This window comes from Lissotriton vulgaris, chromosome 6 (assembly GCF_964263255.1).
Source record: "Lissotriton vulgaris chromosome 6, aLisVul1.2, whole genome shotgun sequence".
Classification (NCBI taxonomy): Eukaryota; Metazoa; Chordata; class Amphibia; order Caudata; family Salamandridae; genus Lissotriton; species Lissotriton vulgaris.
The window spans coordinates 176,630,035-177,206,750 of NC_141694.1; the positions used below are offsets into that span (position 1 = coordinate 176,630,035).

Below are 576,716 nucleotides of genomic sequence, written 5' to 3' on the forward strand. Positions count from 1 at the left end.
TCTTGATGCCCAAAAACTTTTTCAAAATCTTTTATAAAACAAAAAAGTGACTCAATACAAATGGTTGTCCAACCTAGCAATTGATTATACTAGGCTGTGTACTACTGCAGAGACTCAAGCTGCCCGGCTATTGTTTTGTTTACTTCATAGTAGTGGTCCAGGCCGGACAGTGACAGGACCCAAGCCTTCCCCAGTTTTCCCCTCGTACATAGGGGGCAGCGTCAAAATCAGTGAGTGTGGCGGTGCAACAACCACTGCAACACCTACTGCCCACCCATTTCACGCTAAGCATAGCGTAAAAGGGGGCAGTATTTACAAGGCAGCATCAATCCACTTTAAGTGGCTTAACGCTGCCTTGTGAATAAGGCAATGCCCCTATCGCCACCACAACGTCAGAAAAAGTGACATTTTGGTGGCGATAGGGGCTTGTACATATACCACTCAATACCATATTATTTATTTATTTATTTTTATGTTTGTGTCGTCTTTGCAAAATACACCAGCAACTAATAGTGACGTACTAAAGTTTTACAAATACATTCATGCCTCTCATCTACAGACATTATATGGCAAAGAGGGTAAAAGTTCTTCGTTTAACTGCCCTCCTTTTACTCTATTAAAGTCCAGAACCTCACTAATATTACTGCTTGGTCCTCATCGCCTTAGCACACATTACTCTCTAAACTCCACAGTCTTGTGCTCAGTAGTGAGGGTGAGAAGAAATGAGAAGAGGGGAAGGCTAATCATCCAAGCTCAAGCCCACAGGATATAACAGGCAGTAAGTCACCTTCCTGCTTTCATGACACGCCCTGAATACCTATCAGCCATGCAGGGGTATGCTGGGGCCACCTGTGCGAGAACTATCTCGCGCCAGGGCAATCATAGCACAAGGTCTGTACTGCCTCCTGGTACGTGACACCTGCACCCATGCACTTAGCTCCTTATCTCTGTGTCTTCTGTAACCCAGCACCTAGACCCAAACATACACACGCCCTGTTCTTGTGGGGGGGAGCTTCATACGTAGTGTTTCAACAATGAAAGCACTTCATCTACCACACATCTACAACATCACTACTCTAGGGTGATCACTCGTCAATATTCTCTTCTACCAATAGTGCCCTCCGCACCTCTACCCCATACCCCATTGTGCCATCTCAGCATAGCACCATGTAATGTGCCATGGCAACCACTTCCTGCATAGTATTCTATGCTCTATAAAGACAGTAGCTCACCCCTCTCCTCTGGACTGATCCCAGCTCTTTCCTGAGCCAGGCAAAAGTAGAAAAATATGTCCACAATAAGAGGACAAAGTTCCTATACCAGGGTACAAAAGTTACCCACGTATCTGAGTGCAAATAGTCACCCATGCATTAAAAAACAGGGAAGAATGGGGGAAAGTAATCCTAGGTAAAATGTACCCTAATGGGAGAGGGAAAGACATTATACATCCTCTTCTGCCCTCACACACCCCGGAGGATGTCATGCTTCATCATCGGGCAATTTTGCTCCTCGTAGGGCCGGCGCTGCATTTCCCTATGGGTCCCCGAAGGGTCACTTTGTCGGAGATTTTTCAGAGGATTAGTCGGATGATGCATGCGGGTGTGTGGGGAAGGGTAAGGGAGGGTAAATAAATTACATGCGAACATGATAGTGTAATAAAATCAAGGGTATGGAAGCAGCGACAAGATTGTCTAGGTAACCCTTGGCAGTTAAAAGTACTGCTTAAAAATGACTGACCCCACAAGGCCCACTCTGCCTGGGTGTCACTAGTCGAGGTCAACATTTTTCGTGCCTCTATCGCCCGTATGTCATTGGCACTTCGTCAGGACCAAAAACAAAGTGAAGTGCACGTGAATAAAATACATAAAAGTTAAAATGAGAACCCTCTTATCTCATCCAGGGAGGATCAGGGAACCTGTGTCCCCGCTGTGTGGTTGTAGCTGTTACATAGAAGCTGCTCCTGGATGATACCTAGAAAAAGAAAAAGCAAAGTAAGCCGCGTGTGAGCGTCAGTGACAACTTGATGCATCACAAAGTGTCACTTATGTGTACACAGCGCTTCAAATAGAAAGATTACGCTGGCACACAAGTATAAAAATAACCTGCCCTTGTCGCGATGTGGTCACTAGTTCCTTCTGATTTCAAGAGCTCAGTTAGCGGCTAGTTGTTTTTGGGTGTCGAAGTGTTACAAGTGAGATAAAACTTTGATGAGTACAGGCCTCAGCAAGGGCTGCGAATGCAAAGGGTTCGCCCTTCTGTGCACGGAGTCCTCAGACTACACAAAAAAATTGGCACGGAAACTGGAAATACAAAAACATAGTTTAATAAACCTTTAAAGGTGGTACTACAGCCCACACAACACTCTACAGTATTGTACAAGGTAGCACAAAGAACTGGGACACACAGTCCCTTTTTATACACAAAGAAGGGGCTCATAAGTAGGCGAATACAACTCAAGACATGATTTACAACCATATATGGACATTTCTTGAACATGATCGATACATGGGTGGAGTTAACGGTTCTTGAGACCCGCCGAAATACACATTCCTATCTACGCTAATCAGAGACAGATGTGACTCCTACTGAGCATGCGCTAGACACACAAAGAACTATTTATAGCTTGTTGCTGGGCAAACTTCAGAGGTGACTAGCAGAGAGGTAGGACTCGCCTCATGTCGGGCACATGGCAATGTATGGCATACAAGATGGAGGCCAGAAAACAAAATGGAGTCTGGCCGTATTTAAAGTACGATCGGGAAAACGGGCAACGAGACACAATAGCATGTCTTCAGCTAATGCTTAATACTATCGCTGTTTTATTTACAACAGATGATCCTTTCAGCATTTGCTGAAGACATTCGGTTTTCTTGGATAATCTAAATACTCATCGTTTATATCGATGCTCATCATTTCAGCTATTTCTCTAGTTATACTTTTCTGATGGACAGCCACAGCAACAGATTGTTTATTAGGTACACAAAATGAAACAAATAAAGAACATATCATTGGACTACATTGGATACATACACAGCACGTAAATATTATTGCAATAACTATACAGAGTCCAGTGAGAACTTTCCAACCCCATTTGGAGATCAGAGTCCAGAACCAGCCCGAGAACGTCCAAGTCCCATTTTCAACATGTATATCAGCTGCAATCTTATGCAGTTTATTGATGGCTTTGTACACAGAAGGAGTATGGTCAGGGATAAAAACACAACAACTACTTCCGATAATTCTACAAGCCCCGCCTCTATCCGCTAACATTACATCCAGCACCATCCTGTTTTGCAATGCAACAATCCTAGTAATTTGTAAATCTTCGGTGAGATTGCCAAGAGCTGCGGCAGTGTGATTAGTAACAGCTTCTACCACTCTCGTTAATCGACGTATCTTTCTACTATTCAGAGCAGCTCCCACGAAGAAAAACAATCCTAAATTGAAATCTATATATTGCTGCAAACTGATGTCTGTCTGATCAATATCATCAACGGACAAGGTTCGTTTGAATCTGTTTACGGTCACATTATTCAGTAATTTCAAATCTTTATGATAAGATGCAGGAACCAAGAATACAGGTGGTAGTAAAAATGATACATAACATACTCCATACCATCCAGCTGGTAATCGATAATAACCTCTATTTCCACATAACAAGTAAGTATTATGAGAGACAAGAAATGTGCTGTTGTTTAACCCATCAATATTCAATACAACAATACAATCACTAACACCTACAGGAATATGGCCTACACTTTGTACACATAAATCTGCTTGTGCCTGAGCTACTGATATTACAAATTTTTGCTTTCCAGCAGTGTCTCTAGTGTTCGTAAAAATATAAGGTGTTAAATCATTGTCCGGTCGATATTCTTCCCACTCCCATATAGTTCCGCTGGCTTGTGGATAGCCTTCCTTATCTTGATGGCATTCTTTATTCAGTCTGAAAAGCAATCTATCCACTGTGGGTTTTCTCGTAGCAAAAAGCAAAGTGTACCATGCTCGAGAAGAGCCATTATGAGAGAAAGGGAGAGGTATGAACGGTGTTCCCCTTTCTTTTGCTCTGCCGGCATCATCCCACATATCCAACAGTTCGTGGCATTAGTAGCAACGTGGGAATGATGCAGCATCTGAATGAAAGTGTTATTCAAATATGACTGCCGATGTTTCAACTCTTGATATGGGAGTGTATAGAAGAAATGCTCATCTGGGACTGGAGAAGAAACAACATATAATTCAAGGGCAGGAACTTTATCCTCTACAAACCACGTGATTGTAGCAACAAATGCTACAGCAGCGATGAATCCTACAGAACAAAAAATCTTCTTCTTATCCATTCGAACAAATGTACAAATAGTATCTTCCTGAAACTAAAGTGTTGTCAGAACTCTTCCCCCTAGGTAGCCGTTGATTTCTTCACCAGCGGGCCAAGGCGGGTGTCACTACACTAATGCAAGGCTGATCCCCCCCCCTTGCCTCATAGGCTCTCCATTTAACTGACCTAGGGACTGTTCTGGCAACTTCTCACACAATTGCAGGTTCTTTCCTTGGTCGCAGATTATATCTTCTTGATCCAGGGATTGTCGGGTCCGGGAAGAACACCTCAGATTTGTCAGGTATCACAGCACGGCCTCTCTCCGCAGTCAGGATTTCTCGATGGTCGGTCAATACAGCAGGCTTCACCAGGCCAGGTTGCACCTTCTGGCAATGAATGAAATGGATCCAATTTTTCTGGTTGGTGACCCGCACCGCTGTTCTTGTGGCGAGAAGGACATGTTTGGGACCACACCACCTCGGCTCCAGACTGCTCGACCTCTCAAAGGACTTCACAAGGACGAAGTCACCAGGCCGGAGATAATGGCCTTCTCCTGTGGACCGGTCCAGGAGTGCTTCTCGAACCTGTTGGTGAATGGAAACTAAACTATCATTTAATTGTGCCAAATAGTCATTCATTAAAACACAAGGTACATCGTACACTGAACTTGGTTTGGGCACCCCCCATATGTTCATGGGGTGCCCGAATACAATCTCGTAGAGCGTAAGGCCCGTTCGAGAGTGCGGTACTGATCTGAAAGACAATAATGCCAAAGGCAAAGCATCTGGCCAAGTCAGAGAAGTAGAGGCCTGTATTTTTGCTATCTTGAGTTTTAGCGTGCCATTGTACTTTTCCACCAATCCTGCTGATTGCGGGTGGAACACAGCATGAAACTTCTGCATTATCCCCAATCCTTTCAGGACATACTTAACAATGTCCGCTACAAAATGAGGTCCGTTGTCACTCCACAACAATCTGCAAACACCGTATCGAGGAAAGAATTCCTTCAATAGCACCTTGGCAGTAGTCATTGCAGTATTTTCCTTCGTAGGGTATGCTTCAATCCATTTGCTGAATGCACAAACCACAACCAGGACATACTTTAGATTATTACAATGTTCCAGTTGAATATAATCCATTTGCAATACTTCAAAAGGCGCAGTAGGTGTCGCAAATCCTCCTGCTGGAGTTTGTGTCCCCTTTCCTGGATTGCACTTAAGACAAATCATGCAGGTCTGTACTACTCTTTTAGCCGTGCTAGCAATCTCTGGATGCTCCCAAACTTGCGTAAGCAATTTCACAATTGCCGAAGCTCCAACATGTGCTAGCCCATGTGCCATTTGAACCATAGGTTGTACAAAGGCTGTGGGTAACTTTCACCTATCCATCTACTTATTCCTCCAACAACCTTCATCATCCAATTCTCCATCCTTGGACCATTGCTCCCGTTCTTTGTCAGAAGCGGTCCTTTGTATCTCTAGCACCTCTTTCCTAGCATCGTGCCACCACTCAGCTTGTGACTTCACAACATAAATCGGAGTGGAGTCAGGCTGCATCGCAGTTTCAAGTGCTACTCGGTCTACAAAAGCATTTCCTTGTCCCACTTTATCTGTCACTTTCTTGTGTGCGCTACATTTCACTATAGCTATCTTCTTTGGATAGGTCAATGCAGTCAAGAGGTTATGTACTAATTCTCCATACATTATCTGTGTTCCATGTGATGTCAAAAAGCCCCTTTCCTTCCAGAGCAGGCCAAAGTCATGCGCTACTCCGAAAGCATAGCGGCTGTCCGTATAGACATTCAAGCATAATCCTACACTTAGCTCACACGCTCGGGTCAACGCTATTAGTTCTGCTGCTTGAGCTGATTTCTGCGGTATGCGTGCAGTCTCCACTATTGTGTGTAGTGTAGTAATTGCATACGCTGCCGAGGTAGTCCCATCTGGTAACTTCAAACAAAACCCATCCACCCACAGCTCTCCATCCACATCTGTAAAGGGCGTATCTTGCAAATCAATACGACCCTTTGTCTGTTCCTCGGTCACAAAGACACAGTCATGTGTCTCTTGCACCTCAGGCCGAGTCACCGGAAAGGGCAACAACGTGGCTGGGTTTAGTGTTGCACATCTCTTCAGTGAAATATGAGGAGCCAACAGTGTTAGCTCGTATCCTGTTAGATGAGCACTAGTTAAATGCTGCGTCTTTGTTTGATTCAAAAGGGCATCGACAGCATGGGGGGCCAACACTAACAGCTTATGAGATAACACAATCCCCTCACTCTGACGTATTGACACAGCTGTTGCTGCAACTAAGCGAAGACAACCAGGTAGTGCTCGAGCAACAGGATCAAGCACTGCCGAGAAATATGCACAAGGGTGCTGTTTATCACCATGCATCTGCACTAACACTGATAATGTGCATCCATCTTTCTCATGTACATACAATGTAAAAGGCTTCGTGTAATCAGGGGTGCCTAACACTGGTGCTGAACAAAGAGCCAGGCGTAATTGTTGAAAAGCATTCTCACACTCATTTGTCCAGGGAAGGGGAACTGTAGTATCCTTTGTCAAAAGTGCTAACAGTGGTTTAACTATGTGTGAAAACCCTAATATCCACTATCTACAAAAAGAAGTGAGACCCAAGAAAGCTCAAACATCTTTCTACATGGAGAGTGTTTGTGTATCCAAAATTGCTTGAATACGATCAGGTGTAAGTGCACGCCCCTCCTTAGACAAAAGGTGACCTAAGTCGGTTACCTTTGGTCTACAATATTGCAATTTCTTTTTCGATATCTTGTGATTGTGCGATGCCAGGAAAGCAAACAAAGACAATGTACACTTCTCACATTGTTCGCGGGTATCGGCTGCCAACAAGATATCATCAACATATTGTATAAGCACCACACCTTCAGGTAGAATGAAAGAATCCAATTGTCGTTTCAACGCTTGGCTATAAATGCTAGGACTCTCAGTATAGCCTTGAGGAACTCTACAAAATCTGTACGATCTATTATTCAAAGTGAATCCGAAAAGATATCGGCTGTCAGGATGAATAGGGATCGAGAAGAAAGCGTTCTTCAGGTCTATTACAGAGAACGTGGTCGTAGTTGGCGGGACCAGAGTAAGAAGTGTCGTTATGTCAGAAACCACTGGGTATTGAGGTATCACTATCTTATTCACCTCCCTCAGATCGATAATAAATCGATAAATCCTAGTGTCAGTGTCTTTCTTTAAAATCGGTAGTATAGGACTGTTACACACATTGTATGGAACTTCTTCAACAACCCCTACTTTAATCAGATCCTGCACTATCTGTGTAAGCGCCTCCTCCCCCTCCTGTGAGATTCGATACTGAGGCAGGCGTGGCAACACACCTCCCTCCTTTACACTAATGTGAACCAGGGGGATAATCATCCGTCCCACATCAGTATCTGAAGTAGCCCACAAGGTACGAGGTAAAGAGGCCAATGCAGTATCTTCTTTAATCGTACACACTCTCTCCATTGTCGGATAGTTGTCATTTAAAATAACATGTACTCCCTCAGGGGAGCATTGTATCGTGGCCCGAAAATGCTTGAGCATATCCAAACCCACAATATTATCAGGCGTGTTTGGGGAGAGCAAAAATGGACATGGTGCAACAAACTTATCTACATGAAGTGCAAGAGGTTGTGATAGTGGGCTAAGAGAAGGCGTTCCATCAAACACTGTAGATGTAATTGTTAAGCCAGATAGGGGAGCCCTTGGAACCAATTCTTTAGACAAAGCGCTACGAGTAGCTCCTGTATCAACCAGGAACCGATCAGTAGAACCCAAGACATGTGCTGTAACATAAGGACCCCTCAGATCTACTGGCACTTCAACTGATTCCTTACCCCATCCTACGTAATCCTATGCATGCTGTGAATCGTGATGTTCAGGAGGTGCATACTCAGACATTTGACATTGATTCCATCGATCAAAGACATTAGACCCATCTTGCGGTCGCATACTAGAATCAAACCTAGCACGAACATTCGTGTTGCCCCTAGAACCCGAAAAACCTCCCCTATTTCTCATCGGTCCCTGCCCCCACTCTTGCCGCTGTGCGCGCAGCAATGGACACTCTTTCGCCCAATGGCCTCTCTGCCTACAATATTCACATTGATCCCGGGCCACATCAGTATGGCCCAAGGAAGAACCAGAAAAATCTCGACCGCCCCTTTCAGGACCTCTACGAGGCGGCCCATACACTTGTGCTAACATAACCTTCATTTTTAAATCCTTAGATTTCTTTTCTTCATTACCCTTCGCTTATAGTTCCTGACGCTCATAATACTGAGCCATCGTCAGGAGGGATGCCGGTGACGAAGTTGTCCAGGAGCTTTCACTCGCTTTTAATCAAGCTGCCACTCCTGGCAATAAATTTGAAACATACTCATCAACAAAAAGATGTTGACCCGTGTCATCCGTAAGCGACTGGCCGCTGAAATCATGAAAAGTTTCCTCAAATCGCGTAAAGAAATCTGAGACCGATTCATCTACCTTCTGTTTACACAATGCTAACATAGTCCAATCAATCTTTTTAGGGGCAATAATCATTTTTAGCTTAGTCAAAATGGCAGCAGGATGATCTAAAATCGTCTGGGGTGTTTGCGCAAGCTTCCTGCCCCTATCCACATCTTCAAGATCTGTCCATTTGGCCTTAAAGATTGCAATATCGTCTACTCTCCTCACAGATCTCCACAAATCTGGGGGTAATATAAGTCCAAAATATAAATCAATATCGGCCAGGGTCATAGTACAGGAATTTAGGGCCCCCTCCACTTCCTCATAAAAGGCGGCAGGATTCTTACGTGGATCAGGTAATGCAGCTTTTAATGCCATAACATCTGCTCTATTCCATGGAGTATAAACCCAATTATAGATAAAATACCCTTTAGCATCAGGAGACCCTCTATCCGAACTAGTACCCGCTCGTTTAGGAGGATCGTACAAAGGCGCTGCCTCTCGCAGCGGCTTAACATGCACTGCATCAATCTTATCTGAATAAAAGATGGATGACTGCTTCCCGCCGCCACTCGGATTCATTTTCTCCTCATCCGCCTTCCATTTTCGCACCTCATCCCGTAGCCGACACATCTAATCCCGCAACGCAAACAGCCGTCGGACCGCATTAGGCACCTGAGAAGGAAGAAGAAGACCTTTACGCAAATCTTTAGAATCAGCCACCACATCATTTGGTTCAAGAACATCAGAATATTTCCGAAAAGCTGTAACAACTTCATCAGAAAGAGTATCGGCAAAATATAATTTCTCCCTATCCTGCCATCCTTCAGGACCTGCATTAGGTCAGAAAGAGAAACAGTAGCTTTGACAACCCGATAAGCAGTCTTTCGGAGGTCAGCCATACGATCGGCCGATAACATGGACCACGTATCCACCTTCTCTGCGGGCGATTCAGAATCCTGACCTCCTCCTCTCGGAGCCGATGGACCAGCGTACGAGGGCGGAGAGCGATCTAATAACAAAAAAACATCATCATGTTTATTAAGGATAGGGTAAAGAGGCTGTTGAACAGCATACTGGCCAGATACCTGCAACCGACGTTCTTTTTCCTGTTTTTCTTCTAACTCCTTTGCTTCACGCTTTTTCGACTCTTGCGCTCTCTCACACTCACTCTTTCGTTGCTCTTTCTCAATCAGCGCCTGCTCACGCTTCTCACGCTCACGCACCTCTTTCACTCACATACGTATGCATTCAAACATATCTTGCCTCACTCGTCGCTTACACATACACTGCTCCACACACTAAATTTTCCGCAAATCAAACGATCCATACAGAGGCCACCGTAACTCAGGATCCTTTTTGGTATATTTCCTCCATAACGTGCTGTACATTATAGGGGAAAGACCAAATTTAACGTACATATCCCTATTCGGTGTCCCTTCCGGGGGAGCCGGCTGTGATTCCTCAAGTCTTAACCGGTCACTTCCAAAACAGCAGCACCACTTACGGAGTGCGCCGAAAACAGGCATGTCAAAAATAGTGCAAAATATGCAATATTATAATTAAAATGGCACTTAAAACGTTGCGCCGCTCAAATCCAAAGTTCAGGAGAAATATCTCCACATTGCCTGCCTATATGTGTTGCAACGCATATATCCCAAATTCAAACCAAACATATGACTAGTCACTTCAAACAAATTAGTCACAGCAAGCGTATCCTAAAACTGCCTTGCCAGTCAAGACTACCAAAAGCTTGCAGCAAGTACCGTACAACGGTTCTTACCAATCAAGAGCGTCCAGATTCCAACTGCCAAGTTCCAAATTCGCCCAAACGGCCAATACGCGGCAAACCGACAGAAGAGGTCTCAGTCGAGGACCGGCGCCTCCCAGATGGTCAGATCGGAAGGGAAGGAAGAACACCTCGGGATGCCAGGACTAAAGGCACTGCTGGCAGTGATCACGTCCCCGGCAAGGTTCCAATCCTTCGTCACGACCAATCCTTCGAGCATCCGAGTCGCCGATGAGCCCCACGTGAGGGGCGCCAATTGATGAGTACAGGCCTCAGCAAGGCCTGCGAATGCAAAGGGTTAGCCCTTCTGTGCACAGAGTCCTCAGACTACACAAAGAAATTGGCTCGGAAACTGGAAATACAAAAACATAGTTTAATAAACCTTTAAAGGTGGTACTACAGCCCACACAACACTCTACAGTATTGTACAAAGTAGCACAAAGAACTCGGACACACAGTCCCCTCTTATACACAAAGAAGGGGCTCATAAGTAGGCGGATACAACTCAAGACATGATTTACAACCATATATGGACATTTCTTGAACATGATCGATACATAGGTGGAGTTAACGGTTCTTGAGACCCACTGAAATACACATTCCTATCTACGCTAATCAGAGACAGATATGACTCCTACTGAGCATGCGCTAGACGCACAAAGAACTATTTATAGCTTGTTGCCGGGCGAACTTCAGAGGTGACTAGCAGAGAGGTAGGACTTGCCTCATGTTGGGCACATGGCAATGTATGGCATACAAGATGGAGGCCAGAAAACAAAATGGAGTCTGGCCGTATTTAAAGTACGAGCGGGAAAACGGGCGAAGAGACACAATAGCATGTCTTCAGCTAATGCTTAATACTATTGCTGTTTTATTTACAACAACTTGTGCTCAGAAAAATGTTAACCTGTAAAAAAGCCAACTTAATAAGGTAATACTAACACAAAATGTACCACATTATGCTGCATATTTTTCCTTTTTTTTCTGCATAATGTAGTTAAACAGAACACATAATTTGGTTCTCCCCATACGCATATTTTCACTGGCCCTGCTCATATGTTATGTAAATACCAGCTCTGGGGCACAAACCATTTTCATTTTCGCAGTCCTGTCACAGCCCCACATGTTATGCGCTCCTGAGCTGCACCTATGTGTCATTGAAGTAAGCAATGCTTGTATAAAAAAAACAAATGAATGTCACAAAATACTCATAATCAGCTGTTAATGAGTTAAAGAAAGGAATTTTCCTCTAGGCGTTGCAATATAACATGACATCTGCCACATCATTGTACCTCTCTTCCTGAATATTCACCTATCACTTCTAAGTTTAGAAAACATTGGAGATACATTAAATGCTAAATTAATTTAAATGCCACTCTGTGGATGAGAACCTAATTACTAGGGATATTTATTTGTCTATCTCTTGGTGTCTTCTACTGTGCTTAAGAAAGATTCACAACAGGGGAACTCATATAATGTACGCCTACTCCCAGCTAAAAAAGACATTGTAGTATCAAGCACATACTTCGCACAGCATCACTGGTCTCCTTCTGCCTCCCCTCTCTTCCTGTCTTTCTTTGATTCAATCCTCTAGTCCTCTTTTCTTTCTCATTCCTCTCCATTGCATCCATGCTCGAATGCATTATATCCTCTCTTCCATCAGGTATTCCTTCCTTATAGTCGCTTCATTCCTCTCTCCTTCTCTTCCTTCACTTTTCCTTACCTCCTTCCCTTCTTTTCGTTAAATTGAGCTTTTCTGCTTCTTCTTTACCTGCATGTTACAGTAGATTGCTTCTTGGCTTTTCAATTTTTCCATTATTCATCAAACCAACTCCATTTTTTTATTGAGGATATTCTGGTATGAGTGTATGACATGGTTATTTAGCCTGATAGGACTTTATCAGCATCCTTCTCCTACTATGACACTAGTTGCAGAATAGAAGATTTTTAATGTTTTTAACCACAATTTCCTACTGGCAGTTTGCATTTACTTCTTTAAATCAGAAGGAAGGTGACTTCTGCTCTGTACGCCGTATGGATCCCAATATGGATTGAAAGATGCGCTCCAGTGAGGCTAACTGTCATCATCACTATACCTATATGAGAATCTTACGATGCTGCTTGATGCTATTTCTGATTTTCTTGTATTATGAATAGGGCTCCCGGTTTTATGGAATTTATTTTTTTCACATTTCCGTCTGCATTTATCCATATTTATTTTTTGGTCATTTTATCTGTATTTATCCACACTTATTCTTGACCCAAGAAAAAAAAACGCCAAAGCCAGTCTTTTCCATATTTATTTAAGGTGGCATGCACACTTGCACTAGGTTGTTATTGATGTTTTTTTAATTACTCCACTCCGTGCAGATGTCTTTTTCAAAGCATATTCTACCTGTTACAACTCTCTTTTGCAGTTCCAATTTTAAATCAGTCATTTCTCTCCCTCTGTGTACATAATACAAAAAAACTGTCTCCCAAGATACATTACCACTGCACCTGTCACAAGGCACATCAGCCATGCACCTCTCTTAAGGATCACCAGCCATTTAGCTATCTTTCCAGGTACAGATCTGCTTCACATCTTTATCTAAGGGCATCACTCATTTTCTGCAGCCGTTTCTCTTAAGGCACATCCCACTACTTTTGGGTATCTATCTAGGGTATGTCACAGCCTGCAAATATGTTTCTCCCACTAAGGATGCATCTCCAAGCTCAGAGCTTTCCTAGAGAGCACCAACCCCTGCAGCTTTCTTTCCCAGGTCACGCCTTGCCTCCTGCGTCTTTCGATTCTAGCGCACGCGCAGCTCGCACTATTCAGATCTCGCTCCCAGGTTGTCTCACCCCTGGAGCTCTCACGCAAAGCACATCAACCTTGCAGAATTGTCTCTCATAGATGCGTCCACATCTCTTCTGGGCCTCTCTCTGTCTCCATGGCACCGCACTTCCTCTGCAGCTGTTTCACTTTTTGGAACAACACTCCCTGAAGCTTTCTCTCCCATTGCACTTCACCCACTGCGCCTCTCTCTCCCAAATCACATCATTGCTTGCAACAAACCAAGCCTCCGGGGACATTCTAGCCAGCGGATGTCTTTACCAAGTCACCTCATGCTTGCAGTTTTCCATCTCTGCCTACATACCAGCAAGCATGTCTCTCACTCCTCCACAGAGCCCAACACCGCCTGCAGCTTTCTCTCATAGCAGCCCATCCATCCTCCCTCAAGGAGCAAATTGCTGTCTCTGAACGACTCCCAGTCCCCCGTACCTATCACTGCTGCTAGCATTCGCTCTTGTATCATATTCACCGTGCACAACTCTCTCCAACTATTTAGCACAGTGCATATTTCCCAAGACATATTTTGCAAATTACTCCCAGTGCACATCGCAGTTCCTAAGAATCTCTTTCCTATGGCATATGTAAACCCCTGTGGATTTTTCTCCCTTGGCACATTATCCCTTGCAGCTCTAGCTCCCAATCTCTGCGTCAAACGGCGATGACCTAACTTTTCTCTTCCCTGCCTCTAGTTCCTATGTGCCACGACACTTCGCTTATGTCGCCAGGCCTATATTTACACGTGATCCTTCTTTCTTATGTTTAAATGTTTAAATGCAGTGCCCCTCCCTAGCTACAGTTTAGATCACATCAACTACACCCACGGCCACCTCTTTCAAAAAACATCCTGCCTTTAATTAGGCAACCCACCCTTCTCACCGGCCCAATCCGATTTGTGGCAAAATACTCCCAATTCCAGTTGTTCCCTACATCCCCCACACGTGAGAGCTAAAAAACAAAAGGTTTCTGGAGCTGCAGCCCATGTCTTGGGGTGTTTTCACACCTCTTAATGCACATCAGCTGCTTGGCACTGCTCCCACAATTATCTTGTGTGAACTACTGCTGTGAGGGAGTGCTGGAGTGTCTCTGCAGACACGGCGCTCCCAGTCTCTCCCCCCACCCTGTCTCTGGAGCAGTTTCAGGGCAAAATTTTCCCGTTTCTTTTGGACGCCCCTGTGCACCTCTGACTCTGATTTCACAGAGTAGCACAGAGGCAGGAGGAGCATTGGTTTTGTTAGTATTTTCCCGTTCTTATATATAAATACAGACAAAAACTAAAAAGCTTTCTGTCTGTAATTATATGTAAAAATCCGTATAAATGGAAAACCGGGAGCCTTAATTATGAACTGTTTTTGGAAGCAAACTGAGTTTTTTGAAGATAGGATTTGTTCATCTGGCTTATCCAGTTGAAGGTCATTGAAAAATATATTTGCTACCTTTCTGGTTTGTAGACCCTGGCTCTGAATTTGTATTGTTTTTCTGTTCTTTATTATCTTGTGTTCATTCTATTCAACAGATTATGAAGTTTACCAAATGATTAGGAGAGGGTGGATTTTGCGTAGTCCCGCTACGCAAAGCTCAGCGAAACTGTAAAAAATCTCAGCGAGCACACAAAAGTTCAGCGAACACACGAATTTGCTTGTTCTGCCCATTCGCAATACTTGTTTCCTGGTCGCAAATGCTGTTTGCATGCTCGGAGAGAAATATCTTGTGAACATGTGTTTTGAAAGCGTGTTGTCTTAGCAAGTGCACAAAGCGTGGATTGATTTCTGAATAACTTTGTTTCCGCTAACATAAGCCACTAATTGCTATATCAACTGCTATTTAAACACTCTGGAAAGCTGCATTGATGGGGTCTACTATTGACAGCAAACTTGCTTATCATCTTATTTTCCACAATAACATGTTATGCTGTTGAATTAGTGTTAATACTTCAAGATGTCAATCCTTTTAGAATTAGCTGTGATAAAAATAAGCTTTGATCTCTATTAGGCTTATGGCACTTTATGACCTGAAAATCTCTGTGCCTTTATGATATTTCTCCAGGAGTATGGGAATTGTAAATTTATTTCCCATAACTTAATACCATTTGCCAATATTTTGACTCACCTTTCTTATCTCTGTTTACAAAAGGCATTTTTAGCATATGCCCAGGTGTATTTATAGATCGACATTCTGATATGTTTTCAGAGAAAAAGTCCACAAACATGTTCTTAAGTGAACTGTTTGTATTAATGCTCATTTGAAGTCCTTCTATCCTCATCCTTTGCGGTTGAAGGTGGCTACTTTCAACACTTGCAGTCCCATTAGTCTAATACACAGGTTTCATGAAGCATGGTAGCATCTACAAATTCGAAGAATTCTGAAAATCTTGCTATTCCGATTTATCCATAGCCTTCAGTGCTCCATAATGATATCTTTAGGCATGGGCATCCGCAGAAATTTTTCTGGGGGGGGGGGCAAACCTGGCAAATGAAGGGGCGTGGCTAATGTTAATCAATAGCGGTGGAGCTAAAATGTCAGAAAATCAGGATCTGGTAATTCTCAGGCCAAGCTGAGAAAAAAATGTGGTGAATTCTGCATTTGAAACTGGACAACAATTAAAGCACACATAAAAACCCTAATATTAACCCATGGCCCATTAAAACTCATACATTCCCTGATCCCTAAAATAGCCCCCTGGCACCCAAAAAACCCATAACCCATACCCGCCCTGACCCCTAAAACTGTCCCCTGGGCACTCCAAAACCCATGCCTGCCCTGAACCCCAAAATGTACCCCCTTGCAACCCAAAACCCATACCCACCCTGAACCCTAAAATTACCCCACTGGCATCCCAAAAGCTGAATGCTAAGGGGCAGATTTACAAGACCCTTGTGCCACTTTTGCATCTCTTTTAACATGGGAAAAGTGACGCAAAAGTGGCCAAAGGGGCTTGTAAATCTGCCCCTACTAGTATACACTACATTGGCATATTCAGAGGGGACTGTCCTCCTTGACGTTTCCATGCATGTAAGTCTAAAAAAACGTAACCTAGATATGCAGCCAGTAGGTAATGCTGGTGATGCTGTAGAATGCATTAAAGTTACTGGAACTTACTCAAAAACTGCTGCCTGCTCTTCTGATACTATTCAGTGGAGTCGGGCTGATCAGCAACACTGTTGTCCTGGCATCCAGCCCCTCTAGAAGGTCTCACTTTCTAGATAGGTGTGGATTCTCCTTGCCTGGGCCTCCTCTGCTTCTTCGTCGGTAACATTAGATGCAAAAGAGACAGATCCATGGCCCTGTTCACCATTTATTTGGTGAGCAGTGCCGTGGATGTGTATTCCATACAAGTGCACAGACAGCAGGGGGAAAGGTATGGCAGTGTAGGTGACACTTTTCCTTTGTAAAGTAATTCCTGCTGGTGTCATAGCCCAGGGTGTGCTGTCTGTGCACTTGTATGGAATACACATCTATACAAGTGCACAGCCAGCAAATCCTAAGCTATGATGACAGCAGAAATTCATTAACAAAAGAAAAGTGTCACCTGCACTGGCCATCCCTTTCCCCCTGCTGTGCATTCCCACTCCCACCCCATGAGGAGGCAGCTAGAAGTGGTGATTTGTCATTCTGAGGGGGGTGAATGTTATAAGAATGTGTGTGCCTGGCTGAGATAGCTTCCCGGCACACCACACACACACAGCCGCACATGATTACTTCACAAAGGTCTTTAAAAGAACATTTACTTGGTAATGAGGCTTTGTTATGTTTTCACCCCTACTTAGAGCCCCTGCATCTCCACTCTGCCCAAGGCTTTGGCTGGATGAATTAGACCCCTCCCGAAATTTGAGGGAGACAAGTTGATGTGAGGTTTAAAAGAGGGTTGAACGAGGGATTGAAGAAGCTGACTGGTGACCGTGATGGGGCAGACATTTAATGCAGTTTCCCTTTCAAATGGGTTTATTGTACAAATCTACTTTGACAGACTCGCAGACAGCAAATGCTACTGCCTTTCCATGGTGTCTGAAAGTTTTTTTCTTGAAGTTGGGTCGACGAGCTGATCGGGTTCTTTTCTTCCTTCATGTGGTGGTGATGAGTGGTTGCAGGGCGCCTGCACTTGTCACCTCTGTCATTGGTAGGCCCCTGCTTCCATCTGAACACTGAGGATCACCGCCCCCCCAAACCATCGACACCTGGAGGGGTTGCCGTGATGCCTAGGGTGACCAGCTGGCATGGGTAAAAATTCAGGATAGTGAGCGTAAAAATTCAGGACAAAGGGTCCAAATTCGGGACAAAAATTCAGGACAGGAGGTCAAAATTTAGGACAAAAGGTATGGTTTACAGACACATCAGAGAAGGTTGCACAATAGTATATAAGTAAGTAAATAGACAATCACTAAAGTACAAGTGAAAATAAGTTTATATTAGGTTGAGACAATGTGCACTTGATGGTTTGTCAGTATACGCGCAGCTTTAAGCAAATGTGCAGGTCTTTTTGTGGTAACAAAACCAACCCCACCTTTCCAGTTCCCAGAGTAAACGCCTGATGCCCGGTCCGGCCAGTCTGGCCTTGATACCACCCTCCAATGGCGCCCCTCATCTTAACATAGACCCTCTCTCATTTAATTTCTTCTATAGTGCTACTCATCCCAAGTATGTGGGGCAGAGTTTTGGAGTGCGTTACAACACACACATATTATATAGAGACAATCACTCATATAAATGGGAAAGCCAATGTATAGGAAATGTTGCTTAAGATAATGGGGCTTACAATGTGTAATCATACTTTCATCCATCATTCAGTCTTTCACCATTCATTCTGTCTTTCCATCTGTGTGCCCATCCATGTACATATTCCTCCATTTACAAACCTATCCATCACGTTTCCTTCCATCCATCATTTCACTCATCCATCCCTCAATCCATCCTTTTACTCATCCATCATCCATCCATCCACCCTTTCACCCTATCCATCCGTACACTCATCCATCCACTCTTCCACCCATCCATCCAGCCATTCACCCGTTCAGTCATCCATTAACCCATCATCCTTCCTCTTTCAATTCCCCTTTCACTTAGCCATCCAGCCTTCCATCCAGCCACCCATCCATCTACTCATCCACTCATGAATCCATCCATTAAACCTATAATTCTTCCATCCTTTCGCACATTCATCCATCCTTTCACTCCTTCACTCATCTGTCCATCCTTTTGTCCATCTGCCCGCCCTTTCACTCACTCATCCAGCCTTACAACCACCCTTTCTCTCATCCGTACATCTATTCACCCTTTCACTTATCAATTCATCAATCCACACTTTCACTTATCAAGTTATCAATCCATCCATCATTTCATTCATCCATCCACCCATTCACTCGCCCATCATCTACCCTTTCACTCATCCTTCCATCCAGCATTTCACTCATGTATCCAGACATCCATCCACCCATCCCTTCACTTACTTATTCACTCACCTTTTCACAATAATTATGAGACCCATCAAGAACTCAATCCTCTCTGTAGTTCCTAAAGCAAGGGGTGAGGTGGAGAAGGCTTCACTATGCTCCTGCACATAGGCAATCTGAAAAAGTGGAAGGCATGAGTCATGCATGATGCACAGTGCCTTGGCGTGGGGCGACTGTGACATGGTGTTGTTTCCAGAGCTTTAAGTGGGATGAAAAAACTAAGGGGGTCTCTCAAAAAGGGTGTTTGATGTAATAAAATGCGTAGCTTAAAACACAAAAGCTAAAAATCTGTGCTTACTATATGTGCTGCCCGACTGGTATTTTTGTTGCTTCTGTCATTGCATCCAGATATATAATACAACAATTAACGTTACACTTAGAACAAGTAACGTTACACCTACAACAAGCCAGTACTATTGGCTTTATCACTGGCTGTTAGTTGCATAAAATAAAAAAGCAGCAACCATGGCTGCTATACTATTACTATAATTTTTTAATCCTTTCCTTTCAACTTCTTTCACCGCCTTCCTTTGGCTAACTGGATTCTCACCTAGCAGCAGCATGGGCGTTTTTGCACCTCCATGTGACAGAATGCCCTGTCCTGGACCGAGGCTGTAGGAGGCCGCCAAATGCTGTGCCATCCCAGACTGACCATTTGTCATTCTGTATATGGCAATCAGCCCCACACAGAATGATAATGGGCGGGGCGGGGCTGCTCTTGTGCTTAGAGGGAGCTGAGGCCTTTTGCAGGGGAACAGCTATGCCTAAAATTACGGACGGTTGGTCACCCTACATCAGTGATGTCCTGCCCGAAGATGAGCCCCGGCGTCAGGCCTCCCTCCGGGAAGCATTTGTGCACATGAGCGTGTGCAGGGGGGGGCAAGGAGAGGTGCTCCAGGGGGGGGGGGCAAGCGCACCTCTTTGCCCCCCCTGCGGACGCCCTTGTCTTCAGGTCCATTTTCTTGTTCTATGAGAACACTCCTAGCCGTGCAATATTTATGAGTTCTCCAAAGTATTTTGAAGCTATTAAGATTTATGTGAACCAGCTAGCTTTTGTCTACTGTCCAATGTTAAGTACTATGCACTGCAAGGTTCAAAATATGACCTGGTGTGATGCAGAATTAGAAACCATTATTCATTGTGTGTTTGTAGTATTTTTGTGAAGGAGTAACCAAGGATCACAAAGGAATTGTTGTCTATACGCTTATTTAAGTTTTGGCATTTTGAGTTATAAATTTCAGGATCTACATCGTTTTGTTGCCACATTCATCTTTATTTGGAATTTGGTTTATAATTCTTTATCCTTGGTACTTTCCTAATAGGTTAGTTGGTATTTTCATCCATGCACATTTGGAATGGACAGCAGGCACAGCCTCCATTTTGTCAATTGCTGGGTTTGATTTCCCATTATTTGGACAACATTTGCGCATAGGATTCTTCCACTCAAATCTTTCTTGCATCTTTACTTTATGGCTGGTCAATTCCCTTGTTTGTAAGATTTGTGTTTGTGATGGGGTCCTGTGAAACTGCAACACTTCTTTAGTACATGTGGTAAGCAACTGGCCTATTCTCCTGCAAATAGCACATGCAAATGTGAAATGGGGTTGTTTGTTGAGTGGGGTGTTAACCCTGCTCAAGAAACAACCACTGACCCTGTCAGAATGAACTACAAAAGTCAGTAAATTACCTGTGCTTAACTCTCTGGTAGCTCGGCACAAAAACTGTCAGGCTCAACCTAAAGGCATTGTGTAAAGTATTTATGCAGCAGACAAACAGTAATAAAGTAAATCCCACACCAATTTAGAAAAATAGAGTACATTTTAATAAATGATTTGATACCAAAATGTCAAACATCCATTCAGGAGAACCAGAGTTATGATTTTTTTAAATTTTAACATAAAAACTAGCACCTAAAAAATCACGCACCATCTGCAACCAGCTAGTCATCTGATAGTGGGTCAAAGTAAAAAGAAAGTGGATTAGGCTCGGTTGACACCCTATGTTCATACTTAGAGGACAGTTCAACAAAAAGCCTCTGAAAAGGTAGAAGTTCAGTGGGGCAAAGCTGCAGGCATTGTCCAAGGGTGAGGATGTAAAGATTTCTTCATTAGGCCTTTATCTCTTTTTTGGAAGTCAAAAATCTCCAGTAGGATGATCCTGGAGGCTGTAGCTGATGAGAGTTCCTTGAGGCCGGATACCACTTTGGACAAGACCTTCTTGGCTTTGCTTCGTAACCAAACACTGAAAAGACCATTTCCACTCTCTTCTCATTTTCTGTACCTCCATTTGCAGCAGGAACTCTGAGTCATTTGAGGTTAATCAACTTCCACACATCCTACATCAAGTGCAGGCCTTGCAATAGGTGCTGTCAGGGATAACATCATGTTCAGGGTTCTGTGGTTTTATGGGGATGGATGCCATGAAGGTCACTAGATAATTCAATATATCAACCAAAAAGGGAGGGGAAAGGATTGCACAAAGTATGAAGACTCATTAATATTTATTCTACTAACAGTGTTCTTTTTGTCTGGGACTAGAACTGATTTGTAGTAAAGCTCATCATATTCTCTCAGCACCCCCATCCTGACTGCAGGAGCAGATCAACAATCTTCTGCTGGGCAGCCATCTAGGAGCAAACAATGCTTCAGCTCAAAGATTGCTACTCTTCATCGACATCAAAGGCTCAAGCTCTTTGCTGCTTTTAACCCAGTCAGCCTGTAGGACTTAGGGCCTAATGTATATGTTGGCAGAGATGGAATCCCCTCTCAAGAGTGATGGTGGTTTCCCTTGCCAACATTGTGGTCTACCCAACCAATTTATATGCGTAGGAGCTTGGCCATGGTGGTGACTACTCTACCACCACCATGGTCTAACTTCTCTGATGCCCAACGGGGTAAGTGCAGTCAGAGAATTGCCTATATGTTCATCAGCACAATTAGAGTAGGCGGACACATAGCTATTTTTTACTACCTGTCACTGCCAGACAAACGCTGATGGAAAGGGACAGTAAAAAACACAAAATGCCTCGCTTGCCATGGAAAATGACTCCCATGGCAATTGGACCTATCTTAATTATTCTCAAAAAGAAATTCCCGCTTTGGAAACCCAGTTTGGTGTAAGGCTCCATGATATCGGCAGAGCCCTGCACCATACTGTAAAAAGCATTGACAGGAACTGCCATGACAGCGGTGTCTGGTAATGCTTTAAAAAATGACCACCTGCTTGGCGGTCATTTCTAAATCTGGCAGATGGTACATTCATCACTTCGATGGAGTCATTTACTCAGTCACCCTAAAGGGGTAATGGTCTATCAAAAAGGATCTAAATTATGTCCTTAATTCTTTAAATTCAACCCCGTGTTAGAGATTTACCAAACTGTTCTTCAGATAGAAAATGAATCATGAGACTGGTTAAAACTAGCAAATGTTTTCTTAATATTTTGCTCAGCTAGGAAACGGAAAGGTTTTTTGGCTTAATTTGTCTTAAATGAGGACACATTCCTTTTGTATTTAGGGTAATTATTTTATGACCTACCACTGTATTTATTCTGTCTTAGGCTAGAGAATATTTTGGAGAATCATTCCCCAAGTTTGCGAGAGTTGATCCATCTTCTGCTATGTAATCTTCAGAATCACTTACAAAAAAATGAAGAAATCTTTAAGACTGGGCAGAAGCTCTGAGATAACACAGAAATAGTTCCCTCTAAGACTTCCACCTCGCTGTTTGTAGAACTAAGTTTAAACCCCTTCTCTGATTTTGTCTGAGAACTCTACATATGCAAACCAGAGTAACCGTAAAATATTTTTGATTGAGCATGGTCAATAAAAAAAACACTTGAAGACTAAAGAAATTATAACGACTTAAAAGAAAAATCAGCAACGCAAAGAGTACATGGCTAAGGAAAAACAATGTGGATACATTTATTGGTTAATACCTACAAAATAGTTTTGCCTTTTCTGCATGGCAACCCCAAAGTGTTCTGTACCCAATATTGCTTGTATTAGGACCCACAATTTCACAATGCATGTGCTCTGGTCCTAAAATGGTAGTGGTAAAGTTGGTTTCACTCAGTTTGTTAATTTTACTGCCCTACAACACCATTGAAAATGCGGCAGAACATTCACCCATTGAGTGGAAGTTAAAAACAGATGTGGACGGACGTGTTTATCCACACCACCAAATTATAACACAATAATATATGCGTGCAGGAGCTGTGCTGTGCTCTGGCTAAGCTGCAATGTAATGTACCATGAAAAAAAGCGTTTTTACCAGGTAGGAAAGAGTCTACTTTTATATATTCATAAGTCACCCATAAAGGGGGTCATTAGGATGGAGGATTTTCCGCATCCTCCGGGCCGGCGGAAGCCACCGCCGGCCCGGAGGATGCGGAAAATCCTCTGCGGACCCACCAGGACCCACCGCCACATTAGGATGGCTGGTGGGTCATGGTTTAGGTCCGCAGCTTTTCCGCCGCGGCTGGCTTACAACCGCGGCGGAAAAGCACTAAAATGGTGAAGGTGTCTCTTAGACACCTTCAGCCAGATTAGGATGTGCATGGAAACATGCTTTTCCGCGGCGGCTTTTCCGCCGTGGAAAAGCATGTGTAACTGCACTGCAGGGGCCCATTGCGGGCCCCCTAGGTGTAGTGGGGGGTGGGGGGTGCACATGGGGGGTACCTATGGTACCCCCCTGCATTTGCGTGCACAATGCAGCAGGCACCGCGCGATGCCTGCCGCTTTGTGCACGCAAATGCTGTGCATGCATTTTTACCATTGCTGCGGGTGCAGCTTGAAGCTCCACCCGCAGCAATGTTAAAAATAGAGGATGTGACCGCCACCCTGGCGGTCACATCCTAATCTGCACAGAGGGAACGCCGCAGCCCATGCGGACGTTCCCTCATGCTCTGGGGTCGCAGACGGACTCAAGTCCGTCCGCGATCCTAATGACCCCCAAAGTGCGCCTTTTAAGCCCGCAGAGCAAGTTGGTAATATAAAAATAGAGCACAGTATATGGATATAAGTTAGTGTGCTCTCAAAATGAAATGAAATTCAGCTAGCCTGGGGCATGAAATTCTGCTCCGCTCGTGGCGTTTTCCCACTCCACGCTCCACATAGCTACGTGTATTGGAGTGTTTTCCTCGCGATCACCAGTGTTAAGCTGGCGAACGCAAACAAGGAAATTCTTTCTCCAGACTACCTCCCAGGGAGATTTCTCATGTTGAGAAACCTTCCATTCTCATTGAGGAAGTTGCTGCTAGAGTAGACTATCAACTCAAGTGTCAGAAAGAAATAGCGCACTCTTGTACTGGGCATGGTGCAGGTCTTGCTGACTTTCCAGCGTGGGACAAACATCCAATGCTAAAAATCAGTGTGAACGCTGTGACCTAACGTACTCCACCAATTGCAGAACTCTGCGTAGCGCAGCAGAGTTTTTGGGTCTCTTTATGGAGTTCCACATAGCAGAACCCAGCTAACTCCACCCAGGCCTTACACTATGTAGGCGTTGCTGGACTTTTCTATGACTAGGCTTAGATTTAAATTAATTCTGTATTTCCTCTCTCTGGCTATGAATTTTCTAGGAACCTGACTCAACAATATTTCTTACTTAATTTTTATAAATAAGTAACTTTATAGAAATGCACTTTAGGCAACCAGAGATGGCTTAAAATCAGGACTCCACTCAAAGCACCTCCAGAGGTGGAATTCATCCTTGGCTGGTAGAGTTAATAACTCTGTTTCAGAGGTCAATAACCTGCCTCTGAACCCAAGAAGAGCAGATGGATGGTACCTGCTGACCACTTAGCAAGGATTAGCTGTCTGGGAGTGGGGATGAACAGTATGCAGCAGAAACAAGCCCCTTTAGCATTTCTCTTTATCGGGGGCTTTTTTTTTGCATTCCCAGGACCCCTCCGCAATCCAGGCTCCAGTGACAATAGGAGAAGAACGAGTTTTGACCCAGTCACTTGAGAGGAGAGCTTATCCAAATTGGGGACATTTTAAGGAACTGAAGAGAGGCCTGAATGGTAGCCAATGTGGTATCTCTCTCTAAAACAGGGGATGGATAATTTTAGAGTAAGGCAAAAATGAAGTGCTACAAGCTAAGGTGGGGAGACAGCGGGAAAAATTAATAGGGTGGCAGAATTTTTCCAATCTCCGGCCAGTGCACAGGATATATCTGGCACCTCAACCACAAAACTGTCCAACTTGTCTGCAAACCCTTGTGAAGGCTCCAAGAAATCTAGGGTTACAAAGAGCTGGTGTTAGATTCCTTTGTGTGTGCTGGTGGCAAGACCTTTGAAGTGCAAGATAGGCAAGGCCCTGTACTGCCACGTGCCTTTCTGGAGGGATGGGCCATCCTGGCCACATCTAGTCTTCTAAGTGTCACCGTCTGCGAGGAATACACAAACCCAAACGGTAGAGCCATTTATAGTCATGTGACCCAGGACACTGGCAGCAGGCACGAATAGTTAGGACAAGAAAATGCTGGCTTTTTGTAAATGACATTTTCGGAATTGTGACTTAAAATTTGATTTTACCATTCAAGAATATTTTCAATTACAATTCGTTTGAATCTAAACTGCATATCTATATCTGCTCCCAATCAAAAGTTAGCACACATTTTAATGTAATGAGGCAACCCAGTGTTAGCCAATTGGACAGAGAGTCCTTACAGTAGAGGATAATAATTTTATTTCTCTGAAAAGTCAGCACAAACGGCGCCAGGTGGTATACAAAAAAGCTGAGCCATTGGAGGTTATTTTGCTGCTACTTGAGTAGAAAATCTACTTGAGCAGCAACAAATTTACTAAAGAAATATCCCTGTGACCGCAACCACCTGCAACCGCCAGTGTTAGAAAATGGTGCTAGGGGATTCAAAATCTCGCTGTCACTTCTGGAAATAATCCCAGATGTGGCAATTGGCAGAATTTGACTGGAAATCCATGTTACAACAGTAGCGCTGAGTCGCCATATTCTACCAATTTTCCATGCGGAATGAAATATTCGACCCACCCCTACTTTTAGGGCCTACCTTAGGGGGTGAACTAACATTATTTAAAAAAAAGGTTTAGGTCTGGGAAAAGGTATATTTTAGCAGGTTGCTATGGCAATTTAAAACTGCACTATAGGCTGCAATGACAGAACTGAGACATGTTTTAAAGTTCCACTTGAGTGAGCGCCATATGGAGTGCTGCACATTTTAAGGAGAGGGCACAAGCACTTTAGCACTGATTAACAGTGGAAATGCATTGAGTACTGAAGTCAACAAAAACAAATTCAGCAAAACAGGAAGGGTGAAGGCAACATTTTTGCGTGAATACCATGCCACGGATGTCAGGTCTCACAATCTGCAAATTGGGGATTCCAAGTTGCTGCTGAACATTATATCATCTACAAAGAGCCTCTATCATTTGTTTCCATTTTGTCCTTAGTGACAGGAAATATAGAAATGACTGCATGAATTCAAAATAGTGGTGGGCCAAGCATGGAGAGCAAAGTTATCTTCAAATGTAGCACCAGATAAAGACCTGCTCTCTGTTGTAAAATCTGCTATATCATGTAGGAGCAACACATTCTGCCTTGATGATATTGTAGTAAAGAGGCATCGTCACAATTAGAATTATCAACACTATGCATTAGTATGCCAGAGGTGGCAAGTTTTCCATCAATGACAAATTAACAACAGCCCACCTTTTTCTTTTCGGGTGCAAATATTGACTTGCGTCCATATACGTCATCCACTGAGGCCCTACAAAATTAGATTTACTATCTGTGCCACTGCCCCTAATAAGAATATAAAATCCAAAAGGTGCCAAACCAGCAGAAAATGTCCCTTAATGAACAATGCTGATATGTGATTGTAAGACTTGCCAGCCAGTTTCTTTTGGATATTTCTGTTTTTGCCACATTCACAAACCTACAGCTGTGGCTGGAAATCAATGACATCCGGTACAGTTTGTTTAGGCATGTCGTGAAGAGTTTTCTAGAGATAATTTAACCACATAATGGTTTCAGTGCAGACATATCAGGTTGTGTCTTTGTTGGATAATACACACTTCACCTTTGTCTGAAGAAGGGAATCTTTTTAGCAATATGGTTTTAGTGTTAGGTGGTACACAATATTATAAAGACATCCATTTGCAAATTAAACATATAGAAATTGGGCCTCATTTTCTAAGAACATCTTCTTGCACACAAGAGATTCAAGGGACACATTTAAGAACTCATGTGATAGTTCGGAGGCCTGACAGGAGATTGCATTGAATTGAGTAGATGGCTTAACTGAAGTTAACAAAGCTGAAGCTTAAATACAGCACATCCCAAGTAACTGTTTTGTGGAGTGAAATCAACACTTGATACCCAGTTCATGTTATGTTACATAAAAGTCAGAAACATCCTCATTGGAATTAAGAATGAGGGTGAAGATGTAATAATGAGAATAGTGAATGAGGGTTTTTTCAAACCATTGATATTACAGAGTGGTTGGTCCATGTGGTTGTGTCTAGGTGGGCTAATAGAAATATAGGGTAATGTGTAGACCTTAGAGATTTAAAAAAGAGCATACTAATTGATACATCTTCATTACTAAAGATGTGGGAGCTTTTAGCTAGTGATTTTCATCAATTGACCCGGCGTCTGAATTTTACCTCATTCCCTTAAATCTCTCCAGTACAATCTCACCACTTTAATCTCTTCCTTTAGGTGTTACCAGTTCAAGCATATGCCTTTTAACCTTGCATCACTTACTGCAGAATTGCAGCCTTTAATGTACCAGTCTTTCAAGGGCTGCAGTGGGGTGGCAATTTTTGTATGACATTTTAGTTATGGGTAGGAATAGATTAGAACATTATGAATTATTGTGTTACGTGTTGGGAATTCACAAGCACAATGGTTTGAGTGAAAATGTGTAAGCTTGCCAGTAGGTTAGTAATGTACTTGTGCCACAAGGTAATCAATCAATCAATCAATCAGGGGTTTATAAAGCATGCTACTCACCAGTCCGGGTCTCAAGGTGCTGGGGGGGAAGGGCGGCTCCGGTTCAGTCGAAGAGCCAGGTTCGTGAACATGTGCAGGGCTGGGGAGCGTCTGATGTTTACAGGGAGCTTGCTCCAAGGTAACCAAAGCAGGTGTGTTGCTTCAGAAGGAATTTGTTTAGGCGATATTGAATGTACCTGAACATTCTTCTAAGGATGATGAGAGATCTTCTTGGCTCTTACTGAGTTTTATTTAAAATGTGTATGATATTTTGTTGTTGAGACTTATGCTCTTAGGCAGTTACTGAAGTAGCTCAACAACATGTGTGGAACAAAGGTCTCATTTGTAACACCGCATCTTTGTAAGATGAGTTCTACAGAGCAAGTAGCATCATCACGATGGACGAAGTGGAAGAGTCTTAGGACAAGAGTTAGTTGAAGTAGGCTCAAATAGTGGGGAACTCAAACTGACATTTGTTTCCTGCTCACCTATGGAAGAATGCTACTCCATTACTGAATCATGAAATGCTGTCTTTACAAGACACTCCTGACATAGTATTTTGGTCTACATCAACTTGTCTTAAGAATTGGTGGTCCGACTGACTTCAACTTCCCTTCTCTGACGAGGACTGGGATGATCTAACGTCCACCCATAATAAGGCACTGCTGGAAGCATGTCTCAAATTTAGCTACTTTAAGATCCTCCATGGGTGGCATTGGACCCTGAAAAGACTACATGACACTGGGCTACTGCCAGGTGCAACGCAGGGAATGACACTGTACACATTATTTGGGCAGCCCTGATCTTGACGCATTACTGTAGTGCTTCTACATAACATAGCAGACAATTTGGAGGTCACTCAACTGATGACTAAATGGTCTGCTATGACTCTTGAGGCTGCCAAACTTTGCATACTTCACTCTGGAGAACCTCCCACAGCCCAGGTATACTATTATGGATGCAGGAAATGTATACAATAGCCACATATGAACAAGTCATTGCAGATTATGTGACCAGCAGGACAAATTCCATTGCAGCCAGGGTAGCTTCATGACAGGACCCATCCCACCCGGCATATGGAAGGTATGCACATCATTTATTAGGTTCTGTCGCCAACCTATGCACAATAATGGTATTCTGTCAGATGCAGTGGAACACCCGGGGAATTTCTTCGCTCTTTTTGCTCTGTTTTTAGCGCCTCGCCATCTGAGCCTATAAAATGGCCTTGCAAGAGTCTGCTTCTGGGGACATGATAGAATGGGGACTTTTGTAATTTTTGTTTTGTGTGTTCATCACATTTCGTCTTGGTACACTTTGGAGATCCAACAATAGCTAAGTGCTAGAATTTTTACGTAGGGGGTATGTTCTTGTTTCTGATTCTAAGTGGTGTACCAAATATATACACTGCCTAGTACACATACTCAAATCCTCATGAGCAACTGTGGACTATGACACAAGCATTACCTGTAAAGCCAGTGGTTCCTGGATCCTGACTGCTTTGAAGGAAAAGTCCTTTGCACCCCTGCCCTGACAGCCCAACTGTACTGTTGTCTGAAGCCCTGGTGCTGTTTTTTTGTCATAGGTAAACATGGATCATGCTCCTGTCTCACCGATTGCGGTCTTGTTGGACCAGAAGAGGCGCCAAAGCTCGACTCTCATAGTGGTGTCATGCTACTTCCTTAACCAGGAGTTTAGCAGCATGAGCGCTGTTATGGCAGCATGCTGTGTAGTTTACACTTGCAGTGAACAGGAACCTTTACGCTGTGTCACTGGAGTGAGACCTACAAGCCCGCTTACTGTTGTGTGCTTAACTCAACGTTGTACAGGTGGATGTGGTGTGCCATGCAGTGCAGGAGTAGTGACTCTGTGCTGGATGTATGTGTGTCTGGGAAGGGTACAGTACAGGGATAGGGCAGTACTGAGCAGTGCATGTATGAATACTGCATATACTGGGTGTATATATTCCTGCAAGGAATACGTTACATGAGAGATGAAGTGCTGTGCAGTGCAGTGCATGTGCAATGAAAGCATAGCTGGGTGTATATGTGCTTGCTTGAATACCAATACTTGAAAGGTGAAGTGTTGTGCAGCACGCACATGGTGAGTGTGTGTGCGGGTAGTGCCAAAAGGACACCCTGCACAGTATAGAAAAACGTCTGTGCTGAACAGTGAGTGCAGTGAATGTGTGTGCTGGATGTCTATGTACTTGTAATGGTACAATGTATGGAGGAGGTAACAGTGCTGGAAGTAAGTGTGGCAGGAATGTACACTGAGTAAGTGTGCCTGCATTAATACATTATGTGGAGGACCATGAGTTTAATGTTTGCACACCCAGGCCTGCCTGGGGAAGACATGAGGAGGAGAGGAATTTCACCAAACCGACTTAAGTATTGCTACATCCCTGTTATCCGGTTTGGATACTCTGAAGCAAGGGAGGAAGAGACTCTCCCTTTACACTTCAAAAGCTTGGTCTCTGATTCAGTGATAGATCACAAGGAACGGACCTGGCAACATCTCAGGAAGGAGATGGGGCTGATAAGTGAATCATAAGTAGTAAGGCTGGGAGCCTGAGGTAAACCTTTTGATGCACATATCAATTTGGATAATATCCAGGTGTGAACTCTGTTCCCTCCCATGAATCGTGTTGTGGGTCAATCAGCTTCAGAATCTCGCTTTCTGTGGCATACATCTTTTCAAGGGGAAAGAAGATAAAGAGAATTGGGCACTTCAAAAGAAGAAAAACTCCAACATACAATTTCAAAGACTCTGACCCTAAATCACATTTTGTTGTCTGAAAATGGGATATAAGAAGAGGAGATTGAGACCCCAAAATGTGTCCTCTGCCAAGCAGCCAGATGACCTGCCAGAGAAAGAGAAGCTCTGCAAGACTCCTATGACCATGACCAGGACTCTTGCTAGTCTCTCTGCTAGGTGAGGGGAAACAACCCAGGAAAGCCAAGACCGCCTACCCTGGAGCCTGCAGCGCCAGTGCCTGCCTGCTTCCCTGTAAGGAAGAGGAGAGCATTTGTGGGAGCAATGTGCAGTGGGGACCCTGTCAGGAGGACTTCCTGAGTGATGTGTGAGGGAATAGCTATGCCCCAGTCTATTTATTGCCTGTTGGAGCCCCAGACACATAACTGATCTGAATGAGGTATTTACACCGGATGTGTCTGCGCCCAGTTTACTTAGTACCTTGGCAACCCTGTATGCCAGTAGTGGCTGCCAGTTCCATTACCCTAGGAAAGAGTGAGACTTATTTGCTTTGTGAGTTGAGCCTGTACAGTGAGTGAACTGCCCTGACTAACCCAGAGTACTGCAGACAATTTCTGAGGATGCCAATACACCCTCGTGGTCTCCAGCAGTTGGGCGCTACAGAAAGGATTCTCTCTCTGCCTCCCCTGCTGGGGAAGCTAATATTCTGTGCCTTTGTGAGCTGGGAACTGCTCTGATAACTGGAGAGGCCAGCAGCAATGTTCAGGAGGGAGAGCCTGCACCTCCGGGTGCTGCCATGTGGGTTGTGAATAGCCTGTTTTCTACAAGCAAGATCACAATGCACAATTGCCCGCACTGAAGACAACCCCTGTAATGCTGAATGTTTCTGCACTGCAAGAGCAGGTAAGACATGAACAGGGCCTGATGGGCCCCGGGGCACTCGCTGCTAAAGATGCTATGGCACCATAGACACTTTTGAGTAATTCACAAAGAGTCAAAGAGGAACTCTTCAGTACGGCCTAATAGTGAGTATTCTCTGGATTTGGCCACCAATGAATAGGAATTAACCCAGAGCACATTATAATGATGATGGTGTGACAGGGATTTGACTGACAACTACTAGAGCCCCAACCTCAAGGGGACTATATTTTTGCTAGTGCATGTAGTTAGACCTTTGCCTTGCAGATTTCAAATAAAATGCATATTTTTCTTATAAAACCAAGTACTTGACTACACATTGTTTTGTTTTTCATGCTGTTTGCACTTTGAGTGATGAGTCGTATTCACTTACCTTTATCTCGGCTCCCCAGAGGGGGCCTTTGGCTGCATGTCAACAGCTTCCACTGAGAGTCAAGTTTAGAAGGACAACTTGACTCAGAATCCATAGTCCCCTGGGACAACTGGAGTAAAAGGCCTCAGTCAATACGGTTAGACCTAGCAATCCCTTTGTGCCCTCTCAATCAATCAACAGTTGGTAAAGCTCAATTACTCACCTGTGGGGGTTTCAGGGTGCTATGGGCAGGTGGAGAGCAGATCCGTCTAATTTCTGGGGTCATTTGAGGAGCCAGGTCTTGAGGTCCTTTTGTAGTGAGGGCTGGGCCTTGTTTCGCACATTGCTATGTTAGCATAGGCTTATTGAAAGTTTAAACGCTATTTTACCTTTTGCTGCTTTTTGCACACGGCACTGCATATAACTGTTGTTGTAAGTTAGGCTGCGTGAATTGCTTCACATGAGAAAGGCTTGTTTTTCAGCATCCCTAGACTTACATCGCGACCCTAGTCTGCACAGTGAGTGCTAAAGTCTCCAAGGTAGCTGTTGTTCGGGCTGATCGGCTCAGGTTTTAGCCATATCATACATGCAGCTGCGAGCCAACGGAGATTCTGGTGCCTTTAATATTACACTGGAGGCATGATTTTAGGCACTTGGAAGAGCTTTTGCAGATCCTGATGTGATTCATTCCTGCTGATCTTAGAGGTATGGGGTCCCCCACACAAGCCTAAGAGACATTCTATATTTTATAAAACATAGTTCTTATATAGGGAGGGTTTTGTGTTTTATGGAATTGTAACACTGCTGATCATATTATTTCTAATCATATGTCTGCTTATGTTAGCAAAGCTACTGCATCTTAGAGCACTTCATTAAAATACATATTTTCACCTTTCCCCTGTCTCTTTTTTACTCCTGTTGTGGACTGGTATGAGAGTATAACGAAAGAGTGTTCTTGCTTCCCACCATTCCTGAGTATAACCTAAGTCTCATGTTCTGGGTTGTCTAATCATTGGTTCCTTTGCTATAGGACGAAGAGCTAATGAGACACTGATGCTAATGAGACACTGAGGTCCTGGGTCCCTGCAACACTTTCTGAACTAGGGTAGCGTGGGAGATAGTCTGAGGTGGAGGGGTAGGGTGTTCCACGTCTTGGCAGCGAGGAAGGAGTAGGTATTTCCTCTGGTTCTGGTTTTGCAGGTGTCTGTTGGGAGCGTGGAAGGAGAGGCGGGTGTTCCGGTATGTTGGTCCGGCGTTGGGGAGGGTCTTGAAACCATGGATGAGGAGTTTGAAGTTAACTCTTCTGTATGCTGGGAGACAGTGGAGTTTGCGGGGGTTTTGAGTGATGTGGGTTGCTGGGGGAGGTCGAGGACCAGCCTGGCTGCGGCACTCATGTACATTCTAGAGCTTACAGAGGTTGTTCTGGGTAACACCAGCATAGAATGTGTTGCCGTAGGTGAGTCTGCTGCTGATGAGTGCGCAAGTGATGGTCTTTCAGTATTCAGTGGGGATCCATCTGATGGTCTTTAGCAGCAGGCGGAGGGTATGGAAACAGGCAGAGGATACTGTGTTGATCTGGCGGTCCATAGTGAGTGATGCGTCAAGCGTGATCCTGAAGTTTCGTGCATGGTCCGTCAAAGTGGGGGGAGTTCCTTGCACAGAGGGCCACCAGGTATCGATCCGTGCAGAGAGGGTGAATCCCAGGATGAGGTCTTCGGTCTTGTCTCAGTTGAGCTTAACGCAGCTGTTCTTCATCCAGCTGCTGACGGCTTTCTTCTCTTATTTGAATTTGTGTCTGGTGACGTTGCGTTCGTAGGTGAGGGAATGGATCAGCTGTGTGTTGTCAGCGTAGGTTATGATGTTGAGTCTGTGGTTCATGATGATGGTTGCTAGGGGGGCCTTGTAGACTTTGAAGAGGGTGGGGCTAAGAGAGGAGCCCCAGGGCACTATGAAGTTTGTGTCTGTCGGTTCCATGAGGCATTGCGGAAGTCTGACCCGTTGTCTTCTGCCTGTGTGGAAGAACCAGATCCAGTTGAGGGCCTTGTCGCAGATGCCAGCATCTTGGAGTCTAGTGGTTAGGGTGCGTTGGGAGATGGTGTTGAATGCTGCCAAAGGGTGCAGGAGGATGAGGGCTGCAGTTTTGCCCTGGTCGAAGAGGGAGTGGATGTCATTGGTGGCGGCGAGGAGGGCAGTCTCGGTGCTGTGATTGCTTCAGTACCTGGCATGAATTTGTGTCTAACAGCCTGTACTGCTTGGCTAAAGTCAGGGTAGATAGTGATGTTGCTACCTTTATGATTATTGTTGCCTTTCACTCTGGCCAGTCGGAGGATAGCAAAAAAAAAACACAGTTGATGGACATAATGCAGAACAATGTCTTACATTCACCCCAGTACAAAGATCTGGGCCTAAATCCATCGTTTTTTTGCACTCCACACCACCGTAGGTCAGACAATGACAATATGCAAATCAGCCTTGACCCTGTGCCTCATGGGAACAGTCCAGCGGGAAATACCAAGCCATGTCTTTCCTAGACCGGAATCAAGCATCCAAGGACCGGTTTCTGGCTATCAGCCTTCTTCAGCCTGGATAGCTTGACTCCAGTGATGTGGAGAGCCTGGGACTCACGTTTGAGCATACCCAGCCCACTCGGGGTGAAAATTGCAAAAAACACAACTGTGTTTTTTGCAGTCGGAGGATAGCATCATGGCCCCCGTAATTTAATATCCATGCTTAAATTGGTCTTGGCGTGGATACCACTGGGGGTCTGGGACCCAAAGCGTGGTGAGCTCTCTCCACTATAAAGAGTGCTGATAGGTCAGGGTCGAATAGCTCGTGCATCAGGACTTCCACATATGTTTCCATCTTCACTATTGCTGTTGTCTCAGGGATTCCTGTGATGTGTACATTATTTTTACAAAAGCGGGCCTCTATATCTTCATTCTTGGCCTTAATAATGTTCAGCACTCTATCCATGTTTAGCAATTGTTCCTTTGTTTCTATCTGAAACTCATGTTGCTCAGTAGCATGATTGTTCAGTGCAACCAGACGCTCCTTGTGGGAGTCCACCTGCCTCTTCACTTGGTGTAGCTTGGTATTCAACAAATCCAATTTATAATCAGTAGTCTTTAGGCTGGCTTTCACTTCAAGTAGAAGGGCATGGAAGTCACCGCTATCCCCTCAGCTCCCTCTTTGGTGCTAGTTTCGTAATCAGTATCCACGTCATTGTCTTTATGCCTTGTGAGTGTTTTGTGTCCAGAAGAAAGCTTGGCCTGCTTAGCGCCGTGTTTCCCCAAGCAGCTTAATTAATCCACACCAAATCCAAGATGTGCCCCACCAAGAAGTAACAGCCCTGCACGATTCCGCTCCGCAGCTGCCTGTTCACAGAGTCAGGAATGGCGCACAGTATACCCTCTGGATCTATGCCAAGACTCAGGTTACCAGGCTGATGCCCAGGACGCACTACGCTGGAATCAACAATCAATTTCTACAGTTTGTAGTGTGTCCTACGCTGGTACCTTATGCAAGATCACCTACGCAGTCTGGCCCAGTGTCACTTGAATCTGGTAGACCGATGTAGTTGCGCTGACCAGTTAGGACCAGTTAGGACCAGAGTCAGGAGGCAGAGAATCACTCAAGTAATCAGGCAGCCCTCAAATGCAGTCTACGGACAAGGCCCCTGCGCCCTCTCCAGGTCCGCCCCAGCCACTCTAAGCAAGGATCAGGCCGGTGCCACCGTGTGCAGGTATGTCGAAGACGTTGCCCCCAGATAGTTTAAGGAGCGCGGTGAGCACCCTGATGCAGGTCTTCTCTTCCCTGGGGGCCCTGGCACGGCTCACCTATTGCGTAGGTCCACGCTGCTGCAGCCGCCCGCTTGTCAGTCACTGTTCACTTGGGCCTGGGGATTCCTCACGCCGCCTCCGAAATTCTGGACCTGCCCGCCTCATCAAAGCCACACACTGCTCCTTGCACGCGATCAACTCTGCACGCCACTCCTCACCTCAGGTGCCTTGGGCAGTTTCCGCAGCACAAGCCCCCCTGCCATCCTATCCGAGCGGGTCCTGATAAAGTGCGCAGTCAATGCATGCACAAGGCCAACAAACTCCGCATCCAGAACTGCTGATTCTACCGCACGCAGGCAGCTTCACCTCCTTCGATAGTCTTGCTCTGACCTCTCAGCTGCCAGCAGGGCTTCACGCCACGAGGAGTGCCCCGTGCATCCCAGCAGCCACAGCAAGCCTTGCATCAGGGCCGCTGCCTCTCCGCTTACGCCTTCGGATTTTGTGGCTCAGGGGAATTCTGGGATTACATATTTGCCTCCTGCAGTAGCCCCCACCTCTTACCTCTTACAGCTCGTTGTCTCTTTGCGACTGCAGCTGCCCCCAAAGGTAGGAGTGTTAAGGATATTGTTGCGGCTGGTGGAGCCCTCTTAGCAAGTGCCCATTATGCTGCCGGACAAGCCACGCCCCGTGGGTGAATATATTTAAAGGATATGGCACTCTAAAAGCCAGTACACATTTGTTTACATATCCCGTAGCATATTGCTGTGCTATGAGATAGGAAGAACACCCCACTCCCTAATGTATGACCAAGGTCTACAATAGAAATTACTTTTACCCTTCAGCACACCCTAGTATCATCATACAATAAGTACGGTAATGTATCAGATTTTCACAGATTTTTTATTGTTCTTGTGTTCTTTAATTGTTTCTTAAGTCTTTAGCCAACACTTGTTTCGTTGCATCAGGAATTCAATCCTGCGACTTCATCAGGGCTAAAATACATAGCGAATATATTCTGATGTAACACATCCTATCAATATTCTTTATGTTCTTTTCTTGTTCCAACCTTAGTGACATTTGTGCTTTGACATACATTCTGCTGTTTCTCAAAAGTGACTTTTAGATATGTTTGAAAATTCGAATTGGGTAAAATTACGACTACAATCTTCTTGTAGTTAACTCTGCCAAATACATTGTACTCTCATTATTAAATGATCTTGTGATGACTTGCATAAATGTATATCCCTATATGAGTTCTTTAGGGTCCATTTAAGCATTGAAAGTAAAGTGCCGTCAAACATTGCCATTCCAAACTGTGCCACAAAATTATAGTGACCATAGACATATCTGTATCGTGTAAACAACACCCTCTCCTTGTGTGAACACCCATCCCGCAGTACAAACCCGCCGGTATTGCTGTGGCCCTTAGCTCCTGACTATTAGGTGAGTCGGGTTTCCACACCTGGCATGTTTCCACACCTGGCATGAGACATGCATTATATACACCGAGTGGGGATAATTTCACCACGCTCTGCCACCACGAATTGCTCCCACTGATCAAACGATTAGGAGGGTGTTTCTCCTGTTAGACTGCTGCTGTTTTTTAATACTCCTTGTTTTAATGCTTTCACTTATTATAAGTTGGTGTAACAGTATGAATCCACCTTGTCACATTACAGTCACGCCAAATTTAGGCTAGTAGTATTACATTATCACTAGCATGACACTGTGTGTTGTTTTGGTTTAGCACCATGTACTTATTCTGGCGATTATTCATGGTACTAACCCTGTACTCTTATTTCCCATCCAGGTATAGGACATAGCTACAGAGGTAAACATAAAATATCCCACAAATTCGGTACTAGGCACATGACATTAGCATGCTGTTTCACGTTTGTAGACCTTGCTTTTACCCACTATAGGTCCTGATGAATCGCGGGTACTCCACCCATGCGAGAAACATGCTGACCAATTTCGTTTCAAATCTAATCTAGGGCCACTACAACTAACCTGTTGGCACCGGGACGGTTAGATTCACGTTTTTAATTGGAGTAGGGGACCCCCTTAATAAAGTAGTTTCTGGTACCCCATACTTCATTTTAAATCACCACTTAGGCTACACACTGCACTACTCTCATACCCACACTTCACCAAAAGGCTGTTGGATTTAAAAGATCTCCGCCAAAGAGCCCCTCTCTGAGGTGAGCCCGTCGGGGATTGCACCGCCTCCCCGACGAGGAGCAACGCCGATGATGAGGCATGACACCCGCATGGGTGTGTGAGGCAAATACTTCCAACAAAATGGATACCCAAAGGTATTAAATCTTCACCTCCGGTCACGCCAGATACACACACTCCCTGATCTAAGGAACAGTTCAACAACCCACTTTTGTTGATCCATACTTGAGGGCACGAGCTGACACTGGACCTTCCACTTTCCTTAGTGGTAAATGGTGCCCAATTGATCTACCGATCGCTCTCCCTCCTTTTGACAAACCACAACAGTGTGACTGTACCTGTTGACTTGGTAGGTACTGTGGGGCAGATTTACAAACCCCTTGTGCCACTTTTGCATCATTTTTCCCATGTTAAAAATCATGCAAAAGTGGTGCACGGCCTTCTAAATAAGCCCCTGTGTGCGAAAAAGATATTGGGGGACGATGGGTTATTTCATAAGTATATATTAGGATTTGTAATTTGATCTGCTCATTATTTGTTTTTTTCACATGATCTGTATCAAAACCTCCTACCTTTCTACCGGTTATACCTCCGTCCGGCCCGTATATCTACAAACTTCAGGTAGAAATCCCAGCTCTCCAAATTTAAGTGTACTACTGCTTTGGCTATCTTCCTTCTATGCATGCCCTAATTCTTGAAAAAAATCACATGTAAGATGTAAGCTAACATTACCCCCAGGTCCTTTAGTTTTTTCTACCTGTCGACAGAATGCACTTGACTGTGCTGGTGATGCTCCTGCTGGGCTGGAGTGGCTGTAGTTCTCTTCTCCCCCCGACCGGCAGCCTGGCTGTGCGTCGGGGGGTTACCTGGACTGTCTCCTGGCCTGCCGGGCTTGCTGGGAGTCAGTCTCTGTTGGTGCTGGTGTCCTGCTTGCTCTGCATGGCCTCCCGGCCCTTCGCGGCTGGGGCTAGAGTTCCCGGTTTCTTCGGGGTCACAGGCTCGTCTTCCCGAGATTGGCCGGGTGAGGCGTGCTGTGTTTGATGGGCTCCTGCCGGTCTCCTGGTGTTTGGGGTGAGGGCCTTGTTCCTGGGGTGGGCCCCGCCTCCGGGTAAGTGCCGCTTGTCGGTATTTATTCCCTTCACTGCTTCTGCATCCCAGAAATGGCACATGTGCTTCTAACACTTGTATTACTCGATTGGTCTTTTGACCGCAGTGGCAAGCTGTTTAAGTGACCTGTTTCTTTCCTCCCCTATGCGACCTGGTGGAGTGTTTGTCTGCGGGGCTTTTGGCTCCCGGGGCCTGCTGGGGCGTGCTGCTGCCTGTGCTGTGCTTCCCTGGGGGTGTTTTCTGCTCTGGAGCTGCTGCTGTGTTCTGATCTCCGGGCTCCGTGCTGCTGCTCCTGTCGGGATCCCGAGCCGCTGGCTCTCAGCTCCTGTCTGTGGCTGTCCGTGGCTTCCGCCCTCTTCCACTTTGGGATGGGTATTCAGTAGCAGAAGTTAAGCGGGCCTTGATAGCTCAGTTGGGACAGAGTTCGGCTGATGGTCTGAAGGTCCCTGGTTCAATCCTGGGTTTCAATGCGGTTTTCTCTTCTGCTTTGCTTGTCATGGAGGTTGTTTGGTGTCGCTTCGATTTGATGGTCTTCATTGCCTGTGGGTTGGCGGATCCGGTGGTGGTCTTGCCTCTGTGTGCGCTGTTCAGGCCGCGGCCTGCTCGGATCTGGGGCGGCTCCACGTACCTTTGCTCAGTGGGGCTTCCTTCCGTCTTCAGTGCGTGTTGCGATTGCCATGTCTGTGCGCTGGCAGTGGGGGCCTTGTTGTCTGGTGGCACCCTCCTGGGGGGGTTCCTTCCTCCGGCCTGTGGTGGCCATTGCTGCCTCTTTCTGCTTGGTGCTTGGTTGTGCTGTGGGTGGCTGGGGTGTCTTTGGTGCTGGAGTGCCCGATTTGTGTCTTGTCCACCTTGGTGCGGTGGCTCACTTTGGGTGCTCTCCACATGCGTGTCCTCTGGAGGTGTTCCTTGGGGTTACTATGCACTTCGGCGGTCCCCTGGTGGTGCAGGTGGTCAGGCTCTGTTCCCGCCTGCTGTGAGGTTTTGCCCTTTGGTATGCAGGCATTGGTTCCTTCCGTTGCTCTTCTTTTCAGTGCCATGGGGCGGCCCTGGGTGTGGCGCTCCGTGGCGGGGCCGGATGCCCTGTTTCATCTGCTGTTAGGATCTTGCTTGGCTGTTCTGTCCTCACTTGTTTGCTGGGGGGGTTGGTGTCACCATCTCGTGGCATGGATTTGTCACGCTGGGCTCTTGGGCCTTGTAGGTGCTTCCTTCCGGGGGCTGTGTGCTGTGCAGGGGTCCTGGTGGTGTGGGCTCTCCTGCTGCCATTGGCGGCTAGGGCTTGTGGGGGTGCTGTTTTGTCCCAGGGCCTTGTGCCTGCTTGCTTGCCTTCTAACCGTGACTGCTTGCTCTGCGGGTTGGAGTCACCTCTCGCATCCTTGGATGCGGCCTGTCGGGGTCCGCTTCTGCTCCTCCCTGCTCAGGGCTCCTCCGTGGCTCCTTGCCCCCGGGCTGGTGGTGGGACGGTGTTCCTGCTTCTTTGGCCGTTGCATGTTGGGGGTTCTGTTGGCTCCTCTGTGTTTCTGTTGGCCTGCCGGGGTGTGCCTCTGTTTGGTTGTGGTTTCTGCTCCACTTGGGTGTGCTGGGTGTTCGCCTCCGCTTCCTGGGTTCTGCATGGTTGTTCAGGGTTGGTGCACGGGGCTCCGGGGTCCTGGCTTTTGTCCTCCCGTCTTTAGGGCTGCGCCTGGTTTCCCTTGGGGTTTCCTGGTGTCATGAGTGGGGCTCTCTGCGGCGCTCTGCCCTCTCTGCCTGCAGGTCTGGTTTGCATTTTTTTTCCCAGCTTCCGACCCGTTCTGTGGGTTGGCGTGTCTGTGTTCCTGGGTTGCTCGTGCTGCCCCCTGTGCGCAGTTGTGTTCTCCCTTTGCTCTGGCCTAGGGTTTTGAATGTTTGTCCCGGGGCCTTCTGTGTGCTTGAGTTGCTCCGGGGGTCTGGCTGGTTGGTGCTGTCTCTGGCTGTTTGCCTCCTCCTTGCTGGGTGCTTCTGTATTTGGTTGCTCCTGCCCTGGCTCTCATTGTGCTTGCATTTGGCTTGCTTTGGTGTTCCTGGCCGCCCCTCCTGGTTCTGCAGCCGTTCCTGCTCTTGTCTGGTCTCTGGGGTTCCGTTTGTTTGGGCCTGGTTTGTTCTTGGTTAGGGCCACCTGGGGGTGCCTGGTGTGGGCTTCTCCGGGCGGTGGGGTTGGGCGCCTGCTCGTCTTCCTTTGTGCCCCCCCCTGGGGTGTGGTTCCGGTGGCAGTTCACCTTTATTTCCTGGGGTTCATGCTGCTGCTGTGTTGGCTTGGCTGTCTTTTCGCTGCTGCCGTGTCCTTGGCGTGGCTCCTGTTTCCCCTCTTTTGTTCTGCGGTTCTCCCAGTTGGGGGTCCATCTGGGCTCCGGGTGCGTTTGCTCCCTATGAGGTCCTGGTCTCGGTGGGTTCCCATCATGGATGCCTGGCTGGGTGTCTGCTGGGGCTTTCCTGCTCCTGCGAGTTTTGGGTAGCTGTTGGTCACCTTTTTAGGCTCTCCATCCTTGCCTGTGCTCTCTCTGTTAGTCCTAGCTGGGCGCTCTGCGGTTTGTGGCCGTGTCCTGGTGGGTCCTTCGGGGCCTGCTCCTGGCGGGGCTTCTCTTCCCGGACTTGGTTCGTCTGTGGTTGGGTTTCCGTTTTTCTGCCTGGTCCTGTGGTTTCCGGCGCTTGTTGTGGGCTTCGGGTTTCCCTCTTGCCCTGGTGCTCCTTCTTCGTTGGGGTTCCCCTGTTTGGGCCTGTGTGGGGTCCATGTATTCGGTGCTTCTGGGTTGACGTGTCCTGTGTTGCCTCTTGTCGCTCCGGTTCCGCCGGCCTCCTGCTGGTTCAGGGTGGCCTCGGGCTGTACCACCATGGATGGCTGGCTGTGCTGACACTTTTCAGTCGGCTTTGGGGTGTGTTTTGCTGGGCGTTCCGGGATCTTTCCTGTTTCTTGTGTCCTGGCTCCCTCCTGTCTTCCCTTGCTTCCCCGGGCTCTGTTTTCCTGTGTGTGTCTGTTTGGGTGCCCCCTTCTCTGGTTGGGGTGCGGTTCTGTGGTGTTCCTCTTGCCTCTGTGGGGTCCTCCCTCCTGGCTGCGAGTTGTCTGGTGTTTTTACTGCAGCTTGGCCCTCTGCCTTCTCTGCTTCCTCCGGTTTCCACTTCGGCGGTTTCCTGTTTCTTTTTCCGGTCTTCTGTGTGATCTGGCTGTGGTGTGCTTGGGGGCTCTGTTCCTCGCTGCCTTTTTTGTTTGGCCTTGGCGCTGCGTGGGCTCCTTCCGGGAGTTGGTTGGGCCTGCGGGTCCTCCTGCATTGGCTGGTTGCTCTGCTCTGGCCCTGGCTTCCTGGCTCTGTGGTTCGGCGGGTTAATTCCTGGTTGTTTCCTGGTTTTGGGGCTGTGGGGGGTTCCCGGTTGCCCTGGTCTCCTGTCCTGCGTTGCTGTTCCCTCCCTTTTGGGGTTTGGGTTTTTTGGGGGGGTTGTGGCCGGGGGCCATGTCCCTGCCCTTGCTGGTTTGTTTGTTTTCGGTTTCCGGTCCTTGTTGGCCTCCCCGTTGTTGGTCGGCTTTCGGCTGGTTCTTTCTGGGGGCTTCTTTGGCCTACAGTTTTTGGGTTGCCCTTCTCTGCCCTTTCTGTTCTAGGTTTTGTGGTCTTCTTGGTTTGAGTTGCGGCCTCCTTCTCCTTGGGGTTTTTGGCCTCCTGGGGTTTCGGGTCTCTGGCTACTTCCTTGTCCTTTTTGGTCTGGTTGGGGTCTCGCTCCTCTTCGGCCGCTGAGCTCTTCCTTCGGCTCCTCCCTCTGGGCTGGGTGCTTGGTGGTTGTCGTTTGGTGGCCCTGGGGGTGCTGTTTTTTTCTTTTCCTATTTCCTGGGCCTCCTTGGTGGGGTTTGGTCTGTGTCTGGGTGGCTGCCGGGTCCGGTCTGCCTTCATAGTGGCCCTGGGCTCGGCGTCCTTTTCCGATGGGTTCCTTGGCGGTGTGCTTTGGGTCTTGGTCCTGGTTGCCCTGTCTCAGGTTTCTCTGGTTGGCGGCCTCCTTGTTGGGGCCCTGGCCTTCTGTTTTTTTCCTGTTTGTCTCCGGTCCTGGTTTGGTCCCTACTGTCCTGTTTTGAGTTACAGGCCGGTTTCCTTCGTTCTTGGTGCTACTTTGGGTTGCTGCTTTTGTTTTGGTTTCCTGGGTGCGCTTGTGGATTCGGAAGGCCGGTTTTCTGCGTTGGTATTCTCCATTTTGTAATGAATGGGACGAGGACATAAGGGACCTGGGGGTAATGCTCTATTACTTACCAGTAATCTTCATTACTCCGGGTCCCATTGTCCTCGTCCCATTCATACACCCCTCCCTCCCGCCCGGGCCGCCGGCCTTCCTGTTTGGGCTTGGTTGTACAGGCGGGTGCTGGATAAGAACTGCTTATGTACTCCCGGTGGGAGGGGCAGTATTAGGGTGCCAGCATTCCTCTTGTCTTTTTTTTGTCGGGAGATGGTTATCTCCATTTTGTAGTGAATGGGACGAGGACAACAGGACCCGGAGAAATGAAGATTACCGGTAAGTAATAGAGCATTACGCCTCATGTGATGGGCCATATGTATCAACATTTTGTTTTGCGATTCTCAAATTGCGATTTTCAGCGAATTGGAATTTGAGAATCACAAAATGCTATGTATTTGGGATTTGCTAATAATTTAGCAAATCCCACATATTCATTATTTGCGAATCGCAAATTGAGATTCGCAAATAAGGAATAACGTCCCATTCATTCCCTTTGGGCTAGGAGGCCCATAGGAATGAATGGGAAGGCATTCTGAATTTGTGATTAGCAATTAGAGAATCACAAATTGAGAATGCAATTTCAAAGGTGCCAGGGTGTCAAAAGGACACCCTGTTGCACCCCTGAAATATGTATGTGTGCAAATGTGGCAAACATACATGCCCTAAGGGCATTTATGTGCACCACATGGCACTTTGAAAAATGCAAAAAAGTGCATTTTTCAAAGAAATCGCAAATTACCACCAACTTGAAGTTGGTGGTAATTTGCGATTCCTTAAGGCCAAATCGCAGTTTTTCTGTGCTTCCTACATTGCATTTAGGGAATCGCAATTTGCGATTCCTTAAATGCAATTGCAAAATAGGGAATGGCAACATTTTAGATTCCCTATTTTGCGAATGGTTTTCTTTTGCATACATTGCACACAGCTGAATTGCGAGGATCGCGAATGCTGAAATTCTGCAAATGTTAGCGTTTGCGATCGTAACTTAACTATATACTTTTGCCCCGATATGACAAGTGAAAAAAGGAATGCTGCTTCTAGCTTACCAGTATGCTGGCCACAGTTTCTCTACAATGTGAACGGGTACACGCCATTCGTAGTATACGATCTGCCCCTGGGGTCAACTAAGGGCTTAAACACGTCGACTTAATTTGGACAGGAACATTATAGTTGTGTCTCTTCCATCCCATTACTGATTTTAATCATCCCTCCCTCGCCACACAATACATTTAGAGTGTTCTTTTGGTAGGAGGTAGGGTTTTTTATTAGGTACCTCCCTTTCCACAGTTCTCTTAAGTAAACGCCACTCAGCCTGTTGACAAGGGGCACTACTTTCCATTAGAAGATTCTTTGGTGAGCGTGGGATGGCCAATGATGAAGCATGACTTCAGGGGTGGGAGTGAGGCCATCAAGTTTGTTTGAAGGAAATGCCTATGGAGACATGCCAGTGTTGTTTCAGGAAAATATAGCACACCCACATATAGAGGAATCTCTCACAGAGTACGGTGGGTAAGTAAATATTTAAGGTGTATGCTATAAGGGCACGTTCATTGTTTGTGTGTTCAATTTCAAAGCTATGCCTTCTTTAACATTCCCTTCCTTCCTTGCCCCTGATTACAAATGTTATTGTCACCACACAAGAGTAACACTGCACAGGGACATATAAATAAGATGTGTACAGGTGATTCTGAGATGCTGGAATATTTTTCTTCCTCATTGAGCCACACAGCCTTTTCACCATTCCAGTCTGTTTTCCCCAAACACATTTCAAAAAGACAGACTTCCTCGAGAAATATTCACGTGTAAACTCATCAGGGGTTCAGTGTTTCTGGAATAAGCACCTCTGACAGAAGCGTGCCATCAGTCAATCCAAGGGAGCCAGTTGTATTAAGCCTGTTTATTGTGAGCAGGCTCCAAAAGGCACAGCTCACAGTGGAGTGGATTACCTGGGAGACATCAGGTAATAGGATGAGCAACGTGTTTATAAGCCTGAGTAGCTTTTTTCGTCCTCAGCACCAATGGAAGCGCAGCATGCAGAGGCCGACAACATTCCACCAACCCATGCCATGTTCTTGAACAGTTGTGTAAGCAAACAGGGGAAACAATATAAAATTATCACCTGCATGATGGTGCAGTGAGCTAAAAAACGGTGTTGGATTAAGCCCTGATCTCTTGACTGGGTGAGAGTATTCTGTTTAATTCAGAAACTCTGTCCATCACCACCCCCTGTTGTTTAAATATTTTGTCCACCATAAGCGTGGAAGGATATACTCAGACGTGAGTCCCTTGCTCATTGCACCATCAGGAGTCAAGCAAGCCGGGCCGAAGACGGCTGAAATGCCAGAAACCGGTCCCCGGTAGCTTGTTTCCTTCCCAGTGAAAGACTTGGCTTGGTAGTTTGGTTTGCCCTGTTCCCATGATGCACTGGGCCAGTGACAGACTAATTTGCATATAGCCAGGTTCTGAGCTGGCATGGTGCAGTGAGCTAAAAAACGGTGTTGGATTAAGCCCTGATCTCTTGACTGGGTGAGAGTATTCTGCTTAATTCAGAAACTCTGTCCATCACCACCCCCTGTTGTTTAATTATTTTGTCCACCATAAGCGTGGAAGGGTATACTCAGACGTGAGTCCCTTGCTCATTGCACCATCAGGATTCAAGCAAACCGGGCCGAAGACGGCTGAAATGCCAGAAACCGGTCCCCGGTAGCTTGTTTCCTTCCCAGTGAAAGAATTGGCTTGGTAGTTTGGTTTGCCCTGTTCCCATGATGCACTGGGCCAGGGACAGACTAATTTGCATATAGCCAGGTTCTGAGCTGGGATGGTGCAGTGAGCTAAAAAACGGTGTTGGATTAAGCCCTGATCTCTTGACTGGGTGAGAGTATTCTGCTTAATTCAGAAACTCTGTCCATCACCACCCCCTGTTGTTTAAGTATAATAATGTTTTGTCATAATAAATTACGAAAAGAAATCATGTATAATCTTGAACTTGCTTGATGTTTGGATTTGAACTAAAACCAAAGGATAAGGCAATTATGAATACCAACAACTTGTGACCTGTCTTAAGTATTGTATGTGTTCGGTAATTGAAGCAGTGATATGAACTAGGTACACAGGTGAGTGCCGAGTAAGATCTAATGAGATGTTTAACTTAAGTAAATGTGGGCCACAATGCCTGTAATCACACTTTTGTGAATCAGATATGCCTCCTTATGCTGACTTAAAATTGCATCTTTACCTAGGCATGAGTCACCACTGTCTGAGACCTAAGCATTGTGTGTTTGAATATAGGGCCATATTATCAAGCCTGGGCAATAAAATTATCGCCACTTTATCGGCAGGAAACTCCCGATAAAGCGGCGATAAATTTATCGCCCAGGCTTGATAATATGGCCCCCAGTGTTTTGACGTGCATGTCACAAGAGTGGCTGCAGGTAAGACACATTTTAAGTATTATAATTCTGTTTTTAATTCTCAACAGTATTTCATAATAAAACAATATAACGTAAGACAACTTCTGCTGGTTAACAGTGACAGTTAACTCTCACATCATTTATATATTTGCAAGGTGAGGCATATAATTAAGTAATTACTAATTTGTGCACAATGCTTTATTCAAATGTGGAAATCAGTGACTGTGATGGGTGCATTTTCAACTTAGGGGAATGACTCTGTGGAGCACATGATGAAGGTGGAGGAGTTTTTCAATATATCTTATTCTTTGCAGCATTTTATGCCCGATGCAGTGCACAGATCTCATAAGGTGATGGTGGCGTGGTAAATCCAACTGCAGGGGTGAGATCGATATGTGTTACACCAGGAGGCAGATGGAAGCTGAACCTCTGCATCAGGCTTGTGAAGAAAATGAACAACTCCATCTTGGCAAGGTTTTCACCAATGCAGAGTCTTCGACCTGTAACAAAATGACACATGAAATTAATGAACTTTTGTCAGTTAGTAGACATTTGGCACCCTTTTCATTATTTTATTTGCTAACGTTCAATTTCGCAAAAATGCCATATGTTGATTCCGCTGTGTTTACACCCGTATGTATACACCATGTTGACTGTATTTCTAGTGAGCATTCAAACGACTAGAAATAAAGAACAGATCCTTCAGTAACAATTTAAAATAAGGAATTGGAGACATAAAAAGCAATTGCACATTTAGTGGAAATAGATTCTGAGGAGGGTGCACATGTCTATACACAGGAAGCCATCAATAGAAGATTTTGTAAAGTCTATAAAGGTTTATATGCTATGCCATTGGAGCTTCTAACACATTTTATTAATGAGTTTTTAGAGTCAGTAGAATTGCCTAAAATTACAGTGGAGTAGAAAAAAGACCAGGGTGGGGAGGTAACAATTCAAGAAGGGAAGGCTGTCATATAGCATATGGCAGGACGGAACTTCGCTGGAATGAGTGGGTTCCCTGTGGTAATTTATTTGACATATACAGAAGAATTGGTATCTAGACTAGTTCATCTTTACTTTAGCGATTGCCCCACAAAACTGAAGAAGCAATTGTGATCTCATTGTTGAAACCAGGAAGAGTATTGGCTAAATTAATACATATAGACTAGTCTGGGTGCATTCTGGAAAGTAATGTAGCTCATAATATTAGGAGGGTATTGGCGATCATGGCATCTGATTTTGCAGAGAAGGAAAAAGGGGCGATTACAGCATTTGACATTGAAAAGGCTTTTGATAGTTTACATTAGGATTTCCTTTATGAAGTGCTCATTAAGATGGGATTGGGAAACCAATGTATTGCATGGGTGTAGGCTTCTGCATGCAGCACCTACTGCTGGTGTCAAATCAGGTAGGCATATTTTGGAAAAAATGCAGTGGGAAAAGGAGCTCAATGAGGGTGCCCACTCTCGCCATTATTATCTGCAATTGCTATGGAGCCACTTGCTAGTTGAGCAAGTACAGGAGCGGTTTACAATGGTCTGGAGGTGTGGGTGTGCAACATTATTCAGCATTATATTCAGATGATATGTTGTTATTTCTCAAAGATACTAATGCTAATTTGTGGCATGCCATGAACCTCTTTGATTTGGTTGGGCAAGCCTCAGGGTTTTGCATTAACTGGAATAAATCATATTTGTTTCCATTACAGAAGAATGTGCCACAGCCTGTAGATCTGAGGGGGCTTAAGGGGGAGGGAACATGTCTACATTATCTGGGAGTAAGAATATACCATGCTCCCATTGATTTATTGGAGGATGACATTGGTGTGGCGATTAGAAGTTTATAGAAAAGTGTATATTTTGGCACTGCTCCTTGCAGTTTCAGGACAAATATCAGTAGCAAAAATTGTGGCATTGCCCTAATGACTTTAGATCTTCACAACATTGCCCATGGTGATACCATGTAGAGTATTTGCTGGTTTCTCTTATGTGGGGAACACGTAGGCAAAGAGTGGCATTCGCAAAGTTGCAACGTCCTACTAGTCAGAAAAGACAAGCTGCCCCAGATATAGAAAGCTATTACCTAGCAGCACAGTTTACAAAATGGATTCATTTGAAAAGATTTCCAGGGGAGGTGAACTTAGAGGAAAACCAGATTTGGCTGTGTTGCATAGAATACTCATGGCCCCTGTCAGAGGACCAGTGCAGGGAATGCCCCCTACTTGGATGTTTGTGCAGCACTGTTCGCTTGGGTCACTTCAACAAACTCATTCTCAGTCACGCTATGCCTCCGGCATTTGTGAAGTTTGGAATAAACCATTCCAGGGGGAAGATTACAGGGCTTAACAAAGTGGGCAAACAACTGTTTGCAGACATTAGGACATTTGTATAGCAAAGGGGTAATATTATCATTTGAATAATTTTGAGCCACTGTTAAGATCCTGAGAGGGCAATTTGTGTTGCATCAAGCGGTGATCACTAGACTGCGCAACCATTGGTGTATGGGTTTAGTAGAGCTGCAAGTACATTGTGCTTGCCGAATTCTGCGTACCACGACAGGTTGTATGAAGTTGGTGATGTGCATTTATCAGGCAATAAGAAGTGAAATGATAATGCCTCATGTTGGTCTACGAGAAAAGTGAGAAGAGGATTTGGTTCAGCCAATACCAGAGTTTGAAGGGTCTAAAATTCTTAGAAATTCATACTTTGTACCTAGAAAAGTGAGATTCATAATGATACATTTTGTCTACTTGCGTAGAGCATATCTAACGCAAGGAAAAATAACTTGAACTCACAGGACAAATGTGGCAAGCCCGAGATGTGGTGAACAGGGTGCAGAAATGTTGCACATGGCATGGTTGTGTGCATTATTAGTGGACTACTGTAGAAAAGTAATGTTTTGTATAAATGAGGCAACAAAGAGATCAATTGAGTGGACTCCTATGGCCTGTCTGCTGGGAGGATTTCCAAGACCCACAAAGTGTAAAAATACTACAGGATATATTGATTTTGCTTTGGCACTTACAAGACGTGAAATAACTGTGAACTGGATGGCACCCATGCCCCAGAGTAGCAAAATGGAAAATGGAGTTGCTTAGTTGGGCGGGTTATGAGAGTGCAGTATGGTATAGTAAAATGAGGAAAGGAAGAGGATCAATTGAAAAAGTTCATGCATTGGATCATTTGATAGATTCCCTTACACATTTAGAAACGATTGATGATATTGGGACGGTAAATGGTTAAAAATGTAATTTGCTAAATAAATATGTGTGTCTATGTACTGTAATAAGGACTGGACTTTAGGGAGGGTGGTGGTAGTGGGGCTACATTGTTTAATATTGGTATGCATGTGTCATAAATGCTAATAAAAATGTGTTTAAAAAGATAGAAACAATTGCAAAATGTCAGATTGTCTTTGCAACTGCACAAGGCTTCATATTCATTTTTATACAGGATCATTCCTTCAAGAATTTGTTATTGTATATGATATGCTTTCATTGCCTGTTGTCGAGTCTGGGTATGTGTTTACCCTGTTTTGCTGCCTGCCAGTGGACTACATGACTTTATGGTAGTAGTCTATAAGAAGCCTTCCTGCTGTGCAGAGTGAGGAAGTTTTGTCTGGGATGTGCATGGACAATGGGTTTCAGTTCACGTCAGTAGGGCACTACTGTTGCTGCACACAGGCTCAGCCTTTCAGTGGAGTAGCTGCAGTGGTGGTTCCTCTTTAGGGGCTACAGGGTGCAGCCCTGCTGCCTGTTATGCACCACATAATTCTGTGAGCCTTTGCCCACACTTATTTAACTGATCAGTGTTCCTGAACACACAGCTTTTATGAACACTGCTACTGCAGAGGTCCGCCTCTGGCGTCTGCTCCAAGCTACTGATGACAGGAGGGGGAGGGCCTGACAGGGCGGAGCAATTAATGATCTAAAGTGTGTTGTTTAAAAACACTGCACTTTGTAGCTGAATATCTTGAGTGCACATGTGCGGGATGTCACTCAACTACAATCCCCTTATGCAGGCACAATCCAGTTTATTTAGCAGAGATACTTCACATGCCTCGGCCAACAGAGTAAATGTGCTAAACTGAGGCTATCAGGGTGCACATCACTGCATCCCAGAGGCGAATGAGAACCCATACAAAAAAGCAGGGGCAGGATCCCAAGCACTCTCCCATCGTCTTACAATAAGCAGGTAGAAGGCTTAAGATGTGGCTTTCTTTTAATCCTGGCCCTGCTACTCAATCTGGCTCTTTGTTGGGAATTATAGCTGGCTGGTTCCAATGTCTAATGTTCCACTGCTGAAATGGAACTTTAGAGTTGCCAGCGAGGGTAGAATGATAAAGCATGCAAATAGCAATAGCTGGCATCTCGGGTCTACCACCTTATGTACCAGTAGAGTATGTATTTAACATCACCCTCCAGGTGCTCAGCACCAGTGGCACAGCAAAGGGTAGCAGCTGAGGCCAATGACCAATTTGCACAATTCTGCTTCCCTAATACCTGGAACTGCCTTGCATAATGTATATTCCACAGTGGACTCAGATGTGGCTACTGGCTACATGACAATTACCCTGGTGGCCTAGCGTCACCAGGGTGTGCTTCGACACCTGTAGTACAGTGGAGCAGGTTGTGAATGTGGGTGCAGAAAAAGAAATGTTAAAAATTGTCCTGGTTTAACTTGAAAAAGTGAGTTTTATTAAAAAGCAACTGGACAATAATAAAAATAAGGGGCGAGATACTGGGAGGAGAGTTACGACCTAAGTATCTCTATATGTGTCATGGTGATACTGTAATCATACAAGTAAACCTGATTCAAATGCATCGAGCAGCATCACTTTTACATAGTAAAGGAGCAATGCACACACTTTTACGGTGACAGTAATCATTAAAAGCACATATCCAAATAAACAAACAAAAAAACAATGATCAAACAAAAACAATTACCTGCAGCCCCCTCCCCCGCAACTTGACACCCATTCCCTTAGCCCATGATGACCAATCAAAGCACAACTGCAGCAGGGTGCAGCCACAAAGGACTACCACATTGAGTATAATGGTGAAACATCCTCCATTAAGCTATTAGGTGCAAGTACATCATTGCGTTTGGTCAGATATTCATCCCATTGCTCCATGAGGTTACACTTCCCATCACGACCTCTGGTGTCCCCTCGGACCTTGAGTTCTGCAGATGCCCACCAGATCCCATCCCTTTGCCATGCTAGGACCGAGGGAGTGGACACAGCCTTCCAGGCCATGGCAATATGTCTTTTTGCCAATACCAGTGCCAAAGCCCGGTACCCATGCAGTTGTTGTGTACGCTTCTTTGCAACCCAAGAATTTAAAAGGCAGAACACTGGATCATAGGCCAAAATAGATGCAGTGACATCAAAAATAAAGATTACTGAGTGCAATAAATGGTAATCACTGGGCACAGCCAGACCATATGCAGGAAATCTGTGTCGATTTCTGTTCATCTGGGGTACATCACCCTCACTTATGGGTACATTTTTGCTATCCTATCAGGGGAAAGATATGTGTGATGTAAATAATTAAATGTTGTAAACCTAAACTGCGCATTCTGTGTACTCATTCTAATAGCCCTAGACATCTGAGCCATGTGGAGGGTTGTAGTTCTATTGATAATTTCTCCTCCCACCACTCTTTAAGTGCCTGGAACCCCTTCTGTGCAACTTCCTCCCAAGCACCCCACAGAAATGAGAGATAGCCTGATCCGATCCTGCCAATGTAAGCACCAATTCAAATAGGTCAGCCTCCTGCACATGGTTCCTGTCTACACCCCACAATTTCCTCACCACCCCTCTCAGTGCAGAGGCTAGGAGAAACAGCATTGGGTCTTGTGTGCCTTCATCAGTCAGGTCCACAAAGGTGCAGAGTCTGCCTTACACCATTATGCCTCCCCAAGGTGTGTACCCCACTGCAGCCCAGAGTTCCATCTCTCTGCACCGCCGATATGGAACATGAGTCCACAGAGGGAGGTTAGGTGCCAAGGGAGGAGCTTTTTCACCTCTATGCAGGTCTTTCTGCAAGCAGCATCCCTTCACGTTCCATAGGATCCCGATCGAAACCAGGAAGACGGTCACCCAGGCCCTCGTCACCAGCCGGCTGGACTTCGGAAACACCCTCTACGCCGGAACCACAGCCAAGCTACAGAAAAGACTACAACGCATCCAGAACGCCTCCACCCAACTCATCCTAGACATCCCTCGACGCAGCCACATCTCCGGCCACCTGAGGAACCTGCACTGGCTCCCCGTCAACAAGAAGATCACGTTCAGGCTCCTCACCCACGCACACAAGTCTCTCCACAACCTGGGCCCCAAGTACCTCAACGACCACCTGACCTTCCACACACCCACCCGCCAGCTACGATCCGCTAGCCTCACCCTCGCCGCCGTACCACGCATCCGAAGAGCCACCGCCGGAGGCAGATCCTTCTCCTACCTGGCGGCCAAGACATGGAACTCCCTCCCCATCCACCTTCGTCTGACCCAGGACCACCTCGACTTCAGGAGACAACTCAAGACCTGGCTGTTCGAGCAGTAGCGGCCCCCTTACCCCAAGCGCCTTGAGACCCTTCCGGGTGAGTAGCGCGCTATGCAAGTGATATGATTGATTGATTGATTGATAGAATGCTAGGAAGAGCGCTCTAGAAGGGGGAGGACAAAAAACACTCTAACAAGGAAGTACCCTCGAAGTCAAAGCCCAACGGGTGGCTCTCCAGCTTGGCTGTATCTTATAACCACCTCAAGGGCCACTGCAGCTGAGCCACATCATCATATAGCTCAAAGTTATGTGCTCTCAACCCCCGTTTTCCACTGTGGCATACAGGGTGTGTAGCTCAACTCTAAACAAAATTATGTCAGTGTGAGTTTTTCTTAAATATTTCGCATGTGTTTCTACTTTCATGCCACACAAAGTATATGTACAACGCACAGATATCACTAATGGAGGGATGACATGACAATATAGAGAGCTTGTTTGCAGTACTACAATGGTAGTTGTTTTCCTGTTGTTTTAGCCCTGATGAAGTCTTAGGGACTACCCCAAGACGATGAAACACGTGTTGGCTAAGGCATGAATGAAGTTTGACAAAAATAGGCAAAGTGGCCAAAAATAAATCATCTGACCATTTTGTGTTGTGGCTACATATTGTACTATCATATGTATTTTGTAGCATGTTATAACACAAACCAAGCCACCAGTTCTTCTGATAGGTCTAACTCTGTTTTTTTGAAAAAACTAACATTTTCTGTTAAACCCTCACCCACCAGGGTTACCCCTTGGTGGCATGCTTCATCATTGGGTCCATCCCGTTTCACTGCGAAATGGGGTGTGCTGGGACCTACGGATTACGCCAGAGCATTTTGAATGACTATACAATGATAGAAGAGATGATGGATTTGGAGGGAGGAGTGGGGGAGGTTGGATGGTGAAGTCTTTTTAAAAATACCTGGCTAGTGAGTTTTCGTTCTTTATTCTAACCCCTAGTTGATATGGTTAAAATATGGGGGGATTCTTAAGGCAAGAGAGGTAATGTTCCTACCTCCAAAAAGGTCAAAATGTTTCTAGCCATACCCCTATTGGCTATTCTTCAGGACCTAGGGAAATTGCTACTATTGTGTTTGCCTGGTTCCACTCCTAATGTCATCTATTAAACATTAAAAATGCATTTTAATTTATATGCATGATTAGTAGAAGGTGTGTATACTTATATTGATCATTTATCAAGTTATTAATGAGATGTTTGGTATTGCCTCATGAATTCCCCGGTGGAGAGTGAAGTCTGTAGTCACAATCTCGCAAGGACATTTACTCTTCCCAGTTACATACTGTGGTACTGCCAGACACCGCATATTGTAGCATGTGCCTTAGAGTAAAACAACCTTCCCAGATGGGTCATCAGCTTAATCACCCCTCAGCAGCGGATGGTAGGGTAGATGATAAATGACGACGGCAGGTCGGAGCTCAGGTTTAGCAACCATCCTGACCACCATCTTGGCCACACCCCAGTTTCTGATGTGGACTTAATATATTTCCATGAACTGAAATCAAACATACAGACCATTTTGTTGAATAGGCTTTACTGTGGCCCTAATTATCAGTTGGATGGTACTGGAATTATGTTACCCCCAAAGTAAGTTTGCATGCAAATTTAGTAATACTGTGCTGTAAAATCACGCAAGTACCATGCAATTATAGGAAATCCTAAGAATGGGTAATCACCATAAATCTACACAGACTTGCGATTCCATGGAGTTTATATGAGCAAATTTAAAATCTGTGCAGGTGGTAAATGTATGTGGAGGTCGGTGCGTGGGATGGGCGGCGAGTTCGTGGGTGGGGAAGTAGCAGAGGGAAGTGCACGTTTTTTTCTAACATTGGTAAGCATTGTGTGCATTTCACTATTATATATAAATGTTTTCTGTATTTTTTTCCAGTTTATTTTGTTTAACTGGAAAAAACTGTTTGGTTCCCCCACAACTGGTAAAACGAGGGGAGGGAAAAACCAAACCACAGGTGCTGCAAAATTAACAGTTAAAATGATACTTTACCATGTTAATCATTAATTTCACTCCACTTAGCTTGTATTTGGCATCCATGTTGAAAACTTAAAGAGTTACTATCTGTTTACTGTAAGAGTCATATTGGAACAATGTACCCACGCACCTAAACATGATCTAATGTTTACCTTTTTTTGTTGAGCTCGCTGCTATAACACAGATTTAGGCAATGGAAGAAATTGTGAACAGTGCCTGATGGATAATGTAGTTGGAATATATGATTAAATTAGGATTGTACTTTTAATTATTTGAACAGTGCCTAATGGATCATCTAAGTGGAATATATGTTTAAATTAGGATTGTACTTTTAAATGTCTGACTTAGGTCTGACTTAGACATTTTATAAACCACAGGTAATTCACAAAGGTGAGTGAAAAAACTGTAGCATGTAAAAGAAGCATTTGGCCCCATCATTTTCAAATCGATCCATATCACAATACTGAAAGTCCTCAAGAAAAATGCCTGCTAGCAAAGTTCTTTCATGAGGTGTTTGCCAAACTGAAGGTTTTGGGGCTGCAGAGCATTTCAAGGTCTGGGCCATGACAGTCTACCTCTATATTTCCATCACTTGAAGCTAAGTAGTTGAAAAGGTGCAAGCTGGCCTCCAGCTTTCTAGGAGCAAAGGTTCAAGGCTGAGATGTAGTTTGTAGCTAGAGTCTTCATGCAACTGGACCATTTGTTACAATCCGACTTTTGCGGAGAATTTGAAATTGACTTCTGGCTCCACTTGGTGAAGTTGAGAGGTATAAAAACAGATTTTACAGATTCTTCTTTCCATAGATTCAAATATTGATTGCATTTACTGGTTTCTGGGCTTATCAAACTCTCTATGAATGAGAACGTTTAGGGAAACCACTATATACTATAATACAACAGCACAGCTGGCCCATCAATAGAGTCCCCGTCAAAACCATTCAATATTAGTTCCATTAGCAGCGATGAGTATGGACATTATGGGACTTACATCAATGACTACGGGTGATTATTTGGTAAACAAAAAAACATCTCTATGTTGTTGATGATGCATCAATCAATCCATCAATCAATCAGGGATTTGTAGAGCACACTACTCACCCCGAGTGTCACAAGGCACTGGCGAGGGGCGGTTGGGCAGCTCTGGTCCTCTGAAAAGCCAGGACTTGAGGCTCTTCCTGAATCTGGTCATCCGAAAAGTTAGGTCTTGAGGCTCTTCCTGAATACCTGAGGTGTGGGGCTTTGTCTGATGCTGAAAGGGAGTTCGTTCCAGGTCTTGGCCGCGATGTAGGGGAAGGATCTGCCTCCCATTCTATGGATGCAGGGGATTTTGACCAAGGCCAGGTCAGCAGATCGTAGGTTTCTCCTGGGGCGTAGAAGGTGACTCTTTCGTTGTAATTGTACTTGATGACATTCAGTAGTTAATCAGGAACCTTTCTGTCTCCTCTCTTATGTACTCTTAGTTGCAGTGTGCTCACTACGGGGCTTGAAAGAGGACATAAAAGAATGCATAGATGGTTGGTCCTAAACTTATTCCTCATTGTTCCCCATGCATCCGTTCCTCTAGTTCCTACAGTGATAAGTTATCCAAATCTAGTAACACTTTTCCTAATGCAGGATAAGTCAGACATGGAATATCCTGTTCAAATGAAGAAGGAGGGGGATTTTGTAAGAGCAAAACAGTGATACAACCCACTAACACATCAAAGCCATTCCTCATCTCTCTGTTAAAACCATACATGATGCCTCCTATAGTTCATGGAGCCACACTGCCCAGAGGGAGAGCTCAGTGAAAAAATGAAAGTGCTGGTTTCTGCTCACAACATGTTCAAATTCTAGGAAATTTGCAGGAACCTACCTCTGACTTAACGTCTCCATTGTATAAGAAACCTTTATAGCTTTTGTGTCAAATTGGCTCCTGGTTAGCGCATCCACAATTCTTAATTTAACTTTGTTCCAGCCAGGATGAAATATAAACTTATAGCTTCCATATGTATTGTATCTGGATGAAATAATTTACAATCATTTCAGATTTTTGGGTGTTGTTTTAAAACCTGTGTTGTGCTGTGCTGAGGGGCCCCTTGGAACTCGGGAATGTAGGGGCTAATGCTAGCCACTTAGTCACAGGCCTTTCCCAAAAATTCCAAAAATGTAATATCCACCACTAGTCCAGAGCTCTTTACTTCCAACTACTTTTAATCCCAAATACTCAATACTCCTTTAGTTACATGTTAGATGTACCTAAAACTAGTGTAAGTCCACTAGAAAACATTTGTGAACATCCGTTCAATGTACTATTTTCTATGTGTTCAAAATATTTTCATAACATGTAAGTGACCTTGATGGAGCAGGGGAAAGAAAAACATTTTTGTGTACCTCTTGTAAATTCAAACTCTCATAACTATAATGGAAATAACAGTGTGAAGCAAGTAAACTAATCAACAATATGCACCTAGACATTTTACATTACATGTGGGAAACTAATGGCTATTTGCAAAAGTATTATACTAATAATTCTAAACGAGTCATATTAATATAGAGCTACAATAATATAAATGTAATCAAATAAGCATTTGTATTTACGTTTTAAGTAGTGGAAATATATGTTGTGGCAAGAGAAAAATACACTTGGTAAGTAATATGATGCTATCTGTGTCGCTTATGCTAGGTAACAACTAACTGGGAATATTAGAATGGTGGGAGGTAAACAGAAGGGCTATGATTCTAAACCTAATTTCTGTTATGTTTGTTTTCGCATAAGTCCTCATTGAAGGCCTACGCGGCCTGACTGTGGAAAATGGCTGTTGACTGAAGCGTTGACATTAGTTTGAAAGGAAAGGCCTCGATGCATGCGCGCTTTTGAAAACAGAGTAAATAGAATGGCCTGTACAGGAAGCGAGTGATGTCAAGGTCAGCTTGGTCTAGGGCGCGGAAGTGTGCCAAAGGATGTCTGCATCTAAAACCCTGTGAAAGATGTGGAAATAGCTGGTCTAATGTTATACCAGAGCTCCTTATTTTCTTCTCTTCCTGTATATAGTTTTTTTTTTTTAGCATGTCAGGAGGGACCTGGTAGATGAGATCACACACATCGGTCTTAAGACTCTGATGGAGTCTGTTTGCCTCACTTGGGGAGCAAGGGGGGGAACAAGGGAGGGGGTAGATGGGGAGGGGGAATGTGGGTGGGAAGGGGGAGAAAATGAAAATGAAAAAAAAGAAAAAAATTCCACTGCAAAGAAAACTGTTCTATATTTACAAGTGTATTTTTTTTTACGCAGACAGCAACCCAGGGACTGAAAATAAAGGTACATTGTACAACATACAATGGGGAGGATAACCGTTTGGAGCTGGAACGTTGCCGGGCTCCTAGACAGGGACAAACGGGGTCAGATCGCCGAAATAGCTAAGCAGCACTCACCTGACATTATTTGTCTACAAGAAACTCACCTCCCTTGGAACAAAAGGAGCCTATTACAAATTCAGGGCTATGATATTCTAGTAACCACAACATATACAGCTAACACACGGGGTGTAGCCATCCTAGGCAAAAGATACTTAGCTAAGCCCGTCCGGCAGGCCCAAGATATACACGGTAGATGTTATATGTTATATGTTATGTTATAAACCGTTTTGTAGCGCGCTCTGTTACTTGTGAGTATCCTGGCGCGGAGAGGGATCAAAGCGGCAAAGAACAAGACAGCAAGAGAATTCTCCTAACCTGCACTCGCAAATAGGTGGGTTTTCAGATGTTTTTTAAAAGCAGTCACTGTCGGCATGGAGCGAAGATGGAAAGGGAGGGCATTCCAGGCCCGAGCCACCACCACCGACAGTGACATACCACCCAGTCTGGCGCGTTTGAAGCGAGGAAGAGACAGTTTGAACAATGAGGCAGATCGCAGGGTGCGTGCCGGGATGTACTTAGTGAATCTTCTCTGCAGATAGAAAGGGCCTTGGTCATGAATTGCGCGAAACGCCAGCACCAAGGCTTTAAACCGAATGCGTTGTATTACTGGAAGCCAGTGAAGCGAGCGCAGCTCCGTGCGCACGCTCTTCCACCTAGGGATGTTAAATAATAGGCGTACAGCCGCATTCTGAACAATTTGGAGGCGGTTGACCAGGTATGCCGGAATGCCACTAAACAGTGCATTGGCATAGTCAAGGCGGGCCAGTATGAGAGCTCTGGCAACCGACTCTCTGGCCTCCCTGGGGAGCAAGGGGAAAAATTTGCGGAGCATTTTCAGAGTGGCAAAACAAGTGCCAGTGAGTTTTTTGATATGGTACTCAAATCTGAGATCCTCCGTAAACCAAATACCCAGATTTTTAGCAGGTCTCCCCATCTCTGTTGGGCCAGGAATGTTAGGGGGCCAGAGTGTGCTCTTGAATGAGGGGGGAAAGGAGCCGTAAAAGAGCACCTCGGACTTGTCCTCATTGCACTTCAGCTGGGCCTGTGTTAACCAGCGAAATACTGAGGACAGGCATAGATGAACAGTGGAAGTGTCCAGGTTGTCATCTGGCCAGGTAAACAACAACTGGGTGTCATCAGCATACCCTAAAATTTTTGCCCCGAACTGTTCAGCCAAGTATACCAAAGGTGTAATGTATACATTGAACAGAAGGGGGCTAAGTGTGGACCCCTGCGGGACCCCTGTAAGCTAAGGTCTTTGCTCCGAAGCATGCGGAGGCATCCAAACCTGCTGGGTCCTATCTGATAAAAAAGAAGAAAGCCAATCAAACACCACTCCCCCAATACCAATGTCTGACAGCCGGCCAAGAAGGAGATCATAGGGGACAGTATCGAAAGCGGCAGAGAGGTCCAATAAAATTAGGACCGCTCTACCACCTCCATCAAGACACTCCCGGATGGCTTCAGACATCTCCACCAGGGCCGTCTCAGTGCTATAGGCAGCCCTAAAGCCCGATTGGGCCGGGTGGAGGGCATTAGATGTTTCCACAAAGCTCTCCATTTGTAGAAGAGCAGCCTTCTCACAGATTTTTGTGAGAGCAGGCAAGAGGGAGATGGGTCGATAGTTTCCCGGGACCGACACATCTAGTCCTGGTTTTTTCAGGAGTGGGAGGAGTTTAGCGTGTTTCCACACCTGGGGGACCACGCCAGCGGTCAAAGAAAGATTCACCAATTGCGTGATCTCACTGCAAACAGTCTCCGCCACCTCCGAGAGCACTCGGGCAGGGCATGGGTCGACAGGGGAGCCCGATTTAAGGGACTGGAGAAGACGGAGAACATCCTCTTCCAAAACCTGTGCGAAGGTGGTAAATTGGTGCACAGGGAGTGCGGGAGAGGGTGAACAGGGACCGGCTGCAGAGCCATCAGCGGGAAGTGCCTCTAAAAGGCCTCGCTGGATCTTCGCTATTTTAGTTATGAAAAAAGTAGACAGCTCCTCACACCATTGTGCAGAGGACGGGAGGGCCATGGCTTCTGCCACAGGGGACACAAAGCTTTTGACGATCGCAAAGATCTCTCTGCTGTTGTTGTTGGCTTTGTTAATGCGCCCGGCATAATAGAGACCTTTAGCGACCCTAATGGCTCCATAATAGTTTTTTTGAGCAAGTCGAAGGGCGGATTTAGCCTCGGGGCTATACTCTCTCCTCCATACGCGTTCTAGTTTCTTACAGCCCTGCTTCAGCTCTCTTAATTCTGGGGAGAACCAGGGTTGGGAGGGCGCGCGTCTGGGCAATCGTGGAGAAGGCGCTCGGCGCAACTATATGCTCGGCTTATGGCTCCAACCTGGACGACCCATCTGTATTTGAGGCTTTAGAAACTGATCTAGCAAATTGGCCCGACCCATTAATTCTCACAGGGGATTTTAATATTTCACTCGGCTCATATTTCAACAGTGCAATTACCCCAAACTATTGTGGCCGTAAGGCTAGGGTTTTTAAAACAATCAGCTCCCTAATAACTAGCTATAATCTTGTAGATATTTGGTCCTTAAAGCGCCCTGCAGACCCAGGTTACACATTTTTTTCTCACCCTCACAATAAGTATACCAGGATTGATTAGATATTTAACACCAGAGATATCTCAAACAAAGCCACCATCACAAAATACCCGAAGCTGATATCAGATCATAATATTTTGGCTCTGATAGTAAATATATCTCCCTCAACTCGTAAGATCCGCAACTGGACATTTGACCGGAAGTTGCTGACCAATGATGATTATATTTCTTATATCAGGACCTGGACCCAGGGATATTTTGACTTAAATCGATATAGCACAACTAGAAATATAGTGTGGGACAGCTATAAGGCTGCTCTCAGGGGTGAAACCCTCAGCTATGTAGCGAGGGTTCAGAAGCAGCAAGCCTCCGGGCACTCTAGAATAATTTCAGAATTAGCTAACCTTGAAACTGCACATATAACAGTGATCGCAGAGAACAGGGCTTTAGATGGGTCGCAAATACTTCGCCAGATTTAAATATGTAAAACAGAGCTTGATAAGGTATTAACTCAAAGATCGGCTGAATCCTTTAGATCCCAGCGTAAAAATCTCTATGAGAACGGTGAAAAAGTAGGGAAACAATTAGCCCTGCGAACCAGCGAACCAGACAGCAGGCCTCCTTGAATGCAATCTCTTTAATAAAAGAGAATAATTTAGAATACACCCAAGTAGAAGACATACTCAAAGTGTTCCAGAGGTACTACCAGAAGCTATATCAGGAGGACCGGGTCTATAATAGCGAAGAAGCCAGAACATTTCTTAGTAGTTTCCTTTCCTGCCCTGATAATAATCTCGACAGCCTTACTAAGGACGAATTAGAGAGCGAAATTACCATTTCAGAGCTTGAAATTGCTTTGTCGGAATTGGCATCTGGGAAAGCAGCCGGCCCTGACAAAATCCCCCTAGAACTCTATAAAATGCTAGGTAATACAATACTCCCATTATTGTTAGATCTCTTCCTTGGGGTTCAATGGAGCGGAACCCCGCCAGAGTCCTGGAGGGGCGCCAGTATTATTATCTTTGCTAAAAAAGGAAAACCTGCTGACTCCACTGCATCATACAGCCCAATTTCTTTAATTAACTCTGATTCAAAACTGTACTCAAAAATTCTGGCCAACCGCCTGAGGAGAGTCATAACACAACTGGTTAGCCCATGGCAACATGGCTTTATCCCTGAGAAAGGCACCATCGACCATACCCGCAGAGCAATCACAATGTTTGACATTATGTCGGTGACAGGGGGCCAAGCTTCAATGATCCTTCTCGATGCCGAGAAGGCATTTGATCGGGTGTCCTGGGAGTATTTATGGGCCATCCTACATCATTACAACTTTGGGTCTCTATTTATAAAATCAATCAAAGCCATGCACTCCAATCCAACAGCGAAACTACAAATAATGGGGCAGGAATCAAATTTGAATAATACATCAAGAGGAACGAGGCAGGGGTGCCCTTGTTCCCCAATTTTGTTAGCTCTTTATATTAATCCCCTGATTCTGAAAATACTTGCCAACCCTAGAATTTATCCAGTAGTGACAGGTATCTTTGAAACTAAAGTCCTAGCCTATGCGGACGACGTTGCTATCTAAACACCTGACCCGGAGGCAGCTTTAGTCGAAATAGAGGAAACTACACTTTTATTTGGATCTTATTCAGGCTACTCCCTAAATAAGGATAAGACAGTAATCTTATGCACGCAAAACACGCTTTGCTCTGATTCTAGGCGGGCTTCGAAGGCCACGTATTTAGGAGTGCATATTACGGCTGAAACTCAAGACATTATCAAATGCAACTATGATCCCCTCATTGACACAATTAGACAGGAGCTAGCCAGAGTAAATAGCCTTCATCTCTCCATCATAGGCAGGGGGAATTATATAAAAATGACCATATTCCCTAAAATGTTATATTTATTTCGCGCCATTCCTCTTTTAGTAGACGAAAAATTTATAAAAATTCTTAACTCCCAGATTTCCAAATTCATTTGGCAATACGGTAAGATGAGAAGATCAATCAAATACATGTCCCTGCCATACAATCGTGGAGGTCTGGCTATGCCTCAATTGTTCCTGTATTACTGGGCTGCTTATATTCAGCAATTTGCTCCCATGGTCAACATAACACAGAATGAAGCCGCGGGTGGCATTCCTTCAATTTATCAGCTGGCCCTTGGTCCCAAAGCCAGAGGGTTTCCACTTAGACATTATGACCCTGGCTACTATAAAAAAGGCAAATTCAAGATTGTTATAGGGGCTTGGCGAGCTTGGTCCAATTTAGCAACATTTATGCAAATTCCTAAATATAGCCGATATACCCCACTTTGGCAATCCCCTCTTTTTCCGCAAAACATTAACGATGGGACTTTTGATAACTGGGAGAGCCTTGGACTTTCCTCTCTTTTCGATCTTCTAGGTCCTGATAAAAAGCTCAATTTTAGTGTCCTCCAGACTCAATATGACATACCTAATAGGGACTATCTGAAACTTTTTCAATTGAGGTCAAGCATTGGTCACTTGCTTCCTAACATAAAGTGGAATAGAAAATCCCTTATGGAAGACATCCAGAAACCCTCCTCCAGAATAGGCACATTCTATAACACTCTTCTTGCCAATTCAGCCGACGGCATGGAACATTCGGAAGCAGTCTGGGCCAGCAATTAGATAACCCAGATGTGGACTTAGATAAGGTATTGGCACTGGCCTCCCAACTTCTACTTTCAACTAACTTAAAAGCCTAGCTATATAAAACAGTTTACAATCTCTACTATACCCCCGCTAAATTGTACACATGGGGGAAAACCTCTAGCGATCGCTGCCCTAGGTGCAAAAGCGGACCTGCGACTCTTGTACATATGTTTTATGATTGTGACAGCTTGGGGCTTTTTAAGAAGATGATTTGGGAGTTCTGGAAGGAGGTGTTTGGACGGGATCTGCCAGAGTCTCCTACTATTTTTATGCTGGGATATGATGGCACTCTGAGATTGCGCCACAATGAGCAATCAATCTTTTTTATTGGCACTGCAGTATACCGCATTATTTTGGCCGCTCGCTGGAAGGAGGAAGATCCTCCGAGCTTCCAAATGTGGCTTGCTCGGTTTTTGGCAGTCTATAATTATGAATTAGCATGTTATGCTACCAGGGGGGTAAAATCTAGGATGCAAGGGGAAAAGGTGTGGTCTCCCATTACTGCCTGGTCCGCCCTATCCTCTTCTATGTGATAGTCAAGATTCCCCATTTGTTTTTGCACAACCATATGCTCCGATATTTCGGCAGCTCGGCTGCTTGACTGTTTTACTTAGCTCTAATATATGCTGCCAATATATTATTGTCTCTTGTATGTAATATGTTAATCTTTGTTTTTTTGTAGCCTTTTTCCTTTTTTGCTTGTTAAAAAATTTTCAGTTGCTGTCTTTTATGGTTAAGTATTTGGTTAACCTGTATTGGAATTGCTTTCACCAAAACAATTTACAAAAATAACAAAATAAAAAATAAATAAAAAAGAACGATGTGGAAATATAAGTTTGGCAAGAGAAAAATACACTTGGAAAGTGATATGATGCTATCTGTGTCGCTTATGCTAGGTAACAACTAACTGGGAATATTAGAATGGTGGGAGGTAAACAGAAGGGCTATAATTCTAAACCTAATTTCTGTTATTTTTGTTTTCGCATTAGTTCTCATTGAAGGCCTATGCGGCCTGTCTGTGGAAAATGGCTGTTGACTGAAGCGTTGACATTAGTTTGAAAGGAAAGGCCTCGACGTATTCGCGCTTTTAAAAACAGAGTAAATAGAATGGCCTGTACAGGAACCGAGTGATGTCAAGGTCAGCTTGGCCTAGGGCGCGGAAGTGTGCTAAAGGATGCCTGCATCTAAAACCGTGTGAAAGGAACAGTGATGGAGAAAAATATCAAATTGTGTTACAAAAGGAGGATGAGAAGCATAAACCGAAGATGAAAACATGGCGGCAGCAGGCTAGCTGCCGCGGTACTCTGCCCGAGTTCTCAGCAGAAGCAGCGCTAATATGGCTTTCCTAAACCAAAATCAAAGCGGTTTATGGAATTAACTCTCTATACGAGAGTGTGAGGCTCATACAGACCTTTTCGCTGCAATTTGGCTGTTCTTTTTCCCGAATTTTTCTTTTCCCGGGCTCCGTTTGAATGTGCACCGGCTGGCTTGGCGTCTCCTGAGGTTAGCGTTGCTGGGTTTCCACCTGGGCTGACGCGGACAGAGCTGCGGCCGTGATATCGGGCCGCCCTGGAGCTCTGTCGAGGGAGACGTGTGAGGAGTCTCTGGAGGGGCTCTCATGCCGGTGCTTTCACCGGGGCCTTGGCTGATTCACCAGCATTGGCGGAGTCAGCGGTATCGGTGGAATCGGATGAGAGGGGAGTGGCTCCAGCACCCGCACCAGAGGCGAAAGGGAGAGTGGTAGGGGCAGGGGCTGCGACGGTGGAGACATCTGTGGAAGAGGCAGGGGCTGCTGGTACTGGGGGAGAAGGTATGGCACAAGTTGTGCTGCAATGTAAAGTCGACCCCTCCCCCCCCCTTTAAATGCACATGCCACAATGCCTGCGACTAACAGGGACTTCCTGAGTAAAAAAGAACAGCAAAAAGAACAGCAAAGGGAAAACGCGCAAAAAGAAGCAGGAGAAGGAGCTTGCCTCAGTTGCCCAGGTTGTTCAGTCCACTCCTGGTTTGGAGTCAGTGGGCTCTTTTCAAGGCGGAGTGACACCTCCAGGAGGTTGTTTCCCAGTAAAGACCTTGTCATTTGTTTCAGCAGAGGTGAAGGCTAAGCGTTCAAAAAGGGGTACCAAAGCTGTAAAGTCTGTGCTTGCTTCTAGCGCTAGGATAACACCTTCATTACGCTCGTACTTTAAAATTATACCACCGGTATTGGACTTGGGGCAAGACCTATGTCAGGACCTGTGTCAGGCTCATCCCTCCTCTTCAGCGAGTCAAACCCCTCCGCCCCCGGGTACTCCCGGTTCAAGTGACACGCCAATGCAATCGGACCTCTTTGACATTTTGCCAGCCACGGGTGTGCTTTCTCCAGCAACAACTGTCCTAGACGCAGCACTACCGGTCCCTTCAACCTTAACTATGCAGGCAGTTGTTTTGGAACCCTCGGGGGGGGGGAAGCACAGCCTCTAGTAGTACTACCCAAGATAACTGTTCTATGTCATGTTCACCTGCAAATTCTTCAACTGCCCTGGTAGAGGCTCCATTGGGACCCTTGATTGAGGCTTCCACAGATCGTAGCATCGTTTCAGGGTCCTCTACTCCATTAATTGCTGTCTCATCCACTGTTTCATCCACTGAAGTATGTAGCAGGGCAAGGACAGAGCAAGGCCATGTAGATCAGGGGGGGCAAATACGGGTGGAGCTGTCGGATCGTGGCAGCTCACTGAAGATATCCCTCGATACACCTCAATAGAAGGTGGGAGTAATGCTATGCTCACTCCCACTCTCACTCCGATTACTACCTCCGCAGCATGTATCACAGTAGTCTCATTGCAGCTTTTGTTTTTTACCCTTTCGGCTGACATCAAAAGGGGGTTTGAGGAGTCAGCATTAAACCAGTGAGAAATAAGAAGCTACTGTGAATCCTTAAAAAGTAAAATAGAAGGTCTCACCTCAAGAACTGAAGTCTTGGAAGGGGCAGTCGGCGGGTTTACTCAGGATCTTGAAAATGTAAAAGATGATATACAGAAAGTTAAGAAGGAAGAATTGGCAATTGCAGAGAGAATGGAGATTTTGGAAAATAATGCAAGGCGCAACAACATCCGAATTCTGAATGTTCCAGAGGAGAGCGAGGGTACTGACATTAAAAGCTTCATCATTCCGCTTTTAAAACAGTCTCTGAACTTGGATCAGCCTGAAGTTGAGATAGCTAAGAATATCCAACGGATACATAGGGATCCTTTTAAGCGTAACCCCCAGAGGACAAAGCCAAGGAAGATCTTAGTAAACTTCCATACGTACACTCTTAAAGAGCAAAACCTCAACCTAGCCCTAAGGCAAAAATCCTTAGCAGGGAAAGGGTTTATTTTTCAAATAAGATCTGACCTATCAAGGGTAACGCTGGAAAAACAATGGGAGCTGGGAAGGAGGATGGATGCCTTTCGGAAGCTTGGCACCACGGTCCAGATGGGCTTTCCTGCCGCCTTAAAAATCCTGTTTAAAAATAGGATACACAATATTTGTTCTGTCCAGGCGGCAGATGAGTTACTGATGTCTCTTGGGGGGGACAAAGAGGGCTCGGGGTAAAGGGTAGCTATTTCGCCTTAATAGACTAAGGCCTTTTGATCCTAATTTCTTAGCTTTTTGTCTTTTAGCTCTCAGCTCTTCAGTTTTTCTCTCTTTTCATATATATAGGGTGCACTGGAGGGGATTCGTTGAGTAAAGTAAAGTAAGCTATACTAACGAATATAAGTCCACACAATAAGGGTAGTTCTCGTATAAGAAAAGAATAAGTAAAATGTAAAAAAAAAAAAGATTTTTTTGAGAAAGCACATAAATTAAAAAATTAAAAAATTCTTCAACATGCACTCTGCGAGGGCTTGGGTAGGGCAAGGGCTACCATGAACCGGATCTGTTCCGGTTAGATTGTACATGGGTTTCCTGCGGGTGGGGGGGGGGTCACCTGGGTGTAGGGGGTAGGGCAAAAAAGCATAAAATATTCCTCATTGTCGTTCTGGTTACTGACAATTGTTTAGACAAAACAAGGATAGTATACTTAATTTGGAGTGTTCCTTTTCCTGTAGCTAGACTTGGTGTTTTATGGGGTCAAATAGGTTGGCTGACCTATGAGTTAACTTAGGATTCTCTCCCGGAACGTAAATGGCCTGTGCACCAAACCAAGAGCAAATAAGATCATGCAATATCTAAGCGATTCGAATGCGCAGGTCATTATTCTCCAGGAGACACATTTAATTGAGGCAGAAATCCTTGAGTTGGTCAAGAGGAATAGGTGGATAGACATCTCAATATCTACCTCTCAAACGTTAAATATAAGGGGCGTGACTATTCTTTTTAAAAAACCTATGAACGTAAGGGTTGTTATGCAAGAGGTGGATCCCGGGGGAAGATGGGTAATAGTCGTGGTTGATATAAGCGGAGCACGTTTGACTTTAGTAGGTTATTATGGGCCTAATCGTGACGACCCCATAGCTCTAGAACTCCTTTTTTCTCACCTTTTGCATTTCCCTGAGCCAACTATTATAGCCGGGGATTTTAACATCGTGCGTGATCCCAAGCTAGATAAGACTCCTAGTAGTAGGCAACAAGTTTTTTCAAGGACGAGAGCTTTTTTACTTAATTGTATGAATCAGTATGGATACATAGACATTTGGAGGGCAAGAGCAGGATCAGATTCTGGATTTTCCTTTCGTAATTATAAATATTGTCACCAATCCAGAATTGATTTTATTTTAATAAGTCGTAATCTGGTAGACTCTGTAAAAAATGTAAGTTATTTGCCCTCACACTTGTCTAATCATTCATCAGTATCCTTGGTTCTTGCTGGGGTTATTAAACCTCCCTCCAGATCCTGGCCTTTTGATAGATCTTTCCTCTCATCATTGGAAGATGTCTCATTTATCAAATCTGAAGCACGGGAGTTCATGCAAGTAAATATTGGCTCTGCTGCACCCGGCATAGTATGGGATGCATTTAAGTGCTCCCTCCGAGGTATAATCAAGAGCAAGGTGGTGTTTCGAAGGAGGCAGTATATGCAAGAAATAGAGTCCATTGAATCTAATCTGCTTGCAGCACAAGCCAAAATAGATGCTAGCAGTAATGATCCTACTTGTGACGTACCATTGTTACATAGGAATTGGCTCGCATTAAAGGAGAACTTGGCTTCCGTCTTAAATCAGCGTATCCTCCAGAGGTGACAGGCGAGTAAGCTAGCCCACTTCGAATACGGGGAAGGCGCCGGTAAATTATTGGCCTGGAAATCAAAAACAGATCGGGCACGCAACTTCAAAGACTCAGTTACAACTGGCCATGGCACCTTTCATTCAGACGAGGACATCAGGTTAGCCTTTAAAGACTTCTTCCAGAACATATATCAGGAGGTTGGGAACGTCACAGAGGATAGTATAGAACATGGGTACTCACAAACTTTCTCTCGGGGGCCAAATTTACAGTTTGGTTTGTGTCCGAGGGCCGCATCGGTGGGGGCGGGGTCAGTGGGGGAGGGGCGGGGCTAGAGCAACAACATAAAACTGACCATGAGGTTGATCACAGGTCCCCTGCAGCGGACGCCTTCGTCCACTGAGCCATCCCGGCATACACACATCTCTCTCTCTCTCCCTCTCTCTAGCTCTCTCTCCCTCTCTCCCTCCCTCTCTCCTGTCTTCCTCTGTCTCACTCTGACTGTCTCACTCCCTCTGTCTCACTCCCTCTCTCTCACTCCCACTCTCTCTCTCCCTCTCTCTCTCCCTCCCTCTCTCTATCCCTCCCTCTCCATCTCCCTCCCTTGCACTCTCCGTCTCACTCCCTTTCCCTCCCCCTCCCTCCATTTCCCCTCCTTTCCCTCCCTCTCCTTCCCTCTCACTCCCTCTCCATCTCCCTCCCTTTCCCTCCCTCTCCCTCCCTCTCACTTCCTCTCCGTCTCCCTCCCTTTCCCTTCCTCTCACTCCCTCTCCGTCTCCCTCCCTTAACTCCCTCTCCCTCCATTTCCCTCCCTTTCCCTCCCCCTCCCTCCATTTCCCTCCCTTTCCCTCCATCTCACTCCCCATCAGTCTCCTTCCCTTTCCCTCCATCTACCTCCCTTTCCCTCCATCTCACTCCCCATCAGTCTCCTTCCCTTTCCCTCCATCTAACTCCCCATCAGTCTCCCTCCTGTTCCCCCTCCATGTCAATCCCCATTAGTCTCCCTCCCTTTCCCTCCCTTTCCCTCCATCTCACTCCCTATCAGTCTCCCTCCCTTTCCCTCCCTCTCACTCCCTCTCCCTCCCTTTCCCTCCATCTCCCTCTCCCTCCCTATCTCCACCTCCCTCCCTCTCCCTCCCTGTCTGTCTCACTCCCTCTCCGTCTCTCTCACTCCCTCCCTCTTACTCCCTCCCTCTCACTCCCTCCCACTCCCTCCCTCTCACTCCCTCCCTCCCTCTCACTCACTCCCTCCCACTCACACCCTCCCTCCACTCCCACTCCCTCCCACTCCCTCCCTCACTCACTCCCACTCACTCACCCACCCACTCCCTCCCTCTCACTCCCTCCCTCTCACTCCCTCCCTCTCACTCACTCACTCTCACTCCCACTCACTTACTCCACCCACTCCCTCCCTCTCACTCCCTCCCTCTCACTCCCTCCCTCTCACTCCCTCCCTCCCACTCCCTCCCTCCCACTCCCTCTCACTCACTCCCTCCCTCTCTCACTCCCTCCTACTCTCTCCCGCCCACTCCCTCACTCACTCCCACTCACTCACTCACTCCCACCCACTCCCTCCCATCCACTCACTCCCTCTCACCCACTCACTCCCTCCCACTCACTTCCCTCCCACTCACTCCTCCCTCTCACTCACTCCTCCCTCTCACTCACTCCCTCAATCCCTCCCTCCCTCTCACTCCCTCCCACTCCTTCCCTCTCACTCCCTCTCACTCACTCCCCTCTCACTCACTCCCTCCCTCTCACTCCCTCCCTCCCTCTCACTCACTCACTCCCTCCCTCTGACTCACTCCCTCTCTCTCACTCACTCACTCCTCCCTCTCTCTCACCCCCTCCCTCCCTCTCACTCCCTCCCTCTCACTCCCTCCCTCCCTCCCACTCCCTCTCACTCCCTCCCTCTCTCACTCCCTCCCACTCACTCCCTCCCACTCCCTCACTCACTCCCACTCACTCACTCACTCACTCCCACCCACTCCCTCCCTTCCACTCACTCCCTCCCACTCACTCCCTCCCACTCACTCCTCCCTCTCACTCACTCCTCCCTCTCACTCACTCCCTCAATCCCTCCCTCCCTCTCACTCCCTCCCACTCCTTCCCTCTCACTCCCTCCCACTCACTCCCTCCCACTCACTCCTCCCTCTCACTCACTCCTCCCTCTCACTCACTCCCTCAATCCCTCCCTCCCTCTCACTCCCTCCCACTCCTTCCCTCTCACTCCCTCTCACTCACTCCCTCTCACTCACTCCCTCCCTCTCACTCCCTCCCTCCCTCTCACTCACTCACTCCCTCCCTCTGACTCACTCCCTCTCTCTCACTCACTCACTCCTCCCTCTCTCTCACCCCCTCCCTCCCTCTCACTCCTCCCTCTCACTCCCTCCCTCCCTCCCACTCCCTCTCACTCCCTCCCTCTCTCACTCCCTCCCACTCACTCCCTCCCACTCCCTCACCACTCCACTCCCACTCACTCACTCACTCACTCACTCCACCCACCCACTCCCTCCCTTCCACTCACTCCCTCCCACTCACTCCCTCCCACTCACTCCTCCCTCTCACTCACTCCTCCCTCTCACTCACTCCCTCAATCCCTCCTCCCCTCCTCTCACTCCCTCCCACTCCTTCCCTCTCACTCCCTCTCACTCACTCCCTCTCACTCACTCCCTCCCTCTCCCTCCCTCCCTCCGTCCCTCTCACTCACTCACTCCCTACCTCTGACTCACTCCCTCTCTCTCACTCACTCACTCCTACCTCTCTCTCACCCCCTCCCTCCCACTCACTCACTCACTCTCACTCACTCACTCCCTCTCACTCTCTCACTACCTCTCTCACTCACTCCCTCTCACTCTCACTCCCTCTCGCTCACTCACTCCCTCTCACTCTCACTCTCACTCCCTCTCACTCTCACTCTCACTCCCTCTCACTCACTCACTCCCTCTCACTCCCTCTCACTCACTCACTCTCTCTCACACTCACTCCCTCTCACTCCCTCTACGTCCCCCTCCCCCTCCCTTTCCCTCCCCCTTCCTCTGTCACCCTCTGTCATCTCACCCTGCCTGTGTGCCAGCCGGTGCGCACACACACTCACAGCCGCACCCGAGCTCTTAACAGGTCTTTAAAAGACCATTTGCATGTTAATGTGGCTTTTGTATTTCATCTCTTCTTAGGCCCCTTCAGCTTAACTCTGGCCACTGCTAGGATCGCCCGGTCGTCAGCTCCCACAGAGCAGCAGAGTCTCTCGCGCTGCTGCAGACACTTAAAAAAAAAACGTAAAACACAGATATGATGTCTCGGGGGTCCGCGGGCCGCCAGTAAAGGCTTGCTGGGTCGCCACAGGCCCATGGGCCGTACTATGAGTACCCCTGGTATAGAAGGTTGGCTCAACAGTATTTCCCTTCCGTCGCTATCCTCTGAACAGAAGGCCTTCTTAGACAAAGTAATTACAGAGGAAAAGGTTGCGTTGGCGGTTTAGGGCAGTAAGGGGGTAAGGCTACCGGCCCAGACGGTTTGCCAGTAGAGCTTTACAAAATTTTCGTAGCAGAGATCTCTCCCTTAATTGTTGTCCTGTTCAATCAGATACTCCAGGAGGGGGCGTTCCACCATCATCCTGGAACAGCGCATCAATTTAGCTCATCTTAAAACCGGGTAAGTCTGCTACCAACTGTGGCTCTTATTGTCCCATATCAATCCTCAACGCAGACTATAAAATCTTTGCATCCTTCTTAGCAAACAGATTGGGCCAGGTCGCCCCCGACATTTTGCATCTTAACCAGAAGGGTTTCATTAGGAGTCGTCAACTCTGCGAATTAACCTATGATCTTATAGGGGCTATAGATATTGCGACTAAGGACTACATCCCATTGAGCATCCTCACTTTGGATGCCACCAAGGCCTTCGACAGAGTCAATTGGATGTACATGTCAGGGGCCTTGGCCAAGTTTAACGTGGGCGAGGGTTTTCGCAGAGCGGTAAAACTCTTGTACCATAGCCCAACCGGTATAGTATTGGTGACCGGGGGTCTCTCAGAACCATTCGCAATTACGAGAGGAACATGGCAGGGCTGTCCCTTATCACCTCTGCTTTTCGATCTCTATATTGAGCCGTTTGCTCAAAGATTAAGAGAGGATGATTCCATCAAGCCTTTTATCTGTGGAGATTGGGAAAAGAGGGTTGCTCTCTATGCGGACGACGTTATGATAATGACATCGGAGATTAGTACTGCGTTCCTTGCTGCCATAAAGCTGGCCTTGGAATTTGGGGAAGTCTCAGGCTATGAGGTGAATACCTCAAAGACGGAGATAATGGTATGGAACTAAGAGGTGAGCAGTTTTAATGAGCAACTGAGTACATCTTTGCGCTACGTAGGGATAAAAATTGTCAAGGATATTAGCCTGATCGCCCCTTCGAACTTTTCTTTGGTAGCAAAGGAATGTCGGAAGCTGATGAGAGCATGGCAGCACCTCCCTTTGTCTCTACTAGGTAGAGTCAATCTAGTAAAGATGTCTATCTTACCGAAGATTTCTTTCTTGTTTAATACAATTCCTTTATTTTTTTACCCTACTTTGTTGACTAAATTACAGGGCGAAATCACTTCTTTTATTTGGAACAATAAAAATCCAAGGGTAGCCTGGAAAAAGATCAGGCGTCGCAGGGAGAAGGGGGGACTGGCAGGCCCAGATTTGCAGATGTATGCGTGGGCATTTCAACTCTCACACGCACGAATGCTGCTAAAGATACCAGCACATGGGGGCATTGGAAGTATGTTTGCGGCTTTATTGAATAATGAAGGAATTGGGCAGTCTGGTTACCTGTTTGAATTTGGGGATCCCAAATTTAAAAAATAAATACAACTGAAGGTCCTGCAGGGCTTAGCGAGAACACAGCCCAAGGTGAGGTCTTCAATAAAATTGGGATATTACTCCAGCAGATTGCCAATATGGGACCTTCCCTTGGCTCCAGGTTGGGTGGGCGACAGCTTAGCGCTCCCACTTAGAGAGGCGGGGTTAACAGTTTGGGGGGATCTGTTTACATGGAAATATCTGGTACATAAGGTGGGACCCGGTCTTTCGAGATTTAAATACCTGCAAATATCAAGTTGGGCTCAAGCTGCAACCACTCGAACTCCACGTCGAAACAACTTGCCAATAGGGGAAGGCAGCGAACTTGAATCTCTTCTGCTAGACAAACCTCCAGCAAAGAAAGAGATATCCCTTTGGTGCAATTTGATACTGGAAGAGACTGACGGTGATTTTCATCTTCCCGAATTACTGTGAGGTGACCTAATGCCGGGCTTGAACGTGAAAGATCTATGGTTAATGTCTTGCAGCGTAAAGTGGGACTTAGTTAAACCAGCCTGGCTTTGCAGAAACCATCTTTTTACCCTGCACAGGGCGTATTACTCCCCTCAGAGGCTGTCTAAATTTACCCCGGGTGGGCCTGGTGGTTTGCCCACGTTGTGGTCTGAAGGAAGCCCCGGACACGCATATGTTCTTTGACTGTCATCATCTAGTACCTTTTTGGGAATCAATCAGCAGTAAACTTTCATCTTCCCTGGGCTGTACAGAAGTGATTGACCTATGCCTCGTCATTTTTGGAGTTGTGGATCAGACTCGCAGTCCCGCAAATAATTTCTTGTTCTATTCTATTCTGGCAGCTCGCAGAGAAATCTGTAGGCGGTGGAAGGACGCTCCCCCCCCGACCTTCTATGACTGGCGCACTTCAATCCTTCAAATTTCGAAATTAGATCTCGCCAGGGTTGGAAAGCCAGATAAAAGAGCGTTTAGGCATATGCTTGATTGGTCCCAATGAATGATTGAACCGTTTTTTTCCCCCCGGATCCAATGATTACGTAGCCACGGTTTTACTCTCCTTGCTATGCTAGCCTTCTTCTTCTTCACTCCCTGTTTGTTGGCCTGGCAATAGCTATATGGTAACTGGCTATCTGGTTGTTATCTGTCTCCTGTGCAACAAGCTGATTGGATAGGTGTGGACCCAGTCTCCGTATTCTTCTATCCCGACCAGTCTAGGCTGTGGCAGCACGACTGTACTCCATTACACCTTTCTCCCTTGTTCCACTACATGGCAGCTGGAAACCAGGAACGTAGAAGAGGATACCAAAAAAATAAAAAATAAAAAACAACCGGAGATGAATGCCATGGGAACATTTTGAAGATGACTATGCTAAAATGCAACCTGGTTAGAACGAGGATTGAATGAGGTGATCATCACCACCTCTCTAATGGACCAATCAGAATGAACTGTGGACCCTAAAGGTTTAAATTTTAAGCTAGATAGTTAGAGAACAAGTATATAAAAGAGCCTGTTCGAAAGAGTGAAAAAAGCTTGCTCCACAGACTTTACATTGCACCACGACATGCTGTCGGTTTGGAAATTTTATGGTGCGAGAGACTTTGAAATATTTTTGGACTTTAATTTTTATTGGAGCAATTAAAGATGATCGAATTCAGAGTTTTTATTTTGGAAGGGAGACATTGAGGAGAATAGAGAGACAGATTGGGAACCTATGCGACTCTGTTATTTTCATATAACAGATGGGTAATGCATTTTTCTAAATTTCATTTTCTTTAACATGTACTAAAACTAAATTGCTTAAAATTTGCTTGTCTAAAATAAACTTCGAAAGCTCCTTTCTTAAATGAATTAGATTAAACTAATTGAAATTAAACTCGAGTCTGGTTATTTTTATTTTATATAAATGTCATGACTAAATGAATGCTAAAGGTATAGGATTACTATGATTGAGCTGGTCTTAATCTCCATCAACTGACTTCTATTAGATGATCCATTGACCAAATAGTGGAGTACCTTGATGTATGGTTTTCCAGGTAACAGGTTAACATGAGGTGAAAATCTATAAAATGTATATAATGTATAAAGTATAAAGCATAGGTACCCCGCTAACGGATGTATGACGTTACAACGCATACTTTTACAACGCCTACCTTTACAACGCGGTTTTTACCACGCATACCATTACAACGCATAATGCTTTTAGGCGCTGGATAGTGAATAGTTTAATTTACTATTCCAACTCCAGTCCCCGTGGATAGTAGGGAAGGTTATTGGATAGTAAATTAACCTATTCCCTATCCTAGAGCTCCCCCCAGCGCAATGCGTTGTAATAGTTTGCGTGGTAAAAGTTGCGTTGTAATGGTAGGTCGTTGTAAAAGTTGCGTTGTAAAGGTTGTATACCCCCGCTAACCAGCAGCTCGCCTTCTTTTTTCTTTGATTAAGGAGTAATGGTATGTGTGTGTGTGCGTATGTGACTCGTGGTGCTATAGGCCGCACCAATGAGTAGAAATGAATTGCTCCTTGGTTAAGTGGGATGAGCATTGAGGGTTGTTGTAGAGCTCCGCTGGATCAACCGTTCTTCTGGGTCTCGCTTAGTTTCATCGTTACACCTCTTCATTCTCCCGTCTGGCACTTAAACTAATTTCCTTTCCTGTTCATATGATACACAGTACATGTACATTTTGCACACTTAATTCATGTGTTCCAGGCTTTGTGAGCCACAATTTTCATATGCATGGAACAAGGAAATATAAATTAAACTCAAGAGTAGGAGACATGTAAAGCCTGAAAATGTATTTGAGATAGACCCCTAAGTGCTACTCAACTTTAGACTCAAGTAGGTTTTCTTTGTCCACTACATTGTTTGTACCCTGGGGTCAACAACATCCCCACTAAGGATGGTAAAATAATGTAAACATAAAATATATTACCTTGACTCTAGTTTATATTGTTTCAACTTACTGTCACTTGTGTTTAGAATGAATATGTGCTTTTGAAGGTTTCCTGGCACCCACCATTTTATTTACAGAGCAAATTTGAAACTTGACTTAAAGAATATGAAACAGTAAACAGAGAACAGTTACCTGCTCCAAAATTCATTAATGCTTCTTTCTTCAGAAACTTTCCTTCGGAGTCAAGAAAATGCTGAGGGTTAAACTCGTCAGGCTTCTCAAACTGAGACTTGTCATAAAGCACAGATTCAAGCAGTGGGATAACGTACGTTCCCTGGAGATATTTTGAAAATAATAGAGAAACACAATCAATTAGGATTCACTTTGACATAACCAATTCATGGATTCTCAAGTTGTACAGCTTTCAAATGAGCTATGCCTAATGTAACCACTAATGAAGGACGCCACATTAGATTTTACAAAAGGATGTGAAAAAGGTTCTTAAAGGGTTATATAAAAAATGAAATGGAAGATCAAACACAGTATTTTTGTAATTGGCCTCCTATGCTGATCGTATTATGAATGAGTGGGATGGAGTCTGCATCGTTCAAATTGTTGGCACAAATTCAAGTACAGGCTGCTACTTGAACAGATGGACCTTGGTCTCAAATTGAGGCTTAACATCAACTCATCAACAGTAAATTAATGACAGTGATGCACAACAACTCATCAACAGTATATTAATGACAGTGATGCATAATAGTCTCCACAGTAATAACAGAAAGGAGTAGATTTTCAAACCATTAGCATTTTAGCAGATTAGCAAAGTTACAAATTCAAATTAGTCATACATCAATGATCGTAATGCACATTATCAGTAAGAGTAATTCAAAGTCATTCAAAACAGCGAATACAAAAGCAATTATTTAAAGTTGTCATTAGCAAAATGAATACTTCTATATCCCCTTATGCTAAACTAAAAAGTCAAGTGAACTGAGGAAATTGAGTACAATGTACCACCAAATAAAGTTTTAATTAGGCAAAGAAAAAATAGATTTGCTCAGGGATCTAAGGGCCTAATTTAAACGTTGGCACGTGGCTCATCTCTTTATCTCGGAGATTGAGTAAATTACTCTGTCGCCCTGATAGAGGTGCCACCCACTACATTTAGAAATGACCACCAAGATGACGTAATTTCTAAAGCATTAGCAGCAACACCTTATCAGTTCCTGTCAATGCTGTTTACGATTTGGTGCAGGCCTCTGGCAAATTGACAGTCCCTGCATCAAACTGTTTTATTATTTATTAAACTAAAAAGGAACAAGGCCCCCTCTATATGAGAGTCCACTTCCATGGAAAGGGGTCCATTTAGCAGTCTTCACTTCCCCTTACCACCAGGGTTTTCCTGGTGGTGATGGACAGTGAAAACTGACCTCTAAATCCACTCATGTAAATTAGGAGAGTGAAATTAGGGGTTTGCCGCCAACAGTCCCCATTCCGCAGGGCCGTCAGACGGTTTAATCACAGCAGAGACATTGTAGTATCTGGTGTGAATAAACCTTTGGTCCAGCTGCATCTAAATTGGGAAGACGGACCAACATCTCAGCAGAATGTATACTCTGTTGTCATGGAATATAAAAACCACCAAGATGTAAAGTAGACACTATGGGGAAGAATTATGTTTCCTGGCTCATTCCTGTAAATCAGCAGAGATGTGTCGGGAAAGATGCGTGACGCAAGTTTACCCTTGCGCCACCACAGATGCGCCGCATTTACAATGCGGCTCACATGGCGCAAGGATAAACAGATGCGTGTTGCATCTGTCGACATAAGGTTGGTGCAGTGCTGAAGTTGTGTCGCGTGCGCGACGCAACTTCAGCACTGTTCCAACCGGGCCTATCCTCAACATGGTGCGTCATGCCTTACGCCTGCTTCAAGCAGGTGCAAGGATTTGACTCAGCGGCGTCGGAAAAGTGACTGAGTGAAATCTTGTAGATTTTCCTCAGGCACTTTTCTGAGGCGTTCCTGTGACGGCACACCCCCCCTGCGGCAGGTTTCATGTGGCGCAGGGCTTTACAACGTGACCCATCTCCCTAGATGGGTCACGTTGTAAATAGGGCACAACTTGGCGCATGATTTACACCACCACTGCATCAGAGAAGTGAGGCAACGGCGGTGCAAATGTAACGCACAGGGCTCATAAATCTGCCCCTACGTCTTTGAGCAGGAGCAAAGTATGACATGTGATCTCAAAAGGGTTGCAAGGAGTATCTGTTCTAACAAGCTCAGCACTTCCCAATTAAAACTTACAATTCTCTTCATTCAGCAACACGTCCCACAGTTCTCCAGAAATTGTAACAAATCTCAATCTAACATAACGTGATAAACACTTTCCTGCCTTCTGGACTGACATCACCCAGTGGATGTTTTCAGCTGCAGAGCCTTCAGTAGATATCTCAAAAAGGAGGATATATCACTGTCAGTCTATCCTCAGCACAGGGGTAGAAGTTCATTATTCCGTATTCAGTGAAACTCATACAGATAAACATATCTCACAGCCCCCAAACTTCTGCAATAATTTGTAATTAATTAATTCGATCTACTGTAGATTGCCTCATGAGACAAGAGAAAGAGCACAGCAGGCAAAATCTAATTTTCATATTAGCATGAGTCAATTAAACTGAAGCCTATCTCCATTAACTAATTACTTTGCTCAACTCAGTGTGAAAATCGTGCTTTGTATATGAATCTTTGATGTGCCTATTAGTGTTTATGTAAAATAAAAAATAAAAATGGTGACAGAGTCAACAATTTTAATAACCACATATAAAATTAAAAATGTCTAGGTCCTATGCACTGTTAGATGTTTTTTTCCAATTTCTTAACAAAGTAACAGGTGCTGAAATAGTATTCACCACTTAACTGCATATTTCAATCATAGATTTTCAGAATACACATCATTATTTGATGCTTAGCAGTCTGTACATAACCTTAGTGTTTATTTACATCTGATAGAAAGCCATGGAGGAATCCTCCTTCATGGGAGAGGGGTAAAATAAACTATAGTACGTTGGTACTGATTGTGACATAGCAATTTCAAATTGATATCTTTATTTCCATATGTCATATAAATGTTTTACTCCGAGATTTATAATGATTTTATGAGGGGAGATAAGGTAGGGAAATAAAGGCCTGATCCACAAAGCAATTTTTGATCCTGGAAGATATTTGGTATTCCCAAAGTGACAGAGATTTATGAGTGCTCATTGGATCCATAATGCACCCAAAGAGTATCTTTTGAGTTTGGAACTTATATATACAACTGAAGGACTCCTGTCATATGTCTGATTCAGTTGATTCTGTATGCAGAGATTGTCTGAACTGGAGAAATTCCATGTGTAGATAGGGCGGTGAGAAGCCCTTCCTTGTGACTAGCTGCAATCCGTCACTGTTCTCTTGTCCCCATTCTCTATAATATCCAGCTTTATAGCCTCCCTACGCTTGTATTTGCATGCACAAACACCTGAAATTTTCAACTTTATCTTCTACTTGGCCTAGCTGCTTCTTGCACGGTTTCTCACCATTATCTGCTGTCCTGCTATTAATTCCTACTCTCTAACTACCCGAACTTACTTATTTTAGTTTATTTATTTTATAAGGGATTTGTAATGCGCATGGCTGCCTCAGCGACGAGGCGTTCCAGCGCAGCCAGAAACCAGAAAAGGAACAGAGAGACCTACAGGCGCCTAAACATCAGATAATGGAAACACCCAGGTTTTTATGGTCTAGCGAAACATCAAGAGATTGGGGATGCCTCGAATGTGCGCTGGGAGAGAGTTCCAGGGTTTGGCCAACAAGAGGCCAAACGAATGCCCCCAGCCCTCGCTCTCCAAACTCGTGGGACAAAGACAAGCCCACGGTTAGTGGATCTCAAAGCACGCCTGGGCATATAGGGCTTCAATAGACCAGATAACCCAATGGGGGCTTCGTGCATCAGGATTTTATGAGAGATGCACAGCACCTTGAACTGAATGCGTTCTTCGATGGGCAGCAAATGCAGCTTGGGGAGCACATGTGCCACCGAATGGGATCTAGGTAGAGCCACTAACATATGTGCCGCAGCGTTCTGAACCCTCTGCAGGCGTTTAATGCTAGCTTTGTTGGCACCCAGATGTAGAGATTTCTGGTAGTCAAGCCTAGCAAGGATGGAGGCCTGCACGATAGTTTGGCGTGCTCTGGGAGGAAAAAAGCCAAGCAAGGGTCTCAAACTTCTCAAGAGTCCAAAGCAAACAGCAGCAACAGCTCTTGTCTGTTTCTCAAATGTCAATCCACTATCGAACCAGACACGCAGGTTCTTAACAGTCTCCTTGGGTGACGGGGCGGGTTTAAGATGGTCAGGCCACCACTGTTCGGACCAGAGATCCTGGTCCTTCCCGAACAGTAGGATCTCGGATTTGCTGGCATTTAATTGAAGACAGTAAGCCTTCATCCAATCCGAGATAACCGACAAATTCTCCTTAAACTTCTCCAGATTGGCACAGCAGTTTTTAGAAAAGGCGATCACAAGCGGGGTGTCATCAGCGTACGACACCAGGGACAGCCCCCTGCCTCTAACCACTTCCGCCAAGGGCCTCACATACAGATTTAACAAAAGCGGGCTCAAATAGAGCCTTGAGGTACCCCCTGGCGCAGGGCATGCTCCTGAGAGTGAAAAATTGGCACTGAAACCTGGAAGGGTCGCCCTACCAAGAAGGACCGAATCCAATCCAGGGCACCTCCCCTAATTCCAACTGCCCGGAGGCGTTCAAGGAGGATCGCAAGAGACACCATATCAAAAGCGGCACTTAGGTTCAATAGGACCAAGGCCTCAGAATCTCCACATACAGCCTACTCCGGATGGATTCCGTTACAGCCAGGAGAGCTGACTCGGTACTATGACGAGGGCGAAACCCATGAATCATAGATGTTGAACTCATCGATAAATTTTGACAAGATGGAGTTCACATGCGCCTCCACCAGCTTGGCCAGGAAAGGCAGCTGGGATATAGGGCGGTAGTTGCCAGGGTCTTCCGGATCCAGTGATGACTTTTTTATCAATGGAATAACTTTAGCAGGCTTCCACGCCCTGGGGACGGAAGCTAGTTACAGGGACAAATTGTCCAATTCTAGACCCACGGGGGCAATAAGTGAATGGAGCTGGCGGAAGTGGGCAGATGACAGAGGGTCAGCTGGAGAGCCAGACTTAACCTACCGAGATCTTGCCCATTGGAAAGAATGCATCTTTCTGTCCCGCCTTGTGGTGGCCTGATAATTCTGCTGCCCCACCTCAGACAGTTTCATCGGCCAGAAACCTCGGAGTTATTTTTGATTCCGATCTCTCTTTTGATACCCACGTCGCAACCGTAGCAGGTAAATGCTTCGGCATTATAAAGTCCATGCGAAAGTTCTTTGACTTCCTCCCGCTCGACTCCAGAAAGACCATTGCGGTAGCCCTCATACTCTCTCGAGTGGACTATTGTAATGGCCTCCTGGCAGGGACCAAAAAGTCCACCCGATTGAAACTTCAAAGTGTCCTGCACACTGCTGCGCGGCTTGTCCTTAAACTCCCACGCAAATCTTCTATCTCCACTGCCCTCAAATCCTTACATTGGCTCCCCTTGCACAAGAGAATACTCTTTAAAATTCTCATTGTAGCCTTCCGAGCCTTCAACAAATCCGGCCCATCCTACCTGTCGAGACGCTTCCCTCACTACACCCCGGGTCGCACTCTCAGATCCTCACAAGAAAACCTCATGACCCCCTCTAAATTCAACCTGAAGTCTAAAGGTGGAAAAACACTCAGCACCCTGGCTATTAGAGCCTGGAACAGCATGCCAAGGCATCTCAGACTTCAGACGCATGAGAAGCCGTTTAGGAAGCACCTCAAAACGTGGATTTTTAATCTCTCTGATGACTGGACTAAAGCAGCCATTTAGCCCCCCACCACTTTCCCGGTGATCTGGTCCCAGGTTTTACAGCGCCAAGATGCTCCCTTCGGAGCGAACGTTTGCGCTCTAGAAATACCTATCCAATATCCAATATCCAATATCCAATATCCAATTTTGACCCATAAGCCCTCAAATTCCTGGGGCGACAACAAAGGGAAGACTGACAAACAGTTATCCTCTATAATGTCCGTCCCTTCAGACACATCATTCTCAATAGGGGTAGTCTCGTTGGAAAGGCCCTGATAAATATGCTCCAGTTTATTCACAAAGTGGTGTGCTAAAACCTCGCATTGATGGTTAGAGGCTATGGGGGAGGCACTAGTCACGCCCGCACTCTTCATGTTTTTGAGCAAAGAAAAAATGGATCGGGCAGGATTGGAGCTAGCCAAGATTTTATTGGCTACAAACTCTGCCCGCGTTTTGCGGATGAGCTTATGATATTCCTTAACCGCCACTCGATATTCTAATTTTGCAGAAGCCTCATCTCACCTGCTCACCTTGCTCGCCTGCTCACCTTGCCGTCAGGTTTTCCAACTCTGTGATCCAGTACCTTTCAAGGACGGCTTTTCAACATGGCGCTACTCTTCCCACCGGCAGCCAATATAGGAATGAGGCAGCATTTCTAAGGTCAATGGTTTGTCTTCCTAGTGGGAGTAGTTGAAACTAGGATGAACAGCAGCAATCAGAATGCACTTAGAATAAATGGTGTTGCTATGCTGGCACTGTGCTTTTCCCTCTGCTGTAATTAGACTTCTCCTGGAGCTATTTGGTCATGTAATACACCTGCATGCTTTCGAGTGGTCCTCTCCCTGAGAGACTAAACCTGACTGCTCTCAGCTGATCAATGGTAATGACCAAGAAACGTTGTCTCAAGATGTGAAGCACTGGCTGCAATAGCACTGATGGTGAACACTTTCTATTTGTGAGAACTTAAAACATGTATGAACAGCAACAACCAGAATCTATTTGGGGAACCGGTGTGGCTATGCTGGAAGCATTCTACACCCACTCTTAATTGCTTTATCTGAACCATTCTTTTCTCAACTCCCCCGCATAGGGTCCAGTCTGGCCACTAGGTAACAGGGAAAAGGGCAAGTCTAACCAGTCATCACCTGGTGTCATATATCCGGTGAGGGATCAAAAATGTGACAGTAATGCCAACTGGATGACAGCTGTAATCTCTTTCTTTCCACTGAATAAGAACAGACAATTACAAGTTTGGGGAAATATTTCTGGGGGCCTTCAGGTGTTCTGGGACAGACTGACATGACCGACCTGTTGAAGATGCTTTAATTACATTATGTCTGCATTTCAACAATAAATATCTATTTGACTACTTGGAAGTCTGAAATACTCTGTATTGAAGATGGCAGGGTGAAACGTGTGCTGGCTGTGTAGACAACAACTACATATTTTTAACAACTGCTGGAGTTGTGAGAGAATGTCATCACAGATCAGAGAGCTTGGAAGAAGTAGTAAGGATACATAGCAACTCTGCAACCACAGCAGGACAGTGAATATGAAAGAATATAAAGGCACTTCATTCTGAAGAAGGCTAGAGACAATGGTATCAGTGCTGTTAGATCCATTATCACAAAAACTGTCCCAAGTGGAAACTAGATTAACAAAGCTGGAGGGGCTAGCTACCAGCATTCCCCCGGCTCACTTGGTTAGATACCCATGTAGAGGTCCCGAAATGTTGTCCAACAGGGGGATGGGAATAGCGGGCAGCCAGGCTGGAAGTACAGCCAAGGACCCTACTCGGTTTGGCCATCCACTTTCAAGAGTAATACCATCCCCTTCAGTCCCTCAAGGGCACCCACAATGCACAGATAACACAAACCCTACTTTTGTACAGGCCGTAAAATCACCAAATGGAGTCCCTAACCCCTCTGGGGAGCACTACACTAGGTGAAGGCGGGGGGATCTAGAAACACACAGGACCATCAGAGGTTTAATCAGGGAGACTTTTCCAACTTGAGTCCAAATCTGCATCTACCACCAGAAGCAACCCCTTATACGGTTGTACTGGCAAATGTTCTATCTTTATCACCCAATGCCTCCGAACACTGGTCAACATTAAGGAACAAGTCGCAACACTTATTGAGGGCAAGGACTGGTGTAACTAACACACTCTTTTTAGAATTCAAAATGGCTGAAAGAATCAGCTGGGTGGGCAAAGCAGCAAAATCTCTTACGGATGACTGTGTAGTTTTAACTTTTAGATCCCCAGGTCTGGTGCAGTCAATTCTTGACAGGGCTGGTAATCGGACTGTAATGACACAGGGCATAAACAAACTACCACTGGGATATTTTTACCAGCCCCTTAGAGCTCCATGGTACACTTGATGGAGCAAGAATTTGCACGTAAAGCGACTTGCTCACATTCAAGAACCTTGTTTAACCTGTAATAGCATTAACCAACCTGTTTTGTCATTATTATTGCATTTTCACACTACACGCGGGTGTCCCAGAGACACTTGCCTATGTGTCTATTAATCGTAAGGAGGCTTGCATACTACAGAATCGCTGCTTTGCAGAAATCCAGTCTGCGCATGCGTCGGTCATACCCATGTGATGTGACGCACTCGCAGTTCTGGAGGGATTTTTTCGCTCATGCGCATTACAGCTAAAATGGCCGCTTTGTCCTTTACATGCTCTCCGCTTTCTACTGCCGCTTTTGCTTATCTATCTATTTCTGCCTAAAACCCTAATGCTATAGATATTATAAAGTAAGGGGTGCAGTGTAGCTCATCATGGTGTACAGTGTATTCATTTTTTCTGTGTTTCTAATTTGTTTTTGCTTACTTTTCATGTACCACGTATCTGTGGGCCTGGGAGTGGGGAGCCTCTCCATCTTAGAAGTCTGACAGGGACTCACCACGTGACATGAGAAATGAAGTCTTGCAACAGTGGAACTCAGCCAGCTGGCTGCCGAAGCTGAGATGCTCCTGGGAACCTGTTCTTTTGCCTGGGAGAAGACTTTGACTTGTACCTAAAATGTATCTAGTTGTACGATTATGTTTGTGTGCTCCATTGTCTTTTCTACACGTATACATGGGAACTGGAATGTAAGGGGTGGGTACGGAAAATTAAATATTCATCATGGGAACACCGAATTTTAGGTGGTGACAATGACCTAACTACCTCTCCTGACCAATCCTAAGTTGGGGATCCTGTCACTTGCAACATTTGTGGGTGGTCTGGGGACCCGAAATTGGTATAACTAGCCCAGTTTTAGCTAGAGAAGTTGTCCGACTTGTCCGAGTAGCTGACCTGTCACTGACCCTACGAACTCTATAGGTGATTGATACAGAGAGCTGCGGAGCACTCTGTCCGAAATTTCGACAAACTCCAAGGGGTGGAAATAGTCTTAAGTGCTGGCAAAGCACTTTGGTGGGAGATTCGAGAACCCAATCGGGGTTACTGGCAGATTCCCTGCAGAGAGGGAGTAGCGCAGGCGTTGCATCCGAAGCTGCAGGTGTTGGTCGTGCCCTTTGGTGAGCCCAGTCCTGACCCAAATCCTGAGGGGTATCCTGTCCTGATTGTCCTTGAGCTGCACCTGCTCGCCTACTGGCACCCTAAGTCCTTGAGGGTCCTTGTCCTCGCCTTTCCCAAAGCTGACACGTGGCCAGGGTTAGTCCTCATTCCTCTCCGAGGTAAATATAATTGTGGGTGTCCGTCTATCTATTCTCCTTCCTTCTTCTCTTTTAATAAAGCATCCTTGCCCATGGTATTCTCTCTGTCATCTCCAAAGACTTATATGCAAACTTTTTGTTAGCTATGTTCCATTTTTCCCCCTACCTGTAGGACTTTATTGAAATTGTTTACTTAATTAGTGTGATCTATTTTTACTTATGTTTAGGATCCATGCTTAAATTAGCAGTTAGACTAGGATCAGTTTGAATCACTTGTAGGACTTTAGCAATTCACTGACTAATATGTTTTAAACTCACTTACGTTAGTATAAGCCTGAAAACTGAATAGCATGTTCCCTGTTACCCTTACCCGGTAGTTTTCCACTCGCACTCAATGGTGCTTGCCCTCATTCACAGTTATATTATAGTTGTAATCCTGATTATTGATATTTTGATCTGTATTAGTTTTATCCTCATGTCATTCTGATTTAAAACTTACTATATTTACAGGTACATGCATCAATCTCGGCATTTGCGATTCCTTAATTGCGATTTTTAAGGAATCGCAATTAAGGAATTGCAAATGCCTATGCATTAAGAAATCGCTAAATGAATTGCGATTCCTTTGAATTCCTTAATTGCGATTTGCATTTTGCGAATCGCAATTAAGGAATCCCTTCCCATTCATTCCTATGGGCCTAGAGGCCCATAGGAATGAATGGGAAGACAATCTCAATTTGCGAATCGCAATTAGCTAATCGCAAATTGAGATTGCGATTTGAAGGGTGCAGGGGAGTCCAAAGGACACCCTGTTGCACCCCTGAAATCAAACAATGCACATATGTTGTGTACACACATGCCCTAAGGGCACGTGTGTGCACAACATGAAAGTTAAAAAAATGTACAAAATTGCATATTTTTAACATTTCGCAAAATTACCATGAGGTCCAACCTCATGGTAATTTCTTCTCTCTAATTGCGAAATCGCAATTTTTTTCAGTTTCATGCATTGCTTTTAAGGAATAGCAAAATTGAAATTCCTTAAATGCAATCGCACTTTAAAAAATCGCAAAAATAGCGATTTCTTCTTTTTTAGGGTGATGCATCCCAAAAAGTGATTTGGAAATCGCAAACGGCTGAATTTTGCGATTCCCACCGTTTGCGATTCCTAAATCGCTTGATGCATGATCCTGAAAATCTTTAAACCCCTTCAGGTGTCTGTGGTCATTATAAAAATATCGAAGTGTTATTAAATGTATAAAGTATTAAGGATCTTCTTATCTCTTGTCCACTGCTAGCTCCTGATCCATCAGGAAAGTATGTGCCTGTGGTAAGTGAGATATCTTGGTAATAGTGTTATAGAAAACACATAGAGTTACTGATGGTGGTGTGTAAACTCGCCCGATTTACAAAAATACTGTCATAAACACGTCATGGGCCCAAGTGCGTGAAATCTGGTAAAACTAAGAGTCAGGCGACCTGCGCGCTCTATCACACTTCTGTGGAGGAGAGACTCCCAGGGAACAGACAGTCTAGGAACGCAGTCCCAGTAAGTAATCGCTACGATGTTTTGAATCCATTAGAAGATATAGGCTGACTGATTCCTTTGAGTCTTTCCTCCTCAAATTATATGTTTAGGCTGCATGGATATTGGGGTGATAATATCCACATGCAGAAAATCAACTCTGGCCTGGCCCACTTAGTTAGAGATAACCATCTGCCACCGTCAGTTCCCATTGAGCAGGGTTAGAGGGCTTTGGCACAATTAAGTTATCGGCCTATTTCCCTCCTTCCGTGTATCAGAAAACTCCTAGAAAAACACGTCAACTCGTCTATCACTCAATTTTTAGAGAACCATCATCTCCTCCACGATTCCCAAGCTGGTTTTCGTCCAAAATTGGGAACTGAGGCGGCCCTCCTGGCGGTAACTGAGCTGGCCAGGAAGCAAATGGATCAAGGCGGCACTACAGCAATCATGTTGCTCGACCTTAGTGCCGCCTTCGATACCGTTAACACCAGCATTCTCCTTCACCGCCTCAACCAGATGGGAATTTCTGGGAAGGCCATGCATTGGCTCCAGTCATTCCTGGCGAATCGCTCTTTTAGGGTAGTTGAGGGTACTACCTACTCAAAAGTCTGGCCCTTGGATCAAGGTGTACCTCAGGGCTCTTCATTGAGCCCTACTCTTTTTAATATTTATATGCAGCCGTTAGCTGATATAGTGCACTCTTTCGGCCTTGATATAATAACCTACGCCGATGATACGCAATTAGTCGTATCTATGAATCAGGCAGACTCTCCCCCTTCCAATCTAAGTAACTGTCTGGTAGCGGTGGCTCAGTGGATGGCTACCTCGCATTTAAAATTAAATGGCGAGAAAACTGAGCTCATGGTGTTAGGCAATTCAACCATTCCCAGTCCTTTGTCAGACTGGCCACCGTGTATGGGCCCCACGCCTCAACCAAAGTCCCATATAAAGAGCTTAGGCATTTGGTTGGACTCCAACCTCAGCTTCATGCAGCAAGCTACTACTCTCTCTGCCACATGCTTTGGGCTAATGCGTATGCTGAGAAAGGTGCTGCCTCTTCTCCCTTTTGAAGCTCGCAGAATAATGGTTCAAGCCATTATTTTGTCCCGCCTGGATTACGGGAACTCTTTATACTTAGGCGCCCCCGCATTTACAATCAAAAAGCTACAGGTGACTCAAAACGCCGCAGCTCGCCTCCTGTTAGGCCTCAACAAACGAGAATCAGCCACCATTGCCCTGAGGAAACTGCACTGGCTTCCTGTTAAGGCCAGAGTGCTGTTTAAATCTCTCTGTTTTACGCACAAAGCCATGTGGAAGAATGCCCCCACTATGATCTGTTCCCTGGCAAAACCCTATCTTCCTCACAGACCCCTAAGATCCAGCACTGCCTTCCTGGCTACTGTCAACAAAATCAGACGGACCAGATGGGGCGGACGTTCCTTCTCCTGGAATGCCGCAAAAGAATGGAACTCTCTGCCCACCTCCCTTCGCAGTGAACCTAGCCTTTTAAAATTTCGGAAGGATCTGAAAACTTACCTGTTCATGTAACTTTTTTCCCTTTTAGTATGACGGTACTTAGCGCTACGAGGCCTCCGGGTTGTTTGCGCTCTACAAAACCCGATTAATAATAATAATAATAAAGTTGACTTTGGATGCCTTACCTGAATCCCTCGACCATACAAGCCCATCCTAGGCACTTTCCAATAGTGATGGTTCATCAATTAGTAAGGCAGCAATAACTGGTTTCTCAAGAAATAGCGACGTAGCCCTTTGTAACCTTGTCTCCTGGAGCATATCTGGTCTACGATCTAAGCTAAACAACCCTTTGTGGTGCGATTTTGTAGCAAACTTTAATATATTATGTTTCCAGGAAATGCGGGCTAAGGAAGCAACCCATATTAATGGATTTAGAACATATCATACGCCAGCCATTGAGGGGTCAAGTGGAAGGGCAAAGGGCGGGCTCTGTACCTATATATCAAATAGTCTAAAAACAAATAAGGTAGAGATGTTCAGAGAGGAAACGTTTTACCATGTGATTATAATCCATGTAGACAAAAAGCATTGTATTGCTGTGGCACATTTTTATAATAAAATCTCCCCAGATAAAGTTGGGGCTACTGTAAAAAAAACTGGGTAGGGATTTGAAATCTGTGTGCAGTAATAATAGTAAGGATACGATGCTAATCTTTGGGGGGGTTAACTGTGCTGTGTGCCCTAATATTGATGGAAAATCATCGGGACTTATAAATGAAGGAGGTATAAGTAATTCCCACTTTCGACACTCTACACTGGGAGAGTTATTTAGTGAAATAGTTTTTAGTCTTGATTTGGGTTTTGCAAATAAATTATGCTCAATACCTTCCCCCATCCCTCATACCTTCAAATGTAGAGGTCTATGTTCCACCATAGATTATATATTAATGTGGAACAGGCACGCATGTGGCCTTCACTCTTTTTCTAAAGCCGACAACTCACTGAGTGATCATTTTCCACTGTGTCTTTCTGTCCTACTACCGACAAGTAAACTTGTTGGACATGATTAAGCTGACCGGGTGTTAGCAAATATAATAATTGATATGGTAGGACAAATGGCTACACTTTGCGCTGGTCGATGGTAGATCCATCAGTGATAACTAAGCAGGTGGTAGAAAAATGTAAATCTGCCTTTTGAGATATGCTTGTGTGAAACAACTGCCCCAGACAGTATTCTGTTTTCCATTCATTCTATTTCAAGTGATATAAGGAAAGCATTGTTTGTTCTGAACCAAGACAAAGGAAAATCTCAGGGATGGTTTGACTCTAACTGTCCCCAAGCTAACACCAAATTAAAATATAAGTTACATAAGACACCTAGAAATCCAAATGGCGTGAGTCAGGCAAGAATGGGATACAGGCTAGCACTCACAGAAAGGAAAACTGTTCTGAGAAATGAGGCTTGGGCTGCCCTGCATAAAGCCTCTCTATTGAAAGATAGTTTGGCATTCTGGAAAGCAGTAGAAGCACCCTTTCTGACTTCTGGAGGTGGTCCAATAATTGAAATTGGTAAAACTGAGGGCCAATGAATTAACCATTTCTCTAGGGTATATAACGATGAGGAAAACCTTGATGTGCCGATTAGTAATAACCAAAGGGAAGCCAATTTGGATCCTTTGGCCTATTACTCGTATCTGCAGTTTACTCTGGAGGAAGTGAATTGGGCAATCTCTGCAAGCCAGGGTGGCAAGGCCTCTGGGCCGGATGGGGTACCTGTAGACTTGTTCAAGTCATACATGACCTTATGGGGCCAATTATCACCCAGGTAATTACTGCTAGTTGTCGTGCCCCATTTTTACTGACCTGGGTGGAATCCGTTATCGTCCCAATCTTTAAAAAGGGAGACCATCAGCACCCTGGAGGCTACAGGCCCATTTCACTATTGGACTCTCTGACTAAAGTAGTGGGCCGAGTAATCTTAGAATGCCTACAAGATTGGGTGGAGGACAATAAGGTCCTATCTGACTTACAAAATGGTTTTTGTGAGGGTTTAGGGATGATCGAACAGAGTCTGAATTTATCTATTTTAGTGGGGAAATGCACGCGGGCGAAGAAGGGGAGGTTGTTTTAGCTTTTGTGGATCTCACTGAAGCTTTCGCTTCTGTGAAGCACCACAAGCTCTGGAAGACCCTAGAAGCTATGGGGGTGGACAAACAAATCATCCACATCCTTTGAGGCCTTTACATTGACGCCAGGGCGCAAGTGCGTTGTGGCTTCGAGCAGCGAACGCACTGCCTCATTTCCAATAAGGAGGGGGGTTAGGCAAGGATGTGTCCTAGCCCCCTTTCTTTTTTAATCTTTATATTAATGGTTTGGGAGAGGGGCTGCTTAAAGGTAGTCAAGTTTTTCCACAATTAGCTGGACATTCAATTCCAGCCCTCCTATATGCGGATGACGCGGTATTGATTTCCCGCACGCAAATAGGCCTCCAGAGGGTTTTAGATAGTTTTTCCAAAGTTATGAATAACCTTGGTCTCAGAGTGAACACCTCAAAGACCTTCATAATGAAGTGTGGCTGTGGTAGTCAGAGGTGCAGGGATATGTTTGACTGGGAAGATTGGGGTTACAAAGAGATTCTCGTATCTTGTACTCTTTGAGCAAAACAATTCCTGGGATCAAGCTGTTTCAGCAAAAAAAATTAGCGTTTTTAAGAAAAACAACTGCTCTTGGCAATTTCGTGAAAAAACTGGGTAGGAGACTACCAGTAGAGCTTATTCAAATTTACAAATCAAAGTGTATCTCCACCGCGATGTACGGGGCAGGGGTGTGGGGTTTTGCTGATATGCACCCGTTACAAATGGTGGAAAACTCTTTCCTAAGATACATTCTGTCTGTACCAAATACCACTTCCTCGTATGTTTGTTATGCCGAGCTGGGCCTACCTTTCATCTCTGATTTAATAAAAATTGAGCCTATTGTTTTATGGCATAGGATCTGGACAAAAGAAGAAACAAAGCTAAACAGAGATATTTTAATGGAGAGTTTGAAATTGGAAGGGGCCCTAAAGATCCCTTGGGTAAGGTATGTTTGAGAATTCATGCGTGATCTAGGCCACATAGAATATTTTACTGATCCAAGAACTACTCAGATGATTACGAGAAAGGAGTTAAAAAAAGAGGGTCTCCTGTCATTGGACACTATAAGAATGTTGGCAGAGATCACAAAACCCACTGTCCAGCACAATCAGTTGATTTTAACTACTTTTAGTATACGTTCCCTGTTAGATTTGGGGGTCTCTAGTTGGCAGAGGTAGCTACCTTTGACAAATAGGGAACCTTGCGTCTAGTCAGGGTAAGGGGTTACACTCCTAAAATAACCCCTCTCACCCCCTTGGTAGCTTGGCACGAGCAGACAGGCTTATCTCAGAGGCAGTGTGTAAAGCATTTGTGAACACATACAGTAACCCAGTATCAACACTACAGATGGACACCACACAAGTTGCAGTATAAAAATAAGTATTTTTATATGGACTTAACACAAGACCAAAAACGACAAAAATCCACAATACTGTACTTTAAAAATGGTAGAACTAGCTTAGTTCTCTTAAGACGTAAAATTGCGACACCTTGAGTTCAATGTACCTTCGGATGCGTAACGCTATACAACGAAAGTGTTGCAGGGAAGGTGATGCATTGGTTTCTTACACGCAAGACTGGTGATGCGTCAGGTCCCTACTGATGCGTAGGGGATGCGTTGGTTCTTCCCTGCGAGGGGAGGTGAGGCGTCGGTTTCTTACTGCGCTCCTGTGGCGATGCGGCCCGCAACGCCGTGATGCGATGAAGATCTGGTGCAATGTAACAAAGATGGCGTCTTCTCTTGGATGCGATACGATGTGTGCAGGCCCGACGGCCGTGCGGTGACTCAACGATTCTTTCGAGCCGCGACAGGCCCTGCGACACGCTTTCCGGTCATGTGGCGGCATTTGATGCGACGTCGATCCTCTTCTCCGGCGATGCGAGGCGCTTCAGCAACGATGCAACAGCTTGCAGCAGCAATAAGCTTTCCCAGCGATGCGATGACAGCGGCTGCGACACACTTCTCCAATGCTGTGCCGCCGTCTGGTGCGACGTTGATCCTCTTCTCTGGCGATGCTAGGCGCTTTCGCAATGTGAAGCGACTGCGGCAGTTTGGCAACATGCTACTCCTTTGTGAGTTGAGCTTCCAGCTCCTTGCCACACACAGTCCCTCAGAAAGCCCAACACAACTGCAGGCCCTTCCAAAGAGCTCTTGGTGAGCTGGTGGGTGTAGTCTATTGTCCCTGAGACATCAGCAGGAGGCAATCTCTTTCTCAAGCCCTTGGAGATCCTTCACAAGTTGATGAAAGTAACACACAAAGTTCCTCTCTCCTTTCTTCGGCAGTCAGGCAACCACTGCAGGCCAATCGCCCAAGCAGCACTTCAGCGTAGGGATAGTCTCTCCTCAGTCTCTCTGGTTCCTCTCGTCAGCAAAGGTTTCTTCTTTTTTCCAAAAAAGTGATCCAAAGTTCTGGGGTCTGAGTCCCCTCTTTTATACTAATTTTCCCTTTGTTTTTTTTATTTTTATTCTGTTTATTAGTTTTCAGTAACAAACAAACATCCACATAGCACTTACATTCATGTGCATTTCGATATCAGAGTGGACCCGCCTCCCCGGCAGCCAGAACAAGCAAGCATATCTTTTAACACAGTTTGAGCATTAGTAATCACGCCCAGTATTACAGGGGTCAGAATTCACATATATTTTCAGAATACAGTGAGCTTACATAATACACCTCGACCCATGTTCCAAAGTGAGCCACGTTATCCCCTCAGCTCTGCCGTGATGTTTAGTTTCCAATCTTATTTGTTTTTAATAAATTCATCACATTGTCCACAAGTTGACCATATAATACCATCCAACTCTTCCCGCATCCCTCCTCTTCAGCCAGAAATATACCGTCTGGACCGTCTGTGTTTCAGTACTGTTAGTGCAAAGCTTATTGTCACATTGCCCATTCATGCCTCCTGTGGGCGTGTCAGTAAGTAGCACGTCAGTGGGGCTCAGATATCTCTGGGTCTGGACGCACTTGGTAGGATCTCAGCGTATGTCGCCAATTGTTCCTGACATTTCACCAGGTCAGTAATCCAATCTTTGAATGTTGGTGTTCTTCCTCTGCCCCAGCGGCAGGCCACCCGCCTCTTAGTGAGTAGCAAGGCAAAGGCGACATATTTGCGGTGTGTCGCCTGCACCGGTCGGACATAGCTAAGCAGGGCAGTCAGAGGTGTGGGCCCTAGATGTCTGTTTATCATCAGTGTCAGTGCCTCAAAAACTTGTATCCAATATTCACCCCCTCCTGGACACTCCCAGGCTAAGTGCAAAAAGTCCACCCATGTTGCTCGACATCTGTCACAGCTGTCTGATTCCCTCAGGTGATATCTATGTATCCTAGCTGGTGTATAATAAAGCCTATGTAAGAATTTGTAATGTAGTATTCAAAGTCTGCTACTAGATGTCACTCTTTCCGTCTGTAAGCAACAGTATGCCCACTGATCGTCTGTTAATTCAAAGCCTAGTTCCTCCCCCCATCGTGCGTGAGCCGGCGCCTCCGGCAATTCCCTCTGTGTGTGAACCGACCGCTAGAGCATGAAAGCAAGGCTCTTAGCCGCTTCATGCTTAAGCAACAGTTGCAGTGGCGCTAGCTCCTGTGGCTCGTTTGGGAAGTCGGGGTTAAGGGATTTGATGCCCTGTTGAAGCCTGATATATAAAATAATGTACATCGGAGTCTGTTCAAGTCCCTGAAGTACATGTTCCATTGTGCAGAACTGACCCTCATGATATAAGTCTTCCCAAGTGCAGATATGCGTACGTTTCCTGAGCTCATGATATAGCAATTTTTGGAGAAGGGGCATGTCCGGGTTGTATGTGAGGGGACCGCATGAGGAGTAAATCTGGGGTGTCTGCAGCTGTGATGCCACGCCGCCACCGTGCAAGTAATGGTAGTTGGCGTCTTTTCCTTAGGGCTAGTAGGATCATGAATCACTCCATCAAGTGGGATGGGGTGCGCAAGCCAGTGCTCCACTGCAACCTGCGGCATATATTTCACATTTTCCCTTTGTTCTCTGAAGGCAGAGAGGCCTTTGTCTAGTCCAAACCAGTTCTATTCAGTCCTGGAGCACTTTGTTGACAAGACTCCATTTTTCCTTTCACTGTGCAGGGCAGGGACATCAGATACACCCCAGGAGGTGGAGCTAGCATTGTGGAGGGAAGGCATAACCCTATTCAGGTCCCAGGTGCAACTCCTCCCTCCCATCTGCATGCAGATCTCTCTATTCAGCACTGTGCTGACTCACCCTGTCTCCTGGAATCCCCCAGCCCCTGTCACTCAAACTCCAGACAAGGAACACACAACCTAGCAGAGGCAAGCTTGGATGGTTAGACAAGAAAATACCTACTTTCTTAAAGTGGTATTTTCAAACACAGAATGTTAAAACCAACTTCACTAAAAGAGGCATTTTATCATTCTGAGTTCAGGCATACTAAACTCGAATTTCTATCTAGTTCCCTGAGTCAGTTAGGATTATAAGATGTAATAATCAAACTGCCCATTCTGGCCTATGGGGAACAGGTAGCCTTGCAATAGTGAAAAAAGAAAATGGCTATAATTCACTATTAGGACATGCCACGCACATCAGGGATTGTCATAGCGTTTTACCTACAATGCACCCTGCCCTTGGGCCCACCATAGGGGTGACTAATATGCAGAAAAGGGAAGGTTTAGGGACTGGCAAGTGGGTGCACATGCCAAGTCAACATGACAGTACCATACTGCAGACAGGCTCTGCAATGGCATACCTGAGACACCCTTTACAAGCTGCTGAGGTGGGTCGCACAAGCAGTGCTGCAAGCCCACCAGCAGCATTTCATTTAAAAAAGTTCAGGGATGACCCTGCAAAAAGAGCCAAGTCCAACAAACCCTATTTAATTTTTGTACTGGGTGCCTATGATAGGTTTTTATTGACCAGATTTAGGTTTGGGGTCTTTCGCAGACTTGTTAGTTTCCCAAAAATGAACGACTGGGCCCAAGGAATGCAATTGTGGCCTTGTGATAATCTTTCAGTACAGTCCACTATATACGTTGTCCTTTTTTGTAGATTTTACAATGAACGAAGGAAAGTATGGATCCTATCAATTTGAAAATCGCTGGGGTTTCGCCAATGTCACCCGGCATTCATTGTATTACAGTTCATGGACAATGAACACAGAGTATGTAGGATAGTAATGTTCTTAAAGAAAATACTTAGTCTAAGGAAATGTATGGTAAATGAATGCACTGACATTAGAAAGAGGCACGGGTATATCATTATTAATTTTTATATTTTAAAATGAACTGTATATAATAGTTTTTCTTTTTGCGTTTTTTCTGTGCAATGAATTATGTGCTTTTATGATTGTCTGAAACAGCAATCAAATAAAGTTGTCCTTGACTTGAGTGCTTGTTGCACACACAAAAGTGTGTTGCGAGTGCATACATCTTTAGATACTGTTGCAAGCTCCACACAACCAGGGTTTTTTTCTGGCATGCTCTGTCTTAAACAGTGTCTCATGTATGTAAAAAAAGGCTGTCTCATGCCCTTAGAGAATTATTAAAATGCACAAATCTGATAGACAGCGTAGTCACAGCTGGATTTACTGCAAAGGAAGAGTGAAGGAGTATTGAAACAAGATCCTCTGCATAGGCTAATGCCTCATGTGACACTTTCACCCAAATGGATGGTATCCTTTTGCTTTGACCTGCAGTGCAAAGCCCATCCTCTACTGCAGGAATCACAAGCGATGAGGATGGCCCCAGGAAATCTTGCTGTTGGTGGCTTTTTTTGCCCTCTGGCCATTCCTCTGTGCCACTAATACTCCTAATCATTATTCTTGTGATGGTCCTGACCATCATACCTGACCCATATGTCCTGCAATGCTTTCTCTTCATTCCCCTTCCATCTGGGGATTATAGTGCTAGAACCCAGCTGAAGCAGTTTACCTTAGAGCCACTCTCTTGAAGGAACAATGAATCTGAGAGACAACAGTCTTTGAGACAAATCTGAGATACAACAGTCAAAAAAACTCACTTACATAGACTCACAAGTACACCTTAATGGAAATTCCTGTTTTCCCACATCCAATTGAGCTGCAACTCATACCTATAGGACAGCGCACTTTAAAGCATGTAAGATAGCTGGGTTTTATTCACCATTCACTCTCACAAATATGGAGGAAGTAAAAAGGTCATGTGTATGTACTTCAGAAAATGTTAAAATCAATCTCACCTTTGGTATGAAATAGCCTTTGAAATTGGTATCCACCGTTGTCTCCCGGGCCAAGCTTAAAGGCAGAATGTTGCCAAATCTCTGAACCTCATGGATCACTGCATCTGTGAATGGCATAAGCTTCCGATGTCCAATATTAGGCTGTCCTGAGCCTATCACTGCTTCAATCTCTTCTTGGACCTTTCCTGAGCAAATGCAACAACAAATTAGTAATCTGTCGATTAATTAGAACATTTTTGCATATTTAATGAATGTCTGTGTTTTTATAATACATATTTGAAATGAAAAAGGGTACAAATGTTTGAAATTTCAGATTTCAAAATGATACAATCACTCAACGGGTGAACATAAACGCAATTCATATAATCAATAATTTTCTGAAATAATTTCAAGTATTTTTTTCTTTCCATTTTCTATATGCTCAAGAGCAGTATTACTCAGGATTTACGGGCCGATTCACAGAACTAACTTAAGACAAAATCCTAAACTTACTACTTTTGGTATTCACAGAAGGCATTTAGTAGTAGTAAAGTTAGGATTTTGTAAAATAAACTTAAGACAGACTTAAGGCAGACTTAAGACAAACTTAGGACAAACTTAAGTCAAACTTAAGGCAGACTTAAGACAGACTTAAGACAAACTTAAGACAGACTTAAGACAAAATTCTAACTTAAGTCTGTCTTAAGTCTGTCTTAAGTTTGTCTTAAGTCTGCCTTAAGTCTGTCTTAAGTTTATTTTAAGTCAAACTTAAGACAAAATCCTAACTTTACTACTACTAAATGCCTTCTGTGAATACCAAAAGTAGTACATTTAGGATTTTGTCTTAAGTTAGTTATGTGAATCGGACCCTGTCAGAGTGCCTTTCTTGTTGGTTTAACTAGAACCACAATCTGTAGTCAGATGTAATAGGAAATGGAGAAGCTCATGGTGCTGCAACATTTTGTTGTTCAAACCCCTTTGACAGTAGACTGAAACCATTATGTCACCCTAGCACACAAGTGCCACCACTATTTAACCCTAGCTTTCATGTCCCACCGCTTGTTGAGTCAAGAGTTGCAAGCGATTCTTGCCAGAACCTGATCGTGATGAAGTTGTCAGTTTGTTGTCCTGAATATCAGTCTACTGTAAAATTAGAATGACACCTTACCGGATTATCATTCATGGAAATGTGGATGTTTTCTCAAACTTAATTTACAACAAGCAGTAATGGTTTCAAATGATAGTTCTGACAGACATGTAATTTTACTAAAGCTTAGAAAGTGGTAACAAAAATATAACACATAGAAGATATTTATTTGATAGATTTTCTCCCCTTCGAACAAAGTTGCTTAAAGTGAGGACCTCTCAGACATGACTATTATTTATATAGGTGAGTGTGCGTTCTTCAAGGAAACCAGAGATGAAATGAAATTATAGCTAGCACTGGTAATGTGTGATAAAAAGTACCCTTCTCAGATACAATATTATTCAGTATACTTCAAAGGAATCTGGGTGATAGGATGTTAAACATTTATAAATCAGTCCTCACAGCAGGGCAACTTTACCTCAAAGACTTGTGTATTTTTACTGACTCCTACTTTGTCTGAAATTGATTTGTTTTTACGTATTTGAGAGCCCCAGTCTATGATTTATAAAAAATAAAAACCCCTTAAAACATGTAAAATCATTTTAAGTCGTCGATGACCAAGCTGAATATATTGAACTCAGTATCTACTGTGAAAGACTGTTGAATCCATGATCCATTGTTGGCTTGATCACTGAGGCTACTGGGGGATAACACAAACCCCTACAGCTACAGCCCACCAAATCCAGGGACAGCCAACACTTTAGGGTCTCATTTAGGCAAGGGTAAATTAATATCTGTCGGATAAAGTAGTCTGCGGGGACCTCAATAGATTTTGCGGGGCCAATCGTTTTGCATAATGCCACTGTGATGCCATTGCAGAGCAACATAATACTGGATTTCCTCTCCCTTGTCCCGTGAATCTCACTGTCACTGATAAGTAGATGCACTTAAATCCAGAGCTGTGGAAAGAGTGAGTGCAGAGGTTCCACAGCTCCGGTTTCTCCCTTCCGAATATATTTGAGGCCCCACCATATCGGAAGTGAAGGGGCACTAGAAGCTGACAAAGATGGAAGATAGGATCTGTTGAAAGGACTATTTTCAAAAACAAATCTCTGTGGTTCAGGAGCCTTGTAGGCTTCGAAATACCTTAAAGCCAGAGGTATAGCTTCGGGGGGTTGTTTGTGGTGTTATGCCCCCCTAATAAATGTATTCTTTAGTAAATAGTTGGGTAAAGGAACCTTCAGTTTGGTATGGTGATGTGTATGTAGGATTTCAACTGGGATTTTTTTACATGCACACATGGGACAACACATGCACACACACTCTCCCTCCCCTCTCTGTTTTGAAGATTAAAAAAATATATATATATATATTTAGCAAAATATTGTGTTTTAACTACCCCTAACAATCCGCTCTGCTCTCCCTTCCTACTATTCCTAGAACTCCTGCATGCCCTGCTTCTCATATATGTATTTTGCTATGTTATGCCAGAGTGATTGCTTGGAAAATCTGAATCTCCACCCCACTCTGCAAAACGCGTTTTCTTAAAGACTGCCCCTTTGGCTGGGAAGGAGGGACAAACCTAATTTGATGTTGGTTTGTTTCTCCTACTTAAATTATCTCCTCCTCCGGAAATGGGTGCCACTTCAAACAATTGTTCACCACAAAACGTTGCCTGCGAATGGAACATAATGGAGATTGTGCTCAGGTTGGTGAAAGCAGCGCTCAGTACTCAAAATCGATTTCAATGCCAAGATATGGTCCTGAATAAAACAAATCATCCATATTTGCAGACATATGTTCCACAATTACATCACCAGTGTGTCCTGCATTAGATCTTTCTCTGGTAATCATCATGATATCTCTTACTCTGAATGTCGGGGTATTTCATCATGAGCAGGAAACCCCAGCGGAGAGTGGAGGAAGTGGTGTCTGTTCCTGCTGTGAACAAGGAGATCACCACACTTAGCAAGCTGAATTCGTAAAAATATGAATTTGGATTCGTTTTCTCCTGTGGATAGAAAGCGAAATGTTCTAGTTACCATTCACAATTAGCTGTAACAGTGCATACGTCTGAAAACCCAAGAATACTTTTGAAGCAGTCTGTGACCATGTCCATATATCTCACTCTGAGCGATGCAAGGAACACTTGAGAAAGTTGTCCAGATTTCTCAATACATGTCCTCTGCCAGATCTGATAACCCCGATCACTCAAAGTTTAGTTTACATTATGAATAATATGCATATCAATTGCGGCGGGCTATAAGGCTATAGTATTGGGTATGAAAAGGAGACTGTCTGAACCACAACGTTATCAAACCGAGGGTGATATGTGCAATGAAGTGGCGGAGCGTGTCGTCAGCCTCCTGGGCTTAACGACATGCTCTACCTCTTCGGAAACGCAAGGCTGCACCCTATTTAGAAGAAAGTGGAGGAGTCTTGCGTTTCCCCCTACGATGACGTTAAGTTTAACAACTTAGCACCAACACAGGCACCCTTGCACCAGAGTGCAAGGGTGTCTGTGTGCAGGGGAGGATTGGTTATGTGTACGTAGGTGTCCCTTCCTGCACATAAAAAATCCTAAAAATGCCATTTTGTAACTTTCATGTGTGCTGCTTGGTGCAGCACACATGAAAGTTACAAAGTGGCATTGTTTAAAAGGTTTGTCTATGTACAGGAAGGGACACCTTCCTGTACATAAACAAACCATGGCATTTTGCATGTTCCATGTGTGCTGCACAAGGCACACTCTTGGTGCTGAATAACAGATGTTTATGGAAAGGGGCGACCACTCGGTCCCCCCGAACGTATGGTTGGGTGCCCCGATCCTCCCGGGAAACCATTTTGGACGGGAGGCGTGTCTCGGCTGGTATGCCCGAAGCGGCGTAGCCGGGGCGCGCCTTTTCCCGCCCAAGAGGGGTTGTCCTAGACACCTACACCGATGGCCACGCCCAGTAGGCGTACCGGGGGAGGGTACACGCCCTCTGGAAGAAGAATAAATAGAGCGGGAATCCGAAGTAGCATCCTCTTGTTCCTGTGCTTGGAAGGCTGCACCCACTCGTTGCTCGTGAGCCCTCGACGGAACAAGGAGCAATTTTGAGAACTTGTAATTCTTGTGTTTCTCTTTCAGTGACTTTACAGCGAAGGATCCAGGACCGTGTTGATCGACTCGGAGTGGATAATCGAAACCATGTCTGGCAAGAAGGCAGGAAAGGGTTCAGAGACAGACCAGATGCTTCGCATGTTGGTGAACAGAATGGCGAGAATGGAACGGAACATCGGGCAAGTCCCAGCGCTTAGTCGTGATTTGGCGGGCGTCAAGAAGCAACTGGCCGCAATGAACAAGCCTGGTAACCCGAAGAAGGTAATAGGCCCGGCATTGCCGGGAGTCGTCCCCGAGGGTAGAGGGAAACAGGTCAAGAGGAGGGCAGTTGCAGGGGAGGTTTCGGTCCCTGAGGTGCCCCCCGTCATCCCTGCCATACCAGCTGATGACCCAGTACCAACCCCAGACGCGGGTCAACCGATTCTGGTTGTGATTACGCCCGCTAACGATGAGGATATGCCTCCTGAATTGGCCACCCAGTTGGCCGCATGGCTCAATAAGAAGGCAGGGGGTGCTACGGCGCCCGGAGACACGGCCGAAGAGGCCAAATTACTAATCCAGCAGTTGCGGCAGTCGCGAGATGCCGCGAAGGCGAATCTCCCTCTTGTTTCCCCACAGGTGACACCGGAAGGACCGGCAGCTGGTCTTGAGAAAACGGCGGGAACAACGACCGAACCGGGTAAGCTCGCTTTGCCAGTGGCGGGGGAGGGCTCATTACCCTCAAGGCGGGAAAGGGTGGTTCAACATATCCCGATGGCCACGAAAGAATTGATATGGGCAGACAAGTATGTCAATATGTTTTCGTTGTTGACTGACCATCGCGAGATGGAATATGCTAAAACACAGAAAGATTTGTGGCACCCGAGCGTCTGGCGCGCCAAGATGGCGGAGTTCAGGGTGGAGGAGACGATAACGAATTGGGCGAAGGCCTTTGCAATGTTTACTGCGATTATTGGTGAACGTAAGCCCGAGGTATTGACCGAACTGTCTTGTTATCAGGCACGTATAATGGATTATTATGAAATGTATGAGGGGGACGAATGGAAAGGTTACGACATGAAATTCCGTAAAGCGAAAGAGTATGATTCCTCTCTGACATGGGATTGCCTCGACTCAATTTCTTGGCATAAGCAGCTCCTGCCTGGGACGGCAGGGACATCCTCGCCAGGTGGGAATGGGTCGGGGGTTTCCCGCCAAAAGCCCGCGGTGCCCTTTCGAGCAGACACCGGTGGTGATCACCAGCCGAAAACCGGCGGGAATGGTGGAAAGCGGGGGGTCTGTTGGGGCTTCAATAGAGGCAACTGTAACAGACCGCAGGGTACATGTGGGTTCAAGCATGTGTGTGCGGGTTGTGGGAATTCCTCACACCCGGAGAATTCATGCAGATCGAAAAATAGCGGGTCGGGAGGTAAAGGAGGGTCCAAGCAAGACTGAGGTGGATTGTTGTGTACAATTGCCTACTCCCGTTGATCTCATGGCTATGACTCCTTGGTTAAACAAATACCCTGATTATGTCTCTGCTGGGGTGTTGAGGAAGGGATTCTTATATGGCTTCCACATCCCAGCGGGGGATTTTCGTGGGGAACCTTTTTGTAAAAACCAGCTTTCGGCACAGCATAATCCAGGTGTGGTGGAGAGAAAAATGCTAAAGAAGTGAGCCTAGGCCGAGTGGCTGGGCCTTTTCAGCGCCCGCCAGTGGCGGATTTCATCTGTTCCCCATTAGGGGTGGTCCCCAAGAAGGACCCGTGGGAATTTAGGCTGATCCATAATCTGTCTGCTCCAAGGGGTTTCTCGGTAAACGATGCTATTGACCCGGAAGTTTGTTCGGTGCGGTACGCATCATTCGATGATGCCGTCACCATGTTAAATCGCCTGGGCCCCGGGGCGCTGATGGCGAAATCTGATATCGAATCAACGTTCCGGTTGCTCCCGGTACACCCACAGGATCAGCGTTTGCTAGGTTTTGCGTTCCAAGGACGTTATTACATGGATAAATGCATGCCGATGGGTTGCTCCATTTCTTGTGCCTATTTTGAAAAATTCAGCAGTTTTTTAGAGTGGGCATTCACCGAGGTCACAGGACATAGGCATGTAATGCATTACCTAGATGACTTTCTGTTCTTGGGAGCAGCCGGCGACACGGAATGTGCGCAGGCGCTACAGGACTTTTGCATCCTCATGAGGGAGTTTGGAGTGCCATTGGCACCAGGTAAGACTGTTGGACCATCTACTTCACTGGAGTTTCTGGGTATTGAGCTCGATTCTGTGGAGGGATGTTTCCGTTTGCCAGTGGGAAAGGTAGCTAAATTTAGGGCTTCCCTGGAACTTTGCCTTAGTAAGGAGAAAGTGACCCTGCACCAGTTACAGCAAGCAGTGGGTCAGCTTAACTTTGCCTTGAGAGTGATACCAATGGCCCGCCCCTTTTCACGCTCTATTGCACAAGCTATGGTTGGTCTCAAGGAAGGACACCACCGCACGAGACTGTCTGCAGAGGTTCGCCAGGATATGCGCATTTGGTTGGCATTTCTGGTGGACTTCAACGGTCGAGTAGTGTGGAACAAACCGCCAGCGTCTTCGGACGAACTGGGTTTGTGGACTGACTCGGCGGGGAGCGTGGGATTTGGCGCCATCTTTGGTAATCGATGGTCAGCGCAAACATGGCCGACGTGGTGGCACACCAGCGGTCTCACAGGTAACATTGGGTTCTTTGAGCTATTCCTTATTTTTGTTGCTCTGATGGCATGGCCGGACGAGTTCAGAGACCGCTCTGTGGTATTTTGGTCTGATAATATGACTGTTGTCGAATGCATTAACAATCAGGCAGCTCGCCGCAAATGGATCTTGAGATTGTTGAAGGAAGTTGTGCTGCTTTGCATGAGACTCAATGTACAGTTCAGGGCGAAACATGTGCCGGGTGTACTGAATCATGCGGCTGATGCACTCTCTCGTTCACATATGCAGGCGTTCAGGGGTTATCTACCTACAGCGGACCTAGCGGCGGCACCATTCCCCAAAGCACTCTGGCTAATCGGTGCCCCGGATTACAAGACCTCGTGGCAGCAAGCTTAGCCCCCAGGACGAGGAAGGCATACGAAGGAGCGTTTTGTTCCTATTGTGCATTTTTGGGTCCGACAGGGAATCAGAACTGGGGTCAGGAGGATTCCTTCCTAGGGTTCCTGGTAGCACTGCACAGGGAAGGCCGATCAGCGGCAACGGCCAATAGACACAGGGCGGCCATCTCATTCATGGCGCAGGTGCATGGCATCAAAGACCCAACAGGTTCCTTTTTGGCGAAAAAAGCCCTTCGCGGCTGGCAGCGCCTCGAGGGTCGCAAGCAAGACGAGAGGCGCCCGATTGGCTTAGAAAGGTTGTCCCTACTCATGGCGAAACTTGTCACGACATGCTCCTCCCAATTCGAAGCAGTTCTGTTCCGGGCAGCTTTTGCATTAGCGTTCCATGGGGCTATGCGGGTGAGCGAACTGGTCGCAATGAATAAGAAAGATGTGGAGGGAGGCTTGTGCAGGGATCACATCCTAATTAGGGGTGATTCGATGGTAGTCACGATAGCTAGGTACAAGACTGACCAGGGAGCTATGGGAAACAGTGTTGTTGTCCAGCGAATGCGAGGGTCCCCCACGTGCCCGATAATGTGTATAGAGGAATACTTGGCACTGAGGGCGGATACATGGGGGGGGGGGGTTTGCTGAGGCACATCGATGGCACCCCACTGACGAGGTTTCAGTTCCAGAGGGTGCTAGCACTGACAATCGCTGCGGCGGGCATGGACCCGTGCGATTTCGGGACCCGCTCGTTTAGGATAGGGGCTGCTACTGAGGCTACAGCCAGGGGTCAGAGTGCAGAAGAAGTGAAACAGTTGGGACGATGGTCCTCGAATTGTTTCAAAAGGTATGTGCGATTGCACATGTTGTGAAGTCAAGTAACATGCACTCACGCTTCTTGTCTTCTGTTTGATTTACAGTTTCGCGAGCATGTCATGCGGGGCGGAATTTGCAGTCGACCCAGTACCAGGGGACCAGCGGTCATGGATCACCGTCTGAGGAGAGAGTGGTTTGGGTCGTGGGCCACTCATACGTGAGGAGGGCCGGGGACGTATTCAAAGCAGGTGACGCGACTCGCGCAGCTGGGGAATACGGGTACAGAGTGGCCTTCCACGGAAGGGGCGGGCTCTGTATTGACCAATTAGAATCTTTTGTTGAGGGTCTTTTAGGGCGGCAGAGGTCACCGCCATCTGTAGTCATAGTACACCTGGGGGGCAATGACTTGGTGACACTGGGTAGACGGGTATTACTCGAGCAAGTTTTGTCTGCCGTTAGCTGGTTGGCAAAAAGAATCCCGGGGTGCACGATTGCCTGGTCCCACATGATTCCCAGAAAGGTATGGCGGGGGGGCTTTTCAGTGTCAACACTGAACCATTCGGTGAAGAAGGTTAACAACAAAATTGGTAGATTGTTTCGCTCTGCGCAGTTGCATAGCATTCCTCATGGGTGTATTCGGGGTGATCACATGTATCTGAATTATGGGGTTCACCTGTCCCGGGAGGGGAATATTTTACTCATAGGAGACTTCATAGCATGGCTAAGGTGTTTGAGGATCTTTTTCAAAAACAGGGGAACCCGAATAACCCAAAGGCATCTGGGAATAAAGCAATCTGTACAAACAAACAATGCCTATGGTAAGCTTTTTTTATATATTTAGTTGTTGAAAGGACACCATTAATTGCTTTTCCTTAACCTGAAATCATGGTCGTAATGAAAAAATCTAATTAAGATCAAAGCCTCTTGTTATCCTATATGTATTTAGAACTACATAGAACATTCATAGGAGAGATATAGGAGAGATATAGAAACTATATGTTGTTTGGCTTTTTTATTCTTTTCATTTTAGAATCTCTTTTCTTTAACAAACAAAACTACATAAACACACTTTATACAATAAATACAAAAGACAATTCAATGGTAACCAATTATGTTGGTCTAAATGGCCCACAATTATTTCAAACTCAAAGGACGTAGACAAACAGTAATGTCACAACATTCCCTAAAGAAAGGTTATCAACACAAGACATACATAGGAGCTTCAAAGGGTAAACTATTTACTCCCTCCAACAACAATATATTTACAGCTCCTAAATCATATAATGGCATCTACTTTGTCTCAATTTTCTTGTGTTGATGCCTATTCAAATATAGTCGACGCGTTTCAGCCTTTTTCTACTTCAGGCCTCTTCAGGACTTTAGGGCAATTCAACCAATATATTCCTTAGGTCAACCTCTATTATAATCAAATTCTCACTGAAGGGGTCAGCTTCAATGTGTATATTTGCTGAAGATACGTGGAATAATCACTTTGGTCCACCTTATCACCACCTCCCGTTTCTAGGGGGTCGAAGTGCACATATTCACGAAGGACAAATACATAATTGTCGTATTATAGCATTTTTTCAGAAGTGAGGACAACGTTTCCAACTCTTTCTGTGCCCTCGGACACGTCGATTCCGGGTGAATTTCCGTGTATAAAAAATGTAGACGGACTGCCTCAAGGCCCCTTCCAGGGGAGGAGGCGGCTATAAGACAAGGGAAATTAGAGTTGGCAAGGAGGGTGCAGTCCTCTGCGCGGCCGCCACTCACACCGTGGGGCGAGAGTTTTTGGTAGTAGGGATCTGACACCGGTTAAGACCTTGCCGTTGGCCCTTAATGCTAGGATGTACAATTTTAATTTAGAATGTATGCATTTGCAGGATGTTAGACTCGGCTAGGAAACCTTTGTATTAGAGATTTGTTAAGGTTAGCCAAAGAACATGTCTTCATCGAAATGTAATAAATGAAAATTGTACATGATTATGAAACTTTCATTTAATGTTTTAAATGTTGTTTCATATTTTAATATATACGGCCGGGAGGGTGACTCCCTCCCGCCTTCCAAAAGTTCAGAACTGCGTCCGACTTCCCATCCTTGGGGATTGTGTTGGGAGGGGGTGACGGGCATCCCGGCCATATGGAAAGGGGCGACCACTCGGTCCCCCCGAACGTATGGTTGGGTGCCCCGATCCTCCCGGGAAACCATTTTGGGCGGGAGGCGTGTCTCGGCTGGCATGCCCGAAGCGGCGTAGCTGGGGCGCGCCTTTTCCCGCCCAAGAGGGATTGTCCTAGACACCTACACCGATGGCCACGCCCAGTAGACGTACCGGGGGAGGGTACACGCCCTCCCGAAGAAGAATAAATAGAGCGGGAATCCGAAGAAGCATCCTCTTGTTCCTGTGTTTGGAAGGCTGCACCCACTCGTTGCTTGTGAGCCCTTGACGGAAAAAGGAGCAATTTTGACCCACCCACCAGCCCCTTATGGCAATGTTTGGTTTTGCAATAAAGTTTTGCTCTGATAACCCCCTTTTTTCCCTCCGTATAGAAGGAAAATGAATGTCTAGATTGAGGATGTGACTGCTGTCTGTAGGATACTGTTTTTTCTTTTAGGAGTAGAACAGCTTGATACAATTAGACAGGCTGATATTTTTTTCCTTAGTAGGTGAACAAATATCGTATTTATTTTTGGTCGGGCGGTAAGGTCATGATCGGTGAGCAGTAATTTCAAGGTCCCTAGAGGGGGGCGCCACCCACTATGGATGGGAGCGCCCGGGGGGAGGTGGCCATTGGCCCCTCCCACTGGGAGGCGGCACCCACTAAGGATGGGTCGCCTAAGGGGAGACGGCCATAGGCCCCTTCCAGGGGAGGAGGCGGCTATATGCCCCTCCTACGAATTTCCCGGGGCCTGGATATCCGCGACGGCGGATGTGATAGAGAGTGTGGGGGGGAGTCCACGCTGTCCTTCCTACAGATACCTCACACGGGTGCTCGGACAACCTTTAAGATGGCGTCGAGCGGAAAGGGGGGCCCCCGACAAGACAAGGGAAATTAGAGTTGGCAAGGAGGGTACAGTCCTCTGCGCGGCCGCCACTCACACCGTGGGGCGAGAGTTTTTGGTAGTAGGGATCTGACACCGGTTAAGACCTTGCCGTTGGCCCTTAATGCTAGGATGTACAATTTTAATTTAGAATGTATGCATTTGCAGGATGTTAGACTCGGCTAGGAAACCTTTGTATTAGAGATTTGTTAAGGTTAGCCAAAGAACATGTCTTCATCGAAATGTAATAAATGAAAATTGTACATGATTATGAAACTTTTATTTAATGTTTTACATTTTGTTTCATATTTTAATAAATACGGCCGGGAGGGTGACTCCCTCCCGCCTTCCAAAAGTTCAGAACTGCGTCCGACTTCCCATCCTTGGGGATTGTGTTGGGAGGGGGTGACGGGCATCCCGGCCATATTGTTACCCAACTCAATGGTACTCATTTTACCAACCTCAGATGGATGAATGGCTGACTGGACCTGCCAGGATTTGAACCTGTGACCATGAGGTCAAGCACAGGCCCCTTCCGTGGAAGCATTAGTGTTATATTTAGCTTTGGTGACTTCCCTGCTGCCCAGCTGGTGTGGGTCTTGGAATGCCTGATGTCATTATAGAATCTTTGGTGCCTGGCTGGTGTGTGTACTGGCAGTTGATGGCAGGCAGGCTGAGTGGACTGGAGGCCACTCCTGGTGGGGTTATTGTCTTCTTAACTCTTTTACTTGAAACTGGAACTTGGAACTAACCTTTATTAAATCCAACTTGTCTTATACCTGACTCAAGAACTTCTTTATGTACAACAATTAGTCCACTGAGCCACTAGACCCAGCATGAGTTTTCACATTTAGAAGACATAGGTTGACAAGTGTTAGATATATCACTGGGGAACACAGTGACTGAAGTCATCAGAAAGGAATCTAATCACTTTAATCCAAATCATTTGGATCCCATTGCTTCTGTTAATTACTGTTTTTCACTTGATACTGAGACAAAAATAACATGGTCCTGCGACCATCTCTTAACTTCTAGTCATTTCTAATCATAGTACCCTCCACTGATACTTTACACAAAGGCTTAGTTGGTGCCACCAGTAATATAGCTTTGCAATGCAATATCTTCATATGTGGATGATGCCTACCTGCCCTGTATGTTTATGTTAAAAACAGGGATCTCATTTTGTGCATTATGTTTTAACAAACAACGGTTTTCTTGATAGTTGTGTGCCTGCTATTACCCAGCTCATCCCAAACACCAGAACACATACAATTGGAGAGTTGGTCACAATGGTGTATGGTCAAACTGCCATCAGGAAGAGTTAATGCTGGAATTTCTGTTCAAATGAACTGTGATAGATGGAGAATAGCTTCCCTCAGAATTTACAGGAATTAATCATATCCCATTTCTTCGGCTAGGCCATGTTTGTCCAGGGTACACACCAAAAGACTCCTCTTTGTGTACCTCTTTGTGTGATGACACTTGGGCACCATGCAATAAAATGTATTCTACAATAAACAAAGACATGAGCACAACCAAGGATCCTCTCTGAGGAAGAACTGCCTCAGTGGCTGCAGCTTAAGACCCAGGGGCTCTAAATATAAATTGGGTCCCTACTTAAAACCTTAAAGAGCTTCATTGACAAACACCTGAATGGACCTTGCTTCTGCACTTCGATAACCTGTAGCAGAGTGACTGCAATTTGCTCAAGGCTTGAACTATGTCTAATGAAATGAAAACAGCATTTGTTAAGCACGTAGCTACCCAGGGGCATCCCAGCTCTGTAGCCGTATACCAAGAAGACATCCTAGCAGTATAGCACTGTTGAAGATGCACTGGCATCCCCAGCTGCTGATCTTTCTCATGGTGAAGCTTTCTCCTGACCAGTGTCTGAAGAAAGCTTTCCCCAGATTAATCTAAAAGTGCAGGTGAACTGACTGGTGCGTATATATGCCTGTTGAACACACATCTATGTGTCTACTTGGTTGCTTTACCTTTATGAGATTACCCTTGAACCCTCATGTTCAACTTAGCCTATGTACGTCACTGTGGAGCTCTCTGTTGTTTGCTTTTTAGGTCTCGCCTGGTACCTACAGCATGAAAGTGCTGTCACCAGCGACATCTATTGTTACTGACTCGCTTCGGAAGGGAGACAGGAGATTTTCACGCGCAGGACGGACTGGAAATGTGAACCCGCCCATGAACACGCGCTAGTTTACTTGCGATGTGCACATCTCCTGTCCCCCTTCTGTCGTCGCAAGGCTGATGCAGTTTCATGTTCCTAATGTGCACGTGCGGTCAGCTCATGATATCCTGAAGCCTCAGTGAGCGACGTGCTTTTGCTTGTTTTATAAGCCCCTTTCAGTCTGAAACAGAGGCAAAGAATTCAAACCCGCCCCTGCTCCTACCTTATCATCTCTCTTCCGATCTGCTCCATCTGATACAATATGTAGCGGGGTTGTAATTCACCCCTTCACACATTGCCCCTGAAAGCCCAACCTCAGGGCTTCTCAGCAGCCCCTCTATCCTCACCTGGTTGCAGTGGCTTGGTCAGGGTCAACACCAGCAAGAGGAGGAGCAGGAAGGAGCCGTTGTCCGCAGGGGCAACCATTTATCCTCTGCGCATCTTCCCGCCGTGCAGGACGGGGCTCCTTGAGTTGTTCGCCGGCGGGAGGGGACCTCTCGGAGCACCAGGGCCCGGCCTATTGGGGACCTGCAATGGGTCTAAGCCCCCTGTGCCCCCTGGTTTTACTCTGTCCGGCGTTCGCTAAGCACACAAGCTCCGGTTTAATTTTTTTTGCATTGGACGCCTTTGCGGCCCCCTCCCTGTGCTGCACAAGCCACACAGCACTTATTCAAGTATGGTGACGTCTGCAGGCGCAGCCACTGGGCACGAGTCGCAGGCCATGCCGATGTGCACGCTCATGGCGCATGGCGCTCTTTCACTTTCCCTTGTTTTTATTTGCAGCGCATTCGCGACTGCGCTTGTTTTCTCTCTCTCTGTGGTGTACATGGGGCTGGGACGGAAGAGGCAGCTGCCACTGTGCAAGGACTGGGGGCACCTGTGTTGTGAGCTTGGGGCTCCGAGGGGCAGCTGTATGTGGGGTTGGGGCTGTGCTCCTGTGTAGTTATTGAGCCGTATCTCGGGCTGCTTGGAAGAAGCCAAGCATGTGTAAATATTCAGATGCCCTACGCTTCCAGTGTAACGTGAACCTGTTATTTTGCTGATGAAAATGTCTAGTCTGATGCAGGGCCCCTCCCCGACTCCCCAGAGGCACCCAACAAGTCAAGGTTTCAACCCTGTCATTAAGCACCTGTCTTTGAGGGGGCTGGCATCTGATGTCATGCTGTCTGCTGTTTAACTCACTCATGTATATGTAATTGTGATGTGTGAATAGTTCTGCTGTGTCACTCTACAAGCACACATTACTGATTATTTCATAAGCTTCTCGTCTCGCAATATGCAGTTGTTAGGACACGTGCACAACTGCCGCTTGTTAGCAGTTGTCATCAGCACACAAGCTCCAATAAAGGGCTAATCTGGCAGGTCACATGACTTTCTCCTCTGAGCGGTTCTACCTTGTCACCATGGTTTCTAAGGTGCCACTATTGCCCACGGCTCTCGCTCTTTGACAGGTGACGTAGCCACTTTTTTTGTACCTTTGGCGGAAGCAGGAAGCAGAAGTTGTTGCAGTGTTTCTCCCGGCACAGCAATGGCTGATCAGGGCGCGGGAGAAGACTGGCGTCAACGGCCACTGGAGGAAACCGGAGCAGAAGGTGGAGGACCAGGGGGCAATGTACCCACGAGAAGACGTGGAATCAGCGCAGGTGAGTGGACCGGAAGCAATGTCATACACATTTAGGCTAAACTTGGTTCTATCTGCAGGAGCTGCGGTGTGAATTGTGTCATTTTAGAAGCTCATCAGGGGGTTACCAGCCTTCCCCGTGAAGCTACCAGTGTTGTCCAGTGCATCACACTTCATGGCAGTCTCAGGCTTGGTTGACTTCTTCCAATGCTTACATTAGTACATTCCATCCCGTGATTTGTAGCTCTCGCACCTGAAGGTGCTGCACCACGTATATTTCTGGCCTTACCTAATTCGGGAACACTTTTGCCTACATCTGGGACTTCCCTGCATTTGTCATTTGGGCACTCCATTTAAGATTGCGCCTGTGTATTCCTTCACCTGATAATCAGCCTCCTAATTCTGGCTCCTTGTGGTTCGCCATCGTCTGATGTAACTAGATTCACTCTACTATTGTGTCGCGATTCTATGCTCTTTTTCCTTCAGGAGTACATCATACCTGTATTCACAATTGGATTCCAAGCACAGTTACCTAAATTAATTTTTTTCTGGAGTATCATCCAGTTTAGACCGGACCCCCGGGTCAGAGAAAGCCAGTGTTTCACCATATTTCAAGACAGCCTCCTCAGCCCTGCTGTTGCACACTGTATTTTGCCTCTATACATTGATGACCACTTCTAGGTCATGATTAAAAATAAAAACATAAAACATGCACACTGACGCAGGAATGTCTATGGCATTTTGGTACTTTCCGAAACGCGCGTCAGTGCTTTTCTTTGTTTGTGTTTTTTGTGTGGTATATTGTGAACTGTAATTTTGTTTCTTGTAATGTCTGATGTTTCTCATTTTTGTAACTGTATGTGATTCATATCCATTGTATGCGTTGGCTGTATTTGTCTCCATGTTGCTGGACATAGTGTGTACCTTCAATTTTGTACATTGTTTATGGTGGGCTGTATTCATGTTTTAGGAAAATCTCTGTATAGTATATATGAATATGTTTTTATGTGACACTTTGTGTACCTTTATAGATTAATTTCTTTCAATTTGATTTTTGTTTTTTTTTAAATGATAAAATATTTAATGATGATAAATAAATTATAAGCATTTGAGCTGATTTGTGGGTGTTAATTTTCAATACTTTGGAGCTACTGCCCTTGTTGCTTACTTTTGGGGACATCTTTTGGCGTTCTTTAGTTTGGCTGCACCACGCTATACTCCGCTCTTGTTCTTTGCCTGATATCTCTTCTCCAAGCCTCAATAGATGGAGCTAATGTCGCCCTCCAGTGCATAGCTATCGCATGGGGCACCAGCACTTGCGCTAGGTTAAAAGTCTGTTCCCTACTTTGTCTGTCTTGGGGCGATTCTTCAACCCTACCAGACTTGTATCGAGTGTACTAATGTCCTGCATGCTTACCACTTGTGTGATGTATGGACTAAGTAGGGGCAGAAAATTTGTTCCGCTCGCGAATGTGCAGATTTTCCACGATTTCGCGATCTGCGAATCACGCGAAATCGCCGCAAAATCCGCGAATTCGCAAGCGGGATGAATTTTGCTCAGGAAGCACTTACAGGGTTACAGCAGGTGCCAAAGTTGAAGCTAATTTCTTTGTAACCATTTAAGAAATGGATACAAAGAAATTAACTTCAACTTGGGCACCTGCTGTAACCCTGTAAGTGCTTCCTGAGCGGCGCCTCCTTGCCTACTTGCAACTATTTTCTGACCCTGCTCTGACCCTCGAAGCAGGGTCAGAGAATAGTTACAAGTAGACAACATGGCTCCTGCAGGAAGCACTTACAGATATTGATAAAGCAGGTGCCTGAGTTGAAGGTCAAATTCAGTAACTCCTTAATCAGCCTAACTAAAAATGTGTGGTTTGTCGAGGCTGGGCAGGTGTGTGTTCTCCCCATATCTACCGTCGAAAATTAGCTATGATGCTTGATGGTGGCCTTTGCATCCTTGACTTTTCACAAGCTCTATCCCCGTGCAGTTCCTGTGACCACGAGCTTCTTTCTTCCTGGATCTGCTGCTCTGATCAGTGCCTGTCCTTTTATACACAGAAGAGGCATGTGACCTCGCATAGAAGCCTGCCCGCTTGCCCCCCCCACACACTAGTAGTGTGCACAGTCTTCCCGCCCTTTAGCCACTATGATGGACAGCTCACTCGAGGGACCCTGCCGCCCTTCAGCGTGATGGGAAAGTAATTCAGCCCAAAAAAAATGTGCGCTTTGTCGAGGCAGGGCAGGCGTGTGTTTCCTCCATATCTACTATAAAAAATTAGCTATGATGCTTGATGGAGGCCTTTGCATCCTTGACTTTCACGAGCTCTATCCCCGTGCAGTTCCTGTGACCACAAGCTTCTTTCTCCTCATCTGATGCTCTGATCGTTGCCTGTCCTTTTATACACACAAGAGGCATGTGAACTCGCATAGAAGCCCCCCGTTTGCCCCCCCACACACACTAGCGGTGGCGCAAAATCGCGAAAAAATCCGCGATTTCGCGGGGAAATTTGCAAATCTGCGGATGTTTTTGCGATTTCGCGCGAATTCACAAACTGCTGATTTGCAAAATTGGCCCATACTTACTATGGACATCTGTCCAAAAAGGGTGTAATGTTTTGCATGTGATAGAAGTTTGTTTGCTCGGTGCTGCATCTGGAGAATGAGATACCACGGGAAATATCCTGTGGAGTCATATGAAGGTAAGACATGTGATGCTCGTAGTTGAATTGCAATAACTTTAAGCCCGCCTCCTGAGACCCATTGTATGCACCCAAAGAACTTATTACAGTCTGTGTGTAAGGCGTGAATCCTTCTATTCTTCGGATCGAGCAGTGCCGGTCCCACAGCATGGCACATCGCAGAGTACACGTTGGTTATTTGGTGGTGCTCAAGCTCCATGTTAGCAGTACCTGCAATACAGGGTCTGCCTCTGGGTCGTTGTCAGGGCCTTCCCATACCTCTGCTACGGCTAGCTTAGGCACCGCATGGGTAAAAAAAAGACCTGCTCGAATTTTATATACACTGCAGAGGTCTTCAGACAAGACAGTGGTCCTGTTTGCAAACAACTGGCCCATGGCATTTGATGCACCGTGAGTCCGGCCCTAGCAAAAGCTACCAGAGAGGTTGATCCTACAAACATTTCCCCTTCCACCGCACATCCAACAATGTCAGCCCACCTGGAACAAAAGTGGGGTTTGTTCCGTGCGCATGGCTATCCAAATACTCTTCTGAGGGTGTTGTCACTCGACACCTGGGGTCAGAGGCAGTGGCGCCTCCTGGACTGCCATGTCATCAGCCACTGCAGCTGACAAGCCAGATAGGAGAGCTCAGTGGTCCCCATCCCTCCCCCCGGTCGGGGGCAAGCACAGTTGTCCAGTGCCACACACTGTCATTATACAGCCCAAGGGTTCAGATTGCTTATGTGAGACATTTCCATAATTTCAAAATTCTATGGGAGCTTGTGGCTTGAAGTACTTTTCCTGAATTTTCAAAATTTCTGATGTGTATTTTGAGCCGCTAGATGATTTTTGGGAAATGACTGAAACTTGGGGTCAATGGTAGTGAAAAGTAGAAAGAGCCCTAAGAGCATTTACGGGAAATGGGTTTGGTGGGAACATTTTAGTATGACTGTTTATCGATTTCTGAAAATGCTTTTCTTCATAGGAATATGTTTTTTTGTTTAAATTGCCCCTGGTACGGTAGATTGTTTGATAATAGACCACTAAATATCTTGTGTCATTTAATAGCACTCTTGTTCTATATCTCGTAAACATGAAAGGCAGAATCGGCCGTACTGGGTTCTCATTGCTACATACCTGCCCTAGTTAAAAAATAAACATTATCATATACAATACCAATTGCTCTAACTCTAATAATTGCGAGACCTATTGCATTGCAAATGCTTGTTTGTTTTGTTATAGCATTTTACAAAAATGTAAGCTTCACAGTGCTATTAAATTGTAATAATATATTGTGTTTGCACAGTGACTCTTGCTCTTAGAAGCATGTGAGTTGCAAAATAACTGGCAGTGGTTAGAATTGATGCAAGTATTCCTCCCATCAAGAGTTAAGAATCTCTTTGTCCTTTGGTAGTTGGGGGGTAAATTTAGTTTGTTTCCTTCGAAAACGCCACACCATTTTTCTAATTGGCATTGATTTGGGAGGAAAGGCCTAAAATTACCTGTCTCATGCACCACCATCAGGCTTGGCAACTCATCAATGCAGCTCAAAAGAGCAATGACCCCTTCCTATGCAAGCACTCCATAATCTACATAGCTGCAGACTTTTCCCATGAACACAAGGATCCATAGAAGTTTCTTGCCCTGTGACCAAGTCTACGGGCACTGGATATTATCTACAGGCTCACGGAGCCAGCCACAATGCTATGTACCACAGACGGGACCCACAGAGAATTCAAGGAGCTAGGTGACCTGGACCTATTCCTCAACTCGCAGACTGGGGGCATGGACATCACCAATCACCATGACTGCTGACATCTTGGCATCTGCTTGAACACAACTAACTACATCTTTGACCACCATTGTTGGCTAAAGGACCCAATATCAAAAAGACGATGAGTGGGGGCATTAGTTAAAATGAGGGAGGACTGGGACAGCCCTGTTCCATACAAATCTGTTGATGAAGTCAGAGACAGAGACAAATCCTGTTTGCCGGTGAAACCTAGAGGAGTTTAAGTCAACATTCTTTTCATTTTTTGAGAAGATGGAGGGCAACAAGTTATAGACCTTCAGACATTCAGCTGACACTGAGTGGATAAGATCCATTCCTGTATGTTGGACTACACAACTGCGTGACCATTGGGAGAAAGTGGACACACCTTCTGATGTGGGATGAGCAGTTCTTGGGGACAGGCAGCTCCATACTACTTTTCACAACAAGCGCTGGGGGGACAGAGATAGTGAGAGGGCTTAAAACATGGCAGTTCAAAGTAGTTACAAATACGCACCTGTTAAGCGCAAACCATTTTGCAGAATAAACTGTTTGAGTGAATATTGTTTTTATATTTTTTCTATCTTCCAGTTCTCAGCTTCTTTCATTCAATTTCCTGTTTTTTTATTCCCTTATATTCCAAAGTTGCACCCCCTCATTTCTGCAATACTCGATTGAGACAGACATAGCATACTCTTAAGCTCTGACTGCTGCAGCATCACACACTCCTTCCACTCCTCCACAATACAGATTAGTCCCCTCCTTCTGCACTTGGACATAGTGATCCTCCTTAAAGTGAATATACTTCACTGTTTCACTCATCCCGGCACCTGTAGTGCAGGAATTATCACCTATGGCTCACATCTGCTCACCCACCCACCTGACATATTACTAGCCTTCTACAGCTACTATCACTCAAAATAAATGGTATGTCACATTACATTTAGATGAAAAAGGTCCTCAACTACTTAGTCCCAGAATCCCTGGGCATTGACTTTTTACAGGAAATTCCCCTATTACAGACAGATCCAGACAAACTGAACAAAGACAGGATGGACACTCATCACTGCCAGCTATGGAGGACCTATTGGACCACCTGATGACATACAACATCCGGTGAAATTTCACAGAAAAAGAAGGGTGGCTATACCTATTATGAAGTCAATTCAATGTACGTACACCAGACCTGAGTAGATGGTGGATAATGCTACATTTTCATCAAGATCAGCACAAAGGATGGGACAATGGCACTGGGTTCTGTCCCAAATTATGACAGAATTTGATCCATCCAGGGTGGTGATAGTAGGTGAGTGGAATCTTGTCCTTGAGCCAATCATAGATTGTATGGAGGACCTTGATAAGTCCATTCACAAAGACAGACAAATTGTAACTGATGTTATGACAGATTTCCATATGACAGAATTGTGGTGGTTGTTTCACCCCAGTGACAGGGAATACACCTGTGTGTCAAGCATCCATGGCTCATACTCGAGTGCTAACTACTGAACCACCCAGCACGTGCTATAATGTCAGGCCGTAGCATACTGGAAGTGTGGTTGCTTGATCCTGCCCACATACTTCTCCTGGACCTGGGTGTCGTAGCCCCTACAACTAAATGCTGGAGACTCACCATAGCACACTATAAAAAACCCAACTGATAAATGAAAATTGACAGCTCATATACAACAATACCTGATGGACAATGAGACCTCTGTATCACTGACACAATATTGTGGTAAACAATAGCGTTTACAAAAATGTTATGTCAAAAAATCATTCACGACAATATTGTGCTCCTATACATATAATAGTAAGTTGGGTAGTTCCCAATTTTAGGTGGAGATCAGCTCCTGTATAGAGCACTCCACAACACCAGTGACTCTCTGAAGCTATATGTGTAGTCATTTAGCACACGCATAAGCATTATCAATAATAGTTGTATAACAAAAATTGAGGTATACAATTGCCATAGCCAACACGTGTTTCATCGTAATCACGACTTCATCAGGGCTATAAATTTTAAAAGGATAACAGTAAAGGATTGTCTAATCCCAAACATGAATTTTTATATACAAAAGGCACTGATAACCACCACCAGTAACTTTAGGATGTGACCTTTCTTAGTAAGTGCATGCAGTGAGTTATTTGAGGGCAAGTCTGGTTACCATATCCAAAGTAACGATACTTGTGCTATAAATTTCAAAGATAGTTATCTGACCATTTTTGAGTGAATTCAAACATACAATTAGAAAAAGAAAGCATATATATTCATGACGCAGTTATTATTTGAATGTGACTATCACGAGATCAGGGCTCATGTACTATGCTGATTAGAACCCGCAGGCAGGTGAAGTGCATCTGGGGAAATAGTATATGATAGGGGAAATAGTATATGATAGTTTGAATTTCGTCGTATGGAGTAGTAAATGAAATAATTTTGAGCATAAGTATCCGATTCAATGATCTATTAAAGTGTATAGTGCACACTCACCCTGGGTGAAAACCAATGGTAGCATAGAGAGAATAGGCAAATATATATAGAAAGGACCAAAATATTGGTAGCTATATTCTAAGTGTGTAGAGGGCAATAATAATCTAGCCAACCTTTAACATACTGGGTAGTTTAAACAGATAAAAAAAAAATTCTGATGGGGTGGTGATATGCATCTGATTTTGCACAACATTACCTGCAACACTAAATATGGGCTGTATATCATTGTTTGTGCATGTGTAAGAATATATGTTGGCAGCACTATCAGGTTCCTCAGAGACAGAACTGGGGAACACATGAGAGCCTTTGAGAGCCTTGAAAGCCAATAACGTACGTTATCCCATTGCAACCCATGCCATAGAATGTGAATCACCTATATATATATATATATATATATATATAAACACACATACATTGACAAAGGCTGAGTGCCAAAATGCGTCTGTCAATAGTTTCTATTTTGTTTGGCGAAAAAAAAAATCCTTTGTGAGTGTGCGACTTGGATTCTGGACTGAGAACTGTTGAAATGGGTATATCGTGAGACCAACTTCATGTGTCGCAGCATTCTCTATGCTTGTGGAGCTGTTGCTTTGGTAGAGCAAATTTTTGCAGAATTGCCACAGATCACACATGGGGTATCTTTCGGATGTTTTAATGTCAGCAAACGTGTTTCAGTTCTAAGCCTTTCTCAATGGTGGTAATTTAAATTGAAGGCGACACTCAATGTACTCAATTTATACTGATTTAAAAGTCACAGAGATAATTTCAATTGGTGGAATGAGTTACCTAAGAGCAAGGGCTGCAGCTATCTTACCAACTATTCTAATTGCTTGGCTGCCATATTAGCGTGGCAATTGTCTTTTTACATCCAGAGATGGCAGGACCGGTTGCTTCCACTCTATATCCAATATATGGAACCATGCCCAATATACCATTTCACTTCAGCACGGGCATAAACAACTAGGTACACAGACTCATTTAGTCTAGTTTGTGACCATATTTATGCAGTCCTGCCACTCCATTCAACCCGACTTGGGCTGCCGCTGTTCTCTCAGCGCGCCCGCGTTGATTCAATTCAGTGCCCCTTGTCAGAGCCGCTGCACTGGGGATCTATCCGCTGGTGTCAGCCACACGACCCAAGCTCCATGAATATGCATTGTTCACATCATTATTGGTCAAAGGGGAATGCCTGGCATTGGCAGTCTCCAATACTTCATTTCACACCATTTCCAACAACTGCTGGTGAACTGAAGACGGGCGCCTCTGGAAAGTTATAATTAGTTGAGGTAAATATAACTTGCGCCCCCTCAATGCACTGCTGACAATGTCACATAATATATCACTCATGACATGCTCAGTGACATCACTGATGACATCACGGAAGACATCTCAAATGACATCACTGATGACATCATCCAGTGACTCAATGTTTCTTAAAAGTTAAAACATGTTTTATATATATATGCTGAGGTGTATTGAAGAATGAGTGGGTGTATCAGTGTCTGTATGGATGATTTAGTAGGTGTGTGACTGACTGTATCAGTGAATGATTAAATGTATCTTACTGAATGCATGGGTTAGTGACTAAACTGTGTGAACGTCTGTATCAGTCTGTCAGTTGGTGTGTAAGCGGCCGCATGGTTTGGAGAGTAGCTACATGTGTGTCTATATCGGTTATTGATTGATTGTCTGAGATTCTGTATGGGTGCCTCAGTGTCTATGTGGGTGGGTGGGGATATGTGACATTGTGCATAGATGTGTGAGTGGGTGATTCACTGGGTGTATGAGTTTAAGAGTGCATCCGTGAAGGGCTGTATGTGTGGGTGAGTGTGAGTATGGGTGTGTTGGTGAGTATTTAGATGTCTCAGTGGTACATGTATGAGTAACTACATATGTGAAAGGCAGTATATGTGAATGTTCGGCTATATAAATGACTATATGTCAGAGTGAGTGATTGTGAGAGTGGCTGTATGGATTTGTGTGTGCTTGTGTCAATGATTGTATAAGAGAGTAAGTATGTGTTAGTATCTGTATGAATAAGTGAGGTGGTGTGTGAATAATTGTGAACATGAGTAAATGGGAGTGTGATTGATTCTTTGCATGTCTGACTATGTGTGTGAGTGCCTCTATGGGTGAGTGGCAGTGTGTGAGTGTCTGTATAGGTGTATGAGTGCATATGATAGTGCTGTATTGATGATTGACTGCATGTATGAGTGACTGTTTGGGTGAATGAGTAGATGTGTTTGTAGACTTAGGAATCTGTGCGTGGGTATGTAGTAACTGGTATTGGTGTGTCTTTGGTTTTGAAAGTTGTAGACTGTATTTTAGAGTGGATGTATCAAAGTTTATATTAGGGTGTGAGGAGGTGCATCAAATATCACATGGAGGATTCCATCAGTGATGTCATTTGAAATGTCATTAGTGATGTCATCAGTGATTTCACTGACCTTGTCATGGGTGATCTAATATGTGACATCATCAGCAGTGCATTGCGGGGGCGCGAGTTATAGTTACCTCAACTAACTATAACGGCTGAATTTGTTTGGTTTTGGATGACTGAAATGTCCAACTAACTATAACGTACCTGAAACCTGTGTTTTTTTCAGTGAATTTCTAAGGTTTTTAAATGCTAATTTCTAACTATAACGTCCCTGAAAGCTATGTTTTTACAGTAAATTTCAAAGGTTTTATAAATGCTAATTTCTAACTATAACGTCCCAGAAACCTATAGTTTTTTCTGTTATTTTCAAAGGTGTTTTAAATACTAATTATTAACTATAACGTCCCTGAAACCTATGGTTTTTTCAGTGAATTTCTCGGGTTTACTAAATGCTAATATCTAACTATGCCTACATAGGTAGGACATATGCAGAAAAAGGAAGAAAGCTGTAGAAAGAAACAAGAGAAATGCAGAAAGAGGCAACAGAAGTACAGAAAGATGAAGAAAGGTGCAGAAAGAAGCAAGAGATATGCAGATAGAAGCAACAGAGGTGCACAAATAGGCCTTGTTGCAAAGTCATCCTGTACCCCGACGTTTTGCTGACTGGTACTGGTGGTAACTGACTCTGACTAACCAGGCCTGTAGCCAGCGCTATGCTGAAAGACGCTTAGAATACAGTGAAACACCTACATACAATAGGGTACACTATGGGTTGGGGTACCCCTGTGATTGGCATGACCTCCCCTGTAAGGCCCTAGTATATAATAGGGCAGGGGGTCTAAAACTACCTCTAAGTCAGAGGTGCAAAAAGAAGCAATAACAGTGCAGAAAGAACCAACAGAAATGCAGAAAGAGGCAAGAAGGATACAGAAAGAGGCAAAATAAGTACAGAAAGAACAAAGGAGGTGCAGAAAGAGGCAAGAGAACTGCAGACAAAATGCAAAAGAGGCACAGGAAGAGGAAGGAGAGGTGCACAAAGAGGCAAAAGGGGTACAGAAATAGGCAGGAGGGATGCAGAAAGAAGCAAGAGAAATGCAGAAGATACCAACAGAGGTGTTAAAAGAGGCAAGAGAAGTGCAGAAAAAAGCCACAGAGGTGCCGAAAGATGCAAGAGAGGTGCAGAAACAGGCACAAAAGTGACAGGAAGAGGGTACAGGGATGCAGAAAGAGGTAAGAGGGATACCAAATTTGCAAGATAGGTACAGAAAAAGCAAGAGCAGAGCAGAAAAACTAACAGACGTACAAAAAGAGGCAAGAGGGGTGAAGAAAGAAGTAGGGCAGATGCACAGATTGGCAAGAGAGGTACAGAAAGAGGCAAGAGGGGTGCATAATAAAAGGAAGAGTAGTGCAGAAAGAAGCAACAGAGGTGCAGAGAGGTGCAAAGGGTGAGAGAACATGCAAGAGAAGTGCAGAAAGAAGCAACAGAGTTGTTGGATTGGGCGCAGGCCACAGGATCCCCAGTCGGCGTTGTTTTATTGGACGCCAAAAAGGCTTTTGACAGGGTCGACTGGGGGTTCCTGTGGTCGGTGCTGTCATGGAAAGGGTTTCCTAAAGATAATATCCATGCAGTACAGGCATTATACAACAAACCAAAAGCTGTAATACTAATGGCCACTGATACATCTGATCCTTTTCCGATCACAAGGGGGACAAGGCAAGGGTGTCCTTGTTCCCCCTTGTTGTTCGCGCTCCATATTGAGCCGTACTTAATTAGGCTAATAAAAGAAACTAGGATTACCCTGGTCATGCTACATCAGGTTGCCCACAAAGTCTTCGCATATGCAGATGACGTGGCAATTGTCACAAAAGACATAGTATCTGCTCTACCTAAAATTATAGAACTTGCCCAAGAATATGGGGAATTTTCTGCTACAAATTAAATATTACGAAAACTCAACTAATACACTCGGCTGAAGGCAGGCCGGATGGGGTAGCATTCACCTCTACAGCTTCATATCTAGGTGTGACAATCTCTGCTAAAGTGGAAGTCATTGTCGAACTGAATGCAGACCTGCTACTATCCTCTGCCAATAGAACTCTCGAGAGGCTGAACAACTTACACCTATCATTATACCGCCGCACAAATGCAGTAAAAATGGTCATATTCCCCAAATTTTTGTATTTATTTCGCACTATACCACTTTTGTTTCCCTCTACCTTTTTTCATAAATTAGATAGAACTATTTCTAGGTTCGTATGGGGCTATCGGAGAGTCAGAAGATCTCTGAAATGGTGCTCTATGCCTAAATCAAGAGGAGGATTGGGGATCCCGAACTTTCGATTATATTACTGGGCGATACTTTTAAAAGCTATGGGTATTCTAATCTTTCCAGATTTTTACCTAGATGAAGCAATGGCGCCTTCTATATACGAAATGCTGTTAGGAGCAGAAACTCGACAATGTTTTCTTAGGTTGATAGAACCAAGCTACTATAAAAAAACAAAGTTTAAGGTTTTGATTTCGGCGATGCAAATTTGGAAACAATTTAATAAAAGGTTCTGCTTTAATTCAAAGTTGAATTATTATACACCATTCTTGAAGAACCTATCGCTTCCAGCGATCTTCAGGGATACTATTATGCAGAGGTGGAATGATCTTAATATCAGCTCCTTTGGAGATTTGTTCCAGAATGAGCAAATGGTATCATATTCGTTTCTGCAGGGTGAATATAGTCTTACAAGGAGAGACTTCTTTTAATACCTTCAAATTCGAAGTTTTATAGAGTCTAAAAGTAAAATAGATGTGTTGGAAAGCTGTAGTAGAAAAAGCAGAATTGGGACAATATATCAACTGATACTAAATAAAATAAAAGATTATCTTGAGATATATACTGACAAATGGCAAAGGAACTTGGGCATAGAAAAGGTCGACATATCTAGATCTCTAGAAATGGCCAGCATGGTGTTATTTAACGGGTCATTCAAAAGCCAGCATTTTATGGCTGTTTTTGAATTATTCTACACACCGTCGAAAATGGCGCTATGGAAAGCTAAGGGGGGCACTAAATGTAACTGCTGTGTGTATGTAGCCGCTGATTCAATTCATATGTTTCTTCAGTGTCCAAAACTGACTCAATTTATACTAGAAGTGCAAGGCTTTCTAAATAATATCCTAGAATCATCACTTGTATTTTCACCAGAATTAGTGATATTAGGACTCAAACTGACCAAATTGGTATCAGAACGATCGAAGAAGAAGGCTTTTTATTCATAGCTATGTCTGTATATAGATACTGTATTACCTCTGCCTGGTTAGATGTGGACCCTCCGGCCTTCTATCACTGGCAGTCAAAGCTATTAAGTGTTTATCAGTTTGAAAAGGCGGTGTACAGACTTAAGGGCCGGCGTAAGAGGATGTTTGGTCAAAAAACTATGGTCACCTATTTGTAATTGGATCTAATTGGTTTATCACGACCTTTAAAACAAATAGAATCTGCTCTTTTTCGTGAGATGTTACTTTGTATTTAATGTAATATGTATTATATTCATTTGAAACTGTGTTGTATTATCGTCAAGATTTATCTTTGTTTTGTGTACTTTGCAACTTTCCACTGCCAATAGAAAGAAAAAAAAAAGAAGCAACAGAGTTACAGAAAGAAGCAATATAAGTGCAGAAATAGGCAGGAAAGGCACTGAAAGAGGGCACAAGGGTGCAAAAAGAGGAAAAAGGGGTGCAGTAAGAAGTAAGTAAGGTGCAAGAAGAGGCAACTAAAGTGCAGATAGATGCAAGAGAAGTGCAGAAACAAGCAAGAAAAGTGTAGAAAGAGGCAAGAGAATTGCGGAAAGTAGCTAAATAGGTGTAGAAAGATGCAAGAGAAGTGCAGAAAGGGGAAAGTGAGGTACAAGAGCAGTTCGGAAACAACCATCAGAGGTGCAAAAAGAGGCAGGAGGGATGCAGAAAGAAGTAGGAGAGGTGCACAAAGAGGCAAGAAAGATACAGAAAGAGGCAGGAAGGGGTACAGAAAGAATGGAGAGAATTGCAGAAAGAGGCAAGAGAATTGCTGAAAGACGCAACTGAGGTTTAGAAAGAAAAAGAGAAGTGCAGAAAGAGGCACGTAGGGTGCAGAAAGAAGGAAGAGAAGTGCAGAAAGAACTAACAGAGGTGCAAAAAGAGGCAAGAGGTGTTCAGAAAAAAGTAAGAGATGTGAACAAAGAGGCAAGACATGTACAGAAAGAGGCAGGAGAGGTCCAGAAAGAAGGAAGACAAGTGCAGAAAGAAGCACCAGAGGTTCAGAAAGTGGTGCCAAGGGTGCGGAAAGAGCAAGAGAAGTACAGAAAGAAGCAACAGAGGTACAGAAAGAGACAAGAGAGGTGCAGAAACTGGCAGGAAAGGTACAGAAAGTGAACAGGGGTGCAGAAAGATGCAGGAAAGGTGCAGAAAGAGAAACATGGGGTGAAGAAAGAAGCAATAGAGGGGCAGAAAGACGCAAGAGAGGTGCAGAAACACGCAGGAGAAGTGAAGAAAGAGGCAAGAGAATTGCTAAAAAAAGCAAGTGCAGTGCAGAGAGAAGCAGGAGAGGTGCAGAAAATGGAACAAGAACATTAGAAAGGGGGAAGAGGGATGCAAAACAGGGAAGAACGGTGCAGAAAGAGGCAAAAGATGTGCAGAAAGAAGAAAGAGAAGTACATAAAGAGGAAAGACGAGTGCAGAAAGAGACAACAGCAGTGCAGAAAGAGATAACAAGGGTGCACAAACAGGCAAAAGGGCTGCATAAAGATGAAACAAGTGTGTAGACAGAGGCAAGAGAAATGCAGAAAGAAGGAAGAGGGTTATAGAAAGAGGGAAGAGGGATACCGAAATTTGCAAAAGAGGTAGAGAAAGAAGCAAAAGCAGTGGGTAAAGAATGAACAGAGGTGCAAAAAGAGGCAATAGGGGTGCAGAAAAAAATAGGAGAGGTGTACAAAGAGGCAATACAAGTACAGAAAGAGGCAGGAAGGGTGTAGAAAGAAGGAATAGAAGTGCATAAAGAAGCAACAGAGGTGCAAAGAGTGCAGAAAGACCAAGACAAGTGCAGAAAGAAGCGACAGAGGTTCAGAAAAAGGAAACAAGGGTGCGAAAAAATGCAAGTGAGGTGCAGAAAGAGGCAACAGAGATGCAGAAAGACACAAGAGATGTACAGAAACAAGCAGGAGAAGTACAGAAAGAGGCAAGAGAATAGGTGAAAGAAGCAAGTGAGGTGCAGAAAGAAGCAGGAGAGGTGTAGAAAAAGGCAAGAGAACAGCAGAGAGAGGGAAGAAAGATGTGAAAAGGGGAAGAAGGGTACAGAGAGAAGCATGAGAGGTACAGAAAGAAGGAAGAGAAGTACAGAAAGAGGGAAGTCGAGTGCAGAAACAGACAACAAGGTTGCAGAAAGAGACAACAGTGGTGCAGGAACAGGCAAAAGGGGTGCATAAAGAGGGAACAGGTGGGCAGACAGAGGCCAGAGAGGTGGGGAAAGAAGGAAGAGGGGTACAGAAAGAGGCAAGAGGGATGCAGAAGTTTACAAAAGAGATGCAGAAAGAAGCAAGAGCAGTGCAGAAAAAAACAACAGAAGTGCAAAAAGAGCAAGAGGGGTGCAGAAAAAAGTAGGGAAAGTGCACAATGAGGCAAGACAGGTACAGAAAGAGGCAGGAGGGGTGCAGAAAGAAGGAAGAGAAGTGCAGAAAAAAACAACAGGGGTGCTGAAAGCGACAAGAGAGGTGCAGAACCAGGTAGGAAAGGTACAAAAAGAGGGAACAAGGGTACAAAAAGAGGCAAGAGAGATGTTGAAAGATGGAAGAGGGGTACAGAAAGAAGCAAGAGGAATGCAGAAAGAAACAAGCGAAGTGCAGAAAGAGGCAACAGAGATGCAGAAAGACGCAAGAGAGGTGGAGGAAAAACCAAGAGAAGTGCAGAAAGAGGCAAGAGAATTGCTGAAAAAAAGCAACAGTGGTGCAGAAAGAGGCAAGTGAGGTACAGAAAGAGGCAATAGAGGTGTAGAAAATGGCAAGAAAACAACAGAAAGAGGCAAGAGGGATGCAAAAAAGGGATGAAGGGAGTAGAAAGAAGTGAGAGAGGTGCAGAAAGAAGCAAGGGAAGTATAGAAAGAAGCAAGAGAGATGCAGAAAGAGGGAAGACGAGTACAGAAAGACAGAACAGGGGTACAGAAAGAGACAACAGGGATACAGTAAAAAGCAAGCGAGGTGCCGAAATAGGCAATAGAAAGAAGCAGAAAGAGGCAAGTGTGGTGCAGAAGGAGGCAAGAGAACTGCAGAAAGAGGCAAAAGAGTTGCAGAAACAGGCAAAAGAGGTACAGAAAGAGGAAACAGATGTGCAGACAGAGGCAATAGAGGTGCGGAAAGATGGAAGAGGGGTACATGAAAAGGCAAGAGGGATGCAGAAATTGGAAAAAGAGGGGCATAAAGAAGCAAGAGCAGTGCGGAAAGAACCAACCGAGGTGTGAAAAGAGGCAAGAGAGGTACAGAAATAAGTAGGAGAGATGCACAAAGAGGCAAGACAAGTAAAGATAGAGGCAGAAGGGGTACAGAATGAAGGAAGAGAAGGGCAGAAAGAAGCAACAGAGGCGCTGAAAGAGACACGAAGGGTGAAGAAAAAGCAAGAGAACTGCAGAAAGAAGCAACAGAGGTACAGAAATAGGCAAGAGAGGTGCAGAAACAAGCAGGAAAGGTACAGAAAGACAGAACAGAGGTGCAGAAAAAAGCAAGAGAGGTGCAGAAAGAGAAAAATGGGGGGCAAAAAGAGGCAAGGGGGTGCAGAAAGAAGCAAGTGCTGAAAGAACCAACAGAGGTACAAAAAGAGGCAAGAGGGGTGCATAAAAAGTAGGGGAGGTGCACAAAGAGGAAAGACTTATACAGAAAGAGGCAGGGGTGCAGAAAGAAGGAAGAGAAGTGCAGAAAGAAGTAACGGAGGTGCTGAGAGAGGTGGGAGTGGTGCAGAAAGAGCAAGAGAAGTACATAAATGGCAAGAAAACTGCAGAAAGAGATGGAAAAAAGGGAGCAGGAAGAATCAAGAGAGGTGCAGAAAGAAGCAATAGAAGTGCTGAAATAGGCCAGTGAGGTGCAGAAGGAGGCCAGAGAACTGCAGAAAGAGGAAGGAAAGTTGCAGAAGCAGGCAAAAGGGTTGCAAAGAAAGGGAATAGGTGTTAGAAGAGAAGTACAGAAAGAAGCAACAGAGGTGCTGAAAGAGACAAGTAGGGTGCAGAAAGCGGCAAGAGAAGTATAGAAAGAGGCAAGAGAGATGCAGAAAGAAGTAAGTGAGGTGCAGAAAATGGCAAGAGATGTACAGAAAGAAGAGACTGAGGTTTAGAAAGAGGTAAGAGAAGAGCAGAAAGTGGCAGGTGAGGTGCAGAAAGTGGCAAGAGAGGTATAGAAAGAAACAAGATAAGTGTAGAAATAGGCAAGAGGAGTGGAAAAAGTGGCACTTGAGGTGCAGATAGAGGCAAGAGAGGTATACAAAGAGGCTCGAGAAGTGCAGAAAGAGGCAAGTTCAGTGCAGAAAGAGGCAAGAGGTACAGAAAGAGGCAAGGGATCTGCAGAAATAGGCAAGAGAAATGGATAAGGAGGCAAGAGAGGAGCAGAAAGAGGCAAGAGAGGTGTAGAAAGAAGCAAAAGAAGTGCAAAAAGTGGCAAGTGAGGTGCAGAAAGTGGCAGGAGAGGTGTAGAAAGAGGCAAGAGAGTTGCATAAAGAGGCAAGAGATGTGCAGAAAAAAAGCAACAGTAGTGCAGAAGCGGTCAAGTGAGGTGCTGAAAGGGGAAAGATAAGTGCAGAAATAGACAAGTGAAGTGCAGAAAGAAGACAGTGAGGTGCAAAAGGAGGAAGAAAGGTACAGAAAGAAGCAAGAGAAATGCAGAAAGAGGCACAGAAAGAAGAAAGGTTTGTGCACCATTAGTACCAGTTTAACACCAGAATTTGGCAATTAGTAGCACAAGACCATTCCAGCATTGCCAAGGGCTTTCCACCATGCTGTACCACGTGACGCTGCATTTTTTGGAACATTTGAGCCGGTTGAGCTAGACACAAGGCTTTTTTTGTTCAAATCTGCAGATTAGGCAGCAGATGATGGAATATTTGGCAAATGCGGAAAATGTTAATTAAGTGAAAATTGGTGCAGCCGAATATTCACATAATTCCAGTGGCCCTGCTCAGATCTCCAACTAGGTCCAGAAGTGCTCCTCAGTGGTTCCTTCTTTTTTTATGTCTCATTGAGTTTATAGTTTATCTTCTATGAAAACGAGGAAGACTAAACTTGAAGTTACCACTCAACAACACAGACTACAATACCACACAGTTACTCTCCACAACACATAATCCCACTCCACATATTTCCTATACACTAAATACCACATACTTTCTACTCACATAATTTCACTGCACAATATACCATATAATTCCACTACACATAATGTACATCCACTCTACACCATAAAACGTTTAAATTTACAACACCAATAGCTCTAACTCTCACAAATGAGAAACGTATTAAATTGCAAATGCTTCTTTAACTAGTAGTCGCGTTTGCAGAGTGGTGGAGAAAGGGTGTTGGGCCTCTGAACAGCGCTCAGGAATTCCACTGCATAGGACAAGAGGTACTGGGAGGGCTTATTGGCCCCCAAAGTCCCTCAGGAGTAATGAGGATTTCATCCCCCATCCCGTAGTCTGCCAGGAGGCATGTTTGCAGCATGTCGAGAAAGGGGGTGTGGCCTCCAAAGACATTTTAGTAATCCCACTGTGTGGGACTTACTCGAGATAACAAGTAAGTCCCGCACAGCAATATTGCTAAGTTCTCATAGCAGGCCATGCCCACTTTGCCGACCCCTCTGCAAACGTACTCCTTGGCATGTTCTTGGATGGGGATTGAAGTCACCTTAGCTGCTGGGGGTCCAGTGGGGCCAATGAGCCTACCTCTTACCTCCAGTAATCCCCACACAGTGGGATTGCAAAGATACATGCCCACACCTTTCTCCACTACTCTGCAAAAAAACCTCCTGGTAACTCTTAGTTGGGGGATGAAGTCCCCTTGCCTCCTGAGGGTCCTTGTGGGCACACTAGCCCACCACATACCTTCAGTAAGCCCCACACATCTGGATTGCTGAGAGTGGTCTGAGGCCATGCCCCCTTCTTACGCCACTCTGCAAACCCGCCTCCTGGCGCACTGCTGCTCAGGGGATGAAGTCCACTTATATCCTTAGTTCTTCAGCACACAAGAGGACCTCATCACCACACATGCTGTGTGCCAAGATGTGCGTTTGCAGAGTGAAGTGAAAAGGGGCATGGCCTTGGACCACCTCTCATCTATCCCACTCTGTGTGGCTTACTGCAGGTATCTGGTGGGATAGTTGGCCCCTACGGACCTAACTTAGAAGGAGCCAGGGGGCATGTTGCAGAGTCATGCAGATAGGGGGTGGGGCCTGACCAGCCTTTACTTTAGAAAAATACATTTGGAGGGGAACCGGGAGGCCCCCCTCCTGCAGGCAATTATGGCTAGGGGACCCCATCCCCCAGGGCCTGGCCAGCCTTGTTGGTTTTTTTGTGGGGGCCACGTGGCCCCCCTCATGAGGATAATTATGGTCCTAGGGACCCAATCCCCCGGGGTCTGGCCAGCCTTTACATTTTCTTTACATTTTGAAGGGGGGCTGCATTGCCCCCCTACCCAGGCCAAATATGGCCTCGGGGCCCAATCCCTTGGGGCCTGGCCAGCCTTCTTTAGTTTTTTATGGGGGGAGCCCACATGGCCCCCTCCTTAGGCCAATTATGGCCCGGGGGACCCCATCTCCCGGGGCCGGCTCCCTTGCTTTTTTTATTTATGTATTATTTTTCTCAGGAGGGGTTGCTTGGCCTCCCTCCCTAGGCCACTTCAGGCCCTGGGTAACCCATGCCCTGGGGTTGGCCCTCAGCATTGGGTACTGTGGGGGGAGCTCCAATGCCCCTACGGTTCCTGCCAGCTCCCTGCCTCCTGCGGAAGCTGTCATTGCTTTTGGGCAAGGGGAGCTGCTGACATGCAGCTCCACTAGCCCAAAAGCAATTCTGCTTTGCTTCATGAAGCGAGAGCAGGTTTCCTGCTCTAGCTTCAACAAAGCAAAGCAGTGTTTGCTATGGCAGGGTTGGAGACATGCTCTTGCCCTGCCATAGCAAATGGTCCTGTCCCGGGGTGGGCACCCTGGGACATTGCAGGAGCCGGCCCTGGGGGTGGCAATCTCCATGGCCATCGAGGGCTCCAGGAGGGGGACAGCGTGGCCCCCTCCCAACATTTAACATAGCCCCTGGGCCAGTGGGCCATAACCGACCCCCATATTAACATAATTTGTGCCCCGTGGAGGTGTTGGTCCCCCGGGCCATGTGGGGAGGAGCTAAAGTCCCCCACCACACTTCTTAAAGTAAATTGCAGCCCCAGGGAGGTGGCAGTCCCCGGGGCAGCGTGCGTGACAGGAGCCTCCCATGTTTTTTTTTTAAAGCCCCAGGGAGGTGGTGGTCCTCAGGGCTGTGGGGGCCCCCACGGGCCCCCACACAATAATTTTAAATTGCCCCTGGGACCAGAGACTTGCTTTAATTTGCTTGGATTGAAACATATCAACTCCTCGCATCATTGGCACTACTTCATTCGCCAGAACAGGCTGGTTAAAGGACCAGCGCATGTCCGGCACTGGAAGCAGTCTGCACCCTTCCAAAGGTTGGCTCCCTAAATGTCTGTTTGCCCCCATGGCCTGAGGAGCATTGCCGCCTGCAGAAGAGGGAGGGCAGGGCCGGGTTTTCCAGTCATCTGAAAATCTGAATCTCCCCAGGCGAGGGTAAACGTGATCAAACACTATGGGGGTGTCAAGTTATCCTGTTCACTACACCCCGCCCCATGCCTTCCTCATACTTAAGCTGATGGATACACACAATTATCTTGCAGCCAGCTCTTACTGCGACAGGGACAACAGGCAGGGTGATTAAAAATAACAACCCCCCCTGCTCGGGCTTCCCTGGGAGGCAGGGTTGTTGTTGTGGCGCTGCTTCTGGGTTGGCGCTAGGCTCAGTGATTTGGAATAATAGCTCTCCTGGAGGCTTTTTGTTTGTTTTTACACATGTGTCCCTCTGGTCGTCTTCAGTGTCACCTGAGTTAATGAGGGCTGAGGCTTGGGGTGGCTCAGCAGTGTCTTCATTCTGTGTTTGCACCCCGTGAGCCAAGGGGAGGCTTCCTTGCAGCTTGGAGGGTCACTGAATTTGTCACATAGTGACTACGCCTTTTGTTTGTGTTCAGGCAGGCAGGCTGCAGTTCTTTGCATTCCCTTCTCACAGCCTTCCCCTATACAGCTTCTCACAGCCTTCCCCTACATGCCTCAGTAGGTCTTCAGAAGCTCTCATTGAGACTTTAGCAGCCTCTTCTCACAGCCTTTCCCCTACATGCCTTGCGACAGCCTTCTCCTACATGTCTGCTCACAGCCTTCCCCTACATGCATTCTCACAGCCTTCCCCTCCACGCCTGCTCACAGCCTTCCCCTACACACATTCTCACAGCCTTCCCCTAAATGCCCTCTCACAGCCTTCCCCTACAGCCCTCTCACAGCCTTCCCCCTACATGCCTCGGCAGGTCTTCCGAATCATACTCATTGGGCCTTCATCAGCCTCCTCTCACAGTCTTCACCTACACATCTTCTCACAGCCTTCCCCTATATGCCTTCTCACAGCCTTCCCCCTACACACCTTCTCACAGCCTTCCAATACACGCTCTCTCACAGCCTTCCCCTATAACTAACTCACAGCCTTCCCCTACACGCCTGTTCACAACCTTCCCCTACACACCTGCTCATACCCTTCCCCTGCATGCCTGCTCACAGCCCTCCCCTACATGCCTGCTCACAGCCTTTCCATACATGCCTGCTCACAACCTTACCCTACACACTTTCTCACAGCCTTCCCCTACACGCCTTCTCACAGCCTTCCCCCTACACACCTTCTCACAGCCTTCCCCGAAACACAAATCTCACAGCCTTCCCCCAACACTCCTTCTCACAGCCTTCCCCCTACATGACATCTCACAACCTTCCCCCTACACACCATCTAACAGCCTTCCCCCTACACGCCTTTTCACAGCCTTCCCCCTACACGCCTTCTCATAGCCTTACCCCTACATGCCTTCTCACAGCCTTCCCGGAAACGCAATCTCAGAGCCTTCCCCGTACAAACCTTCTCAGAGCCTTCCCCTGCACGCCTTCTTACAGCCTTCGCCTACATGCCTGAACAGGTCTTCAGAAGCGTCCTCATTGGAACATCAGCAGCTTCTTCCTCTCACTGGGACTTCAGCAGCCTCCTTCTCTCACTGGGACATCAGCAGCCTCCTACTCTCACTGGGACATCAGCAGCCTCCTCCTCTCACTGGGACAATAGCAGGTCCACTACGCCTGCAATCCTCTAACCACCTATACACTTGTCTTACACCTTTAATTACCCAGGCAGTACACATACACTCCAGCAATCACCCTGTCACTCCCCATGTACTCCTCCACTCAGCCATCCAGTACCATGTACTACTCTATTCACTGCACCAAAACCCAAACAATTATAAATTCCCCCAGGCACTATTCTTGCAGTACTCTAGTCATTCAGTCACTACCCAAGTACTCACACAATGACCCAGGCCTTAACACATGCCCTGCTACAAACTCCTCTCCAATACGCATGCAGTCCTCAAACCACCTACACACTTGTCTTTCACACCTTCAATTCCTCAGTTAGTACCCATACACTCCAGCAAACACCCTGTCACTCCCCATGCATTCCTCCAGTCAGCCACCCAGCACAAGTACTAATCCTGATTGGAGGAGTGCATGGGGAGTGACAGGGTGAATGCTCGAGTGTATAGGTACTGCCTGGGTGATTGAAGGTGAGAAAGAGGCGTGGCCTCAGACCACCTCTCTGCATCTCAGCCCTGTGGCGCTAACTGGAGGTACCTAATGGGCTAGTTGGACCCCAGAGACCCCCAGGATTGAAGGGGACTTTATCGCCCAACTTAAAACACGCCACGGGTGCGTTTACACAGAGGTGAAGGGAGGGAGCGGGGCCTGAGGTGACATGTGTGCAAACATGCCCTGTGGTGCGTTTTAAGTTAGGTGAAATGAAATAAAATGAAATGATAACCACTTGTATAGCGCATGACTACCCGTAGGCATCTCGGCGCTTGTACGAATAGCGCTGAGGAACCCTTCCTGGCCTTTCCCTGTGAGGAGCCCACTCCTGGGCACCCCCAAGGTGAAGTCAGGCATCCTCAGCGTTGTTGGGACCATTTAGAGATTAAGCAAGCTATTGCCCAGAGGTGCAGAGTGGGACTCATGATTAGAATAGGCACCGAGGCGAGAAAGATCAGGTCCGAGGAAATTGAGCCCGAGACCAGCCGAGGCGGGAATTGAACCCTAGTCCCGCCAGACTACTGCATCCGGGTCTGCCGCTCTAACCATTGAGCCACACTTCTCTAATTAAGTCCCCTTCAATCCTGAGGGCCCCTGGGGGCCAACTAGCCCACCAGGTGCTTCTAGTAAGCACTACTGCGCTGCGTTACTGAGAGGTAGTCAAGGCCATGCCCCTTTTTACACCTTTCTGCAACGCAGCTCTGTGGCACTTACTGGAGGTACCTGGTGGGCTAGTTGGACCCCAGGTACCCTCAGGATTCAAGGGGCCTTAATCCCCCAACTTACAACGCACCGGGGGCGTGTTTGCAGAGTGGTGGAAAAAGGGGGCATGGCCTTTGTCTACCTCTCACCAATCCCACTACTTGGGGCTTACTGGAGGTAAGGTTGGCCCCTAAAATACCCCGAACAGTGATGGGGATTTCAATCCCCATCCAATAGCGTGCCAGGCAGCGTGTTTGTAGAGTGGTGGCCAAAGTGGGTGTGGCCTGGTACGAGTTCTTAACAATACTGCAGTGTGGGACTGACTGGAGGTAATAGTTTGGGAAGTTGCCCCCCAAGGATGTCCTTTGGGGGTCAACTACCCCTCTTGTTACCTACAGTAATTCCCACACAGTGGCTTGCGCAGCAGAATTCCTGAGCATTGGTTGGACGCCCAGCACCCTCTCCCCACCACTCTGCAAACACGACTACTAGTTAAAGTACCATAGTTCTGCTCCTCTGACTTAGAGGTAATTTTAAGCCCCCTGCCCTATTATGTACTAGTGGCTTACAGAGGAGGTCATGCTATTCACAGGGGTACCCCAACGCATAGTGTTCCCTAGTATATGTAGGTGTTTTCACTATATTCTAAGGGCCCGATTCACAGAATGAACTTACTACTAAATCCTAAACTTACTACTATTTTGGAATTCATCATCATCTTTATAGGACTGTATGGTTTTGAAAATGATGTACAGCGTTAATTTGGGTTTATAATGTATTCGGGCGAGATAAATAAAATGTTGCACGTTTGGAAATTATACTTTTTGTGAAAATAGTGGGGTGGTGGTCAGAGATGTGCGTGTTAGTAAGTTAAAAGTGATAAAACAAAACCCAGAAATGTAATGTGGGCAGGTCGTGGTCTCATTTTTGACACTGAGAGGTAGATTTGAATGTAAGACGAGATAGGTTGTTGTACTGTGAGGCCATCTGCATTGTTGGAGATTACATGGAGAGGCGATGAGATAGGAAAAGTGATACGTTCCTTTTATATGTACGCATGGTTTGAATCATTTGATCATAGGTTGAGATATAAAACGAACATGGTCTCTGGTTTGCATAGTTAATAGTTTTTGTAGTTTCTTAGTAGTGATTAACACCTTCAGCACGGCACGAATTTTCGCGCTGTGCTGAAGGTTCTAATGAGCCAACGGGCTCATGACGGAACGGTTCCGTCATGAGCACAGGCCACCCGACGCTCATGACGGAACCTTTCCGTCATGAGCATCGAAGGGGTTAATAAAAAGGTAGATATACTAAAATATATGGTAGTAAACATATTCATTATTGTCTGTTCTCATGGAATATAAGTGGTTGGGGAGTGCTTCTTTAGAAGATATGTTTTATACATGTGTGAGAGATAAGAAAGAAACAAAAATGTGCGGTATATTTTCTGTATGACTTTGTTGACATTACATAACTACATGTGATTTTAAGTGACGCTATTTGTTAGGCTGTGTCCCTGTGCTGGATATATGTTGTTGGTGCTGGATATATGTAGGTGTTGAAGTGGTCCTGGTTTTACTGATGCTCAGCTTCACTATACTTTTTGAGACACTCATCAATTTATTCATTCTATTTAATGTCTTTAATATAGATTCAGTAAAGGGACGGTATATAAAAAGTTTGGGAATTAGAACTTTGTTTACTCTCCACATCCCCTGCTACACACTCTACAGAGTGTTTAAACGACTTTAGTAACATATACATGTCTAGCTAGTGAAGGTGGTGTATTTCCACTGGGCCCATTTATAAACTGTGCTTTGGGAGGGTTTATGTTTTACCCTCTAATTTGGATGTTTGAATACTTTTTGCTGATAAGTGTTCCGGCAGGCACTTGTTAAAATTAACATTGTATATGGGTAGAGTGGCACTACTGGGAATGGTGGGGGGTTCAGTTTGATTTTGTATGGTTAACCCATGTGGGGGAGGTGGGTATGTTGGTGATTATAACACAGAATTTAGTAATGTGCAGATGTCGACCTACTAAAGGTGATGTAGTACCACTGGGAGCACTTATAAAGTGCCTTATAGCATGGGATATGTTTTACCCGCAAATGTGTATGTTTTAATACGTTTTGCTGATGAGTGTTTTGGGAGACATCTGTTGAAATTAAGCCTCTATATGGCTATAGTGGCAGTTCTACGCTTGCTGGGGCTCTTTATTTTATTTGCGTAAAGTTAAGCAAGGGTGGGTGATAAGGTGGTGTAGTGGTACTGCATCTAATTATAAAGCGTCCTATGGTATTGTGTATGTTTGATTTGCAAAATTGCAGGTTTTAATAGCTTTTGCTGATGAGCGTTCCGGCAGACACCTGTTGACATTAAGTCTATGTATGGCTATAGTGGCGGTAACGGGAGTGCTGGTGCTCAATGTTTGATTTGGTAAGTTTAAGCAAGGGAATGAGTGGGGCTGGGGGAGGTGGGTATGTTGCTGATTATAACACATACATTTGTAACATGGACATGTGTAGTTAGTAAAGGTAATATAGTTTCACTGGGCCCATTAAATAAACCGTGCTATGGAATGGTTTATGTGTTAACCGCCAATTTGCATGTTTGAATACTTTTTGGTGAATAGTGTTCCAGCAGACACCTGTTAAAATTAACCCTGTGTATGGGTATAGTGGAGCTACTAGGAATGGTGGGGGGTTCTGTTTGACTTCATACGGTTAACCAAGGGCGAGGGTGGGTGTGGGGGAGGTGGATATGTTGCTGATTAAAACACAGGATTTAGTAGCGAGCAGATATGAGCTACTAAAGGTGATGTAGTACCACTTGGAGGACTTATAAAGCACCCTAGGGCATGGTATATGTTTTACACGCAAATGTGCATGTTTTAATACACTTTTCTGATGAACGTCTTGGGAGATATCTGTTGCAATTAAGCCTCTGTATGGCTATAATGGCGTTTCTACGTTTGGTGGGGCTCTTTCTTTTATTGTGTAAAGTTAAGCAAGGGTGGGTGTTGCGGTGGTGTAATGATAATGTGACTATTTATAAATCGTCTTATGGTATGGTGTATGTTTGAGTTTCAAAATTGCAGGTTTTACTAGCTTTTGCTGATAAGCGTTCCAGCAGACACCTGATGACATTAAGTCTATGTATGGCTATAGTGGCGCTAACCGGAGCGCTGGGGGTGTTGTTTGATTTCGTAAGGTTAAGCCACGATAGGGGTGGAGGAAGTGGGCATGTTGCTGAATATAACATGGATATTTGTAACGTGTACATGTGTAGCTAGTAAATGTAATCTAGTGCCACTGGGTCCATTTATTAACCGTGCTCTGGGATGGTTTATGTTTTAGCCGGCAATTTGCATGTTTGAATTCTTTTTGTTGATAAGTGTTACGGCACACACCTGTTAAAATTAAGCCTGTGTATGGGTATAGTGGCGCTACTAGGAATGCTGGGGATTTCTGTTTGATTTTGTACGGTTAAGCAATGGCGGGGATGGGTGTGGGGAAGGTGGGTATGTTGGTCATTAAAACTCAGAATTAGTAACGTGCAGATGTCGAGCTACCTAAGGTGATGTAGTACCACTGGGAGCACTTATAAAGCACCCTATGGCATGGTATATGTTTACCCACAAATTTGCATGTTTTAATATGCTTTGCTTATGAGCGTTCTGGCATACAGTTGTTGAAAAGAAGGATGGTGAAGAGGGTGGTGCAGTGGCAGTGTGAAACAATACAAAAGGACTGTCAATGGTCTGTACAACTAATGGGGCCATTAAAAATGTGACGGACTCTGTGTCTACCTATAAAGTGTGTACAACAAAAAGGAAATGAATCCCATCAGCCCACCCATATGGCAGAGCCTCATCATCTGGGATAGAACCAAAGATGGTCCGGTTAAGGAGCCACACACCTGTTGGAATTATGTGCTTCTCCAAACCCAAGGAACCACCAGTGATGGATCGTACCAAAAGTCAAATCAGTTTGGAATGGGGTGGGATGTTAAATTGCAGTGAGAAAAAAAAATCAAAAAGTGAGATGTAAAACTGGCTACCATGATTTAAGGGAAACTTTATTAGGGAAAATCATGGGGTCAAGATTAAAATGAGTGTGAGACAGTTTGACACAATAACTGTCTATTAAGAATGGTATTTGGTCAACATGTTTCAGCAATTGTAGGAAAGTGTACCCGGCTTTCGTCAGGACCTCTTGAACACTACTGCAATTAAGCTTGACCTAAGCTTAGTGAAAAAAGCAAAAAGTAACTTCACCACCCTTCTCTGGTGGTGTTTGAAACAAAGGTACATCTAGAGAAAGAAATGTAAAGGAGATTTTCAGTGTAAGACGTTAATTTAGAAACATAACATTTTGTCAAGTTGTATATAGGTACACTGTTTTAAAGTGGCCATAACTGACAGATACTGAATACCTGTACTTCTCACATTTGAAAAAGTATACAAGAGAGCTAATTTGGGGTGGTGAGAACCTGCAGTTCTATATTTCCATGTGAAGCACAGTATAGGAATATACAATTAATTGCATAGCATTTATGTTTATATTAAAGAGGGGTGTGAGAACTAAGTGAGCCAGGCAAAGTGTATGTTTTCATAGCACTAAAACAAGACAGTGTGTAAGGTCAGAGCAGGGTCATGCTGGAGTTGCCTGCTTGTGGTCCTTTCCAGAGGTGCAACCGGACCAAAATTTCGGGGAAAGCCTAATTATTTCAGAAATAGGCAGAGTGGGGATGTAGGGGCTGTAAAAAGGGGTAAAAAAGAATAGAGTCTCATTTACAAACAAATGATCTTTTGAAGACCTGTGAAGTACTCAGTGTGGCTTTGTGTGTGCACCCAGAAAGCTGTCTCAGAGTGTCCGGGGCAATGGGCATTGCGCGCCTAGTGGTGTATCTGGTAATCACCCCATGATGATGTTGCTCCTGCGTTACAAAAAGAGAATGGAAATCCTGTGAGAAAATGGCTCTCTTTAAAGGATTTCCCTTTCCGTACAGTGCGAGTCACCTGGCATGATGTCTTCACTTCTAAGTGGTGAGCAATGTGCATGCTCTCACAGTCTCACTGTAGTGCAGTAAAGAAAAAAAAAGAACAGATTACCTTTGTGAGGCCCGAAAACAGAGCCCCATAAAGACCCGTTTCGAGGCCCCCAAAAATAAAGTGCTGGTGGTCAGACCCCCACAGACACCCGCCCCACTTAAAGCCCTGGGTGCAGTGTTATGTTTGTGAAGTTGTTGATAAAATTGTTAGGCTAATAATGGTAATTTGTGTGTGTGTGCTGCTTGGTCGATAATATCGTCCTAAGTACATAGATTAACATTTTTAAAAATACTATCTATAAAGTTGTCTGCATTGGGTTGCAGAGAAAGTGCTGTGGGATGGTGGGGTGCAGAAGAGAGGTGAAAAGTACGAGCTAGTGCAGTTACATATAAATTGTAAAGGTGTATGTAAAGAATTAAATAAATATTTGTTGTCATCCTAGTGCTACTCTGTCGTGCTCCATCACGTTGCAGGACTTGGTCTGGAAGTCGTTAGTGGAAGTTTTGTAATTGTATGTTATTATTTTAACATAGTGAACAAATGTGAAAAATAATTGAATCTATTTTTTGTTTTTCAGAAAATTATTTCGTTCGGATTAAAATTTGGAAATGCCTAGAAGAAGTGAAAAAAAAAGAAAAAAGAAGAAAAATATATATTTGGTGAAAAGAAAAGATCTTCAATTAGAAGAAAATGCGAGTAGTACAGAAACAGTTTGTTCTACTAAAAGTAGAAGACAATTTTTGAAAAAATATTACAAACATTTAATGTACAAAAGATCGCGAAAAGCAAAAAGAAGAATTTTTCAAGTAAGGTGAAGCAGACTTCAATTTTAAATACCTGGAAAAAGACACATGATAAAGAAATAGTATCTGCTACTCGGAGACAAAAGCAATTTCAAGAACTTCATCAGAGACTTTTTCGATCTAGAAAGGTTCAGAATTTAATGAAAACATGCTGCAAATATAAAAGGAAAATGTTGCAATTCAAAGAGAAGCAGCGTATTGAAAGTATAGCAGATACAGCTTTCAATTTAAAACAGAAGTTATTCATTCTTATTTTGAAGAGAATCAATCTGTTGAAAGACAAAAGTAGAAAAAAGAGACTTGTGAACAGACCAACTTTTGTAAAATCTTTAGTGGACATTGGAGACATACTTCTACTACTGAGCCTTTTTTAATGAGGAAAGTTACTTCCAGGAAAATAGTTTATCATTTGCAGTTGATACTGGAGGTTGTTGCTACGAAGTTCAGGATGGTTGTCCAAAGGAGGAAATGGTTGGTAAAAGTGCAAAAGAGTTAATAACTGAACAAGAGCAAGGGTAACGTCCACAAGCTCCTGTGTATAAGTGGAGTTGCAGTAGTATTTGTAGTATTCGACAGGACTCCATTGATATAATGCGACATTTGCTACAAGAATATACTCAGAAAGTATTAAACAGAAGTTTAAGTTGTTACAAGGACTAGATCCATGTAAAGTATGAAAATATACTGAGAAGTATCGGCATTCTCTGGCTTGTCTTTCAAGAAAGGTTTGTAAAAGTGTTTTTCATCATTTGAAGATGTTAGCAGTACGCCATTCAGAAATGCGGAAGTTTGTAAGGAAGCTGTACTATGTAAAAAGCCCTGCATTATGTTTAAGTGAACTGAATACAAGTCTTGTATATGGTTCTTTTTCAGATGTTCAAAAAAATAGTGTGATGATATTGAAATGCGATATTTTGGTGTAGAAGAACAGTTCATAGAAAGTGAAAGTTTGACAATTACAGATGTTGGAGGAGATGAGAAAGTGATTAGCACTGATCAATTTGAAGAAGAAATTGGAAAATTTAATGTAGTGTCCTGTGAAATACCAAACTATGTTTGTGTTTGTTATCAACGTACTCATTATAAAAGTCAAAGTAGGAATGTTGATTTGTATTTGAAAAGTGAAAAGGAGAACAATGTTAAGTGGGAAGAATTTGCAACTTACTTGTTTGTTGAAGGACTATTTAAGTTAGGTAGTGATCAACGTATATGTAAATATTGTAACAACAAATTAGAAGAGAAAAAAAGGCCTGCTAGAGCGTTGCATATTAACTTAGAATGGGTAGCTATTCCAGAGGAACTGGCCAAATTAAATACATATGAGTCAGTTCTAATTCAATCTGTTCATCCTTTTCAAACTATAATTTGAATGGAGCCTAAAACAGGTAAACTGCCACCAACAGACTTGCAAAGAGGGATGAAAGGAAAAGTGGTGTACTTACCTTTGGATTTTAAGAAACATATTGAAACTATTGCTGGAGAGCAAGAAGAAAAAGAGGCACTAGGTATTTTAGTAAATGGTGTACCAACAAAGAGTCCGAAAATATGGCAAGAAATTGTGGATGTTAATAAAGTTGAAAAGGCTTCCTTATATCTTATAGAGAACAATATTTATTACAAAAATGTAAATGTGGATGAACAGGTAATACATTTAGAAGATGAATCTGAAATTTCAAATGGTCAAATAGAGAAAGTGGACAAGTCAAGGACTGAAGAGATTTTTGAACATTATACAATATGTCCTTTGCATTCAAAAGAAGTGATAGGAATTAGCATTGAGTTATTTCAAATGAAAAAGCACAGGGAACTTGTTTTATCTTGTTTTTATTGTTTCTTATATACTTTGCTCTGTTCCTTTAACATCTGCATTCCTTTTGCATGCTGATGTGTTCTTTCTCTGTGCCTGGTGCGGCAGTTGCCTGCTAACCTGGAGAGAGACACCAGCTTATCTCTGCATCTCTTGAATAAATATATTCTATCTCTTTTATAACTACGTTGTATCTTTCCCCTACATCATTTGGCGATTTTTATGGTTAGCAGAAGATTGAAGAAAGAAGAAGTAAGCAGAGAAAGAGGAAAAAATTCCAGCTGGTGAAGAGGACCATGCGTGATTTGACATTTTAAATGTTTTTGGGGAGAAATTACTCTTGAAGATTCACAGACAACCCTGAAATACTTAATGAGGACAATTCAAAAGTGTACTGAAGATTGTGAAAGTGACTTCAGAATATCAAAAGAAACTGAAAAAGTGTTGGTTTAATCCTCAAAGTATCGGAGTGAGTAGCAAAATTGTATTGAAATTTACTGTATATTACAAGTTAATTGAACGGTAGTCAGTGACTGTCAAAATTGTTAAGAGGATCAGCGCAGTGCAACGTTTGAAAGATGCGAAAGCTTGCGCATGCAACATTTGATAGATGCGAAAGGTTGTGCATTTAATTTCACAGTAGTACATGCGATCGACAAAGCGAACTACCTTCGTACTGTTTTTTTTCTTTCGAAAAGGTAGAACGAGCAATTTTGTATACTATTTAAAAGTTTCAAAGTGAACTTAGCAAATGAACGTTATTAAGCTTGCCACCCTGCAACATTTGAATCTGGCAAATGCTTACCGCGTGGATCGTAGAACAATTCCATTGTTATCCTCTTGACCGACGTCTTCTGAAGCAGAAAGCGCAGCGTGTAATGACTCACCTCGTCACGTTTGCACGCATTGACGTATCTGCGTAATACGTCTAGGCGGCCATTTTGATTTATCAGTTGCTAAGCAACACCGGATGGTGCACTGGTAACCGGCTGATTTCTCCGTCATAGTGAGGAAAAACGGAGACAGTTTCTGATTTCTCAGTTGAAGAAAAGAAAGATGGAGACAGTTTCCTGCATTACTGCACATATATCGTACTGATATTACGTTTGGAAGACGGTAATGTTTCAAATTTTTTTTATTTTTTATTTAAAAAAAAAAACTACTCTAAAGATTGGTTACATAAGTGCATTGTTTTATTCAGCAAAATCTCTACAGTGTATTAAAACTTACTGAAGAAGTGCGTTTTCAAGGACAAGGAGTTACAGATTGTAAGAAAATGGAGAGCAACAATGTGGTGATGCCACCACTATTCTTACAGCAAAGTGGTGATCCCCCAATCGAATGGGAGGAATGGATTGAGGTTTTTGAAAATTACATTGAGGCAATTGATGGCAAAGACTTTTGTGCAACAAGGAAGAGAGCAGTATTATTGAGTACTTTGGGGAAAGAGGGCCAACATGCTTTTAAATTTTTGTCTCCAGGCACTAATGCTGAAGGAAGAGTTATAACTAACGTGTATTTGGAGGCAAAGGCACGCTTAAAGAAACGTTATTCTAAGGAAGTGAATATTGTCATGGCAAGACACAAGTTTTACACACAATTTCAGTGGCAAGATGAAAGTGTTGATCAGTTTGTCACTCGTCTAAGGGAATTGTCGTTAAAATGTAACTTTTGGCAACATCAGAGACGAACTGATAAGGGACCAACTTATTGTCTAGTGCAAGAATAAGAAGATGCAAGAAAAACTGTGGGCGGCAAAGAACCCTTCTCTGCAGAATGCAATTGATATTGAAAAAGTTGTTAAAGAGTCTGGTGCATGTATGAAAGAGATGGAACATAAAGATAGTATGAAGGAGAGTGTGTCGTATGTTGATGTTGTGGGAGCTATTGGTGGTAAAAAATCCTTTGAGAAGAGCGAGAGGAATGTGGGGAAAAGGGTTATCTCTTTTAAAAGTAGGTCAGTAAGAGGTAAGGTGTATGTTGCTCAATCTGGTCCAGCAATACTAGGTTGGGGACATAAATACGATTTACACATTATGTTAAACCCAAGAGCGAAGGATCAGGTTATGGTCGTAGAGGAGGTACCTACTGAATCGATTGTGGAGAGTATGTCTGAATTGTTCAAGGAAGAGATTGGGGAGTTGAAGGGTTATGCACACAAGATTGTGCTAAAACCTGATGCTGTTCCGTTGCAACATAAAGTTAGGAAGGTACCTATTGTGGCTAGGAGTGAGGTGAAGAAGATGTTAGGTGAGATGTTGGAACAGGGAGTAATTGAGAAGATTGAGACTTCAAGCTGGATTTCGCCAGTCGTTATCACGACCAAATCTGATGGCAAGTACAGATTTTGTGTTGACTTGCGCTCCCTGAATCGCAATATAATTGTGGACAGTTTTCCCCTGCCAAATATTAATGAGCTGGTTTTGTTATTAAAAGGGGGAACAATTTTCACGAAATTGGACCTCCGTAGTGCCTATCATCAGATCAAACTGCATGATGAGTCTAAGCCTCTTACGGCATTTATAACATCTGAAGGAATTTTTCAGTTCACGAGGATGCCGTTTGGCGTGGCCTCGGCAGCGGGAGTTGGCAGAAAACCAGAGCACACTATATTTATTCAAAATATATTCCTCATTGAGTACTTTATTGATTCCGGATAGATCACACCCAAAGTAGATTTTTCAAAAGAGTTTTATTTGTGAACAGTGTCCACTTTCCAGGATTCACTGTATTAATCACTTAAGCCTACACGTGTTTCATCACAGCATGTGGCTGTGACTCATCAGGGCTGATCAAATGATCGTGACTCGTGGTCGGGGAGCCGGTGATAATTCCAACCCGGTCCTAGTCGGGTAGTTAATTGGCACAGACGATTGCTACGTGTGCCGTCAGAAGATAAATTCTGTTGGGAAATGTTCTCAGTTCAAATTCAGGCCGTGTGCAGCCCGGGTTCAGCTTGTAGAGCTTCTGTCTCCGAATGCGGCAGCGGGAGTGTTCCAGCGGATGATGGGGTCGGTTTTGAGTGGTGTAAGAAATGTGGTTCATTTTCAAGATGACGTATTATTATTTGGTAAGACGAAGGAAGAGCATGATGTTATCTTGAAGGAGGTGTTGGTCAAGATGGAGTCTGCAGGATTAACTCTGAGGAAGGATAAGTGTAAGTTTGCGGTGGAAGAAGTGGAATATTTGGGTTATGCCTTGTCAGCAGAAGGGATGAGACCCAAGCGTGACTTGTTGGAGTCAATTCGGAAAGCGCATGCACCGGTTGATAGAGACCAGTTAAGGTCATTCTTAAGCCTTATAGAATACTATGCAAAATTTGTTCGTAATTTTGCGGACAAAACAGAAAAAATTATAGAGTTGCTCAGGAAGGGCTGTAAGTTTAATTGGGGTGAGGAGCAGGTGAGAGCGTTTGATGGGATTAAAAAAGAGATCTGTGATGCTGGTATCTTAACTCCTTTTGATACCAAACTGGAGTCGATTTTGACTGTTGACGCGAGTGGTGTTGGCTTGGGCGCTGTACTTGCACAAGTTCACCCTTCTGGAGTGAAGACGGTGGCGTTTGTGTCAAGGTCACTTACTTCTTCGGAGAGAAACTATTCTATAATAGAGAGAGAGGCCCTTGCTGCTGCATGGGGTTGTGAATACTTCAGGATGCATCTGTGGGGTTTTCATTTTAGTTTGAAAACAGATCACAAGCCCCTGGTGAGGATATTGTCGCCAGGAGGAGCAGGGAAAGGTTCTGCGAGATTAGCAAGATTGGCAGCGAGGTTACAGGAGTACTTGTACAGGGTAGATTATATTCCTGGTTGGAAGAATAATCAGGCGGACGGTTTGTCGAGACTTCCGTTACCATGGGAGGAGGTTTTTTGGTCAGGTGTGGAGTCGTCTTTGAGGGAAGGATCAGTTGCGCCTGTTGGTGTTGTTGTGAAATTTTGTTCTGGTGCGGTTGGTAAAGAGCTATGGAATGAGAGCATGGCAAGGGATGCTGTGTTGTATAAAGTGAAGAAGTTGATTGTGAAGGAAGTAAGACGTGAGAGTACTCTTGAGAATGCTGTTAGACCTTTTCTAAAAATTTTAGATGAATTGTCTATTTAGGATAAGGAGGTGAATATAATAATGAAGGGTGATAAGTTCATACCTCCGATGGATTTGAGATTCACGCTATTTAAATTGGCGCATGAAGACCATTTAGGTCAATCTCTTACCAAGAAAAGGTTAAGGGAGTATTTTTGGTGGCCAACCATGGATCAACATGTTTTTGATTGGGTGGAGAGGTGTTCAGATTGTTTTGAGAGTGAGAAGAGATTGAAACTTTGTAGTCAGTCAACTCAAGGCGCCATTGAGGATCTAAATGCCACCTGGCCCTCGGTGTGCATGGATTTTATTGGACCATTCAATGGTTTGAGTATGGATTTGAGGTTTGCCCTGATCTTGATTGATGTTTTCTCTAGATGGCTGATCGTTATGTTTTGTAAGGAGATAACCACTAAAGCGACTATCCACTTGTTGACGGAGATTTTTAGGGAGGAAGGGTTCCCCATAACATAAATAACTGATAATGCCACTCAGTCGACTTCCGATGAAATGGCAAAGTTTTTGTCTGCTTGTGGCGTTGTTCATAGTAGGACATCCGTGTACAACCCACAGGGGAACGGAATGGTTGAGAGGGCGAACCACATGGTGAAGGGTGCAATACAGATGGCTCTTACCACTGGTGGTGCTGTGAAATGCATGGTGGATGAATTAGTCTGGGCATATCGCACAACAGAGAATTATTCGTCAGGAATGATTCCGTTCACTGTTATGAGGGGACGCACAGTGGGTACAAAGTTAATTCCAGCCTGGTTGAAGGATTGCATTGGATTGGGGAATCCTGGTGAAACAGGCTGTAGAAGTGGTGCATCAGGACTCACGTAAAATAAGGGTGAATGATTGGGTCAAGGTAAAACTTGGACGGATTACTGGTGGTTTGACTAAGTTCAAAGGGCCTTTCAAAGTTAAATCTGTTCATGACAGTTATGTAACTTTGAGTAATGGAGAGAATTGGAATCTAAGGAGGGTTGCCCTTTACAAAAAGAACCTTACTGAGAATGAGAACGAAGTGGGTGTAAGGGTAAAGGATGTGGTTGATGTCAGTTCTGATGGAAGGAGTTTGGTAAGAAGGGTTAGGGAACCACCCTCTTACTTACTTAACAGATTATTATTGTGATGATCCTTAGCTGTGTTCTGTATTTTGTTTTTTTATTATTTCTTTTCTTTCGCAACAAGTGAAGGAAAGAGGATATGTTGTATCTTGTTTTTATTGTTTCTTATATTCTTTGCTCTGTTCCTTTAACATCTGCATTGCTTTTAGATCCTTCATTGCTGATGTGTTCTTTCTCTGTGCCTGGTGCGGCAGTTGCCTGCTAACCTGGAGAGGGACACCAGCTTATCTCTGCATCTCTTGAATAAATATATGATATCTCTTTTATAACTACGTTGTATCTTTCCCCTACATCAGAACTCTAAAATAATGTATGGGAGAAAAGCTTGGAATTTTGTTGTTTTCCACAGCTGTTTCCTACTGGAGAAGGTAGACGATATGAGGACCGGCCTGTACAATTCCAGCTTCAGAATATCAGTTGACAAGATTATATTCTGAAGATCCTAGATTGTTACAGTGCATTCCATACATATTTCACCTTTTGTTTGAAAGCGATCTGTCTTCTCTCTCGTATGCAGTGAACCACTTACTTAAAACTGGAGTTCATTCATCACTTCCGTCTGCAAAAGAATTTGTGGAGAAAGTTCAAGAAACAGATGAAAATTTAGAACCACAGTTAATCAATTTGATGGCATTGTCAACGTGGAACAAATGTGTATTGGTATCGTCGTCATGGAGAACTCAAGTGTATGTTACGAAACTTAGGTAGACCAACATTGTTTGTCACACTTTGCTGTGCAGAGTATGCATGGGAAGATTTGCTTGGGTTACTAAGAGAAGCAAATTCCAATATAAAAAATGTTGAAAGAAAGACTCATGGTGAACTGTGTTCATTGGATCCTGTAAATGTGTACAGATATCTTAATCATAGGTTTCAAGCTATGATGTCTTTTATCTGCAAGAAGAAGTTACCAATTTCTTTTGGAGAAAGGAGTATCAAGCAATAGGTGCACCTCATATACATATGCTACTATGGATCAAGGATGTACCTACATTTGGAAATGATTCTGGTGAAACAGTATTGTCTTTCATCGAACAGTATGTGACGTGAGATTCCAAGAGAAGAAGGAGATAGAAGCTTGAGACAGCACTTTTTACGTTTCCAAAGTTACCGTTGTGGAAAGTATTGCAGAAGAAAATACAAGTCTACAGGAAAATTTTACACCAAATGTCAGTTTGGTTTTCCCCATCCAGTCATTTGTAAAGGTAGAGTAAATTCTTTTTTTTCTTCTGTAGGGCACACAATAACTCAGAAATCTCCAAAGAATACCTACAACTTAAAAAGAACAGAAGTGTCAAAGTATATCAATGACTACAATCCAGTCATTTTAACAATGTGGAATGCGAACATGGACATCCAGTATGTTGCAGATAAGTCAATTGCTGTTGCATGTTATGTTACATCGTACATAACAAAATCAGAAAAAATAGTGATGAAACAAATGTTGGAAGAAATTGCACAATAGAATTGTCTTAGTAAAACATTGTACTGCTTTACTTTGAAAATGCTTTCCCACAGAGAAATTGGACCCTACAAATGTTCAGACCTTTTGTTTATATTCAAAGTCACGAGGAATCATTTAGGTAAGTTTAGGTCTTGCCTGCAAACAAAATAGAGTGTTAAAATCATTGGAAGAAATTGAACAATTAGCAGCAAATGAGCCAGACAGTACAGACATTCTTAAAACTAATATGTTGGACACACACTATCCGAAAAGGAGTCGACATGTGGAACAGCTATGACTGTATGAAGTACTTCAATGTCACAGCTTCAAAAAAAATGTCAAAGAGAATTTAAAAGAAGGAACGTTTGCAGTAGTTGGATGTCATGGTTGTTAAGGAAAACATGCAAAGGGTAATCTTATAAACCACAAGAAACTTAGTTGCGAAACTCTAGCTAAGCGAGAATTTTACTATTTAGCACTTCTGCAACTGTTTAAACCATGGAGTAGTAAAAGTGAATTACTTGGAGAGTTTGACTGCTATGAAGATTCTTTTAATGCTTGTAAAGATAGCATTGGATGTACAATTTTCCCTACATTTTTAAACATGTTGAATGATAAATTTGAACAGGAAAAGACTATTATAGCTGAAATAGCTCATGAAAGTTCCCAAGATAGTCAAAGTAGTGGTCCATGTAGTCAAGATCCTCTTGGACAACCAATGCTGGAAAATGAAGCAGCGATTGCTATGTATGAAGTCTAAATTGCAATGCAACAAGCACACAAGAAGAATATTACATTGGAAAACTTAGAAAAACAAGTAAATGTTGAACAGAAAGAAATATATGTGCAAGTGAGAGAATGGACAGAACATGGTTTGTTGAATGAAAAAATAAATGTGTGTGTTCATCTTTTAAACCTCTCCTGATGTACATCAGTGGTCAAGCTGGGAACAGTAAACGTTTTTTAATTAAAGTTTTGACTATTTATTTTCAAAAAGCTACTGGTTCACATTTATGTTGTGTGGTAACTGGATTAGCTGCACACAATGATAAAGGAGTTACTTTGCATAGATTATTGATGTTGCCAATTGAGCATGATAATACATTAGAATATCAGAAGTTGTCTGGAGAAGCTTTTTATGAAGTGTCAAGAGTGCTGTAGATAATGAAACTTTTAATTATTGATGAGGTGAGCATGGTCCCAAACTTAATGTTTGCTTTTGTACTCTTAAGAATGCAATAGGTATTAACAACAGATTATAACGTTCTCTTTGGGGGAACATTTTTAGTTGTATTTTGAGCTCTGCTACAACGAACCCCTGTAAAAGGAGAACCAGTGTTTAAAACTCTTCGACATGAAGACACTAAGAAATCTTTGGAAAGTATTAGAAATGTGAATCTGTGGTTACATTTTAATATAAGGAACTCACTCAGAATATGCGATGAAGATTATGCAAAAATTCTAAAAGATGTAAGAATTGGTGGTCTAAGCAAACATGGTAAACAAGCTTTTCAAAGTTGTCTTCTAAAGAACTTGTTTACAAATGAAAACACACCAGCAGAAGTAATGTACAAGAAAATGAAAGAAAAAAGTCTATAGTTTGCTCAATGCCTACAGTGGAAGAGTGTTATACATTTAATAGAGAGCTTAAGAAAATGGAAAATCAAGAAATAGTTCACATTAAAGCTATTGATAAAATCAAGCATCAAAGAATAACAATTGTTCTTCCAGAAAAAACTACAGACTAAATTGGATTTTTTAGAAAAATCTGTATCAAAAACTGCTGACTTAGAAAAAAATGTAGATGTATTTTAAACTGTCGGGTAATTTTGAATCGTAATCTGAATGTAGAAGAAGGTTTAGTGAATTGCAGAGGTAAGACAGATTGCATGTTCTGCTGCACGTTTTTTGCTTGTAAAAGACTTGTATGTTTGTAGAAAACAGTTTCCCTTCTGTTTAGCATATCTAATAACTATTCACAACTCACAAGGTTTAAGTGTAGAAAATGCTTTGGTAAATGTAGGAAGAACTGTGTTTGAAGAGGGAATGGTATATGTTGCATTGTCTTGAGTTAGAACCTTGTCTGATTTGTATTCAATTGATTTTGATGGGAACAAGGTTAGTGCTGATGTTAATTGTGTAAGAGAATATAATCGTTTGAGAAGGCTTTATGCTCCCCATTTAGGTGAATATCCTATCTATGAGAAACGTGGTGTGTGTTCAAAACGCAAACATGTTGAAGAATTAACTATGGTTGAAAAGCAGAAAGAAAATCAAGAGAAAAGAAAAGATGTAAAGAAGCAGAAAATACAAACAAGTGATGATTTTGTCAGATACCAATTAGAAAATACTTGTGGTGTCAACTGCTATGGTAATGTTATTCTAAACGTGATATTTTATCTTGAAGATGTTTGTGGTGAAATTATGGAAAGTCAGGAAAAAACATTATGTTCAGCACTTTACACTCTATTTCAAGAATTGAGAACTAATAGAAGTAGGATCCATTCTGCTTCTGGTATTCGCCAACTGTTGGATTAATGTGATGGATCTTTAACGTTCAGTGCTATTATACAGCAAGATGCACAAGAATTTCTGATGGTTATGCTTGGAGTATTAGAAAAAGAAGGAATTCAGATTGAGAGTTTATTTGGACTCAGTTACAAATGGGAACATAAATATGAACAGTGTTTATTGACTTCAAGGTCAATAGTTCGCAGAGAACGATTTTTATATTTTATAGTACCTGGCTGCAAATCTGTACCATTTTCCAAATTAGTAAAAGAAGCTGATCATGAGATGATGTGTTCTCGTTGTAAATCCAGATTGCTATCTACAATATGCCTACATAGATATGGAAAATATTTGATTATAATGGTGCAACGCTGTTGACCAAATAGAAGAAAAGTGGAAACCAAAATTAAACATTTTGTTGCTAATCAAGTATCTATTTCTGGAAGAACTTTTGCAACAGCTGCTATTGTTTTCCATGCTGGAAGTACTACTACAAGTGGACATTATACAGTTTATTTAAAGTGTAATAATGGTTGGAGTCACCGTAACAATACACACTTGGAAATGAAACCGAGATTGCATTATGACTTACCCAACTCATACTTGATATTTCTGAAACAAAGATTTTAGATACACCAATCGGCTCCAAGGGAAGGTGTACAGATCTTTAAGGAACTCATACTGGATGCTTTCAAAGGGAAGTTTTTGATACATTATCTGGCATATTGGGAGAATGTGCACAGAAACTACGAAGTAAAGGTAAGATTTGAACATTTGAAGAAGTATTGGATGTGTCATTTGTGTTGATTTTGTATATATTTGCGAGAATTAGGAATGTGTTTTTTTTAACAATTTAATTGATTGCTGTTTATGATGACACTACACTGACATCACCGTGAATAGTGAAGTTATGTAGTAGCTGATGACAGTAAAAAAGGGAGAAAACTTGTTATCTGATTGTTAAAATGTGTTGTATTATTTAAAAACTCATTGTAATTCACTTGCCACCGATTTTATCCAAACAGCAATTTTACCTTATTTGTATTATATGTGATTCCCGATTGTATGTATAATATGTGATAATTATATACTGTAAAGCGCTCTGATACCCCCATGGGTCATGTACGCGCTATATAAAACTTTATAAATAATTTTGTGAAATGTATGACGTTACATAGTACTTTTGCAGTTTATTTTATGTAGTTGAAAAGTTAGAAAAAACAGTACTAATGAGAAATACACAATAGTAGTTCGGTATTTAAAAAACCTTTGAAATTCACTGCAAACCATAGGTTTCTGGGACAGTATAGTTAGAAATAAGTATTTAAAAAACTTTAGAAATTCACTGAAAAAACCATAGGTTTCAGGGACATTATACTTAGAAGTTAGCATTTAAAAAACGTTTGAAATTCACTGAAAAAAGCATAGGTTTTACAGACGTTATAATTAGGAATTAGTATTTAAAAAACCTTAGAAATTCACATCACTCATGACATCATCCACGTGATAATCTGATCCACATACTGATGCTCTAATATAAACTTTGAGGCACCCATTCTAAAATGCAGACTACTATTTTTGAAACCATTCACACAAGAATGCCATTTACTACATACAATTCACTATTTCCTAGGTCTACACTCACATCTAGTCACTTATACTTGTAGTTACTCATCAATACAGGACTATAATATGCACTCACACATCTATACATGCAGTCATACTCTGCCACTCATCCATAGAGTTACTCACACACCTAATCAGTAATTAGCCAAAATATCAATCATATACCCATTTACTTATGTATACAGTTATATTCACTAACTTCGTTATTTTTAGACATATCACATCACTTATTTATACACATAATAACACATATTTACTGTCTTATACAATCACTGATAAAAGGAGACACATTTATTCACACACTCTTCAAATAAATTAGTCTCACGTATACTCATTTATATACTCCAACACTCACATATAGTGCCTTAAAACATATGTAGTTAGTCACAGATATACCACTGAGATATTCATTCACTCACCAACACACCAATACACACAGTAACTCCACACAGTCCTTCCCAGATGCACTTTTTAATCCATACAACCACTGATTCAACCACTCAGAAATCTTTACATAGACTCATAAAAACCCCAAGCACCCACCCACACAGACAATCAGGGACCCATACAGATACTCAGACAACAAATTAATAACCTATGTAGACACACATGTAGCTATTCAGCAACCCATGCATTTGCTTACACACCAACGCAGAGGCTGATACGGACATTTTTACACAGTTTAGTCACTAACCCATGCTTTCAGTAAGACACGTTCAATCACTCAATTATACAGACAGTCACGCTCATATGAAACAATTCCTTAAGGCACTTGTAAATGCATTCATTCTTCAATACACCTTGGCATATATATATAAAACATATTTAACCTTTACAGAAACACACATTCACTGGATGATGTCATGAGTGATGTCATGAGTGATGTCATTTGAGATGGCATCAGTGATGTCATGAGTGATGTCACTGACCATGTCATGAGTGATGTAATATGTGACATCATCAGCAGTGCATTGCGGGTGCACAAGTTGTAGTTAGCTCAACTAACTATAACTGGCCAATTTATCTGGTTTTATATGAGTCAAATGTCCAACTAATTATAACGTCCCTGAAACCTATGTTTTTTTAGTGAATTTCTAAGGCTTTTTAAATACTAATTCCTAACTATAACGTCTGTAAAACCTATGTTTTTTTAAGTGAATATATACATAAATATATATGTATATCACCTACTGGCCAGTAGGTAGGTATAGTTAGAAGCTTGTTTCTATCCAAAAAGCATTTTTTGTTTCCCCAATAACTTCGGCCCCGGTTGACGAATGTTCGTGAAATTTTCAAAACTTATGGCCCGCTCCGGCAAGCCTGAGCTGAGAAAAAAGGGGGGTCTCAAAACATGTTTTCTCCATGTTAATTCCCATAGGAAACTTTAGACGCGGATACAGCCCGAACTGCTGAACGGAATTACACCAAATTTGGCACAAAGGTAGCCCTTGTTTCAGAACTCTTTTTGTTAAATGGTTTAAATCTGTTCAGTAGTTGCTGAGAAAATCAAAAAATAAAAGTTTTGATATTTAGGAGCACAGAAGATCCGCGGACCCTCCCGATCACAAACTTTATTCTAATTGGCTGTCATCACTCCAAACCAGGAAGTGTTGGCAGCCATTTCGTGACTCGGTAGAAGCGGCCGTTGGAATAGGCGCAGCACCTAAGAGGTTAGGGGACCCCATAACAACGGAATGCGCGGGGTGCATGGATCCAGAAGAACGTTTTTTTAATGAAGTGAGGGCTACCTTAATTCTTTATTTTTAACCCCCTGAGTGGGCCAGGTCCTGGGAGGATTTGAAAATAAAAAAGTAGGGGCCACGGGAGCCCCCGCAGCCCTGGGGACTACCACCTCCCCGGGGCTTTTCAAAGTTGTGAGGTGGGCTGCGGGGCCCCCTAGAGCCTTGAATAGCCCTGGGGACCGCCACCCCCTAGCGCCGGCTCCTGCAGTGTCCCGGGGTGCCCACCCCCAGAACACAGTTGTTTGCTATGGTACGTCAGGAACACCTCTCCTGTCCTACCATAGCAAACTCTGCTTTGGATTTTGGAAGAGAGAGCAGAGAAACCTGCTTTCTTCCAAAATCCAAGCAGAATTGCTTTTCCACACGGGGAGCTGCATTTTAGCAGTTCCCTATGTGGAAAAGCAATGCCCGCTCTTGCAGGACGCGGGAGCAGGCGGGACCGTGGGGGCATTGGGACTCCCCCCACGATCCTCAACAAACTGGCTAGGCCCTGGGGGATGGGGTCCCGGGGGCAAATATAAATTACTCGTAGGTGCCAGATTTTTGTTTCTGAAAAATTTGGAGTTGCGACCCTGGCGAGGCTCTCAGGGCGGCCCCCTGGCATGAACGCCAGGGGTGTGCAACTCCCAGTGAGGCCCCCTGGTGTGAACGCGAGGGGTGCAGTTTAAAAAAAAGAAGAGAAATGATTGGCTGTTTGAGAACATTATAGAGTGAAAAATAGGGTGCATGTTTTTGTGATTAAAAAGCATCTTTCTTATTGGGTACTAAAAAATGTTTGATAGTATATTAGGTAGGATAAGCTGATATTTTGGGCAGTTGCATTTGCAAAATTGTGTGCTGAACTTGAGACCTGTGAGTTCAGTTGAGTGTTCCATGAACTGATACTATGGAACCAAGCATTAAGAAGAATAGGGGTAGGGTTGGAAGTTATGTGTATTAATAAAATGTGTATTTTTATTATAAATATTAAATTAATATGTAATTGCAGTGAGATTTTCCAAGTCACTAGTATGGTTAGAAGTAGTGTGTTATGAAACAAAAATGCTAAAATTATTTGTAATATAATTTTGAAGTCTCGTCTGGATCCGCTGTTCTATCGCTTATGGTGCACGGTCCAGGCGCGACTCCAGAAAATTCCAGAAGCAATTTTGGTTTAGTTAGAGGTCAGTTTGCAAGAGTTGATAAGTGTAACCAATAGTAATGTGTCTTAGAATTTGAATTGATCTGGGAAGCAATGTGATTTGATATTTACATGTATATGTGTCCAGAATGAGAGGGAAACTGCAATTTTTTGGTTTTGCTAAGATCAGTGCACTATATTCATTGTGTGTATATGAAAATCTGGTGTGCGATTCAGATTCTTCATAATTTACTAATCAATTTGAAAGGTAAGTTATCAGTTTGTGAGGTGTACTATGTGGTACCTTTGTTTTTAAACATAAAATATAATTCATAACATTTTAACAATTTTCATCACTTATAATCACAGTTACTTTACTAGTGTGAAAAAACCGTACAGAACTTTCACTAAAACATTTTTTTCTGTTTTATTTCTCACACATTTATAAAATAACTTTTGTAAAGAAACGCCCCTATCCACCTTTATTTTGTAAGAATGAGTAATAAATAATACCTTTAGCAGCCTCTAGTCTGAGTAGTGTTTGTTTATTTATTGAACATTTAAAATCTTTACAAAGAGTGAATGCACAGTATAAACATTTCAATTACGATAATACAGTAAAAAATTGATTTAAAAAAGAAACGATAAACTTTTAGGATAGTACACGTGGATTATAAAACTGTTTTAAATTTGTAAATTCATATGTTTAAAAGTTAGGAGAGAATAATATAATCAGTATGACAAATAATATTATAAAAATTCAAGTTTTTTCCATGCAAATATTAAACATTTTGAGAAAGCAGAATTAATGAGTATATCGTCTGGGCAAAGATTGAGCAGTGTTTGTCTGCAAGTCCTTATTGGTCTTTCGTTGAATAACCTTTTTAACAATGTTAATCTTTCATTTTTTAGTTCTGGACAGAGGCACAGTAGGTGTATAATGTTTCCTTCTCCTGTGTTACACAACCGACATGATATGTTATTTTTAAGTTTTTTCCATGGTAGTGCATGAGATTCTCCGGGTAATGTTCCGAATCGTACTTTCATGAATATATTTATATTTTTCCAAGACCAAGCTGTATTCAAATATTGTTGAGGGCTCTTTTTTTGTAACCATTTTTTATGGACCAAGCATGCTTCCTTTTAACCAAGGAATCTTTGTCACTCATCAGCGATAGGAGATCAGTTGTTTTATTCACAACTTATTTTTAAAGATTCCTGGGGAATAGTAGTTGTCCAAATCCCCTTAAGCCCAAATTCATCCAAAGTCTTATCAAGATATTTCCAAGCAGATGATTTGGTATTGCCCTCTATTTCTTTCCATAAAAGCTGCGAAATTAAATTCTCCTTGTCATTTTTTACTCTGTTCCATACTTTAAGTATGTTACCATTCGAGTATATAGTTGGTTGTTCAAGCCGAATTCCAGTCTAATTTGGGATTGTGACGCATTTTTAGGTAAACAAAAAAGAGTTCGAAAAGTTTTTGAGATTTCTTTGTTTATTGTTATTGCGTCTTTTCTGTTTAACACCTCACTACTGTAGGTTAGGGAAGATAACAATTTTGCAGATATGACATTGAGTAGAGGTTGATAAGTTAAATTACTGGTAGACTTTTTTATAATCCCAAATGCACCTGTTAGGGAGTTCGATTTCCTTGCGATATCCAATTTCTGAGATTTAAAGTTAACATTATCATCAAAAATTACTCCCAGGTATCTATAGGTTTTAATTTGCTCCAAATTTTTCTTTCCTAAGAACCATTTTGTGTTGTACTTCCTTCTTAAGTTTTTTGAGACAACCATAACTTTGGATTTTGATTCATTTATTACCATTTTGTTTTCTATTGTGTACTCTTGTTTACATGTCATTAACCTTTTCAAACCTACCTTTGTTCTACTTAAAAGGATGACATCGTCTGCATATAACAGATTTGATATGTGTTTATCTGCAAGCTTGGGTGGGTGTGCATTTATGTTGTTCAAGGCTTCAGTTAGATCAGTTAAAAACAGATATAATAATAAAGGTGCCAATACACAGCCTTGCTTCACTCCCCCTAGCGTTGGTATTTCCTCAGTTAATGAACGGCCGTTCCCAATACGTACTCTGGCCCAAGTTTTTGTATACAGAAGACTGATCAGATATATTAAAAGTGGGGGAATCCCTTGTGCATGTAACTTTCCCCATAATAGATCTCTATTGACACAGTCAAAAGCTGATTTAAAATCAACAAAACATAAGAATAATGATTCATTGTTTGAAATTGCTTTTTCAATTAAAATAGATAGTGCCGGGATATTGGAAGTTGTACCAAGTCTTTTAATGAAGCCGGTTTGGTTTGGTGGACGAATGCGGTTCCTCTTTACACAGTCGGATAAGATTGTTAGCAGATGGGCTGCAAATAATTTTGCATCAGTGTCCTGAAGGGTTATTAAACAATAATTTTCCGGAAGCGCCTAATCTCCTTTTTTAAAAATCGGGGATATTAAAGAACCTCTCCAGCTTTCCGGTATCTCCCCTTTACTAACTACTTCTTTAAAGACCTTTACAAGAAGTTCTGCCCATGTTTCCGGATCCTTTTTGTATAGAGCAAAGGGTATCCCATTCGGTCCTGGTGCCCCATCTTTCTCTTTCTTTATTAGCTTAATAATCTGTTCTTGTGTTATTTCTAGGACTAGTTCCTGCTTTGTCATTGCAATTTCCTTCCACGAGCTATGCTCTTTGGTTCGGTGTTTTGTTGATTGTGGATTTAGGTGGTGACTCAGAAAATTCACCCATTCTGTTTCAGTCAATACTGATGAGACTACCGCTTTATCCGGCCTTGTTAGGCTATTAATCATCTTCCAGAACTCCCTTGAATTTCCTTGGTTACTAGCATAAAATACACGAGTCCAAAGAATGTTATTAGCTTCAGTTTTATCATTCCATATTGTATTCTTTAAGTTTTTATTTATCTTTGTTAGGGCGGTTTTAATTTCTTTTTTATCTGGGAAATTAGTCAGCTCTTTCCTTAATCTATTTCTAGTTTGTTTCATTTCTGTACTGCATATGGGAGCTTAATATGGGTTACCCTTTTCACTGCTCGAGTCACATGGCTATCTCTTGGGATATTAGGATTACCTTTGCAGGTAGGCAATCGGGAGGTGAAACTGGCCCATTGCTCGATTGCTGATGTAAATGGTGCCACTTCACTGCATTCCCCGAACCATTTTAGTACCAAATCGCTTTAATGAATTGTTTTGTGACTCTGTTTCCCAAATACATTTTTTATGATTAATGCTTCCAATTTGACCTTCAGTTGTTAGATAGATTTGATGATTTTTGTTTGTGAATGATGTGGTGATGATTTGCTGACTGTGATCACTCTCCAGGACCGTCTTTAGATGGTATGATGTACAATTGCCAAAAATATTCAATGATACCATAGTATAGTCAATACGGGATTTAGTACTATGGGTATAGTAGGACCATGCTGGAGGTGAGTCTGTTGGAAATCTACCATTCAGTGTTCATAACCCCAAGGCTTCCATATCCTTTATAAAAAATGTATACCCATTAGTTGGTGACCTTGTTTAATTGAGGGCTCTAATACTTGGACCGGGATTGACCATTGGTGGTCTTGTGACTGTGTTACTTCGTCACTTGTGAATGGTATTAAAAGATTAAGATTAAAATCTCCTGTAATGATAAAATCCATAATGGGGTCCTCCATCCTTTGCTCAAGCAAGTACGTAGAAGGTAAGGCACACATAGTCTTCCTAGAGATGGTCGAAGGAGGGATATATATATTAACCAACTTCAATTATCTTTTTTGTTCATACATCCTATACCTTACTAGTATAGACTGTACCTTAGTACTGTTTGTGACTATTTCCGCATGTTCCGCATTTAAATCAATTGAGATGAAAATTGCTAGGCCGCCTGAGGGGCGTCCATAAGTGCTTTGCTTGATAGCAGGTACATAGTATTCTTTATAACCATGGATTATGAACGGGCTATTGCCCAGGTCTTTTGTAATTGAATTATTTGATAGTTATTGAGTGATTTGGTTATATTATCTAATTTGTTGCCTATACCATTTACATTCCAAGAGCAAATTGTTATTTCCTTACTGAATTTATTTGTATTTTCAGCTGATATTTCCTGTTTTGCTTGTCATTGTGTTTTTTCCATGTAGCGCACTTTTAATCATGAATCATTTATCCCATTTTCAATTTCATCGTTAATGTCTTTTGCTTGATCTAAAACTCCTTTATCTAATTGTTGGTTTGAATTTCTTAGAACAGAGTAGGTTGGTTGCCCCTTTTTGCCTTTTTCAGGACCTAACAGATTTACTGTTTTCAAAAGTGGTGTGGGGTATTCTTTTGGCATAATTCTATTAACCATTATTTCTCAATTGCGGAAAGTGTCATCAACATCTCCTTCGACACCGCCACCTTCCCGGAGAGCTGGAAGCACGCCGAGCTCAGTGCTCTACTGAAGAAACCAACAGCGGACCCCACTGACTTCAAGAACTTTTGCCCCATCTCGCTCCTCCCATTTCCAGCCAAAGTCATCGAGAAGACCGTCAACAGACAGCTTGCCGCCTTCCTTGAGACAAACGGATCCCTTGACCCCTCGCAGTCCGGTTTCCAAGCCAACCACAGCACCGAGACCGCCCTCATCGCTGCCACCGACGACATCAGAACCCTGCTCGTCAAGGAGGAAACAGCGGCCCTCATCCTCCTGGATCTCTCCGCAGTGTTCGACACGGTCTGCCACCGCACCCTAGTCCAACGCCTGAGCAACACAGGTGTCCAAGAGAAGGCTCTGGAATGGATCATCTCGTTCCTTGCCGGAAGAACACAGAGAGTCTGCCCCCCCGTTTTGATCCGAGGCCACCGAAGTCATCTGCGGCGTACCGCAAGGATCATCACTCAGCCCCACCCTCTGCAACGTCTACATGAGACCCCTTGCAGCCATCGCACGCAAACACAACCTCAACATCATCTCCTACGCCGACGACACCCAACTGTTTCTCTCCCTCACCAGTGACCCCGCCAACGCCAGAACTAGCCTACATGAAGGGATGAAAGACGTCGCCAAATGGATGAAGAACAGCCATCTGAAACTGAACTCAGACAAGACGGAAGTCCTCATCCTGGGACCATCGCCCTCCGCCTGGGACGACACCTGGTGGCCCCCGGCCCTAGGCAGCGCACCCAAGCCAACAGACCACGCACGCAACCTGGGCTTCATCCTGGACTCCTCCCTTTCGATGACCAGACAAGTCAACGCCGTCTCCTCATCATGCTTCAACACCCTACGCACGCTCCGTAAGATCTTCCGATGGATCCCGGCCGAAACCAGGAAGATGGTCACACAGGCACTCGTCACAAGCCGACTGGACTACGGAAACACCCTCTACGCCGGAACCACAGCCAAGCCACAGAAAAGACTCCAACACATCCAGAACGCCTCAGCCCGACTCATCCTGGACATCCCCCGACGCAGCCACATCTCCGGACACCTGAGGGACCTGCACTGGCTCCCCGTCTGCAAGAGAATCACGTTAAGACTCCTCACCCACGCACACAAGTCCCTCCACGACCTGGGCCCCAAGTACCTCAACGACCGCTTGACCTTCTACACGCCCACCCGCCAGCTATGTTCGACAAGCCTCGCCCTCGCCGCCGTACCACGCATCCGAAGAGCCACCGCCGGAGGAAGATCCTTCTCCTACCTGGCGCCAAGACATGGAACTCCCTCCCCACCCACCTCCGGCTGACCCAGGACCATCTCGCCTTCAGGAGACAACTCAAGACCTGGCTGTTCGAGCAATAGCAGACCCCCCCCTTCCCCCAAGTGCCTTGAGACCCTCAGGGTGAGTAGTACGCTATACAAATGCTATGATTGATTGATTGATTGATTCCTTCATAATTTGTTCAGCTACGGCAGGGGAAGCGGGTGTTATCACTGTTATCGGTAATTGACCGTCTGGATTTTGTAGGAAGCCAACACAATCAATATCTTTAGTTGTCAATTTTGCCAGCGATGGAACTGATGAGAAAAGGCACAATAAGTTGCCTCTTTTTAGCGTATCTTGTTGTCCTCTGGACTCATATAATGGTATAAAAATTCATTGTTCCTTCTTCCGATTTTTTGTATCCCCTGTGTTGTTTGAATTCGATTCCTTTTTGACTATATTTACAAGTCGTTTGTTATTACCACTTTTAACTATTAGTATTTGATCTTTTTTTATTATATCGGCCACATCTTCTGTTAGGGCAATTGCTTCCAATGATTTTGCTGGTACAATCAATGGGAGTTGTCTTGTACTTATGGTTGTTTTATTTGGGGTTTGTTTCAGTATTTGTCTTACAAGTATAATTGATGAAAGTTCATTCCTGTTTGCTTCTTCTTTTTGAGTTTGTGTCACTGTTTGTTGTTCCGTAGTTCAGCATGCATTGCACCTGAATTGTTTTCTTCTTGCACTGTATTACCTATATCTTGTTTTATTGGACCGTTTAAATTGCAACGATTGAGTTGTACTCGAGTCTGGGTTTTTGCGACTTTATCAGCAGAAAGATCACTTATATCACTTAAGCTGTGTCGTTTTTAGATTTGTTATCACCAGAGGTAATATTTTTCAGATCCTTATCCGTATTAGTGTAATTTCTATGTTGTGCAAATATATCATAATACTTAGTTTTTTTTGCATTTGGTTTTGTTAACGAGTTATTACATATTTTCCTGGTTATTTCCCTTATGGGTTGGTGTCCTTTTTTCCCTTAAGGTGTATGTTTTGCAGTGTTTCCTCTAGAGAGCCTTGACCTACTTGATCCACTAACTTTGCTTTGTTTCGTGCTTTGCGTAACTTTTTCTTTTTCCTTTTTGTCAAAATAAACGGATTCCGGTCCATGTCAATTTTGTCCTCAACATCGATATATCCTTTATAGATCTCCGCTTCTTGTGTAATTAACTTCTCATTTTCAGTGCTTTTAGCATTCTCTAGAGTATTAGGTATTACTCTGTCTGTCAATTGCTTAGCGGTTTGCAACTCAGTTTGGCATGGCTTGTAAACTTTTTAATTTTAACTTTGGTTGTAAATATCATACCTTTATTATCATCTACTGTCCAATGTTGGCCCCTATTGAGTTGTGTTAACATCTTCTAGTATGGTACCAATAACCTCTGGAATAGTTGTTAGTTTGTTAATTATTGGCGTATAAGGACATTCTACATAAGATGTTAATTTGTCTGCCTGTGCTCTGGTTAGCAAAGAGTTAAGGTCAGCTAATTTGAGATCTATTCCTGCAACTGCTTTAGCCATTGTACCTAAAATGTCAATTTGGATATCCATTTTATTAGACTGAAGTGATAATGCTTCGATAGTAAGTGTTGAAGTTTGGTTGAAAATATCCCAAACAGAGGCCAAGTCCTGATTGTCATTGGTTTTGATCTTTTCACCCCCCCCGTGATTTCTGATCGCTACTAGTGAAATTTTTTGAGTTGCTACTATTATAGTCTTCACAATATAGTAATTGTACAGGCTCAGAGTTACGTTTAATTTTGACTCCCACAGGTTGTATTGTTTCCATGTCTAATTCTGCTTGGTCTGATTGTTTCAGTGCTTCAGTGGATTTGAGATTCAGTGAATCTTTTATTTGAGTACCTTGTTCTCTACTTTCCTTGTTTGATGATAGCCTGGCGATTTTCAGTTTGGATGAGTCGATTTGCACTTTTCTTAGTTGACTTTTATGTGGGGAAGTATCCAACGTTTTAGCATAATTTGATTATTAGTGTGCTGTATTTTTCCTTATTTCAACATTGACTTCTATAGGTAGCCTAGATGGCATGGTTACTATACCTGGATCCCCATGGAAATCAATATAAGAGATCCCGGTTTTTATTTCCTTCTTGGTGATCCCTGTAGTATCAGATTCCTGTAAATTCGTTATATATAAAAGATCCTGGTCAGAGGCTTTCATTGTTGCTTGATTTACAAAATTGGGTGGACTGTTAGATTCTATAGCCACCTTGTTTATTTCCTTTGTTGAGTTTTGATTTCCTGATTATCAAAAGGTATAACATTAATAGGTGTAATGGGTGCCTGTAAGTTTCCTATTGTTGGATCACTTTGCATTGACACTAATACTCCTGTTGGATCCTTTAGAAAGTCAATTTTTTTAGGAATTTTAGAGCATTTTTCAAACATTCTTGCAATTGGTGAGATGAGTGTTTGACTCAGCTCCTTGGGTTGTGCTTTGGATTTCTTTATGGTACTCGGAGCTTTAGATTTGCGGGATCTACGTGCCGGGGGGGGGGCAGACAGCCTCTCCCTACCAGAAGGCATTGTTATTTATATAGTATAGTGATATCGATATAATATAAGTTAGCAGCGATCAAGCTCCCTGGTAGACAAACTGTGTGCAAACCAGCCCGTCAGTAATACCTTATACAATGCTTTATAAAATCCAACGGAATCGTACTTCTTGGGGTTAGATCGCAATGATACTTATGGTGTTTCCGGTACTTCAATCTGCCTCATCTGCCTGTCTGAGTGGAGAGCAGATGAGTCTTACATAGGCACCGTATCCCCCCTTTTCTCACAGACCTGCACTGCAGACCATCTGCCTCCCCAGCTTGTTTGCTCGCTGCCCGTACACCTGCTCCTCAACCGCGAAAACCACCAAGACCAACCAGCGTAGCAATATGACCTCTGAACGGGCCTCAGACAACCTCAACTACACAGCTTAGCGGGATGCAATGGCGGAAGGCAGACAGTGATAGGCAACCATGAGCAGCAATGGTAGTGGTACTAGCAGCAGGTAGGAGGAAAGGAGAATTGCAAAAATGTAGGAGCACTGTGTTCTCAAATGACCCAATGTCTCAATGTCAATGTCTCAATATCACAATGATTGTTTTGTTCTAAAACTTAAGAATCAGGCAGTAATTGGAATTTTCTCGATAATGTTATTTTTCTATTCAGACTGTGTGTTTGTCTATTCTTTGCTTGTAGCTTAACTGTAGCTTAGGTCTTCCTAGACGTCTAATTAGTCACTCGCGCCTCGCCTCGCACCCGGAGACAAACAAAACCTGAATCGGATGCATCAATCGTGAGTATTGCAAATTGGCAAAAAGGCAAGGTGACAAGTAGCACCCCCGCCCTTGTTTCACCTCCTTGGTGCTGCTGCTGCTTGATTTGCCTCGCCTCGACGATTACTTTGCTGCTCCATGCACCTACAGATAATTGGGAGGAGCTGCGTAGGAATTGGGGGACAAGGGAGGGCAAGGGGGGTAAAGTGTGGCAGGTAGGTGAGTTTCCCTCCGTCCTGCTGTGTTTTTCGCGGCTCAGAAGTTTTAGAAGGCTCTCCGCGGAGGGTTCCTGGGCTCTCGCCCCCTCCGCAACCCCCACTTGCAACTCCTCACCTCTCCGCTGCTCGGCGGAGACCACAGCTTTCGTGGGCTTGCCGCATGTAACTTGCGGCTTCAGGCTTCAGGCTCGCGGATCGTGGATCACGGATCGCCTCCCCCGCAGCACCTACGCCTCTGCAGCGTCTCCACAGCGTCTTCACGACGCCTCCGCCTCTGATTCCGCTGCGGATATCGCTACCCTCGTAGAGAGGAGGAAAGGAGCAGAGAAGGAGACGGTCGGCTTGACATGTAGCAGAAGCGGGCAGAGCTGAGTTTGTGGCTGCTCTGCCGCTCTCAACTGAATCTCTCTGCGTTCCTCAAGGTTTGCTTAGCAGTGCCTCCAGTGGTCAGTGTTCTGACCACTGGAGCCTCTAGTCAATAACTACTAAAACGGTGCAGTATATCCAATTGCAAAACACAAATACCATTTAGATGATATCTTAAAGTATCATCAAATGTTTCTAACCATGCATTTATACAGAAAGCAACGTGTACGTTTACTTTGTCCATTTACTCTCCATGTAATCTGTGCACATTCTGAAAGGGTTTGCAGTATAACACCTGTTTTCACATATATTCAAATGCACCTCACAGTGTAAAATATAACATCACAACCTATGCATATGTAATATTTCCAACATAACAGTGCAGTTTTATACCATTGAACCTGATTGCAACATTCTATTTATAGGACAAATCCTACCAATATGGCAATAAACTTAGAAGTGCTATTTTTATAATACAAACAGCTATATTAGATTATTTTTATAAACAGTACCGCTGGGGGCACAAATGGTGGTGGGAGCTGGACAGAGTAAATAAACGTGTAATTCCCAAACATGTTATGCATCGTCCCTTTACTATAAGAATATTAACATCTTTAAGTGTAATGAACAGTTTGGCAACAGTCTTAAACAGGTGGCGGAGCTTAGTACCGACAAAAACTGGACCACTTAAAGGCCTGTGAATATTAAGCAAACACACCCTGACAATTACCTTCACTAATAATCACATTTACTTTAGCACTGTTCACAATATCATGCAGAAAATATACATAAAATATTTTCATTTATCTTTTACCTCTCACATCTTTATAATAAATGTCTTCTAAAGAAACGTTCCCCAACAACTTACATTTCATAACAACACCAAAATCCAAAGCATCCCAGTAACACACCAGTCTTGACTGATATTGAAATCTACCTCTCAGTGTAAAAAACTGAAACCACAAATTGTCCACATAACATTTCTGGTTTTTGTTCCATATCTGTTAAGTTAATAACATATGAATTTTCTACTCTTACCCCTTCCCCACTAGAATAATTTGCAAACGTGCGTCAATCTGTTTATCTCGTCGGAATACATATACAAATCCAAATAGTTGCTACAAATAATTTTCAAAACCATACAGTCTTTTACAGATGAAGTTTCATCTTTTCTATCTGAAAAACTCCTAAACATATATACAGTACTTCTTTAACAATTAGTCACACTTTATCCATGTTTTAGAACCAATGTGCAACACCACAGTTCACCAACACTATGTTACTTAGAGATAAAAAATACTTTCAAAGTTAAAAATATCGCCTCAGATACTTAACCCTTCTTACACAACACATAACACACCTTCTTAATTTCTAACTTACGTGCGTAATTGGTATGCAGATTCCAAATGTCACAAATGTATGCAATTCTTTCTTTGTCACACAGTACATATGATGCACCGCTCTCATCAAGAATGGAACCAGTAATGGCACAATTACCCTGTTACTCCACACATAAATACATGTAAAGAACAAATTAGAATAGTTCCTTGATTTTTTCAAATTGCAAAACTTCTCTCTATTGCTTATTTTTTAACTTTCCATATAATATTTTTTTTTCAAATCTAAGGACACATACAGTTAAGAAGTTCAATGTATTCTATAAACACACTTTCTAGAACATTCTACAACACGTGAAGGTTAAAAGTTCATCATTGTTTTAAACTTAACAATATTTTTTGCAACATTTTTTTTCACATTTAACGGCATGTGCAGTTTAAAAGTTCCACATTTTTTGTAAACCTAACAATATTTTTTTGCAATATTTTTTCGAACATTTAACGTCTCGTGCAGGTTAAAAGTTCACCATTGCTTTAAGTTCGAACAATCCTTTCCATATACAAGTAGCATGCGGGGTTGAACTGAGCACATTTTATCCTATCATAAGTACTCCACGTTGAAACTGCTTTTTATTAACCCATGACAAAGATGCTTTTCTACAAACTAATATGCACACTACTTTTTAGAAAACAATGCTTTGAATCTCCCAATCAGTTATCGTTTTGTGTGAAAAAAAGTAGTTTCCAATCATTAAACATATCTCTTATTCTACAAACGGACTGCATGAGCTACAAACATCTATCCATACCTCCCAGCCATACCTTCAAAATGCTAGTGTGGATCGTAGGACATAATTATGTTTTCTGGAGGTATGCAGAACAGAGACACATTGAATTTGACCTAGGTTTACAAAATGTGGACATTAAATGGATTGCACAGAGAGGATTGAAGTGGCACCAATTGCTGCCTTTGGTTAAAACCTGTTTGCATCTCCAACACCCTGACCTCATGATTGTGCACTGTGGTGGAAATGATGTAGGCGCATTGACTGGGGTAGGTTTGGAAATGCTAATGAAGGACACCTTTAGACAATTGATGTTGCTTTTGCCTCAAACTGTCTTTGTATATTCCAATATTTGCCAAAGACAGAAGTGGAAATGGTCAAACCAATTTTGTCCTCAGATTGAAAAACCTAGGAAGAATGTCAACAAAGCTGTGTCTGCATACCTCAGAGACCATAGAATGCGGTCGAACTACAACAACAACATACGTTTTCATATAGCTGATATCTACAGAAGTGATGGAGTACGCTACACAGATCAGGGAAATCGATTTATTCTGATAGCCTGAAGCTGTGCATCCGCACTTATATGTAGCACCAACTTATAAACACAGGGCTCTCTCTAGAGCCGCCTTATATTCCTAATATCAGTTTGCAGAGTGACAGCTGCGATACGGCTAGCACAGGGAGACCTGCGGGCCATCAGGCAGTCTCGCAGAGGTAGAGCTGCGGCCCGTGGGCTCGGCTCGCACAGGTAGAGCTACGGGCTGTCGGCTTTCAAACGCACAGCAGCGTGCTGGCTCGCAGAGGAAGAGCTCGAGACAAAGGCACAGCAACAGGCCAACGGCCCTGCTAGCAGAGTCACAGCTATGACTTAATGGTCTGGGTCGCAGATGTACAGCTGCGGACCCGACGGCTCGCAGACGCAGAGCTGCGAGCCTATGGACTAGCACTGTTTAATGGTTTAGGGTAGTACAGTGGTGTTTGTGTACTGTAGGGGGTTGTGCTGCGGGTAGTGTTTTAGGATTTAGAGTAGTGCAGTGTGTTTGTGCAGTGTCTGGAGGTTTGTGCTGGGACTAGTGTTTTAGGGTTTAGAGTAGCGCAGTGGTGTTTGTATAGTGAAGGAGGTCATTCTGGGAGTAGTGTTTTAGAATTTACGGTAGTGCAGTGGTGTTTGTGTAGGGTACAATGACATGCTAGGGGTAGTGTTTTAGGATTTAGGGTAGTGCACTGGTGTTTGTATAGTGTTTGGGGTTCGTGCTGGGGTAGTGTTTTAGGATTTAGTGTAGCACAGTAGTGTTTGTGTAGTGTGGGAGGTCATGCTGGGAGTAGTGTTTTAGGATTTAGGGTAGTGCAGTGGTGTTTGTGTAGTGTTTGGGGGTTCCTGCAGGGGGTAGTGACCTGGTGATGTGGGGAGAGGCAGGGTGACAGGGCTATCTCACAGTGAGGAATTTCGTAAAGATTTGTCAAACGCAGCCAAAGGTATAAGCACATGGAGGGCTCCAGGAGGGGGGCCGCGCAACCCCCTCCCAACATGAGTGAAGCCCCGGGGCTGCGGAGAGACCAGCGGGCCCCTGCAATCCCAGCAAGCCCCCGCTATTAATTTTTAAGAAATGCCCCCAGAATCTAGCCCACCCAGGGGCCTCATTAAAATAAACCCGGAAACCCGCGACCCCAGCGTGAATTGCGCCAAATTTTTATTTAAAAACAAAAAATGCTTTTTTTTGGCCCTTGGGGTCCTTCTGGGACCCCCTGAGCAGGCCTAGGGGGTCAGGGTGTTTCTACCCTGCCCCCTTCTCTTGATTTACACCTTTGTTTCTCTGTTTTCTGGTTACTCACTTCTACCGAGCCACAAGATGGCTGAAAACACTTCCAGGTTTGGAGTGTTGGCAGCCAATCACAGTGAATCTCCTGCTCAGGAGTTAGGCTCTGCCCAGATATCAACATTTCTATTTTTATAATTTCTCAGCAACTACTGAACGGATTTATACCATTTAAAAAAAAGTTGTTTTCTGATCCAAGCACTACCTGTTTGCCAAATTTGAGGTAATTCTGTTCAGCAGTTTCGGCTGTAGCCTTGCCCAAAGTTTCCTATGTTAAATTGCTTTTTTGACTTTTATTTTTAGAATTTCTGAAAAATACTGCACGGATTTACACCATTTAAAAAAATGCGCTTTCTGAACCAAGCTCTACCTTTTTGCTAAATTTGGGGTAATTACTTTCAGCAGTTTGGTCTGTAGCTCGTCATAAATTTCCTATGGAAATTAACATGTAGAAAACGTGTACCTTTTTTCTAAGCCCCCGCTTGACAAATCACCCCAAACTTTCAGGATAGGAGCTGACCTGGATAGACTTTTCTTTTAGAGAATTTCGCAAAGATTCGTCAAACGACGCCAAAGTTATTAGCAAATCAAAAAATGCTTTATCTGTGGAAACTAGGTTCTAACTATAACTACCTACTGGCAACTGCCAGTAGGTAATGTATTTATATATATGTGATAAAAGAAAACTAAAAACAATTGATCAATTTACAATACTATTATTTAAGAAAAAATTCAATATCAATTAATAAATAATTGTCAATCAAGTATTATTCAATTAAATTCCCACGCTGTTGCATTACTTTAACATTTGAAATAAATTAAATTATGAACAAATAATAATTAATAAATGATACCTTCCCACCAAAAGTCCCTAGAAGCCTAGCATTCTGCAACTAAAGTAAAATTAAATGAAACAAGTGTTCCAAAATGTACAGATTTAAAACTCAAATAAACAATTAATTTACAAATATTAACTAACGGTTAATTGTTAACTCAATAACTTCCCAATATTTACCCCTACAAACTTAGCATCCTGCATCTAAAATTTAAGTAAAATAAATCAGTATCCTATATTTTACATAATTCAAAATCAATTAAGAAAATAGATTGTTAACTAATTATTACTCTACAAGCTTCCCACCCTAGTCCACTACAAGCCTAGCAGCCCACAACTAAAATATAAGTAAAATAAATAAATATTCCATAAATCACATATTTGATAACCAATTAAATAATTATTTAGCAATCAATAATTAACTGTTAAGTAATTATTACTTAATTAACTTCCCACCATGCAACCCTACTAACCCTAACAGGCCACAAATAGCACATGGCAAGAATAATCAATATTACATAACTTATATAATAAATAACAATCATATAATTAATAAAATGTATCAGAATCATTCTTAATTAATTATTACGTTAGTCATTTCCTTCCCTGTCCACCTACAAACTCTACAACCAACTACATCACTATAAATGACAGTTGCAAATTTGTAAAAAAAACTAAAGTTGTACTTTAAAACAACTAATAACATTTATATAAACACAAGTAGCACATACAATTATTATATCAAATAATGCACATTCAAACTTTAAAAAACAATATTTGTAACCACTATATTAGTGAAAACGATATTAAACACATTGATTTTATTTACAATATTACCTCAATAACAATATTTGTCAACGGTATTTGTGCTTCACTGTATTTCATTTCTGATATTTCTGCCTCCTGATATTTTTATGACAATATTTTGTCCAAACATCAAGACCTTGGCCACACCCCCGGAGGTCTTGTGAATGGGGTGGTGGGGGGGCTGTTATTGGCCATGCCCTGATGAGAGACTCAGCTTTATGCCTAAGGCAATCTCCAGACAAGCAAAAAGAATTTGAGTCAGTGGTGCGTGCCCTGACAATAAAGGAAACAGATCACAAATTTTCTCTCCTTCTGCACCAGCTGGAGAAAATAAAGATTAATTTGCCCAGATCCACTTGAAAATAATCCATTACAAGCTTGGAGAAAAATGGGTAGGTTGCTGTCGGAGCAGCTATGTCAGTGTGAGTCATACCATGACTTCCAGGCAATCAGGGAAGCATACGGGGCCCTGATCATGCACCCAATGCAGACAGCGGATGCTTGCACACAATTTGTCGGTGTCCTTTACAGCATGGAAGCACCGGATGCCTGAGTTTCTGGCAAACGTTTGCCTCCCTACTCACTCAGAGGTGGGCAGGCAGAAATATCAAAAAAGGAGATAGGAACCCCGATATCAGACATTTCCTACAACAATGTCCTGGGGAATCACTGATTCCCCATGGAATTTTACAAATGTAATAAACAAATGGTGACCACCAATTCTCCATAAGGTATTCTAGGAGGCCAAACAGTGCATTGGTTTCTCATCAGAATGTAATAAAGCACATATAAGCCTTATTATAAAACCTGTCAAGGACCCAACTCACTGTGCCAGCTACCATCCAATTTTGCTCTTTATTGTGGAGGTGATAATCTTTACCAAGGCTTAAGAAAGTCCCACTAAGTCTTGTTCACCACTCAAAGGTAGGATGTGTGCCTGGTTGCACATCCAAAAATCACGTATGGGTGTTGGTGAATCTGCTCAGACAGGTGCGAGAAGACAAGTACAAAAAAATACCCTTATCGCTTGATGCTGAAAAGGAGTTTCACTGTGCCGAATGGGGATACCTGTTCCACTCAATAGAGCAAGTGGGCATTACTAGTGAGACTTCAAAATTATCGATCACATAACAAACTGGTTTTGCGAGGCAGAAGCCTACGTTTTTGGTCCGGAGCTCAGCAGCCATCTAGGAAACCTACCAAACCCAGACAGTTCTGAAAACTAAACACCTGGAGGAGTCCAGGAAGGTGTGGCTTGCATGTAGTATCCCCCAACGTTTTCTTAATCTCCTGAAAACCTAAAATGTAGTTAAATAAATCACATTTTCCCCACATTTCTGTGTGTGAAAGCTGTGGGTTCACCTGGCCATCATAAATTTCCTACCACCCAGCATTCCCCTAGGTCTCCTGATAAAAATGCTATCTCATTTGTGTGGGTGGGCCTAGGGCCCACAGCAGGAATTGGCTCAAAACATCCTCTATCACAAAACAGCATGCTTTTGCGTGGGAGTCACCTGTGTTTTTGGTCCCGGGCTTGGTGGCCATCTTGGGAAGTCTACCAAACCCAGTAATGTCTAGCTAGCCGGTGGAGTCCAGGGAGGTGTGACTTGCGTGGATCCCTACCCAGAATGCCCTGCATACTTCAAATTTAGCTAAAAACAATGTGTTTTCCTCACATTTCTGTCTGGGAAAGTTGTGAGATCACAGGCCATCAGAGATTTCCTAGCCAGCATTCCCCCAGGTCTCCCGATAAAATGGTACCTGATTGTGTGGGTGAGCTAAGTGCCCGCAACAGGGGAGGGCCCAAAACGTATTGTGGAGCCATCAACATTATCTATCACAAAACAACCTGGTTTTGCAAGGGGGGTACTTGTTGTTTCGGTCCCAGGCTCTGCGGCAAACCTACTAAACCCAGACATTTCTGAAAACTTGACACCCAGGGGAGTCTGGGTATGCACAACTTATATGTGGATCTCCCAAGGCTTTCCTAGGGGGGTGGAAATACTGTTATAATTAATGTCTCTGGGTGGAGGCATTGGCATGTCTATTGTGGGCATCCCCCATCCCTCTTTTATAAATAAGCAACAATCCCTGGTGCCTAGTGGTCTTTCTGCCCCCCCTGGGGGGCAGATTGGGGACTGTTGCCCTCATCTGTACCACAGGAGGGCAGAGAGACTAAATATGTCCATACAAGGTTGGGTGGAGCAAAGACCTTTCCCAAGGGGCCACTCCCCCCATATGTCTAGAGGTCATCCCTGCTTGGGGATCACCCACTTGCAGCAATCTCCAAGCAGAGATTCACTAGGGAAGGTTACCATTGGAAAGGGTCAAATCCTTTCCAATAATGCCTCTCCCGTCTGCCTAAGTACTTGGGGGCTGAGAGAGCCCCTCAAGCACATAGGCAGTGAAAATGAAATGAGCAGATCGGCTCATTTCACTTCCATTATCAACATAATGACATCAGCGCAGCATGCGTAATCCATTGAATTTTTTTTAAATGCCTTGTGCAGCTGGGGAAGCTCTAATCCAGCTCCATAGGCTGAAAAAGTAAAAAGGAGATCCTTGTGCTGTAAACAACAGAGGGATTTCCTGGTTGTGTGCATAGGATGGACCAGTTACGTCCTCAGAACACGACCACTGTGGCTGAGAACAGAACCGTTCCAACCTCAGCATGGGACCAGATAAACATCTGCTCACTGGAGGTCTCTCTAAAGGCATGGTTACAAATCTATATTCAAATATAGTTGATGATGTGCACTCCTCGGCTACCAGGGCCATAGATAAAGAGTACTGGCTAAGGAGATAGGACACTCAATACTCCGATGAAGACTGAACTTACCTCCTGACATCTCATGACCAAGCACTCAGAGGCCAAACTGAATTTTTTATTCTTCAAAGTACTGCAAGACTGGAATTAGACTCCCCACAAGCTGAACTGGGTCCGACCTGGTAGTCATTGTTTGCACTGCAGACAACTGGGGTGTGACCTTTACCACATTCTATATTCTTGCCCTCAGCCCCAAGGTTAATGGATGGAGATCTGCCATATGAGCCTCTACCCTTCATGAAATCTTCAGTGAAGTAGTGTGGCTCACTGGTTAGAGGCGGCAGACCCGAGAGCAGAGGACGGACCGGGACCAGGGTTCGATTCCCGGCGCGGCAGGTTTCTGGACCAGGGTCAGCGGACTCGATAATTCTCTCGCCTCGGTGCCCACTCTGATCAGCGATCACACTCGGCAACTCTGGGCATTAGCTTGCCTCATCTTCACTAACGGCCCCACCAGACCGCCGGGGATGCCTGGCCTCATCCTGGAGATACCCATTAAGGGACCATCTCTCAGGGAAGCCAGGAAGGGTTTCGCAGCGGTCTAAACGCCTTGGGACCCTCCGGGTAAGTAGTGCGCTATATAAATGCCTATACATTACATACATTACATTACAAAATTCACCCTCCTACATTGCTCGAGGGACATTGACAATGTTACTTCCCCTTGGAGACAGTGGATGGCAAATGTGCTTATGACGGTAAACGTATGCATTCTCCGACAATGGATCTCTCCAACCTTGCTCACACATCCTGAATGGATGACAGAACTGTTTCGACTGGCAACATTTGAACAAGCAAATAAAAGATGCACAGCCAGTTTCAACGGTTTGTGGCAATCCGGACCATTTATTTGTCTTTTGGATAAATGTTAGAAATGGGGTCTCTAGTTGGCAGAGGTATGCAGCCTGTCCAAGTAGGGACCAGTCAGGGTAAGTCAGATACACTCTCCAAAATGTAAAAGAGTTTGAACACCGCGGTCTGAACCACGCTTGTTCCACACTTGCCTTAACCACTCGTACGCTGTTACCAGGGATATGCGTGGTCTAGCTTTGAAAGATGGAAACAGGAAGACTCGGCAGCGAGGTAAGTTGGGCTGAGGAGTTGTTATTAGGGCTTGGAGGGGTTTGGGGTAGTTTTTAGGGCAGGGAAGGGATTGGTGTAGGTTTTAGGGCAGTGGAAGGGGTTGGGACAATTTAAAGAACAGCGCAGGGGGGTAGTGTTACTTATGGGGCAGGGTTTTAGGCCTTGGGGCAGTGGGAGGGGAATGGGTAGTTGGGTTAGTTTTTAGGCCTAGGGGATCAGGAAGGTTTTATGGCAGTGGAACGGGCTGGAAATGTTTAAGGGACAGAACAGGGTAGTGTGCCTAAAGGGCCAGGGTTTGAGGCTTTAAGGTAGTGTGAGGAGAAAGCGTAGGTGGGGTAGTTTTTAGGGGTAGGGGTTAGGGGTCAGTTTTAGGTCAGTGGAATGGGTTGGGGTAGTTTAAGGGACAGCAAAGGGATGAGGGCTGGGTAGTGACAACCATAGCCACTCATACCGCGGAGTGTCGTGGTAAAGGTATGCGTGATAAAGGAATGCATGGTTAAGACGCATTTGTGGTTTGGGCTGTGTGGTAGAGGCACACATGGTTTAAACTTGTTTGCTTCTATCATACAACCCTCTAAATTAACCTGTTCTAACCCTCTGGTAGCTTGGCACAGAGCAGGCAGGCTTAACTTAAGAGGCAATGTTTAAAGTATTTGTGCAACACTTATTGCATAAAACAGTGGAGAAAATCCAATAAGTTGAACCGGAGTTATGATTTTTAAAGTGTATCTTGAATTATATTGCTTTGAGTTATAAAGTGCCAAATAGGGCTATCTCTTCACACTGGACTGGGTCAAAATTGAAAAGTCAAGCTGACCACGATGAAGCACCGGTCGGATACAAATGCCACGCAAGCCCCGCTTTAAAGGCGAGGAGAGGAGGACGGCAGCCTGGGGACGTCGCAGTCAAGGTAAGTCTTTATTATTTTCCCTTTAATGTCTTTTTATTTAATTTCTTACTAGGGGTGGTGGAGGCGGGCTGCGGAACGGAGTGGAGTTCCACAGAGTTGGGTCCCAACACCGTGGACCTCCGCGTAGTCCCACTCCACCCAGGATTACACAATAGGTACCCAGACTCACTCAGAACATTTGTATTTGTATTTGTATCTGGGTTTTGTATCGCGCCAACTCACCGACAGGTCTCAAAGCGCTTCTGACCAAGTACAGCAACAAGAAACAGGATGGAAGAGTGTGGGAATATCGACCTATCTTACTGGGATGTAAACGCGCCTTTGAAAAGTAAGGTCTTCAGGGATTTCCTAAAGCGGAGAAGATGCCCCAATATTTCTGATTTTGGATGTGGAGGAACCTACTCACATGGGGCTCTGCCATGGTACAATAAATAAATTACATTTCAAGACTTGGCACTGAGGGACTCAGTGCTGGAGTCACTAGAACACTATTCTATGGATTAATATACTGTAGAGGTGTTACGCTACTTTGTGGAACATGCCCAAAGAAGGCAATGAAGGAGGATCTTGAGGCCCACCTTTTCCTTCTTGAGACCCAGCACAAACCTACAGGATCCAATAGGGTACATAGGGCATTGCGGCACATCTGGGGCAAGCCACAGCTGCTCTAAATTACTGATGCCACTCAGAAACTCATTTATATCACCCAAAAATTTTAAGGAAAGGGGTGATAAGGCCCTTGGACTTCTGGCACGTAAGCTAAGAAAGAAAGAATCTAGAAACCATACCTTGTCCATTAGGGATGATGCAGAGCATCCTCCATGGATTAATTCTCTACCTTTTCTAGACCAACTACACAACATTATTTAAGGCCCATTCTCCTCCAGTGGACATCGAGAACTGCTACCTGCAGTACTTCACCTTCCCCAATATTGATCCCTTGCTACTCCACGAGTTAGAGGAACCTATCACTCCAGAGAAAGTTAGGACCGCTGAACATCAACTAAAAGCCAACAAAGATCATGGGCCCGATGTTTTTTCGGTAACAGATTTTAATACATTTCTACTCACCAAATAGTTAACACCTACCATGGTAGAATCTATTGTAACACTTCTGTTGAAGCTGGGTAAGGACCCTACAGTCCCCTCTTCTTACAGGTCTATTGCCCTGCTAAACTTTGATGTTAAAATATTTACATCTGGGCATAGCTTGGGCGCCGAGCTAGGATGGCGGTCTCCGTTTGAGTTCTGTTCCGACACAGAGATTAATCTGCAAGAACGGCCTTGTAAGGGGGTATTTCATGGCACAGATGTCAGCCCTGAACTCATGAATTGGCGGTGAGCCGGAAAACTGCACTGTTTGCATACTAGCAGCGGCTCGAAGCCTGGTAGGCTGCGGTAGTGATTTCTCCTCACGGAGACGCAGGTGTCTGCCATTTTAATTTGCAGCACTCGCATTCTGTTTTATTTATTTTTTCTCTCCTCCATGTGCCATCTCCTCACGGCACCGGCATTGCGGCTAAACTATAATGCTGCTGAAGAGTGAATAAAAGATATTTAACCATCTCCTTTGCACTTTCCTCTCTCGTATGGGAAGATAAGGTACCAAAGCCTTCTTAATCATTTTCCTCTGAACAAATACTGACACTTGAGTGGAATAAAGCATGCTGTAGAGTGTCTATGCCCTAAATACGTAACTTTCTTTTTTCAACCTTGGAGGCGGCACTTACAATGTTTTTGAATAAGCTTTTGGCCGATTTTTGTGCTGCTGGCAATTCTTCATACAAAAGGAGCTTTTGAAAATTGTTTCATTCTTCTTCTAGTGTCTGAAATATTTTTATATAGTGCATCTGTTTAAAACAACCCTTGTAACATATCTGAGGATGATCGCTCTTCCTGCCTTTTTTTTCTATGCTGAATGGCTGGACTCGCCCTTTTCTTGTGTCTAAGCATCATTCTCCACAACAAATCAAGATGGCGAGTGACCCAAAACTCCTCTTCAGGCGCTACACCAAAGAGAGATAAGAATGATCCACCTTCCCCTATTCTTTCCTCGCAAAATCCTGTTCTGTATTCTATTTTGAAGAAAGTACACGGTCTCCAGCCTTTTATGTCCACTACTAACGAAAAGTTAATACAAATTTAGGACCGCTGGATTGTTATGGAAGAAAAGGTGATATAACTTGAACAACGTGTTGGTGCCCTCCAAGACATTTCCACTAAAATTCCTTTATTTGAACAAGAGATTAACAAACTTAAACTACATAAGGAAGATTTGGAAAATCGCAATCGTAGGAACAATCTTCACCTTTATGTTCTGCCAGAAAATATTGAAGGGCCAGATATGTTATCCGGATCACTGACAGAATATTGACAGTCAAAATATCGGCTTGCCAAAATATCGAGGTAAAAATATAGAATGCCAGAATATCGATTTCCTATCTACAAACAGGTAAGTACAAAAATTTCGACTCCAAAATATCGATAGGAAAAAATATAGACAGTCAAAATATCGAATTTTTTAAATATCTTAAAAGTAATTTAAAAGTAATATAATAATAAATATAATTAAATTAAACATACTTAAAATACTTAAATAACCTTAAAATTCATAAATAATTAATGTAACTTATTTTTTTTTAAAAACATATATATATATAAATAATATTAACAAAACTTATACAATATTTTTTCCGTAGGATAGCGAGAGGGTTAAATTTACTATTCACACTTCATAGAGTGCAACAGTAGGGAAAGCGTTGGATAGCGTAGGGGTAAAAATTACTATTCCCACTCCAGAGAGCGCAACAGTAGGGAAACCTTTGGATAGCGTAGGGGTAAAAATTACTATTCCCACTCCAGTGAGTGCAACAGTAGGGAAAGCGTTGGATAGCGTAGGGGTAAAAATTACTATTCCAACTCCAGAGAGTGCAACAGTAGGGCAAGCGTTGGATAGTGAGAGGGTAAACATTACTATTACCACTCCATAGAGAGCAACAGTAGGGAAAGCGTTGGATAGCGCAGGGGTAAAAATTACTATTCCCACTCCAGAGAGCGCAACAGTAGGGAAAACATTGGATAGCGTAGGGGTAAAAATAACTATTTCCACTCCAGAGAGTGCTACAGTAGGGAAAGTGTTGGATAGCGTAGGAGTAAAAATTCCTATTCCCACTCCAGTGATTGCAACAGTAGGGAAAGCGTTGGATAGCGTAGGGATAAAAATTACTATTTCTACTCCAGAGAGTACAACAGTAGGGAAAGCGTTGGATAGCGTAGGGATGAAAATCACTATTCCCACTCCAATGAGTGCAACAGTAGGGACAGCGTTGGATTTTGTAGGGGTAAAAATTACTATTCCAACTCTAGAGAGTGCATCAGTAGAGAAAGCGTTGGATAGCGAAGGGGTAAAATTGCTATTCCCACTCCAGTAAGTGCAACAGTAGGGAAAGTGTTGGATAGCATAGGAGTAAAAATTACTATTCCCACTCCAGCGAGTGTAACAGTAGAGCAAGCGTTGGATAGCGTAGAGATAACAATTACTATTCCTACTCCAGAGAGTGCATCAGTAGGGAAAGTGTTGGATGGCGTAGGGATAAAAATACTATTCCCACTCCAGTGAGTGCAACATAGGGAAAGCGTTGGATAGCGTAGGGGTAAAAATTACTATTCCAACTTCAGAGATTGCATCAGTAGGGATAGCATTGGATAGCATAGGGGTAAAAAATATTATTCCCACTCCAGTAAGTGCAACAGTAGGGAAAGTGTTGGATAGCGTAGGAGTAAAAATTACTATTCCCACTCCAGTGAGCGCAACAGTAGGGAAATCATAGGATAGCGTAGGGATAAAAATTCCTATTCCTATTCCAGAGAGTGCAACAGTAGGGAAAGCGTTGGATAGCGTAGAGATAAAAAATACTATTCCAACTCCTCTGAGTGCAACAGTAGGAAAAGCGTTGGATAGCGTAGGGGTAAAAATTACTATTCTAACTCCAGAGAGTCCAACAGTAGGGAAAGCATTGGATAGCGTAGGGGTAAAAATTACTATTCCCACTCCAGTGAGTGGAACAGTAGGGAAAGCGTTGGATAGCGTAGGGGTAAAAATTACTATTCCAACTCCAGAGAGTGCAACAGTAGGGAAAGCGTTGGATAGCATAGGGGTAAAAATTACTATTCCCGACACGCAAAAGTGTGTCAGCCGGGTGACACCAGCAATCATCTGATCCCTGGGAGGGAGAACATGGCGGCCGCGGGCTAGTGCGGCGTGCGCATCAGACGCTGGGTCCTGATCACCACAGAGCTGCTCCCGCTGCCCTCTAATGAGTAATGCTTTTGGGTGCGGAGCCCTAAACCTTCGGAAGAACCGGTATTGAACCTTCCGGGCGGTGTGCAAAGCTTTTGGGAGCGGAACCCTGAATCCTCGATAGAACCGGCATCAAACCCCCTGGGCGGCGTGCGAAGCAGAGCCTGCTCTCACTCCCTCACCGTTTGCAGTTTCGGCTTTTCGGTGTCTCTTTCAGCGGAGTGGGCAGCTCTTGTGGATGTGCCGCTGTGACACCCTTCAATCCCCCCCCGGCAGCCTACCGCTTCCTCCGAGCCCATGGCAGAGAGCAGCCGTGGAGCTCCGCCGAGGTCGATCGGCGCGGGGACAGCTAAGAGGTAGGCTGGGCTGTGCTGGGGAAGCGGGTCAGAGATTGTTGCAGTGACGTACTCCTTTGCAAGGGGCTTGTGACCCCGGAGCAGAGGCTGGGGTCAGCGATAGAGACCGAGAGAAGGAGCAAGGGCAATCTGGAGTGGAACAGGGGTGTGAACAGGGGAGTGAGATTGGAGGGGTTTGTGATACTGTCGCAATTTGTGAACAACTAGAGGAGGCTGCAAGGGTTACTGAGAGCAAGGAGGTATTAGAAGCCCTAAAGATACCTGAACTACCCAACCCCAAAGATAAAGATAAGGATATAAACACCCCCTTCTGAAAAACGAATGGTAAGAGCACCAAGTGTGTGAATGAGCAGGGGGGAAAGAAACAGAGGTCGGGCAAGAAAAAAACCACAGTTCCCAGAATCCCCTTCTTCAGAAAAAGTGGCAACAATAGAACCCTCCACCTCTATCTACTTAGATTCAGCAAAAGGGAGGCTCAATCAGAAATCTACTACCAAGGGGAAAAAAAGCAAAATAATGAACAGCAAAGGAGGTCCCCAAGGGGGATCCAAAACCTTAAATTTGAAAAGTAGTTCTGGGAAAATTACCCCCTCTCTGCGTTCATACTTCAAAGTTCTGCCCCAGGTATTGGATTTGATACCGGCTAATAACTCAGACAAGGGCGATAACATAGGTTCACCTTCCCTTCTTTTGTCCACAAAAATAAACTCGGACAATTACAACAGCAACTGTGAGCTTAAAATTCCTACCTTAACAATAGACATGGCGGCGTTACCACCTCTCCCATCTCTTCCACTACCAAGCATTTCAGTAAATATACTAGAAAATGAAGGAGGTGCGCAAGTCGTGATACTCCGAGAAAACACAGAAAATATAGTGGAGGGGGACAAGGGCAAAGGAGATATAAGCGAAAGGCCCACCCACACTGAGAGTGCATTGGAAGCCCTGGCAGCTTCAATAGCTTCGATGAGAGAGGAGATTCGTAATGATTTTCAGATCTCTAAGGCAAATCAGAATGATATCCGGACCTCCTGTGAGGCATTGGAGAAGAAGGTGGATGGGCTGGGAGAAAGAACAGAAGTACTGGAGTGCTCTGTTGGGGAGATGAAAGCAAATTTGGAGGCAGCAGAGTCGAAAACTCAAGCCCTACGCAGAGAAGGGGATGATATGAAAGAAAGAGTGGAATCCTTAGAGAATTATTCACGAGAAACAACTTGCGTCTCCTGAAGATACCTGAGGGAAAGGAAGGCGGAGACCTGAAGACCTTCATAATTAAATTACTGAAGGAGTCTCTAAATTTCGAGGAGTCTGCAGAGGAGCTAGATAAGGATATACAGAGAATCCATCGTGATCCCTTCCGCCTAAATCCCGGTAGAATTAAACCTAGGAAAATTTTGGTTAACTTCCTGACGTATTCCCTGAAAGAAAAAATCCTTAATCTTGCGCTTAAACTAAAATCTATAAAAGGTCCTGATTTTCTTTTTGAAATATGCTCCGATCTATCCAAATCCACGCTGGATAGGCTGTGGGAACTGGGTCAGAGGATGGACAAATTTAGAGCTGCCGGTGCCCCAGTCCAGATGAGGTTCCCCGCATTTTTGCGGATCATGTATAATAATAAAATGCACAATGTCAGATCACCCTTTGAGGCCGATGAACTATTGGAATCCATCTGTAATCATTCCCAGGGTAAACTCTAACTGACTAGAACTATTAAGCTCTTGTTCATATACCATACTGCTCATCTTTCCCAAATGATACTTATTGAGAACAGACTTTAGGAAACATCGTATCTTTCTGAACAATCTACTTAATGTCTCATACTTAACGCCTGGTACAGGGATCTGTAGTTAGTTTCTAGTATCTTAAGTCAGAAATAGTTTTTGAGCCTAGTTTAACGACAATAAGGAGATACATGGAAAAAAGAATACACACAAGAACTTATAAGATTTAAAGGAGGGAAAAAAAGAATAAACAAATAAATAAATAAAATAAAAAAAGAAGGCGGGAAAGAAGTAGAAAGATCCCAAAAGTGAAAAAAAGGGGGGGGAAATTAGCAAATTTGTTTTTACACATGTTTATGTTTTTCAGTTGGGGTAGGGTGGAACTTTGCGGTGTGGGTGGAGAAGGCGTTGTAGATGCAAATCCGGCCCTACATCTGGTCGGAGTAAGTGTGGGATGGTTCTCCAAGGGTGGGTGATGGGGAAGCATTAAAATTCAAAAAAATCCTCAGGAGTCAGGCCTTCCAAGACAAGTCCTTAGTCTAAATAGAGGAAACTGCCATTTCTGGGATAATAATACAATCATGAGTGGCAGGGTAGTGCGAACAGGGATGGATGTTGGAAGATGACCTCTGTTCAGTTCTTATCTTGGAATGTCAATGGTCTGTGCGTACGAGGTAGAAAAGATCGCATATTATAATATTTACGAGACTCTCCATCGCAGATCATAGTCATCCAAGAATCACATCTTTTAAAAAGCGAGGCTAACATAATACTAAAAAAACAGAGATGGATAGATACATTTATCAGTGCTGATCACAATGCAAATATAAGAGGTATTCTCCTAATTTGCAAAAAATCTGCAAAGGTTCAGATTCTTCATTACAACGAAGACCAAAGTGGTAGATGGCTCTTGGTGAATATGTCTATCAATGGTTGGGTTTGTAATCTAGTTGGATATTATGGTCCTAATATAGACGATTCGTCCTTTTTAGAAAAAATAAGGAACCATTTAACGACCTCTTCGGACCCAATAATATGGACAGGCGACTTTAACCCCTTGTATGCTGATGACGAACCCCAGCCGTCATGCACTACGGTGCTCGTGTGCTGATGACGGCTGGGGTTCGTCATGGCCCGCCCCTGTTCATTTGTTTACCGCACAGCGGCGGAAACGGGTCAGCAGCGAAGGGGTTAATGTTGTATTGAATACAAAACTAGACAAATCCACCCATCATACTGGACAAAGAGGTCATGCTCCTTCTAAATCTAGATAGTCCCTTAAGGGGATTATGGAACAAATAGGTCTGGCAGATTTATGGAGAGAAAAAGCGGGTAATAAACAGGGGATATCCTATAGAAACTTAAAATACAAACACACCTCAAGGATTGATTTTGCGCTATTTAGTTATTGCCTCCAAAACTCTATAACTAGTATCAATTATATTCCCTCTCATTTATCGGACCATTCAGCTCTCTTATTTCTTTTAAAACTTCCAGCTCAGACTAAACATCCTTCCTGGTCATTTGACCGTACTATCTTTTTAGATCAAGAGGAACTGACATATTTGATAAGTGAAACAAGCACGTTCTTGGACATAACTTTGAACTCAGCTTCCCTCAACACGGTTTGGGAGGCTCAAAAAGCATTTTTGAGAGGATGTATAACAAACAGATCCTCCCACCTGCATAAAATGTATCGATTGAAGATTAAAAACCTTGAACAAGAACTAGGAAAGATTGAGCAGAGGCTTAGAGCCTCAATTGGTTCACCTCAAGATCAAAGACATATGTCTGACTTGAAAAACGAAGAGATGGGAGGTGAGTAAAATCTCTCATTTTGAATATGGAGAAACAGCGGGTAAGATTTTGGCTTGGAAGGTCAAGGCCGATCAAGCCAAAAATCATATAAGAGAAGTTAATGTTGAGAGGGAGAGAGCCTCTAGGACATCTAATCAAGAGATAAGTACTGCCTTTAGGGAATTCTTTGAGGAAATATACAGGGATAATATCCTAGACGAACAGCACACAAGGGATCTATGGTTAAATCAGATAACTTTACTATCCCTTTCAACTATACAGCGTGAAGGGATTGAGATGGAAATCTCTGAGATGGAAGTGAGGAAGGTCATCAGGTCACTGAAGCATGGCAAGGCCGCAGGTCCTGACGGGCTTCCAGGTGAATTATATCGGGCCTTGATAGATGTAATCATCCCCATTTTAACGGCCCTCTTCAATGAAATCTTGAGGGAGGGTCATGACCCCCCTAGATCCTGGGGCGAGGCCACTATAGTTTTGATTCCCAAACCAGGTAAAGACCCAACTCTATGTGGGTCTTACCGCCTGATATCACTACTAAACAGCGATTACAAGATCTTTGCTTCCATCATGTCATCTAGATTGGGCTCAGTAGTGGGTAAAATCATACACCAGGACCAAAAGGGATTTATCAAAGGTCGCCAGCTATCCGATCTAACGTATGATCTACTGGGAGCAATTGATATCGCCTCATCCTTCTCCCTTCCATTGGCAACACTCACCTTAGATGCGACCAAAGCCTTTGAAAGGGTTAATTGGCCCTATCTTGGTGCTGTCTTGAAGAAGTTTAACTTCGGTGAGAAGTTCTGTCGCACTGTAGCACTTATGTACAATGCACCATCTGCATGGCTCTTATTCAATGGTACACTGTCTGACTCATTTAAAATCTTGAGAGGTACAAGACAAGGCTGCCCGCTCTCCCCATTCCTCTTCAATCTGTACATTGAACCTTTTGCAGAGGTTTTAAGGGGAGATGTACTTATTCCATCATTCAGATTTGGGGAGTGGGAAAGGCGGGTAGCTGTTTACGCTGATGACATTTTAATTTTTACCTCTGATCCAGTGACCTCATTTCCAGAGGTTATTAAGAGAGCCGAAGAGTTTGGCCGCATCTCGGAGTATGAGAAAAACGCAAGTAAAACTGACATCATGGCTTGGAATATCCCCAATTTACAGCTGGATGTGACCAACTCAATGCGATATCTGGGCATCCGAGTAGTACAAGATGTCGGCAAAATTGCTCAAGTCAACCTAGAAAGAGTGTTCAATGAGAGTAGGAAACTGTTAAAATCTTGGATCAGTCTTCCATTGACTATCCTTGGTAGAATAAGTCTGATAAAGATGTCTATTCTCCGTAAAATTTACTTTAATTTTTAACACCATCCCCCTCGCATTCGACAACAAAATCTTGGAGAAGTGTCAGAGAGAGCTAAACTCCTTTGTCGGGAACTATAAATCGGCGAGAGTGGCATGGAAAAAATTGAAGAGGAGGAGGGAAACGGGGGGATTGTCCTTACCTGACTTGAAGTATTATGCTTGGGCCTTTCAGCTGTCCCATTTCAGAATGCTTTTAAAAGTTCCATCTAACACATCTATCGGTGTAATGTTTAAAGCCATGTTGACTGGTGCTGCTATACCAACTAATGGTTTCATGTTTAAATTCGGGGATCAGAAATACTTAAAAAAAGTGAAGCTTAAATCTCTTATGTCTCAGGGGACTGTCTGGTCACAAATAAGGAAAAAACTAGGATTGCCGTATTTTTCAAATTATGCACCTATCTGAGAATTTCCCGGGTTACCGCTCTGTCTGAAAGACAGGCTGGCAATTCCGGTGAGAGATGGAAGAATATCAACCTGGGGTGATTTGCTTGTAGGCGAAACACAGAGGTCCTGGGAGGAGTTACGGGAACAACTGGGCTCAGATTTTTTGAGGTTCAAGTTTATACAACTAGATAGTTGGGTTAAAGCACTGGGTAGGTCAGGGGTAACACTTGGGAAGAGTAGTACTATAGAACAAAACTTGGTAGAACGACCAGGAGGGGGTAAAGAAGTTTCGCAGTGATACTGGAATCTGCTAAAAGAGATAGACGGAGAATTCACCCTCCCGGAACAACTATGGGGAATAGAGCTTGGGGCCCAAAGTATTGACATCTGGCAAAAATCCTGCACTCTGCTATACAAAAGTGTTAAACCTGCATGGCTAAGGCGCAACCACCTTTTTACGATACATCGAGCCTATTTCTCCCCCCCTAAAACTGTCAAAATTCATCCCTGGAAAGAAATGCAATAAATGAAATTATATCGCGGCCTCAGACATCCTTATGTTCAAAGACTGTCCTAGTATAACACAGTTCTGGAATGAAGTGAAAGAGACTCTGGACTCCATTCTTAACACCTCGATGTCCATTACATTATCACTTATTATATTTGGATGGGACAATAGTATAAAGGGTCATGCAAGGACATTCTTGTTCTACGCAATCTTACTCGCAAGAAGAGAGATATGTAAGGTTTGGATAGAAAATACAGCACCAACACACGCAAACTGGTTGTCATCCCTGTATGAAACATCTAAGACAGATAGGTTGAGATCTTGCAGCTCATGTAATATGGCTTTTTGGGACTTTTTGGCTCAGTGTAGACAATAGCCGGGGTATTTTTTTTTTCTTTTCCTCTGGTCCAATGATTATGCCACAATACTCCAAGAACTAGGCCCCCCCTCTCGGTTTTATGGCTGGTTCCATAGGTTTTATTACCACATTTGGAGTCATTCCCTGTACCTCTTCGTAGGGAAAGCGTTGGATAGAGTAGGGATAAAAATTACTATTCCTACTCCAGAGAGTACAACAGTAGGGAAAGCGTTGGATAGCGTAGGGGTTAAAATTGCTATTCCCTCTCCAATAAGTGCAACAGTAGGGAATGTGTTGGATAGCGTAGGAGTAAAAATGACTATTCTCACTCCAGCGAGTGTAACAGTTGAGCAAGCGTTAGATAGCGTAGAGATAACAATTACTATTCCTACTCCAGAGAGTGCATCAGTAGGGAAAGCGTTGGATGGCGTAGGGATAAAAATTACTATTCCCACTCCAGTGAGTGCAACAGTAGGGAAAGCGTTGGATAGCGTAGGGGTAAAAATTACTATTCCAACTCCAGAGATTGCATCAGTAGGGAAAACATTGGATAGCATAGGGGTAAAAATTACTATTCCTACTCCAGAGAGTGCAACAGTAGGGAAAGAGTTGGATAGCGTAGGGGTAAACATTTCGATTCCCACTCCAGTGAGTGCAATAGTAGGGAAAGTAAATACTTCATATATAAATATAAATAACATAAATATTAATATCAATTACAAAATAAATAAAATATTTTGCAATTTTATAAAATATATTAATTAATCACTTAAAATTACAAATAAAAATTAACTAATAATAAAAATTACCTACTAATACTAATTATTTACCAATTACCAATAAATTAATTTACAATATAAAAATAAATAAAAATTTGACAAAAAAAAACTATTTAAAAATTGTAATTACTTACAATTAAATTACTTCCCAAGCTAATCCCCTATAAACGCACAACCCACTACAGAAAATAATGTAATAAAAGTAATATTTTTATCAATTAATCAATTACAATAAATTACAAATTATGGGCCTCATTAGGATGGCGGACAGGCCTGCGTCCGTCCGCCACCCCAGAGTAGGAGGGACCCTCCGCAGGGGCAGCGGCGGTCCCTCCATGCAAATTAGGATGTGACCGCCACCCTCGCGGTCACATCCTGTATATTTAATATTGCGGCGTGTGCTTGAAGCAGCACACGCCGCAATGTTAAATAAACCATGTTTTCCTTTGCGTGCACAAAGCTGCAGGCACCGCGTGGTTCCTACCGCTTTGTGCATGCAAAGGCAGGAGGGTACCATAGGTGCCCCCCATGTGCACCTCACACCCCCCCTTCACCCCGGGGGCCCACAATGGGCCCCCAAAGAAAAGTCTGTATGCCTTTCCGCCGTGAAAAGGCATAGGACCGACGCCATCCTAATATGGCTGGCAGTGTCTGATAGACACCGCCAGCCATGTTACAGCTTTTTCGCCGCGGTCGGAAGGCGACCGCGGCGGAAAAGCGGCGGATGGAAAAAAGATCTCCTAGAAATCCTAATCTGGCGGGGGTCTTTTTTCTGTCCGCAGCGGTTGATCCGCAACCTCCGGGCCAGAGGTGGCTTCCGCCAGCCCGGAGGATGCGGATTAACCGCAATCCTAATGAGGCCCTTAATGTTAATTAATTACAAATTAATAATTAATTAACAATTAATTCTAAATAAATAACAATAAATAAAATAACATATTTAATTAATTATAATTAACTTACTTCCCACCCTATTCCCCTATAAACCCACAACCCGCTACAGGATTATATTACACAAAAATTAATAATTAATATTAACTTACCTTAAATTCGATATTTTTGTTGTCTATATTCTGTCTAGTCGATAATATGTCCATTCTATATTTTTGATTCGATATTATGTCCATTCTATTCGATATTAAAATGTTCTAGTCGATATTTTGGTAGACTTTATTATGTCTAGTCGATATTATGTCTATTCTATATTTTTGACTCAATATTATGTCTAGTCGATAATAAAAACTCGATATTTTGCTGGATCTCTTAGATCTTCATTCCTTAAATCCGCTCAACATACAACGTGCTCATCGCTTGGGTCATATTTAGCCTAATTCTAATAAACCACGTGGCATCATAATGCTGTTTCTGGAATTTACTGAACTTATGCATGTCTTGAAAGCGGTTAAATCCAAATGTCATCTTACCTGGTCTGGTCACAATGTTTTTATTTCACAAGATGTCTCTAATGCAACGAATGCACGTCGCAAGGAATTTTTTGCTCTCCGACCCCAGTTGAGACAAGTGAACATTCAATATGGCATTCTCCACCCTTGCCTTTGTAAAATCACTCATGAAGGAAGATCACATTCTTTCGATGATCCTGCAAAACTGATTCTCTTTCTCAATAGTATTTCTTCTCGTAATATGGAAAACTAATGTTTTAATCTCACCTTTGTTCTACTGGTTATCTGTTTACTGTTGATCTTATTATTGTATTTCTTCTTCTTTCTACTATTAGCTCCTCCTTTTAACTATTCCAATGCCTTCAAATGTTATTTTTCATTCTCTGGCTCTTACTCTTTGTAATATGCTTTAATATTCTCTTAGTTCTATTATTTAATTTTCCTCAAATTTTCTCTCTTCACTCTCTATCTCCTATTACTGTTGCTCATTTATTTATTTTTGAGGCTTATCATTATTTATTTACTCGCACCGCTGTCTTTGCTTTTGTCGTCACCTTGCCCCTTTCGTGTTTTTGCTCCTTTATCTTCAGATCTGGATTATTTTCCTTGATCTGCTTACTTTCCTCATTTTTCTGTTGTTCTCTCTTTACTTTCTTTTTCTCTTCCTCTATCATCCTATTGTCTTTTTACTTATTTTTCACGGTGCATTTTCATTATCAATTTTTTGTCTATATAAATGTCTTTCATTATATTTTTTTTTAATGTGTATCTTTCTTTAATATGTTGCTTGATACTTGAGCCTACTGGTGTTATTTGCTGTTGTACATTTTGTTTTTTGTATTTATCTAATAAGTGTTGTTTGTTTGCTTCCAGTTGCTCTCCTGAAGTGTATCATCTCCATTCATGTCTTACCCTCCCTTCCCTCAATTATGTGTATTGTAGTCACGTGGAATGTTTGTGGTCTTGCAAAACCTGTCAAAGGACAAAAGGTACACTCTCATGTGTCTAAATTAAATTCTCAAGCTGCGTTTATTCAAGAAATGCATTGTAACTATGTAGAATCACTTACATTGAAAAGACAATGGGTGGGTCAAGTTGTTTATTCTCCAACCCCTAATCGGAAAGGTGGTGTAGCTATATTGTTTCATAAATTGATCCATGTACACATTTTATCTACACAATGTGATAATGATGGACGCTGGGTAATGGTTAAGGTTGTTATACAAAATAAAGAACTTGTTTTATTGAATATTTATGGCCCTGTTACACCGGACCCAGACTTTTGGAATAGTTTTAAGATCTTACTCTCCTCTATTGATGGCCCAAATATTATTGTTCCTGGGGATTTTAACCAATGGTTGGACCCATTTTCAGATAGACAGTCCAAATGTAAATTTAATCCTGATAAAACTCATAAATCATTTCAATCTGCCATTGCCTCTCACTCATTATACAATGTTTGGAAGACCTGTAATCCTGATATTCTTGAGTTTACTATTTTTTTTAATGTTCACCATACTCGTTCTAGAATTTATTATATTTTGGTTCGTAAACCCTTACTCTCATCTATTCAATCCTCTGAGATGGGATCTATTTTTATTTTCGATCATGAACCCATTTTTTCTGCTCCTGATCTTTCCTTGAGTTCTCTAAAATGTGGTCGTTGAAAACATAATAACTTTTTGTTGTCAGACACTGCTTTTGTAACTAAAGCTACTACTTTTATCAATGAGTTATTTGCTATTAACAGCCCTTTGGACACCTCCATTACTAATAACTGGGATGCCTTTAAGGCCTCCTTTCGTGCTTTTGCTATTTCATACTCAGCAAAAAAGAAGAACTCCGCTAAAGCCAAGTATTCAAATTTACTACAACAACTTAAACTGTTCGAATATAATTACTTTACTTCCAGATCTTCCTCTGTTCTTCATGAATTGATTAAGGACAAATCTGCTCTTAACAAGCTTGCCACTAGTGATGCATGTAATGTGCTTCTTAAATTAAGTCTAAGGGGCCCATTAGCATGGCGGGCGGATTGCCTCCGCCAGGCTGGGGGTAGCCACCGCCGGCCTGGCGGGGGCAATCTGCCCGCCTTCCTTGCTCTAAAGCCCCCCCACCATATTAGTATGGCGGGGGTACCGCGGTGGACAGAAAGACCGTCCGACACTTTTCAGCCCCGGTTCCCTTGCGACCTGGGCAAAAAAGGTTTAGTATGGTGGCGGTGTCTATCAGACACCGCCAGCCATATTATGATGGGTTTGTTGAGATGCATTTCCGCGGTGCGATGCTGCCACCGAAAGGCATGCTGTCTTCACTCTGGGGGCCCCCTGCGGGCCTCCAGAGCGAAGGAGAGGTAGGGGGTGCACACTGGGGTACCTGTGGTACCCCCCTGCATTTGCATAAACAAAGCGGCAGGCACCGAGCGGTGCCTGACGCTTTGTCTATGCAAATGCATTGATGCATTTTTAGCATTGTGGCGGGCAGTGCAGAGAGCACCGCCTGCCACAATGCTAAAAATGCAGGATGTGCCCGCCACTGTGACGGGCACATCCTAATACCCCCCATGGGACCCCCGCCCTTATGGCGGGTGGTCCCTTTTTCCGATGGGATGGCGGGCGGACAAAGTCCGCCCATCATCGTAATGGGGCCACAGTATCAAGTGGGTCAAAATTAAGCTGGCAAAATGTTGGCTAATTACTTAGAAATTAAATCTGAACGTAAAAATATAGGTCCTATTCTAATAATCCAATAATAATTTGGGGTTCTCTGATGAAGATATTGCTATTGCATTCCATGAATATTACCAATCATTATATTGTGATGATACTAATCCCTCTGCTCAAAATTTGCACACCTTTTTTTCTGGCCTCCCTAATCCACCTCTGCTTCCTTATAAATTTGAATTACTTGAAGGAGAGATTAGTCTTCAGGAGAAAACGGAAGCCATTGAATCCTTTAAAAAACTCGAAAGCACCAATTCTTGATGGTCTGCCTGTTGAATTCTTTTCCACTTTTTCCTCTATTTTTGCTCCCAAACTTCTGGCCCTTTTTAACTCATTTATTGCTGACTCCAAAGCATCCAGCTCTTTTATGGAGGCTTTAATTGTCCTTATTCCCAAACCTGATGAGGACCATTCCCTCTGTAAAAATGATCACCCCATTTCATTAATCAATTATGATTGTAAGATATTTGCTAAAATCCTCGCCACTCGGCTTGAGAGTATCATCCCACTATTAGTTAAGTCAGATCAAGCTGGTTTTATTAAGGGTAGATTGGCTTTGGACAATGCTCGCATGTTTGCTAATGTTATCTCCTTCGGGATGCAGCATTGTCTTTAGATGTCTTTAGATGCCGAAAATGCTTTCAATCGCATAAACTGGCCATTCATGTTGATACACTCAAATGGTTAATTTTTGGTCCAAATTGTAATTCTTATGTTAAATTGCTATATTCTTTTCCTCGTTCTAATATTTTTGTTAATAACCATTTCTCTAAATCTTTCCCAGGCACACGCCAAGGTTGTCCCCTTTCACCCTTGTTATTTGTTGTATGTCTTGAACCTTTCCTTGAGCGTATTCGAATTAATTCATGTATTTCTGGCTTTTCACATCATTCCATAGAAACCAAATTGTCAGCATACGCTGACCATATTTTTGTATGTATGTCTGATCCTAATAGCTCTCTGCCTCCCTTTTTGGACAAAGTTCGGTTATATTCCATTATCTCTGGATATAGGTTAGAACTTTTCTAAGACAGAAGTCTTACCCCTGAACTCTCTTTGCTACCAATATATGTTTACTGATACTAATTTTACCTGGTGTCCTACAAAATTCAATATCTTGGTATTTGGTTTTCCTCTACCTTATCTACCACCATTAGTTGTACGTTTCCTGTCCTAATTACCAAAATACAATCACTCCATCTTTCTTGGTCCCCCCATCATTGGTCATGGTGGGGTAGATTAGATACTATTAAAAGGATGATTGTGTTCCATGTCCTTTATACATTATCCATGTTACCTTTTTGAATTCCTGCTTCGTATTTTTCACAGATTGATTCTATTTGTACAAAGTTTTTATGGAATTTTGAACACCCCGCATTGCTCTTATGATACTCAAACGTCCCAAAACAGAAGGGGTTGTACGTTTTCCTGATTCTAAATCTTATCATTCTGCATTTTTAACTCTTCAATTTTTTGCTTTAACTTGTGATTTTTCTATCCCTCGTTGGATTGTTTTTGAACGTTCCCTTCTAAAAGAATTTTATTTTTGAGATATAATTTTTATGTCTAATTGTCCCTTCACATCTGATAACCCTATTTTAAAATACTCCCGACAATAATTAAATAATATTTTGTCTGATGGTTTAGATTCATATCAATGTTTTTTGTCCTCCACTATTTGGTATAACAAATATATCAAATATAAATGTAAATCATTTTATTGCAAACATTGGAAGGAGAAGGGAGGTATTTTTATTCATCAATTAATCCAACATAACTCTATTATTTCCTTCCATGAATTACAATTACAATATAATTTACCTGATTCATTTTTTATTGAGTATCTCTTAATATCAACAGCTTTGCAGTCTTATTTATCTTCCAATAATTTCCGTTTAGCTTCTCCTTTATTCACTTCACCCTCACCGTTATGTAGTGTCTCTCAGGAGCATAGGCCTAAGGCTGTTTTTATCTATAAGACGTTGCTATCACCTTTTACTGAATGACCTAAATCCCATTTTGAATTACTCTGGGAAGCAGATTAATCTTTGCTACTCCTTATCTCTTTTGGGATAAATTATCGCTCAAGTGATTTAAGATTTCTATGGCAGTGCGAATCACTCAATCCCTTTACTTCAGCTGTTATTGCCCTTGTTTATATATCTAAGTTTTCCCCTACCTCCTCATCCCTATGTTGGTCTTCTTCTGAATCTACTTGGAATTTAGTTTATCAACTTTATGATTGTTCAAATGTATTAAACTTCTGTCTAAATGTATGACAATATTTCAGTGTAATATTCCATTAACAATACACAATGTTTTTCTAGGTTCCTACTCACCTGTTTTTGATGTCCCTAATCATATTACTTTGCTGTTTGATTTATTTATTGCTATAGCATTTAACGTGATTTTGTCCTGTTGGAAAGATAATTCTAAGTTATCATTATTAACTTTGTGGAACAATATTTGTGATGAACACAGACTTGCTATTGTTTCTTCTCTTACTCTTTCCCAGAAAATTAAATCTGACCTACTTTGGCTACCTTTTACTTCTTATCTTTCTAGACATGCACCTGGACCTTATTTTCTTACTTTCTTCTAATTTCTAGCTCCCTTTATTCCTTTTTTTCTTCTCTCTTTCTTTCTTTTCTTCCTCTCCTCTATATCTGTCTCTCCTCTTCTTTTCTTCTCTCTTTCTATTGACCTATTTTTATCCTCTTCTTTTTTGAATTGTTTGCCCATATTTCTTTTTATATTGTTATATTTTATTCATAATGTGTTCTTTGATTAATATATGTTTCTCTTTTTCTGAAAACTTGATAAACAAATTATTACAAAAAAAAAATATTCACATCTATCTTGGTTTCCTTTCTTCACTGGCTATGATCGTTTCTTAGCTGCAGGTCAGGGCATGTCAGGATCAGGCAAGATCTGGATAACGAGAGGCTGGTGGGGAATGTGATCGATATGGTGGAATGGATAACAACCATGACCCTTCTCTTGCTAGACTTGGATAAAGCATTCTATCCAGCAGACTGGCAGTGCATCAGCGTGGTCCTTTCAAGGTCTGAGCTGGGCCCTCACATGAAGTCCTATCTGCTGGCCAACTACAAAATCCCGACTTCACCCATCTGAATCAAGGGTGCTCGTGCCCTTCTAATACCCCTTTGCAGTATCACAAGACAAGGATGCCCCTCATCCTCACACATTTTTGCCCTCACTATGGAGCCGCTGGTCCAACGTATTAAAATAAAACCTGAGATTTAAAGGCTCATGGTAGACAACGAAAACTACACATTAGCATTGTTTGTAGATTATGTATTGTGCTTTATCACATGCTCAGACCCGTTTTTTCCATTGTTCATAAACAAACTAAACCAATTTGAGGCAGCTTTGGGCTTTCGCATTAACTATGCGAAGTCCACTGGTCTTGGGATCGTAGACCTCACTCACAGGACCTGGACTTTGCTCTCCTCTTTTGGCCTCACATAAGAGGTCACATGCTTATGCTATCTAGGGATCACCTCAACTGGTACCATCTGCACACTATGGGGCAATTCACCAAACTAATCTACTTATGACATTCACAGAAGGCACTTATGGTTTTTGGTGTTCACCGAATGCACTTCTGACTCCTAACTTTATGTCCGCACTGGGGCTGGAATTTCCGCACTCTGGACAGAATTTCCCCACCCGGAGCGGAAATCCCACACTTGTGTCTGAATTTCTGCTCCTGGGCTGGAATTTCAGCACCCAGGCAGGAATCTCCGTATCTGGGCCAGAATACCCGCACTCTGGTCGTTGATCATTTTCCTCAAGGCTAAACACCTGTCCAAGTGCCTGCCACCCCCATCATGCATCAGCTGACACACTGCAGCCCAGCAGTCAATCCTAGCCCTGCAGCATGTATGAAAGCAGAGAGGACACACACAAACTCAACATGTCGCTGAATATATTTGTTGCTCTGCCCCTTGCCATGTGGCAAGAAGACTTGAGGAGAAGGAGGAAGAGAGTAGAGAGGATCTTCAGACAAAGGATAAACCTTTTTAGGATGTCAGGGCCAGATACCGTTTCCCTCCAGAAGTCATCTTGGGGATGGGTATGTAAGTGGGAGCAGTAACTTGACTCAGTGACCTGCTGCTGCCATGCCATTCCAGCTTATCTCAAGATCCTTCTGCTCTCTATTTGTTTGCGATGTGGTAATTCCTGAGGGTCTCCAGTGACCTTGTGGGCATCTCTCAGGCAAGCCAGCCGTGGTGCTTGTATCAGGTACTGAGCTGCAGCACTATAAGAGCCCACCACCACAAGCAAATTCTCCATACACTGGCCATGAGACAAAGGGCAGCTAGAGATTTCCATCTCATTGCTCGCTTCCCACGTGTGCTGGGTGCAATTGATTGTACCCATGTGGCCCTTTAGCCACCCTGCTGCATTGCACACATTTTCTACAACAGACACCGATGGCATTCCATCAATGTGCAGGCTGTCTGTGATGCCAGTGGAAGATTCATTGATGTGCAGGCAGTGTTTCCAGGCTGTACCCATGACAGTTTTGTATTCCACATGTCACCTCTTGCCCGGTAGATGGCTGCAGGAGAATTTGCCAACATGTGACTACTGGGTAAGTACCAAGCACTGAAAATGAGTGATACGTGTAAATGAAATGTATGACTGCCACCTTAAATGAATAACCATTGTACAATAATAATCAAAAGGCAAAATACATGGTCTCAACAGATACTGCATGCACCAAAGTATAAATCATGTTCTGTGTAAATTAAAGAGGGAAATGTAACCAATTGCCCGTTCTTTCCTCCTCAGGCGATGCTGGGTATGCACTCTCCCTACAACTCCTATCCCCATTAAGACATTCAACCACTGTGCCGCAGCATAGGTAGAATAGGGCACACATACAAACTCGAGCCATCATAGAGTACACTGTTTGTCTGTTGAAGTCGAGATTCAGATGTCTTGACCATACAGGGGGTGTGCTGATGTACTGTCCTGAAGTCGTGTGCAAGATCATATTAGCATATTGTGTTTTGCACAATATAGCTTTAATGCATGGCTTACACATACCTCTTGTACCTCGGATAGCTCTGAATCTGGTAAACCGGGCCATTGACCATAACAGAGGTCAGGGCATGCAAGTCCGTGATCAGCTGGTTGACACATTTTCCACATGAGCAACCTGTTGTGTCATGGACAAAATGTGGTTTGCAGTCTGTTGTCAATGATGAAAGTTGGATAATTATGACTCTATCCATACATTCCATCCTGAGACTACTTTGCAAGCCACACTAACTGCATGTAAGCCACAGCTGTTGACATGAGTCAAAAGATTAACTGTGCATCAGATCATGTGCTGATGTCTGCAATCAGTGTACTGGATGGCCTTAAGAAATCTATTGACTCAGAGGAAAAGGTGTACATATTCTGAAAGATCTTCCTGGACCTTATGAGGATGAGTTTCTTAATCACAAAAGGGCCTGACTATTGCATTCTCAGAGTTTTTGCACCCCACACAGATTTGACTCCCCCACAAATGATGGGCCAACAATGTGATTGACGATGTTACGGGTGAATCTGGCACTATGTGTCTAGGATACACATCACTACTTCCCCTAAATTTCCGTAACACAACAGACAACTCTTGTGTTGAACACTAAATGTGGACTACATGTACCATAATGCAAAGGAGGAGAAAACTACACTGGAGTTTGATGTTGGGTCAGCACTCCCCTTGTCCTAGCCCAAATGTCATTAAATGGTGGGTTCCCCCTTTTGTTACATGTCTATGATTTTCTCTTGCACTGTCATTTCAGATTTCTCCACAAAAGAACAACAGATGGCAGTGAATTTGATCTGTGATTGTGGCTAAATAAGAATGAATACAAAATGGCTGTCAACTACTTCCTGTGATGTATTTCCTGTCTCCCACTTCCTGTATATCATTTCCTGTATGAAATAATGGGTTCTGGTTCAATTTCAGAGATTATGGGCTGAAAACGTAATTTCCGGTTCCAGACCGTGTGCCTTACATGCAACCCTAGTCATCCTCTCTCACAGATCAGATCCTCTGCCTTCCTGCTGCTTGCCGCACTGGGGCTGGAATTTCCGCAACCTCATTACCCCCAAAATGGCTGAGGGTTATGGGGAGAAAGCACCCTCTTTCACTGAAAGGGAATTAGACATTTTAGCTGAGGGGTGCTGACCAAATATCCTTAGCTATATGGGAGGCCAGAGGACCAAGTGAGTAATGCAGCGTGGGGCAGACTATGGACCGACATTGGTGAGCACTGCAGTGCAGTGGGCATTTAAAAACTACAAAAGAGCAACAGACTTATTAAACATAAGCAGCACACATGATACTGTCGGCTTATTACAAGCCATGTTTGTGCACACTTCTCAGCACCTGTTGGTCTTTGGTGCCATTGTTCACAGATTCCAACGTATACTTTACAAAGAGCAGTGCACGAGAACAGAGAGTCTTTGAGTCTTTATTACAGTTTCTGTTCATCCTTTATCATTTCAAGTTAAGCATTTCTCTGCAAAGAAGCAGCCAATGCATTTCGTTCCAATTGACAAATTGCAAGAGAACTTCTTCAGGGCTTTAACGATTTTTTCTAAAATTATAACTGCTATAGTCACTTATAGTCCTGTTTTGATAGTATCAGTGTTGACATCCAAAGGGCACTGTGGATGTCGGACAACGCACAGTACAATCTGTGGCTCGCTTATTAAGGCGGTGCATATTCGACATAATCCACTAACAAGTAGGGGGACCATCCCACTGATATGACCTTGATGTGTTTGATTCTACCACTATGCTTAAATGATCATGTTACTTGATCAACATTGATCAACATTGATTGTTGGTGGAATACATGAAATGTTCAGAAATCACAAAGGTATGATGAGCCTAGATATGTTATATTTTGTGTTTGAATTCCAATAGTTGTAAAGCTAGATTTCCTCTCCGATTACCTTTGAGATTCGGACGCCAAATTTCCCTCTGTTGTCTGATGACAATGTATGCATTTTAACCATCTCCTGACAAGTTTTACTTACCAGTTAGTGAGAGTGGTATGCGTTGTTCTGCATGATGTTGTTTCCTCCTAGAAGATGCAGGGACCTCTGCTACTGTGGTTGTCTGTACTTTAGCTGAATGTGTTAATAGGTAAGAAGAGAGAAAAATCTCCAAATGGAAAATGTACATGTGGTACATGTCAGACATTTCCTCACTTCTCCTGCAGCATCTGACAGTGTTGTGAGGTACAGCCACGGCCGGTGCAGGTAGGAACAGTGGGGTGTTGGGGATGTAATGGCGTGTCAGGGTGGAAAATAGACAACGGAATATGGGAATGAATTTTTTAAAATAAGGATTCTCTCACCTTCTGCTTTGTGATTTTGGCAGGCAAAAGGTGAGTTACTTTTAGTATAAGTTGTATTTATTTTCCCTATTCTGTTGTCTGTTGATTTTCCTCTGTGCCGTACCCCCTACCACCTTACGTTCTTGACTGGCCCAACCACGCCTGGATAAGTGGAAGGGGCACTTTGGCAATTGCTATTTAACAGTGTTAGATATATACAGCAGCAGTACTGGGCCCATATTTTAAATAGTGGAAAAGGGGATTTGACATTTCTAATACAAAGGATTCTGGGAATTGTGGTGCAACATACAGAGGGAAACACATGATCCTCTGACTGACTATATTTTTATATGAACTTTGGACATCTTCCTTACTAAGTAAGGCAGTGCAACACTGACATTTATTTTGTATACTTGTTCTTGTCATCTCATTTACCTGGTACCAGGTTGCGGACATCACTCACAGGCAGCCCATAGAGATTGTAGTGAGGACATTCTCCTCAATTAGGGATAGAGGTTGGTGGGTTTCAGATAATGAGGTAGGGAGAATCCTGTTCAACTCGATCCTGGAGTACTTCTCCTTCACCCTCGTCTTTTCGTCCTGCCACTTCTTGATGTCCTGAATTGTGCGTACATCATCCCCCAATGCAGTAACTGCAGTGGCTAAATGGTGCCATAGAGCTGCCTTCCGCGTGCCACTGATTCAGTAAGATGGGCGACCATATAGGAGTTTGTGGTGCCTCACAATGAATTCCATAATCATGGTGCTCTCCTCATTTGTGAAGTTCTTCCTCCTCATTTTGTACATTTTCCAGTAGCGATGAACAGCAAATGAAAACAGGAACTCTCTGTGGACAAACCTGTTCCTTGAATGTGTGCTGCTTTTATGTAGTGTGTGGTGCTGGTCTTGCATATGTGTTAATTGACTTCAGCTGGAGCATGGTGGAGAGTGGTAGGCACTTGAAATGATCATCATATTCAAGTGCGGGTGTTCTGGCCCGGATACGGAGATTCCGGACCTGATGCAGAAATTCCGGCCCGGGAGCGGAAATTCCGGCACAAGTGCGGTATTTCTGCTCCAGGTGCGGAAATTCCGGCCCAAGTACAGAAATTCCGGCCCGAGTGAGGACGAAAGGTTAAAAATCGTAAGTGCCTTCTGTGAACACCAAAAGTAGTACATTTAGGATTTTTTCTCGGATTAGTTCTGTGAATTGGGCTCTATATGAATATAATCTGCCTCCGATGTTGGAACTTTTATTGAAGGACCTCTACCACTGGGGCAGGTTAGAGATGTAGTGGTTGGGTTGCATTAATGCTATAAAAACGAAGTATCTACCCCGGCTACTTTATGTGACACACACCTTGCCCCTCTGGATCTCTAGTGGCATCATCCAGCAGATACCAAAACAGCTGCAGCAATTCATGTGTCAAATTCTACCCCTGAATAACAAGAGCAACATTGGGTAAGAGAACATCAGACAGAGGGCTTAAACTTTACAATATAGAGAATGACATTCATACCTCTCATTTACAGCCTATTTTTGACTGGCATTCTCTTCCCTATATCAAACCCTAGGTGCCATTAGAACAGGGATGCTCTGCCATCCCTTTACGTCATATCCTGTCGATGAAACCCTAAGATAATTTTCTGCCTTCACAGACTCCTCTTTACTCAACTGTGACTCATTTGCAACACTGGGATAAAATAAACTTCTGACAGCAGCTACCACATATTTTTCCCCTCACTCTCCAATTGTAAACAACCCAGAGTTAGTGCCGGGCACACTAGAAACACCTTGTTCAGAATTGTAGAAGGGATAATCCCCACTATTAGGGCAGTTGTGTCAACATGGGGATATGTTGGACAGGCAGACATATTAGCAACATTTACAGCTATCCACTGCAGATGAGTGTTGACAAACCAGTAGTAAAATATAATGGAAAACATATCTTCACCAAGGGGGTCTCTAAGTAAGGCATTACTCACCTTTATGCATCTTTGTGTAGCATCTCTCCCAACTGTAGCAACACCCTTATCAGTCGTGATGGGAGCAGGATCTAGGGATTGATATTAGCAAAGGCACTAGATCATAACGTCTGATCTTTGCTAGAGGAACTGCAAAGCTAGGTACACTTTCCTTCATATGTCATGGCACTGTACACAGGTAACATGCTTTTGGTCAAAGGCACTTCTTCTGATCTACCAGATCTGGACAGTGACCCTGCTGATGGACACTCTGGTGCTCCTGTTGGGGGACTTGGAGGGCAATTTGCTTTATCCACACACTGCTCCTAGGGGTAAAACTGCTCAACCTTTTCCTCTTGGCGGTATCATTAACAGATGAAAGAACCCCAGTCCACCAGGACTTTCACTGTAGTGTCTATGATATGGCACTTTTATGCCATGGTATGCTTCATTGCACTAGTTACAGCCAGAATGTATACGTTTGAACAAATCTCACTGCCTTTTGAGGCATATCTTATGAGGAATGGGGTGGGGTGCACCAACCTACCATCATTCCAGACATTTTACAAAGACCCTGACTAGGAGGAATTTCATTGTCGTAAGATGAGTCTGTTGTGGGTGGAGGAGAGTCTCTAAATGTGTTATTGACCAGGTGACCTTTTGTAATGCTGATTTGCATGCTTGATGTTTCAATGGCCTATTCATTGGGTGATTTATTAGACATTGTACATTGCTCTGGATGCCAGTGTGAAATGTCAACCCTTTATATCCTCCCTTATTTTTGTTTCATTTCCTATTTTGCACTGAGAATGCCCTTTAGGGAGAGAGCACCAGCACATTAGTACTGGTTAGCAGTGATAAAGTGCCCAAAGTCTTAAGGCCAACAAAAATTAAGTCAACAAAGATTGGAGAACACGAATGCCAGGTCTAACATGGAGCATTTAACTGTTTAGTATAGCTTCAAAAAATCATAGTACTCAGACTTAAACCTGAAGTTTAAAGTGGCATGAAGGTTGAGCGAGCTGTAGTTGCCACGTGTTAAATACTTTGGCCCTGGCACTTACATTTTAACAAATTAAGCACCAATTTATTTTTATTTTTCCTTATCTGTATGATATCTTCTTTTTCCCTCCTCGTTCTTTCTTTATTTATGCTTCCCACTGTGTTTGCTTTGATAAAGTGACACAGGCGAAAGCTGTGACTTAAACAAGGATTGGCAATGTCAATAGATCTCACATTTGCAAGAGTTAGAAGTATTGGCATTGTAAATGACAATGTCTTTTACCCATGTGTTCTTGTTTGAAGTGGAGTGGATGTTTGTGGAGTTGACTTATGTGGGTTGGATTGGAATTGTTAGTTGTGGAATTGTGTGGGGTAAAAATATGTGGTGTGGAATGGATATGTGTGATCGAATTATGTGTCATGATGGATAGATAGGGGGTGTGAGCTACACAAAATAGATTGACAGGAAGACAGAAAGGGATAGATAGTTTGTGCACTAATTGGTGAATGACCTCAAGAGAGAGGAGAAGAAAGAGTGTGTGAGAAAGAAGGGGAGGGCAGGCGACAGATGCATAAAGAGGGAGAACATCTGTATGCTGTAGACACCCCAAAAATAGAAGAAAAGCGTGGGATTGAGAGTCGGAAACCTTGAAAAGGCACTGGAGAGAAGCTGTGCTTAAAGACTCGAAGTCAATCAACGATACAAGAGAGATGGGAAAAGTGCGTGAGAGAGAGGTAAGAGAGAGAGTACAAGAGAGAGAGAGAGGGACTTATTGCTCCTCCCAAAGAAACGTTTTTAACTTCAAAGTAGGGCAGGTGTTCAGAGATACAATGACCACCCACCAGCTGACGGCGGGCAACAAGGATATGCACTTGACCGAGAAAGATAAGACAGGCTGGAGAAAAAAATTGGAAAGGGGTTGAAAAATAAGTCTAGGAAAGGATAGGATAAGGAAAGGCATGGAGGGGAAAAATATGGCTTAAGTTGGTATAAGTCAAAGAAAAAAATAAACAAGGCCTCACACAGAAAGGCTTTGAGGGTGGATTTTGATCAGTGTTATAGTCCAGTGTGACCAAAGACATTGTATTCAAAGCTGTTCCACAGTATCTCGACCAAGCTTCTGCGCTCCTATGTTCACTACAGGTGTCAGCTGCTGCTGAGCACAAATAGGAGGAGTTGTTTTGGATCCACTGGTGCACTCCTTGTTTAAACTGTATAAATCCTTATTATTTTTTAGTTTAGTGCACCTCTTCCAAAGTGTTGTGTCTAAGAACACTGTTATATGACTGATTACTAGGAAACAATGCAGTTTATTTCAGATTTTTAAACCTTGTCTGTTTAAGTTAATGTTTTTCGTGAAATGTTAACACTATTTTGATTATACAGGGTTTTATAAAGCGATTTGATACACCCACTGATTGAGCAGTTTGTTTATAGAGTTGCTTTAAAGTTTTTTCTAATGTCTATGCATTGAGATAAGAGACTTGTAAGGGTGGCTCATAAAAGTCCTTGTTTTTCCTTATAGAGACCCCAGAAGAAGGGTCCTTGACCCGAAATGCATTGGGTAATTGAGAAGTGAAGTGAATATGATTTAATCAAGATGATAACATCAAGTATAACTAAATAAATGATTACAAGAAAAGAATAATCAAATGATGGCTTGGATGAATTTATTTGAGAAACGTGTTTGAAATGAATAAATGAAAAATTTTGGAAAGACCTCTTCAGGTCAATGTTGAAGAGTGCACACGACCTCTAAAGGTGGGGAACCTCCACCTTTCCTAGTAATCACAAATAGGAGGAGCCCAGCATGCTGGTCTCTCCCAAGCAGTAACAGAAAGGGGCATTTTCTGTGGGATGGGTGAGTTTCATAGTTGATGAAAGGCAAGACCTACAAGAAGGAGTGGGGAAGAGACTGACACAGCATACAGAAAACTAAGCATGGCAACTATTAAAAACAACTGTAGTAAGCACTATATAAATAGAATAGCATATTTATTTATTCAACCATAATCTGTCCCAAAATTCCCTGCAAAGGTAAGAAGCCCAGGCACCCTTGTCTAATTGCAAACGGCTACTTAATACCTGTGGTCTTTTTTTTAGACTCTGCCCGGAGTTGCTAGTACCCTGACTGCCTCACCTTGCGCATGCCTTTGTAGATAAAGATGGAAAGTTCCCAGCCTGCATTGAAGCAGACCATGTCCCTGCTGCCAGACTGGTCATTGAAATTGATGAAGGAAACGTTGACAGGATTAGAGCCTTGAGTGTAAAAAGCACTCAGTTAAGGCTGCTTTATTTGGAGTTTGCTCAGCAGCTTGTAGAAGACTTCTCGGGTGGTGAACTGGGTCTCAATCTCGTTTATATGTATCCCTACGCTGCCACCTTGGAGAGCAGATTTCATCCTGTTCTATGCCCTACACTAATACAGCATAGCTCACAAATTATGATTTTAGTAAAAAAAGAAGAAGGACTAGAATGGAAACAAAATGTAAAACCAGCACTAGACATCCATGTTGCATAAGACTGCAGTCCAAACAAACCAAGATGGCCAGCACTGCTTTGGAACACCTAATAATTGTGCATTCCAAAAGAGTGGCAGCCATCTTAAATGCAGATCATAGGATGTGGTGCTAGAGCAGCCGACCTTGCTGCTTAGGCTAGAGAGGGTAGAGTATAGGCAGGAGGCTCTGCATGAAGGGCCCAGATACCTTGAGATAGAGTTTGTGGTATTTAAGATTTTTTTAATTTATCAAAAGCATATGTTTTAAAAATACAGGAACGCCTAGCTGGGGGAAAGAGGGGGTGCAGTATCTTCCGTTGTGCTGATGCATTGTGAGGCACTTGTAAAATAAAAATGCCTCAGCCACGCACAAAACAGCATTCTGAAAAGACGACCCAGGACCAACTCAAAACTGTAGGTAAAAGAAATAAACTGAAGGGAATGACTATATGTAATAGGGCCAGAAGCCAAGGGAGTGAACTAAAGACCAAAACTCTGTACAAATAAAATCCAATGCACCTCTATAAACCAAGGATTTCGAAAAACATGTCAAAGAACAAATTACAAATGATGGGGGTGCTCGAAGCCCATTTCGTAGCTACTGCATGTCTTAAAACCTAAAAACTGGTCTACACAGGCTTGAGTCTCTAGGAAATTGTCTGATGAGAAAAACGGCCAGTCCAGCCCGCCTGTGAGAGAATGTATATTGGCTAGTCAAAGAATGTGAAGATAAGAATTCTTTGCCCCATACTGCGTTATATTGGCTGAAAGTCAATCCATTAACGATGATAAACTGCTCAGCAGTCCAATGAACTTGGGGAGTGAGGCCTGCCAGTATACTTGTCACCAGTTCCGTAAACAGTGATAGACGACTGCTTGTGATTAAAGGCCTATTTAAGACAAATCAGGAAGGATAAGATTTTGTTCGTTTTACTTCACCAGCCAATCCACTATATTGCTGGATGAGCAAAACCACTGAAAATAAACACTCGAAGAAGTTTCTTTGTGAAACAGCCAACATGAATCAAGAGGTCTCCATGAGCGAAGGATATCATTGCCTGTGAGAGCGAATGCACTATACCCGATTTCAGGCATAAAGAAGCTGCAAAGAGCTTCACCACTTTTACAAATGGAACCATTAACTTCACAGAATATGGTTTAAAGGAGCGCTAAAAGGTGGTCAGAGGGGAGGGAAAGCAGGTGGCATTGCAAATGTAAGTGAAAAACCTCATAGTCATAATGCTGCAGGTATTTACCAGTCATTCCTATGGTCTTCACATCTAATTTTTGCACTTTTCTTTAGTGCAAACAAAGTCTACAGTTAATTTGCACAGAGGAAGTGACAACAAATGCAGGTACCATAATATTTCTGGGGCTGTATGAAAGGACTTTCTTTACGTAGAAAAACATTTTCAAGGCAGTAAAGAACAGGAAACAAAACTAAGGTGTACTTTATTTCTAACAACAAACTAATAGGTTTTCTGAGGATAGAATATCTGTAAGTTTAGGATTAAGTTGATTTCACATTGTTAATCAACGAGTTCATGGTTAAAAATCTATGTTGAAAAATAGAATGTTATCAAACACAAACTAAAAAGTATTGAATAATAACTAGGAGTGCTAGCTACCCATGGTGTTCCAGGTGTACATATTGAGATTTGAATCAACCACTGCATGAAAATATATGTTGAAACATGGTAAGTTATCAAAAGCAAACTAAGAAGTACCAAACAAGATCTAAGATCTAGGAGTACTTGTTACTCATGCTGTTGCGGATGGTTATCTGTGATATCATAGAAAAATGATTTAGTGGAATACAGTTACTGGGAATTCATTTCACCTAAACTGTTTAATGACATTTTTTAGAATGCATAGCATTTACCATTTCTTTTTGTTCGAAGTTGGCTTTTTCATGCTTATATTTTAATGTGTACAACAATTGCGAGTCTTACTTTCAGAAACAGTTTTGATAGGGATATTTATTTCAGTGCCCATCCCTCAACCCTAAAGGTTCTTTCTACCACTAAACTCCACCCATCCAAGAAACCTAAAACCCCTCACTACACCTAAAGAACAACCATTCCTGATCCCTAAACTAAACCCAGCCCTTTCTGCTTCTACGCTTCACCCATTTCATAAACTCCACCACTTCCTGAACCCTAGAAACCCATCACCACATCCAAACTCCATCTATCCCAGAACGCTAAAAGACCCTGCTGCCCTTAGACAATACCCATCCATAACTCCTAAAGAATCATCACCCCTAAACCCTACCCATTCCTGAACCATAAAACCACTTACTATGTCTAAACTCACCCTTCCAGGGATCCTCAAAACCCCTCATCACCCTAAACTCAACCCTAAATAACTCATCACCACCATTAACCTATACCCATCACTAAACATTCAAAACCATCATCAGCCCAAACTCCGGCCATCCATGATCCCTTAAACAACCGAACACCCCTACACTCCACCCATCCTTGCACAATGAAAACACTTCACCTCCTTTAAATTCCACTAATTCCTAAAAATTCCTCCCCATTCCTAAACTATATCCATCCCTGAACGTTAAAATTTCCTATTTATGCCTGAACTCCACCCACCCCTGATAACCCCTAAATATTAACCCAGAAGCAACCCCCGCCCACTAGTCCTAAACTCCACTCAAGTTGAATGTAATTTTGGATTTTTCCTTACCATTATCCTTCCTTTAAAATACTTCCTTTCATTTTGATTTATTTGTATTTTCTTAAAATTAAAATTGGTTTTCCATGATTTTGTTTCCTTCAATGTGGCTTCACAGTTTTCGTTTTCCAATACACATTCACATACATTAGTTGCAGATATACACCCTGATCTCCGAGTCAGTCCCTGTACTGTTACAAATATATATTCTAACATGGAATGTAATCGAAAACAAGTTGAGAAATACTGAAAAATAATTAGGAGTCCTCATGGTGTTGAGTATATACACCAGGTGAAAATGGAAGAAGTATTAGTAAACATAAGCAGACATACCTAAAACTTATACAGACATAATTTGCTTTATTAATGGTACCTCTTGCTCCTTGAGAAGGAATGCATCTATGAAACTTCTCTTGTCATCACTATTAAGTTCTTTTCTACTCTTCATAAACGTTGTGCGTAGAAATGAGTGTATATCTTTTATATTTTTATATATAGTTTTGTGATTTCCAGGCAAGAATCCCAAAGCAGGATATAAATTGTAGAGCTGCAATGTAGATAACGAACAAGTAATTTAGAACATTATATTTCAATACATGCATTGTAGTAGCTAAACATTGACATTTTTCAAATGCGGCACATTATGTGGTCATCAGGAATTTAAGTGTAATGTTTTTTACACATGCATATGCAATAACACAAAAATGTAATTTACCTGTTACTTAACAGAGTAATGATGAGACAGCAAGTTGACATGATATTGTGAAAAAGTGAATTATTAGTTGGGGTGGATGGAAACCCACCACAAGTAATAACAGTCATTTCAGTATTTAAACCTGATGCTAAATCTTGGTAGCTGTGTCAAAAAAGCAGGCAGGCTTAACCTAGATACAATATGTATAGCATTTAGAAGAATCAAAACAGTTAAAAGTAAAAAAAACACAATACATTAAAAGTCTTACTCCAATTTTTAAAAATAGAGATAATTAATAATAATTAAAATAACACCTAAAAACAAAAATACGGGCACCAGATAGCATCAAACAGTAGGCAGTGGTTGATGCAGCTCAGGAAGTAGAAGTGATTTGCACAATGGAGCACTGGTCAGATGTGGCAAGTAGATTGGCCCCACTGGGGTCTGGAAATAGCAACATCGAAAATGTTTCCAATCCCCAATCTGAAAAGTTACTTTGCTGTTTTTCTGAGGAAAAATTCTTCTCCAGGTGGGACAAATCTGAAATCCAATTCGATGGAAATACCGGTCAGATACTTTTTGTGGTCAGTTCCCTTTTAATCTTTTTTTGAAAAAGTTTCCAAACTTTTTTTGGTGCCCAAACAACCAGAGTAGTACTCATCCAAGGCCTTATAACCTCCGTAGAAGCACATAGAAACTCTCAGAGGATCAAGCAGAAGGCAACTGCAAGGTCTATTCAGTTTCAGTTGCCACTGGTCAGTTAGGATTCTTCATAGGAATATTCCCTTCCCCAATTTATGTTCCTAGAGTCTCCCAGCCCAATGATCCTTGGAGAGCTCTTGTCCCTGGATTTCAAGTGGAATGGGTTCCAACTTCCTCAAGTGCTTCTTACAGGTCACAGATGCTAAGTGCAGCTGGCTCAGTCCACATGACATTATTTTGCAAGTGCAGCAGTGTTTTGAAGGAGGTGCCTTGTGGTGCCACATTTATGCTTGGACAAAATAGTGATGACTCCTGGGCACTCCCTAGCCAATGTGATGAAAATTCTTAGGTGTAACCCTATTACAGTTTTAGTAGTACCTCTTTGCCTTACTGCACTCATGGCCAAAATGTGATGTGCCTGGGCAATTTCAAAATGGCATACATCTTCGGCAACATTAAACTTGGACTCTCAGCACTGGGGTTGTGTGTGAGAACGTTTCTTTTCACATCGAACACTAATATCCAGTTTCAAACAGACACTGCATAGACTTTAGTCTGGTAGGACATAAGCAGGGTCCTTCAGCAATTAGACAGGGGATATACAAGAATTGTTGTGTGGCTAAAAAGATATGTCAAGCAGGATTTGACAGTGTGGTGGCAAAAGGATGACCACAACCCCTTCTAATATTCTGTGGAGTTCAAAGGAGTCATATCTTTTCATTCTCTTACTAAATTCCTTTTCTTTTTTAGCCCCTTACCTATCAATCCGCACATCTGTTGGACTGACAGTCATAGCAGAGAGTATTTAGAATCACCCCAAAGCAACCCAATTTCGTTTTTCACCCACATTTAAAAATAAACACAGACAAGGAAACAAATGTTTTTCTGTCTGTATTTATCTGTAAATATCAGTAAAAATGGAGAACAGGGAGCCTTAATTATAACATGCATCACACCACAAGGCAAGATGACAATTCACAGCAGCATGCTTCCAATATCAAAATCAAATTTGCAACCCCAACTTCTTATTATGTTAGAAGTAGCAGTATTTGAATTTCACTGTCTACGTGTAGTTTTGTCTAAAATACATCCTTTTTAGTGTGTTTACTTTTTAGAGAAATGGTACAGAACTCACTCAAATATTTTCTATTCAAGGATAAGTCAATTAAAAAAAAGAACGAGCATCCCCATGGTAGGGGAAAATGCAGTTTCCATATGACAATAGGCCATTGAACTATCATGCTCATGGCAGTTCAAAGGCTGTGTAGATTAGGGGTATGGATGCTCTGTAGACTTTCTGGCTGCACGTAACTGCTGGAGGGAAGCCCCATTTCAGTAACACACCCATAAGAAATACCTTTGTGCTTTTAGGGGAGAATCTGGTTTCAATAGATGAGTTTTCTGTAAGGAGCTGGCCAGCGTATCACATTTTACAAACAAGTCTCTGTTGAATTAATACAACTTGAAAGGAAATGCCACAGAGCTTTTTAATCACATGCTGTGTGAAGTACTTTAGTATGGGATGCATAAACCTTATCCATATCATATTGTCTACATTTAGAGCATCATCAGTTGCAGCACCACTGGCCTATAAAGGAACTTTGCAGGTGTGCAGAGCATATATATAGGCGGAAGGAATCGAAGTTATTTACGGAGCGGGGGCTGGAACGCCCATCACGAGCACTGACAATCGAGGCGAGGCGGTCAGAAACAATCCAGTCACGAAGAATAATGAAGTAAAGGCGATCGACGCCTCTATCGAGAGCTTGGGTAATGCACTCGGAATCAACACAGAAGAAGAGGAGTGCAGGGAGATTCAACGGGGAGCAACCAGCGGTGAGTGAGCGGGACGCTGGGGGGGCGGCATCTGTGTGAATCCGTGATGCTGCGAAAGCAGAGGGGGAGGAACGGGGACCCGACACGAATAGAACATGCATACACGAACCGCTTGACAAGTGAAGTCGAAAGTGGTCATTCGACCGCATAGGGAGAGCCTGGATGTGGTAAAAGACTGAATTTTATGAAACGCTGGCGCGGAGTAACGCTAATAGTCTATCACATTTGGTTAACACCATACGCCCGCAAATCTCCAAAACCCAAGGCAGAAACTATCTAAACATTTGAATATTTCGACTGGCATCAACAAGTTGAATGGGAATTTGATAAATAAGATAGAACGATATATTGTGATTCTCAAATATGCAAAAATAAGAGGATCAGCAGCTGAAGAGGAAATTGTCTCTTTCTGGGAACGGGTGGGACAATCCTATAAAAGAAAAATACAACACCAGAGCAAAATAGAAAATAATTAAGAAAATTCAGTAACCTTGTAGTATGCTCTCTATGTCTATCTTAGGTAGGTTTCATGGAACCTAGAATGCTAAGATGAAGAGCATTCTTATGTATTCAGTTACTGCTTGACAGCTGATGGTGAGGGTGTTAAGAATAAACCTGACTTTAATCTACAACATATATCTATGTTTATTTACGACTTTTCACTGGCGACGAGGACGGAATCAACACAGAAGAAGAGGAGTGTGGGGAGATTCAACGGGGAGCAACCAGCGGTGAGTGAGCGGGACGCTGGGGGGCAGCATCTGTGTGAATCCGTGATGCTGCGAAAGCAGAGGGGGAGGAACGGGGACCCGACACGAATAGAACATGCATACACGAACCGCTTGACAAGTGAAGTCGAAAGTGGTCATTCGACCGCATAGGGAGAGCCTGGATGTGGTAAAAGACTGAATTTTATGAAACACTGGCGCGGAGTAACGCTAATAGTCTATCACATTTGGTTAACACCATATGCCCGCAAATCTCCAAAACCCAAGGCAGAAACTATCTAAACATTTGAATATTTCGACAGGGCATCAACAAGTTGAATGGGAATTTGATAAATGAGATAGAACGATATATTGTAATTCTCGAATATGCAAAAATAGGAGGATCAGCAGCTAAAGAGGAAATTGTCTCTTTCTGGGAACGGGTGGGACAATCCTATAAAAGAAAAATACAACACCAGAGCAAAATAGAAAATAATTAAGAAAATTCAGTAACCTTGTTGTATGCTCTCTATGTCTATCTTAGGTAGGTTTCATGGAACCTAGAATGCTAAGATGAAGAGCATTCTTATGTATTCAGTTACTGCTTGACAGCTGATGGTGAGGGTGTTAAGAATAAACCTGACTTTAATCTACAACATATATCTATGTTTATTTACGACTTTTCACTGGCGACGAGGACGGGATAGACTGGAAGGATAAAGGAAGAACACCCTAACATCAAGCTAAGTGGTTTGTCACGTAAAGCAATTTACTGGCTTTGGAAGGAATTCGAATGAAGATTGGCATTATTTATAAGCAAAAGGAACAGGAAAATTGTGACGTATAATTTTGTTTCATATACTGACTTTGAGCTTTCCCGGCGGCAGTTAATTTAAATGGGAGATTAAATGATTTCCCCAGCGGCAGTCGGTTAGCAAGAGGAAGTGTGCTGAAGGATTTATGAGAGGTTTAATATAACTCTGTCGTGAAGAAAGGTGAAATTCCATTCCCTGCGGCTGTAAGTAATAAAGAGAGGTACAACATTTTTTGTCAGTATAAAAAAAAAGAATTGTGACCTCTCCTGTGGCTGTGTTCAAGATTTGGGTTGGAAAGGAATGGAAATCAGGGAGAGTAAAGCAGCGTAACCCTGAAAAAGTAATTGCTGTGGAGTTTAAAGTGTGGCAAACAGTGAAATCGGTTACCGTTTTTCATCCAGGTTGAGCGGTTGATCAGCGGTGCGAGCTCCTTCTTCCTCGGAGTATTCTCAAATGTGATGACGTTATGGAATGTGGAAGGGGAGTCGGCTAGGAAATGAATGACTCATCGTGAGACTTCAGACGCGAGTCCAAAGGGCACACGTCAGTCTTTGGAGAGCTGGAGCAGCAGTTTCTCTTCGCGCTAAAAAAAAGGAAAGCTCAATTTAAAACGGTCTCATCTCTTCGTGATTTTGAAGGTGTACATTTTCAGATGTGTGGCAGTTTTGCTACGCGGTGCGACGTTGTCTTTTGGATTTGAAAGGAAAAGTGAGGAAAGCGTCGTAGAAATTCAGAAAAAACTGATATATATATATATATATATATATAATTTATTTTCTTCTTACTCTGCAATTGTTTGTTTAAAATTCGTTTTCGTTTTGATGGGGGAAGTAAGGTCATGTCAAGAGTCTTATGCCCAGATGCATCAACCATTTTTTCAATCGCAAACGGTGCGATTCCTTAAAATCGGCCGTTTGCGACTCCAAAAATGCTTGTTGATATGCATCATTGGATTTTGTCCAAAATCGCGAATTTTGCGAATTTCTAAAATGCGATTGCATTTAAGGAATCGCAATTTTGCGATTCCTTAAATGCAATGCATCATTGTTTAAAAATTTGCGAATTTCAAAATAGCACGTGCAAATTACCACGAGTTTGAACCTCGTGGTAATTTGCAAAAATGTTTAATAATGCACAAAATGCATTTTTTAAACTGTTAAGTTACAGACACACATGTCCTTAGGACATGTGTGTATGTAACTTATAGCTAAAAGTGCATTTCATGGGTGCAGGGGGGGGTCATTTGGACCCCCCTCTCCACCCTTGAAATGCTTTGTTGAATTGCGATTTGGAAATTGCGAATTCGCAATTCCCATTCATTCCTATGGGCATTTCAGCCCATAGGAATGAATGGGAATTGCGAATTCGCAATTTCCAAATCGCATTTTTTTTGCGATTCGGTAAAAATTGCGATTTTTACCGAATTGCAAAAAAAATGCGAAAATAATGATGCATACCATTTTGCGAATCCTAATTTGCGATTCGGTAATTTTCGCAAATTAGGATTCGCAAAAAAGAAGTTTGATGCATCTGGGCATTAGTGTGTAAGATATACAAAACTTGCTAAGAGAAGAACAAAGTTGTTGTATTTTTTTTTTTTTTTTAAGTTGAGTAAAGATCTGAGGAAGTAAGTAAAGGTAGTGCAGTTTGGAAAAAATAGCTGTTTGAGGAAAATAAAAAGAAATATAAAATTGGCATAATAGCAAATAGAAAGGGAAATTGAAAATAAAACAAGGTGCACTATATTTTAAGTTGTCCAAAGTACAAGAATGCAGAATGTAAAACACATCCGTTCTTTTTGAGTGATCCAGGTGAGCCAAGGGTAAAATGGAGCAAATGGAAAAAGATTTTTGCGCACTATGCGAGAGATGGCGGCGCAAACTTAAGTGCGGAGAGGAAATACTCTTTATTAATGCATTGCCTTGGTGGGGAAGGGCAGGAGGTTCTAGAAAATTTACCCGCTTTGTCACATCAAGAACAGAGAGGTTTGGATGAGTATGAGGTCTGTTTGCTGCAACTAGACAAACATTATTTGCCTCGTGTTAGTACCATAATGGAAAGATATCATTTTGGAAGAAGGGAGCAAGGTAAAGAAGAGTCAGTAGAGGAGTATCTGACTGCCTTGAGAAAATTATCTTCTACTTGTAAGTTTGGTCCTGCCAAGCAGGAACGTTTGAGGGATCAGCTAGTTTTGAAATGCAGAGAGGATAAAATTAGAGAGGAATTATGGCTCAAAGATGAACCACCTCTTGACGAGGTGGTAAGCATAGCCAAGAGGGTTGAACACATGATTAAATGTGTTGATTAATTAAAAAATGACAAAGGGAAGTCTGAGGAAAAGGTGGAAAAGTTAGAAGTGGAGGAGGATGTAACACAGGTCAAGGAGGTGAAAGATAGTAAGGCCTGGGTATATGAGAAAGGCAAAGAGGAAGCTTCATCGTCAGCTGTAACTTGTTATAGATGTGGGAAAGCTGGTCATAATGCGAACTCGAAGTTCTGTCCTGCAATGAGTTTTCTCTGTCATGGGTGTGGGAAAAAAGGGCATTTTGTAAAGTTTTGTAAATCTAAGGAAAGGAAGATTGTAACCAAGGATATAAAGGAAATTATATGTCAAGTGAAGGATAAAGAAGAAAAGGATTATCCAACTGATTTGGTTAAGATTGAAGTAATTGATCTGGAAATGAAATTTGATTCCTGTGCACGAATAACAATTGTTTCAATAGAGTTCTATGAGAGGTGTTTAAAGGATAGAAACAAGGTAACCAAAATGGATGTATGTGCAGGAGGGTATGGTGGTGCACCTATAAGCATGATGGGATATTTTAATGCTGCTATTGAGTTCAGGGAAAGAATTATAGTTGGGAAGGTTTATGTTTCCAAAGTGGGGGATTGTTTAATTGGGTGGCCACATCAACGTTTGTTGGGAGTCATTCTCAATTCAAATGCAAATCCTCAGATTCAAATTCAGGAAGTTGTGTCAAGCAATAACTCATTTATGGAGGAGTTTCCTAAACTCTTTCAATCTTTTTTGGGTTGCCTTAAAGGCTATAAACATTGTATAAAGGTAAAGAAGAATGCTGTTCCTGTGGTTGCTGATGTCAGAAGGATTTCAATAGCAATTCAGGAAAAAGTTGAACAGGAATTGAGAAAATTACAGGAACAGAATATAATTACTTCTGTGGAGGCAACTGAATGGTTGGCTCCTATTGTTGTCGCAAACAAGCCCAATGGCGATATAAGACTCTGTTGTGATTTGAGATCTCTCAATAAGGAGGTGGATAAATTTCCATTGCCCAATATTGACGAGTTGCTATCATCTTTAGGTGATGCCAAGATTTTTAGGACGCTTGATTTAACACAGGCTTATCATCAGATAGAATTGACGCAGGATTCACAGAATCTTACGGCATTTATCACCCTGTTGGGTGCCTTCAAATATAAGAGAATGCCGTTTGGTCTTGTGTCTGCTGCGTCGGTTTTTCAACGGGTGATGGCATCCATTTTGAAGGGTGTAAGAAAGGTGAAATGCTATCAAGATGATTTGTTGATTTATGGTGTGAATCAAGAGGAGCATGATAGAATTTTAAGAACAGTTCTAAAAAGGTTAGAAAATGCAGGCTTGACTTTAAAATTTGAAAAATGTACGTTTTCAGTTCCAGAAGTTAATTATTTAGGTCATACCATTTCTGATGTTGGTATTTCACCAAAGAAAGAGCTGGTTGATACAATAAGTAACTTAGCATCACCAAGGAATAAGGAGGAGGTTGTTTCTTTTCTTGGAATGGTGGAATATTATGGAAAGTTCTTCAGAAATTTAGCTGGTAAATCAGGGGGATTGAGAGATCTTTTGGGAAAAAATAAGGAATTTAAGTGGTCGGATGTTTGTCAACGTGAGTTTGAGGACATCAAGGGAAATTTAGTTGTGGCTCCTGATTTGAAAGCTTTTGTTCCTTTTGAAGAGACTTATGTGATCACTGATGCAAGTTCAAAGGGTTTGGAAGCAATTTTAAAGCAAAGAAGGAATGGTCAGGAGAAGCTTATTGCCTGTGCCTCAAGAAGTTTGAGAGGAGCAGAACTGAACTATTCAGTGATTGAGAAAGAGGCTTTGGCCATATTCTGGGCTTTGAATAAGTTCAGAAATATTCTGTGGGGTCAGAGTTTAAAGTGTGTTCTGATCATAAACCACTAAGGGAGATTTTCATGGTGAAAGGTTTGGATAATGTTTCTTCAAGGATCAAAAGATGGGTGATTGGTTTACAAGAATTTTGCTTTGAAATTGATTATATACCTGGGGTGGAGAATGTATCGGCTGATTGTCTTTCACGTCTTGTTGATGATTCTTTTGAGGTGGTTAATGAGGAAATGGATGGAGAAAGTGCAGTTAATGTCTGTGAAATTACCTCTGGAGTTATACTTGAGGAGGAATGGTTGGAAGAGTGCAGAAAAGATTGTGAGATTGTTGGTGTGATTGCTTCAGTAATGAACAATACTGTTTTTGAAAAAGGTCTGTCTAAGGTGTGGCATTTGGTCAAGAATGAGTTATCTGTGGAGAAAGGTGTTCTTTTAAGGGGTTCTAAGTTGATTCCTCCGAGTTCTTTGAGGAAAAGGTTGATTGAAGAGGCTCATCAAGGACATATGGGAATTGTAAAAACCAAAGAAAGGGTTCGTTGTTCTTTTTGGTGGCCAGGGATGGATTTGGAAATTGAAAGGGAGGTGCGTGAATGTTTGCAGTGTAAAGTAAGCGATAACATTTTAGTATCTCGCACTGCTCCCATGGTCTGTCGTGATCTTCCAAGTGGACCTTGGGAGGACATTGTCATGGATATTGTTGGTCCGTTCTCAGGTGAGCATCGTACCCCCATTTGATAGTGGTGATTGATCTCTATTCAAGGTGGGTTGAGATTTCTTCGGTTTCAGAGGTAACCTCTTCTTCCGTTATTGACTTTCTAAAGGACATTTTTAAAAGGGAGGGTTTTCCTAAATCTCTTTTGTCTGATAATGGTCCTCAGTTTTGCTCTGGTATGATGGCTGATTTTTTGTTGTCTTGTGGTATTAGACATAAAAGATCTTCTGTTTATCACCCAGAGATAAATGGGACTGTGGAAAGACTTAATAGGGTGATAAAGGAGAACTTTCAGCTTTCAAGAGTTAATGGGTTAGATTGGAAGGTTGAATTGCAGAAATGTATTTTGGCGCATAGGTTTTCACCACAGATGACAACCAAGAAAACTCCATTTGAGCTGTTTAAAGGAAGAACTCCCAATACCAGTTTGAGTACGGCTTGGATGTGCTGGGGAAAAGGGGTAAAAGATAATAGTATTGGTGAATGGAGAGTGAGAGAGATAGAACAACGTTTGAAAAATAAGAAGTGTTTTGATGAAAGAAAAAGGGTACAAGAAGGACGAGTTGAAGTTGGGGATGAAGTTAAGGTCAGGGCTCCTGTTGGTTCTTTGTCCTGGTCCAAATACTCTTGTCCCATGAAAGTTATCAAATGTTTCAATAATTCCGTGAAGTTGGAAAATGGCAAAATATGGAATTTGAATCGTGTTGCAATTGTAAAGAAATGCAATCCTGAAATGGATGTTTGTGCCAGGCGGACCATCTCTACTAGTGGCACAGTGGTATCTTCTAGAAGAACAATTTCACGAGTTAGGAAGGTGCCAACTTATCTCAGTGATTACACCTCTTAAATAGTTTCCTCATTCACTTATGGGTTTATTTCTATTTCGATATTTTTGTGCTGAAATGTAATTCTGATGCTTGCTTATTTTGTGTTTCATTTGTATTACATCTGCAAGTATAATCTTAATATAAGAAAGAGGATGTGTAATATGATCTCTATGTCTATCTTAGGTAGGTTTCATGGAACCTAGAATGCTAAGATGAAGAGCATTCTTATGTATTCAGTTACTGCTTGACAGCTGATGGTGAGGGTGTTAAGAATAAACCTGACTTTAATCTACAACATATATCTATGTTTATTTACAACTTTTCAAACCTCTCTCACACAGATGGCCGATAAATATAGGAATCGCCAACAAAGGGCATGGGATCTACTTAATGATGACGAAACCACTCCCTCCACACATACCAACACGGGAGGATCAGCAGGAGGGAAAGATATGGAGAAAAGAACAATATTAAACATCACAAGAGAATTGCAGCAGAATCAGATACTGGAAATCAATAAATGGTGGGAGAAAACAACTAAAAATATATTGAGTTTAAGAGAGTTCCAAGAGGACTGCGCATACTCATTATGCCCACCTTAAATGACCTTGATCCAGACCTGATAAAATTATGGCTACAAGACACCAATGAGTACTCATTCAAATGAATGAGAACACTAATTATACATGCGGAGAGAAAACTAGATAAAATCACAAGCATCATTCAAGCATTGGAGCAGGAACTGGCAAAAATCCCTGTAACAGAAGAAATTAAGGAACTGATTGATGCCATGGAAAAGAAAATTAACAAACATGAGGCGGAGGTAGAGAAGCGAAAAGCAAGTAAATTTACAAGGGATAGAATGGATTATACACAAAGGAGCAGATCAAGTCGGAGAAAAGTGTGTGCCTACATCAGTACCAGTGCGGTACCGGTGATGGGTGCGTGAAACATGGGCTGTAAAATGTTTCAGGCATTAGTGTAGGAAGGTTGAAATAATTCCCATCAGACCACCCATTTGGTGGAGTTAGCGTCATGTGGGAACTATATATCATGCCATACTGAATCCGCCTCTATAATGCCAGTGCGGGAATGGATGTCAGAAGTACTGAGCATGATTTACATCTCCAAGTGATGTTAATGAAAAAAGTGCAGTGCTCAAATAGTGATGTTAAAATTGGCTACCCGGACTTCAGAGAGCGTTTAAACAGAAGTCCTAGTGTCAAGGGTTAAAAAACACGCTGGGTAGTAAGACTACCCACTAGCGCTGTACAGTATGATCATGGTCGACATGTTTCAGCCATACGGGCATCTAGCCCGGCTTTCTTCAGGACCGATAAACAAAATTGGCTACTGCAACTGTTTGTAGAGTGTAAGAGTGAAGAATATACACATGTACTGACAAAGTTACATATATACCAGGACATGGAATACTTAGATGTCCACTGGAGGGAGAGGAATAATTCTTCTTCCTAACGAGAAACAAAAAGACACTATGTCAAACAGCGCCAGATTGCACACACACACCAATACACACAACTCGGGACCGTGCAGGCACACATGCATGAATAATTTGCATTCTGCATAAATAGGAGCATACTAGCTCAATCACACTGAGGCATTTCCTCAAGGTGATACTCACCCAGCTTTGTGTGGGTGAAGACCTCACCTCACCCGGCAACCGCTCGGGGGAATGAGGCCCCGCTCTGTAGTGTAAAAAATGAAAGACACAGTAAGCACATAACTTTACTGTGCCTAAACCAATGGTTCTACACTTAAAACCCAACGGACGTGTGATAGTTGCCCCATTGTCAAAACCACCAACAACACCCTCTCAAATTTACAAAGTGCGCCTAAGTCACACGTCATGCGATGTTCAACTCTTGTAAAATTAACATCTAGGCATTGATAAGTGCTACCAGGTGACTTACTCACAAAAAGCGGTTGTGTAGTGATTCGTGGTTTAGGAGAAACTTATCCAGCAACTACTATCCTAGCTCTCCTACAACAAAAACCAGAGAACACTTGTTTACCGCCCGTGGCCATTTGGCAACCAAGGTGTAGAGGTAATTGAATGGTGTCCTACTCCACTCACATATCTAGGTATCAGGGACCCTACATCAATGTGAGCTGCTCAGTGAATCATGATGAATAGATAATATCGCCCCTCCAGAAAACGCGCAGTAGTGAAAAGGGTAGGGGGCCAGGTAGGCTCCCTTTAGTTTAGATACCCTTTCAGCATAGTTCCAACTGCGAGTGAGAACGCCGAAAAAAACGGCGTGTAGGCGCTACAAAACTCACCTAGCCGTCGGTACCCCGGCTCTGGACCCGAACGGAAGTGGAGGTGGTTGGAAAAACGCCCATCCTCTTCATATAGCTACCATGCTCGCGTTTAACGGGATCCTCGCTCAATGACGAGTTCCAGCAGAATCGCGGAAGAGCCGCGAGAGAGGACCGCTGTTTCCTCGCGCATGCGTGGAGAGTGCTTGTACATGACTCTCCTGCGCATGCGCAGTCCTCGATGCTCGTGAATCCCCAGAGACGTGTATATCACCGTCTGTTTCCTCGCGGGATAGGAGAATTAAAATGAATATACTCGCTGGTATTTAAGAGGGAAATGAGCGGTTCCAAGCCCATGAGGGAGACAACACTCCTCAAAGTGAGCCTGAAAAAACTTGTCCAGACTGGTGTCAATATGTGACACTGCCCTAATGCAGGAAAGGGGATAATGTCACTGGGCAAAAACACACTGATGAGTAAACACCCATTCGATGCTAAACCATAGTGGGTGATAACGAGATGATGGATGAGGACTGTGATTAAAGCACTTAGTGTGGTGAATCAACTTACAAACACTCCAGCGGGAGGTGTGTATTATTTGAGATATTATCTATAAGGAAGTTGTTGTTCTAGGGTGTTGGTGACGGTAGACAAAAGGGCCCCACACACAATTGAGTTGGGTGAGCTAGGAGATGTAAACTAAACTGTGTTTACACCCTGATTCAATAGACCCGTAACTGAACAGTTGCACTAGATACTTAAAAACAAACGGTATGTGGAGGGTCAAGGGGAAAGTTTTAAGACCTGTCTGCTCGCTCCCCTAATCAAGATACATAACACACAAAGGAGCAGATCAAGTCGGAGAAAAGTGTGTGCCTACATCAGTACCAGTGCGGTACCGGTGATGGGTGCGTGAAACATGGGCTGTAAAATGTTTCAGGCATTAGTGTAGGAAGGCTGAAATAATTCCCATCAGACCACCCATTTGGTGGAGTTAGCGTCATGTGGGAACTATATATCATGCCATACTGAATCCGCCTCTATAATGCCAGTGCGGGAATGGATGTCAGAAGTACTGAGCATGATTTACATCTCCAAGTGATGTTAATGAAAAAAGTGCAGTGCTCAAATAGTGATGTTAAAATTGGCTACCCGGACTTCAGAGAGCGTTTAAACAGAAGTCCTAGTGTCAAGGGTTAAAAAACACGCTGGGTAGTAAGACTACCCACTAGCGCTGTACAGTATGATCATGGTCGAGATGTTTCAGCCATACGGGCATCTAGCCCGGCTTTCTTCAGGACCGATAAACAAAATTGGCTACTGCAACTGTTTGTAGAGTGTAAGAGTGAAGAATATACACATGTACTGACAAAGTTACATATATACCAGGACATGGAATACTTAGATGTCCACTGGAGGGAGAGGAATAATTCTTCTTCCTAACGAGAAACAAAAAGACACTATGTCAAACAGCGCCAGATTGCACACACACACCAATACACACAACTCGGGACCGTGCAGGCACACATGCATGAATAATTTGCATTCTGCATAAATAGGAGCATACTAGCTCAATCACACTGAGGCATTTCCTCAAGGTGATACTCACCCAGCTTTGTGTGGGTGAAGACCTCACCTCACCCGGCAACCGCTCGGGGGAATGAGGCCCCGTTCTGTAGTGTAAAAAAATGAAAGACACAGTAAGCACATAACTTTACTGTGCCTAAACCAATGGTTCTACACTTAAAACCCAACGGACGTGTGATAGTTGCCCCATTGTCAAAACCACCAACAACACCCTCTCAAATTTACAAAGTGCGCCTAAGTCACACGTCATGCGATGTTCAACTCTTGTAAAATTAACATCTAGGCATTGATAAGTGCTACCAGGTGACTTACTCACAAAAAGCGGTTGTGTAGTGATTCGTGGTTTAGGAGAAACTTATCCAGCAACTACTATCCTAGCTCTCCTACAACAAAAACCAGAGAACACTTGTTTACCGCCCGTGGCCATTTGGCAACCATGGTGTAGAGGTAATTGAATGGTGTCCTACTCCACTCACATATCTAGGTATCAGGGACCCTACATCAATGTGAGCTGCTCAGTGAATCATGATGAATAGATAATATCGCCCCTCCAAAAAACGCGCAGTAGTGAAAAGGGTAGGGGGCCAGGTAGGCTCCCTTTAGTTTAGATACCCTTTCAGCATAGTTCCAACTGCGAGTGAGAACGCCGAAAAAAACGGCGTGTAGGTGCTACAAAACTCACCTAGCCGTCGGTACCCCGGCTCTGGACCCGAACGGAAGTGGAGGTGGTTGGAAAAACGCCCATCCTCTTCATATAGCTACCATGCTCGCGTTTAACGGGATCCTCGCTCAATGACGAGTTCCAGCAGAATCGCGGAAGAGCCGCGAGAGAGGACCGTTGTTTCCTCGCGCATGCGTGGAGAGTGCGTGTACATGACTCTCCTGCGCATGCGCAGTCCTCGATGCTCGTGAATCCCCAGAGACGTGTATATCACCGTCTGTTTGCTCGCGGGATAGGAGAATTAAAATGAATATACTCGCTGGTATTTAAGAGGGAAATGAGCGGTTCCAAGCCCATGAGGGAGACAACACTCCTCAAAGTGAGCCTGAAAAAACTTGTCCAGACTGGTGTCAATATGTGACACTGCCCTAATGCAGGAAAGGGGATAATGTCACTGGGCAAAAACACACTGATGAGTAAACACCCATTCGATGCTAAACCATAGTGGGTGATAACGAGATGATGGATGAGGACTGTGATTAAAGCACTTAGTGTGGTGAATCAACTTACAAACACTCCAGCGGGAGGTGTGTATTATTTGAGATATTATCTATAAGGAAGTTGTTGTTCTAGGGTGTTGGTGACGGTAGACAAAAGGGCCCCACACACAATTGAGTTGGGTGAGCTAGGAGATGTAAACTAAACTGTGTTTACACCCTGATTCAATAGATCCGCAACTGAACAGTTGCACTAGATACTTAAAAACAAACGGTATGTGGAGGGTCAAGGGGAAAGTTTTAAGACCTGTCTGCTCGCTCCGGTAATCAAGATACATAACACACAAAGGAGCAGATCAAGTCGGAGAAAAGTGTGTGCCTACATCAGTACCAGTGCGGTACCGGTGATGGGTGCGTGAAACATGGGCTGTAAAATGTTTCAGGCATTAGTGTAGGAAGGCTGAAATAATTCCCATCAGACCACCCATTTGGTGGAGTTAGCGTCATGTGGGAACTATATATCATGCCATACTGAATCCGCCTCTATAATGCCAGTGCGGGAATGGATGTCAGAAGTACTGAGCATGATTTACATCTCCAAGTGATGTTAATGAAAAAAGTGCAGTGCTCAAATAGTGATGTTAAAATTGACTACCCGGACTTCAGAGAGCGTTTAAACAGAAGTCCTAGTGTCAAGGGTTAAAAAACACGCTGGGTAGTAAGACTACCCACTAGCGCTGTACAGTATGATCATGGTCGACATGTTTCAGCCATACGGGCATCTAGCCCGGCTTTCTTCAGGACCGATAAACAAAATTGGCTACTGCAACTGTTTGTAGAGTGTAAGAGTGAAGAATATACACATGTACTGACAAAGTTACATATATACCAGGACATGGAATACTTAGATGTCCACTGGAGGGAGAGGAATAATTCCTCTTCCTAACGAGAAACAAAAAGACACTATGTCAAACAGCGCCAGATTGCACACACACACCAATACACACAACTCGGGACCGTGCAGGCACACATGCATGAATAATTTGCATTCTGCATAAATAGGAGCATACTAGCTCAATCACACTGAGGCATTTCCTCAAGGTGATACTCACCCAGCTTTGTGTGGGTGAAGACCTCACCTCACCCGGCAACCGCTCGGGGGAATGAGGCCCCGCTCTGCAGTGTAAAAAATGAAAGACACAGTAAGCACATAACTTTACTGTGCCTAAACCAATGGTTCTACACTTAAAACCCAACGGACGTGTGATAGTTGCCCCATTGTCAAAACCACCAACAACACCCTCTCAAATTTACAAAGTGCACCTAAGTCACACGTCATGCGATGTTCAACTCTTGTAAAATTAACATCTAGGCATTGATAAGTGCTACCAGGTGACTTACTCACAAAAAGCGGTTGTGTTGTGATTCGTGGTTTAGGAGAAACTTATCCAGCAACTACTATCCTAGCTCTCCTACAACAAAAACCAGAGAACACTTGTTTACCGCCCGTGGCCATTTGGCAACCAAGGTGTAGAGGTAATTGAATGGTGTCCTACTCCACTCACATATCTAGGTATCAGGGACCCTACATCAATGTGAGCTGCTCAGTGAATCATGATGAATAGATAATATCGCCCCTCCAAAAAACGCGCAGTAGTGAAAAGGGTAGGGGGCCAGGTAGGCTCCCTTTAGTTTAGATACCCTTTCAGCATAGTTCCAACTGCGAGTGAGAACGCCGGAAAAAACGGCATGTAGGCGCTACAAAACTCACCTAGCCGTCGGTACCCCGGCTCTGGACCCGAATGGAAGTGGAGGTGGTTGGAAAAACGCCCATCCTCTTCATATAGCTACCATGCTCGCGTTTAACGGGATCCTCGCTCAATGACGAGTTCCAGCAGAATCGCGGAAGAGCCGCGAGAGAGGACCGCTGTTTCCTCGCGCATGCGTGGAGAGTGCGTGTACATGACTCTCCTGCGCATGCGCAGTCCTCGATGCTCGTGAATCCCCAGAGACGTGTATATCACCGTCTGTTTCCTCGCGGGATAGGAGAATTAAAATGAATATACTCGCTGGTATTTAAGAGGGAAATGAGCGGTTCCAAGCCCATGAGGGAGACAACACTCCTCAAAGTGAGCCTGAAAAAACTTGTCCAGACTGGTGTCAATATGTGACACTGCCCTAATGCATGAAAGGGGATAATGTCACTGGGCAAAAACACACTGATGAGTAAACACCCATTCGATGCTAAACCATAGTGGGTGATAACGAGATGATGGATGAGGACTCTGATTAAAGCACTTAGTGTGGTGAATCAACTTACAAACACTCCAGCGGGAGGTGTGTATTATTTGAGATATTATCTATAAGGAAGTTGTTGTTCTAGGGTGTTGGTGACGGTAGACAAAAGGGCCCCACACACAATTGAGTTGGGTGAGCTAGGAGATGTAAACTAAACTGTGTTTACACCCTGATTCAATAGACCCGCAACTGAACAGTTGCACTAGATACTTAAAAACAAACGGTATGTGGAGGGTCAAGTCAAGTCAAGTCAAGTCAGAGAATTTGTATAGCGCACTACCTACCCAGAGGGTCTCAAGGCGCTTAGACAGGGGAGGAGGATTACTTGTCAAATATCCACGTTTTAAGTTGCTTTCTGAAAGCTAGGTGGTTCTGGGTAAGGCGAAGGTAAGCGGGGAGTGAGTTCCATGTTTTAGCAGCCAGGTATGAGAAGGATCTGCCTCCCATGGTGGTCTTGTTGATGCGAGGTACAGTGGCGAGAGCTTGGTTGGAGGAACGTAGTTGGCGGGAGGGGGTGTAGAAGGACAGTCGTGAGTTGAGGCATTCTGGTCCGATGTCGTAGAGTGATTTGTGTGCGTGGGTTAGCAGTCGGAAAGTGATCCTCTTATTGACGGGTAGCCAGTGGAGGTCTTTAAGGTGACCAGAGATGTGTTCATTACGTGGGATGTCTAGTATGATCCTGGCTGAGGCGTTTTGGATTCGTTGGAGTTTCTTCTGGAGTTTAGCGGTAGTTCCCGCATAGAGGGTGTTTCCGTAGTCCAGTCGGCTCGTGACCAGAGCATGGGTGACTGTTTTCCTTGTTTCGGTGGGGATCCAGCGAAATGTTTTTCTGAGCATGCGAAGGATGTTGAAGCAGGAAGAGGATACGGCGCTGACTTGTCTGTTCATTGAGAGTGAAGAATCCAGGATGACGCCTAGGTTCCGTGCGTGGTCTGTCGGGATGGGTGCTTTTCCGAGGGCTTCCGGCCACCAGGAGTCGTCCCATGCAGAGGGGGATGTCCCTAAGATGAGGACTTCTGTTTTGTCTGAGTTCAGTTTCAGACGGCTTTGTTTCATCCATTCGGCAACTTCTTTCATTCCTTCGTGTAGGTTAGTTTTGGCGGTGCTGGGGTCATTGGTGAGAGAAAGGATTAGTTGAGTGTCATCCGCGTAAGAGATGATGTTGAGGTTGTGTTGGCGGGCGATGGCCGCGAGGGGGCTCATGTATACGTTGAAGAGGGTGGGGCTGAGTGAGGATCCTTGTGGTACGCCACAGATGACTTCAGTGGCCTCGGACTTGAATGGTGGGAGGCGGACTCTCTGGGTTCTTCCGGTGAGGAACGAGGTGATCCATTCAAGTGCTTTTCCTTGGATTCCGATGTTATTGAGACGTTGTAAAAGGGTGCTGTGGCAGACCGTGTCGAATGCTGCAGAGAGGTCGAGGAGGATGAGGGCGACTGTGTCTCCATTGTCCAGCAAAGTTCGAATGTCGTCTGTTGCTGCGATGAGGGCGGTCTCAGTGCTATGTTTTGCTCGGAAGCCAGATTGTGAGGAGTCGAGGGATTTGTTGGCTTCGAGGAAGGCGGCGAGCTGGTTGTTGACCGATTTCTCGATGACTTTGGCCGGGAAAGGAAGGAGCGAGATGGGGCGGTAATTTTTGAGTTCGGTGGGGTCAGCTGTGGGTTTTTTCAGAAGGGCGGTGAGTTCAGCGTGTTTCCAATCTTCCGGGAAGGTGGCGGAGTTGAAGGAGCAGTTGATGACGTCTCGGAGGTGTGGTGCTATGACGGAGTCTGCTTTGTTGAAGATGTGGTGAGGACATGGGTCTGTGGGGGATCATGAGTGGATGGAATTCATCAGGCGGATTGTGTCCTCAGTGGCGATTGGGTTCCAGTTGTTAAGGGTGTTCATGGGGGGAGAATGTTCAGCAAATGGTCGGGTGGGTTGGTCTCCGGGTTGGTTGTCGAAGCTGTTGTGGATGTCTGCAATCTTGTTGTGGAAGAATGAGGCTAGGGAGTTGCAGAGGGCTTGGGAGGGGGTGATGTCGTTGGAGTTGGCTGAGGGATTGGTAAATTCCTTGACGATGTTGAAAAGTTCCTTGCTGTTGTGGGCGTTGTTGTCAAGTCGATCCTTGAATGCTGTTTTCTTGGCCTTTCGGATAAGTTGGTGGTGAGTGCGGGTGGCGTTTTTGAAGGCGTCCTTGGTGCTGGTGGTTGGGTCTTTTTTCCAAGCTTTTTCAAGGGAGCGGCAGAGTTTCTTGGACTTCTTAAGATCATCGTTGAACCATGAGGCCTTCTTGCTGCCAGGTTTGCTTTGACGTTTTTTCAGTGGTGCTAGGGTGTCGGCGGTGTTGGATAGCCATAGGGTGAGGTTGGCGGCGGCTTCGTTTGCGTTAGAAGAGTGGGCTGGAGTGTTTAGAAGGAGTGATGTGGAGATCTGGTCCGTGGTGATTTTGTTCCAGTTTCTCTGCAGAGTTGGTTGGAGGTGGTTGATGGGTTTCGGCTTGTTGTAGGTGAAGGGAACGCAGCTGTGGTCAGTCCAGAGGAGATACGAAGTGTGGCTGAAGGAGACATGATTGCTGGAGGTGAAGATGGGGTCGAGTGTGTGACCTGCGATGTGGGTGGGGGAAGTGACTAGTTGTTTAAGACCGAGGTTGGCGAGGTTGTCTAAGAGGGTGGCGGTGTTGCAGTCGTTGATCTTTTCAAGGTGAAAGTTGAGGTCTCCCAGAAGGATGTAGTCTTTGGAGGGGAGCGCGTGTGGAGTGATGAAGTCCGTGATGTCTTCACTGAAAAAAAGGGGAAAGTTTTAAGACCTGTCTGCTCGCTCCCCTAATCAAGATACATAACACACAAAGGAGCAGATCAAGTCGGAGAAAAGTGTGTGCCTACATCAGTACCAGTGCGGTACCGGTGATGGGTGCGTGAAACATGGGCTGTAAAATGTTTCAGGCATTAGTGTAGGAAGGCTGAAATAATTCCCATCAGACCACCCATTTGGTGGAGTTAGCGTCATGTGGGAACTATATATCATGCCATACTGAATCCGCCTCTATAATGCCAGTGCGGGAATGGATGTCAGAAGTACTGAGCATGATTTACATCTCCAAGTGATGTTAATGAAAAAAGTGCAGTGCTCAAATAGTGATGTTAAAATTGGCTACCCGGACTTCAGAGAGCGTTTAAACAGAAGTCCTAGTGTCAAGGGTTAAAAAACATGCTGGGTAGTAAGACTACCCACTAGCGCTGTACAGTATGATCATGGTCGACATGTTTCAGCCATACGGGCATCTAGCCCGGCTTTCTTCAGGACCGATAAACACAATTGGCTACTGCAACTGTTTGTAGAGTGTAAGAGTGAAGAATATACACATGTACTGACAAAGTTACATATATACCAGGACATGGAATACTTAGATGTCCACTGGAGGGAGAGGAATAATTCTTCTTCCTAACGAGAAACAAAAAGACACTATGTCAAACAGCGCCAGATTGCACACACACACCAATACACACAACTCAGGACCGTGCAGGCACACATGCATGAATAATTTGCATTCTGCATAAATAGGAGCATACTAGCTCAATCACACTGAGGCATTTCCTCAAGGTGATACTCACCCAGCTTTGTGTGGGTGAAGACCTCACCTCACCTGGCAACCGCTCGGGGGAATGAGGCCCCGCTCTGTAGTGTAAAAAATGAAAGACACAGTAAGCACATAACTTTCCTGTGCCTAAACCAATGGTTCTACACTTAAAACCCAACGGACGTGTGATAGTTGCCCCATTGTCAAAACCACCAACAACACCCTCTCAAATTTACAAAGTGCGCCTAAGTCACACGTCATGCGATGTTCTTATCTCAAAATGGATAACCCAATTACAGGCACTATATATATTCTGCCAAAAATTCATAAATCCACCAAAAATCCACCAGGCAGACCAATAGTGAGCTCTATTGGGTCATTATTAGAGAACACTTCAAGATTCATCGACATCTTATTGATGAATTATGTGACCAAACTACCGTCCTACCTGAGGGATACAATGGATTTTTTAAATAAAATCAGCCAAATTGAATGGAAACCCGGATATCAGATGACAACTATAGACGTGTCGTCACTCTATACGTCCTATAAGCCATGAAGATGGCATAGGAGCTGTGATTAAATTCCTGAAGGGAAGGTCCATCAGTTACTTGGAACATTCTGCTATGTTAATAGACATGTTGACATACTGTCTGAAACTCAATGCCTTCCTGTTCTTGGGCAGCCTGTACTTACAAAAGCAAGGTGCGGCAATGGGGACATATTTTACCCCCACGTATGCCAACCTTCTGATGGCACTGTGGGAGACGGAATCATAGAGGAAGAAAAAAGACAGGATTCATGAATAATAACATGATGACGATTCATCGACGATTTGTTTGTGATTTGGGACGGAAGTCCAGAAAGCCTACAGATTTTCATCAATTCCTTGGAAGACAATAAATATAATCTGCATTTGACGTCAAATATAGGTAACATCAATATCATTTATTTGGATGTCGAAGTTTTCATTAAGAACAACAAGTTGTGCACTAAAATACATCGAACAAAAACAACAAGTGATTGACTGAATGTGGATCAATGTCACACACTCCCCCAGTCAAAAGATCTGGTCCCAAATCCATTGTTTTTTTGCACTCCACACCACCCTGGGTTAGACAATGGCGATATGCAAATCAGCTCTGACCCTGTTGCCCCATGGGAACAGTCCAGTCCGAACTACAAAAGCCATGTCCTTCCCAGAACGGAATCAAGCATCCGAGGACCAGACCGGTTTCGAGGTAACACCTCTCATCAGCCCGGCTAGCTTGACTCCAAGTGGTGTGGAGTGCCTGGGACCCACGTCTGGGCATCCCCAGCGCACTTAGGGCGGCAATTGCAAAAACAACAAGTGATGGACTGAATGTGGATCAATGTCACACACTCCCCCAGTCAAAAGATCTGGGCCCAAATCCATCGTTTTTTTGCACTCCACACCACCCTGGGTTAGACAATGGCGATATGCAAATCAGCTCTGACCCTGTTGCCCCATGGGAACAGTCCAGTCCGAACTACAAAAGCCATGTCCTTCCCAGAACGGAATCAAGCATCCGAGGACCGGACCGGTTTCGAGGTAACAGCTCTCATCAGCCCGGCTAGCTTGACTCCAAGTGGTGTGGAGTGCCTGGGACCCACGTCTGGGCATCCCCAGCGCACTTAGGGCGGCAATTGCAAAAACAACAAGTGATGGACTGAATGTGGATCAATGTCACACACTCCCCCAGTCAAAAGATCTGGGCCCAAATCCATCGTTTTTTTGCACTTCACACCACCCTGGGTTAGACAATGGCGATATGCAAATCAGCTCTGACCCTGTTGCCCCATGGGAACAGTCACGTCCGAACTACAAAAGCCATGTCCTTCCCAGAACGGAATCAAGCATCCGAGGACAGGACCGGTTTCAAGGTAACACCTCTCATCAGCCCGGCTAGCTTGACTCCAAGTGGTGTGGAGTGCCTGGGACCCACGTCTGGGCATCCCCAGCACACTTAGGGCGGCAATTGCAAAAACAACAAGTGATGGACTGAATGTGGATCAATGTCACACACTCCCCCAGTCAAAAGATCTGGGCCCAAATCCATCGTTTTTTTGCACTCCACACCACCCTGGGTTAGACAATGGCGATATGCAAATCAGCTCTGACCCTGTTGCCCCATGGGAACAGTCCAGTCTGAACTACAAAAGCCATGTCCTTCCCAGAACGGAATCAAGCATCCGAGGACCGGACCGGTTTCGAGGTAACACCTCTCATCAGCCCGGCTAGCTTGACTCCAAGTGGTGTGGAGTGCCTGGGACCCACGTCTGGGCATCCCCAGCGCACTTAGGGCGGCAATTGCAAAAACAACAAGTGATGGACTGAATGTGGATCAATGTCACACACTCCCCCAGTCAAAATATCTGGGCCCAAATCCATCGATTTTTTGCACTCCACACCACCCTGGGTTAGACAATGGCGATATGCAAATCAGCTCTGACCCTGTTGCCCCATGGGAACAGTCACGTCCGAACTACAAAAGCCATGTCCTTCCCAGAACGGAATCAAGCATCAGAGGACAGGACCGGTTTCGAGGTAACACCTCTCATCAGCCCGGCTAGCTTGACTCCAAGTGGTGTGGAGTGCCTGGGACCCACGTCTGGGCATCCCCAGAGCACTTAGGGCGGCAATTGCAAAAACAACAAGTGATGGACTGAATGTGGATCAATGTCACACACTCCCCCAGTCAAAAGATCTGGGCCCAAATCCATCGTTTTTTTGCACTCCACACCACCCTGGGTTAGACAATGGCGATATGCAAATCAGCTCTGACCCTGTTGCCCTATGGGAACAGTCCAGTCTGAACTACAAAAGCCATGTCCTTCCCAGAACGGAATCAAGCATCCGAGGACCGGACCGGTTTCGAGGTAACACCTCTCATCAGCCCGGCTAGCTTGACTCCAAGTGGTGTGGAGTGCCTGGGACCCACGTCTGGGCATCCCCAGCGCACTTAGGGCGGCAATTGCAAAAACAACAAGTGATGGACTGAATGTGGATCAATGTCACACACTCCCCCAGTCAAAAGATCTGGGCCCAAAATCCATCGTTTTTTTGCACTCCACACCACCCTGGGTTAGACAATGGCGATATGCAAATCAGCTCTGACCCTGTTGCCCCATGGGAACAGTCCAGTCCGAACTACAAAAGCCATGTCCTTCCCAGAACGGAATCAAGCATCCGAGGACCGGACCGGTTTCGAGGTAACACCTCTCATCAGCCCGGCTAGCTTGACTCCAAGTGGTGTGGAGTGCCTGGGACCCACGTCTGGGCCTCCCCAGCGCACTTAGGGCGGCAATTGCAAAAACAACAAGTGATGGACTGAATGTGGATCAATATCACACACTCCCCCAGTCAAAAGATCTGGGCCCAAATCCATCGTTTTTTTGCACTCCACACCACCCTGTATTAGACAATGGCGATATGCAAATCAGCTCTGACCCTGTTGCCCCATGGGAACAGTCCAGTCCGAACTACAAAAGCCATGTCCTTCCCAGAACGGAATCAAGCATCCGAGGACCGGACCGGTTTCGAGGTAACACCTCTCATCAGCCCGGCTAGCTTGACTCCAAGTGGTGTGGAGTGCCTGGGACCCACGTCTGGGCATCCCCAGCGCACTTAGGGCGGCAATTGCAAAAACAACAAGTGATGGACTGAATGTGGATCAATGTCACACACTCCCCCAGTCAAAAGATCTGGGCCCAAATCCATCGTTTTTTTGCACTCCACACCACCCTGGGTTAGACAATGGCGATATGCAAATCAGCTCTGACCCTGTTGAACCATGGGAACAGTCCAGTCCGAACTACAAAAGCCATGTCCTTCCCAGAACGGAATCAAGCATCCGAGGACCGGACCGGTTTCGAGGTAACACCTCTCATCAGCCCGGCTAGCTTGACTCCAAGTGGTGTGGAGTGCCTGGGACCCAGGTCTGGGCATCCCCAGTGCACTTAGGGCGGCAATTGCAAAAACAACAAGTGATGGACTGAATGTGGATCAATGTCACACACTCCCCCAGTCAAAAGATCTGGGCCCAAATCCATCGTTTTTTTGCACTCCACACCACCCTGGGTTAGACAATGGCGATATGCAAATCAGCTCTGACCCTGTTGCCCCATGGGAACAGTCCAGTCCGAACTACAAAAGCCATGTCCTTCCCAGAACGGAATCAAGCATCCGAGGACCGGACCGGTTTCGAGGTAACACCTCTCATCAGCCCGGCTAGCTTGACTCCAAGTGGTGTGGAGTGCCTGGGACCCACGTCTGGGCATCCCCAGCGCACTTAGGGTGGCAATTGCAAAAACAACAAGTGATGGACTGAATGTGGATCAATGTCACACACTCCCCCAGTCAAAAGATCTGGGCCCAAATCCATCGTTTTTTTGCACTCCACACCACCCTGGGTTAGACAATGGCGATATGCAAATCAGCTCTGACCCTGTTGCCCCATGGGAACAGTCCAGTCCGAACTACAAAAGCCATGTCCTTCCCAGAACGGAATCAAGCATCCGAGGACCGGACCGGTTTCGAGGTAACACCTTTCATCAGCCCGGCTAGCTTGACTCCAAGTGGTGTGGAGTGCCTGGGACCCACGTCTGGGCATCCCCAGTGCACTTAGGGCGGCAATTGCAAAAACAACAAGTGATGGACTGAATGTGGATCAATGTCACACACTCCCCCAGTCAAAAGATCTGGGCCCAAATCCATCGTTTTTTTGCACTCCACACCACCCTGGGTTAGACAATGGCGATATGCAAATCAGCTCTGACCCTGTTGCTCCATGGGAACAGTCCAGTCCGAACTACAAACGCCATGTCCTTCCCAGAACGGAATCAAGCATCCAAGGACCGGACCGGTTTCGAGGTAACACCTCTCATCAGCCCGGCTAGCTTGTCTCCAAGTGGTGTGGAGTGCCTGGGACCCACGTCTGGGCATCCCCAGCGCACTTAGTGCGGCAATTGCAAAAACAACAAGTGATGGACTGAATGTGGATCAATGTCACACACTCCCCCAGTCAAAAGATCTGGGCCCAAATCCATCGATTTTTTGCACTCCACACCACCCTGGGTTAGACAATGGTGATATGCAAATCAGCTCTGACCCTGTTGCCCCATGGGAACAGTCCAGTCCGAACTACAAAAGCCATGTCCTTCCCAGAACGGAATCAAGCATCCGAGGACCGGACCGGATTCGAGGTAACACCTCTCATCAGCCCGGCTAGCTTGACTCCAAGTGGTGTGGAGTGCCTGGGACCCACGTCTGGGCATCCCCAGCGCACTTAGGGCGGCAATTGCAAAAACAACAAGTGATGGACTGAATGTGGATCAATGTCACACACTCCTCCAGTCAAAAGATCTGGGCCCAAATCCATCGTTTTTCTGCACTCCACACCACCCTGGGTTAGACAATGGCGATATGCAAATCAGCTCTGACCCTGTTGCCCTATGGGAACAGTCCAGTCCGAACTACAAAAGCCATGTCCTTCCCAGAACGGAATCCCCTTGGATGTATTAATAACAGCAAAATCGAGAATGAATTTGAAACAACTGAAAGATCTATTGATACCTGTTGAAAAAGAAAAGACAGATAATACAACACGCCTAATCATGGATTATAATAACCAAAGCCAGGATCTGAAAAGAATAATACGCAGGAATTGGAAAGTTATTTTATTTGACGACACCTTAAAAGAAAATATAACATCCCATCCTTGTATCACCTACAGGAAAACAGCTTCCTTATGAGACATTTTAACTCAGAGCCATCTTGAGATAAAACAACCTAAAGCAATATCTTGGTTAAACACACCTGGATTCTGGAAGTGCAGGAAATGTAAAGCTTGTGACCATGGTGTTAACATCTCTGAACACATATTGCTGAATGGGAGATCTGAAAAAATCATAGACCACATAACTTTGAATCCCAATATGTAATCTACAGATTGACATGCCCATGTGGGAAGCATTATATAGAGAGCACGATCAATAAATTGAAATTGAGAAACTTACAACATCTTCGTGCGATCAAGAACATTGACCTAAATTACCCAATGAGAAAATTACAAAAAACAATTTGATGGACAGAATGTAGATCAATGTCTTACATTCACCCCAGTACAAGGATCTGGGCCTAAATCCATCGTTTTTTGCACTCCACACCACCCTGGGTCAGATAATGGCTTTATGCAAATCAGCTCTGACCCTGTGCCCCATGGGAACAGTCCAGTCCGAACTACAACAGCCATATCTTTCCCAGACCAGAATCAAGCATCCGAGCTTCCTTATGAGACATTTTAACTCAGAGCCATCTTGAGATAAAACAACCTAAAGCAATATCTTGGTTAAACACACCTGGATTCTGGAAGTGCAGGAAATGTAAAGCTTGTGACCATGGTGTTAACATCTCTGAACACATATTGCTGAATGGGAGATCTGAAAAAATCATAGACCACATAACTTTGAATCCCAATATGTAATCTACAGATTGACATGCCCATGTGGGAAGCATTATATAGAGAGCACGATCAATAAATTGAAATTGAGAAACTTACAACATCTTCGTGCGATCAAGAACATTGACCTAAATTACCCAATGGCCAAGCACTTCAATGAATGTCATCAGTGTGATTGTAATAAGCTATGATACTCAGTTGCGCAAAATGGAATAGAGAATTATCATGGCAATGGGAACAGAGCACCCACATGGACACAATCTGGACGCCGAACTGTATGTACATGTATGGTTTTTTCAGTGAATTTCAAAGGTTTTGTAAATGCTACTTCCTAACTATAACGTGTGTAAAACCTATGGTTTTTTCAGTGAATTTCAAAGGTTTTGTAAATGCTACTTCCTAACTATAACGTGTGTAAAACCTATGTTTTTTTTAGTGAATTTCAAAGGTTTTTTAAATGCTAATTTCTAACTATATCGTGGCTGCAACCTATTGTTTTTTCAATGAATTTCGGCAAATGTTTTCAACACAAAAAAAAGTTTTTTTGACTAGCGGAGTTGTTTAGGGACTCCTTGAAAAGCTCTAGGGGGGCAAGGAGTATCTACCTTGCCTCATTTCTATGTTTTGAAACATTTATGTTATTGGACCAAAACGCCATTTTAAACCGGAGTGCGCAACCGGGTGCGCGCACCCCACTATATTTTTACAATGAAAAAGGGTTTTATGGTTTATCAAGATTCTTCTTCGACCCCATGAGAAGGTCTAGGGGGTCAGAGAGTGTCTACCTTGCCTCCTTTTCACGTTTTGAAACTTGTATGTTAACTAGAGCGATATGACATTTTGAAACAATGTACGTGACCGGGTAATCCAATCGCGTAGACGTCCTGGTGCGCGCACGTCAAGGCATGTGACTCGAAAACAACACTTTTTATTGGTTCATAGTAGTTTCTGCAGCATGGAGAATGGGACCCCCTCAAAAAGATAAGTTGCGACCAAGGAACAGAGGGGAAAAAGGAGATTTATTCTAGAAAAATGTTCCTTCTGTGGTCATAAGTATCAAATAAACAATATACATCCAATAATTAAGAATGGTGACAGAATTAAATAACAGTGTTTACTTTATCATAGTTTTTATTTTCATGTAATTTTTCATTTCACTTTTTTTATATAAAAAGACATGATTCATCATAGATACATTCAACAGACTTATATTTTTTGCTTTGAAGAACACACATAATTATAACGCATCAGTGATAGAATTTTTTTTACAAGATTATAGTACACAATTAATTTTGAGACAGCCACCTGATATTAGAAACTCAACTCAATTCACTAACATACACACATGCATACCACAACCACACTACCAAAAGGGGAAAAAGGGAGAGACTAGATGTTAATTGACAGGTACACAAGTTGTCAAATTCTAGGGTCTCAGAAGAATTCGAGACCCCCGCACATGATAGGTCGACGCGCGTTTCGGTGGATGAACCACCTTCCTCAGGACCTTTTTTCTCTTGTGGATCAAGAAATATCAGGGGACGGTGAAGGACAGACAGATTTATGTTCTTTTGCTATTCAGTTGCTAAGTTTTTACCGGATACTTTGTAAGAGGCACCAGTTTTCGTTGCAAGACAGGGCGCAGTTACTTCAACCTGTTCAGAGATAGTTCTCCAGGGAGTCAATTAAAACTGATGATGCCCTCAATGGTGCAATACGGATCGATAAAAAGTGGTCTCAATAACTGCGGTATCTTATTATTGGCACATAAAAGCATTCCTCTCTTTAGTCCGAGTTATGACGCCGTACATCAGCCGGGAATTGTGGGTGTTCCTTTCTTTGGTCGAATAAGTGACCCCTTTCTTTATACTGCATCCATCCGAACGTAAGAAGTCACGGAGTCTGTCTTCATCAACCTCGGCGGACGGCGATAAGCCATAGTAGTTTCTGTTCTGTAATTTTCAACAACCCCACCTACTTTCCTCACTATCTTTTTTACTCTCACAGGAGAAAAACCCTTTACATCTTTCCGGAGAATTTTGTGAATGGCTCCAACACAGAATTCATCTTCTGAATCTGAGGAAAATTATCGGCTGCCTCAAACAAAAAGGAAGGAATCTTTCATCTGGCAATTTTTCACTTATCCTGAGGAACTAAAAAAAGTGAATGTCCCGAAAGTCACTTGCATAATATGTAACACTGTTCTTTCAAGAGGAAACCCTTCAAAAAAGTATTCCTTTTCGATACACACAATGATGAGGCATGTCAGACAAGTGTATCCTCTGAAATTTGCACAGGCATCTACAAGAGCTCTGGCAACACACCTACCACCAGCTGTGGCCAGCACATCATCTGGAGGACGACCTGCATCTCCATCCACTGCAGAGTTGGACTTAAGACCATTCTTGTCAAGAGTGCATATGAAATGCAACTTGTGTTCTCAAATTATTGTGTATGGGGAGCAGAGCCTCACTCTGATTGAGAAAAGAATTAATGAACATCGATGTTTCCAGCAAAGATAATTTTTTTCAAAATATCGATTTATTTTGTTCCTGTTAAACAGTGTTGCAGTTGACGATTTCGGTGCATGTTCTAAAATTCAAAAACAATATAAAACTTTTCCAAAAAATAAATAAATAAATAAAACAAGAAAACAAAAAAAAAGTTCTTTTCAGAACTAACTTACTTTTCCAAAAAGAGCTATATTAACAAGCTGAAGTATCGCCGCTCTCTCAGCACAATTAGCTGAGAAAGCGGTGATACTTGGGGCATATTATCAAGGAAAGGCGATACGTTATCATCGCTTTTATCGGCAGGACACTGGCGATAAAGCGGCGATAATGGCCATCATAATATGTTCTATGAATTCCAATCGAAGCCCATGTCACATCTAACATTAGCTTTGATTAGAATTCATAGAGCATATTGTCAAGGCCATTATCGCCGCTATATCGGCAGTTTCCTGCCGATAAAAGCGGCGATAATGTATTGCCTGTCCTTGATATTATGCCCCGCACATCGCACATTTGACTATTGCCGGCTATCGCCGGATTTTTTTGCTGTGTTACCGCGTTATTATCAATGCGAACACATAGGCGATAGTAAATCCTGTGATAGCCGGTGCTATTTAACATTAGCGCGCAAAAGAAGTGTTGCTTTCACACGCTAATGTGTGCATTGTTAATAAGGGGGAGTGGATTAAAGCGATAATTATCGCTATTGCTTCGTTAGCAGGAAAAAAATATTGTCGCGCACGAGGATTTTTACCGCTGAGATACCTTGATATTATCAAGGTTTATCTCAAAAGTGGTAAAAATCCTGCGAAAAACATGAATATCGCTGAAAAATCAGCGATATTCATGCATTATCGTGACAATGGTCTTAGCCATGTTATCCACCTTCCATTGGATAACATGGGTAAGAACTGCTTTTAGCAGGCGTTAGCTTTTGGAGATATTCGCGCTTAGCGCAAATATTTCCAAAAGTTGTTAATAGGAGTTAGAGATGTTCGCGACTGTTTTCATTTGCTAACATCTTGGCACGCCCGCTTTGCATGTCATTAGTGATAATTATTGCTGACATGCAAAGTTGGCCCCTAAATGCCCGCTATCACCTACAAGCTGTCGCCAACTGGTGTTAGAGACAGCTTGGTAATAGGGCGATAAAATTATCACAGCATTAGCAGGAAAAAGTCCTGCTAATGCGGCGATAATGCCCTTGGTAAAAAGCCCCTGCATTCTTTGACACACATCTTGCTAATATGCCCCTGTATCATCTTTCTTATCAATGAATGTGTCATGTTTAAATGAGTAAATTAAATTAATGACAAAAATATAGTAAAGGACTGACGAAATGAGTGAGGTAAAAGAAGTGTAGTGACTGAAAAAAGTGAAGTAAAAGAGTGACTAAAACAAGGGGGCTAATGTACATTACATGGCGCATCTCTGCAAATCATCAAGGATGCACCAAGTAACCTACAACAAGAAAAACCACCCGTGCGCCACCATTGATGTATCACATTTACAATGTGGCACCATGGGGAAAAACAGAACACATGCGTGACGCATCTGTGCCGTGAAGGTGTTGCATTGTTGGAGTTGCATCGCATCACCAATGTAGCTCCAACAATGCTCCTGGCGGGCCCATTGAACTAATGCTGCTTCAAGCCTTACGCCTGCTTCAAGCACGCGCAGGGTTTTCACATAGCATAGGCCTAAAAATGATTGAGTAAAATCTGGTAGATTTCACTCACCCACTTTTAGCAGACATTCCTGCGCAGGAACGTCCCCCCCCTGCACCAGAACGTCTCCTTAAAGCACAGGTCTTTACAACGTGACACATCTTACAGATATATCACGTTGTATGTAGTCCACACAATGGTGCATCTTTTGCACCGCTGCTGCATTACAAAAGTGACGCAATAGCCGCACAAAAGAGACATAATGGACTTGTAAATGTGCCCCAAGATGTCTAAAGATAGGGTAGTGAATTAAGGGAAATTAAGAATTATGAGAAAAGCAGTATGGAAAAGAAAGTAAAAGTGAAGGAGTCACAAAAGGGGACTGAGGATGCACATATGGAAGAAGACTAAGGTAGAAAGAGAGATATATAGAGTACGGTTAGGGGAGTGAAAGTAAAACACATAGAAAAATGTTGAAGGAAGGGGATTTGAGGATGATAAAAAGGAGGTAAGTGAAAGTGAAAAGTGGAAAATAAGTGATTTAAAAATTGATTAAAGGATTGAAGGGACTTAGGAAAGTGGAGAGAGGGAATACAACAGAGACACAGATTTATATTACCCAACACATCTTTGAAAAATAGCATAGATGCGCCAGGAAAAACACGACATACAAATTAATCTTTGCACTAGTCATGATGGACTGCATTTCCAAATTGGTTTTATCATTTCAGAGGAATAAACAGATGCGTATCAGATCTAGGGCTGAAAGTTGACACAGTGTTTAAATTGTGTTCCATGTATGACGCAACTCCAGCACTTTTCAAACTTCTTCTATCTGTAACATGGTACATCAACCTTTACAGTTACAATTAATGTGGTACTAGTATATTCAACTGTTATTTTTTGACACATCAGCGTTGGTGAAGTGACTCGGTAAAAGGTTGTAGATTTCATAGAATCACTTTTTAAGGGGGTTCTTGTGACAGAAGAGCCAGTCCTGCGTGGAAATGCTCACATGAAACATGACACTGGTTTCACCAGGACACAAAAATGAACTAAGACAGTGATGGAAAAGTATTTTTATTTGTCATACTTACCTAAGAAATAGTAACAAAGTAATAGTAAACTTCTTTAAAAAACATAGTATCTGTGGAAGAAAAGCATAAATAGAGTTATAATCTACATTTCATAAAACAAAACAAAGTAGGAGTGAATGAAACAGAAAGTGAAAGAAAGGAAGAGTGACAGAAAGAGAGAGACAGAGACAGAATGTGTAGTATATAAATCAATGACTAAGATAATTAGGTGAAAGAGAGAATGGGACTGAAGGAATGACTGTTTAAAGGAAACTATAGTGAGGAAGAAAAGGAGAGTATGATGAGCGATAGTAGATGAAAGAAATAGTCTCTTAAACAAATAGGCTAAGGGTATGGGAATGTGTTAAGGAGATACATTAAATAAAGGAAGGACACTAAGAGAAACAGAGTGAAAAAGGGTGAGTAACAGAAGATGAACGGGGCAGAAACAGGGAAGGACTGTAAGGGACAGATAAACAGAAATAAAGTAGGGTAAGGGGACTGAAGTATAGATTTAAGTATGTGAAATAAGGATAAGTGATGGAAGCAGAGTAAGGGAACAAGTATTAAGGTACGGTAAGAGAATGGAATTTAGATTGAGGAAACAGAGGTGATAGAGGGTGGATGAAGGTGAGTCACCATGAGACAACGGGACTAACAAACTGAAGAGATAAATGGAGTGAAGGAAATAGTGACAGAAAAGAACTCCGGGAAGCAGGAAAGGAAGGTAAACAACCAAATGTGGATGAGTTAAAGGGAGTGAGCGTGAGAGAATGGCACTGACAAAGGAAGGGGATGAAAGTAGTAAGGATAAGAGAAAGGGAGAGAGGGAACTATAGGGAGAAATAGAAATAAGAAACTAATGAAAAAGTTTTTTTTATTAGTCGTACTTACTTATAAATATAATATCTGTGGAAGACAATAAACAAATCTGTTATAATAAATATTTCTCATGACAAAAACCATGCTCAATCTGCTCTGTCACTGCATCATATATCTGTTTTTGCTCAAGATTAAGTTGCTTCTCCAGTTCTTCTAAGTTTATTACATCCTCTTGAGCTTGCTCCATTGCCCTTTCCACCTCATCCATGGCATTGGCTGCTTCATTTTGGATAATTGGTTGTCCCAGTGGATCTTGACTCAACGAAGCAGAACTTTGACTATCTTGAGAACTGTCTCTAGCAATCTCCGCTGCAATTGTTGCTTCTTGCTCCATTTCGTCGTTCAACATTTGGAGATAATTACTAAAAACAGGACATACTATACTATTTTTAGATGTGTTGAATGAATCTTCATAACTATCAAACTCACAAAGTAGTTCCTCTTCTGTACGCAATGGTTTAAACAATTGCAAAAGAGCTAAATAGTAAAATTCTCTTTTGTCAGGAGTTTCACAACTCCGTTTTCGGTGATTAATCAAGTGTCCTTTTCTTAGTTTCACCAGACATCCCTCATGTCCAATCACAGCGAATACACCTTTATTGATATTCTCTGTAATATTCCTTTTAAAAGTGTAGTTTTGAAGTATTTCATACAGACAAATATTTTGTATGTATCCAACATGTTTGTCTTCAGAATGTTTGTAGTGTTTGGTTCTTTCTCTGCTAAATGTTCAATTTCTTGAACAGGTTTCAAAACTCAGTTTCGTGTTCCTGCAAGATCTAAACTCACCCACAGGATAGTTCTAGATTTCGCATAAAGACTTGCTGATGATAATCGATCACAACATTCATATGCTCCAATTTCTCGATGAGATAACATCTTCAAACTGTAGGTATACAATGTCTTACTTAGGCTCTTCTCATGAGAAATGTCTTCCCAAATATCCTTTAGTTCCGTCTTTTCAGATTTGGTGATGTAAGACGTTACATATCGAGCCACAGCAGTAGAGTTGTCTGCAACATATTGAATATCCATGTTAGCATTCCACATGGACAAAATGACTGGGTTATAGTCATTTATGTATTTGGACTCTTCACCTCTTCTTAAATTGTAGGTATTTTTAGGTTATATTCTTGTGATATTATGTCGCAAAGATGAAATAAAATTGTTGACTCTTCCTTTTGAAAGTACCGGTAGTGGAAATCCAAAACGACATTTGGTATAGAATTTATCCTTTGATTTGAATTTTCGCCGACAATATTTTCCACAACGATGGCTTTGAAATCGTAACACTTTTCCTCTTAAGTCCTTATCAGTTGTACTTTTAGGTATCTCACACATTGCATATTCTTCAATGAAAGACAGTACAGTGTCATCTGAGTCTGTTCCAAATTTGGGAGCATCCTTGATCCATAATAGCATATGAATATGAGGAGCACCTCTCGCTTGATACTCTTTTCTCCAAAAGAAATCCAGAACTTTGCCAAGAGGAAAATTTTTCTTGTTTTTAATAAAAGACATCATAGCTTCAAATCTATGATTAAAATATCTGCACACATTAACCAGATCCAAAGAACACAGTTCTCCAGGTGTCTTGTACTCTATATTTTCTATATTTGCATTCGCCTCCCGAAGAAATTCAAGTAAATCTTCCCAAGCATACTCAGCACAGCTTAGAGTTAAAAACCATGTAGGTGCTCCTAATTTTCTTAGCATGCATTTCAAATCTCCATGATGACGGTACCAATACTCATTGGTACCACGCTGACATACCATTAAATTAATTAGGTGAGAATCCAAAACAGTGTCTTTCTGTTGCACTTTATCCATAAATTCCTTTGCTGAAACATTTTGCAGATGCACTCCAATTTTTAAGATATGGTTTACTGCATAAGAAAGTCCAGATAAGTCACTCTCAAACAGAAGATGAAACAAATATGGAATACATTGACGAAATCTCGGATCTTCTGCATATAATCTTGTTGTCCGGTATTCAGATGCAGGAATCTGCATAGGTCGGTCATCATATCGTGCACCTTGACCTGTTGGAAATAACTGTGGAAACAACAAGCTTCCAAGCTTTCTTCCCACACACTAATAGGACTTCCTTTTGCTTTTTTCATCTGAAATAATTTGGAATGCAGCGGATGAACACTGTAATGTTCATAAATTTCTTAACTTCTGGACAGATCCACTTTTTCAATTTGTCCAATAGACAAATCATTATCCTCTTCTTCACTTACTTCCTCTTCCTCTACGTATACATTTTTATAGTATTTATTGTTTTTGACTAAATACAACATTGCCTTTTTGACTTTTCTAACATCCACTATATCTTGCCAGATTTTCTTACTCTTTGTAGGTACACCATTAACTAGAATATCTAGAGGTTCCTCTTCTACATTTTCAACACCAATTGTCTCAATATTTTTCTTTAAATCAAGTGGCAAATATACAACTCTACCCTTTAATCCTCTTAGTAAATCTGAAGGATTTAATTTCCCAGTCTTAGGCTCCATACGAACAATAGCCTGAAAAGGATGTACACATTGAATCAGAATAGTCTCATAGGTATTTAAATCTTTCAGTTCTGATGGAATATTTATCAACTCAAGATTATTATGAACAGCTCTAGCAGGCATTCTATTTTCATTTAATCTATTATAACAATATTTACAAATACGTTGATCAAAACCCAAATCAAAACCATTTTCCACTAACAAATAAGTTGCAAAATCTTTCCACTCACTATTATTTTCCTCTTCACTTTTCAAATATAAATCAACTAACCTAGTTTTATTTTTATAATGAGTGCGTCGATAACACACACAAGGAAAATTTGGTTTTTCACCTGCAATGACCCTAAACTTTGTTATTTCCTGTTCAAGATGTTCAGTATTAAAATTTCCCACATTTTCTACCACATTTCCTTCTATAACTGTGTCTGATTCTGCATTGTCTTCTTCTGGACCAAAGTAACTAACCTCAATTTCTGCACAAATCTTCTTAACATCTAATTCACATCCTTGCAAAAGAGCACTATTTAACTGTTTAAGTTTAAGTGCTGGACTTTTTGCATAATTCAACTTTCTCACTTGTCCTCATTTTGGTATGATGCACTGCTAACATCCTGAAGTGATGAAAAACACTCTGGCATATTTTTTTAGAAAGACAAGCCAGAGAATGCCCTTGTAGACCTGTTTTTTCTCAACACTCTGCAACGGTACAATCTTTTTTTTAGACTTTCCTTAGTATACTTACGTAAGAAATTGCAAAAGAAATCAATTGAATCCTGTTGTACAGTGCAAATACTATTACAATTCCAACTGTACACAGGAACATTAGGACGTCCCTCTAAAACTTCATCAGCTATCACCGCTTCTGCATTTCTAAGCACAATTTTCTCTTTTTCAATAGGACAACCGTCCTTCACCTCATATGCTCGACCACTGGTGTCAACTGCATGCAACAAATCGTTACTTTGAAAGTAACTCCCTTCATTAAAAAATGGCTCAGAACTTGAAGTATGCATCCATTTCCCAGAAAAAACTTTACAAAAATTGCTTCCATTTATGTGTCTTTTCCATTTACTCTTAGCTTTTAAAACTTTGATTGCCTTATTCAGTGTATTTATTCTATTAATTACTAAAATAAAAAACTTTTTTTGTCTCAAACGCGCGTTCCACAACATCCTCAATATATATTTTTTTCTTATAAAGAGCTAATTTCCTTTTAGAAATGTTTTCCTTTTTTAATAAATTCAAAACTACTCTATTATAAAACATGCGCTTCCTGATTTCCGCAAACTGATTAGTACGTCTTTTACTGTATATATTTTCCTCACCGCAGAGTTGAGAAACATTTTTCTTTTTTCTCTGATTTCTCCTTGTAGATACTGACAACTGTTTTTCCTTTTGAACCTTATCGAAAAAAATGTTTCCTTTGAGACAACTTTATTATGAAATCCTTCCTTGTCTTACCAGGAGCACTCTTGTTTTTATCCGTCCTTTGTTGATTACGCAATTCTTCTAATTCTTTTCTCTTCAAATGGTATGTCGGATTATAGTGCTTTCTTTTTTCATTTCTAGTCGGCATATTGATTTTTGTTTGTGATGAAAATGACAATCTGTTAAGAAAAAAGAAAAACAATATTATAGACCTCTACTAACATATAACATAGAAATTATAACCACTGGTTTACTATATAAGTAAAATAAAGACAAAGCAACAGTCTCTGAACAGAGTAGGAAATCATGTAGTGAATGCTGTTTCTGACTTTATGACAGTCCATAGCTGTGTCAACATTATAGACGTATTTCCTGATAATAATTTTTCAGGCTTAAGAACAGTACACTGATTTTCAGGCACTGTAGATGATCATAGTGCAATTCATATTTTTGACTTTAATCTCTAACACACTTCATCAAAACATTTATTGTCATTTTCATTAACCAGATCAACAATGAATACTACAAGAAGACTGACTCGAAAAATGTTTTTTTATAAAAAATAAATGTATTCATTTAAAAATTCATATTCTAATAATACTTGTAACATAATTTCATCAGGTACTTCATCTCCTTCATAATCAAAATTCTTATTTTCCAAATTCTCATTGTCCCCTTCTAAATCTTCCACCATTTCTAAATAATCACTGTCCAAAGTCTCATCCATGAACTCCTCATTTCCACTGTCAGTATTCTCTTCAAAAACTCCATCAATTATTTCCTCAATTAAATAATTTGCAATTTCAAAATTCAATTTTACGCTCTCTGGATGGTTTTCCATTTTAGGAAATAGATTTTCTTGCTGGTCCTTCCAAAAAAATATAAAGACTAAATTATATCTTTTTCATGAATAGATAACTAAAAAGTACCTTTACTAATTTTTTAAGTGCATACATTATCATAGTTTGAAACACATTAACTACATAGATTAAGGTACCACCTTCCTCTTCTTTGAAAACAGACTCACACTGTGATCCTAGACATTAACACTATTCCTTATAATTTATTTAAATAATTACTGCACTTAAAAGAGATCTTACTGTGAGATTTGTTTATAGGTTTTCTGGACTATAGAACTGTTGAAAGACGTTATAATTTATTTCTAGGGATCAATTTTCTGAGTTTACCACTGTAAACTGCTATTCAAACTGTATACAGTCTGAAGGTGGGACTCACAATTTACATATGAAAATTCACTAAACAGAATACTACTTGCCACAGAGACAGTTGCTTTTGTCTTTCAACAGCACACTCAACATCTGAATTCCACAGCATGTACAAAATTTCATGCTAAGCATGAGCAACCATATCATAATAGACCTCTGAAAATGCATATAAAAGGGTGCAGACAGATTGTACAGCCACAGATATGCAGAGATGATGTCCAACACACCAACAGCCATATCATAATATGCCTCTGCAAATACAGAAGAACGAGTGCAGACAGATGGTACAGCATGAGTTAGAGAGATAATGCAGACTTAGGAAGAATTAATGCACGCAGACAGTAAACTGTTACAGTCAGAGGATAGATGAAGCAGAACTGCATAGAAAAGAACACATGGACCAGGCCCATAAAAAGATAGTGTCAAGAAACAGTAAAATAGTATGACAACATACATAAGTAGTGCAAGCAGATACAGACATGGTACAAATAAAAAATGAAATGCTACAACAGAACAGAAATAGTGCAAACATTCTGAGAAATGTTGCTTAATATTTTAATCTGCACAAAAATAGATTCCCTTTACAAATTACCAACTCACCTTTATAAATGGTTTTGAAAGTTGAAAACTCTATTCAGTACACTGCAGATTCTTCCTTTTCAGCAGCAAACACTATAAGAAACAAAAAAACTCAAATTTTATTACCATATTACACACATATTTATTACACAACATACAGCCTTTGTGGCAAATAACGAGTCTAACAGATATTTTCCCTAAGATTCTCTACCACTAGATATCCTAAAGTCTAACTAAGTTCAAGGAATGATTTTTAAACACATCAAATAAACAAATTTTTCACCCAGATTTATTTAAAATCAAGCTTCATTCACAGTGTGATCTTACACACAATTTCAGGATGCTACATGCAATCTTTATGATATGTACTGCTAGAGAATCTTAAGTAGCATATCTGTTAAGCATCTTACTTGCCAAAAGAAATCACCATGGATCACCAAGATCACACTGTGAGTTAAGCTTCTTTGTAAATAATTGTGGGTGAATAATTTGCTTACTAGATTTATAGTTAGATTCTGCTAATTATGGTGATTTATTTTCTTTCCAACATTTTGACAATCACTACTTGCACAAAACTAATGACAGAGGTGGCGGGAGAGGGAGAGCAAGAAGGAGACACAGGGCAGGAGGGAGAGGGAGCGCAGGAGAGAGATAGAGGGCAAGAGGGAGAGGAAGATGCAGAGAGAGAGCAGCAGTGAAAGACACAGATGGAGAGGGAGAAAAAGGACAGGAGTCAGACAAAGGTCAGGAGAGAGAGGGAAGCCACAAAGAAGAGAGAGATGAAGATGGAAAGAGAGTCAGAGAGTAGAAGGAATAGAGAGGACAGGAGGGAGACAAACGGCAAGAGGCAGAGGGAGAGAGAGGGCAGCAGAGAATCAGAACAGGAGGGAGAGAGAGGGCAGGAGGGACGCAGAGATGGAGAAGCAGAGCAGGAGGGAGAGAGAGATGGAGAGGAGGAGGGAGGGTAGGACGGAGAGAGAGATAGAGCAGCATGGAGACAGTGCAGGAGAAAGACTGAGAGCAGGAGGCAGACAGAGATGCAAAGGGAACGCAGGAAGGAGAGAGAGATGGCAAGGGAGAGGGAGGACCAGAGGGTGAGACAGGCCAGAAGGAGAGGAAGGACAGAAGGGAGAAAAAGAGATAAAAAAGGGACAACAGGGAGAGGGAGAGCAGGAGGAACAGGAAGAGCAGGACAAAGCGAGAGGGAGAGCGAGAGCAGGATAGAGAGAGAGTGCATGAGGGAGAGGAAGGGTGGAAAGCAGAGGGTAGGCAAGATGGACAGGAACTGCACAATATACAGAGATACAGAGGGCGAGCCGGAGAGAGATTGATATATAAAGCGAGGGCAGGACAAAGAGAGAGATGGACAGGGAAGGAAGGAGGAACACAGATATATGTATGCTGAGTCTAGTAGCTCAGTGCATGAAGGCATCTGCTGCAGTGACCTGTGTATAACCTCATGGTCACAACTCTTTGTTTCGCTTTAGCCCCACCCCTTGCCTCTCTGACCCCTCACCCACCAGTGCGGCCCTCAGCCACAAACCACACTGTAAATTTTGCCCCCATATCATTGCATTTAAATATGATACAATAAGTAACATCATACCTACAGCAAGTGAGGACTATTGGCTTTGACATTGATTGATAGCTGCAAAAGTTAAATAAAATGTATGGCCTGTCGAAAATCTTCAGAAAACTTCCAGTTACAGTCCTGGTGACGCCACAACAATATTGCTGTACCTCAGTTTCAGAAAAAGAAGTAAAATCCACACAGAAAATGACTGTCTTTAAAGGATTTCCCTTCCCTTACAACGCTCACCTAGCATGACCTCATGCCGTCACTTCTCCACTAGTCACAACTAAGCAGTGTCAGCAGCATCAGCAGCGCACATAATCTAACTGCAGTTTCTGAACGTGTCTGTATCGGGCTCTGTTTTATGCCCTGGCACTTTTTCTCGAACTGCAGCAACAGCAGGCTGTCACTGCAGTCCGGCAAAAAAAACTGTCTGCCTATGCTATGGCACAAAACAGAGCCCTATAGAGACCCGTTTCGAACCTCCCTTAAAAAAACTGTCGGTGCTCAGACCCGAAGAGACCCAACTCCTCTCTCTTTGCACCCTTAAATTTGACTGTCAAACAACGTTTGCTTTCCATGAGACACGCTTCTTTTTCAATGTTCGACATTCAACGCCTAGAGACTTTGTCCTTTTTAGTACCAAAAGCCACAACTGCAATGTGGCTAATCCACGGATTAATTACTCTACCTTTCGCACTTTTTCAATTTTGAAATTCCATAAATTATTTTGACATGAGCAGATACGAGCGGCTAAGTATCTCTTACTGGCATGAACCCAAGTCGCTCCCTTTCACTTATAAATGCCTTACAAACAGCAAACAATTATATCTGAATAGAGATGAGTGTACAGAAACACGGGATCACTCGTTGATGTGTAGACACATCCAATTGCATGAGTCATATAACCAGAACCGCTGTAATATAGCATGTGTTTTCAAAGGTACCCCGGTACCTGCTATAATGCCGACTTTTACCTTATTGGTCAACGGGGCTTATTTATTTTTAAACAAGGAGAATTGCTATGAGTGATTAAACGACACAGCTTACATTGTAATAGTCACTCAGCATATGCTTTCCTGTAAGAATGTACTTTATCCACCCCCGCATGGGAACCTTGATGTTTCCATCTGGCCGTGAATTCCGGCCTTGATTTCAAAGTTCAATCACAAGAGATGAACAACAGCCTTATTGTCACAAAAACAAGTTACCCTAACATCTGCTCGCAAACATATCTCTTTCACTTAGCTAACACTCGCAGAGAGGTGCATGCCTTATTAAATAGTGACCTTCCTTTACTATTTGCTGAGCTGACTTACATAATCTTTAACGCATCCTCCACTTAAGGGCTGGCTCATTTTTTTTATAAGTAGTGAGCAATGGTTTAGTGACTTCTTTGCCGAAAATATTTGTAGTCATTCGTGCTATCCTTCACTCCATATTCTCCGATCTATTTTATGGACTTCCTGTTTTGCTAGCACTGGCTGCTGCTTTTTTGTTCCTATTTTGTTTATTGCAAAATGGATGTCCGTCCTGTCTTCGCAAACAAGCAGGAACAATTAGGACTGTTTTTGCCACAGGATGCTTGAGTACTATGGGATCCTGCCACTCGCGACTTTGAGTGCATCATATGGATTATCATTTCGATTTTCCTATTTCACCTGTGTGCAGCCTGTATTTCATTGCCTGAGCTGTGATTTCATGTGGGCCCTGGACTTATGTCTCTGCAACTTGGTATCTCCTGAAGTGAATTACAATCATCTCATGAATCCTTTAATTGAACATGAATTGCTTTGTTCTGACGGAGGGATTGTGGCCTTTGCAGCGAGACATGGAGTTCTGGGTCGTTGGAATATATTCGCAGCGGCGCAAGATTTCTTGGCACACAGCTAAATTGAAAACCCACTGAGTTGTCCTCTGATGGTATTAGAGGCTCCGGTAATTGAAGAGCATGTATGTTCTTTTCCTCTATTGAATTGGATGGCTGAGTTGTTTCCAGATGATAACAGTGACTTCCTTTTAGAAGCGGTTGCTGCATATTTCGCCTACTCAGTTTTAGGCTGACTCTTATGGAAGCCATTGACGTCATCAATTTTTTTTTCTCTCACTATTTTTCTGACCTTTTATGGACTTTTTTTTTTACATAAAAAGACCTATTGGCTTTACTAACAGTGGACATTACAATTTCATGCAGGTGAGATTTTAGTTTTTTATGTGGACAACATTTTTTTTCCTCACCTACTCGATTTCGAACTAAGCATTTTATTGAAGTCGATTATCTTATCTTATCTTATCTGAAACGTGCTCCGAGCAAGGCAGAGTAATACATGGATAAATGTGCCCTGATTACTGTGTTAAGTTACCATGAGCTTTTTATGAGTTTAAACGCCATTTTTCCTTTCTGCTGCTTTTTTCCGCATGCGGTACAAAAGGGGGTGGTGATGGACGGAGCATATGAATCAATCAAACACTAACACCCAGTCAAAAGATCTGGGTTTAATCCATCACCGTTCTTTAGCCCACTCTGCCACCCCAGTTCAGACATGGCTATATGCAAATCAGTCTGACCCTGTGCCTCATGGGAACAGTCCAGCCCGAACTGCCAAGCCATGTCTTCCCTGGACCGAAAACAAGCTTCCGAGGACCGGTTTCTGGGATTCCAGTTGTCTTCAGCCCGGCATGACACACATCAGCTGCTTTACTTTTCTGCCTAGTGAAATGTTTTCGGTTCATACGAGAATAATATGTTATTACACTGATACCAACCTTGCTTGCCGAACTGTATCTGTACAGCGACTACTGAAACCTTCAAAGATATCTCAATACAGTAGTTGTTATGAGCACTGATCTTCCCACGTCCCTACAGATAACAGACATGCAGCTGCAGCCAAGTTCTCGCTTTTGGCGCGTTTTATATTTCCTTGCACAAGAGCATAATACAAACTTGATGGTGCTTCGCATGCAGAGAGCTGGTTGCTAATATTGTGATCTCTAACCACTAGGATTTTGAGTTATGGTCGCTCTACTTAAACTCAAAAGAGACCTTCTTAGATATAATGTAATATACTTGCTCAGGAGGGTGTGAAATAATTTTTGCATCATATTATGCTTGCACCGTTTGTGTTCTATGGACTAGTAACTATGCAGATTACTTTGTTTCTTATAATATGTTTGCTTGTATTAGATAAGATACTGCGCTTGAAAGCACTGCATTAGTGAATAAACATTTCAAATATGCACGATCCCTCTTTTAATCCATATTCTGGACTGAAATTATTGTATACTGAAAGAGTGTTCATGTGTTCGACGTAACCTCAGGTGTACTAAGTTCATGCTCTGGTTTGTCGACCTGGGGTACTCATATTACAACCTGCGGGCCGGTGACGGCCCGGCAAGCCTTCCTTGGCGGCCCGCGGACCTTGCAGACAATGGTACCTCTGCTTAAAAAATAATGTATTAGTGTTACCAAACACCGCCGCAGCTGCGCTTCACTCAGACTAATAATCACTACTCCCCCGGCCCCCACAGACCAGAGGTTTTGTCGTATGTTACTTCTTACTGCCCTTACATCTCCACTCTGACAATCACTTCTCCCCGGCCAGCACAGAGCAGAGTGGAGATGCAGGGGCACGAAGAATTGAATTACGACAAACCCTCTGCTTTTTGGAGCTGAGTGAGCGGTAATTGTGAAAGTGGAGATTCACTGGTGCTTCAACAAAGCATCACAATTATATAAATAGTCTTTTAAACACCTGCCAAGTACTTTGATGTGTGTGCTCGCAGACCAAACTATCTCAGCCCGGACTGAAGGCAGACACAGATAGACACACACACAGTGAGATAACAGAGGGGGACGGACACGGAAGGCAGGAGGGAGATACAGATGGAGTCAGACGGCAGGAGGGAGACAGATCTATGTCTGCTCGGTCTGGTACCTCAATATATGAAGGCATCTACTACACAGACCTGTGTACAACCTCATGGTCACAAATTTTTGTTTTACTTTACTCGACCCCATACCCCTCTTACCCCACCCCCACCAGTGCGGCCCTTGGCCACAAAGCACACTGTAAATGTAGCCCCCAAGAGAAAGTTTATGAGTACCCTAAGCATTGGCAGTTTATAATTACCAGTAAGACACTGATTGCTAGTCTGGTAGAGGATTTCTGGGTACTAAGGTGAGTTTTGTGACATCGTAATTCACTGAGGTTCCATGCCTCTATGCACAGTTCTGTCTAAGCACGGAATCCCTGCAACAGTCTGTTAGACCTCTTACTTGGCAAAAAAAAAAACCATGTATCTTTTGACAACGACCAGGCCTAAGAAACATGCTGCCTAAGATTCTCAAGCAGTGCATACCATCTAGCCTAACTAACTTCAACAAATGATTTTTAACACATCAACTAAGCAAATTATTCACCCAGATTCATTTAAAATCAAACTTCACTCACAGTTTCATCTAACACACATGACCAGGATGTTACATGCTATCTACCATGTCTCTCTCTGTCTACACTATATGTGTCTGTACTCATACCTTCTCACTACCTTTACTAACCAAAAATACACCATATATATGTATACATGTAAAAACATTCCTTTCTCATTTCAACACCACACCCTGCATCTTTTGGCAAGTAAGAGACCTAACAGACATGCTGCCTAACATTCTGTGCTAGTACATTTCACGAAGACTAACTAACTTCAAAAAATGACTTTTTAACACAACTGACATAATTATTCATCCAGATTCATTTAAAAATAAACTTAATTCACAATGTAATCTCAGACACATGATGACGATATCACATTTAATCTACCTTTTCTCTCTCTACCTGCACTATCTGTATCTCTGCTAATACCATTTCTCGATCTCTAAATCAACTTTACAGATTATAGAAAAACACTTCCAAATCACTCAAATAATTACTGTCTGTTTTAAACACATTTTATATGCCATTTATTCAGTATACCAAAAATAGTTGCAAAACTATAATTTACAGTTGAAAGAAAGAAACTGAAGAAGGAGAATGAGGAAAATGAACTGACAGCAGGCGCGCAACCCCCATTGAACTCACAGGCCTTCAGCCCCCCCCTACCCGTCGGGTGTGGCAGCCCAGGATAAGATAGATCCCAGGTACACACAGAGCCGCACCGAACGTTTCACATGTCTTTAAAGAACCATTTGAATGTTAATTAGGCCTTGCAGTTGTTTCACCCCTTCTAAGAGCCCCTGCAGCTTCACTCTGCCTACTGATTGAACGTTCAGGCCCCCCTAACAAAATTTTTTCTTAACCCCCCCAAATTTTTGCTCTAGTTGCGCCTGTAACTGACAGTGAAGAAAAAGAACTAACAGTGAGGAATTACATAAGAAGATGAATGAAGAGCACTGAGCATAATGAAACTTATTAAGACAAATTTAAAAGTAGTAACTGTGAACAAATAATGTATATAAAGAGTGAGGATACGAAAAGTAAGAGTAGTAGAAAGAATGGAAAAAAGCGCCAAAGTCAAAAATGAGGTCAGTCAGAGACTGTGAGGGAGATAAACAATTAAAGTGACTAAAGCATAATTTATGGTGAATCACAATGAAAAAGAATTAGAGACTCACCTTTACCAATGCTTTATTAGATATAGAACAGTGACAGTCACAAAACAGATATTCGTTTGGAGGAACTCTGAATAATGCTTCTATCACCACAACCGAAGATTAATGGCACAGATTTCCTCTCAGTACAGACTCATATTTGTCTGTACAACCAATCATATTTGTTCCCGCACAAATTAAAAATCAAATTAACATTTCAATTGTTTGTCCCTTTCAATATTTTCAAAGTCACATAAAGGTCACCCTTCACCCTCTGCCTTCTCTGGCTGTTACCATGGTAACACCTCATTCTGCACCTGGCTGAAGGCACAGGTCAAAAGTTCATATCTCAATGTTACCTATGCTTCAATCTTGAGTTATATGAATCAACCAATCATTTGTAGTTTTTCAAGTACACCAAACCTCATCCACTTTTTTATCCAAACTCTCAGCTTCTAACTGCCATTCCACTTCCAGAACCCATCGGAGAACTACTGCATCTGCCTTGAAAATGAAGGTTTGGCTTTTAGGACACAGCTATATTCACTGGAGTGAAAAATATGCAGCAAACAGACGAATTTCCAACCTTGATTTACCAAATGTGGACATTACGTGGATTGGCCAGAGAGGATTGAGATATCACCAATTGATACCACTGGTGAAAACTTTTATGCATCTCCCAGAACCTGACCTTATAATTGTGCACTTCGGTGGAAATGATCTAGGCACATTGACTGGGGTTGGTCTGGAAATGCTTTACTAAGGACACCTTTCGGCAATTGATGACACTTTTTCGTCAAACTGCCTTGGTGTATTCCAATATATGCCAAAGACAGAAATGGAATTGGTCCAATCAACATTGTCCACAGATTGAGAAAGCAAGGAAACATGTAAATAAATCTGTTTCTGCTTTCCTCAGAGACTATAGTATGGAATCTATATACCACAACAACTTGCGTTACAACATGCAAGGCATCTATAGGAGAGATGGTGTTCATTTCACGGATGAGGGGAATAGAATCTTCTTCTGTAACATGAGACTCTGCATCGGTACTTACTTATAAGTACAAAAAGCACCCAATTAACACAACAGCTCTTTTTAGAGCCACCTTACATCTAGATACTCAAACTTGTAATTTAACTCCATCTTTTTTTATTTTTTTGTTCGCAGTGCGCGACCGGGTGCACGCACCCCGCAATTTTTTTGCAAAAAAAAAGTTACTTTTAGGGTCCTTAATGAACCCCCTGAGGAAACCAACGAGGTCAAGGAGTCTCCACCCTGCCCCCTTTGCATGCTCTCCACTATAGTTTTTCACACTCTTGTAAATAGCAGTGCGCGACCGGGTGCGCGCACCCTGCAACTTTTTTGCAAAAAAAAAAAAGTTTCTTTTTCGCTTTGAGGGTCCTTACTGCACCCCCTGAGAAAACCTACGGGGCCAAACAGTCCCTACCTTGTCCCCTTTCCATGTTCTACCCCTTTGTTCTGTTTCATATATTCACTCGCACTAACAAAATGGCGGTCAACACTTTCTGATTTCCTCCGAATCGAATGTTGACAGACGTCAAACAGCAAATCAGAATTCCGCTCGCGCACAGCCGCACTAGTGCCGCACCTGTGCGCGCTTATAGATATATAATTGATTTCAACTTTAATTTTCTCAGCAACTACTGAACGGATTTACACCATTCAAAGAAAAGCGTAGTCTGCGAGTCGGACTCTACCTTTGTACCAAATTTCTGATAAATCCATTCAGCCGTTCAAGCTGTAGCCATGTCTAAACATCCTATGGAAAATAACATGGGGAAAACACGTTTTGGGACCCCCTTTTATCTCAGCCCCCACTTGACGAATCCCCCAAAACCTTTCGGGGAAGGAGTGCAGCGAACCGAGCCATCTTCTTTGAGAAATTCGCAAATATTCGTCCTCCGTTGCCAAAGTTATTCCCAATAGAATGTTGCGGATTTCCTATGGAAACTAGGTCCTAACTATAACTACCTACTGGCGGCAGCCAGTAGGTAATATATATATATATATATATATATATATATATATATATATATATATATATATATATATATATATATATATATGCACTGAAAAAACCATAGGTTTCACACCAGTTATAGTTAGCTGGAAATTTTACTGACATAAAACCATCGAAATTCCCACGTTATAGTTAGTTGGACTCACTATAACTTGTGCGCCTGCAATGCACTGCTGATGACGTCACATATTACATCACTCATGACATGGTCAGTGACATCACTCATGACATCACTGATGACACCATCCAGTGAATGTGTGTCTTTCTGAAAAACATATATATGTTTTATATATGTATTTGTAAAGGACGATGGAAGAATAAATGGCTAAATAAATGTGTAAATGGATGTTTGTTTTTAAAAGAATTGATTGGTTAACTGCCTTATTAAGTGTATCTTAGTGAATACATATATTAGCAAGTAACTTTTAAATATTGAAATGTATGTATCAGTGTTTCACTTTGTGTATAAGTGGCTGTATGGGTTGGTGACTGACTCACTGTTTGTATGTGTTTTGAAGACAGCATATGTACAGGACTGTATGGACGGATGAGTGTGTATATGTGTATGCTAGTGAGTAAACGACTGTCTCACTATTGTCTTTTTCAGTAACGACATATGTTTTAATCTAGTATATGTGAGTATTGATTTATAAAAGTGAGTATATGTGAGAGTGAGAGATTATAAGAGTTCCTGTTTAAATAAGTATGTGTTTCTATAAGTGATTGTTTAAGAGAGTAAGTATGTGTACGTTTTCTTAGAAGTAAAGTGGTAGTGTGTGTATTGCTGTATATGCAAATAAATGGATGTTTAATAGTTTTTTGCATGTGTGAATATGTGTGTGAGTAACTTTTTGATGACTGTCGAAGTGTAACAGGATGTATAAGGGTATCACTACATATAATGAGTGAGTATATGTATGAGTGACTATATAGAACTGTTGGTGAATGAGTGGATGTGAATATAGATGGTGGAATTAACTGGTATGGGTATCTCCAATTTTTTGAAAATGTTAAATACTATTTTTGAATATGTGTTTCAAGGCTTACATTACACTGAAAGGAGGTCTCTCACTCTGTCACAAGGATGGTGTCATGAGTGATGTCATGAGTGATGTCACTGACCATGTCATGAGTGATGTAATATGTGACGTCATCGGCAGTGCATTGCAGGCGCGCAAGTTATAGTGAGTCCAACTAACTATAACATGGGAATTTCATTGGTTTTATGTCAGTTACATTTCCAGCTAACTATAACTGGTGTGAAACCTATGTTTTTTTCAGTGAATTTCATAGGTTTTTAAATGCTAATTCCTTTCTATATCGAGTTTCTAACCTATGTTTTTTTTTACAATGTGCTGTTTTGTGTAAGTATTAATTTTTAAGTTTTTTTTAATCATTTTTTCTCGGGCGCTCTGGGTGGGCGCTCCGGTAAGCTCTCGGGAAAGCGCACCCAGAGCGCTACTTTCGTTCGTGAAAAAAATATGAATGAAAAGTTAATAATAACGCAAAACATTTCCTACCATACAAATAAAAGCAGTTTTTTTTTATAAGGAAATGAAAATGATTTTGCATTTCCGTAAAACTATGATGACGTCACTTCGGCGCGCAACGTAAGCGCCCCCGGAAGCGCCTATGTTCGCGCCGCGTATGCGCCCCCGGAAGCGCTTACGTTTGCGCCGCGTATGCGGCCCCGGAAGCGCCTACGTTTGCGCCGCGTATGCGCCCCCGGAAGCGCCTACGTTCGCGCCGCGTATGCGCCCCGGAAGCGCTCCGGTGCGCGCAGCGTCAGCGCGTCAATTCATGTGACCTTAAATAACACTTTTCATTGGTTGCTTAAATTTTTTTTTACAAAGAATGAAATCCCCACCCATTTCCTTCACTTCTTCTTTCACTTTTGTGACTGAAAGACCTGTTTTTTGCTCCTGGATCTTTCTTGGTTTACCATGGCTGCCAGAGAATCAAGCAGTGATGAAGAACCTGAATTCATCAATGAAGAGCCTCCTCAACGAAAGGTGAAGGAACATTTTATTTGGAAATTTTTTAAAATACCACTTAACCAAAAAAAAGTTGAATGCTCCAAAAGTGGAGTGCAGGATCTGTAAAGAAGTCCTGTCACGGGGATACCCCTTAAAAAAATACTCATTTGGAAACCTTACAATGATCCGGCATGCGGAGAGGAAGCACCCCCAGAATTCTGCCCCGGAAAGTGTCAGGGCTCTGGCACAACAGGTTCCCAGTGATGGGGCCTCTACATCCACCGGAGGAGCAACTACTTCTGGGAGAGGGCAATCGCAGGAGCTCGTGCCAAATATTCAACCTGCTTTTAACCTTGGTGTCCTCAGATGCAGATACTGCAATCAACTCCTTACCTTTGGGGAACAAAGTGCCCAGCTCATGGTTCGAGCATTGGAAAACCATCGCAGCCCTTTCCACCCCTAAGTTTTTTTGTTCTTTTTGCTCCTGTTGAGCAGTTTCCATTCCTTGTTTTTGTTCCTGTTTTGAAAAAAGAAGAAAACAAAAAGTTCTTTTCAGAACTACCTCCAATTCTCATCAAAGAGCTATATTCTTTAAAAAATGAAAAAGAGTAAGTGAAATGGAGTGCATTGATAATGGAAAGGAAAATGATTAAGAAAGAACAGAAAGGTATGAGAGGAGAAAGGAAGTTAAGTAGGGGGACTGAAAGAAGGTGAATGTTGGGAAGAAAAGTAAGGAGAAGAAGAGTGAATATAGGGAATGTTGATATTCAAAGAAAATGTTGAAAAGGAACGGGGGTGTGGAAGGGTAAGAAAAGATGCATTACTGGAGTTGAAGGCTGAAGGCCTCATTTATGAAGCCATGCGTCACCTTAACACCACCAGAGCGTCACTTTTTGTGACGCATCAGTCCAGTAAAAAATGCACCTTATTTATTCATATTTACAAAGTGGCGCATCTAGGTAGATGCGTCACTTTGTAAGCCCCAGCGCCACATTATTCCTATGTCAGGTGTAATGTATGCAAAAGGGACGTATTGACGCAAGAAAGGGTCGTAGAGGTGACACAGTGAAATCTATGAGATATCACTGCGTCACTTTTATGACGCTGTTGCGTCCAAACCTTACGCCTGTTTCACAGCAGGCGTGCTAGAGAAGGTGATTTCAGGATAATACTAAGGATATGCTTGATGACATGACCAACTATTATCACGACAGACTCATCATAACATCCCAAACTGATATGGTAAATCGATCTATGAACCTGTTCCAAGATGGCGGCACCACCGTGAAAATCACAATAACTAAATTAATATCAAATAAAAAGCCTTTTTCAGACCATACGAAGTCCGCAATTCTGTCTTACAAAACAGAGTGTACATCGAAGTTTGGATCGACTTTGCGGAAAAGAAACAAAGGTACATGAACACACTCCAAGATGGCACGACCCGGAAGTGGCGTATATACGGCCCGTAAACCCGGAACAAACCGTACGAGTACCCGCGAGTAAACAGACCCCCAGGAGCCGGAGCATTAAGGAATCAAGTCCAAAATTAAGGTAAATAAGCTAACTTTACCTTTGCTAGTGCGAAAAGACTTGTAACGCTACCTCGTAAGAGAAGTATAATGACACGGAGACAATGCTTTGTCATTTCAGCACATCAACAAACAACAAATTCCGGCTCCCCACAAAGACTCTTTATCTTTAAGGTAATGAGACAACGGACACACAATGGCCACATACTATCAAATAGGCGTAGCATAATGCAGTAACAGTACTCTTTATAATTTCAGGAGAGAGAATTGAATAATCAAATAACCCCCCGCCAATTAAAAAGAAAACCTAGGCAAGAACGACTTTCAGTGAAAAAACTGACTATTTGATTCCTTCAAAATAGACAATACTTTTACCTAATATAAATCGCATTGTTCATTTTCAGAAAGGTGGTTTACAAAACAAGACACACCGGTGAGTAAGAGACTGTGAGCGTGAATTATTGCATCATACATAGAGTATCCATAAACAGCTCGGCTGAGCTTTATGTTCTAATGTTGTTTAGGTTGTCCCGCGCCGTGTGCATGAGGACTTCGACTAATTGATTTGGTTACACTTATATAGAGGTAAGAGATAGAGAGGCGGCTGTTGAGCCACCTAATAACTTCGACATTTGGTTAAGAACAAAAATCTAACCCAGGTCTCCCTTCCTCTTTTTCGTTTTCACAGTGTGTGGTCCTGATGAGATCTCGATAAATATGAAGAGTTTGAAACGCGTAGACCTTGTATTGTTTTATGCCATAAGAATGTAAAAAGAATATAAGAATTTCCTGTGAGAATTTACAAATAGGCTCAAAGGAATATCTATGGCATTATAGATAAATGATCTATATTGATTTCTGAATAACTGTTAATATGTATCTTGTATTGTAGAGTGTGCCTGAGAGTGTTTGATGGTGATTCACAAATGAGTGTATGTGTGAGTGTTGGAAGGGGAGTGTTTTAAGTGTATATAATGTGTTTCATATTTTGTATGTTATATGTTTTTTCAAACTGAAAAATTATCTAGAGAAAATCAAAAAAACTCAAATGAAGTAAAAAGTCAATAAAATTGAAGATTTGTTCAAGAGACTTAGATCCCCTCACTTTTTGTTTAAATCGAGTGTGAGATGATGATATTTTGAGAAACAATTAATGGCAGCATTGGCGCTTTTCTATTGTTGATATAAACAATTATTCTCAACATAAACTTCCACATCCAAAAAACACAAAGAGCTTGAACTGATATTAGAGGTAAAATTCAAATTGATGTTATTTTTGTTGATTACTTCTACAAAGGCCTTGGCACTTTCAAGGGAGCCCCTCCAAACAAGGAATAAATCATCTATATACCGCAGGTACAGTAAAATATTTTCAGTAGTAAATCGTGGTGTTGGCCAAAAAGGACCTGCTCCTCCCACAGCCCCACGTGTAAACATGCGTAGCTGGGGGAGAAGCGGGCCCCCATCGCCACGCCTCTGACCTGCTGGTAGATAGCCCCATAAAAAATGAAGTAATTTTGCTCCAGACACATTCTGGTCATGTCCAGTAGCATTTTGTTGTAAGCCACTGAACTCCGGGGACACTTATTGAGAGAAAATTGCAAGGCCTTCAGTCCGTCACAGTGTCTTATGGAGGTGTATAAAGCCGATATATCAAGAGTCATTAAAAACATGTTGGAACCCCAAGAAAAACGTTCTATCTTACAAAGGAAATCAAAAGAGTCTTTTACATAAGAATCAAGAGACTTGACATGATCTTGAAGAAAGAAGTCAATGTATTTTGACACATTTTCCATGGAGCTGTCAATCGCAGAGATGACGGGCCGACCAGGTGGTATGTCAGCCCCCTTGTGTATTTTGGGAATTAAATAAAAGGACGGGATCACTGGATGTTCCTTCTTCAAATAACGGAATTCATCTTCCGATAAGAGTCTCGCACTTCTCCATGCTTGTAATTTCTGATATTGGTCCACCCATGTTGTTTTAACAATTTGAATATTGCTTCTACGATAACATGTAGAATCTCCCAAATGAATTTCTGCCACTGTGAGGTACATCTTCCGGGGCCACAAGACTACATTTCCGCTCTTATCAGCCTGCTTCACTATTATATCATGGTTGGTTTCTAGCTTGCTGATGAGTTGTTTGTAGCATCTGTTCTGTTTGCTAATGAAAAACTTTTTTTATTGATGGCGGTATACAGTTTCTTGACGTCTTGTACCACTATTTCCAGGAAAGTATCCAGATTGTCGTGTACCATAATTGGCTGAAATGTAGATTTGGGTTTAAAGGGTGTAATATATTGGCTACTAGAAGCATGGACAGTGTTGGTCCCAGTTTGACCAAAAGGTTCATAGGTGCTGTATGGCAAAAATATTCAATTTCTGCAAAATCTATGTTACTAGTATTTTTTTAGCCAGACTTTTTATATTATTTTACATAACTTCAATAAACACATTTTTTAAAAACGTTCTGCTCTGTGATGTATCTACCAGGGGTGGGGTTGAGGTTTAAATTACTGAAACCTTTACTGGATGTAACAAGAATGGTGTCAATATTATATTCCAAAACTAATAACACACTTTTGTGTTATTGATGGGATCCACAACTTGAATTATCAGTACCACTTAGATATCAAGTAGGAAATGAAAAATCCCTAGATTGAGCTGGAAGCAAAACAAGTCATTTTTATTTTTCATTTACATAATTTCTTTGATTGGACCATTTTGATTTTTTCAAATTAATTTTCGATGTATTTTTGCACCTTTTAAAAGTCTAAGGGAAAAAGGAATTGGATTTGGCTACTTTGACAACTCTTACAGTGGTGGCGATAAAGGCACTATGCAGAGAAAGGCAGTTCAAGTTGGGTTAGAATACCAGAAAAACAGATTATGAAAAGGGCCATCAAGACTTGGTAAGAAGTCCACCAAGCACAGATCCCTACTGAGGAGCAGTGGACCACATGCCCTGAGATGTATTTTGTGTGTACCATCCAGAGTTGGAAGCTACCAGGCTCTGCCAGCAAACACGCTTCTGAATTTGCTAACCCCCAGTTGGAGATCAATGACAAGCAATTAGCAAGGGTGCTACAGGCCAAACTAGCAGCTGCAGCAATGGAGGAGACAAACCTGGCACTGGAAGACAAGGGGACTGGACTTGGAGAAGAAGACTTGCTTAGGACGCCTGAGGTCTGAAGAAGATGGTGGCAGCAATAGGGGGTGTTTATAGGAGGGTATATACCCCCTGCTTTCCAAGGGTACTGTTTCTTCCTTGTGGTGAGCAACAACATTGACAAATAGATCCCCTCCTAAAAAAGAGCATTGAGAATTCACAGAGTGGGTCAAAAGCACTGGGGAGCCTTGCTGTTGGAATTAGGGCCAATACCACAGAGGGTTACAATGCATACTCTAGAAAATAGGTTAGCTGACCCCTACACTCACAGGAAGGATGTTCATGTGCAGAAGTTTTGTCACACACATAAAAGTACCATAAAAAGTTCTGAGACTCATGCAACATTCATAGGTTACTTTTTAGATGCCTCAATAAAAGCGCTGGAGAGGATGATGAAAGGCAATACAGTTGTTACTTAAGATGGGCTATTAATATGATCATAATGGAGCACATCTTTAAAAATTGTCATTCATAGTTACACAGGCATCTAGTTGATTCCAAACTGTCTGATCCCAGGCAGCTTTAGAAGGTAGCTGATGTAGATAATCCAAAGAACGGGGTCCAGTCGCATTCATGGGAAAGAGGTGAGCAAAAAGGATAAAAAGAAGGAATTCTCACAAGGGTACCAACAAAAGCCTGCTCAGAACAGGGAGTACCATGCCTTATCTAAACTCAAGTGCGCAGCATACAAGGAGAATACATATTTTAATCCTTTTCAGGCTTGGGTATGCCTGGACTGTACAAGCTAGGACATTAAGATGAAGACTCAGCCTGTTTCAGGAAGACCCCCGCAGGTGGCAGGACCAAGAGACGGCAGGTGTAGGATGCAAGTGTAGGAATTGAGGTAGAAAGTTGACATGGGGTTGGACTTAAGCTACCTCAATCTCCATGGGTGGGGTGGATGCTGAAATCCAAGCATAATGAGGTACAAGCAATGCCCAATTAACAACAGGACCAATGTAGATCCTCTGAGGGAAACAGGAGTCAGCATAACCACAGTGGTTGATCAGCTGGTTTCCTCAGAGCAGATTATCCCAGACATTCTCCATAGGGTAGTTAATGCTGATAATGAGGTGACATTTCATTCAAAAATTTAAAATCTTCGAGTGGGAAGGAGGTACTAGCCCTAGGAAGCTTGCTGTGAGCCATGCCTTTCCAGGGGGGGATCCTATTTGGAAAAGCCTTTGAAACCTGGACTTGGGCAGAAGTGGACCCAAGCTGACATTGTGGGTCTGCATAAGCCTGTCAGGGGAGTTAAGGGAGCCTGGAGTCTAGAACACAAGCCCAGGCTCCAACAGCCAAGAGGAAGGGCAAGAGACATGGAAAATCAGCCTAAAATCGTCCCACAGTCCATATTGAATCTGCACCCCAGGGGAAAGTTCTGAAGGCTAATGAGGAAGAATTATTTGAATTGCTTTGGGCAAGAGGACCCTCCAGGGTGGATTTTTGCTACGCACAGAAGTAGTGTCCCAGGAAATTCATTAATTTGAGTCCTACCCTGTCACTGGCTAATGTTAGCTGACATCTGACCAAGATCATTTGTTGTTTCCCCAGTTAGGTAGTCACCTGTCCCAGTGAAGAGAAGCTGTCCCCAGAACAGGTTTGTAGTGACCACTGAGGAGGGATTGCTTGTTTTCCTGTCTACACCTGTAGGGTGGGCACACAGACTCTTCTCAAGCGCAGAAGGCTTTTACTTTCTTGGATTGGGCATGAGAAGAGCACTTGCTGTTTGGTTCACAGGCACTGATCCAAAAGTGTGTAGAGATAACCATTGGACATTTTTCTGTTAGTTAAGCGGGGGCCAGCAGTTGCCTCCAGCAACAGGCTTGTCTCACGCATAAAGGTAGCACCCCAGGGCACCCTCTACACTGTGCCTGATGCTATGCTTGAGACCTGTGAGGATACCTGAAAGACTGTAGCTGCTCCTACTTGTACCCAGGACAAAGACTTGGCCTTGAAGAGTCTGTTAGCTGACCTTCGGTGAAACTACAAAGGCACAACAATCTATAAGACCCCTTTTACTGAAGAGCACCGAAGAGCACTGCTGACAAGTTCCAATTGGACCTGACCTAGACCCTGCTGCTGGCTTCTGTTTCTTTTGAGTTACAAACACAAAATGAAATACACAAAATGCCCCCATCGCTGTGAGAAATTACTCTCATGGTGAAGAGGGCATTATCTTTTTATTTTCAAAAAGAAAATCATGCCTATTGAAAAAAAAGAAAACAGTTTGGTGCGGGACTCCACCATATTGAGACAGCCCTGCACCAAACATTTAAAAGCTCTGACAGCAATGGCCGTGGTAACAACTCGTGGCAATGCTTTAAGAAATGACAGCCTGTTTGGTGATCACTTCTAAATCTGGTGAATGGTACTCCTCTGCACTGGAGGAGAAACAGGCCCTCTACCAGCCACGGCCGGTAGTAGGTGTAACTGCAGGGCGGTGACGTAGGGAGGGGGTGGGGCAGGTTGGGGGGTTGTAATGTATGGATTACGGACTATAACAGGTAAGTAAACATATAATTAAATAAAACAAATTGTTTTGTGTGCACTGCATTGCATTTGGTGATGCAGTGCACACAACGAAATTCGTTTTATTTATTTATAAGTTTACTTACCTGTTATAGTCCGTAATCCATACATTACAACCCCCCACCCTGCCCCTCCCCCTTCCTACATCACCGCCCTGCAGTTACACCTACTACCGGCCATGCCTGCCCTCTACCAGGATCTAAATTAGGCCCTAAGTATGAAGGTAAAAGTACCGACCTGGGCTCAATTGTGGTTGGTCTTAAATCATGCCTAGGTCCTACTCCGGCTCAATCAGATAACTGCAGGCAGAGGCCAGTGTTGGCACTATATGTATTTAAAACTTTAAAACCTGTTTCATTTTGTTCATTAAAGTAGTCTTAGTCTCTATTGTTTTTAAACTGAAGTGGAATTTTTAGTGTGTTTTTTTCACTTTTGTAACTGTTTAGGTACTTCTACATGCTTTACACATGTTCTTAACTTAGCTTGTTAGCTCTGTGTATAACTCCTGGGGCTTGTGCCCCGGTTTAAATACTGACCCCTTTATTGGACCTAACAAAACCAGTATCATTAGTACTTGTGGTGAACTACCATGCACTCCAAATATTAACCCATGTTCTCACGATATGTCATTCTGCACTGCATATTAAACTACAGAAAGTTTAGAATTGGGCAACCTGAACTATTTTTGCATTCATTAAATGTGGTCATTTTAGAATCTATCTTCACACTGTACAAATATGGCATTGAATGTTTGAATTCTTATGTGTGCAAGTTTTCACATTACCAATATTACACATATGTAAGTTCTGTGAAGGACATATAAGTAACCTTACATTAACCATGGGTGTTCCTGTTAACCTTGTGTTTTCAGTAACCAGTTCTGTGAGCTTCAGCAGTGTGGGATGCTCATATTCAAAGCGGTGTCCAAGCAGTATGGAAGTGATGATATTGGCGACGGCAGAACTCATTATCAAAGTGATGTCAAGAGGCTTTCCTGGGAAATTTGAGAATGAAATTAGTTAATTAAATATAATGACTCAAGATATTTCATAGATATGCTCCATTTCTAACAGTAGGTTATATTTGAGACATGCTTGTTGGTGTGAAACGTTTAAGTGGAAGTATTATCATTTGGAATATGCACATGAAACAAACATTATTGAATAGAATGCTCAGGTACAAGAAAGAATAAAAATATTAAAGGCAGTTTACATCAGTGCCACATCTAGGATAATTTCCAAAGTATGGTAAGCAGCTTAAAACGATAGCGTAAGCATTGGCAAAGCTAATAGACCTGGATTTGCCAATGCTTGTTTGATGCTGGTACTGTCTTTGCCAATGATTGTTAAATATCAGGGAACCCATTGGCAGAGCCAAAAGCAGCTGGTGTCCATCTTGGAATGCTATTTTGTATACTTCCAAGACGCAATATGATGATTGTCTTTGAAATTTGTGGGAATAAGTGCACAAAATAACAGCCATGTAATCTAAATACCGGTCTCCACTGATGCTCCCTGGTTATAAAAGAAAGTATTTTAATAACAATATTTTACAGTATGAAAACAGGTATCAAAAAACTGTTTACTTTCCAGAGCACCTTCACATTCATTTTTATTCAATCCTATAGGTTTATGTTGCATTTCTTTAAGGGAAAGTGTAATCTTTTTCTATGAATCATTTGTAAATGGCAGTTAAAGAAGAATGTAATTTGATTTTATTAACTTTATTCCCAAGACTAGCATAATATTAAAAGATATTGCGCCTATTTGAAAATTGCATTATGTAGTATGTTTAGCAGTACTACAATAGTACTTCTAAAGTACTACAAAATTCTATTAACAAATCTATGAGTGTAAATCTCCACCTCTCCTACCTTTTCTATGGGGAGATCTTCACACATGTAAATGTACTACTCAGTAAATTTGGGAGTGGCTGAAAAAAAGAGACTTACTTATTACTAAATGGGAGGGGTTTAAGAAGAGAGTGGCATGCACCCACCCACAAAACAGGAAACCTATGCCCGTACAACTGGCAAACGTTTGAGCTCCCTGGTGGTGAAACTGGTGATCAGGGTAGGCCTGAGCTTGTGCTGCTAATTAGAGGCTACCAGCTACTGGCCATCCGTCTGGGAACGGGGCCCTGCTGTCATTGTTGGAGTGGAGCCATGCTTGGAAACTACCACTTTGGCGGCAGTCAGGGAGCTCTGGAAATGTGAAGCATGGGAAAGCTTGTAACCTGTGCAGCATTGAGTAGATGTGACTAAGCTGAAGGTGTCTGGCACCTGAGATGGAGCTGGTGGTGCAAGTGATCTATTTTGATGCTAAATATATAAAGAAACGCGGAAACTTCAGCAGGCACAAGTCCACTACAAAAACACCTAACCAGTTGGTTGTGCACCCCGTCTCGAACATTACACAGGAGAGCAGCAACTCTGTGAGGAAAAGGCGTTGGCAGAGATCCTGACCTCTTTGTGAGCCTAACCTGCATTGGTGTACTGAGCAATAACAGAGATGAAGCTCGCCCCAATCTATCCCCACTTCTTGACAATGAGTATACCTGATGGCAAACTTCCTAAGCTGACTTTTGAAGTGGGTAAGAAAGGCTCTTAATTAGAGGATCATGAGAGTGAGAATGATGGCAAACTTGGAATGGTGCAGACCACTGACTCTGGAGGTGGGTGCAGACATTGGAAAACTACTTTTAGTGTTGCAATGTCTGCACCCCCCTCCAGAGTATGAATATGAAAGGTAGTTGGCAGCGACTGTCACGAAAATATACTTGTTCTCAGAGCATTTGAAGCCGGGGCCTGGTGGCTCAGTGGACTAATGCGTCCACTACAAGGGCCTCTATTTGACATAATTGGTCACAGGTTCAAATCCCGGCTGGTCCACTCAACCTTTCATCCATCTTAAGTCAATAAAATGAGTACCATTGAGTTGGATAACAATAAACATTTCTCATTCAGAACGTGCGCTTTACAAATACACATTATGTTATCTCAATGACGTAAAAGAGTGTCTTGATAAGCAGCACACCTACTTAGATATGGCAGCTATAACATCTCTGACATCAAAGTTGACTCTGAAGCCTAAAGTACACTACTCAAGGGCCTACAATCAGAACTCAGGAAAATAAGAACCTAGAATGAATATTTGGAAGCCCACTCACAAAGGAGTATTCTATAAATCGCGGGAATATGCAACGTGTCGAGGGCTACATGAAATACATGCCTACCAGCATGTGAGACATCACTACTCATCGGTTTTTGTGACTGAGAGGGCACATTGAACAATTGGCGCCCAGGCCTATTACCAAAGCCCCATCATGTCTGGTAATTATAACGCTCCTAAATTAGAGACACCATCCTCTGTCTGCTCAGAGAAAAATGGCCAATACAACACGAAAACTACATAATTTCCTTTGTTCCAGACTTTACCCAAGCAGTGCAGGATGTTTAATCACACTAAGAAAACCTTGTTATTAAGTCGCATATGAAGGTCCACAGTGCAAACAGTTCAGAGAGAAATGTATTAGGTGCAGCACAATACATGTCCCAGCAGATAATGCCCAGTCTTACACAACCAGACTCTCAGTTCTTGAATCCCATTAACAGTCTATAAATACAGTCTTTAAAGGAAAACTTGCAACATATGAAGTTGCACAATATAAGCAATGTAACACTTCAGTACACCATGTATTACTCTGCCAGGCTGGAGCTTTAGTACACATGCAAGCCTTGTGTGTTTACATGCCCTAATGAGGCAGGCTAACTCCTACATAAAAAGTGTGACCACCCTCTTGGGACTGGTCGACTACATACTCTGAGACCTTCACCCAGTTCATGTGTTGAGGTAGAATAATGCATTGCTGGGGAACTTGATGTGCCCATTTGCTGGAGATGCCTCATAAACTGGGATGGAATCAGACTTCACAGTCATTATACACATTTGCCTAGAGTGAGTGCAGAGGCCCCCAGCTGTGTCTTTATTTCATGAATGCATTATAGGAAGATCACCAGCGACATCGCTTCCCACATTTTCTTCAGTGTCACACTGGGTGAAATAGGAAATTGACAAAGTTAGTTTGATCATGTATTTAATTTTCCCATACAATTATAGGCCTAAAGACCACACCTATAGCCACGTTCTGTCTGGAGCAAAGTGTGCTAACTGATGAAGACGGGTCAGTGATTCCACTCACTAATAACACACTATCCGGGAAGCCTTGAAGTATAAGGCCTCCATATTTATTTGGTACAGACGAAGGCCATAGACCCGTAAGGGCTGTTCCAGGCCCAAACATGTCAGCCTGACCACTAGGTGTTGTGGACCAGTGACTCATCCACTAAACACCGCTTTGATTTTAGACTCATCCCAATCCTACTCTTTTCTCCCAATAAAGAGTCACCTAAAGGATAGGAGATCATTTTAATCCACTCGCCACTGACAAGTCAACACACAGTCTCCCTCCTGATGGAGGTTTTGATGGCACTTGTAGAACGGGACACTCAAGCTACAAAACCCGATAATGGCGCTATCCACCGAACCACTCTTAGCGGAGATTACATAGACTGCAGACTGTGAAACTGTGGTTGGGGGTCTCAGAGACAAAAAGTTCTGAGATTGTTGTTGGCATACCTCATTAGATATGGCATAGATTTTGTACTACTACAGGAAACCCATATTGAAAAAAAGGTGTGAGTGAGTTTGCTGTCAGCTGGAGCGCATACTGTTACTTTTCGTCCTTCTCTTCCTATTTACGAGGGGTTGCAATCCTGATTACGCGGGGTGTTCAATTCGGACCTATAGGATATTGGTCAGATATTTTGTGGAGATTCATACTGAACATATCTAATGCTCATAAATGTATAGGAGCTGAATCTGGATGCCACTACAACGCTCGTATGGACACATACTCCGGAATTAGGACACTTTGCCTTTAATGAGAAGCCCTGTGGATTTATATGTGGAATTTTAAAAATTAATGCATAAACTACGCTCTCTTTTGATATCTGGAATTCTTCACTCTAATCAACACTACTGATGAACAAATACAGCTCAAATTTTTTGTTCGTCGTTTTACCATCAGCCCTGAAGAAGTCCCTGGACGTGCCGAAATGCGTTGGCGGTCTCAAAAGTTTCTAAAAAGAACTGTATAAAGGATTGAAATCTAATACAGCATTGACTCATCCTTTGAACAATCTTTGATTTGTGTTTATCATATCATTGCTATATTTATGTGTAAAACTGTGCTGGGCTATCTTGTATATTTGGCTGAATCTGTATGACCCTGAATTTTTCAATATGTACGAGAGTAAGGTGGCAGAAGCAGCTCCACTTACTATAATTTGTGGCAGAAGCTACTCCACATACTGTAATTTGGGGAGGGGATTTTAATACAACCCTACAAACAGAGCTGGACAGCACAGTACCTGGAATTGGTAGGCATGACCGAGCACAAGCTGCTCTACATCTGATTATTGACAGGTTTGAATTATTGGATTTGTACCAGAGGACCAAGTTGGATGCCACACATTTCTCAGTCTACTTAGCTTACACTCTAGAATCCATCACTGGCTACGCTCCAGGGACTGGATGGGTTGGACTGAATCTGTTTTTTTCCCTTCCTAGGACCTTATTAGAGCGGGTCCTCATCACTTTAAGTTTCCCTTTACTGGCCCGCTCCCATAGACTTTGGAGATTTCAGCCATCGGAGCTCCTTGACTTGATATTCAAAGAGGAAATTAGACAAACAAAGGATTCCTACTATGAACTACATAAGAACTCAGCAACCTCGGCTGACACACTGTGGGAGGCATTTAAGTCAGTGATCCATGGGCAGTGCATCTGACGCCGAACATCTGGCCACTGTACCAAAATTCAGGAAGGCTCGCACCGGCGGTCGTCGCTTTGCGGTCAAAGCCTCCATAGGTTGGAACTCACTCCCTCGCAGTCTATGTCTGGAACCCTCGCACACTCTGTTCCGTAAGAAACTCAAAACCCTCCTGTTTCCCAAATAATTCACTCCCTCTGCCCCTCTCCGGGTCTTCACAGATTTACAGCGCGGGGATGCCTACGGGTCACCAGGCGCTTTAGAAATCGCAAAAAATAAATAAATAAATAAATAAAATCTCTAAAACCCATGGTATACTTATACCACTCACCCTCCGTACAGAGATATGAGCATAAATCTATTGTTTTTTGCTCATCATGCTAGTCCAGTTTGCACCCAGCCATATGCAAATCAGCCTTGATCCTGCACAGATTTGAGTCTGGTGCTCACTGTGCCACTGGATTCAATCTAACCTGGCTGATGAGGGGTGATACCCCCAAATCGGTCCATGGATGCTTGTTTCTGGTCCAGCAAGGACCTTGCCTGGCAATTTGAGCTGGACTGTTCCCATGGGGAGCTGGGTCAGACTGATTGATGTGCCTATGGATGGGTCTGAATTGGGATGGCATGGTTAGCAGAAAAATAATGGATTAAACCCAAATCTGGGACTGCGGCTGAATGTTTAATTTGTTCAGCATTCCATCCATCGTTTGCTCTTTTTGCTTTCAACACTTGACAAAGACACTTCCTGTTCTCTGATTTAGAGTACGGACCAAGTACTGATTGATTTACTTGGATTAGTGTCCTTCTGCTATCCATCCACTGTTCGCTGTGATTAAGGTTCCATTTTTTTCTTTTCTTCATACTTCCCAACCCTGCTGCTTCTTCTCCTCCCATCACCCTTTGCTTCTTCCCCTCTCACTTCCATCCATTGTTTGTGATGCTTCTTACCCTCCCACCCCCAGCTCTTGTCCATATTGCTTATTAGCCTTCCAGCCCCACCCTCATTCATGTTGCTTCTTTCGTCCCACCCTTACCCACCCGTTGTTTGTGTTACCTCTTGCCTTCAATCTCTCACCCTCTTGTTGTCTGTGATGCCTCCCTACTGGCCATAAGTAGAAAAAACCCTATGACACAGCCAACTCTGTACATATTATAGCGCATTTTGAATTGTTGCTACCCTTCCGTCATCCCCTTTTCCTGTCAACGCCCACTCTACTGCCAGTGTTTTTTCTGCACACCCAACCCACCATTAGAAAAAAAGCACTAAGTCTAAGCACTTTTTTCTAACTTTGCTTTTTTCTACCTGTACTTTTATTCATGCTGCATGGCCACGTTGCTGTCCAAGATGGCTAAACGACATTGGCAAAGCCAGTGGTTCTTGCATAGGCAAGCCGTATTGACTTTGCCAATGTGTGTTCCAATTGGGGCTTGGTGAAGGACTGTTCTATTAAAGAATTTTCAATTTTTTGCAGAAAAGAAACTAAAGAAATTGACAGTCCATGCCCCTCTGCCTCAGATCGTAAGCCCTCAGTCAGTTCATCATTTCCTGCGTGCCTTCTCTTGTGTTGCCCTTGGGTCTTGCTGAGACTTTGTCAAATCCCCAACCACTGTTTCTGGCTGATCTCCAAGCCTGACCATCTTCACCTTCATGATCCCGGATGTTAAGCTTGGCTTCGTCTTTTGCGCTGTCGGGTGTTCGGGTTTTCAACATAAAGGTTTGATGAGATAGAATGCCCCAAGACATGTTTGGAACATTACAGTTAAACTTAAGGTGCCTTCACAGCATTTCACTTTGGGAGGATCTCGGCTAGTCCAGGTTTTGTATTGTCATTATCGCTATAAATAACAGAGGGTCAGGGCAATATTTTCCCTCTGTAACAACAATAGTTAAGCATGTTGTTCTTGTCTGTATCAAATGTTTAAGCTGTCTCCTTGGGCCCTGGACCTCCGAGATCACAGCCAGAGCTCCTGTTCATCTCACACACTGGCAGTCATCTTGGGGACTTTTTGCAGCATAATAACGTTGTTTGCCAAATATGAACTGCTTAATTGTATTTTGAATAACATATTAGCGCATAAAAATGTTAAATCATTAAAAGTACCCTGAAGGAAGTTTCGACAAAGCCACTCACTTACCTGCTTGTGCCTGAAAATATTTTACGAGAAATTTGCTTTCTTCTATAATTCTGTCTTCAATTGTCTTCTTGCCCATGCCAAAATCCCTTAAGGTAGACAAGGTAAACCTTCGCATTACCTTCCAGGATTCTCCATGTCCAAATGGGAGACCTAAAAACAAAGAAACTAGCATTTACATTTGAATTGAAAGTCAATGATCAATTCCTTAATGGAAAGGCAGTTAAAGAGACAGAAAAACAGTATTACTTTTATTTCACCAAGAGGGAGATCAATGATGAGGCACTTGGTGACACAAACATAGATTTTGAGACATAGGGCCAGAGGTACAACTGTTTATAGCGGTCCCAGAGGGGTTTCAGACCTGTTTGTGACCGCAAAAACGAGTTGGCCATGTACTATTCCCATTTTGCAAGTCGCAAATGATTTGCGACTCATAAAATAGGAATAGCGAGTCGCTATTAGGAAGGGGCGTTCCGAGGGCGTCCCTTCCTAACAGTGAGTCCTCCAGGTATGTATGACTCCTTAGCGACCGCAATTGCGGGCGCAAAACAGTCCCAGTTTACCACTCTTCTCAGAAGGATGGTAAAGCACTCGAAAACGGGAAGGGTCGCCAGGGGACCCCTTCCCCTTTGAGAAGGCAGGGGAAAATATTTTTTAAGGGCAGGCAGTGGTCCACTAACTGCCCTTAAAAAATGAAACAAAAACGTTTCATTTTTTCTTTTTTTAAACCAGGCTCCATTAAAAAAAACTGCTTTACTGAAAAGCAGTCAAAGACAAGGTGGTCTGCTGACCCCAGCAGGCCACCATCCCTGTGGGGCTGGCCATTCCCAATGGGGTCGCAAATTGCGAGTGGCTCATAAATATTGATGAGCCTCGCATTTTGCGACCCCACTGGGAATCGCTAAGAGTGTCTCTGACTCTGTTGTACATTGGATTTAGCGCCTCGCAATTTGCGACTCGCAATTTGTTGCAAATTGCGAGGCGCTAAATCGAATGGTCGTACATCTGGGACAAAGTGTTTAAATTTCAGTGTCCTTGGTGACGATATATAGCAAGGAATGAGCGATGCATTTTAAGTATAATTTACGCTGCAATTTCAAAGATACATTAAAAAACATTTTTTTTTTAAGGGCAGGCAGTGGTCCACTAACTGCCCTTAAAAAATGAAACAAAAACGTTTCATTTTTTCTTTTTTTAAACAAGGCTGCATTAAAAAAAACTGCTTTACTGAAAAGCAGTCAAAGACAAGGTGGTCTGCTGACCCCAGCAGGCCACCATCCCTGTGGGGCTTGCCATTCCCAATGGGGTCGCAAATTGCGAGTGGCTCATAAATATTGATGAGCCTCGCATTTTGCGACCCCACTGGGAATCGCTAAGAGTGTCTCTGACTCTGTTGTACATTGGATTTAGCGCCTCGCAAATTGCGACTCGCAATATGTTGCAAATTGCAAGGCACTAAATCGAATGGTCGTACATCTGGGACAAAGTGTTTAAATTTCAGTGTCCTTGTGGACAATATATAGCAAGGAATGAGCGATGCATTTTAAGTATAATTTACGCTGCAATATCAAAGATACATTAAAAAACTTTAAACTAAAGCTGTGAAATTGCAGGACTGTAAAAGTTTACAAATTACACACCATCCCAGTACTACAAGTTTTCTAATTAGCATGTTTAGAAAATCATGTAAAAGTGTTTTCTTAAAAAATCTTGCATTGGCGGGTTAAAGAAAACAAAATATTGGAAAATATAAGTTCAATAGGAGAAAGAAAACAAACTTGGGTAAAGAAATGTGAATCAATTCTGTCTTTAACTGCATTTTCTAAGGCTGCTAGAAGGCTTTAATATTGTTTTGATTACAGACGTACAAAAGAGGCACTGTTTTCTGGCCTTGGCAAACTCCTGGAGAGGTAGAAGCTAGCTTCTAAACAACTTTCCGGGCTTCCCAGAAGAATCTGACATTCTTCTATCCCAGCAAAAGGGTTTTTGCCCAGGGAAAGGCACTGAGATGACCCTGCTCCGAACTCTGGATGAGATCCAGTCCCTTAAGTATGATGGAAATGGTGGCAGTCATTTTTTTTGGCCTCTCTGCTGCCTTTAATACAACCACCATAGGATAATGATCCAGAATCCTATTGAGGCTGGTGTTGGCGGCGGTATACAACCCTTACAGTGAATCTTTTACCACGCACTACCATTACAACGCAGTCATTACAACGCAAACCATTACAACGCATTGCGCTGAGGGGCGCTCTAGGATAGGGAATACGTTTAATTTACCATCCAACACCTTCCCTAGTGTCCACAGGGACTGGAGTTGGAATAGTAAATTAAACTATTCACTATCCAGCACCCCAAAGCGCTATGCGTTGTAATGGTATGCGTTGTAAAAACCGCATAGTAATGGTATGCGTGTTAAAAGTATGCATTGTAACGTCATACATTTGCTGGTGGCACTCTGCTGACCTGGTTCAATATCTTTTGAGATGTGCTAATCCACTCACAGGTTGCTACTGACTGCAGAGTCCCACAAGGCACTGTTTTGTCACAAACTCTCTTTCACAACTATGTCTGCCTACTATTGGGACCTTTAGATCATTTGGGTGATGTGCTTTGTTCTATTCTCATAAGGCTGAACCTTTCATCATGTTGGACAAGCAGGCTCCCAGATGTGCACTAAGCCTGAGACATTGTTTGGCTAAAATGTTGTAGTGGATGGGCCATAAGTCTTGCAAATTCAATGCCAGAAAAAGCAGAGTTACTTTTCATGGGTAGCAACCACGATCACGGAGCGAGTGCTATTTGAACCCTTAGAATGAGTGTGCATCTCAAGTATGCACCAAACTCAAGACTTTGGGTATCTTGGTTGGCCAGAAATTATCAGTAAAATCATCGAGGATGTAAAACTCTTACATTGAAAAATATACTTCTCTTTCTGGTGGTGTTTGCATGTGTTCTGCCAAAAATTGCAAACTGTAAGTATATATTGATTTTTTTGCCTTCCGTCTCAAATAACTTACTGTGGACACTTACTGATGCACTTAGAATGGGATCACTGACAGAATTTCGACCTCATAAATATCGACCTACAAGAATATCGAGTCAACGATATCGAGGGCAAAAATATCGACATCCTATCTACAACATGGTAAGTACAAAAATATCGAAAAAATAATATAGATGTAAAAAATATCGATGTTAAAAATATCGTTTTTTTTTTTATATATAAATGTAAAATTAAGTATATAACACTAATAAATAAAATATACATATTTAAAAGTATCTAATAATGTTTAAAATTAATAAATAATACATATATATTAATAATACATTAATTAAACATATACAGTAAATATATAATATATATGTACTGAACAATAAGTATTAATAATTATTTTACTAATTTATAAATTAATGAAATATATTCTAATTTACTAATACATTTACAAACATAAAACAATAACATAAATGAAATGTAAGTAATATAAAAAATAAAATAAACATTTGATATTTTAACAATTAATTATATAAAACGTTGGATAGCGTAAGGGTAAAAATTACTATTCCTACTCCAGAGAGTGCAACAGTAGAGAAAACTGACCCTAAACCCAAAAAACACCCCTTTACCCAAGAACTGAAAACTGACCCTGAACCCTAAAAATACCCCTTTACCCAAAAACTGAAAACTGACCCTGAACCCAAAAAATACCCCTTTACCCAAAAACTGAAAACTGACCCTGAACACTAAAAATACCCCTTTACCCAAAAACTGAAAACTGACCCTGAACCCAAAAAATACCCCTTACCCAAGAACTGAAAACTGACCCTGAACCCTAAAAATACCCCTTTACCCAAAAGCAGAAAACTGACCCTGAACCCTAAAAATACCCCTTTACCCAAAAACTGAAAACTGACCCTAAACCCTAAAAATACCCCTTTACCCAAGAACTGAAAACTGACCCTGAACCCTAAAAATACCCCTTTACCCAAACACTGAAAACTGACCCTGAACCCTAAAAATACCCCTTTACCCAAGAACTGAAAACTGACCCTGAACCCTTAAAAAACACCTTTACCCAAAAACTCAAAACTGACCCTGAACACTAAAAATACCCCTTTACCCAAAAAACCCAAACTGACCCTGAACCCTAAAAATACTCCTTTACCCAAACTTAATTAATATTATTTAATTAGCAATTAATTATTAATTAACAATAACAATAAAGTAAATATATTAGCACATTAGCTGTAATTAATATTATTTAATAATTAATACAATTTTTCCCCAATTAATTAATTAACAGTAACTAAAAATTATATATATAAATAAATTACTCTAATTAATGTAATTAACTAATTAATATTATTTAATTACCAATTAATTACTAATTTAAAATATGTACAAAATTATATTAATTAATTAACTAATTAAGATTAATTATTTGCCAATTAATTAATTATAAATATTTAAAAGCATATATTAATTAATTAATTATTATTAAATTACTCCCCACCCCATTCCCCTATAAACCCACATCCCGCTACAGAAAATATATATCAATTAATCAATTAATTTTTTCCCAATTAATCAATATTAATTAGCAATTCATTATAATTAAATAATTAATCCTACTAATTATTAATCAACTTACCATAATTAAATTACTTCCCACCCTATTCCCCTATAAACCCACAACCCGCTACAGAACATATATTTCAATTAATAAATTAATTAAAATTATTTTCCTATTATTTTCAAATAATTTCCAATTAATTATAATTTATTAATAAATCCTACTAATTAATAATCAATTTACCATAATTAAATTACTTCCCACCCTATTCCCCTATAAACCCACAGCCCGCTCCGGTACTAAAACATAAAATTTACTTATAAATGTATTTATTATTATATAAAATTTATACACATATAATAGTAATTATTTTAAATACTTAAATTAAACATATAACACATACATAATAAAAAACTATAAAATAATACAAATATCGATATTGGTGTCATCGAAATTAGTAACATCGATATATATGCTATCGATATTACTAACTTCGATATTACTTACATCGATATTAAGTATTTCAATATTACTTACCTTGGGTCGATATTCTGTCCTACGATATTCTTGCCTTCGATATTTTGCCCCTTCGATATTTCAGACTCGATATTATGGTAGGTCGATATTTCCTACTCGATATTTTGACTGTGTACCCTTAGAATGGTATGGAACCTTCAAAGATTTAACCATGTATCACCTGCATGCAGAGATAACCATTTGCTTTCCATAAAACAGAAACTGCTCAAAATTGTTGCTTTGCTATTACTAGCTTTTTCTGTGGGGCATTGAAAATCAGAAATTCTCAGAAATAGAATGGGTTCAACATAACTGCAACCTTTTTAACATTAGTCATGATGGTACTGCATTTTAACATTGACCCTTCTTAATCTTATCATGTTTCTTCTATAATTGATTCCTTTTACAGGTTTTATGCGGGTAGCTATCATAATATGTTTCGCTCAACTTTGTGTTTCTCTCTGTAGAACTGTGAGACAGTGTTCCTATGGATATTAGAAAAACTGAGAAACACTGGGTTGTGTGCGTGCTTTGAAGGCTGCTTTATGTTGTTGATTCTAATAGGATAACTTTTGCATGTTGCTATTCCACTTTGGAGTCTCAGTACCATGAAGATATTTGGTTTACATGCACACGAGAAATGTAAAAATAATAATAATGCTAAAAACAGTATTATTCCTGGTCATTGGGTTGTAGGCCAAAGTATCATCTATAGAAATATGGTGTACTAATTTCTGCTTACAAAAATATCATCCCATTGGGTATAGATTTGCCATTATTAACTCCTATTATTAACTTTAATTGGGTAAAATATCTGTACACAATATATAGAACACAATATTTATGCCAGATGATATCCGGACAATAATTTTACAATATCACATCAGTCATTGGGTTAAGCCAGTTAAGTTTCTCAAGTTCATTGACTTTTTGTTATGACAGACTCTTAATTTCAGACTGATTCCACACCATGTTCTTCGAAATCTAAGTGTCATATTGAAGTCAATGTGATTAATACTATTAAATGGTATGTAGTGTCTTTTGTAATCTGGAATACAGTAATCCCAGGATTTGCACACCAATATCTGAGCTTTTCTTAGGGTGATAAGGGAGTCAGTGGCTACTGAAAAATATATTATATGGGAGTTTTTTTTCCACCACTTTTGATCCAGACCAATCAAGACTACTGACTTCAAATTGGACACCAAGTAAGTCCTTGGATCTCTAGGGCTTGAGAAGTTGAGCAATGAGGGAATACTCTCTATGGTGGTAGAGTGTAGAAACCAAGATACAGAATAACACAGTACATAACCCAAAATAGAATCAATGCATATTCAGTACAATAATGTCAAAGACTATTCTACATTTCATTACAGGTAACACAAAAGATTTAAAAAAACAGAAGTTGCAATTTTGTCGGTAAAAAACATAAGACCACCAAATAGTTTTTATTACACTTATTGTCCAGGTGCTATTTATAAAAGAAATCGATGGATGCAATGCTTAAATGATTTTCCTCCACTTGCAGAAACTCAGGACTTCATTCTAGTCTATTTTTGTTGGCGTACTGTACCTATGTGGTCAGAGACAAAAATATGAAAATTAGGGCCTGATTAGGAGTTCGATGGATGGATTTCTCAGTCAAAAATGAGAGATATCCCATCCACCGTATTTCAAGTGCCATTGGGTATAATACACTTGTAGTTCTGAGAATGGGATATTCGTCACATTTGTGATGGAGTAACCCTCCGCCAACCTCAAAATCAGGCCCTTAGTTTTGGCCTCACATTAACAGATGAGTCAAGGGAGAAATGCTAGAAGACATCTCTTCAGTAAGCGAACACAAGCAACTGCAGACATATTGCTTCCTGGTTGGGTGTCATCAGGATGGTCCAGCGTGAGTTCAATGGCACAGAGAACATGGGACCTATATCGTGGCATAGCAATCACATTTATCCTGAATGATAAAATTGATGGATGGAATACCCTAATTAATATCAGTCACTCGTAATTACTTGGAAATGCACAATTTGTTTTGCTCTCTAAGCCTATGCAGACAGTGATCCTGACCGAGCGGTTCACGGAGGACTAAACTGCTATTCTGATTTAATAAGTGGGGAATGCTTTTATATGTTCCTGTGTGTTCTATGTTGTGTGAATTGAAAAGTGCACTATCACCCGCAAGGGTATCCTGGCACTGCAACCCTTATATAGCAATAAAAAGTGATTAAAGAAACGTCTTGTATACTTGCGCTCTACGAATAAATGTGTTGATTGGATTGGATTACTTGCTGTAAGAGGCTGTTGGTCTGTCGTAGGGGAAAATTGTGTTTAAGTAAGGTGATAATCAATGTAAGCAGAGCTAGAAGGGGCAGGAGGTTGGACTCAGATGTTGAAGTCATGCCTGCCAGTGGAGGCATGAATTATTGCAGGTTTAAATTAACTTTACAGATACTACTTGTAGTGGTATCAACAACAACGGTGTTGATATGTTATCAATTTTATTTGATTTATTTTATTTATTTATAAAGTTTTATATAGCGCAAACTTGACCCAAGAGGGTATCAGAGCGTTTTACATTTAGAATCGTTGCATTACAAGTTCTATCAGATACAAGAGCATAGTAGGGTACAGTACACATAAACAATGTTACAATAATTCGAAGGAGGGAGGGGACGAAGGAGTAATAGCGGGGCATGAGGAGGAACAATGCCCAATGACCGGCTGGGTAGGTGACGGTCAAGGGGGAAACCAGGGCCACTGGTCATCAGCCATGTTGCTCAGGTCTCCGCGTTCAGGATAAAACAGTTTTAAGTTTATTTGATTGGCGAAGGTTATATAGCGCTATCTAGACCCGGCGGTATCAGAGCGCAAAACCCGGGGAACGTTGTATTAGAAAGTACATCAAGAGGATTATAAACGCTGGCTTTACCCATCGGTATCAGAGCACTATAACAGAGGAACATTGCGGTATAATTACATCAGTTATAATAGCCTAGTAAGGTATAGTACACAAAAATCGAGGTTGAGAGAATTTATAGGAAAGGAGGGGAGGGAGGAGCCATAGCAGGGAGATGAGGAAGAACTGTGTCCAATGTCTGGCTGGGTAGGTGACGGTTGAGGCGGAAACCAGGGCCAATCTCCTCATTAGTTGTTTAGCAACTCCATCAGGCTTTAGCCAAGTTGCTCAGGTCTCAAAGTTTGGGCAAAACAGTTTAGAATAGATACATAGGCTACGAGGATAGAGGTAAAAGAAGAAGGTGGGGGGGTGTAGAGACAAGCCAGAAGAGAGCTGCGTCTACCATATAGACCAATGCAAAATGAAGGTGAAACCAGCTTTCTTATAGTTGTGTTCATTCTTCACTCGGGTGTCAGCGTGTGGAATTGACTCAGTCTACCAATTGCAGCAGGCCTCTCATGTTTCCTAATTACATGCCCACCAATTCGGCCCCCCGGGGTGCTTCTGTGAATCTCAGAACCACCAATAGCCCCCAGGCCCGCACCACCTAGGCCCTGGAAGGCGTGGGGAAGCTCAGGGACCAGCCATTCAATTCCTGCAATAGAGCAAGAAGGCAAGAGGGGGAGCCATGGACCGATGGAATTGTAGAGGTCCTCTTGAGGTCAGTCATAGTCCCCGAGGGGTTGATAATTCGAGAGTCAGGCAAGGAGGTAGAAGTAATCATTGTCAGCCATGTTGGGGTCAGGCATCCTGGGACCCCTTTCCTGACCGAGAGTGTGCCAAGTACAATAGGGCTTAGTGGGGAGGGAAAGGTCAGACTCTCATTGGATCCAAAACAGGGCCACATGATCTCCCCCAGAGACCCTGGGATTTGCAGCGTCTGGTTCGCCATCCTGAATCGCACAGGGGGGTCCGCTCACCTCAATCGGCAGCAATCTTCCAGGCAAAATATCTGGCACATCCACTGTGGCTAAGAAATGATGATCAGACGCAGTGGATCCGCTCCGCCTCACTCTCCGTGCGCGTCAGAGGTGTCATCAGAGGCCACGTGCTGTGTAATGTCACTTCAATACACTAGGGGCCATATTATACATCGGGCCCCATGACCCCGCTCACACCCTAATGACGCGCATAAATGGTTCACTCCACAATTGAAGACCTTAAAACTTGAAGTCCGTCAAAAAGGGAGGAAGTGGAGGACCAGGTACCTACCACAAGACAAAGCAAACTACTGCACGGCCCGCAAATTGTATCAAAAATCTATTCTTAAACAGAAAATCGATTACTTCTCTGAGAAAATTTTAAACTCGCAGAACAAGACAAAAGATCTGTTTAACATTGTCAACGATCTTAGTAACAGTGATAGAACTACCCTTCTGGTTGATCCTACTCAAGAGCTCTGTAATTCTTTGAATGCTTTTTCTCTAAGTAAAATCATTACTATAAAGCAGAGTATTTTAAACTCCTTGCCTCCTCCTCCTCTGGATGATGTCTATCACAACTCTTTTACTCTAGAAACTTTCCCTCCCATTGATGCTAAAATTCTGTCTGATCTCCTTACACGTGTTCAGTCTGGCTCGCCTGATGACACTTGCCCCCCACATATTTTTAGGGAGGTGGGGTTGGCAATCCCACAGGGCGTTCTCTCGCTGCTAAACGGATCACTGTCACAGGGCAAAGTGCCTAGCCACCTGAAGAAAGCTTTGCTCATTCCATTGATTAAAAAAGCAGGAGCAGACCCACATGACCCGATAAACTACAGGCCAATATCTCTTCTACCATATGCATCCAAAATTTTGGAAGCACACGTCTCTACTTGTGTGTCCAAATTTATAGAAAATTCTGAATATCTTGTATCTAATCAGGCTGGCTTCTGCCCCTGTCACTCGACGGAAGCCGTGATTCTTGCTGTCCAAAACACTCTAAGACGCAATGCCGATAGAGACACCCACCAGGCCCTTGTGCTTTTAGATCTGTCGGCAGCGTTCAACACGGTTGAATATACCATTCTTATCAACCGTGTCGAACAAGCCGGCCTCAGGGGTCCTGCTTTAAGTTGGATTACCTCTTTTATCACAGGACGCACGCAATCAGTAAGACTTGCCACTTTCACAGCTCCTATAACTCCCACTACATGTGAGGTGCCACAAGGATCATCACTGTCACCTTTATTATTTAATTTGTATCTCCGCCCACTAATATACACCCTAAGGAATGCCAAAGTCACCATTTTTAACTACGCGGATGATCTCCAACTTGTCTTTCCCCTTAACACCCCAGACTCTGTTGTCGAATTTCAGAACACCATGATTCACATACAGAGGTGGATGAGTCTTAATCACCTGAAGCTTAACCCAAGCAAGACAGAACTTATCTTACCTGGGAAAAGGGAACTAAGTTGGAGTCCATGCTTTGGCCATCTAGCATGGGGGCTCTACCTATGAGATCTCTCTCGGTTAAAAGTCCGGGAGTCACACTTAGTGCGGATCTTTCTTTAAAAGGACAAGTCGGCACAGTAGTCTCTGCCAGCTTCTTTCAACTTAAGAAAATAAAAAAAAATAGCCCAGTTCCTTACGCAAGCCGCACTTACTCAGGTTGTCAATGCCCTTGTTTTGTCCTGACTGGACTTCTCAAATAATCTTTATCTAGGACTTCCAGCGGGCTTGCAAAAAAGACTCCAACTTGTTCAGAATCAAGCTGCTAGGCTTATTCTTAAACAAGCAAAATGGCAGTCTATTAGACCTGGCTTGAAACAGCTTCATTGGCTGCCTGTTGCACAGCGAATTGTGTTTAAAACTGGATGTATTATCTTTAAAACCTTACAGGACACAGGTCCGAAATTTATAAAAAACCTTGTTTCCAGATATAACCCTTCATTAAATCTCTGTTCTGCCTATAAAGCTTTATTGGTTGTTCCGCCTTTTAAGAGAAAACGCCTTGGCGGCTGCTGCTTTGACCATCTTGCAGCCACCTTTTGGAATTCGCTACCGTTTTCTTTAAAAAAGAGCTCAGATCTTTTCACTTTTAGACATTCTCTTAAAACATGGCTTTTTGATCAGGCTTACTGTTGAGTTTTACAATGTGTTATGTTCCCTTCGATAGCGCCATGAAGCCTTCGGGCGTACGAGCGCTTAATAAATACATTTTAACATAACATAACATAACACCAAGGGCATGAGTGTCGGCACTGTGTGCCCCAGGAGTGCAATGGTATTACAGAAGAGGCTGCACATGCTTGTGTGCCCCCTTCTGTAATACTGATAGCACTAGGTCACATGTAGCACCTCCACTATCACGAGAGAACTTTGCCTCATTTGCATGGGGATGTGACCCCTTGTAAATGAAGGCATCTCCTTGACTCTGCTACTGCACCATAATATAGACGTGGGTAGGACTGATGCAAACAGGCTCTGAAGCTGTGCACTTACAGTGCTGGCAGATGTCTGAATGGGTAGAAAAGGATCCCAGAAATCTCCGCCACCTGCAAGGGGATCTCGCTCACTTCCGTTAAGTGCAGGCGGAACACTGAGTGGCTTTAAAGCTGAATGCGTTGCCCCCTGGAGCGCAGGTTCACGGATGCCCTGGAGCAGCGCATTCATTGTAATAGGACACACTGTCCCTGTTTGCGCTTGGCTCATCTGTTTAAATGTGACCTGTGATACAAACAGGGACAGTGCGCCCTTTCCATTAGCCAGCCTCTGGACATTTGCTGTATTAGAATCTGCTGGGTGTGGAATCATAAATTAAGCCTCGTGCAGAAGAACAAATGTAACAATCAGCAACCTAACAGAACAAGGTACCCTGATTTCCAGCGGCCTAAATATCTGCATATATGTTTATGGGGAAATGCAGGGGGGCAGATTTACAAGCCCCGTGCGCCACTTTTGCGTCACTTTTCCCATGTTAAAAGTGACAGAAAAGAGGCAAAAGGGGCTTCTAAATTTGCCCCAGGGTATTTACCAGAACATACAGTTTTGGAGGCACCATAAACCAAATCATTCCCCAAAACCTCCTAATTGGTTGGTATTTAACACACCTGATACACTCCTACTTAGCAGAGTCGGATTGTATGTTATCAGTTGCCACAAATATCACACCAATTACCATGCCAGTTGTAATGAGGGCCTATGTGGAGAGACATATGAGTGCAATGGCTTTTTGGAATAGAATCATAAATGAGGCTTCTATGAGCTAACTGATGACCGTTTGCTTGATGGGTAGCATTTTGACATTCACATCTAGCCCTACTCTGAGAATAAATATATAGGAAGGATTATATACACATTGTTAACTATTACATTGATTTTAAATGTCAAGTCAAATGTAAGATAATCTGTCTTTTCTAAAGTCTTCTGTGAGGCTTGATTAGTTTTGAGAAATTGCTCATCGATCATACAATTAGACAGCACAGAAATATACCAGATGATTAGAGTGTACATACCAATTCCTTTATGTATGTCTTCAAATATTTGAATGTGAGCTCTTTCACCAAACTCGTTGGCATGATTCACAAGAGCATCCTTTACCGTCTCATATCCGGATAGAATCACCATTTTCTTCATTCCCATTTGAATGCTGAAAATCGAACCATATTTTTTGGACAGCTGAAAAATACAGAGTACAGGGTACGTTTGTCAATTACAGCAACAGCCGTTTCTATCCACAGCAACACCAAGAGCTGAGAAGAGACTCTTTCTTACCCAGAAAAAAATGTAAACTATTGTTCAGTCATCGTATTTACTTTATTATTACACAAACAGATTTGCCATGCAAATAAATAAAACATCCTTAAAAGCATCATAAAAATCTCTAGTGACAACATTAAGATTACTTCGTAATTAATGCTTAAAAACCAACAAAACATACTAAATAAAAACAAAAGTTCATAAAACACCCTAAGAGAGGGGCACCTATATTTTTTCCCTTGATTCAGGCACAACATCATTTTTCAACATATAGGCCAAATACTTTCAAGAAACATTGCAACAGAAAAAACTATTGTGGATTACATTTTTAAATCTGCAAATCCTTAGGGTTACTTTATGTTGGCGAGCACCCAACAGTTGGCACAATCGTTTTCGCTATTTGAGATAAATAGGACAACAAAAATGGCTGTCAGTTTCTTTAACCCCACCACAGGCAACACCCTATTCCACCATTCCAGTTAGAGTTAAATTCTGCAAGTGTACCCAACCTGAAACAGATCTAAAGAGACTTTGTGTAGGGAAGATCTATTTCATCCATATACGGCTCTAGGGAGGAAAATGGCTTAAACTCTAAAAAACTTCTGTCATGACTCAAATCTGGCCAATTGAGTGGTATTTTCTCTTCATGTCTCTTATAGATTAACATCACTTTTCTTGCTGTGGTTGGTGTGATGGTGTTCAGATCGAGCCAATTATCTTGGAAGCCTAAAGAATAAAGTGTTTGTTTCACATATTTCAACCACTGTAACATCTCCAGCCTTGCTTTCTTGCGAGAACATCTTGTAGGCCTTCCCTGTAATGGGCTAGTTCAGGGGTACACCAAAATTGTAACCAGAATAAGATAGGTTTAAGGTGAATTAAGAAAACAAATGATCGAAATCCATAATTTGCCTAAAAACTATGGGAAATTTAAGGGAAGTTTGAGTGCTGATCCAAGAAATGTATTCTTCGCAACTTCCAAGGCATTAACTTTAGGTGGACTCCATAGCTCAACATCATACAAAACAGTAGCAACTGCTATAGCCCTCCAGACGTCGAGCGGGGGGAGATTGGATGGAAAAAAGTCTTAGAGGCAACATTTAAGATAGGAGCAGTCCTATGATTTAATATGAGAGCACTTTTTGTGACTTGGACAGAACAAGAATTATAGCAAGATAAAGGGATACCAAGGTAGTCAAAACTGGGCACTTTTTCCAATGTCTCTCTGTCCAAGGTAAACCCCCCCCCCCAAAGCTAAGCATGGGCGGATTTTGCGGATCCACGATCCGCGAATTTGCGGATTTGCAGATTCACGGATCCACAAAATCCGCGAACTTGCGGATTTGCGGATTTTGCAGACTTTTTTTTTAAATGGGGGGATGCAAAGGCCTCTATCCAACATCACAGCTAATTTTCAACAGTAGATTTGGGAAGAAGGCACACCTGCCCAGCCTCGACGACGCTCACGATTGTTTTTGGGCTGATGAATGAGTCACTGAATTTGAGCTTCAACTAGTTCCAGCGACCATGTGTGTGTTACTATGCAATCGCCCAGAAGGGCGCAGGGGTCCCTTGAGTGAGCTGTCCATCCCATCCATCATCCTGTAACTATTTTAGGATGGCGCCGGCAAGCTGCCAGCGCCATCCTAAAATAGTTACTAAATTAGCTTCATCAGGAAGCACTAATAGATAAAATAAAGCAGGTGCTCGAGCACCTGCTTAATTTTATTTATTAGTGCTTCCTGTTGAAGCTAACTGAAGCTAACTTACTAACTATTTTAGGATGGCGCTGGCAGCTTGCCGGCGCCATCCTAAAATAGTTACAACTTCAAGCTTGAAGGCTTGAACTTTTGCCCCCCAAATCCACCGCTCGCGGATTCGCGGATTTTCAGTAAATTCGCGGGAGTTCGCGGATTGCGAATTTACCGAAAATCCACGAAATCCGCGAGCGGAACGGATTTTCCGCTCACGCTTACCCAAAGCCTCCATGGGGATGAATAACCATGCACTTTGTTTTACTTGCACTGATTTTCAGACCGTGATCAAGATAACATTTATTGAATTTCTCCAAGAGGGTTTTAACACCTTTTGGGGTCATTGTTAATAGCAGGGTGTCATCAGCGAATAATAAGGTTGGGACCTTAAAAACCCCAAGTAGCTGAGAGTCATTGTTGCAAGTATCCATACACTTGTTAATAAACAACAAGAACAACAGTGGGGTAAGTACACAACCTTGCCTAACCCCCTTTTCGACTGTAATGGGGTCAGTAAATTCACAATTAGGGCCACAGTGGACTTGAGCAAAAAGGCATAGTGAAGCCGAACAATGATGTCAAGTAGGGGGTCTAGGAGCCCTAGCTCTTTAACGGTGCCCCGGAGTTTATTCCTAGATACCATATCAAAGGCGGATTTTAGGTCCACAAAGGTGACTTAGAGGCTTTCCCTCTTAAGGTCAATTTCCGTCCACCTAATTAACTGGACCCAAAAAACCTGGTCTACTGTGCTGACCTTTACTCAAAATCCAGCATGAAATCTGGTCAAAATCCTATTTTCACTAACCCAGTTCAGGAGATAATCCAGTATCAATTTACAGAATATTTCTTGGCTAGAATCTAGCAAGCTAATTGGCCGATACTTAGCAGGATCACCTTTAGAGCCACTCTCAGGGATCTCTTCCATGATGTAGGGATATCAGCTCCTTCCATTAGTGCATTTGCCACCAGAGTAAGATATGGGGCCCAAATGTAAGGTTCGGAAGTAAAGAGATCTATTGGAATTCGATCCAGTCCAGGAGCTTTACCAGGTTTCTGAGAAATGATGGATAGTCGAAATACGGGCGTGGTAGGAATTGAATATGGAATACCATCCAACTGAGAAGCCTCTGTGAAGGTTTGGTAAGGGGGCCGCTGTCGGAAGTTTCAAAATGAGATGCCCATTCATGTTTAGATATAAGATATTCTGGCTTTGTCCGTGATAATAGTAAAACACCATTTATAAAGCGCAAACTGCTACCTCTGAAGTGGTGTCCCGGCGCTATAGCAACAGCTGGCGGACGAGGATCACATAACATGGATGTACCAAGCATGAAAGATCTGCCACTCATCCAAGCTTTCTTACCTTGAGGGATGCAATGCAGGTTCTGAGAATTAGACCTCAGTGAGCGAATCTGCTTATAGGCACCAAGCCTCTGTTTCAAATAGCTTGGGCACCTTCCATGGATTGAATGAAAAGCTAGGGTTAACGCCTTGAATTTAATTATATTAGCTACTGGCAACCAATGTAGTTCCTTGATATGCACACAAGGACGCCATCCGCAACCACCACCACCTCATCAGGGCGGCCAGGAGGACCTCCTTCAAAGACCGCCTCGACAACAACGCACACAATAGCAAGGAGCTCTTCAACATCGTGAAGGAACTCTCCAACCCCAGCTCCAACACCAATGACATCCGGCCGTCACAAGCCCTGTGCTACTCCCTCGCCACCTTCTTCCACCGCAAGATAGCAGACATCCACGACAGCTTCAACACCGAGACAGCCCCAACAGAAAGCAACACAACAGACCCTCCGCACACCATTGACCACAACCCCCTGCTAGCCTGGGCCAGCGTGAGCATCGATGACACCATCAAGACCATGTGCACAATCCACTCCAGCTCTCCGTCAGACCCATTCCCGCACCACGTCTTCAACAGAGCAAGCAGTTCCATCGCACCCCACCTGCGCAACGTCATCAATCTCTCCCTCAAGACTGCGTCCTTCCCAGAGATCTGGAAACACGCCGAGATCAATGCCCTACTCAAAAAACCTAAGGCAGACCCAAGAGACCTCAAGAACGTCCGGCCCATCTCTCTGCTCCCCTTCCCGGCCAAGGTTATAGAGAAAACCGTCAACAGACAGCTAACCCGGTATCTCAAAGAAAACAGAATCCTTGACCCTTCCCAGTCAGGGTTCCGCAGCAACCACAGCACTGAGACTGCCCTCATCGCCGCCACCGACGACATCAGGACCCTGCTGGACAATGGCGAGACCGCAGCACTCATCCTCCTAGACCTCTCTGCTGCCTTCCACACTGTCTGCCACCGCACACTATGCGCATGCCTCCATGCCGCAGGGATCCGAGACAAGGCTCTGGATTGGACCACCTCCTTCCTCTCCGGCAGAACTTAGAGCGTCCGCCTCCCCCCATTCCGTTTCAAAGCCTCCGAGATCATCTGCTGCGTACCCCTGGGAACTTCCCTTAGCCCGACGCTGTTCAACATTTACATGGCCCCGCTCGCACACGTAGCCCAACAGCACGACCTCAACATAATCTCCTACACCGACGACGCTCAGCCATTCCTCTCCCTCACCAAGGACCCCATCACCCCAAAATCCAACCTCCACAATGGAATGAAGGCTGTCGCCGACTGGATGAAGACAAGCCGTCTGAAGCTGAACTCAGACAAGACAGAGGTCCTCATCCTCGGCTCCAACCCTTCAGCCTGAAGTGACTCCTGGTGGCCGACGGCACTGGGGGCAGCCCCGACACCCACAGATGATGCACGCACGCAACCTGGGATTCATCCTCGACTCAGCGCTCTCAATGACCAATCAAGTCAATGCCATTTCCTCCTCCTGCTTTAACACCCTCCGCATGCTCCGCAAAATCTACAGATGGATCCCGACAGATACAAGAAATATAGTCAGCCAGACCCTCGTCAGCAGCAGACTCGACTACGGAAACGTCCTCTATTTGGGAGCCCAAACCAAGCTCATCAAACGACTACAACACATCCAAAACGCCTCGCACGACTGATCATCGACTTACCACGCCACGGCCACATCACCCCCCACCTGAGAAACCTGCACTGGCTCCCCATCAACAAGAGGATATCCTTCAAGCTCCTCACCCACACACACAAGACACTCCACAAGACTGGCCCAGCCTACCTAACAGATGGCTCTCCTTCTTCATCCCCAACCACCAGCTACACTCCGCCAACCTCTCACTTGCCACCGTCCCGCGCATCTGAAGAACAACGACTGGTTGGAGATCCTTCTCCCACCTCGCCGCCAAGACATGGAACACCGTCCCACTGAGCCTACAACAGACCCAAGACCGGCTGGCCTTCAGGAGAATACTCAAGACCTGGCTGTTCGATCAGTAGTGGCCCCCCCTTACCCCCCCAGGGCGGGTATGTAGTGCGCTTTACAAATGATTGATTGATTCCAACCCCACACAGCAGCGTCGGCGGTGAAGAAGGAGACTCAGACCCCACAGGACTTCAGGCATAATGTTTATTATTCGCAACAACCCACGAATGACGCGTTTCAGGCCACAAGAGCCCTTGTTCACATATAAGTATATACAAATATATAAGTATATACTAAAGTATATACAAGAGTTCTTGAATGCTCGACCTAACTGTCTGAAAACATCTTTGTCTACCAAGTGTTTAGCGAAATTGGAGAGGATGTGAAACATCTCCCTGAGAGTAGGCTGGGCGACACTTTTAGTGACTTTGGCACTGCAACATGTTTCATTTTTTTGGAATTCTTGTCACTTAGTAAGCAAAGAAATGATAAGGAGCCATTCAGGAAATATTATTTTACAGTGCATGAAAAATGGCTTGCAATGATGCATAGAAATGCCCCTTCACCAACCATGGCATTTGAAGTCAATGAAGCCTCACTGAGGTATTCTGCTCAAGTTCTAGATCCCTTCTGTAAAATAGAATTTTCTCTGGACTTTGAAAAGTACTGCTTAATTTTTGATCACTTCAATAACTAAGGGCATATGCGCCCAGTTCAACGCATATGTTGCAGAACCTGTCCCAGAGAATCGCAATCTTCAGGTGCACCAGTATTTGCAGTATTAGCAAATTGTGTGCTGGCAGTTTTGGCATCACCCGTCCCAAGTGCCAATGTTGAGAGGGCCTTTTCTCAGATAATTCTTTACATGGGAAGGGAAGAGTGAGCACACATGATGAAAGACTCACTAAAGAAGCATTGTATGGTTTACTAAAATAAGTTTGATGTGTGAAAATGTATTTGTACCTCATAAACCCTGCACGTACACTGTCTATACACATGCACTATCAGTGAAGAAAGCAAGCAATAATAAAAGCAAAACATTCCATAAATACCAGAAGATACTGTTTCTGTTGTTTTTTATTGGCGTGAAAATGTGTAACCACAGTTTTTTAAGGTACTGAAAAAATATCCCACCAGAATTTACCAGAAATATTTGTTGGAACTAGACTTAAAGACTGGGCCTTCAAAGCGATTAGCCCCGGATTGTGATGGCAATGATATTTTGACATAGTCATATTTATTCCAGCACTGAGCAGCATGTGAGCTTTATAATGTCTGAGTGAATTACTGAAGTGTATGTGCAAACATTTTGAATCCAATTGATCACTTTGTTAATCAATGATTTGCTACCTCCTCTTGTACCATGTGAAATTCTGGCCACATTGTGAACCTATATAACCCCTCCCAAGTCAAAATCATGATCCTAAAATGGATTAAGGAGAGGTTTCCTGACAAAACATATGGGATTAAATCGTTACTTGGTAATAGACCCTTGTTCAGATGGAAGCCAGGCAACTGAATCAGATAAATGAGGGAAAGTAAACCCATTGCCCTGAGGAGTAATGAATGGGCTTCTATATGTGGCCCACCTTTTACCAATACCAGGGGGTTTCTTCCACAAAGACATGCCCTTTTGAGCTGCCCTCTGAGGCTCACATTCGCACCTTCCTTTATAGAGCTGGAGGCAGTGCTTGTCTATTTTACCTGAGCTGTCATTGCTTCTCATTGTAGTAAAATGGTAGATTGATGATTTAGGGAAGAAAACTTTTCTAAACAAGGTGTAATTGCTGTGAGTTAAATAGTCAGTCACAATGTGCACCACAAGTTCTGCAAACTTGATCTTAAGGTCATTCACAGCCTGGAGCAAGTCACAATTCATTGGGGTTTGTTAGGTGTTACTGGAGGAAGGGAGCAATTAGCATTAGTGGAATTATGCAATATGACAGGTTCTGGCTCTGGCAATAAAGCAAATAGGTTTTCGATGACCACTGTACGTTCACTAGAGACCAGAGACTAGAGACTGAGGCGGGAATCGTTTCACACAATGTCTCAATCTGAATAGGCTCAGTGGTAACACTATCATTTGTGACATCAGAGGGAGGGTTTTTCTGCAGCCTCGATGTCTTATGTGCCATGCCTGACTGCTTCGCAAATATTTTTGCTATTGATTTACTCTCAGGAGGAGGACTAAAAATAGATTGATTCAGAATAGTCTCAACTTAATCCACTAAGTCATTTATTTTTCTTACTTTTAGAAGGAAGGTTTGCCAACTTTCTCAATGTTGTCACTCCTATTGGGGCCTCAAATGCTTTCTTTTCCCCATGATTGACAGTGGGTTTCACTGCAGGACCCAGCTCTCTCATACCTTAGCCAGAGGTATACTCATAGATTGTTAAGGTACAGAGTGTAAACCTTGTTGCTGAAACAGAGTTATTTGCAATGTGACAGACTCTCTTCCATTTTAAGAAGCTGTATGCAATCCATGTCCTGCTAGCAACCAAAGGGGGTGGCACTGTCTTTGCTCCAGTGTTGGCTCTGTTTTTGCTGGCGTAGTGTTTCTGCGCACTTTTCGCACTGCTGATAAGTGGTAAAGTGCGAGAGCTCCTGTGGTAAAGTATGATATGGATTGGTGTTTCCATGATTAAGCTGTTTGGTTTTCTTGTCAGCCCCTAGTAAAGTGCACTGAGTGTGCCTGTGCCTGTGAACCAAATGCTACACTTGGGTCTGCAGCACGGAATGTGCCACCCACGTGGCCCGCAAAAGATACCTCAGACCTGCCATTGCAGAGTCTGCGTGCAGTTTGTAACTGTCATGTCGACTTGGTCCATACACACACTGGCCAGTCCCTAACCTTCCCTTTTCTTACATGTCAGGCACCCCTAAGGTAGGCCCAAAGTACCCCTGTGGGCACGGTGTAATGTATGTGAAAGGTAGGACATGCCCGGGTGTGTGTGGCATGTCATGATACTGAATTACTGCCCATTTCGTTTTTCAATATCGCAATATCGCAAGGCTACCTCTTGTCATAGGCCAGAATGGGCAATTTGGATTATAACATTTTATAGTCCTAAACTGACTCACTGAACAAGGTAGAAATTCGAGTTTAGTATGCCTGAACTCAGAATGTTGAAATACATCTTTTAGTGAAGGTGATTTTTACATTTTGTGTTTGAAAACAGCACTTTTAGAAAGTAATCATCCTGTGTGCCTCTGCTGGAATGTGGATTGTCTGTCTGGGTTTTGGACGAGAGATGGCTAGGAAGCAGGAGTGGCTCCTGATAGTCTAGATAGGTCAGGAAAGGGCTGAATAGACCCGGGCTGTGATGGGGGAAGAGGGAGGAGATTTCTTTGCACCTCAAAGGGCCTGGTCTGTCTCCGAAAATGCTGTCTCCATCCATTGCCGGGAAATCACAACAGAGAAGGCTGAAATCTGGGCATAGACACCCTCAGCCTGGAAGATCAAGGGATATTTGGATACAAATACTGGGGCCCAGAACCCGGAACTTAAGAACTTATCTGCATCAAAAAGACTGCCAAGAAGAAGAGCCCGAAATACTGGGGCCCAGACCCCTGAACTTTAGAACTCATCTTGATCAAGAAGACTGCCAAGATGGAGAGTGGGAGAAGCTGCGAAAAGGAACAACTGCTTTGCTGGGTGCTTTGCTGGGCTGACCTGCAGTGGCTGCTTCTGTCTTTGGCAGTGAAAGGCCTGGATTGGACTTTCTGCAACCTAAATTGTGAGTCTCTCAAAGGGCTTGTGTTAGAGCTTGCCCCTGTTCACGAAGTCTCAGGAACAGCAAAGACTTCAAGCCCTTCTGCCCGCAGCACTGGGGACTCTGTGTTTGGTGCTGTAACAGAGGAAAACCCAATCGACGACGTCTACGACGCCGCTGCCGACTCCATGCCCTGAAGGCACTGCGGCAATGGCGCACTGCAACCTTGGTCTCACCAACGATGCCTGTTGATGCCGCCACCGAGCCGCCGCTTGCACTCCAACCTATGGGCATCGCACTCCCCACTGCGTCGCTTCACGCCAAAGCTGTGGCACCGCAGAGAGCACTGCTGCAACGCCGCACTGCGACTTTAGTCTCACCAACGACACCTGTTGAGGCTGCCACTGAGACTCCTGCTAGCAGCGCGACCTGTGTGCACTGCACTCCGCACTGCCTTGCTTCACAAGGACCCCTTGGCCTCCCGGGCACCGGGCGCCACGCTGAAATTGACGCCACTGCTTGCACCGTGGGTCGAAGGCACCGCTCTAAGTCACACAAAGCACCGCCCTCATCCCGCACTGCAGCCTTGGCCCACTGATGCCGGCACCATCGACTCCCGCTCAGTCAGCTGATGACAACACTTCAGCAGCGACGACGACAATGCCTGCAGCGTGACCTGTTAGCACCGTGACAAGCACCTCCTTCATCACGCACCTCACCGACGACACCATCTGATCCCGCCACCGAGCTGCTGCTCGCACTGCGACCTGGGGGCACCGCACGCTGCTCCGCTGCACTTTCCACTGCAGCACTTGATGCCTGCCAACGCAAGCCCTCCTGATTCCATCAGAGAGGTGCTCGACCTGCACCGCGAGTGACTTCAAGGGCCCGATGGCCCTCCACTTCTCACAGGTACTGTTTGCAGGTCTTCCCGACACCGTAGCTGGCCCGTGACCCCGCGACCAGCCAAAACTGTTCGATTTGTTGTTCACGACACCATGGTAACCACGGACGGAGCTATCGACATCGAAGACCTTTGTTTGAAACTTATTTTGATCACTAAATATTTTTTTACATATAGTATTGTGGATTTTTATCGTGTTGGTCTTGTTTTAATTATGTAATTATATTTGATATTTTTCTAAACTGGTGTGGTGGCCTTTTGTAGTGCGTACACTGTACTACTGTTGGTTATGTGCAAATGCTTTACACACTTCCTCTAAGATAAGCCTAACTGCTCGTGCCAAGCTGCCAAGGGGGGGGGGGGCAGGGGTTATTTTAGGAGTGTAACTCCCTTATCCTGACTAGGAAGAAGGGTCCCTACTTGGACAAAGGTGCAAACCCTTGCCAACTAGAGAACCCCATTTCTAACATCCGGGCACGTGCAAGAAGCATTGGATTTGAAGGGCGTGGTCCTGCCTCCACAGATAACCTCAATATTGTCAGCGTGGGCTTAGAAGTATTGTTCCGACTCAGCTAAAGCACATCCCATGCTGCGAGCAAGAAGTGTTGGTTTTGAAGTGCCTGGCTCACCTCCACAAATCACAGCACTCCCGGCAGTGGCTTAGTAGTCTTGCACCGCCTCAAATGAAGGGCGTTTTTCACTATCACAACATGTAAAAGTCCAACTTTTCTAATACACTGCATCTTGCACTATGGGCTGGTTGAGGCCTACCCAAGTGGTAACTTAGATGTATTAAAAATGAAGGTTTAAGCCAATTTATCTTCTCAAAAATATTCCATTGTTATGTACATTTTAATACATTTATACCAAGGTTGTCCCAAAGGGTGTGATTTTTTTTTAAGTATTCAAGTGCGAAGTGGTAAAGGAAAATGGAGTCACAAAGTAAATTCTAAATTATTTGTTTATCATTGCCTCGAGTCACTCCAAATCAGCCAATGGGCAAAGCCTGTTAGAAAAAATCTCTTCTGCTTAGGGTTAATGACCCATAGTTAAAAGATGGTTGAATCATAATCCTAACATTCAATTTACAAGGAACTTCACAATCAATTCAGGCCTAGTAATTTGTGTTGAAGTTTCAACCCGACTGTTGCATGAGATAGTTTTTAGGCCTTGCATTCGGATCTCCATCAAGAAGGTATTGAAGGATTATGGGTGAAATTTATAGTGCTGCAGTCCTTTGATAAGTAATGGCCAAAAGCTCCCAGTCTAAAAGGGTGTTGAAGTATTCCAATTGTTCAATAAACCTCACAACACTGGAGTAACTTCTTATTGTGCATCTCCACTGGGTAAGCATACTGCGCAATCTTGTAGTCCAAAGTTATCAGCGCCAAATTAATTAGGCATCATTATTTACTCCCAAACGGCTGCTCGGCCTCATGTACGAATAAATCATGCTGAGTTCTCACGAGCCTGACTCTTGGAATGACAGTTAGTTACTGGAGGTAACAGGAGGTGTTCTTGGCACTCTAAGACCCTCTGCATCCGAGAGGCCTTTATTCCTCAAACAGTAGTGCATCAGGATGCATGTTAGAAGAGTGGTGGAGAAAGGGGAAATGGCCTGTGATCAACTCACAGCAATCCCACTGTGTGGTACTATTGGATGTAACAGGAGGGGCTATTGACCCCCAAGAACCCTCAGCATCCAAGGGGGCTTCTTCCCTGAATCACCAGTGCACCAGGAGGTGTATTTGCAGGGTGAAGAAGAAAGGGGGCGTGGCCTCCGATGACCTTTCTGCTAACCTGCTGTTTTGGACTTAATGGAGGTAACAGGAGAGCTTGTAGGACCTCAAGGACCCCCAACATCCAAAGGGACTTCATCTCCCAACCAGTAGTGCGCCAGGAGGTGCACTTGCACAGTGGTGGAAAAAAAGGGGCAGGGCCTCCAGCAACTTCCCAGGCTGGGCCATTTTTAAAAATCTTTATCTTATTTTTAGGCAACGAGATGCTTGGCCCCCTTCCTTGTGCGCGTCTGTGGCCAGGGGTCCCATCCCCTGGGGCCGGACTTTTTTACCTAGAGGAGGGGGTCCTCCTTCATGGGCTAATTTAGGCATCTGGGACCCAACGGCCTGCAGCCCAGCCATGTCTGCTGGGTGCCCCAGGGCACCCAGTCTCTACTGGCCTCCATGACCCTGCAGTCCCTGCAGGCTCCCCACCTCCTGTGGGTGCTGGCATTGCTTTTAGACACAGGGTGCTGCTAAACATGCAACTCCCTCTGTCTAAAATCAATTCTAAAATCAATTCTGCTTTGCTTATAGCAGGCAAGAGTATTGTTAATGCTCTTACTTGCTGGAAGTGTAGCATTTGCAGTGGCCTGACGGGAGCGGTAAAACTCCCATTAAGCCACATCAAAGAACTAAGTCCTGGGGGTGGGCACCCCGAGACATAGGAGGAGCTGGCCTTTGGGTGGGGTGATGATCCCCATGTCCATGTATTGCTCCAAGAAAGGATTCAGGTGGCTCTCCTTACTTGCATTTCTCCCAGGGGAGGTGGTAGTCCCCAGGGCTGTAGGGTGTCCATGCGGACAACCATATTCAATATAACAAAAGCCCTGGGAAAGCAGCTGTGGGGAGTCCACGTGGTCCCATTGCATTCATTTGAATTAAATCCCCAGAGAGGTGGCGGCTCCCGGGGCAGTGAGGGGGTTTGAGAGGTCCCTTAAGGTATCAGTAAACTAGCCCTGGAGAGAAGCTTGTCCCTGGGGCTTTAATAAGCCCATGGACATGGGTTACCAAAATGCGCAAGGGTCCTGACCCACCAGGGGACGATTACTAGCGAAGAACAGGAGGCAATGCTTTGTTTTTATTAAAAATTTCAGCAGGAGTCGCAGATCAAGCTTGACTCCCGCTGAAAAATGTAAAAACTAAATGATTATTTGCCCCTGCAGGGAGTCTGTGGGCCCACCCTAGAGGATTAGAGGGTCAGAGTATTTCTACCTTGTGCCCTTTTCTTCTTTTTAAAAATGTCTTCAAATTAGCTCAAACCAAGTCTTAAGATCGTTTTTTTTTAATCTGTTCATTGGTTCCAGACAGCATCACAATTCAGCATCACTTACAATATATCACAAGCTTGTACAACATAATGTTTCCTCACATAGTACACAGACTTGAAACTTATGGCGCTTACCCCTCGTATATGGGGGGAGTACATTTCCATTAATTTCACTCAAATTTACCCATCTTGTTTCTAGGTATCTTATAAGACGTTCCGGCATTGCAATTTGTGAATTTCCTGTGTACATTTCTTATTCATATTTAAAAGCGTTACCTCTAGTCCTTAAGAAGGTGCTGAAAATTGTTATGTTTACTACTACCACTTTGCATGGTATTTATTTGTCTGTCTGTGTAATTTGTAGGTAGAGCATCAGAGATTCCCAATAATCTCTGGGTCTGTACGCTAGTGGTAATTCTTCTGCGTAAATCTCTAATTTGTCTCTACAATAGGAAATATCCTTGAGCCATTCTTTGAATCTAGGGGGACATTTACTGCCCCACCTGATGGTAACTCAGCGCTTTGCAAGTAGTAGTGCAACCGCTAAGAATTTCCTCCTTTTTGCAGGTGTTATCTTATATATATCCAGTAGGCATGTCAGTGGTGCATTTGGTATAATTTCGGATAACATGATTGTGAGTGCTCCCGTAACCTCCTCCCAGTATTTATGTACTTGTAGGCAGGCCCATGCCGTAAGTAAGAAGTCTGCATTCAAAGCCTCGCACCTATAGCACTTGTCGTTCCGGGGCGAAGGCCGTCTTTGTATAGTTGAGTTGGGGTATAGTAGAATTGATGTAAACATTTAAAGTGCACTTTACATAAAATACAGTTCCGTGTCATTAGTTGCAACTGCCGCACGGCATGCTTCTTCGCTTATAGTGACCCCTAGTGTCTCTTCCCACTTAGTCAATGACCTATTCACGGTACCACCCTGCTCTAGTTGCGATGTGTTGTATAAGCAGGTGATCCATGTCCAGCGGTTAGGTGTAATTAATAGTGCCTGTAGGGCTTGCAATTTGGGTGGTTCATCCGGGTATGTGGCGAATAGTTCTTTTATCGCTGTTTGCAATTGCATATGGGCAAACTGTTTCATTGGTACATGGTGTATGCTTAGTGATGGATCCTCCCTCCTGATAAATCTGCCATGTGGAAATATATCTGCCATAGTATTTAACTTCATCTCTTGCAGCTGAAGCATACCCTTTTCCTGTGTGACAGACAGTTTCGGGTGGTGGGCAATTGGGGTGCGTAAACAGAAGGTTCTCTGCTGTGCGCGCTAGCAGGTACCATGCTCTCGAGGTGCAATGGACTGGCTGAATACTGTCATTGCGGGTAAATGATCTAGGGGCCCATGTTCTGGTATCAACATGGGATTCTATTGGAATTCTCTAGGGAATATTATCAAGCCCATTATCCCCGCTTTAGCTGAAGTTTTCTGCCACTAAAACGGCGATCATTTTAACACCGTGCTTGATAATATGCCCCAAGGATACATAAAGTCAAACAGCCACTCACATTATATATGTTAAAAACAGTATCACTCAGTAGTATTACACCTAGTATACTAATTTAACTTTTTTAGTAGGTTAGTATGTGTGTTTAATACCCATAAACTCTTAAAAAACACTTAGACTCATTTGATTATGTAATAAGTGATGTCATCAATGATGTAATATGTGAGGTCATAGCAGTGCCCTGGCCAGGTGTGAGTTATATTATAGCTCAGGCAACTATAACTGATGAACTTTACTAGTTTTGTACTAGTGAAATCTGAGCCTAACTTTAACGTCCCTGTAATCTTTGTTTTTTTTCAGTCATTCTAAGGTTTTTTGGATACTGTTTCCTAACTATAATATCCCTGTAACCTTCGGATCTTCTTTCCATAGGAAAATAATTTTTTTTCTTGCCTATAACTTTGATGTTGTTTGATAAATCATCATGAAATGTTTTCTAAAAAGTGTTAAGAAAGGTTCTGGTTGTCATGGAAAGTTTGTCGGTGATCCATGCAGTGGGGACTGAGAATTTGTTGCATGAATAAGGGTGTGCTTGTAATGTTAATTCCCATAAGAACCTCTAGTCACACCTACAGCCTGAACTGATGAACGGTCTTACACCAAATTTGGCTGGGAGGTAGATGTTGGTTCATGGAAGTTCATTTTACCTATTTGGTGTAAATGTGTTCACTAGGTTTTGCGAAATTTAAGCAAAAAAATGATAGTGATATCTCTGGCTGTGGAGGTTTTGCGATTGATTGTGAATTCACGCACCAACAGGATAGCTCTGATTGGCTAGACGTAACCTGAACAGAAAGTTGTGGCTGCCATTTTATCTGGAATGGTTCCCGGGGCTGAGCATTTCTGAAAAATCTAAAATAAGGGGTCAGAGTAGAGGTCCTCTAACCCCATGTTTGAGAAACGGGTCTGTCAGTGGCCCAAGTTATGCTTGTGACTGCCAGCGCAGCCCCGTGTATCATTGTGGGGACATTGCAACTATTAATGCTGTTGTAAATATTGGTGAAAATATAAAAAAATATATTAGTGAATCATTAATACACATTGTTCAAGAGATATTGAGATTTTTATAAATGTTTTTATAGGTTTTTATATAGTGAGTTAGCTACTGTGATGGTTAGAATTAATTATCATTTTTGAATGTGATGTTGGCTATATAATTCCTGCCTTTGCTTTCCTCTTTTGCAATGTAACCTCGGGGTTCACGACGACCAACGTCATCGCGATCTCCGGCCTCACTTCGAAAATGTTAAATAGATTTTAGAGATGGTTCTTCTAGAAGTAAACTGGAAAAACATGAGTTTGAAGTGTACCGTAATGAACCCCCAGTGAGTAAAATGCTGTAATATGTGTGAAGATATGAATGTTTTCACTTTATGGACAAGGCAATGTGGCGACGTCCCGAATAACCGCGAATACTGAAAATAGTTCTAAAAGATGTTTTTTAAATAAACATAGTTGAGAAATCTGAGATTAAACATGCTTTGAAAGAAGTATTTATATAGTAATATATGGAGTGCAATGTTCAGAACGGATTTTCATTACATATTAGTTTTGGATGTGTTGGTGGCCATCGAATGCCTGCTTTTGTTTTCCGCTTTTGCGAGCATCGAGAATACCAACCCCATCATGATGTCCAGAATCACCTCAAAAATGAAAAATAGTGTTCGAAGAAATTTTTTCTGGAAAGTCACTACAAAAAATATAAGTTTGAAAAGATAAAAAAGGTTTTAGGAAAGTTTTTTATAGAAATTCCTTACAAAAACATGACTTTAGAGAATACTGTAAGAAACCCCTAGGGTGTAAAATACTGTAGCATGTGTGTATATATATGTCTTGGATTATATGAAAAAGCTGTGATTGTCACGTTTAACAACGTCATTGCGACATCCACATTAACAGCGAAAATGGAAAATAGGTCTTTAAGATGGATTTTAAAGAAACTTAGTACAAAAACATGAGTTTAAACATGTTTTTAAAGAAGTACGTATATAATAAGTGTAGGGTAATGTTCAGAACTGATTTTTTTACACATTATTTTTGGATGTGTTGGTGGTCATTGAATGTCTGCTTTTATTTTCTGATTTTGCAACGTGTCTGGGGGACTGCCCGATTACCGACGTCATTGCAATCACCGGCGTCGCTGCAAAAACAGAAAATAGTGTTTGAAGATGTTTTTTCTGGAAAGTCACTACCAAAAATATGAGCTTGAAAAGTACACTAATAAAGCTCTACTGTTAAATATACTGTAGTTTATGTCTATATATATGTTTTACACTTTGTACAAACCATGTGCTATTCGCAACTACAGAGAAATTGCAAATATACATGTTATTGTAAAGGTGGCTTTCTCCTAAATTGATCACAGAATGAAAAGTTGAAACAATATTTAGACTTTAACTTTAACTTTAAAAATTGTCTTTAACACCATCGCTGCTGATGGTTTTCCCCTCCTGTGCTGCTTTCCATTATTTACCATTGTTCATCTCGTCACCAGCACAACTCAACCGTGCCTCATGATGAGCTGAGCTTGTTATGAGCATCGAAGGGGTTAAGTGTATTTTTCAGAATGTGAAGTACATTTCCTGATCATAGATCCTCCACAGTAAATGCGACAATAATGTGTCATTTATTAATGTACTTTCTGATAAACGCATACAAAATAAAAAATTGAGTAGTATCTAAACTAACCAAACCTTTGAGGCGGGTAATCTCAGGAACCACAGCACCAATCACAATACCCAATACAGCGTTGGAAAGGGAAGTTGCAGCAGATGGACATGGGCTATGCAGACGCCCACCATATACATTTAAAAGGTAAACAAACTGTGCCAGCAGAGTAGTCCCTTGTGGGCGTGTCTGCGTTGTGCTGTGGTCTTGTGCTGGGGGCGTTACAAACCCTGGGGGCGTGTGGTACGTTCCACCCTTCATGCGATGTGTCATAGCATGTGCTGTGGGCGTGTGCTGGGGGCGTGTGCGGGGCACGGGATTACGAAAAAAAGCGAGCGTTGTGCCCAATATTTCATTGTTTTTTCTTCCCAGGTTCTGTACATTCCAGCTCCGGGTGTCCACCCTGCTCCCTTTAAATACCCCTGCACCCCATAATCATAACCCACCCTTACTCCTTAAAATACCCCAACACCCTTAAACACTAATCCATCTTAACCCTATAAAAATATACCCTGTACCCCAAAACCCAAACCTATCCCTAAACCCTGAAAATACCCCTGTACCCCAAATCCAAACCTAGCCCTGAACCCTATAAATACCCCTGTACCTCAAAAACCCAAACCTACCCCTGAACCCTAAAAATACCCCTGTACCCCCAAACCTAGCCATGAACCCTAAAAATACCCCTGTACCCCAAAACCCAAACCTGCCCCTGAACCCTAAAAATACCCATGTACCCCAAAACCCAAACCTAGCCCTGAACCATAAAAATAACCCTGTACCCCTAAACCCAAACCTACCCCTGAACCCTAAAAATACCCCTGTACCCCAAAACCCAAACCTAGCCCTGAACCCTAAAAATACCCCTGTACCCCAAAACTCAAACCTAGCCCTGAACCCTTAAAATACCCCTGTACCCCAAAACCCAAACCTACCCCTGAACCCTAAAAATACCCATATACCCCAAAACACAAACCTAGACCTAAACCCTAAAAATACCCCTGTACCCCAAAACTTATACCTATCCCTAAATCCTAAAACTATACCCTGTACCACATTACCCAAAACTATATCTGAACCCTTAAAATACCCAAACACCCCAAAACATATACCTCAGTACCCCAAAACATATACCCCTATACCCATACTTACCTTATCCAAACATTAAAAAAAACATACTTTTACCATTCATGCATTTACAATGAATTTCGTTGTAAATGTATGCGCGGTAAAAGCATATAAAATGTAATGCCATGCGTTGTAATGGCATTGCGGAGTCATGGTACTTTCAAAGTGAAAGTATGCAGAGTGATGGTATGCGGAAAGAAAGTTGCGGAATAATGAGTGTTTACCCTTCCCCGGTAAGTACATTGGCGGACGGCGGCCCACATCTCCAGCAACATACTCATATTTTTTCAGCACTGATTTGAAAAATGCACAGGTCTCTCTCATTGATGGCCAGCTGACAAACACTTTTAGACACACCTCCTGCCACAAGTTCTAGAATTGCGAACTTTAGAGCTGGGGAGCTACGTTCGAATCTCGGCATCAGCTCAACAACCTGTAATTACAGGCATATCGCTTTGTCTCCCCGTGCCTACGACAAATGAATGTGTTCTTCTGTAATGTAAATTGTGCTCATTTCGAGTTCGCGCTATATAATATTGCAAAGAAAAATAAAGTAGGGAAACTCGAGTTCACACACTACTGAACGCGCACTCTTAAGTGCATCAGCAGTGCACTGTGAATCGGAGCGTTTCACAGGACAGTTACAGATAAGAAATGCTATCAAAACGAAATCCTACAAAACAATATACTACTGGCCGGCAGCAATTCATACCCGGACAACGTCGGGACGGGCTGCTAGTATAATATAAATATAATACACAATATCCAATGATAGAAAGAAAATATGAAAACCTTAGAGGTTCACTTAAAACAAATGGACATGACAATTAAGAAATAGAATTTCTTTAAAAAACTGAAAACTGAAAAAAATAAAGGTTACAGGGATGTTATGGTTAAGAATTAGCATTTAAAAAAACCTTATAAATTCACTGAAAAAAACAAAGGTTATAGGGACATTATAGTTAGGCTGACATTTCATGCGTACAAAACCAGAGAAATTCACCAGTTATAGTTAGCTGATCTAACTAATCTTGCCCCAGCAATACACTGCTTATAACCTCACATACTAGGTTAATCATGACATGGTCAGTGACATCACTGATAACATCTTAAATGACATCCTTGATGATATCAATGATGACATCATCCACAGAATCTCTGATGTAATCACTCACACCCCATGTTGTAGCGGGAATTCCGTTCTCCTACAGAACTGTGCATAGAGATTTGGAACCTCTCATACACCCACTCTAACTTCCACACTACCTTTCTCAAAACTATTGACACACCCTTCCCAGTACTTACATACCCACTCACTGATTCATAGGTCTACACACACATCTACTCAGTCACCCATACAGACACTCATACACCAACTCACTCACTAAGAAAGCCACTGATATATTTATTCATATAGCCACACAGCCACTCACATACTCTCAGTCACCCTTTGAGCTATTCACATACTCACTCGCTCACCCATAGAGCCACTCACACAGCCACTTACTCACCTGTGCAGTTATACACACACCAACTGAACTATTCATACAGATACTAACACATACTCACTCACCTATACAGGGACTGACACAAGCACACACTCACCCATACAGACACTCTCATGATCACTCACTCACACAGTTACTTATATACTTCAACACTCACCTATACTGCCTTTCACATATGCAGTTACTCACCAATATACTACTGAGACATCCATTCACTCATTGACACAGGCATATGCATGCTCGCTCACTCATACAGCTTCTCACAGATGCACTGAACAACCCATATAGCCACTGATTCACCCACTCACTCATCCATGTAGGGAGTCACTTAACCCCTCACCACCCCATATAGACACTCCCATACAGACAACCAATCAATAACCCAATACTTCCACTCATGTTCCTACTCACCAACAAATACAGCCACTTACACACCAACTGACAGGCTGATACAGACATTCAAACAAATTAATCACTCACCCACACATTCACTGAGACACATATAATCACTCCCTTATACAGTCAGTCACACACCCACTGAATCATCAATACAGACACTCAAACACCCACTGATTCATAAATACACCTTGCTGTATATATATTTAACACTCATAAACATTTTAGAAATACTCGCAGTCAGCAGGTGATGTCTTCTCTGAAATGTTGGCCTAACTATAATGTTTCCTGTAACCTTTGTATGTGAATATATATGCTTCTCTGCACTTTTTGCATTAGAGAGTGAATGATACTGTCAGGATTCTGAGCAAGCCAGGTGCATGCTTCGGCTAGTTTAAGGGATGTGTAACGGGCCGGGCCGAGAAGGGGCCATTGACCATGACACTGCAGGGAGACTGCACTGGGTGTGGAGGAAGCGGTGCACCAGACCACAGCTTCAAGAGTACTCCACAGGGGTCTGGATATTCTGTAGTGTGAAGGGGGGTTGGTGGCGTAAGTGTCAGAAGACGCAGCTTCATTGACCAAGGCGCAACCTGTGGCCTCCACTCGGTGTGGCCTTTGTTGGGCTTGCAGCTACGTGGCCTTTGATCCTGAGGATTCTGTAGGCCTGTGCAGTGGGAGAGGGAGCCATGACTGCGGTGATGGCCTGGCATAGGCCCAAAGGGTAGTGGCCTGCAGGGGTTGAGTTGAAGAAAACAGAAACCTTCTCAGGGGTCTCACTGATACACCTTGGTCCTTTTAAACCAACAAAGAAGGAATTGGCACAGAAGCTGTAATATAAAATACATATTTATAAACCTCAGATGAGGAAGACTACATCACACAGAAGCCTTAGCAAATGAATGAGGCAGTCTAAGGAGTACAGAAAACTGGGGCCTTATATATGCTTAGAGTTACATAGTCAGACCAAGGGGCAGTCCTGGCTCATGTAAGCATGCAACATGTCTAATATGGGCAAACAAGATCTGCTTGTGCAACAAAGTGTGAGGAGCTAACAGTGGCTGTTTTTGCCAAACACATTCTGACATTTACAGACTAGAAACAGTTGCAAGGACAGCTGCAAGCTCAACTGAGCATGTGCGAAGGTGGAAGGTGCTGAATATATACTTTGTTTCTAGGCAGATTACAAGAGCAGTCCACACAGAGGGCCCGATTCACAGAACTAATTTAAGACAAAATCCTAAACTTACTACTTTTGGTATTCACAGAAGTTAGGATTTTATCTTAAGACAGACTTAAGACAGACTTAAGTTAGGATTCTGTCTTAAGTCTGTATTAATTCTGTCTTAAGACAAAATCCTAACTTCTGTGAATACCAAAAGTAGTAAGTTTAGGATTTTGTCTTAAGTTAGTTCTGTGAATCAGCCCTTGAGGGAGGACAGAGCATATTGCGAGCACCTGGCAGCACATGGCAAACAAGATGGCTGCCAGAAATACATAATGGCTTTCAGCTCATGCTAACAAAGCCCGCCAATCTTTAACAGATAGTCCTTTTAGCATGAGCCAAAGACAGTCCTATGATCCAGGAGGAACACAGAAAATATTTGCATATTAATTTTCATAAATTTATCAATATCCTAATTCATTGTTAGGTGGGCATTTTCCATTCTAAACATTTCATTAAGCGGGTATATATAAAGAATAAGCAGGAATACAAAGAGAACAGAGCATTGGGCAATCATTAACATACAGATTGCAGGAGAGAGTAATTACCACTATCACAAACAGAATTATCGTTTTTTTAGTCCTAAGCAAAAGCAAATCCTATAATCATCTAGTAAACATTTACAGGGCTCCTTTGCATTTCACTGACTATTCATTTCAATTTCAGTACAGCTAACAGGAAATCTCTAATAAAAATATCTTCACTAGACTGTTCCATTTTCCATTTATGAGGGCTAGAACATCAATTTTATACATTCAAGGAAAGGGCAAAGTCACATTTTTCAATTGCTCAGAAAAATATTTTTCATGCATACTAAGTATAACTAATGCAAATATTAAAGCGACTAAACATATTATTACAAAAACAATCCTGGCTCCAAGGGACCAGGAGGACCACACAGGGCCATAGGAATTAGGACGAAGAGCTGCAAAGTGCTGCTCCTCCATAAAAAAAGGGACATCCAAAGAGGTACATTATTAACAAGAAAAAGAAGAAGTCCTTGGGGTAATTGAAGCCGCTGTACAACCAAGCCAGAGGGGAGTCTTCTCCCTGTGTCCATTTGAGCCTCACAGGCAGGCTCTTGTTATTTCCTACAGTGGAGTAGCACAACTCGCAACTCAAGAATCACAGCCCAGTTTCAAGTAAAAAGTCTCTTCTTTCAGGATAGGGCAGTCACCCTCCAGGGCAAATGCTCTTAGCGATCCTGTCCAGTGTCTCAGGCAGTGCACCAGTTTTCTTCACTTCAATCTAACAGGCATCAGAGAGACAGCACCTGTACCCTAATCTCAAGTCCTTCCCTAACTCCTGTATTGCTCTGCTTTCGCACTGCTCATTCATTGGAGCCACACATTGCATCCAGTGTACCCAGGCATCTCTTGACCAACAAACAAAGGAGCAAACTTGCATTCACTTTGGGACCAGGATTCAGAGGCCTGATGCTAGGATCTCTGAAGCAACCCTTGTTTTAAAAGGGGTCACCTCAAGCAACGCCTCCTCGCCATTCTGGTCAGTCTGTGACTCTCAGCTGGACATCAAATACTTTACAAGGATGCATTCAGCGGTCTGCATGCAGTGTGCACTGTTCCAGGGAAAAAGCTATATTTCAATATGGAATCAATCACTTAAATGAAATTAAACTCTCTCATTTGTATTTGTACATTCTTTTTATCAAAATTGTTTCAATTTTAAATGTTGCAATATTACATTCTTCTTACCGATTATAACATTATGATTGTAAGTGTCGTACTACACATGTCTCTATACATTAGAGATCATTCTGAAGTCAAATCTACTGACAAACAATAAATTCTATTTACATTGACATCAAATGAACTAGAAACATTTGGTATCATGTGTTTTCATATGACTCATGGTTTCAAAAGAGGCGTAGCCCAATGCATTGCGGGAAATTATATTCCCTTCGTCAGGGGAAGTATCCTAAAAGTACAAAAACATCCATAAATTTCTGATATATTTAAACAATGTAGAAAATAACTAGACATTGGGGGGATACTGACTAAAAGCGTCTATGTCAAGACTGTTAGTTAGGATGCACTATATTGCTCTATTGTATGACTACAAGGACGTTTGTGTTTGTCCATATTAACTCCATGACTGTGTGAAATAAGAAGCACTATATTGCACTAATGTTATAACTACAAGGACGTTGTGTTTGATCATATATGGTGTGGTGTGGTTTTATAAATGCTTATTCAAACCACCTTAACCTATGCATGGTATGTGTACAAAGCAATAAAGTTGTCTGCCTGTACGTATTTAATCCACGTGCAGTCTTCTGGCTCTGCGTGATGTAGTTAAATCTATGCATATCCCGTGCTGCGTCTGAAGAAAGTAAATGTAACAAGCGTACATTATCTTCTCATTAAATACGTTGCATATATATTCCCAAGACTGATATTTGTCAACGGTCACTGGGTTACCCGGTCTCCCGAATGCAGGTACTCTAACATACTACAGTCATATTTCTTTATAAGTACTTTAAAAAACTAACATTAAGTGCATTGCGTTCTTGATGTGTACATCGTAAACTGGTGTCTTAAAGCTATTGTGGAAGTATGTTTTACACATTTACTGCCATTCTCAAAATGTATACCCGTGCATAAATGATCAAAGACTCAACGATGCGCAACAAATTAAGTGATGTTAACCGTGTAACTGTTGTGAACCGCCTTAATAGTTACACACATCAGCAAGGTCTGACTGCTTGTTCACCATTGTTTTAATAAGCATATGCTGAAGAAACTGACCTGTCCTTTATCAACGTTTGTGCCGATCGGCGTCCTACGGTTTCTCTATGTCAATATGAATCTGGGTCCCACGGATTGGGCATCTACGTGGAGAATGGACCGTACATTATTATGAGCCTGTTACCAATAACTGCCTCATTCTAAATGACTCTCAAATCTCGAATAGACAATTGTATTTCACATACCTCGTGGTTACCGTTTGCCCCAAGCGATGATGTGTTGCTGGGTTGCGTTCTATTGGTTGAGAATTTCTAGACTGCTTTTCTCTAAACAGAATATAGTATGCAAAAAAATGCTTAACTATCTTTGTGTGTTCACACATTTTTGTTCCATGGTCAAACTTAGTATTATGTGCATACCTGTCATGAGAAAAACTGTTTCCTTCTCTGCCGGTAAACTTGCTAGAATTCAGCGGTCCATTAGGAATGACCGCGGACGGATACCATACGATCTTTAAAGAGTGCCAGACATCAGCATTAATGTCACTGACTAAGTGGATTTATGGGAGTTGTAGTATATTTGACTGTTGACAGTTTTTCACGGTGTTCATACTATAAGCTCCTCTTTATTTTATAAATCTCAGTGTGTGCACGATGTTACAGGGAATATTAACTGCTGTTTCCGATTCTACCAGTAAACTATCCAGAATTCAACAGTCCATTTGGAATTACCTCGGACGGATACCATACAGTCTTGAGAGATTGCCAAAAATAAGCGTGAATGTCACTACATAAGTAGATTTTATGGGAGTTGTACTGTGTTTGACTGTCAAACATTACTCAGAAAATTCTTACTTGAGCGCCTCATATTTTTATGAACCTGAGTGTGCATACGATATTACCGAAAGTGTATAATTCATCAACAGTTCCGAGTTATGGTATTGAAGATATCGAGGTACCGAGAAGGGTCGGTGTGCGATAAAGTATCTGTACGTTAGTGACTTGGAGCTGACTACCCCTTTTGGAAGCTGATACATGGTGTCAGCCTATTCAAAAAATATGAAAATTGCGTTTGATGTATATAGCAACTGGGGGTGCAGTAACATTAAACTATTAGCTTAGCAAGTGTTTCTTATGATGGCATGCTGTTAATGGCTTTGATTATGATGGCTGCTAACTGTTGACCTAACAAATCTTTCTTAGATTTGCCTGTTAAGTATTCTATCGCGGAGATATATAGCTGATGACTAACTCATACCTCATGTCAGTCTCACTAACATAAGGCTGGTGGTTATCACTATCTTCATAACAATCTCAATAACATGTTCGGACATTTAGTGATAAAAGACACAATATAAGATAATGCATGATGAATCAACCCTTGTGATCAGTATCTCCATAATGAGTTGACAAGATGCATACAGCGTGATATGGATACATACAAGGCAAAAACATGTCATATTGTGTTTAATATTCAAAAATGAGGCGTTGTATACACTATGCATGAATACATTGAATACACAATCAACATTGATATCTTATGAAACAATATTAACATTGCATGTCTATAGCTAAGGAAAATTCATTTAGAGTTAAGTTATCGATAAAAGCTCTTCTGTTACTGTGTACTCATAAACTATGCCATTTACAGGAAACAGCTTAAATCTAACCTGTCATTTAGTCCTTGGGGTAATAATGTGTGTAGATAATCTATGCAAAATGCCTCTCTTTGAAGTAATTTAGCACTATTGTCTTGGCCGTCTACTTTTGCCACTACTTCCACGATTTGTACTCTCAAATGGGCAATGTTATGGTGCTCGTCTAGCCTATTGCTGTTGATCTACTTTTAGTACGAATAGTACTTTTGTGCTCTGTTAGTCTCACCTTGAGCTTGCGCTCAGTTTTACCTATACAAATTTTGCCACACGGGTATTTCAGACTGTAGACTAAATTAGTGGTATTACAATCAGCTGAGTGTTTCAACTGTATTTTTCTACCGGAGATAGGGTTCACTAGTGTATTGCCTGTGATTATATTATTGCAATGCGTGCAATTAAAGCATTTAAGGGTACCTCTATGTGTGCTAGGTTCTATTAATTTAGCTGGTGTTCGCACAATATCCATTAGGTCTTTTCCCATTGCGTATGCAAATATTGGTTTTTCAGCATATATTCCATTAAAGTCCTCTTCATTTTGTAAAAGCTTGCATCGGTTAAAAGAATGATACTTTTAATTTGTTTGGATGCTGTTGAGAACTTCGAAACAAATGTGAATTCAGTACTTTGTTTCTTAGGTGAAATGGATGAAAGTGATTGTCGATCTTTGATCGCCAGCCTGTCAATACTTTGATCAAGGATATTTGGAGGATACCCTCTTTGCTCGAATCTGGTTCAATGTATCTGTAATTGTTTACTGAAAGTCTCTTCATCTGTACAAATCCTCTTGATTCTTAAAAAATGTGAATACAGTAAATCCTTCTAGGGTGGAAGCTTGTAAACAATAAAGTACTTTTATGATCGGGGGGCTATGTATATATGTCTGTCACCAGCCTCTTCAGTGTTTGATCTCTTTTAATGGTTACCTCCAAGAAATTGACTTGAATCATGCTCATTGAATATGTGAATTGAATCCTGGGATTCTTGGTGTTAAATTGGTGTATCAGACTTTCAAGTTCCGATTAGGCCAAATTAAAAAAATGTCATCTATGACGCAGCAGTATTGCAACCTTCATACCATCTCTCTGCTGTTAATATATGTTCTTGCTTGAATTTGAACATAAAAATATTGGCATACGCCGGTGCTCCCGAGAATCCCATACTTGTGCCAGCAAGCTGTCCATAAAAATTCTCCTTCCATTAAAAATAACTGTTGTTCAGGCAGAAATGTAACAGTTTCAATAGGAAAATACTTTTTTCTCATGTCAAGTCAAGTTGTAGCAATGCCCATTTCATCGCTTCCATCCCTTCCACATGATTAACTGAGGTATATAAAGCTGTAACATCTATGGTACAAAGTACCCAGTCTTTCTTGTAGAACTCTTGTATAGCCTCACTTTTATTCAAGAAATGAGTCGTGTCTTTGATATAAGTACACCACGATTGAACAAACTGTTGCAGGTGATGGTCAAGGTATTTTCCAAAATGTTTATGAATCTTTGGTGTCATATACAGTGTAGGCCTTTTTGAATTCTGTGTTGTAAGATATAACTTTTGTTGATTATTAATAATCCCCAAGGTTACTGCTTCCTGAAGGTATTCACTCAGCATTTCCTGTAAACATAGAGTAGGGTCATTTTGAAGAATCATGTATGTGTTCATGTCTTCAACATTTTCATCAACTTTATGTGTGTAATAGTTGGTATCCATTACCACAAGGGCACCGCCCTTGTCTTCTGGTTTCAATGTCAAAGCCTCATTTTGCACAATGGTTTGAATTGTTTGTCGGTCATGTTTGGTAAAGTTTGCTTTTCTAAATGTGTTATACTGAATCTTTGCTAGGTCCCGTTTGGCCGTCTCTTCAAAGAAGTCGAGTATTTTGTTGGAGGTAGGCGGTTGATATTTGTAACAGGACAATCTAAAACTGCTAATTTAACAGGGTTTCTTATCGATAAAACAACATTTCCTTCAAAACATTTTTGCTTTGCTTTCAAGCAGAGGCAAGATGGCCGCAGCTGGATAGTAGCGCACCATGGCATCTAATTCCTATCCCTCAAAAAATAATGTTCTAGCATTGAATAGGATGTTGGTCTCCCCCAGAGGTCTGGAAAGCTGGGTGCAAGCAAGTCAAGGCGAATACAGGACTGGCAAACGGCTGTCATCCCCATTCAGCTTTGCACTCGCCGTCTTTAAAACCAGCCTAGACAACCTGCTTGCCCTCCTCTCCCGCACAGGAGCGGTAATCAAGATGCCCCTACGCCCTCACAAGCAAGAGAAGGAACAGCCAGAATCCACGAGCATAGCAAAGATTGGAGCGGACAAAATGACAAAGAAAGATCCCCCGGCTTCAGGCTCGGCGCAGCGCTCTACAGGCGCTGTCCGGAAGACGATTATCCTCGCATCAAAGAAAAAGACGGAACCACGGGGAAAAGCAGGAGATCCGGTCAGCACGGAGGAAGAGCAAAGAACCACAGGGCCAGGCAGGCTACAAAGAAAATCCAGAACACATTGAGGAAAGTGAATAAACTTTACGAAGAAGTGGCGGACAGAGTGATGCCGGTTGAGGAAAGAACGGGAAGACTGGAAGACGATGTTGGTAGATAGCAGTCTTTCGAAACGACACAGGAAAAATTGGCAGAGGACATGCAGTGAAAGCTGGAGGACTTTGAAAACCGCCAGAGGCGGAACAATGTCAGGTTGTTGTGTGTGGCAGAGGGGGTGGAGGGACGAGATCCTAGGCTATTAGTTATCAATCTATAAAGGGAGCCTTACCTGATTCACCTTGGCAATGGGAGAACGAGGTGCAAAGGACACACAGGTTCCCATTCACGATGAAGAAAGGGCGGCGAGGTGGACAGGAGGTTATGCCTAGGGCAATATTGGTTTACGTAGGTAATTATCTGCTTAGACAAGAAATTATCCATAAGGCAAGACTAGACTCTAAGCGGTCGTTTAATGGCACTACCTTCTTTGCTGGACCCGATTTCTGCCACGTCACGGTGGAAAGAAGATGGAAGCTAAGGCAGTCAATTACGCCGTTCCAGGCCCTAGGCTTGGAGGCTTACCTTTTGTTCCCTGCTAGGCTTAAGGTAATTACAAGGTGGCAAGCGATTATGTTTTTCTTGGAAATTAAAGCACAGCAATATATGGAGGAGTTAAAGGGACAGAAGGGTTGCTAAGTGTGCTAGTTAAGCATGGGCGGAAAATCCGTTCCGCTGGCGGATTTTGCGGATTTTCGGTAAATTCGCAATCCGCGAACTCTCGAGAATTTACCAAAAATCCGCAGTATTCGCAAGCAGTGGATTTTTTTTCTTGGTGATACAATATTGCGGCGTGCGGCATTCACTTACCGTCATTCAGCATTTGCCGAGTAGTTTTTCTCGATATTTTGCGAGTGCTGCGCCATTTTGGATCTTGGTGCAGGATCCCGCGGGAGTTTGGCGACGCATCGCGAGAGTTCGCAATTTCGAACATGTAGGTGTGGCGGGCAGCAACAATCTCGCACTGGCGAAATTACAAAATTTGCAATTCTGCACAAGAAATCCACTAGCAAGCAACATAGACCTTCTGAAAATGATGATTTTTATCAGAATAACTCCTCAGGTTGACATTTGCCTGCACTTTTTTGGATTTGAGGCCTTTTGACTTTCTTTGGACCACTTTTGGATTAGAAATCAACTTTCACAAGTAAGTTTGTTTGGGGCATTACAGTTGCTGTTCTGCAGAAAAACGAGTTTTGCAAAACTGAAAGCACTCAGCAGGTGCAAAAGTTCACTCATCATTAGTAACCATTCCCTGTAGTACTTCCTGAGGGGCCCCTCCAGAGTTCAGTTGCCTATGTTTGTTTGGGGCATTACAGTTGCTGTTTTGCAGAAAATTGAGTTTTGCAAAACTGAAAGCACTCAGCAGGTGCAAAAGTTCAAACTCATCATTAGTAACCATTCCCTGTAGTGCTTCCTGAGGGGCTCCTCCAGAGTTCAGTTGCCTACTTGCAACTATTCTATGACCCTGCTCTGACCCTCACAGCAGGCTCATAGAATAGCTACAAGTAGGCCACAAAGGTCCTGGAAAAAAATTGCACTGCAACAGAAAGCAAATTACAGATAAGGAAGCAGGTGCCAGACTGCAATTTTAAAACAGTGACACATTAATAAATCAACCCCAAATTAATTCAAGTCAGTTGAAGCAGGGCAGGTGTGCTTGCTTTTCCCCCCCATAATCTACAGTGATGAACCAGAGGGTGGCATTGATGTACCAGAGGGTGACATGGGTGAAACAGAGGGTTGCAGTGGTGAAACAGAGGGTGCTGTGAACCTGTGATGATGAACCAGACGTAGAAACAACATAGTCGCGACCGTTGCGAGCCGACAAGTAAGTTTGCAATTGCGAACTTGTACAAAGCCCTCACGAACTGGCAGAAACCCTTGCGAACACAAAAAAAAAGTTCGCAAATACGCAAATTTGCGAACGCCAGATTCGCAAAATTCGCCCATGCTTAGTGCTAGTCTTGCTCAAACGACATTATAGCTTACCACTTCACGGGCCTTGTATAAATATAGATTTTGCATTTAAGATAGCGGTGGTGGGAGGTCACGACGTGTATGGGGTAAGCACAGCAGGGATTAATAGTCATAGGGTGGAGAGGGATGCGATAGGTACAATTCAAAAGTGGCCACACATAGGTCTTGTGTGACCTATTTGCCTGTAAGGGGGGTTTGGGGGTGTCTGGAGGGCTGTCTCAGGGCAGGACAGGAAGGGCTGGGGTGGCAAGGGGAAGGGGTCTAAGGGGGGGTGTAAGGTATTTACATGGTTGGTTCTAATAACACACCGTAGCACAGCATTGAAAAGCTCGTATACATATTTTTGATAAAACTGGTACAGGAACGGCAGGAAAGCAATACGACATATTTTAATGAGTATTAGAATTGCTTCGATAAATGTTTCCGGCCTCAATGATGGGAATAAAAGGCAGCGAGTGGCAGCGCTACTAAGAACAATGAGTTTAGACATATGTCTGCAAGAGACCCACATTGAGGGGTCTAAAAGTTATCTCCTGGAACAATTGGGTTTTTCAGTGCTAGCATTCACAAAACAGGGGACTAAAACTCGGGGGTCATACTCGCCAAAAGGGGGTCACTACTGTTAAGAGGAAAAAGGAGGATCTGTGGGGGAGGTGGACACTTCTTGAGTGTAGTATTAAGGGCGAGACATTGAAGTTAGTATCTGTCTATGGGTCCACAGAGGATGACCCAGACATTTTTGAGTTTTTGGACTCTGAGCTTCCCCTATGGCCAGAACCCATTGTTTGCTGTGGTGATTTTAATATCAATGGGCTGGTTTAGGCACAGAGGTCGGGCAGGTGTACGCCGGCCGGAAGAAGAGGACCTGCCAAACAATAGTCAATCTGGCATACCATAACTCACTAGTAGACTTATGGGCTCAGTTTAATCCTGTAGGCTCTGGCAGTACGTTTTATTCAGCGCCCCACAGGATTTCCGTAAAATTGGACTATTTCTTGAATTCAAATTCATTAGTCACTAAAGCATGGATAGATAAACAAACTAGAATTATTTCCGACCATAACCCTTTAATACTTACGCTTAAATTGGGGAAAGTTGTGATTAAAGAAAATAACTGAACCTTTGAGAGGGTTCTATTGTAAGATGTGGAATACGTTAAACACATGCACGAATGGATTGCTATTTTCTGGGAGATAATCGGGGTAGTGCCTCCCCCGGGGTTGTCTGGGACGCTTTTAAAGCTGGCAGCAGAGGGGAGACATTAAGCTACACATTAGATAAAAAAAAGCAGGATAAGGACAGAATAGAAAGAAGCACAAGAAAGCTATCAGAAATAGAGGAGGAGCTGAATGTAGCTGTAGAAAGGAAGGAACCCCTGGATGACATCCTCTTTAGGATCATGCTAAGCAAAGCAGAGGCAAGTGAGTGTATTTCTAGCAAGGCGGCTGCTAGTTATTTAATTAAAAGAGAGAGTTGTTATGAAGTTAGCGATAGAGTAGGGCATATCCTTGCGATTCGTACCAGGCAGAAATTGGCGGCTGGGGAAATTAAGGAGATCTCTGATGGCAAGGGAGGTGTAGTTACAGACTCCGAAGAAAAAAGGGAGGTTTTCAGACATTTCTACGTGACTCTCCATGACCAAAACCAGTTAGTTGAAACAGCTTTGATTCAGGAGTATCTTGAGGGTATTCCACATCCGGTGATGGATATCTCTATAACACTGCAGGAGACCGCTACAGCATTGGAAAATCTCCCCTCGGTAAAAGCAGCAGGCCCGGATCAGATACCGGCCAATTCTCTAAAGTTTTTAGTGGGTCGCTTAGCAAGGATATGCACACCACTCTGGTACAAGCACAACAAGGGATATTGATACCAAACTCCTGGGGGGGTGATATGATAATTATATTAAAAAAGGGTAAACCTCCTCTGGATCCTGGCTCTTATAGGCCTATTACACTCATGAACGCAGACGCGAAAATATTCTCTAAAATATTGGTGATGAGGTTAGGCAGGGTGATTGAAAGCCTGGTCAGCTCCACACAGCATGGCTTCATCCCGGGAAAGGGAACTACACAACACATAAGACAGATGACGACACTGTTTGATGCAACAGAGGTCTTAGGGGACCCTGCCACGGCCTTGCTATTAGATGCAGAAAAGGCCTTCAACAGGGTCTCCTGGGACTACCTGTGGATGGTTATGAGGTGGTGTGGTATAGGCGAAGGATATGTAGGGACTGTGCAGGCTTTATATGGGGACCCGTCGGCTAGAGTGAAAATTAACAAAAGTTTCACCAATACGCTGTAGATTAAGCGGGGGACTAGGCAGGGGTGTCCCTCCTCTCAGTTACTATTCACTCTATATATGGACCCACTGCTATGCAGGCTAGAATATAACAATAAGATCCCGCCTGTCGTTATGCATGGAGAGGAGCATAAAACATTTGCCTATGCAGACGACGTTGCCATCAGCACGTCAGCTCCAACTGATGCTATTAAGGAAGTTGAGATAGAGGCTAGGGGCTTTGGAAAAGTTTCTGGGTCTGCGATCAACAGGGCTAAAACCAGAATAATTAAGAACACTTTCACATTATGCAATGATGACAGGGTGGTTCCATCAGCTATTTACTTAGGGATTAGGATTTCATCGGATCTAAGCAGCTTGGTAGAGCAGAATATGGAGCCACTAATAAATAAAGTTAAAGGGGATCTTAAAAGGTTACACAATCTATACCTAACACTAGTGGGCCGCACAAACGTTATAAAAATGATTATACTGCCTAAGTTCCTTTACTTGTTTAGAGCAATCCCGCTCTTCTTTGAGCCCAAATGGTTTCGCACACTAGAACACATACTGAATAGGTTTATCTGGGCCCATGGCAAAACAAGGAGAGCTTACCGTTATATCACCTTGCCCAGGGAGAGAGGGGGCTGGGGGCCCCAGATTTCAGAATGTACTATTGGGCTGCAGCACTTCAATACAAGCAGGGATTAATAGGAGAAGCAGGGATAGGCAGGCCCAGGTACACTAATTTATATGCTATCCTATTGGGGAGTGAAGCAGGAAATTGCTTTCCAAACTGCAAAGATTTCAGTTACTATAAACGCACAAAGTTTAAGACACTACAAGCGGCGTATAAAATGTGGGTAGCTTTCTCTGAGAAGTTTAGCCTGGGAAGGTTCAATAGCTATACTCGTATGTCAACAAATGTCTCCCTGCCAGGAGAAATATTCAGGGACTCAGTGATTATGGACTGGGGGGGGCACGGTATTCAGAAAATAAGTGATCTTTTGGGCCCTAGCGGAGTGTTTCAGTTTGCGGAACTACAATCTAAGTATGGTATAGATAGTAGGAGTTTTTTTAAGTACCTGCAGGTGAGGAGTTTATTTCTAGTAAACACGGTGGACCTCTAGGGTTCGGCCACAACTGCATCTTAGATGCCATTGAAGGTAGGGGGGGCTGCACGATACGTCGGCTCTATGCAGAACTTATTGCAGTTAAACCAGATGACCTCGAGAAATATGCTGCAAAATGGGCAGAGGAATTAGGCACCACTCAGGAGGGGTTTCAGGTTTCCTTGGGTCTGGGACGAACCATTCTTTGCTCGGCCTCCCTACAAGCACAACACTACAAGACTATGTCATCTCTGTATTATACACCTGCAAAAATAGCCCAGTGGGGCGGCACCTCAGGCATTACCTGCCCACGCTGTGACTCCACTGAGGCAGACATAATTTTATCTTCGATACCTGTCCGCAGTTGCATACACTTCTCAGGGCGATTGAGACGTTTATGGATACTTCATTGGGGATTAAGATCACTTTTTCAGCTGAGTTAATCGTCTTGGGGGTTAATGCAGAAGCAAGGGGCCCGCATGCAAAATTTCTGTTCCTGGCTATGGCGGTGTAGTGCATATGCATAGCCAAGTCTTGGCTTCATAAGGTGCCCCCTACCCTCCATCTTTGGCTAGCCAGGTTGCTGGCTGCTTATCATTTCGAAAACGCACTTTTTGCAAGGAAAGGTCGCAGGGGCAGAATACTTGAGGAAAAAATCTGGAACCCCATGGAGCAATGGAAAAGGGGCTTGAACAGTATGTCGGGGTAGGGATGTCTGATTCCCCCTTTACCAGGTGGATACTCTGTGTGAGCTATTTTGTTGGATCTTGTTTGCCCTTGCTCTTTTCATATTTTGGGCTGGGTTTGCTTATTTGCTTGTCTTCTGCTTTACTTGACAGGAAACTGCAATGCTGTGCTTAAATCTATATGTAAATTATGTAAAAGAAGGTGATACCATGTATATATTGTAAAGTATTCTGCTTTGTGGTGTGCTGTAACACCGGGTAAAACAATTAGCTACAAAATTCTTTGAAAATAAAATTTTAACAAAATAAATTTAAAAAAAACATTTTTTGCTAAGGATCACATGTTCTACTTTTTATGATCCAAACTATGCAACATCAGCTCTAATAAGGACTGTCAGCTTATTAACACAGACTAGCTAATAAAAAACTAGCAATGCCCTTGCAAAACTATGTAGCATGAAAAATAACAAACGATAATGGTATTATCACCTAAGACTTGTAGAACAAAAACTACCCACATTAAGTTCCCCATAAAGATCAAATGTGGGAATAGCAATCTAGATTACTGATCCTGTTATAATTTCATCAAACAGGATGGGCAGTGACATAACATATATATTTATTCATTTTGTTAATGCTAACACTGTTTAAAACAGTATTACTGAATAGCCAATTAAATGTCTCATTCCTATTTCACAGACAGCTTAGACCGGCTAAAAGAAAATTGAGAAAAGAAGAGAGCAACATACATATTACCTAGCCTTAGTTTGTAGAGGAGATAGCCTCCTTCCCCCATTTTGACAGTAGGAAAACTGAAACAGGTTTCACTTCTGTCAACACTATCAACCCCTATTTGTAGCAACTGGGCATAAACAAAGGTAAAGGAGGTACATAGCACTTTTGAGAGGGCTAAAGCACATGAATATCTAAACTCCAATCCTTTTAGTAAATGTACAAATGAGACATGAGGGCACATGAAGTCAAACTAAAGTTCATTGCCTCAGCTTTTAAGCATTAGTGCTGTATAAATATGGCAAAGCTTATCTGTCAATCAAAGTTCACATATATCATTATATTGTTTTCTATCACATGAGTGCATAACGTGCTTGTTTTTACCAAAATGAGTAAAACTTCTCCTATTCTCCCCTGTCGTCTTTCAAAAAGATTCAGAGGTCAAAATGGCAAAGCACACTTCGCTCTGGGAGACCTGCCAGGCTTCTAAATATAGAACTGATATGTTACTCTTCCCAGGTGTCTTATTCTGTATTCAAGGGTGTCCATGCGGCTGTCCCAATTCGCCTAGAGACAGAAAGATGGAAAGCACTTATCCCCCTGTTTGTAGTTAAAAGAATAACTTCTGCTGGTTTTTTATATTTATTTTCAGTTGTAAGCAGTGTGCAATATACTTGTCTAACAATATAGAAGTCAGCTGTTTATATTATGCCTAAATGTATGCATTTACTGAAGCCTAGGGCAGTTTAAAAGATGCTCTAAATGGCAACAATGCTGTTTAAATAGTGAATTTTACCCATTTTCGACTTTGATATTTGGGGCATTTAAAAATGAATATCCTATCATTGTTTTGCATAATATTCATTATCAGAATGTTCTCTACATAGCCCAGAGATGGGACTTCAGAAATATCTCATGTTTACCCTTATAAAAATGAGTTTTTACGCCTGCCCAGAGTGATATTTCACGTGCAAATTTCCTCATTATGCAGTACAACACAACTTAAATTAAATTTTAATGCTAGGAGGTCAAAGTATGAGTATTAAGCTTTATAAATATTAAAAACGAATTTAAAAGCATTTACTGGGACTGCATGGGGGGCCTCCATGACCCTGCAGTCCCTGCAGGCTCCCCAAATCCTGTGGGTGCTGGCATTGCTTTTAGACAAACATGCAGCTCCCTCACATGCAGCTCCCTCTGTCTAAAATCAATTCTAAAATCAATTCTGCTTTGCTTATAGCAAGCAAGAGTATTGTTAATGCCCTTACTTGCTGGAAGTGTAGCATTTGCAGTGGCTTGACGGGAGCGGTAAAACTCCCATTAAGCCACATCAAACAACTAAGTCCTGGGGGTGGGCACCCCGGGACATAGGAGGAGCTGGCCTTTGGGTGGGGTGATGATCCCCATGTCCATGTATTGCTCCAAGAAAGGATTCAGGTGGCTCTCCTTACTTGCATTTCTCCCAGGGGAGGTGGTAGTCCCCAGGGCTGTAGGGTGTCCATGTGGACAACCATATTCAATATAACAAAAGCCCCAGGAAAGCAGCAGTTCCCGGGCTGTGGGGAGTCCTCGTGGTCCCATTGCATTCATTTGAATTAAATCCCCAGACACGTGGCGGCCCCCGGGGCAGTGAGGGGGTTTGAGAGGTCCCTCAAGGTATCAGTAAACTAGCCCTGGAGAGGAGCTTGTCCCTGGGGCTTTAATAAGCCCATGGACATGGGTTACCAAAATGCGCGAGGGTCCTGGCCCACCGGGGGACGATTACTAGCGAAGAACAGGAGGCAATGCTTTGTTTTTATAAAAATTTTCAGTAGGAGTCGCAGATCAAGCTTGACTCCCGCTGAAAAATGTAAAAACTAAATGATTCTTTACCCCTGCAGGGAGTCTGTGGGGCCACCCTAAAGGATTAGAGGGTCAGAGTATTTCTACCTTGTGCCCTTTTCTTCTTTTTTAAAAAAAAATGTCTTCGACTTAGCTCAAACCGAGTCTGGTTTTTTTTTTTTAATTTGTTCATTGGTTCCAGACAGCATCACAATTCAGCATCACTTACAATATATCACAAGCTTGTACAACATAATGTTTCCTCACATAGTACACAGATTTGAAACTTATGGCGCTTACCCCTCGTATATGGGGCGAGTACAATTCCATCAATTTCACTCACATTTACCCATCTTGTTTCTAGGTATCTTATAAGACGTTCCGGCATTGCAATTTGTGCATTTCCTGTGTACATTTCTTATTCATATTTAAAAGCGTTACCTCTAGTCCTTAAGAAGCTGCTGAAAATTGTTATGTTTACTACTACCACTTTGCATGGTATTTATTTGTCTGTCTGTGTAATTTGTAGGTAGTGCATCAGAGATTCCCAATAATCCCTGGGTCTGTACGCTAGTGGTAATTCTTCTGCGTAAATCTCTAATTTGTCTCTACAATAGAAAATATCCTTGAGCCATTCTTTGAATCTAGGGGGACATTTACTGCCCCACCCGATGGCAACTCAGCGCTTTGCAAGTAGTAGTGCAACCGCTAAGAATTTTCTCCTTTTTGCAGGTGTTATCTTATATATATCCAGTAGGCATGTCAGTGGTGCATGTGGTATAATTTCGGATAACATGGTTGTGAGTGCTCCCGTAACCTCCTCCCAGTATTTATGTACTTGTAGGCAGGCCCATGCCGTAAGTAAGAAGTCTGCATTCAAAGCCTCGCACCTATAGCACTTGTCGTTCGGGGGCGAAGGCCGTCTTTGTGTAGTTGAGTTGGGGTATAGTAGAATTCTCTGCGGAGAAGTGTGGCTCAGGGGTTAGAGGCGGCAGACCCGGAAGCTGAGATCGGTCCTGGACCAGGGTTCAATTCCCCGCCTCGGTGGGTCTTGGGCTCAATAATTCCACAGACTCGATAATTCTCGCTCCGGTGCCTCCTCGACTCACAGGTTCACACTCAGCGACTCTGAGCAATAGCTTGCCTAATCTCCACTACGGCCCCTCGCGGCGGGATGCCTGGCTTTCACCTTGTGGATACCCTGCTGGGGTTATCTCACAGGGGAATACCAGGACGGGTTCCCAAGGCAAGCGCCTTGATGCCTTCGGGTGATACGTGCGCTATATAAATCGCAATATATTTACATTTACAATTGATGTAAACATTTATAGTGCACTTTATATAAAATGCAGTTCCGTGTCATTAGTTGCAACTGCCGCACGGCATGCTTCTTCGCTTATAATGACCCCTAGTGTCTCTTCCCACTTAGTCAATGACCTATTCACGGTTCCACCCTGCTCTAGTTGCGATTTGTTGTATAAGCGGGTGATCAGTGTCCAGCGGTTAGGTGTAATTAATAGTGCCTGTAGGGCCTGCAATTTGGGTGGTTCATCCGGGTATGTGGCGAATAGTTCTTTTATCGCTGTTTGCAATTGCATATGGGCAAACTGTTTCATTGGTACATGGTGTATGCTTAGTGATGGATCCTCCCTCCTGATAAATCTGCCATGTGGAAATATATCTGCCATAGTATTTAACTTCATCTCTTGCAGCTGAAGCATACCCTTTTCCTGTGTGACAGACAGTTTCGGGTGGTGGGCAATTGGTGGTGCGTAAACAGAAGGTTCTCTGATGTGCGCGCTAGCAGGTACCATGCTCTCGAGGTGCAATGGACTGGCTGAATACTGTCATTGCGGGTAAATGATCTAGGGGCCCATGTTCTGGTATCAACATGGGATTCTATTGGAATTCTCTAGGGAATATTATCAAGCCCATTATCCCCACTTTAGCTGAAGTTTTCTGCCACTGAAACAGCGATAATTTTAACACCGTGCTTGATAATATGCCCCAAGGATACATAAAGTCAAACAGCCACTCACATTATATATGTTAAAAACAGTATCACTCAGTAGTATTACACCTAGTATACTAATTTAACTTTTTTAGTAGGTTAGTATGTGTGTTTAATACCCATAAACTCTTAAAAAACACTTAGACTCATTTGATTATGTAATAAGTGATGTCATCAATGATGTAATATGTGAGGTCATAGCAGTGCCCTGGCCGGGTGTAAGTTATAATATAGCTCAGGCAACTATAACTGATGAACTTTACTAGTTTTGTACTAGTGAAATCTGAGCCCTAACTTTAACGTCCCTGTAATCTTTGTTTTTTTCAGTCATTCTAAGGTTTTTTAGATACTGTTTCCTAACTATAATATCCCTGTAACCTTTGGATTTTCTTTCCATAGTAAAATAATTTTTTTACTTGCCTATAACTTTGATGTTGTTTGATAAATCATCATGAAATGTTTCCCAAAAAGTGTCAAGAAAGGTTCTGGTTGTCATGGAAAGTTTATGGGTGATCCATGCAGTGGGGACTGAGAATTTGTTGCATTAATAAGGGTGTGTTTGTAATGTTAATTCCCATAAGAACCTCTAGCCACACCTACAGCCTGAACTGATGAACGGACATACACCAAATTTGGCTGGGAGGTAGATGTTGGTTCATGGAAGTTCATTTTACCTATTTGGTTTAAATGTGTTCACTAGGTTTTGCAAAATTTAAGCAAAAAATTGATAGTGATATCTCTGGCTGTGGAGGTTTTGCGATTGATTGTGAATTCACGCACCAACGGGATAGCTCTGATTGGCTAGACGTAACCTGAACAGAAAGTTGTGGCTGCCATTTTATCTGGAATGGTTCCCTGGGCTTAACATTTCTGAAAAAGCTAACATAAGGGGTCAGAGTAGAGGTCCTCTAACCCCATGTTTGATAAACGGGTCTGTCAGTGGCCCAAGTTATGCTTGTGACTGCCAGCGCAGCCCCGTGTATCATTGTGGGGACATTGCAACTATTAATGCTGTTGTAAATATTGGTGAAAATATAAAAAAAAATATTAGTGAATCATTAATACACATTGTTCAAGAGATATTGAGATTTTTATAAATGTTTTTATAGTTATTTATATAGTGAGTTAGCTACTGTGATGGTTAGAATTATTTATCATTTTTTAATGTGGTGGTGGCTATTGAATTCCTGCTTTTGCTTTCCTCTTTTGCAATGTAACCTCGGGGTTCACGACGACCAACGTCATCGCGATCTCAGGCCTCACTTCGAAAATGTTAAATAGATTTTAGAGATGGTTCTTCTAGAAGTAAACTGGAAAAGCATGAGTTTGAAGTGTACCGTAATAAACCCCCAGTGAGTAAAATGCTGTAATATGTGTGAAGATATGAATGTTTTCACTTTATGGACAAGGCAATGTGGCGACGTCCCGAATAACCGCGAATACTGAAAATAGTTCTCAAAGATGTTTTTTAAATAAACATAGTAGAAAAATATGAGTTTAAACATGCTTTGAAAATCAGTATTTATATAGTAATATATGGAGTGCAATGTTCAGAATGGATTTTCATTACATATTAGTTTTGGATGTGTTGGTGGCCATCGAATGCCTGCTTTTGTTTTCCGCTTTCGCGAGCATCGAGAATACCAACCCCATCATGATGTCCAGAATCACCTCAAAAATGAAAAATAGTGTTCGAAGAAATTTTTTCTGGAAAGTCACTACAAAAAATATAAGCTTGAAAAGATAAAAAAGGTTTTAGGAATGTTTTTTATAGAAATTCCTTACAAAAACATGACTTTAGAGAATACTATAAGAAACCCCTAGGGTGTAAAATACTGTAGCATGTGTGTATATATATGTCTTGGATTATATGAAAAAGGCGTGATTGTCACGTTTAACAACGTCATTGCGACATCCACATTAACAGCGAAAATGGAAAATAGGTCTTTAAGATGGATTTTAAAGAAACTTAGTACAAAAACATGAGTTTAAACATGTTTTTAAAGAAGTACGCATATAATAAGTGTAGGGTAATGTTCAGAACTGATTTTTTTACACATTATTTTTGGATGTGTTGGTGGTCATTGAATGTCTGCTTTTATTTTCCGGTTTTGCAACGTGTCTGGGGGACTGCCCGATTACCGACGTCATTGCGATCACCGGCGTCGCTGCAAAAACAGAAAATAGTGTTTGAAGATGTTTTTTCTGGAAAGTCACTACCGAAAATATGAGCTTGAAAAGTACACTAATAAAGCTCTACTGTTAAATATACTGTAGTTTATGTCTATATATATATGTTTTACACTTTGTACAAACCATGTGCTACTCGCAACTACAGAAAAATTGCAAATATACATGTTATTGTAAAGGTGGCTTTCTCCTAAATTGATCACAGAACGAAAAGTTGAAACAATATTTAGACTTTAACTTTAACTTTAAAAATTGTCTTTAACACCATCGCTGCTGATGGTTTTCCCCTCCTGTGCTGCTTTCCATGATTTACCATTGTTCATGACGAGCTCAGCTCGTCATCAGCACAGCTCAACCGTGCCTCAGGATGAGCTGAGGTCGTCATGAGCATCAAAGGGGTTAAGTGTATTTTTCAGTATGTGAAGTACATTTCCTGATCACAAATCCTCCACAGTAAATGCGACAATAATGTGTCGACTTACAAATTTGTTAAAAATAAAACCAGTTATTAATGTACTTTCTGATAAACACATACAAAATAAAAAATTGAGTAGTATCTAAACTAATATAATAAATAGAGAGCCCAAACTTTTGAGGCGGGTAATCTCAGGAACCACAGCACCAATCACAACACCCAATACAGCGTTGGAAAGGGCAGTTGCAGCAGAAGGACATAGCCTATGCAGACGCCCACCATATACATTTAAAAAGTAAAAGAACCATGCCAGCAGAGTAGTCCCTTGTGGGCGTGTCTGCGTTGTGCTGTGGTTGTGTGCTGGGGGCGTGACAAACCCTGGGGGCGTGTGGTACGTTCCACCCTTCATGCGATGTGTCATAGCGTGTGCTGTGGGCGTGTGCTGTGGGCGTGTGCGGGGCACGGGATTACGAAAAAAAGAGAGCGTTGTGCCCAATATTTCATTGTTTTTTCTTCCCATGTTCTGTACATTCCAGCTCCAGGTGTCCACCCTGCTCCCTTTAAATACCCCTGCACCCCATAATCATAACCCACCCTTACTCCTTAAAATACCCCAACACCCTTAAACACTAATCCATCTTAACCCTATAAATATACCCTGTACCACAAAACCCAAACCTATCCCTAAACCTTGAAAATACCCCTGTACCCCAAATCCAAACCTAGCCCTGAACCCTATAAATACCCCTGTACCTCAAAAACCCAAACCTACCCCTGAACCCCAAAAATACCCCTGTACCCCCAAACCTAGCCATCAACCCTAAAAATACCCCTGTACCCCAAAACCCAAACCTACCATAAACCCTAAAATACCCCTGTACCCCAGAACCCAAACCTACCCCTGAACACCTAAAATACCCCTGTACCGCAAAACCCAAACCTACCCCTGAACCCTAAAAATACCCATGTACCCCAAAACCCAAACCTAGCCCTGAACCATAAAAATAACCCTGTACCCCAAAACCCAAACCTACCCCTGAACCCTAAAAATACCCCTGTACCCTAAAACCCATACCTATCCCTAAATCTTAATACTACACCTATACCACATTACCCAAAACTATATCTGAACCCTTAAAATACCCAAACACCCCAAAACATACCTCAGTACCCCAAAACATATACCCCTATACTCATACTTACCTTATCCAAACATTTAAAAAAAACATACTTTTACCATTCATGCATTTACAACGAATTTTGTTGTAAATGTATGCGCGGTAAAAGCATATAAAATGTAATGTCATGCGTTGGAATGGCATTGCGGAGTCATGGTACTTTCGTAGTGAAAGTATGCAGAGTGATGGTATGCGGAAAGAAAGTTGCGGAATAATGAGTGTTTACCCTATCCTGGTAAGTACATTGGTGGCACGGCGGCCTAAATCTCCAGCAAAATACTCATATTTTTTCCAGCACTGATTTGAAAAATGCACAGGTCTCTCTCATTGATGGCCAGCTGACAAACACTTTTAGACACACCTCCCGCCAAATGTTCTAGAATTGCGAACTTTAGAGCTGGGGAGCTACGTTCCAATCTCGGCATCAGCTCAACAACCTGTAATTCCAGGCATATCGCTTTGTCTCCCCGTGCCTACCACAAATGAATGTGTTCTTCTGTAATGTAAATTGTGCTCATTTCGAGTTTGCGCTATATAATATTGCCAGGAAAAATAAAGTAGGGAAACTCGAGTTCACACACTACTGAACGCACACTCTTAAGTGCATCAGCAGTGCACTGTGAATCGGAGCATTTCACAGGCCTGTCACAGATAAGAAATGCTATCAAAATGAAATCCTGCAAAACAATATACTACTGGCTGGCAGCAATTCATACCCGGACAACGTCGGGACAGGCTGCTAGTATAATATAAATATAATACACAATATCCAACTATAGAAAGAAAATATGAAAACCTTAGAGGTTCACTTAAAACAAATGGACATGACAATTAAGAAATAGAATTTCTTTAAAAAACTGAAAACTGAAAAAAATAAAGGTTACAGGGATGTTATGGTTAAGAATTAGCATTTAAAAAAACCTTAGAAATTCACTGAAAAAAACAAAGGTTATAGGGACATTATAGTTAGGCTGACATTTCATGTGTACAAAACCAGAGAAATTCAGCAGTTAGAGTTAGCTGATCTAACTAATTCTTGCCCCAGAAATACACTGCTTATAACCTCACATATTAGGTCAATCATGACATGGTCAGTGAATCACTGATAACATCTTATATGACATCCCTGATGATATCAATGATGACATCATCCACAGAATCTCTGATGTAATCACTCACACCCCATGTTGTAGCGGGAATTCCGTTCTCCTACAGAACTGTGCATAGAGATTTGGAACCTCTCATACACCCACTCTAACTTCCACCCTACCTTTCTCAAAACTATTGACACACCCTTCCCAGTACTTACATACCCACTCACTGATTCATAGGTCTACACACACATCTACTCAGTCACCCATACAGACGCTCATACACCAACTCACTCACTAAGAAAGCCACTGATATATTTATTCATATAGCCACACAGCCACTCACATACTCTCAGTAACCCTTTGAGCTATTCACATACCCACTCGCTCACCCATAGAGCCACTCACACAGCCACTTACTCACCTGTTCAGTTATACACACACCAACTAACCTATTCATACAGATACTAACACATACTCACTCACCTATACAGGGACTGACACAAGCACACACTCACCCATGCAGACACTCTCATGATCACTCACTCACACAGTTACTTATATACTTCAACACTCACCTATACTGCATTTCACATATGCAGTTACTCACCAATATACTACTGAGACATCCATTCACTCATTGACACAGGCATATGCATGCTCGTTCACTCATACAGCCCCTCACAGATGCACTGAACAACCCATATAGCCACTGATTCACCCACTCAGTCATCCATGTAGGGAGTCACTTACCCCCTCACCACCCCACATAGACACGTATACTCCCATACAGACAACCAATCAATAACCCAATACTTCCACTCATGTTCCTACTCACCCACCCATACAGCCACTTACACACCAACTGACAGGCTGATACAGACATTCAAACAAATTAATCACTCACCCATACATTCACTGAAACACATATAATCACTCCCTTATACAGCCAGTCACACACCCACTAAATCATCCATACAGACACTCAAACACCCAATGATTCATAAATACACCTTGCTGTATATATATTTAACACGCATAAACATTTTAGAAATACTCGCAGTCAGCAGATGATGTCTTCTCTGAAATGTTGGCCTAACTATAATGTTTCCTGTAACCTTTTTTGTGAATATATATGCTTCTCTGCACTTTTTGCATTAGAGAGTGAATGATACTGTCAGTATTCTGAGCAAGCCAGGTGCATGCTTGGGCTAGTTTAAGGGATGTGAACGGGCCAGGCCGAGAAGGGGCCATTGATCATGACACTGCAGGGAGACTGCACTGGGTGTGGAGGAAGCGGTGCACCAAACCACAGCTTCAAGAGTACTCCACAGGGGTCTGGATATTCTGTAGTGTGAAGGGGGGTTGGTGGCGTAAGTGTCAGAAGACGCAGCTTCATTGACCAAGGCGCAACCTGTGGCCTCCACTCAGTGTGGCCTTTGTTGGGCTTGCAGCTACGTGGCCTTTGATCCTGAGGATTCCTTAGGCCTGTGCAGTGGGAGAGGGAGCCATGACTGCGGTGATGGCCTGGTATAGGCCCAAAGGGTAGTGGCCTGCAGGGGTTGAGTTGAAGAAAACAAAAACCTTCTCAGGGGTCTCACTGATACACCTTGGTCTTTTAAACCAACAAAGAAGGAATTGGCACAGAAGCTGTAATATAAAATACATATTTATTAAACCTCAGATGAGAGAGACTACATCACACAGAAGCCTTAGCAAATGAATGAGGCAGTCTAAGGAGTACAGAAAACTGGGGCCTTATATATGCTTAGAGTTACATAGTCAGCATAAGACCAAGGGGCATTCCTGGCTCATGTTTTTGGCAAACACATCCTGACATTTACAGACTAGAAACAGTTGCAAGGACAGCTACAAGCTCAACTGAGCATGTGCGAAGGTGGAAGATGCTGAATATAGTTTGTTTCTAGGCAGATTACAAGAGCAGTCAAAACAGAGGGCCCGATTCACAGAACTAACTTAAGACAAAATCCTAAACTTACTACTTTTGGTATTCACAGAAGTTAGGATTTTATCTTAAGACAGACTTAAGACAGACTTAAGTTAGGATTCTGCCTTAAGTCTGTGAATCAGCCCTTGAGGGAGGACAGAGCACATGGCGAGCACGTGGAAGCACATGGCAAACAAGATGGCTGCCAGAAATACATAATGGCTTTCAGCTCATGCTAACAAATCCCTCCAATCTTTCACAGATATTCCTTTTAGCATGAGCCAAAGACAGTCCTGTGATCCAGTAGGAACACAGAAAATATTTGCACATTCATTTTCATAAATTTATCAATATCCTAATACATTGCTAGGTGGGCATTCTCCATTCTAAACATATCATTAAGCGGGTATATATAAAGACTAAGCAGAAATACAAAGAGAGCAGAGCATTGGGCCATCAATAACATACAGATTTCAGGAGAGAGTAATGACCACTATCACAAACAGAATTATCATTTTTTCAGTCCTAAGCAAAAGCAAATCCTATAATCATCTAGTAAACATTTTCAGGGCTCCTATGCATTTCACTGACTATTCATTTCAATTTCAGAACAGCTAACAGGAAATCTCTAATAAAAATATCTTCACTAGACTGTTCCATTTTCCATTTATGTGGGCTAGAACATCAATTTTATACATTCAAGGAAAGGGCAAAGTCACATTTTTCAATTGCTCAGAAAAATGTTTTTCGAGCATACTAAGTATAACTAATGCAAATATTAAAGCGACTAAACATATTATTGCAAAAACAATCCTGGCTCCAAGGGACCAGGAGAACCACACAGGGCCATAGGAATTAGGACGAAGAGCTGCAAAGGGCTGCTTCTCCTTAAAAAAAGGGACATCCAAAGGGGTACATTATTAACAAGAGAAAGAAGAAGTCCTTGGGGAAATTAAAGCCGCTGTACAACCAAGCCAGAGGGAAGTCTTCTCCCTGTGTCCATTTGAGCCTCACAGGCAGGATCTTGTTGTTTCCTACAGTGGAGTAGCACAACTCGCAACTCAAGAATCACAGCCCAGTTTCAAGTAAAAAGTCTCTTCTTTCAGGATAGGGCAGTCACCCTCCAGGGCAAATGCTCTTAGCTATCCTGTCCAGTGTCTCAGGCAGTGCACCAGTTTTCTTCACTTTAATCTAACAGGCATCAGAGACAAAGCACCTGTAGCCTAATCTCAAGTCCTTCCCTAACTCCTGTATTGCTCTGCTGGCGCACTGCTCATTCATTGGAGCCACACATTGCATCCAGTGTACCCAGGTATCTCTTGACCAACAAACAAAGGAGCAAACTTGCATTCACTTTGGGACCAGGATTCAGAGGCCTGATGCTAGGATCTCTGAAGTAACCCTTGTTTTAAAAGGGGTCACCTCAAGCAAAGCCCCCTCGCCATTCTGGTCAGTCTGTGACTCTCAGCTGGACATCAAATACTTTACAAGGATGCATTCAGCGGCCTGCATGTTCCAGGGAAAAAGCTATATTTCAATATGGAATCAATTACTTAAATGAAATTAAACTCTCTCATTTGTATTTGTACATTCTTTTTATCCAAATTGTTTCAATTTCAAATGTTGCAATATTACATTTTTCTTGACGATTATAACATTATGATTGTAAGTGTCGTACTACACATGTCTCTATACATTAGAGATCATTCTGAAGTCACATCTACTGACAAACAATACATTCTGTTTACATTGACATCAAGTGAACTAGAAACATTTGGTATCATGTGTGTTCATATGACTAATGGTTTCAAAAGATGCGTAGCCCAATGCATTGCGGGAAATTATATTCCCTTCGTCAGGGGAAATATCCTAAAAGTACAAAAACATCCATAAATTTCTGATATATTTAAACAATGTAGAAAATAGATAGACATTGCGAGGATAATGACTAAAAGTGTCTATGTCAAGACTGTTAGTTAGGATGCACTATATTGCTCTATTGTATGACTACAAGGACGTTTGTGTTTGTCCATATTAACTCTATGATTGTGTGAAATAAGAAGCACTATATTGCACTAATGTTATAACTACAAGGACGTTGTGTTTGATCATATATGGTGTGGTGTGGTTTTATAAATGCTTATTCAAACCACCTTAACCTATGCATGGCATGTGTACAAAGCATTAAACTTGTCTACCTGTATGTATTTAATCCAAGTGCAGTCTTCTGGCTCTGCGTGATGTAGTTAAATCTATGCGTATCCCGTGCTGCGTCTGAAGAAAGTAAATGTAACAAGCGTACATTATCTTCTCATTAAATACGTTGCATATATATTCCCAAGACTGATATTTGTCAACGGTCACTGGGTTACCTGGTCTCCCGAATGCAGGTACTCTAACGTACTACAGTCATTTTTCTTTATAAGTACTTTAAAAAACTAACATTAAGTGCATTGCGTTCTTGATGTCTACATCGTAAACTGGTGTCTTAAAGCAATTGTGGAAGTATGTTTTACACATTTACTGCCATTCTCAAAATGTATACCCGTGCGTAAATGATCAAAGACTCAACGATGCGCAACAAATTAACTGATGTTAACCGTGTAACTGTTGTGAACCGCCTTAATTGTTACTCACATCAGCAAGGTCTGACTGCTTGTTCACCATAGTTTTGATAAGCATATGCTGCAGAAACTGACCTGTCCTTTATCAACGTTTGTGCCGATCGGCGTCCTATGGTTTCTCTATGTCAATATGAATCTGGGTCCCACGGTTTGGGCATCTACGTGGAGAATGGACCGTACATTAATATGAGCCTGTTACCAATAACTGCCTCATTCTAAATGACTCTCAAATATCAAATAGACCATTGTATTTCACATACCTCGTGGTTAACGTTTGCCTCAAGCGATGATGTGTTGCTGGGTTGCGTTCTATTGGTTGAGAATTTCTAGATTGCTTTTCTCTAAACAGAATATAGTATGCAAAAAAAAGGCTTAACTATCTTTGTGTGTTCACACATTTTTGTTCCATGGTCAAACGAAGTAATACTTGCATACCTGTGATGAGAAAAACTGTTTCCGTCTCTGCCGGTAAACTTGCTAGAATTCAGCGGTCCATTAGGAATGACCGCGGACGGATACCATACGATCTTTAAAGAGTGCCAGACATCAGCATTAATGTCACTGACTAAGTGGATTTATGGGAGTTGTAGTATATTTGACTGTCGACAGTTATTCCCGGTGTTCATACTATATGCTCCTCTTTATCATATAAATCTCAGTGTGCGCACGATGTTACAGGGAATATTAACTGCTGTTTCCGATTCTACCAGTAAACTATCCAGAATTCAACAGTCCATTTGGAATGACCACGGACGGATACCATACAGTCTTGAAAGATTGCCAAAAATAAGCGTGAATGTCACTACATAAGTAGATTTTATGGGAGTTGTACTGTGTTTGACTGTCAACCATTATTCACAAAATTCTTACTTGAGCGCCTCATATTTTTATGAACCATAGTGTGCATACGATATTACAGAAAGTGTATAATTCATCAACAGTTCCGAGTTATGGTATTGAAGATATTGAGGTACCGAGAAGGGTCGGTGTGCGATAAAGTATCTGTACGTTAGTGACTTGGAACTGGCTACCCCTTGCGGAAGCTGATACATGGTGTCAGCCTATTCAAAAAATATGAAAATTGCGTTTGATGTATATAGCAACAGGGGGTGCAGTAACATTAAACTATTAGCTTAGCAAGTGTTTCTTATGATGGCATGCTGTTAATGGCTTTGAGTATTATGGCTGTTAACTGTTGACCTAACAAATCTTTCTTAGATTTGCCTGTTAAGTATTCGATCGCGGAGATATATAGCTGATGACTAACTCATACCTCATGTCAGTCTCACTAACATAAGGCTGGTGGTTATCACTATCTTCATAACAATCTCAATAACATGTTCGGACATTTAGTGATAAAAGACACAATATAAGATAATGCATGATGAATCAACCCTTGTGATAAGTATCTCCATAATGAGTTGACAAGATGAATACAACGTGATGTGGATACATACAAGGCACAAACATGTCATATTGTGGTTAATATTCAAAAATGAGACGTTGTATACACTATGCATGAATACATTGAATACACAATCAACATTGATATCTTATGAAACAATATTAACATTGCATGTCTATAGCTAAGGGAAGGTCACTTAGGGTTAAGTTATCGATAAAAGTTCTTCTGTTACTGTGTACTCATATACTATGCCATTTACAGGAAACAGCTTAAATCTAACCTGTCATTTAGTCCTTGGGGTAATAATGTGTGTAGATAATCTATCCAAAATGCCTCTCTTTGAAGTAATTTAGCACTATTGTCTTGGCCGTCTACTTTTGCCACTACTTCCACAATTTGTACTCTCAATTGGGCAATGTTATGGTGCTCATACAGCCAATATTGGGCTATTGCTGTCGATCTACTTTTAGTACGAATAGTACTTTTGTGCTCTGTTAGTCTCACCTTGAGCTTGCGCTCAGTTTTACCTATATAAATTTTGCCACACGGGTATTTCAGACTAGACTAAATTAGTGGCATTACAATCAGCTGAGTGTTTCAACTGTATTTTTCTACCGGAGTTTGGGTGCACTAGTGTATTGCAGGCAGGGTGCGCAGGGGTAAAATGGAATGATCCTTACAAACACTATTGTTGGTTTGTGCCTATGACCTATGTCAGGCAGGGGTGCAGGGTACAATTGAATAATCCTTAACTCAATTATTGCTGGTGTGTGCTTATGAGACCTATATGGCAGTCATGACAAGCAGGGTAAATTGGAATAATCCTGAAAATCATTGCTGCTGTGTTCCTGTGGCATTAAGAGATACCTATAACAGGCAGGCGGTGCAGGGGAAAATTAACTAATTGAAAAACAACATTGCTGGTGTCTCTCTAAGGACTTTAGAAAACCCCATGAGAGGCAAGAAGGCGTAGGGGAAAATGCAAAAATGCATAAAAATACTGTACAGACCTACTACTATCATCTGCAAGCACAATAAACAGGAAAAAAAGTAAAATCGAATAAAAAGGCCTAAGCCTCTACTATTAATGTCCCTGGAAAAAAGGCTTAAAAAGTATAAGAAAAGGAATTAACACACTGGCTACTCAAAATGGCAGCCCTGGCAAAGGGCCAACCAAGGCGAATGGATGGATAACAAAGAAAACATGCAGGCCTATGACAAAAGCAAAGCACACTGGCTACATAACATGCATGCCCTGCCACATGGCAAATGGCCACCAAGGGCAAAGACATGGAGAACAAGAACACGTGCAGGACTATGGCAAAAGTGCAGTGACTACACAAATTGTTCTCCGGCAACATGTTCAAACAACAAGCAAGATGGCATGGACAACAAAGAGAACATATTCTGGCCTATGGCAAAAGCACAATGAAGATGCGAAAGAGAAACCTTGTAGGCACAAGGTGGTGGACCTGAGCACACCTATATGCTATGCTGAGCACCGAGTAGTCCAAAGTAGAAATGCAAAAAGTTTTTGCATTTCTACTTTGGACTACTCGGTGCTCATTATAGCATATAGGTGTGCTCAGGTCCACCACCTTGTGCCTACAAGGTTTCTCTTTCGCATCTTCTACGTCTGCCCTTCCTGGACAGTAAGGGTTTCACCCTGAGCACCCTAAAAGACTCAACTTTCTCCTTTAAAATCTCAAAATAGAATTTTGATAACCCAGGAGTGCAGCGGACCTCCCTCCTTTTCTAGTTCATCGCCTTCTGTCCATCCGCCTTGCACCCACCTTCTGAATCATGTCGTACGCCGACATTGCAAATCTGACATCAAACAAAGCTGACACCTTTGAATTCTCCTCTGAAGATACAGAACGAATTTACACTTTAATTCAGGAACCGGAATGTGTGAGTTCAAGCACAGGATCTATACAGTCCAACATACGCCAACTACTTTATGCAGCAAAAAGGGAGATCAACCAGCGTCTACACGCTAGTACACTCATCCGCTACCACAAAGTGTCACGAATACCAAGAGGTTTACGCATCCCATTAAAATCGACACTGTGTAAGAATAACATGAAATTTACTGAGAGATGGTATGGGATACTTAACAAGTGTTCACTTGATTTGATCTTACTCATAGTGGAAGAACTTTCCAAAATGTTAGAGGACCTTACCACTGAGGTTAATCAACTCAAAGAAGAACTCAGTACTAAACTCACTGGAGAAGAGTTAGGACAAACCTTAACAGACATCAACACTCAATTGGAAAAATATACCAAAGAAATAAATGAACGGAAACTACGTAAATTTAAACGAGACACCGTAGACTATAAACTTGGGGAGGTGTATAATTGGGCGGAAATCTACGCAGCTAGGCGTCAACAAAGAACGCAGTATAACAAATCCACCGATGGAGATACATCTTCTTCAGATGGTTCAACACGCTTCCGACAACCCAGACAAGAAGCTAGACAACCACCTCAGCCACCCGCTAACCAACAAGGAAGTACTCCTGCCAGTCAACCATCACAGAGTACGGCATCAACAAGTCAAAGTACAGCACCGAGCACTGGACCGGTGCCTTTTTTAGGGGTAGGCACAGATGCAACCGGAGATCCCGGAGAACAAAATATCAGAGAGCAACCGCGTCCCATAGCACAATCGACGAGGAGCCACAAAACCTAATTATAAACATTTCGAACATGACCATCACCCCCACTCAAAACAAGGTTCTACAAAAAGGGATTTCGTTCGTTCCCACTCACAACATGGATGACCTCGAAATTCAAACCAGCTTATACAAATTTATGCGTAGTTTACGTTTACGACACTTTTTTTCCAATGTTTGTCCTACTCCTTCCATGACCGAGGAACACACAATCTTGGATCTACGTCCTAAAAGTACCTATATGGCCCCAGTGAGCCATAAAACTTTGGACCTTTTTGAAGCCTTGGTACAAAAAGACCTTGACAAAATACGCCAACTACCCACAAGACACAAACAAAACTTGAACAAACAAGAAAGAATTGCTTTAAAACAACTAGCTACCAATGACACCATCAGGATCAGCCCTGCCGATAAGGGCGGATCACTTGTAATCATGGACTCCCAATTCTACCTAGATAGTGTACAGAAACATCTTGAAGAGACTAATACCTATATGGAAATGCAATCTGACCCCACAAAGGAGTATGCTACCATCCTCCAGACAATCGTTGACAGAACTGTACTCAATGGAACCATCACTACCAAAGACCGTAGTTACCTCATCAAAAACCATCCCAGTGTTCCATACCTATACATGATTCCCAAAATTCACAAACACCCGACAAAACCACCATTCAGACCTATTGTCAGTACCATCAATTCAATTCATGAACCGATTGGGACCTATATCGACCGTCACTTACAACCATCTGTGAAACTCATGGCTAGTTTCCTACAAGACACAACAGATTTTCTAATCAAACTCAATCAAGTCATCATTGATCCCAACACACCTATCCTGCTATGTACGATTGATGTTAACTCACTCTACACCTCCATTTCGCACAACCTAGGAATACAGGCCGCAGAGGCGGCACTGCTTAAAACGGACAAACCAGCCAACCTACAAATTTTTCTGATGGAACTCATCGAATTTATCCTGATGCACAGTTATTTCAGATACAATGACAAATATTACAGCCAACTATCCGGAGTAGCCATGGGCAACTGTGCTGCTCCGGCATACGCTAACCTTTTCATGCAGGACTTTGAAAATGAACACATTCTTTCTACTCCACATTGGAAGAATCACCTCCAAACATACTATCGCTACATAGACGATATTTTTGTAATTTGGACAGGCACAGAAGAACAACTAACCTTCGCCATCACAAATTTGAATAATGTTGATGAAAGGATCCAATTCACCCACCAATATAACAGTTCCAACATTACCTTCCTGGATGTCAACATCACCCTGAAAGATCACAAACTTGAAACATCCATACACACCAAACCCACCGATCGCAACAACTATCTACACTATTCCAGTTTCCACCAACCCAGTCTCAAAACCCATCTACCATATTCACAACTCTTAAGAGCTAGAAGAATAGCGTCTACTGAAGACTCATTCATACAGGACAGCACCATCATCATAAAAAAATGTGCTAAACGAGGATACCCACAGAAGATCATTAATACTGCATACCAACGTGTCACTACAATTGCCCGATCAACATTATTGCAACCCAAGAGTATAACTAATCAGGATATACAACGCAATGTGTTCGTATCCAAATTCTCTACTAAGAGCCACTTGATCAAAAAAACTATTAAAACACACTGGCAAATGTTACAACTAGAACCGGATTTCAACAGTGTTTTCAATGAAAGGCTGATATTCGCATACCAACGTTCTAGTAATCTACGATCCCTGATCAAACCATGTAACATTGAACCTACCGTATACAAAGGAACCATTCCATGCCACAATTGCCAAAATTGCCATAACATTATCCCAGGAACCAATATCAGCCATTCAAGTTCGGGCAAACAAATCTCACTGAAAACCAATGCTACCTGTGACTCCACTAATGTGGTGTATCTTTTAAAATGTCCATGCGGACTATCATACGTTGGCAAAACGGAACGCAAGATAAAAACACGCCTAAATGAACACAGAAGCAATATCAGAAATGGCAACCTTAAATCATGCGTATCCGCACATTTCACTCAAGAAAAGCACACGAACAGTCAAATTCGTTTCTTAGTTCTGGAAATTGTATCCAAACCAGAGGGCACTGACCCCAAAAAACATTTACTACAAAGGGAACTATTCTGGATTTTCAAATTGAGAACGATTGCGCCACATGGCCTCAATGAACGTTTGGAGTATAGTAGCTTCCTTTGATACAGCTAATGTACATTGATTATGTGCTGTTTGCTGGCTGATCAAACTTTTGTGCATGCCTTTATCCTTCTAGGCTTAAATAATGTGTGTATTGATCCTATTCCTTTTCATGCACCAGATTTGGCTCATGTTTTTCCTCTTTTTCTCGCATGCAACCTTTATTTCCATTTTACATTCTTGTAACAGTCTCGTTTTCTCATTATTCCCGTGTACTTCATCTTTTCTTTCTATCATCTTTTTACCTCCCTTGCCATTCCGTTTAGACTTTTCTCTTTCATTTTTACATTTTTTCTCGTTACCTTGGCTACATTTTCTACCTTTGGACACTCTTCCATCGCTTTCAACTTTGTCTATTAACTTTCCCGTAAGGTTTGTTTACCGTAGTCCGTTTTTGGTGTTCACCTATTCGACTGCACTACGCAGTCCGTTTTCCATTGCCCTCACTATCTTAAACTCCATCGCGTCTGTCGAGACCTTTTACACCCGCGGGTTCTGGCGTCTTCCGCCGCCGTTTCACCTGGTTACACCGACGTCTGTATACCTTTACACATCTTTCCTCGGTAAGTGCACTCGGGCTCGGAGCTTATTGCTTGAAGGTGTAGGCTCAGTTTAATGGGGGTGTAGATGTCTGGTCACATCACAATGTTAATGCGGTGCACCAACGATAACGGGAATTCCACCGAAACACACCGGCTATCCTTTCCACACTTATAAATCCTTCGAACTGTGGATAATGGGCACTCTTTAATTTCCATGCACTAATGGACACCGTAAAAGACCCGACGACCTTTTACCACAATTTATTCTTTCGTATTTTCTTTGCACCTTCTGTTTACAGCATGCGTCCACGCTCAGTCACCTTCTTTCTTTTAACGTGTGAGCACAACACTATATCCGTTTAGATTTCTTTCCTTCTTTCACACTTGACAGTAGATACCCACCTCCGGCTCCTGACTTATACCTCTTTTCTCTACTTATTTTCAGTATGTACCCCCTGACGAAGAGCCCCTCGGCTCGAAATGCATCGGGGTGAGGATATATATATTGGATGTCACCAAATTGAACTTGACCTACTTTGGAAAAGTCATATGATTTGAAAACATGATTTTCAGTCCTTACGATTTGCTCAATATTTTGAACATTAACATGAAGATATTTGCATTTCTACTTTGGACTACTCGGTGCTCATCATAGCATATAGGTGTGCTCAGGTCCACCACCTTGTGCCTACAAGGTTTCTCTTTCGCATCTTCTACGTCTGCCCTTCCTGGACAGTAAGGGTTTCACCCTGAGCACCCTAAAAGACTCAACTTTCTCCTTTAAAATCTCAAAATAGAATTTTGATAACCCAGGAGTGCAGCGGACCTCCCTCCTTTTCTAAAAGCACAATGAATACACAAAATGTCCATTGATCACATATTCAAATGAAGAGCAAGAAGGCATGGGCAACGGAGAGAACACATGCAGGCCTATGGCAAAAAGTACAGTAGCTGCACAAAATGGCCAACCTACCACATGGCATGGAGATCAAAGACACAAGGCTGGCCTATAGCAAACACACACAAACACACACAAAAACTAGCCACACAAAAAATGGCCAGTTGGCCAGCAAAGAAAGTAGGCATGTTAAAGAATGAAGAAAACACCTCCATTCATTCAGAAATTGCAAAATCGAAAATTATGTTAACTGTAAGAAATCACCAACCACAAGCCAAAAACATCCCAGGGCATCAAGAATTACCCAACAAAATACACTTTAACACTTTACAGAAAAACAATATAAAAAACACATTTTGCATTTAATCCAAGGCCATCTTTAAATGAATCCATTTAAAAAAGATATGTTCCACAGTAACAGCTTATGAATATATATCCAGTGCCTAGTAATGGCTGGCTGGCCATGGCCTGTGGGCAGATTAGGCCCTCAGTAAAATGAACAAATTAGATCAAAATTCACAAAAACACAGAAGAAAATGGAGAAAAAGTACTTTAAGAATTTTAAAACCAGGCCTCATTCTCTCCCAAACACTATGCTATTGTTTTCCCATATAAAAAACAAAAAAACGTTAATGCAAAATATGCCCCTACTGCAACTCCAGGCCACCTACAATCAAATTTACACATTAAAGAATTTATTTTACAAATTGTACGAAAAAGGTACAAAACAATACTGGTGCATGCCCCACATCAAACAAAAAAATTATCCAAAAGTGTTTTAAACTACTTGAGTAGTTATCACACAAAAAAGTCCTCAAAATCCAATGGTACTTATGAAACAGGGATTACTGACAAAGGGAGTGATCCTTTCACCTCCAAATCCAAATGAAAAGTGGCCAAGGGATAGGTACTGGAAGGAGCCTCCTGGACAGGAAGTGAAAGTTGTACTCCAGATGACACTTCTTCCTTCCTGTTTAAAAAAAGTATTAAACCTGGCCAGGGCAAAAATATTCATTCTGCTTGCAGAATTGTCAGGATTTGGTCACTTTGCATTACTCTTGTAATGCAGGGTCCTAGTCAAATTCCAGTAATCGCCATATGGTGGAATTTTGCTGTTGCTATAGCAACTCAATGACAAAAGCAGTAATCAAAAGCTCCAGCAAATGAGCTGGCAAGCAGTATTTGGCATCCATTAGCTCCATTTCTGATTTCTAAGAAGGCTTCCTGTGCCATTTTCTAACACGGGTGGTTGCCAGTGGTCCCTTTCAGAGATCTGCTTCTGGCGCAGATTTTCTACTTGAGAAGCAGCAAAATAAACTCGAAATGTTTTTGGGGGGCGAGTAACTATTTTACACAAACAGATGGTTGAGGTAGTTTTCTTTAACACAAAACACATTAAGTTACTGGTGTCTGAACTTGTAAGATGCTTTGTGGTCTCCCCATGCTCGCATCCTGTTTGTCGTGAGGGTAATGATCAGGCACCCTTCTCTTGTGGGGCTAGGTCAGTCTCTGTGCTAATGCAGCTAATCTCAGAGTGGCTTTGGGTCTGTATGTTCGAATGCCATTAGCATTTTCTTGCTATTAGTATTTGATCAAATGTGAGTTTAGCTCCAAGAAATAGAGTGCTTGATAAAGAGCACTTTAAATGTAGTAGGAGAATGTATGCATTTATTTAATAATTAATGGCACACAAAATAGCATTTCTAAACCCTGACAGAGTGACACAACATGTATTCATAAAGTGCATAGTCACACTGCCTTTGATACTAAAATGATGGATGTTCACTGTCACCCAACTCAATATTACTCGTTTTATCACCCCAGGAAAGATGAAAGGCTGAGTGGGTACATTAGGATTTAAATGTTATGCCTATGACTATAATGTCATACACAGATTCCTGTAGTGGATACATTAGTCCACTGAGCTTCCAAACTTGGCTTAACAGGGTACAACAATATCATGGTCTAAATCGTGTTTAACAGCAATGGGATGGTATTTTTGCCATATTTATTGAACACAATAATTTTGGAAATTATGGGGCCTAATACGGTGGCGGGTGGACAATGCCCAACCGCCACCATAACGGTAAACAGGACCGACCACAAGAGGTGCAGCAGTCCCGCTGTGCGGGCAGTGCTGTATTCAGCACTCGCCACAATGTTAAAGGGGCATGATGTGCATTTGCATGCACAACGTGACAGGCACCGAGTGGTGCCTGCCACCTTGTGCATGCAAATGTCAAGGGGTACCATGGGTATCGCCCAAGTGCAGCCACCCACCCCACAAACCTCTGGGGGCCCGCAACGGGCCCCCAAAGCCATTCTTTGCATGCCTTTCCATGGCGGAGTCTCCACCATGGAAAAGCATGAGACCGCCATCATCATAATATGGATGGCGGTGCCTGGAAGGCACCATCACAATATTGCATGTCTTTTCTGCCCGGTAGGCAATGAGGCGGATTGCCTACCGGCGAAAAACTGGCGACAGTCTTTCCGTCCACCTGGGTGCCCACCACCATCGTAATATGGTGAGGGGGAAATGTTAGGCGGGTGGGCAGATGGAAATGGAGGGCAGATCCCCACCGCCATATGGGAGGTGGCAATCCGCCCGCCATCCAAAAAGACCCCCTATATTTTGAAGAACAACCTTAGTATGACTGAGTGTTTTCTCTAGAGTGGATGCTAAGGAGTAAGAAGTGTTTTTTAGAATAATTTTGAAGAACAGATACAAAGAAGCAAGTCTGATATAGGCGGGAAGAGTATTCACACATTGCTTCTGCATCTGTGCCATATTACAGTAATCAGTGCAGAGGCAAAGGAGCTGCCAGGAGGTGCACCATCTGTGCACCTCATTAAGGAAGCGCAGTCAGTGTATCCCGAAAGGCACACCTTGAAGGAGGAATAGGGAATATCAACAATCCCCTAGGCATCCTCCTGTAGATGAGTGCAGTCAATAACTACACCCGCCGGCAAGGGGGGATCTCTGTCCTCCATTTCAAATGCAGCTCAGGCTTTGCCTGAATAGTGAAAGAAGGACAAATGGATTCAAACCAAGTTCACTAATGCACTGCCCACAGGGCAAGCACAAGCTTGATGGTGTGCTGGGGAAAGTACACGTACTGTAATAGGTGCACTGTCCCTTTCTGCACCTGGGACATCAAGTCAAAATGGGTCAGTTTGCCATGTTTGCAGAAGATACAGTGATTTGCCCAGAGTGTGTTGAGTTGGATGGTAACAATGGGATATGGTCCCAGATCTCTAGATTCCACAGTCACTAGGGCACCATGCAAGAGTGACGCTAGTCCTAAATGCGCAAGGCCACTTTGCGTGGCCTTGAGTGGCTCTGTAAAGCTGGAGTAAAGCAACGCAGTGCAAATCTCTCTGTTGCTTTACTCTGCTCTCCGGGGGGGGGGGGGGGGGCATTCCATAGGCGTTATGTGGGTGTTCCAATGCTACCACCATGGTTTTTGGTGGATTCCCAGATTTACCAGACCTGGTAGACCTGGGAATGCGCCAAAAAGTGTGCCTTCCCAGGGGAGACGCCATGAGGAGAAATATCTTTATTTCTCCTTGTTACTTCCTCTTTCTATTTGTGCTTTGACTGACCTTTCTCCAAAATGCATGAGTACCCTTAAAAACATTCAGACCCTCTATGATAAGATATTGCACTTATGTTTTCTATGAGGGCAATGCACGATACAGGCATGTATTGCATTTGATACCAGGTTATGAACGCTGGGCACCTTACCTCTACAAAGGTTTTCTGCGGCCTCTTCAGGTCTATAAGTAGCAGGTTTCCGATTAGTGGGAGAGGTTTCGGTCCAGGTGGGAAGTTCTGGGCGAGGTCCTTCTTCCAGCCATCGTTTGTAATTTTTACAGCAATTTGAACCAAAAGAATAACCAACAGAATAATAACAAACCCTGACGCATACATTTCTCCTTGGGCAGTGGTTTACAACACTGTAAATATAAATAGTCAATCACCTTAAAAAGAGTGAATTAATATATACTGCTCAGGTTGGAAATGATTAATTTTTTGCAAGAAAGGTCCCCTCTCTTTCAGCTGTTTTATGTTTAATGACTGTTAAAGTTTAAGCTAAATCTCAGTGGCAACGCATCATTTTATCTCCACAATGACATTTTAGCACACCTTGTCTCTCGTGCCAACTGCACAGATGAATGCACTGAATTGCATCAGGCCCTAATGACGTGCAATCCTGCCGACTAAGCTCACAGGTTATTGTTTCAAACCCTGCACAGACAAACTTTTCAACTTTGACTGACCGAGGTAAACAAAATGGATTATTTTCGTATTTAAATAAAATAGCCAACTACAAAGACAGATGCTTCAGATTACATATTGGATGATTTAGCATTGGATGGTAATGGGTAGTCACAGCTCTTCTGGCATAAGTGCTAAATGTAGACTTGAAACAAAACGTGCAGGTTTTTTCCTCATCCAGAAAGTATTGGAGCAAAAACATTTTTGCTCATGATTTAGCAGTTCCTCCGGAAATCGGAAAATGTGTCCATGCTGCTCAAGTTTAAATCTAAGTTATATACATTAGTTTAGGGTGTGCAAGCGTAGTAAGGGTTTTTTCCAGAAACTTTGTCTAAAGGTCATGGCAAATTTGGGCACTTTTGCACATTTTCTTCTTTTCTGGATATATGAGATAAATACATATATCCTTGTGTATCGTTAAACAATGCATAAAAAACAGATCAATATGTGACATTATGGAGAAAAATGGGCAGGCGAGAATCAGGAACATTTTAGGTGACAAAAACTCTACACCTTCCTTCTTTATCAACATTCAAACATTCAAATTAGTTTATTGTTCAGCAATTTATGCTATAACAATTTAAATATTGATGATTACAATGCAATGCAAAAACTTTCACAATTCCAATCAACTGAAAACAACATTGACATAGTTCATAAAATGCAACTCTCTGTGTATCAACCATTTATTTTAATGTAATTTAACTATTAAATTTAATTTAAGCTAGCCTACTTACTTTATATAACCAATTTCCACTGAGTAGAGCGATTGTTGGATTGTTGGATCTTACTAAATATATCAACTATCAGAAAAGTGCCTAGGTAGAGATACCAAAGTGTGCATCTACCAGTCACGTTCTCTGGACTAAGACACCTTTTCTTAAGTTTCAAAAGGTAAGTTTATTGAAAGTAAGTCATACCAAGCAATACACAATATCTTGAATCAAAGCATCAAAGATAAACAATACAAAGTATAATGAAGTGGCAGATAAACAAAAAATCATATAAGAGGAGAGGCCCCGAGACAAGGGCAGAGGATAAAGAAAAGATTGAAAACAGCTATGAAACAAAGCAATTGCACTTTGAGAAAATAATATAATGCATGACGTTTAAATGGCTAATGACAAAAACTAAGGAATCAAGGGGGCTGAGGAACCTCTTGAGTAAACGGTGTTGGAGCAACAGATTTTTTAGCATTGTCATCTAGAAAGTCAGTAACAGGAGACCACATTATCAGCCTCATATGCTTCAGAGATATGGGGAATACAAAAGTTGTGTCTAGCCAAAGAAAAAGGAAATACGAGGAGAAATAAAGACATTTCTCGCTGTTGCACCTCCCTTACGCCTCCCCTGGGGAGGCGTAAGCTTTTGGCACTGCTTCAGAGTTACGATTGCTCGTAAATCTGGGGCAGTGTCAAAAGGCCATGGATGTTGCTGGGAACGCCCCCAGCAACACCCATTGCACGCCCCTTTAACGCAGTACACTGCGTTAAAGGGACTAATATTTATCAGGCAGCAGTACGCCAAAAAAACTGGCGTACTGCTGCCTGATAAATACCACGCTGGTTTCTGCGCCACGGAACTTCATGAAAAGTGAAGTTCCGATGGCGCAAGGGGCCTCATAAATGAGGCCCCCAGTACTTACCCGAAAGAACGACTCCTCCGGAGACAAATACACATGGAGTGACAGTATGTCTGACACAATTGCTTGATTTAGGGCTATATGTGGTATTACCTTCAAACATGTATTGGTAATTCACAGTACGAGGTCGCTAAACACATTGCGTGGCAAGAAATATCACTGTATTTAGGTATATGGGTGTCCCGATTCTGGGGCCATATCATGGTATGTCTCGGAGGCTGATTTGAGCAGAGACTCTTGGGGCATTGTTGGAGCACCAGCGGGACTGCGAGGACCGGCAGCCCGTGCGCAGCGTTTCGTCCTATTCCCGCCCCCACCGAACCTGGCAGGATAAAACATCGCCTTACGACCCCCGCTTCGCGGGAGCCGCTCGGAGGCTGATTTGAGCAGAGACTCTTGGGGCATTGTTGGAGCACCGGCGGGACTGCGAGGACCGGCAGCCCGCACAGCAGAGTTTTGTCCTATTCCCGCCCTCACTGCTATTTCCCTATATTATTGGCTCAGTATCCCGCGTCGCGGGACGCATGCGGGTGTGCGCCGGACGAAGCCCGGGCCAAGAAAGGCCCGTTTTAGCCCGTTCAAGACCGACAGAGACCATGCCGGGCCACATCTCTTGGCTTCCATATTCATCTATCAGAGGGGGAGGCTATACGAACTGTAAGTGAAAGCTTTTCTCTTTACTGGGGGTTCCTGCACTACAAGATGGCTGGTCGCGAGCTCAGGAGTAAAACCATACCTGCTATTAGCAACACAGCAGGAACTTTGGACAACTATGTTACTAGAACTAGCTCACTTATATCCAAGGAAATTTCTATCCTGGAAAAATGCTTATCTCAAGAACTGTTAAATACTAAAAGATCATCTCTGGGACATATTAGGAATGCTAAGTCACCAGTCAAGGGTGTGGTTACAATTAGCAGCTGCATTGAAATGTTAGATAATGTGGTAAACGAGGGGGCTGGGGACTTGGGGGAACTCCTTCGCAGTGCAATAATAGTAAGGATCTAAGCATTATGGAACCCAACCTTGTACCTATTGTTACTACTGACTCTGTAAAGATAATTCAGGGGAACAGTGAGAGGGTGCCATACCTAAAAATAAACGCACTGATCACAAATTAGGTGGCCGCAAGGCCAAGATCGCTAAAGAAGTTGGTGGCTTAGATCCCCCGGAGATAGAACCCCTACTCACAATATGGTTGATTTGAATAGTGATAATTCTTTCACCCAAGAGGAAGATCCAATGTTCACTAAATTAAGCATGATATGTAAAGCCTTGCTTGACCCCCTTGTAGTCAGATTAGCCCAGATAGAGCTAAGGCTGTCTAGTATTGAGAAGGCCACTGCCCTGGTTGGAGATGGTATGGATAGGGTCAAAATGATGTTGAGGGAGGGAGCGAATGGTGTTAAGGAAGCTCAGTGCGGGACCCACACTGACACCATTAATACCCTAGGAAGTGTGGGAGACACAGTACAAATGTTACCTAGTAACACCACTACTATTCCCCGGAAACGTTCAGAAGTGGAGGCTACCAAGACAGAGACAGAGAATGACTCTGCACCAGTTGTGCAGAGTAAGGTTAGCCCGGCTGGCTGACAGCTCAATAAGTTGGTAATTAATTTACCCCCAGAATCAAGCCCCTTTGTCGTTGTATTAACAGGGGTACCTGTGCTGGAAGACCCGGTGCGGGAATCTTTTTAATCATTGAAAAATAAGGTTACTAGTTAGTTGAATAGGAATAGGCCTCTTCCTCCCCAATCTTTTAGTGAGATTTTGATGGTACAAAGGGTACACTGGATAGGTAATACCACTAAAAGTATCAACGGGGATTGTGTTCTGGTTAACTTTCGAGACCTGAGAACAGTTATGCATAGATGTTCTTGGCCCTATTGAGTCCTTGATACTACTATCCAGTCTTTCCCTCGGTCTTTTTTCTATCGGCCAGCCCCTCAGACTTTCAATGGGGAGCTGGAGGATGGTTGGACTAGGGTGGGCTCCAGGGGAGGGAAAATTTGGACTGGGTTAGGGAAGGCCAATTTTAATCCCCCGGGCCCTTGTTCGACCTGTAATCGTTTCAGCCTCCTGGACATGGTTGATTGACTCTCCCCACAATTGTTCTGGGAAGGTGCCGAGTCATTGGCCCGTTCCAGGCTAAAAAGACACAATGGGCCCGCTATAATGAATTCTGACGAGGATAATGTAATAGGGGAGGGAGGAGTGCTTCTAATCTTGACAGCCACGGCACTCTAGCAATCTTGTCATGGAACGTGGCTGGCCTTGGTAACAAGATCGATTGCCCAGAATCGGGAACATTTATAGACGGGAATGATTTCCAAGAAACATGGGCCAGAGAGGAAAAGACACGCACTGGATATGCTGCCTATTCTGTACTAGGGAGATGTGGTGGGAGGGGACGCCCCTCCGGGGGCCTTGCAATATGGGTGGGCTCCCACCTAGGTTGCACGGTCAAGTCCCTGAACACATCATCAGATGATGTGGAATGTGTGGTCCTGGAATGGCCTAATGGCACTAAGCTTGCACTGGTAAATGTATACTCTAGACCGGTGAATGTTACCGCGGAGACTAACACAGTGGAGGAACTCTCTTCATTTATAAGCTCCATACCCAGTGGCACCAAGTTTGTGATTGGGGGTGACCTAAATTACAACTTCAAACTGCTGGCAGGGCTTGTAGATGGAGGTTTCCTCGAGGAGGATGTTTGCTGGGCTATACCCACTCTGGAGTCCTCGCCCCCTAGGCCTTGGACACCATTGGCGGTACAAATCACGTCCCTAACATTTAAGCACTCTATTAGGGCGTGCAATGGTAGGGTTAACTTAGATCGACCCCCGAAATGCACTTTTAATAAGCAGGGTTAAGAGGCCCGGTTGGATTACATATTTGTGGAAACTAGATTATGGGCCACAATAAGGGACCTCTTTGTAATACCACAGGATGACAGTGATCACAACGCCCTAAGCTTAAAAATAACCATGCCTGGTGTTGCAAGCGGGACTCTGGATGCGAAGGGCGCCCCTGACTCGAGAATGAGTGGTGTGGCTCACTGGTTAGAGGCGGCAGACCCAGAAGCAGAGGATGGCCCGGGACCAGGGTTCAATCCCCGACGTGGCAGGGTTGTAAACCAGGGTCAGCAGTCTCGATAATTCTCGCCTCGGTGCCTACTCTAACCAGGGATCACACTTGGCAACTCTGGGCATTAGCTTGCCTTATCTCCACAATGGCCCCCCACAAACGCAGGGGATGCCTGGTTTCACCTTGGAGATACCCAGGAGGGAACATCTCACAGGGAAAGCCTGGACAGATTCCCCAGCGGTCTATAGCGCCAGGATGCCTCCGGGTAGCAGTGCACTTTACAAGACACACACATTTACATGATCTTAACCAACGATAGGAGAAGAATAAAGTGGACAAAAATAGTAGAAAGACCAGAGCGAATCTCGGAGCTTTATGCTCTTATCCTCCCTATACTAGAGGAAATTAGTGTTGCCCTTAATGATGGATCCATCTATGACAATCCGTGTAAGGCAGGAACCCTGCATGAACAGTTAATAAATATATTGTCAGATGTATTTTACCCTCTCGCGGCTAAGCGGCCGCAAAAAGGTTCTAGTCCTAATTGGTATAACTCTACTTGTAGAAGAGCTAAGACCGCACTTGTTACTTCCATTAAAAACAAGGCTAGCAAGTCAACAGTCTAGACTTTGAGAGCTAATTACAAGCGCGTAATGAAGTGTGCAAGAGAGGAATGGGACCATGATAATTGGACTGGTTTATCTAATGCCCTCGCAACTAGAGACCTACAAGATTCTGGTCCATTCTAAACAATGGCTTGGTAGAGCCAGCTGCAGCTGTGGAGGCTAACATAGTCGAAGGTGTCTGGGAAGAACACTTTTGTACCCTCTACGCAGCAGGACCTGCCATTCCGCAGGGAGTCCTAGGGGAGATGCCGCTAGATCAGATATGCCAAGCGGATATCTATGACTTCACGATAAAGGAGGTCGAAAATGCTATTTCCAAATTGGCAACTGGGAAGGCCCCGGGGCTGGATAAGCTACCAGGTGATCTTTTTAAACATCAACCCACAATTTGGGCCCCATACCTCCTAGTTACATTCAACACAGTCCTGAGAGGGACCCCAGTGCCTGGCACTTGGCTGGCCGCAGAGATTCTCCCTATATTTAAAAAGGGTTCACCTCTGCTTCCAGCCAACTACAGGCCGATCAGTTTGATCGACGTCCCGCAAAAGATCTTCGGAAGACTAATACTGGACCGTTTCCAGGACTGGGTGGAGGAACACTCTATACTAAGCCCATATCAGGCAGGGTTCAGAAACAAATTATCCGCCATGGACCAGATACTTCGATTGAACATGTTATTCTGGAAGACGGTTAAGTCTGAGGGGGGCAGTCTTTATACTGTGTTCGTAGATTTACGAGCAGCTATTGATTTGGTGCCAAGACAAAAGCTTTGGGTTGTTCTTGCCGATTTGGACGTTCCTTATCACTTGTTGCACATTCTAATACGCCTACATCTGGACAATTTCGCCCGGGTTAGGTGTGGAAGAAACGGCCACCTTTCAGCAAAATTCCCCGTTGGCAGGGGGGTGGGACAGGTTTGCGTGTTAGCACCCACCCTGTTGTGCCTTTATGTCAACGGGGTAATTTCCCACCTAACTGATGCGCCCAAACTCTCTGGTAGCAGGGTGCCGGCGATAATGTTCGCAGATGACACCCTGCTGCTTTCAAAATCCCCAATGGGAATTCAGAGGGTTTTGGATGGCTTTGTGGGATTCTGTGAGGATAGGGGGTTGGAAATCAACACCATGAAAACCAAATTTATGATTTTCAATCCACTGCATGGACTAGACGTAACCCATGCATTGGAACAACAAAGCTGGAAAGAGTTCACATTTTTGAATATTTAGGGATAAGTCTTAATGAAAACATGACATGGGCCCCCCATCAAAAAAAGTCCCAACTTAGGCAATCCCAGCTCATAGGAGGCATCCTAAAACTCTCCAACAGATCCACAATAAAACCTATTCAACCTGTAGTGGAGATTTATACAACAAGAGTGAGAGGGGCTGTCCCTATGGGGGTTACCTCTGGGGGCACGCCTGTCGTCCGGCGATTGTTGTCACAGAAAATAAATTCCTTAGGCAATGCTTGATGCTCCCCAGTAGCTCCCCCTTGCTATCCATTAGACTGGATATGGGTCTTAGATCGATTGATGAGGTTGTGGGCTTGAAGCCTTTAATGTTTTGGAGGAGATTATGGAGTACCCCGGAGCTTTCTGTTTATAGACAGGAATTATTAGGGATTTTAAATACAACTAATACGGGGAAAATTCCCTGGCTAGCTTATATCAAAGATGAATTTATTAAGTTGGGCCTCTCGCAAAGGTGGTATAAACCTGAAACCGCTTGCCCGAGCACCTCACAAAAAAGTCTGTCTAAACTTTTTTATGAAAGTAGATTAACAGCCTCGATATCTAGCACTCTCAGTGACACTTTAACAAACTCTTTCTTAAAGGTGAAGGATTTTTACTATTTTGAAACTGTCCTAGATGTTATCTTTCCCCGTTGTACAAGGAAGTTGTATTTGCAGTGGAGGTACAGCACACTACCAACTAGAGCTTTCACATGCAATTGGTTTCCATCTGCTTTGAAAAACTGTCCTAATTGCAGTTCTGATATTGAGAGCGAAGTACATATTATGTTCTTTTGCCCTGCATATCGGATAGCGAGAACGTACTGGTTGGTGCCCTTATGTAAAAACATGCGAATCACTCATTGTATGCAAACCTTACGCATTCTGAAAATGGATTTGTCATCTGTAGTTATTTTTGCCGTTGCTAAATATCTGGCGGCGGTGTGGCTAAAACGCTGGGGAGTGCTGAACATTATTCAAAATTGCTAATGCATATGCACTTTATAAAGATACTTACCGACTTGATTTTTGTAAAGGCCATAGGCTGGTTGGTATTTTCTGTTCTATAGATCCTCGACAGCTGAAACTGTTATTGTTTTTAATGTTTTTAATGAAATGACTAATGTTGTTTTTATGATTGTATGCTTGTCTTTTATTGCATGTATTGCCGAAATAAAGAAATATGATGATGAAATACCACTGTATTATTGTTACAGGTGGTGCACTCCCTGTTGTTTTGTCTAGCTGATTTAAGTTAATCGTTCAATTTTATAGGTTGGGTGCTCCTTCAGGTGACGTGTCCGTCCATGACACGTCGGTTAGAACATAACAAGAAAGTGTTGCCATCAGATGATGGTAACATCGCTGACCTTGGGCACACCTTTGTGTTCTTGAAAACCAAGACTCCTTGTTTGTTTCATCAGAGGGTTTATCTAAAGTTCATTGTAAATTAATCGTCAGTCCATAGAGTTTTTTCCACTCTTATCAATCTTAGAATTGTTCCATTATGCTCCAATGCATTTCGGGCTTATGGGCCCTTCGTCTGGGAGCTCTAAAATGTAAAACATAACTGTAAGCCACATTGCTTTATCAACATACTATATGAAACATTCATCAGCGCTTTAGTAAAACATTATCTCAATACACCAATGATAAGCCAAGTATACACAAAGATCCTTAAAGACCAGCAGCGTGAGTAATGTGATTGTGAAAGTATTGGGTGTGTAGGAGCGTGTGATAAAGGTGTAGGTGAAGGTATGGAAAGCACAAATCAGCATGCAAGGGTCAGTGTATTCATCTTATTCGTATTGGCGCAGTAAATGGCATGAATGCCGTCACTAATACACAGTGCTTAATATATGCGATAATGAAACTAAATACTATTCATCACCCCCTGAGTTATTTGATCGAAAGTGATCTGTCAGCGAAAAAGAGGTGAAATAAGCTTACGGTTAGGTCGATTTTAGCTTGCACGTGTTCTGAAAAGAAAACACGGGAAAATAATCAATGCCTGCCATTTGGTGTGGGCTTTAAAGAGTATTGCGTTCTGGATACAGATAATTTCAACTCCCCACCCATCTTATGCACTTCATAGCATTTCCTAATGCCCATTGCTTTTCTTAATAAAGTTTAAAACAGCAGTGCAAATAACAGGATTGGTAAGTGATTGCAGATATCTGTACCCCTCAATATGTGTACATGGGCGAATATTGAATAGTAGGAGTAACAGCAATCTACTCAGTGGCCCTTTATAAAGTGCACAAAAAGCATAAAGTATAAGGTGCTCTGAGAAGTTCTATTGTCACAAGGGCAGGCAATAAGTTTGTCCGTCCACCCAGATTGTTTGGGGAACACTACCAAAAAGTGCAGAGTGATTAGGCAAAATCTTGTTAAAAGAAAACGCATCTGGCTATTCGTTGTAAAGGATAGGTAATACTGCTGTTTGGGCATGAAAGGGCAACTAGGGCCGGGGGCCTCCAACTGTAAATGACGCAAATTTGCCCAGACCATATACTCCTCTTTAATTATACCCTTTGCGTTTAAGGGGATACTCGACGGATTGTCAAAGTTCTCACCCAACCCAATCTCGGATAACCTATCCCTCACAAACTGAAGCCAGGGGATCTTCACAGACTTGTCCAAATTGATACAGTCTTTGATAATCTCCCAGGAAAACTGTAACTCTACTGAGACCCAGATTTTGGCGCACAAGAGAAAAGGGGCAGCAGTGATACGATCTTCTATATATTACATCCCCACTTCTCGATGAGAAAATGAGGTGGCAGAGCTGCTTGGAATCATCAACAAGCGTTTTATAAACCTATTTTCCACTACTTTTAAGGGGCGCCTTCTTTGATAGCACAACACGCCCGCTCCATATGATGCGACTGACAAGCATTTTGCATTGAATAGGGTAACCAGCTCGGGCATTGGCTTGCGGCCTAGCTTGCAGGCGAACCTAAAGAGCCCCTCAACTACTTGTCTGCTGTGCCCTAACCATAATTAATTCCTCTCTCCACTCTGTAGCATTTAGCAATGACACCTGTACATTCTCACTCAACACTCTGTTGAACTTTTACACAAGTCCATTCTCGTGGTGTAACTTACAGCCTTTTTAACATGATTTCCCCCCCATTGTGCCAAATAAATCTAAAACTCTTAAGACACAAACTGGGGCCCATTAGCCATCACTACCTCCTCATGATGCCCTTCCCTACTCCACATTTCCGCACAAAACTGTCTTATACCTCGCGACTTAACCTCATTCACCACGCTTACTTTCGGCCACTTTGAATGGGGAGATGGGTTGGCCTAAAGGGAAAGGGCCATCAACCTTGAATCTGGGGATCTGGGTTCAAGTCTCGGCAGTGGCGCTGAACATCCTGTGATTGTGGGCAAATCACTTAAACTACTTGTGCCTAACCAAAAAAATGAATGTGTCCTCGTGTAATTCAACTGGTGTTATGTAAAGTGCTCTGATACCCGATTCGGGCCCAGTTCGCGCTTTAGAAAACTCTGTAAAATAAAAAATAAAAATAAATCCACCAATAAAACAGCAACATTCTTCCCACTGCCATCCACCTCGAACAGGTGACTGATGTTCATAGCAAACTTTGGCCATGGTTTGCAAGAAAATAAAATAGGAACAACTGGTGTCTTCTTTATCATGCGTGCCTTGCCACTGCACACACAACTCATGCAATTTCTCACATACCTCTCCATATCACGGTCAACTCCCAGCCACCAGAAATCTTCCCTCACTTTTCATTTCATTCCTGACATACCTCCATGTCCTTCATGTAGTGCTCCCAATATACCTTCTCTCAACTCCCTAGTCTGCTCCTCCTGCCCCCTTCTTATGACACCATCCTGACAACAACTCAAATCTGACATATTTATAGTTCCCCAAATCATTCACAAATCCCTCTAACTTAGTCCATTCCTTAGTCCATTTCTTAGGTATCCTTCTCACAAGAGTCTGCATCTCTGTACCCCTTACAATATCCTTTTCCCCCTCCTTTTCGGACCCCACTAAGCCCATTGTATCCATTATGTTAGCCACCATCCATTCTTCCTTTTCTTCCTCATTTTCCCTCTGCCCCTGTAACTGCAACAAAATATCAGTATTCATGTTTCTCACTTCCAGAACATACTTCACTTCAAATGTGTATTCCTGTAACAAGTACATCCATTTAGCAATCCTTGAGCAAGCCGGACCCGCTCCCTTCATTGGAAATACATCGACCAGTGGTTGGTTCGGAAATCAAACCTCATATCCCACACAAACTTTCCTGAAATAGTGAAACCCCACCAACAGGCAAACACCTCCTTCATAATTGTGGAATAACTCACTTCTACCACCTTGATTATCCTCAATGTAAATACCACAACATTTTCCTTTCCATTTCTCTCTTGCATAAGCACTGCTTGTAACCCATGCTTGCTGGTATCTGTGGACACAATAGTATGGTCACATAAGTTAAAGGTTTTAGCTCAACAGCATTTACTATGCTCGTTTTGAACTCAGCAAAAGTCAATTGACATTCCACCTTCCAAACATACTTTTGACCTTTTTTCATCAACACCCACACAGGCTGCACAGTATCAGCAAACCCCCTGAAAAACTTGGCGTAGTAATCTGGCAAGCCTAAAATCAGATGAGTCCTCATCCTCGCCACCATTGTCACCTTATATACAATTTACATTACCTGGGACCACCATTATACACATTTTGCGATTACACCAACAGAACTGTGACTCCTGAACTAATATAGCTCTAACGTGTTTCAGCTGCTGACTGAGATGACTCAAAGATGGAGCTGGCTACAGATCCTTAAAATTCCGCCTGCTTGTAGAGACCTTCATCTCACCGGTCCATCATATCGCTAGCATCATACATCATTTTATTGTAACTTCTTTCGCCCCTCCCCCCAAAACTCCCTATCCCAATGCCCCAATTCCCCTACTGGTGCTCCGTCTTCATGGCTGTGCAGCAGACATGTGTGATGTACCTAGCGCTAGTGAGTGTTCTCCAAAACCACCTCCTGGGGCTACTGAGACTCCAACTATTTCCTGATGCTTCCTCCCCTGAGGGTGCCCCCAAACCATTCCTATGAAAACAAAGGGCTACCCTTATGTCCACCCCCCCCATGATCCCAATTCTAGTGTATTCTTCAGCCCTGCCCCTCTACTCCTGCGCTGCCTGAGGTTCTGTGCCGTCCAGTTCCGACTGCCCTTCCCGTGCCTGCCCTGGGGCCTCCTCCACTGGGTCTTTGGAATATATGTAGGTTTGGTACAATCCCCAGAAGTTCTTAGGTCGGCTCCTGGGTTGCGGCAGCTCACCATAGGCTTCTGATTGCGTGTTGCAGAACAACATTTCACTGGACCATCTTTTCAGGGTGAGCAAGGGGCCCCTCATCCAGCACATTGCTACCACTCTTTTTGCAATTAGCATGCCCATGTCTACCAGCTTGCGCACTGCCACCGGCACCCCTTTCGAGTATCCAAGCAGGGCAAGGGCAGGGTCAACTGTCAGCTCTAAGTCGACTATATTGCCCAATTCAGCGAATATCAAGTGCCAGAACTTCTGCATACCCGGGCAAACCCAGGCCATATGCATAAAGTCTGCCACTGGGGCGTGACATCTCTCACACTCCGGGCTTTCTCGCAGGCCATATCTGTGCAGCCTCTCCGGCGTGTAGTATACATGCTGTAAGTATTTAAAGTTTACCAGGTGATGCCTTCCGTTCAGCGATATCCTTCTAGAGTTCGCACAGCAGTATGTCCACATGCTATGGTCTATATGTGTGGTTAAGTCGCGCCTTGGTGTATCGTGGTGCAGTGTGATCATGGCCTATATTGTAAAGCTTCGTTATAAGTTTTTGGGGCGCGGCCGTGTTAATGACGAACGTCAGCTCCGGTATTTCAGGCGGCTCCTCCAGATCTGGCCCCAACAGTTCCAGCAAACCACTTCATACCCTGTGGAATTGGAATTGCTGTAGCAGTGTAGGCTGTGTCCCTCCCCGCTTGATTTGCTCCCATGTCTTAACACTTCCTTGTTCAAACAGATCTCCCAAAGTGTGTACACCCAGCTTGCGGAGGGCTCCGCAGACCCCCGTCTCTACCAAAGTGGGCAACCATAACGCCCAGTGTATAGGCATGTGCGGTGAGTACAGCAGTACTTTGTCCTTTCTCCGCAGTAGGGAATGCCAGGCATGGTTAGTGGTCATAATAGAGTCTAGTGTCCCCACTCTGCGGTCCATAGGGCCGCATATCATTGCTGGGAGAGGCGTAGGGTCTGTGAACAATCGTTCCATGATCACGTGTGGGATATCTGGACTCCCGTGTATCCATGTGTGAAGATGTGGAGCCTGCGCAATTCTGTAGTACCTCTCCATATCTGTGGCTCCCAGACCCCCTTGCTCATACGGTAGCATTAGTACCTCCCACTTTACTCTGGGTTGTTTGCCGCCCCAGGCCAAGCGAATGAGGAGTTTGGTTAATGTAGCAAAAAAGGCCTTGGATAACACGATCGGGATGTTATTGAAGAGAAATAGAAAGCGCAGAAGCACCACCATTTTCATTATGGCGATGCGTCCCATTAGGGATAATGGTATTTTGCACCCGATCTCCACATGATCCGCTAGTTTGCTGTAGGCCACTCCGTAGTTCTCTCTGACCATAACTTCGGGGTCAGTGTGCAGCATGATACCTAGATACGGGACCGGCTCGGTAGACCACTGCAGGGGGTACTCCATATCAAAGGGCTCAGTGACAGGGGTCAGTGGGAACGCCACTGATTTTGACCAGTTCACCTTAAGTCCTGAGAGCGCACCGAAGTGCACCACTTCCCTGAGGACTGAAGATTAGTTATTTACCGGGTCCCTGACGTAAAGCAGGGTGTCATCAGCATAGGTGGATATCCCAATCTTGTATAATGGGAAGCTGATGGCCTCGTACGAGTGGTATTCTCTGATTGCACAGGCTAAAGGTTCCGCCACCAGGGCGTACAGTAGAGGCGAAAGGGGGCATCCCTGTCTGGTGCCCCTACTGATGTCGAACGGCTCCGAGACCCCATCGCCCAGCCGGACCCGCGCTGTGGGCCTGTAGTATAGTGCACCCAGCATTTGTCGGAACGGTTCTCCTAAACCGAGTTTCCTAAAGACCCTCCGCATAAATGGCCACTCTACGGAATCAAATGCTTTCTCCATGTCCAGGAACATCGCTATCGCCTAGGTGTCCTGTCGTGTGTGCTGTATTGTCCCCATCACCGTGCGAATATTATAAGTAAGGTTGCGTGCTGGTATAAATCCCGCTTGTTCTGGGGCTACCAGGTCGGGGTCAACCATCACCAAACGAGCGGCTAGTATCTTAGCATACAGTTTGGCATCCACATTTAGCAGAGACAGCGGTCTGTAAGAACCACATTTGTCAGGGGGTTTGCCCGGTTTAAGGACCGTAACCAGTATCGCCTCTCGCATGGATGGCGGCATGGTTCCCTCCTCACATATATCGTCGAAGAGAGTGGATAGGTGCGGGAGAAGCTTGTCTTTGAATGCTTTGTAGAAGCTTACTGTCAGGCCGTCTGCCCCGGGGGCACCTTCGGGTCTCATACTCGCGCGTCTGATATCTCCTCCTGCTGTATAGGGGACATCAGGAAGTCCTTTTGCCAATTCAAAAGAAATGGCATCTTGATATAACTCAAGTAACTATCTATCTGCTCCTCCCCCCCAGTTAGCTTAGTAGTGTATAGCCCTGAGTAAAAGCTTTGGAACTCTGCTAGGATCTCTTCCTCCTCCGTGAGTCGCACCCCTGCACCTGACTCCAGTTCGGTTACCGCTTGCTATCGTCTGCCGCCTTTCACTATTTTGGCCAATAGGGAGCCTGGGTGCTCCCCCTCCCCATATTTGCGTGCTGTTGCGTACTTGCCCATGTGACGAACTTCCCTGTCTGCCTCTTCATTAAATTCTTTGAGAAACTCCTGGAGTTCCCTAGTACCAGCCGCCACTATGCTCTCTAGTTGTTGCCTCTCCAAGTCCGCTATCTGTCTCTCCAAATGTGTCAACCTCTGTCTTATAGCTTTCAGTACACTCGAGTGTTTAGCCATCATGACTCCCCTAATGCAGACCTTAATTGCTTCCCATACAGTTTGGGAACTGTCTACCGAGCCTATATTCGTTTCGAAAAACGTATCTATCTCCTCTCTCAATTCCCCTCTAAACCCCTCGTCCAGCAGCGAGTAAGGGGAAAGCGCCATGTGAATGGTGGAATTCTATGTTTCGGGGAATCAAGTATTAGCAATAGCGGGGAGTGATCTGACAGGGTGCGCGGTAAAATCTTGCAGGTTCGCACCAACTTTAGAAGGGAGTGTGTGGCCAGCCAGTAATCTATTCTGGTGTGTATATTGTGGTAAGCTGAGTAGTGTGTGTAGCCTCCTCTGCCCTGGTGTCTATCCCTCCAGACGTCCACTAAATCCAATGATACCATCTCGGCCTGCATTTGTAAAGCGGCAGCTGCCGGTCGTCTAAGGGGCCCCACGGATTTGTCCAGCTCAGTATTGAATATCAGGTTAAATTCCCCCCCCCCATAGGATTCTAGAGGCTCTCAACCCTACACAGTGTCTGGCTGCAGCAGCATAAAAGTCCGGTGAATCATAATTGGGGCCATACACATTCATTACCATAAAGTCATGTCCTTTACCCACACACCTAGACAACACATACCTCCCGTCCGGGTCGGCACTCAGTAGCGAAAGTTGCAATTTGGACTTAGGGTTCACCCACGTAAGGACACCCCTAGAGTGCGTCGTGAAGCCTGCATGTGTGATATTACCCAGGAGCCCCCTAGAAGAGAGCATCTTGTTTGTATTGGGCAAATGCGTTTCCTGTAGTAACGCCAGGTCTACCTGGTGTCTCTGTAGGTAGTGTAACACTTTGCGAAGCTTTCGGTAATCATTGAGCCCCCTAACGTTCAAGGTCATGGCTTTAAAGGACTCGGCTTCCTCTACCGAACTTCTGTGGTGCTCTTCAGCAATACTCACAGTGGTACTCAATCATGGGGAGCTTCATTAGCAGTCTCTTAGAGCCCCCATCACACAGAATCATAACAGTGCGGGCCCAATCTGCCCCATACTCCATCACAATGGACAGGCCCGTCCTAGGTCGCACTTGAGTATACCTGCTAGGGAAGACTGTATCCACAGTGTATAGAGGTGCAAACATGGCATCGCTATTCGGTCCCACAGACATGTGGTGTCTGTCCCGTTGAACGGGAACTTGCACTCTAGCGCACAGACGATCTAGAGCCCCCAACCTGAGAAAAACAACCATTGATTTCAGAGTCACCCTCACTTCACCAGAATCCCCCCCGTCATGAATGAACAACAACAGAACTCCCATTCCCCCCCTCCACCCACAGCCGACCACCCCCAACCTGGTCAGACCGAATCCCCTACCTCCCCCCCCCCTCCTCCCCACAAAGCATCCATAACCAATCCCCAATAAGGGCCCAATATGGGCCAAAAGTGCTGACAGCGCTAGGGCAGAGGTCGCCAAACATTTCCTGAAGTCCAGCTCCTTCAGTTTGTCTCTGGGAAAGTGGTTTATGAACCTGCCCCTGTACCATCACCCTTCCCATCCGTGCTAACGATGGCCATGTGTGTTTCCTAGAAACTTGTTAAATGGAGTCCCCTCTCACACCACCCCCGTACAAAGACTTAGCACAGGTCTATTCCGGCATAAGAGACACTGCGCGCCAAGCTGGTCTAATATCTTCCAAATGTCTAACATTGCGCCCCCTCAGCAGTGCTGAAACAGCATGGAAAGATCTCACCCAGTATAGTCCCTGTCGCCTTCTCCGCCAGTCATCACATGTGCGCAGTGCAGCGTAGACCACCGCACTGAAGGGTCTGCAGCTTTGATCGTCCAGGATGAGGTCCACCGCTGTTCCACAAGTCGCCGTACTTTCCACCTAGTCCTGTTCCTCAAGGTCGTTGTTGTGCTCTGGCTCCCCGGCCTGGATCCTTGGGCTGTCCCGCTGTTCCTTGGCCCATACCTTCAGTGATTTCTGCAGTTCTTTAGGGTCCGTGAAGAAATGTGAATGCCCCTGTCTGTTGATGCGCAGCTTCTCCGGGTACATCATTGCGTAGTCCAGGCCGAGATCCCGGAGCTGTTGTTTGTACGGGGTGAAGTGCCGTCCCTCCTCCTACACTTTTGCCGTAAAGTCCGGGTACAGCGATATGTCCATGCCCTCATACTGCAGCCTCCCTTTCTCCCGAGCCATTCTCAGTGCCGCGTCTCTGTCCCTGTAATTTAGAAATTTCGCAATTATTAGCCTAGGGTTGGCCCCGGGCGTGGGCGCGGTCCTAGCGTGCGGTGGGCGGGTTCCACTATAAACATTGGCGAAAAGACGGCTTCTCCCAGGAGGGTGACTAGGAGTTTTTCGACGAATAGCTCCATCGTACCAGTTTGGGTCGTTTCGGCCACACCCGTAATTCGAATGTTCGAGCACCTCCAGCGGGCTTCCAAATCCTCAGACTTGTCCTGGATGACCTGTAGCAGTCTGCCGAATAGTTTTCGGTCTTTGTCCCATCCCGTTTGTGCCTCCTCGACTTCAGTTAATCGCCTCTCCGACATGTCCAACCTTTCAGCATGTTTGTCTATTCTCTCGGTCATGCGGTCCATGCGATATGAAAGCGCATCAATTTTGGAACCAATCGCCGTCATGCCTTCCCGTAGCCCTTTTTCCATTGTCGTCAGCATGTCCTTAATCTCCGCACACAGTGAGCCCCCCGTTTCTCCGCCCCGTGGTGGTGTCGCCTCCGCACGTGGCTCCGGCTCCTTCTGCCGGCATTGATCAAACGATAGTTTAGTCTGCGTTCTATCCCCTTTACCCATGGTTGCTCCACGTGGATTGGATAGTCCTGCTCTTTGGTATCTCCACAGGTGGCTCTTACCCTGGGGTCTCTGCTATCCGTCCTGCGCTCCGTTGAGCCCCAGCTGGTACTCAGTGTAGTGTGGGTCCCCACACTCGGGTCTCACACCACTAATCCTGGGTTACTGCGTCGGCGGTCGCCTTCACACTGAGGCTTGTAACCAGGCAGTATCTCCCAATTCTATGGGGCAGAGTGGAGTGACCGACACCACTGTCCCTGTGTCCCAATTCGGACTTCACAATGCACAATCGTCCACCGGCCGATGTCCAGGGGCCCCCTGGTGCTACACCAGCACTATATCTTTCGTGCCACATTGCTGGGCAGACCGCAGTTCGCTCCCCAGGGCGCCTCTACCCCTCTCCGCGTCAATTTAAACAGGGTCTCAGCTCAGGGGGTCGCTCGTGTCCAGAGTGCATCTCTAAATAGCTCCCTGCCGGATCCCTCCTGTCCACTCACCTCACTGCACGTTCGCTGCACGGAGATAACGGGGGGGACTCCAACGTTGCTACAGAGTTCTGGGCGCTTCCGGCCGCTGCGCCCGCGTCCACTCTCCCGGGCTCCGAGTGCTGTTTTCGGGGATTGCCGCCACCCTGACAGTAGCGAGCGCTCTCACCCTTCTGCTGTTCGCAAGTCAGGCAGCCAGATGCGGCACCGGAGTAATTTACCCAGTCTTCCACAGCTCCCCGGGTGCAGGCCCTATCTCCACCCACACGCAGGGCTACGCACGGCGGATCGCCGCTCAGGAAAGGCCAGGGGCTGCGGCCTAGTCCGGCGTTGGCAGGGTGCACCTTTCTCTGTCGGTCTCGGGTGGCTTCACTAGCTGCAATCTCCACCAAAGCAGCAGTGGGGATTCTGCAGGTGACTCCCGGTTCTTTTACTGCTTGGCCAAGTTAGGAAAAGGATAGTTTACAGGATCATTTCCCGGTGATGGTGAGGAGCCTCGCGCTTATGCGTCCACCATCAACGCTGGCAAGCTCCGCCCCCCCCAAGGGATGCCTCTTAATTATTTGACCGAGGATGACAGCAATTGATAAAACGTGAGCCAAAAGTAAAGTATTTTCCTTACTGAACCTTTGAAAGTGGTTGTCCAAGCCCTCATACTGCAGCCTCCCTTTCTCCCGAGCCATTCTCTGTGCCGCGTCTCTGTCCCTGTAATTTAGAAATTTCGCAATTATTAGCCTAGGGTTGGCCCCGGGCGTGGGCGCGGTCCTAGCGTGCGGTGGGCGGGTTCCACTATAAACATTGGCGAAAAGACGGCTTCTCCCAGGAGGGTGACTAGGAGTTTAATAGTTTAGGAAAGTCTAGACTAGATTTAATATCATTATACAGTATGTATAAAGAACAATAGTTTTAGTTTGCTTAGGCAGACAATATTGTCTTTTGACAATCATGTTCCACATATACTTTAGTCAGTAAGGTGTCCCATATTAGTCCCTATAAACCAAGGAGAGAGTGAGGAAGTAATGGGGTGCATCCCTATCCCCAGTCTTAGAACTGTAAGATACGCTTACGAAAGTCACTGTTGTGATAAGCTGTATCAAAAAAACATTAGGTTTCTTTAAGAAAGCCTAACGTTTTTTGATACAGCTTATCGCAGCAGTGAGTTTCGTAAGTTTACCATATTAGTCTTTCCCACTTTTATTCTGAAATTAACAGACTTGTGCAGAATGTCCCCTGCGCAGTGCCACTGCCCATTGGTCACCCTGGGAGTATGTCTGAGCTGCTGATCCCACTCACATATCACAGGGGATCACAGGTAATAGGCATGACTTTAACATGGTAATGATGGAAATAGGAACATAGTTTATATTTCCAACTAACAGGATGATAGACTCACGGAGCAATAACCAAAATCTCAGGAGCAGCATCAGGATCAATAAACAATAGAGCTATGCACAGTTACCCGAAAGAGCTCACAGTTCAAACCTATGTCACTATGTCTTTACATTGATCCAGGGTTTAATCTGCCAGGGCCTCAAGTTAAGTGAGAGAAAATACTTGTTGGACAGCCCTATGTTAAACTACTGTGGAGAAGGTTGCAGTCTCCACTTGAGCTCCCGAAAAAAAACCAGTGTCAACACTATTCGAAAGCCTATCTCTACAATGGTAAGTACAAATTTATCGAAACCAAAATATCGTTGTTTAAAATTTTGTTTTTTTCAAATGTCTTAAAAATAATATAAAAGTTATTAAATAATAAATACAATTAATAAAAACATAGTTAGAATTATCTAAAAATGTTAAAAACTGATAAACGACAAATGTAATATAAAAAATGTAAACATACATATTTATTTATTTTAAATAAATATTAACTTAATACCATTAATAAATAATTATTTTATTTAATTATAAAATGTTAGAAACATAAGAACAGTTATAAATACATATATATATATACATAAACCTGTAATATAAATATAAAAATAATATATATATATATATATATATATATATATATATATATATATATATATAATATATATATATATATATATATATATATATATATATATAATGAATCAAAATATTAAAACTAATATCTATTAAAAAAAAATATTTAACACTACATTAACTGTACAAGTAGGGAAATGTTGGATAGTGTAGGGGATACAATTACTATTCCCACTACAGAAAGTGAGACAGTAGGGAAAGTGTTGGATAGCGGAGGGGAATAAATTAAATGCTAATTTACTATTCCCACTCCAGTGAGTGCAACAGTAAGGAAAGTGTTGGATAGAGGGTTGGTGAAAATTACTATTCCCAATCCAACGAGTGCAACAGTAGAGAAAGTGTTGGATAGCGGAGGAGAATACTTTAGTATTCCCACTCCTGCAAAATAATTAACATTAATTAACAAAGAAATAATTTTTCAAAAATAATTTACCACCCACTATATTCCCCTATAAACATCACCACCAATATTGTAAAATATGACACAATTAACATAATTATTTGACAAATAACATAATTATTTGACAATTAATTAATTAAGTAATAACAATTAACAAAAAAATTTAAAACAATTAATAATGAATTAGTTAACATAATTTAAACTATAAAATTACTTTAATAAATATTGTATATAAAAAACGAATAAAAAATTATTAAAATTAAATAACTTCCCACACTACTCCCCTATCGACCCCCAACAAACTCTTTAAAAAAATTACACAATTAACATATTTACCAATTATTAATAATGAATTAATTTCCAATCAATAACTAATTAATAACATTTATTAACACAAATAATGATATGACATATAATTACATAAATATTAATTAATACAAATATTCATAATTAATTATAATTAAATTACTTCCCACCCTAAAACCACAATCCGCTCCCAAAAAAATTACACAGTTAATTATTAATTATGGATAACCTTTGATTAGTAATTAAAACCACATTAATTAACACAATTAACAATATTAATTATTAAATACAAAAATATTAATGAATGCCATTATTAATTACTTAAATTAAAATTAATTTACTTCCCACCCTATTCCCCTATAAACCCACAACCTGCTAGAGAAATAAAATGATATATATATATTTTTTATTAAATGAATAACTTCTAAAAAAATATTATTAAATACATTATAATTAAATTACTTCCCACCCTATTTCCCTATAAACCCACAACCCGCTACGGAAATAAAATAACCAAAGATTAATTAACATAAAATTCATTACGTGTAAAAAATTCATACATGCATTACAAAAATAAGCTATATTTTTAACACATATACTAACATACAAAACAATAAAAAAAATCAATACTGTTAACAACGATATTTTGACTCACAATATTACTAACATCGATATTAATTAAAACGATATTTCTTATCTGCATTTCTATATTCTGGTCAACTATATTCTTGATGGCAGATATTCTGTCACATCAATATTTAAACATCGATATATTTGTATATCAATATTTAAACGTTGATATTATGCTTGCATATCGAGGAATGCATACAGAACTATTTTACCCAGGCGGAAGCTGCAAGGTAAAATGTTTCTCTTTTGCAGGTAGGCACCTTTTCGGAGGCTGTAAAACTTCAGCAGTGCAAGGCTGGAAGCTGTGACCAAGGAGGTGCCCACAAGGCCAGATACCACTATTGGCATCTCTGAGGTAGCTTCGAGCTTTGCCCTCAAAACCTCCAAGAGGGACAAAGCTGTAAAATATGTCCAATAAGGTTGCATCATTTTCATGCAGTTATTGGCATACTTTCTTGGTCTTCCGGAATCTTTTAATCAAACCTTTTATTAACTAAAGTTATGTAACTTCTTTCCAACTTGTACAAAAGTCTCCGCAATTGCAGGAAAGTGAATTCTTGAATACCAGGGCATGGGTTAAGTTATGTAAACTCTCAACACTGCTCTTTTGAATGCAGATTGTGTTCCAGGAGGATGCAGGGTTTACTTACTCCATGGCTTTCTACACTCTCATTCCTATAAAAGTTCTAGCAGGCAAGTAGACTACAATGGTCTGGGTAACCTGCCCATGTTATTTAACAAGAGGCTTTCTTCTTAAGAACTCGGAGTAGTTTCACAGTCCCAGAGATTATGGATAAAGATGGGGTCAGTTGTCTCCCAGTACATTTCAGGGAAATAAATTCACATCTTCCAGTTTAAGATAATAATTCTTCCAATTTAAATGTATAATTCTTCCAGCAAATCGTAATCTTCTCTTTCGTTCTCGTCTGTTCATACAGCCTGATTCATGAAGCGAAATAGCGCCCGCAATGGCTGCGATAACGCAATTGCGGGCGCAAAAGACGGAATCGGCATTCAAGTACGAAATAGCGAAATCGCAAAAAAATATTTGCGACTGGAATAGCGATTACGCAGTAATAGTCGCAGACTCCGGGAAGTCGAGCATTAGCGATATGGAAATAGCGACCAACCACGGAATCTGCGAAATGATTAGCGAAACGCAATATTGTCGCAATCGGCATTCATGCAAGAAATACATTAGCGAAAAAGCGCAAAATCGCACGTTTGCGCGGCGCAATTTAAGGACAGCTCAAAGCAGGTGGTAACCATACAAGCCATGATGAAGGCAAATTTGAAAAACTGTTAGCCAATCACCAACAGTTCCAGGCCTGACCAATCACACATAAGGACATTCAGCAGCAGCATTAGGCGTTCCACAATGCCTGGGATGTACATGGTGGTGAGGCGGCGAAGGCTACAGCGAGCAGCACGGAGGAGACGCATGAGGCAGGCAAGGATTTACCGGCAGCGGGTCACCTTGCTGGGCCAAACCAGAGAACAGATATATGCAAAATACAGGCTGAATGGGGAAATGATCACCTGGCTGATACAAGAACTCGACCCCATCATGCAGCACCCAACAAGGCGAAACATTTCTGTGCCCACACATGTGCAGGTATTGTGCAGCCTGCACCTCCTGGCCTCCGGCAGTTTCCAGGGCATAGTAGCCGCTGCTGGGGGGATATCCCAGCCCACCATGTCACGCTGCCTCCACACTTTTGTTGACGCCATGCTCAGCCAGCTCCACCGGCACATCACATTTCCCACGAGCCAACAGGAATTGGACCTCACTAAACTACAATTTTATAATGTTGCCCATTTTCCCCATGTCCTTGGCTGCATAGACTGTACCCACGTCACCATCTACCCACCAGCTGGCACGGAGTATATGTACCGCAACAGAAAGTCCTACCACTCCCTCAACATACAGATGGTCTGCAATGCCAAGAGCATCATCACTGACATTGTGGCCCAGTACCCAGGGAGTACCCATGACTCCTTCATCTTCAGGCACAGCGGACTCCACACACGACTCATGAGGGGAGAGTTTGGGGAAGGACACCTACTTGGTAAGTACACTTTGTCGACAATGTCACATTGCTATGAAGTAACTGCGCTGCACAGGCAATCAACATCTGCTCCTCTCATTCAGGTGACAGTGGCTATGCCCTACGGGAATACCTCCTGACCCCTTACCTCAACCCTGCCACACCTCAGCAACGGCGCTACAATGTTGCGCACATCCGGACAAGGAACTGTATTTAAAGGACATTTGGCCTGCTCAAGAGCAGGTTCCGTATACTGCACAAGACAGGTGGGGCCATGTATTACAGTCCTGCAGCGTGCTGCCGCATTGTGGCTGTCTGTGCAATGCTTCATAACATTGCAACCAAGCGCCGGATACCAGTTGACATCTCAGGCAGTGAATCTGAGGGGGACGGCCGGCCACCAGCAAATGCGCACCATGCACGCGGGGAGAACCCAGCTGAAGGCCACAGACGTCGCAACCACATCACAGCTAACAATTTCTAGCCCACCCCCTTCCCCCACCCCACATATCACAATTGCATGCAAAATGTAATGATAACACAAGGCGAATGTATGCTTCAAAATAAATGTATTTGTTTGATTCACAACAGAAAAGGGTCATGGTAAGAACTATTTACAAAAAAATACAGTATTCCAGCATACTGCATGTAAATGTGCATGGCAGGCTTATCTTCAGCCTGCGCCTGTGTCCCTGACACAATGTCATTGGTGCTTCCTGCGCACATTTCCCAGGCGCCTTTGAGGCTCCTCATCCTCATCCTGGGCAGATGGACCAGGCGTAGCCCTGGTGCTGCGCCTAGGTGGGGGGGCCTGCGTGGCAGAGTTGCTGCTCACGCTGGAGGCAGCCTCACTCCCATCATCTCCCCCTACGATGGCCGGTAGCACAGGTGTGAGCAGTGGGACCACGGCGGTGGTCAAGTGCTCCAGCACCCGGGTAATCTCCTCGCAGCACTGGACCAGCTGGTGCTGCTGGGTCATAGAGCGCCGCGACAGCTGGGTGGTGGCATTTGCTGCCACATAATTGGAGCGACTATAGGTCGCCATCTGGCTCAGCAGCTGGTGGTGGCGCCTGCGTGCAACACTGCGCTGCTTCCCCAGCGCAGCAGTATTGGCCTCCATTGCCGCCGTCATGCGCTCAATGGCCGCCGTCATGCGGTCCACCCGCTGGCCGACTCCCGCCACATTGCGGCCGATCTTCTGCAGCTGGAGCTGGATGGCTCCTTGCTGCTGCGACTGCCTCTGGTGTAGACGGAGCATTCGCCGCTCCACGCTCATGCAGGCATGGAGATGCCCTTTGCCCCTCCTGCTGTTCTGCCGCTGTGTAGCGGATGTGGCTGGCCCAGATCGTGGAGGACGAGCTGCAGGTGTTGTAGCAGCTGGTGTCGCAGGTGTGGCAGGCACTGGAGGCACATTGGTGGGGGGCCTGGCCTTGGCAGCCGGTGGGCCTGCAGATGGTGCAGCAGGTAAGGTGGGGGGCCTGGCTGCTGGTGTTGGCGCAGCGGCAGGGGATGGTGGCTGGGTAGCGGGTAGGGATTCCTCCTCCTGGGCCTCCTCGACGATCACCAGCCTCTCACTGTCACTGCTATCATCTGCACCTGTGAGGGTAAGTGGATACTCATTAGGTGCATGTGACTGTCAGACGTGCAGATGTTACATGCATGCTGGGTGACATTCCCTGGATGGCTGTGGATTTGTGCGCTTAGGAACCTTTCAGGCCGCATTGTGGTACTACTACATTGTGGACATACTACGTCTCCCACAATGCCTCAGGGCATTTCCTGATGCACAACATAGGCATGATTAAGGGCCAATGAGTGAGCCTATTCGGGCAGGGACGGTCATAGGGGACAGGGGCGCAGTCGCATGCCACTTACCTTGGGTGTTGTGGGTTGGGCGGGAGGAGTCCAGAGTGGTCACGCCAACACACGCCTCCCTCTCCAAGGTGTCCTCTACCTGGTCCTCCAGGGGGGTGTTGGGTGGGACAGTCGGTCCACCACCTCCGGTGCCTGATGACTCACCGAGACGCGCCGCCACCTTCTCCTTGGCACGCCCTCGGAGGTCGTACCAGCGCTTCTTAAGCTCTTCCACCGACCTGTTTGCAACGCCAACAGAGTTCACGCTGGAGGCAATCCCCACCCAGATCCTCCGCTTCTCCTGTTCTGGGACCCTCCTTGAGTTGGCACCAAAGAGCTGGGCGTGTTGGGCCACCACCCCTTCTATGAGGTTCTCCAGCTCCGACTCGGAGAACTTCATTTTGCGCTTGCGGCTAGCGCTGTTGCTGGGGCCAGGCAGTGGTTCTTCAGACATGGCGGTCGCTATTTCTGCCGGGTCGGGAGTCGCTATTGGCGGTTTAGCGGCAGCTTTCCGTCGTGTAGAGTCGGATGATTGCGTCACTGTGGTGTTTGGGGGTGGGATTTGGCTGCTTCCTGGTTGTGATGTCATCACGGTGCTCGGAATGCGTCATCCCGTATTTCCGGATCCCGCGATAATGCGACTCGCAATCCCGATCGCACGGGATTGCGACTCGCAATCCCGTGCGATCGGGATTGCGAGTCGCTATCCCGTGCGATCGGGATTGCGAGTCGCAATCCCGATCGCTGGTGCCCGAAAATTGCGATTTTTCTGCGTTTTTTGTAGGTCGCTAACGGCTTTAGCGCCCGCGTGCGAGTCGCTATTTTTTCCCCGAAAAATACATGAATGCCGTTTTGCGTTTTCTCAATAGCGAGTCGCTATTATTCGCTATTAGGGACATGCAAAACGGCATGTACATGAATCAGGCTGATAATCTTTAAGATTGCTTAAAACTGCTTTTTAAAGGTGAACTGAGCTATAGCTAACATAACATCCATATTAATTCAAACTAAAGTTCTCGTATTAGCTAGTTAAACTTAACACTTAGGCATGTAAGTTAGTATTTTATAAAACTCATATAAACATTATAGAAAATGAAATCAAATGTTTGCATTGATTTGGCTCTTACTTTTTAATTGCATGATTTGAACATGGAAGCTTTAGATTTCTCCTAAAAAAGATTTAAAAACAGAGTTTAGCCAAAAACATTACACTTTAGAACAAAACGTGTGTGCCTAGGCACAATTTAGCTTTTTAAATGGAAGTGGGAAAAGATCTTACATTTAAGATTTTAATTTAACCCCTTGCATGCTCATGATGAGGTCAGCTCGTCATGAGCCACGGCGCTCGTGTGCTCATGAGGAGCTGAGCTCGTCATGACCGCGCCCGTTCCGTGGAACGTTCGCATGCTGGGCTAATTCCCCTGCTATGCTGAGCGTTCCATTGGAATGGGTGTGGCCATGACGAGCTCAGCTCGTCATGAGCACACGAGCGCCGTGGCTCATGACGAGCTGCAGCACCCCAGCACAGTGGGGGAATTTGCCCCGCATACAAGGGGTTAAGGCAGATTTGCAAACTATTGGTGCACATTTACATCTCACTTACACAAGCCTTAAATCTCACAATTCTGCTCCCTTTTTAATACTTTTTCATAGTGTGCGGCACTAGTATCTCTTGCTCAAGCATGTTACAATTTTGTATGTGTGAGTGGTGAAAATATCACCTGAAAGCTTGTTTCTGGTATTTGATCTTTAAGCAGCTTTCCCGCAAGCATGTGCATAAATTACAGATGGCTTTCAGACTTGTCTTTGTTGAGCTGGAAAAACATTAGTCGGCCACAGCTACCCAGAGTTGGAGGTACTAAAATCAGAAACCCACGGTCCCCAAAAAAGTAGCCACTTTCATTATCGCCAATGTTTCTGGTACGTCTGCCCTGGTGTCTGGTGTCTGGAAGTATTCTTATACTCTGCAGCCTTTTTTTGTAACACACATTCATCAGGGGGTTTCAGTGCAGGTTTTTACCCTGGCCCAGTGGACTCATGGACAGCCCTTCAGAAGCACGGGTGTGTGCAGGCATGTGCATCCAAGTCACTACAGGAGGTATGCTACGGACACAGATTACAAAGGCTGCATTACCTTGCACTAGTTATATGGAGAGAAATCTTCCATACGGGTTATACATTGTGCACAAAGCTCAAGCCCATTATCCAAACAAAAGAAGAACCCAGGTCACACTGGTAGTCTTGCTGTTGCAAGCAGTGGTTACAGTTGTAAATCCCTGTAACACCTCGTCACCAACAGCACTGCTTCCGCTTTATCTTGGCAATCTGCATCTGAAACTCCCTCTCTGCTCCGCTATCTAGCAGCTCTTCTGGGGACAGCGCTTGTCAATCACTCAATCAAGAATTTGTAGAGCGCACTACTTACCCGTGAGGGTCTCAAGGCGCTGGGGGGAAAAAGGGGGGGGGTGCTACTGGTCGAACAGCCAGGTCTTGAGTAGCCGCCTGAAGGTCAGCAGGTCTTGGGTCTATCGTAGGCTCAGTGGGAGGGTGTTCCAGGTCTTGGCGTTGAGGTGGGAGAAGAATCTGCTGCCAGTGGTTGTTCTTCGGATGCGAGGGACGGTGGCGAGCACGAGGTCGGACGAACGGAGCTGGCGGTTGGGGATGTAGAAGAAGAGTCACCTGTTAAGTTAGGCTGGGCCGGTCTTGTATAGTGCCTTGTGTGCGTGGATAAGGAGCTTGAAGGAATTCCTCTTGTTGACAGGGAGCAAGTGCAGGTTTCTCACGTGGGAGGTGATGTGGCTGTGGCATGGTACATAGAGGATCAGGCGTGCAGAGGCTTTTTGAATGCGTTGCAGTCATTTGATGACATTGGCAGGGGCTCCACCATAGAGGGCGTTTTCATAGTCGAGTCTACTACTGACGAGGGCCTGGGTGACTGTTCTTCTTGTATCAGTCGGGATCCACCTGTAGATCTTGCAGAGAATGCGGAGGGTGTTGAAGCAGTAGGAGGAGACTGCGTTGACTTGCTTGGTCATGGAGAGTGTTGAGTCGAGGATGACTCCCTGGTTGCGTGTGTGGTCGATGGGTGTCATGGCTGCTCCCAGTGCCATAGGCCACCAGGAGTCATCCCAGGCTAAAGGGGTGGAGCCGAGGATGAGGACCTCCGTCTTGACCGTGTTCAGCTTCAGTTGGCTGATCTTCATCCAGTCGGCGACGGCATTCATTCCTTCGTGGAGGTTGGATTTGGTGGTGAGGGGTCCTTAGTGAGGGAGAGGATCAGTTGCGTGTCGTCGGCGTAGGAGATTATGTTGAGGTCGTGCTGTTGGGCGACTTGTGTGAGCGGGGCCATGTAGATGTTTAACAGTGTCGGGCTGAGGAATGATCCCTGCGGTACGCCGCTGATGATCTTGGAGGCTTCGGATCGGAATGGGGAAAAAAAACACTGCTCTCCTCTCTGGCAGGAAGTTCCAATTCAGGAGACAAGCTACCACCCTCCTCCGGGTGCTCCATCTCAGTTTACTGCACCAAGATCCCCCTCTTGCTCCTCCATATAATACCCCTCATACTGATACTCTGCTACTGTCTGAAACTGGTGAACCTCCTCCCTGGCCCTCAGGGCTTTCTGAAGCTCCAACCTTTTGGTGCCTTTTGTCATTGGAAGTCCCTTTTTCTTCCAGAACCCCTAGAATCCAGCCTCATTGTATCTCACCAGGTCGACTTCCATTTCTGAAGGTATGGTCACAGGCAATCAGGTGGAATGCGATTGATTTTGGAAAAAACAAAAGTGCCAATCAAGGGGAGTTTAAATAAACTCAATTGGTATCAAATAATTAATCTGTGATTTTAGTGTTACACAAATTCAATGTTATCAATGTCCTTTTTTGCAGGGTTATCCCTAACTTGTTGCCTTCCTTCTTTTCTTTTCCTTACTTCCTTTGGTTGGCTTTAGGACTATGTCAACTTTTTCACTCCTTACCAGTACTAGAGTGCTTGTGCTCTCTCCTTAAAACATAATAACATTGGGTTAATATGATTGGCATATATGATTTACTTATAAGCAGTGAATTCTCAAAGTGTTGAGTGCACATTCATGCTCCAAAAAGCAAGTAGAAAATGACTGTGGTTGGTAAGCACGCCCACCTCACCGCTGCCTCCCGCCCTCATCTTCAGCGATCAGGGAAACTTTAACTTAAAAAAAACATTCATGGACAAACAGTGAATTTCTATTTTTTTCTCTATGAAACAACACAATTTCTAGTTTTGCCAATAACGTTTGAACCTCTCCAGTGATGTAATCACCTGAATATGAAATACTGCAGAGTGGATAAAGTAAAATGGTACCAACATAGTAAAGTGGCCAGAGAGTGCTACAGGAGAAGGACACAGTAGAGTCTGGAAAAAAATAGAGTGAGTTGTTCATAAGAGTAGGAAAACAATAGGGAAGCCAATTCAGACAATATTTTAAGAATAGCATGGAATGGAGCACTGGGGAGAGACACATAGGGGATAAAGACGTGAAGCATAGGGCACATGAATGACAAAGTGAACAGAAAGCAGGTTATAACACATTGATTCTAGAGAGGATCGAGTCAGGTCAGAGGGCCAGAAGTGAAGATGAGGAGAAAGTGGTTAAAATGGAGGGTGGAAATCTGGTGACACTGAAGAGACAACTATAGAGGGGAAGAGAGGAAGGAAAGTGAAAAATTGCAGTGAGTATATAATAATGAAAATGGCACATTGAGAAGGAAGAGAGCAGAATGCCATAGGAATAAGTGGGGAAGAGCTAGGTAAAAGAATGTATAAAGTTACAGAAGTGCTTTGACAAAAGGATGGATATGAGGGAGAGGAGAAACAAAGGACAACATAAAAGTGATGAAGGGGAGACAGAGAAATAGAAAAGCTTGGGAGAGAGTCAGGGAAGCCAATGGGAGACAGTGTAAACCCAATTACACCACATTACATGGCCAAATCTAGTGCTGCTTCGCTTCTCCATAACAGATATCAAAAGAGCCACCCAATATTCCCCTTGAAACTGGGTATATTCAATAACAAAAGCACAATTTCCCTAGAGGAAACATTTAGGAAATATTACTAATTTGTTAACAATGTCACATACATGATCATTTAGTCTAAATAGCCACAGGGAGAAAATGTGAATATACCTGACTGTATTAAAACGGTATATATTTTATTCAACTTGGAACATCAGCAACTTAATATCTGGCAACCAACATACTACCAACAAAATCACATATTCTTTAGCAGTAGTATATAAAGCATCTTTCGCTTCCATTATGGATAATCAAGAAAACCATATAAATGAGAGCGAAACACAACATACAGTCAAATCAACATCCAATATCTGTAATGAATATGCGATACAATGCTAGGCATCGACGTTTCGGTCCCCCGTTGGTCTAACAGGTCCTTGGGACCATCTTCAGGACAGAAAGTTGCACATATACATATATCTTAATTAATCAGACATTGTAGAATGTGGAAAACATGCCTCTCATACTTTACAGACAGGTGTCCGCGGATCTTGTGAAGCCATTTCTTTATTTTTCGATAAGCAATTGTGTGGCTTATCTCACATGACTTTTCTGGCATGTTTTCCACATTCTACAATGTCTTATTAATTGAGATATATGTATATGTGCAACTTTCTGTCCTGAAGATGGTCCCAAGGATCTGTTAGACCAACGGGGGACCGAAACATCGACGCTTCGCTTCTCCAGCACCACATCTGCTCATAGGTTTTTACTTTCCTAGTTATTTCAGTGTGAACAGCTTTTTAGAACACTGTGTCATAGCTGCAATTCCTAAACACTAACTGAAATATTCGGTAGGAGTAACCTCAAAGGCTGAGTACTATATTTTACCTGTGACTGGTTGAGAAAGTAACCTTAAGCATTAAGAGAGGCAACCCAAGCTAATTATTTAAGTGATAGGGGAGCAAAATCTAAGCTCTCTTCCACCTATTCATTAACGTATAACCAACTAAAAATGCATTCCCTTCTTCTCAAAATCTGTGGTATGCGATGGATAAGAAAAGTGCAGAACAGAACTGGAATTTTCACTATCAGTTCAATCGTGTGGTTTAGTAGTTCCCTGGTTTTAGCATATGGTGCTTGGGAGCTCGCCTTTAATTTTCTAATTGAAAATAAACCACGATCATTGACGCAGAGAAAGCTGCCTTGCCGATTCAGGTGCACCAATGTCTGCACTACTGCATTTTCCACCCCAGGACTGTGAAGTGACCTATGGTAGCTGGGCCACGCGACCAAGGCAGGCCTTAGAGAAAGAATATATAGGACTGGGCAGCAGGATCATGTCACATTTAACCCTGGGCAATGAACTCAGCTCCACTAAAAACACAGAATTCAGGCAAAAACTCTGGGGCATATTATCAAGGAGGTTTATCTCAGATTTTTTGGCTTTAAAAGCCAAGAAAGCAGAGATAAAATTATCTCCCCATTACCTAGCTGTCGCTAACAACAGTTAGCGACAGCTAGTAGGAGATAGCGACCATCTTGGGCCCCACTTTGCATGTCAGAGAAATTTATCACTAATGATATGCAAAGTGGGCGGGCCAAGATGTTAGCGACTGGAAACAGTCGCTAACATCGCTATCCCCTATTACCAACTTTTGGAGATATTCGCGCTAAGAGCGAATATCTCCAAAATCCAACACCTGCCCTGAGCAGTTCTTAGCCATGTTATCCAATGGGAGGTGGATAACATGGCTAAGAGCATTAGCTCGGTAATGCATGAATATCGCTGACTTTTCAGGGATATTCATGTATTGCGGCCGATTTTATCGCATTTGCGATAAACCTTGGTAATACCAAGGTTTATCTGCGATAAAACTTTTGTCTCTAACGAAGCAATAGCGATAATTATCGCTATTGCTTGGTAATATGCCCCTCTGTTCCTCCACATAGCGGAGTTAGCTACTAAACTGCACCCACAAATGCTCTGATAAAGCACTTTTACATGCGAAAAAGCATATAACGAATTCACAAAAGTGAACTCTGAAAATGAAAAACATTAGACAATGAGAGAGGTGATGATTTGGGGTCCCCCCTAACCTAGGTGTAGGACCAAGCAGATGCCTTGAACACAAAGAGCATATCATGCTGAATGATTCAGTGGTGGTCCCATCCTCTTAGGACCACCCCAAGCACAGTTATGGTCAAAAATACAATCCCAACCAAAGGCCCTGCAAAGCATTAACGGACAAGATTAGCAGTGGGCAGTGAATATTATAATATCCAATATCAAATTAATTCTACAAAGAGCTGCAGTTCAACTAGTCGTTACTAGGTGTCCCTCACGAGTCAAATGCAAAAGCATTGAAATTATTACATCAAACTGCAGTTCAACTAGTCGTTGCTAGGTGTCCCTCAAGTCTATCTAGCATCTCCTATTGTGAAGGATTATGCCACCAACCTAGGGCACAATTAGGGGGGATTACCTGTCCTCTGACAAGTATTAATGCAGAGTTGTAGAGCTGCAATTTGCCAGATCCAAAACAATTATATATGCCTATTAAATGATGACAGATCATTATATATATATATATATATATATATATATATATATATATATATATATATATATATATATATATATATATATATATATATATATATATATACATATATATATATATATATACATATATATATATATATACATATATATATATATATATATTATATATATATATATATATATATATATATATTCACTGAAAAAAACATAGGTTATAGACCATATATAGTTAGGAATTTGCATTTACAAAACCTTGGAAATTCACTGAAAAAACCATAGGTTTAAGGCCTTATATAGTTAGGAATTAACATATAAAAAACCATTGAAATTCCTCCTATATAGTTAGCTGGACATTTTATTGATATAAAACCAATGAAATTCCACATATAGTTAGTTGCACTAACTATATATTTCGCGCATCCGCAATCCAATGCTGATGATGTCACATATTACATCATTCATGACATGGTCAGTGACATCACTGATGACATCACTGATGACAGCTCATTTAACAGCGGCGGGCTCCTTCTGGTGCCTGCGGTGGTGACAGAGAGCGGGCGCTCTGTGCTTTACGAGGTTGGGAGGGAGAAGTGGCAGCGGGGTAGTGAGTGTGAGCTGCGTGGGCCTTGCGGTTATCACAAGCACCCTGTAAATAAAACAAGCAATATTAAAACAAAACATGCAACTTTTAGAATAAATAAAAAATATACGTTTATTTGTAGTCCTCCCGCTCTGTGCTCTTGATATAAAATCCACTTTAACCACATCACTGCTGTGGTTATTTTTCCCCTGTGCTGGAAATTGTTATTTTGCTTTATTCATGACGAGCTCAGCTCGTCATCAGCACAGCTCAACTGTGCCTCATGACGAGCTGAGCTCGTCATGAGCATGGAAGGGGTTAAACAAGGACTATGCGCCGTTGCTGCCCTTGAGACAGCGAGTCTACAGCCTGTTTTGATCATGCTGCCTGCACGCGCCAGTAGGCTTGGTTGACAAGGTCCACCAATCACAAAGCCTATTTGGTGGTTGCCAACCAATAGGAGAGCCAAATAGCCGGTGCAGACAGCGTGAACCAACACACTTGTAAATAAAACAAACAATATTTGAAACATGCAACATTTATAATAAATAAAAAATATACACTTGTTTTTAATACTCCCGCTCTGTGCTCCTGATATAAAATCAGGGGGAAGCGGAAACCATGTCCTTCCGGCCCCGCCCACAACCAGGCGGCGGCGGCCATCTTGAGGCGACTCAGGCCGCGGTGGTGATCTGGGGGGGCAAAACAAGGGGTGGGCACCCTCGCAATTAAATTAAAAACATTAAAATGAAAGAGAGAAGCCCCACAAGCCCCCCCCAAACCCCCCCCCCCCCCAAAAAAATCGCAAAAAATCGCGGGGTGTGTTTTGGGACCCCCCTTTTTTCTCAGCCCCCACTTGACGAATCCCCCCCAAACTTTCAGGGAAGGAGCGGAGCGAGCCATCTTCTTTGAGAAATTTGTGAAGATTCATCAACCAGCGCCAAAGTTATTCCCAATAGAATGATGGGGATTTCCTATGGAAACTAGGTCTTAACTATAGGTAGTTATAGTTAGGATTGTTTTCCATAGGAAATCCTCAACATTCTATTTGGAATAACTTTGGCCCTGGTGAAGAATCTTAGCGAATTTCTCAAAGAAGATGGCTCGGTTCGCTGCGCTCCTTCCCTGAAAGTTTGGGGGGGATTGGTCAAGTGGGGGCTGAGATTTAAGGGGGTCCCAAAACGTGTTTTCTGCATGTTATTTTCCATAGGACCTTTAGACTCGGCTACAGGTCGAACGGCTGAATGGATTTATAAGAAACTTGGCAAAACTGTAGAGTCCGGTTCGCAGATTACGCTTTTTTTGGAATGGTGTAAATCTGTTCAGTAGTTGTTGAGAAAATTAAAGTTAAAGTCAATTATATATCTATAGGCGCGCATGCGTGCGCGCACTCAAGCGGCTGCACGTGAGCGGAATTTTTTTTTGCTGCGTGACGTCTGTTAACGCTCGATTCGAAGGAAATCAGGAAGTTTTGTCCGCCATTTTGTCACTGCGAGTTTGTTCATTTCAAAGCGTTGAAACATGGAAAGGGGAGAAGGTAGAGATTGTCTTGCTGCGTAGGTTTTCTCGGGGTGTGCAGTAAGGCCCTTAAACGCGAAAATATATCATATTTTTTCTGAAAAAAAAACGGGGTGTGCGCACCCGGTCGCGCACACCTATATACAAGAGTGTGAAAATGGAGATAAATCAGAAGTTTGAGTGCCTAGATATAAGGTGGCTCTGAAAAGAGCCCTTGTGTTAATTGAGTGTTTTCTGCATTTATAAGTAAGTACCGATGCAGAGCCTGATGTTGCAGAGGAAGATTCTGTTTCCCTCATTCGTGAAATGAACACCGTCTCTCCTATAGACGTCTTGCATGTGGTATCGCAAGTTGTTGTGGTAAATAGAACCCATGCTGTAATCCCTGAGGAACGCAGAAACAGATTTATTTACATGTCTCCTTGCTTTCTCAAATTGTGCACAATGTTGATTGGACCAATTCCATTTCTGTCTTTGGCATATATTGGAATATACCAAGGCAGATCGAGGAAAAAGTGTCATCAATTGTCGAAAGGTGTCTTTTAGAAGCATTTCCAGACCTACCCCAGTGATTGTGCCTAGATCGTTCCCACCACAGTGCACAATTATAAGGTCTGGTTCTGGGAGATGCATAAAGGTTTTCACCAATGGAATCAATTGGTGACATTTCAATCCTCTTTTGGCAATCCATGTTATGTGTACATTTGGTAAGCCGAGGTTGCAAATTTGTCTGCTTACTGCATATTTTTCACTCCAGTGAATATAACTGTGTCCTATTAGCCAGACCTTCATTTTCAAGGGATTTGTAGTCGTCCTCCGATCGGTTCTGGAAGTGGAATGGTAGTTAGAAGTTGAAATTCTAAATAAAGAAAAAGGAAGAGGCTGGGTGTGGTTAAAAAGATAAAAATGATTGGTTGATTGTAATAAGTGGAGATTGAAGAGTACGTTGCATGTTAATGTTTATGTTAAACGAAAAGTACTATTGGGTGTAAAAAAAAAAGACATGTAACAGAGTTGTGGATTGGCAGGTGTTTCTGGAGGGAAAACAGTGTTCTTAGTTTGCTGTAGAACGTTGAGACATGAACTTTTGACCTCTGCCTTCAGCAAGGTGCAGAATGAGGTGTAACCATGGAAACAGCCGGAGATGGCAGTTGGTGATGGGTTCACTCTTTGGTGCCTCTGCATCTGCACTCTGTTCTGTGGTGGCAGGCGGAGAACTGTTTGTTATTGTGGAGATGAAAGGGTAATAAGGAGAGAAATACGACATAGCGTTTGGCCTGTAGAAGCGTGGGAGTAGTGATTAACTCTGAGTGAAGCGGAACTGTGGCGGTGCTTGGTAACAGTAAATTGGCTTGCAGGTTCTAGTATCAGTAAGTGAGGTTGAGAAAAGAAAACATTCAGGACTTTATTTATGAAGGCCTTGCGCCACCGGTGCGTCACTTTTTCCCATTTTAAAAAATGAGGCATCGGCGGCGGAAGGTCTTCATAAATAAGGTCCACAGTGACTACAATTAAGGTTATGTGGAACCCATGAATAGTTTTTCAATATGAAATCATTTCAGTTGAGATTATGGATTAAAAGAGAAACCGTGAATATTTGAAATGTTTATTTAGAAATGTACTGTTTTAAAGGCAAATCATTATGTAATATGAGTACAGAAATTGCAAAAAACACAGTAATTGGTATTGTCAGTAGTACATAGAATACAAACGCTATAGTATATCATATTTTAATAAATGGAAGGAGGTGTCTGGCCTTTCAGTTAGGGAACGATATATGAAAATGCAAGTGGTTATACATCATTACTTTATCAATCAGCTGTCTACATGCGAAGCACTATCAAGTTTGTGTTATGTCAGTGTGTGAGGGGAAAAAAAAGGCGCCAAAAGCGATAAAATGGTGAGAGGTGCATGTATGTAATCTGTTGGATGCTGCGCAAATCACTATTGAGGAGAACTACTGTATTGAGATATCTTTTGAAGGTTGCAGTATTGCATTTGAAATACAGCACAAGTAATAATGGAAATATTGTTGAAAGAACATATTTTTCTGTAAAGTATTTTAAAAACATAATTTTATAGGAAATTAAAGGAGTAGAGGCGTGTGAGGCGGAAATAAGCAGTTGAGATGCGAAATGGCGTTTACAGTTATAAAAAACTCGTTTAAAATTTACACATTAATAAGGGCACATGTAGCATATATTAGCGAGTTTTGCATCGAGTACTTTTGAAATAACCTTAGATAAGATATGCAATTGAATTGTTGAGATTAGACTGTAAAAAAATAAAGTTGAAAATCGAGTAGCTGAAGAAACAAATGTAGTCCACATAAAAGAACAAAATTTAACCAGCACGAAATCATAATGTTTCACTGTTAGTAAAGGCAATAGGTCTGTTCTTCAAAAGAAAATATGGAAAAGAACGTGAAGAATATAGGGAAGCAAGAGGAAATGAGGACGTCAATGGCTTGTATAAGAGTTATTGAAGCATTGTTTAGGCAAAATAGGTAGCTTCTGCTTCTAACAGGAAATCACTTTTATCATTTGAAAGTATGTCAGCTATCCAATGGAAAAGAGTAAAGCAGTACTCATGATCTGTTAAAATCGGAGCCTCTTTTATTATCAGAGGGCAGCACGGTGGGTTTTCGATGTAGTTCTCTGTTAGGAAAGAGTTAACCGTCCATTGTGTACGCAAAATAGGCAGCAAGTGCTTCTAACAGGAAATCACTGTTATCATCTGAAAACATGTCAGCAATCCAATTGAGAAGAGGAAAGGAGCATTCATGATCTGTCATTATTGGAGCGTCTTTTACCATCATAGGGCAGCTCGGTGGGTTTTCGATGTAGCTCTCTGTTAGGAAATCTTGCGCCGCTGCGAATATATTCCAATGACCCAGAACTCCTTGTATCGCTGCAAAGGCCATAAACCCTCCGTTGTAACAAAGCTGTTCATGATCAAGTAACGGATTCATGAGGTGATTGTAATTCGCTTCAGGAGGTACCAAATTGCAGAGACATAAATCCAGGGCCCACATGAAATCACAGCTCAGGCAATGAAATACAGGCTGCACACAGGTGAAATACGAATATCGAAATGATAATCGATATGAAATATTCAAAGTTGAGAGTGCTAAGGTGCCGTAGTACAGAAGCATTCTCTGTCGAAATAGTTCTAAGTGGTCCAGCTCGTTTGCGAAGGCAGGAGGGACATCCATTTTGAATTTCCCAAGATGGTAAAGGAAACGGCGTAGCACTGCCCGTTGTATAGCAACTAAACAGAATTAGGTCGCCGGCTATGCAGTGGAGAGGAGCAGAATGACTTGATAAATTTTCTAGGAGTCTAGTCACTTAAATATTGCTTAGTAGTTATCAAAAAAGTAGCCTGTCTTGAAGTGGAGGATGCGTTAAAAAATAAGGGAGTCATTTGAGCAAGTTGTAAAGCAAGGTCAATTTTTTTTTTACATCAATGCTGTTTTCTGTGAATGTTAGCTAAGTGAAAGATATGTGTGTGAGCAGACGCTACGTTCAGTTTTAAATGTGACAATGGAGCTCTTGTTCATGTCTTCCGATTCAAGGTCGGTATTCGCTGCCAAATGCAAAGATCAAGAAACGCATGCGTGGGGTAGATAGTCTACATTCTTAAAGGAAAGCAAATGGAGGGTTATTTTTACCGCGTTAGCATTGTCGTTTAAAAAGTTACAGTGATTTTTATTATATGTTAAAAAAGTGTCACTGATGAAGACTGAAAATAAATCCTTATAAATAACAGGGACTGGTGTATTTTAGAAAAGGTGTGTAACATTACATGAATTGTAAAAAAAAAAATAATGTAATTGAAAGTGTATGGTTTGAAAATGAAATGTAGAGGTTTATAGTTCACGTTTTGAAAGCGGTTCTAGAGGGTCAGATGCATGATAGATTTATAAAAAATAGAACATGTTTTTCAATAGTATTATGGAAAAAATATGTGCCTTTATGTACTATTTAGATTATCTGCCTGTTGCCTATTCTTTGAGTTTTAGTAATCCTGTGTCTTATAAGTTTTCCAGGGGCGGTTTGAGGTTCATGGTGGGCTTGGGCAGGAAGGGTAGGTTGGGGGTTTGTAATAGGGGGTCCGGGTGGGGTGGAGTGCGGAGTTTAGTGAAGAGTGAGGGGGGCGGGGGGTTAGGGTGTTTGGTAATGGAGCAGAGTCAGAGGACGCCACATTTCTGTTATGGGGTGCCACGGAAATATGTATCCATTCTCAGAGGTTTATTATATTAAGGATATATATTAACATGGTGGCTCTTGTCTTTTTGTGGTTTTGTGCATGTGTATAATGCTGGCCCTGTAGTTTTTGTCTATGGACCTCATTACGACACAGGGGAGCCACGTTGCACAGTTGGAGATCAGAGACTTAGGAAATAAAACTTTATAATTGTAAGGGGTCTAAGCGATACAAATCGTCCGTTCTCGGTGTAAAAAATATCACCGCTATTGGTGGTATTTTCTACAGTGTTAGTGCTCGAAGGAGAATAGTAACATATATGTGAAAGAAAATTCTGTAACAAGCTCAGCATTTCACATTATCGCGTGAAAACAAAAGTTGTTCTCACATAGCAATAAGTCTCTTATAATTAAGGGACGGAGTGTATATAGTGGTATTTACTACACTGCTATGTGAACGATGTCGAATGTTTCATAAGAGGAGGCTTTAAAAGTTTTTTGATAAACTGGTTTTCCAGGGAAGTGGGTAGAGTGTTCCGTGTAAATTGCAGAATAGAAACTAGTAAGAACCAATTGGAAGTGTTGTTCTAAAGTCACATGACTTCACATGTGTGTGTCGCTGCCTCTACGCGATAGGTGGGTGCGCGCACCTGATCGCGCACTAAAAAAAAGCGGCGAGAAAATATCAGCTAATATGCTCTTGGAGCTCGTTTTGGTACAAAGAGTTAGTTCTGAAAATAACTTTTTTAAAAAATTTTTTTTTTGGAAACAAGTGTTATGATGCTTTTGATTTCTTAAAGTTGCTACGACATTTTTCAGTATGTCATACTATCCAAATAAAGTGAAGAAATTTAACTTTTCTTGGAGCATTTATGACTCTCAATTTTGTGTTTAATTAGAATAAAGCTTTGCTCTCCGTATACAAGAAGTTTTCCACAGTTCTTGCGCTTCTCAGGACGTGTAGGCGGTGACACTATCTAGTTATGAACGTGATTTGGAAGTAGCGATGTTCTTTAGTGAACTTTAAAAACATGAAAAGAAGTGAATTCAAGCACATACGGATTTCACATATTTTTAGAGCTCGATTTAAGTATACAATTATTAAATTATAAAACCTTTTATATTTTTTTTAAAAAATATTAAGGTGTGTACAATCAGTCACGCACGAACGATTAAAAAAAATTCGGCTCCATTTAATTAAAAGGTTTGTATGACAAAAAAAAAGCCTAGGTTCAGTGTCTTAACGTACTATAAGTTCTTTCATTGGTCTATGAAGAAATTCATTAGGTTTAAATTGGAAAGCTTTCATGAAATAAATAGGTGGGTGCGTGCACTCAGTTGTGCACGTAAGATTGGTATGTCGATATTTATTTCAGGTATATCTTTCATACTTAGGAACTAGCATTCAAAAAACCTATGAAATTCACTGAAAAAACAATAGGTTTTACACACGTTATAGTTAGGAAATAGCATTTCAAAAACCTATGAAATTCACTGAAAAAACCTAGGTTTTACACATGTTATAGTTAGGAAGTAGCATTTAAAAAACCTATGAAATTCACTGGAAAAGCCATAGGTTTGACACATGTTATAGTTAGCTGGACATTTTAATCATATAAAACCAATGAAATTCCCCGTTATAGTTACTTCAGCTAACTATAACTCGCGCGCCCGCAATGCACTGCTGATGATGTCACACATCACATCACTCATGACATCATCTATTAAATGGGTTAGTTTTGAAAATTACATATATTTTATATATGTAGATCAGAAAGTTGGTTGAAAAAAAATTGTAGTATATGAGTGTATAAACGGTTGCTTTTTGGGTGACAAATAGATTCTATAACTGACTGATTAAATATATCTTAATGAGTACATGTGTTACTGAGTAATATTTAAATATATACCTATCTGTGTCTGTCTATCAGTTTCTATTTTATTGGCTGAATGTGTTGATGAGTAGCTATATCATTGAAACATTATATCTATATAGGTTATTGCTAACTATAATATGTGTCAAACCTATGGTTTTTCCAGTGAATATATATATATATATATATATATATATATATATATATATATATATATATATATATATATATATATATATATATATACATACATATACTAGCTGCCCGTCACAACGTTGTCCGGGTATGAATTGCTGCCGGCCATTAGTATATTGTTTTGTAGGATTTTGTTTTGATAGCATTTCTTATATGTGACAGGCCTGTGAAACACTCCAATTAACAGTGCACTGCTGATGCACTTAAGAGTGCGCATTCAGTAGTGTGTGAACTCGAGTTTCCCTACTTTATTTTTCCTTGCAATATTGTAAGTGCGAACTCGACAACATGGCATGAGCACAATTTACATTACAAAAGAACACATTCATTTGTGGTAGGCATGGGGAGACAAAGCGATTTGCCTGGAATCACAGGTTGTTGAGCTGATGCCGAGATTCAAACGTAGCTCCCCAGCTCTAAAGCTCGCAATTCTAGATCTTGTGGAGGGAGGTGTGTCTAAAAGTGTTTGTCAGCTGGCCATCAATGAGAGAGACCTGTGCATTTTTAAAATCGGTGCTGAAAAAATATGAGTATGTTGCTGGAGATGTGGGCCGCCGTGCCACCAATGTACTTACCGGGGAAGGGTAAACACCCATTATTCCGCAACTTTCCTTCCGCATACCATCAATCCGCATACTTTCATTACGAAAGTACCATGACTCCGCAATGCCATTACAACGCATTGCATTACATTTTATATGCTTTTACCACGCATACATTTACAACGGAATTTGTTGTAAATGCATGAATGGTAAAAGTATGTTTTTTTAAAATGTTTGGATAAGGTAAGTATTGGTATAGGGGTATATGTTTTGGGGTACTGAGGTATATGTTTTGGGTGGTTTGGGTATTTTAAGGGTTCAGATATAGTTTTATGTTATGGGGTACAGAATAGTTTTAGGGTTTAGGGATAGGTATGGGGTTTGGGGTACAGGGGTATTTTAGGGTTTAGGGCTAGGTTTGGGTTTGGGGGTATAGGGGTATTTTTAGGGTTCAGGGGTAGGGTTGGGTTTTAGGGTAAAGGGGTATTTTAAGGGTTCAGGGCTAGGTTTGGGTTTTGGGGTACATGGGTATTTTTTGGGGTTATGGGGTAGGTTTGGGTTTTGGGGTACAGGGGTATTTTAGGGGTTCAGGGCTAGGTTTGCGTTTTGGGGTACGGGGGGTATTTTGGGGTTCAGGGCTAGGTTTAGGTTTTGGGGTACAGGGATATTTTTAGGGTTTAGGGATAGGTTTGGGTTTTGATGTACAGGGTATATTTATAGGGTTAAGATGAGTTAGTGTTTAAGGGTGTTGGGGTATTTTAAGGAGTAAGGGTGGGTTATGATTATGGCGTGCAGGGGTATTTAAAGGGAGCAGGGTGGACACCCGGAGCTGGAATGTACAGAACCTGGAAAGAAAAAACAATGAAATATTGGGCACAACGCTCGCTTTTTTTTCCGTAATCCCACACCCCGCACATGCCCCCAGCATACTCCCACAGCACACGATATGAGACATCACATGAAGGGCGGAATGTACCACACGCCCCCAGGGTTTGTCACGCCCCCAGCATATGACCACAGCACAACGCAGACACGCCCACAAGGGACTACTTTGCTGGCACGGTTCTTTTATCTTTTAAATGTACATGGTGGGCGTCTGCATAGCCTATGTCCTTCTGCTGCAACTGCCCTTTCCAACGCTGTATTGGGTGTTGTGATTGGTGCTGTGGTTCCTGAGATTACCCGCCTCAAAGGTTTGGGCTCTCTCTTTATTATATTAGTGTATATATATTCTGCTCACTATTTCCGTTTGCTTTACCAGAAATCACAGCACTCAGGAGGGTAAATCATCGATCCACAAGTTTATTGTTAGGAACCGCACAAACGCGTTTCGGTGTACTGCCTTCGTCAGTGTCAAGGACACTTAGTGTTTGACATGTTAATAAAGTTTGTTAACATTACTGGACATAGACAAAGGACAAAACCTCTCTGAAACACCACAGGCGCCATCTTTAAGTGTACATGAGTGACATAACATTGCCAACACGTTGTTGTTATATTCCACCTACAGATAGGTTTTTGCTGCCTACAATCAGAGAGTACATGTTGTTAACCATTTTGAGATGTCATACAGTCGTGGATCGGCAAAAGTCCTGTGTCATTCAGTCCCCGATATTCGTGTCATTGTTAAACCTTACACTGAGCCAAAAGCAAAACAATTTGGTACAACTGATCCAAGAAAAATTCAAAAGGATCACAAGTCAAAGGCAAATAAGTATTGACATGAGGACTGAAAGGACATAGCGAGCAGAGACTTGTACCCGGAGTTGTTGTTGGGGGGTGCTGCCGTGCCGGAGGGCAAGTTGGAGCTTTGAATCTATACGCGGTATGCCCGGCCGCGACGGCTTGCACCACCCCGTAAGAGGGGGCCACGGGACCAGAGTTCCTCTGGGCCTCGCACGGACCGACAACAGGGACTGAGAGCTCATGAACACTTTGGGGGCCCATCAAGGACCCTTGACAAGTCAAAATTCGTGCAACCATCATGGGATTATTGAAGTTATGCACCACAAAATCCAGAATACAATGCATTTCACTTACCTGAGCAAGCCCATCCATGGGCGTGTAATTATAAATAATGTGGGTGTGTCAACTAAGCACAATCTCTTCGTCGAACCGTCTGATGAGGGCGGATGCCCAGAAACGCGTCAGGCAAATAAGTATCGAAATGAGGACTTAAAAGACAAAGCGAGCAGAGAGCTTGTACCCGGAGTTGTTGTTGGGGGGTGCTGCCGTGCTGGAGGGCAAGTTGGAGCTTTGAATATATATATATATGTATGTATGTATGCATGTATGTATGTATGTATGTATGCATGTATGCATGTATATATATGAAAAAAGGGTTCCTCCTCAGCTCGCTCTGCGCTCGCAGACACCGCCTCCACGCCAGCAAAAATGAGGACCGGACCAACAAAGTCAGCAAAATTGATGTTTTTATTCAACAGAACCAGCAATATATATATATATATATATATATATATATATATATATATATATATATATATATATTCACTGAAAAAACCATAGGTTATAGACCATATATAGTTAGGAATTAGCATTTACAAAACCTTGAAAATTCACTGAAAAAAACATGGGTTATAGACCATATATAGTTAGGAATTAGCATTTACAAAACCTTATTTTACTCACACAAAACCATTGAAATTCCATATATAGTTAGTTGCACTAACTATATATCGCGCACCCGCAATCCACTGCTGATGATGTCACATATTACATCATTCATGACATGGTCAGTGACATCACTCTCTCATACAGTCAGTCAGGCACCTACTAAATCCTTCATCCAGACACTTATACATCCACTCATTCTTCAATATGTAAGACATATTTTAACTTTACAGAAACATACAGTCATTGGATAATGTCATCAGTGATGTCATTTGAGTTTTCATCAGTGATGTCATCAGTGATGTCACTGACCATGTCATGAATGATGTAATATGTGACATCATCAGCAGTGGATTGCGGGTGCGCGATATATAGTTAGTGCAACTAACTATATATGGAATTTCAATGGTTTTGTGTGAGTAAAATAAGGTTTTGTAAATGCTAATTCCTAACAATATATGGTCTATAACCCATGGTTTTTTCAGTGAATTTTCAAGGTTTTGTAAATGCTAATTCCTAACTATATACGGTCTATAACCTATGGTTTTTTCAGTGAATTTCAATGGTTTTTTAATAGCATATATCAAAAGCTGTAAAATGTCAAGTACGTGGTAGGTAAAAACATTTTTGTGTCTATGCACGCTGATGTGCTTTGAACGCTGCCCCCCCTCGTTTCTTTTAAGAGTATTCTCTCTTTGCAGATAGTGAAGGGTAGGTAATGCAGGCCTTTTCCCCCGTTGTAATCCGTCGTGCCTGCTTCCCTCTCCATTTGATTGTTATCCAAGCATTTACTGTTTTGGAATTGGTTCTCTTTGGTTCATTCTCTATTTACAAACAAGCACAGAGTCGCAATACTCTGTTTAGTCTTTGCAGATAGTGAAAAATCGTTAGAAAAAACAAAAGGAATCAAGCAAAATCAGAAGGCCACTAATGGGATCTCTTTTTGACCTCGCTAAAATCGTAACATTAGGAACAACCCCTCATGAGAAATATGAAACTAGTGAGAGGAACTGAGCTCAATGCCATGATGGCTACAAGACAGCTCGGCTCCGCCACCCACCCCGCCCAAAACAACGACAAACCCTATGCAAATATTATAAATATATACAACACACCAGCAAAGTAACAGGGTAAAATGTTTTATTAAATAACCATTTACATGGCAGCCTGCTGCAACATCGATCCAAATGCATGCCGCTGTTCCCGGGATTTCTCCCCGACTACTCTGCGGCCTACGAGATGGAGAGGCCGGGCGTTGACTAGGCGGGGCTTCGGCCGCAGCCACAGCGCCAATGATCGCTGCTGACGGAGGTGAGCCTTGCCGGTGACAGCTACTGATCTGAAGAACCGCTGCCTGCGGTGCCTCCCTGAGCCGCTTGACGGAGGCCCCCGAGGGGAGGTGTGCTGGCGCGGACTCGGAGAGGGCGCTTGACTCCTGCCCCCTCCCCAAGTCTTGTTGCCCTGGTGTGGCCTGAGATCGCCCCCGACATAGGCGGTCGGCTCCCGGGGTCAGGCGGAACTTGTTGCCTTTTGGTGACTCTTCCAATCTGGACCTTGTCCCACATTCCGTTTGACCTGAAGACACGTCCTGCGGTGCCCTGGTCCAACCATCACATATACCTGCGCCAGGAGACGTCGTGGGGTGCACTGGAAGGGATAGGCGGCGCGAACGAGCCTCCCCCACCTCCCCAGGCGGAGGTTTCTCAGCTACACCCCAGCGCTTCACTCGGCCACCTGAGTTGCGCCCGCTCCTGCGGCACAGGGCCTCGCTCGGCCAGCTGAATTGCGCCTGCTCTTGTTATTACAGCGTCTCACCCGCCATCGGGATAAATTGCACCCACTCTTGCGGTACAGCGACAGGCGGCTGCCACGGAGCTCAGGAAATGGCGGTCGGCTCCACAGACTTGGGCCTGGCCTGCAAGGATGGCTCTGGGTAACCCTAGAACTCGGACGCTTGACTGCTAGGGCATGGGCCCCATTCCCAAAAGCATCCCCTCAGCCTTGAAGATTCTACAAGAGTCACCGGGGCCCCTGACTCCCGCAGACTTCCGGTGGGGAGCGACTGCCATGATTGCTCGCGGAATGGCCACGACGTAGCCACGGAATGCTCTCATGCTGACGCCAGCTTCAGTCTGAAACATCCAGAAACACTGTAGACTACCACTTCGATCAGTTCCGGTGGAGCCCCAACGTGACCCGGTAGAGAAGAACTTGCCCTCCCCTCTTTGACTGATTGTTCTTGTTGCCTGTCCCTTCTGTCATATGACGCGCCGCGTTAGCGCACCCGGAAGTGCTCCGGTGCGCGAGGCGCGAAGTGCAGCTTCCCGGAAGCGATCCGGGGCGCGGCGCGGAGCGCGTAACGTAAGCATAACAGGTCATGTGACTTGTTAATAAAACTTTTCATTGGTTCATTTCACTTTTGGGTTCCTAATGATGTAAGACTAGGTCATGTGACCTAAAAATAACACTTTTCATTGGTGGAGAACTATTTTTTGTCCCAAATGATGAAAACCCCTCCTTGTTTCCTCACTCTGACTTTCATCTTTGTGAGAGGAAGACCTTTTTTCATCACTTAGCAATAGCAAGTGTTGTAGCTTCAGCTGGTGCATCCCCACCACCACCACCACCTCCTAGGAAGAGAGTACCACCTCCTCCGGTGGTGGTTGAGCAAGAGGTGCCCCCCCCCACACCTTCTTGTTGCCTGATTCGGCCAGCTCAATCGATCGAGCATGAGACTCTGTTGTGATCTGAAGAACCGCTGCCTGCGGTGCCTCACTGAGCCGCTTGACGGAGCCTCCCGAGGGGCGGTGTGGTGGCGCGGACTGGGAGGGGGCGTTTGGCTCCTGCCCCCTCCCCAAGTCTCGCTCAGCCAGCTGAGTTGCGACCACTCTTGCAGCCTACGACATGGAGAGGCCGGGGCATTGACTAGGCGGGGCCTCCGGCCGCAACCACAGCGCCAACGATTGCTGCTGACGGAGGGGAGCCTTGCCGGTGAGAGCCACTGATCTGAAGAAAGGCTGCCTGCGGTGCCTCCCTGAACCGCTTGACGGAGGCCCCCTAGGGGCGGTGTGGTGGCGCGGACTGCGAGGGGGCGCTTAGCTCCTGCCCCCTCCCCAAGTCTCTCTCGGCCAGCTGAGTTGCGCCTGCTCTTGCTATTACAGCGTATCACCCGCCATCCGGCCAAATTTCACCCACTCTTGCGATACAGCGACTCTTCCATTCTGGACCTTGTCCCACAATCCGTTTGACCTGAAGACACGTCCTGCGGTGCCCTCGCAATGCGGCCTGGTCCCTGAATGTGTGCAGGGGGACGGTATTTCTCGCTCGGCCAGCAGAGTTGCGCCCACTCTTGCGGCCTACGACATGGAGAGGCCGATCGTTGACTAGGCGGGGCCTCGGGCCACAACCACAGCGCCAACGATCGCTGCTAACGGAGGGGAGCCTTGCCGGTGAGAGCCACTGATCTGAAGAACAGCTGCCTGCGGTGCCTCCCTGAACCGCTTGACGGAGGCCCCCGAGGGGCGGTGTGGTAGCGCAGACTGGGAGGGGGCGCTTGGCTCCTGCCCCCTCCCCAAGTCTTGTTGCCCTGGTGTGGCCTGAGATCGCCCCCGACATAGGCGGCCGGCTCCCGGGGTCCGGCGGAACTTTTTGCCTTTTGGAGACTCTTCCATTCTGGACCTTGTCCCACAATCCGTTTGATCTGAAGACACGTCCTGCGGCCTGGTCCCTGAATGTGTGCAAGGGGACGGTATTGATTGGATCAAGATGGCGGCTTCACACAAAGCTGACTCAAGTGTTGCTGCTGATGCTATGCAGACAAAAACTGGTTTTCAGTTTGACCATTCTTCAGGATTTTTCCATCCATGGCTGGTTGAGAGTTTGTAGAACGATGGCTTCAGATTTTCAACATACTACTCTTCAACATTCTTCATAAATGTAATTCTGGTCCTGCCGCTACTTATTGGAGACATTAAACTATACTCTGGACCTGCCTGGCCTCGACCAAAATGGCGCCAGTATGGGAGCGACTTGCAACTCCTTATGACGTTCTAGTTACTTAGCCTTGACGTTATGGGGGATGTATGCGGTCTTTGTGCACATGGCGGGCGGGGAAGGGTACTGACTGGGAATACGGACAACCCTATTGATGTCGATTTTTCATTATTGATTATTGTATTAATAAAGCTTCGAAGTAATGTAACCCATGATACTCGCCCATGGTGTGCGTATGGACGATTTTATTGTAACTAATCCTGTTATACTTTCAATTAAAAAATCAACCTTCACTGATCCTACAACCGTTTATCACGTTTAGTTTTTTCATTATTGATTATTGTATTAATAAAGCTTCGAAGTAATGTTACCCATGATACTCGCCCATGGTGTGCGTATGGACGATTTTATTGTAACTGATCCTGTTATACTTTCAATTAAAAAACTCAACCTTCACTGATCCTGCAACCGTTTGTCACGTTTAGTTTTTTCAATGAAATGGCTTGCTTGTTACATACTCCTATACCCCTGGCTTTTGAAAGACACCATCTTGTAGAATAAAGGGCTGCGTCAAGGGTGGTATTGCCCAGAATGTCTTGTTTTCCAGTGCTCGTAATAACGAAGCCAGAACTGCCGAAAGGGATTCTGGTCCTGCCGCTACTTATTGGAGACATTAAACTATACTCTGGACCTGCCTGGCCTCGACTAAAATGGCGCCAGTATGGGAGCGACTTGCATCTCCATATGACGTTCTAGTTACTTAGCCTTGACGTTATGGGGGATGTATGCGGTCTTTGTGCACATGGCGGGCGGGGAAGGGTACTGACTGGGAATACGGACAACCCTATTGATGTCAATTTTTCATTATTGATTATTGTATTAATAAAGCTTCGAAGTAATGTAACCCATGATACTCACCCATGGTGTGCGTATGGACGATTTTATTGTAACTGATCCTGTTATACTTTCAATTAAAAAACCAACCTTCACTGATCCTACAACCGTTTGTCAAGTTTAGTTTTTTCAATTAAATGGCTCGCTTGTTACATACTCCTATACCCCTGGCTTTTGAAAGACACCATCTTGAGGAATAAAGGGCTGCGTCAAGGGTGGTATTGCCCAGAATGTCTTGTTTTCTAGTGCTCGTAATGACGAAGCCAGAACTGCCGAAAGGGATTCTGGTCCTGCCGCTACTTATTGGAGACATTGAACTATACTCTGAACCTGCCTGGCCTCGACCAAAATGGCGCCAGAATGGGAGCGACTTGCAACTCCTTATGACGTTCTAGTTACTTAGCCTTGACGTTATGGGGGATGTATGCGGTCTTTGTGCACAAGGCGGGCGGGGAAGGGTACTGACTGTGAATACAGAAAACCCTATTGATGTCGATTTTTCATTATTGATCATTGTATTAATAAAGCTTCGAAATAATGTTACCCATGATATGGACAATTTTATTGTAACTGATCCTGTTATACTTTCAATTATAAAATCAACCTTCTCTGATCCTGCAACCGTTTGTCACGTTTAGTTTTTTCAATTAAATGGCTCGCTTGTTACATACTCCTATACCCCTGGCTTTTGACCCTTTCCTACGCGCGGTCTGTACTACCGCCCTCGGGCGATCTATGTAATGAACAGACTACCATTGCTGAAACACAAGGGAATGCATCTCAGAGAGATAAGTCAAGTACGTGGTAGATAAAAACATTTTCGTGTTTATGCACGCTGATGTGCTTTGAACGATGCCCCCCCCCACCCCCCCCTCATCATTTAGATTACCACCGCCAATTGCACAAAAGCGTACCGGGCGCTCCCCACGCCAAAAAAAACGGGTTTTTTTGGTTTTTTTTTTTGCCCCTAGGGGCCCTTTTAAAGCCTCCACATCAAACCTAGGGGGTCAGGGAGGATCTACTATGCCCCCTTATGGTCATTTCCCCCTTCGTTTTGGCCTCCTCTTGTCTCTCGATCCTACCGAGAGACAAGATGGCGGGGCAGCTCCGGACTGTTTAGAATGTTGACAGACACCGGAGAGCCAATCAGCTTCGCTTCGCGAAGTTCCGTTACGCGTCAAGTACGCGAACCGGAGCACTATCACAGATATATATATTTTTTTGAACGTTAATTTATCAAAATCCACTGGAGCACATATATTGAGACCTAGCAAAGGCACATCGGGGTAACAGTCCCTACAATTTTGCCAAGTTTCATGCAAATCCATTCAGCCGTTCGAGCTAAAAGTGAGGCCAACCGCCCTATGGAAATTAACATGGGAAAAACGTGTTTTGGGACCCCCCTTTTTTCTCGGCCCCCCCCTTGATGAACCCCCCCCCCAAATTTTCAGGGGCTGCTCAGAAACAAAATGTGCCATTTCCCTGAAAATTTCAGCCAATTCCGTTCACAAACGCCAAAGTTATTAGACATAGAATTTTCAAAAATCCCATAGAGAAAAAATCCTAACTATATATACCTACTGGCGACCGCCAGTAGGTAATATATATATATGCACCGAGTATCTCCACACACGCTACTTCCAATCACCCAGGATCGGCGAAGCACAAAGAGAGAGACGGACCACTGGATTTGACTTCAGGTTAAGTTTTAATGTGCAGGTGAGGCAACAACAGCACGGCGCGTTTCGGGCCTGTGGGCCCTTGGTCACATGTGTAGATATATATATATATATATATATATATAGGCTACCAGATGTTCTATTTAACTATAAACATCTCAGCATCTAGTTAATGACTGCAAAGCATTCGCTTAGCATCACCAGTCATAACCTAGTCAAAAACTCCTAAAACTTTACCCCACATGTACGTAAAATATCTACCAAGTTAATTACATCAGGATACATTTAGACCCTACTTCAATGATAATTCTGTGGTCTAGGTGAGATTAGACCTACTTGTGAAATGACCATTACGCTGGCACAATCTTGTATAATTCATGTTATATTTGTTACACAAAGTGCCAGAGATTACACCACTGTGCTACATCACATAACAGAATTTGTTCTGGTAAAAATCCAGTTGCTGGAGCACAGGAACAAAGCAATTGAACAGTATGCAAAGAGCTGTCGCTCAACTCAGTTGTGTGCTGTTTTATAGCATGAAATGTGTCCTAGCAGCCAGTGGTGGCCGGCATTGCTTGCGCGTGATGGGGCGGTGTCACAGGTGGCAGGGATGAATCAAGTGGGGGAGTCCCACAGGGGTTGAGTGTGCAATATAAAAAAAACGTATGTTACCGCCGTTCCCGCGTCTTTGCTCCTGCTCTCCTTGTCTTGGAACAGGAAGCACAGTAAGGCCCCACTGACCAATCACTAAGCTGCAATGCAGAGTTTGTGGTTGGTAAGCACCTAGACTCCCCTGACCAATCACAACACTGCAATGCAGCATTGGGATTGGTCTGAGCAATGTGACACAACACTCAACCAGGGGCTGGAGAGGTGGCCATGTTCTAGAGGAGCTGTAATGCAGCCTGCATGGAGCAGAGCGAAAGTGCGCATGGTTGGTTTGGGCGGCCCGGGAGGGCCAACCAAACAGTCGTTGCGCAAGAGCAGTACAGCCCCACCCACCCACCCACCGGCAAAGCAACATGAAGCATAAAATTATAATAACGCAAAGTAATTATCATTTTATGTTTCGTCCATAGAGGAGGGGTTGCCATTGTTTGCTGCTGAAATGGACACAAGGTTGCATGTTGTGTTAAGAAACAGCATAAAATGCCAGACTTGCATTTTCCAAAGTAGTGCGCAATTTCACATCGTTACCGCAAATTTTATCGAGACTCATAGAAATAGGTATTTTTCCTACCTAATAGCTTTCTATTTAAATCACCTATCAAAAATATAAAGCCTGGAAGCACATCATTCCCATCTGCTCTACACAGTACTGAATAATTCTTATAAACCTTTTTGGGGCGCATCTTAATTTATTGAACATTTTAATATAATTATGTATATTTACTCAATAATCTGTCAAACACTGCACTCTTTCATAACAGTGATGGTGAATTTGGGGGCATATTTATCAAAAAGCATGTCTTTTCCGCGCAAAAAGCATGTCTTTTCCCTGCACTGTAGCACAACGTGCTGCCTAGTGCAAACATGGTGTAAGCAGGATTTTTCTTTTGCAGGGAGGAACGCCTTCCTCTGTGGAATTTTCGTCTATGTGTATTGCAGAATGTAGCACACATAGAAAGAGGAATAAACAAAGAGAAATAAAGATATTTCTCCTTGTTACGCCCGCTTTGGGATGCATAACACTTTGATGCATTCCCAGGTGTACCAGTAATGGAAAATCTGGGGATGCACCAAGATCCATGGGAACACCCATGCACCACCCATGGAATGCTTCCCTGGGGCAGAGTAATGTAACACAGTGATTTGGGATGCTTGCATTACTCTAGATTTATCGAGCCACTCAAGTCAATCAAGGAGGCCTTGTGTGACTTGATAAATCTTACTTGCTCTTGCACCCCACTGCATGGCACAAGGGCGACGCAACTCATTAACAATTTAGTGCTTGGATTTTGGGTTCATGGTGATCAGCAGGGCATGCCTCCTGCTGAAACCATACACACTAGAAGCTGGTATTTGAACTCTATCTATCCTCTGGATTTCTTTTAACAGCTCCCAGCTAGAGAACAGGCTCTAAATCACCCAGCTACCTGTTAAACCCACAAAAAGTCCCAGACAAAATGTATTAGTTCGACATTCTATGTAGAACAGACGTTTTTCCTATGCTATGATAATCACATACTCTGAATTTTTAGATGAGATTCTGACTTTGTGATGGAGACTGACAACTAGAGAGGCCCCGCTGACTATCATAAACAGTTACCTTCAGTCTTCTTTGATCCTTATTATCCCACATCGATGCAGATCTCAGTGAAGTTTGTTAGTGACCATACTCCATGCCACATAAGTCTTCATCCAGTTTGAATACTTCAAACTGGAGGAGTTTTATAAGATCTTGGAGGCGCAGCCCCTGGGCAATCTGCTGAATGTGGAACAAGGATACGAGCAGTTTCGTAACTGGGTCCTAGCCGCCCTTGACTCTCTTATACCGATGCGCTGGTCGAAATGCCATGCTAAAGTTCCCAGCCCATGGTATAATGATACTCTTGCCGAGCTTAAGAGAATGTGCCGGCAAGCTGAGAGGGCGTGGAGGAAATCCTTTGATCCCACCTTGAAATCTTTGTATTTTGCCCAGCTTAAGATCTATCACAGGGCAATCTGTCAAACCCGGGCCGCACACTATGCTTTCGAGTTTCAGAATAGCCCCAACCCGTCTAAATTAATCTTTAAGGTTCTCAAAGACCTTATGGGGAAACGGGCCACCTCGGTGGAAATCTGCACGGACTCTCACTGTGAAAGTCTGGCATCCTTTTTCGTGGAGAAAGTGCAGGCGATCTACCGAGGATTTGCGTCATCTGTGCCCGATGCTGAGCAAACTGGTGTGATGGCTACGGTTCATGAAACTCTGTCCTCCCTGCCAGTAATGTCTGACGAGGTCTTCGATACTCTGAGCCTCAAAATTAAATCCGGTTCTCCATTAGATCCGCTGAAGCCAGAGTTATTCAGACTTCTTCCTCCCCTATGTTGTGAGCCTATACTGGATCTGATCAATCTATTGCTCACATCGGGTGTGGTCCCTTCTTCCTGGAAGCAGGCAGTGGTCAGCCCAATTTTAAAGAAGCCTAACTGTGACCCCCTACTAGCAGAAAACTACCGTCCCATCTCCCTCCTGCCCTGGACCGCCAGGTTACTGAGGCACACGTGAACTCCATCTTGTCCACCTTTCTCGAAATAACATTCTAGACCAGAGCCAGAATGGTTTTCGTGCACAACACAGCACCGAAACTGCACTGCTCTTTATGACCGAGCACTTGCGAACGGTGCTGGATGCTGGGCAGACAGCGGCGCTCCTCCTGTTAGATTTGAGTGCCGCGTTCGACACGGTGTCTCACGACATTCTGATCCGGCGCTTGGAGGGAGTGGGAATTGAGGGGACTGCTCTCCAATGGTTTCGCTCTTTCCTCTCGGACCGGTTTTTTAAAGTGGCTATTCCACCTTGTCAGTCCTCTTTCCATCCACTGGGTCTGGGGGTTCCGCAGGGCTCTGCGTTGAGCCCCACTTTGTTCAACCTATATTTGAAACCGCTGGCTGCAGTCGTCAGACAATGTGGCCTAACCATGACATCGTATGCCGACGACACGCAGCTGGCGGTGACACTCAGCGGTGATCCCGAGGTGAACGCTCCCAGATTCCGTGCAGGACTCATAGCCGTGACAAATTGGATGCGAACTAACTGTCTGCAGTTAAATGCCAAAAAAAACGAGGTCCTGATCTTAGGAAAGCAGGCGGAGCTCTGGGGAGACCAGTGGTGGCCTCCAGAATTGGGGGTGACTCCCATCCCAGCTGCCGAAGTTAAGAACTTGGGGGTCTGGCTGGATCCTACACTCTCCTTCACCAGCCACACGAAGAAGGTTGCAGCTACCTGTTATGGTATTCTGCGAGGGCTGAGACCGGTCCTCAAATTCTTCGACCCCCCTACTCGGCAACTGGTGGTCCAAGCCTCCATTCTTTCTCGGCTGGACTATGGGAGTGCGCTGCTGCTCGGAGTGAATCAGGCGGAGGCTACTAGATTGCAAAGGGTGCAGAATGCCGCGGTGCGAGCCATCGTTGGCCTTCCTAGACAGTGCTCTGTCTCTGCAGTTTTGACCTCTCTCCACTGGCTGCCAGTCAGACAGAGAATTAAATTTAAGGCTCTCTGCCTGACATTTAAAATCTTGAAGCTTTCCTCTCCTCCAGCCCTCGCTAAGCTTGTTTCCTCCTATGTTCCTACGCGGTCTCTTAGATCGGAATTTCTCCATCTGGCGGTCAATACACGGTTTAGACTGAGTAGGATGGGAGGTCGCTCCTTTCGAGTATTAGCGGCAGGATTATGGAATTCTCTCCCTGTCCATATTCGAGCCTTGAACAGCCTTACTTCCTTTAGGCGCGCCATAAAAACTTTTTTGTTCCCAATCGCTGACTGATTCCTTCCTCTCCTTCCCAGCATCGATTTGTTGTGTTGTGGTACCTGATCAGGCGCCGGAAGGCCCCTTGGCTGGGGCAGCTGCGCGCCTTATAAAAACTACTAACATAACATAACATAACATTGCAAGTTCATCTTGAATATACCAGACAGAAATCAATATTTTAGTGGTACACTTCTTGGTATGGTGTGAAAAAGTTGTCCATTTTTTTCTGACTGATGCTGGTAGTAACTGACTGTGCCCTGGGTTCTACTAAACAGGCCCAGGGCCAGTCCTCTAATGAAAACGATATATGGTAATTAGGTATAATTACATTTAGCAATGACAGACTTTATTAGTCCTCCTAGTATACAGTAGGGCATGGGGGATTCAAACTACCTGTAAGCCCCTAGTATATAATAGGGGAGGGGGTTTAGAGGTCCAGTAGATTTCCATCACCTAAGTGTGCACTGCTGTGTGCCTTCTGTCACTTTTAAAAGGCAGCCTTGCATTACAGACTTTCTTTAAAAGTATTTGGTGCCACAGGTACTTCCCAAGTGATAATATACCCTATTCCTACATATACTGTGCACCCAAGTTCCCCCCTAGGTGCCCAAGGGGTGGGGTGCAATGTAACTATAAGCAGGGACGTTATAAAAGATATGTTATATGCCCTGGTGAGAACAAACTGACAATTCCGTTTTCCACATTGTAAATTCTTATCTCCATAGGCTAACATTGAAATATTTTATTTAAATGTGACTATTGCTAGAAAGGATCTAAAACTGTAATTCAAAGACTTAAAAGATTAACAATAATAAAACAACTTGCTACTGTTGAATTTATCATAACTGGGAAAAAAAGTTATAGAACTTTCTTTTCTGTAAACCAAAATCCAGTCTTCAAGCAGTCTCTCCTGATTGGTCAGCCCTAACATGCTTATTCAGGCTGCTTTGATGAGCGGTAAGTGGCTGCATGGACTAGAGGTTATCTGATGGGGAGAGTTCTGTAGCTGCAGAGGATGGGTGAAGAATGGGGCTGGGTAAATCAAACTGAGCTTCAAAGAGGAAGCAGGCCAGTAAGGAATGTCAGTCTTACCCCCTCTAATCCTGAACCTCCCAGGCTAGAAGGCAGGCCTGGGATTGGAATTTGCAGAAGGTCAGGAGGGCTGGAAAAGAAGTGTTAATGAAAATGAGCTGTCAAAGTGTGCTGGTTTAGTCAGCTCTTGCTCCAAAGGAGAGAAAATCCCCATCTTGAATTTTAAAGTACAATGCTTTGTGTGACAAGAATGTGCCACACTTTGAAGGAAGCTGTCATGCTTGTGGGTGGCACCCTGCACTCCATTGGACAGGAGTACCCCCGCGTGTCACCCAGCATCAATGAATACAAGTGTGGGAGCTGAATAGCAACTCAGTGCGAGTTCATTTCTGACCAATGTCACATTTTGAATTGGCTGCCTGAAGCTGGATTGCCCTGCTGGAACCCTGGTCTGCAACACACAGGATTACTCCCTGAAGGACTGCTCATGTACACTTGGAACTACAGCCCTGAGGACTTTGGCTAGCTTCAAAATAGTTTAAGGGGTGGACTTCCTGAAATAAACAGGTTATTAAGGCTTCCATGCACTGTCTCCCTCAAGAACTCCCCAGTCTGGAGTGTGTCCGGTGGGCTTTTAAGGATTTGGCCAGGTGTATTTATAAAGCGTGGTCCAAACTTCCAAGGACCATCTCATACCTTCTAGACCCTTCTATGTGCAATTTGAACAATTTGAACCCTCAAGAGGAACTTAAGCATGACGTTGAGAGACAATCCCCCCGAAAAGTTTCTAAGTGTGAAGGTAAAATTGTGACCGGGGCCTCCTGCTTAGTGTATTCCCAAACTTTGACTTGGTCTTGTGCAAGCATGACCGATGTCCCAAAGTGACACTATATGTTTTTAAGCACTGGAAAGTGTTTAATCTTTAATAATTCATATATCTGCTCCCCTACATTGGCCTTTCGGGGTTTTGGTGTCATTTTAAAGATACAAATAATTACCTTTTTTATAAATTGGTGTGACATTTTTATTGGGTGCTGTGTCTTACTTAATACATATGTTTGTGTAGTTAAATGCTTTAGGTACCTGTGTCCTGAAATTAAGCCTGCTTGCTCACAGCCAGCTACTAAGGATTGAGCCAGGGGCTAATGGTTTGAGACCTTGACTGAACTTAATATTATTTGGTGGCCTTATTGCTAGTGGTAAATGCATACTTACCCCTACTAATAATCTACCTTTCAACAGACGGTATAACCCAAAATGTACTAGGATACACTTTAAAGAATCCTTGATGCTTGTGCCTTCCACACATGTCATAACTAAATACCTTAATTCAGCTCTAACATTGCTTGTAAAACTGACTGAAATACTTTGATGCATATGTCCACGACTATTTTCACTATGCCCTTTTTGCGGAATCAAAGTTTCATGATGGCACCTTTTGCATTTATACCAATTTCTTTCTTGCCACTTTTTTGTTTTTTTCCCTCATCAATTTCACTTGTCCTACTTGTCGACCAATTAGTGGCAATGTTTAACTCCCTCTGTCTCCTTCTCCTCCTCATTTGGTGTGCACTGAGGTGCATGGACGTAGGCTGTAGATAATGATTAATAGCATTGGCAAAATGTGATTCGAAGTCTGCTGACACAACAGAGATCACCTGATTCGTAATAGATGATTCAACATTTTCCTTTTGGATTTTGTAAGTACTGATTTGTAATTTTGGGCTCTTTGGACATTTTCTGGGTTTCCTCTTGTCCTAGCGGCACGTTTTATTACCTTATACGGCACACAGGAACCAAATGGCTGTCATCGTTCTTGACTGATAGAACATTTCAAGTACAGGAACATAATACTTTCTCCAAAACCATGTCTCTGAGGTGTGGCATACCACTGGGCTCATCATTGAGCTCAACGCTTTTTAATGTCTAAATCGAGCCACTTGCTAAGATCGTGCTGGAGCTTGCTATTTCCATGACGTCCTATGCTGATGACACGCAGCTAGTCATCTCCTTGGACCCCAAAAATAACAGGGATTGGGAAAGACTATCATCCTGTCTGACAAGAGTCAAAGAGTGGATGACGACAAACTGTCTGAAGTTAATGGGGACAAAACTGAATTATTACTCCTCAGAAATAAAGCAATACCCAGGCCCTTTATAGACTGGACGGCCTGTCTAGGCAATCCACCCCCCCCCACAGGAATAATAAAAAATCTAGGGTTCTGGTTAGTAATGGATCTCTCCATGGTGACACAGGCCAAGACGTTCACAACAACTTGCTTTGGACTGCTTAGAAGCCTTAGGAAAATTATAGACAGAATTCCCACACAGCTCAGGAAGATGGTGGTCCACTCACTGGTTACTTCTCGACAAGACTATGGAAACTCACTGTTTTTGAGGGCACCTAAATATGGGGGTGAGTGCTTGTATTGTCAACGCTCCGTCCATCATTTCCTTTGGTTTTTCGTGTTCGCCATAAGTTGGCAGGGTATGCTCAGACGTGAGTCCCTTGCTCACTTTGCCACTGGATTCAAGCAAGCCGGGCTGAAGACGTCTGAAATGCCAGAAACCGGTCCTCGGTAGCTTGTTTCCGGTCGAGGGAAGGCATGGCTTGGCAGTTCGGGCTGGACTGTTTCCATGAGGCACAGGGTCAGACTGATTTGCATATGGCCATGTCTGAACTGGGGTGGCAGAGTGGGATAAAGAACGGTGATGGATTAAACCCAGATCAGTTGACTGGGGGTGAGTGCTTGTATTGTCAACGCACCATCCATCATTTCCTTTGGTTTTCTTTGTTCACCTAACTATGTCACCCACTGGATGCAGATGATTCAAAATGCAGCCTTAAGGCTACTGGGCTATGTTCTTGCACGGGCGCCAATAAAAAAGCATCTACTTGGACTCCATTGGCTACCGGTAGAAGCCAGAATAACATTTAAAGTACTGGTTATTACCCATGGAGCACGCCATAATAGAGGTCCCAAACAAATTGCGAAGCTAGTATCTCCCTACATTCTAAACTGGCGGCTACGATCCAGCATGGAGGAACGTCTAAAACAAACAAAGGCCAGGAGGGAGAGATGGGGAGGAAGATCTTTCTCCCACCTTGCTCCCAAGTTCTGGAAGACCTTGCCGCTGGAATACAGATTGATAGACAAAGAACTACAGTTCCGCAAAGTGATCAAGACCTGGCTGTTCACGCAACATCTCTTAAACATAGTTAGCCCGTATTCAGCTTCTGATAATAATATTCATGTTTACTGAAGGTATCATTAGAGTTAATACTTCCTGAGTCACCAGTAGATATTTACAGTGAAATTTTGCTAAGTTGCTCTATTTAACTTTATATCCTTTGGTAGACCTACGTAGAATGTCCAGGTTTGCACAGAGGGTTGACTTCATACACAATATAATGTCTATGATATACATGAATATTTGAATACATCAAATGGTCTGAGTTTAAATGTCTATTCTTTTCATCAAATACACTGTGAGCACAAATGTTTTTATCTGAAAATTTGGTTACTTCATCCCCGCTGGTTATAATAAAAATTTCCTTCCTCATGTGGTAGTGTAGTAGATGATTTGGCATTTGGGTCTAATTTTGTTGAAACTTGTACATGAGAATCAGCCCAGTTTAGGTAGGTTAGGGTCTATAAACTTCTTCACAATCAGATTTGTGCCCATCACCAGGACTTCACTGATCTTTTGGACTTACTTTTTATGGTAAACAACCTTTACAACAAAACTTTTACAACGCACTACCATTACGACGCAACTTTTACAACGCAAACCATTACAACGCATTGCACTGGGGGGCGCTCTAGGATAGGGAATAGATTTAATGTACTATCCAACACCTACCCTACTATCCACGGGGACTGGATTTGGAATAGTAAATTAAACTATTCACTATCCAGCACCCCAAAGCACTATACGTTGTAAAGGCAGGCGTTGTAAAAACCGCGTTGTAAAGGCATGCGTGGTAAAAGCATGCGTTGTAACGTCATACATCCACTTTTTGTTAATAAAGTCCTTGATTTAGCTGCTGGTCTCTGGGTACACCCCTTGTCCCTTTATGAAAATAGATGTTTGGCTATAACAGCTCATTTTTATGCAGTGTTTGTCCCCCCTAGATTCTTTATGCCTTACCAATAATATGTATGTTTTATTGGAATGTACATAATGACTATTAGCACTCTTTAATAAAAGGACTGCAAACTGACTTAAATAGGCTTGTATTGATCGTTGTATATGACATGATCAAATAAGTGCCAAAACGACTACTTTTAAATCTATTTACAAAAATGTAAGCGTGTCTTTCCAGGCTCTGCTGTGATCTAGTTTAGACAACCACACCAGGAATTCTCAGAAGGTGCCCACATCAATGTTGCTCTTCATATTCTTAAACAGTATAAGCAGTAACCAACAACACTCCAATCCACAACTTACTGTACTCACCTCTCCTTTTACCTTCAACCAGTCCTCACAGCAGCAGTAGATGACCAGCTGTACCCAATAGTGTCCTCACATCTCCTCACAGTTATTTGACTATCACACTGTCCAGGGGTTGAATGGCCCTTCTCACAAGGAGTTAAGGATTTAATTATTTACCCTGACATCTCAAGTTGCTGCTAGGGGAGTTGCATTACTAGGACTTTTGCTTATGAGATGGTTGGAAGCAATTTAGAATGTTAATTGGCTTTGCCTGAGGCTAAAATGTTAAGGAAAAATCTGGAATATGTGTTGCCTCTACCTGTTAAGCCAGAAACTTCAAACACAGCCAGTTCTGAGAGGACAAAAGAAGTATGCAAGACTCATGCCACAGTAGGAAGAATCCAACCTTATCAATGAAAACTATAAGTTCAAGTTCAAGTTTTTTATTTTATGATTTGGAACTCGTGAGAGGTCCACATAAAAAGTACAGCTACAAAACAGTACAAGTATATAAAATCATGCAGTAGTGACAAGGTAAAAAATAACAGACCAGAAATTAATATAAGTTCAAAAAACATTTAAAAAAGTTAAATATTCTAGAACAAAACATTTCATTAGGGGGGCTTAGAATTGCTTCAGTAAATGCATTAACAGATAAGATACCTAGTTTCAAACAAATTGGTCTTATCCACTTACGCCGCAAATATAACAGAGCTGGGCAAATAAACAGAACATGAGAGAGGTCTTGAATCGAATGGTTACACAAGGTACATATGTTGGAAGAACCATACCATTTGGATAGAAGATTATTCAAGGGTAACATATCTTGTCTTAACAAGTACCAAAAGCGCCTAATGCCGTGTGGAAGATTCCAAGATGCATAATATTGCATAGTTTTAAAAACATAGGAATTAATCACCGGCAGACTACTTTTCCTTGATACAATAGAGTCTCTATCCAGCATAAAACTTAACCTCCATGATGCTGTTTTTAATAATGCCTTTAATTGGCATGAAGTGAGTGAAAACAAAGAAGATTCTTCCAGTCGCAACAAAGAGACTGCCTTTCTAAAGTTTTTTACGATTGGAGAAAGTTCTTTTAAAGGGCCCAATAATTCTTTTTGAATGAAATGTCTTAGCGTGGAGGGTTCGCATTTAGCTAGGTAGAAGACCCATCTGACTATCCCAGCTAGTCCTTGGACCCAGCTACTTCTTAAGCCAAACTCAAGCCTAAGAGAGGCCACAGAACAAGTGGAATTAACAGAGGATAATTGTCGCAAGAGTCTACCTTTAAAAATATGGAGAAAACCCCAGTTACTCACATCAATGAGTTCAGTTCCGTACAGTAATGAGGCGGGGATTTTTGCTCGGAAAGCTTCTAACAGGAAGGGAAAATGACGTTTTCCTGTGGCTTTATAAAGAGCGTTTAGACCTTTGCCCTGTATCAGAGCTTTACGCTTATTGTTCTCAATATGGGCCTTATCACTCATATTACCGCAAATTATTTTCCCCAAAAATAGGTAAGAATTTACTATTTCCAGCTTTGGCCACCTAATGTCCATATGAAACTCCCATGAGCAGGTTTTCTCTTCCCCGACATGCACATAACTTTACTTTTAGAGATGTTTATCTGAAGAAAGTGCGCCTCTGCGAAAGTATGTAATGCCTGTAGACGCTTGTTCAATCCTTTGGGTGTCAAATCTAACAATAATATGTCATCGGCATACATTAAACACACAATAGCATTATCCCCCAATACAGGAGCAATTCCGCCACTCAAAGTTACAGCTTGAGGAAGATCATGAACATAAAGAGAGAACAATAATGGTGCCAGCAAACAGCCCTGTTTAAGTCCATTGGCCGAGGGAATAGGAGCTGACAAACCTCTTTCTCCTCCCAACAATATTCTGCACCAGGTATCCGTATGGAGATCCCGAATTAAATCTAACAGTAAGGGGGGGAACCTAAAAATAATAGTTTCCTCCACAGCAGATGCCGGTCAACCTTATCAAAGGCTGTGGAAAAATCTATAAAGGCAGCATATACCTTTCCACCCCGTACTCTGATGTATTTGTCCATAATCACTTGTAAGGTTGTTAGATTATCCATAGTTCCATGTCCTTTACGGAAACCCGTTTGCTCAAAGGGGAGAATATTGTTCTGGTCTACCCATTCAGATAATAATTTCAAAAGGCATTTGGCAAAGACCTTGCCGACGGCATCCAGGAGGGCAATCTGGCGGTAATTTTGAGGCAGAAGTCGATCACCCTTCTTGAAGAGGGGAACCAAAATACTCCCCTTCCAAGATGGGAGAACAGCCCTATTCAAAAAGCAACGAGCAAATACAGGGAATAAGATTTTACTCCACTTTGAGCTACTCTGCTTTAAGACAGAAATTTATAATTAAATGACATCATCGTTTTACTAAAGAATCTAACTTAAACAAAAGATTTTCCCATCTTGAAGGTATTGAAGAGTAAGAAGGTGGAAGGCGGAAACCTGAAGTAGTGGTAAGGAAATGTTAGCACAATTCACAGAAGTAAACAATACTTAGAAAGCCATGATCGAGAGCCACTTGCTATAGTCTATGTATAGTGAGGTGTAGGTCATTTACTACATATCTGTCAACACTCCCCTCAAAATATCAACAATTGAAAATCCTAATTCAGCAACTAAATGGAAGGGTGCTGTAACACCAATCAACATATTCAGTTGACATTGCCTTTAAGCAGAACCATGAGGCATGATTTGTCACAGCCCCAAAAGAGTGAATAGTGGTAACAAAAAGCTAAGTGAAAAAAAAATGAGCAGGCCCACCAAACTCAGAGACAACATTTGGAAAATGGTAAATAAAAAAGAGAGGGAACTGTGCCAGCAACATCATGTAAATGATTCCCAATATACACAGGGGCAAATATAGGTTTTACCTTGATTGAGTATACCCAATAGGTATACACTTGAGGACTGGAAAGTATAGATTAATCAAGTCAAGTCAAGTCAAATGATCTTTATTCAGATTGTAAAAAACATCCATAAAAGTACAACATAAAATTCATCAATAATATAAAACACAGATTCCGTCCCACATATCCGAACACATATCCACATACAGTTTAAACATGTGCAAAAATACAATTCTTAGTGCAAAAATAGCATTGTGCAAATAAGCAGAGGTGCAAAGAATACACATAGTGCAAATGTATAGATTAATGCTTTTCAGTACCCAGAATGGAGAGTTTCATTTGGGGAGGGATAAAATGTGAGTTGCTTTTTTCTCTCAGAGTACCATGAACAGGCAGGATAGTGGAACAAGTCAAAATTGTACACAGCCTTGGAGACTGGGTTTTTTAAAGGTATTATTTTTCACTTAAAGTCAGGCTTCTCCAACAAGTAGCTCTTCTATGTGCATCCCGGTCTACTAAATTAGAAGCATCTGTTGGAAATGTGTATATCCAAATTGAAAAGCGTTTCTTCAAAAGAACATTTTGTGTGTTTTCAGACTTCATAAACTGATGTTTGAAGAAAATTGGTTGACTTTCCATTTGAACTTCCATTCCAACCAATGAGTTGGATACCAATAAACATGATATTTCAGTATCAATATACCGTTTAGAATGAACATGACTTCACAAACACGTTATGTTACGTTAAATTAAAGAACATAAATGATGTGGCTATGAGGAAATTTATTATTAGCTTGTTATTGTGTAGCTACGGACTAATATGTATTAGCCAGGTCAAGAATTGCAAATTGATAAAGTGTTTTACATTACTACAGGCTACACAGGCTGGTCTACTGAGGTGAAGATTATGAATAATCTTGTAGGGAGTGCTCACTTATGTAATCTTGTCTGATGTAGTTGCTATTGCAATACTAATATTATTCGCAGCTCTGGATGATGTTCATTAATCCTGTCCCTGCCAGGCCTCCCCCTCTCTTCATGCCACACCCTTTTTTGACTATTTGGGGTAGTTTGCACCTAAGCTCCCATAATCCCACAGAAAAGGTAACCACGCCAAAAATGTGTCCTTTTCTTCCATCATCCAGAAGATTCTAAAGGTGCCTAGGGTTTGTGGATTGCCCAGGAGTGGACCGAGAAATTGGTCAAAATACAGCTATATTTAGGTTTTTGGGGGAAAAATGCAAAAAAAGTGCTGCAGAAGAAAGCGTCTTTTTTTTCCGTGCAAATGGTGTCAATGAAGGGTTTGTGGTGCTAAAATCACTATCTTCCCAGCACTCAGGAACAGGAAGAATGTGGTCAGAAAACCAACATTTTTTACACAGTGGTGGCCTTTTACTGGGACTTAGCTTATTTTTCCTGTTTTATGTGCTTTCAACCTCTTTCCAGTTAGTGGTAGAAATGGGTGTGAAAGAAAATAACATTTGAAATAAAAAAAATATTGAAATTGATTTGAAATAAACAGCTATTTGTGCATACATTTCCACCTGTAACTTCTAACTATGGTAGATTTTTAAAGCAATATACAGTTACGTCCGTGGGACCCTTCTGATTGCGGGAATTTATAAGGCTTGTAGGTTTACCAAGTACCCGAGGTACCCAGAGACAATAACTGAGATGCACCATGCAGTGGTCTTTTCATTGTGTACCAGGTGTACAGCAATTCATTTGATAAAATATAAAGAGTGAAAAATAGGTATCAAGGTAACCTATGTATTTCAGAAATGGGAACAAGATATGGTTATTTATGCAGCTCTGAATCTGTGGGTACCCATATTAGAATGTGCATTAGAGGGTATTTTTCAAAATGGCTTATTTTTTACACACTGTCTTACATTTGGTACCTCACTTGTGTGGGTAGGCATAGTGCCGACAACAGGAAACGGTCCAAAACGCAACGTGGACACATCACATTTTTCCAGTGAAAACTGACCCTTTTTTTTAAAATGTTCCTTGCTGTGGATTTTGGGCCCTACCTCAGCCGGCACCTAGGGTAACCTAGAAAACCTGCACAATTTATAAAACTAGACAACCCGGGGAATCCAGGATGAAGTGACTTGTACGGATCTCACCAGATTCTGTTCCCCAGAATCCCTTGCAAACCTCAAACTTTGTTGAAAAAACACATTTTCCTCACATTTCTGTAATGGAAAGGTCTGGAATCCATCCGCAGCCCCAAACTTCCACATACCTAGAGTTCCTCAAGTTTCTTGATAAAAATGGTACCTCTTTTGTGTGTGTAGGCCTACTTCCTGCAACAGGAGATTGCCCACAACCTATTGTGGAGACATCAAATTTATCTATCACAAAATGACCTGGTTTTGCAAGGGAGTCACCTGCGTTTTTGGTCCCGGCCTCAACAGCCATCTAGGGAAACCTTCCAAACCCAGAACGTTCTGTAAACTAGACACTCTGGGGAGTCCAGGGATGTGTAGCTTACCCAGAATCACATGCAAACCTCAAATTTAGCTAAAAAGGCACATTTTACTCACATTTCTGTGAGGGGAGGTTGTGAGACCTAGCAACAGTCCATGCACACTGCCAGCCAAGTGACAGTCCACCTACACCACCAGATATGTGCTATCCATGCAGACCGCTAGCCAAGCAACAGTTCACACACACTGCCAGCCAAGTGCTAGTCCACACACACTGCCAGCTAAGTGCAAGTCCACAGATACTTCCAGCAAAATGGAGGTTAGCAGAGAGCCAGCCAAGCGCCAGTACACATAGACTGTCAGTCGAACTCCAGTTCACACATACACACAGAAACATTTGTTAAGTGGTTTACTGCACAAAAAAAGAGAAGCAACCCTTGCCTAAGGGGTTGCTCCCTGACATGCTGATAAACATATTTATGGTGTCTAGTGCGCTTTCTTCCCCCCTGGTGGCAGATCAGGGGCTATTGCCCCCATCTGCCACCCAGGGGGTAGAAAGGCTGTGGCTTTTTTGAGGGGGGTGGGGGGCATTGGCATCACCATTCTGTGCAGCCTCCACCCCTAACTTTATATAAAAAGAAAACCCTGGTGCCTAGTGGGCTTTCTGACCCCTGGGGAGCAGTAATTGGGGCTATTGCTCCCATCTGCCTCCCAGGGAAGGACAGAAAGGCTGTGGCTATTTAGGGGTGGGGCATTGCAATGGCCATTCTGGGCAGCCTTTGCCCCAACATTGATATAATAATGTAACCCCTGTTTCCTAGTGGGCTTTCTGTCCCCCAAGGGGAACACATCAGGGAAGACTGTGCCTATATGTGGGTGGGGGCATTGCAATGCCCATTAAGGGCAGCCCCTACCCCTAAATATATTTTTTTTTAAACCCTGGTTCCTAGTGGGCTTTCTTTCATCCCGGGGGGCATAATGGGGGCTATTGCCCACATCTGCCTCCAATAAGGGCAGAAAGACTGTGGCTATTTATTTGGTGGGGTGGAAGCATTAGCATGCCAATTCTGGTCATCCCCCACCCATACATTTGCATACATATGTAATCCCTTGTACCTAGTGGGTTTTCTGCCACCCTGGAGAGGGGCAGATTGGGGCTATTGGAATCATCTGGCTCCCAAGGGGGGCAGAAAGAGCACCCCTTTGTTTTTTTTAGTGTGGGGTCAATGCATGTGCCATCCACGCAGACTGCTAGCCGTGCAACAGTTCACACAAACGGCCAGCCAATTGCTAGTCCACACGCACTGCCAGCTAATTGCAAATCCGCAGATACTGCCAGCAAAATGGAGGTTAGCAGAGAGCCAGTCAAATGCCGGTACACATAGACCGCCAGTCAAACTCCAGTTCACACATACACACAGAAACATTTGCTAGTGTTGAGTGGTTTTCTGCACCAAAAAAAAGAGGAGCGACCCTTGCCTAAGGGGTTGCTCCCTGACATGCTGATGAACATATTTATGGTGCCTAGTGCGCTTTCTTCCCCCTGGTGGCAGATAAGGGGCTATTGCCCCAACTGCCACCCAGGGGGTAGAAAGACTGTAGCTTTTTTGGGGGGGCATTGGTATCACCATTCTGTGCAGCCCCCACCCCTAACTTTATATAAAAAGAAAGCCCTGGTGCCTAGTGGGCTTTCTGACCCCTGGGGAGCAGGAATTGGGGCTATTGCTCCCATCTGCCCCCAAGGGGTGGACAGAAAGGCTGTGGCTATTTAGGGGTGGGGCATTGCAATGGCCATTCTGGGCAGCCTCCGACCCAAAATTGATATAATAATGTAATTCTTGGTTCCTAGTGGGCTTTCTGTCCCCCAAGGGGAAAAGATCAGGGAAGACTGTGCCTATTTGTGGGTGGGGTGGGGGCATTGCAAAGCCCATTCAGGGCAGCCCCTACCCCTAAATATACATTTTTAAAAATCCCTGTTTCCTAGTGGGCTTTCTTCCCCCCAGGGGGGCATAATGGGGGCTATGGCCTATATCTGCCTCCAATAAGGGCAGAAAGACTGTGGCAATTTTTTTGGTGGGGTGGGGAATTAGCTTGCCCATTCTGGGCAGCCCCCACCCATACATTTACAAACATTTGTAATCCCTTGTACCTGGTGGGCTTTCTGCCACCCCAGAGAGGGACAGGTTGGGGCTATTGCTATCATCTGGTCCCCAAGGGGGGGGGGGCAGAAAGAGCATCCCATTTAGTTTTTTTTGGGGTGGGGCATTGCAAGGCCATTTTGGGCAACCCCTTCCCCTATATATATAAATAAAAATAATCCCTGGGGCCTAGTGCTTTCTGCTTCAGTGGGTGCAGATTGGTGTCTATTGCCCCATCTGCTACCCAGTGGCGATAGAAAGACCTAAAGTGCCCACAATTGTTGGGTGGGACCAAAGGCCTTTCCTCCCCCTTCCTGGTGTCTAGAGATGGATCCCTACTTGGGGATCTCCCTACTGCGACAATCCCCAAGCAGGGATCCACTAGGAAAGGTTGTCATTGGAAAGGAGAGATAGCCTCATGAGCACCAAATCAGTGAAACTGAAATTAGCCGATTGCCTCATTTCAGTTTCAATGTCAATGTAGTGATGTCAGCGCACTATGCGCACAATTGTCATTACATTGAAAAAAAAAATGCCTCAAGAGGTTGGGAAAGTTCATCCCCACATCCCGAGGCTAAACAAATGATAAGGAAATACCTCTGCTATTTACAGCAGAAGGATTTCTCGGTGGTGTGCCACAAACGTAGTGGTTATGTCCTCGGCACATCAGCGCCACAGCCAAGGACGTATCTGTTACATCCTCGGCATAGAACGTGTTAAAAAATGTTAGCTATTATTATAAAAAAAGGTGCAGACCCCTGATTTACATCTTATTAGTAAATCAGAAATACTATACAGTAAGTAAAATTCTTTATTGTTTGATTATTTAAAATCTTACAATATTTACAATACAGAAACATATACCTAATGACAATACAATAAAATCAATGATATCCTTAAAAGTTCGATAAAATTATATTAAAGTCATTTTTAGTAATTTATTCACCCGGTTTTGTAATTACTATTTTTAAGAACCTTACAAAGGTAACGTTCATGATTATATCATTTGAATGAAGATGCCTGCCTGCACGTCCTTATCCCACGTATATTAAATTGCAATTTAAGTAGTGTGCATCTTTGATTACGGAGTTCAGGACAGATACATAAGAGGTGAACAATATTTTCTTCACCGCTTTTACAAAGTCTACACAATGTGCTACTGATAGTTTTTTTCCACGGAAGGACGTGACTAAGGCCCGGTAGAATTCCAAATCTTGCTCTTATGAGACATTGTTTACATTTTTCAGACCAGGGTATCTCCAAGTATTCTTGTATCTTCTTTTTTTGGTATCTATTTATTACGGACCATGAATGCTTTCTTTTTGCCAGCGTATCTTTGTCACTTACAAGTGATAGGTGATTTGTTGTTCGATTTACTATTTTTTTAAACGATCCGTTACTTATCATATTATTCCAAATTGGCATAAGTCCAAACTCTTCTATTGCCTCATTTAGATACTTCCATATAAGTAAATTTGTATTCTTATTTAATTCTTGCCAAAGAAGCTGAGATATATGATTATCATGGTCGTTTTTTATCCTACACCACGTTTTGATAAATTGGCCTTTTCTTGCGAAACATTGATTATTTAGACCTAATTCCAATCTAATTTGTGCTGGAGAAGCATTATTTGGAAGATAAAAGAAAGATTTATATGTTTTGGAAAGTACCTTGTTTATTGTTTCTGCATCCGTCCCCATTAGTGCCTCTCTACCGTATGTTATGGTTGGGAGCAATTTAGCCCCTATAATTTTCAAAAGTGGCCGATAGGTTAGATTTCCAAGCGATTTCTGTGCTATCTTAAATGCTGCAGTTAGCGAATAAGCTTTTCTTTGTATGTCCAGTTTTTGTAGTTGGTAATTTCCCTACTGGTCAAATAGTACACCCAAATACCTGTTTCAGTTGGGTGTTTTCAATATACCATTTATTTTTTTGTCTCAGCTTTATGTTCTTAGTGACCACCATGATTTTTGTTTTGGTTTCATTTGTTTCCATTCCATTCTCATTAGCATACAAGATTGTTTGATTAATTAAACGCCGAAGGCCAATTTTAGTATGACTTAAAAGGATGGCATCATCTGCATACATTAGGTTAGATATCAGTTTACCCCCTAGTTTCGGAGGATGTGCATTCAGTTCGTCCAGATTTCCTGATAGATCTCCCAGAAATAGATTAAAAAGGAGTGGGGCCAACACACATCCCTGTTTTAGCCCTTCTAGTGCTGGAATCTCTTTTGTTAATGATTGTCCGTCCCCCATTCTTACTCTTACCCAGGTTTGACTGTATAACAATTTAATCAATCTTAGCAGTTCATTTGGAATATCTTTTTCCAGGAGTTTTTTCCACAATAAGTTTCTTTGAACACTGTCAAAAGCAGATTTAAAATCTACAAAACATAGATACAAGGGCTGTTTAACTCTGAGTGACTTTTCAATTATTAATGATAACGCCATAATGTTTGTCATTGTTCCAAGCCCCTTAATAAAACCAGTTCAATGGCAAGATCTTGTTTTCTGTTACCCATTCATTTAATTTAATTAATAGTACTCCAGCAAATAGCTTGGCATCTGTATCTTGGAGCGTGATAAGTCTATAGTTCTCTGCAAGCGCCCAATTTCCTTTCTTGCATATTGGGGAGATTAGGGATCCTCGCCAGGACTCAGGAATATTACCTGTCTTTATGACTTCTTTGAATACCTCTACCAACGACCATAAGTCTGGGTTTTCTTTATAAAGAGCAAACGGTATCCCGTTGGGACATGGTGCCCCATTTTTCTGCTTCTTTATTAGTTTTGCTATTTGATCTTTTTTTAATTCAAACTGTTTTTGCATCTCCTCACTTGGAATATTAGTTAGTCGTATTTTCGTGATGTTTGATGTGCGCTTTATTACGATTTAGGTGTTTTCCTAGAAATGTAACCCATTCTTGCTCTGCTAAAGTTGATGAAACTACCAATTTGTTCGGTCTTACTAATGTGTTTATAATTTTCCAAAATTCTCTTGCATTTGTTTGTTTACTTGCATGAAATAATTTTGACCACATTTCCTGTTTCACTTGATATTTTTCATTCCATATTAGCTTCCTCAGGTGTTGATTTAATATATTTAGTTTAATTAGGATTTCCTCTTTAGCAGTTGTATTTTTTATTTGTCTTCTTATCCTATTGCGAGTTCTTTTAAACTTCGTTATTGTGTACGGAAGATTTATGTATGAATCCTGTTTTTCTTTTACATTCCTTTCGCTTGAGGTATCTTGAGTTTGAAGTTTCACTAATTTCTTAGTAAATTTCACCCATTGTTCAACTGCTGTTTCCATTGAATTTTCATTCAAGCAAGTCTCTATAATGATCTGGATTTGTTCATTCATTCTATCCTTATTCAGATTGGTCCAGATAAGTTTTTTATAATTTATCGTTCCAACGTACCCAGACACAGTATGGTATGGTTGGTTAATGTTGCTTCTAATATTGGTGGTTATTATCTGCTGGCAATGGTCACTATCTCCAACTTTAACTAACCTATATGAATTTATATTATGAAATATATTGAGTGATACCATTGTATAATCAATCCTAGTGCTTGCATTCTGTGTGATGTATGTATATGCTGGGGGAGTATCCTCTTTAAATCGGCCATTAAGGATTCGCAATCCCAGCGCTTCTATATCCTTAATGAATGTCACAGCAATTTTGTTACGTGCCTGGTTAGTCATGACACCTAAGTGCTGCTGTTGAGGAATTAACCACTGCTGGTCTTGTGTTTGTGAAACATCATCCCTTATTAATGGTACTAATAAGTTAAGGTTAAAATACCCAGTCATCACATAGTCCACTAATGGATTCTCCAGCATATTTTCCAGCAAAATACTCTTAAGAGTTGCACATATACTTGCTCTACTTGTTTTTGTTGGGTGGATATATACATTGATCATAATTAATGACCTCTTCTTTAGCTCAGTTGTTTTATAATTCAGTTTGACTATAAGAATATTTTTACTATTAGATACCAATTGCTCATGATCAGCCTGTATGCTACTGGAAATAAAGGTTGCTAGCCCCCCACTCTGACGACCATACTTATGAGTTTTGGTTGCATTTTCATAATATCCTACATAACCCTCCATTATAAAGGGATGTGTTTCCCAGGTTTCCTGGAGGAATAAAATGTGACATGGGAAGGGTATAAGGCTTATATGTGCATTAAAGAGCTTTGTCCCTACTCCATTTATATTCCATGAACACATTATCATTTCAGTTATTTTTTCTCGGGGGCTTGTAGTCTTATTCCTTCATTGGTCTACATTGCTGTGAAGAGCCTGTGCAATCCATTTTTCATTTATTCCTGAGGTGGTTTCTATTATGTTAGATGGTGATGCCACTCTTGCTGTGTTAATAGATCTACCCCGGGCATTCCTTAGCACTGTTCCTTTTTGTTTAGTATTTTTTTCTATTAGGACATGACTTATCTCATTAATAAATGGAGTAGGATAAACTTTCGGCGCCTGCTCAGCAATGTGTATTCCCCAGGCTTTATATGTTGTAAACTCTTTAAATATTTATTCTGCTACTAACATAGATTTTAATGTGATCAATGTCAATTCTTGAGTACTGTCCTTATCTGCAATAAATCTAATGGAATTGATATCATCGTTCTTAATGTTGTCTAATGCTGGAATTGATTTAAATAGTTTAAGGATGTTCCCTCTATTCAATGTGTCAGATCTACCTCTGGATTCATATTCAGGTTTAAATATTAACTGTGCTTTCTCCGTTGTTAATAGGTTTTCTTTGCAAGGTACCTCCAGAGTATGGTTTGTTCTATACATAATTAGTTTTTCTCTTTCCCGATTTTCAATTACAAGATGATCCCAGTACGGTAATTTGGTTTTATTCTCTACTGTTCTATGTATAATACTTTTTCCTGTATCATTCACGTTGGTTTTAAAACACGTTTCTGTATTCCCATTGTGGTTAAGATCTTGTTGCTGGCATGCTTTTACCATTACTTTTAATGGCATACTGTCATTTATTCCATTTATATTTTCAAATTTGGAATTGTCCTCCTGGACTTCATCTGTTTCCCTTCTTTTTTCTTTAACCAGTGGTGAATTAGTTATAGTCATCAGTTCTTTTCCACCTTTTTTAGTATTGTTTTAGCGTCTTTATTAGGTGCTTGTTCCAGTAATGGTTCTTGTACGAATATTGGGAATCATTTCTTAGTCTCATTCTCAGTTTTTGGAGGGGTTTTTTCTTTTTCTTTTGAATTCTCTCGTTGCAATCCATGTTTTTTATTGTATCATCAGTTTTTGTAGCATCTTCGTACGGATAGTTGTTAACTTTTTTATTTTTTCTTGCTTTACGTAATTTTTTCTTTGTCGTTTTGACATAATATAACCATTTGAATCCTGTTCTTTGCATTCGTACTCTGCCCTTGTTACAGTACTAATTGGTTCGTCATGTGTTTGATCCATTATTTGTATTTCTATTGACACATCTCTTTCATCCTGTACATTTACTTTTTTCTGGGATTCCATCACTGATGATATTTCTTTATTCTCAACAGTTGCCACAGAGCTCTTTTTCTCCTTTTTAGCTGTCTCACTCTTTTCGCATTTATATTCCTGGCCATTTTCTTTTTTTAATAGCCTTTTTAGTATCTTCTATTATAGTATGCAAAACCTCTGGTATTGCTACAAGCTTATCCATAAGTGGGGTGCAGATACATTCAATGTCCGTTTTTTGTTTGTCATTTTGGACTCTAACTATCAGACTATTGAGCTGTGTAAGTTTATTATCTATCCCCGTAACTGCATTTGCCATCATTGGGAGATCAATCTGAATGTCCATCTTATTGGATTGATATTTAAACGCTTCTAATGTTAGTGTTGATGTTTGATAGAAAATATCCCAATTTATTCCAATGTCTGGATTTTGTATTTCTTTTAGATTGCATTGGGTTGCCCTTCCATTTAGTTGTTCAGTTAGAGGTGCACAATCTGTTGTAAGGAGGGTGTTTGCTTTTGGGAGCAAATCTTCAATTGTTTTATTACCTTGCCATATTCTAAGCATTTCATTTTCTTCTTTTTTAGCTTTCCCAGTATTGTAGCTTTGTGTACTAGTTGATTTGGTCCTATTTTCATCCAATGATGACTGAGGTTTTTTCATAATTTCCACATTTATTTCTATAAGAATTACTGGTAACTTTGATTCAATCATGCTACTTTTATTTAATGTATCTTGTATATCTTGCTTATCCAATACTTCTAAATCCTCTAGTTCTATTGATTTATCGTATTGTTTTATATTGGGAGGAATGGTTACATTTAGCAAATCCTGGTCTATAATTTGGAGATCCTGACCCTTCTTTTGTGTGTTAAAATCTCCCTTTTGAGGGGTACTTTGCATAACTTGCCCATTGCATTTCTCAGTACTCATTGGCTTTATTGTAGTTTGTAGTTTATAATTTTCCATATCCCTTTGCATAGTGATAAGAGCACCAGCTGGAAAATTTCAGGAATTCAAACTTATCCGGGATTTTTCCTGATTTCGCGAACATTCTGGCTATTGGGGAAATTAAAGTTTGATTTACTCCTTCAATGTTTGCTTTAACATTTTTTTCAACTTTTGTTTGCTGTATTTTCTTTGTACGTCTAATAGTTGATCCAGACGTTCTCACTTTGCCAGAGCGCATAGATCCTTTATATTTTCCTGCAGTTTCAACACTACCCTTTTGCTATTTCTTATCCTGGACCTTAGTGAGGGCAAGGTGCTCAGTTCTCAAGGACTCAAGGGGTCGAGGGCTCAGGGGATCAAGGGGTTAAGGGCTCAAAGGCTCCGGGGGTTAAAGCTTTCAACCTCTCAACCTGAGCCCTTACCCTCCGCCACAATTGCATATGATTTTTAGCCCGTTTTTTTTTCTTTGCAATCCCTCCTAATGCTGTAAACTCAAGGCCTGTGAGTTGTTGCGGCGTTGGTATCACAGCGCTTTTTTTCGCAGCGCTCACGCTCACATTCAACCCACTTACGGTCTAACACCCCCCGTCTGATATGGTGTACTTCGATGTGCAGCGACGTTGTTTTCCCAGTGCGTATCTCCACGCCTGCTCACGCCTGCATACAACCTGCATTCCTCCAGTGGATATCCCTCTAGCCCCCTGTATCTTCTTCTTTTGTCTTCTTTCAATAGCTGTCCTAGGCTGGCCTCTCCAATGTCCAATGTCAAAGCCCAGTGTCAAAGATTATTATGAGGAAAATCGTGGGTAAAATGTGGGGGAAATATGGAGAGAGGTGTGACCTCCCAATGACTTCCCAATGGTGGCCGCTTAACTTTGCTACACATCTCTGGTTCCCGTTTGCCCTTGATACGCTCACCCTCCCAAGTCTGTCTGCCCTATAGATGATGAACAGCTGCCGTCAGGGAGGGATTGAGCGGGGACAAGGTCGGGTCGGAAGAACAATGTAGGAATTATAATAGCTGCAGAAACCATCAGCGCACTCTATCCTTCGTGGTTTCTTACCCCAACAGGTCTACACCGCTACCCAGCTGTAGCTGATTTGGTGAGCGTTCTCGGTAGGAGCCTCCTCGAAATACTGCTATCAGCAAACTCACTGCGTCTCTCGCCCAGCCTCTGCTCCCCACTACCAATAATTTTCCATTCCGGACCTGGTGCAAACCTTTATGTATACAGGGGCCGCCTCTGTAAGTCACTCTGTGTCACTCTGTGGCATCACTCAGTTATAGCCCGTTATAGCCCCCAGTTCACTCGTCTCGACTCAAACGTCACTCAGAGGCCTCAGCCTTTTACAATCACAATAGCTCCTCTGCAGTGCACTCTCAGCCCAGTGCTACGAAGCTCCAACGTGCCTGTTCTCCTAATTGAGCATGCCTGTGGGAGAGCGGGAGCACCGGGCGGCTGATGGAGGGGCCGGGCCAGGGGCTGCGCAGCGACGAGTTAAGGGGCTATGATTCTAATCTACTGCCGCCCTGCCGTACCGTGCCGTTGCCGATACCTTTACTTCCACACTGTGCCGTTTACCTCCGCTGCCGCGGCTGCTTAGCTTGGAACTCCAGCGTTCCAGTTTTATTAATTGCGCGTGCCTGTGGGAGGGCGAGAGCAGGAGCACTGGACGGATGATGGAGAAGCAGGGGCTATGCAGCGACGGGTTAAGGGGCTATGATCCTGATCTATTGCCACCCTGCCGTGCTGTGCCGTTACCATTTCCCGCTATCTCCACTCTGTGGCATTTACCGCCAGTTCCGCTGCCGCTGCTGCTTAACTCCGCTCCTCTCCACTGAACTCTGCACACCGCACACCGCAACTCAATGCTCTCTGTTCTGTGCTCTCTGGCGCCACCTCAGACTGCGTCAGCAATAGAATCAGTAAGTCTGGCTCCCATATGTGAGAAATGATTGTGGTGCTGGACTGCGATTCACAAGATCTACCTTTCAGCGTTCATCTGCTTTTGTAAGGAGCAGCAGTATTCAATTGTAAGAAGTTGTGCTTGTGACTTCTCTTTTCTGTCCAAAAGAGCAGAGAAAGCAGACAGCAAAGGTTAAACATATTGTTCCAAAAAGCATTATACAGTGAAACAATGTACTACTTTGAATAACAGTATATAGAAGCTCCAATGGATCAAAATTCCAATCAGGTAGCGACACCAGCCAGATGATCCAATTCAGCTCACCACTTTTGACTTCAAAGACATTCCCCAAAGAACTTACAGTACAATCCCTCAGAGTCATTATACATCATTCCGAACCCCATCTCTGCTAATTTGGGAGATTTTTGGCATCATCCCAGAGAAGTGTATCCTTAGCAAGATATTCCATCTATAGGGGAAGATTTATCAACTCCTTGTGCAACCACAAAGTCATGCAGAGTGAAGCAAAGTGTTCACAAGGAATTGACTCTCCAGCACAAAACAAACATATTTTACCCTTGAAAGTACCCCTTAAATTAACATTGATAGCACGTTGAGCTGTTTTTCACTATGCACTATTTTGCTTTAAGGGGCTGTCCTATGAGTGACTCCTGGGCATTCCCACGCTACCACATGTGGCGTTAAGGCTAAGGCATATCTACTAAATTGTTAGACAGGACTTTGGACAAATATAACAACTCCATGAGGCAGGCACCACGTATGAGAAAGCCTTTATATTTTACAAGGCTTTCACTCACTGCATGTGTGTTGCACTATAGCTCACACATCCAATTTATGAAAAGCATCCAGCTTTCTGTAAGCATAGTATTTGGAATTGAAAGGCTACCCTTCAAGTACTAAACCTATAGTAGACATCACACACACGCCGTTGCACCATGGCGTTGTACTAACATCTATACATTAATCTGCTACTGCACATCATGTCTAAAAAACATTGACAATACCAATTGCTTACTTACTTGTTATATTTTTGTTCTCAGCTTGGCCTACATGCTTTTGTGGTCTTGTATCAATCCATGGGTATATTATCTAGGTGGTATTGAACTGCTGCAGGTGACATATAGGCAATGGTTCCTTTCCTGCATACTAAATGTGCTGGACATATATCATTTTAATCACTAGCTTTTCTTCAATAGTGTCTACCACATGGCAATGTATAATTAATGTATAATACATAATGAATATTGGACTCTATTAGAAATTGGGTCACTGGTTGAATGGGGTGTGAGTCAGGTTCAAGCACAAACTACAATTCTTGTCAGGGTAAGATACAAGCAAACCCTAAATTAACCTGTGCTAAACCATTTGGTAGCTTGGCACTGGGCAGACAGGCTTAACTTAAAGGCAAGGTGTGAAGTATTTGTGCAACACCTCAAACAGAAAAAACAGTGAAAACACCAAACAAAGAGGTCCCACAACAAGATCGAAAAATAAAGCTAAATCTAAAAAATAAAGCAAGACCAAATCAACAAACATCCAATCAGTAGAACCAAAGCTATGAATTATTAAAGAACAAACTATAAAACAGCAACTAAAAGCATAAAGTACCAACAGCAGCTATCTGGTTGCGCTGGACAGGATCAAAGTCAAACGTTCAGACAGACTGCCATGAAGTGCAGGTTAGACACAGTCCCAGATTAGTCCCCCTGAAGCTTTACCTTCTCAGTTTTGTGGCAAGAGTCCCTTTCGCATTGGGCAGGGTCACCGGGAGCAAGGAGAGCATTGCGGCTGGTGGTCGGCGTGTCCTGAATAGCAGGCTGGGAGTTGTGAACAGGCAGGTTGGAGATTCTCAGTGGCAGTCCTTCACGGAATCAATGCTTGCTGTGTGAGGAGACAGGCTGGTGGCAGCTTGCAATGAATTTCATTGCGAGCAGTGCGGTTCAGTGCAAATGGGATGTTCGCTGTCAGGAGAGCCCAAAAGTTTACTTTAGGAGCATATTAACCCACACTAAGGGTCCAGGACCTGAGGTGTACCACTTGGGGTTTAGGAACTCATGAGTCCAGGAGCTGTTGGGGAGCCTGGTATTTTGCTGACACTGAGATCAGAAAGTAGGCAGACTAGCTTTTGAGTCACTCTGAGGTCCAGGAATCAAGATGGGTTGCAGGTTCAGTTCCTAGTCCCCAAGCAAGAGGGAAGCAGATGTGTACAACAAACCAGTACCTCCTTCAGAGTATCAGTCCAGCAGAGTGACAGTAGCATCACAGCAGTCGTTTTTCCTGGAAGAGTATCCATAGATCCAGAAGTGTACTGAAGTAGTGGTATATGAGGTCCTTCTATTATACACTGGTGCCCTGGTTCTGGAATGTGGGAGAAGATTCTAGACTGTGGGTTTGAAGTGCATGAAATTCCCTGTCTCCCCGGCCCTGGTCCCAACCTGGTTGAAGTGACAATGCAGGGTTGTTAGGCCCTTTGTGTGCAGACAGGAAGCCAATTCAGGTATAAGTGAGCCTGGGCCCAGCTCCTCCCTCACAACCTGCCAGTAATGGCCGATCCAGTCACACCTAAGCTCCAAGTGTGTCTGGCTGTCTAGGAGAAATGCACACATCTCAACTGACAACTGCACCCAGTCATGTGACCAGAGACAGGCTGCAGGCACCAAATGACTAAGGCAAGAAAATGCTAAAGTACTAAAAGTCGCATTTTCAGAATTGTAATCTAAAATCCCACTTCACCACAAGTAAGGATTTTAAAGTAATATCCCAGAGACAGTAAACATGAATCAGTTATCTTTTCCCATTTCAAAATTGCACTTATACAATGTCATAAGACTACTCCAATGCTATCCTATCTAAGAGACAGGCCTTAAAGTAGTGACAAATGAATTTAAGAATCTTAAAAGTACATGTCCAACATTTTAAACACATTGCACACTGCCTTTTGGGCTGTCCATGGTCTACTTTAGAGGTGACATATGCTTTAAAAAGAAAGGTTTGGATCTGGCAAAAGGTTTATTTTGCCAGGTCAAAACAGTAGTTCAAAACTGCACAGACAGGCTATGCAATGGCAGGCCTGAGACACGTTCAAGGGGCTACTTAAGTGGGTGACATAAATCAGTGCTACAGGCCCACTAGTAGCATTTATTTAAAGCCACCGAGTACATGTAGTGCCACTTTACTAGGGACCTATAATTCAATAAAAATTCTCAATTTGGGATAAGCCAATATTCCCATGTTTGAAGGTGTGAGAACATGCACTTCAGCACAGCTTAGCAGTGATAAAGTGTGCAGGGCCCTAATGACAGCAAAAATTAGATAAAAAATGGACGACAAAGGTAAAAAGTGGGGGGAGGCCACCCTAAGGCTGAAAGGTCTAACACAAGCCGCCCCCGAAAACTGATAGTGGTGAAAACTACCCAACCACTTGGGAGTTCTCATCACTAAGGCAGAAAAACCTGTATTGATCATCAGCATTGGTGTGTTCTGACCCAGAATGGTGTTCCACCGTAAAGTCCCTTCTCTTTAAGGAGATGGACTACCTCAACAGTTTTGCGTTTTCACCCTTCATCTGCATGAGCCACCTGAGGGGTTTTTGGTCTTTCTGAACCCGTAAGTGAGTGCCAAAAAGGTATGGTCTCCGCTTCTTCAGTGCCAAGACCAGAGCAAAGGACTCCCGTTTAACCACACTCCACCTGTGTTCCCGTGGAAGTAACATTTTGCTAATGAAGGCAACCGGTGGGTCTATGCCTTCCTCATTTAACTGTGCTCAGACCACCACTATGCGATGATCTCAAGGTTTTATCCCTACTATAAACTCCTTAGAGAAGTCAGGAGACCTGAGTATGGGGGCTGTACACATGGCCTCCTTCAGGGTATCAAAGGCTTTCTGGCAGGCCTCTGTCCAGATCACCAGTCTGGGCAGCTTCTTTGAAGTCCAATCTCTCAAGGGTGCAAAATTGTGCCATAAATCTTAACACACCTCCTATAGTATCCTGTGAGTCTAAGAAAGGCCCTCACTTCAGGCTGCTCTTTGGGGGGTGTTCAATCCAGCGTAGTGTAGTGCCCATTAACCATGTGGCCCAGATTAACCATGGAACTCTGCATTATCTTGCACCTAATGACCTTGATAATGAGGCCCACCTGCTGCAGGGTCTATAGTACCTCTGGGGGATTGTACAGGTGTTCATCCCAGCTGTAGACAGCTATGTTGTCATGGTAGGCAACACAGAATGCCTCCTTCTCAGCCAGGAACTTGTTGACCAACCTCTGAAAGGTATCAGGGACATTATTCAAACCAAAGGGCATCACTCAAAACTGGAAGTGGCCCTCTGGGGTTGAGAATTCAGTCCCGTCTTTTGCCCCCTACGTTAGAGCAATCAGCCAGTACCCTGAGTTGAGTTTAGCTAAACCTAAACACTTTCAGTGGCACCTTCATGTTGGCAAAGAGAAGGTAAAGTTGGAGGACGTCCCACTTACGGCTTATTGGCTCAGGCAGTCACATGATCATGCCCTTCAAGGTCTTGTTGAATCTCTCCACAAGACCATTTGTTTGGGGAGATAAGGTATGGAAAACCTATAAGTTACACACACTCACATGGACTTTATGTATGCCGATATGAAGTTAGTGCAACTTCCAGACATTACCTCTTTGGGGAACCTCACATGGGTAAGAATCCCCATCAGTGCCCTGGCCACTGTAGGTACAAGCAATGCAGAGGCATTGCCCCTGGGCAGTGAGTGGTGTGGTCCACCAAGACCAGGGTGAACCTGCTGCCTGAAGCTGTCTTGGGTCCAAGGGCATAATAGTGTCAATGCCTACCATCTCAAAGGGAGTACCAATGACAGGCATTGGATTTAGGGGAGCCTTGAGCTTTTTCCCTTACTTCCCACTGGCCTGACAGGGTGGAAAGGACCCACAGAATGCACCCGAGGCTGCCTTCATCTGAGGCCAAGAAAAGTGGCCAACAAGCCCGACAAAGGGCTTGCTTTGCCCTTGTTGCCCTTGCAGGGGTCTGTCATGAGCCAAACCCAGTAGGAAGGTCCTGTAATGCTGGGGATCCACCAGCACACAGGATGCCCCAGATCCAGGAGCATTAGACTTGCTATATAGGAGGTAATTCTCTCAATAGGCCAGGTGATCTCCAGAGGTGTCTCCTGCTGCCTGGGCCTCCGCTTGCCACCTCAAGCCATTTAAAGTGCAGCACTCTTTCTGCACTTTGCAGAATCCTACCTGGTTTGTACATTTGATAATTTTCTCTCATTTTTAAAATGTTCACATATATTGAGCAGCAGCACTAACAATATTGGTCCTGAAGAAAGCCTCTACAGCTCTACGTGAAGGTGTCTAGAATGAAACATGCCAACCATATTTTGCCACTGAATGCGGATATAGGTTTATCTACCAAGTACCCTGTTTTTAATCCTGGCCCAGGGATGCATACATAACTGGTTATTGCACATATTGAAGCTATCTTTAACACCAATTTTCATATCTGCTCTTCTACCCCCACTACCTTCAGCTCATCATTGCGGTATTTAGTATTCAGTCATTCACAAGAAATCATCCCTGAGCTAGTCCTTCTCAGAGAAGGGATTGCAGCACATGCTGTGACTAGCCATCATGGCATGAGGAAAATCTCAAAGATGAATCTTTTTAAAGGGATATCCCTTCATGACTAAGTTATTCCTTTGACAGTTGCGTTTTAAATTTCGATCGAAGCTTTTCTAGATTGTGATACACGTTGAAAGTATACCAGAGTGGCCTTCTGGTCATTCCTGAGAATCATAACTTCTTGACTGACCTCACAATTGCTTTTCACCTTCTACCTGAAGCAGTACATCTGGTTGCGGAGGACCAGCATGTAGCTGACCACCGCAAAGAGGTCTAATAACAGGGTGGCCATAGAGGAGTTCACAGGGTATAAACCCAATGCCTTTCTGTGGCACCTCCCTGTAAGCAAAGAACAGGCATGGTAGGAGAATGTCCTACACTATGCTCTCTCCTCTGACACCTCCTGCAGCCTTGCCCCACTGAACTTCACCTTCCCAGGACATTTGCCTCAGAAATTCACCCATGTCCAATGGAAAGTATTAATTTTGCCCAATCCATGTCTTGCGTGTGAAATGCGCTCAGCCATACTTTTGGACTTTGCATGACTAGATGTCTCCGTTTTGGTTCATTGATAGTTTAGGTGCCAGTTTTTACTAAAACACTTTCAAAATTCATAATTCCAGTTGTACTGATAGGATTTTTTTCACTTTGGTGTTACGTTGTTGTGTGACATCTTTCCAGTCTTGATGCAGCCACAATTTCGCCAGCTCAAGTACTAACTGCTCATTTAGGGTTTTTTAACGAGTTAAAAGGATTGTTTATAACGCTACCCACTGGAAAGAAAGCAAGAGTGGGGTAGAATAGTGCATGAAATAACTGTGATTGTAGCAGACAAAAATGAACTTAAAAATAGCAATTTGCGGGGGACGAATAGCTATTCAAATCAAATCAAATCAAACACATTTGTAGAGCGCGCTACCCACTCGCTAGGGTCTCAAGGCGCTAGGAGGAGAGGGGGGGAGGGTGCTGCTACTGCTCGAAGAGCCAGGCCTTTTGTTGCTTCCTGAAGGAGAGATGGTCCTGGGTCAGCCGTAGGTGGGTGGGGAAGGGGTTCCATGTCTTGGCCGCAAGGTAGGAGAAAGATCTTCCTCCGGTGGTGGTTCTGCGAATTTGTGGGACGGTGGCGAGGGCGAGGCTGGCGGATCAGAGCTGGCGGGTGGTTGTGTAGAATGTGAGGCGGTTGTTGAGGTATTTGGGGCCCATGTCGAGGAGAGCCTTGTGTGCGTGGGTGAGTAGTCTGAGCATGATCCTCTTGTTGATGGGGAGCCAGTGCAGGTCTCCCGGATGGGCAGAGATGTGACTGTGACGGGGGATGTCCAGGATGAGTCGTGCAGAAGCGTTCTGTATGCACTTGAGTCTTTTCTGTAGTTTGGCTGTGGTTCCAGCGTAGAAGGTGTTCCCGTAGTCCAGTCGGCTGGGGACAAGGGCCTGGGTGAATGTCTTTCTAATTTCAGTGGGGATCCAACGGAAGATCTTTCGAAGCATGCGCATGATGTTGAAACAAGATGACGAGACGGCGTTGACTTGTTTGGTCATTGTGAGGGAGGAGTCCAGGATGAAGCCCAGGTTGCGTGCGTGGTCCGTGGGCTTGGGGGCGGTGCACAGTGCGGGGAGCCACCAGGAGTTGTCCCAGGGGGAGGGGGATGGTCCGAGAATGAGGACTTCCGTCTTGTCTGAGTTCAGTTTCAGACGGCTGAGCTTCATCCATTCTGCGACGTCTTTCATTACTTCCTGGAGGCTGGCTCTGGCGGTGGCGGGCTCGTTGGTGAGGGCCCAATCACGTAACAAACATAAAAGAGCCTTAGGAAAAGCTAAACATGATTGGGGGCATAGGAACTGGCAGGATCTGCTAAAAGCTGCTAGGAGCAAAGATAATCGAACATTTTGGCATATTATATCACACGGGAGCATAGAAGGGGGATCAACATTGGATTACTTCATTCAACCTGAGATGTATGTTGATCACTTTTCCATATTGTATGAAAAGAGCGAACTAATCTCTTGCCTGAATGATAGTGAAAACGTACTTGTATGCCCAATCAAATAAGGAGGGTGGCCGGTAGCGAGGGACCTCTCTTTAGCTAGGACGACACTTTTGAAGCGATAGATAAGTTGAAACCAGCAAAAGACCCATGGACCAATAGGATACTGGGTGACTTGTATAAATCCGAACCACTTGTCTGGGCCCCTTATTTAAACCTTGTGTCCAATGCAGTTGCTAACGGGGGGGGGGGGGGGAATACCTGAATCCTGGAGAGGGACTGAAACAATAACCATATACAAAAATGGTGATGCTTGTTCTCCATCGAATTATAGCCCGATTAGCCTGCTAGACAACAAGAAAAAAATCTTCGGCAGGCAGGTTCTGGATAAACTATACATTTTTATGAATGAGAACGAGATTCTGTCACCCTATCAAGCAGGCTTGCACTCTAAAACGAGTGCTTGTGATCAGGTGCTTAGGCTCACCCTTCTTATTTGGAAATATGTGCAACTTAAAAATCGAAAATTGTATGTAGCTTTCGTTGACCTTCATGCCGCCTTTGATTTGGTACCTCAGGGAAATGATTTGGTTGGTTTTAAAAGAAATAGGAGTCCCTGACCAATTGGTAAACTTGTTGGAAAGGCTGCACGAGTACAACTATGCCCTGGTCCACTGGGAGAGAGCCGGAGAATTAACTAATAAAATTCCTATTAGGCGAGGGGTACAACAGGGTTGCATCCTTGCGCCCACACTTTTTTCCCTTTATGTAAATGGAGTGGTTAACGAATTGCAGGATTATGCAAATGATTCCCCACTGCTGAACGGTGAGAAAGAACCGATTCTTCTATTCGCTGATGACTCGTCACTTTTATCCAGGTCCCCAATGGGACTCCAGAGGCTAATTAAAAAATGTATGGGTTTCTCGGAGGCCAGCAGCTTGGAATTGAATATCGAAAAAACAAAATATATGGTCTTTGGTAAGACTAAGGGGAAGGGCAGATCAGTAAAGATAATGGGGAAATCACTAGAGAGGGTATCCACATTATTTACCTGGGTGTAAGACTGACAGAAACACTGAGTTGAGAGCCCCGAGTAGATAAAAGCCAACTAACCTTATACTATAAGTCTCAATCCATACTGCGCTTTCATAAGCAGTCTTGTTCCAAGTCAATTACTCCTGCCCTAGTAATCTATTGAATTAAGCACAAAATGCTGCACTTTATGGTACTGAGCTTTGGGGCATGGTGACTTTCACACACTAGCGGTGAGTAAAAATACATTTGCTATGGCCTTGATCCCAGTTCCAAACAGTACCCCGTTGACTCCTCTATTTTTTGATCTAGGGTAGAAGAGAGTTGCTGATGTGGCAATAATTAAGCCACTCTCCTACTGATTATGTAATTGGTCTACTCCAAAGATAACCCAATACTGCAGATCCTTCAAAGAAGATCTGAACCTAAGTGGTGCAAAACAGATTCCCAGGTTTAGACACATGAAATCATGGTGCATATTTTTGGTGATGTCTCATTTGTGGGAAAGCACAGAATCCATCAGTAAGACTGATATTCCAACATTGAAAGCTAAATACTGGGCATACGTAGAAAACCAGTTTGCGACCAACAGATCAGCAGGTGGCTTGACCTCTGAGTTCTTGAAAATCAAGCCCACAGCAGAATTTGAGCCTTTTTATGATCTGATCTCACCACCCATGGTGAAAAATCTTTTTGTGAGATTCAGATTTGGCTGCTTACCTCTAGGGTCATTTACTGTTTGGGGGTCGAATTCAGCAATAACTGCTAGCCCAGCCTGCCATGATGTACAGGAGACAGTCGAGCATATCCTTTTATTTTGCACGGAATACTCTCCCTATCACAGGAAATGGATTCGCCCGATCTGTTGCAGACTGGGTATTAGGCAATATAAAGTGGCTCTGAGAATATTAAGATCTGAAACTACACCCTTCATTGCATTTGCCATGAGCAGATTTCTGCTAAGCTTCTGGTTCAAGCATCAGAAGTTCTTGTCCCAGGCCGTAAGTGAGGTTCCTGCACAAATTGGGCTAGAAGTGCAGCCTCAGCCAAAGTGATCCTTATTTTATGCAATGTAATATTTGTATACTGTTGCCAGGAGACACATAGCACTAATGGTTTTTTAGTTAGAACACATATTACTTAGTACATGGAACCTTTTACGTTTAAGGATGCAAATTGGCATGTTTTGCACTGTTTTTCTGAAGGATTACTGTACCCCTTTATGACAGATATATATGTTACACACTGATTCAAGAGATAGAAGAGAGTTATCATGCATCTATCTGTCGCTAAGAGGGTAGTGTTCTTGTCAAATGAACTAACTCTTATCATTGTACATATAGATGCAGTCGTAATGTGATTTGTAAGAGTTTTCAGATGTTTTAATGTATTTATTATTGTGCATTTTAATGATTGTTAACCAAATAAAGCAATATGATAACTGTGAGTGCTATCTACCCCTGGTGTTGTATGTGACTTATTGGAAAAACAGTTTCATGGAATGTCATTACTGGGACACCATTTCACTTAAACTGTTTAATGGAAATTTTCAAAATGCGTGACACATACCATTTGATAGAAACCAAGTCATAGAATATCTTTTTGTTCAAAGTTGACTTTTGCATACTTATTTGGTTGCAGCTCTTACTTCGATTAACATTTTTTGGGGAGGTATTTTTTCAGTGCTTTCATTCAGGGTAAATTATTTCAGATTGATATCTTCTACATTGCTAAACAATTTCTTTAGATGCTTTATATGCACTGACTGCTCCCCAGTCATAAACACCACCTATCCCTAAACCCTCACAATCTAAAAACACCATCAATCCCTGCACTCTAAAAAACCCTCTCCACACCCATCCCTGTACAGTAAAAACCTTTCATCTACTATACCCTACCCATCCTAAAAACTTAAAATCAACTTACTACACCTAAAGTACAACCATCACTGAACCTTAAAAGCTCTTTCTGCCCCTCACTTCGCCCCTTCCTGAACCATAAAACAACTCACTACCCACAAACTCCACCCCTTCGCCAACCCCAAAAAACCCTTTCTATGCCTAAACCCAACCCATCTTGGACCCCATAAAGCCCCTCATCACACCCAAACTCCATCCATCCCTGAGCCCTAAATACCCCTTTCTATTTCTAAACTTCAGCTTCACTGAATGCTTAAAACCCTACATCACACTATACTTCACCCAATCCTGAACACTAAAAATACTCACCGCCCCTAAATTCCCTCATTCCCTTTACCTAAAATCTCCTCACCACCCTTAAAGTCCACCTATCCCTGGACCCCAAAAAAAAACCACATTCATGCCTCAACTCCACCCATCATTTACTCCTAAAAAAAACCAGATCACCCCAAAACATTATCCGGGACCAAAATAACCCTCCCTATTCCTAAATTCCACCCAAGATTGATAGCATTTTGTCCTTAAAAATATATTTCCTTCACATGTTTCCTTTAACATTTGAATTATTTGTATTTCCTTAAAGTCTTTCCTTAAAATTGTCTTTCCTTAAAATTGGTTCTCCATGATTCGGTTTCCTCCAATGTCGTTTCCCTGTTTTCATTTTTCCATCAATTCACATCTGTGAACCATCCACTGCACATTAAAAAATATAATTTGAAACATGGAAAGCTATAGAAAACCAACTGAGAAGTGCTGAAAGATAACTTGAAGTGCTCATTATTCATGGTGTTGAATATATGCACCAGGTGAAAATTAAACAGTATTGGCAACCATGAGCAGACATATTTAAAACGTGTATAGACATAAATTGCTTGATTAATGTTACCTGTTGCTCCTTGAGTAGGAATGCATCTAAGACATTTTTCCTGTCATCACTATTCCATTCATTTCTACTCTTCATGTACGTTTTCCTTCGAAAAGAGTAGATCTCTTGTACAGTTTTACTTATATATTTGTGATTTTCAGCAGGAATTCCAAAGCAGGATATAAATTGCAGAGATGCAATGTAGATAAAGAACAAGCAATTAAAACGTTATATCTCATTTATGCATTTTAGTAGCTAATCATTGACTGCTTTTAAAGGTGGTACATTATGTTGTCAGCAGGAATGCATGCTCGATGTTTATCTTATGCATGTGTCTGTAATAAAATATTTTCCTTTCCCTGCTACTAAACAGAGTATGATTACAAAACAAATTTGATATTATCATTGTGAAAAAGGGAAAACTTTTTTGGGGTGGATGGTAACCCACCTGAAGTAATAAAGTCCCTGACTTGTTAGGTCCCGTTAAAGCTTTTAGGCAGAATCGTGGTCACTATGGCACAGAGCTGACAGGCTTAGCTTAGATAAAATGTGTAAAGCATTTAGAAGTCTTAAAATAGTTAAAAAGTCAGAACACAAAACATTACAAATCCCACTACATTTTATAAAAATGGAGAAATGCATAACAAGCAAAATGATACTAAAACAACAAAATAAGGGACAAGATATATGATTTAGCTAATTGTAGGCAACGGTAGACAATGGTTACTGTTGTTCAGAAACTAGGAGCAATTGCACAATGAAGAGTGGGTCAGAAACAACAAGTTCTGATATAGCTGGGATGAGGCCAATCAGAAAGAATCTCTTACTCAAGTAAGGAGCTAAGAAAGCTCAGGCGAAATAAAACTACCACAAAAAAGGGGAAGATGGGGAAAGGGATCTAAGGGAAGACATCATTATAACCCGAACAAACATGAGGGTAGGAGAAGAAGAGCTCAGGTGTGGCCTACTTAATGCATGCTCATTTGTGAAACACCCACTCAAAATAAATACCCTCTTAGAGTCAAATGAATGGCATATTCTCTTTGTTACAGAAACCTGGGTCCAACCAGATTCAGATGGTGATCTGCCCCCAAGGTCCTAAAGCAATTCACCTATCAAGAGGAGAGAAAAGAGGAGGTGGAGTAGTAATTATCGTTAAAGAAAAAATGGAGATAGCACTCATAAAAAATGACAAAATTCAGGGAATGGAACTGTTAGATTTCTGACTTAATGTTAAAAGTGGGGCAGCCTTTTCGGCAGTCCTCTTTTACTGGCCGCCAGGGACAAGAACAAATTAAATTCAACCTTTTTTGGAATTGATTACAAGCCTTGCACTAACTCACTCCAATTTCTTCATGGGAGGGGACTTGAAAATATGGGCAGAGGATAGAACATTCACCCAATGTAGAGAGCTTCTAGGCTTATGTGGCACTAGAGGACATCAAGGGGGGCATACCCCTGACTTGATATTTGCTCAAATAGACCAGATTATAGTAAAGGACTTAATCCCATTAAGCTGGTCAGATCAAGTTCACGTAAACTTTGAAATACATGGGTCCATAATAACAAAGGAAGGAAAAATGGTTAAGAAGGCATCTCAAGAAAGAGCTTGGTACCAACTAAGGAAGTCCAAAGGAGAAAATATATTTGACACTAAGAATTGTTACCAGGATATGGTCACAGTGGTGGTAAACTATGAATTTTATCAGGAAACTATCAAAAGAACCCATGACAGAACCGTACCTGTAAATCTTTTAACACAGCGGAAACTTTAAAAGAAAATAAACGTAAATGTAAGAAATTGGAAGGGTAATGGCATAGGGCATACCTAGAATAGGATAAAACAATGTGAAAAATGCACTGAATAATTCTAAAAATGAAATTAGAAAAGCCAAATTAAACTACTATACCAAACCAATCACAGAATCAAGAAATACAGCGAAAACAAACATTGGTGTATTGAGAGACCTAGCCAATCTAGACTGTACAAAACAAGAAGTAAACCTCTAGCAAAAACTATGTGATAACCTATCAGAGATTTTTAGCAGAATCCTAGAAGAGATCAACAAAGATACATTGGTAAGAGGCTTCCCTATGGATGTAGGAACTATAAGAATGTTACGAACAGAGGTGATTAGGACAAAATTAGAAAATATAGGAACTATGGAAGATGGGGAGTTTAAAGAGCTGCCCTCAACTATTTCTTGAGGTTCCTTATTAGACCCAATACCTGAAAATGTGTGGAAAGAAAGGGTGGGTGAATTATATCCAAGTCTATTAAAAGTCTGCAATCAGTCTCTATTGACAGGCAAAGTACCAGAACTCTGGAAGAAAGCTCTAGTCACTCCATTATTTAAAAAACTCCAAAAGCAGACTTAAATTATCCGAGTAACTGCTTTCTAAATTCTCAACTTCCCTATCTGGCTAGAATTTGGTAGAAATACATTAGTATAAAATTAGAAAATTATCTGGAAGGTCAGAATGTCTTGGAGAGCAAACAAAAAGGCTTCAGACCAGTGCATGGAAAAGAATCCGGCCTTGGATGAGCTATGGGTGATGGTTGACAGAGGTCAAACAGCAGTGCTGATTCTGTTAGATCATCAGCTGTCAACCATCAAATACTGTTCCTCAGACTGCAGGAGTTAGGGGTGGAAGGAATATTATTGGAGTGGATTAAACCCTATCCATCAGACAGGAGGAAGGCAATCTCACACCCTCCTTTCGTCTCAGAGGAAAAAGAACAGAACATAGAGTACCTCAGGGATCAGCACTGAGCCCAATTCTCTTCAATATATACCTACAACCAATTCTGACCCTCATTAGATCTTACAGAATCTCTTCTGTAAACAATGCAGACGATACACAGATCTAAAAAATGATTCCCTTGCTCAACTCTTGGTAGCTGGCAGCGAGCAGGCATGCTTAACTTAGGAGACAGGTGTGTAAAGCATTTAAAAAGATCAATACAATAAATAAGTAAGACACAGTACACAATAAATATTCAACACAAATTAATAAAAATAGGCTATATTTACATGAAGAAATAGACAAAAAGCAACAATAATCCAACATAGGTAACCCAAGATGTGAATGTTTAAAGATTAAAAGTAAAACTAGCTCTTAGAAGCAAATAGCACTTAAAGGGTTAAAAAAGATCACGCTGGACCAGAGTTCAGGCCACCTATGAAAGAAAACTTTTACACTTACTTCTAGGAGTGTTTTTTGATGCAGGAAAGTGGTTCACACCACCTGCCGAGGGTTCAGATGCTCTGGTTTGCCTCTTGGGTTTTCGGACTACAACACTCATATTGCACCTGGTCAACTTATAGAACTTTTTACGAAAGTTGCTTCAAACTTCTCCAAACTGCCGAAACATCTTCATGAAGTTCCTCTTGTGAGTTCAAACTGTTCAAGACACCACTCCAGCGGTCTAGAAGCTCTGAGATAGTCCTTGGGGTGTTGTGACTATGTTTCTTACAATGCACCTGGCCAAATCTTTAAAAGTCCACTGGGCACACTCCAGATGGATTCTACTTGGTGTAGTTCATTCAGGTGAAGCTCTTTAAACCTGATGGTTTCGGGGAGTCCACTCCTTCCACTTTTGAAGCAAGGGGATGTCCTTAGTGATGTAGTTCATAATGCGCAGAAGGTGCAGTCATTCAGAGTGCAATCCTTTGGGTGCAGGCCAGGGTTTCAGCAGGGGAGTTCTTCTTCTTCTCTAGTGTCAGACAGGTAATTCTTTTAGCTCTTGTGGGCCTGTAGCTTTGAGAGAGTCCCTCCTTAATCCTTTATAAGCAAGGCTATTTCCTTAGGGCAGTAGTTCCAAAATGAGCACCTGGTGCAGTCCTCATGAGTACAGTCATCTTGGAGTGCAGACCAGGGGTTCCAGTAGGGCAGTCTTTCATCTCGTGGTTATTCCACAGCAGGGATCTGAGTCGCTTCCAATGATGTGGGGAAATTGTGAAATTTGATAGAACTCCTGCTTGGTCTGGTCTAGTGACTGTAGTAGGCTGGGGAAGTGGATGTGGTGATGCAGCCTCTGTTCCATGCCATCAAGGAAAGCATGGAAAAAGCGCAACAATGCACTCTATGAGACGGCTTCTGCTGTGGTTATCACCCCCTGGAAGCTACCTGATGCCACAAGGTGCATTGAACACAGGACCGGGATATGGGTGGAGTTGGTGTGTGTCCTGTGTGTGGGATGTCCAAGTATAGGTTTGAGCTCTGCTATTAATTCCAGGATGCTCTCTTCATCCAGCCTGCAGTTTGTATGGATCTCCTTCTCAGTCCGCTGGAACAGGGTTATGTGCACTTGAAAGATCCTTTCCTGGCGTCTCCTTCTCTGTGCAGCAGCTGTAAGTCGCAGCCTCCTGGCTATCACATACAGCCCAGCCATTGTGGAAAAAATCTGTTGCATTGTGGGCCTCTTTAAATAGTTTGCACCTGGTGACCACCAGCTCAGACTTGGTGGTAATAGCGATTCTCTAATTTGCGAATTTAGACTATTCTCAAATTGCGATTTTTTCATGCATTCCGTTTAACGAAATCGCAAATTGCGAGCTCGACAATTGCGAGTTTTGCTATTGTTGTGACACATTTTGTGATTTTGCAAATAAATCGCAATGAAATATGATTCACAAATTAGCTAATCGCTAATTTTGCGATTAGCAATATTGGGAGCGGAATGTGTCTCTTACATAGCAAAGCTGTGTTTTGCGATTGCAAACACCGTTTTTTTGCAATTTGCAGTATTTGCGATCACAAAACTGCTTTATACATATGGCCCTATGGTCTTTAGTCAGGATAGACTTTTTTTTAAAGATGTTTTTATTGCATTTTTTTTCACACACGCATCTATAATCAATAACTACATTATTATTTGTACTCATTGTCCTGCATTGCAGCCGCTTCTTTAGTCATGACTCTCAGAGCTTGTTACCAGTTCAGTTCCATAAGTTACTCACTTATACCCTCCAGGGTATCTCTCAATAATTCTGTTCCATTGCATCTTGCAGCGCAAGGACAGGAACTTGACTACTATTAGCTATCTGGACGGAGTTCTCCTCAAAAGACAAACTAAAATAACAATTAACAGAATGCCCACTCCCTCCCAACCCGACCCCCGCCACCGGAGTGTCTCAACCATTAAATGTCAATACATTCTTGAGCAACCCCTTCTCAGCAACTCTATCCATAGTAACACTAATATGGTACGCCTTAACCTGTAAGCACTTTGTCGCAATGGACACATAACATGTCTTTACTGAGGATTTTCCCATTATTCTTGTACCTCAGGGCGGTCTCATTTGCATACTCAGGGCTGAGTTACTTCTGTCTGCATCGCCTGTGCCCGCAGGGACTGAATCAAGGCCTCCCATGCCCTCGCAGTCTCCAGCTCCTTATCGTTATTAGTTCGCTTACCCTGCAACAGCCGGACTGTACTTTCGCTCGCCGCCATCTTAACTAGGTCTGCTTTCCACCTCACTTCCAGTGAGCTGTAATATCCCTCTTCGCCAACAGCAACCCCAGGTCTAGAAACTTGCTTGTTACCTTCATTTTGGGAGTGTGCAGAAACCAATGCAGCAAACATGTGCCTATATCAGCGTCTATTCGGCGATCCGTGATTTCGCATACCAGGTCCACCATCTCTTCCCAGAATGTTCGTAGTTGGGGACAACTCCACATCATGTGTAGGAACACCCCCCCCCCTCTAACATACATCGTGGACACTGGGCAGTATCTACTCCGAAGTACTTCTTAATCTTAGAAGGAATAAAATACGTCCTGTGTAAAAAAAAAAAGTAAGCGTGGGCGTAAAACCGGTTCCGTTCGTGGAATTTGCAGATTTTTGACAATTTTGCGGTCCGCGAATCCCGCAAATTTGTCAAAAAATCAGCAATTTGCAAGCTGGCGGATTTTATTGCTTGGTCGCGCTTGACAAATACAATATCGCGGCGTGCGGATTTCACTTACCGTGATTCTGAGTTAGAAGAGTTGTTTTTCTCCCTGTGTGTGCTGCGCCATTTTGGATCTTGCTGCGTGATCGGGCAAGAGTTTTTCGACCGCGACTACGTCATCGCGGCCCGCCACCTTGCACACCAAGAGTTTGACAACACGAGTACATCATAAGGGCCCGCTATCACACATTGCGGGAGTAAGCAATTGCGAACACGTAGATGCGGCGCGCAGAAGACTTCCGGCGGGTGATTTGACCAGCTCGCGTTTCGGAAATTGCAAAAATTGCAATTCTGCACAAGAAATCCACCACAGGCAGCATAAACCTTCTGAAATGATGATGTTTTTATCAGAATAACTCCTCAGATTGACATTTGTCTGGACTTTTTTGTGCAAGGAGTCCAATTTTGGGGGGGATGGGAGCATGGAAGTGCCTCAGAGTCTCCAACTTCCTGTTGCTGTCCAGCAAGCTCCTCCCAGTGCTTTGTCCATGTGCTGGTCATTTTTCATTTGGATCTGGAGCTGGAAGGATTACTTTTTGTGGCTGCTGCTGGATATTTGGATTTGAGGACTTTTTGGACTTAGGATCACTTTTGGATTTGAGATTTTACAAGTAAGTTGGTGTTCTTTGTTTGGGGCATTGCAGGTGCTGCAACTACAATTTTAAAACTTTTTCACAACTTTAAAATAAATATATTGTGGGTAGCCACAGTATCCAGTAGGACCAGGGTTAGTTATGGGTGCATGATACAACTGTTTCTGTGAGTTTTGCTGAATTTAAACATCATTTAGGGCATGGATGGCATTGGATTGGGGTGATTTTTGTATTTCGATGTTTTGGGTGTTGTTGGGGCCTGGCCATGTGGGTGGGGTCTAGGGGTCATTTTGAAGCCAGGCAGTGTGCTTTGTGCCATAGGCCTGCACCCAGTCTGCCTTGTTTCCATCCATTTTGCCCAGGGGTACCGAGTGGTGCATGGACCAAATCTTTCTGTGGGGTCTCTTGAATTTAAAAATCATTTAGGGGGGCATGGATGGCATTGGATTGGGGTGATTTCTATGTGTATTTCGATTTTTGGGGGTGTTGTTGTGGCCTGGTCCATGGCCTGGCCTTGTGGGTGGGGGCCATTTTGAGGTCCGGTCCAGGGCCTGGCCATGTGGGTGGGGGTCTAGGGGCCATTTTGAAGCCAGGCAGTGTGCTTTGTGCCATATATTGTGGGTAGCCACAGTATCCAGTAGGACCAGGGTTAGTCATGGGTGCATGACACAACTGTTTCTGTGAGTTTTGTGGAACTTAAATCTCATTTATGTCATGGAATTTCAGCTCACTGTTATATGTGGATTTTTTGTTTTTCATTTAGGGGTGCCTGTAAAGCCACACTAGCCAGTAGGCCCAGGGGTTTTGAGTGGTGCCTGGACCAAGTCTTTCTGTGGGGTGTCTTGAATTTAAACATCATTGAGGGCATGGATGGCATTGGAGTGTGGTGATTTTTGTGTGTTTTTCGACTTTTTGGGGTGTTCTTGGGGCCTTGCCATGTGGGTGGGTGCCATTTTGAGGCCTGGTCCAGGCAGGGCCTGTTTAAATAAACAGTTAGAATCCACTCCTTGAGATTAAGGGTTAATCACGCAGTACCCCGTAGAGGGGTACGATGACCCCGATGATGAAGCATGACACCAAGGGGCCTGTTGGTGTGTGAGGGGACCTAAAAACATAAAGGTGTACCCCACTGTGGAGGAGACACCCTTAATCTCAAGGAGTGAATTCTAACTGTTTATTTAAATATGCCCAGGGAGAATGAATCCATTCTGATTTCTCTCTCTCCCCCTCTGATTGTTAATTATACCCAGGCAGGGCCTGGCCATGTTGCTGGGGGTCAAGGGTCCATTTTGAAGCCGGGCAGTGTGCTCAGGCCTGCACCCAGTTTGCCTTACTTTCACCCATTATGCCTAGGGGTACTCAGTGGTGCATGGACCATGTCTTTCTGTGGGGTGTCTTGAATGTAAACATAATTGAGGGCATGGATGGCAATTGATTGTGGGGATTTTTGTTTGTGGGTGTTGTTGGGACCTGGCCATGTGGGTGGTGGCCATTTTGAGGCCTGGTTCAGGCTGGGCCTGGCCATGTGGCTGGGAGTCAAGGGTCCAATTTGAAGCCAGGCAGTGTGCTTTGTGCCATAGGCCTGCTGTACCCAGTATGCCTTGCTTTCATCCATTATGCCCAGGGGTACTCAGTGGTGCATGAAACAACCCACTCTGTGTGGTCTCTCTTCTATTAATGTAAACATCCATTTTTTATTAGAAATATATTTTCAATTTTTATTTTTGGTCTTTCAATTTTGGGGTGTTGTAATAATAATAAATGCCTAGTTGCAATTTATTAATTGAGGCACAACATATGCAACATTTATTTAACTGATGTTCCTCTGGCTTTGTTTGCTTTTAGGTGCACCAAGACGAATCAGCCTCATCGTTCATCATCAGTGCCAGGAAGAAGTCCTGCTGCGGTGTGGCCACAGACAACTCTGCAACTCGTGCAACTGCGCCTGCTGTTCTGACATCTGAAGAAGATGACCCCAAAAAAGGTGGCCGTAGCTCATCTACCAAGAAAGTTGCCAGTAAGAAGGAGCAGAAGAAGCTAGTGGCGCCATTTACCAAGGAGACATTTTTTGGGGAAAAAAAACTACACCTGCAGCAGCGGGGTCTGCCAGGGACCAAGCTGGGAGCACCTCCGCTTCATTGGACTCAGTGCCACCACACCAAGTTAGGTGCATGTCTATGACTGCTGCAGAGGCAGCCACTTTACTTGCTCAATCGCCATCGACCAGTGATGTTGGCTCATCGCAAGAAAGTAGCATCCAATCAACGCTGGGTGTAACTCATCTGACGAGTGTTCAACAACCACAGCCGCAACAACAACGACAGCCGCAGCAAGTACAAGCCCAAGTACATGCGTAAGTACATGCGCAAGGAGAGGCGCAATGAGAGGCGCAAGGAGAGGCACATGTAGAGGCACAACTAGAGGTGCATGGAGCGGCACAACTGCCCACAATGCTTGTTCCTCCAGAAGTAGGGGCACATCAGGAAATTGAAATTCAAGCAGAGGTATCATCCGAGGAAGCCACTCCTCTTGATGATTCATTGTCTTCCAGATCCCCAGCAAGAAAAAGATCAAGGAGGGCTACTACAAGTTCTTCTTCATGCCCCCTTCCTTCTGATGCTCTTGATGTTGATTGGAACCCACCACCAACAACAATGCATTCTGAGTCAGAGAGTGAGGCACGCCATGAGCCAACAAAGGTAGCTAACTCTAAAAGGAAGGTTCTCCCAAAGCTTTCAATTATGGGTGATGAACAATCTGATGACGACCCAGTCATCAAAGACGTAACTCCATCTCCAGCGGGCATGCAGCAGACAGACATTTTTACCTTATCCCGAATTGCTGCTGACCAGGAAGTGGGCGGCACGGCACTGGTACCACCACCAATGGAGTTAACTAGTATACCAACACGACCTACAGCTTCCATATTTTCTCGTCAGAAGGGCTGGCAGGGACGTCCATCCAGCTCGACCTCCAGTACCTCAAGTAGTGGCGCTGTAAGTGCACAACAGAGTAAATTTCAGCAACGCCCAACCTCCACTTCATCTGGCATTGAAACTCAAAGTAGCATCTCCACCACCAGCAGACATCTCCACTCCCCAGTTGGGGACTTCTTTAGTGTTAGCTCAAAGGCGGAAAACTTAGTCATTTGTTCGATTTGTAACCTTTCAGTTAGTCGCGGTAAGCTTGGTACCAACTATGGCACCGGAGGCCAGAGATGTCATCTCCAAAAACACCACACTATCATTTGGGACGCGCACCTAAGGAAGATCCAGAGAGCCAAAAGTACAACAAATCCAAATGTATCCTTTGCATCTGATGATGATGATGGGCTTATTGTGCAGGGGGGAGTGAAGAAGCAACAGACATTTTTTCTGGTACACCCAGTACCCCTGGCAGCAGCACACCCTCTACCCCGGCAACATGTATGAGGCACACTAAGAGTCTGGGAGAGACGCCAATGCGAAAAAGTAAATCAATGAGCCTAACTGGGTTGAAGAAGTCTGCATCAACACCATTCCGTAAAATGTTTCAGACTACCATTAGAACCATGTTTTGGTCGGAAGCACCATTTGAACTCAACGACCCAACAACACATCTGTATAACGCAAAGCTGGCTAAAATGCTAGCGCTGGACCTTCTCCCTTTTTCTTTCATGGAAGGGGTGGGTTTTCTAGAATTTGTGGCAACAGTCTGCCCTAAATGGAAGTTTCTGAGCCGGTCCTATTTTGCCAGAGTTGTGGTTCCAGCACTACATAAAGATGTGCTGGAGGTGATTGGGGCAGCTTTGCAGAAGAGTGCTGTTCACACTATCCACCTGACCAACAGACATGTGGACCAGTTGCCAAGCCCTTGGTTACATGTGCATCACTGCACACTGGGTCTCTTTTGCAGGGGTTAGTAGAAGATAGCTGCAGGTGTTGACCAGGACACAGTTTTTCAAGCTACTTGGAAACATGCAACAGTAGCCATGTTTGCAATGGAGAAATCTCATACTGCAAAAACATTTTGAAAGAGTTTCAAAGTAAGGTCTTTAAATGGCTGCATCCAAGAAAGCACATCATTGGTTATGTTTCCATGGATAATAGCACTAATATAGTTAAGGCCATGCATGGCGGTGATTATTTTAGAGTGCCGTGTTTGGCACACAGTATAAACATCATTGTGCAAGATTTCTTGAAAAAAGAAAAGACAGTCAGCAAGTTACTGACCACCTGTCGAAGAATCTTCACACATTTGAGCCATTCTTTTAAGGCCCGGAAGCAGCTGAGGATCATGCAATGTGAACGTAGACTGCCAGTCAAAGGACTCATCCAGGAGGTGTTAACATGTTGGAACTCAACCTTCTACATGCTTGAGCGTCTGTCTGAAAAGTGGGTGGTAATCAATCAGTATGTCTATCAACTGGGTTTGAATATGAAAGACATGTGGCTAGAGTTGGAGGAATGGAAGCTAGTTAAAAGCCTAACTGACATGCTTCCTTCTTTTGAGATCTTCATGCGTGAAGTCAGCAGGGAGGACTGTACTTTGGGCAAAGCTATCCCATTGTTGCGCATGCTAGAGCAACAACTGAAGGCGGTGTCTTCAACATTCCGAAATGAAGCTGAAAAGCAAGACACATGTCAGTTGGCGGAGAGCTTTTTAAGCCGCATAGTTGACAATCAAAGGCTTAAAAAAAATACATACCGAACAACATTACATTTGTGCCACTATTCTGGATCCACGGTACAAAAAGGTAGTGGCCAGCAAAGCATTCATTCCTTTTGATGAAGCAGATATTACAAAGTACAAACATTGGCTACCTCTGTCAGCCACTCGGTTAGAAAAAGAGTGGCAGAAAATTGAAGGAACAGTCAGAAGTACTACTGAATCAGCAGGCCATCCGGCGTCAAGGTCCACTTCTGAATCAGTGGCCGAAGGGAGTCACTTTCCTTCACAGCCGTTAACGACACCAGCAACCACATCATCATCCTCACCTGCACCAGGCCCAGCCATAATATTGTCACAAGCGGATAGGCTAACTCATCAAGGATTTGCTCGTTCCAGTGATGCAAAGGCCACAGATTGTACGCAAAGTGGAGCAACCCTGGAGAACATTGAGTCGATGGTGCAGGCCTATCTGGATGACACAACAGAGGTCTCCGTTAATCAGAACCCATTGATGTATTGGTATAGGAAAAGGGCTCGATGGCCACTGGTCACCAACCTGGCTCTAAATTAATGGTCTTGCCCACTCACAAGCATGTCTTGAACGTGTTTTCAGTGCTGCTGGTGCCATTGTAACTTCAAAAAGGACCCGCCTCCCGCCCAAAAATGTGGAGAGGTTAACAATCATCAAGATGAATCAGCACTTCATACCACCAGATTACAAAATACGTGAATGCACGCAGGAGGAAGAGGACACCGACTTAGGTGACGGAAGTTCTTCTCTGTTACCTGACCTACTCCCGTCTCAATTCACAGAGTTTGAGGACGAGCTCTACTTCCCTGACACAGAGCCCTGAAAGTGACTTACTTTGTTTTTCGTCCTTATTCACTGTTATTCCTGTGTGTCTTTCTTTGTTTTGCAACTTTTACCACGACAAAACTTTAATCACCTAATCACAAAAAGCCCTTCAGCAGCACTGTCTTCATGTTATTTTGAGTTGAAGGTGCCGCAGTCTGCATTCCTGAGGTTCACAAGTTCACAACAACTCAGTCATGCTCCTCTATGTTCCTCCTCCAGACTCCCCCTATCCATTTCCCTCAAAGCAGATGGCTGGATTCCGCAGAATGAAGAAACTTTGTCTTCGTAGACGAGTCCCCTCTAGTGGGACTGGACATACTAGTGACTCCACATTGCTGATTGCTGACAGTTACTTCTGAAATTGACAGGTGAGGCTGCCCTGTGGGCCTTCACTTTCAGAAGAAGATGCAGACAAAAAGTGGAACGGTTAATGAATGAATAATGAGAAGATGGCATGCAGTGGACACCAATGGCTGTCTGGCTCTGATGGAAGCAATTGCTGTTTGTTTGTTGTGCATGAAATGCATCCTATTTCTTCTGTTATTTTTTAATCTTTTACACACTAAGGGGTCGATTATGATGGCGGACGGACCTGAGTCCGTCCGCCACCATAGAGTAGGAGAGACCGTCCGCAGGGGCAGCGGCGGTCCCTCTGTGCAAATTAGGATGTGACCGCCACCCTGGCGGTCACATCCTGTAATTTTATCATTACGGCGGGTGCTGCTTGAAGCAGCACCCGCCACAATGATAAAAATGTGAGTTGTGCATTTGCATGCACAAAGCGGCAGGTACCGCGAGGTGCAGGCAGGCAAATGGCAGGCAAATGCAGGGGGGTACCATAGGTACCCCCCATGTGCACCCCCCACCCCCCCTTCACCCCTGGGGGCCCGCAACAGGCCCCCAAACACGAATCCGTATGCCTTTACACGGCGGAAATGCCGCCGTGTAAAGGCATCTTTCCGCAGACATCCTAACATGGCTGGCGGTGTCTGATAGACACCGCCAGCCATGTTAAAGCTTTTCCGCCGCGGTCGGAAGGCGACCGCGGCGGAAAAGCTGCGGACTGAAAAACGATCCTCCAGCCATCCTAATCTGGCGGGGGGTCTTTTTCAGTCCGCAGCAGTTTTCCCGCATCCTCCGGGCCAGCGGTGGCTTCAGCCGGCCCGGAGGATGCGGGAAAACCGCAATCGTAATCAGGCCCTAAATGTAGCTCAAGTCTACTCGGCATTTTTTTACCTTGTTTAATTCAAATTGTACTTGAACTGCTGTGCCCACTAGGTTGCATTTTCCAATATGCAAAATGTCCTTGGACTCACTGTTTGCCAATATACCATGATGATTGATGATGAGTGTTGAAGATCAAAGTTAAATAATATATCTTTTTTCTTTACAGTCACTCGCTGGGATGGATGGATCATCATCAGTGGTTTACAGAAGAACTATGTCCAATTCGCGGGTGGCAAACAGGTAAACCAGTCAACAACAACTACTACAGCAGAACTACATGTTTGTCTAGACGTGGTATGGAGTGGTAGAGCCAGTGTAGTGTTGTTATGGCAGGCAGAGTCCAGACAGCAGTTCATGTAAAATTGGGGCTACGTGGCTTGCTGCATACAATTAGATATGTTGCAAGGGTGAAAAAACAGAAAACAATCACAGCCTCTTAGAGGCTGGAAGGGCAGGCCTCTGCGAGGTAGCAGTATTGCTGGTTTTTGGGAGGGTACTGTGGGGTGCTATCGATTTTTGGGAGTGGGTTTAGGGGTCTGGGAGCACTGCTGGGAAGGTCTATATTTGGTTGCAAGTGGTGTGAAGAAAATCCATGGTGGAAAAGGGGGGTTTTGGCCTAGATGCAGAAAGCGTTTGGCATGATTTAAAGTTAGGCCTAGCAGTATTGCATGTTTTTGGGGGGCTTCTTGGGGGTGTACTAGATATTTGAGGGTGGGTTGAGGGGTCTGGGAGCACTGCTGGAAAGGTCTAAATTTGGTTGCAAGTGGTTTGAAGAAAATCCATGGTGGAAAAGGGGGGTTTTGGCCTAGTTGCAGAAAGCATTTGGCACGATTTAAAGTTAGGCCTAGCACTAGTGCATGTTTTTGGGGGGGCTGCTTTGGGGTGTTCTAAATTTTCGCAACTGGGTTTATTGGTCTGGGAGCACTGCTGGGAAGGTCTAATTTTGGTTGCAAGTTGTTTGAAGAAAATCCATGGTGAAAAAGGGGGTTTTGGCCTAGTTGCAGAAAGCGTTTGGCACGATTTGAAGTTAGGCCTAGCAGTAGTGCATGCTTTTCAGAGGGCTGCTTGGGGGTGTTCTAGATTTTCGAAACTGGGTTTAGGGGTCTGGGAGCACTGCAGGGAAGGTCTAATTTTGGTTGTAAGTGGTTGGAGAAAATCCATGGTGGAAATTATTTTTTTTTTCAGCACAGTTGCATGTTTTGGGGGGCTACTTGGGGGTGTTCTAGATTTTTGCGACTGGGTTGAGGGGTCTGGGAGCACTGCTGGGAAGGTCTAATTTTGGTTGCAAGTGGTTTGGAATAAATCCATGGTGGATAAGGGGGGTTTGGCCTAGTTGCCGAAAGCGTTTTGACACGATTTTAGGTCAGGGCTCATGCCAGGTAGCAGTATTGCATGTTTTTTGGGGGCTACTTGGGGGTGTTCTAGAGTTTTGCCACTGGGTTTAAGGGTCTGGGAGCACTGCTGGGAAGGTTTAATTTTGGTTGCAAGTGGTTTGAAGAAAATCCATGGTGGAAAAGGGGGGTTTTGGGCCTAGTTTCAGGGTGCGTTTTGGCACGATTTTAAGTTAGGCTCATGCCAGGTAGCAGTATTGCATGTTTTTGGGAGGGTACTTGGGGGTGTTCTAGAGTTTTGCGACTGGGTTTAAGGGTCTGGGAGCACTGCTAAGAAGGTCAAATTTTGTTCTAAAAAAGCAGTTTACACCTAGCTTGAGGGGAAAGATCTGCCAAATTCCCCCATACTTATTTATCCTTTAAAAGGAGGAGAGTACGCACTTTCGAAATGATGCTTGTATGTACTATTGTAGTAATACTGTCGACTCTGAAACTGAAAGTGTTATTTTTGCACTACACAGCAAACCTTATATTTTTTTCTCCGTGGTGTTTTAATGTCTCTTCCTGGTTTTCCATCAACAATTACAGGCCGACTTTTACCCTGTGCAATGGGAAAAAGCCAAGGATGAACTCAGGCTTACCATTAGCGAGCCGCAATTCAGCAACCACCAGGCAGGCAATGGACAAGGTGTCTTCTGATCACCAACATTGATCGACCGAGTGTCAGATGGAATGGAGGAGTACAGCAAAAAAGAGGAACGGCTGGATGCATGCAACTTCTCAAATTCAACAGGACAACTACAACAACATACAGTTACAGTATCCATCTTCATTTCTACTTATCTTTTAGGTAATGTTATTGCTGTGAACTTCTATGAGTGTGACTCTGTGCATTTGTTTGCTCTCTGCTTCAATTCATCCCTCCAGCCATTGTAAACTTTTTTCTTTGCTATTTTTTAAACTAATTTAATGTACTAACTCGTTCTTCCCTCTGAGGGCAGATAGGCAAGTGAAATTGGGTAATTACTGCAGCCCTGTACTATCACATTGTTTCTTCATAGTTAGTACATTGTAGAAAGTACTACTTACTTTTCAGTAACCTTTCCATTTAGCAAACAACTTCATGCATGCAGTAGTGCATGCACTTCCTTTATGTCCCTTAAAAGATGTATGGATAGCTTCATATCCAAAGATTTGTTTATCTTCATTTGTTGTTTGTCCATGCTGTGTTTTTTTTCCTGTCTCCACAAATCTTTCCCCACAAAACCCATTCCCATCCAAGTTTCAAACCCTAACCCTCTTCCCCCGGGCTGTGTGGTTTTCATTGCAGTGTGAGTAAATGACAATAATAATTCGACACACTTGCTAGGGAGGATAAGGTGCAAGCAACCTCCTCAAATCAATTTTAAGGCAGCTAGATGAATCCTAGGATATTGTAATTCTGGTTAACAAAACACAATGATTTTTTTAAATAAATTCTGAATTTCATGCCCACCATCGATTGGATCCATCGTCAACATCATCCTCCTAGATGTCAAGAAGACCTGTTACGCTGCTGTGCCACTGTTCTTGTTGTAGTAGCCATAATCATCCATGCAATTCTTTTTTCCCCATACTTATCTTCAGCATTGCTTAGGCTACTGTTTCTTCTAATACTCCTCTCAGGCCACTCAATGTCCTATTTTCACTTTGTGTTTCATATGCTGCTACTGCTAGTGTGGTACCACTCCTACTAACACCACAACAACGGAATTTATGTCCTGGATGGATTTCATGGGCAACCGTAATCGCCATTTGCCATGCAGTCAGCACTGTACGTAACTCTATTCTCAAACACGAATCACAGGTAAGATAAGCATTTTGGGGAAGTAGAATAATGGGCTAGGACTCGGAGGAGAGACTGACAGTAGTACTAGTAAAGTACTAGTAGGCCAATTGAATTCAGTAACTCTGTTAGTGGCACTTTTGAACATTTTTGGACGTTTTAGATAATTCATGCTGGTAAGTTTGAGGAAACCAAACGTGCAGTAACCCCCGCCCACTACCCCACAAAATAACATCAACGCGTACACTATGTTGAAGTATGTAAAATAAATAATGATATATTTACCCTAACAAAAATAAACTAGTCCCACCCCTCCCTAACCCAAACAATTGTCCGTTTCAATAGTCCTCTGAAAGTCCCAAATAATCCCCAACTCCCGATTCCCACCCATCCAACAGTCCAAGGGACACCGTCACTTCCGGCGGTGTGTGGACAGGCGGTCCCGCCGCTCCTTGCTGAGGTCCCGGGGCTGTTGCAGCAGATTATCCACCTTGCGCTCCAGGTAGTCCACTCTGAGGCGTAGGCGGCACAGGTGTGCCATCCAGGCTCTGGGGGGGCAAGCTGCTGATGTTCTTGCAGCTGAGCCGCAGCAGCAGGAGGCAGTCCGACCACGGCGCTGTGCTGGAGGCTGCTGGCTGGTGGACACAGGGCACTGGGGGAGGAAGCACCTGTTGACGCCTCCTCCTCCTGTTCCCGAGCCCACAGCCTGCGATATTCCACAAGGATGGCCTCCAGCTTCCGGGCCCTGGCCTGGACAGCCATCTCCTGACGGGTGAGCTTTTTTGGAGCATCTATATGAAGAAAGAAAGAAAAATACTGTAACCAATACTTTTTAACAATAACACAAAAAAATTCAACAGAAAGTTGTCTCACAGTAACACTAGCAATTTGCAAGCCCAGTATAACATTTTGGCATGTATCTTTCCACCATCTTTGTAGGCCTGTAACAGTGGGAGTTCAGGAATGCCACTGCCAGGAAGCACTATGAACTTAATACATAGTCAGAGAGCCAGAGAGTACACCAGTATTCTTCTTTTTTTTCTCTAGTTTTGCGAAAGAAATTACTTGTACATGAACTTGTGGTAGCTGGCATAATGCCAGCTCAGTCAGCTTGCACCCAAGAAAAAGAGACACAAGCCATTATGATGCAGACTTGCATTACTTTAAGCAGTACATAAAGGTGGGGATAGGGAAGCTCTTACTTTTGTATAGGTGTGGCACTGGCCATACTCAGTTACATCAAGGGCTACTGCTTAATGTAATTTATATTTCGCACTGACCCCCCCGGGCCTTCAGTACTACAAAAGGAAAATGAAGATTATTCATTTCTGATCATGTATCCAGCCGATCACATGATCTCTTTGCTTATATGATAGATGACTTTAGGTGCTTTGTTGTGATAGATTAAGTGAACAGCAGCGATAGTCCACCCATGATTAACACAGCAGAAAGAAAATTATGAACATAGGGAGTGAGTGTGGTAACCATAATTGCCGGAGGAAGGGACTTGACTTGATATAATTGTCAACTATACAATACATACACAGTATATGCTATGCTTGCAAAGTAAACTACTGTACTGTTACTTTAGGCAAGGGAGAGTTTCTGAACAATCACAACTTGTAGTATTTCTTCTGCTTTGCTACTCTGGCACGGACATGCTGTTCAAACAAAGTAACACTCGTCATGCACTGAGCGTCTATTCTACATACACCTCTGCTATGTATGAGGAAGAAGATACCATCCAGGCTTCCAAAGTAAATGTCTATCATTCTTCTTAATGTCTCAACTGTAACAACTTTACTTTTTCTCAACAATCAAATAACACCCTTTTCATTTTATTTGGTAAACCACCGTCTTCACTTGCATTTGAGTTTCACCCAAATGATATATTGGAATGCACACCACACATGCATTTTCTGATTCACCCACACATGCTGTCATCTTTTCTTTTTCCTCCAACCATCCTTGCTTCAAACAGCCATACATCTGATTCCTTCCTATCAGCCACCTCTGCCTGCATTCAAAAACACGTATCATTCTTTACAGTCATAAATGTTACGACTCTCTCGTCCTTCCATTGACCCTAAGTTCTTTCACTTTTCGTTCATCACATCCCTCAAGTTCATCTGATATGACTTGGGTTCACGCTAAAAGTTTCCCAGCTGATTTGAAGTCAAATAGAGGTGGCCATTACTTACTCGGGAACTACTGCCGCTAATGCTATTGCTAGGTCAAGGGTGACTGTCTTCTCCGTGATTGGCAAAAATGTAGTTCTAAATCAGTATTTTTTCTTAACTGTACAGTGTACTTGTAGTAGTGTACTGTCTACTGTACAGTACATCATACACTCATTTGCGAGCCTACTCTAAAATGTCAATAAGTAAGGTGTATAATACCTTACCACCGTCCGCCGCTGCTGAGCCATCCCCCTCAGCTCCTCCTGGTGGCACTTGTGGCGCCGCCACATCCGCCCCTGGAGTGGAACCCTCCGGGCTGCTGGCCCCGGCACTGGTGGTGGGAAGTGCCGCATCCGATGTCGTGACACCTAGAAAATACAAGTCATATTTTTAGATGCCATACACCACCCTCTATTTTGTCTCGTAATGGAAGAGAAAATGTTAAACAATTCATCATTGGAACTGAAAAGAAGTCACGGTTTTGGTTAGGGTGTCAACTTATATGCTTAGCCATAACATGCAACTCTTTTGGGCACAACTGATAAATGCTTGCTCTTTAACGTGCAACAAGGTGAGGGCTCCCGAGTCCCGCACAGTTACTTCTGACTGAGGTATGTGGAAAGTCGAACTGCACCTATCATCAACAATGTCCTATTTCTCTTGTCCATACTTTTGTATGTGCAGAATAGTCCCTGAAACACTAGTGGTATGGTATGTGCTACTATCAAATCAAAAAGTAAACTACTAGCTTATTCTTGGTGGACATTGATATTTTGTTGTTGGAAATTGTCAAAGCACTAACATTAAGATGACTGGAATAGACAGCAAGGGCAACCCAGCTATTGCTGGAACAGAGTTTTGTTTAACACTGTTTGCCGACTGGGCAAGCTTAGCTACCTACACAGACGGACTCATAATAATAGTAAATAGTAGTATTATTTGTTATTTATTATTTATTATTATTTAAGAAGCTTGTAAAGCGCGCAGCTACCCCCGTCGGGGGTGTCCCGGCGCTGAGAGAACGAGTAATCACCATAGAAGGCAGCCAGGGTCCTTCCATCCAACCTAGTGCTGCAGAGCACACCTAATCAGAGTTGGGTGAGCAGCCGGGTTTTTAATTTGCGTCGGAAGATCTGTTCTGACTCAGTAAACCTAAGGTCCAGAGGGAGGCCGTTCCAGTATTTAGCCGCCGTCACACCGAACGTTCTGCCACCACTCCGGGAGAGCCTAAATCTGGGAACAATCAGTAGACGGAGGCTATTGGATCTTAGGTGTCTTTCTAACATAGAAAGTTTGAGTCTTTTGCTCAGGTAAGTTGGTCCGATTCCGTGAATGGCTCGAAAGGCAAGGGTCAGGATTTTAAACTGAACCCGACGGTAAGCATGGGCGGAAAATCCGTTTCGCTCGCGGATTTTGCGGATTTTCGGTAAATTCGCAATCCGCGAGATTCGCGAATCTCCCGCAAAATCCGCAAATCCGCGAGCAGCGGATTTTATGGCTTGCTCGCATTGTTCGCGTGAGTTCGCGGCTTCCCAGTACAACTTCACGCCCCGCGAATAAGCGCTAAATTGCAGAAATACGATCTTAGCAAAACTGAAACTACTTACCAGGTTCAAAAGTTCAGGCTCATCATTAGTAGCCATTTCCTGTAGTGCTTCCTGAGGGGCCCCTCCAGAGTTCAGTTGCCAGTTGCAACTATTATGTGACCCTGCTCTGAACCTCAGAATAGTTACACATATGCCACAAAGGTCCTGAATTACAGCTAAGGGAGACAAGCAGGAGCCAGGCTGGAAGTTCAAATCCATTAATCAGCCCCTAATTCAATATTTTCAGTTGGGGCAGGGCAGGTGTTGTAACTAATTTTGCAACAATGAAAGCACTTAGCAAGTGCAAAAGATCACTAATCAGGAAGCACTAAGGAAGCAGGTGCCAGCTAAAAAAATATTCTGTGACACATTAATCAGCCCCAAATTAATTCAGGTCACTTGAGGCAGGGAAGGTGTGCTTTGCTTTGCCACAATAATGTACACTGACTGGACAACCAGAGGGTGCTGTGATGAAACAGAGGGTGGCATGGGTGGGCCAGAGGGTGGCATGAGTAGTCAGAGAGTGGCAGTGGTGACAGAGAGTGGCAGTGATGAAGAAGAGTGTCCCAAACAGGCTGGACACGTAGAAACAACAAGTTCGCAAAACTTGCGACCCAACAGGTAAGTTCGCGTTTGCGAAATTGTACAAAACCCTCAAGACCTGGCAGAAACCCGCGCGAACACAAAAAAAAAAATCCGCAAATTCGCGAGAATTCGCGGATTTTACGGATTGCGAGTTCGCAAATCTGCAAAATTCGCGAACGCGAGATTCGCAAAATTCACCCATGCTTACCCGACGGGCGATTGGGAGCCAGTGTAAATCATTCCGATATGCTGGAACCGAATTGCGGGTAGGGAAGTTTCCAATAAGCCTAGCTGCCGCATTCTGAACGATTTGCAATCGGTCAATGAGATAGAGGGGGGCTCCAGCATATAGGCTGTTTGCGTAGTCCAGATGTGCCGTAATGAGAGCATGGACAATCGTTTTGCGGGACGTCTGAGGGAGGTAAGGAAAGATCTTCCTAATCATGCGCAACTTGCCAAAGCAAGCCGCGGTGACTTTGTTAACCTGAGCTTTACAGGACATGGTGTTATCAAAGAGGAAGCCGAGATTACGGGCTGACTGTCCTGGATTGGGAGGGGGGGTTCAGCACGGTAGGCCACCACAAGTTGGCTGGGGGAGCAGATTTCTGACTGAAAAAGAGCACCTCAGTTTTAACTGTATTTAGGGCCAGATGATTAGACGCCATCCAGGTGCAGATGTTGCCAAGGCAGTTACGAAAGTTGGAAAAATGCGAGTCAGAATGGTCTCTAAAAGAAAAGACAAGCTGAGTATCATCAGTGTAAGAGACCACTCTGACTCCCCATGATTCAACTACCCTAGCAAGAGGGCCCAAATACACGTTAAACATAAGAGGGCTTAAGGCAGAGCCCTGAGGCACACCGCAAACAAGGGGTTTGTCCTCTGATTCGAAGGGACGCAAAAGTACCCTTTGGGATCTCCCTGAGAGAAACGATTTGATCCATGCCAAGGCCGTGCCTCCAATCCCCAACTGCTGCAGCCTAGTCACCAGTATAGCGTGAGACACAGTATCGAATGCAGCGGACAGGTCTAAGAGGACCAACATGGCCTCCTTGCCTCTGTCCACTGATCCCGAATTGTCTCCAAGTAGCACAGAGAGTGATGGAAGAGATGCAGGATAAACATCTAGAATAAGCATGGGCGAATGTTGCGAATTCACGGTTCGCGAATTTGCGTATTCACGATTTCGCAATCCGCAGAATCCGTGAACTCTCGCGAATTTGCGCATTTTTTCTTTTTTTTTTGTTCGCAAGGGTTTCTGCCAGTTTGCAAGGGTTTTGTACCGATTCACAAATGCGAACTTACTTGTCGGGTCCTAACGGTCGCGACTATGATGTTTCTACGTCTGGTTCATCACAGCACCCTCTGTTTCACCACTGCCACCCTCTGGTTCACCCATGGCACCCTCTGGTACATCACTGCCACCCTCTGGTACATCACTGCCACCCTCTGGTTCATCACGGTAGATTATGGGGGGAAAAGGCAGCACACCTGCCCTGCTTCAACTGACATGAATTAATTTGGGGTTGATTAATGTGCCACTGAGTTCTGTTGCAGTGCAATTTTTTTTTACAGGACCTTTGTGGTCTACATGTAGCTATTCTCTGAGCCTGCTGTGAGGGTCAGAGCAGGGTCATAGAATAGTTGCAAGTAAGCAACTGAACTCTTGAGGGGGCCCTCAGGAAGCACTACAGGGAATAGTTACTAATGATGAGGTTTATTTATTTATTTGAGCGATTTTTAGAGTTGAACTTTTGCACCTGCTGAGTGCTTTCAGTTTTGCAAAAATCGTTTTTCTGCAATTTCACGGGATTCGCGGGGCGTAAATTTGCGCAAGATCGAATTCGGAAGCGGCGAATTCGTGCGAATATGCGTTTTGTTTTTTTGCGGCGTGTTAGTTTGCAAGGTTTTTTGCGTTTTAGCGAGCCGCTTGTAGCGCAACGGCACGAAGTTACCCTCACGGTCGTTCACGGGCACGGCCATTTTGTTTGCGTGACGTATTTCCGTTTCCGGGCGCTATGTGTAATCTCGCAAAGTGTGCGGCTCGCTAGTACAAGTTCGCGTGTGATCGCGAGGAAAATCTTGCGCGAGCTTACCCACGCGGTCGTGAACGGGCGTGGCCATCTTGTTTTTCATTCATTGCTATGGTTCTGGGCATGCTTTCTGTATCCTCTTTCAATCTCGCCATCCTTTGCTTGTTTGAAGTTTTTTTTTAATCTATTTTACTTATTATCTACCCCTCTATTTTTCTAGCTATATATTTTTGTGTTTTCTGCTACTTTTGGTTAATTTTAAACTACTTTTTTTAACTCTTTTCTTTTCTTCTTCCCTATTCTATTTCTTCTTTATTGTTTACCTTCCTTTCTGCCCAGACCATGGTAAAGGGAGCCGGGAAGCAGCCTGAGAAGGGGAAGGGTCCTGCACCCCATGCCCGGCTCCCGTGCGGGCGTTTGAGGGGGGAGACAGTCACAGCCCGGGAGATCTTTAGCGCGCACTAGTCTTTTATGTCCAGCGCCGCCTCCCCAGGACCATCATGGCAGGCGGCAAGATCGCTAGCGGCTACGGAATCCGGGAGCGCCGGAAGCAGTGGGAGAAGGTGTGCCGGGCCATGTACCAACACTCTCGGGTCCGGCGCACCTACAGCCAGGCCACCCACCATTGGATGGATCTCCTGGACCGGGAACGCGACTTGATCGACCTGCTCGGCCTCGAGAGCCCTGGGCTTGGTGAGTAGTAGTAGCTATTTCTTCACTACTCTGTTTTCTCCTGCAATAATGCTGCTGATTACATTGTAGGTAAATTATATTTCAAAATCTTCTGTGCATTTCAGGTGCACTGCTCTCCTTCTCAGTAGCATTGCTACTATGCTTATTTGTTTTCGATTTTGTGTTCATATCATTGGCCTGAGAAATTATGTATGAGTGTATTTTAAAGAACTGCGTAATGCTAGACACTAAGGGTCAGATTTTTCATTACCGGCGCATCCCTGCAAAGTAGCAGGGATGCGCCACTAATTGTGCGCCACGCCACCACCACCCATGGTGCGACGTATTTACAATGCGGCGCACCATGGGCCCAAAACGTCACCGAAGCTTTACGCATCTGTGCCGTAAAGGCGGCGCATTGCTGGTGTTGCGTCGCAAAGATGGCGCAGCTCCAGCAATGCTCTGGGGTGCCCTATCTCCCCAATGCTGCATCAAGCCGTACGTCTGCTTCAAGCAGGGGCAGGGTTTGAGTCACGCATCATTGTCCTAAAAGTGACTGATTGAAATCTTGTAGATTTCCCTCAGCCACTTTTAGGATGCGTTCCTGCGCAGGAACGCTCTTCCTTGCGCCGGAACGCCCCCTGATGGCGCAGGGCTTTACAACGTGATGCATCTCCCATATGCGTCACGTTGTTAATATACACCGCACCATGGCACCTCTTTTGCTCTGCCGCTGCGTCACAAAAGTCACGCAACAACGGAGCAAAAGAGCTGCAAGGGCTTGTAAATCTGCCCCTACAGACTCAAGTCCAGTCCTTCCTTTGTACACCTGGCAATAAGAAGAAACAGTGGTGGTGGATTGATAGTTTGAGTATTTTAATGACTGGTTAATGTAGTAGGAAACTTTTTAGTGTTGTCGCTGATCTGCAATCACAATGGAGTTTGTCTGCCACTTCGCGTGCTGAGGACTGCTGCCTGCAAGTCCTAGGCGAACCTTTTTAGTAGTTATTTTAGTGAGTTACATAACTTTCCAAGTTGACGGTCCGCAAATCAAGCAATTTTAATATCGTAGTAGACCACATGAGATAGGTCAATATATCCCGTGAAATAGTTGTCTATTTGCTATTTCGACAAAATATTTTGTTATTGTTCTTTTGTAATGTTTGATTTGGTTGACAACAATCATCCATGTTTTCGGGTCTTTCTTTCTTTCATGTTCTACATCAGCTCCCCCAGGGGCAAGAGGACATTGGAGGAGGCTGCTGCTGCTGAACAAGGCCAGGATCGGTCAGGCGAGGGCTCCTTTGCTGGCCCTCGTAAGTTTTCATTTTAATATAGAGTACCTATTTTTTCCTAGCGTTCCTCATTCGATTTTTTCTAAATCGTCTTTGATCTTCTTGTAGACTGTATCTAAATTCTTATCCTGCCTCGACTATGACTCCCTGTGGTATTACTAGATTATTCTTATTAGTCTGTCTGTGTAGCTAACTAAGATTGCACATTTGGCAAAAGGTGTTAAAGGAAACTCCCATTCTAGTCAGCAATAGCTCTCTATGGGGAACATCCTTTACGACGCGGATTTTACTCCGCAGTACCCTTACAACGCGTCTTTTACAATGCAAGTTGTAACCACCACTTGCGCTGGAGGGCACTACAGGACAAGGAATAAATTAATTTACTATCAAACACCTTCCCTACTGTATGTAGGCTGGTGTTGGAATAGTAAATTAAAAAATTCCTAAGTCCGCACCCCTCCAAGGCAAGTCATGGTAACGACTTGCATTGTAAAAAACATGTTGTAAAGGTACGCGTGGTAAAACCATGCGTCGTAATGTCGTACATCCATCTCTATGCACTGAGTGCAGTCCTCTGGGATTGTCCATAATGTCTTTTCAAGTCTTCTAAATGTTTATGCTTTGACAATTACCAACAATAAAAAGGTGAATGACCACCAAGAAAGAATAAGATACAACTTTACTTTTGGTTTGGATAGGAGGACAATCCATACTACTACTGTTGCAGGGACAAACCTGCACAAACAGAACTATGGACACTAAATAGTGCATTGTTTATCAATTATAATAGGCGCAGGTAGACTTTCCACATACCTCAGTGATATCAGTCTTTGAAGAACCCCCAATCTCCTTACTGACTAGATAGTGTGGCAGAGTCATTTAGCTAACAAATTCATCGATGATTGATCCCCAATGATGATTATCCAACGCAGGACAAGAGTACGGAGTCAGAGTCCAGAAGTGTCAGAGGCACGGACTCATGCTTGCAAATTGCAAAACCTTTTGCTCATTCACTCTTGACCAAAAACCACAGAGTCTATTTAAGTTTTAAATCTTTATTAAAAGTAAAAATATTTAATAAAATCAAGCTTGTCATAAAACATAAACGGTTGATTAAAAATGGAAAAGTGCTTATATTGATTTATTTCACACATTTATTGTGGGCGAGCCGAGCCCTCTCCTGGGTTGAACTTTAATTTTTCTTTTTGATGCTGAATCGTTGGTCCCTCTGTCCTAGTGGTGATGATGATGATTTGTTCTTAGAAGTGAAGCTTCTGTCTGTTATGAGAAAAATGGTGCGTGTTAAAAAGCAAGCATTCATCAGTTGTGCCAAAAAGTGCAGCAAGACAATACCCTTCCCTGGAAAAAGGGATATTTTCACTTTAGAGTAGACAGTCACAAATTATTAGATTGGTTTCTGTATTTACATTTCTTCATTCCTAGACAAAATACTAGTGAGTGGTGTATGTTTATGACATCTAACATTCTTAAATGTACTTTGTAGGTGGAACATCTGTTGCTGGGCCCAGCACGGAGGTGGAGGAGGAGACTTCAGGGGAGGAGGCGGTGCAAGTGCCATACGAAACTGCTGTGCGGGTTGCCACGGTAGTGGCGGGCAGTGGTAAGCTCCTATATTCCTTACTTATTGAGATTGCAGACTGCATAGTGTGCTCTCCGTGAGAAAACATAAGGTTTGTCCAGATGAGAGACATGAAGAAGAATGATTGACATATAGTTTGAATGGATGGATGCCTGGATCATGGTACTATCTGACTCTTATATCTGGCTATTACGATGGCCACTCACTCACTACCTCTGTTAATAAGTTTAGTAGAACTCGGTCATTCATGTGTGGATGTATCACTGTTCACTCAATAAAAACGAATGCACCTAAAGTCATCCCATAGGTAAGCAAATACATACCATGTGCAGTGATAGATAATCAGATTATTTATCTTCTTCATTTTCCTTTTCTAGTATTCATTGGCACTGTAGGGTGAAAGTTAAATTAATTAAGCAGTAGCCCTTGTAACAGAGTATTCTCAGTGCCACCCATAATAGAAAAGTAAGAGCATCACCACCTGCATGTACTGGACTGGGACAGTAACGCAAGTCTGTCTCACTCATCATGGCGGGCGTCTGTTTTTCTCGGGTGCAAGTTGACTGCGCTGGCATTATGATGGCTTGCAGACGTTAACGTACCAATTTTGCTAAACAAGAGAGAAGAAGAAGAATAAGAGTGGTGGACTGTCATAGTCGACTCTAATGGAGTGAGTCCATAGTGCTCGTAGAAATGATTACTTAAACTCCCACTAATGTTAGAGCAAGGATGAAGAAGTGGGAGGTTAGATAGATTCTGGCCACAATAGTTATGTACTGCGCTTGCAAGTTGCTAGTTCTACTGTGACACAACTTTCTGCTGAATCATTTTGTGTTAAAAAGAGCATTGGTTACAGACCATGTCTTTCTTTCTTCATATAGATGCTCCTTCCATACCAACCCGGAAGGAGCTGGCAAAAAGGGCCCGGCAACGGAGGCTGGAGGCCACTGTCGCCGAATATCGGCGGCTGGTGGCCCAGGAGGAGGAGGACACGCAGACTAGTACGTCAACAACATCCACGGCAACACCTGCATCCTCCTCCGCGCTCCCTGGGTCAGCAGCCAGTCAGCGCAGCAGGTCTCTAGCGGTACGGAGCTGGGTACCGTAGCCACCTGCCACCGCCGAGCAGCAAAGAAATCAGCTCCCCCCCACAGCAGTTACAAAAAAAGTATGCACCGCCTTTCCCTGAGGGTTTCCTACCTCGAGCAGGAGCTCCTCAACACCAAAACCCTGCTCGAGACCCTCCGCAAGGAGCATGCCGACCTGGCCTGAAAAGTCAACAGCAGCCAGCAGTCGGAGGAGACTGTCCCTTGCCCCTTTTTTAAAGACTTCTGGGGGGTGGGAATTGGGAGTTTGGTTTTCTACTTTTTTGGACTTCGTTTTCAGGGACATTCTTTGGGTTTCGGGAGGGGGGTGGGTTGGGTCTTGCAGGAGATTATTTATGTTAGGGATATATAAATATACTTTAAACTTTATCTTAGCATACGTGTTTTTTGCTGCTTTTGAGGCTGGTGGGTGGAGGTTTAACAGTCCAGAAACTTAAGTGGTAACTTGATTCAAGTTGTGTAAATACTAATGGCCCAAATGTTTTCAAAACTAAGTGCCTCTCACAGAGTAAGTGAATTCAATAGTCCTAGGACCGTCAGTCTCTCGTCTCTCTGAGTCCTAATACTCCATTATACTACCTCCCCCCAAACGCTTATCTTACCTGTAATTTGTGTTTGGAAATAGGGCTAGGCACAGGGCTGGCTGCACGCGAAATGGCGATTAAGGTTGGCAATCCTGGGAGGATGAAATGTCATCATTGCGGTGGTACTTGTGGTGTTACGCAGTGGCAGTTGCAGCATCTGAAAAAAAAGAAAATGAAACCTTGTTTGTCCTTACCGTAGCATTAGAACGGTACGATAGAGAATATAGCAGGTGACAGTACACTGGAACAGTGCCACAATGTAGCCTAACAAATGGTAAAGTATTGAAAGTATAACTAGTACTTGCGTTGAATTTCTTTGACATTGGCTACTACTACAAGAAATAGTACCGAAGGTGAAGGACAGAGCAGCGTAATAATTTGCCACGTCTAGGAGGAGAATGTTCTTGATGACGAATCAAGTTGATGGCGCACATAAAAATCTGCTTTCATTTGCCAATAGTGACTGAGTATCAAGCTGAGTAAGAATAGAATATATCCTCGGATTCCTTCATCAGCCTGTTGCTATGACCTCATCCTCCCCAGCAAGTATGTGGAATTATTGCTGTCATTTAGTCACACATCAATCAAAACCACACAGCCCGGGGGAAGAGGGTTAGGGTTTGGATAATGGATGGGAATAGGGGATTTTGGGAAAGTTTTGTTGAGAGAAGAAAAAAAAAGCACAGCATGGACAAACAATAATTGAAGATAAAGAAATCTTTGGGTAAAAAGCTAACCATCATTCTTTTAAGTGACATAAAGGAAGTGCATGCACTACTGCATGCATGGTTACTGAAAAGTAAGTAGTTCTTTCGACAACCGTGAATAAAAGAATGAGACAGTACATGGCTGCAGTAATAATTATGCGTTTTCACTTGCCTATCTCTGCCCTCAGAGAAACACTTCTTACATTAAATTAGGTTTAAAAAATAGCACAAGTAAAACCTATAGAATGGCTGTAGGGATGAATTTAGAAGCAGAGATCAAAGAAATGCAGAGTCACACTCATAGAAGTTCACAGCAATAACATTACTTAAAAGATAATTAGAAAGGAACGGATACTGCATCTGTATGTTATTGTAGTTGTCCTGTTGAATTTGGTAAGTTGCATGCATCAAACCATTCCTCTTATTAGCGGGACTCCTCTATTCCATCTGATGCTCCGTCCATCAATGTTGGTGACCAGAAGACACCCTGTCCACTGCCTGCCTGGCGGATGCTGAATTGCGGCTCGCTAATGTGAAGCCTGACTTCATCCTTTTTTTCACATTGCACAGACTGAAACCCGGCATGTAATTATTGATGGAAAAACAGGAAGTGATATTAGAACACCACTGACAAATAAATATAAGGTATGTACGCTTTCTAGTGCAAAAAGTCACACTTAGAGTTTCCTAATAGACAGTACAATATTTTTGAAAATGCGTACTCTATCTGAGTCTCCTTATGAAGGATAAATAAGTATGGGCAAATTAATTTAGCGGATCTTTACCCTCAAGCTAGGTGTACTGTAAACTGTGTTTTAGAACAAAATTAGACCTTCCCAGCAGTGCTCCCAGACCCACTAAACCCAGTTGCAAAAATGTAGAAGACCCCCAATCAGATCCCCAAAAACAAGGCCTAGTAGAAAATGGTGACAAAACGTACTTTGAAAGAAAAGTAGGCCCCCCTTACCCACCATGGATTGTATTCAAACCACTTGCAAGCAAGCAAAAGTATCCATAACCAGCATCGCTCCAAGACTCGCAAACCCCCCTACAAACAGCCCCCTGCCCAAACACATGCAATACAATACTGCTAACCCTAACGAACCCTAAGTTAAGAATAGTGGCAAACGCTTTCTTTAACTAGGCCAAATCCCCCTTTTCCCATTCCCACAATGGATTTTCTTCAAACCACTTGCAACCAAAATTACACATTCCCACATGTGCTCTAAGACCCCAGAACTCAGTTGCAAAAATCTAGAACACCCCGAAACACATGCACTCCTGCTGCTAGTGCTAACCCTAAGGAGCCCTAAGTTAATGTGCCAAAACGCTTTTCAGCATGGATTTTCTCCAAACCACTTTTATCCGGTATTAGACATTCCCAGCAATGGCCCCAGACCCCTGCAGCCACCCGCAAAAAAATCAGAACACCCCCAAACTGGCAAAAAGCAAAAATGGACCTACTACCTGGAATTCTGTCCAAACGCGCTGTGCAGCTAGGCCCTAACTCCCCTTTTCCACCATGGATCTCCTGAAAAACAAATGCAATCCACATTAGACTGTGCCAGCAATGCTCTCAGACCCCAAAAACCCACCCACAACAACCTAAAAGCCCACCAAACAGCACCCCAAAGACAGGCAAGTGATCAAAAGCGCAAAACAATGTTCTGCTCCGATTTTCTCCAAACCACTTTTATCCGGTATTAGACATTCCCAGCAATGGCCCCAGACCCATCAACCCAGGTGGAAACAAGTAGAAGACCCCAAAACAGCCAAAAAGCAAAACTACAAAAATGGGGACTTTGAAATTTATAGGCAAATTTCCACAATCACTCCCCGCGCGCTCTGCAGTTAGGCCCTAAATCCCCTTTTCCACCATGGATTTTCTTCAAACCACTTGCATTCAAAAGTATCCATACCCAGCGTTGCTCCAAGACCCCACAACCCACCCACAAACACCAGGAAGCCCCCCAAACAGGCCCCAAAAAACGCTAAGGTGAGCGAAATGTCAGAAAATGCAAAAACGTTTTCCTCACGGATTTTCTCCAAAACACTTTTTTCAGGTATTAGACCTTCCCAGCAATGGCCCCAGAGCCGTCAACCCAGGCGAAAACTAGTAGAAGACCCCCAAACAGCCAAAAAGCAAAACTACAAAAATGGGGACAGTCATTTTCAGGCAAATTTCCAAAATCACTCCATGCGGGCTCTGCAGCTAGGCCCTAACTCCCCTTTGCCACCATGGATTTGCTTCAAACCACTTGCAATCAAAAGTATCCATACCCAGTGTTGCAACAAGACCCCGAAACCCACCCACAAACACCAGGAAGCCTCCCAAACAGGCCCCCGAAAACATGAGAGTGAGCAAAAAGGCAAAAACTTTTTCCTCATGGATTTTCTCCAAACAACTTTTATCCGGTATTAGACCTTCCCAGCATTGCCCCAAGACCCACCAACCCCCCCGCAAAAAAGCACAACGCCCCCAAACAGGCAAAAAGCAAAAATGGAAAATCTCATGCTTACAATATTTTTCGGCCTTCTGTCCAAACGCGCTGTGCAGCTACTTCATAACTCCACTTTTCCACCATGGATGTCCTGGAAAACAAATGCAATCAACATTAGACTGTGCCAGCAGTGCTCCCAGACCCCAAAACCCACCCCAAACACCAGGAACCCACCCAAACAGGCCCCCGAAAACACGATAGTGAGCAAAAAGGCTAAAACTTTTTCCTCATGGATTTTCTCCAAACCACTTTTATCCGGTATTAGACCTTCCCAGCAATGGCCCCAGAGCCGTCAACCCAGGCGAAAACTAGTAGAAGACCCCCAAACAGTCAAAAAGCAAAACTACAAAAATGGGGATAGTAATTTTCAGGCAAATTTCCAAAATCACTCCACGCCCGCTCTGCAGCTAGGCCCTAACTCCCCTTTGCTACCATAGATTTGCTTCAAACCACTTGCAATCAAAAGTATCCATACCCAGTGTTGCTACAAGACCCCGAAACCCACCCACAAACACCAGGAAGCCCCCCAAGCAGGCCCCCGAAGACCTGATAGTGAGCAAAAAGGCAAAAACTTTTTCCTCATGGATGTTTGCCAAACCACTTTTATCCGGTATTAGACCTTCCCAGCAATGCCCCAAGAACCGCCAACCCACCCCCAAATAGGCAAAAAGCAAAAATGGAAAATCTCATACTTACAATATTTTTCGGCCTTCTTTTCAAACGCGCTGTGCAGCTAGGTCATGACTCCACTTTTCCACCATGGATGTCCTGGAAAACAAATGCAATCAACATTAGGCTGTGCCAGCAGTGCTCCCAGACCCCAAAACCCACCCCCAAACACCAGGAACCCACCCAAACAGGCCCCCGAAAACACGATAGTGAGCATAAAGGCAAAAACCTTTTCCTCATGGATTTTCTCCAAACCACTGTTATCCGGTATTAGACCTTCCCAGCAATGGCCCCAGAGCCGTAAACCCAAGCGAAAACTAGTAGAAGACCCCCAAACAGCCAAAAAGCAAAACTACAAAAATGGGGACTTAGTAATTTTCAGGCAAATTTCAAAAATAGCTCCACGCGCGCTCTGAAGCTAGGCCCTAACTCCCCTTTGCCACCATGGATTTGCTTCAAACCACTTGCAATCAAAAGAATCCGTATCCAGTGTTGCTCCAAGACCCCGAAACCCACCCACAAACACCAGGAAGCCCCCCAAACAGGCCCCCGAAAACATGATAGTGAGCAAAATGGCAAAAACCTTTTCCTCATGGATTTTCTCCAAACCACTTTTATCCGGAATTAGACCTTCCCAGCAATGGCCCCAGAGCCGTTAACCCAGGCAAAAACTAGTAGAAGACCCCCAAACAGCCAAAAAGCAAAGCAACAAAAATGGGGACTGTAATTTTCAGGCAAATTTCCAAAATCACTCCATGCGCGCTCTGCAGCTAGGCCCTAACTCCCCTTTGCCACCATGAATTTGCTTCAAACCACTTGCAATCAAAAGTATCCATACCCAGCGTTGCTCCAAGACCCCGAAACCCACCCACAAACACCAGGAAGCCCCCCAAACAGGCCCCCGAAAACATGATAGTGAGCAAAAAGGCAAAAACTTTTTCCTTATGGATTTTCTCCAAACCACTTTTATCCGGCATCAGACCTTCCCAGCAATGGCCCCAGAGTCCTCAACCCAGGCGAAAACTAGTAGAAGGCCCCCAAACAGTCAAAAAGCAAAACTACAAAAAATGGGGACTGATTTTCAGCCAAATTACCAAAATCACTCCACGCGCGCTCTGCAGCTAGGCCCTAACTCCCCTTTGCCACCATGGATTTGCTTCAAACCACTTGCAATCAAAAGTATCCATACCCAGCATTGCTCTAAGACCCCGAAACCCACCCACAAACACCAGGAAGCCCCCCAAACAGGCCCCCGAAAACATGATAGTGAGCAAAAAGGCAAAAACTTTTTCCTCATGGATTTTCTCCAAACCACTTTTATCCGGTATTAGACCTTCCCAGCAATGCCCCAAACCCACCAACCCAACCGCAAAAAAGCACAACACCCCCAAACAGGCAAAAAGCAAAAATGGAAAATCTCATACTTACAATATTTTTCGGCCTTCTGTCCAAACGCGCTGTGCAGCTACGTCATAACTCCACTTTTCCACCATGGATGTCCTGGAAAACAAATGCAATAAACATTAGACTATGCCAGCAGTACTCCCAGACCCCAAAACCCACCCCCAAACACCAGGAACCCACCCAAACAGGCCCCTGAAAACACGAGAATGAGCAAAAAGGCAAAAACGTTTTCCTCATGGATTTTCTCCAAACCACTTTTATCCGGTATTAGACCTTTCCAGAAATAGCCCCAGAGCCGTCAACCCAGGCGAAAAGTAGTAGAAGACCCCCAAACAGTCAAAAAGCAAAACTACAAAAACGGGGACAGTAATTTTCAGGCAAATTTCCAAAATCACTCCACGCCCGCTCTGCAGCTAGGCCCTAACTCCACTTTGCCACCATGGATTTGCTTCAAACCACTTGCAATCAAAAGTATCCATACCCAGCGTTGCTCCAAGACCCCGAAACCCACCCACAAACACCAGGAAGCCCCCCAAACAGGCCCCCGAAAACATGATAGTGAGCAAAAAGGCAAAACTTTTTCCTTATGGATTTTCTCCAAACCACTTTTATCCGGCATCAGACCTTCCCAGCAATGGCCCCAGAGCCGTCAACCCAGGCGAAAACTAGTAGAAGACCCACAAACAGTCAAAAAGCAAAACTACAACAATGGGGACTAATTTTCAGGCAAATTACCAAAATCACTCCACGCGCGCTCTGCAGCTAGGCCCTAACTCCCCTTTGCCACCATGGATTTGCTTCAAACCACTTGCAATCAAAAGTATCCATACCCAGCATTGCTCTAAGACCCCGAAACCCACCCACAAACACCAGGAAGCCCCCCAAACAGGCCCCCGAAAACATGATAGTGAGCAAAAAGGCAAAAACTTTTTCCTCATGGATTTTCTCCAAACCACTTTTATCCGGTATTAGACCTTCCCAGCAATGCCCCAAGACCCACCAACCCAACCGCAAAAAAGCACAACACCCCCAAACAGGCAAAAAGCAAAAATGGAAAATCTCATACTTACAATATTTTTCGGCCTTCTGTCCAAACGTGCTGTGCAGCTACGTCATAACTCCACTTTTCCACCATGGATGTCCTGGAAAACAAATGCAATAAACATTAGACTGTGCCAGCAGTACTCCCAGACCCCAAAACCCACCCCCAAACACCAGGAACCCACCCAAACAGGCCCCTGAAAACACGAGAATGAGCAAAAAGGCAAAAACGTTTTCCTCATGGATTTTCTCCAAACCACTTTTATCCGGTATTAGACCTTCCCAGCAATAGCCCCAGAGCCGTTAACCCAGGCGAAAAGTAGTAGAAGACCCCCAAACAGTCAAAAAGCAAAACTACAAAAACGGGGACAGTAATTTTCAGGCAAATTTCCAAAATCACTCCACGCCCGCTCTGCAGCTAGGCCCTAACTCCACTTTGCCACCATGGATTTGCTTCAAACCACTTGCAATCAAAAGTATCCATACCCAGCGTTGCTCCAAGACCCCGAAACCCACCCACAAACACCAGGACGCCCCCCAAACAGGCCCCCGAAAACATGATAGTGAGCAAAAAGGCAAAAACTTTTTCCTTATGGATTTTCTCCAAACCACTTTTATCCGGCATCAGACCTTCCCAGCAATGGCCCCAGAGCCGTCAACCCAGGCGAAAACTAGTAGAAGACCCACAAACAGTCAAAAAGCAAAACTACAACAATGGGGACTAATTTTCAGGCAAATTTCCAAAATCACTCCACGTGCGCTCTGCAGCTAGGCCCTAACTCCCCTTTGCCACCATGGATTTGCTTCAAACCACTTGCAATCAAAAGTATCCATACCCAGCATTGCTCTAAGACCCCAAAACCCACCCACAAACACCAGGAAGCCCCCCAAACAGGCCCCCAAAAACATGATAGTGAGCAAAAAGGCAAAAACTTTTTCCTCATGGATTTTCTCCAAACCACTTTTATCCGGTATTAGACCTTCCCAGCAATGCCCCAAGACCCACCAACCCACCCGCAAAAAGCACAACACCCCCAAACAGGCAAAAAGCAAAAATGGAAAATCTCATACTTACAATATTTTTCGGCCTTCTGTCCAAACGCGCTGTGCAGCTACGTCATAACTCCACTTTTCCACCATGGATGTCCTGGAAAACAAATGCAATCAACATTAGACTGTGCCAGCGGTACTCCCAGACCCCAAAACCCACCCCCAAACATCAGGAACCCACCCAAACAGGCCCCCGAAAACAGGATAGTGAGAAAAAAGGCAAAAACGTTTTCCTCATGGATTTTCTCCAAACCACTTTTATCTGGTATTAGACCTTCCCAGCAATGGCCCCAGAGTCATCAACCCAGGCGAAAAGTAGTAGAAGACCCCCAAACAGTCAAAAAGCAAAACTACAAAAATGGGGACTCATTTTCAGGCAAATTTCCAAAACCACTCCCCGCGCGCTCTGCAGCTAGGCCCTAACTCCCCTTTGCCACCATGAATTTGCTTCAAACCACTTGCAATCAAAAGTATCCATACCCAGCGTTGCTCCAAGACCCCGAAACCCACCCACAAACACCAGGAAGCCCCCCAAACAGGCCCCCGAAAACATGATAGTGAGCAAAAAGGCAAAAACTTTTTCCTTATGGATTTTCTCCAAACCACTTTTATCCGGCATCAGACCTTCCCAGCAATGGCCCCAGAGTCCTCAACCCAGGCGGAAACTAGTAGAAGGCCCCCAAACAGTCAAAAAGCAAAACTACAAAAATGGGGACTAATTTTCAGCCAAATTACCAAAATCACTCCACGCGCGCTCTGCAGCTAGGCCCTAACTCCCCTTTGCCACCATGGATTTGCTTCAAACCACTTGCAATCAAAAGTATCCATACCCAGCATTGCTCTAAGACCCCGAAACCCACCCACAAACACCAGGAAGCCCCCCAAACAGGCCCCCGAAAACATGATAGTGAGCAAAAAGGCAAAAACTTTTTCCTCATGGATTTTCTCCAAACCACTTTTATATGGTATTAGACCTTCCCAGCAATGCCCCAAGACCCACCAACCCAACCGCAAAAAAGCACAACACCCCCAAACAGGCAAAAAGCAAAAATGGAAAATCTCATACTTACAATATTTTTCGGCCTTCTGTCCAAACGCGCTGTGCAGCTACGTCATAACTCCACTTTTCCACCATGGATGTCCTGGAAAACAAATGCAATAAACATTAGACTGTGCCAGCAGTACTCCCAGACCCCAAAACCCACCCCCAAACACCAGGAACCCACCCAAACAGGCCCCTGAAAACACGAGAATGAGCAAAAAGGCAAAAACGTTTTCCTCATGGATTTTCTCCAAACCACTTTTATCCGGTATTAGACCTTTCCAGCAATAGCCCCAGAGCCGTCAACCCAGTCGAAAAGTAGTAGAAGACCCCCAAACAGTCAAAAAGCAAAACTACAAAAACGGGGACAGTAATTTTCAGGCAAATTTCCAAAATCACTCCACGCCCGCTCTGCAGCTAGGCCCTAACTCCACTTTGCCACCATGGATTTGCTTCAAACCACTTGCAATCAAAAGTATCCATACCCAGCGTTGCTCCAAGACCCCGAAACCCACCCACAAACACCAGGAAGCCCCCCAAACAGGCCCCCGAAAACATGATAGTGAGCAAAAAGGCAAAACTTTTTCCTTATGGATTTTCTCCAAACCACTTTTATCCGGCATCAGACCTTCCCAGCAATGGCCCCAGAGCCGTCAACCCAGGCGAAAACTAGTAGAAGACCCACAAACAGTCAAAAAGCAAAACTACAACAATGGGGACTAATTTTCAGGCAAATTACCAAAATCACTCCACGGGCGCTCTGCAGCTAGGCCCTAACTCCCCTTTGCCACCATGGATTTGCTTCAAACCACTTGCAATCAAAAGTATCCATACCCAGCATTGCTCTAAGACCCCGAAACCCACCCACAAACACCAGGAAGCCCCCCAAACAGGCCCCCGAAAACATGATAGTGAGCAAAAAGGCAAAAACTTTTTCCTCATGGATTTTCTCCAAACCACTTTTATCCGGTATTAGACCTTCCCAGCAATGCCCCAAGACCCACCAACCCAACCGCAAAAAAGCACAACACCCCCAAACAGGCAAAAAGCAAAAATGGAAAATCTCATACTTACAATATTTTTCGGCCTTCTGTCCAAACGCGCTGTGCAGCTACGTCATAACTCCACTTTTCCACCATGGATGTCCTGGAAAACAAATGCAATAAACATTAGACTGTGCCAGCAGTACTCCCAGACCCCAAAACCCACCCCCAAACACCAGGAACCCACCCAAACAGGCCCCTGAAAACACGAGAATGAGCAAAAAGGCAAAAACGTTTTCCTCATGGATTTTCTCCAAACCACTTTTATCCGGTATTAGACCTTCCCAGCAATAGCCCCAGAGCCGTCAACCCAGGCGAAAAGTAGTAGAAGACCCCCAAACAGTCAAAAAGCAAAACTACAAAAACGGGGACAGTAATTTTCAGGCAAATTTCCAAAATCACTCCACGCCCGCTCTGCAGCTAGGCCCTAACTCCACTTTGCCACCATGGATTTGCTTCAAACCACTTGCAATCAAAAGTATCCATACCCAGCGTTGCTCCAAGACCCCGAAACCCACCCACAAACACCAGGAAGCCCCCCAAACAGGCCCCCGAAAACATGATAGTGAGCAAAAAGGCAAAAACTTTTTCCTTATGGATTTTCTCCAAACCACTTTTATCTGGCATCAGACCTTCCCAGCAATGGCCCCAGAGCCGTCAACCCAGGCGAAAACTAGTAGAAGACCCACAAACAGTCAAAAAGCAAAACTACAACAATGGGGACTAATTTTCAGGCAAATTTCCAAAATCACTCCACGTGCGCTCTGCAGCTAGGCCTTAACTCCCCTTTGCCACCATGGATTTGCTTCAAACCACTTGCAATCAAAAGTATCCATACCCAGCATTGCTCTAAGACCCCAAAACCCACCCACAAACACCAGGAAGCCCCCCAAACAGGCCCCCGAAAACATGATAGTGAGCAAAAAGGCAAAAACTTTTTCCTCATGGATTTTCTCCAAACCACTTTTATCCGGTATTAGACCTTCCCAGCAGTGCCCCAAGACCCACCAACCCACCCGCAAAAAGCACAACACCCCCAAACAGGCAAAAAGCAAAAATGGAAAATCTCATACTTACAATATTTTTCGGCCTTCTGTCCAAACGCGCTGTGCAGCTACGTCATAACTCCACTTTTCCACCATGGATGTCCTGGAAAACAAATGCAATCAACATTAGACTGTGCCAGCGGTACTCCCAGACCCCAAAACCCACCCCCAAACATCAGGAACCCACCCAAACAGGCCCCCGAAAACAGGATAGTGAGAAAAAAGGCAAAAACGTTTTCCTCATGGATTTTCTCCAAACCACTTTTATCTGGTATTAGACCTTCCCAGCAATGGCCCCAGAGTCATCAACCCAGGCGAAAAGTAGTAGAAGACCCCCAAACAGTCAAAAAGCAAAACTACAAAAATGGGGACTCATTTTCAGGCAAATTTCCAAAACCACTCCCCGCGCGCTCTGCAGCTAGGCCCTAACTCCCCTTTTGCACCATGGATTTGCTTCAAACCACTTGCAATCAAAAGTATCCATACCCAGCGTTGCTCCAAGACCCCGAAACCCACCCACAAACACCAGGAAGCCCCCCAAACAGGCCCCCCAAAACATGATAGTGAGCAAAAAGGCAAAAACTTTTTCCTCATGGATTTTCTCCAAACCACTTTTATCCGGTATTAGACCTTCCCAGCAATGCCCCAAGAACCGCCAACCCACCCGCAAAAAAGCACAACACCCCCAAACAGGCAAAAATGGAAAATCTCATACTTACAATATTTTTCGGCCTTCTTTTCAAACGCGCTGTGCAGCTAGGTCATGACTCCACTTTTCCACCATGGATGTCCTGGAAAACAAATGCAATCAACATTAGACTGTGCCAGCAGTGCTCCCAGACCCCAAAACCCACTTCCAAACACCAGGAACCCACCCAAACAGGCCCCCGAAAACACAATAGTGAGCAAAAAGGCAACAACTTTTTCCTCATGGATCTTCTCCAAACCACTTTTATCCGGTATTAGACCTTCCCAGCAATGGCCCCAGAGCCGAGAACCCAGGCAAAAACTAGTAGAAGACCCCCAAACAGCCAAAAAGCAAAACTACAAAAATGGGGACTTAGTAATTTTCAGGCAAATTTCCAAAGTCACTCCATGCGCGCTCTGCAGCTAGGCCCTAACTCCCCCTTTCCCCCCATGGATTTACTTCAAACCACTTGCAATCAAAAGTATCCATACCCAGCGTTGCTCCGAAACGCCAAAAACCACCCACAAACACAAGGATGCCCCCCAAACCGGCCCCCGAAAACATGATAGTGAGCAAAAAGGCAAAAACTTTTTCCTCATGGATTTTCTCCAAACCACTTTTATCCGGTATTTGACCTTCCCAGCAATGCCCCAAGACCCGCCAACCCACCCCCAAAAAAGCACAACACCCCCAAACAGGCAAAAAGCAAAAATGGAAAATCTCATACTTACAATATTTTTCAGCCTTCTGTCCAAACACGCTGTGCAGCTAGGTCATAACTCCACTTTTCCACCATGGATGTCCTGGAAAACAAATGCAATCAACCTTAGACTGTGCCATCAGTGCTCCCAGACCCCAAAACCCACCCCCAAATACCAGGAACCCACCCAAACAGGCCCCCAAAAACACGATAGTGAGCAAAAAGGCAAAAACCTTTTCCTCATGGATTTTCTCCAAACCACTTTTATCTGGTATTAGACCTTCCCAGCAATGGCCCCAGAGCCATCAACTCACCCGCAAAGAAGTAGAACAACCCCACAAGTGCAGAGTCTTTCTTCATTGGGCGTAATCCAGCCATCTGCTTTGAGGGAAATAGGAGTCTGGAGGAGCAGGAAAGAGGAGCATGTTCTTGTGAACTTGTGAACCTGAGGAATGCAGACTGCGGCACCTTCAAATCAATAAGCAAATAAGTGAAGACAGTTCTGCTGATGGGCTTGTTTTTGTGATTAGGTGATTACATTTTTTTTATATAGACTTTGCAAAACAGAGAAAGACAGACACACAGGAATAAAAGTGAATAAGGACGAAAAAGAAAGTTATTGATTCATTGGCTCATTTTCAGGGCTCGGTGTCAGGGAAGAAGAGTTCGTCCTCATACTCTACGAATTCAGGCGGGAGTAGGTCACCTAACAGAGAAGAACTTCCCTCATCTAAGTTTGTATCCTCCTTGTCTTCTTCCTGCGTGTATTCTCGTATTTTGTAATCTGGTGGTATGAGGTGCTGATTCATCTTGATCATTGTTAACCTCTCCACATTTTTGGGCGAGAGGCGGGTCCTTTCGGAAGTTACAATGCCATCAGCAGCACTGAAAACACGTTCAGAAGACACGCTTGCGAGTGGGCAAGACAAGTAATTTATAGCCAGGTTGGAGATCTCTGGCCACAATTCTTTTTTACCATGCCAATACGCCAATGGGTCATCATGAACATAGACCTCTGTTGAGTCATTCAGATAGTCCTGCACCATCGACTCAAGATTCTCCACGGTTCCTCCACTTTGCTTACTTTTTGCTGAGACCTTTTGAGAAGCAAACCCGAGCTGAGTTAGCCAATCCTCTTCTTCACACAATGTTACTGTCATGTCTGGTGCAGATGATCCGGTTGCTGGTGTCTTTAACGGCTGAGAGGGAAAATCACTCCCTTCTGCCACAGCCACAGGTGCAGAAGTGGATTCTTTTGACTCCGGATGGCCTGCTGATGCTGATGTACTGCCTTTTCCTTCAATTTCCTGCCGTTCTCTTTCAAACCTCATGGCTGACATAGCTAGCCAACGTTTGTACTTTGAAACTTTTGCGTCACCAAAAGGAAAGAATACTCTGCCTGCCAGTGCCTTTTTGTAGCTTAGATCCAAAATAGTAGCACAAATGTAATGCTGTTCTGTGTGGATCTTTTGAAGACGTTCATCGCAAAGTAGGCGCTCTAATAATTTCTCTGCCAAATCGAAACTTCTTGCTTTTCTTCATCTTTTTGAAACGTAGAAGACACCGCCTTCAGTTGATGCTCTAGCATGCGCAACAATGGGATAGCTTTTCCCAAATTACATTCCTCCCTGCTGACTGCACGCGTGAAGACCTCAAAAGGACGAAGCATGTCTGTCAGGCTTTGAACTAGCTTCCATTGCTCCGCATGTATCCTCAGGTGCTTCATAGCTGCACCCTGTCTAAAAAAATACTGATCGACTACCGCACACTGCTCATACAGACGCTCAAGCATGTAGAAGGTTGAGTTTCAACATGTTGCCACCTCCTGGATGAGTGTTTTCACTGGCAGTTTATGATGATGTAGCAGGCCCCTCAGATGCTTCTGGGGCCTTAAAAGAATGGCTGAAATGTGTGCACATTCTTCGGCAGGTGGTCAGTAACTCGCGCACTGGACTTTCTTCACTCAATAATTTTTTAACAACCTGGTTTATACAGTGCACCAAACACGGCACTCTGAAATAGTTACCCATATCCATGGCCTTAACTACATTGGCGCCATTATCCGTGGAAACATAACCAATCTTGCGTTTTCTTGGGGACAGCCATTGAAAGACCTTTGTGTTAAACTCCTGCAAAATGTTTTCTCCTGTATGACTTGTCTCCATGCCTAACATGGCTAGTGTTGCATGTTTCCGAGCAGCTTTAAAAACGTTCTCCAGGTCAACACCTGCGTTTAGCTTTGCTTTAACACCTGAAAAAGAGACCCAGTGTGCAGTGATGCACATCTAATCAGTGGCTGCGCAACTGGTACACATGTCTGTTGTCAGATGTATAGTGTGAACAGCACTCTTCTGCAAAACTGCCCCAATCACCTCCAGCACATCTTCATGTAGTGCTGGAACCGCAACTCAAAATAGAACCAGCTAGGTACCTTCCATTTAGGGCAGAGCGTTGCCACTAATTCAAGAAAACCAACCCCTTCCACAAAAGAAAAAGGGAGAAGGTCCAGCACTAGCATTTTAGCCAGCTTAGTGTTATACAGACGCACCGTTGGGTGGTTGCGTTCAAATGGTGCCTCTGAAAACAACATGCTTCTAATGGTGGGCTGGACCATGATTTTACGGGATGATGATGATGATGACTTCTTCGACCCAGTTACGCTCGGTGATGATGAACTTTTTCGCATTGGTGTCTCACTCTCTCCCACACTCTTAGTGTGGCTCACAGGGGGTGTGCTGCTGACAGGGGTACTGGGTGTAAGGGAAGTGTTTGACGCTTCTTCCTCCTCATCATCATCAGATGAAGCATCAATGGATATAGTTTGTTGACTTGCAATTCGGGCTTCCTTGATCTCCTTTAGGTGCGCATGCCATTGGACAGTGTGCTGTCTCTCAAGATGACCTCTCTGGCCTCCGGTACCATAGTTGGTACCAAGCTTACCACGACTAACTGCAAGCTTACAAATTCTACAAATGGCTATGTTTTCCCTTGTTGTGCAAACACTAAAGAAGTCCCAAACTGCGGACTTCAAATGTCTGTGGGGGGCGGAGGAGGCGATACTGGTCATGCTGGTAATGCCAGATGAAGTGGAGGATGTGTGTTGCAGAAACTTTACTATGTTGTGCACTTGCAGCACCACTAATTGAGGAAATGGAGGTCGAGGTGGATGGAGGTCCCTTCTGGCGAGAAAATATGGAAGCGGTAGGTGGTGGTGTACTAGTTAACTCCTATGGTGGTGGTCCCATTGCCTCCTCGTCGACAACATCACGCTCAGCAGCTTTTCGGGCTAGGGTAAAAATGTCTGTTTGCTGCATGCCCGCTGAGGCTGGAGTGGCGTATATGATGACTGCGTCGTCGTCGTCAGAGTCTTTATCAGCAGGAGTAGTATACGCCACTTCTTCTTCAGCGTCATCATCGCACCCCATAAGTACGAGAGTTTCAGGGACCTTCCTTTTACGCTGAGCTGCCTTTGTCAGATCATGGTGTGATTCACTCTCAGACGGCTGTGGTGGTTCCCAATTTAGATCCATATCATCAGAAGCAAAGGGGCTTGAAGAAGATGTAGACACCATCCTTGATCTTTTACTTGCTAGGGATCTGGAAGACAATGAATGATCAGGAGGAGTGGCTTCCTCAAATTATACCTCGGCTTGAATGTCGATTTCCTGATGTGCCCCTACTTCGGGAGGAACAACTATTGTGGGCACTTGTGACGCTCCATGCACCTCTGCTTGCGCATCTCCTTGCGCTGCCTCTCCTTCCACATGTACTTGGGCTTGTACTTGCACATGTGGTTGTTGTTGCGGCTGTGGTTGTTGAACACTCGTCAGATGAGTTACAACAACCTGTGTTGATTGAGGGATGCTGCTACTTTCTTGCGATGAGCCAACATCACTGGTCGATGGTGATTGAGCAACTAGACTGGCTGCCTCTAAAGCACTCAAGGGCTTGGACTTAAGTTGGCATGGTGGTGGTGGCACTGAGCCCAATGGAGCGGGGGTGCTGCTCCCAGCTTGGTCCCCAGCAGATCCCGCTGCTGCTGTAGGCGTACTTTTTTTTTTAATCCCAAAAAATGTGGCGGTCGGCACAACAGTCTCCTTGGTAAGTGGTGCCACTTGCTTCTTCTGCTCCTTACTGGCAACTTTCTTGCTAGAGGAGCTACGGGGAACTTTTTTGGGGGCCATCTTCTTCAGATGTCAGAACAGCAGGCTGCAGTTGCACAAGTTGCAGAGTTGTCTTGTCTGTGGCCACACATGACGTCGCATGATGTTATGCTGCACACACCTCTGCAGGACTTCTTCCTGGCACTGGTAGTTCTCTTGTGCACCTAAAAGCATTGGAAGACAGAGGAACATCAGTTACACACCCCAAAAAGTCAAAAAACACACAAGAATCTGCACAATCCCATGCCATCCATGCCCTCCATGATGTTTACATTAAAGACAGAGACCCCACAGAAAGACTCAGTCTATGCACCACTCACTAGCCCTGGGCAAAAGGCCCCAACAGCAGCCAAAAAAATCGAAAAACACACAAAAATCAGCGCAATCCCATGCCATCCATGCCCTCAATGGTGTTTAAATTCAAGACACCCCACAGAAAGACTAGGCCCATGCACCACTCACTACCCCTGGGCATAATGGATGAAAGCTAGGCAAAATGGGTGCAGGCCTGAGAACACTGCCTGCATTCAAAATGGCCCCTTGCCCCCCAGCACATGGCCAGGGCCTGCCTGTACCAGCACTCAAAATGTCCCCCATCCACATGTCCAGTCCCCATCAACACCCCAAAAAATCGAAAAACACACAAAAATCACCACAATCCAATTAGGCATGGGCGGAAAATCCGTTCCGCTCGCGGATTTTGCGGATTTTCGGGAAATCCGCAATCCGCGAGATTCGCGAATCTCCCGCAAAATCCGCAAATCCGCGAGCAGCGGATTTTGCTCGCACTGCTCGCACTGTTCGTGTGAGTTCGCGTGAGTTCGCGCCCCGCGAATAAGTGCAAAATTGCAGAAATACGATCTTAGCAAAACTGAAAGTAACTACTTACCAGGTTCAAAAGTTCAGGCTCATCATTAGTAGCCATTTCCTGTAGTGCTTCCTGAGGGGCCCCTCCAGAGTTCAGTTGCCAGTTGAAACTATTATGTGACCCTGCTCTGAACCTCAGAATAGTTACACATATGCCACAAAGGTCCTGAATTACAGCTAAGGGAGACAAGCAGGAGCCAGGCTGGAAGTTAAAATCCATTAATCAGCCCCTAATTCATTATTGTCAGTTGGGGCAGGGCAGGTGTTGTAACTAATTTTGCAACAATGAAAGCACTTAGCAAGTGCAAAAGATCACTAATCAGGGCGCACTAAGGAAGCAGGTGTCAGCTAAAAAAATATTCTGTGACACATTAATCAGCCCCAAATTAATTCAGGTCACTTGAGGCAGGGAAGGTGTGCTTTGCTTTGCCGAAAATAATGTACACTGGACAACCAGAGGGTGTGGTGATGAAACAGAGGGTGGCATGGGTGGGCCAGAGGGTGGCATGAGTAGTCAGAGAGTGGCAGTGGTGACAGAGAGTGGCAGTGATGAAGAAGAGTGTCCCAAACAGGCTGGACACGTAGAAACAACAAGTTCGCGAAACTTGCGACCCGACAGGTAAGTTCGCAATTTGCGAAAGTGTACAAAACCCTCGCGAACTGGCAGAAACACGGGCGAACACAAAAAAAAAAATCCGCAAATTCGCGGGAATTCGCGGATTTGCGGATTGCGAATCCGCAAATCCGCAAAATTCGCGAACGCGAGATCCGCAAAATTCGCTCATGCTTAAATCCAATGCCATCCATGCCCTCCATGATGTTTACATTAAAGAGACCCCACAGAAAGACTCAGTCCATGCACCACTCACTAGCCCGGGGCAAAGGCCGCAACAGCAGCCAAAAAAATCGAAAAACACACAAACATCAGCACAATCCCATGCCATCCATGCCCTCAATGATGTTTAAATTCAAGACACCCCACAGAAAGACTAGGCCCATGCACCACTCACTACCCCTGGGCATAATGGATGAAAGCTAGGCAAAATGGGTGCAGGCCTGAGAACAAGGCCTTCATTCAAAATGGCCCCTTGCCCCCAGCACATGGCCAGGGCCTGCCTGTACCAGCACTCAAAATGGCCCCCACCCACATGGCCAGTACCCATCAACACCCCAAAAAATCAAAAAACACACAAAAATCACATCAATCCAATGCCATTCATGCCCTCCATTGTGTTTACATTAAAGAGACCCCACAGAAAGACTCAGTCCATGCACCACTCACTAGCCCTGGGCAACAGGCCGCAACAGCAGCCAAAAAAATCGAAAAACACACAAAAATCAGCACAATCCCATGCCATCCATGCCCTCAATGATGTTTAAATTCAAGACACCACACAGAAAGACAATGCCCATGTACCACTCACTACCCCTGGGCATAATGGATGAAAGCTAGGCAAAATGAGTGCGGGCCTGAGAACACTGCCTGCATTCAAAATGGCCCCTTTCCCCCCCAGCACATGGCCAGGGCCTGCCTGTACCAGCACTCAAAATAGCCCCAACCCACATGGCCAGTCCCCATCAACACCCCAAAAAATAAAAAAACACACAAAAATCACCACAATCCAATGCCATCCATGCCCTCCATGATGTTTACATTAAAGAGACCCCACAGAAAGACTCAGTCCATGCACCACTCACTAGCCCTGGGCAAAAGGCCGCAACAGCAGCCCAAAAAATCGAAAAACACACAAAAATCAGCACAATCCCATGCCATCCATGCCCTCAATGATGTTTAAATTCAAGACACCCCACAGAAAGACTAGGCCCATGCACCACTCACTACCCCTGGGCATAATGGATGAAAGCTAGGCAAAATGGTTGCAGGCCTGAGAACACTGCCTGCATTCAAAATGGCCCCTTGCCCCCCCAGCACATGGCCAGGGCCTGCCTGTACCAGCACTCAAAATGGCCCCCACCCACATGGCCAGTCACATTCAACACCCCACAAAATCGAAAAACACACAAAAAGCACGACAATCCAATGCCATCCGTGCCCTCCATGATGTTTAAATTAAAGAGACGTAGTTAATCAGAAAAAATGGACACTTGTTACACCTTCTAACTTTCGGTTCAAAAGACGAAGAGTACCCTCAAAGACTCAATGCAATCGTAGGCGCGGTATATGTGGTTCATCCGCCCCGCATTGAAGTTCCGGCAGTTATCATTGGGTTATCTTCTGTGTGTAAACTGCCAGCCTCACCCGAGGCACCTCTGGGTTATTTGGTGCAGTGTCCAGAGATATGAGGGTTTCCCCACTATACACAGTGCAAAGAAAAAGTGACAAAAGAGGTGAAGTGCAAAAAAATGTTTTTTAAAAATGGAAGTAGCCCCAAGGATTTATTGAGGGGTATATTTCCACTGTGGGTTAAAAATAGGACTATACTTTTTTGCAGACCGAGTTACTGGGTCTGTAGGTATTTATTGAGAAAGCGTCGACATGTTTCAGCTCCTTGGGCCCTAGGGGTCTATGGAGCTTTCGTCAGGACTTATACACACACAAAAAACATAAAAGGTATACTCACACAATTTGTGCGGTATCTGTTTAGCAATTTTGCATTATCTGAAAAGAAATTACATGTTATTATGCAAGTACATTTTAGTAGTCACAGAACAATTTCTTCGCATTTGGGGTAATGTAGATAAACAATGTTTTATAATAAAAACAAGTTTATATAGCGCTTTGCATTATAAGGGCAGAATTGTGAGGTAAGTGGGTTCAGTTTTGGCTGCTAGCAAGGAGATAGGAGACCTCAGTAGGAATCATGAAAAGATGTATTGGTCATACGTATATTTATTAAACAAACAATAGTATATTTGTGAAACTGGTTGTTATGCGCAAAAGAAATGTATGTGGCGCATTGCTAAACAAGAGATAAGACAATGATTAGGATTCGGACGCCGGGATATGTTAAGGTAAACGCCTCCTTGTTATGGGCGATGACAATGCACTGTTAAATTCGTCATGTTCAGCAGGGTCTAAGGTTTTGTATGCCTGCAAAGAAGCTGAATGTTACTTATTACGCGCGTTTAAACAGAGATGCGGTTGAGAATGCGGTGAAAATGCTGAGTGTTACTCAGTGCGCGCGTTTAAACAGAAATGCAGTTGGAAATGCGGTACGGCGATTTACCTTAATTAGGTTGAAGTTATGCCACTACGGGAGTTTGCTTGCTTATGAAGCCCAGAGCTGTAAACAAAGCGCGAAAATAGAGTTTTAAAAGAACGCTGCTTCAGAACGGTCTTACCGGTATAGCGGATGATCTGTCCCAGGCGCCATTACCCGCGTGGAAGTAGTATCCCAACTTGTGCTGGCTCTGCCCCCGGATGTCTCTGTTATTCTGGTGGCTCAGTTTTAAAGGAGCCAGCTTGCAAAGAGTGGAATATTTAAAGGGGCCTCAACACTGAGCCACCGGAATAACAGAGACATCCGGGGGCAGAGCCAGCACAAGTTGGGATACTACTTCCACGCGGGTAATGGCGCCTGGGACAGATCATCCGCTATACCGGTAAGACCGTTCTGAAGCAGCGTTCTTTTAAAACTCTATTTTCATTTGAAGCGAGGGACCACGAGGAGGTGGTGGGAAGAAGAACGGAGTTCTCTCGATGGAATGTAGTCTTGAATGGCTGTGTTAATGAAAGAAGGGGCAGAGCCTGTCCGGGCTTTAAAGATGGTACAGCCAAGCTTGAATAAGGCGCGCTGCCGGACAGGGAGCCAGTGCAGGGAGACAAGGAGGGGTGTAACATAGTGTGATTTTGGTAAATTAAAGACCAGCCGAGCGGCTTGGTTTTGGACCAATTGGAGACGCCTCATGAGGTATTCAGGCATGCCGTGCTAAAGGGTATTGCCGTAATCTAGGCGAGATATTACCATGGCCAGAAGTATTAGCTTGAGCGCATCAGAGGAAAAGAATCGTGAGACTTTACGAATTGTCCTGGAGGAGAGGAAGGCTGAGGATACAACGGCAGAGACTTGAGAGTGTAGGGAGAGTTGATTGTTAATTTTAAACCCAAGAGTTTTGACGGAGGGGACAGGAATGGGTGGGGAGCCTAAGGAAGAGGGCCAAAAGGAAGAGGACCAGGGACTGGAGCAACCACCTGTCAACACCAATTCCGTTTTATCAGGATTGAGTTTCAGGTGGTTGAAGTTCATCCAGTCCTGGATAAAAGTCATGATGAACTGAAAATTAGATATTGACTCGGGAGGAAGAGAGGGAGAAGATGAGCTGGAGATCGTGTGCGTAGTTGTACACAGAGACCTCCAGCTGCTGTAAAGCAAAAATAAGGGGGGCAATGTAAAGGTTAAATAAAAGGGGGGACAAAGAGGATCCTTGGGGGACCCCGCACTGGATGGGCCGAAAGTCAGCTGAGTACTCACCCAGGCGAACTGCCTGAGTCTGACCGCTCAAGAAGGAGGATAGCCATAACAGGGCCATCCCTCCGATTCCCGCCGCCTCGACACGTGAAAGTAAGATGTTATGGTCCACCGTGTCGAATGCGGCGGAAAGATCCAAAAGGACCCGGGCCTGTGGTTGATTAGTGTCCATTCCTTGTCGTAGGTTATCCAGAACAGATATAATTACAGACTCAGTTGAATGAGCTGGGAGGAAACCGGCCTGCCTCGGAGCCAAGACACTATTTCTTTCCACAAACTCACTCAAGGTTTTGACTACATGACGTAGCAGTACCTTTGCCAAGAAAGGCAGAAGAGACATGGGGCGGTAGTTGGCTGGATCCGAAGGGTCCGCCCCAGGTTTTTTTAAGATCGGAACGATCACTGCCGATTTGAGTGCAGGGGTAACAATACCCTGAGACAGCGAGCTGTTAAGAAGTGTAAGGGGCGGTGAGGGGCAGTGAGAGTAGATCTGCTTCAAAATATAGGCAGGGCAGGGGTCCAATGGGGAGCCGGATTTAACCAGCGGGAGAATAGAGGAGAGTGAATCGTTCGTGAGGGGAGGAATTGAGTCAAGACGTGCTGTAGCTGAAGGACAGCAAGGGTCAGTGAAAGCCGGGGAAGGGGGGGGATCTTAGCTTTAATCTTACTGATTTTGTCGAGGAAGAAGGAGTTGACGGAATCGCATAGTGGTTGTGATGGGGAAGGTTTGAGTGAGGCTCTATCGGAATAAGCGAGATCTTGAACGATGGAGAATATTTCTCTTGGCCGGTTCTCCGCGAGCTGGATTTTGCATGAAAAGTAAGTTGTGTTTTAATATCACTTCCTGTTTTTGCATCAACATTTACAGGGCGGCTTTCACCCTGTGCAATGGAAAAAAGGATGAAGTCAGGCTTCACATTAGCGACCCGCAATTCAGCATCCGCCAGGCAGGCAGTGGACAGGGTGTCTTCTGGTCACCAACATTAATCGACGGAGCGTCAGATGGCATGGAGGTGTACCGCAAATGAGAGGAATGGCTTGATGCATGTAACTTCCCAAATTCAACAGGACAAGTACAACAACATACAGTAACAGTATCCACTCATTTCTACTTATCTTTTAAGTAATGTTATTGCTGTGAACTTCTATGAGTGTGACTCTGCATTTCTTTGCTCTCTGCTTCTAAATTCATCCCTCCCACCATTGTATAGTTTTACTTTTTTCAAGCTATTTTTCAAACTAATTTAATGAACAAAGTGTTTCTCTGAGTGCTGAGATAGGCAAGAACGCGTAATTACTGCAGCCCTGTACTGTCGCATTCTTTCATTCATTAGAAAGTACTACTTAGTTTAAGTAACCTAACCATCCATTTAGCAATCAACTTCATGCCTGCAGAAGTGCATGCACTTCCTTTATGTCCCTTAAAATATTTATGGATATCATCGTATCCAAAGATTTGGTTATCTTCATTTGTTGTTTGACCATGCTGTGGTTTTTTTTCCTCTCTCAAAAAATGTTTCCCAAAAAACCCCATTCCCATCCAATTTCCAAACCCTAACCCTCTTCCCCCGGGCTGTGTGGTTTTCATTGATGTGTGAGTAAATGACAGCAATAATTCCACACACTTGCTGCGGAGGATAAGGTCATAGCAACTGAAAATGAATTACATTTCAAGGCTGGTGAAGGAATCGAAGGATATATTATTACTCAGCTTGACACAGACCCATGACTATTGGCAAATCAAAGCAGATTTTCATGGGCGCCATCAACTGGATTGATCATGAAGAACATCCTCCTCCTACACGTGGCAAATGATTACGCTGCTGTGTCCTTCACCTTCAGTACTATTTCTTGTAAGTAGTAGCCAAATTCCACTCAAGTTGTAGTTATACTTTCAATACTTTAGCATTTGTAAAGCTACATTTTGGCACTGTTCTAGCGTACTTTCATGTGCTATAGTATCTATCGTACCGTTCTAATGCTCCGCTCAGGCCAATCAAGGCTTCAACTTCTTTTTTTTCATATGCTGCAACTGCCACTGTGTACCACCACTAGTACCACTGCAATGATGCCATTTCAAACGCTCAGGATTGCCAACCTTAATCGCCATTTACCATGCAGCCAGCCCTGTGCCTAGCGCTATTTTCAAACATGAATTACAAGTAAGATAAGCGTTTGGGGGGAGGAAGAATAATGGAGTAGTATGAGAGACGAGAGACTGGGGGTATTACTAGTAAAGTCCTAGGACAATTGAATTCACTAACTCTGTGAGAGGCACTTACTACTGTAAACATTTGGGCAATTACTTACACAATTTGAATCAAGAAGCCACTTAAGTTTCAGGAAAACAAACTTACAGTTAACCCCCCCCTCCAGCCTCAACTGCAGTAAAAACACATATGGCTGAGATGCCCGCCACCCCCTCTCAACACAATCCCCAAGAATGGGAATCCGGAAACGGTTCTGAACTTTTGGAAGGCGGGAGGGAGTTACCCCCCCGGCCGTATTTATTAAAATATGATACAAAAATTAAAACATTAAAATAACAGTTTCATATCATGTACAATTTCATTTCCACATTACGATGTTCTTGGCTAACCTTAACACATCTCTAATACAAAGGTTCTCCTAGCCGATACTAAACATCCTGCAAATGCATTTCTAAAATTGAAATTGTACATCCTAACATTACGGGCCAACGGCAAGGTCGTAACCGGTGTCAGATCCCTAAACCAGAACTCCCCCCTCACTTGTGAGGGGCGGTCGCACAGAGGACTACACCTTTGTGCCTATTTCCAATTTCCCTTGTCTTGACGGGGGCCCCATGTTAACTCGACGCCATCTTAGTGGTCGTCCGAGGACTTGTGTGAGGTGTCTAGAAGGTAGCGTAGACCCCCCTCCCACCCCACACAACTTACCACATCTGCCACCCATTGAAGAAAACTACTGAATTTCTCAAAATACGCACAAGATATGGAGCAACCCATTGGCATACATTTATCCATGTAATAGCGTCCCTGAAACATGAAACCAAGGAGACGCTGGTCGTCTGGGTGTACCGGGAGCAACCGGAACGCTGACTCGATGTCCGATTTGGCCATCAGCGCTCCGGGCCCCAGGCGATTCATCATGGCGACGGCCTCGTCAAAAGACGCATACCGCACCGAACATACTCCTGGGTCAATCGCATCGTTCACCGAAAGACCCCTTGGAGCTGACAAGTTATGTATCAACCTAAATTCGCCTGGGTCTCTTTTGGGGACTACTCCCAGGGGCGAACAAACAAAATCAGGAACTGGCGGTCTGTCATATGGTCCAGCAACCCGACCCCGGGTCACCTCTTTCCCAATCTTTGCTTGTACCACCGTTGTATTCTGCAGAACCGACAGTTGGTTCCTACATTGTGTTTTACCCTGAAAATTCCCCGCCGGGATGCGGAAACCATACAAAAAACCGTCTCGCAACACCCCAGCGGAGCTATGATCCGGGTATTCATTGAGCCAAGGAATCATTGCCATGGTATCGACCGGGGTAGGTAGGGGCGCCCCTCGGACTATTTCAGACCTGTTTGGCGCCCCCTCTACTTCCTGTGTCACCCGTTTTGGCTCTGCACATGGTCTCGGGATGCGAGGACTGCCCGCACCCTGTACATTCATGCCTAAACTTGCATGACCCCTGGGGCCTTGTACACTTGCCTCTGTTAAAACTCCAGCATGCCCCCTTTTTACCTGAGTTGCCATTCGACCTTGAGTGCTGATCATTGCCTGATCCCGCCCGAAAGGGCGCCCCAGATGAGTGGCGGGAAGACTCGCCCCCGTTCCCCCCCAACAATGGCGTCTTCGCCATGCCTGATTTCTCCATTTTTTGCCATGAAATGGAGTCGAAACAATCCCACGTCAGAGATGCATCGAACTCCTTGGACTTACGGAATATGCTATCGTACAAAAACCATTGATTACCTTCATATGTCTGAGAAAACTCCATGATACGTGTCTGATACACAGGTAATTCGGCCAACAATTCGGGCCTTCGTTCCCCCATAATTGCGGTGAACATCCCAAACGCTCTGCCCCAATTACCTATCGTTTCGTCAACTCTGAAAGCGGCCATTTTGGCGCGCCAAACACTCGGGTGCAGAAACTCCTTTTGAATTTTCACATGTTCGATCTCGTAATGATCCGTTAGCAAAGAAAACATGTTTACATATTTATCAGCCCATATCCTCTCTTTGACTTCCATCGGGATATGCTGAGCCACCTTTTCCCTTCTTGAGGGTACCGACCCCTCCCCCGCCATCGGCAATAGCTTCTTACCTGAACCGGTAGCTGTGACCGTAGTCGCTGCCGAACTCACGCCCGCCACTGGTTGTTCCACGGGAGCCTGCAGGGGAACAAGAGGACAAGGTGCCTTCGCAGCATCTCTCGATTGCCGCAACTGCTTCATCACTGCTCTGGCATCATCAGCCGTGGCCCCCTCGCTATCTTTCCCCAACCATGCTGCCAACTGTGCAGCCAGTTCGGGAGGCATATCCTCCCCGTTAACAGGGGTAACTACAACCGGAATTGGTTGTCCCTCCTTCGGGACCGGGATCGGGGCCTCGGCCGGTGTATCTGGGTGCGCAGGCGGCGCCTCGGGAACTGGGGCCTCCCCCCCTGACGCTCCCTTCTTGGCCCTTCTACCTCTCCCGTTAGGGATCACTCCTGGCAATGCGGGTCCGACGACTCACTTGGGTCCCCCCACACCATTCATTGCCGCCATCTGTTTCTTCATCTCGGCCATGTCTTTCACAAGCATGCGGAGCATCTGATCGGTACCGACTCGCTTTCCGACCTTCTTGCCCGGCATCGTCCAACGCTGACTTTCTGAAAGAACAAAGACAAAATTAAATCCTTCAAAAATTGGCTCTTTGTTCCGTCTCGAGCTCACGGGCAACGGGGAGGTGCAGCTTCAGAGCATAGGAACAAGAGGATGCTTTCTTGGCTTGTCGTTCCTTTTATCCTTCTTCGGGCGGGCGTGGACCCGCCTCTAATCCGCCTCCGGGGCATGGCTAGCGGCTTCGGTGTCTAGGACAACCCAGTCTTGGGCGGGAAAAGGCGCGCCCCGGCTACGCCGCTTCGGGCATACCAGCCGAGACACGCCTCCCGCCCAAAATGGCTTCCCGGGGGGATCGGGGCACTCCACCATACGTTCGGGGGGACCAAGTGGTCGCCCCTTTCCATATGCTATGTTTAAGTTGAAAGTAATAATTATTTATATCCCTAACAAAAAAAAACTATCCCGTAAGACCAGACCCACCCCCCTACCTAACCCCAACGAGTGTCCGTGAAATAAAATGTCCCTAAAGTCCTAAAAACCCAACTCCCAATTCCCAAGCCCCAAAAGTCTTTAAAAAAGGGGCAAGGGACAGTCTCTCCTTCTCTAATGCCGCCGGCGGCGTACTTTTTGGGCCAGGTGGTCATGCTCCTTGCGGAGGTTCTTGAGCAGGATTGTCAGTTTCTTCTGCTCCTGCTCAAGGTAAGACACCCTGAGGGTTAGGCGGTGCACGCGTGCCTTGCACCTGCTGTGCGGGGCAGCTGATTTTTTGGCTGCTTGGCGGTGGCGGGTGGCTGCAGTACCACGGCTCCGTACCTCTGGAGGCCTGCGCTGACTGGCTGACCCAGGGAGCACGGAGGAGGATGCAGCTGTCCCTCTGGATGTTGTGATCGACTGAGTGGCCTCCTCCTCCTGGGCCACCAGCCGCCGATATTCGGCGACTGTCGCCTCCAGTTTCCGTTGCCGGGCCCGTCTAGCCAGCTCCTTCCGTGACAGTTTGGAAGGAGCATCTATATGAAGAAAGAAAAACATAGTCTGTAACCAATGCTCTTTAAGATTATCACAAAATAATTCAGCAGAAAGTTGTTTCACAGTAGAACTAGCAACTTGTAAGCACAATAACATTTGTGGCCTGTATCTATCTAACCTCCCACTTCTTCAGCCTTGCTCTAACATTAGTGGGAGTTTCAGGAATCAATTCTATGAGCACTATGGACTCAGTACATTAGAGTCAACTATGACAGTACACCAGTCTTATTCTTTTTCTTCTCTCTTGTTTAGCGAAATTGGTCCGTAAACTTCTGGAAGCCGGCATAATGCCAGTGCAGTCAAATGCACGCCATGATGACACAGGCTTGGGTTACTGTACCAGTCCAGTACATGCAGGTGGTGAAGCTCTTACTTTTCTATTACGGATGGCACTGAGAATACTCTGTTACAAGGGCTACTGCTTTCACCCTACAGTGCCAATGACTACTAGAAAAGGAAATGAAGAAGATAAATAATATGATTATCTATCCCTTCACAGGATATGTATTTGATTACAGATGGAGACCTGTCCCTTAACACCCAGGTGGGAGCAGTTGTTTCTAAATGTTTCTTCCAACTACGTAAAATCCAGAAGATACATCACTTGCTCACCCGGGCAGCACTGATACAAGCTGTGATTGGCCTAGTCCTGTCGCATTTAGATTATGCAAACTCAATCTATTTAGGCCTTCCCTCTTTTCAGATCAAGAGACTCCAGCTTGTGCAGAACCAGGCGGCACAATTGATATACCAACAACCTAAGTGGCAATCGGCCAGACCCTTGATAAAAAAGCTCCACTGGCTCCCACTTCTCCAACGTGCCACCTTCAAAACCGCCTGTCTCACATTTAAGTCCCTAAACTGTTACAGTCCTATGTTTATTAACAGCTTAATCGTGAAATACATTCCCTCCCGTGACCTTCGCTCTAAACATCAAAACTTGCTGGTCAGCACAAAGTTTAAACGCAAACGGCACGGCGGAAGCCGTTTTGGCTACCTGGCGCCACAACTTTGGAACTCACTCCCATGGGAGATCCGTTCTTGTCCCCATCTGCTCCAATTCAGAAAGCAGCTTAAGACATGGCTGTTTACACAGGCACACGAGTAATCCTATCCCACTGCTACCATTCAGAACTGGCTACTCAGTACAGTCTCAACAGCGCCATGAAACCTTGGTCTAAGTGCGCTTTATAAATTGCTTAAACATAAACATAAACATAAACTTTAGGTGCTTTGTTTTTTATTGAGTGAACACTGATAGGCCACACATGAATGACAGAGTTGTACTAAAATTATTAACAGAGGTAGTGATTGGCCCCCGTAATCGCCGGATATACGCTGTGCTTGCAATACAAAGTACTGCTACTATTCGGAAAAATTACAACTTCTTTTCCTTGCCTTTCCTACACTGGAACGGACGTGCGGGTGCGGTGTTACATGCTCTTCAAAGTAACACTTAGTTCATCCAGTGACCGTCTACTCTCTCTACATACACATATGCTATCTATGAGTCAGATCGTACCATGATTGCGCATTCATCCATTCAAAGTAAATGTCAATCATTCTTCTTAATGTCTCAAGTGGACAAACCTTACTTTTTCTCGCGGGGAAATAAAATTTTTGGAAACCGCAAGCCATGCATCCGTGCTTGACTTGTATTTGACTTTCAACCAAATGATATATTGCCCACACATACAGTTTCTGTTTCACCCACCCAGGCAGTCCTCTTTCCTTACTTCTTTCACCCATCCTTGCTTCATCCTTCAACCGGACATGCATTATATTCCCAGTCACCTCGGGCAGCATTCAAAAACATGTATCATTCTTTGCCAGTCATCATTACTTTTAACTCGCTCGTCCTTCCACACTTACTTACACCCTTCTTCCCTTTTCGTTCATCCCATCCATTAAGTTCATCTCTGATCTGACTTGGATTCTCGAAGGAACTTTCACAGCTGAGTTGAAGTCAATTTAGAGGAGGCTACTACCTGGTTAATAAAAACTTAGTTCTAAATGTGTAAGTCTTCTTAACAGTATAATATACTTGTACTATACAACATATACACCCATGCAGAGAGCACACTCTGCAGTCAGCTATCTCAATAAGTGAGGAATATAATAGCTTACCACTGTCCGCCACTACCGTGGCATCCCCCACAGCAGCTTCCGCTAGCTGTTGCACCGCCTCTGCCCAGGATTGCCCACCTCTGCGCTGGCCCCAGCACCGGTGGATGGTTGTGCTGATGTTTCGCCTAGAAAATACATTTGAGATTCTTAGATGCCAAGTACACCACTCCCTAGTATTTTGTCTAGGAATGAAAAAATGTCACTACTACTACACAAACAAATGTAATAATTTGTGACTGTCTAGTCAAAACTAAAAATTGCACTTTTTTTCAGGGAAGGGTGTTGTCTTGCTACACTTTTTGGCACAACTGATGAATGCTTGCTTTTTAACATGCACCGTTTATTTCATAACAGAGAGAAACTTCCCTTCTAAGAACAAGAGCAACATCCGATCATCATCACTAGGACGGAGTTAGCAACGATTCAGCACCACAAAGAAGATTTGAAGTTCCAACCAGATGAGGGCTCTCCCACAATTAATATGTGAGATCACTAAGCACTTTTCCATTTTCAATCCACCATTTATGTTGTATGATGAACTTGATTTTAATAAATGTTTGTACTTTTAATAAAGTCCCATGCTCTCCACATGACTGGATTCAAGCAAGCCAGGCTGAAGACGGCTGAAATGCCAGAAACCGGTCCTTGGAAGCTTGTTTCTGGTCCAGGGAAGGCGTGGCTTGGCGGTTCGGGCTGGACTGTTCCCATGAGGCACAGGGTCAGACTGATTTGCATATGGCCATGTCTGAACTGGGGTGGTGTGGAGTGCAAAAAAACGATGGATTTGGCCCAGATCTCTGTACTGGGGTGAATGTATGACATTGTTCTGCATTCTGTCCATCAACTGTGGTTTTTGCATTTGTCACCCTGAGTGGGATGGGTATGCTCAGACGTGAGTCCCATGCTCTCCACACCACTGGATTCAAGCAAGCCGGGCTGAAGACGGCTGGAAAGCCAGAAACTGGTCCTGGAAAGCTTGTTTCCGGTCCAGGGAAGGCATGGCTTGGCAGTTCGGGCTGGACTGTTCTCATGAGGCACAGGGTCAGACTGATTTGCATATGGCCATGTCTGAACTGGGGTGGTGTGAAGTGCAAAAAAACGATGGATTTAGGCCCAGAACTCTGTACTGGGGTGAATGTATGACATTGTTCTGCATTCTGTCCACCAACTGTGGTTTTTGCATTTGTCACCGCGAGTGGGATGGGTATGCTCAGACGTGAGTCCCATGCTTTCCACACCACTGGATTCAAGCAAGCCGGGCTGAAGACGGCTGGAATGCCAGAAACCGGTCCTCCAAAGCTTGTTTCCGTTCCAGGGAAGGCATGACTTGGCAGTTCGGGCTGGACTGTTCCCATGAGGCACAGGGTCAGACTGATTTGTATATGGCCATGTCTGAACTGGGGTGGTGTGGAGTGCAAAAAAACGATGGATTTAGGCCCAGATCTCTGTACTGGGGTGAATGTAGGACATTGTTCTGCATTCTGTCCATCAACTGTGGTTTTTTCATTTGTCACCCCGAGTGGGATGGGTATGCTCAGACGTGAGTCCCATGCTCTCCACACCACTGGATTCAAGCAAGGCGGGCTGAAGACGGCTGGAATGCCAGAAACCGGTTCTCAGAAGCTTGTTTCCGGTCCAGGGAAGGCATGGCTTGGCAGTTCGGGCTGGACTGTTCCCATGAGGCACAGGGTCAGACTGATTTGCATATGGCCATGTCTGAATTGGGGTGGTGTGAAGTGCAAAAAAACGATGGACTTAGGCCCATATCTCTGTACTGGGGTGAATGTATGACATTGTTCTGCATTCTGTCCATCAACTGTGGTTTTTGCATTTGTCACCCCGAGCGGGATGGGTATGCTCAGACGTGAGTCCCATGCTCTCCACACCACTGGATTCAAGCAAGCTGGGCTGAAGACGGCTGGAATGCCAGAAACCGGTCCTCGAAAGCTTGTTTCCGGTCCAGGGAAGGCATGGCTTGGCAGTTCAGGCTGAACTGTTCCCATGAAGCACAGGGTCAGACTGATTTGCATATGGCCATGTCTGAACTGGGGTGGTGTGGAGTGCAAAAAGCAATGGATTTAGGCCCAGATCTCTGTACTGGGGTGAATGTATGACATTGTTCTGCATTCTATCCATCAACTGTGGTTTTTGCATTTGTCTCCCCGAGTGGGATGGGTATGCTCAGACGTGAGTCCCATGCTCTCCACACCACTGGATTCAAGCAAGCCGGGCTGAAGACGGCTAGAATGCTGGAAATTTCCGGTCCAGGGAAGGCATGGCTTGGCAGTTGGGGCTGGACTGTCCCCATGAGGCACAGGGTCAGACTGATTTGCATTTGGCCATGTCTGAGCTGGGGTGGAGTGGAGTGCAAAAAAATGATGGATTTAGGCCCAGATCTCTGTACTGGGGTGAATGTATGACATTGTTCTGCATTCTGTCCATCAACTGTGGTTTTTGCATTGTGAATGCGGCGCACCATGGGAGGTGGAGGCGTGGCGCACAATTACTGGCGCATCCTTGCTAATTTGCAGAGATGCGCCAGTAATTGTAAATCTGCCCCTTAGTGTCTAGCATTACGCAGTTCTGTAAAGTACACTCATACATAATTACTCAGGCCAATAAAATGAGCAAAAAAAATCGAAAACAAATAAGCATAGTAGCACCGCCACTGAGCAGGAGAGCAGTGCACCTGAAATGCAATCACAGAACATTTTGAAACATAATTTACCTACAATCTAATCGACAGCATTATTGCTCTTCGGAAAAAACAAAAATTTGCAATATGATAACACATAGAGCAGGAGAAAACAGAGTAGTGATTAAATAGCTCTACTACTCACCAAGCCCGGGGATCTCAACGCCTAGCAGGTCGAGCAGGTTGTGTTCACGGTCCAGGAGGTCGGACCACCGGTGCCTGGCCTGGTTGTAGGTGTGCCGGACCCGAGAGTGTTGATACATGGCCCTGCACACCTTCTCCCACCGCTTCCGACTCTCCCGGAGCCCGTACCCGCTAGCGATCCTGCCGCCTGCTGCGATGGTCTTGGGGAGGCGGCGCTGCACATAGTAAACCAGTGCGGCCACCTCCTCCGCGCTGAAGATCTCACGGGCTGTGACTAGCTCCCCCTGCAATCCCCTTCTACTTCCCGGCTCCCTTTGACATGGTCCTGTACAGCAGAAAGAAAAAAAAGGAAAAATAGGGAAAAAGTAAAGTAAAAAACAAAGTTTAAAAATGTAGCTTTAAAAGTAACGAAAAGTTGAAAAAAACTCAAAATATAGATCTGGAAAAAAGAGGGATAGATATAGAGTAGAAAAGATTAAAAAAAAGTCCAAAGAAACAAAGGATTGCACACATGAAAGGAGGATTAGAAAGCATGCACAGAACCATAGCAATGAATGAAAAACCAGATGGCCGCGCCCATTGAGGACCGCGTGGGTAAGTTCACGCGATTTTTCCCCCGCCAGTACGCAAAAACACGTGCAAACTCATAATAGCACGCTGCACACAGCGCTACATTGTCAATAGCACCCGGAAATGGAAATACACAACGCGCACAAGATGGCCGCACCCATGTACGACCGCATGGGCAACCTCGCGATCGGTGCGCTGCAAGCGGTCCGCGAATAAGCAAAAATACAAGCAAACATGCAAAAACAAAGAAATCCGCAAATTTGCACGAATTGGCGGATTGCAAGTTCGATTTTGAGCGAATTCGTGCCCCGCGAATCTCGCGAAATTGCAGAAAAATGAATTTTGCAAAACGGAAAGCACTTAGCAGGTGCAAAAGTTCAAGCTAATTTGTAACCATTCCCTGTAGTGCTTCTTGAGGGGCCCCTACAGAGTTCAGTTGCCTACTTGCAACTATTCTCTGACCCTGCTCTGACCCTCAAAGCAGGGTCAGAGAATAGTTACAATTATGGCACAATGCTCCGTTAAAAAATATTAAACTGCAACAGGAAGCACTTACAGCTAAGGAAGCAGGTGCCAGACTTGAAGCTCAAATTCAGTGACACATTACCCAGCCCCAAATGAATTCATCTCAGTAGAGGCTGGGAAGGTGTGCGTTGCTTTTCCCCCATTATCTACAGTGGTGAACAAGAGGGTGCTGTGATAAACCAGAGGGGGGCAGTGATGATCCAGAGGGTAGCAGTGGCAAACCAGAGGGTGGCAGTGATGAACCAGAGGGTGGCAATGATGAACCAGAGGGTGGCAGTGGTAAACCAGAGGGTGATGAACCAGAGGATAGCAGTGATGAGCCAGAGGGTGGCAGTCTTGAACCAGAGGGTGCATTGATCAACCAGATGGTGGCAGTGATGAACCAGAGGGTGGCAGTGATGAACCAGAGGGAGGCACTGGTGAACCAGAGGGTGGCACTGATCAACCAGAGGGTGGCAGGGATGAACCAGAGGATGGCAGTGATCAACCAGAGGGTGGCAGCCTTGAACCAGAGGGTGGCAGTGATGAACCAGAGGGTGGCAGTGATGAACCAGAGGGTGGCACTGGTGAAGCAGAGGGTGGCAGTGATGATCCAGAGGGTGGCAGTGGCAAACCAGAGGGTGGCAGTAATGAACCAGAGGGTGGCAGTGATGAACCAGAGGGTGGCAGTGATGATCCAGAAGGTGGCAGTGATGAACCAGAGGGTGGCAGTGATGAACCAGAGAGTGGCAGTGGTGAACCACAAGGTGATGAACCAGCGGATAGCAGTGATGAACCAGAGGGTGGCAGTGATGGACCAGAGGGTGGCAGTGATGAACCAGAGAGTGGCAGTGGTGAACCACAAGGTGATGAACCAGCGGATAGCAGTGATGAACCAGAGGGTGGCAGTGATGGACCAGAGGGTGGCAGTGGCAAACCAGAGGGTGGCAGTGATGAACAAGAGGGTGGCAGTGACTAACCAGAGGGTGGCAGTGATGAACCAGAGGGTGGTTGTGATGATCCATAGGGTAGCAGTGGTGAGCCAGAGGGTGCTTTTATGAACCAGAGGATGGCAGTGATCAACCAGAGGGTGGCAGTCTTGAACCAGAGGGTGGCAGTGGTGAACCAGAGGGTGATGTGATGAACCAGAGGGTGGCAGTGGTGAACCAGAGGGTGGTAGTGGTGAACCAAAGGGTGACAGTGGTGAACCAGAGAGTGACAGTTGTGAACCAGAGAGTGGCACTGGTGAACCAGATGGTGGCAGTGCGGAACCAGAGGGTGGCAGTGATGAACCAGAGGGTGGCAGGGATGAACCAGAGGATGGCAGTGATCAACCAGAGGGTGGCAGCCTTGAACCAGAGGGTGGCAGTGATCAACCAGAGGGTGGCAGTGATCAACCAGAGGGTGGGATGGCAGTGATCAACCAGAGGGTGGCAGTCTTGAACCAGAGGGGGGCAGTGGTGAACCAGAGGTTGATGTGATGAACCAGAGGGTGGCAGTGGTGAACCAGAGGGTAGTAGTGGTGAACCAAAGGGTGACAGTGGTGAACCAGAGAGTGACAGTGGTGAACCAGAGAGTGGCACTGGTGAACCAGATGGTGGCAGTGCGGAACCAGAGGGTGGCAGTGATGAACCAGAGGGTGGCAGGGATGAACCAGAGGATGGCAGTGATCAACCAGAGGGTGGCAGCCTTGAACCAGAGGGTGGCAGTGATCAACCAGAGGGTGGCAGTAATGAACCAGAGGGTGGCACTAGTGAACCAGAGGATGGCAGTGATCAACCAGAGGGTGGCAGTCTTGAACCAGAGGGTGGCAGTGGTGCACCATAGGGTGCTGTAATGAACCAGAGGGTGGCAGTGGTGAACCAGAGGGTGAAAGTGGTGAACCAGAGGGTGACAGTGGTGAACCAGAGAGTGTTGTTGGAGTTGCTCGAATGGTATCACCCCAGTGGACGTCCAGAGGTCCCCCACCGTAGAAATGCCTATATTGTCCCATTGGGTGAACCCTTTACTGGTCCTCAGGCAGCCCAGTTTTTTAGTGTCCCAAAGCGGGGTAAGCTTCGTAATGACTCCCTTCCACTGTAGCTTGGTGAGTGCCCTGTACCATAGGGTGATTGTGTGTTTAGTGGGGCCAATCAGGTTCTTGAGTAGACTATGGTTATAGAGGGGGGCCAGGAGACTCTGTGTCCCGAGTTGGGCCCTGTCCGCCATGTACGCCGGGTCAGTGTGTGGTGCATGGATCCATTGGTTAAGGACCTTAAGTTGGGACGCCCAGTAATAAAGCTGTACGTTCGGTAGCGCAATGCCACCATCGTACCAGCCGCGGTTCAGTTTGAGGTGCGCTATCCTCGGGGGACGCTCACCCCAAAGTAGAGTGGTAACCATCGCGGTAATCTTCTGGAAGTAGGAGGGCGGAATCACGACAGGCGCATTCTCAAAGACGTAGAGGAAGCGCGGGAGCGCCATCATTTTGAACAGCGCAGCGCGGCCTAAAAGTGTGAGCGGCAGGGACGACCAGTGCCGCACGTCTGCCTTCAGACGGAGGAGGGGGGGCGCTAGATTTCGATTGGTGAAGACGGTCATATCGTTAGTGACATGGATACCTAAATATTTGAAGGAAACATCTGTCACCACCAACGGACAATGGTCCGGGAGGACTGGGCGAGGGCCCTTCAGTACATAAAGGACCGATTTCGTCCAGTTAATTGTGTAACCAGAGGCCGCACCGTGCTTGTCGCAAAGCGCCAGTAAAATCGGGACACTCAGTTCGGGTGCCGATATGTACACCAGCATATCATCCGCATACAGTGATATTCTATCTTCCCAGGTCTCCGTCCACCTGATGCCTCTCAACAGTGGTGTCGTTCTGAGGACGATCGCGAGGGGTTCAAGGACCAACGCGAACAGTAATGGGGAGAGGGGGCAGCCCTGGCGGGTTCCACGCGCCAAGGAAATCGCCCGAGAGATATGGCCATTGGCCGCTACATGAGCTACTGGGCCTGTGTAGAGTAGTCGGATCCAGGATAGGAACTTCGGGCCGAAGCCCATCCGGTGCAGGACCGCGAACAGGTACTGCCACTCCACCATGTCGAAGGCCATCCTGGCGTCCAGCGACAGGATGGCTGCTGGCTCTGTCAAGGAGTGCGCACGCGCCAACGCGCCGTGTACTCTACGGAGATTTAATGCTGTACTCCTGTGAGGCATAAAGCCGGATTGGTCCGGGTGGATCAGCTGGCCAAGGTGTGGGGTCAGTCGATTAGCGATCACCTTCGCCAGGATCTTCGCCTCTGCATTGAGTAGCGAGATCGGGCGGTAGGACGCACAACATTCTGGAGGTTTCTCAGGTTTTGGGATAGCTACTATCGTTGCCAGGCGCTGATCCAATGGCAGCGTTCCTGACTCACGACAGTTCTCGAACATGGCCAGTAGCGGTGGGCCCAGTGTGTCGGACATCGTTTGGAACCATTCGATTGGGATCCCGTTTGGGCCCAGCGCTCTGCCCGTGTGCAGTGCGCCTATCGCCATACGGAGTTCCTCCACCGTGAGATCCGCTTCCAGCTCGGTTTGCGCCTCCGGCGTTAGCCCCTCCACCTCAACCTCTTGGAGCGCCAGTTCTGCCTGTCTCGGCGTGACCACCACTTCTGGGGTGTAAACTGATTGAAAGTGGTCTGCCAGGAGGTCAACTATCTTGGGAGGGTGCGTGTGAAGCGTCCCCGTGTGGTCTTGCAACTGCAGGATATGCCTGCCTCCGTCCCGCTTTTTGTCCAACCAAGCCAACAACTTGTTGGCTTTGTCGCCTACATCATAAACTCTGCATGCCGTCGATTCGATCCGCTCCAACACCCTACGGCGGAGAAAGTCGTCATGTTTTAGCTGGCAGAGAGTCAGCGCGTGCCTGGTGGCCTCTGACGGTGTGGCCATGTGGGTCGCATTTGCTTGTTCTAATTGCAGTTCCAGTTCGACCATTTCCAGTTTCTGTTTGCGTTTATGGTCGGCTATGGTCGAAATGGCCTGGCCCCTGAGCACCGTCTTGTATGCTTCCCAGAGAACCGTCGGCGAGGACACCGATCCGGAGTTCTCCTGGAAGTAAAGTTTAGTGGCAGTTTTAAGGGATTTTCGGATCGGGGGAGTTTTAAGATAGCTAGGGTAGATGGGAAAGAGACGCGTGCGGGCCGTGGCAGAGCAGGACAGCGTAGCGAGCAGGGGAGAGTGATCTGAAATACCCCGTGGTGCGATGTGTACATTGTCAAAAGTGAGTTTACCGCCCCCCAGTGTGAGGAAATAGTCTATGCGCGACAGGCAAGCATGAGTGGAGGAATAGTATGAATAATGGCGATCGGTAGGGTGAAGCTGCCTCCAAATGTCTACCAGACCCTGTGCCTCTAAGAAGTCCCTGAATTTCGTTGGGCCAGTAGGGAGGGGGCGAGCCGGGAACCTGTCCATATCAGAATCAGCCAATGCATTGAAATCCCCGCCCACTAACAAATCCCCTTCCGGGAGTTCCAAAAGAAATTTACCCAGGGCCGGAAGTGCCGATGAATGTAGCGCCGGCGGGATGTACGCAGACACCACGTTGATGGGCACGCCCTCCCATTGTCCACACACCGCCGCGAAGCGGCCATGTTGATCTGTTTTTGTGGAGTGGTGAATGAAACGTGACGTCCTTTTTACCCATATCCCAGTTCCCCGGGATCCCGAAGTAAAGTCTGAGTGTGTCAGCATGCGGTATCCTCTCCTATCCAGGGCTTTGGAGGCAACCCCCATTAAATGTGTCTCTTGGAGGAGGGCGATATCACAGTTCAGTCTCTTAATGCATTGTAGGACCAGCCCTCTCTTCACTTTATCACCCAACCCCCGCACATTCCAGGACATTACCCGAAGCGGTGGTACCGCCCCCATCCCAGTGTCATGCGTTACTACAGCAGGCCGCGGGGGATCCGCCATATTGTGGTCAATTGGACAGTTGAGCGCCCTAGAGGGCGGGGCGGAGGCATAACAAATAGGGAAAACCCCAGGCCATCGTAACTAAGCGTGTGTGAGTACCGATACATAGATCGAGGAGCAGAGGCGATATACCCGGTGTAAGGAATACGGTCAAGCGTGAGCACTAGCAGTACCAAGATAAGAAGTTGAGCCAAACATTTCAAATTAAACAACCAACACAACCCCCCCATTCCCAACAACCCCACCCTCCCTGCTTCCCTGCTACACGGACTCCAAACTGCCCGCCACCCCAATCTAGCAGAGTGCTTCATCCCACCCCAAAGAAAACACACAGTTACTTGCTCGTTGGGGGTGAGGAGCGCTCCGGAATCAGCGGCCCCTCATTCCCTCCACGGAGGCCCTCGGCCCAGTGTCCATGACGGTTCCAGCCGCAGTACCAAACTTTTACAGTGCACCCATGTGGTCAAGGGTCCACCTCCGGACTCAAAGCAGTTTCGTCTCGTATCGGAGAACTTCTGCCACTGTTCGTACCCTCGGCACCTGCAGCGGTGGAATCAGAGTGAGGCGAGCCGGTCTTAGTCCGTCCAGGGCGACGAGAGTGGGAAGTCGGACGCCAGCCGTCCAGCCAGTCTCGCGCAGTGCTTGGGTCATCAAAAAACCATGTCCTATTTTCCGCCACCACCCGAAGCCTGGCTGGGAAGATCATAGAATATGGGAGTTCCCGTTTCCTAAGTTCTCTTTTAATGTCCAAGAATGTCTTTCGCCGCCTGGCCACTTCCGCCGTGTAATCCGGGAAGAAAGCTACCGTTGAGTTAAGAATTTTCACCGGCGGCGAGACACGTGCCGCCTGCAGGATGATGTCCCGGTCACGGAAGTTAAAAAGTCTCGCTAGGATCGGCCGCGGCGCGGCCCCTGGTTTCGGTTGACCACCCGGGACTCTGTGGGCTCGCTCCACAGAAAAGAAAGCCGACAGGCCCTTGGGTTTAAGATGAGTCTTAATGAGTTCCTCCACATAGAGATCCGTAGCCCTCACACCTTCTGACTCCGGAACGCCAAGAATGCGCACATTGTTTCGCCTGGAGCGGCCCTCCTGGTCGTCGAGTTTGTCCTTAAGGTGCTTGTTTTCGGCCATGACCGCTTCCATGGCCGTTTGCAGTTCCGAGACATCCTCCACCAGCGACTTCGTGACGAGCTCCAGAGAGCCTACCTTTTCCGCCATTTTATGAAAGTCAGCGCGGATTAGGGTGATTTCTGTTGAGATACAGCCCACCGTTGCCTGGACCTGAGTGAGAGCCTTCATGATATCGTCCAGTGTCGCCTTCTTCGGCCCCCCGGACTCGCCTGGTTTCACAGGGGGAGTTTTTCCCTCCGCCGGAGGGGAAGCGGTCCTGTCGCTGGTGAAGCGGTCAATACGAGTCTGGGTTGTGCCGCCTTTCACACCTTTCCCGGCCATCGTTCGGTCACGGAGGGAATACAGTTCGTCGGTCCGGTGGGGTGCCAGGTAGACGGGCTGTTGCCGCGCTGTTCCCGGTGCCGGACGGAAGGACCTCTGTCGTTAAAAGTTAGACTCTTACACGGTCTGTCGGGCAAAGTGTGGTCGGTGGCTTCAGTAGTTTGCGGCCACCCTTCCGATGAGACGTCGCTGAAGAGAGCGAGTCGAATGACACAGGACAGGACCGTTACTGGGCGTGGGGCTCCTGCACCGACCACTTCCTGTCTGCGGCTGCCAGGCAGGCTGCACTTCCGGTCGGACTCAGCTAGCACTTGAGGGCCCGGAGGTGGGCCTAGGCTCCGGTCGATTCAACTTTCGACGATAACTCCGGCATTCAATGTTCGATTATCGTCTGGAGACCTGCCGCCAGTCCCGCCCGGTCCCGGGCGTTCGGTGCCGCCGTTGGAGGTAACAAACAGTCACGGATTATCGTGCGGATAGATGGAGAGGTCGCTTCCCCGCCGGAGCTAGTCCTCTATGCTGCCGCCATGTTCGGCTGCCAGCCACGCCCCTACGGCGGCCATTTTAGAGAATGAGCTACCTCGTGGTCAGCATGCCCTTTAGTCCTTTGTCTGTGCCGCTGACCACCTGAGTTTGCCCAGCAACAGGTTATTTTTAGTAACGGTCAAGCCTGTACATGCGCAGTTCTGACTGACCAGTCACCCCTCAGGAATGTTTCGCCAAACTGACCAGTGGTGTTGTAACCCCTCCCATGAGTTGGCTGTGCTCCAAAAATGACCATATATGTACATAAAACTCTGTAACTATGTATCGCCTACCTTTTTATTATGTTGTAAATTGTATAAAAGAAGGACTTACACTGATGTTCGGTGTGATACTTCTTGCATTGCCAAAGGGTGCTGTAGGAATGTACCACCACCCCATGGGGTCTTAATAAACTTGTCTTTTGTACTTTTCAGTTTCTGTGCCAACAGTTCTTTTGGTGAAGTGGGTATTCTGCGGAGCATGTAGGCCTTGGGAACCCAATACCACAAATTGGCGACCACGAAGGGACTCATCGGCGACTCGGATGCCCGAAGGAGAAATCGTGACGAAGGATTGGAAACTCGCCATGGACGCGTACGCTGCCACTGAGTGACCCGAGTCTTGGCACCCACGGTGTTTTCTTCCCTTCCTTCTGATCTGACCTTCCAGGTGGCGCCGGTCCCCGACTGAGATCCTGCTCGTTTGTGTTGCTGTACAGTGCCCGTTTGGCTGATTTGATCAAAGACCTTGGCAGTTGGAATCTGGATATTTGAAACTTGGGTAAGATTTGTGATCGGTAAGGTAGCCTACGGACGCTTACTGAAGTTCTGTGAATGTGATTATGATTTGAGTTAGCTAACATTTTGACTTTGTGAATTTGAATACATATGTGCAGTGCACTTCCCATAGGCAGGCATGTAGAGATGTTTCTCTAACTATTTCGTACTTTGAGCGGCACATTTATGTGAAGTATTGCAAGTGCCATTTTTTTCGGTATCACGCTTTCGTGGTACTTTTTGAACATGCCTGTTTTAAGCACACTCCGAGGGATGTGCTGTCTTGGAAATGATACTACATATAGGTTAAATGAATCTCAGCCGGCTCCCCCAGAGGGAACACCTAATCGTGATATGTATGTTAAATTTGGCCTTCCCCCTATACTGTACAGTAAATTATGGCATAAATATACTAGAACCGATCCCGAATTGCAATGGCCACTACATGGGTCGTTTGATTTACGAAAGGTTCAGTTTGTGGAGCAATGTTTGTTTCAGCGCAGGTCTAGACAGGATATGTTTGATTGTGTGCGAATGTGGGAGAAAGCAGTGCGTGAACGTATGAAGCATGAGATTGCCTTGGCGGACAAAGAGCAGCGCAAGGCTGCTCGAGATAAAGCTTTACAGCTGGAGGAAAAGGAGGCGCAGGAAAAGAAAGAGAGGGAGGCACGGGAACGTAATTTGCAAACGACCGGTCAATTTCCTATTCGACGTCCACTTTATCCTGTCCTTAATAATGAAGTTGATGATTTTTTGTTATTAGATCGATCTCCGCCTCCGTATGTTCAGCCTACAGCCCCGTCCGAGGATTCCGGTGATGAAAGTCGAGATAAGACGAGGTTAACTGCACAGAGAGCTTCGGATTTACGAGGGTTTGCTAGGAAATTAAACTTGAATAGAATTACTATGTCAGACTTTAATGATGAAAGGAAATTATGGTCGGAACGGGAACAGATGTGTTTTTAGGCACTTTTGCGGATGAGGTTATTGAGCGGTTTCGTAAGCATTCAGAGGAGTTAGAACCTAAGGATGTATCAGTTTTTCATGAGCAAATGCGTAAAGGTTTATTTGATATTTCAGATGCGGATAACTTTTTCCAACGATTGGTCCAGCTACGGGATGAGGCGTCCACATTGCGGGAAGTACAAAAGGCATCAGAGCAGCCTGAGCCGGAGTCGGAGGAACAGTCCAAACAGTGTTCTATCTTGGGAACAGATAAGAGATCTAAAGTGCATGTTATGCCTATGCGTGAAGCCGCACCTTTGTATGTTCCCCCTAGAGGAGACGGTACAGATGAAGATAAAGTGGAGAAGTGTGGCTCACTGGTTAGAGCAGGCAGACCCTGAAGCAGAGGTCAGACCCGGGACCAGGGTTCGATTCCCGACACGGCAGGGTCTTGAGCTCAAATGTCCATGGACTCGATAATTCTCGCTTCGGTGCCTGACCTAATCATGGGTTCACACTCTGCAACTCTGGGCATTAAGTTTGCTTAATCTCCACAACGGCCCCCCGCGGCGGGACGCCTGGCTTTCACCTTGGGGATGCCCCATAGGGGCTATCTCACAGGGAAAAGCCAGGACGGGTTCCCAAGGCAAGCGCAGGGATACCCCTTCGGGGGTCGATTCAGGCGCTATATAAGAAACATAATAATAATAATAATAAAATGTCAGCAAATGCAAAGGGGTATTTTATATATAATTGGGTGTATACGCCTTGGAACAGAGCAGATGTTATGGCATTGAAAAATGCTTTACCTGATCTCCGTAAGAATCCGGCAGCTTTTTATGAAGGGGTAGAGGGGGCTATTTCCTCTTGTGTTATGACTCTTGTTGATATAGATCTTTTCTTTGGATTAATCCTTCCCCCTGATATGTGGAGAGCGATTCGTAAGTCTAATGATCAAACGATGTTTGGGGCAACTTGGAAGGAGATAGGCCAGGCTTACTTAGACAGAGAACCTGCATGCAAACCATGGGATTTAATTTTAGAACTTCCAATGGCTATTTTGAACAAATTAAAAACGCTTGTTCCCCCTAAAAAGATCGATTGGACTATGCTAGCTTCATGCAAACAGAAGCAAGACGAATCAGTATCTGACTTCTTCACACGTTTTGAAGAAGCGTTTCATGATTACAGTGGGCAATCATTAATAGATGATACAGGCAGGCATTTGTTTGTAGATAAGTATGTGGCTAATCTCCTACCGGAGATTGCAAAAAGATTGAAAGCAAGTGAAAGTTCCTGGACCACGGCGACCCCTGCGTCTTTGTTAACTATGGCTCAGTATTACGAGCGGCAGGAAATAGAGGCTAAAGAAAGTGTTGATAAGTAAGCGAAGGAATTGAAAACGAAGGTGATGTTGGCACAGGTTCGTGGTACACAATCTAGAGGGAATGATAGAGGTCGACGAGGAGGGGGTAATGCGTCGTACGGTCGTACTGATATTGCTGAGGACCAATGCGCATATTGTAAAGAGTTTGGGCATTGGGCTGAAGATTGTCCGGTGCTTCGCGAGCAACGTAGCCAGCGTGGTCGAGGAGGTGAAAGGTCGAGGAATATTTATTCGGGAGCGAGAGGTGGCGGAAGTGATCGTGGTAGGTTTGAAGCGAGGGGTCGTGGTCAGGATGAACAAAATACCTTTGATAGACGGAACCAGTACCAGATATTGGAGGGTGAGAATGTGGAGCATCAGGATTATGTGCATGCATAGGATTGCGTAGGATGGGGTGTGGAATCGGTTGAAGTGCCAGTAGATCAAAGAGGTCCATATGTATCAGCGGGCATTTTGGGTTCTACTGATCAGTTTTTAGTTGACACAGGAGCTACTCGTAGTGCTTTGTCTAAAAACTTGGTTCCAAGGGCTCCCCTGTCTGGCGAAACGATAACATGTATAGGGTTTGATGGCACACCCTCTCCTAGCCCATTATCACAACCTCTTGGACTTTGTATTGACACATTTTTTAGCTTTTGCCCATTTTTGTTGTCGCCCCACACACCAGATAATATTATGGGCATTGATTTGCTCAAATATTTTCGAGCAACGATACGCTGTGCTCCTGAAGGAGTGCGGGTTATTTTGAATGACAATTTCCCAGATTCAGGCAGATTTTGTACTATGAAAGAAATCGAAGCATTAGCCTCTCTCCCGCACACGTTATGGGCAACTTCGGATACGGATGTGGGACAGATGCTCATTCCGCCTATTCGAATTACTGTCAAGGAGGGAGTACCTCTGCCACGAGTACCACAGTACAAGATCTCTAGGGAAGGTGAAATTGCCCTGACGCACATCGTTCAGGATTTAATCATTGCAGGAGTAGTGGAGGAAGTTCCTTACAATGTCTGTAACAGTCCTATTCTGCCGATCCTTAAGAAAGACACTGACGACAAAGTCTATCGATTTATTATCGATTTGAGAAAAATTAACAAAATTGTCATTCCCCAATACCAGGTGGTGTCTGATATCACAACATTGCTTACATTGGTACCCCCAACTGCAACAACCTTTTCTGTTATTGACCTTAAGAATGCGTTCTTTTCCATTCCCATTCATCCTGACAGCAGATACCTATTTGGCTTCACGTTAAATAATAAATCGTATAGATTTTGTTGTGTTCCTCAAAGTTACACAGAGAGTCCTAGCATTTATAGCCAGGCTTTAAAAAGATAGCTTGATTCATTTGATTGCAATCTGGAGTAGCCCTTATCCAATATGTTGACGATCTCCTGTTAGCTGCAGACACCTATGCACAATGTGAGGAGAGTACACTTGCTTTGCTTTCCTTTTTGGCTCAGAATAACCATAAAGTCTCTAAGAAAAAGCTACAATACTGTAGACCCAAGGTGACCTACCTCGGTCATCTTTTGTCTAAGGAGGGGCGTGCATTGACATCAGATCGAATACAAGCGATTTTAGATACGCCAGTCCCCCGCACTCAGAGAGATGTACGCGCCTTCATAGGATTAACATCCTTTTGTAGACAGTGGATTAAGGGGTTTTCACACATTATCAAAACTTTGTTAGCGTTATTGTCCAAAACTACACCAATGGCCCTTGAATGTACAGATGAATGTCAGAATGCTTTTGACCAACTGAGACAAGCCTTTGTTCTGCACCCGTGTTAGGTACACCAGATTACACAAAGATTTTCACGTTGTACGTGCACGAGAAAGATGGGTGCGCGTTATCAGTGTTAGTGCAAACACACGGGGATAAGCAGAGGCCATGTGCGTATTTCTCAGCCATTCTTGATCCTGTAGCGCGAGGGTTACCTGGGTGTTTCCGAGCAGTTGCAGCAACAGCAGTAGCTATACGGCAGAGTGAGGGAATAGTTTTGTCGCACAAATTGTTGGTGCTAGTTCCCCATGCAGTAGATGCCCTGTTAAATCAAACGAAGACCCAGTATTTAACGAGCGCACGTTTGACAGGATATGAGCTCACACTTCTGGCGCCACATATCACACTGAAAAGATGTGCTACCCTGAACCCTGCCACTTTATTGCCATATCCGGTTGAAGAGGGCCAGGAGGAAAAGCACCATGATTGTGTTTTTCTGACCGAGGAACAAACAAAGGGTCGTGTCGACTTACAGGATATGCCACTTCCAGATGTGGATGGGGAACTGTGGGTTGATGGATCATGTTTGAGGCTGCCAGATGGCACAACTTCTGCAGCATATGCGATCACGACACTTAAGACTGTGGTAGAAACAGCACGAATACCCCAGAAATCAGCCCAAGCAGCGGAGCTGATAGCTTTGACAAGAGCCTGCGAACTGAGTGCTGGCTTATGTGTGAACATCTACACAGACAGCCGGTACGCCTTCGGAGTAGCGCATGACTTCGGCCTACTCTGGAGAGAGCGTGGGTTTTTGACTTCACATGGAGTACACATTATGCACGGAGAACTAGTGCGTGATCTCCTAAACGCGTTACTTTGTCCAAAGAAAGTGGCGATAATTAAATGCAGTGCACATAAAAAGGTCACTGACAAAGTGGGACAGGGTAATGCTTTTGCAGACAGTATAGCAAGACAAACGGCTATGTCACGAAACGACTCCCCCATGTATGTAGTGAAGTCGCAGGCCGAGCGATGGCATGATGCTAGAGCAGAGATATTAGACATCCAGAAATCAGCGACTGAAGCAGAACTTGTAACGTGGGCAGCAGAGGGGGTGCTGGATGATGAGGGTTGTTGGAGGAGCAAGGATATGGAACGATGGAAATTGCCTGCAGCTTACTTGCAAGCGATGGTCCAGATGACACATGGGTTGGCGGCGGCGCATGTTGGAGCTCTTGCGATCACTCGATTGTTAACACGAGTTTGGGAGCACCCAGAGATTGCCAACACTGCCAAGAGAGTAGTGCAGACCTGTTTGATATGTTTACAGCACAATCCTGCAAAAGGGACGCATACTCCCAAAGGAGGGTTCATTCCACCTTCTGCACCATTCGAGGTACTACAAATGGATTATATCCAGCTTGAGCGTTGCAATAACCTTAAGTATGTCTTAGTGGTGGTGTGTGCCTTTAGCAAATGGGTTGAGGTCTTCCCCATGAAGGATAATACAGCTTTGACAACAGCTACGGTTTTGCTCAAAGAGTACTTCCCTCGATATGGCGTTTGCAAATTTTTGTGGAGCGATAATGGTCCCCATTTTGTTGGGAAAATTGTGGAATATGTGCTAAAGGGATTGGGGATTCAGCAAAAGTTTCACGCTGTGTTTCATTCTCAGTCAGCAGGTCTTGTCGAAAGGTACAATGCCACTTTGAAACTAAAGTTGGCTAAGATTGTGGCGTCCATGTCTTTGAAGTGGCCGGATGCCTTGCCGTTAGCATTGCTCTCTATTAGATCAGTACCTCACTCTCGAACTGGCCTCACACCTTATGAAGTGGTGTTTGGAAGGCCAATGAATATATGGGGAGTTCCTAAGCCGCGATTGTTACATGATGTGCCTTGTATAATGATGAACGATTATTTGGCACGGTTAACAAATGATTTACTTTCTATCCATCAACAGGTTCGAGAAGCGCTCCCTGATAATTCCATTGGAGAGGCTCACAATCTTCGTTCTGGTGACTTCGTTATGGTAAAATCCTTTGAGAGAGCGAACATCTTGGAACCGAGGTGGCGTGGCCCCGAGCAAGTCCTGCTAGCAACTCAAACTGCTGTGCGAGTGACCAACAGGAAGCGGTGGGTGCATTCAACTCTCTGCCGTCGCGTCTCTCGGGATCTGGTGAATCCCACCGTGCTGTCTGATTACAGAGACATCTTGGACGAGGAGAAAAGCCCAGCTGTGACGTCGGCCGAATCTGAGGGAGCCTTCCCGGACCACACCGTTTCTGGACAACAGCGTTACAATCTGCGGCCACGATAGGAAGAAGATTTTTTTTTTTGGTGCGAGACTGGTTGAGTTACCGCTCTGGGGTTTGTGAAACGGAAGCCGGGAATCTCAAGGGGGGGGGTCAGTTCTGCCAAGAGTAGCGACACCCGTCTTGACCCCGGAGAAGAAAACAGCGGCTACCTCGGGTCTCAGCACTCACATTTTTATTTTTTAGTTGTATATTTGAGACATTGTGAACTCTTTTTAACTATGGCGCCTTCTGCATCACGAGACAAAAGAATTCTTGGTGCTATATTGTTTGTATTGACAATTGTGGTGATAGCAGTGATAGCCTGGGTAGTAGAACTTGTGGTGCCTGTACGAGAACATTTGCTGCCGACTACCCCGGCTCCATCTGAACATTTTCATTTCACCTTACCCTATCACGAAGAAAGGCACCGACAGACTTATTTGAACAATAGCTTCATTCAAATTTTGCATCATACTCATAATATGACAAACACTTCTAACTGTTGGCTATGTGGGATGTTGCCTGGGCATCAGAAGAAAGGAGGTAAACCGCTTATCCCACTCCTGTTTTCCCACAATGGATCCTGCAATGCCTGGTATACTCTTTTGTTCACTTTGCGATGGCCAACAAAAGGCGGAGTGCTTTTCCGTTTAAACAAGATATGTTATCTTGATCGGGATGGCTATCCACAAGCTGAGGGTACTCGATTCGAATGGGAAGAGTACCGCCCCGAAAACGTGTCTGCACCACACTTACATTTGACAGTCCGAATGGCATATCATTTGTGGCATCTCGAAATACATATTTTATCTGTGGCAATAAAGGTTATCATCAACTCCCGTTAGGATGGTTAGGTACATGTTATATCTCTTTTGTATTGCCCCCTGTATTCATTGCTCCACCAATGTACCATAATGACTATATTTTATACCACGACTTTGTGCTAAATAGAGTCAAACGTGCTGTAGTTCTTGAAGATATTGATCAGACCGATACTGCCTTACAACAATATATGGATTTCAATTTGGGTTTGTTTTCATTTGTGGGAGCTGCTCTGAACAGTCGAAAGAAACGACGACTGACCCGTGTTGTTGAGACTGTAGCTAATGATACTGCTTTTGCATTGGGGAATATAACTGAAGAGCTTCAAATATCTAGAATTGTTACGCTCCAGAACCGGATAGTTCTAGATGTAGTTCTAGCTGATCGAGGGGGTGCATGTAGAATTATCGGAAGTAGCTGCTGCGTTTACGTTCCAGACAACTCACCATCTGTATATGATGCCATATCTAAGTTACATAAAATTGCTGCTGAGATACATCCAGACAATGGTACATGGACCTTTTCAGGGTGGTTCTGGTCAATGCTTAGTACATGGGGCTGGAAGCTACTGACAATCTTATGTATTATAGTTGGGATATTGTTCTTTTTGTGTCTATGTATACAATGTGGCCCTGCAATATGTTCTATGTGTTTATCAGCCTGTATCCCATCTAGACGAGCTCTTGCCCAAAATGAATTGATGCTTCATAAAGAAGTGGCTCAAATTATGTCGATTGATATAGAAGATGAGTATCCTGATTATGTCCACTATGAGGTAGCTTCAGCTAAACGCTAAAAGGGTCGTCTGTCGTATTTTGACGATGGCTGGGTTAGCGCTTAGCTTTGCTACACGTTATCCCCCTTAACTTGGCCTTATTCAAAAATGCCATTTTGTATGCTACGGCGGCCATTTTAGAGAATGAGCTACCTCGTGGTCAGCATGCCCTTTAGTCCTTTGTCCGTGCCGCTGACCACCTGAGTTTGCCCAGCAACAGGCTATTTTTAGTAACGGTCAAGCCTGTACATGCGCAGTTCTGACTGACCAGTCACCCCTCAGGAATGTTTCGCCAAACTGACCAGTGGTGTTGTAGCCCCTCCCATGAGTTGGCTGTGCTCCAAAAATGACCATATATGTACCTAAAACTCTGTAACTATGTACCGCCTACCTTTTTATTATGTTGTAAATTGTATAAAAGAAGGACTTACACCAATGTTCGGTGTGATACTTCTTGCATTGCCGAAGGGTGCTGTAGGAATGTACCACCACCCCATGGGGTCTTAATAAACTTGTCTTTTGTACTTTTCAGTTTCCGTGCCAACAGTTCTTTTGGTGAAGTGGGTATTCTGCGGAGCATGTAGGCCTTGGGAACCCAATACCACAGAGGGGCTGCGACAGAAGATCAACGCTGCGCTGTGCATCGCCGCCGCACCAAAGATCGAAGACGCCCTGAAGATCGTCGTATCGTCCCTGTTGAGACGCGTCTACCGGAGAACCTGCGCCCCGGAATCCATATAAGGTATTGCATCACTCCCCATACAGACCGGATTCGTCGCAACACGCCAGCTGCGGACAGCGGGGTTGTCGAATCACCTCCCCAGGGTCTGGAGTGTTGCAGCGCTTGTTTTTGGACGCTGCAGTTGCAGCTAGGAACTTTTGTTGCATCTACAGGGACATTGTGCTAAAACTGACGCAATTGTGGATTATTTTGGTGCAAGCCTTTAAACTCTTTTTAAAGACTTTTTTTGGAACAGTGTATGTTGGATTTTTGTTGTTTTGGTCTTGCGTAGTTTAGATAAAGATACTTTATTTTTCTAAACTGGTGTGGAGTCCATTTGTGCTGTTTTCACTACATTACTGTGAGTGTTCGTACACATATTTTACACATTGGCTTTGATAAGCCTGTCTGCTTGTGCCAAGCTACCAAGAGGGTGAGCAGGGGTTATCCAAAGAGTGTATCCCCCTTACCCTGAGTAGTAACAAGGGTCCGTATTTGGACATTGGTACCTACCTCTGCCATCTAGAGACCCCCAGATCTAACACACTTGAATACTGAGGGTCCCGGGGGGCCAACTAGCCCACCAGGTACCTCTAATATGTGCCACAGAGCTGCATTGCAGAGAGGTTTTCTGAAGCCACACCCCGTTTTACACCACTCTGCCAACACGTCTCTTGTCATACTGCTGGTGGGGGATGAGGTCCTCTTGTGTCTTGAGGACCTCAGGACACAAGTGGACATCATCCGCTTAGCAGCAGTGTGCCAAAAGGCGTGTTTCTAGAGTGGTGTAAAAAGGGTGTGTCGCCTCGGACCACCTCTCTGCAATCAAGCTGTGTGGTGCTTACTGGAGTTACCTGGTGGGCTAGTTGGTCCCCAGGGACCCTCAGTATTCAAAGGGAATTAATTCACCAACTAAAAATGCACCAGGGGGCGTGATAGGAGAGAGGTGGAGAAAGGGGGGTGGTCTTTGTCTACCTCTCAGGAATCCCACTGTGTGGGGCTTACTGGACGTAAGAGGTAGGCTGGTTGGCCCCTAAAGGACCCCCAGCAGCAAAGGGGTGTTGCAGGGATTCTGCTCCTACACAGAACTGTGCACAGAGACCCAGGACCTCAGTGAATTGTGGTAGACCGAAAAACTCAACTCAGTACCTAGAAAACCTAACCAGCTAGCATCAGTGTCACATTAGCTCTTCATCCTACAGCAAAGGAACCAATGATTAGACAACCCAGATCATGAGACTTATTTTATACTCAGGAATGGTGGGAAGCAAGAACACTCTTTCGTTATACCCTCATACCAGTCCACAACAGGAGTAAAAAGAGACATTGGAAAGGTTAAAATATTTATTTTAACAACGTGCTTTAAGATGCAGTATCTTTGCTAACATAAGCAGACATATGATTAGGAATAATATGATCAGCATTGTTATAATTTCATAAAACACAAAAGGAGAGATCATTTTACAATGATGGTGAAAACAGGTCTTATAGTGCCTAGTGATTAACCCTCCCTAGCAAGGAACTATATTTAATAAAATATAGAAGGTATCTTAGACTTGTGTGGGGTACCCTATACCTCCAAGATCAGCAGGAGTAAATCACATCAGGATCTGCAAAAGCTCTCTGTCTCTCTGGAAAAACGGGATTCTTCCAAGTGCCTGAAATCATGCCTACAGTGCAATATTAAAGGCGCCAGAATCTCCATTGGCTTACAGCTGCATGTATGTTATTTCTAAAACGTGAGCCGATCAGCCCGAACAACAGCTACCGTGTTATGATAACCTTGGAGGCTTTAGCACTCACTGTGCAGCCTAAGGTCACAATGTAAGTCTATGGATGCCGAAAACAAGCCTTTCTCATGTGAAGTATTTCACGCAGCCTAACATACAATAACAGCTATGCAGTGTTGTGTGCAAAAAGCAGAAAAAGGTAAAAAGGTCTTTATACCACTAATAAGCCTATGCTAACATAGCAATGTGCACAGACAAGGCCCAGCCCTCACTACACCCTCCCTTGATCGGAGAAGGCACAAGAAGTGGGGGCAATTTTTAGAACGCAGCGTTCAAGTTCGAAAGAGACAGAACCAAGTTCAAAATTTTGAAAAACTAGATAATTGGGAGTCAATTCTGAATTAGTAACCAAAAAAAAATATATAGTGTCAAACACATATAACGTGTAGCAAAAATGAAGCAAAGCAGAAAAAATATGTCATGAGTCCATTACGTGTCTATGAATTTGGAAAAGAATTGTCACTTCAATACAACAGTGTATATAGGCACAGCAACTGCCTCCAATAGGAAGTCATTGTTACCATCAGTGAACATTTCAGCCATCCAATTCATTAACGGAAAAGAACACATATGTTCTTCAACAGCCGGAGCCTCTAGCACCATCAGAAGACAACTCGGGTGTTCTTTGAGATGACTGCGTGCCAGAAAGTCATGGGCTGCAGTCCATATATTCCTATTGCCAAGGACTGCAAGCGCCGCTGCACAGGCCATAATCTCGACACCAGAACAGTCTAGTTCAAGAGCAACTAAGGAACTCATTAGTAGATCATAATCCAGGTTAGGATACACCGTATTGCAGAGACACAATCCAGAGCCCATTCAAAACTACAATCCAGCCAATAGAAAACTGGCTGCACACATGTAAACCGGAAAGACATACCATACGCCACACTCAAAGTAGCCAGAGGCAGTGATCCATAGTAATCAAGCATCCGGTCACAAAGGTGGAGCAGCCGGGGCAGATTGACGTGGGGCACAGAATGTGCAAGCATTTTGTAGCAAGCAAATTAAAAGCAGTACACCGGCAGCTAATGGGAGAATTAACGGAAAACCACCATAGACACTGGAAAAAAGTAGAATGAAAAAATGCTGGTGTCTGTGTTACATGATTCAGAAAAGGGGGGTGGTGATGAACAGAATGTCTGAATTAAGCAGACCACTCTTACCCAGTCCAAAGATCAGGGCTTAATCCATCACCGTTTTTTAGCTCACTGCACCATCCCAGCTCAGAACTTGGCTATATGCAAATTAGTCTGACCCTGGCCCAGTGCATCATGGGAACAGGGCAGACCAAACTACCAAGCCAATTCTTATACTGGGAAGGAAACAAGCTACCGGGGACCCGTTTCTGGCATTTCAGCCGTCTTCGGCCCGGCTTGCTTGAATCCTGATGGTGCAATGAGCTAGGGACTCACATCTGAGTATACCCTTCCACGCTTATGGTGGACAAAAATGATTCAGAAAAGGGGGGTGGTGATGAACAGAATGTCTGAATTAAACAGACCACTCTTACCCAGTCCAAAGATCAGGGCTTAATCCATCACCGTTTTTTAGCTCACTGCACCATCCCAGCTCAGAACTTGGCTATATGCAAATTAGTCTGACCCTGGCCCAGTGCATCATGGGAACAGGGCAGACCAAACTACCAAGCCAATTCTTGTACTGGGAAGGAAACAAGCTACCGGGGACCGGTTTCTGGCATTTCAGCCGTCTTTGGCCCGGCTTGCTTGAATCCTGATGGTGCAATGAGCTAGGGACTCACATCTGAGTATACCCTTCCACGCTTATGGTGGACAAAAATGATTCAGAAAAGGGGGGTGGTGATGAACAGAATGTCTGAATTAAGCAGACCACTCTTACCCAGTCCAAAGATCAGGGCTTAATCCATCACCGTTTTTTAGCTCACTGCACCATCCCAGCACAGAACTTGGCTATATGCAAATTAGTCTGACCCTGGCCCAGTGCATCATGGGAACAGGGCAGACCAAACTACCAAGCCAATTCTTATACTGGGAAGGAAACAAGCTACCGGGGACCGGTTTCTGGCATTTCAGCCGTCTTCGGCCCGGCTTGCTTGAATCCTTATGGTGCAATGAGCTAGGGACTCACATCTGAGTATACCCTTCCACGCTTATGGTGGACAAAAAGCCCTGATCTTTGGACTGGGTAAGAGTGGTCTGCTTAATTCAGACAATCTGTTCATCACCACCCCCTTTTCTGAATCGTTTTTGGCCACTATAGGTGTGGCAGGGTATACTCAGACATGAGTCCCTTTCTCACTGCACCATCAGGATTCAAGCATGCCGGGCCGAAGAAGGCTGAAATGCCAGAAACCGGTCCCCGGTAGCTTGTCTCCTTTCTGGTGAAGAATTGGCTTGGTAGTTTAGTCTGCCCTGTTCCCATGATGCACTGGGCCAGGGACAGACTGATTTGCATATAGCCAGGTTCTGAGCTGGGATGGTGCAGTGAGATAAATAACGGTGATGGATCAAGCCCTGATCTTTGGACTGGGTAAGAGTGGTCTGCTTAATTCAGACAATCTGTTCATCACCACCCCCTTTTCTGAATCGGTGTCTGTGTTACAGTCAAAGGACCACAACAAATATCAAGATTGATGCTCTTATCAATTACATGCCATGATCTAAGAGAATCCATGCTTAGTGAATGAGCAACTGTGTGCATTCATACCGTGTTTTTTGGGGGTTGAGGTGAATATATTTCTAAAAGAGATCCGGACCATAGGCTTACCCATTAGTAGGCTCTTTTTATGGGTAGTGTTGGCGATTCCACCTAAAGGAATTGGTGTGAACCGCGCTGTCAGAGTAGACACCGCCTAATGGAGAAACCAAGTGTAATCACCAGTCACTTACGCACCTAGGTATGAAAGCCTGTTACTCTCACCTTGCTCCAAACACTTATTAAAACACGCTAAGCTGGTTCCGAATTAATTGTAAATGAACAAAGAAGTTGGACTGCTTGTCATGATGGAGTACCCTCTTTCTAATTCAGCCATTGGCTACCATTTTTTGCTTTTCCCTTCCTTTCTCTTCCTCCCTAACCGGCGGTTGTATTACATGTATTTTCACTCCTAGTCCTGATGATGATCCCGTGTAACTAGAACAAAAGTGGTTCGAAATGTCGACTAATATAGTGCTCTCACAACCTAGCCGTTGTGTTGTATTTCAGTTGTGTGTAGCACTTCCTGGCAAAACCTTTAATAGAATATTGATTTGAAAGTGGCCAGTACTGCTCTCTTTTGCCTGTGAAACTTTTTCTTCCTATGTGTTGTTTGTCCTTCCAGAGTAAGGTACAGGACTGTGCCTAAAACATGATTTAATTGTTTCTCATTGTTCAAATAAATAACCTGTCCGGCTGGACAGTGGACAAATATAGAATCCTATTATGGCCTATATTTTATTCACACTTTTGATTTGAATAAGCTAAGGACCACTGTCTTTTGAAAACATAATTCCCCACGGTCCTTAGCCAACTGTTTGGGTGCCCTTGTTAGACTAAGAAACGCATTGAACAGCAGCACAAGAGGTAGTTACTCACATTTAAGGAAAGTAGCGAGCAATGAGCTGACGCCTCTGGCCCACACCTTCCTCCTCCCCACGATACTCATCACTGGACATGGGTGGTATGGGAGGCGGAGCAACCTGTTGGTCTGCAGGTTCCATGATCAGTTCAATATTCTTGCGTAAGGCCAGGTTGTGGAGCATGCAGCAGGCAATCACTATATTGCATACTTTGCCGGGTGAGTATGGCAGGGCCCCTCCGGTTTTATCCAGACAGCGAAACCTAGACTTCAGCAGTCCAAATGTACGTTCCACCACCCGACATGCCTTCTCATGGGCCTCATTATAGCACATTTCACCTGGGGAGGTAGGATTCCGTAGGGGGTTTAGCAGCCACGGACGGTTTAGATACGCAGAGTCGCCTAGGTGGGTGGATGACAGACACATACATCATTACCAGGATTGGTGGGAACAGCATGGCACACATACAACACAGTAGTCATCACAGCACACTCACCTACAAGCCACGCATGTTCTTGATGCAGTTCAGCCATCAGTTGGGGGACAATGCTGCTCCGCAGGATGTGGGAGTCATGTTCGGACCCGGGAAATCTGGCACACACATGGGAGATGATGTTGTCAGCCAGGCACACCACTTGCACATTGATAGAATGGTAGTGTTTCCAATTGCGATAGACGGGTTCACGTGTGTGGGGTGGAATCAGACCAATATGTGTGCCATCAATGGAACCCACTACGTGTGGAATCTGGCCCAGGGCAGAGAAGTCCCCTTTCACTGCAGTCAGCTCTGCCGGATGTGGGAAATGGATGTAATCATCCTTGTAATGCATCATGGCTTCCAGCAAATCCTGCAGTACCCTGCTGAACATGGATTGGGACATCCCCCCGGCATGACCAAATGTGTACTGGAAAGTGCCTGTCGCGAAGAAGTGAAGTGCCGTTATCACCTTTGCTGTGGGTGTAATTGCTCCTGGATATGGCCTGCGTGGCTGCAGATGAGGTGCCAATTTGGCTACAAGGTCCTGCAATGCCGGTCGGTCAAGCTGGAATTTGCGGATTACCTCCTCTTCAACCATGTCCTCCAGCACAGTGTTTGGTCGATGCACATTTGGAGTCCTCCTGTGTGGGTGTAGATGGGAGCTGATGTCAATTGACCAACACCGCACAGCTGTGCCAAACTATCACATCTTGACCAACACAATTCAAATAATACATGTTGCATACAGTGATTGTATGTGCGACATGACCAAAATATAAGGCACTACAGCTAACTACACACACAATGTTCACCCACAAACATCATTCTGTGTGCAAACATGTCCAATGGTACGTGCACACATGTTGAAAGAACAGCCAACATCACATGACTGAGGGCCCATGTGTGGACAAGCATCACCACAGACACACATGGACGTGCACACAACATGAATATGGAACACACCCTCCTTGTCTTCATGCACCCATGACCCCACCTACAATGCTGTGCCTCCTCACATGACAGGCATGGACATACAACAGGCGACACACAGACGCATACACAGAATGCATGTATACCTCCATCATTGCTACTTGCACACACAAACCACACACTCACAACTGCTTCAAAATGTGGGTACACAGCCTTAATGTACTGTGTAGATGTGTACAATTAGAAACGTGTGAACTCAAAACCAAGACGTCACCACATAGCCATGCACATCTGACGCAACTTGGGCTCACATCTCTGGCCATTGTTAACCACTGGCAAGGTCAATAGTATGACCACACATGCCGCTAATGGACATAAATGAGACATGTGGACACGGCCCATTGACATGACATAAGGATTCTTGACGCATTCCGGACATTGCCTGACACACATGTACACCTACAACATTACATGTGTGTGGAGACATGCAGTGTATGTACACACGGCATCCGGGTACGCCTTCCGCCAACACAGAAGATGATCCCTGATACTGCAATTGTGGGTAATATTTGCTGCATGGTCAAGGACCATCACGGTCACACCCCGCCAACCGCATGTGTGCACTACCGCGACGGAGCATCTTTTGAAAATCATCACTCACTGGCATCGCAATGGCGGAGCACGCATACATTTGAATGTGCAAGTGGAAACGGCAGTTGGTATCCCTCCTTTCTGTCACATAGCAGCACACACCGCAGACCGCCGGGTGCGTGCGGTCACCCACCGCCATGTGTGGGCAGTGGGTGACTGCCCTGTGTATTGATGTTACCCTGGCATGGATGGCCGTGGCCGGTCATCGACCACCGGGTGCGGTGGTCACCCACCGCCGGGTGCGGAAGGTCACCCACTGCCAGGTACGGGCGGTGGGTGACCTTCCGCACCCAGTGGTGGGTGACCAGCCATGGTAATCCATGCTAGGGTAACATCAATACACAAGGTGGTCACCCACCACCCGCACACGGTGGTGGGTGACCGGCCATGGCCATCAATGCCAGGGTAACATCAATACACAGGGTGGTCACCCACTGCCTGTACACGGCGGTGGGTGACCGGCCCGCACCCAGCAGTGGGTGACCGGCAATGTCTAATCAAGCCAGGGTAACATCAAAATACAGGGCAGTCACCCACCGCCCGCACACGACGGTGGGTGACCGGACATGGCCATCCATGCCAGGGTAACATCAATACACAGGGTGGTCACCCACTGCCTGTACACGGCGGTGGGTGACCGGCCCGCACCCAGCGGTGGGTGACCGGCAATGTCTAATCAAGCCAGGGTAACATCAAAATACAGGGCAGTAACCCACCGCCCGCACCCTGCGGTGGGTCACCGCCCGCACCCGGCGGTCTGCGGTGTGTGCTGCTATGTGACTGAAAGCGGGGATACCAACTGCCATTTCCACTTGCACATTCAAATTTATGTGTTAGCCTGCCCCGCCCCCGCGGAATGTGTGCTCCGCCATTGCAATACCAGTGAGTGATGATTTTCAAAAGATGCACTGTCACGGTAGCGCGCACATGCGGTTTGGGGTGGTGTGACCGTGATGGACCTTGCACATGTAGCCAATGGAAACAGGTAACTACGGACGCGTAAGCGATTTCAAAAATAGCGGAAGCTGTGCACAGCCACAGCAGGGTCAGTCATTGGCTCATTTTGAATGAAGCAGCCCGGGACAACCAATTGCTGCAGACGTGTGCCACTGATATAAGCTCAGGGCCCTATAAATGTGTGAATTTCAGCAGCACACATCCACTGCTTACAGCCACTGCTGCCTGCACCCATCACCTCTACCTGCTGCTGCTGCGCAATTCACCAACTGCTGCCTGCACCCATCCCCTCTACCTGCTGCTGAGCAATCCAACAACTGCTGCCTGCACCCATCACCTCTACCTGCTGCTGCTGAGAACTCCAACAACTGCTGCTGTTGTGCCACAGTCCTGGACCTTGCCATGCCGAGAGTTCGAGAGATCCGGTCTCGTCCCTTCACGGCAGCGGAGCTGGAGGTCCTTGTGGACGGTGTGCTCCACCACTATGAACGGCTCTACGGTGCCCCCGGACAAGTGGTAAGTGCAGTGGGGGACATGTTGGTGTGCATGAGGTGGTCACTGACTCCTGGCTTCTGCAATCTTGGCGGTGTGCTGTGGGACCTTCACATGTGTTGTATTGTGCATGGCTGCTGAAAGATACGTGTTGCTCCTATCTGTGTGAATGGCCCCCTCATGACTTCCATCATGGTAGGTCAAGCTGCACCTTTGCAAGGCCATGTGGAGGACCATAGCACGTGATGTACGGGCAGTGGGGGTGTGCAATAGGTGACACACACACTGCCACATGCGGTGGGACGACATCTCCAGGCCCCGCAAGAATGTGGCAAAGATGACACTGGGGCTCATTCCCTGATCAGGCCGGCTTGCACGACGTACCATGACCCCTCTAATGCTCCGTATCATAGCTGTGACGCATCCTGACCTGTCCGCCCGGTTGAGAGGGGAGCAGCAGCAAACTAGCGGTAAGCAGACTGAATGGGTTTGTGACTTGTGAGTGCATGCATGTATTGCTGCTCAGACACAGTAGTGACATCCGTGGTGTGTATGTTGTGCTGCATTTGCATGTTGGTGTCATTAGCAGAGTGAGCGTTAGCAATCATGTCAGCCAGGTGGACATACCAGTTGCATTGTAGTGCAGGGTCCCAGGACATGCCGTTGAGGTCTGTGGTCCCATGGCATCACATGTGTGATGGTCAGCATGCAGTTGCCCTGTTTGTTTGATGTACATGTGTCACAGGCACCCCCGGTTCTTTGACATGAGGATGTCTGGTAGGGGTGGTTCGTTTGCAGGATGGGTGCTACATGTTGGTCAGCAGTCAAGGAAGTTTTGATTTTGTAATTTGGAGTACGTGAGTGTGGCACTTAGGTATACCTCTTTTCTCTCACTTTCAGCTTTGGCCGAGGGCACTGACCCACAAACGACGGAGCTTAGTGGTGGCAATGCATCCGCATCAGAGATCACACGCACGCAGACTGAGACTGAAGAGAGCAGCCCAGGAGAGGGGGACAGAACTGTCCCTGAGGACTCACATGTGGAGACACCATTGTCCTCATCTTCAGACAGTGGTGGTGAGTCAGCACTGTTGGTAGACACAGGGGGTGGGCAATCTACACCTTCAGTCGGTACACAGCACACTGGGCCCACACTGCCACCAACTGCAACAAGTACTGCTCGTGCTTGTCAGAGTAGGGGGAGCAGAGTGGCCTTCGATACAGGAACCGCTGCCCCTGCCCCTGTGACACAAACTGCCCATTGTGCTGAGGCAGTTAACCTGCTGCGACAGCTGTGTGTAGGGCAGACCAACATGATCAATGCATTCCTAGACCCCGATAGGAAGTTGGGGCAGGTGGTAGCATTCATGAAGGGGATGCATGGCGATGTTGCTGGTCTCTACAGAACAGTTCAGTCATTTTCCAACACAGTGTCTGCAGCCATTCAACAGTCGCATGGACACGGTTCTACTACAGTTCCCCTATCTACACCACTTGATGTCTCAGGGGAGAGTGACATTTCTGACCAGGCCTCATTTTCTGGGTATTGCACTAGCAGCAGACACAGGCAGCAAGGCAGGGCACGAGGCAACAGACACCAACCCCTAGGACAGGGAAATCTTTCACAGAACACGACATCAGCTACCCTGGAGTTGACACACAGGATCCTCAAGGGGTGTTGGGGGACAGGGATTCACATGTAACACAGGCATCCCTCCCAAAAGGTACTCCCAAGGCAAGGGCACCTCCCAAGGACAGGGACACTCCCAAGGACAAGGACACTACAAAGGACAGGGAACCTCCCAAGGCCAGGGACACTCCCAAGGACAAGGACACTACAAAGGATAGGGCAACTCCCAAGGCCAGGGACACTCCCAAGGACAAGGACACTACAAAGGACAGGGCAACTCCCAAGGCCAGGGACACTCCCAAGGACAAGGACACTACAAAGGACAGAGCAACTCCCAAGGCCAGGGACACTCCCAAGGACAAGGACACTACAAAGGACAGGCCACCTCCCAAGGCCAGGGACACTCCCAAGGACAAGGACACTACAAAGGACTGGACAACTCCCAAGGCCAGGGACACTCCCAAAGACAAGGACATTACAAAGAACAGGGCAACTCCCAGGGACAGAGCACCGCCCATGGATAAGGCACTTTCCAAAGACAGGACTCCTCCTAGGGCCCAGGCGTCTCCCACGGCCAAGGAACCTCCCATGGTCAAGGCTTCTCCCATTCACAGGACATCCACCAAGGACAGGCATACATCACCCCTGCATCCCCTGAAGCTGGTGTTGGTGAAGGAACGTACACCACATGTGTCAGAGGTGGAGTCCCCCCATACCTCTACTCCCATCCACACCCCGGTGAAGCAGAGGAAGGAGTACACTGTTGTTGCATCCCCAATTACACATGATACAGAGGGCAGAAGGCAGGGCCAGAGTAAGTGTCAAGCAGGGTCCAGCACATCCCCTGAGAGCAGACCACCACCAGAACATGATCCACCTTTGATGGGTGACGTTTCAGATGAGCCCGCACCACTTACCAGTCCAGTCATGTCCAGGGTGCCCTTACAAATCCCAAAGAAATGGAGACACAAACCAGTGACACCCGACCACCCCAATGTCGCTCCAGTACAGCTGTCCCCAGCTCCCAGAGCCACCCTGCCTCCTGTCCCATACAGTCCTGTGGCTCATCATTTCAGTGGTCCTAGTGGGTCAGCTGCAGTTCACTCTCATGTATCAGATAGTGGCACTGTGTCTGTTGTTCGCTGTCATTCCTCATGTAGTAGCACTGTGTCAGTTGTGCCCTCTACTGTTTCAGGTACTGCTACTGTGTGTGTCCGCCACTCTCATGTCTCAGATGCATGTGTAAGTCACTAGATCTGTGGCTGTTTCTCACACTCCTGTATCTGGTGCTGGCGGTGTGTCTGGGTCTACAGCTCATGAGTCAGTCACTACATCTGTGGCTGTGTCTCACACTCCTGTTTCTGGTGCTGGGAGTGTGTCTGGGTCTATGGTTCATGTGTCAGTCACAAGAGCTGTGGCTGTGTCTCACACTCCTGTTTCTGGTGCTGGCAGTGTGTCTGGGTCTTTGGCTCATGAGTCAGTCACTAGAGCTTTGGCTGTGTCTCACACTCCTGTTTCTGGTGCTGGCAGTGTGTCTGGGTCTATGGCTCATGTGTCAGTCACTAGATCTGTGGCTGTGTCTCACACTCCTGTTTCTGGTGCTGGTAGTGTGTCTGGGTCTATGGCTCATGTGTCAGTCACTAAAGCTGTGGCTGTGTCTCACACTCCTGTTTCTGGTGCTGGCAGTGTGTCCGGGCCTATGGCTCATGTGTCAGCCGCTGGTACTGTGGCTGTATCTCCCAATCCTGTATCAGATCCTGCCACTGTGTCCGAAGCTACTAGGTCAATCAGTCCACCTGATTCTGTGCTGTGATGTGCAGTTCCCATCACTCACATGTCATTGTACTTGGTGTCTGGATTGTCCATTGTAACCACCCTTGCATTAATAATGTCCATGGGACGGGGCGCATGACACACTCATGTGCTGCTTCAGATGTACCTGTTCTGTGCCATGGATTGTTGATGCACTTAGCCCCTCTCATGTGCTGCCTCAGATGTACCTGCTCTGTGCCATGGACTGTTGATGCTCGTTGCCCCTCTCATGTGCTGCCTGAGATGTACCTGCTCTGTTCTTTGCCATGGACTTTTGATGCACTTAGCCACTCTCATGTGCTGCCTCAGATGCACCTGTTCTGTGCCATGGACTGTTGATGCACTTAGCCACTCTCATGTGCTGCCTCAGATGTACCTGTTTTGTGCCATGGCCTGTTGATGCACTTATCCCCTCTCCTGTGCTGCCTCAGATGTACCTGCTCTGTTCTTTGCCATGGACTGTTGATGCACTTAGCCCCTCTTATGTGCTGCCTCAGATGTACCTGTTCTGTGCCATGGACTGTTGATGCACTTAGCCCCTCTCATTTTTTTTTTTTTTTTTTTTTTTTTTTTTTTAATATATTTTTATTGCAGAGTTATAAACAGCAGGAAAAAAGTAATCAGCCAGTACAGTTGTGGGCCCCTCCCACTAGTAACAGTTCACAATTGTACACAGCCATTCAGCCCGCATCCCGGAGGCCGGGCGGCATATCAGATCGCTCCGGAGGAGCACAACACAGTGTACGTCCCATTGGGACCCTGGCGAAAGGTCGTTTTAAGTATCTGCTTTTACCCCCCCACCCGCAACAACAGTCCCGTCAGCCAACTCCGAGGTATCAACGTATTCGCCCCCATCGGGGCCTGCTCTAGGCTATTCGGGCCTTCGTGCCAGGCCGTTCCAACCACTCAATCCGCCCGCCACTCAATACCCCCAGTCCCAGTAGATCCAGGCCTCCACCAGCAACCCTCCAACGGCTTCCGGCCCTCCCCAACCCCCCCTACAACTAACCCCCCCAACGCCCCCCCCCCTGGCAACTGCTAAGGTGCGTGCTTCGCTCTACTGAACTGGATGGTTCCACTACAGTGCGTGATGTCATACTCCTGTGTTCGCCCCGCTTCACTGCTTGCTTCATCCGGAGCACGCTCTCGCAGTCAGACCATCGCAGCAACTCATTCTTCCACCTACGCAATGAGGGACCCCCCCTGGCCTTCCAGTGCCACGATATTTCCCTTTGAGCCAATATCAGACCCAGATCTATAAATTTACTGGTCACCCTGGTGTGCTTAGTATGTGGGAACCAGAGCAATAGACACGTCGCCATGTCGAAGTCTACCTCCCTGTCAGTCACTTCATTCAGGAGGTCCCCTACCTCCGCCCAATAAGTTCCCAGTTGCGGACACCCCCAAAACAAGTGGTCCATGTCCGCCCCTAGGGACGAGCACCGGGGGCAACAGGCATCCGGCACCCTAAAGTGCCGCTGTAGTTTTTCTGGAGTTAGGTAGGCCCTATGGAGCATATAAAAATGGACCTGCTGAAAGCGCGCATTCCTAGTGCCCTTCCACGTGCGTCGCAGGATATGGCCCCATGCTGTATCCGGTATGGGTCGGCCAACGCTCTCCTCCCACTTAGCCTTGAGCCCATGGAGTGGTTCCAGCCCATCATTCAGCATCCTGTTGTGGAGGCACGTCACAGCTTTGAATGTACCAGCCACCATCACCACATATTGGCATGCCATAGTCGTCGCGGGTTCCAGGAGCCCCTCCTTCCAGTGCTTTTGCACGGCAGCCACTATAGCCGCGTGCAGTAGGAAGCCCCCTTCAGGCAGTCCGAACTGGTCCCGGAGCACGTCGAACGGTGCCAACGCCCCATCTATATACAAGTCACCCACCACCTGCAACCCCGCGTCCTCCCAATCCATCAGCGGGGACCAGTCCCCTCCGTGCGGCAAAGCTGTCAACATCCCGATCGGGATCTCCGGGGCATAAGGCCGCGATGCTCTCGCTCTCCGAAGGCTCCTCTGCCCGCACAGCCGGAGCGTCCGCTCCTCCATGGTGAGGGCCCGTAATTCGAGCCGTTGCTGCATAATGATGTACGACAGCACGTGGCGCTGTATCCCCCGACCCCGGTCTTCCTCCGGCCCCCGGAACACCCTGGCTACATTCTGCGTTAGGACCTGCAACTGCGCTGCTAAATAATATAGCTCAAAATCGGGTACAGCCATGCCCCCCTCCAGCTTGGGGCGAAGGAGCGTGCTCAAGGCTACCCTGCGACGACCATGCCCCCACAGAAAGCCAATAATCATTGACCGCAGGTCCCTAAACACCCCCTGGGGAATCCAAACCGGTAGCGTTCGGAAATAATAAAGGAAGCGCGGGAGCGCCACCATTTTCAACAATGCTATCCTGCCCAGGACTGTCAGCGGTAGGGTCGACCAGAAAGACAAGCTATCCCGCAGTGACCGGACACAACGGCCAATGTTGCCCTCCAGGAGGTCGGCGGCCGAGTGGTAGATGCGGACACCCAAGTAGACGATGCAAGAGGGCTCCCACGTCACACCCAGGTCGCTGCTAGGGGTTGGCGATCCCGCTCTCAGCGGAAACACGCAGGTCTTTGCCCAATTGACCTTAAGGCCCGACAATCGGCCGAACTCGGACAGCAGAGCCATCGCTCCGACCAATGCCCCCGAGGTGTCTGCTAGGTACAGGAGCAGGTCATCCGCATAAAGCGATATATAATGCCATTGCCCATCCCCCACTACTCCCGCATAACGGTCGCCGGACCTCGCATGGACCGCCAAGGGTTCCATCGCCAGGGCAAACAATAGAGGGGAGAGAGAGCATCCCTGTCGTGTTCCCCTGCCCACCGGATACGCGGCGGATACCAGGCCGCCCAATCGTACCCTCGCCGTCGCCGAGTTATACAAGACCCTCGTCCACCTCCTAAACCCATCGCCCATGCCAAACCGCTCCAGCACTCCATCCAGGAAAGGCCATTCCAAACTATCGAAGGCCTTCTCAATATCCACGGACAGTACCGCTGGCGACCCCTCCCCTTCCAAGATGGCGTCCATTATTCCCACTAGGCGGCGGATATTCATCGCCGTGCTCCTCGTGGGTATAAACCCGGCCTGGTCCCTGTGCACCAGGCCCGTCATGTGCGGGGCCAGTCTAGTGGCTAGGATGCGACTCAGGATCTTGTAATCCACCGTCAGCATGGACAGTGGGCGATAAGACCTCACGTCCGCGGCATCCCGGCCAGGCTTGAGGAGTGGTACTATCAAGGCCTCCCGCATGGAGGCAGGCAACCCCCCCTTCTCGAAGGCCTCCGTATATACCACCAGCAGCCTGGGCGCCAGAGCGTCTACATAGTGCTGATAGAACTCGATTGGGAGTCCGTCCACCCCTGGTGCCTTGTTACGGGCCATATGTTTGATAGCCACTCGAATTTCCGTTAGCGTGATCGGGCTACCCAGGTCCTTCGCGTCGCCCTCGTCCAAGACCGAAAGCGGCCTCTCCCCCAGGTACTCCACGATGTCCTGCACCCCCACTCCCAGCTGACTCCGGTACAATTCCTCATAGTAACCCCGAAAGCGGTCCACTACAGCTGCCTGAGAGTACACCATCTCTCCCTGTGCGTCAATAATGCTGAGGATCGGGCAACCCCTAAGTTCCGGGCTAGCTAATCTGGCCAAGAGGGTACCCACCTTGTCCCTTTCTGCGTGCGCCCTAATCATGTACTGCTTGTAATCATAGCATCTCAAACGTTCCGTCTCCGCGGCTACCACTTCCTTCGCGTCCAGTAACTGGGCCTGTAAATCAGGCCCAGTTGGCCTGCGGCGTTCCAGGTCCCTCAAAGTCTCCTCCGCTTTCATTAGGTCATTCAGCACAGTCGTTCGAGCATTCGAGAACCTACCCAGGCACACCCCTCTCACCACCACTTTCATTGCATCCCATTCAACAGACCTGCTCGTTGCCGTTCCGTCGTTCACACCGAAATAACTATCAATGCCCTGCCGGACCGCATCGTCGAACACAGAATCCTCTAGCGTCTCCGGCCGAAGCCGCCATGTTGGAATTACTGAGCGCTCCCTCTGCCATTGAATATGCACCAACAGGGGGTTATGATCAGATATCGTCCTAGCAAGGTACTCAGCATGGGTGATCAATGGTGCTAGGGAGCCCCCACAAAGCACCGAATCAATCCTAACATGTAAATCATGTAAGGCAGAATAAAAGGAGTAATCCCTGGTTCCCCTGTGCCTCTCCCTCCAGACATCCAGCAACCCCCACCGTTCTTGCCAGTCCTTCCTGTGCGCGGCCAGCCTGCGCACAGGAGAGTCTACCAGGGGGGGATGGGACCTATCCAGAGCCACATCCGTAATTGAGTTGAAGTCCCCCCCTAATACTATCGGACCCGCCAGGAAAGAGGCCAAGGACCCCGAGAGGCCATCAAAGTATCGGCCTTGGTCAGTGATAGGTGCATAAACACAACATAAAACCACATCCCGTCCATACAGTCTCCCCTCCACCGCTACAAACCTGCCATCCGGATCTATTACCTGATTCAGGACCTGGAAGGGGATCCCCGCCCTCACCCAGATCAAGACCCCCCTGGCATACGCTGAATAAGTGGTGTCAAAAACCTGGCCCCGCCATCTTTTCTGCAAGGCAGCGCACTCTTTTTTCGTGAGGTGAGTCTCCTGGAGCATAGCTATCTGAACCCCCCTGCGTACCAGGTATGCATGCACTTTGTGACGTTTCACCATAGTCCGCAGCCCCCGGACATTCCACGTTAGGCATTTCAAATTAGGTAATGTCCCCATTCCAAGTCCGTACAGTCCAATTCACACTCCAACGGTCCATGACCCCCCCAATGCAGTTGCCCCCCCCCCAACAACCCTAAAACTGAAACATTCCCCAACCCCCACTCCCCAGGACAGAGCATACGAACCCAGTGGCCGCCCCCATCCAAACCTCGAACCAACTGCTCGCACACTTACCCTGTGGTCTCCACCACAGTCGGCCTTAAGGGCCTAGGGGGGGTGAGTCGCCGCCGACCCCAGCCAGCGGAGCCCGCGCCCGCCCTTCATCCCCTCAGATACACTCCGCTCCCCCACCCGGCAACCCGCCCTCCAGCAACAGGACATCACCCTACCATGAAGTCCCGATCAAGACCAAAGTCTGTCTTAGCCGCAGATAATATTGTCCGAAGTCTGTGGGGTCACTGGCGGCCCCTTCTGGCTCTCTGCCTCCGAAAGTTCCTCTCCTGTTCTGCTGCCCTCTCCTCCCGAGTCCGTTTCGGCTCGTTCACTATTCTGTTGCGACCCTGTAATGGCCGCCGTTGCCGCGAGTGCGTTCCTCTTCTCCGCCGCCATTTGGGCCTCCCGCTTCTCCCGCTGGCGCCTGTTGCGGGACCTGATACGTTGTGACTGCCGCACCCGGGGCTGCTTGGGCTGGTCTCGCCTACTTTGGTGTGTCCTGTCCGTCCCCGCTCTGTACAACTCAAGCCAGTGCCAAACTTCGTCCGGAGTATGGAAAAAGTGTGTGGTGCCATCCATGATAATCCGCAGCTTGGCCGGGTAGAGCAAGGAGTACTGAATGCCTTCCTCCCTGAGCTCCTTCTTCACAGCAAGGAACGATGCCCTGTCCTTCTGGACCGCCTGCGTGTAGTCCGGAAATATCGTCACCTTGCTGTTCTCCACCCCGTAAGGGCCCGACATCCTGGCCCGCTGGATGAGAAGGTCTCGGTCTTTGTAATGGAGGAGCCGCACCACCATTGGACGGGGGGGGCGGCCAAGCCCTGGCGGGCGAGCGGGCACCCGGTGGGCTCGCTCCAGAGTGAAAAATGGAGTAAGCCCCTCCGGCGCCACCACAGTGCGGAACCAGTTCTCCATGTAGGCCACCGCATCCTCCCCCTCAATCCGTTCCGGGAGGCCTACGACCCGCACGTTGTTCCGCCTATTGCGGCCTTCGGCATCCTCCGCCCTCCGTTCCAAAGTGTCCAGCCGGGCCAAAATGTCTGTAATCCTGTGCTCCGCGGTCACCACCGAGGGCTTCAGGTCCAGCAACAGTTGGTCATGATCCTTGACCCGATCCGCCAGCTTCGCGTGATCCGCACGTAGCAGCCCCAGGCCCGTGGCCACTTGGGCAATGTCGTTATGTAACGCCTCCTTGGTGGAGGTGATCGCCTCAAGGATGGCATCCAAGCGCCGGTTCAGCCGCTGTTCTTGGTCAAGCTCCGGGGAGGGACTCTCACTCAACCGGGTCGATGTCGCCGAGTCCCCTTCGCGGCTCCCGGGTGTCGGCCCTCCGATCGCTGCCATGTCAGGGCGCTGCGTCACAAGTCCGGCCACCCTTTCTGTGGGGCGCTCTCGTGGGCCCGTGCCGAGCACCAGGCACCAGGCAGCACAATGTCACCGCCAATGGTCTCAGGAGCAATGACCAGGTGGATGAGCTCCGGTCCGTCACCCCCACTAGTCCGGTGGGGGGAGGATGAGTCACGGGACGGCGGCCGACGAGGGCCCCGGGTCCCCTGGGTGAATCGGGCAGCGTCCCCCGGTCTCAAGGCTTCGCGCCGCCAATCCCAGTGCGTCGGGCAGTCGGGTGCAGGGTCCCTCTCCGCTTGGCGACAGCCGGACTCAGGGCTGTAGTTCGGGACCATCTGATCTCCTCGCCGCCATTTTCTTCACACCCTGGTCTACACCTCGGCCGCCTCTTCCTCGATCTCCTCGGGGCCAGCAGTCCCCCAGCAATTAACCGATTATGTCCAGCTGTCCCCCTACACTTCAGAGGGCAGGAACGTCTTCTCCGGGTCGCCTGGGGTCCCGAAAAACAGGAGAATTAGCGGGAATCCGCGCGGAGCTACGAGCTCACGCCGCCATCCCGATCGGCGTCCAAGCCACGCCCCCTAGCCCCTCTCATGTGCTGCCTCAGATGTACCTGTTCTGTGCCATGGACTGTTGATGCAGTTAGCCCCTCTCATGTGCTGCCTCAGATGTACCTGCTCTGTTCTTTGCCATGGACTGTTGATGCACTTAGCCCCTCTCATGTGCTGCCTCATATGTACCTGTTCTGTGCCATGGACTGTTGATGCACTTAGCCCCTCTCATGTGCTGCCTCATATGTACCTGTTCTGTGCCATGGCCTGTTGATGCACTTAGCCCCTCTCATGTGCTGCCTCAGATGTACCTGCTCTGTTCTTTGCCATGAACTGTTGATGCACTTAGCCCCTCTCATGTGCTGCCTCATATGTACCTACTCTGTTCTTTGCCATGGACTGTTGATGCACTTAGCCACTCTCATCTGCTGCCTCAGATATACCTGCTCTGTTCTGTACCATGGCCTGTGGATGCACTTAGCCCCTCTCATGTGCTGCTTCAGATGTACCTGTTCTATGCCATGGACTGTTTATGCACTTAGCCCCTCTCATGTGCTGCCTCAGATGTACCTGTTCTGTGCCATGGACTGTTGATGCACTTAGCCCCTCTCATGTGCTGCTTCAGATGTACCTGTTCTGTGCCCTCAACTGTTGATGCACTTAGCCCCTCTCATGTGCTGCCTCAGATGTACCTGCTCTGTGCCATGGACTGTTAATGCTCGTTGCCCATCTCATGTGCTGCCTCAGATGTACCTGCTCTGTGCCATGGACTGCTGATGCATTTATCCCCTCTCATGTGCTGCCTTAGATGTACCTGCTCTGTTCTGTACCATGGCCTGTTGATGCTTGTTGCCACTCTTATGTGCTGCCTCAGATGTACCTGTTCTGTTCTATCCAGTGCCCATGCTCCTGCCTTCTCTAGGAGTCAACCCCTATTATCTATACTACTATTATAAAGGAAGAACTTTGAACCTTTGAGGCGGGTAAACTCGGGAACCACAGTGCCAATCCACACACCTGATACATCTTTGTAATTGTGAGGGTGTACAGATGGACATAGGCTATATAAACTTAATAAATATACGTTATTTAAAAAAATGACCGAAAAAAAAGTAGTCCCTTGGAAGAAGCGCCGGCCGCGGTGCGTGCTGACGTGAGGAACCCAGGGAGGAACGGTGTCCAGGAGCACTAGGAGGACCGGCGGACATGGCGCGGGGAGGAGCGGTGGACAGGCGGTGAGGAGCGGCGGACAGGAGGTGAGGAGAGGCAGACAGGCAGGGAGGAGCGGTGAGCGGCGGATGAGGTAGGTTATTTATTTATTTATTTATTTAGGAGCGGTGAGCAGCAGAAAAATGAAGCAAAAATGACAATCGTGAGCAAGAGGAAGCAAACGGAGCATTACAAAAGTGAGCCAAACGGTGCATTACAGGAGGAAAAAGTTACGTGTGCAGGTTACAAAAGCGTACATCGTGAGCAAGAGGAAGCAAACGGAGCATTACAAAAGTGAGCCAAACGGTGCATTACAGGAGGAAAAAGTTACGAGTGCAGGTTACAAAAGCGTACATCGTGAGCAAGAGGAAGCAAACGGAGCATTACAAAAGGGAGCCAAACGGTGCATTACAGGAGGAAAAAGTTATGTGTGCATGTTACTAAAGCGTACAAAGTAAACATAGAGGTATAATACTGCATTACAGGAGGAAAAAGTGACATGTGCAGGTTACAAAAGCGTACAAAGTAAACATAGAGGTATTATACTGCAATATATGGAGGAAGGCTCCGGGGGACCCACGGACAACGTCGGGGTGGGCGGGGGCCCTGAAGCCTAATTGCTCCCGGACAACGTCGGGACGGGCTGCTAGTGTGCAATAAAGTAAGTTATTCCTGTGTAGTGGTTTCTCTGTGTCATTCCTGGTTGTCTCCTTGCATTGTTGACATATTGGTGCTATCGTAAATGCTGTGTCCCCAACATGCCCTTACCCCTCCCCACGTCACAGCCCTGGCAGGTACTCCCCTTCCGACAGCGATTGGTGTGTTTGCGTACTTGCGTCGTCGTCGGCGATGGTCCATGACTTGCTCGTGGTGGAGCACGAAGAGGAGCGGAAATGTGTGTAGAGCTGGGTCCATGACGGTGATCTGCCTGTGGTGGGTATCTCTGCAATGTTTTGCCTCTCCACTGTGGTGAATCCGCCGTGTTCAGGCTGGTGGTTTTTCCGCTGCGATTTGCTGTGTCTTTTCCGCCATTGTGATATCGAGGACGGTCGGAGACGTCATTCCGTACGGCGCTGTCTCCGGATTAGTTACATCCACCGCGGGGTTGGGTGTATTTATGCGGCAGTGCATGTTCCTCCGCGGCATATGGAAATTTGATTGTGCTTCCCATCCTAATATGGTGGATGGACTGACCGCGGCTGGCGGACTGTGAAAAGGCATTTTCCGCCTACTCCAGGCCGCCGGTCGTCCTTCCGTCCGCCATCCTAATCGACGCCTTAGTATGGAATTAAGTCACTAGGCCAGAACTTACAACTTTAAAAAAGTGTGCCAAGCCTGTGGTGGAAGAGGCATTGAATATAGTATGAATCAACGCTCCAAAATGCAGGGGGTGATCAGTATTGAGTAAGGCATGTACCTCAGTATGAGTGTTTGCCACGTGAAGGACGCATGTTTCATGAGCAGATGTAAGGGCGACTTCTTTTTTAAACAAAAGAGCCCTTATTCGACTCATCTTGTTGAACTCTGCTTTCAAGGTCGGAATGGAAGGCCAGATGGATATATCCAGCTTCCCATGTGGAGAAGGAAACAGCACATTCTTACAACAGACTACACGTTGGGAGACAGTCACTATATACGGTATCCCTGCCAGCATACCACAGCAATCTTCAATATTTAATAACAAATAACTACTGTTTGCTAACAACGTGAAAGTAGATGTAACCGGGGCAGTGGTACCTTTTAAAATACAGGCCAAATTTGCAAGTAAGTAAGTAAGTAATAAATTTATTGTGCAGTTAATTAAAACCATTACAATGATTGACCCACTATTATAAACAATAAAACCTCAATTTTCTTTATAAAAAAAGCTGATAGCCATAGTTAAACAAAAACATGCGTTAAGATTGGGAAGAAAATCCACACCCCCGGCCTCGGTAGTCCATAATCTTGTTTCTTCACTTCGGCCGGCGAATATCAGTGGCAGTCCGTGAGATAAAAGTACCCCCCTTATTAAAATCTTGACTTCAGAACGATGACAGACCGGGATGCGCCGATTTAAAGTGCATAGTGCTGCCTCGGCTTCCGTTGGTTTGTGCAAAGTATGTCGTATAGTTAGCCTTTCAATGGTTTCCTTTGAGGTTTGGGTGTGGAGAAAGAAACTTGACATTGTATGCTTAACACACTGTTATGGTTGTGTGCACTTTATTTTAAAATGTAGGTCAGCTGCAATTAAAAACTCTACCAGACAGCAGCTTAGTTGAGTATCTTGGCCAGAGAAGCTTGCAAGCACCGCTTGTCTGCATGACCGTATTTGGTTTTTGTTGAAAATTGGTCTGAGTAGTTGCCGGCGCTCCTGCATCAGCTTGCGGCAAATGGTTATAATGTGGACTATGTCCTCCTCTCCTTCCCCACAAAGGCGGCACACTGCTGGCTTTGGAGGGCGCAGCCAAGGGGGCAGGTGGTATGCTGTCGGCAGCAGACCTAACCGAAATTTCAGAAACTTCTCTTTGATGGTTCTGGAGAAGTTAGAGAGGAGGTAAGCTTGAGGAGTCGCTTTACTATAAGATTGTATAGTTAGCCAGCCATGCGAACGTTCAGTCAAGGCCGCTTTGTCCTGTAAGATTGACTCTTTTTTAACAGTGTTATTTACGATTTGCTTGAAGCTTGCCATGGTCCCAGGCATTGCCCAGAGTTGCCGTAAGCCCAACTGGTCCAGTGCAGTGTCCAAGAACAGTCTGGCTGGGCAAGTTACTTTCGTTTCTACTTCTCTCCACAAATAGAAATTTAAAGTTTCTGGTTGCCCTTTTTTGATCTTAAACCAGGTTTTAACAAAGGCTCCTTTCCTTTTTTTTTTTTTTTAAATCTTTTTATTGACAGATTTTTAGATATTATTCCACCCTCTGGAGCCCAGAGGGGGCAAGGAACAAATGAAAGTATATATGAACAAAAACACAATGATACATAATTAAAAAGAATGCCATGTCATATGACTCGTTATGACCTAAACAGAGAAATCCTTCTTCATATCTAAATATTTACACCGACCAGTCTAAACGGAATGAAGTCAATCTCCTTATACTTACATATTGAAATCAATTAAACACAATATACACAATATATACATTATACATTATATACAGATCATATACATAATATATACAATTCACACTTCTTCCTTCCATTTCGTTATTGGCTCCCATATTTCCAATCCTAATTTCCTTGCATTTTCCCCTCTCCTTGAGTAAATCGCTCTTTCTAAATTATATATACTCAACAACCTAGCTAACCATTGCTGGAATGATGGTGCCATTTGGTCTAACCATGCTGAAGCAATACATAGTCTATAAACTGCCATGGCCACAAAAATAAAGTAGTTTCCTACCTCACTTTCGTTGCTTCCGTCTACCCCTAGCAGAATAGTCGAAGATGTTAAATTAATAGATAGTTTTAATGCCCTTTGTAAAAACATTTCTATCTCCTTCAGTATAGTCGCCAAGCATGGGCATGTTGCGAATATATGGATAGCATCTGCGTCTATACTCGTACACCTAGGGCAGTTTATTCCGGTTGTCGCCCCCCATTGTGCTAGTTTCGCCGGGGTGTAGTATAGCCAATACAAGGTCTTATAGTGCTGGGCCTGTAAAGACGCCGAGCATAAAATATTCTTCCCTAATTCTTATGATATATTGAAGCATTCCTGTTCTATACCCAGCTTCGCCGACCAAGTTTCCCCCCACTTAACCATATCATCTGTTCTTTGATCGTTTAGTTCAGCATAGAACCTTTTAATTGTGCAATCTACTCCAGTATGTATTATCTCTAATATGTTGTTTTTCTCAAATCCTCTTAGTCCCCCCGTTTTATTCTGTAGGAAGCTTCTTACTTGTAAATATTTCAAGAAGTGTCTTGTTGGCAAATTAAATTCTGTCTGTAAAGTTGAAAATTGTTTCACCCCTTGTGACACCATAAGGTCCCCCAATTTTGTCATCCCTTTTCGATGCCACTCTGTATATACTGAGTCGGAGAATATATCTCCCGGAAATAACATGTTCTCATATATCGTATATCTATTAAACTTCCCCAGTCCAAATTTCTTCATAAAAGCCTTCCATAAATTATATGCACCCAAAATAGTCTTAAAACGTGCTCGTTTAAAATAAGCTGTGTCAAAATTTTTCAAAAAAATATTTTTTGTTTCTTCTCCCATCAGTATGCCATATATCGCTAGTGATCCCAAATGGTCTTCTCCTTCCACTTCTGTGCCACCTATTAATCCCACCATATATTGCAGGGCTGCAGCCCAGTAATAGAGCTTAAAGTCCGGTAATGCCCATCCTCCTCTTTCCCGTGGAAGTGCCATGAATCTTGCTGCTCTCCTAGTTTTGCCTTTACACCAGATACATTTGTTAGTCATACGTTCAATCCTTTTAAACCACAAATTATCAAACCATAGGGGAATTGTCCGAAAAAGGTATAAAAATGTCGGCATTATTAACATTTTTACAATATTCACTCTGCCAACCAGTGTAAAATGGAGATTATTCAATCTGTCTAATTCTCCCCCTACTTTACGTACAATTGGATCAATATTTAATTCTACTATCTTTTCTAAATCTGAGGTTATCGTTATGCCCAAATAGGTTCCCGTCTGCACCACCCGTAAATCCTGACATATAGCGTTATTATTTTTTATAATTTGTGTTTTTCCAGTATTCAGAGAGTACCCAGACACCTTCCCAAATTCTATTGCCTCCTGTTCCACATATCTTATAGCCTCTGTGGGTGATGATGTTATAACCGCCACGTCATCAGCATAAGCCAAGATCTTACAGTCCCCCCTGAGTGTGGAAATTGGGGGAATGTCCATATTTGACTCAATCTCCGAATTAACGGATCTAGATACACTGCAAACAGTAGCGGGGAGCATGGACAGCCCTGCCTGGTGCCCCTATTAATTTCAAATTTTTCCGTTGAACCCGCATTGATTCTGATTGTGGCAACTGGATCTCTATACAATGTCTTTATCGCTGTTAAAAAGCCATTCCCAAATCCCATTTTTCCCAGAACACTCCTCAAATATACCCATGTTACATGGTCAAAAGCTTTTTCAGCGTCCAACAGTAGTACCGCAAATGGATCCCCGCTAGCCTCAGTTTTGTCCATAAGAGTAATTAACTTCCTTACGTGGTGCGTAGTCCCACCACCCAACTGGCTCCCCGACTGACAAATGTTTTTTTTCTGTAAATGGGGTGAGGAGGAGGGCGTAGATGTGGGGGCGGTCGGGGTGGGGGGAGTGAGTCAGAGGACTCCTCTATCGCCGAGGAACAGGAGAGCGATCAGACACTGTCAGGTTTGGCAACAGGATCAGTAGCTACATCAGGTTCTGGAGAGATTTCTGACCAAGAGCTATTCACAAAACGTAAATCTAAAGTTTTGACTAAAAAAAGGAGGAAAACAAAAGGATCCATAAGCCCTGCAATTATTAATGTTGCAAAGAAACTTGACTGGGACTACGCAGCTACATCACAGATGTATAAAGAGGGTGTTGGTGGTTTAGATGAAACCCTGGGTTCTCTGCGGATCAATGAGCAGAGATCTAGCCAAGGCCAGTCTGAAAATCAGATCCATAGCCAGGGTCAACCACAAGGTCATAATTCACCAATGGGATTTGAAATGATGTTCTCAATGCTAAAACAAATACAAACTGAGGCAAGGGTGGAGAGCCGTAGAGCCAGACAGGAAAGCAAAAAAATACAAAGCTCCCTTCGAAAAGTAAACAAAGCATGTACAGACCTGGCAGGGAGAGTTACGGAGATTGAAGAAAGAACTGGGGTCCTGGAAGATGAAATGAAGGGCTGGAAAGAATTTAGACAAGATCAAGAGAAGGTCAATAGTGATGTGTTATGGAAGCTGGAAGATTTTTGAGAATAGGCAGCGGAGAAACAACATTAGGCTTTTAGGTATTCCGGAAGGAAGGGAAGGACAGGATGCCAGAGCTTACGTTATAGAACTTCTTAAGGGCGCACTCCCTGATCTAAAAGGCTGGGACTGGGAGTCAGAGATTCAGCGTGCCCATAGATTCCCATTTACACAGAGGAAGGGGGATGTCTCAAATAGGCCTAGAGCAATATTAATCTACGTGGGTAACTATTTATTGAGAGAGGAGGTTATGGCCAAAGCAAGGCCACAGGCAAAGTGTAGATACAAGGATGTGGAGTTTTTTGCTAGACCAGACTTTTGCCACACAACGGTAGAGCGTAGGTGGAGACTGAGGGAACTAATAGCACCGTTTCAAAGAATTGGCTGTGAGGCATACTTATTGTTCCCCAGTAGATTGAAGGTGGTAAGAGATGGTCAATTTAAGATCTTCCACTCTGAAATTAAAGCAGCTGAATTTTTGGCATGGCTAAAAGAAAGGAACCCACAGAATCATTCGCATTCTCAGTCGCAGGCTGATAGGGAACAAGCGGTAGCTCTGGTGTCAAAAGGTAGCAAGATATAAAAGTATGTACGTTGACGCTGGAATTAGAGAAGAAGCACAAGAACAGAGAATTGTATTGTAATGCTATGTAAATGGCTATAGCTAAGTGTGCACTCTTTTTTTTTGTTAGTAGGTAGAAAGGTAACAGGAGTGGGGGGGGGAGGGGCGCGGGGCCCAGGCAGACACAGCTGTCACACATAGGTCCTACGGACCTATTTGCCTGTAGGGGGGTGGGCTAGTCGGGGTGGGGGTGCAGGGTGGGGGACACGGGGGGTGAGGAACACGGGGAAAAAAAGAAACGTGGAAAAAATTGGAAGTATAGCAGGCAGGAAATATTCTGGAACAAGATGAAATATAAAATGGAAGAAATAAATGAGCCGTATAAGGCTGTGGTCCTAATATGTAGTATGTCTTTTTTTGAAATGAGCAAAATTATGGGAACATTTGTTAAAAATCCAGGATGAGTATCCGAATAATGACGTGGAATGTGTGTGGTCTTAATGATAAATTAAAAAGACAGAAAGCGGCATTTCTGATCAAAAATCTAAGACTAGACTTCTTAATACTCCAAGAGACCCATATACAGGCGTCTGAAATTAGGCTGCTAGACCAGTTAGGCCTCACTGTCATAGCATACTCTAGACAGGGAGCCAGGAATAGGGGGGTGGCTGTAATGGCAAGGCAAAGAGACACTACTACTAGGAAAAAATGGGAGGATGCTTGGGGTAGATGGGCTTTAGTAGAATGCTTGGTTGGGGAAACATGGGTTACCCTTGGTTCTATCTATGGATCCACAGGAGATGATCCGGAAATTTTCGAAGAGATTGATATTGAGTTGGCGACCTGGGCTCCATTTATATTGATAGGAGGTGATTTTAATATCAATGGTGCAGGGGGATTGGGTTTGGGGCTGGAACCTCCAGTCAAATACAAGGGAAGGAAGAAAAGGGTTTTCAAAGCAGTTTATAATTTAGCTAGAAATAATGGACTACTTGACGTATGGGATACTCTTAAGCCTGGCCAAGATGGTTTCACATACTATTCAGCACCCCACAGAATAAGTGTAAGATTAGACTACTTTTTAATTAGCAGTCAAGGCATTGATGGGGCAGATATTGAGAGACTACCAAGGATCTTATCAAATCATAATCCCCTTATTGCCACTTTAAAGGGAATGACAGCTGCAAGGAAGGTTTCGGAGTGGACATTTGAAAAGGCTTTGTTAGTGGATGATGCATATATTCAACACATGAAGGGATGGATAACTGAATTTTTGAATATAAATAGGCATACAGCACCGGTGGGGATAGTGTGGGACTGCCTTAAGGCTGGTGTGAGGGGAGAGACTATTAGTTTTGGGGCTAGGAAAAGGAAACAGGAGAAAGAAAGAAGTGATGGGGTAAGAAGGGAATTACTGTTAGCGGAGGAGGAATTAAACAATAGGGCAGACCGAACTAGTAATGGAACTGTAATGGACCCGGCATATAGCAAACTTGCAAAATTACGAATGGAAGCAGAAGAATATATAGCAGAGAGGGCAGCTAAGCAATATACGGTTAATAGAGAGAATTGTTACGAGATGAGTGAAAGAGTTGGCAAAATGTTAGCAGCCAGAACGAGACAGAAGGCATCATTTGGAGAGATAAAAGCAATAAAAGACAGCTCAGGGGGGATTGTAACTAATGTACAACAAATTAGGGAAGTCTTCAGGAGCTTTTATACAAATCTATATCTGGAAACCGATATAAAAGATCCTGAAGATATAATGGAATATCTGAACCATTATGAAGGGAGTCAGCTGGATGAAATAGAGAAACAGAGGATCGACAAACCATTAGATATGGAGGAAATAAAAGCAGCTTTGAAGAGTCTACCTTCAGGAAAAGCGGCCGGTCCTGATAAGATCCCGTTAGAGTTCTACAAGGTGTTCTGGGAGGAGCTAGGAGGAGATATGCTTTATATAATGAAACAGGCACAGAAGGGATACTCAATACCAAACACCTGGTCTGGGGCTGAAATTGTTGTTATCCTTAAAAAAGGGAAAGTACCAACAGATCCCGGGTCATATAGACCAATCACTCTCATGAACACAGATACAAAGGTATACTCTAAGGCACTGGCAATAAGATTCGCCAGCGTAATAACACCTCTGGTTACCACCACCCAATAGGATTGGGTGGTAAAATACCGATTCTTAAAACCCTGTGGCACTCTGACATGTGCCAGCTACATCTGCATTTACAGAATCGGTATTTTACCGAGTCTGTATTTACCGATTCGGTAATTTTTCCGAATCGGTAAATACAGAATTGGTAAAATACTGATTCTGTAAATGCATGCCCTACATCTGGAAACCGTAATACCGGTCGGAAACGGCCAAATTCGGCTGTTTCCGACCGGTATTAGGGCACCTACATCGGGCCCGAGGTGACCTACTGGTGTGATTGTTCCATTCCGGGTACTCTCCCAAATCCAAAGCAGGTGGTTTGTGAAATAGTCGAATTCAGACACAACATATGGTTCGGGATGAGACATACATGATGCAAAGCCTCAGTGCCTTGCACTTGCCAATTTTTAGAACCCCAAATAGATTTAAGATCAATAGCCAATAGCCAATTGGTAAATAAAGAACTTGGACTATAACAATTTTGTGTGGGTAAGTCTAACTTTGGAAGAGGACTTCTCAGTCATCTTAAAATAAAATGCCTCAGGGTTGGATTGATTAAAATCAGTGAAGTAAGAAAACTTTTTCAAAAGAGTTTTGGAGCTGCCTTCGGAAGGAGCGGGACAAGGTTCCTATTGAGTGTAATTAATCACATTCTGAAATGTTTTTACCTTGTGCAGAAAATGATTGCCCTAGTGTTGGTAACAAAACAAGTCAGCATAATTGGCAGAATCTGAATTCAAATCTTCAGCATCAAAAGCAGCATAATATTTCAAATCAGAAAACAAAGCTTTTATGAATGAATGAATGAATTCTTTATGTGTGGGGTTACTCAAAACCATTACAAAAATACAGTTTATATAAACACAGTATAAAATCTAAAAATGTTAAAAAGCAAGTGTATATAGGACACAATATTTAGATTTTCTTGTGCTTTGTTAGGTAAAAACAGTCAAGTGATGACCAGTCTTTTGTATTAAATCAGTCTATTTTGAGAAAGGGACCAAATGGCAAACCCAGCAGTGCCTGCCTAGCAGCCTAGGGCGAAATGCCCATCAGTTTTAGGCGAGTGAGAGAGACAAGTTTGCCAAAGTTGGCCATGTGCTTCACTGTTTCCAGCGTGTAGAGGCGAAGGATTGCCTCCTGTGCCGTGCGAGTGCCCAGTTGGAGGAGGATTGGTCTAAGGTAGAGTCTGCGGGCAAGACGCAGGGCCAGGTAGCAGAGAAAAATATGGCCCAAAGACTCGCGTTTGTAGTTACAAAGGTGGCACTCCGTAATGGCTGACCTTACTTTCCCAGTTGGATATAGATCGGTAAGAGGGAGGGGATGTAGTCTCCCAACTAGAATTCTGTTTAGGGCTTGTCTCCCCACAAACACGTAAGTTTGAGGCTGGGCAGTGTGTGGGGGAGACTTTGGGTCTCATGAAAACTTCTTGCGCCTAAGGATTCCATATCCAGAGTACGACACTGTAGTCGTACTTGCATTTTTATTGTTTTTATAATAATGGAATATTTGATTATGCTTGGGTCCCAATTCTCTGTTGCAAGTTGCAGAAGAACTTTAGCAGAGGCAAGACAAGTGGACCACGGATTGCCAGGTTGATGAAAGATGCACTTTATGACAGCTTTCGTTGAGTTCTCCGGCGCCGCCGTTGTTTGATAGAAGTATTTACTCAGAGTCGCCATGTCTTCCAGTTTTTGTTGGTTGAGGTTAAACTCTAGACAAATTAAGTTGTTCCTGGTACAGGCAGGTAGGCAAATTAGCTTTTTATAGGCAGTACAGTGTATTTTCTCTAGATCATTCCCAAATGTCCCTGGAAAGGCCTGTTGGGCCTAATTGATGGATGGTAGTAGTTTTACCCTTAGTACTCTTTGAATGGCGATTGTTGATGGGCTATCTAGGGTGGCGTGTAATTTGCAGAGAGCGTAGGTGACCCTTTTCCCTTGCTCGTGCAGTTTGTTGAGGTGAACCCGTGAGCGGCCCGTTTCGCTAAGCCATGCCCCTAGATAGTTATAATGTTGTACGCATTCCAAGGTCAACAGACCCGGCCTTCACCTGGCCCCTTTTATGGGGATAGTGACCAAAAATCACTATTTTAGATTTGGTTGGGTTGGCAATCAACTTGTTTTTGGCATTGTAGACTGCGAGGGCTGTGAGTGCTTTTTGTAATCCAATTTTGGTATGATCCAGAAGAACCAGGTCATCAGCCTATTGCATCAGTTGGATCTTTGAGTGCCTGATCCTGGGGGTAGCTAACGTGGCTCCGTGCAGGGCTTGACCCATATCGGCTGTATTTAAATTGAAAGGCATCGGGGCCAACACACAGCCCTGTTTTAGCCCCCGATCTTTGGGGATTTTCTCTGTGGCATACTTACTCAAGAGTTTGACTCTAACCCAGGTTTGTGAATACAGTGATCTAATTGCTTGTAGTAAAGACAGGCTGATGTTCCAACATGCCAATTTCTGCCAAAGGATGGTACGATCTACCCTATCGAAGGCTGCTGAATAGTCAATATAGCAGGCAAAAAGTGACAGGTTTCGATTGGTCACCACTTGTTGTGCTAGATATGACAGGGCAATGATGTTATCCACAGTAGAGCCCTCTGGTCTGAACACAGTCTGAAAGAAGGGCAAAAGGCCTTCATTGCCAGCCCAGTCAGCTAGTTCCCCTAGGAGAGTGCTTGCATAAGCCTTGCCCTAAATGTCCAACAGGGCTATCATCCGATAGTTCTTAGGGTTGGTGTTAGGTCCTTTTTAAAATATTGGGTGCTGCAGTGATCCCGTCCACGAATCCCCCAAGAGCCTGCATTTGGCATATAGCTGTATGAAATTTTCCGTCCAGAAGATTATGTCTTCCCTGAAGTGGGAGCCAGGCAGCCCATTGGGGCCAGGTGCTCCGTTGTGTCGTATCTTCTTTAGAATAGTGCTGACTAATCCTTTCTTGACAAGGTTGAATCGTCGAGCAGTAGGGTAGGTTGAGAAGTAAAGTTGCCGGTTCCCTCCCTTGGTGTTGGTGTTGCTGGTTGGAGGAGCTAAGTTGGAATCGTCCGAATACAAGGTTTTCACATGGGCTACCCAAGTGCCCCCGTCAATTTGATTCTCTCTGTTAGTGGCTCCATGGGTAAGGTTGTTTAAGTATTGCCAAAATTCTTGGGATTTAGAAGTTGCCAACAGCTCAAAGATCTTAAGCCATTTTGTCTCCGTACATTCACGTCTTAATTTCCATACCAATTTTTAGTGGATTTTTGCAGCTGATTTAAATTCCGTTTTGGCAGACTTTGATCTGGATTTCTGATAGACTCTGCGCTTGGTATTTAATTGTTTGGCACTTTCCTTGATCGCTGGGACATATCCTATGGTGTGTGCTGAGTCTATGGGAGTTCTATGTGTGATGCCTTCCCAAAGTAATGACGCTAATTCGTAGGCGACAGAGTCCCATTCGCCTATAATGTCCCCATTAATTGAGCTGGTTTGCCAGCCTACCCAAGTTAGTTTCCAAGAATCAAATTTATTTATTGGCATCGGCCCCCATTTGATTCTTTTAAGGAGTTTATGCTGTTCTTCCCCTTTGGATGCCCCAATGCAGCGCAGAGTGGCGAATAACTGCTGTGATGGTTAACTGGACAATTAGGGTCGCTTTCACTCCTTGGGTGCACACTGTACTTTGACATGAGTTTTTGTATTCTCTCACTTCATAAAATATAATCGATTGTGGTTTGATTATTATAAGTGGGTGCAAAAAAAGCCCCAGGGTTATGTTTTATGGATAAAGAGTGCGTTGTTGCCAAATTGTATGCCCGCATAAGGGCGTTGAAGATATCGGTGCTCCCTGAGCTGTGGTTTTGTTATGCAGGTTCCCCTATTTTATGAGTATTGAAATCTCCAAGGATAATGGGTTCCATAGATGCAAACTGTATGATCAAGGTTTCTATTTGAGTTATCAGCTGGTTGAGCTTGTCATTAGGACCCGGCCCGTGGGGGTTGTAATAGACGTTGATCAGAAGAATAGATAGTGGGCCGCCGACTCTGTTAAGGCCTTTAAGAGTACCAGCCAGAAACATGTCTGAAGGGTTCTTTACCTCTCTGAAATTTACTTTCAGTGAGTGCCTAATGTATATGTAGATCCCCCCAGAGGTTCTCCTGAATATATTACCTTTGATGGCAGGTTTGGTGTATACTGCATAGCCTCCTATTGGTATAGGTGTAGTTGCCCATGTTTATGGGTACAGATAAGCTCATCACCTTCGTGGAATGTGGATGCCAGTGGGCTCTGCAAAACCTTGGTGATCCCTGCGACGTTCCAGGTCATGATTTTTAATGTTTGGATGTTATCCGAAGGGCACCTGTGCCGAACAGAGCTGTCTCTTAGGGGGTGCCAGGCCTCAGGTGTCACAGACTCCTTGTTAGCGGGGGACCTGGTGTTAGGGGCAGGGGTTAAGGGCCCGATGAAGCCAGGACAGTCTTTGTTAATGCTCCGCATGGTGGAACAGGAGCAGTTGCCCCCTTCTGCCTGTCTTGGTATTTTAATTGAGCGGTCACTGGTCAAATTTATTTTTGGTCCACATTTAGTACCATGGAGAATAGACCCAGTATATGTTGGTGGATGATTTAAATCCTTTGTAAGCATCGTTTCCTCGTTATTCAGTTCCTGATTTCCCAGCTGGTCCTTCGGGTCAGTGCTTTTCAAGATCGCCGGGTATTTTGTCACGACGGGGGTCATGATTTTTATAACCCAGTTTTCAAGTTGCTTGTTGTTTCCTCTCAGGGTCTCGGCCATGGCCCGATTGGTGAAGATTATCTCTGTTGTCTCATTCGTTTTACTTCGTCCAGGGGCGAGGAAGGACACACTGTCAATGTCAGTTGTTTTTATTTTTTCTAACCCCCGAAGTTTGCGCAGAGCCTCAGCAGATTACCTCTATTAAGGATGTCCCATTTCCCCTGTGAGGTATACTCAGGATATAGCAATACTTTTAGTTTTTCATGATCCTTTATTTCGTCAGTGAGTGACAGATTTTGATGGGGAGTTGCGTCTGGTATGTCAGAGGCATCTATGGAGTTGCACGTTTCTAGAGCCTGAATATCCAGGTCTTCCCTGGGCACATTTGAGCTTCCTACCATCTGCTGAGCATTACTCCAGAGCTTGTGTTGGTGGTCGCTGGACGAGGGTAGATCGTCAGTACATGTTTGAATCGATTTCATCTCCCCATGATTGATGGATGTGGTTGTTAGATGGAGTTTTTTGTGGTCTGTTGCAGGAACACATTTATTTGTTTTGCATGAGTTGAGTTTTTTCTTGAATAAAGCTGTTCGTGCTTGTATAGTCCGCAATGGTCACTGCATGCTGCTTTAAGTTAAATTCCAGATTTTTCTTTTGTTCAAGGGTTGCTTCTTCAGCTTGTGGCCCTTGGTTCTTGATCAGTCATATCCAGGGGTTTAGATGTATGCGACATAGAGTGTCCTAAGGAGCCAAGAGAGATATTTTCGCAGTTGGTTGTTCCGTCTATTTGTATGCCTGTAGGTTTTTTTTTGCGGTCATTTTTTGAGGAGAGGTAATAACCTCACATTGGTCTTTATGATAATCCTAATTCTCCTTGGTTTCCAGTCCGAGCCAATGTAAAATAGACCCTTCATTATGGTTTTTTTAAAATTTGTTTAGCTTTTTCAATTTTTTCTTGTTTTTTCTGGATAAATATTGACTGTCTGAAGTTATGGACTTTGACTTGTTGATAGTTCCTGGGCCTTTATCTAAGTTGCAGCAGATTTTTATTTCTGGTTCTTCTGCACTGTTTATTTGGTCACCTGCTTCCCCTGTGGTTTCACGTAAGGCATCCTTGTTGTTCGTTTGTGGGTCTTTCTTACTTGTAGTCAGTTTTGTGTTCTGTTGGGACAGGAAGTATGGGGTATTTGGCTGCCTGTTGACTTTATTCTTAAGGTCCTTAACTAAAGTGCTCATGATCTCTGGGAGCTTTTCTAGATTCTGAAGTATTGGACTGGATCCACAGTCCTCTTGTTTGACCATTAAAGGTGTAGTAGCCTGGGCTCTGTGGATCAGTGAATTTAGGTTTTCCAGTTTAGAATCCAGTCCAGCAATCAGTTGTGTGACTGTTTGCAGTACGTTTATTTGAATATCCAATTTGTCTGCCTTATTTATGGTCTGGAGTTTGAAAGATTAGGGCGCTGTTTGGATGAGAGTTGGTGACTTGTCGTCTCATCAGGGGTAGGAGAAGAGTCAAGAGCCTCTGTTTGGAGCCTTAAAGAAGTTTTATATGTACTTGAATTGTTGTGTGGTTCTGAGGAGGAGCCCTTGAATTGAGAAACCGAGTGGTGAGTTTGGTTGATTAAAAAGTTCTCCACTATTGTCTGTGTAGCGCTATGGGCTATTTTGGGTAGTGGAGGAGTTTAGAGGTGATATGGGAAGTGTTCTGTAGGTTAACTGGTGATTTGTGCTGTAAAACACAAGGTTGGGGCTGTTAGAATGTGCGGCCATTAAGACTGCCTTTGTTGCTGAACATGTGTCTTTTTTAGCCCTGTTGTAGGAGTTGAACCATGTTAACGTGATTGTTTGGCCGGGCTGTTAGGGGTTATTTAAGTCCCTTTGGGTCAGCTCGTTTAGCTGGCCAATACGCTGGTTATTTGATAATGTCCCCCTTTGGGGTGCCGGGAGGCCAATTTTAACTTTTGGTGTTGGGTTTGATAATGAGTAGTGCCCATTGGTTGTTCGTTTGCAATGAGAAAGCTAGCTTCCTTGTTTGTATGGTCCGTTTTTGCGATCCCTAAAATTTGAAATGCTGGATTGTTAGAACTAGATGATCCTGGATCCGCTGTTGTTTCCAGGGCTCTTTTTCCTGTGATAATGTTTATTTTTGGAGAAAGTGGAACTTCTGGTTGAAGTCCTAAGCTCTGGTCTGTGTATTTGAGGTTGGCTCCTAACGGTCTAACAGTAATTTCTGCACGGGTGTGTGGAGTACTTTGTCAGATTCCCCAAATGTATCTTCTAAAGTTGTGTAACGGAGATACGCTCTTATGTCACTGTTACCGTTGGTTTTGGTTGTGGTCTTTCTGATGCTGTTGTTGTTACCATTTGTAGTAATGTGACTTGCATGTGTGACCTTTTCTGATGAGATCGCAGTTGTTTTTGCAATTGCTGTTATTGATTCATCCGTCGGTGGCCCCTCCCTTAAAAATAATCCGGGTTTGTCGCATCCTCTACCTAGGGGATACAGTATCTTGGACTTTTGCCACCTTGCGGATTTATGGGGACGGTGGTTGTCCATGTGCTGGACCAGGTTTGAGTTTCTGGTCCGCATGATTGATCCTTGTACTGGGCTCTGCGGTGAAGAGCTGGTATGGTTTGACCTGTGAACAACCACCCAGCAGCCTCCCGCAGCCTCTGGGACTATTGGGCTGCTCTCCTGCTCAACCGGCCGGATGACCAGATTGGGCAGGGAAAATTTCCATTAAGTTGCAGGCCTAGATCTGTGGCTGAATCTCTGCGGGTAAGCAGGATCTCCGAAGGTTTGTCCAGTGCACTCAACATATGTTACTTCTCTTCAAGGTTCTCTTTGCCTTGGGTGCCGTAATGAGTGCCTTGTTAAAAGCTCTGATAAAAGCCCTGTTAATCTAGCGAACTGGTGGCGGTCTGTAAAGCTGTCAAACTGTCTGGATGTCTAATGATGTCCGATGATGGTTACAATCACCTGCTGTGCTGTGGGTTCCCTAGTGGACCCTGGTGGGGCTCTGGTGGGTCTTCCCGCCTTCCCACTGGAGCCACGCCACACCGCTTCAATCGGCCGCCTCCCGGATCCAAGCCCTGAATACCAGCCCATGGATCGCGGCACCCTGTGTCCTGCTCCCTACTCCCTACACTGAGCTCCGACTAGGGAGGGGGAGTGAGCAGGGATGTGCCAAGGGAAGCTGGGCAAGCAGGTGATACAGGGCAGCTCAGGCGCCGCTCAAGCAAGTGCCTGGGAGAGAAGGGCGGCGATGGTAGAGGCTGGTAGGAGCGGGAGCGGTGATAGAAAACAACTGCATTTTTGCCGTTGTCAGGCGCTCTTAGGAGTAGGCAGTTGCAGCGTCCTCCTAGTCCTCACAGCGCTCCTCGCGGTGCTCATCCTCGCATCTCCTACGTTGTGCTGTCACTCCATGCTGCGGTCAGAGAGAAGACGTGGTATGGAGTGCAAAGACGTGATCTCCAGTCACACCCAGGATGGCCTCCTTGCTTTGTTAGGTCCCCACTGTGTGGAAATCAGTGGGGGTCGCGGGCTTGGGGATGGGAGCTGTAAGCCGCAAGGGAGCAGGTGTTATCCTCTCACTCGCTCAGTTAGTAGTGTAAAAAATGTGGAGTCTGTCTTTACTTGGGGGAGCCTAAAGTTGCAAGAGTTATGAGGCGAGGCTGCGGGGGCCGGAGTTCATCATAATCCCAGGTTACCTCTCTGCTCCCTCTCAGCTCCCTTCACGCACCTTTGCGGTACGCTAGACACGCTGTGCACCGGAGCTGTAAAGTTGCTGGAAGCGCCCGGGCGGCTGATGCAGATGGTCTCTGTATGGGTGAGCTGGGCTGCGGATACCGCTTAGGGGGCTCGGGGCTCAGAGGGCACTAGTAGTGCTAGCTCTTTTTCCCTGTCTCCCCGTCACCCGCTCTTGGCTCGCTCTACTTGCTCCACTCGCCTCGCTTCGCTCGTTGGCTGCAGCTTCTCCGATGTTTGACCTCTCTTCCCTGGCTCTCCGGGTCTCTGGCTCCGGCTCTCAGTGTGGAGTCCGTCCCAAAGCTTCTATGGCTTGGAAAACCCAATCATCAGAGCGTATATTTTGTTTAACTACATCCCCCTTTGAAACACGAAGAACATTAGGGATATTAATAACCTCAGTGGGTCCATGTATCTAAAATTTGACAGCATCCCATACAATAGGCAAAGCAGGCCAAGCAGTGATATTCACATATGTCTGGTCCCTCTTCATGATGTGTGGTTAGGAGTGGGGAGCCAAAGTTCCATCAATTATTCTAATGGTAGATCTTTCTGTAACATAGTGTCCATTCACAAGATTCACCATAGCACCAACCACTATTGCGCAGGCCAAAGAATAAGCATGTTTTGAATCCGTCGCCTGTTGCGCCGAACCGTCTGTGTAAATGAAACAATGGAAATCCTCCAGCGGGCGCATGGTCAGAGGAGCCGGATGAACAAATTCATACTGTAAAAACTCCTGAGTATGCAAAGAGGAATCGAAAATGAACGTGACATCCGGAGATGTCAAGGACGTAGCCATTGCATCCACCTTTGGAGCAAAGCTTTTGAATTTGGCATACTGTGTTTCGTCACTGCCTCCAGGGCAGGATACGGAGTAACAACCAAAATACATTTTCCCTGCGACAGTGCATGTTATTTCAGAATCGCCTTCTGCACTGCTGTCAAAACTTTTTCCACAGTAGAAAACCGCAACTTAGCCGAAGTGTACAAGTATGACTTGTAAGCGATAGGGACTGTGTCACCCTCATTAAAATTCAGGTACGTGAAACCCGCCGCTCCCAGTATGATTCTTATCACCAGTTTGGTGTGATTATCATGAGTCAATAAGATCTTAGATCCTAAAAGATCAGCCTGCAAAGATTTCAAAGTGACTGAATGAGCTGCCAGCCATCACGATTTAAAAAAGTTGGTTGTACCCAGGCGTAAAGAGGCTTGATACGCTGGGCATATTGGGGAATGTAAGTTTGTCCAAAATTTAAAAAAAACAGCAAAGATTGTATTTTTTTCAGAGTTGTCAGAGCGCGCAGCTCTGCGCATTTCTCCAGGAAGTGAGGTGCTAAACCTCGACCTTCATTGTTTATCTCATAGCCCAGGAACAACACTGTGTACTCTGCAATGTGAGATTTTTTCAAAGTTGAATTTATAGCCAAAGTCCGCAAAACTGCAAATTATGCAGTCAACGCGACACAGATGCGGCTATAATTCGTTTTCTGTGAGACAAATGTCATCCACATACGAACATGCATCTGGGTCGAGTGCCTCCAAAAGAGAGACAATGCGGGCGCCAAAGATACCTGGACTGTTTTTATAGCCCATTGCCAATTTTCTGAACTGGCACTGTTTGCCACCACAGGTAATTGCTGTCCATTGACTACTAATAGAGGATAGTTTGAGGGAGAAAAAACCATTGGATATATCAAGCGTGGTCTTAAACCTTTTTCGCACAAGACTATCCACAAGGGCAGAACTATGAGTGTTTTGTACCGCGCATGTACGACAATGGGAGTTTAAGTGCCGATAATCCAATACCAAGCGGTACGAGCAATCAGGCTTAGTCACAGTAAAAAGAGGGTTATTCATCGGAGACACACATGTTTCAATCACACCTTGGTATTCCAAGCGACCCCTGACCCTCCTGGTAGGTCGCTCCCCCTTGCACGGTTCCGCCTGTGTGCCCCTGCCGCTGCTGAGGTCCAGCTCGTAAGTGTGCTTTTCTGTCTTGGTGCCCCGTTTTGTTGCCTTCAATGTAACTGTTTTCGCCCTCTTTGTGCCCTGTGTTTTACCTTCTGTGCCAATGTTTTCCCCCTCCTTGTGCCCTGTTTTCTGGCCTTCTGTGCCACTGTTTTCCCCCTCCTTGTGCCCCGTTTTGCTTTCTGTGCCACTGTTTTTCCCCCTCATGTGCCCCATTTTTTCCTTCTGTGCCACTTGTCTACCCCACTGCTGTGTCCCGTGTGGCGCGCCCCCCTGACTGACCACTGCCCATTCGCTACTCCTTCCTCCCGGCTGCTCCTCCCTCCCACCTCCCCATATATGTCAGACCCTGCGCGGCCGTGCCGCAGGAGTGCCTGAGGCAAGCCCGTCTGCGCCCGTCCGCAAATGAACCTCGCCCAGCGTCAGGAACTCTGGACAAGGCACACACCACGACACCCGTCTCGCTATGACTCCAGCACTCTCCACGCACTCAATGCCAGACGATCCCGCACTTGCTGCCTGGCAGGCCCGAAACGGACCCAAGGATCTTTCTCTTGCTGGAACTGCAGCTTCACCACCATCCGGCCCGCCAACCTACCCAACATGGAAACCAACGTCCTCAGATGTATCCTGCTCAACACCCACTCCGCTCGCAAACATGCCGTCGAACTCTGGGACCTACTTGACACCAACGCCCCAGACGTCGCCCTGCTGACTGAGACCTGGCTGACCCCCTCCTCTGCACCTGACATCACCATAGCCATCCCGGAAGGCTACAAGATCACCCACAAGGACCGCACTAACAGAATTGGAGGAGGAATTGCCATCGTCAACAGAAACACTCTAACATTTTTGACACACGCCGATGAAACTCAGCACTGCCAAACACCTGCACTTTCAGATCCACACTGACCCCAACACAACCCTGAGAAGCACCCTCATCTACAGACCACACGGACCCCGACCGCAGTTCTGCGACTCCATCACCGACCTCGTCAGCATACACGCCCTTGCCTCCATGGACTCCTCAGAGACCTGAACTTCCACCTTGAGAACAACAACAACGGCAACTCCTCCACCCTGATCGACAACCTCGGCAATCTTGGATTCAGACAACTCGTCACAGTACCCACACACTCTGCCGGCCACACACTAGACCCCATCTTCTCAGCAAGCACCAATGTCTTCTTCGACCGCACCAACAAACTCCACTGGACTGACCACCGCTGCATCCCCTTCACCTTCCGGAAACCCACCACACACCACCGCACCCAGCAGATGGGGCAAGATCACCGGAGACCAGCTAACCGCCGCCCTCGCACAGAACCCACCCGCAGACGCAACTGATCCAGAAGCCGCAGCCCGCAGCCTTAGACAATGGGTCAACGACTGCGCCAACACCCTCGCCCCGCTCAAGAAACCCCCAAACACCCACACCACCAGAGAGCCAGCTGGTTCACTGAAGACCTCCAGGCCTCCAAGCGAACCTGCCGAAAACTAGAAAAAAACTTTGCCTGCGAAAGAACACTGGAAAGCTACACAGCCCACAGGAATGCCACCTGCCGACACCACCAACTCATCAGATCTGCCAAAAGGACCGCCTCCAAAGACCACCTGGAAAAAAATGCACACAACAGCAAAGAGCTCTTCAGCATCGTGAAAGAACTCTCCAACCCCAGCTCCAACACCAACGACATCCCACCGTCTCAAGACCTGTGCGACTCGCTGGCCACCTTCTTCCATCGCAAGATCACAGACATCCACAACACCTTCAATGCCGTCACCACCCTGGCAACAGCCCACACCCCCGCTCCCACAACCACCACCCGCACCAACCGTCTGCATGCCTGGACCAACATCAACAGCAACAACACCATCAAGACCATGAACACCGTCCACTCCGGTTCCCCGGAAGACCCCTGCCCACACCACATCTACAACAAAGCCAGTAGCACCATCGCACCCAATCTCTGGAAAACCATCAACATCACCTTTGAGACAGCAACCTTCCCGAAAAGCTGGAAGCATGCAGAGATCAATGCCTTACTAAAGAAACCCAAGGCGGACCCCAAAGACCTCAAGAACTTCCGACTCATCTCCCTGCTCCTGTTCTCGGCGAAGGTCATCGAAAAGGCTGTCAACAAACAACTGACCAGCTTCTTCGAAGAAAACAACATCCTGGACCCATGCCAGTCAGGGTTCTGCAGCAACCACAGCACCGAAACTGCCCTCATCGCCGCCACCGACGACATCAGGAACATGCTTGACAATGGAGAAACCACTGCCCTCATCCTCCTGGACCTGTCAGCCGCTTTTGACACAGTCTGCCACCGCACACTAAGAGCACGCCTCCACGACGCTGGAATCCAAGAGAAGGCCCTGGACTGGACCACCCCTTCCTCTCCGGTAGAACCCAGAGCCTCTGCCTCCCCCTCTTCTGCTCCGAAGCCACCAATATCATCTGCAGCATATCGCAATGCTCATCTCTCAGCCCAACGTTGTTCAACATATACATGGCACCACTCGCCCACGTCCTTTGCAGGATCTTCAAGTGGATCCCCACCGAAACTAGAAGGACGGTCACCTAGGCCCTTGTCAGCAGCAGACTCCAATACGGCAACGTACTCTATGCAGGAGCCTCGGCCAAACCCTTAAACGACGCCAACACATCCAGAACGCCTCTGCAAACCTGATCCTTGACATCCCCCACCGCAGCCACATCACACCATACCTGAAAGGCCTGCACTGGCTCCCCATCAACAAGAGGATAACCTTTAAGCTCCTCACCCACGTACACAAGGCCCTCCACAAAACCGGACCAGCGTACCTCAACAGACGACTCAGCCTCTACACCCCTGCCCGCCAGCTCTGCTCTGCAGACCACGCCCTCGCCACCGTCCCCTGCATCCGAAGAGTGACCGCCGGCGGCAGATCATTCTCCCACCTCGCCGCCAAGATGCGGAACACCCTTCCCATCCTCCTATGGCAGACCGAAGACCTTCTAACCTTCAGGAGAGTCCTCAAGACCTGGCTCTTCGAACAGTAGCAGCACCTCCCCCCACCCCCAGCGCCTTGAGACCCTCATGGGTATTTAGTGTGCTTTATAAATGCTATAGATTGATTGATTGATTCAAGGATTTCTGCCATGGGGCTTTCGCTTCACGCTGCATGGGGTATTGGGGTTGAGGCTGTGGTATAGACCACAATGGTATCTCATGTCGGGGTAAAATTTGTCCCAGCCACAGTGAGTACAGTACAAAGCCGGCACAAGTGCCTTAGCCCACTCTTCTGCAAACTGCAATGCCTGCTCCTTCGGCACTGCGTGCACGATAGTGGGGAGGATCTCCTCCTCCCCTTGTGGAGCGGACAGGATGAAGGGTGGGGGCCAATAAATATCCGCTAACAAATTGTCGTAGGTAGTAGTTAAATTCTCCCAAAATACCACTTTTACAGTACGTAGTATGTCACCCTCAATTAAAAGGACTATTTCATAAAGTCTTTCAGGGGGAGCCACTCTAGTGTCAGCTGTCTCAACAACAACAAACCTGTCAGTCGCTGTCACCTTCAGAAGTGGACGTAATGCTTGTAAATGTAAATGTGTGTAAATGTAAATGTATTTGAGCTTATATAGGGCACAGCTACCCACAAAGGGTTTCCCGGCGCTTTGCTTAGGGAACCCGTCCTGGTATTCCCCTGTGAGATAACCCCGGCAGGGTATCCACAAGATGAAAGCCAGGCATCCCGCCGCGAGGGGCCATTGTGGAGATTAAGCAAGCTATTGCCCAGAGTCGCAGAGTGTGAACCCGTGAGTCGAGAAGGCGAGAATTATCGAGTCCGTGGAATTTTTGAGCCCAAGACCCACCGAGGCGGGGAATTGAACCCTGGTCCAGGGCCGATCTCAGCTTCCGGGTCTGCCGCCTCTAACCCCTGAGCCACACTTCTCCACATAATGTCATGGTTAATGCGGTTCCCGCACTATGGTAATTTCCTCCGCGCTGTCTAGTAGCGTCAGCGCATAAGTCAAGTTCTGAAGCTGTGTTCTCACTATCCGTGGCATATCTCGCTGTTAACGCAGCAACTTTCTTTTTCTGAAACTGGGGTCTTGGACATGTGGAGTCGTCCTGGTTGCCTTTACCGTCTGTCTTGTGGGGATGCTTTTGTTTCGCACACCGTCCTCTGCTGTCGTCTCTTCCACTGGTGGGTGAGATCGATGTTTACTGCAAAGAGCGAGGAGAACGTTGATCAGGAACCTGAAAACGATCAGGTGACTTGATAGTAGCGTGGTCGCGCAATTCATATGTGCACTCAGAAGACGCAGGTATTGGTGAAGCGGGACTGGACTCCTGTTTCTGTTGCTGTTTCCCCTGTTTTTTATTCTTATTCCAATTCTGCTTTGGAACAAAGGGATTATCATCTTTGTCCGACTTCGCCGCCTGAGTTTGCTTCTGCGCTGTTTTAGCAAAAGGCTTAACACCCAAACTATTACGGCCAATGGTCTCATAAGCCGCTGTAATAATTTTCGCTAACTGATGGGGTTTCTCGGCATTGGGGACATCGCGCAAAGTATTAGACACCTGGAAGCTAACCGCATCTACCTTAACATTAGAAAGGACGAGATCCGAAACTACACCAAACACTCCAACGAGTCTCATTCCCAATTTAACCACCGCCGCTGGTCCAGGCTCATCTTGAACACGCTTAATGACAGAGGACAGGTCAGCCATGAAAGGAGTGCCGAAGCACTTAGCATAGACTGCCGCAAAAATCATACCCCATGTAGTACAATCAGCCACTTCTGGCACTAAGTCTTTCTGCAAACTAATCGTAAGAATCCTGTGTTTCTCCACAGGAGTTGCATCAGGAAATACCTCTAATTTTTCCGAAAGCCAAAAAGGCATCTCATCCTTATCCTGGGGACGCTTGTCCATAACCGCATTAACCATGACGGGACTAAGCTTCATCCCACCAGGTCCAACTGGATGCGCCGCCACACCAAGGGCCCCACCCTGTATGTGATGGAAAACGTATAGAACTAAGGCCCTTATTACACCTACTGCAGAGGCATAAAGGGTCCTTAATTCTCCAACTGCAACTGTTGCAGCACGGGGGTGCGGATGAATCCAGCCAAAACAGGCCAAGAAGCACCTGGAATGGACAAAGGACCCAATCAAACCACCGTTAAAGATTCGGGGAGGGCGCCATTAAACCAAATTCGGTGCTGCCAAGCTGAAATCGGAATCTCCTGTGTCCTATATGGAGTGTGCTCCAAAGCCACGGCAGTGGGAGTGTAAACATGAAACGTATTGCTATCCGCATTGACATCAGGAAATGTAACCCATGAGTAGAAGAGCTCAAACGGGTAAGCCGCGTCAGCATTCACCACAAAAACAACCGGCATGCCCTCTAAGGGGACAGCATAAGCCTGCAAATGATTGCGGACCACCATCCTGCATCCCACAATGACACAGTCCAGAAAAAGACAAAGTAATGTAGCACAACTGGGTAGTAACTCAAATGAAACTGTTTTAAAATATCAAGCTTGAAAATACCTATTTAACTATAGGTAGGTTTATCTGTCACCACTGTCAACCGGAAACAATAGTGAGGGGGTCGTGGACTGATTTAGCACTACTTGAGAGTCTCAAAATAAGACCATTAAGTTGCGTGCGCCATGTTGCAGGGATTCTGCTCCAACACAGAACTGCGCACAGAGACCCAGGACCTCAGTGAATTGTGGTGGACCGAAAAACTAACCTCAGTACCTAGAAACCCTAACCAGCTAGCATAAGTGTCACATTAGCTCTTCATCCTATAGCAAAGGAACTAATGATTAGACAACCAAGATGCAACTTAGGTTATACTCAGGAGTGGTGGGAAGCAAGAACACTCTTTCGTTATACTCTCATACCATCCCACAACAGGAGGAAAAAGAGACACAGGAAAGGTTAAAATATTTATTTTAATGACGTGCTCTAAGATGCAATATCTTTGCTAACACAATCAGACATATGATTAGAAATAATATGACCAGCATTGCTTCAATTCCATAAAACACAAAAGGATGAATCATATTACAATGATGGTGAAAACAGGTCTTATAGTGCCTAGTGACTCACACTCCCTAGCTAGGAACTATAGTGCAAGTTAGCAAGAACTTCGTTAAAATTATCGCTGTTTTAGCAGCAGGAAACTGCCACTAAAACGGCGATAATGGACTTGCTAATATGCGTTATAGAATTCCAATAGAAGCCCAGGTTAGATGTGCAGGACATTTAACCTGGGCTTCTATTGGAATTCTTTAACTCATATGAGAAAGCCCATTATCGCCGTTTCTAGTGGCAGTTTCCTGCCGCTAAAATGGCGATAATTTTACGAGGTTCTTGCTAATATGCCCCTTTGTTTTATAAAATATAGAAGGTCGCTTACCCCATACCTCCAAGATCAGCAGGAGTAAATCACATCAGGATCTGCAAAAGCTCTCTGTTTCTCTGGAAAAACAGGATTCATCCAATTGCCTGAAATCATGCATTCAGTGCAATATTAAAGGCGCCAGAATCTCTTTTGGCTTGCAGCTGCATGTATGTTATGTCTAAAACGTGAGCCAATCAGCCTGAACAACAGCTACCTTGTTATGATAACCTTGGAGGCTTTAGCACTCACTGTGAAAACTAAGGTTGCGATGTAAGTCTAGGGATTCCGAAAACAAGCCATTCTCATTTCACGCAGCCTCACTTACAATAACAGCTATGCAGTGTCGTGTGCAAAAAGCAGCAACAGGTAAAATGGCGTTTAACAACTTCTAATAAGCCTATGCTAACATAGCAATGTGCGCAAACAAGGCCCAGTCCTCATTACAGGGGACTTGAATTTCCATCCAAGAGCGCCCCGGAAGTGCTTATGGACATTAGCGGGCAAAGGGGGCATGGATTGCTCTTTTAACTTAGCAATGTTGCTGTGTGAGACTTTCTGGAGGTAATAGGGGGGTAGGTGGCCCCTAAGGATGTCCTTGGGGGCTAAATACCCCTCTTGTTACACCTTGCTAAGACGTATTCGGAGGCCATGCACCCCTTTCTCCACCATTCTGCAAACATGCCCCCTGGCAGACTACAGGATGGGGGATAAACTGCAATATACTCCTGAGGGACTTTGGGGGCCAAGTAGCCCTCCTGGTACCTCCTGCAAGCCCTACACAGTGGATTTCTGGAGTGCTGGTCGGAGGCCCAGCAACCTTTCTCCACCACTCTGCAAACGCGACTACTAATGTCTTGCTTCTTTCTGCAACCATGTTATCTCTTTATGTACCTCTTTTGCCTCTTTCTGCACTTTTCTTCCCTCTTTCTTCACAAGAGTTGACTCTTTTTACACCCCATTTGCTTCTTTCCGCACCCCTGTTGTCTCTTTCTGCACTCCTCTTCCTTCTTTCTACACTGCTGTTGCTTCTTTCAGCAATTCTCTTGCCTCTTTCTGGTCTTCTCTTGCCTGTTTCTGCACCTCTCTTGCCTCTTTTTGCACCTCTGTTGGCTCTTTCAGCACCTCACTTGCTCCTCTCTACACTTCTCTTGCCTCTTTCTGCTCCCCTGTTGCCTCCTCCTTCACTTTCTATGCTGCTTTCTGCATCTGTCTTGCTTATTTCTGCACACCTGTTGTCTCTTTATGTACCTCTTTTGCCTCTATCTGCACATTTCTTGCCTTTTTCTACAGTTTTATTCCCTCTTTTTGCATGTCTATTGCCTGTTTCTGCAACTCATTTGCTTCCTTCTAGACCCCTCTTGTCTCTTTCTGCACTCGTCTTTCCACTTTCAGTACCATTTCCTGTCTGTTTTTGTATTTCACTTGCCTCTTTCTGTACTTTACTTGCTTCTTTCTACACCTCTGTTGGTTCTTTCAGCAATTCTTTTGCCTCCATGTGCACTTCTCTTAACTGTTTCTGCACCTCTTTTGCCTCTTTTTGTACCTTTGTTGACTCTTTCTGCACCTCACTTGCTCCTTTCTACACTTCTCTTGCCTCTTTCTGCACCCTGTTGCTTCATTCTGCGCTTTCCATGCTTCTTTCGGCAACTTTTTTCCTCTTTTGCCTCTTTAATCACTTTCATTACGTTTTTCTGCATCTCTCTTGCCTCTTTTTGTACCTCTGTTGCCTCTTTCTACACCTCACTTGCTCCTTTCTACACTTTTCTTGCCTGTTTCTGCACCCCTGTTGCTTCATTTTGCACTTTCCATGCTTCTTTCCGCACCTGTCTCCCTTCTTCTGCACCCCTGTTGTCTCTTTATGAACCTCACTTGTCTCTTTCTGCACTCGTGTTCCCTCTTTCTGTACCTTTCCTACCTGTTTTTGCATCTTATTTGACTCTTTCTGCACTTTTCTTGCTTCTTTCTACACCCCTGTTGCTTCTTTCAGCAATTCTCTTGCCTCTCTGTGAACTTCACTTGCTCATTTCCACAGTTCTCTTGCCTCTTATTGCACCCCTGTTGCCTCTTCCTGCACTTTTCTTGCCTTTTTCTGCACCTCTCCACTCTTTCTGTATGTCTGTTGCCTCTTTCTGCACCACATTTGCTTCTTTCTGCACCCCAGCTCTCTATTTCTGCACTCGTCTTCCCTCATTCTGTACCTTTCCTGCCTGTTTATGCATCTCACTTCCCTCTTTCTGCCCTTTGCTTTCTTCTTTCTACCTCTCTGTAGCTTCTTTCAGCAATTCCCTTGCCTCTTTTTTGCACTTCTCTTGCCTGTTTCTGCACCTCTCTTGCCTTTTTGCACCTCTGTTGGCTCTTTCTACAACTCACTTGCTCTTTTCTACACTTCTCTTGCCTCTTTCTGCACCCCTGTTGCTTCAGTCTGCACTTTCCATGCTTCTTTCTGCACCTGTAATAGGGGGGTAGGTGGCCCCTAAGGATGTCCTTGGGGGCCAAATACCCCTCTTGTTACACCTTGCTAAGACGTATTCGGAGGCCATGCACCCCTTTCTCCACCATTCTGCAAACATGCCCCCTGGCAGACTACAGGATGGGGGATAAACTGCAATATACTCCTGAGGGACTTTGGGGGCCAAGTAGCCCTCCTGGTACCTCCTGCAAGCCCTACACAGTGGATTTCCAGAGTGCTGGTCGGAGGCCCAGCAACCTTTCTCCACCACTCTGCAAACGCGACTACTAATGTCTTGCTTCTTTCTGCAACCATGTTATCTCTTTATGTACCTCTTTTGCCTCTTTCTGCACTTTTCTTCCCTCTTTCTTCACAAGAGTTGACTCTTTTTACACCCCATTTGCTTCTTTCCGCACCCCTGTTGTCTCTTTCTGCACTCCTCTTCCTTCTTTCTACACTGCTGTTGCTTCTTTCAGCAATTCTCTTGCCTCTTTCTGGTCTTCTCTTGCCTGTTTCTGCACCTCTCTTGCCTCTTTTTGCACCTCTGTTGGCTCTTTCAGCACCTCACTTGCTCCTCTCTACACTTCTCTTGCCTCTTTCTGCTCCCCTGTTGCCTCCTCCTTCACTTTCTATGCTGCTTTCTGCATCTGTCTTGCTTATTTCTGCACACCTGTTGTCTCTTTATGTACCTCTTTTGCCTCTATCTGCACATTTCTTGCCTTTTTCTACAGTTTTATTCCCTCTTTTTGCATGTCTATTGCCTGTTTCTGCAACTCATTTGCTTCCTTCTAGACCCCTCTTGTCTCTTTCTGCACTCATCTTTCCACTTTCAGTACCATTTCCTGTCTGTTTTTGTATTTCACTTGCCTCTTTCTGTACTTTACTTGCTTCTTTCTACACCTCTGTTGGTTCTTTCAGCAATTCTTTTGCCTCCATGTGCACTTCTCTTAACTGTTTCTGCACCTCTTTTGCCTCTTTTTGTACCTTTGTTGACTCTTTCTGCACCTCACTTGCTCCTTTCTACACTTCTCTTGCCTCTTTCTGCACCCTGTTGCTTCATTCTGTGCTTTCCATGCTTCTTTCGGCACCTTTCTTCCTCTTTTGCCTCTTTAATCACTTTCATTACGTTTTTCTGCATCTCTCTTGCCTCTTTTTGTACCTCTGTTGCCTCTTTCTACACCTCACTTGCTCCTTTCTACACTTTTCTTGCCTGTTTCTGCACCCCTGTTGCTTCATTTTGCACTTTCCATGCTTCTTTCCGCACCTGTCTCCCTTCTTTATGCACCCCTGTTGTCTCTTTATGAACCTCACTTGTCTCTTTCTGCACTCGTGTTCCCTCTTTCTGTACCTTTCCTACCTGTTTTTGCATCTTATTTGACTCTTTCTGCACTTTTCTTGCTTCTTTCTACACCCCTGTTGCTTCTTTCAGCAATTCTCTTGCCTCTCTGTGAACTTCACTTGCTCATTTCCACAGTTCTCTTGCCTCTTATTGCACCCCTGTTGCCTCTTCCTGCACTTTTCTTGCCTTTTTCTGCACCTCTCCACTCTTTCTGTATGTCTGTTGCCTCTTTCTGCACCACATTTGCTTCTTTCTGCACCCCACCTCTCTATTTCTGCACTCGTCTTCCCTCATTCTGTACCTTTCCTGCCTGTTTATGCATCTCACTTCCCTCTTTCTGCCCTTTGCTTTCTTCTTTCTACCTCTCTGTAGCTTCTTTCAGCAATTCCCTTGCCTCTTTTTTGCACTTCTCTTGCCTGTTTCTGCACCTCTCTTGCCTTTTTGCACCTCTGTTGGCTCTTTCTACAACTCACTTGCTCTTTTCTTCACTTCTCTTGCCTCTTTCTGCACCCCTGTTGCTTCAGTCTGCACTTTCCATGCTTCTTTCTGCACCTGTCTTCCTTCTTTCTGCATCCGTGTTGTCATTTATGTACCTCACTTGCCTCTTTCTGCACTTTTCTTGCTTCTGTCTACACCTCTGTTGCTTCTTTCAGCAATTCTCTTGCCTCTTCGTGCACTTCTCTTGCCTGTTTCTGCACCTCTATTGGCTCTTTCTGCACTTCCCATCTCTTGTCTCTTCTTACACCACTGTTGCCTCTTTCAGCACTTTTCTTACATTTTTCTGCAGTTCTCTTCCCTCTTCCTGCATGTCTGCTGCCTCTTTTTGCACCTTATTTGCTTTTTTCTGAACCCCTATTGACTCTTTCTGTACGTGTCTTCCCTCTTTCTGTACCTTTACTGCCTGTTTTTGCATCTCACTAGTCTCATTCTGCATCTTATTTGCTTCTTTCTGAACCTGTGGACTCTTTATGTACTTGTCAACCCTCTTTCTGTACTTTTCCTGCCTGTTTTTGCATCTCACTTGCCTCTTTCTGCACTTTTCTTGCTTTTTTCTACAGCTCTGTTGCGTCATTTAGCAATTCTTTTGCCTCTTTGTGCACTTCCCTTGCCTGTTTCTGCACCTGCATACCTCTTTTTTCACATATGTTTGCTTTTTCTGAACCTCACTTGCTTCTTGCTACACTTCTCTTGCCTCTTTCTCCACCCCTGTTGCTTCATTCTGCACTTTCTATGCTTTTTTTCTGCGCCTGTAATGCTTCTTTCTGCACCCCTGTTGTCTCTTTATGTACATCTGTTGCCTCGTTATGCAAATTTCTTGCCTTTTCCTACAGTTTTCTTCCCTATTTCTGCACCTCAGTTGCTTCTTTCTGCACCCCTGTTGTTCTTTTCTGCACTCGTCTTCCCTTTTTCTGTACCTTTCCTGTCTGTTTTTGCCTCTTTCTGCACTTTTCTTGCATTTTACTACACCTCTGTTGCTTCTTTCAGCAATTCTCTTGCCTCTTTGTGCACTTCTCTTGCCTGTTTCTGTACCTCTCTTGCCTCTTTTTGCACCTCTGTGGATCTTTATGCACCTCACTTGCTCTTGTCTACACTTCTCTTGCCTCTTTCTGCAGCCATGTTGCTTCCTTCTGCAATTTCCATGCTTCTTTCTGCACCTTCTTGCTTCTTTCTGCAACCCGGTTGTCTCTGTATGTACCTCTTTTGCCTCTTTCTGCACTTTTCTTGCCTTTTTCTGCACCTCTCTACTCTTCATGTATGTCTGCTGCCTCTTTCTGCACGACATTTGCTTCTTTCTGCACCCCTGCTGTATATTCTGCACTCGTCTTCCCTCTTTCTGTACCCTTTTCTGCCTGTTTTGCATCTCACTTGCCTCTTTCTACACTTTTCTTGCTTCTTTCTATCCTTCTGTTGCTTCTTTCAGTAATTCTCTTGCCTCTTTTTAGGTCGAGCCTAGAGCTGCGCATGCCCTACTTGCGTGACTTTTAGTAAGGGGGTTTTCAAAGTGCTACCCACAGGCTTTTGTCGGCCACCAGCTTGCGGTTACGTGCACAGGCGTGCGCACCTCGCTCTGCCTCTCCAATCACTGCTGCGCAAGCATCTCTAGCGTGCTTAGCACAGAGCGTGTCATCACGATCACTTTCGCTTTCACCGCGATCATGATGACTTCTACTTTCACAGCCGTGACGCGTTACTTTTTTGTTTTACTATCAAAGATGGAAAGATACAGCATTGCATTTCTACAATATCCACCTATTAGGGTTAAAAAATCTTACCAATATAAAATGACAATTGCAATATTTTTTAAAGAAATGGTAGTGTATGTTTCATACAACATATTTAACGGAAGGGTCACAGGAAAAAAAAATCGCACTGTCTGTATATATGAATGTATTTTAAAAACGGATTATGAAATTGCAGTTGATTCACGTTTTCAAATAGAGTTGCTTCAACATGCTTTGTTGAGATGTGCATTTGATAAATTCATACAGTTAATGTTCGTCGTGGTGTATTCAGACCAAACAACCTCAATCTACATTGTGGTGTTAAAACTCAAGTCCCTTATGTGCTCAGAAATGTTCTGTTTTTATGTCGAGGCTGAGGAGAGCATAAGGTAAGGTTGGTAGCGCTGGACCACACCAGTGGTTCTGACACAGTCCTGTTACCTGTGGGCAGCTACGAAACTAGCGGACAATGTCATGCTTTACCTGTAGTCAAAAAAGCATTGTCCTGGGAGGAGATGTAGTTTAGTGACAAGTTGGAGACTGATCTGAGGGAACCTAGGCTCTAAACATGGCTGTGCCAACAGAGAACATTATTTGATCCTAAGAAAATAGTCTTCACTAGCCTGACCCCAGATAGGTTATTATTCAGAGGTTTAAACAACAACAAAATTAGCTTTATACGCTCAGTGTATTATGTCACTAGATATTTACTTCTACACACTGCCTTGCTCGAGTGTCTTGTGGTTAAAAGTGACACCAATAGAAGTGCAGCTTACAGGCATTGGTGTGTCCAGGCCTCGATCATGGAGGATGTGATCCCTGTGCTCTGCACCACAAGCATGGTCTGGGAATGGTTGGAGAGCTGAAGGGTTGTTGAGAAGGCCACTAAGTACTTTAAATGGAGAAAAATAAGTGCAGGTACTCATCAAATTGCACTAGAGGGCGGGGCAAGGGACAGAGCTGAGGGCGGGGCATGATTACATAAAGCCACTACTGCCATCTGTCAAGTAATCATTTTGCCCTTGAATTACACTCATCCGTAGTCTCAAATTTCCTGCATGTGCAAATTCTTTCTGCAGATGTGGGCATGGCATATGTAGACAATAAATAACCTGTCTCCTACTATGCCTCTTTCAACTATGTAAGCTGCCCGTTGCATTTAAAGGCACATGTTATGTTTGGACTAAGCTTTCTATGTCACACGATTTCCAGTACAAATTTACGAGCTTTATAAATATGCATAATGATCTGCTCAATGTGATATTAGTAGTGCCATGACCATGGCCAAGTACTGTTTGACTTTGGGCCCTCACTGTTTGATCATGGACCAACAGTGTTTGTTTCTGTGCCAGTGTTGCGTGTTGTTAAGCCAGAGATGTATGCTCTTGCGCTTATGTTGAGTAAGATTGGGTCAGCAATAGGAAAGACTGAGCCAGCACTATGTTGGATTGACTCAGTGCTTTGAGACCTTGACTCACTCATGCATGATTTTGATTGATCTTTTTATCACCAGTATGTGATGATGCCTAAACAGTGTGTGAAGTTGATCCAACATTGCCTGTTCTTTGGCCATCAACTAGTCGATTTTGGCCAAGCAGTGTCTGATATTGGTTCAGCACTGTGTTACCTTGACTCACCATGTATGTTCTTTAGCCAATGTGTTCCTGGTTCAGCGCTGTGTGATCTTGGGCCATCCAGGCCTGATCTTGAGCCATTGGTGTCATATTGGCCAATGCTGGATGGTATCTTGTTCCAGTCCTGTGGGGTATTGGCTCAGGCCTGTCTGATCTTGGCTCAGATATTTCAGCTCTTCCCCAGGGCTTTTTACCCATTGAGGTACAGCCTATGAAAAGACAAGGGAGAGAAGTACCCGGTTCCGAATGGCAAAACTCATGATGTAGGTGAGAGATATTTAGGTTAAAATTATGTTTTAACGTTCTCATAATTTTTCTTTCATTTTAATGAAAGCTATCTGGAAAATAATATTTTATTGAAATAAGGTGATCTCTAAAACTATTCCCTAGTATTCCCAATATATTGCCATGCAAACAATGACCTCTGTATTGTGAAGTGTCATGGTCCTTCAACCTATTGTTACTCCCATGAAAGGGGATTGCAGGGGCAGTTCTTATAGCACAGCTTTAACAAAAACACTGACATCACTGCTTTGCCAACATTAGAATTTTAATTTGGTAATACCTGTACCCTAGATAATGTCTGTACAGTGCTAGGCACCCCCCCCCCCATCTGCACCACCGTTTTAGGGTGGTCCTCATTTGAATGGCTCCATCCTCATCATCTCTTAAACACACTGGGCATATTAATGCAGTTTGCTGTTTGTATGGGGACAGACCACACTTGACCCTGCCAAAGGAACTTCAGAATCAATCTGACAGATAAACAACTGTGCACAAATCACTGTGGGTGATGTTGGGCTTGCACAATGTTGCAGGCCAGCATATATGACCCCAGGAGTTTGGGATATTGGGCGTTGGTTTGTGTAGATTGGGCCATTGATGTATATTAAACGAGTGTGGTTTCATAATGGGGCTGTGCTTTGTAATACCAGGTCTGCGCCTTGTGATATAGCAACAACGTTGTGTGACCTTCGCCTAACTCCGTGTATTTAGAAGGACTGGGTGTGCACAGTGTATTGAGATTGGTGCTTTTAATACACCAACATTATGTACAAGGAATGGTCCGTACATCTCATTAAATGTTCAACAGCACAACTTTGACTATGATTACAACTCTGCTCTATTTGGAGAGATACTTTATTCTTTCAAGGATAACTCAAAATAGAGAATTATTATTATTACCGTTTGTACACATTTCCGATCTAGTGACTTTCTAAAGACATTATATATGAACGTGGATTATTTTGGGCCTTCATTGTCTACCGAGCATAGATGTTAGTTTAATAAAATGGAGTAAAAATGCACCCTTGTTTCTCTGGTTGTTGAATTTGGAAGCACCCTGCAGTGGTAGACCAAACTCTTCCAAGAGGATATAGCAACACACTGTGAATAAAGTGTTAAAGAATGCCTTTCAGGGAACAATCCTTCTTTACACGGTGATATGGAGAATGGTTTATCTTTAGATATGCTAAAGGGAGTGATGGGAAGAGCCCCCCATTCAAACAAGCATCGGAATAGCCAATAGGTCTCGCCTTGGGACCTCATACATTTTTAGTAATCCAGCACAATATCCTTGCTGCAAAAACATCAAGTGTTGCATAGCTAAACACTTATATGGTCCCAAAGGCGAGACCTATTGGCTACTCCATTGCTTGTTTGTACTTCTCTTGCCTGTTTCTGCACCTCTCTTGCCTCTTTGTGCACCTCTGTTGGCTCTTTCTGCACCTCACTTACTCCTTTCTACACTTCTCCTTCCTCTTTCTGCACCCATTTTGCTTCATTCTGCACTTTCCATGCTTTTGCTACACCTGTCTTCCTTCTTTGCTCACCCCTGTTGTCTCTTTATATACATCTTTTGCCTCTTTCGGCACTTTTATTATGTTTTTCTGCATCTCTCTTCCCTCCTTCCGAACGTCTCTTGTCTCTTTATGCACCTCATTTGCCTCTTTCTGCACCCCTGTTGTCTCTCTCAGCACTTGTCTTCCCTCTTTCTGTATCTTTCCTGTCTATCTTTTTGCCTATCACTTGCCTCTTTCTGCACTGTTCTTGCTTTCTTCTACACTTTTAATGCCCTTTTCTGCAGTTCTCTTCCCTCTTTATGCACGTATGTTGCCTCTTTCTCCAACACAGTTGCTTCATTCTGCACTTTCCATGCTTCTTTCTGCTCCTGTCTTGCTTCTTTCTGCACCACTGTTGTCTCTTTATGTATCTCTTTTGCCTCTTTCTGCACTTTTCTTGCCTTTTTCTGCATTTCTATACACTCTTTGTGCAGAACTGTTGCCTCTTTCTGCACCATATTTGCTTCTTTCGGCATCAATGTTGTCCCTTAATGCACTTGTCTTCACTCTTTCTATACCTTTCCTGCCTGTTTTTATATCTCTCTTGCCTCTTTCTGCACTTTTCCTGCTTCTTTCTACACCAGTGTTGCTTCATTCAGCAATTCTTTTGCCTCTTTGTGCACTTCTCTTGCCTGTTTCTGTACCTCTCTTGCCTCTTTTTGCACCTCTGTTACTTAATTCTGCACATTCCATGCTTCTTTCTTCACCAGTCTTGCTTCTTTTTGCATCCCTGGTGTATCTTTATGTACCACTTTTGCCTCTTTCTGCACATTTCTTGCCTTTTTCTGCAGTTCTCTTCCCTATTTCTTCACCTCTGTTGCATCTTCCTGTACCTCATTTGCTTCTTTCTGCAAACCTGATGCCTCTTTCTGCACTCGTCTTCCCCTTTTCTCCATCTTTCCTGCCTGTTTTTGCACCTCACTTGCCTCTTTCTGTACATTTCTTGCTTCTTTCTACATCTCTGTTGCTTCTTTCAACAATTCTATTGCCTCTTTGTGCACTTCTCTTGGCTGTTTCTGTACTGCTCTGGCCTCTTTTTGCACCTCTGTTTGCTCTTTCTGCGCCTCAGTTGCTCCTTGCTACACTCCTCTCTACTCTTTCTGCACCTCGATTGCTTCATTCTGCATGTTCCATGCTTCTTTCGGCACCTGTCGTGCTTCTTTCTGCACCCCTGGTGTCTCTTCATGTACCTCTTTTGCCTCTTTCGGTAGTTTTCTTGCCCTTTTCTACAGTTCTCTTCCCTCTTTATGCACATCTGTTTCCTCTATCTGCATCTCATTTGCTTCTTTCTGCACACCTGTTATCTCTTTCTGCACTCGTATTTCCTCTTTCTGAACCTTGCCTGCCTGTGTTTGCATCTCACTTGCCTCTTTCTGCACTTTTGTTGCTTCTTTCAGGAATTCTCTTGCCTCTTTCTGCACTTCTCTTGCCTGTTTCTGCACCTCGCATGCCTCATTTCGCACCATTGTTGGCTCTTTCTGCACCTCAGTGCTCCTTTTTATAATTCCCTGGCCTCTTTCTGCACCCCTGTTGCTTCATTCTGCACTTTCCATGCTTTTTTCTTCACCTGTCTTGCTTCTTTTTGCACCCCATGTGTCTCTTTATGTACCTCTTTTGCCTCTTTCTGCACATTTCTAGCCATTTTCTACAGTTCTCTTCCCTCTTTCTTCACCTCTGTTGCCTCTTTCTGCACCTCATTAGCTTCTTTCAGCAAACTTGATGTCTCTTTCTGCACTCGTCTTCCCTTGTTCTCTACCTTTCCTGCCTGTTTTTGCACCTCACTTGCCTCTTTCTGTACTTTTCTTGCATCTTTCTACAGCTCTGTTGCTTCTAACAACAATTCTCTTGCCTCTTGGTGCACTTTTCTTGACGTTTTCTGTACCTCTCTGGACTCTTTTTGCACCTCTGTTCGCTCTTTCTGCACCTCAGCTGCTCCTTGAACACTTGTCTTTCCTCTTTCTGCACCATGTTGCTTCATTATGCATGTTTCATGCTTCTTTCTGTACCTGTCTTGCTTCTTTCTGCACCCCTGTTAACTCTTTATGTACCTCTTTTGCCTCTTTCTGCACTTTTCTTGCCCTTTTCTGCAGTTCTCTTCCTTTTTTATGCACGTCTGTACCCTCTTTCTGCACCTCATTTGCTTCTTTATGCACCCTGTTGTCACTTTCTGCACTCTTCTTCCCTTTTTCTCTAAATTTTCTGGCTGTTTTTACATCTCACTTACCTCTTTCTGCACTTTTCTTTGTTCTTTCTAAACCTCTGTCTCTTCTTTCAGCAATTCTTTTGCCTCTTTGTGCACATCTCTTGCCTATTTATGCACCTCTTTTGCCTGTTTTTGCACCATTGATGGCTCTTTCTGCACCTCTGGCCGCTGGCAGGGACACTCTGGCCCCACTTAGGAAGATAAATCAAAAAAGACCCCATGACGCACAACGTTGGTTCACCACTAACCTGAAAGATATGAAACTATCCTTACACCAATCAGAGCGTAAATGGAGACAGAAGTATTGCCCTATACTGAAATCCACCTTCGTAAGAGCCCTGCACGAATATAAAGCTGCCATTATGAAAGCCAAGGCTGACTACTTTTCACATAAAATCCTCAGCTCTGATAATAAAGTGAAGGAGATCTTCTCCATTGTGGACAAGCTCGTTAAACCTGATCGGATCACTACCAAACCAGCCCCCTCCAACAACTTTGCGACTCCCTCAGCACATACTTTTTGAAAAAATTGCCACAATCAAAGCTAGCATTCCTAAATCTTTATCCCCCCCCGGAACCCACGCAAGGATCTCCTAATCTCTCTTCCTTTGATTCTTTTCCTCCCATCACACAAGACATTTTTTTTTCTCTCCTCAAAAAAATTTGTTCTGGTTCACCCTCAGATTGCTGCCCCCCTCACATTGCCCATGAGATCTTCCTTCAGTTACCCGATATCCCGCTGTCTCTTTTCAATAATTCCCTTTCCTCAGGCATCGTTCCCAACTGCTTTAAAAAGCCAGAGGTGCGACCTATTCTAAAAAAAACAGGCGCAGACCCCACTGTTCCCAGTAATTTTCGACCGATCTCACTGTTGCCTTTCCTGGACAAAATCCTTGAGGCTTACGTTACTAGCTGCTTCAGTACATTCATCGAACACTCATACTACCTGGACCCCCACCAGGCTGGGTTTAGACCCGAACACTCCACTGAATCCCTTTTGTTAGCCGTCCATGACGAGCTGAGACGAGGCGCTGACCAAAGCATCTCACAGGCGCTCATCCTCCTGAATTTGTCGGCCGCCTTCGACACGGTCGACCACAATATTCTGGTTGACCGTGTCGAGGACGCCGGCATCCATGGTATCCCCTTAAAATGGATTGCCTCCTTCCTCAGCAATCGTCATCAAGCTGTACCACTATCCAACCTTGTATTGGAAAACAAGGAACTCACCTGCGGGGTCCCGCAGGGCTCCTCCCTCTCCCCCCTCCTATTTAACCTTTACATCCGGCCTCTTATATCGGATCTAAGGAAGAGGGACTTAGTCATCTTTAATTACGCCGATGATATTCAGCTTGTTTTCAGCATTGAACCCTGTCCCCTTGCAATCGAATCCTTTCAGTCCAACATGGTATTCATTCGTTCATGGATGAACACAAGTCAACTTAAATTAAATCCAAGACTAAGCTTGTTCTAACCAGGCCCTCCCTCAATCCCTGGAACCCCAGTTTCTGGCCACTCTTTTTGGGACCTCCACCTACCCCCTCCGGAGCAGTCAAGAGCCTTGGAGTCACCATCAGCAGCGACCTCACCCTTAACCCTCAAGTAAATGCTGTGGTCTCTTCTTGTTTCTTTCAGTTGCGCAGGATCCGGAAAATCAGCAAGTTTCTTTCCTTTGAGGCCCTGGTCCAGGTCACATTGGCCCTTGTAATGTCACGAATTGACTACGCCAACTCCTTGTATGCCGGGATTCCTGCCTACCAGCTGCAGAAGCTCCAGCTGGTCCAGAACCAGGCAGCCAGACTCGTGCATGGCCTATCTAAATCACATCATGTGAAACCCCTCCTCAAGGGCCTCCACTGGCTCCTGGTAGAGCAACGCTGCCTGTTTAAGATTGGCTGCCTGACCCATAGAGCTCTCTCATCTCATGGGCCTGCTTTCATCTCCAACAGAATTCAGCGTTACATTCCTAGCCGTTCTCTCCGTTCGGCCAACGCAAATCTCCTGACCCCTCTAACCATCAAGCGCAAGAAACACGGGGGGCTGAGATTTGCCTTTCTCGCACCCCAATTTTGGAACTCACTGCCACCCATGTTGCGCCAAACAGAGTCCTACCCCGTGTTTAGGAAATCCCTCAAAACTTGGCTATTCTTTCAGGCGTACAACCATTAAATCACATTTCCCTCCCTATGATCACGTTTTCCCACCCTAGCGCCAAGAAACCGTTGGTGAACGAGCGCTATACAAATCCTTTTATCATCATCATCATTATCATCACCTCAGTTGCTCCTATTTATGCTTATCTTGCCTCTTTCTGCACCTCTGGTGTCTCTTTATGTACCTCTTGTGCCTCTTTCTGCACATTTCGCACCTTTTTCTGCAGTTCTCTTCCCTCTTTCTTCACCACTGTTGCCTCTTTCCGCACTTCATTTGCTTCTTTCTGCAAACCTGATGTCTCTTTCAGCACTCGTCTTCCCTTTTTCCCTACCTTTCCTACTTGTTTTTGTACCTCCCTTGCCTCTTTCTGTACTTTTCCTGCTTCTTTCGACACCTCTGTTGCTTCTTTCAACAATTCTCTTGCCTCTTTGTGCACTTCTTTTGCCTGTTTCTATCCCTCTCTTGCCTCTTTTTGCTCCTCTGTTTGCTCTTTCTGCACCTCAGTTGATTATTGCTACACTTCTCTTTCCTCTTTCTGCACCCCTGTTGCTTCATTCTGCATGTTCTATGCTTCTTTCTGCACCTGTGTTGCTTCTTTCTGCACCCCTGTTGTCTCTTTCTGTACCTGTTTTGCCTCTTTCGGCACTTTTCTTGCCCTTTTCTGCAGTTCTCTTCCATCTTTAGGCACGTCTCTTCCCTCTTTCTGTACATCATTTGCTTCTTTATGCACCTCTTTTGTCTCTTTCTGCACTCTTCTTCCCTTTTTTCTCTATCCTCTTTCCCCACCCCTGTTGCTTCATTCTGCACTTTCCATGCTTTCTTCTCTACCAGTCTTGCTTCTTTCTGCACCCCTGCTGTCTCTTTATGTATCTCTTTTGCCTCTTTCTGCACTTTTCTTACCATTTTCTGCAATTATCTTCCCTCTTTCTCCACCTCTGTTGCCTCTTTCTGCACATCATTTGCTTCTTTCTGCAACCCTGTTGTCTCTTTCTGCACTTGTCTTCCCTTTTTCTGTACCTTTCCTGCACCTCACTTGCTCCATGCTACACATCTCTTGACTCTTTCTCCAACCCTGTTGTTTCATTCTGCACTTTCCTGCACCCCTGCTGTCTCTTTTGCCTGTTTTGACATCTCACTTTCCTCTTTCTGCACTTTTCCTGCTTCTTTCTACACCTCTGTTGCTTCTTTCGGCAATTCTCTTGCCTCTTTGTGCACTTCTCTTGCCTGTTTTTTCACCTCTCTAGCCTCTTTTTGCTCCTCTGTTGGATTTTTCTGCACCTTACTGGCTCCTTTCTACACTTTTCTTGCCTCTTTCTGCTGCAGCTTGAAGACGGCTGTCCCGCTGTTGCCACGCCATGCTCTTGACCTTAGCAGGAGAGCTCACTGGTCTGCCGGCTTCCTTCCTTGCAGCCCGAGGCTGCTGCTGGCACCCCCTGTCCATGCCCACTTCATACGCAGGCAGTGTAACGGTGCAGCAGATGCGCTACATACGGGATGAAGATTTCCCGCGGTTCCCCTGCACAGCGATTTATCTCGAAGGATGCTGTCCCGCTGTTTACACGCTGCGCTTTCTACCATGGCCAGAGAGCGTTCTCGTTTGTCAACTTCCATCCTTGCGGCCCAAGATGTTGCTGACATTCCCGGTCCATGCCCACCACATACACAGGCAGTGTATCGGGGCAGCGGACACGCTGCACTTTTAGAGGAGCCCACTGATCTGCTTGCTTACACTCTAGCGGCCCCCAAGGCTGGTCACTGCATCACTGGCCCGCGTCCATCAATCTGGTGAAGGTACAATGACAGACACGCTGCTCCAGGCCGCCTAGGATTGGCGCCAGTCGTTGTCGGGTCCCCAGTACACCGGTGGGGGGAGGGACCTGTGTGATGAGCTCGGCTTACTCCCTTTGCCCAGGCCCTCCACAGACCTGGTGTCTGATCTCCCTGCCAGTAATAACTCCACTACTGGTGAGCAGAAGCTGCAGGTGAGGTCAGCTGGGGCCTACTCACTGGCATCTAACAGAGACGTGGGAGAGTGCAGGTCTCTCTTCATGGAGGGGGCTCCATGGATCGGGCCACCTGCCATTTTTGGGATTCCTCTCCTCTCCCCTTCCACACAGGACAGCACCATGTTAAAATGGAGTCTCACCTAAGGTAATTGAAACTGTGGTAGGACTACTCTGATACCATTCAGACTGCTATTGTTAATGGGGCAGCCATCTTGTATTGGCTAAAGAATTGCACCTTTTACTGTTTAATGGGCAATTGGAAGGGAACCTTCATCAGGTGATCTGATAATAGAGACTGTGATAGGACTACTCTGTTATCATCCAGACTGATATGGTTAATGGGATGGTCATATTGTAACGGCCAAAGAATTGCACCTGTACTGGTTAAAGTGCGACCTTCTACAGGTGAGCAAGGGCTCATATTAGCACGCCTGGACTACGGCAACGCCGCATACCTCGGGGCTCCTGAAACCACTCTGGCCAAACTCCAGCGCGCACAAAACGCCGCGGCGAGACTCATTCTCAACCTTCCCCCCAGAGCCCATACCACACCGGCCCTCAAATCTCTGCACTGGCTTCCGGTCCGCCAGCGAGTGGAGTTTAAGGCCATGTGCATCACGCACAAACTCATCAATGGGGTTGGACCTGCCGCCCTCAAAGATATGATTACCCCTTATAAAGCCCACAGAAACCTTCGCTCGGACAACGAACATCTGGCCACAGTCCCAAGATTCAAGAAGTCGCGTGCCGGTGGACGCCGCTTCTCGGTTAAGGCCTCCTCCACATGGAACGCCCTTCCTCGCCTGCTGCGTCTGGAACCTAGCCACGCACTTTTCCGCAAAAAACTCAAAACCCTCCTCTTCCCCAAATAGTTCCTGGTTTTCGCCTGTCCTGGATTTTACAGTATTATAGCGCGGGGATGCCCTCGGGTCACCAGGCGCTCTACAAATCTCAAAATAAATAAATAAATAAGGTGATCCGGTGCTGCTGTTGGGGCAATTGGGAGCATCTCTCTCTGCTACTTGCTGCATTGTTCGCACTCCATCTCTTTAAGCTGGGCGCGGGGGTAGCTACGCCCACCAAAATCTTCGCCTATGCTGAGCATCTTTATCTCTCTTTATCATGGATACCACCCCACTGAGGTCACCTCATTCAAAGCTGCTGCCACTGGGCCTCACTGCTTTTACAATCAAATACCCACCTAACCTAACCAAAAAATGCATTTAAACAGCTCAAACACAGAATTCTTAAAGCCTATCAAGAAACCTTAATCTCTAACCCCTACTTCTGCCTGAAAAGGGGTTCCACAATGAATGATTTTCTCTTATACTAAAAAAGAAGAGCTAAATGGAGGAAAGCGTTCCACTCTCAACTCATGATCACTTCCAGACAGTAAGTCACAGTGGCCACTGACAATAGTCAGGAGTGAGACCCGGGCCTTATGACTCTCAGGGCTCTCAAACCTCTGTGGCGTGAGAGAGCGGGGGCAGTAACCCCAGGGGCTTGGCACCCTTTGTCCATTCTCCCTCCTGTCAGGTCAGGTTTGACATCCTGACACTGACCCACCAGCCCCAGGTCTTTACCTGGTGGCTGGACCAGAGATTGGGTTGGGCTCTCCCACACCCGGTCCTACTCCTTGGGGCTCTGTACCCTTCCAGAATTGTCAGGGTGCCTGTAGCAGGTGTCCTGCTCAATTAACACACCAGTTCAGGGGTTCTATCCTGCAACTGGGCTTCCAAGTCAGGGGGACACTCTGAACCTGGCCCTCCAACCTAGGTTCTAAAACCGCCAGTTGAACCCGAGTCAGAGGCGAGGACTCTCTCCCTCTGCTCCCCCTTCCAGAGAACTGCACCCTACCACCTGTGGTACCCCTAGTAGCAACCTCGGTCAGGACACTGATTACAGTTCCCCCTTCCTCCAGGTCAGACAACACCTTAACCTGGCTTCCCAACCCAGGGACCAAATCTTGTGGTTGAACACTTGCCTGGAAAACCAGGACTTCCTTGGGAGCACGCATGCTCTCCCTGAGGGTGACACATAACTCATGTGTCGTGGGACAGTCTGCCTGGTGCAGATCTCCCAACCCCTGTCCAGATGACAGTACACGAAGATCCCCCTGGACATAAGTGGTGTCACCATGGTCATTCACTGATGACGCAGCCTCCCGGCTAGTCCCTGACCCACTGGTTCCTCCACTGGGGACT

General features: G+C 44.2%; 1 protein-coding gene across 1 annotated transcript; it reads right to left on the bottom strand.

Moving 5' to 3' along the window:
• Positions 1–46,557: 46,557 nt before the first annotated feature.
• On the bottom strand, positions 46,558–346,726 carry LOC147706977 (cytochrome P450 2K1-like). Its single transcript, XM_086926206.1, has 9 exons — positions 346,522–346,726; positions 286,625–286,787; positions 274,135–274,284; positions 266,997–267,157; positions 208,443–208,616; positions 100,525–100,666; positions 97,590–97,774; positions 76,817–76,958; positions 46,558–47,026 (listed from the first exon to the last, which is right to left on the bottom strand). The coding sequence occupies exons 1-9, from the start codon at positions 346,705–346,707 to the stop codon at positions 46,845–46,847; spliced, it is 1,485 nt and encodes a 494-aa protein (XP_086782332.1). The 5' UTR covers positions 346,708–346,726; the 3' UTR covers positions 46,558–46,844.
• Between the last annotated feature and the right edge of the window lie 229,990 nt (positions 346,727–576,716).

Excerpts from the sequence above, each read along its gene's own strand:
- LOC147706977 (XM_086926206.1), bottom strand. The coding sequence starts at position 346,707 with ATGTATGCGTCAGGGTTTGTTATTATTCTGTTGGTTATTCTTTTGGTT. Across the intron at positions 208,617-266,996 it reads CAGGAACACCCATGGTTAAT|CTCTACAATTTATATCCTGC; the intron begins GTAAGGTTACTT and ends TCTACATTGCAG. Across the intron at positions 97,775-100,524 it reads GAAATACCCCGACATTCAGA|GAAAGGTCCAAGAAGAGATT; the intron begins GTAAGAGATATC and ends GCATTTGCTCAG.